The sequence below is a fragment of the Eumetopias jubatus genome, unplaced genomic scaffold, assembly GCF_037043125.1.
Source record: "Eumetopias jubatus isolate StellerSeaLion01/CBP00866 unplaced genomic scaffold, mEumJub1_p1.0 scaffold_5, whole genome shotgun sequence".
NCBI classification, from domain to species: domain Eukaryota; kingdom Metazoa; phylum Chordata; class Mammalia; order Carnivora; family Otariidae; genus Eumetopias; species Eumetopias jubatus.
The window spans coordinates 80016927-80593642 of NW_028274811.1; the positions used below are offsets into that span (position 1 = coordinate 80016927).

The following is a 576716-nucleotide window of genomic DNA, read 5'->3' on the forward strand; positions in this document are numbered from 1 at the left end:
CGGCCAGATAGCGCCTGGGGGCGAGCCCTGACGGCCTTATCTCGTCGGCCCTCGTCGCCCGAGCTGCAATCCGGGGGGGTGAGGCCACTCTCGAGCCCGCAGCCCGCGCCCGCTGCCCTTCTGCCGGTGCGGCGGGGGCGGACGGACCGGCAGTGCCTGGGGGCGCGCGTGTAGATTGTGGTCGGGTGCTGGCCAGAAGCGAAAGCGGCAGATTTGTCGTTGGGCATCTCCGCCCTCTCCCCACCTGTCGCGGGTGGACTTTGGGGCGGGTGGTAAGCAGAGGAAAGGGGTTTCCAGGCGGGCGTTGTGCAGGCGGCCCCATTGTGAAGCTGCCAAACTCTCTCTAGTGGTGGAATCTGCAAATCTGCCTGCGAGGCGATGGGAACGTGAAGGGAATGATGGCCCCGTCCTTTTCCCCTTGCAAATGTTCCACATCCTTAGGGTCTTCCTGCTTCTCCGCCCACATCAGTTTGTACCCGGGTAGGTTAGTGGTCTGTGTCGAGCCAAGATGCTGATAGGGTATGCGTGTGGTTGTAGTGCACAGGTAAAACTGGGGCTGGGAACTTTCTAATCATTTGAGGAAGAATGGAGGCAGTAGCATTTTATTGCATGCTCACTGCTCCTAGGCGAGAGAGCAATTCTTGCACAACATTTCTGACGTTACTAGAACTTTATTTTACATTGTTTTTCTCAGATGAACCACCTTACAATTTAGTTACAAGTTGTTAGAGGAAGTTACACACTAAGGGAGATAGAAGTGATCACTTCCCAAAGTTTATTTTCTTAATGATTTCAAAATACAGTATTGGTTATTATTGCAGAAGCATTTGGTACTTTATTAACTCAAGACCATGATTTATGCTTACACAATTATGTTTAATGAATGTTTCACAGATTTCAGTGTTTCTGTGTTGTAGCTATGTATGCATTATAAACTTAATAAAATGACCAGGATGAAATATTAGGATTGATGAACCCGTAGACCTTTTGATTTGATAGGAACGGTGTATACAATTTGCTTCTGTCAACATTTTAGTAAATTGCAAGTGAGACTGTTTAATAGTGAGTATTCTAGGACATAAGATATATAGGGTATTTATTGACCTTGCATAATAGCGAATTTGTTTACTTTGTATAATTTTGTATCCTTTGGAGAGCTCTTGTACACCCTTAAAAGTATTTAGGGTGATAGGAGTAACAAAACTTTACATACAGAGTTGAAATTTGCTTTGCTGTTGCTGATTTATTGATATCCTCTGGGGAAAAAAAAATCAGCTCTTTTCCTCCAGAGAGAACTCTGGATTTATCACCAGCCTATCAAAATAAGTTCCTGGATTTAAGCTTTCATGTGGAAGGTTAGCTAATTCCACCGTATGCACCTGTCCCATTTCGGTTATGCTTTCCTAAGAGGCAAATTTCTTGTAAAGATTGCATGTAGATCTGCCGTTCCAGTTACTGTCAGTCATATTTGTAGTGAAAGCAATTTTTTTTTTCTAAAAGTAGAAGGGTGACTTTACATAATAGTGAGACAACACTGGTAATCTAGCTTTAATTTCTACTAACAGAAATAGAGGGAAAATGCATGCTGCACTTTCAGGGGGTTGCTATTAAAAGAACTGATACTAGGAAGAGAAACACATTTTTTTGTCTTACTGAACTGATTATGGGTTGTCTTACCCCCTTGGTGAGGTTTGTAAGATCAAGGATAGTTTCAGAAATGTCACGCACTACTCAACAACTCTTCTTAAAAATTATTGATGATTTAGTTTTTATGAGTTACAAATGGAAAGGTGAGATTGAAGTAATCCCTACGAGGAGCATGTAGGGTAGGTACAGCTAAGCATTTTGTTCTTATTGTGTGTGTTGTACTAGCAGTTAAACCATTTTATTTCTGCTCAGTGTTCTGTTACTTGAGAGACTTTGGTCCTTATCTTTTTTGTTTTTAGAGTAATCTTTGACACTAGTGGTCGCAAAATATTTTCATTAATCTGAATGCAACTTTTAAAAATCTGTTTTTTAAAATTATTGATCTCTCCTCAAATAGCTCCTCTGAGAAATACTGCCTGTTTCCTTTTTTTTTCTTTGTGTTTTGGGATCTAGAATTAGAATCCATAACTTCCACCATTTTTCTTTGCCTAAAATTTATCTTGTTTTCCATAATATACTCTTTAATGATTAGTGGGCTTTATTTACCAAAATTCACAAGGGCTATTTGCTGGCCTTCATATTTATAACCATATGATTTGGAAGTGATATATTTTAATTTTTTTCTTTAAAAAACAAAACTCTTTAAAGTAGGTTTCACGGTGGAGCCCAACACAGGGCTTGAACCCACAACCCTGAGATCAGTACCTCAGCTGAAATTAAGAGACCCTTAATTGACTGAGCCATCCAGGCGCCCCTAAATTTTTTTATTTTTTTTCTTCCAAATTTTTATTTAAATTCTAGTTAGTTAGCATATAGTGTAATATTGGTTTCAGGAGTAGAATTTAGTAATGAATCACTTACATACAACACCCAGTGCTCATCATAACCAGTGTCTTCCTCAATACCCATCACCCATCTAGCCCATCCCCCACCCCCTCCCTCTGTCAACCCTAGTTCTCTGTCCGTCAATTTTTTTTCTTATTGCTATTTTGTTAGTAGATCTGTGCTGAAGTCTCATGCTTATGGCTTTTTTGTACGTAGGGATTTTGTGTGGGCCTGAACATTTCGTGTGGAGCTTTCTGTATTTGGGGAAAAAAAAAAAACACTCCCTTCTCTGGGTTCCCAGTACCATTCAGGTTTACTGTTCTATGCATTAGATTTCCATGTCTGTCTGTCTTTCCTCTTTGCCTGGTCTCCGCCTTCACTTTTTGTATCTGTCCCAGTACCTGTACCATGCTGGGATATAGTAAGACTCAAGAAATATTGTTGAAGGACAGAAGGAGTAAATGAATAATTGAATGGCTGAGTGGATACAACCACAGAAATACTCCTCAGATCTGAATGGGAAGCCACTGTGCAAGCAGAAGGGTCTTTTTTCCTTCCTCCCCTCCCCACCCCCAGTCTTTTAATTCATTGCCTTTTCATTGTTAAATATTACTTTTGAGTAGGATAACAATGTAATTGCCAAACTGGGACACTTTGGAGAGATAAAGGGGGTGCTATAAATAATTATGCCGCATTACTGGCTGTGAACTGAGACATGTGGCCACCCTACTTTTGCAGGACATTCTTCTTTATTTACCTGTTTTGATATCTATCACCCTGCCTGAGATATTTGACACACTTCCTGGTTAATGTTTGCAAACTTTCCTATTTGCCGTAGCTTCATTTGCAGTCAAACGTTGGGTGTCTTTTGCTTAGTCACTCATGGCTTTCCTATCCCGAGGCCTGCGGGAAGACCTTGGCCATGCTGACTTTTTCCTATTTTAATTGCTTCCAGGATAATGTCACGGGGTTTTCTGTTCATTTCAGCTGTTTGTAGCTGGAAGCATTATGTATTCTAGCCTCTGCTCTTTTTACCTCAGTCCGTTTTTCTACACGGCGTTTAGTCCATCTTGTAAGCATTTCACATGAGTTCTTTTCCTTCTTGCTGACTGTCTTTGCGAGGAGATCCGTTGATATCTTGCCAAGCTTTCATGGTAAAAACATTGGCCAGAATCAGCTGCAGGTGTTAGAGATTTATAGATTTTTAAAATATTCTAAAAATGCTATTTCTAAACATTTTTTAAAAAAGATTTTATTTATTTGACAGAGACACAGCGAGAGAGGGAACACAAGCAGGGGGAGTGGGAGAGGGAGAAGCAGGCTTCTTGCTGAGCAGGGAGCCCGATGTGGGGCTCGATCCCAGGACCCAGGGATCATGACCTGAGCCGAAAGCAGACGCTTAACGACTGAGCCACCCAGGCGCCCCTAAAAATGCTATTCCAATCTAAAACTTTATTCTAGATTTGAAAGCAGGGGAACCTTAAAGTGATGGTCTACTCTTGCCCCGGAGCCGAAGTGGAAATTTAGGAAATGCTTGGTACTTTCATAGTAAACAAAATATATTAACTCATCATCCCTATTCTGCCAGTGTCTGTGGGCTTTGGAGTCAGACTGGTAGGCGTTCAGATTCTTGTTCTGACTCTCAAATAGTTATTACTTGGTTGAATACTTTAAAATGGGGGTAATATTTTCCCCATGAAGTAGCTATAAAATGTTTGTAGCTTTTGGCATAGAGAAGGTGTTCAAAAATATTGGTTTCTTTTTATTAAAAATCCAGTTTTTTGGGAACTTTCATATTAAAATCTTAATTGTTTCTAGCAGGACATGGGGTAAAGCCCATACTGTAATTTTTCTTCTTCTTCATCGTCTTCTTTTTTCTTTTAAAGCTAGATACCTTTATAGGCGATCTCTTCAAGAAGATATATTCTTATACTACTACTACTTTCTGGTCTCGTTCTTTTAATTCTTCCTCTTCTTCATCATCTTTATCCTCTTCTTAGCCTCTGTCCACAGTTAGCAGGTGGTGACGCACACAACAGTAAGCAGAGTCAGAAATGACTAAAAACTGAGACAGGGAATGGAGCTGCTGCACCTTGGTTTCGCCTGGGTGGCTCTCTTGGACTCTGTGTTTGTCTTCTATTTTTGGCTTGGCACTGCTGTAATAGGGATAATCAGTTACTGCACTTTGTTGGCTATGAAATTACCGACCATTTTCTTAGACTTCCACATCAGCTCCTGGGCAAGAGTTGGATAATTACTTTAAGGCTCTCTGTTTTCAAATCCAGAATGAAGTTTGGGGTTGATTTTTCTTTTGCTCTTGAAAAAAATGTTGGAAAATCTATTTTTTCAATGCATTCAAAAGCTTGAAAAGAAGCTCACATCACTAAATACATAATACACATTACATGATAGCTTGAATGAGATTTTACAGTGTTTTCTAAAACTAGTTTTTATTTAGAATTAAAACATATCCAGATTTTTCTAACGTTCCTGCTCCTGGGTTTTCTGTCTAGATTTCTAAAAGTCTAAATGAAATTTATTTCACTCCATGATAGAGGTAGCCCTGAAAAATGAAGTGGAAATGCCTCTCTCTATTTGGCATCTAACCATATAACCAGCTAGTTATTGGTTGATACCGTCTTTGTCCTCCCTTATAATTTATGATTTTCAAGTATCTTATATGCTCCTAGGAGAAAGGGTCCATGGTGTAGACTGACTTTGTACAGGACTCTGGTATGTGCTTTAACATCCTCACATTTTCAAGTTGGAAATAACACTAGAACTAGTAGCTAAAACCACCTCCTTCTAATCATTTCACAAGTGAGGCAATAAAGCTTTAAAATAAAGTGCCTCCCCACACATTTGAAATAGAATTCCATTTACAGAAATTAATTTACATTTTTCAGGAACATGGTTATTGTGTAAAAAGCTGTCCATGCGGGCCACATGTATATAAAGCAAAGCCAGTGGGCTTGGGAGTCAGACAAACGGGTTCAAGTTCCCGCCTGACTCTCAAATAGCATTGCTTGATTGAATACTTTACAAGGGGGGTGATACCTCCTCATGGAGTAGTGGGTAAGATGAAGCGATAGAAATGGCGCGTAGCTTTGGCATACAGAAGGTGCTCAAAAATATGAATTTCTTCTTAAATGTCCCTTCCCCATTAAAAATCCATTTACTTGAATAAGAAATCAGCTTAAACTTTATAACAGTAGTATTGGGGACATTTTGAGGGGTGCTTATATTAAATAAAAAACGTATTGTCGGGCAAGAGTTTTTGCTGCGTTACAGTTCACTCTATGTGAAAACCAGAGGCTTCACTGGTGGAGGAGAACCGAGTCTTCCTTCTGTAGTGTCTTGGTTCCCCAGCCTGGACCCAGTGTGCGGCAGAAGCAGCACAAGGGAGCATCGCGTGTCCGTTTCCTAAATCTGTGGAAGTTCCAAAGGCTGATACCTGTGGGAGCTTCCCAGGATGACAGACAGGTCTTGGTGCATTCACTCCTTCCAGTTTCTGAAGCTCAAGAGGCAGATCCCTTTAACTCAGTAACTAGCCATTTCCTTTGGATGAAACTCTTCAGCAGTGGTATGGAAAGTAATAAAGTGACAGAGTCCTTGCCTTCTCCCTTGCTGTTCGCACTGGCCGTGAGGGCATGTTTTCTCTGTAGCCACTCTTGGGGGCCCTGTGCACCTGTGCTGGTGAGATGAATCCACTCAGCTCACTTGAGGTTCCCTGGCCCCTGGTTAAGCACGGCCACAGAAACCCAACCAGCAAAGAAATCGTTACAGGTGGATGGGACTTTGGGGAGTTTTCTTGACCTCTAGAAATTAACAAGGAGGGTAGGAGATAAAGATAGATTCTCACACATTACCTCCCCAGGTAAGGGGGAGGCCTAGAGGAGATGCTCGAAACCTTAAGCAATGTGATAACTCTAAAGAAGTGTTGTTCTCTTAAAAAAAAAAAAAAATGTTTTCCAAGGCCTTTCCAGTCATTTGCCTCAGAGCAGTCTTATGAAGGATTTTTATTGTTGCTATTTTATGGCTAAGATGAGTAGACACCAAAAATTAATTGCATAATAATAACATCACACATCTCTAAAGGGCTTTACAATGCGCAGAACACGTTCCCCTGCCTCATCTCACTTGATCCACATGACATCTGTATGAGGGAGGAAGAACGATACGGTCCTCATTTTAAATACTGCTCTTTATGCAAGGTCAGGAGTCAGAGTTCTTAGCAAGGCCATAGCTAGGACCTGTTCTTTTGATCCTGGCCTCATCGTTATTTTTTTCATAGAATATTGTGAATCTCTTGAGTACATGAAGAAGACTAGGTTGGTGGAACCAACATTTAAACCCCCAAATTTGTGTGTCTCTTTATTTAGTCCAGTTAGCTGCTCTTAGTCTCAAGGTAGAATTTCAGCAACAGAATACAGAGGAACAAACATGACAAAATGTTTGAAGTTTCATTTAGCGGAACAAAGTCAAATTGCTTTAATTAAATGAATTAATATTATATCCTCTATAACCTGTACCTCCTGCTAGTTTCATCCTGTGTTGCAGTTAGAATTGTTATAATTGCTTTATACGTTGTGTTACTTGTTAAATTAAAGGTTTATTTTTATATTCCATGTTTAGTATCTGGAGTAGAGCAGAAAAAATATTATGCCTGTGTTCCCTTGGGACTCATTGGACATTGCACAGTGACATCTGGGATTTAGTCTGGTGAGTTATATTTTGTTTTATCTCTCTGTTAACCCGTTGTATGAACATAGTATCGTCATGTGTTTTAAGGACTACATAAACAGATGAATGTGAAATGTCGAGATGTTATTGCAAACATGTATACTACAGTAATGAAATTTTTAATGATGGGAACTGAAATTATTGTTGCAGATTGCTAAGATTATTACTTTGGAAGTGTTTGCCTTACTGATTGGGGTTTTTCCTTATTCCTGTGAGATAAAGGAGGTTTTATGGAATAATATTTCAGGATAGAGTAGTTAAGAGGTAGTTGCTCTAATTTCAGGGAAATTTTAGTGAAACATTAATCCCTAGAGATTGGCAAAATAATTTGCACAAAGTTCTAGTTGTATGTTATCATACATAAAGAATGTCCAACAGGTGACTGAAAGGAGCATCAGTTTCACTTGGTTGTATAGCAGTTCACTTTTATTACACCGTGAATTTAAACTTGTTAAAATGATGCGGTGCTGTTGTTTTTTCCTTGTCTTTTTTCAGTGCATTTTCTGTTGTATCTATGCTAACACAGTTATCCATGTGACTCCATGTGTTTGAAGGTGAAAAAAAATTGATAATTATCTTTGTAGCTTTTTAGCATTTGAAAAAGTACACTAGTGTGACTTGGTGCTTTGGTATCTCATTCTACTTGAGCAGTGTCCTTGTAAGTCCTTGCTTTGAATTAGGGTGGTCAGAATCCTTGGGGAAAAAAATTCTGGAAAAACTTCTGGTTTCATAATAAGTGATCTCCAAATTAGCAGTCAGCAGCAGAATGATTCAAATGAATGATGGGGAAAACCAGGTTTTCTGGTTTCATTAGGTAGATACAGCGTACCAGATTTATGACAATGCATTTTAAAACATTGAGAAAATGGAAACATTACTAAATTTTCAGTTTTGAGGAAAAAAGCAAGACGTTTGAAAACTCTTAAGTACAAAATACGTTTAGAGGATATTGAGTAGAAATAATATGGCTGAGTCAGTAACTCATCTAATTTAAAGAAAGCACAAAACTAGGAGCAGTGAGTGGAAGTTACAGGAATGTGTGTGTGCGTGTGTGTGTATCTTTCTCTTCAGATGCATATGTGTATATGTGGGTGTGTATACATTATTATGGATAAATAGTTATATATGTAAATACAGGGCCAGTCTAGAATAGCTACAAAGGTGAAATGAACCAACTCGAGAGGTAGTGAGTTACCTGTCATTGGAGGTGTTCAGACATAGACTGAACAACCATTAGGATTCCTTCTGATTCTGAGATTAGATAATTTGAAGAATTTTAAAATTAGGAGGATGGCCAAAAACTTGGAAGTATGTGACAGGCTTATTTTAATTTTATTTATTTTTTTATTTTTAAAGTCAGACTTCAAATTGAAGTATAATTTGTATATAGTAAAAATCACCCTTTTGTATAGTTTGATGAGTTTTGAAAAATGTATTCAGCTGTGGAATGCCCATTACAGTCAATATATAGGCCATTTTAGACCATTTTAGTCACCCCCCAAGATTCCCTGTGCCCCTTTGTAGTTTTGTCCCCTCCTCCCAACCCTGACCTTTTGCAGTCACTGATTGATTACTGTCCCATTAGTTTTCCAGAATGTCCTATAAATAGAATCATACATATGTAGCATTTTCTATCTATCTGCTGCTTTCTTTCTTGTAATCCTGGTTTGCTCCTTTCTGTTGCTGGATGGTATTCCATTGTATGGGTGGAGCATGGTTTCTTGCTCCATTTCCCTGTTGATGGACATTTGGATTGTTTCCAGGTTTTGGTGATTATGAATAAAACTGTTAAAAACATTCATGTTCAGGTCTTTGTGTGAACATACATGTTCATTTTTCTGAGGTAAATACCTTCCAGTAGGGTAGGTGGGTTGTTCAATAAACATTTATTTAACTGTGTAAGTAATTGCCAAACTGTTTTCCAAAGGGCTTTACCTGGCACAGGCTTCAAAGAAGTTAAAGTAACTGTAGCAAAGTGTGTGCAGAGGAAGGGGCCTGATTCTCAATCAGCACAGATTTATTTTTATTTTGTATCCAGTTTTAACAAGTCTGATTAGCACATACTTTTTAAGCGCACAATGGACTAGAAACAGTAAGTTAGAAGGTGTTAGGGATAGGTTGTTAGCAATTTGAAGCAGCCAAAAAGGTATCCACTAATGGGACAGTAATCACTGATCTAAAACAAAACAAAACAAAAAGCAGGGACTTAGAGGAGTGAAATTCTTTTATCTGATAAGTTCTGTCTGACAAGTTCCCAGACATGTCTGCAGAGTAGAATCTCCTGGAGATCTTTTGAAAATTTCAGAGCCTAGGCTGTGCCCCAGATGACTTAAAACCACAGACCTGGGGTAGAGCACAGGCCTCCATAGTTTTTGAAGCTCCTTGGATGCTGTTCGCCTATATACTAAGTTGAGGAGCCGTGTGCCCCAAGCACAGCATGATGAAGTGGCGGGCGTCAGGAAACCTGGGACTGCCTGCCCCGCCCTGGGCAAGCCCCTGCCTTCATGGCTTCAGTGCCCTCTTCTTCATAATCAGAAGCTCTGCAGAGGTGAAATCCAAGATGATGCTGGCATTGAAACTAGGTGGTTCTAGGTATTACTAGACTGACAGTAGTCAAGCTTGGGAGACTCCATTTGCCAAGAGCTGGCTTTATTCCAAATGGATCATTTCTTGAAAAGGATTTTGTTCACATGGTGACATTTTTGTTCTGTATATTTAGACAGTTGTATATGTTTTCTCTTAAATGGAATTGCTGTGTGTTACTAAAAATGGTTCAAGCATATGGAGCAATTTTTTTGATTACTGATGGTGACTTTTTTTTTGATGTGGCTTTTTTTTTTCGATAAGCCTGATTAAAAAAAAATTCCCAGAATGCAGTCCTTCTCAAAAAGAATTCTTTGTAAGGCAGTTGTGAAACTTCTCAGCTGTTTTCAGAGCTGGTCTGAGGAGCTGAGGCACCTTGGTTATATCTTTTAAATGCTCCTTGTGCCAAATGCTTGGGAGGCTTGACCTCTCAGGGAGTGTTCAGAACTGAGCAGATTTTACCCAGGTGATGGTCTTTTGAGTGTGCTCATCTCAGTGTACAAGGGTCCCCTACATGTGTGTTGTAGTTTGGACCTGGTGGCCTTAGTTGCAGCCAGAATTCATAATTGCACGCTGTACTCCATGTTTTTAAAATATACGCTGTGTACATTTTTCTAGCAGATATTGAGGTGTTACCTTGTCTATAGTCTTCTTGAGTTTTGAATCCTCCCATATTTCAAAGAAATATGGTGGCCCCTATGAATACTGTCAGGTCTTTCATGTTTTGTAAGTCTATGTCAGTACCTTTGTTACAGATTCGATTGTGAAGGAATTTGATAGTGAAGACCCTTAGGTGCCATTACAAAGAATTATATATGTTCCTGGAACTTGTTTAGGAAACTCGGTTTTAAAAGTATTAGTCAACTACAAGTTGACTTTTCCATTCTCTTTTGTATTTTTTGTTCTAGACTCTTCTATCAAAGGAAATGTTGCTGCTTCTGTTATTATAATAACAATACTTTTTCTGTTTTCTGTTTCCGGTTTTTATTTTTGCTTTAAACTACGTATGAAAAGCATTAATGGAACCAATAAGAATGTCGTTGCTCTGTGATTTCTAGCGTTTAGCAGTGCAGAAGTTAGCATCGTGCCTAGTTTCCTGGTTCATGTTTATTCTTATTGATGCGGCGGGAGTGGGTGCCTGTTGCACATACCTGTGGTATTTGTAAGAGTTCTTTGTAATCTTTTATCTTGGCAGTATGCATTTATGAGGCACGGTTTATTTTAGGATAGGAAACAAAATGCTTTGTCACGAATGGTTTGTTAAGAATAATAAAACTATAGGGTGCCTGGGTGGCTCAGTCGTTAAGCGTCTGTCTTCGGCTCGGGTCATGATCCCAGGGTCCTGGGACCGAGCCCCACGTCAGGCTCCCTGCTCAGCAGGAAGCCTGCTTCTCCCTCACCCACTCCCCCTGCTTGTGTTCCCTCTCTCGCTCTCTTTCTGTCAAATAAATAAATAAAATCTTAAAAAAAAAAGAATAATAAACCTATAAGCAGATTTTTAATGGTAAAATATAAAGAATATTCTGCCAGGCACAGGCCATCTCCAGTTGTAGTCATGGTAGCCATGTTTTCTGATCAGTGCTTTTATTTATTTTTTATTTATTTTTTTAGAGAGAGAGTGAGTGAGTGGGGTTGGGGGGCTATTGAGGGCAGAGGGGGAGAGAATCTTAAAGCAGATGCCACGCCCAGCATGGAGCCCGACACGGGGCTCGATCCCATGACCCTGAGATCATGATCTTAGCCGAAATCAAGAGTCACTTAACTGACTGAGCCACCTATGCGTCCCTGATCTAGAGCTTTTAGTAAGAAATTTTGGTGTGTGAAATACTGTACCTCCATCTGTAGCGTCACTGTTTTCTTTTTTGCTAGATTGCAGAATTAGAAAGTAGCTTGACTTCTTTAGATGTGTTCCTATACTACTTCTGCTCATTTAAGAGGTCACCTGAGGAAGTTGATCCTGTCACTGCTCTCAGAGTCTTGCTCCAGTATGAAATCCAGTCAGGAAATTCTCAGGAATTTAATAGCAGAAGAAGTTTGCTTTTGGTCACATTGAAGAGTGGAGGGCATACTGCTTAGTCAGCATTCCACCTAGCTAAAAACAAAATATTTGCCAATCTGTGTTCTCTTTTCTGAAAGGAGGCCACCACCTAGCTTTCTCAGTGGTGCACACTACTAGGTGCTCTTTAGAAGGGCAATATATAAGTAAAAAATTTTTAAAAAATCTAAGCAGTTTATAAGAGTCAGGTTGCCGCACCCTTGACGTTCCTACCCGAATATCAAGATCTGAAGATGTTCTCATACATTCGACACTGAAGAAACCAATTGAAACCACCTCACAGAGCTGTTAGTTTTGAGACTGTCTTACTGTTTGGAGCAGAAGTACTGATGTTTTTGTAGCTAAAACGTGCAAGCAATTTTCCAGAATTTACAGTTGTTTATCAGAAGTACAGTAGGTTGCAGCTACATATGTAATATTTAAGACAAGCGTTTTCACGTTCCAGTGCCGTGAGACTGTAATTCAGAAATTGGACGTAGAGTGTTGACCTTAGTTCCTAGGCCACATACTTGTTAGAGTGTATTGGAAGTGCTTGTTTCTTTAACCTGCTGGTTAAGTGGTGTCTTTGAACAGGGGGTGTGTTGTTTACCTCAGCAAAATATGGTAGGTTTCTTAACACCAGGCTGCTCGGTTGGAATTTCCAGAGCTCTTAGACCACATTGGTTTCTTTTGTTTGACAGTCAAGGTGAAATCATTGTCTGTCAGGTAGATGCCTGAAGATCCTGTTAGGTAGTTTTGGCCAACCCACATGCTGGTTTTTATGGTGTTATGGCTGCTGGAAACTGAAGCCATGGTGGTTACTCAGCTCTTAGTATTGTCCTCCTAGCTGTTTCATGTCCCATCCAGTTGTGACCTTTATAGATCACTTCACTCACTGCCTTCAGTTTTCTCATTTTCTGGGTGCTTATTTTCTAGATAATAGATACTTTCTGCCTTTTTCTCTCAAACCTTTGCATCCTGACATCCTTTATCCTCCGCCTCTAGAGATTATGAGAATTCCTGATGGTCTCCCTTGATGCAGCAGAACAGGCTTAGGATAGGAGCAAACTGCTGATGGTCCTGTTGACCATAGAAGCCTGTGCCTGCTCTTCTTTATTGTGATTTTGTACGCTCTTCCCTTGCTTAGCAATTTTTATCCCTCAGAGGCACAGAAGATGACTTTCAGCCTAGCCTCTGTTTGAATTATTACCCAAATCCGAATGGATGGAGTGTGGATGCATGGATTTGGGCAAGTTTATAATGCACCAAATGAGAACACAGGAAGGTGGCTGGTAGTGGTCTGTGGACTGTCATGGATTCCCCAGATTTGGAAGGACCTAGACCAGCATGTCACCTAATGTGGACTGAGTGCTTGAGTGTCATCACCTGGGTCATTCTTGTATGGGGTACCCATCTGTGTGTGTGCTCCATTTCCTCCACAGCCCTGGTTATTTGAGCCTCACTGATCCCCCTCTCCTTGTCTTTCAGAATGGACTATCAGGCACACACTTGCTGCCTGTAGCTGCCTGTCAGGTTAGGTAGGTTGGAGGCCTTGGATCCGTCCTTCTGTGCTCCTTCTGGGGATCTAGAATTAGTGAGAAAGGAACTATTAGATTGGTGGAGGAAACATTTGTTTATTCAGCATAAGGTTTGATGAAGCTCGGGCCCTCTAAAGTTTATTAGATAAGAAATCTTCAGGTTTCTGTATGCTTATCAGAGTAGCTGATAGTCCCCCACTATTCCTGTCCTTTTAACAGAGAAATAAATCACACAATCAAATATAAATTTATTTTTACATTAATAATATAGAATAAAGCCAATTACCTTAAATCTAGAAGGGTTGAGAGGCTACAGTATTTTGATTAAATTAAATTTGGAACTACATAGACTAAGATTTAGAGCAAGAAATAAATAAAGCTCTGTGGATCCCTTTGGCATTTGCTCTATCTCAGGACTCAATGTTAGTTTTCAGTTGTGCTCTAGATGTGAACTGTAGTGAGGACAAGGTGGTATCTGGTGACTTCTTCATAGTCTTAGTTTATTTCCTAACGAAGGAAAGTATAGCATGCAAGTGAGGGAAATAAGGTTCTTTTTTTTTTTTTTTAAGCTTTAGAATTGCTTGGATTTTAAATGAATACCCAAACTTTGGGAAATACTTCAACCAGGAAAAGGTTATTTGTTTTACAAAAGGATTTATAAGAATCATTTAATGTAAGTTTTTTCTAATAAATTTTTCATCTTAAATTAGTTACTATTTGACATCATTTTGGTTAGCAACCTGAGGTACTTAAAATTGTGTTTTCTACTCCTCGCTAATGATCAAGTAGAAATAGTTTCTCTGAAATGACACTGTCACTCACTTTCCCTTAGTATTTTTTTATTTTCCAAAATTTGACTTATCTGCAGCTTCCTAGAAACCTGGATATTTTTTGTGGTACTTCTTGTCAGTGGGGTTTTCCAAACTATGTAGTGTCATCATCGTGATGAATGATATCAGCATTCATTGAGAATTGTTCTGCCATTTATTAGACTATTCAGAAGTGCAGTGTCTTAGGTATTGCAAAATAAAATAACTTGCAAAACAATGGCATATTTTCTGATTAAATAGTCAAAGTGCATCTGATATTTTATATGTGTTCAATATTAAAAATGACCTGATTTATTGGATTTAGGGTTATTTTTAAACTACGAAATGGTTTGCTGTAAATAATTCACTGGGGACATGGGAGGAAGAACATTTGCAACATTTGGGGAACTTTCCCTTAAGACTGACTCCTCCATACCTTAAAAGCATTTTTTAAGGCCTGTTTGGAACCTTTGCAGAAATTGATCCATTCTCATCTTTCATTATATACCACTTAAATGCAATTGAAAAAAAAATTGTAGGTGTGAAGAGCTGAGCGCTTATTTTAAATTAAATGATGGAAAATGTAAAGATGTAAATTTTCAAGCTGGGTGTCTCTGGCGGATTCTTGTGGCACTGTGTAGGATATTTTTATTTGCCTCATGTTGAGATCTGTATTTGATTTGCTTACTACCACATCAAGGAATAAAGTTTGTGTGATGGAACAGAGTGCCTCATTTAGAGAAGTATTGTTTTCTGTTTCCCTCTCCATGTGAACCTTTTAGTCGTCCTCCAGACTCTAATTTAACCTGCCTTCAAGTTCATGAAGGTAGAGAAGTCCTAGTCATTTTAATGCCTGCTCTGGAATGCTCTATAGACACAGATAAACATCTGGCCGGTGGACAGTGGCTGTTTCTCAGGACGGTGTTATTTCATGCTCCCTGAGCCGTCTCAACTGCTGCAGCTTGGCCCACAGTTCTGTGCACGATGCCGTTACAATCTGAGTCTGTTTACTTTCAGGAGTGTGCCGCCTCGTGCCTAAAATGGAAGTCGATGTTAATGGAGAGTCCAGAAGTACCCTGGCCACGCTGCCCTTGCCTGTGGCCGAGGCGAGCTCCCCGGGCAAGGCGGAAGCAGAGAAGCCCCGCTGCTCCAGCACGCCGTGCTCGCCCATGCGCCGGACTGTGTCGGGCTACCAGATTCTCCACATGGACTCTAACTATTTGGTTGGCTTCACAACTGGTGAGGAACTCCTGAAGTTAGCCCAGAAGTGCACGGGAGGTGAAGAGAGTAAGGGAGAAGCTGTGCCTTCCTTGCGCTCCAAGCAGCTGGACGCAGGACTTGCGCGTTCCTCCCGTTTGTATAAAACCAGAAGTCGGTACTACCAGCCATACGAGATCCCGGCTGTCAATGGCAGGAGGCGAAGGCGGATGCCCAGCTCAGGAGACAAGTGCACTAAATCTTTACCCTATGAACCTTACAAGGCCCTCCATGGGCCTCTGCCTCTTTGTCTTCTTAAAGGTAAGAGGGCTCACTCCAAATCTCTGGACTACCTCAATCTAGATAAAATGAACATCAAGGAGCCAGCTGACACAGAAGTGCTCCAGTACCAGCTTCAACACCTCACCCTCAGAGGGGACCGTGTGTTTGCCAGGAATAATACATGAGTGACGTGCAGAGAGTGTAAACCAGTTTAGGTCAGCCTCCGCTTGGCCGGAAAAACCCACTGTTGTTCTCTGTACAGGACTCTTCACATTATAGATGGTTATATCAGCTAAGTGTTCCTGGCACATAAAAATTGTTTGGATCAAATTTGAATACAGGAATGAAATCACAGGTACTTGGGGGGAAATCATTCTAGAGCACGCAACTGCAAAGAAAACAGAATGTTGGCCATTAGTTTGTATGGCTTTTTAGCTAGGAAGAAAAGGCTTTGGTACAGTCACGCCGTCTTTATGATTCCAACACTCAAACTGGGAATGTTATCTGCTTGGTTGTTGCTGACTTGGTATGATTCATTAGAAATTTATATCTTTAAGTACTCAAGTACTTCTTTAATCTCTGTATTTTACTATAAAATGTATGTACAATGATTTGTTTTATGAAATTTGAAACTTGAACATTGCTGAATTGGACCACTTTTTATTTTTAAATATTGAGTTTAAATATTTTATAACTGGTTTTGCACTGAAAAAATTAACATTTCAGATTGACAAGAGAATAATCTTTCTTCACTTGCCTCAATAATACTATTGAGCAATGGATTTTTTTATTTCCGCATGGAAAGTTATTGATCTCTATGGCTGTACAATATTTCTTTATAGCATTATTAAAGTGTGTCTTAATACAATTAAATTTGGGATACAAAGTATTTATTTTACAATGGGTGGGGGGAAGCTTTTCCAGAAAGTTTCCAATATGAAGTTTTCATAAGTTAAAAAAAGTTTCCTTAGTGCTTACTTTCTAAGTTAAAAATTCATCTGGAACTTTAAAATGGAAAGGATTCTTTTAATTGTGGATGTTAGGCATAATACTGTTTGCATCTGAATGTTCTGTAAGTGAATGAAACTTTAATAGAAGGACTCATGATTTCTACTATCGAATGCTTAAACTAAGTATGAAGTGATACCATTCAGCATGGCATCAAGTCATTCCAGTTTTAGTTCTGTGCAACTCAAGCGCTCGTTGAAATTCCAGTTTCTAGGATTAGTGTAGGAGCCTAAAGTGCTTCTACGGTTTTAATGGGTTAATCCTGGATTACCTAACAATTTATGTCAATTGCACTGGTTTAATTTGTTGCTAAAGGAGTAACGCCCTGGCTTTAGTAACAAATACAGCTCAACTATTCTTGAATATATTTTGAGAAAAATGTATGTACCTTAACCTTTTGTAAAAGTTTCTGTTTCTTTTTTTCTTTTTTGACTCTTGAAGGTGCAATTTATTACTGAATTGGCATCTCTGGCAGCATAGAACTGCTGATTTTAAATTTTAGTTTGGCGGCTGTGAGTTTCTTAGGTGTTTGCAGTCTTGCTTATAAAATAAGAACACCTTTTATTAATGAGTGGGTCATTCCTGGTGCAGGGAGGACTGACTTTCCTTTAGCCAGAATGAATGGCAAACTCTGTTTAGAGCAGAATAAGTATTAAGAAAACCCTAGGAACTCTTAATCAACATTTATTATACTTTCACTGAGGCAAACCATGTGAAAGCACCTTGGGGAACTTGACCCATATCTTACTGAGTTGATCAGATTTCTTGGTGGGCTGGAAATTTTCAGCTGTTGTATATTTTAAAGTAAATTGCACCTTTGTAACATATTGTATTGACGAATGATCACTAAGATTAACTCTATCTATACAGTCATTAGTTTGACAAGAAATAGAATCCTGTCAGATGCCAAAGAGTTGGGATTTTTACGTTTAATGATTAAAACACCGTTATTTATTGATGATTTACCCTGTGGAACTGTATTATTTCTAACTATGAAATAAAAGGGTGATGTAAACACACATTGTTGTGTGGTGCTTTAAATAAGGTTCATCATCGACGGGCTAGTTACTGTTAGGAATTCCGCCTAAGGATTGATTTTTAGGCCCCGTTTTTGTAAAAAAAAATTACTTTTGGTGCTCATTCGCATTTCGGGTTAAAGGATATATTCATGGCAATGATATGTATTCAGTCCATGAGGAAACACAGCTGTGTACCTGTGAGATCTGTCCCCTGCCCATGGACCTAAGTAGTTTGTTGAGCTAAATAAAAATATGTAGCTCTTTTGTTTTGTTTTGTTTTTACTTAAAGACAAGTGAGCCTCAGTGGCAAAAATGAAGGGGTTGGAAGTTTGAGATACGGCATGTGGGCAATGATCTGGTTAGTACAGAGAAATAATTTTAAGTTCGGTTTCCTAGAAAGGAAGTTTTGAAACTCTGGGTCTGTACTTGACGAAATGTGTTTTGGAGAGCTCCTTCTTTCAACCTCGCTTTCTCTGCACTCCATGATCTTGTTGTGCTCCTATAGTGGGTAGGATCCCATCAAAAAAAAAAAAAAAAAAGGTTAGCCCGGATCTCTTTTCGCTAGGGGGAAAAAAAATCCCATTTTCTTCAGACTTTTGACATGGTTTCTACTTTTGAACTCTCCCCCCGCCATTTTTATTCAATTTAACATTTCATACTGAACAGGGCACACTTGCCCAGAAGACACTTGATGCTATCCTACAGTGCCTGCCTTTCAATAAATGGCAGCACCACATCACTTTATATATTTTTTTCTTTTTTTGCAAAAATACCGTGCTTTAGAGGCTCTGTTGATGTATAAAGTGGCAATAGGATTTCACTCTTGGTGCCAGTCTGAGGTGAGCTGCGTTTGTCTCTGACTTCTCCTTGGCTGTGTTTGCACCTTTGGTCCCAGGGCTCCTGGAGTTAGCAGTCAGGGAGGAAAAGACTGTGGGGGATGGATTGAAATGTAAACCGGTTCAGAACCCCGAGACCTTCCAGACTCTGGCTCGGCGAGGCTCCTGTTCCAGGCTCTATTGTTCCTTATGTCATATAATGCCCATGGGGGTGTGTGCCTTTTTCCTTCCCTGAGGTAATTATTTAAATGATTTCAGTATTTGGGATTTGGGAAGCTTTTATAAGATTGTAAGTTAACTTAAAAAGGCAAACTGGCCTTTCACTAAACAAAGAATATTTCTTGAATTCTTGAGAAAAGCAACATATTTTTACTTATTTTCTCACTCTGTAACATACTTTTTTTTTTTATCTTGGAAAGACTTTTTATTTCATTATAACCATTGAACACATTTTGAGGGAACTTTTGAATGACCCTGGCCTAAGTGGTTTGTTCTCAGTGGGAGAAAGGAGGAGGAGAGCTATGGAGCAGTTCGTAAGTGGCATACATGCTTTGGGAAGGTTGGGGTGGGAGAGCAAGGATGCATATTACCGTAATGCAGAGGGGACAGCAAGTATTAAGCAAAATTGCCTCTTTAAACAACAGAATTTGATTAGGGAAGTGCAAATTGATGAAGATTGCCTTAGAAATAAAATCAATTGGATTATAAAGCTAGAAGTGGAGATTGTCCGCGCTCGATGTGATTTGCTTTGTAATAATGCTGCTTTAGATAAGAATTACGAAATGGAGTCTTCGATCTTTTATATTACAAAAAAAAAATTAAGGATTTTTCTGGCTGAGGGGAACACGACCAGGAACAAATCAAAAAGAAGAATGGGTTTGATTTGTTATTCTGAGTTTGTCGAGCCCCTAGGACATTTTGTGCTCCTGTTGGGGGAGATTGTTGAGTTTGTATTTTCACCATTGTGAAAGGCCCTTTGCAAGGTTTCATCAAATGATTTCAGAGAAGTCAGAAACCAAATCTCCCAATGTTGTTACCCCTGATCTTGGGGTTGTCTTTGATGTACAGATATATGGGAGAGCACAGGATGAGGAAAGAGAGCTTTTTTTTAAACAGAAGAATGCGGCATCTACTAGAATGAAAGTGAGTGGCTGCACCGTCTGTGGGATCCTTAAGTGATCCCGGCTGGTGTCGCTTCTGGAATGAAGAGCTTTGATGCTTTTGCTTTTGTGGAAAAGCTAGCAGCAAGAGGAGGGAACGCTGGGTCCATCATGTTGACCTTTAAGTCTGATTCACCAGGAACAGTATTCTTCACCAAACTTTTATATAAAAGGATACGTAGATATATCAAACTGCACATTTGCTAAGGAAATTAACTAGAATGCATTATCAATTCTTTTTTGCTTTGGGAAAAATTAAATTTTTGCTTTAATAACCACCGAAACAGGTTTTGTCTTAAGTAAAATAAATTTAACTAAAATTATTTGCCATCTTTTTAGAGTAAAGAACAGTAGCTTAGGAAAAAGATTTCAAGTAGAGGTATCACAGATTGTTGTTTTTTTTTATAACTGAACTGTTTCTGGTTTTTGTCTTTTTTTTAAGTTATAATTAGAGATCGGGATGATGGAGAACATCAAGGCTTTTTATTTTTTTAAAATAAAAACAGTCATATAAACAAACAAAAAGGATACATAGAAATAGATATCTGGAAGACTTTGAATCCTCTATCCCTGATCTAATGCTTCATTTAGGAAAGGAACTTAGGCAGGAAGAAGTTTTTGAAAGTGCTGAAATTGACATTTTCGCTCAGTGATTGGAGCTAGGATGGCAAGCACTGAGCACACACGGCGCATGCTCCTCACTTGCACATGCTCCTCACCTGCGCATGCGGCCGCCGTCCCTAATCCGTCAGAGTACAGTCTCTCTCTCAGTCCAGATGTGGTCTCATTATCTTTCTTAACCCAGCGCAATAGGCAGCTGGTGCTGAATTGATCAGAATTACGTAGTAGATAAAACCTGTTTGTTTACCACACCCTCATACCCCCTACAGTAGGTCATAATGTGAACTGAAAAATGGTCTGAGTGTTTTTGAGTAGGAGGCTGTTCTGGGTCCCGTCTCCTAACCAGAGATGGGAGAAGAATGGCTCCCATCCCCATTACCGTCACCCATAGGGCTTCTCCTGAGAGTGTGCTGGCACTCTGGGTACAGAAGGGCTCAAGCTAGCTTTCACCTCCAAGGACGTGGCTGTTATTGAGAGAAGCGAAGGGGAAGGTAGCCTAAGATGCATGCCAAGTAAGTGTTGTGTTGAATAAATAGCAATTTAAGAAAGAGGAGCTGAAATCCTGTGGGACTGAAATCTGGGAAAGAGCTATTTTGTGCAGTAGGAGGGCCAACTTATTTTGAATATGCTCACTTTGTTGCTGATCTGTGTAGAAGGTAAAAAAAAAAAAAACTTTCATAGGAAGTTTGGGGAAGGTAAAAGCTTAACAAAATAATTGAATCTAAGAAGTATTGTAGCATGGCAATAATGTTGACTTGTTATCTGCACCTTTCTCCTTGGTTGCTGACCTGTGTTCTGGAAGAGAAGAGTTAAGGTAGATGGTAGTTAACTGAAATATTGGAATTGGGGGTCAGGGAAGGTGAGAGCTATGCGGGAATAAGTAAATGGATATTTTAGTGATTTGCTTGTTCTTGCACCACTCTTCCTCCTTGAGTGGGGCAGGCTGAGGCTGACAGAGGAAGGCTTGCTTTAGTTATTCAGGGTCAGAAGTATATTTAAAAGTGTGAATTCTTGACATAATTTGTATAAGCAATTGAACTATATGGGAAGTGTTTTGTGCAAGGAGTTTCCTCATCTTTTAATACAGCTAACTAGAATCCTGCATTATTTGGTAGATTTCTGTATTGTACTTTCTAATATTTATAAAGTTTGGGTTTTGTTATTCTCAATGTTTCACATACAGTTTTGGTGTCATACTCCTATAATAAATTACTAAAATTAAAAGGAAAAAATTTTTTAAGGGATAGAGTATTTCTAGGATTGAATATTATTCTGCAATAGGCCACATAAAGTGACTCACTGGTAGTTCAGAAAGATATTCCTTAAACATGACAAACTGACTTTTTTTTTTTTTTAGGGGAAAAGGACATACTCTATTACATTGGTTATAACATTGCCTAGCTACATCCCACCCTGAAATTCATTTTTTAAGTATTTGCTGGATCAAGCCCTCCAAGCAAAATAGATGAGGATTGTTTTTTTTTTTCTCAAATTTTAAAAAAATCTTCCCTTGTTTTGGAGGAACAGTTTGGTGCTTGCTCCGGCAGCACATATACTAAAATTGGAATGATACTGAGGAACGCTTTGAGTAGAATAGAGATGCCAGAGAATGAACAGTTGAAAGCCTAACTTTCCCCACCAGGCCAGGCAACTTTGTATAGAAATCACAGCAAATGCTGGAAATGACAGTGGTTCCTCATTTGTGAATAGAAGAGTTGTAAGAGCCACCTCATTTGTGTTATGCTGGATTTAGTGTGACCACTAATGAGAGGAGGTTCCTTTGTATGTTGACAACCAGATGTAGTGATCTTAGGAGGCTACAGACAAAATGCTCAGAGAACTAGGATGGATGTATATAAAGTGTATAAAAACAAATCCTGGTTTGAAACAGAACCACCACGACCAAGCTATTATAATTTATCTGTAGGAATCAGTGCTTCTTCAGATTCATGGGGTCAGCCTTTAGTTATTCATCCACAAGATATTTATTGTGATATAGTCCATGCCAGGCATGGTGATAAGTCGTGAGAATACAAGGCCGAGTAAGCACAGAGAGCCATAGTCAAGAACAAACACTTGCATTTTGAAGTGAGTGCTTCTAGTAAACATAAACTTAAGATCTTGGGAGCATGCAGAGGAAAAAGTTCCCTGATTCCACCTTAAGTGTGGAGAAAGTTTCATAGGGAAGCTCTGCGTGGGTACGGGGGGTGAACAGGGGTTTGCCAGTGGGAAGAATGCTTGTGTGGGAATATAAAACTGGAAAAGGCCTTGAGATTCATCCATTCTACTTTCTCTACCATCTAAACCAACCTGGACAGAAAGTAAGTCATGTATCTTTCTAAGATGTCCAGGAAAGGAAATCATATTGAGTCACTAGTGTATTTGACCCACGTTTTCCATTGAGTTTAGCAGTGAAATTTCAAGTCATGGTACTTAAGCTGCCAAACAGAATTTAACAATCAGCATTTCTCCTAATCCAGTCACTTTTTACCTTAAAGTAACTACCCCAGCCTCACTGAGCTCATCTTTTGTGGGTCTCTGGTAGTCCAGAGTTTTCACGGATGGTCTCTGCACCTGTGTCTGGAAGAGGAATAAGTTCTGGGGTACCAAGTAGCCAGTTTCAGGCTCTTTGGGAACATAGCCAGAAACACTGGGCCCTGAGAAAAAGTCCAGGATGCTCCTACTACAGAGTCGATCCAGTGAGAAGAGTGGGGAGGGAATCCAGCTTTCCATTTCTCCGCTGCTCTTGTGCTTGCTCAGTGTGGAACAGAACCCGCGGCTCTCTCGGCTCCAAAACTCACCCTTCACAAGTTCTTTGTTAAGATGAGAGGACGTTGTTTGGGGAAACAGTGCTGGTTAGACTCTGAGGTTTGGGACGACTGTTGGTGGAACCTTACCCTAGGCCCGTGTGTCTGACCACCGGAACCACTCGCAGAATTCTGGCCTGCAGTCCTCTTTCTAGGACTGTTTGCTGGAGGAGAAGGGGAGGGAAGCAGGTGGAAATATCTGATGGCTGTTCTTTAAAACGAAGGTAATTTTTAATAGCCAACCATTTGTTTCTCTGTTCCCCTCTCTTTGCTTTAAGGAGCCAGCTGTAAAGAAGATATTGAAAGAGTTAAAAATACTGGCCTTTCCCATAATGTCCTATAGTTGGGACCACTATGATTTTGTGGTTTTGAGAATACCCACCCTGGCTCTACCACTTATTTATAGGATACAGCTGATCATGAAACTTGGTTTCATTTTTTTTTTAAACAAAAAGGTAGATTTAATGCAATAACAACATTAATCTGAGGATAAATAAATCCACAACAGACTTTAAAGTTTGAATTTTTTTTTTTTTTTCCTTTCTTGGCAGAGAGAATGGTTTTCTTAAAGCACATAGGACTGAAGATGTCAAAACAAAATGTAATCTCTCAATGTCCAGGTCAAACAGGCTTGGTCTTCCCTGCTGCCCTCCTAACACTTGCCACTGGCCAAGGTGATAAATTTCTCTCATCTAACTCAGGATGGATGTTAGTTTCAAGAGTAACTAGATGGTTTGTTTCCAGAATCATCTTCTTGTGATCCCATGCTTTTTTGTACAAACTGGGAGTTCACTGTGATCCCCTGGTCCGTGGCCTTCAGTCGCTCATCCAGCTCTATGCACTTCAGCATCTCCTGGTCAATGTTATGAAGCATGGCTGGATTATTATATTTTTCAGGGTTATCATGGAAACTGACCATACCGTCCTTCTGATTAATACTTGCAAAAATTTCACCATCCTCTATCATGTGTAAGACATATTTCTCTGCCTCCTGAGGTCCAGATAACTGCACACGACTTGCCATATCTTGTAATGATAATGTTAAAAAGGTCTTGGTTAGCCTTTGAATATTCTTCTTATAAAGAGAAGACAGGCATTGCTTCACCAGCCCCGGGTTGTTATCACGAGTAAAAGTCTCACTGTGCTTGTTCACCAGGTTGCGGAGTTCTGAGGGATTATTGGTTGAATAGACTTGTGCTAACTCATGGTACATATTGCTAAGAGGCTTAATGAATCTACCCACAATTTGAGACATATATTTCGGTAGCTGTTGTACTTTTCCAAGTAATATCAAAGAAACTAGAATATACTTTTTATAGGATTCCAACATGATGTGACTGACCGCCATGGCAGGAGTAGTTACAGCCTGTTTATAAAAGTACAGTGCTCTTTCGAAGTTCTTCAGCCCGGTATAGATCATCCCTCCATAATAATAGTAACATAAAAAGTGCTTTGCATCATAGGCTCCATTCTCTTTACAGATATCTATCATGTCCACATCAAGGTATGGAAGGGCAGGCTTAAAGCATTTTGCCAGCAAACAAAGCTGGCGGAGATCTGCGTGTATTGAGGTCAGCTGGTTTGTATTCATCTGCATCTTGTCTATGGCTTGCTTTAGGATGCCAATTCCTAAGAGAGGCTGTTTCCTTTCCACAAGTGCGTTTGTCAGCTGATGGCAAAGCCCAGCAAAAGTGTCTGTTGCGTATCAGATGTGCTCCCCGTTACAAGTGCTGATGAAAAGCTGAACCTGTGAGAATAACGTTTCGAAGTCAGGAACACTAGGTAGGCATGGAAAACTTCACAAATAAAACAGCAAGGACGCCTAAGGAGTGCTCTTGTACATCCAGAGCCCCGAGCACAGTGTCCAGATGGGATAAGTTCTTTGCAAGGAGTTCCCCACTCTTGTTGATCAGTTCACAAAGCTGAGTCATTTGCCCTTGATCCGAGAGCTGTCGGACACTGTTCACGAATTGCTCCAGGGCAGACGCCATGTTTCCCCCCAGGGCGGCCGGAGCAGCAGAGGCGGCTCACGCGGGAAAAGGCGGCTGCTCTAGGAGGAGGGGCCGCGGCGATCCTCCACCGGTTTCAATTTTTTTAAATAAAATAGGAAAAATCGTTTCTACTTTATAGTTCTTGGGAGAATTAGACATACTGCATGTAATATAAATGCCTCTCTCATTGTAGTTGCTGAATGAAGTGCAGTTTTTGACAGTAAGGAAAACTGTCTCTGAAATCCCTGAACTGCTGTCTTAATTTGCCCCACAACTGCTTTAAGAAGGTTCTTAAGCACTACATTTAAAGTTGAAGTATTTTAAAGACTTTCTTTTTTAAAAAGATTTTATTTATTTGAGAGAGAGTGAGAGAGAGAGAGAGAGCACTTGAGACAGGGGAGGGTCAGAGGGAGAAGCAGATTCACCACTGACCAGGGAGCCCGAAGCAGAAGTAGGACTCGATCCTGGAACTCCAGGATCATGACCTGAGCCCGAAGGCAGTCGCTTAACCAGCTGAGCCACCCAGGTGCCCAAAGTTGAAGTATTTTAAATAAAATACTGCAAAATCTCAAAACGTGTGTGTCTGAGCTGGTGCATGTACGTTGCTGCTCACACCCAGCTTGTGAACTAGTGTTGCCGGAAGTGGGCTGTTTGATGTTCCAAGTTGTGCAGTTGTGCAAAGTTCATGCACTTGGGTTGAGAGGAAAATATTAGATCTGCTTTAAAAATACTTTTTATCTTTCAAAATTATTTGTTGTGTACATCATTTATATACTGTTCCAGTAGAGTAGTGAATATGTAAATTGTAAAAATATAAATAGGTGTGTATATATTGGAGATACCAACTCAATTTTTTAAACTTTTTAAATTTATGACCATAAGAGTTAAATTTATGACCAAAATTCTTCTTGTTGAGTCCAGTTTCTTAGGATTTTATCTTATTAAATGTTTGAACATGGGTTTGAGATTCAGCAAGATTAAAAAATAAGGGCGCCTCAGTTGGTTAAGCAACTGCCTTCTGCTCAGGTCATGATCCTGGAGTCCCGGGATCGAGTCCCACATCGGGCTTCCTGCTTAGCAGGGAGTCTGCTTCTCCCTCTGACACTCTTCCCTCTCATGCTCTCTGGCTCTCATTCTCTCTCTCTCAAATAAATAAATAAAATCTTTAAATAAAAAAATAAGGACCATTTAAAAAATGGACAGTTTTATTTTCATTCTTTTCTACATCTTTTTTGCTAGTAATTTTCTACCCAGTGCTATATTTTTCAAATTTCTTGGATTTGCCTTCTAGTTCCTAATTTGAGGACTTAATACAGTTTGGGAAATAAAAGACACCAGAACAGAGCCCATCTGTCTCAATAGGTTTCTGAAGTTTGTGTTGTGAACCTTTTCCCGTGCACACATTTTATTTTTGGTTAGGGACTCCTGAACCATGCAGTGAAATATTTGCTGAATATCCCATTTGCAGAATCCATTTTTTGTGCCTCAAGTGAGGTCGTGTTCTTGGTCATGGTTTTTAGTCTGTCTTTTAAGAGCATGATACTGCTTTACCGTGAAGAACTTTCTGCTTCTTATCACACAGTTCTTTCAGGTAGCCATCTCTGATTGTTTGAAGACCTTTTTTTTTTTTTTTCGGCACATTAGCAGAATTCCTGATCACGTTCTCTGGCCCAAGATGCCCTTACAAAATCTATCTCCCCAGAGTTCGATTTCGTTTGCACCTACAGGTAAATTGTGATATGGTTACTCTTCCTATCCTGGGCCGGGGGCGGTGGCGGGGGGGTGGGGGGGTGGGAAGTAAAACCAGAAAGTGTGTTGTAATACATTTTGTTGCCAGGACCTTTGGTAACAAAGGGATAATAACAATGACAAAGTATCCAGAAAGTGGATTCTTCCTTCCTCTTTGCCCTGATGCCCCCACAACTTGTAAGAGCTGGAGCTGACCCCACCACCCTCTCTGGGCCCAGGCTGCTTGTGCTCAAGCACTGAATATAAAGCACGGGGTTGGGTGTGGTCCAAGGACCCACCTCCGGTAACCCACACATTGTTCTTCCCATCTTTAGGACCAGCCGGCTCTCAGGGTTCTCATCAAACTATACAGCATAACATAGTCCATCCCTCCAATAGTTATTAGCTGTTCTTACTGGGCTACACTTTGCCACAGCTAACTTCCCATAAGGCCTCCCTGTTAATGTGTACTTAATAAGAATGGAGAAGAGAAGAAAATATGTACATGTACCATAACCTGCATGTTTACATATCTCTATTAACACTTGTTTGGGTAAATAAATAAAATCTTTGAAAAAAACAAACACTTGTTTGGCTCTCCTCTCAATGCCTGGTCTGGTTGGTTCCTTATTTTTTTTTTTTAAGATTTATTTATTTATTTTGAGAGAAATAGAGACAGCGGGGGGCGGGGGAGGGAGAGAATCTTTCGAGCAGACTCCCCGCTGAGTGCAGAGCACCACGTGGGGGGCTCTGTCCCAGGACCCTGAGATCATGACCTGAGCCCAAACCAAGAGTCAGACACTTAACCCACTGAGCCACCCAGGTGCCCCCCTGGTCCAGTTTCTAGTGTGTATTTTTGGTTTAAGGGTTGTTTTTATTTTGCTTAGGGTAAATTGAAAACCCAGAGGGGAAATTTTCAATTATTTCTGTAGGAGTTTTCCTGAGTTGCTAACAATGCCCTTATTTGTTGTCTAGCCACTGTGCAAACTGGCTTTGACAAGAGCCACTGAGAATTGAGCTTGTGTTCTTTTTTCATATAAAAATATATTAGCCATCTTTTGATCTTTTTTCCAAAAATCTCTTGTGGCTGGTACAGCTTACTTTTTCATAGCTTCTGAAGTAAAAACACATTTTTTTTAAATGCACAACTATAGATTCTTCATTCTGTAACAAAGCCTCAAATGATAATAATTCTTCTCTTTAAGGTTCTGTGATATAGCTGAAAGATGGACATACTGGCAAAAAACTTCAAAATCAAATTTTATTTGTTGAAAATGGAAAAGGCAAAATAGCCTATTTGGCTTAAATCTGCCTTCACGATACCTCTGTAGCTGCTAGTTTTAATAAAAACATCTGAAGCAATGGAACTTTGGGGTGGAGGAGGGTGAGTGTGTGATTGGACCTTTTTGAAATTACAGAAATTCTCAAAACATTTTGTACCTAAAGGCTTTTAAAAGCAGTGTTCCATTCATACAAATTTAGATACATAATCGAAGTTTATAATAGCCCTCTGTGCAGTTGGTTGCTCCATAAAAAATCTGTACTAACAAGAATCTTTATGTGGGCTGTTTAATGAGTAACTCCCCATTCACAGACTTGCATTCGGCGTACCTGGGAAGTCTTGTTGCCCCTTCTGAAGGCTTGCCTCATACATGGCAGCCTCATACTCATTCTCCTGGTGTTTTGTTTTGAAATCAGTCACTGTTACAGATATATATAATTATACATACAGAAAAATATATATAAATTTTCCCTCTGACAATTTCCTAGGTTAAAACTGCCTAGGTTCATTCAGATTACACATTGACAACCTACTGTGTGCACACAATGCTTTGATCCTAAACCAAATTAGGTTGTAGGTGGCTTTTAAGGATATTAGTTAATATTCAGAAAGCCTATGAGTTTTTCTTAAATTAAATATAGCATGCTCTTTGTTTTGTGTACAGATAACCAAAGGTTTTGTGCAGTTGCGTTATCTTGAAAGATATCATTTTGTTTGACAATTTGATAATAGTTATTTGCTCTCATTGATGTACTATTCAAGAAACTTTGAAATTACCATTCTAAAAGGAGATGAGGAATCTTTACAAGTAAATAATTTCACTTAATGTTTGAAGAAATATGTGAATCAAAGACCTCAGGATGATCAAGTCAGCCTATGTGTGAAGGTTTCTGGATAATTGCTCTAGATTTGTTCAAACTCTTATGACACTGATAATGCCAAAAATGAAAGGAGCAATGCAAACACTGCAGAAACTGAGAAATCTAAGTTGGCTCAGTAACACTCACCTCTTCCCTTTTTTTTTTTTTTTTAAATTATCACCTGGTTTAGATTTAAAAATAACTTTGCAATTGCAGACTTCCAAGTTTATCCCGGTGTTCTCAGTGCTGTGGGCTATATGTGGATGCTCAGTGTGTGTTAACAGTACTTTTGTAACCATCTCGGGAATTTTAAAATGACTTGTTATTTCTGTGAAGTCACAAAAAAACATGACTGCTGAAATATGCAAGAATTAGAGCAAGGTGATAGAATCTGGAACACCTTATAAAAGCCTGACCTTACACTTTAATTTATTGAACTCCCACACAATCTTTTCTTCTCAAAAGTTTAATTGAGCTGCACTTGGTTTTTGTTGATTAGGATAATTATGCCAGGATGACTTTAAAATCTCTTTGCATGCACTGTTTAGCTTGGGCACTTCTTATAATCACTTGGAGAGGGACAGGAGTGTCCTACCCAGAATTCCCAGGGTAGGGCAGTGGGGAAGAAGAGCAAGGTGAGTTTAAGGAAGCAACTACCTTTGTTCTGCACTGCTAGGGTTGGTCATTGAATTGAAAGCTGCATGACTGGAAGGAGCCAGATCAGTATGAAACCAAGCAGCAGAATATGTGGTGAAAAGAACACGGGCCTTGAAACTGGACAAAACCTGGATTTGAATTCTGGGCATGAATCCTGGCACTGACACTTTTAGCTATATGACCTTGAGCTACTGAATTCCAGACTCAGTTTTTTTTAAATGTATTGTGGAGGATGGGAGCTAAATTAACATGTCTTTGCTTAGCACAGTGTCTGGTGCAGTAGTTACTCATTTTTTTTTTCCAGCTCATAATATAGATATCTATTCATCTTTGGCATATAATTAAGGATGAATGCATCATTCATTTTTATTGGCTTTTCATTTTTTAATCATTAAAGTAATGCCATGGCATTTCACAGACCCTGAAAGCTCAGTTTAAAAACAATTTGGGGCATATTCTTCTGCTATGAAGAACAAGCTATTCTCTCAAGATATCTTTGATATTTGATATTGTGCAATAGAAATGATACGGCCGACGTCAAATCCGAATTGATTTTCCCAAGAAGAGTGTCAAGCAATTGTGCGTTTGCACCTAGCTGAAATCTGAAATGATTTTCCTCTCTCTCATTTGTGTGACTCGTTTTCATTGTGAAGGCAATTCATAAAAACAATGCATAATCAAACCTGCCTATCAAGATAAACCATTCTCTAGCCCACTGATTTAAATTTTTTAAGAACAAACAACAAACAAAAAACCCCAGCCCTTTCATGACCAAACTACAAAGCATCCTTCAAACAGATTATAAAATTAATAGAATTACCTAACATAAATATTTAAAAAGCATTTCTAAACTGCTTCCTAACCTAGACCTGTATGTTCGTTACAGCAGGTTAGATTTAAGTATTTTCCTCATGTTTCCTGATAATTAATTGCATATCCTCCTGGAATCAGATATTACAGTGTAGCTAAACAAATTAAATTGAAGACCAATTTAGAGATAAGTGTTGAGCTGGAAATGTAGCCTCACCTTGGTTTCAGACAACCTCACCCTTTAAATAAGATATAATAAACCGTTAGTCCTGAGTCTTTTTTCTTTTTTAGTTATTACATCTGCTTATTTGATTCTAGAGTAAAACCGTTCAACCTTTCCTCTCAGTCCTAAGTCATTAAATGAATGCTTTGTGGGATCCTAGAGAAGGTTTTGTTTCATAATTATATCAGTTTATGAATCAGTTTAGGAAATACAGAAACAATTGCAAATTTAATAATCCTGGAGATCATGGTCACCAGTTTAGTGAAGTTATTTTTACTGACTTTATTGGGGTAGAGGATCTGCTTTCTGTGTGACTCCCCTAACCTATTTAATTAATACTTGATGACACAGCAGTTTTATGAGTTTGTGCCCTGAAATTGCTTATTTTGAGAGCAGCAGGTTTCTCTAAGGACTATTTACTTGGGATTTTTTTTTTCTTTTTCCCTTGCTGCTGCTACAAGTCAGAAACTTTCTAGACCAAACCAGAACTATTCTGATAAATCTAACCTCATTTACACATTAAAAAAAAATGTCCTGTTAGGTCTAATCTGTCACAAGGGAAATATTTTTTTCCTTTAACATACAAATGAAAGAGCTAGGTTAAATATAGCAGATAATCGTAATGCAGTGAACATGCTGAGGACCCATAAGAATGGCTATTTACCAATTTGAGTTCCCTAAATGAGGGCAGTAAGCATAGGAGCCTGTGGTCCGCTGGAATGAATGAGCAGAAACAGAGGTGACCTTTGCATCAGGGGAAACACATCATTCTGCTTCTGGCTTTTCACAGCTTATGTGTTTGTGTGTTTAATGTATGACTGAACCTGAAAGTTCATCTCTAATCTTGGTCCACAGGGAATGGCAGAAATCCTAACCAGCCAAATGATACAAATTTAAATTTCCTGTGGAGGAAAGGTCAGTAATGTTCTGTTTGTTCGCCGGGGACAGTCTCAGCACAGCAAGCAATCCTTCTGATTAAAATTCCTGTTGAGAGCTAGTGGTTTGTCTGATTGAAAAGCCAAATAAGTCCTTAATCACCTAGATAAGATGACATCACCGGGACATCATAAACTGTCGAACAGATGAAAAACCCCTCTCAAATATCAACTTCATTTCAGAATTGAAAAACAAAAACATAGTGCTGCATTTAACAGCAACTATTTATAGTTCTGTGATGTAAGACCTCCAGCTTCCTATAATTCCCATTGTTCTCTAAAAATAAAGACCCATTTAACCGAGGAGGACTGGCAAGTGATCTTGTGATGGATTTCAGTTATTGTTCAATGTGCAAGACTAGGCAGAGGACCACAACAGCCTGTCGACACTGCTGGGAACCTCTGGCTTGAGGGGGCACCGGCTGCCTTTGCCGCCAGTACACACCAGTTTGCACACTGGTGCTGTTGAGGAAACCACACTTTTGTGGTTGGCTTCTGCTTTTCTAGTGGAAAACCTAGCCCTTTTATAAGATGAGCACACAGCCGGTTTATTTAGTTGGTAACAAGCAACTGACCTGATGAATTAGGACAGCAAGAAGATTTCGTTCCCTTGCCCCATCCTTAAAGTTCTTGTTTTTTTAACCGTGGGAGCTTTGTATCTGTATCACCTCCATCTAATGAGGACCTTCCTATGCAGTCTCAAGATAGACTTTATCCTGAATTTAAAATAACCTCAGATGCACCATTTTAACTAGAGGCCAACAAAATGATGTTATACCCTTGTTAATGTTTCTAATATTAGATTTTACTTGACAGTCTCTTCTTACAGTTTACTTCTTTTCTTTCTCAATTGTGATGTGCACTACAGTGCCTGATGTTTTTCCTTCTTGTAAGCCAGGAGAAAGTAACACGAAATAAAAGTTAAGAAAAGACCTACATGCGGATGAAGTGCTTTCCAGCCTCACGCTGAAATCACATAAAGCAGTGTGTTTTCCCTCACTCTGTGGTGTAAGCAGAGCTCCCGAAGAAAGCCAGGGGCTGGGTTTGCTTTCAGCGAGGCCCTGGGAGTCCCTGTTTGAGGCTTCTCATCTTGTCAGCGCTGAAGGTCTGAAGGAGAATTCAGGGATTTCTCACAATCAGTAAACCCTGACATTTTTGTCTTTAATCTCTTTCAATGTGAATTCTGTCAGCTGATTGGAGAAGACTCCCAATTACAGTCTAAGCTGCTCTCCAGGGTCTAAAACTGCTCAAGAAAAGGGCTTTCTGTTGAGGAATATGATAGCATCTGTGTTTTCTGAGCTTTTGGCTTTTCATACGAAATTATAATAAATTGTGCATGAAGGTGAAACACTGAGGATGATGCAGCCTTATTAAATTGATTTTAGTGGATGGTTAATTCTGATGATGCTGAAATATTGCTCATTGTGAAGTAGGCACATTGGTGCCAGGAAAGTCCTTGGTGCATTTGGCGTGGAGCTGTGACATTTAGCTATGAGGCCGGAGTGAAACATGAATAGAGCTGACAGCAGGACGAGGGCTAAGTACTTGAGTGGTCTCACTTCTAATGCGTTTGGGTAGTTCTCTGTGTGCCTAATTATAATTAAGAACTTTCTAGGGCGCCTGGGTGCTTCAGCTCCGGAGTCCCAGGATCGAGTCCCGCATTAGGCTCCCTGCTCAGCAGGGAGTCTGCTCCCTCAGACTCCCCCCTGTCCTGTGCTCTCTCTCTCACTCTCTTTCTCTCTCTCTCTCAAATAAATAAATAAAATCTTTTTTAAAAAAAGAACTTTCCAGATTTTCTACTTAGTAAATATATGCTATTGACTCAAATAGATTTAGAAGGCTTACCGGTCAGATAAGTAGGTTTGGGATATATTTTTAAATATCTAAGTCACACATTCTCTGTTATCAGAATCAGACTTATTTTCTGTGCAAAAGTGAATCTAATACCAAAGAAGCTGAAATATTAACTAATGCTTAGTAGGTTTTCAAAAGCAAAATACTTTCAAATGTTTATCCGTGTTTTAAATGGACACCTGCTGTAGGAAGCAAAGGACACATGGAGGCAAGTTCACAGACCGAAAACTTGATAAAAGTTTCTTTGTGGACAAACAAAATGATAACAAAAAATGGAAAAAAAAATAAAAACCTTCAAACATTTTTGCCGAGCCTAGTGTATAATTTCACACTACTAAGCGCTGACAAGGCTAGTGAACCCCAAGAAGGTGAATAGGGCTTTTTCTCATTATTCATATAGAATTAGCTACAGATGGTTGTGTCTTGAGTGATAATTTGACTTTTTATTTTATTTTAATTAATTTATTTATTTGTCAGAGATAGAAAGAGAGAGCACAAGCAGGGGGAGCCGCAGGCAGAGGGGGAAGCAGATTCCCCGCTGAGCCGGGAGCCCGACACGGGGCTCGATCCCAGGACCCTGGGACCATGACCTGAGCTGAAGGCAGATGCTTAACAGACTGAGCCACCCAGGTGTCCTGATAATTTGATTTTTAACCCCAATTCCGTAGTATCCACTTTTAAGGTCTTGATATTGTGAAATTCTTTTGTTTTAGTACTGAGTGGGGTTTCATTAGTGAGTCTTCACGTTTTAGAGCAAGAGAAAGAGTCCAAACTGTTTTATCTGCTTGGTGGCCCTAAGTGCTTTGCTGACCCCAAGGAGGTCAGAGGTGTGTGGGAGACAGACCACATCATATGGTTGCCGCCTCAAACGCCACTCAGGAAGCATAGGGGTCAGGCAAGGACGTCGGAAATCTGCACCAGTGGGTTATTTTCAAGAAGGCTCCCATATGAGACTGACTTATTTAGTTTTCATTTGGAAATACATCCAGTTGTGAAGTATCAGATATCAATACAAATAAGCAAAACAATAATAATCTAGACCTGTCTTTAGTGATTTATAAGATATATCCTCTTTTTCTGTCATGCTTTGTGACTCCCTGCAATTTCTTCTGAGTCTAGAAAATCACATTTCTCATACCCAACAATACGAATTGAATATAGTTGACCAAATTTACCACATATATAGGAATACTAAAATTTCAAATGTTTAAAAAGAAGTTTAAAAATCTTTACCAGGGCATTATTTTTAAAAGCATTGACTCTTAATCAGGGACGCCTTTTCCTGCCACCTTATCTAAAATTACAAAACCACTTCTAACTGTCTCAATACACTTTTTTTGCTTTATTTTTCCTTTTAGCTTTTATAACTAACATACTAAATATCTTACTTATCCTGTTTATTTTCAGTTTCTCTCCATCAGAATGTAAACTCCATGAAGGCAGAAATTTTGTCTGTTTGGCTTACTGCTGTCTGTCCATAGCCTAGAATGGTGCCTGACACAGAGTTGGCACCAAATGAGTATTTGTTGAATGAATAAATTAATTTTAAGGGACACAGCATTCATTCATTCATCAAACATTTAGTAGGCAGACATTGTGTGCCTCTGCCTCATATAAGTACCTATCTTGGTTTGTCAGTATATTTATTTATTTATTTTATTTATTTTGGTCTGTGAGTATATTCATTTAGTTAACACTTTATTAAATGTGCAGTTCCAAGCACTCTTGTGTCTAAGGGGCCTGTGATTTTCTGTATTTGTGTTCAACAGGGCCCTACGGACCTGTAGGAATTAACGTGTGCATTAAAAAGATTTCTACAGGTGTAGTTTACATACTAAGTGTATCTGTGTGAATCACTCTAAGTGAATCATGTACTTTTAGAGAATGGGAAGGAACCAAAGAAAAGAGGAATCTCCAAATCCTACAAATCGTGCCTGGCCATGTTAGACCGTGCCTTCTCTCACTTGACAATTTTGAGAGGGCGTCAAAGCATCGGAATCACGCGCCTGGGTCTGAAAGCTGGCTCCACCACTTACTGTGTTACCTTGGGCGTGTCCCTTAGCCTTTTTGTGTCTCAGTGATCGAATCTGAAAAGTGGAGTCGGGTGAAGATGAGAAGAGGTCATACATGTACAGTGCTTTAGGGCAGTGCACAGAGTGGGTGCTCACTGGTGTCAGTGTTGGTGTGGCTCTGTCTAGTTCAAAACACTCTCTACTTAGCCTGTTTTTGCATTTCTTTTTGTATTTGGAAATCATGTCTAGAATATTTTTCTCACGTGGGAAGCAAGTGGCAAACTGAATAGAAATATGTTCAATGCACTAGCATTCTTTTTCAGATGCTCTATATTTTCTTGTGTGTGTGTTTTTTTAATTAAGTACGGTGTTATTCACGCTCTAATATTTTTGCTTTATTGGAGAAAGGAGAAACAGTGATTATTAAATGTTGTCTAATTTTCTTAGCCCAGAGTTGCTTTCCCTCTCTAGGGGAGCCAGGGATCATATACCTTATGTATATACACTGTGTCCCAGAAATGAAAACCAAAGCATAGTAGTTTGTGAATTTAAGAAGAGTTTAGGGGAACAGTTTTCAAGTGCATTGTACCTTGGGGACTTGTGTCTGGCCCGGTGCTACTGGGGGATAGATGGTGCAACAAGCAGCCAGGGGTTCTGAAGACTCCAAGTTGCAATGGAATCTCCATCCTACTGTTTCCTGATGATGGGATTTTTAATCAGTCCCCTGAGTTTTTAGAGAAGCAGAAAAGAATGAAGAGGAAGTGCAGTGTAGACAGAGACCTTGGTTTGAATCACACTGCCTATTAATTTGCTGTAGATTTTTGGGCCACATTGCTGAATCTGTCATGACGTCTCGCTTTTCTCATCTGTATATTGGCCATAGAAGATTCTGGTAACATGCTGCTGCTAACATAAGACATACATTAAATCACCTCGCACTGGTTCATGACAAATGCCCAGTACATTGTTGTTGCGATAATGATGGGTAACATCAGCATCTACCTTAAAGATTTAGGGACTAAATGGGATCTATGAAAGACCAAGCACATAGTACATGTTTTTTAAAATGTTCTTACCTACTTCCTTCATGGCTTTCCTGGGTGTGGGTATAATTCCCGTGCTTCCCTGGAGGGCAGTCTCTACCTTCTGCCCCTTCTTCTCCTCTCCAGCAGCATCTCCCCACTCAGACTCTGAGTGATGCTCACACAGCGCATCTGCCCACCTCTCCTACTTTGTACTTGTGAGATGCAAGATTCAGAGGAGGATGGCAAAACGGGCCACTTAGCGAATGCCACACATATCATCTTTTTGAGCTCTTCCGCTGAAAACATACCCACCTACACACCTCTCTTCTTCTCAAGGACGATTCTAGCTCCTCAGTACTTAAAATCACAGAATTCTGATGCTAACTGTTGTTTCGTCCAGAGGCAGAAAACGGAGGGCCTGCAGGCCAATGTAGCCCAGAGACATTTTCTTTCACTGCCCACAGTTGGCTTAGGTGGTGTTTTAACAGTTTTGAATTCGTTGATAATATTTTTAAAAGTCAGATATTTCAAAAACAGACTCACAAATGTTTCTGGCTACTCTGGCCAAGTGGGACATTTGGACAACCCTCAGCCCAGATTCCCGAAGGCAACACTCAGTTCTTTCCATTTACAGATGTGGCACCTGAAGCCACTGCAGGCCGAGAGCTGCTTACAGATCACTAGGTGAGCTAGTAAAGTGGGTGAAAATGGGAATTCTAGTTTTTAGATTCTTTGACTCCTGCTCTTTTTATCTCCTTAGCTGAAATTCATGGAAGATCATTATTCGGCTGAGGCCAGGTCTTTAATTTTTTTTTTACATGACTAATTTTCAAACATCTTGGCTCATTATCTTTCCTGCTTAGAGCCTGAGCAAGTCTAAACGAATTCACAGGTTCCATCTTGTTCTTCAGTCTTATTTCTTTCCTTTGGTATGTTTTGCAGCCTCCAGCTGGCCCCCTGTACCCATTCCCAAGTTGTAAGGCATGGCACTTCTTGCAATGTTTGGAATATAAGGTGACTTCTTTTGATACCATTCATCCAGCAATGGCAAACTCAGGGGCCTGCCTCTCGGAGCCAGGCGGTTAACTTGTGGAAGTGACAGGCTGGGGACACCTGAAGAAAGAGCATGCAGCCTTTCCTCAGGTGTCAGTGGCTATGAGGGAATCCTGGTGCTGTCACATCTTTTTATGTTTTTCTTTGGAAGAAGCCGCAAATCAAGATTTTATATGAAATCTCTGGCTTTAAATTTGGCTATTAATTCACATTTGTAAATGAAATGGTTCTGTCTAAAAAGAACAAAGGCTCAAGTTTGTGAGCCCTGCCAAGGAGAAGTCTGGGTGAAATAAAAGGGGGGGAACAAATATAATCCCTGCTATCAGAGGGGCAAAGGGAGATCGACACAGAGCACAAGCAATGGTTTTAGATAGACTCGGGTTTGAATCTCAGCTCTACCACTACTCCTGTGTGATGCTGGTCAAATGACTCCTCTCTGAGCTTCAAAACCCTCTTCTGAAAAATGTAAGGACCACAGGAAGAACGGAGGTACAATGCCTAGCACACAACAGGTACTGAGTTGATCTCAGCTCCTTTCTTCCATTGTTGATATCTTGGTTTTTACAGGATAGTGCATTTGAATTTAAAGCCATATACTTACTTTGCTGTTATTTTTTCCCCCCATCTCAGAGTACCATGAGCATGGTGGATTGAAGACTACTCATACTATTTTGGCTCCTTCATGCTCACTCTGTCAGATGCAGGACCGAAAATGATCCTCTAGGCGGAGATAGGCTGTATGAAATGTTACCTGGTACAATGAAAAGACATTGAAAACAAATTCTTATTTATGGCATTAAAACTGGAATCAGCAATGAAAATACATTCAGATGTGGTATTATAAGGTAACGATTTACTGAGAGAAAACATGCTATATTCCCAAGCAGCATTTCAGTTAAAACAACACATAGATACCAGAACAATCCAGAAATGCTGGGAAATTCAGATGTTCCACTTTATTTTTAGACATTATTTCAGTTCTCATGGCAAAAAGACATATTTTATAGTTTTTTTTTTCTGGAAAAATCAAGATATTCCCTACTGGATTTGGATGAACTTTGAGAGAATTCTAAGTGCCTTTTTGAATAATGAAAGCTTTTAGAGAGAAGGATGACAGAAGAAATGCCCACCTCCTCACCAATGGCAGCTGGGATGGGGAGTGAGGTAAAACACAGACAGAATTATGGGATTTAGAGCCTCTATCTATTGCTTCTGTTATCATCCAATTAGAAATTGTTTGGTTTGTTAAGATTATTCAGCCACAAAGAAAAGAATGGAGCCAGGGGTCACAAAACCAACCATACCCCCTACTGAGATGGTGTCTGAGGCAGGGAATCCCCTCTCTATACACTTCCCTGGTTTATACATGCTTCTCTCTTCCTCTCTTGCACACACACACTCTCTCTCTCCCTGTCATCTGATGTTATAGAAAGGCTTTCCATCTTTTTGCCCTTAGCAAACGATGAGTAATTATAGATACATCCTTAAAATTTTTTTTTTTTTTTTTTTTTTTTTTTTTTTTTGCCTGGTGTATGGCAAGTCTTAATTTCCCTAGGCATATCTTAGTTTAGGGGAAATGTTCCCATGGCAAAGATAAAAAATATTCGATAAAAATCTTTTTATATATTTTCCTGTAATTTCTCTTGTAGCTTAGAAGTGGTCTGAGTTGTGTGATGTAGCCGTTGCTAGGGAAACTTGCTTTTTAGTGAGCAGCAATTTTCCAAAGCAGATGCATTTCCTCTCTTACTAATGAGTGTGTAAATGGTACCTCTATTGCTTTTTGCCTCCATATTTTGGAAACAACTTGAACTATTTGCTTAGGACAGCAGACATCTGCTTTATAAAATTGAAGCAGATAGACTCCTAGAATGTCTTATTTATATGCATCTTGTGCTGCATATTTCAAAAGCACATTTGCTGTTCTGCACTTTCTTGTTAGAAGACATTTTATACCTGTTAATGGCAGAAATAATTGCTTAGATTAAAAAAATAGTCCTCTCTAAAAGGTTTAACTATGTTTGGGTTGCATTGTGCATCTCATTCGCACCAAGCCAATGGTAGAGAGAGGAATTTTCCTGATTTGGGCTGGGCAGCAGGCTGGAAGTCGTGCTACATAATAGCAAACTGAATATTGTTATGCAAAGTTGAGTGGGAGCAAGGCTATTTCAGAGGCAATAACGTTTCCTTCCAGTTCACTGATCCACTAATTTCTATTCACTTTAAACTGCTCTTGTATTTTTCAAAAAAAAAAAAAGCTATTTTCTACCATTTGCACTGTTCTAATCTTTGGCTTTGAACAGAATCTGCCTGGATAATAAGGAGGAATGGTCACCCTCCTGCTTTTACAGACAGCTGGTAATGGGTCCAAACACATGCAAATAAGGAGTAGAGCTATTTCCATAAAAGGTGGAGCCACATGCCCTCTAATTATGCTCTCTGGTTTTAGACAGCGGAGAAAGATGGATTTAAGGAATTAGGAAAGGGAAAAGGCCAGAAAAGGAGGGCAGCAGCTTGGGTAACATAAAAGATTATCTGAGCAAAAGACAATGTACTCACAGTTTTTTAAGTATCTCCCTCCCTGAAACAGTCCTCCAAAAGTTTCTAAATTTGGTGGCTTTTTATAGTACCACAGAAATGAAAGACTATTATTCTGCTTATTAGTTTAAATTTATAAGAATGGCCCTCTGATATGATTATATGAGATTATATATGTCTATTTTTTTGTTAAATCATTTACTCATTTTTTGTTTCTTGGAAGTTTAGTGCCTCTTAACAGTCTTCCTTAAAGGGATTAAAACTGCATTAGCATTGGGTATATTACCTGAATGATTTTTATGGTTTTAGAACTCAGTTTATTCAACTTGAAGCTTTTTTTAAAAAAAATAATATACTTTCCTAATATATTTTTTCCTAATATATATTTCAGGCTGACTTGGCATTCTGGCTGTGGCATGTATAAGGGAGAATAGAAAGGAATCAGTATTTTTCCAATGTATCTTCTACAAGATTATCAAGAGGATTCTAATGTACACAGAATGAGAGCCAAATTTTCCAACAAGTTACTTTGAATAAGGACTTTCTCTGTGGGTTTGATGAGGTTATCGCTCCTTTCCCATTCCTGTATTGAGAATGTAAATTACCTTGCTTCTAGAGAATTGTGACAATTCTTTTCCCCCAAGTTGGATATCAGAATAAAGTTTCTATTCTTGATAGGATTTTTTCTTTTCTCCTTTTTTTTTCTTAACCACACTCTAGACTTCATTTGGATTTCATCAGTTTTTCTGTTAATGTTTCTGCTGGTCTTTGACAGTTTCTCAATCTTTCCTTTTTTTTTAAGCCCCCATCTGCCCCCCAAGACCTTGATGGTCTTGAGGAGTACTGGGCACATATCCTGTGGAATGTCTCAGATCTGCATTTGTCTGATTTTCTTATTTTTCCAAGGTTAGGCTAGGGTTATGGGTTTTGGAAAGAATACCACAGAAATGAAGTGCCCTTCTCGTCACATGTTATCAGGAGAACATGTTATCCACATTAGGGTGGTCCGTTGCTTTAGTCATCTTGGGCGACTATAACAAGATACCATGAATTGGGTTGTTTGTTTGTTTTTTAAAGATTTTATTTATTTATTTGACAGAGAGCACAAGCGGGGGGAGCTACAGGCAGAGGAAGAGGGAGAAGCAGGCTCCCCGTGGAGCAAGGAGCCCAATGTGGGACCTGGGATCATGATCTGAGCCAAAGGCAGACACTTAACCGACTGAGCCACCCAGACACCCTGGATTGGGTTGTTTAAACAAGAGACATTTATTTCTCACAGTTCTGGAGGCTGAGTCCAAGATCAAGGTGCTAACAGATTTGGTTACTGATGAGAGCTCTCTTCCTGGCTTGCAGCCAGCCACATCACTATACCCCGCATGGCCATGAGAAAGAGAGGGGGAGGGAGAGGATGGGGATCAAGTGGAGGGCGGGGAGAGAAAGGGAGAGAGAGAAACAGCGCTAGTGAGAGAGTGAGTTCTAGCCTCTTCTTACAAAGACATTAATCGCATCATGAGGGTCCCACCCATCTAAAGCTAATTAGCTTCCAAAGGCCCCACCTCCAAATACCATCTCATTGAGGGTTAGGACTTAAACATATGAATTTGCGGGGGACACATTCAGTCCATAATAGCCCTAATCCACTATGACTGGTGTCCTCATAAGAAGAGGAAATTAGGACATAGGGACACATAGACCAGACAACAACCACATGAGGATACAAGGAGAAATTGGCCATCTGCTAGCCAAGGAGAGAGACCTCAGCAAAAAATCAAACCTGCCAACACTTTAATCTTAGACTTCCAGCCTCAGGACCTGATCCAATCTGGGTTAGTATGGGGAGAAGGGAAGAAATGGACACTGAGATTTTTACTGAGGAAGTCACATTGAAGTTGAGAGCTGAGCAAGCCAGAAGGCCAGCGCACTGTTGGCGAGGGCAGAGCGCCTAAGATGAGGCTGGCAAGGGAGACAAGCACATGGCAAAAAACAGGGATCTTGCTTCTTTCAGTTGGTATACTGGTTCATGTGACATGAAAAATTCTCTTAGAACAGTGACTTTCAAACTGTGCTCCCAGAATCCTGGATGTCCTTGGGATGCACCACTGCTAGCGAGGGCCTGGCTCTGGGAAGCTGAACCTACCTCAGCTGGAAAGATTTGCTTTTATCATGCAAGCTTCTCTTAAAAGTTTTACTTACAGAAAAGGTTTTACCCAGAAAAGGTTTGAGAACTATTGTTCTACATGACCTTTATGTTCTGCAACATGATACTTACTCATCCATTATATGGGTATGTTTTACTTTATTTAACCAATTCCCCCATAGCTGCATATTCAGGTTGTCTTTAAGGTTTCATTAATAAAAACTCTGATGAGTTTCTCTATTCAGAATTTTGTGTGCATATACTTTGTGCACTGTTCTTTCCTCAGAATTCCCTCCACATACAACTGACTGCATTTCCAAAATTTAGAGGCATAGAACAAAAATAATGTTTTATTTTTGGGTCAGGGATTCAGGGGTGGCTAGACAGGATCTTTCCTGGGGTTGCAGTCAGGTGTTGGCTGGGCTGTCGTCATTTGAAGGCTCGACCATAGATGGAGGATCCACTCCATGTGGCTCTAAATGTGGCTGCTAAGTTGGTGCCAGTTGTGGGTGGGAAAACATCATCCTTCTTCACATGGGCCTCTCCACAGGGCTGCTTGAGTGTCCTCACACATGACAGCCGATTTCCTCAGGACAAAAACATTCCAGAAAGCAAGACTGAAGTTGCATTGCCTTCTATGACCTCACAAAGGAAATCACAAGCTGTTACTTCTGCCATTTTCTATTGGTCACTGTGGTAAGCAGAATAATGATCCCTCAAAGATGTCCTAAAACAGTGGAACTTGTGACTATGTTATCTTTTATGGCAAATGGGAATTTACAGGTGTTGTTAAGTTAGCATTTTGAGATGGGTAGATTGGCCTGGATTACCCAGGTGGATCCAATGTAATCACAAGGGTTATTATAAGTAAAATAGGGAGGCAGGAGTGTTAAGAGTCAGAGAAGATGTGACTGCAGACACAGGTGTCCGAGTGCTGTGATTGCTGGCTACAAGGAGACCACGAGCCCAGGAAGCTGGAAAAGGCAAGGAAACAGATCCTCCCGCAGCGACTCCAGAGAAAACACTCCCTGTGGACACCTTGATATTAGCCCATTGTGACCCATTTTGAACTTCTCGCCTCCAGAACTTGAAGGCACTAAATCTGTGTTGTTTTAAGTAGCCACATTTGTAGCAAGTTGTTACAGCTGAGATAGGATGCTACTGCAGTCACTCAGCCAGGATTCGCTGTGGGAGGAGCTCCAGGAAGGAGTGAATCCCAGGAGCCATCTTGAATACCACAAAGGATATGTCTGCTTTTAAGGTATTGATAATTCTATTGTCACACTGCTCCTTAGAAAGATTTTATGAATCTCTACAATCAGAAATTTGAATAAAATACAGATTTTAGTGAGATCAGAGAAGGTGTCTTTCAGAGAGCAATCTCTCCTGCTCCTGCATCTTCTGGTGGATGAGAATCCAAAGGGGAAGTAGGCTCTCTAATTGCCCGAGTTTCTTTCCTTCGGACCTAGTGGGAGAGTAGGTAGCAAGTGGGAGGACTACAGCCAGAGGACTTCTCCCTATCTCCATGTTTCCCGAGACCATTTTCTTTTCCCGCCACAGTTTTTTCTGACCTCCTTCAATAAAAGTAGATTCCTACTTGCAACTCTATAAATATAGTTCTTAAATTCTGTTGGGAGAAAATACGAGACTTTAAAGCCAAGAGATTTCTAAATATTAGACAATTTTTTTTGTGGCCTTTAAGTATTATTCTGAGATTTGTCTCTCAACCAGGTGAACATTTTCACACTGTTCCAAAAAGAGGAATTTGAAATAAAGACACACGTGTGTTTAAAGAAAACAAGTGATCTCCGTAGCAGCTAAGATGAGCTTACTCTTTGCAGAAGGCAAAGTCTCTGCTGGGGAAAATTTTTAAAAGCTTATCTCTGGCTCCCTGTTGATGATGCCTAATATCTGAATGTGCTTTCATAATGCTGATATTATATTACAGTCGGGTCACAATGAGTGAGGAAAGACTTATTTTTCCTACAGAGCATCTCCTGCCCAAAAGTGAAATGCTGAGCAGGGGTCTTTCTCATTTAGGAAGTTATTATTTCTTTCCTAGAAGATATGAAATGCTTTACAATGAATTAAACCAAGAAAGGAAATATGCTAGTAATCAGATGCTATTCCCAGCAAGAAAGTCCAGATCCCTCCGTATGTTCTCTCGGGTTTCCCCCACAAAACTCAAAAGTCAATTTCTCAAAGGGGATTTAGAGGCCGCTTCGTTCCCCTCGTCATATAAATGAGGGCTCTGAAGGCTAGAGGCTTGATCTGCCATTAAAATCTCAGGATATGTGATTACTAGGCCAAGGACTCGACTGAAAAGAATATATTTTATTTACCCTGCAAATGGTTTTCTCTTTACCCTTTCTCTTTTCCCTCTTCCCTTATAATCAGACAGGAACTTTCAGTTGAAAAGTCTTGGAAACTCTAACCCAAGCTCGTCTAAGCCAACAGGGTATTCACTGAGTAACGTAACTTTAAAAATCCCTAGGTAGGTTTTTTCAAACCCATGACGTTTGACTCAAGTGCTTTCTCTAGATCCTGATTTCTCTCCTCGTCCCTTGGTTCTCCATCCTCTGTATCAGAGCCATTTTCAAATACACTCTGGCCTTGCACTGATATCAACCTCGCATTCTGCAGGTTCATGTCCAGTAGGAGAAAGTGCTTGTCTCTCTGCGGACTGCGCACCAAGTTTCCCAGCATCCCATTGTCTTTGACTGGGTCCTGTGCTCATCACTAAACCAGTATTGTCGACCATGAGGTTGCATTACTCTTTGTCAGGCCTGATCCGTGTGCCATAACTCTAGAGCCAGGGGTAGAGCCCAAACTTCTTGAATCACAGGGACTGAGAGTTGAGGGAACTTCTTCTGTTCTTTTAGTAACAAAAGAAGGGGAATGGATGCTGTCTGGCCCCCAACTTGCAAATGGTTTTCTGCATTCACTTTTTTTTTTTAACTTTATTATGTTATGTTAATCACCATACATTACATCATTAGTTTTGGATGTAGTGTTCCATGATTCATTGTTTGCATCTAACACCCAGTGCTCCATGCAGAACGTGCCCTCTTTAATACCCATCACCAGGCTAACCCATCTCCCTCCCCCCCCCAGAACCCTCAGTTTGTTTCTCAGAGTCCCTAGTCTCTCATGGTTCTCCCCCTCTGATTCCCGCCCCTTCATTTTTCCTTTCCTACTATCTTCTTCTTCTTCTTCTCTCTCTCTCTTTTTTAACATATAATGTATAATTTGTTTCAGAGGTACAGGTCTGTGATTCAACAGTCTTACACAATGCACAGCGCTCACCATAGCCCATACCCTCCCCAGTGTCTATCACCCAGCCACCCCATCCCTCCCACCACTCCAGCAACCCTGTTTGTTTCCTGAGATTAAGTATTCCTCGTATCAGTGAGATCATATGATACATGTCTTTCTCTGATTGACTTATTTTGCACATTCACTTTTAAAATTGTTTCCTTCATATTTAATTTATTGAGCACCTACTATGTACTAGGAATATAGTCAGGATAAAACAAAGTCTCTGACACATGGAGTTTGTAATCTGAGGGAAGGAGTACAAGTAATCATTAAAATAAATAATCCCACAAACAAGTGAAGTAAAAAATCAAACATTAATGCTTAGTGCTTGTGTATTAGAAATATGTGCTATAAATATAGATATCATGATGCGATGTCTGGGATATTTTCTTCAAAGTTGTCTGGGTTTGTTGAGGGGGTTGGGGGTATAGATGAGATAAAATTGGGTCAGTAATTGATGAAGCTAGTTGATGGGTGTGTGCGGATCCATATACTATTCTCTCTGCTTCTGTGTATGCTTAAAATGTTCTATAATAAAAAGTTTAAGAAAGCAGTCCCACAGAAAAATACGCTGTTGGGTAAGTGGCACGGAGGGGAAAATAGGTATGACGAAGTGATATTTATACATATATAATATTTCATATATATGATGTACAGGAGAACCCAACCAAGTTTCAGTGGTCAGGGAAGAGTTTCCAAGGAAGTGATGTATTTGTTAAAACCCGAAATAGGACTAGTAATGAGACATTAGGAGGACTGTACATAACACTCCTCTCCTGCTTGAGTTTGGAAACAATGGAGAGGAAGACAAAGGAGTCAGACAGATGGAGATCAAAATATCAACTGTATTACGGATAGACTTTAGGATAGAGCTTACATATATAGTCATATAAGCTTGCTAATACTTCTCTGAATTGAATTTATGCTTTAAAGCTGCAAGCAAGATCACAGACCAGAATACACCATCAGGAAAGCTGGGATAGGGAGTAAGAGCTAGACTGGGATTACTCGGTCCCTTCTTGCAAACATCCCAATCAAATGCAGCTCCTTGTCCTAGGATGGAGTGAGCCAGAGTGGGACGGACAAAAGACCATCAAGGCCACTGTGGGAATTCCTCATGAATGGGTGCATGAGGAGTGAGAGGATAGTGCTCCTTTCCAAACAAGTAGTAGTAAACTTGGTTAAGTGGGCTGGCGTGGGTGGAGAAAAGAGAAGTGTTTCCTGGGTAAATAAGACAGTATGTGCAAAGGCCCTGTCTACTGCCGTGAACAAGGCACTGTGCCTCGTGTTGGTGGTATATAGGGATGAACCAAGTTTGGTCTCTACCCTCGAGTTGTCTGTGATTTATATGGGAGACAAACCCAAGAAGATTCAAACACAATAAACAAGATACACTTAAATACTAATAAAGAGGAGTTAAGTGCAATAGAGGTTAACATCATAGAGGAAATGAAGATGAATTCTGAGCATGTACTAGTGGAGGAGAGGGAGAAAGAGGGGAGAGCAAAAGAGGAAGATTAGGAAAGGCTTCCTGGAGAAGCAGGTATTTAAGGGTCATTAGGGGTGGATAGAAGTCCCATAACGGGAGGGGCAGGGAAGGACACTCCAGGCAGAGGGAACTGCGTGATGCCTCTTCTGGCCTATTTTTGTCCACTGTTCCCGCTTGTATAATTGTCTCCACATTGTTGCAGCTTCTGCGGGAGAGGAGGCCCCTCCCATCACCTCCCCTGGGTTCCAGAAAGCCTCAGGGAACAGACGCCACGTTCAGCGCTGGTGCCCTCATCCTCCCACTGTCCCACACAAAGTGATCCCACCCCCAGACTTCCTAAAGCTGCTGCTTATACGGCTCGTGTGGGTGGGCAGCTATCAGCAAGCCAGGATGCAAGTCCATACTTAGGATGGTTTTATTAGTGGTTTGAGGTCACGATCGCAGAGAATCAGAATTTGTCTCCGCAGAAGGGAATACACTGGGGGGAGTGGCAGAGGAGTTTTCATTGTATGCTGGGGCTGTCACATGGAATGACATTGTCATCCTTTTCTGTCCCACCTGCTTTCTAAAGCTTTGAAAGAAACAAGCTTGAGAGGGTGCCTCTTTAGAAGTGGGAGGAGTAGTGGGAGAGGAAGTTTCCCTCCCAGGAGCACATGTGACAAGTCTTTCTCTGATGTCGTTTGCCTCAATAGTGGGATTCCCACGCAAGACTGTTATTCTTAAATAAAACAAAAGATTGAAAGCATGTCTGTTTTCAAAGAGTCACCCAAGAACTATCTATTTTTAATACTTTAAGGTGTTTTTCTTGCCCTGTAAGAATTTATATGTGGTGAAAGTGCAAGTGAGGCCTTGTTGCACTGAATATTTTTGAACCTTTGGCATTTACAGCCCCAGTTCACAGCATGCAGTGCGAAGGGTTACATACCTACTAGGGAAGAGAAGAGGCACGCTTTTATTGGAATGCCCAAAGGGCTTATTGACAGGCTGTTGTTGACCATCGGAGACAATTCGGAACAGGTCTTCTGTGACAACCCCTCAGGTTCACAGCTACCCAGCAAACTGTAAGAAGGCACCATTCCTCCAGGTGGAGGCAGTTCCAAGCCAACCCAGTGCAGCTGGGTGCGCAGAGCACCTGCTGGGTTTCAGCGCCTACTTTGTTCTCTGGCCCAGAGCCTTTCTTCAGTGATTCACCTGCACACCTGTGGCTGTGTTCACCAACAGGCTTAAGAGTTATTAGCTACCCTGGTATGAGTCGCTGAATTTCCTTATTTTTGCCAAAATTACATCCTTTTAAACTTGAGGGTTGTGATGGTTAGTTTTATGTGTCAACTTGACTGGGCTGAGGGTTGCCCAGAGAGGTGGTAAAACATTTCTAGGTGTGTCTGTGGGGATGTTTCTGGATGAGATTAGCCTTTGAATCAGTACACTGAGTAAAGCAGTGTGTCTTCCCCAATGTGGGTGGGCATCCTCTAATGCCTTCAGGGCCTGATTAGAATAAAAAATGGAGGAAGGGAGACTAATGCCTGGCTAATTGGGCTGGGAAGTTGGTCTTCTGCTCTCATACTGGGATGTACGCCATTGGTACTCCTGGTTCTCAGGCCTTCCGACTTTGGACTGGAACTCTACCAGAGCTCTCGTGACTCCAGTTTACAGATGGCAGATTGTGGGACTCCTCAGCCTCCATAATCTTGTGAGTCCTTTCCTTATAATAAATCTCTTATGTATATATATATATATATATATATATATATATATAAGTTATATATATATATAGCTATATATAACTATATCATCTCTGTTTCTCTAGAGAACCTTAATATAAGAATCAATAATGGTATAAAATTGTTTGATTTTTCACAAATGCATCACAGAATTTCCTTTTATGGACCAAGGGATGTTCACTCTCCATTAGAAGCAGTTTATTTTTCTATCTGATTTTACACATTACTTCTCCCTTCATATCACAGTACTGCCCATCTTCCTATTCTTTTTGTTTCAGACTACTTTTTTTTTTTTTTACAATATATCTCAGAACTCCTACGTCTCCTCTGGGTATTCCAGTTTATTCATCTCCATCTTGGTAGGGATGTTCTGGGGAAGGGTCAAGGAGTTGAAGTTTTTATTTGGTCACTGTAGAAATGAGTCATATCTCTAAAAGTGTTAGCTTAAGAGTTCCCGCACATTTTAAATTAAGAGATTTTGAGGCTATTAAAGAAGGAATACAGATTTCATAAAAACTTTATATACTTGATTTATTCATCCATATACTGAGTGCCAGGTCCTGAGCTAGATGCTGTGGAGAAAACAGAGATTATGATGTTGACCATGTAAATAAGGTTCTTACAGTTTAATGACACAGTAGACAAAAATAAACATATTGTGATACAAGATAAAGTGGATCTAGTAAGCAAGTTCTAAGTGCTATAGCAGCTCAGATAAAGGAGACATCTCTCCTGGTTAGTAGGAGCTGGGAAAGCTTGATGGAAGTGACTTTTGAACTAAGGTTGAAGAATAAATTGGATGACAATGGGGTGGATGAGAATTACAGACAAATGGTGGCAAAGCATAGACAATACTGGGGGTGGGGTGGATATGTGGTCTGATTTAACTGAAGCATATGGTATAATGATGAAAATAGTAATGAGAGAAATTATTTACTGAGTACCTACTACATGCATGCATTGTTTTTAATCTATAAACCCTATAAGATAAGCATCATTATGCCCTTTACAGATGATGATCTCTGAGGAATAACTTGCTCACAGTTATGGAGCTTTTAAGTGGTGGTGTTGGGAGTCAAATGCAGATCTACCTGTCAAAAGCCTGTGTTCTTTCTATTATGTGACCAATGCCCTCAACTTGTGTATATGGAGGAGAAAATGAGGAATGATATTTCATTCATTCAATAGATTGTGTAGCTTAAGAAAGAAGAGGCATATGCAAGGAAAAGAATATGCTTTGATTGAAAAAGACTTAATAGGCAAGGAATGACAAAGGAATGCTGATAGCTAGATGACACTAGAAGCATGATGTTGATGATAATTAGGTGTCACTGAGCATGCAAAACAGGTCAAAAATTACATCATCTCTATGCTCACAGCTAGTTGTAGTACAGTTATATATGATTCATTACCTGATGTGGTGGGAAGAACAGAGGTGTAGAGACAGAGAGAACTTGCTTAGAATGTTGACTTTACCCTTTTCTAGGCTTTGAATTAGATTAAATTTATGAGCCTTAGTATCCTCATCTGTAAAATGAACATATATGCATATGTCATAGAGTTGTGAATGTAGAAAAAAGTTCTAAAAACTTAAAATGCATTTTATAATAACTGAAGCAGAAGAATTAGGTAATAAGAATAAAATTCTGCTATAGAGGCAAGAGTATCTCTGAGCATGTCTAATGAAAAACATGAGAATAGTATGATAAAAATATGAATATTCATAATATCAAAATTAATCCACCTTAATAAAGGTGGTTCTTCCCTTTACAAAATGAATTAGGTACCAGAACAGGCAACTGAGGATATGACTCTGAATTAAACTATATTCTAAGAACTGAGAGGATTTATATTAATGTATCTAACAGCAAAATATACCTAAAAATTATTGGTTGTAGAATCTCATGAAAAATACAATGCATTCTACTGTGTTGAAATAGGCTTTTACATCCATTGTGTTAATGCAGTTCTATCTGAATTTTTAATGACAGTTTTTAATTCTTTTTGAGAAAAAAAATCAGTACATCAAAAGTAGGTCATGCTGTGCATAGATTTCTTTTACTAGCTTGATGTGTGCTAACGTAGTAGATTGAGAATTCAATCTTCTCAGAATGAAAAATGGATGATTCTGATGTTTATATCAAGCATCAGAAATATTATAAACATATTTATTGAAAATATTGCTGTGGTTGTTTTGAATGGAATATTCTTGCAAAAAACACTTGTCTAGAAGGCTTTGTTTTTGTTAATAGACTCTTCTAATTGAGACTCTTGTGTGGAAACCTCCCAGAGGGAAATCCTGTAATTGCTGAAAGCAGGGAGGGAATGTCCAGCATGCCAGATAATTTCACTTTCCTCAAACCCTAGCCCCTGATGCTTTACTTGATCACTTACCCTATCCCAGGGCACTGGACCTCCATTAACTTATCCAAAGAAATATTTGGAACAACTTTTAAGCATATCCAATTAGTAGAGTCTTGAGGATGTGTTTATGTTCATTTTGTAAAGCATCAAATATTGCGAAGAATCCTATTGAACTATAGCAATAGTGTTACCAGATTTGTAAATCAGAAACAAAGACAAAACACAAAAAAACAACCCCCAAACCCCAAACTGGGAAAGCATATTCTCGAAAGAGTTCTCTTCAAGACACTAGGGCAAAATGCTGAAAAATAAGTCCATCCTGAAAAATATTTCATCATTCTTGCTCTGGAGTAACCTATTCACAAAGTATAGTTTTAAAAGTTGAATGAATGCTTTTAGTAAACTGATTAGTTCCACCCTGACTTGCAGTCTAAATCTGAGTAATTTATTTCAACAGAGGTACATATAAATGCTACAATATCATTTACTGCTTTTATATTCTTAGTATTCAGATATCCCCAAGTCTTTGTTTGTTTGTTTTTTTAAGATTTTATTTATTGAGAGAGAGTGAGAGAGGGACTAGGGGGAGGAGCAGAGGGAGAGGGACAAGCAGACTCAGTGCTGAGCTTGGAGTCCGAAGTGGGACTTGATTTCATGACCCTGAAATCATGACCTAGCCAAAATCAAGTGTTGGTTGCTTGGGGTGCCCAAGTGGCTCAGTCAGTTTATTGGCTGCCTTCTGCTTGGGGGTCATGATCCCAGGATCCTGGGATGGAGCCCCATGTTGGGCTCCTTGCTCAGCAGGGAGTCTGCTTCTCCTACCCCCTCTGCCCCTCCCCCTGCTTGTCCTTTCTCTCAAAAGAAAAATAAGTACATAAAATCTTAAAAAAAAGAAGTTGGATGCTTAATCCACTGAGCCACTTTGGTGCCCCAGGTATCCCCAAGTGTTAAAAAAATTTATACATCTTAACCTTGGAATTTATCCCATTTTAGGGATTTATCCCATATAAGTAGCCATAAATTTAGATGCATAAAATGTACAAAAATGATCACTGTTGCTTTATTTATAACAGCAAAAATATTGGAAAGATCCCAAGTATCTAATAATAGGAGAGTATTTAAATACATTAAACTAGACGCACAAGTTGGAATATTATGGAGCCATTAAAAGTGGAGGTTTTTAATTTTTTTTAAAGATTTTATTATTTGAGAGAGAGCACAAACAGGAGGAGCAGCAGGGAGAGGGAGAAGGAGAAACTGGCTTCCCGCTGAGCAGGGAGCCCGGCATGGGGCTCGATCCCAGGACCCTGGGATCATGACCTGAGCTGAAGGCAGATGCTTAACCAACTAAGCCACCCAGGAGCCCCCAAAATGGTTTTTGAAGAATAGCTTATAATTTCAGAAAACTTTTGGGGTTTGATATAAGTATTAAAATTAAAATTGTAGATACAGCTTCTATCCAAACTATAAAAATCTCAAAATATAATTACATAAAAATTATTGGAAGAGAATACACGAAAATATAACTGCCTGTTTTGGGGTAATGGGATTTTGAATGATTTTTTTATTCATTCATTCATTCATTCATTCATGTAACAAGTCTTTATTGAAACCTAACATGGGATAGGTATTATATGAGAGCTGAACAATCAATGAAGAGCAAAAATTAAATAACTTCTGTCATCATTATGCTTCCAATCTATTGGAGAAGACCTATATTAATTTCAAAAATCACATGCAAGTAAATGTAAAATTGCAACTGTGATAAGTGCTAAGAAGGGAGGCCATCACGAGAGTATACAGTAGGGAACCTAGCATAACGTGGGGTTTAGTTCACAGAAGAACTGACAAGCATACTAAAATTTGATGTGTGGGTAGATTTAAGCAGGTACATAGGGGAGGAGGATTGGGGGAACATTCCTTTGCAAAGGAACAGCATTGCAAAGTCCCTGTAGTAGGATGGAGCATGGTGTGTTTAAAGAAGTGAAAGAGGGCCGAATGTGGTGGTGTGGGGAGAGAGGTTATGGATCATAATATCAAGCTGTGTTTTTAAAATTGGAAGGAGGAGAGGCAGAACCAGGGAACCCAGCTGGGGGTTTATAGGAGTTGGTATAGTTAAGTGATAATGGTACGTGGGATTAGGAGTTGAGGGTAGAGATTGAGAGTCAAGTGGATGGAATCAAGATGTATTTAGGAGGTAACAATGAAATGGGCCTGAATGGGGTGAAGGATCAGGGAATACCGAAGAAGACTCCTAGGTTTCTAGCTTGAGCAACTGGTTGGCAGGTGGTGCCAATAAGTACTTGGGAAGAGGATTAGACTTGAGGAGATAATGTGTTTGGTTTAACACGTGTTAATTTGAGATGCCTTTGAGGCATTCAAGTGGAGATAATAGTAGGCAGTTGAATATATGGGTCTTTTTTTTTTTGATAAATGGGTCTTAAACTCAGAAAAGTCTGAGTTCATTCACCCTTTTATCCCAAGTGACTGGCATATTGTAGGCATTTAATAAATTCTTATACAATAAATGAATAAATGAATGGACTGGAGAAGTAAATTTGGGAGACCCTAGCTTATGGCTGATAACTAAATTTCTATTGGATAAAATTCCTCAGAACACAGACTGAGAAGAAAAGAAGACATAAAATAATTCCATTTAATGACTTTGAAGAAGGAGAAAGAACACAGAGAAGTAGAGAGGTTGCAAGAAAACTAGATGTGATTCTGTCTTGAAAACCATGAGGGAGAGGTCAACCTTCTCAAAACTACTGATAAATTGTAGATGATGAGGATCCAGAATGAACATCCTTTGGGTTTAGATATTAAAAGCCATTAGTGAACTTAGCAAGAGTTATTTAGATAAAAAGTGAGTGGGATGTAAGGGGAGAAGGGGATACAAACAGTATCAGGGCACCTGGGTGGCTCAGTTGGTTAGTGTTTAACTCTTGGTCTCAGCTCAAGTCATGATCTCAGGGTCCTGAGATGGAGCCCCTCATGGAGCCCCCATCAGGCTGGGCACTCAGCATGGAGTCTGCTTGTCCCTCTCCCTCTGCTCCTTCCCCTGCTTGCTCTCTCTTCCTCTATCTCTCCAATAAATAAATAAAATCTTAAAAAAAAAAAAAGAAATGGTATCTAAACTGTGATGGAAGGGTCAGTGGAGGCTATTGATCGATTAATTGATTGCCAGGGATTTGACTCTGGTTAAAGTCCATGGGGAAAGATGGATTCAGATTGTGTGTGTGTGTGTGTATAAGATTTGAAAATACAAGGATAAGAAAGAGTCAGTTATATAAATTTCCTGTGAAGTCAATTATATAAATTTCATCTCCAGAGGAGATGAAATTCAATGCTATCATAGTCCTGAAGGAACATCTTTTTAGGATAATAAATAAAATCCGAGCAAGAGAGTTGGTTCTCAAAGAGGAGAGGGGTAGTTTCTCTTTGCTACAAGGTGAATGGGAAGGGTGCCGAAGTAAGTTGACATGTTGAGCGAGACAGTCTCCATTTCTTCTGTGAAGTAAGAGGACACATCATTTCTTGGAGGAAAGAGGGAGGAAAATTGAGAATGGGAAAGTTGGAGGTTTGAGGAAAAATGAGGGTACTTTAGTCATTTTATTTTATTTATTTTTTATTTTTTAAAAAAGATTTTATTTTTAAGTAATTTCTTTAACCAATGTGGGGCTTGAAATTATAACCCTGAGACCAAGAGTCACATGCTCTACCAGCGGAGCCAGCCAGAAGCCTGTAAGTAGTCATTTTAGAGATTTCGAATGAGGTGGTTTGAGAAACATCATTAGGGAGGTCAGATAGAGGTGACCACCTTTCTGAGGTTGGTCCTATTAGTTCATAGTGATGTTAGTCTGCCCTGGTGGTGGACTTCCTCTAGCAGTGCTCAGCCACTCATGGCAGGAACGGAGAAAGAAAATAGTTGGGTTCATCTGGAGGTGGGATGTTGCCACACCAGTGACATATAAAGACAGCAGAGCAAAAGAGTTCAAAATGTCAACGGGGATTTTTCTGTAACAAGGGACCCTGAAACCTAAGCTGGATATGTGAAGGAAAGGGAGGGATCCTAATGTGCTGCTGATGGATGGACTCTAGAAGGAGTGGACTCATGTTTCCAAAGAGGTTGGACATCTATCATAAATAAGCAAGCTTGAAATGTAATTTTTGTCAAAGAATGGAATTTTTGAATAAGTAACATTACATATGTGAAATACTATAGACAACCCCCCCTCTTCCTGCCAACTTCATCTGTGGCTTCCCTTTCTGCAGTTTCAGGTTACCTTCAGCATCTGCAATCAGGAAGCAGATGATTCTTTTTCTGATGAATTGTCTGGTAAATAGTAGCCTAAGGAGACATCGCAAGCCCATGTCATTCACCTTCATTTCATCACATAGACATTTTATCATCTCACATCATCACGAGAAGAAGGATGAACACAGGATAATAAAATATTTAAGAAAATTTTTGAGTATAGCTGATACACAATATAACATTAGTTTCAGGTGTACAACATAGTGATTCAACTTCTCCATACATTATGCTGTGCTCACAAGTGGAGCTACCATTTGTCACCATACAACACTATTATGGTATTATTGACCATATTCCCTATGCTGTGCCTTTTATTCCCATGACTTGTTCATTCTACCCCTGGAAGCCTGTACCTTTCACTGCCCTTTACCCATTTTGTCCATTCTCCAACTCCCCTGCCTTCCCTCTGGCAACCATCAGTTTTTTCTGTGTATGTATGTATGTATGTATGTATGTATGTATGTATGTATTTATTTATTTTAAACATCACAAATAAGATTTTTTATTTGTGACCATTAAATGTCTGAATTTTAAACAGATTCTTGGACTGATGGCTCATATCCATCAGTTCGTTCAACTTTAGCACTGGTCTCATCCCCAGTAGCTTTTCCAGAACTACTACCTTCACCATGAAGCTCCATGAGCTTTCCCAATTCAAAGTTGGGCTTCTTCAGCATTTTTACTTTTCTAACGAAGACATCATGGAGTGCATAAATAGACTGACAAGCCTTTTCTATATCTTTTCTGATGCTGTCTGGAATCAATTTATTGACCACTTCTTTCAAGTCATTTGTTTGCTCCTCTCGGGTCATGATTTCCATCATCTTTTTCTGAATTTGATGGACCTGTTGGTGCTGAGCATAAGAGGTCTTCCAAATCTAATTATTGCATTTTTTAGTAAAACCACCACAAAACAGATGAAACAAATAACCATCGGTAGTCTTGACATCAACATGAGCTTCAATCATGGTCTGCCATTTTTTGACCATGGAGCACATTTTGTCACGGGTAAGATCCGTGCCATGGAAATTACTCAGGCCGTTTTTGCCCTGAACATCCTCAGTAATTAGCTTGAATTTTCTAAATGCAGCTTCATCATTCTGCAGATCAGCAAGGCTCACTTCAAAAACACCTTGAGGCCATCAGATGCGATTTTGTTTCCTTGAGTTCTTGTGACTAATGTTTTTCCAATATTTCTTATATTGAACATAGCTGGTGCTTTCACATCATATCAATCTTTCTTAGAAAATGGATCAACCACTTTCTTCTTGGCTCCCTTTTTGCCGCCTTTGGTAAGGCGCTTGTTCTTGCCAACCGCCATGGCACTGCTCAGGGAGCCAAAAGGTGTTCTGTGTATTTATAAGGCAACCATAAGTTATTTTGACAGGGAGAGAGAGAGACCACATTCATGTAATTTTATTACAGTATATTGTTGTAATTGTTCTATTTTATTATTAATCTCTTACTATGCCTAATTTATAAATTAAACTTTATCATGTATGTACAAGAAAAAAGGTAGTATATATAGGGTAAGGTATTATCTTCATTTCTTGGAAATAATTTTTTTAAAGATTTTATTTATTTATTTGGCAGAGAGATACAGAGAGAGAACAAGTAGGCAGAGAGGCAGGCAGAGGGAGAGGGAGAAGCAGGCTCCCCGCCGAGCAGGGAGCCCGATGCGGGGCTCGATCCCAGGACCCTGGGATTATGACCTGAGCTGAAGGCAGCCGCTTAACCGACTGAGCCACGTAGGCACCCCTATCTTCATTTCAACACTATTTTCAACACTACTGGGTATTTTGAAATGTATCCCTCATGGTTAAGGGGTTTGGGGACTACCATATTTTAAAATAATCAACAAATTTAACTCATAAGTTAGTCTATGTGCTTCTCAATCAAAGGTGTCAAATATTTTTATTATGAGGATTTCTTTATACTAACAAATTTTGAAGATTCCCACCCTCATATTGTAGTAATATGGTTTTGTAGGTATTGAATGAGAAGATACTTTTGAAAGATATTGGACCATATGTAAATCTAATAAACACAGTATTTGTAACAAACATAAATCTGAGGATATGTGCATTTGAGGGGTATCTATGTAGGTGGATATAATAATTTTAAAATTCTAACCAAATTGGTTAGAATTTGGGACAAGTAGCCATTGAACTTCAACATCCAGGATGAGGAATAGCTGCGCTAACGCTTTTCAGTGATCGATTTTGAATGGATTTATGGGGAGAATGACACTTTGAGAGATTTGAAATTGATGGCAAAGAATGGTTTGGTGGTTTTGAGGGAGAAGTGTGTTATAGGTCCTTTCATTGAAAAAGGTTTAGTGGTGGGCACAGGATGATGAATAGACTGGGGTATGCATAGGTTATATCTGAGGTAAGGTTGAGGTGACATGAGTTATCCAAGGGGAAGAAATTAAGACTATAAACATCCTGACTCCATTTTCCTTTTTATTTTTCTGACCCAGTCAGAATTAGTTAACCTTAATTCCCACGTTGATGTGGCTTCTGTGAGGTGATACTTTGTTTTGTACCCTGATCCTATGCAGCCTTGTATATGTTGCTGTTTTCTAATTCACATTGTAAAATAAAGAATTGTGCTCCAGGTGTGAAAAGAGTTAGGAAAGTCAGAAGGTGATTGCATATCATCCATGCTCTGTGAATGTTGAAGAGCGGAAGGAAAGAAAACTAACAGCAGCATGAGAATTTGTCCTTATGGAGCTGATATAAAACAGTTTCAGGCATAGCTATGTAGAGATGTGATTTATAATTCAGTTTACAGGCTATATAATATGCTAGTTTAAAATAGGGGATCTGGAGTGAGAATATTTTAGCTCAGGCCCCTTAACAACTGTGACCTTGAACATGATACTGAACCCCTTATATGTCTCAATTTTACAACATGGAGTTGTTTTTGAGGATTCAATGAGATAATCCACTTAGAATAGTGTCTGGGACTTAGAAAGAGTTGAACTAATGTTAGTTGTTTTTATTATTTTTCTCATTAATAAATTATTACCAGGGGGATTTTATACTGCAAGATATGAGGGCTGGCTTTTTTGTTTGTATAAAACTGCTTGCTGGTTCATTAGCATCAATTCTTGGTAAATCTAACCAGTGGCTATTAATACACATTAAATCGTTAGTTTGAGTGGATGAAAACCTAATTTCAGACATTGACCTAGTGCATGAAGTAAATCTATCATTAGTGTTTTCTAACTTTCCTTATCCAAGTTTAGCTAGAATCATCAGAATCAGAATACATTCTTAGAAAAAGCCTGGGAGAGCAAGCTCCCTTCCACATATTCCTAAACCCTGAACTCCCCAACTATTGTACATTTTGACTTCTGATGATCTCTGAAGACAGAAAAAAAATTAGCTGTTTTTCCCATGCCATTTAGAGTGAAGTCATTATACCACAAGCAACAACAATTACTCATAAATGAGTGATAATATAGTGGCCTCACAAAATTAAGGAAATACTAACATTTTGGTTTTTTTTAGGTTGTAGGTGAATTAGAGTCAGTATTCTTGATCAAGCTTGAGATAATTTCCAAAGTATTACACTATAGAGAAGGCAAATGTTTATTGAAACAAAGAACAGAGCCTTGGGAAATTCTGCAGGGATTAGTTTGAATGCTTTATATTTGAACAATGGAATAAATATCATTGACAATAATTGGCAATTAATACATTCTGTAAAATACAGTCCAATTGATTACGCACCTAACAATGAAATGTCTATGTATGTAAGTGCAAAGTATCCTCAATTAACATTAATACCCTTTCAGCCTGTCTATTTATACAATGTGTAATATAGTACTGATTGTATGAATCATTAATTATACTGATTGTATTAGTCATTAATTGATCATCAATCACTCTCAAACACTGGAATGTTAAAATTCTCCTTGAACAGTTTGAAAATCCCATATGTACAACTCTCATTCACGCCATCCTGAAGTTGGGCAATGAATCCATTGTAGTTGAATTTACTGAAATTCATAAAATTCAGGTGGCTTTCTTTATGTCAGATAGAGTTTATCAGTGTCCACAACTGACAACAGTTTTACGTGTAATTATGGCATTATGGAGTCAGACATGCACTTCTCTCTCTTTTTTTAAACATATAATGTATTATTTGTTTCAGGGATACAGATCTGTGATTCATCAGTCTTACACAGTTCACAGCGCTCACCATAGACATACCCTCCCCAATGTCCATCACCCAGCCACCCCATCCCTCCCACCCCCATCAACTCCAGCAACCCTCAGTTTGTTTCCTGAGTTTGAGTCTCTTATGGTTTGTCTCCCTCTCTGATTTCACCTTGTTTCATTTTTCCCTCCCTTCCCCTAAGATCCTCTGCCTTGTTTCTCAAATTCCATATATCAGTGAGATCATATGACATTTGTTTTTCTCTGATTGACTTATTTCGCTTAGCATAATACCCTCTAGTTCTATTCACATCATTGCAAATGGCAAGATTTCATTTTTGATGGCTGCGTAATATTCCATTGTATATATACACCACATCTTCTTTATCCATTCATCTGTTGATGGACATCTGCACTCTTTCCATAGTTTGGCTATTGTGGACATTGCTGCTATAAACATTGGGGTGCACATGCCCCTTCAGATCACCACATTTGTATCTTTAGGGTAAATACCCAGTAGTGCAGTTGCTGGGTCGTAGGGTAGCTCTATTTTTGACTTTTTGAGGAATTTCCATACTGTTTTCCAGAGTGGCTGCACCAGCTTGCATTCCCACCAACAGTGTAGGAGGGTTCCCCTTTCTCCCATGCACTTCTTTTTTATGTCAAATCCTACCAGAGACATTGTGCTTTGAGAACTTTGGTGTGGATGATTTAGAACTTGACAGAAGACTATGGAACAGATCATAGTTTGGGTTAACAGGACCTTCGTAGTGGCTTTTATTGATTACTTTCATTTGCCAAGTTGCTGTTGGAGCATTTCTTATACTGAGCCAAGGATGGAAAAATAAGGCACATTTATCTCATGCAGAGGTTTATACAACCAACTACATTAGCTGTACAAATTGGGGGGCAAAGAACACAGGGTTAATAAAACTCCTCAGGCAATCCTGATGTCTCATATGTGTTCCAGCTTATTCCTCTTGCAAATTTTTTTGCAGAGCTACAAAGATAAAACAAAAGGGATTGACATACATATCACCATGACCTTTCTGTCTTACACACTGATGAAAAAGGTAATGAGCAGTAAAACAGAGAACGAGTAGGCAGCAGAAGTGGAAAAGGGGGCTCACAGTCATCTGCTAGCACATTAGGCTTAGCATAATCATAAATGGACTGCTTTTGGATAATCTCTTTACAAATTAGATGAGGGCATATGTCTAATTTTTATTTCTGAAAACACGATAAACAGCCCCACCCCCACCCCATAGTGCACATAATACAGGCCCTTCCAAAGTGGCTTGATTACCTTCCACTGGATTATTCCATTAGTAAAGAAGCTTTCATTGCTTTGGGCAAGAGGGCAGGCATGGTGAGAGAATGTGGTCTGCTACTTAGTGACAATGTACGCTCTGCCTTTGTTTCATGAGGACACACTGAGTAAAGACTACTACAACAGATCCTCCTGCCTAAATGGACTTAGATTCAGGAAATATCAGGCCAGAAAATAGGGGAAAGATGGAAGAAATGGTTATCAAAGGTACTAGACATTTCCCTTCAGAAGTCAATGTTAAAGTCTGGGTTAGCGTAAATCGGAGGTGGAGATTCTGAAACAAAAAGAACAGAATTGAGATGATTTTGTTGATGCTTCTTGTTTTTCACATTCCTTTTGACTCATTTATGAGAGCTGTATTTTTGCAATGGGTTTTTGTAATGTGCCTCTTGCGATGTATGTGTTTGTGTGTGTGTGTGTGTGTGTATTGATTAGTGTTGTGTGTGGGTGGTATCTGTTGGTGTGTGTGTTGTGAGTAGTGACTGTGTGTGAGTATGTGGGTGGTTGGTTGTGTGTGAGAATGGTGGTGAGTGGATATATGTGGAAGAGGCTATTGTTGTGTGGGTTTGTGGGAAGTAGGGTTTAGCTTCTGTCCAGGCAGGCCACTGGATTAATATTTGGCCATTTGAACAAATGAACCTTTGGCATCCTTAGTTTATGGGGAAGCACAGGTCAGTACTGAGATGCTGGCTCTTTTCTTTGAAGTCTTTATTGCTAAGCAGTGCCTGTGCCAGTGTGATTCCATGGTAAGTTCTGAGGAAGTCCTGAGCCTCCTCCCAAAGCAGCTGCCCTTGAACTCTGGTTGCTGGGGAACCCTTCCCACCGAATATCTTTTCAATCTGCTTTAGGAGGAGAGAAGGAATGAATGTGAGGGAGGAGAGGGCTAGGGAGAGACAGGCAGAGAGATTCCTGCCACTGTTCTGTGCATCCCTACCACAGTCTGGGCTTTCTCTGGGGATTCTCCTTGACCATGAGAGTAGGTGGGGCTCACAGAGTATCTCTGGAGGCACTAGTGACTATTCCCACCATCTATAAATGAGCTGAGGACTAACTAAAGTGTTGCTGGATGGCATCACAAGCTGGTGAAGAACAGCCTTTTGACCAAACTTATTTGGAACAAAATTAATCTTTTCAATTCTTGACTAAAAAGTCCTGCAACAACTCAAATCCCTGATTTATACCAAACTATAGTATCTCCCTTTGGACACATAATAGCCATATGTGTGTGTGTGTGTGTGTGTATACACACACACACACACACACACATATATATATGTATATATATACATTTTTTTGAGAGAGAGAGAGAGAGATAGAGAATGAGGGTGTGGGGAGGGGCAGAGGGGGAGAGAGAGAGAGAGAATCCCAAGCAGGCTCCACACTCAGCACGGAGCCTGACCTGGGGCCTGATCTCACTACCCCAAGATCACAACCCAAGCCAAAATCAAGAGTCGGACGCTCTACTGATTGAGCCACGCAGGCGCCGCTTAGATGATAATTTTTTAAATAAGCAAGTGGAAAAGGGAAGGATAGCCTCACTTTTTGTTAGCTGGTATGTATACAAGGTAACTCTCCTTCAGTGATAGCAATGGCCAGAATATTGCTTTTTGATTTCCGTGACTCTGTTATGTCCTCAGAGGTGTATCCAAAAAAATCAATGTCAACTGGCTTTAGAGGAAATGCTTTTAATAGGCCTGTTGTAGCCCGGTCTCCCTGGGATGCCTAATCAATGTCTCTGCACATTGATAGAAGCACTGTGACTTCTGCAGCCTGTTTCTGAGCAAACCATCCCAGGGGCTTGGATGCTTACAGAGGTCAGATAGATATTATAAATGCATACAACACTTGGGTATATGACAGTAGGTAATATGGGGGACTGTGTGAAATTGAGAAATGTCTCTCTCATATAAAGGAGGCACCTGCTATTTGTCCCAGTCAGTTGATACCCTGAGGAAACGAGAGCCCTGTGTTGTGGGAACATCTCTTAAGGTTTCTCTCCGTATCTAGTATAAAGAACAGACTAAGTTGGGGTCACATACAGTTAAATTTGTGAACAGGTCATCATGAAGAAAAAGGTTAAGAGAATCCTCTGATACTAAAATCTCTCAGGAAGAAGCATATTCGTCTCCTAGGGCTGCCATAACAAATACTACAGTCTGGGTGGCTTAACCAGTAGAAGTTTATTTTCTCACAGCTTTGGAGGCTGTTATTCTAATATCAGGGTATCAGCAGGCTTAGTTTCTTTGTCCCTTGTAGATGGCCACCTCATTGTGTCCTCACCTGGTCTCTTCATGCTCTGGCATCCCTGGAGCTCAGACTTTTCTTTGTGTGTCCAAATGTCCTCTTCTTATAAAGACATCAGTCAGATTGGATTAGGTCCTACCCTGTCAGTCCCATTTTAACTTAATTACCTCTTTAAGGACTCTGTCTCCAAATATAGTCACACTCTGAGGTCCTGGGGGTTGGGACTTGAAGATATGAAGTCGGAGTTGGGGAGACACAATTCAGCCCCTAACAAGGCAGCACCCCACAGTCTGGGTTTTCAGAGGCAGGCAGCTCGGGCATCTGTGTCCCATTCTCCTCATTCAGACCAGTAGACAAGTATGTATTATAAGCAAGGAGAGAACAACTCCAGCATCACGCATGCAGTGACTTAATTAATGGTTTAAGCTTATCCCTAGACAAGCATTCCCAAAGAAACTTGTGATTAATACAGATTATAAAGGCTTGCTAGAGAGTGTGAAAGCACTTAACTATTGCAACAGAATCAACTTTTTTCATAATTGTGAGCCTTATTCCATTCTGGAGATGGCATTGTCCTTAAATAGTTAGTAATTGGTACTTCGGTGCCTTCTGGCATTTGTTTTAAGCACAGCTCCTATCCTCTAACAGAAAGCATCTGTGGTGAGAAATGGTGGTGTATATGCTCTGTCTGCATGTTGCCACTGTCTTTGAAGTCAATAAATGCTTAGCCTTCCAGATAGAGGCTCCCACACGGAAGATGAGAACAACTACACAGATTACTTTTTCCAGTAAGTAAAGATGAGTTTAACTTTTGTGGGAGAAAAAAAGAAAAAAGAAAGCATAGTAGAAATTAAATATCCTAAGGATGTGCTTGGAACTCTTCACTTAAAAAAACATGCATGTGCTTTTTGTTGGATGGGATGAAAACCAGGATTATTGATCTGATAACTCAGGAATTTGGAACCAAATGTTTTCACTTCATGTTTCTATAACTTGGTTCACTTGGTTACTGGATGAATCAGAATGCTTTTGTAAGTGATGAGGTGTTTTTGCAACCCTATGGGTAGACATCATGATATGGCATCACATTTGGAGTCCTAGGAAGTAGAGTCTTCTAAAAAAGTCATAGGTAACAAACATCAGGGAGTGGAGACTTGGCCTAAAGTATTCTCATCAGTTTCTCTACTTAAGAATTTGGAATTAGGTTCAGAGACTTTAGTTCATCCCTGTTGGAGATGAGGTGATAGAAAAACAGGGTTTTGGATGTGTGTATCCTATTTGGGCCATGTGCATCCCAAGGTAGAGAAGCCCTATCTGCACAGAAGGAGAAGAATAAAGGAGACAGAGCAAAAGATGTGGAGATGGGAGCTTCTTATCTTCTAGGGCCATGGTGATTGTCACCACAGTTCCTAACTACCATGTTCTTGCTTCTTTCCTTGCCTGGTGTGGCTTAGGGATATTTTCTGCCATTTGGGATCAGTGAAATACCCATGTATCTTTTTAGTAAGTACCACTATTTGCTAAAGAGTGGTTGAAATATCCTGTTTCTTAGAATCAAAATATATCCCAGACCAAGAAAGGTAATCGATTAATTGTGAAAATCATCATCATCCAATTATGAGTAACCATCCCAAATTAATCAGTTTCTTCCTTTCTTGGAGATGACCTTTATAGTCCAGTCCAGAGAAATTTAGGGCTAGATGAAGATTCATTTTCTTGGGTAAAATGTGGGATAATATGCTGTTTAACTAATGGCATGGTTTGGTTCTCTACTGCATCTCCAAAATCACCTAGTGTATAGACAGTTGGATAACCAGGGTCAGGTTTAAAGTAGACCTGCTATCACTGTCAGGTTGTGAAGCCCATGGGATTCTTAACACCAGAAATGGAGTCTGATGCACTTGTCCTTTGGAAGAAAACACCCTCCAATTACTGTGATTTGATAGTTTTGCCTTCAGCTCTAGAAGCTCCTGCCTGGTAATTAGTGGTACAGCCTTAGGGCAGCTTCTGCGTAGCTGCTACATGTACTTGAGGCAAGAATCTAGCTGCCTTGAGTCAGAGCTTTCTTAATGCCTTTATTTGTCCTTTTTACAAAGAAAGATATAATCTTGCATTTATATAATTAAAAGTGCCACGTGCACAAGGTAAGCGCACTTAACACTACTGAACTGCACACTGAAAAGTGATTGAGAGGATAAATTTAATGTTTTATGTATTTTACTACAATGAAAAATTTTAAAAAGATAACTGGCTCATGGTCTTATTCTTACCTATATGTTGCCTGAGGTCACAGGCAGGCAAGTGCTGATGTAGGCTAAAATGGGCCCTTTGGTTTTAAATTTATATTAAATGTTTTCTTGAATTAGCACTATCCCTCCATTCACCTTGAATGGTAAATATTCTGAAACATCTCATAAATACCCAGCCTTTCTCCTGTCGGCTTTGCTTCCATCAACATTCATTGAGCATTTATTTCTGGAGCCAAAGGATTCCAGAAGCAGGATGTGCTCCCTGCCCTTACAAAGCCACAGGCTGGTTGGGATGACTGACAAGCAGACAGTAGGGAAACAGTTCTAAGCCAAATATGTACGTCTACATGATGTTTCGGAAAACCTGAGAGGGGGCATCAGCCAAGTCTGTGGTGGGGGTAGAGGGTGGACATGCAGGGCTTGGTGGAGGAAGTGATGCCCGGACCGAGTTGGGAAGAGTGAATAGGGAGTAGCTGAATGAAGAAAGGAAAGCACGGCTTTGCAGACAGAAAGAAAACCGTGGAAGAAGGTACAAAGCATGAGGGTGCATGAAACACTACAAAGAATTTTATATCTTTGGTGACTAGTATTTATATGAGAAGGAGCTGGGAACAGGTTAGGGAAGGTGGGGAAGTGGCAAAAAATGAGGCCGGAGAAATAGACAAGGTCAGACCCTGGTATACTGTGCTCAGGAGATTAGATTTTATCCTAAAGTTTCCCCTAAATATTTGGGGGTAGAATCATTGATGGAATTTAAACAGAAAAGGACATCAGATTTTTGATTTGAAAAAATCACCTTGACAGTGCTACAGGAATGAATTAAAAATGAAAGATACTGGATGACTTTCCAGTAATCCAGATGAGAAATGACAAAGATATGAACTAAAACGGTGGGCCTGGGGGAGAGGGAAGGGAGTTGAGAAATGTGGAGGGTGACTGGATAGGAGAGGAGTGAAGAGGAAGAAGGAGGAGTCAAAGATGAGTAGTTCTTTGAGTACCACTGAAGATTTGTGCATGCAATATATGGAAATCCCCTTCCTCAAAATAACTGTAGTGACTAATAGTCATGCTCAAGTATTTAGGGCTGAAGTGTACAGATGTCTACAGCCTACTTTGAAATAAGATAGAAGACTAGACGGATTGATAGGTGATAAAGCAAATATAGCACAGATAGAGTAGAATCTAGGTATAAAGGTATTCACAATTCAATTATTTCAATTTTTCTATAAGATGGATAATGTTCAAAAGAAAATACTGGGGGGAAATGTTGATCCTAAATTAATTTATGCAGTGTGAAGTTATAATACAGTTTATTATGTAAAACAATTACAAAATAATTCAAGTTACCAAGACCATACCCAATAACTTGAAAACCCCATCACGTGTACTGCTCTCATAAAATATAGCATTTCTACACTGTGACTGTATTGATAAACTAATGGATATTTTACTTTAATCTGTTTGTTCTTTTGAGCCATGCATATTTTCCCCCAAATAGCTAGTAGGCAAATGACCGGAAAAAAACAAAAACAAAAACAAAAAACAAAAACATGCTGTTGCTCTGGATACCAATAGGTAACATATATAAAATATTGCTTACTACAGAATATGTTACTCCATTTAGAAACCAGTATAATTGACTTTGGGTACGATGTATGAGATGGCAATTTTAAATGTTTTTGAAAAACAGTTTCCCGATTTGTTATATGACAAGGACAATAATTGTGCACTTAAGCAAGGTAGGGAATCTGGACAACAGAATAGATGTGGGGTAAAGGGGCATAGGCAGAGAGGGTTATTTTAGGCTTGGACATACTGAATCTGAGGTGTCATAGGTATATGGTTTTGGAACTCAGAGGAAGGTTCTTGATGGAGGTGGGGAGTCCTTGGAATATAGCCAGATGGTCACATGGATGAGACCCCAGGAGGGAGGTAGAATGTAAGAAAAGATGACCAAGATTAGGGCTCTGGGGAAAAGTCCGTAGAGATACAGAAGCCAAGCCTTCTAAGGGAACTGGGAGGGCTCATTCAGATAGCCAGGAGGAGAATGCACGCACAGGAGGAAGAGACAGAGAGAGATAGCACAGACATGAGGGAGTAGTAAGTCAGAAGGAAGGAAGGAGTGGCTAGCAGTGCTGAGTGCTCCCCTGACGTCAAGGCTAAGGAGTAAGTCCTGGGTTTGGTGGTTCTGAGTGATCAGACGCCTTGGTAAGAGCAATTCCAGTGAAAAGGTGGATTCAGAGGGCGGGATATAGTGCAATAAGGAGTTGAGGAGCAGACAGGTTAGAACTTGGATACAGCAAGTGTAGATTATTCTTTAAAGAAGTCTGTATGGTGACTAACATAACATAACAAAATTAAATTAAAAAAAAGGAATACTAAAAAAAAAGTCTGACTGGGCGCCTGGGTGGCTCAGTTGGTTAAGTGACTGCCTTCGGCTCAGGTCATGATCCCAGGGTCCTGGGATCCAGCCCTGCATCGGGCTCCCTGCTCGGCGGGAAGCCTGCTTCTCCCTCACCCGCTCCCCCTGCTTGTGTTCCCTCCCTCTCTCTCTCTCCCTCTCTCTCTCTCTGTCAATTAAATAAATAAAGATCTTAAAAAAAAAAGTCTGACTATGATGGATTGAAGTAAACAATTTTTTTTTTTTAATAAGATCAGAACTCAAGTATGTCAGGGGGAATATCCTTGGAAACAGATAAACAGAAGAGAAGTTGGTAATAATTGAGGCCAAGTGCCTGTATGGCTGTGAGGGTAAGGAACTGAGAAGCCAGGTGAAGAATACAGGCCTGGATGGGGCTAGGGACACCTTCCTGACCTCCCACTGAAATGGGGAAGAGGAGGTGAGGTTGCATATGGATAATTTCCTTTCCTGGGTCGTGAAGAGGGCAAACAGGAAGGTGAAGAAGCTCTAATTACTGGCATCTTATTTTTTCTGTGAAGTACCATATGAGGTGACCAGATTCAAGTGATAGGGGGAGCGGTTGGGGTCAGGGCTTATACAGCTGATTTGAAGGTATCTATCATGGAATTGTGAGCAGGATCAGAATAGAGTCATGGAAAGGAATGCCAGTTCATCAGAAGGCAAGGTTGGGTAGTTTTCTCTAGGAGATCTCTGCTACTTAGATGTAAGAGACCTCTCTCTAGCCAGTTCCACTCTAACTGCTCATCAGCTCTCAGCTGCCTTTTGCTTTGGGTTTAAGCCTCATTATATACAGAATGTACCAGAGGCTGACACTTTTCCTTGTGTAAAGGGCTAAATATTTTCTACTTGTACAACTCACAACAATGAGAAAATGAGTTTAAAGATGTTTCCCCTGAAATCTCATTTGAAATATACTCCTTTTTGATGTTGGTACCGTAATTAGATTGGCCCACAGACAGACCTGACCACTTAAGCTGGACATGATCTAGTGTCTCTGTTATATTTTACTGCTTGTCTCCTTGGCAGAGAGCATATTCTGGTTCTACAAGCCTGAATGTTCTTTTACGGGGAGACAAGTTGTCCGGTCCAACCCTCCTCCCCAGCTCCTACATATTCGGGTGGGAGTCAGTATTTCACAGCTTTAAATCAAGATCTTATTATTCACCTTTTATTTTGCTACAGACCACCTGTCATCCCAGTGTTCTTTTGGGACAAGTCACCTCCAGTCCTCATCTCTACTTTCTGAGATACGGTTGCAAGGTAGGAATCAACTCAAAGGCAGGGTCAACCTCTGGTGTGTGGCTTCCTGTGTGAGTCCTAGATGCTTCATTTTGATACCTTGCTTCTCATGTGGTTTTATTCTCAACCTCAGCTTCAGCTGCAAGTCCTTCTCTGAACTTCCTCGAAGTGAGGAGCCTCTCAGTTTCTGACCATCACCCCAACTGATCATCACCCCAACTACTCCTCACTGGCATCTAGAAAAGACCACCACTGAGTCTTTCCTGAGTCACCACACTCAGGAGACAAAACTTGTTTGAGTCTGAACTAACCGTTGCTTGGTTTCCTATGAAGCAAGATTAGTAAATGTTTCAGGAACAGTAGTGAAGAATTGAGTTAATTCTGTGGAACTCAACATAATTTCTTGCTTATTTCATTTCCATTTTGAAGATTTAATCCCATTCTTTAGATTTAGTCAGCCATTTGGTGAGTTCCATTTCCCTACCTTCTGCTTACTAAAAGGTGCTCCTCAGGGTCTCAGGCAACATGGCAAGGCAATAAAGAGACAGATAAATCACAGTACCAGTCATCCAAGGTGCTTATGGTTTGGTGAGAGACAAGCTAACAGTTAAAAGATAGCAGTGCTTTCTTAGAAGATAGGGTACAGAATAATCAACTGGAAGGCAAGAAAAAAATGCAGATTGCTGAGCACATCCTTAGATGTATTCTATAGAGCTTCCAAAGAATTTGTATTTTTAATAAGCATGTAGGGGTGGGTGGGCTGGGCAATGGTGGAGGTGAGTCTGATGCAGATGGTGTGAGAACCACACTTGGAAAAGCAGCACAAGATGATGTATAAGGGTTATAGTAAAGGTATCTGCCCTGGGCGCTCGGGGATCAAAGGAGGGGCTGACAGGCTCAGCTGACGGATGTGGTTATAGGGTGGGGAGGCAGAGGAAAGGAGGTTTTATTGTTATGACTATATTGTCCTCTCACATAATCTGTAAAGATGAAGTCATATAAATCTCCTTGACCTTGGCCTTTGTCTCTAAAACCCCTCCTAAAGTATTTCCTCCTGGATCTATAGTGTGCACTCTTTTCTCTTAGGTATGTTTTTACCATTTTACTAAACACATCACTCTCCGTAGCTTCATGGATTTCCTGTGTCTCTTCCCATTTCTAGACATGTACTTTAAGTAGCAGTTTCCTCCAAAACTGAGTTTCCCCTCCTTGGCTCTTTATTTCTCCATTTCAATGACTGTATATGCTTTTTGTCTTTAACAAACAAGCTCTTTTCCTTAATTCAGAACTGAAAATATAACCCTTACCTCACTCAGACCGTGAATGCATTGTTTGTTTCTATCAATTTGAATGTAAGTTGTGGGGTATTTTTTTGTGATACTGGACTGCAAAGAAAAAATGTCCAACTGAGAACAAAACATTTTCTTTCTAGAAATCCATTAGCTTTAATGGATATGAGTCTGTAGTTTTTACCCTTGGGAATTTTGCTGAGTGAGCACTACATAAGCAGACTAGGTTAGAGTAACTAATGGTAAGTACTATGGAAAGTTATCACAGGATAGCTTAGCACCTTTACATTTGTGTCTTTGAATTTATACTTTGATGTGGAGATGTATCACATGCAAATCTTTATGTAGTTAGTCTCTCAAACAAGTCATCACTGAGAAATGAGAAACAACGTCAAACCTTTTTTTATATCCAAGTATTATTTCCCTCATATTGAAAGGTTGAAATACAGAGATAAAAGTTGTGTTATCTTGGCAGGAAGGAACGATATGAAAAATTGTGTCATCCATTTTATGAAAGAAGACATTATGAACTGAACTGTGTTCCCCTAAAATGAATATGTTGAAGCCTTGACCCCCAAAGTGACCGGATTCGGAGAAAGGGCTTTTAGGAGGTAATTAAGGTGAAATGAGGTCATGAGGGTGGTATCCTCATTTGATAGGATTGGTGGTTGTGTAAGAAGAGGAAGAGGAAGAGAAAGAGATTCTCTCTGTGCTTCTGCATGGAGGAAAGGCCATCTGAGCATGCAGTGAGAAGGCTACCCTCTGCAAGCTGGGAATCGAGACCTCAGTAGAACCTGACCATGCTGACACCCTGATCTCATACTTCGAGGTTCCAGAACCGTGCAAAAATACATTTGTATTGTGTCAGCTACCCAGTCTATGGCATATTATTATGGCAACCCAAGCAGACCAGTACAGAAGATACACTTGGCAGCATGGGAATTTGGATCTGGGTTCTCATTCTGATTCTACCACCCTTAGATCCTGTGGTTTTAGAAGTGTCATGGGACCTCACTTTTCTCTCTGCAGCATGAGGGAGTGAGACTGACTGACTTCAAAGATATTTTTTAATTTTTGAAATCTTTGATTCTAATTACATACAATGCACTGCTTTGTTGAAGGTGGTATAATATTGAGCTGGAAGCAAACTTCAAGGCCTTTTTTACCTAACTCCCTCATTCAGTGAAAAATGAAATTAAGGCCCCAACGTATTAAGTGATGCACCTATCCCAATGTCACGCTCATATTCCTGACAGTGCCTAGACATGTAGACATTCTTTGTTCCTCTTTCTGTTACACTGCTGAGTGGGGTGTCAGCTGTTAAGTAGGGTTAGTGTTTTCTATCATGGACCTCTTTTATTGGGAAAATGTTAGTAAATTAGAAAATACCGTGTTTTTCAGAATAAAGCATTTTTTATTGTACTGTGGCTATTTATGATGAAAATACTCTATGAACGTTTGCTTTTAAAGTTACCTAATATTGCATTTAAGTATTTTTTCTAAAAATTAATAGGTAATGTCGGTAGGTATATATAGCAGTATTTTAATAAATTATTTAGTAAATATGTTAATAAAATAAAAATTAGTTTTTTTAAAAAAATGTGCACATGGTAAATAAATAATATAGATGAGTTTATGATGAAAAATAAGTTTCTCACCCAATTCTCCATTCCTAATTATTCTCCCCAAAGGCAAAATCTTTTAGCTTTTACCTTTTAAATCTCTTTTGAAGACTACCTTGATAACTTGAGCTTTTCCTGTGCTTTTCCTGTGTTCTTCCATAAATCAATAAACTGCATCCATAGACTTCCTATTAAGAAAGTTGAGGTAATGACTCCCATTGCCCATCTCCATCTCCCATACTAAAGTTTGTTATTAATATTATTTTTGCTTTTTCTAAACCTTTGTAATTTTTAAATAATATCAGAAAACTCAGTTTGGGGGCAAGATTGTTTGATTCCTTGCTTTCTAAAATGAGTACATCAAAGTAGTAGAACTCCTACTCTTTTCTCACTTTCTATTTCCTATTTCAACACCCTTCTCCAATGAGCTACACTTCTGTTTTTACATTGTTAAGGTTAACATTTACATCCCATTCTGCAACCACAAATGTGTTCCAGCTTGTACAGAACAGACCTTGATGCTCAATGTTAAAAACTGATAAAACAGTGTGTAATATTTTATTTTTAAAGAATGTTTTGGAACCCCAGATATTCTGTACAAATGGACTTTCTGCAAAAATAGAAATTGAAAATTTGCCCCTTAGGCAATTCTGGATTAAAAAAATTACATTTATTTGAATTATGATGGGAAGTAAATATGCCATTATTCTCTGCTTTGCTTTTAAAAAATGACTTAACATACATAAAGTGTGAGAAAGGGTGTTATGAATATCATTTAAATAATTTTTTTAACTGTTAATATTTATAAAATCAGAATTTCTGGTTTGGTTCAAAAGGTATGATTAGACACTGCATTAAATTGTATTGTTTCAGCAGCCTTGATAGTGACTCTTTGACAACTGCTTTATTCATTAAATTCAGTAAAATTCTACCTTTCATACGCCTCTGCCATGTGAAGCTTAAAATTATTCCAAGTAACTAAATCAGAACCTCACTATAAATCATCCTCAGAGTCACACCAAAAAAACTGTTATTGTTGAAGTGTAATTACGATAGTTGGTTTGGGATGAAGGGAAGGTCTTAACCTTAATGATCTCCCTGTACTAAATTCTTTTATGTCCAGTGAAGCTTGTAGGAGGTTTCAGTGGGCTTTGGGTCAAGTGTGTCTGTATTCTTAATTATATCAACAACTCTAATACATTGGCTTTTTTTGTGGTCATATTTCCAGTATGGTTCCTAGGGAGTTATTTGTATAGCAGGGACTACAAGTCTCTATGCCTTTTTGATGAAAATATGTTCTTGAGCTTCCTTGCCTATTTAGCATTTCATATCTTGCAGACATAAATCCTGGAGCTAAGCTTAGCTCACATAGCTCTGTATATTTTTACTTCCCCAAGGATAGTTATATCATTTCTGAGGTAAGAGGATCAATATGGAATAGGGTTCTCTAAGTAAGGGCTAAACCAGCACCAAATATAGCAGTGATGAAGCATTTAGTGGCTTCCTGTTTGTGATGTTCATCAAAGCTATAAAGCTGACTAATACCAGGATTTGAGCTCTGCAGAGGACTATATGGTCACAAAATATCTGAGACAGTCTTCAAACTTGTCATAGTGCCTGAAGGTTTCTATTTTTACAATAGATTGAAGTGGAATTTCCTTTTAAAGCCCTTAACTCCTGATTAAATCACATTTTTCATTATGACAGAATTTATTATGAACTAATGTCACTATATTTTGGTAGATTCTTCTAGATTATGAACTCCTGGAGAGCATTCATTATGCTTTATTTTTATTTTATTTATTTATTTTTTATTTATTTGACACAGAGAGCACAAGCAGAGGGAGAGAGGGGGAGAAGCAGACTCTCTGCTGAGCAAGGAGCCCGATGTGGGACTCGATCCCAGGACCCTGGGATCATGATCCGGGCTGAAGGCAGCCGCTTAACCGACTGAGCCACCCAGGCATCCCTATGCTTTATTTTTAAAATATATTTTACAGTGTACTACAGGATGCTTCTCATACATGAGAGTGTTGGTGAGTGCTGCTTTTCTGCCTGGCACAGTGCTAATCAAATTAGATGCATTATTTTCTTTAATTCTTACAACAAGCGCATGAGGGAGGCACTTATTAGCCCCATTTCATGGATGAGAACTTAAGGAAATGAGAGATTAAGTCACTTGACTAGAGGCAAATAGCTAGGTAGATGATAGAGCCAGAATTGATCTATGTGTCTGAACTCTTCCAGAATGTTGTAAAGTTGGAATATGCGGTATGCAGCCTTTTCAAATTGACTTCTTTCACTTAATAATATGCATTTCAGTTTCCTCCATGTCTTTTCATGGCTTGGTAGTTCTTTTAGCCCAGAATAATATTCCATTGTCTGGATGTACCACAGTTTATTTATCCATTCACCTGCTGACAGACATCTTGGTGGCTTCCAAGTGTTGGCAATTGTGAATAAAGGTGCTATGAATGTTTATGTGCAGGGTTTTTGTTGCTATAAGTTTTCAAATTCTTTCATTAACTACCAAGGAGCACAATTGCTGGATTGTATAGTAAGAGTATGTTTACTTCTGTAAGAAACCACCAATCCATCTTTCACAGTGACTCTACCATTTTGCATTCCCATAAGGAATAGATGAGCATTCCTGTTGCTCCACATCCTTGTCAGCATTTGGTGTTATCAATATTCTGGATTTGGACCATTCTAGTATGCATGTAGTCATATCTCAATATTTTATTTATTTACTTATTTATTTTTAAAGATTTTATTTATTTATTAGAGAGAGAGAGAGCACAAGCAGGGAGAGCAACAGACAGAGGGAGAAGCAGGCTCCCCATTGAGCAGGGAGCCAGGCCCAGGGCTTGATCTCAGGACCCTGGGACCATGACCTGAGCTGAAAGCAGACACTTAACTGACTGAGCCACCCAGGTGCCCCATCAACATTTTAATCTGAAATTCTCTGACATGATGTTGAGCACTTTTTCTTTTTTTCTTTTTTTTTTTTTAAGATTTTATTTATTTATTTGACAGAGAGAGACACAGTGAGAGAGGGAACACAAGCAGGGGGAGTGGGAGAGGGAGAACAGGCTTCCCGTGGAGCAGGGAGCCCTACATGGGGCTCGATCCCAGGACCCCAGGATCATGACCTGAGCCAAAGGCAGACGCTTAATGGCTGAGCCACCCAAGCGCCCTGATGTTGACCACTTTTTCATATGCTTGTTTGCCATCTGTATATCTCCTTTGGTGAGGCGTCTGTTCAGGTCTTTGGCCAGTTCTTTTAATCTGGTTGTTTGCTTTCATATTATTGAGTTTTAAAGGTTTTTTTTTTTTTTTTGTATATTTCAGACAACAGTCATTTATCAGATTTATCATTTTGCAAATATTTTCTCCCTGTCTCTGGCTTGTCTTTTCATTCTCTTGACATTTCCTTTTACAGAGCAAAAGTTTTTACTTTTAATGAAGCCCAGTTTTCCAATTATTTTTTGTATGATTTGTTTCTTTGGTGTGGTATCTAAAATGTCATTGCCTTACCCAAGGTCATCTAAGTTTTTCTCTGTGTTATCTTCTAGGAGTTTATTAGCTTTGTGTTTTACATTTAAATCTGTGATTCATTTTGAATTAACTTTTGTAAAGAGTGTAAGGTCTGTGTCTAGATTCATTTTTTGTTTTTTTTTTTGCATGTGGATACTTGGTTATTCCAGCACTGTCTGTTGAAAAGACTATCTTTGCTCCTTTGTCAAAGATCAGTTTATTGTATTTATGTGGGTTTATTTGTAGGTTCTCTATTTTTTTTTATTGATCGATTTGTCTGTTGTTTTACCAGTACTACACTGTTTTGATTACTGTGGCTTTACAGTAAGTCTTAAGGTTGGATAGTTTCAGTCTTACAATTTTGTTCTTCAATATTGAGTTGACTATCCTGAGTCTTTTGGCTCTCCAGGTACTCTTTAGAAACAATTTGTTGATATCCACGAAGTAATTTGCTGGAATTTTAATTGGAATTATGTTGAATCTATAGGCCAAGTTGGGATGACTGACCTTCTTGACCATATCAAGTCTTCCTATCTATGCAAATGAAGTTTCTTTCCACTTATTTAGTTCTTCTTTGATATCTTTCATCAGAGTTTTATAATTTTTCTCAAATGGACCTTGCACATATTCTATTGGATTGATACGTAAATATTTCCTCTTCTGGCATGTTAATATAGATGATGTGTTTTTAATGTCAGATTCCACTTGTGAATTGTTCATGTATAGGAAAGTGATTGACTTTTATTGTAATTTTCAGCCTTGCTATACTCACTTATTAGCGTGAGAAGTTTTTTGTTGTTACTGATTTCTTCAGATTTTCTACATAGATGATCGTCATTTGTGAACAGACAGTTTTATTTCTTCCTTCCCATTTGGTTTACCTTTTTTTCCTTTTATTGTCTTATTGCATTAGTTAGAACTTCTGGTATGATACTGAAAAGCAGTAGTGGGAAGGGAGTTTCTTGCCTTGTTCCTAATCTTAGCTGGAAAGCTTCAAGTTCCTCATTATTAGGTATGATGCTGGCTGTAGTCTTTTTGTAGATGTTCTTTATTAAGCTGAGGAAATTTCACTCTATTCTTAGTTTCCTGATTTTTTTTTTTAATCATGAATTGGTTTTGGGATTTTGTTAAATCCCTCTTTGCACCTATTAATATGCTCATATGATTTTTCTTCTTTAGCTTGTGGATGTGCTGGATTACATTAATTGATTTTTGAATGTTGAAACTGCCTCGTATTACTTGGGATAAATTCCACTTGGTTGTGGTGTATAATTCTTTTTATACATTATTGGATTCAATTTGCTAATATTTTGTTGATTTTTGCATCCGTGTTCATGAGAGATATTGGTCTGTACTTTTCTTGTAATATCTTTGTCTGATTTTGGTGTTAGGAAAATGCTTATAAAATGAGTTAGGAAGTATTCCTTCTTCTTCTATCTTCCAGAAGAGATTATAGAGAATTATTATAATTTCTTTCTTAAGTATCTGGTAAACTTCACCAGTGAAACCACCTGGGCCTGATCCTTTCTGTGTGGAAGCTTATTAAATTTTTTAAAATTTTTAAGTGGATAAGGGACTATTCAGGTTGTTGATTTCTTCTTGTTTGACTTTTGGTAGATTGTGTCTTTCAAGGAATTGGCCCATTTCATCTCGGTTATCAAAGTTGTGGGCATAGAGTTATTCACAATATTCCTTCATTATCCTTTTAATGTCCATGGGATAGTGATGTTCCCTATTTCATTTCTTATATTAGTAATTTGTGTGTTTTCTCCCCCTCCTTTTTTTTTCTCAGTTAGCCTGACTAGAGGCTTATTAATTATATTGATCTTTTCAAAGAATCAGCTTTGGGTTAATTTTCTTTATTGATTTCCTATTTTCAGTGTAATGGATTTCTGCTTTAATTTTTGTTATTTCTTCTGCCACTTTGGATTTGATTTGCTCTTTTTTTTTCTGGTTTTTCAAGTTGAAACTTAGATGATTGGTTTTAGATATTTCTTGCTTTCTAATATATGCATTAAATGTTTTAAACTTCCCTCTGACTGCTTTTCATTACATCCCACAAATTTTGGTAAGATACTTTCATTTTCATTTAGCTCAAAACATTTTTCAATTTCTCTTGCGATTTCTCCTTTGATCCATGTATTATTTAGATGTGTGTAGTTTAATCTCCAAGTATTTTGGGATTTTACAGCTATCTTTCTGTTATTGATTTCTAGATAATTCCATTGTAGTCTGAGAGCAGGCATTGCATGATATGTTCTATTCTTTTAAATTTAAGAAGGTGTATTTTATGGCTCAGAATGTGGTCTATCTTGGTGAATGTTTTTTGTGAGCTTGAGAAGCATATGTATTCTACTGTTTTTGGATGAAGTAGTCTATAGATGTCAATTATCTCCAGTTGATTGATGGTATTGTTGAGTTTAACTATTTTCTTACTATTTTCTAGCTGCTAGATCTGTCAATTTCTGATAGGGTGTTAAGGCTTCCAACTATAATAGTGGATTCATCTTTTTCTCCTTGTGGTTTTATCAGTATTTGCCTCATGTATTTTGATTCTCTTTTGTTAGGCACATGCATGTTAAGGATTGTTATGTTTTCTTGGAGTATTGACCCCTTACAATTATGTAATGCTCCTCTTTATTCCTGATAACTTTCCTTTCTCTGCAGTTTCTGTCTTGAAATTATGATTGCTACTCCTGCTTTCTTTTGATTAGTGTTATGATGGCATATCTTTCTCCATCCCTTTACTTTTAATTTATATGTGTCTTTATATTTATATTGGGTTTCTTTTATAAAACATATAGTTCGGTCTTGTTTTTTGGTCCACCCTGATAATCTCTGTCTTTTAGGTAGTATATTTAGACCATTGACATTTAAAGTGATTATTGATGTAGATGGATTAGAATCTACCATATTTGTTATTGTTCTCTATTTTTTACTTTTGTTCTTTGTTATTATTTTTGCCCTTCACACTTTTTCTGCCTTTTTTGGTTTTAATTGAATAGGTTATATGATTCATTTTTCTCTCCTTTCTTAGCATATCAATTAAACTTCTTCTTAATTTTTTTAGTGATTGTCCCAGAATTTATAATATACATTTACAACTAATCCAAGTCCACCTTCAAATAACACTATACTACTTCATGGGTAGCATGACTACCTTATAATGACAAAAATCTTCCATATATATATATATATATATATATATATATATATCCTTCCATCATATATATATAATACATATATTATATATATAATATATAATATATATAATGGAATACATTATTACTATCATTATTTTGAACAAATTGTTGTTAGATCAGTTAAGAATAAGAACAGTAAAAGTTTTTATTTTATCTTCACTTATTTCTTCCCCAGTACTCTTCCTTTGTTTATGTAGATTCCAGTTTCTGACCTATATTGTTTTTCTTCTTTCTAAATAACTTCTTTTAACATTCCTTTTAACAGATTTACTGAAAACAGATTCTCTCAAATTCTCTCAATTTTTGCATGTCTGAAAGTTTTTGTTTCTCTTACTTTTGAAGGTTAATTTGACAGGGTACAGAATTCCAGTAGGTTGATGACTTTTTTCTTCTCAGCACTTTAAATATTTCACTCCACTTGCTTCTTGCTTATATGGTTTCTGAGAAGAAGATGGATATAATTTTTATTTTTGCTCCTTATTAGTTAAGTTCTTTTTCTTTTGGCTTCTTTCAAGATTTTAAAATAGATTTGATTTTCTGAAATTTGAATATGATATGCCTAGATGTTTTTTGTTTGTTTTTGGTTTTATTTGGTACGTGTTCTGCTTAGTGTTTTCTAAACTTCTTGGGTCTATAGTTTGGTGTCTGGCATTAATTTGGGGAAAGTTCTTAGTCACTATTGTTTCAAATATTGCTTCTGTTCCTTTCTCTCTTCCTTCTCCTTCTGGTATTCCCATTATGTATATTGCATCTTATGTTGTTGCCTCACAGCTTTTAAATATTCTGTTCTGGTTTTTTTCCAGTCTTTTTTTTTTCTTCTTTGCCTTTCTGTATTGGAAGTTCTGTTGTCATATTGCTAAGCTTAGATATTCTTTTCTCAGCTGTGTTTAGACTACTAATGAGCCCATCATAAGCATTTTTTTCATTTGTTACAGTGTTTTCAATCCTTAGCATTTCTTTTTGATTCTTTCTTAGAATATCCATCTCTCTGCTTAAATTATCCATCTGTTCTTGCATGTTGTCTACTTTTTCCATTAAGTCCCTTTGCATATTAGTCATAGTTTTAAAAAAAATCCCTTGTCTGAAAATTCCTGCCTTATCTGACTGTGGTTCTGATGTTTGTTCAGTCTCTTCAAACTTTTTTATCTTTTAATATGCCTTGTAATTTTTTTGTTGAAAGATGGACATGATGTAGTGGGTAAAAGATACTGTAGTAAATAGTACTTTAGCAATGTAGTGGTCAGATTTGTGGGGAGGGGATGTGTATTATAGTCCTATGATTGGGTATCAGTCTTTTGGTGAGTCTCTGTCCCTGAGCTTTGAAATTTACCAGTGCCTTTCAGTCCCCCATTGCTTAGGTATGACAGGATGGCTAGAGAATGCTGGAGTTGGGTATTTCTCTTACTCCACGTAGGTTAGTTTCTGATAAAAATCCCAACAGGCTAGGCTGTGGTGAAATAATTTCTCCTGAAGGCAAGTCTTTTAAATAAGAACAGAATTCTCTTATTTCAAGATGGTTCCTTTTCTTCTCCCCATGATGGAATTCTCTAATACTTTCTTTGAGGATCTAGTAAAGTTCCTAGAGGTAAAACCCACAATGGTGGGTGGGCACTCCTCTTTGACTGGTTCATCCTGGAGTTTTTAAACTCTCAGTTGTCTACACTGAGTCACCACCAATTTGCAAGTAAATTTCAGGTTTTCCTACCCTTGCACTGGTTCTCTCAGAGGTTTCTGCTTTGGTAAGTTGTGATTCACTGTATCCACCTGGTTGTGTCTCCAATCTGGGGGGCAACAGTTTGTTCTGTGACCTCAAAGTGCTGATGGATATAGGAAGAATTGTTGATTTTTCAATTTGCTCAGCTTTTTTTTCCTATTAGGATGAAGCAGTGACTTCTAAGCTTCTTACATCCTGGACCAGAAACCAGGAAGTCTGCCTGAACTCTAGATAATCTTTATGCCCCATATTGACACAGTAACTATTGGTTGACTTGAATTCTGGGTTGTGGTATCTTAGCCTGGGTTATCTAGGGAGCAGAGCCTGAGTTAAGGTCTTATGTGTTATTATTTTATTAGAGAGTTCAATCCCAGGGAGCAAGGGGCAGGGAGGGGAGTGAAAGAAAGAAAAAAAGAACAGCCCATATGAAAATGTGTTATGAAACTGACCACTGCCTGGTATCAAGCCTGATTGACTATTCAACTTCAAGAGGTCTTGAAAAGGCCATATAAATGATTACATTTCAGAAGAATCTCTGGTGTGGGGTGATAGTAAGAATTTATCTGCTGACTCAGTCTCCCATTCATTACAGTTTTACTCCATGGTTTAACTCTTTTACCCTGCACTTTTAGCTTGTCCACGTGTTGGCAAAGAAATCAGTTCCATGGTGTCTTAATTTGGGCTCCCTTAAAAGAAGAGCTTGAATAAAGGCTTGGGGTTCAGGTAACTTATTTGGAAGGTGATCCCAGGAAACAAGGGAGGGAAGGAGAAAAGACAATATAAAGATGTTTTATTGAGGTCCCTGTTGTAAGCAGTGGGAGCTCTATTCCACCAGGAATTCTGAGAGGCAGTCTGTACATTTCTCAGAATTGTCTAACCATAAGATGGGAGGCTGGGACATTTACCTACTGTCTCCAATCCACCATTTAACGAGAGTTGCCCTGGGGGCTAATACCTCTCTTCCCATTCTGGATAGTGCTTACATGTAGACTGAGAGGACTTCTGGGATTTTGGAGAAGCCTTCTAGTTTGAAAAGCAGAAATTTGAGAAGTCAGCATGAGCCTGAGCTTGTATAAAACTGCCTATCACAGGGGTGGGCCAAAGAAGTGTGCCATGGATTATCAGATGCCTCAGAGAACAGGGAAGCCTTGGGGCGGATGGTCAGGGTAGTAATTTTTTTTGTGGGCTAGTGTGAAATTGGGCCTCCATAATGGTGCTGACATGCTGATTTTGAGTGGCTCACATTGTTTATGTGGTCACAGGTCCTGTTAAAAACATTTGCCCAGGACTCTGTACACCCTAGGGGGAGCCCTGCCTCTGTGAAGCAAGTTGGTTAATTGCAGTAGCTGGAGCTGGAACAGAACCACATCAAAAACTAATGATGTATGGTGACTAACATAACATAATAAAATTAAATAAATAAATAAATAAAATCCCCCCCCCCCCAAAAAAAAAGAAAAGTAAAAGCGAGAGGACTTACAGTGTCATACAGGAGGTAGCTGATAATCCTTGGTTGGGTGCTTCTTCAGAAAAGTTTTTTCCAGAGGAGTTTAGAGTCTATGTTTCTCTATACATAGAGAATAACATTTGTAAAAATTTTACAAGTGAGTCATCATGTGGGGTAGATTGCAAAATGTGGTTGCAAATTCTTTTCATCCTGGAATGTATATTCCCTCCATTCAGAGTTGGACTCTACTTCTCTACTCTTTTGAGTCTGGATTGGCAGATAACTTTTCCTTTTAGGAAAGAAGGAAGAGTTACACCACTGGAGCTAGCCTTGTGACTCCCATTGACCAAAAGAATTAAGTGGAAGTGAAATTTGGCAAATTCTGGGACCTAACAACCAAGAGGTCTTACAGCTTCTGCCTTTACCCTCTCCACTAAGACCAACAGAGGAGGGAGCCAGTCTAGCCTACTGGAAGATGAGAGGCCATGGGGAGGAGAATCAAGGCATCCTAGCTGATGGCCAGCACCCACTCCTAGATATGTGAGTAAGGCCATTGTGCATTCTCCTTGCCTGGCCACTCTTGTACTCAATGAAATCACATGTGTGAGTCTAGGCAAAACCAGATCAGACTGCCCAGCCAAGCCACAGAATCATGAGAAAAAAATAAATCATTGTTGTTTTAAGACATTAAGTTTTGCATAGTTTGTGATGTGGTAACAGGTAATTAATCTAACATGGCCAAAATCCTAGGTCTTTGGAAGCATTTTTTATGCCTCAACTAAATAGATGACTAAATTAAATTATGTGTCAATAAGTTTGCAAATACTAATCAGATTTCCTGGTGGGTTTTGGAGAATTCCTTTTCTGTATTTAACCAATTAAGAAATCACAAATGTGCAGTCACAGTTCTGTGCCAGAAAGTAAGCTTATGAAAATTATACCTCAGTTAAATAAAAGGGTAAATAGTACCTTAAATAGTCTGTGTAACTACAAAGGATAATTTATATGTATGAATTCTTGGCTTCTGGGAAAAGAATATCATCAGTGTAGTGACTCAGAATTTGCTTGTGTAGATGGTGCAATTTTGTACTCTGGTCTAATTCTAAATGATTCTGTGGATCATAGCAGTTGCTAGCATTCACTAAAAGGACCTAAAGGAATTGGGCTCTGTTGGCTGAATAGGGACGGAGTTGTGCTGGTAGTCTTCCGAAGAGGTTCAGGAACTGGCAGTGATAGGAAAAGGGGGAGAAACCCAAGAAAATAGATTCCTTATCTTCATGGCTTTGCTTGGCACTGTGATGTCTAAAAGCCAGAGATAACACATTTTCTAGTGATAGAGGAAATCTCACATCCTGCCTTTATAATTTGTAGCAGCAGAAATTTGAGTTTGGTAAAAAATGGAAAAAGAGAGCTAATGGATTTTCACGAGATCACTCACAGATTAAAAGAAATCCTTCCCGCATGGTATTAGATACAGTAGCCCTGGTTCTTTGACCAAGTGATACACTTGTATTTAGATTACGCAGTTGGTAATTAATGGGCCTAATTTATCTACCTTCTAGTGTATTTTGTTTAGCTGGCACTATGTATGAACATAGTGTGTTGCAACTTCATTTAAAAAATCCAAGACCTTTTGCATGAAAATCCCTGTTTACAACATGTCTTGAATTTTAGATGATCTAGCCATATCTCTAGAGTGAGTGATGGCACCACCTTAGATCATATATTCCGCGACCAGCAGAGTATACTGTTTACCTTATTAGTCTTGTTGCTGTAGTATGTGCCAGCCTTTTTAGACTCATTTTGAAGGGGCAAGTGCCCTGGTAATCTAGACTTAATTGACTAAACAACAATAAATGCCTCGATTTTCTGCAGGTGGAAAATGATTAGAAAAAGTGATCTACACATGAAATGTCCATTTTAAATCATTTCCACTACTAAAAGGGCCCCAATTCAGGCAGAGGATTCCATAGGTTTAAATAAAATGCCTTTAGGGACTGCTTCACAGCTGATAAAGAGGTGCTCCCAGGCTGACAAGAGGAAGAGAAGAGAGTCATTTGTTACTGGGAGTGAAAGAGGGCCCGTGTTTTACTTTAGTGTTCCCTGGGACAAAAAGCTGTCTGCTGAGTCTGTGCAGAGAGAACCATAGACAGCTCCTCCATAGAAGCAGCAGACCTACAGACCAGCTGAAAAGGACATCATATACCTCATAGGCAAGCTGTGTGAACAATATGTCAGAACAGGATATTCTAGTCTCCACCTTCTTCCCAGTGCCTTGGCTTGGGAAAAGATCTTAGAACTTTGATAGAACCCTATTAAAAGGAGAAGAGAACCCCAAGATTGGTAATACTAAGTTTTCCACAGTCTCAGTGAAATGGTGCTTGGGGTCAGTAATTATTATAGAAAATAGAGCTTTTTTTTTTTTTTAACACATCTAGAATTGAGGCCTGATATTCATGGCCATTATATTGTCAGAAAACATATTTACTTTAGGGAGATAGAAAAAAAAATTCCACTGAGTACAGTTAGCTTGTGTTTTCATGATATTGTGGTTTGTTGTTGTTTTTGCCCTCTAACACTGTTAAGTTTATAAAATACATCCTGTGATTCTGCACTTGATTATTGCACTGAATATTAGAGCCGTGATCGTAGGAGTTAATTGCCGTCACATGTGTTCAGTCATTTGCTGCCAGCTCAGTGTCTTTGTTTTAAGAGCATCCTTATGTTTCTCCTTCCCACCAGCCAGAAATGTTTCCAGGGCTATGCACAGGTAATGGCTCTTTAAATTACCACCGCTCGGTCATCTTCCGGACAGGTTTTCTTCAAGAGTCAGCAAACAAGCAGGACTTTCAAGGACTGCTCTCCAAATGAGTGGATCTACTTTGTATGGACAGAGTTTGTACTTGGAAGTGCTTTCTGTGGTTCCAGGGTTTTACTTCAAGGCATTGAGATACACTGTTGTTCAGTCTTAAACCTTAGTTGAGAGTTCCAATGGAAATTTTATCAATATGACAACTGTATCTGTTTATTTATTTGGAAAATATATGGTGACTGGCACTATGTGTTTAGGATAACAAATAAGATCCAGTAGCTGCTCCCTGGGGTAAGAGCCTTTTGGGTAGGAGATGAATATATGCATGATATATATAAAAGGATGTGAAAGTACTGTGGTAGAGGTAGGCATGGGAAAACAAAGGACAAAAATTGGAATCTGGGAAGTCAATCTAGGAAGGGAATCAGGAAGCATTCTGGGTGAAGTGATATCCAAGGTGTGTTTTGAAGTAAGGGGTAGGAATTATTAAAAAGAAGAAACAGGGATGCTCCTTGAATGCCATGTTAGGAAATATGGACTGCTCAGAACTGGGTGTGGTTTTATGTGTCACTATTAAAGGATCCTAAGCAAGAAAGGAGCTTGATCTGATTTCCCTTTGGAATGAGCACTTTGGTGACAGTGTGGAGGATGAATTAAGAGCAGAGCAAAGCCAGGGGAAGGGATATCTATTAGCAGGCAGTTAAAATAGATAATAAATTATAAAAGCCATAACTCAGGCACTGGAAGTAGGAATAGATAGATGGATAGATGCATAGATGCATAGATAGATAGATAGATATAGATTCAAAAGATCCTAAGAAGGAAGAGGATTTATGCTTTGAAGACTGATTGTTTGTGTGGGGTAAAAAAAGGAAGGAATCAACGATGATTTCAGTTTTCTGCTTGGGTCATTGGTATGACTGGTCATTCATAATATTAATGAACAAGATGGAGGAGCAAACCTAAGGTAACTGATGATGAATAAATCTTTGGATTTATTGACTTTGAGGAGCCAGTGGAACACTCAAATAGAGATTCCAGTTAGCATTTGGATATATGGGTCTGGACAACATGGAAATAGCTGGGCTGGAAACAAATATTTTGGAGTCTTTAGCACATAGAGATAGCTAAAACCTGGAGGATGAATGAGATCATCCAGGGATTGTTTGTAAAGGGAAAAAGAGGAGAGTACCAATTACAGATTTACGAGGCACACTGACTTTTAAAGGATGATCATTTGAAGAGGAGTATGTAAAACACTTTTGTGAAAACAAGCAACTAGGAAAGTAAGAAGAAAACAAAGATAGGGTGAAATGTGGGAGCAAATGGAAGAAATAATTGAGAGAGAGGGAGAGAAATTTCCAACTAGACCTGAACTAGACCTGTTCCGGCTAGACCTAAGATTTCAAGGTGTAGCCTTGTTTAGATTTTTATTCCAACCCAATTAATTAAAATAGATGAAAAATCCACTGTGGAGAAAATCATAACAAATGCAAAAGAAATTCAAAAGTGACCTCTGAAAAAAATTAGCAAAACACTTACATTTTTATTTAATGATTAAAAAATGAAGAAAACAAGTAAACCATCTGTAAATTTATTCAGATAGCTTTTTTTGGGTAAATATTAGGATATGAGTTCAAATGTTTTTGAAATAAATTGCTTATTAATCTTGTTTTTGGCAATTGCTATTGCTGCATCTGAAATGAAAATGAGTGAAGACTATTTAAAGTACCCTATGGGACGACAAATTTTAGCTTTCCAGCATATCTGCTTCAGTAGCTGAAAAAAAGAGCAGTTGTAAAATTTACCAAGGCGGTGACTAAAGCCAAACATGACTGTATTAGTCTGCTAGGGCTGCCACAACAAAGTACCACAGACTGCAATATTTAATATTTAATATTACAAATTGGCTTAAACAATAGAAATTTATTATCTCACAACTCTGGAGGCTAGAAGGCTGAGGTCAGATGTCAGCAGGGTTGATTTCTTCTGAGCATCTTTCCTTGACTTGTAGTTGGCATTTTCTCCTCGTGCCTTCACATGGTCTTCCTTCTCTACATTGCCTTTGTCTTAACCTCTTTTCCTCTACACCAGTCATATTGAATTGGGGTCAACCCTAATGACCTCACTTTAACTTAATTGCCTCTTGGAAGACCTTAACTCCAAATACAGTCACATTTTGAGGCACTGAGAATTAGGACTTCGACATAAGAATTTTTGGGAGGCACGGTTCAGCCCATGACAATCACAAAACTCAATCTGCTTAAGAATTTTAATTCTATTTGTTGACAGAAAAGGAAGTTTTTTTTTTTTTTTTTACATAGTCATGTTTTTAAAATTTTAAGTTTCAGAATGTGTATGTTTCTAGAACAGGCCTATTTTTATTTTATTATTAATAAAGTATGTGACTATTATGGTAGAAGAAGCACATTTCACTGAATCACTAGTGGATGCTGTATAGTTGTTACTGTAAATGATTGCAGAGAGGTTAAATACAGCCACACATTCTTTGACACCCTTCTCATTGAGAAGTGGGGGGGGGGCTATGTCTCATGTCAATGTCCCCTTCCTTTGAATCTGGAAGTGTCCTCTGTTTTGACTATCACAGATGTGATCCTGTTCTGGGCTTCAGCCTTATGATACTGGCAGCTTCTGTTCATGTCTCAGGGCATACTAGAGGAGGCTAGAGGAGCCCTGAGCTGTCAGGTAAGAAGTCCACTACCCTGCCACTGCCATACTGGAGAGGCGCGGTATAGGTGATCTGGTGAACCATCCTCTTACAGCCATCACTGTCAGGCACTGGATATGTAAGGGTTTGGGATCTCTCATCTGCCAGCTGAATGCCACTAAATGACCTTGGTCAACCCCACAAAGAAGGTAATACTTGTAGAAATATTTTCTACAGACTACTTCCCATCACTACACTGTCTTCATGAAATAGACATGAAATGAAATGTGTTCAAGACTTTGATGGGATAATGTCAGTTGAGAATTTTTTTTTAAACTTTTTTTTTTAAGATTTTATTTATTTATTTGAGAGAGAGAGTGAGAGAGAGAGAGCACATGAGAGGGGCGAGGGTCAGAGGGAGAAGCAGACACCCTGCTGAGCAGGGAGCCCGATGTGGGACTCGATCCTGGGACTCCAGGATCATGACCTGAGCTGAAGGCAGTCGCTTAACCAACTGAGCCACCCAGGCGCCCAGTTGAGAAATTTTTTGTATGTGATGTGAATTTGGGGGGGATGGTACTCGACTTTTTTCAGGGCCACTGATAATCCTTAATTTGACATTGGGGGTTCAAAAGAAAATAAAGATTTGCTTCTTTGCAGATATACTTCACTGAGGAAAATGTATTATATTCAAGCAATATTCTGTGTAAACAGCTAATAAATCAGGGAAAAAAGGGAAAAAATGTTAACAGTAATTTAGCAGCAAATGGGGCATTTGACCTGCAGCTCCCAGATGAATTCTCAAATGACATGAATAATTTATTTTAGGAAGGTGAAATGATATGGGTTATGTAATGCTTGATGAGAAATTGCAGTCGTAATCGTGGAAACAGCTTCTACTTAGCAGGGTCACCAGCAGAGGAAGGAGCAGTCCCAGGATATCATTTTCCACCTTGAGAATCTTGGCCAAAGCAGTGCCTAAGTGCTTTCTGCCCAGCTGTGAGCCAGCTAGTGTAGCAGAAGTTAGCTTCATTTCCAGAGACCTCAAAAGCCCTTTGAATATCTAGCACCCAAATGGCCTCTGTGCTATTTTCTGAGAGATTGTGCTCCAATCACAGTTCCTCATCTTAGAGCTGCAGTTACATTTCCTAGATTTGCACAGATACAAGGCTCTCCCAAAACTAGGATAAACTGTCAAGTTGTAGGGCAGCTCAGTTGCTCCTTGGAATTAATGCCCTAAGGGACAAGCACTTCATAGAGCATTTGGAAAGCTGACAGCTTCGCTTGGCAGCTGAATTTTGACATTTCAGGCTATTATCAAAACTCTCTCAAACAGCTGAAACTGTAGGTATGTGTCAGTTAAGCCTTTTATGAGGCATGTTTATCTGGCAGCCAGAATGCTATCAGTGCCTTATTATTCTAGTTCATTGTGCATTTCAGTGGCTTTTTGTTAATCAACTAAAACTAATGCATTGTTGAGATATCTAAAGTGACAATGCAAATAAAGAAGCATGGTTAGGATTTTAGCCTCGAGACCATGCTCAATTTAAAGATATTGCTTTCCCGCTTCAAAATACTTAGTTGGAAAAGTTTACCACCGAGTTTCTGAGAAATGTAAAAAGCCGTACAGGATTTCAGTTATTGGGTAGTCTCTGGAAAGGCTTACACTTAGTCTTGGCCCTGTGGACTTAGAAGGATGTAATGAAACATCATGTCTTCCCAAGCTAGAGCTGATACACTTAGATATGTTGGTGTCTGAAAACATATTGTATCACAATAAGGAGTTGAAAAGTGAGGTTTGTTTGTTTTTTCTTTTTAAAATACAATGTGGTTTTCTTAATTTTCATTCCATTAAATGCTGAAAAAAAATCAATGACAGATGAAAAAGGGCAGAGTTAGAAGAACCATTTTGAGAGAGTCAGAAAAGGAAAAGTTGGGTTGTTCTTTTTTAATAGCAAAAGGAGGAATAATGATCCTGTGGTTATATTTACTACCTATACACAGTATATATTTTTGTTAACAAAGAAAATATGGAATTACATTACTAACAGTAAAAGAATATGGCTCTTCATTTTCTAGAAAAAATGATTAAAAACACAATCTCCTTATCTTCCTTGGAAAACCATACCTCACTCCCCCATGCTAACCATCAAGTCAATTCAGAGACTTAAACTTGGTCCCAACTCCAGTAGAACTCTCACCAAAGAATGTAGCAAAGAATCCTATCTTATGCTTAAATACTGGATGAGCACAAGTTGAAATGTGTCATTAAAGTAATTAACCCAACCAAATACCCCTGGTTGCCACAAATTGAATGTGAAATTGTAGAAATCTTTGATATCCTCTGATTCATGACCAAAAACTGAATTTGATAAAATAGCTTTGCTATGAGTCATGGTCATATTTTCCATGTACATATACAACACCAAATAGGCAGTCTATTCAGTAAATATAACTTCTCAAAACAATTCTCAATGAAAAAAAAAAAAGAAATATGTTTAGTTGGACTTTGCTCATGAGTTAAGTTTTACAGGGACACAGATTTTAAATCAATCAGTGCCACAGTCTGATCTGTAGGCTAAGTTGTATGGTAGTTTTACAGTGACACTAATAATAAATAATAGCAACACAGTATCTAGAACTTAAAAGAATGTATATGATATGCTAGGCATGGTTCTAAGCTGCACACACACACACACACACACACACACACACACACACCTCACATAGACCTCTGTACATATATATATATACATATATATATATATATACATACTTATATGTATGTGTAATAGTTAATCTTCAAAATATCCTTGAATGGGTAGATGCTATTATTATCCCCATTTTTTCAGAGAAAGAAATAGAGGCTCAGAGAGTTTAAATATCTTGTCCAGGGTCACAAAGTGGTAAGGTTGGTATTTAAGTCTGGACCATCTGACTGTAAATCCTATGCTATTCAGTTATCACTCCGTTATAGTGCCCTCTGGTTGAGTTTCCAGGACATTTACATGCTGAAAATATTCTTTCAAAGTTTACCTGCAACCCAAAAATCTCAAAATTCCATACAAGTTTCTTCAAAAATGTAGTCAATATAGTGAAGAGGAATAACCACAATAGAAGTGATATTTTCAATGCTTCCATATAAAAATGTCTGGAAGCAGAGGTGATAATGGAAAAATATTGATTGTGAGTTTAATAGGTGATGAAATTCAAGACTGATAACAGCCAAATTTATATCCTTAAATTTTCCCTCTCATATTTGCAAATTCCCCTTTCCACTTTTGAAAAGCTGGTTTTTAGAAGTGATGACAGAAGTATTACAGAGTCAGCCCTAATGACAGCTGTTAGCTCAGATTAGTGCAAGTAAAAATTTCTCTCAATTTCTGCTGCACATCTGTTATAGCTTTTTTTTTTTTTTAATCTGTGGATAGTGGGCTATAGGGTGATATACAGGAGTTTTTCCTATATTTAAAATATTTTTCTGTATTTCCTTTTTTATGACTTTGCCTCATTTCCTGAAAGTTCTTCTGTTAATGCATTATAACCACTTAGCTTCAAGCAGACACCAAGGAGTAAATAAAAATATGAATGCTTCCCTCAAGAAAAATAAAGGTTCATTTGGACTTAAAAATATCTTAGCTTTATTATTTTTATATATAAAATGATTTTTTCTATATCATCATGCACCTCTAAATTTTAGAGTGCTTTATTATAGCTATTAGTTGCAATATTAAAATAAGCTATGTTTGAGAAATAAGTTCTTTCTTTTCCCTGAGACTTCTGTTTGCTTTGGTCAGAAAATTATATGATCCTTTCCTTAATTATTTTATCAGGAGTTTAAAAGCAAAAACCAAACACAGAACAAGCTAATTGGTGGCAAAAGTATAAGACTTTTTGATTGCTTAATTTTGTCTTTGCCAGAGGGCTTTTAGTAAATGCTTTTGAAGCAGTTGTAAATATATATATATATATATATATATATATATATATATATATATATTCAGCTCCTTATTTACATTTGTCACTACTGAGAGAAAATGGAGCTTTATTTGGAATTTCTACCAAAGGAAGTGACTTTGAATATTATCACCATCAGTCTCTTCTTAATTTCTGATCAGGGCAGCTCCCGTAGTGACAGCTGCAGTGGGCATTCCACCACCCATGAGCTGCCTTGGGTCACGTGGTCAATATAGAGACGGGGAATGACCGTAATAGAGGTAATGTTTTCAATGTTTCAGATACAAAAATGTCTGGAGGCAGAGCTGGTAATGGGAAAATATTGATTTGTGAGTTGAAGCTCATTAGGACTGATAATAGCCACGTTTACACCTCAAGAGTTTCCACAAAGTCTGGCTTCTGGCCAATTCTGGCTCTATTGAGAAGGGAGCCATGAGAAATGAAAAGTCTATGGGTTTGTACTCAGGCTCTAAAAGTTCTCTAATTCCATTCCATAGGCACCAGAGATTTGAAATTTGTTTCTAGGAATCTGACCCTCAGTCTCCTTATCATTAAATTAGGAGTAAAGGTATATATTTTATTTTTTTCCAAGGGCTAAAATGAAATGGAAACCTATGAAACTTTCTGGGTCTCTCAATAAATATACCTATTTTTAGTTTGCTAGTAGCCTGACAATAATTTTTACAATGATGATGAAAATAGAAAAGTAGATATTGACCAAGATCTATTTTTCTTGGGTCAAAAAAAAATTTTACTTTTGTTAGGACTCTTCCTTGTGGAATTTGCAACACTTAGCATTTTTCACAGTGTGGTCCACAGACCACCTGCATCAGAATCACTTGGAGTATTTGGCAAAAAAATCAGTTACCTGTCTCAATCCTGGACTAACTGATTCAAGATCTCTGGGGAAAGTATATGGGTGAACACATATTTAACATCCTCAGAAGAATTTTTTTCCCTATACTGATGTTTCAGAAGCATTGCCTTACCATACGTTTATCTCTATCTCTATCTTATATATAGTGCTTTATACTTATAAATCATAAATCACTTTGACACTTAGGATGTCATCTGACTCTCAGAGCAACCATGTTAGATATAAAGAACAGTTAACATCTCATTTTTATAGATGGGCAAACTTGATCTAGAGAAGTGAAGTTTCTCATCCAAGGCTCAAAGACATTAAGAGGTAGACCTTAGGTCTCTGCATACAGGGTTTCTTGTTCTCTATACTACATTTCACCCACTCTCCTACCAGAAAGGACGTTAGCTGCGGATAGTTTGGGGCTGCAGGTGAGTCTTGCTACTCTACACCTTATTCTATAATCAGTGGGGATGTATCACAAATTTTTAAGTAGTAAAATGACTTCATGAAACCTGTGTTCTAGGAAACAACCTAGAGGATAGTTTGGAGAAAGGACAAACAGGAAGTGAATTGGGAGACCCATGCTCTCCTTTCCTCATCTGCAGGGTAGGTTGGGTTACTTACTCCAAAGTTCCTGAGTTGCATTCTAGAAGGCACTGAAAATGAAAAATTTTTGGAACAAGACCTAGTTGTGAAACCCAGAAAATGGTCCTTTATGGTATTTACTGAATTTTAGCATTAATAACATTAATATGGCTGTCTCCTCTAATAAGTTGTGAACTCTGTGCATAGAGCCATGTGTCATTCATCTTTGTATCCATAGAATGTAATTTAGTGTTGATCATATGGTTTCATTTAAAATGTTTGTTGTTTGTGTAATAAACTTGAGTGAATGAGAGTAAAACTTTTTTTTGCATTGTCAAATATTATTGTTTATATACATAGCTCATTTTTATAGTCTTAATAGATGCCAACATAAAAGCTGTATGTCTATTTACTCATTTGATCATCATAACCACCCTATTAGAAAAAAACCCTTTTTTAGACATGAGCAGCACAGAGTGGTTAAGTAACAGCCAAGGCCAGTTACTTGGCTGAGCTCTAGTCCTAGAGCTTAGATTTGAATTAGGTAGCCTGGTTCCAAAGCTTCACTGTGCCACATTATATTCATAAACGTATCATTATGTTTCAAATACTTATCACTTTTGATATCAGATCTTATTGGTATAAATTAAAGTTTAATAGGTACACCATTTGCTAGAATAACAAACAACACTAAAAAATCAGTGGCTTGACCCAATAGAAGTTTATTTCCTACTCATTTGGAGTTTGATGTGGCTTAGATAACTTTCCTCTGTGGCTCTCCTCCAAAAAATGACTCAGCAACCTGGGCTGCTTTCATCTTGTAACTATGCCAGCTGGAACAAGTGTCCTTCAGGGTCAGCAGGCAGTCGAAAAGAAATGAAGGAGGCACATCAACTCTTATGTCTTGGTCCATAAAGTCACCTGTTATATCCACACATACTTCATTGGACAGCACTATTCCCACAGTTCCAGTTAACTGAAAGGAGGACTGCAAAATGTAGAGGAACATATGGATCTTTGGTGAGCACTAAGAATTTCTCCAACAATAAAGGATAGGATAATAAATATGCAAAAACAACAACAACAACAACAACAAAAAACATGGGGAACAATATGTTTTATTCTGGCCCTGGCTCTACTACATATTGGGTCAATGATCCTGATAATGTAATTTACCTGCTTTAAATCAGTTTCATCATGCATAAAATGGGCACAATGAGTGAGACCCAACTCGTAGGGTTGTTGAGAGGATTAAGCGAGATGATAGAGGTAATAACCACAGTACAGTGGTCAGTATACAGCAAATCCTCAAGGTATTATAGTCACTGTAGTAGTCAGGGTTCTCCAGAAAAACAGGATCAATATGGATTATATATCAACATAGAATGTACATATATACATATATGTGTGTATGTGTGTGTGTGTGTATACAGAGAGAGAGAGAAAGAGAGAGAGATTGATTGATTTAGTATAAGGAATTTGTTCATATAATAGTGGAGGCCAACAAGTCCAAATCTGCAATTTGAATTCAAAGGCCAGAAGCTGCTATAGAATCAGGAAGAGATGATGTTCTAATTGGAAGACCATGGGGCAGGAGAATTCTCTCTTATTAAAGGGTGGGTCACCCTTTATTTAGGCCTTCAACTGATTGAGTGAGGTCCACCCACACTGGGGAGGGCAATCTGCTTTACTCAGATTATTGTTTTAAATGTTAATCTCATCTAAAAACACTCTCACAGAGAAACCCAGAATAACGTTTGAACAAATAGCTGGGCACCCTATGGCCCACTCAAGTTGACACATAAAATTAACCATCAAAGCCACAGCCATTATTTTTATTATTATTATTACTACTACTATTACTATTACTATTAATTATTAGATATAGTCTATAGTAAGTTTTCTTTTTCCTTGGTGAAGTTCATTTTTTTCCTCACCCACTTTTTTTCTTTTTAAAGACTCACATTAAAAATTCCTCTCAGATTAGCAACAAATACTCAAACAGTACAACACCTATGAGTGGAGACAGGCTTTTGGTGCCTGGAGAGAGCAGACCAAGTTGGTAGCTCTCTTACTAGACCACCATTTCAATAGTCCAAGAGCCACCATGAATGATGAGCAGACAGTTCCTTTAAAAAGATGTTTCATGGAAGACTGAAAGCAAAATTGTCTCTTCTTCAATCTTTTGGCCTTTCTCTTCCTCGTTACCATGTCTGGTAACATTTTGGTGTTATTTTTTATTTATGCACTCTTTATAGTATTTAGTTCAATTTTGTTTGACTTTCACATTCCTATTAAAGCTACTTGCTTCTATAATCCTCAGTCTCACATTTAGTGATGTCTTCATTGACACAGTCTCCAAACAATCAGCCAAGGCAAGGAGGAAGAAAATCTGCCAAAACTGTTGGAGTTGTGCAAAGAATACAATCAGCTGATTGACTTAATTTCTCCCTTTTCAGCTGGTTGTCATCAAAGAGACACAGATGAAGAGATATTCCAGAGCCAAGTTCATCTCTGCAATATATTGGAGAGACACTAAAAGCCTGGAAAGACATTGTGTTTTTGGTGCCCAGGAGTCTAGCAGACACAGGCTTTGTCAAAATGGTAGAGGAAATAAATTCCAGGCACATGATACTTTCCAGGAAAATGCCTTCTAATTTTTGGAAAATCCAACCAGAAAACTTCCTTTGAGAGAATTTATACTGGATATGCACACTCAAGCCAGTTAACCTGTAGGACTGAATCAACCAGTCAATTGATAATTATTATGAAGCAGTTGTTTGAATGCACAGAATGTTTGGCCAGTGAGTCCCTGAGCCCAGACAAGCAGTATAGGTAATAAGGAAGGATTAAGTGCTATATGGTCTTGTTTCTTAGTCTCATGAAGTATGTAGAATAATTTCATCTATAGGTTGCTCAACTGGTATGGGTCCATCAGAAAGGAGGTGTCAAAGTACACATTTGGTTGTTAAAAATAAGCATATACAATAAGCTAGCCCAGAAGATTCTTGGTTTTATTTTAAAATATTGGAAGATAAATTTAAAATGTTTCATATTATTTTATTTTAAAATGAATTAAAAATGTAAATACTTTCCTGTGATACAAAAACAAAATAGCTTTGATATAATAGTTATATAAATCGAAACACATGTAATGACATATTTTGAGTTTTAGGCAAAACAGGCGTTTGAAAAGTCTTGTCAAAGTTACAACGTTGTGTTCTTTTGCTTGTAATAGCCAAGCTCTATTTCATTTTGTGTTTCATGATAATTATTAGTGCAGGGACATAAAACAGAGCCAGAGATGCTCAAGTACTCACTTCTTGATTTGCACATTGACCTACACTGTGCTTATTATGCCTCTGTGTAGGGTAGCACATACTTCAACTGCAGGAATATAAAAATGTGAATTGTATGAAAATCATACACTATCTACTAGTTTTGTAGTTACTACAGTTTATCACAGAAGAGTCTTTAAAAACCTAAATGGAGAGCATTATTAGAATATGCAAATTTATTAATCTATCACTTAAGTTAATTTTGTCCTATTCAGCAGGGGAGAAAATATGCCACTCCAAACTATTTTTACTCTTTGTTATGTGGATGATCCTATGATACATTTTTTTATAAAGTTCTATGTGGACTCATGGATGTAGATTATAAGATCTCTCAGAAGTTTTTGTGTAAAGCCAGGTTAAATAAAGGAAAATTCTCTTTCCACTACTCAAAACACTTCTGACACCCTTTGTGTGGATTTTCTACACCAAGCAATTCTCCAGTTCTTTGTGGACACCAACTAGATGTCCTATAATCTACAATTAAGTTCATCCTGACACTACCTACCCAGAGTTAGCACAGATCACACATGTTTAGGGCTCAGTCCCACATGGCTGCCGCCACTTCAGACACTAGGCACAAGTCCCACCTGTATTCATGGGATTTGTCACCTGTATTTCTGACCAACTGGCTACTGGGCTTCCCACAACGCCCCCCTCCCAGGTTCAGTCATTTGTTATAATAGCTCATATAACTCAGAGAAACTCTTAATTACATTTATTGATTTATTATAAGGGATATAATAACACAAAGATTTATTAGGTCGTAATAATGGGACACACAGACTTAGGATTCAGTGGCCCAGTTGTGTCTGCTAAATCCTGGTTTGTTAATCCATTCATTCATGTATTCAATGATATTGTACTGAGCACATACTATGTTGTAGACTATTTTAAGTACCAGGAATATAGCAGCAAAACCCCCAAGGCTGTGCCATCATGGAGCTTACACTCTATTAAGGAGAAGCAATAATCAAACAAGTACTTACATCATATGTCAGAGAGTAATAACCACTGTGGAGTAAAAGACCAGGAAAAGGAGTTCAGATGAGCCAGGTTGGAGGTGGGGTCTTGCTATTTCACACACACTGATTCAGAAAGATCAGTCTGATACATTGACATTTGAGAGGAGGCCTGAAGGAAATGAGGGAACCCGCCCTGCCAGTATTTGATGCAAGAGCCTACCAGGCACAGGAAACAAAGGCAGGTGTTCCAAGGTGGGAGCGTGCTTGACATAGAGGGAGACAAGTGGGGAGGCTACCGTGTCTGGAGTGGGGTTGGTGAGAGAGAATGGTAGGATGTGAGGTCAGAGAGTTGGCAATGGGGGAGGACCCAGAGGGCGGATATGTAAGTTGATCTGTGATTCCTTTTGATGTCATCCACACCTTGGCCTCAGGTTCCTCCGAGGTTACCCCTGGGTCCCTTGTTGGTTCCAAGCCCCTGCCCTCTTATTTGCCTCCCACACTCCTGTGAAAGCCCGATTTGGATGAATGTTCACACCTGAGCTTCTGTCTTTGTACTTAACGTGGTGCCACTATCCATCCAGGTCATGACAATCTTGGTCTGGTGCCTTTCCGGAGCCTGTGCCCTGTTAGCACGAAGAATGTCTCCCTTTATGACTCTGCATAAACTCAGGCTCCAGAAATGCCCATTGTCACTTCTGTGGCTTGTTCTGCTTTGTTTATTCAGTTGGTTACTAAATTGTCATTCTAAATGTGTCATTACTAAATTTGTCATACTAAATGGCTTTCCCTCCTTTTAAAAAAAATTCAAATTTTTATATTGCAAGTTGCAAAGCCCAATCCAACACGCTCAAATGAAAAGAGAATTTAATTGGTTTACAGTGCAATGCGGGTTTCAGGTGTGTTTGACCAGGCTTCAAATGACCACACCAGGATCTGCTTGTTCTCCAACTCGGCTCACCTCAAAATGGCTTCAGTTTTAGGCTCCATATGGTGGCAAAGTGGTAGTTGTAGGTGCAAGTCTCTCTCTCTCTTTCCTTCTCTCTCCCTCTCTCTCCCTCTATCCTTCTCTCTCCCCCTCTAAGAAAAAGTCTCCTCAAATCTTACTAGCTCTGATTACCCATCTCTGAACTAATTACTGGAGCTGGGGGAAAATGTGAAGCCCTGTCACATCCCTCTTCCTGAGGCAAAGGTAGGTCATGAAGTCCTTCCAAAGCATATGGACTAAAAGTGAGGGAGGAAAGTGTTTCCCCGGGGGAAATTGCTGTAAAGTTACCAGAAGGAGAGCGAAAGGATTCAGGGTGGCAAAGCAACTAGATGTTCACTATACCTGCTGCTTATTTTCCTGCTGTACTCACCACCCCAATTTATCTGGAAGTAGGTTCTTGTATTTTAGGCTATGACCTACATTCTCCACCTGCTTTAGTTTTATTTATGCATTATGGTCTTCACCCATTAGGGCAGCTGGTAGTTTACAAACTGTAGTGTCTGGACTATCACATCAGTATCACCTGGGAACTTGCTAGAGGTGCAAATTCTTGGGCCCCACTCCAGACCTACCGAATCAGAAACTCTGGGGCTTGGGGCCAGCAATCTGTGGTTGAACAAGCTGTCCAGGGGATTCTGATTCGTGTTCACATGGGAGAACTTCAGCTTGGTTCTGTGTCTCTGGGTTGCTCTGTGTTACATTCTGTGTTAGCACTTTTCTGGTCAAATGGTAAGGGGTAAGACATGACCAGCAACTGTACATCCTATAGACAAGTAAGCCTAGAAAGTGTGTGCCTGTGTATGTCCTATTTCCTTCTTGTCTATTCCTTAATGCCCCAGGTGTGCATTTTGGTTCATTTTCCCCAGGCCACTGGAGCTGGTGGTGATACTTTTGGCAAGATTCCTTAGTGATGATAGCCAATAGCCCAGCAGATTCTGAGAATAACTCTATGACCCTACACTAGATTTGTAATATTTTCATTTCCTTAATGATTTTTTTCACTATTTTTTGAAGTTTTTCTTTTCTTCTCTTTTTTTGGTGGTGGTTTTAGAGTTTACCATACATGTCTTACTTATCAGAATCAGCTTTAGATTTATACTAGCTTAATTCCAATGACATAGAGAAACATTGCTCCTGTGTAGCTCTAATCCATTTTCCCTTCTTTTGTGGTATTATTATTAGACATATCTATTACAGAACCAATGATACTTTGCCATCTGTAGTCCTTTCCTAAGCCCAATACAGCTTTGCCCGTATCCACCTCATTTCTGCTATTACTGGCAAATATATTACACATTTGTTACATTTTTGTATGTTTAGGCCCTACATTACATTATATACATATTATTTTATGCAATTGCTTTTTAAAATCATTTATTAGAAATGAGAAAAATATGCATATATATATATTTAATAATTATGGAATTACCTTTACTGGTGGTCGTTGATTTTTGTGTGTATGGATTTGAATTACTGACTTAGGTCACTTCCTTTCTGCCTGAAGAACTTTCTTTGGTATTTCTTGTAAGTCTGCCAGCAATAAAATCTTTCAGTTTTTGTTCATCTAGGAAAGTATTTACCTTCAGTTTTGAAAAATAGCTTTGCTGGATATAGGGTTCTTGACTGACAGTTTTTTTTTTTTTTTTATTTGAGCCCTTTAAATATATTGTCCCACTGCCTTCTGGCTTACATTGTTTCTTCTGAAGTCAGCTGTTAATGTTACAGGGGTTTCCTTGTTAAGGACAGTGGTTTTCCTTTTGTTACTTTCAAATATTTTTCCTTGTCTTTACCTTTCAGCATTTTTACTATAATGTTGTCTGTTTATGGATGTGTTTGCATTTATCCTACTTGAAGTTCATTGACCTTCCAGAGTAGGTATTGTTTTTCAGTAAATGTGGAAAATTTTAAGCCATTTTTCTATGAATATTTTTTTTTGCTCCTTCTCTCCTTCTGGTCTTCTCATTGTGCATATATTGGTGCTTTTGATGATGTGCCACATTTCTCTGAGGCTCTTACCATTTTTATTCATTCTTTGTTCTCTCTGTTCTATGATTTCTATACCTTTTATTGATCTATCTTGAGGTTCACCATTCTTTTTTTTTTTTTAAGATTTTTATTTATTTATTTGTCAGAGAGAGAGAGAGTGAGCACAAGCAGGGGGAGCGGCAGGCAGAGGCAGAGGCAGAAGGAGAGGGAGAAGCAGGCTCCCCGCTGAGGAGGGCACCTGATGTGGGACTCGATCCAGGACCCTGGCATCATGACCTGAGCCGAAGGCAGATGCTTAACCGACAGAGCCACCCAGGTGTCCCTGAGGTTCACCATTCTTTCTTCTATCAGTTCATATCAATTTTTGAATCCCTCTAGTGAATTTTTCATTTTAATTATTATACTTTCCAATTCCAAAATTTCTATTTTTTTAAATAATCCTATCTTTATTGATATTATCTCCTGATACAAACTTCCTTTACTTCTTTAATCATAGTTCTCTTTAGTTCTGTGAACATATTGATAATGGCTATTTTGAGATCTTTTTCTGTTAAATCCATCATCCAGTTGTTCTCACAGGTGGTTTGTGGTGCCTGACTGCCTTTTCCCTGTGTATGGATCACACTTTCCTATTCATTTGCCTGTCTCATAAAAGGGAGAACGCCAGAAATTGTGGGTAATATGCTGTAGCAGCTCTGGGTACAACTTCCATCCCAGGGCATGTTATTCTTACTTGCTGGTTTATTTTTTTAGTGACTGGCTACTATTATTTTAGTAAAGTGTTTTTCCTCCTAGCAGTGTTAAGCCTCTGATGTTTCCTGTCTGTGAGATGCAGCTGTGGGTATACCCACAGTGACCCTGGGAAGACACTGGTATTGGTAGGGCTTTCTAGACAGGGTGACTCTGTCCCCGACCTCACCTAGCTGTTGAACCAGTAATTGCCTGATGATTGTGCTATCGTTTTCAACAATAACCTGCGCACTAATCCAATCAAATTGTGGCTCCTTTGATGAAATAGTTCTTGAGGCCCTTGCTTGATAGTTGTTCTGACCGCAGGAGGGCTCCTCCCTGCAGCCTTATTTCCTGCTTCTGTCCTATAAACTAGCTGGTGACAGTCTAGGATGTTATCTTCATGAAATCTACAAATCTCCTCTCAATTGCCTTTCACCACAACCTCCACTGTTCACGAGAGAGCCTTAGATTTGAGTTTCTCCCTGCTCCATTGCAAATGAAGTCAATTTCTTTGGAAAGAGATGAGCTGTTTGACAGTGCTTTTTCTTCCAGACAAGAATCTATGAAGTAGGGCTCTAGAACTGGGGCCGGGGTAAATAAGGAGCTTCTCTCTGTGTGATAACCCCATTCTAGGAGCTGAGTGCTAACTGGAATGTAGAGGCAGCAATTGGAGGTCTTCTTGGCTTCCTCTTCTGGTGTGGAACCACTGTCTGATGAGCCAGGGCAAGGGTAACCAGGGCTGCCTTGGTCTTGGCCTGCTGCACCCAAGGTAGAGCCTCTACTCCTGACAGCACTCCCAGTGGTTAGGTGGAAGAAGGGAGCCTCCACCTCCGGATGGCACCCACCTGACACTTAGCATCAGGTCCATGGGGCGGGATGAGAAATGCCAAAGTCCTGTTTTTTCCAGGGAAGAAAGCCCTCTGGCTGGGAGCTGGGGAAACAGGGCGCCCTGTGCTAGAGGCTGTGGTTACGTGAAATGGAATCTTTGCCTCGCTGAGCTGAGAGTGAGAGGGAGGGAAGGATCTTGGTCCAGTTCCACAGATTCTCACATTTCTTACCAAATTTTCAGATTTTCTTGAATAGATATTGTACTTTCTATTTGCTCTTAGGACCATTTCCAGAAACTTTAAATGCTTTTTAAAAAAAAAAAAAAAGATTTTATTTATTTATTTGACAGAGAGATAGAGAGCACAAGTAGGCAGAGAAGCAGGCAGAGGGAGAGGGAGAGGCAGGCTCCCCGCAGAGCAGGGAGCCCGATGCAGGGCTCGAACCCAGGACCCCGGGGTCATGACCTGAGCCGAAGGCAGCCGCTTAACCGACTGAGCCACCCAGGTGCCCCTAAATGCTTTTTTTTTTTTTAAATAACTTTTTTTGCCAGTTTTCCTGGTGTGTGGGTCAGCCGAGGTCCTCACTCTGCTGTGCCAGAAGTCAGTCTCCCTATGCTAGATTGGAATTGATGCCAGTTGTTTTCTAAATTATGCCTGAAGTTAATTGCACTCTGGACACCGTGGGGTCTGAGTATAGCTGGGGGTAGTCCCCGTATTTCCAGGGCCAGGTGCTTGGCCTCACACCAGACCTGACATGACCTGATAGTTCTGCCCTCCCCACAAGTTCCATATTGCTGTGAATGTTTTCCAATGTCATGAGCCCCACAGCAGGAACTGTGATGGGAAATGGTCCAGTAAGAAGAAGAAGGGGCATGAGAGCAAACTGCCTTTTGCAGTTTTGTCTAGCATCAGCCCAGCCCTGTCACTTAAAGTCACCATGAATGCTGCCTCTCCAGTGTGTGTGCTGGCTTCCTATTAGAGGGTGCACATGTTTTCTTGTTCTTACTTTCCAATAGCTATGGAGAATTTTCTGTTCTTTTGATTAGTCCTGCCCAGGATTGCAACTCTCCTAGAAAGAAAAATATTGACCTCAAAGGCAGAGCATTCTTCATGCAAGTGCAGCCTGTAGGTCATGAGTATCTCAGAGGTACAGCGCTCCGAATGCCTTGGCTCATGTCATAGGCCTAAGTGAATAGTTCTTTGCTCATGAAATTGAAGGTGGCCACTGTGCATTTATTCAGCCAACATCAAGTGGACAACTACAGACCCCTGGACACTCTGCCAGGATTGAGAACAATGGGGAAACAGCCCCAGTTTCTTCAGGGAGTTTGTAGTCTGGGGAAGGAAACAAAAATAAAGTGGTAGTTATAATGTCACAGGACATTGTGACAGAAGAGGGAAATAATGGGTTGTGTGTTTCAGCCATTGTTCCCTGATACTCGCATCTAGAAAGCAGTGCTGAGGGTCTTTTGTAGGGATTGGGAAGGAAGTAGTGGATAGATCCTTGTCTCCTTGGCTCTCTTTGAAGTTGAGAGGTGAGAAGAGAGCTGAAAATGTAAAAGAATGTGTCCAGGTATGCTTTCCTTCTCTTTGATTTTTTTAATAAAGGCAGCAAAGGAAAGGAAAGTTCCTGTCATCACCAGGGCATCTTGGAGTGCAGGCAGTGTGACAGTCACCTAGCAAGGGAGAGTCTGCAGTCCAGAAAAATGTTCTTGGCAATGTCCAGGTGAGGAGCTAGGAGCCTTGACACAGGCCCCGCTCGACAGGATGGGGGTGACTGAAGACTGTTGGAGAAGTTTGAATGCCACTACCCTTTGGGCTGTGAAGAGAGAATGATTCCCTGCCTTGGAAGGATTAAAAGCAGACTGGGCTGGCTTCACAACGGGAAGGCTGACATGCCTGATGTTGTTACTATAAGGAAGCAAACAGTACACTTTCCTCTGTAATGGACCTAGGATTTACTCTTGACCCCATCAGGCTTTATACGACATTGAATTTGAGCAGTCACAGTATGGAGCTGGTGAGGAGGGGTCAGCTCTGCAGGTTTATTTAGAAAGAGGGAAGAAATGACAATGACCACAAAACAGATGAGAAGCAAGTCCTCACACGTTAGCAGAGACAGGGAAAATGAGCGATGGGCCTGGATATGGCAGAGCCACCCCAGGCCAGAAAAGCAAGCCAGGGCACAGTCCGGTGTGGGTCTGTCTGAGCATTCATGACGTGGGGTCACAAGCCCACCTAGGCACCTGGGGAAGAGATGGGCAGGGAGTAGGGGTGTGGATGGCATCTCTCAACCTTTTCCCCCCTCGGCTTCCATGCGTGTTAGGAGGACATTCCAAGGTTAAGTCTGGCACACTTCACACAGTAAATTTGTCCCAGGCTCAAAGTCGATTGTGCACCGTACACAGTTGGGAATGCCTCTGTTTTCCAGACTTGATGGTCAGCTTTCTGAAGGGTTAAGAGACAGGCCCTCCTAATTACTTATCTCAGCTTTTGAAAAAGTTCCTAAGTGTTCTCCCTCCCTTTAGTCTTATTCCCGAGCCCTGTCTTCCACACTGTTGCCAGAATGATCTTTCTGGAGTGCAAATTGCCAATGTTCTTCCCCTACCCAGAGCCTTCGCTGGCTGCTCAGTACCTATAGAATAATGCTCCTTACAGAGGACATACTTTTCTTCTTGACCTGGCCTCTATCTGGCTTCCTAACTATTGACCACTCGCCATCCCTTTGATGAACACACATTTAACATTCTGGCAATGGCAAAGTATGTGCATACAATCTCCTACTTCATGCACCTTTTCCTTTGCTTATATTTTTCTTTTTGCTTGGAATACCCACTTCTTAATCCCCCTCCCCTCCTTTTTTTTTTTTTTTTTTTGCCAGACTTTCTTAAGAAAGTCTCATCCATTTCAGACTACGTTAGATGTTCTGTCTTCTGAGGACCCTGCACTCACCACTTACCACTAATGGCACTCACCATATTGTATTATGTGTGTATTTCTCTCTCTCTCTCACTTATCTGTGAGCTTGTCCTGGCTATGTCTTATTTATATTTGTGTCAGTCGGGGTGGAGCATAATGCCTGGGACATAGTTGACACCCTAAAAATACTTTGTTGCATAAATGACTCAAAGGATCCTTAACTGCCTCCCGAATAACTAATTCTAGACAGTATCTGTTTGGATTCTGACTGCAGTCTGGAAGCAATAGGTGCTTTCATTTAACCATTGGACCTAGTAATGTAGCATCCTGCAGCCCGCCAGGCTGAATGCACCTGAAAGCCTTAGGAAATCTTGTCACTGTGCATTTTATTATGTGACTACAACTTGAGCTGAATAGCGAGAAGTGAATCCCGGCCAGCACCGAGCATCATGGCAGGAATAGAATAGAGGGGCCATTGCGGTCAGTGAAACTAAAGGTTACCATGGTGTCATCAGGGAGTGTTCTCAAAGGGTAGTGCACCGGTTGCCTCATCCCACCCAGCCTTTGCTCCATGCCCCTGCATGGAGAAGCCCTTGGCTTTCGGGATCCCCGCAGGAATGCAGTGTATCCCTTCTCTCCTAAACCTGTCCCTGCAGAAAGCTGCTTACCTTTGAGTCCCTCAGCAGAATAGTGAATGTGCTCTCGGCCCCTCCTGGGTGCTCAGTGAATGTCATCTGGTCTAGAGTGCGCCAGCCAGGTGACACAGCAAGAGCTGAAATCACGCCGGGTGGTCTTCACCATCACGTTCCTTCTGCATAGCACATCCCGGGCATCTCGCTTGCAGGATCACTAGTTATCCCTTCCTTTCCTTCCTCCAAACAGAGGGTTACTTCACCAACTGGTAGGTCAAAGGTGTCGACTGAATAACAAACCGTGTTTCTATACAAGTGCGTGAGGTCAGGTTTTCAACCCGAGGGGAAGCTGGGGGTGCCAAGCGGGACTGCCACAGAGGAAAGAGAATGTAGTGTGCTTTCAGGATGTGACAGCCACTCACAGGGCTGCAGGAGAAAAGTCTGCCATTGCCTTTCCTGCTCGGTGGGAGATATTTTTTATCTCCTTCAATACCATGTGATTAAAAAAACCCAGAAAAACCAAACCTCCGTTTTGAACGTAAACCTGTGGGAATGAAAATGATCTCACAATCTGCAATAAAAAGGTCATCTCTTGATCTTGGCTATTGCCCAGCTAAGCACATTCAGGATGTCATTGCTGGCAATGGGAAGCCTGGAGTGCCTGCAGCCTCCGCACTGTGATTTAGTGAGGGGAGTGACTGAGAGTATTTTTGTCAGAGGAACTGGTTCTCTGCTTAGCCTCAATATTTCATAAAAAGCTCATTGCAGCAAAATTGTCATTTGGCAGCATCTGCCAGGCTATCATCTTGATAAATTCACATTAAGTAACAGTGACACTTCAAGGTCAAATGAAAGTCACATTGACATGAATATTCACTTATGAAGCTTCTGTCAGTACCATACATTGTTTAGAAAGATTTATTTTTTTGTTTTTTTCTGTAAAGATGCAGGCAAAGCATGTAATCAGCAGTGTTTGTAGGAAAAGTTGGGAATCTTGGAATCATAGGGCAAATAAAAAAAGCTTAAATTTGAAGATATGAGGGATACGGTAGCAAAGCCACTAGAAGGAATATCACAGTTGATTCTAACACTGTTGATCTTGGACAAGTCATGCAAACTGTTGATCTCCGTTTCCCCAAATGATAGGTTTTCAGGATGCCATTAGAAAGAGTTTCCAAAATGTTACAAAATAATGAAACATCCTAGGGGGAGAAAGGGTGTGTGTGTGTGTGTGTGTGTGTGTGTGTGTGTGTGTGTGTGTGTGTGTGTGTGTGTGTGTTTTCCCTGAGCACTTAAATAATAGAGTAGGCAGAGTAGGCAGTAGTTTCTTAAGTGAATAGACTGAATGGAATGGAGGTCACAAGGAGCCTGACGAGGTTGGGAAAGGAGCCTGCGGGATGGAGGGACGAGAGAAATTTGGCCTATTTGCGTTTGCAGTGGAGAGCACCGGATGCTGTGGCAGGAAAGGGCCTTTACTAGAATGGTCTTAGAAGTTAGGAGATTACATGTGGGTTGTGTAACATAGCAGCCAGAGAGCAGGACGTCAAGTGTGCTGGGCTTTAAGTGGCCAGGCCTGAAATGACTGAGAAACATTTACTTCTGAGCAGTCTTGGAAAGTTAGGTATGCTATTTGAGGATAATGTAAGCCTTTGTTTCTGGAATTCTGCCCAGTAACCCAGAACACACAAAAAGGTCTTAGGGTAATTCGATCAGTGTTTCTGTAAAGAACACCGAAGCCACAGATTCTGTTACTGGCAAGACAGAAAATGCATTGTAAGGGAAGACAACATGTTTCATGGGATGATGGCTTGGCCTAGAGGGGCTCGGGAGAGTTAACGGACAGCAATTAGGAGCAATGATTAATGCTAACCGAAACTTCTGGGAACCCTGCCTCAGCACGCTCATCACAGTGTTTTGGCGTTTGCAAAATTGTTCCTTGTTCTTGCTCTGCAGCCTGATGCAGTTTGGGTCAAGGTCTTGTTACTCTCTCTTAAGCGGCCATGGGCCTTGCCTTCTTTGGCCTGGGGAGGAGGGGAATGTGTCGTTCTTTCACCAGTTCTTAGCCATAGACTCTTTAAATAATGTCTCTTCCCCATCTCTTCTCTGCTCTTGAACCTGTGGTCGGATTTACGTGATAATCTTTCATCCTGTTCTCCATTTATCTTACCATTCTCTCAGATTTGTCATCTCTCAGGATCTCCGTGCTGTATCCTGGGGAGTTCTCCAGATCTCTGAATCACCATTTCTTCTGTTGTGTTTAATCAGATGTTAAATGCACCATTTAATTTTTAATTTCATTATTGCCTTCTCCTCTTCACATTTAGAAGTTCCGTTTGGTTCTTTTTCAAATATGGCTGGACACCTTATTCATATTTTATTTTATTTTTTTTTTGCTTATTGATACATTTATTATTTTGTGAATGGACATTTTTATTTAAATCTTCATAAACCTTAACAATACCTTTGATAGTTTTTGACTTTTTTCTTTCTTTTTCTTTCTTTCTTTCTTTTTATTATTTCTTTTTATTATGCTCAGTTAGCCACTGTATAGTACATCATTAGTTTTTTTGTTTTTAAAGATTTTATTTATTTATTTGACAGAGACAGCGAGAGCAGGAACACAAGCAGGCGGAGTGGGAGAGGGAGAAGCGGGCCTTCCCCCGAGGAGGGAGCCTGATGCGGGATTCGATCCCAGGACCCTGGGATCATGACCTGAGCTGAAGGCAGACGCCTAACGACTGAGCCACCCAGGCGCCCCATCATTAGTTTTTGATGTAGTATTCAATGATTCATTAGTTACATATCTTATTCATATTTTAAATCTATTTCTTTAAATGTATCAAGCATACTTACTGTCAATTCTATACTGCTAATTCTAGCGTTTGAAGCTACTGTACATGTGTTTTGGCTGTTTTATCCTCATTGGCTCTCAAGCTGCTTAGTTACTTGTGAGTTTTGTGGTTGTTTTTAATGATGAGCTCAGGGTTTTTGGATCTTTTTCTATGGAAACTCTGAGCACTTTTGTTTCTTGTTCAGGGTAGATAGCATACCATACATCTGGGGAGAGTTGTTCTAAATCATGTTCCAACTACACCAGCTATACTGGAGATCTCCACGTGTTGGAGGTTATTGAGCACTTGCCTGGGCCATTAATAAAGCTAATTCTTTTATGTAAAATTGTCTATCATTTCCTAGAATCTCTTCATGCTTTTGATTTGATTCTTGAAGAGAGGAAAGTGAATCTTTTTTTTTTTTCAGTACCAGTAAGTTTTTATTTATTCATTTCCCTGGGTAATGAGAGAAGGGAAAAGGGTCAGCATGTGTGTTACAAAACAATAGTGAGTGGGAAAGGAAGTACCCAGCACAGCAAAACCAACCATCAAATAAACACTCCCCAGATATGCAGTCACTAAACCTCAAGGGGCCTCAGTCTCCTGCAGTTCAGAAATGAGGAGAAGGGATCAGGGAAAGAATAGATAAGTACAATCTTTCCTACCCTCCCCCCATAAATTCAAGATTTCGCAAAAACTTTGGTTTCTCACAGTAAACATGGAATTACATTCCTCTGTCTCCTATGAAACAGTCTTGTGGCCTTTTTTGACAAAAGTTTCTTGCATTTGCATAAAAATTCCTGAGTGAATCAGACATATATTCATCTTCCCTTTCTTGGTCTCCTGACCCTACTGTTTACATGGAATGGCCCCTTCATTGCTTCTGCTTCTCTCTACCCTAAGATTAGAGATCCTTCCAAATACAATACACATCACTTCAAGGAATGGTCTTGACACAGGAGATTGGGAACAAGGGATGGAGTGTGCTTAGCTCCTTCAGGGTTTAAGTGTGTATGTGTGGGGGCTTTTCTTGAGAGGGGTGATAGAAGTGGGGTTAGGGTAGGAGTCATGTTTTTAGGACAGAAGATCTGGCCCCAAATAGGAAATAGGGAAGGAGAACATCAAAGAAAGGATGGTTCAAGATCCCCACACCTCAAAAGGGGTTGCTAAACTGTGTTCCAGATTCTTTTCCTGGTTCAGGACATTTTGTCAAAGGTCTTTGGCTATTTTTCTCAATACGAAAAGAAGTTTCTAAGTAATAAAACACCAAAAGAACATGGAGAAGACCAACACATTATATTTACACAAACCAGGTTACCTAGCACTCACCTAATCAGCTATTCGTGAAGTCCTACAAAGCCCAGACAAATACAATAACTAGGTGGGGACAGCGACTGGGGGAGACAAGAACCCAGGATCAGACACACATCACATGACACATTTTATTGCATTTGCCCCATGAGGAAAGCAAATCTTATGGTCTCACTGATATGATAAAAGCTGAGAATGATTTCCTGTCTAGAGGTTCTGTTTGGTTGTTTTTCATATTTGCCTTGTTAAAATTGTCTTACTTGTGACATTGCTCAGAATTGAATGTAAATCTGCATCACTTTACTTTTTAAGTTTTTCAGATCATTACTCCTTTCCCTTCATGAAATTTCCCCTGATCTCATGAGGCAAATGACACCTGGCTTCTATTTCACCTTGTTCCTGACATCTCCCCTTACAGTGATCCCATCCATTCACTCACTGAAGACTTTGGGTCTGTCTCATGGTCTTTTGTTCCATTTCTAGTTCTGACTTCATCTTGACTGACCTCAAAATCTCAGATTTTTTTTACTTCTTCATCTTCAAAATAACCTTCTCAACCTCTGTACTTAACAGCCTACTGCCATAGTCACAATAAACTTCTCCATCCTGGAAATTATATACAGAATTCTCTTTTTATAATCTCCTGTCTGTTTAGGTCACTCACTCAGTTGTTCCTGATATAGCAGTTCTTTGACCTCATTGAAGTCCTTGAGATCTCTATTCTGTTTATCATCTACTTTCAGTGTTTCAAATGTTTCCTCTATTTTTAATTGTTTCCTCATCTAGTTCATATAATTCAAGACTTCAGACATTCTTTACTAATTCCCTAGGCTGACTTACCATATCTTCTTTCTATTCTGACTTGGCAAGACCCCAGTCCTGGCTCCTTTTCTCTATACCCATACCTCAGCTGATGAATGTTCCTGAAGTAATATCATGATTTCCACTTTGGTAATGGTTGACTAGATTACTTGGACACATTTTGAAAATAACTAAAAATGCTAGGCATAATACTAAAAACATCTCTTTTAAACATTGCAGAATTTTAAAAGATATTAAGGAATTATCAGACCAAAACTTAAGGAAAACTAGAAACTCAGAGGTAAGCTGAATACTCAACTCACTTGGCCCAGAAGGCATTCTAATGTTGGGAAAATTGCACTTTGTTTTTGGTGGCCTCATAGATAAGGGATTATTATTTTAAGGCCCAGGGCCAATGCAAGTGGATAATCTAATAAGAGACTCTCTCACATTAAGCCATAATCACAAAGGGCTGGGAAGGGTGAATCAGAAAGAACTGCTGGAAAGGTTGCCTTGAAACTACACATAGAAGAAAAAAGGAAAGGAAAAAATTTTTTGAAAAGTTGTAGCCGTAAACCAAACTTTGTGTAGATTTGCAGATTAACTTCCCATAGTCTGAGGGGTCTAGGGAAACTCCAAGACAAAAATTTGTTGTAAGGTGGTTCTAAACTGGTAATGCCCTTGGTTTCTAGGCAGAAATAAATTCAGATCCTCTTTGGGGGTAGGTAACTTGGTACTAAATTCTAAGGAATCCCTGTAAATATTTTTCAGAGAAAATGAAAAGCACAGAGTCATAAATAAAATCAAGTATGTAAGGCAACAGAATGTTATGAGGAGGAATCATTAGGGATAACAGAAGGACAGATCTACAAAAACTCTATTGGAATCAGTGGACACAAATTGTAAACATTTATACTTGTTCTCTTTAACAAAATAATGCTAACACCGGAAACTCTAAAACTTGGTGTAACAGAGTTGAAAAAGAGCCCAGTAAAACTTCTAAAAATGAAAGCCAAATGATAACTCAGATTAAACTCAGTGTCTGAATTTAACAGCAAATTATCCACAGAATTAATGGGAAGACCCACAGAATTATGTATGAGAAGAAAATATACAGGATAAATCATAAAGAGACAAAAATTTAGAAAAGGAGACATTAAAGGTCATGAAGAAAGGAATAATGTATGTTTAATTTGAGGAGAGAGAGAATAAGGGCAGGGGCAATATTTAAAGAAATGATGACTGGGGTGCCCAGGCAACTCAGTCAGTTAGTAGTCTGCCTTCGGCTCAGGTCATGGTCCCAGGGTCCTGGGATGGAGTCCCGCATCGGGCTCCCTGCTCCTCGGGGAGCCTGCTTCTCTCTCTCCCTCTGCTGCTCCCCCTCCTTGTGCTCTCTTTCTGTGTGTCAAATAAATAAATAAAATCTTAAAAAAGCAAAGAAGTTATGACTGAGACTTCTGCAGAACTGATGAAATACACCAATCCAAAGATTCAAAAACCAATCAAGGGTGGTGGGCGCAATGGGTGAAGGATGGAACTAGACTTTTGTTGTAGGTCACTTTTGGTGTGTGTTCAATAGATGCTGAATTACAGTTTTGTGCACCTGAAACTTATGTAATGTTGTTTACAAATTTTATTTCAATTAAAAATAAAAACAAATCTTAAGCAGAATAAATATGACCTGCATACCTAGATACTTTACAATAAAACTTTAGAACACCAAAGAAAAAGAAAAAATAATTCAAGGAAAAAAATAATCTAAGCCAGAGAAAAATGTCAGAATACTTTTAAAGGAACAACAATTAGGCTGACTGCTGACTATCTCAGTACTATCTATGAATGCCGGGAGTCAATGGAATGATATCCCCTAATTGCTGGAAGAAAATACCTGCCAAGTTAGTTATATACCCTTAGAAAAATTTTAAAAAATAAAAGTCAAATAAGTTCATTTTTAGACAAGCAAAAACAGTGTTTGCATCAAATACCATCACTAAAGGAAATTCTAAAGGAGGATGAGCTCAAATGAAAGGCCTAAAATGAAAGAAGGGAGAGTAAAGAAAGTGGTAAATATTTGGGTAAGTATAAATGAACACTTCTATGTCAAATAACAATAATGTATTATGAAGTTACAATACACTATTAAAATACATGTTAATAATGTCATATGCTGAGTGAGTAAATTCAGTGAAAGCATTCCGTGGTCTTTTACTCTCTGGTAGGAGGGAAAAGGTATTGATAAAATTTAGAAATCTTTATTTAATTACAAATATGTATATTTTATGTATTTTTCTGTATGTATATTTTAATTCACAATAAAGTCAAAAAGTTTTCAATCCAGTGATTGAGTCCACTGTAAGTTATGTCTTCAACTTTAATCAGCAGGATTTTCAGTGCTTGCTGGCCATCCTGTCTGGTTTCCACAGTCACATCCCTAACATTCTCCATAAGAATGCTTTCAGATATTCTCCAGTCCCCTACTCTTCCCTGCTCCCAACCTTTCTCCTCCTCCTCAGCATATAACCTTACCTCCTAATTCACAGAGTATGGAACAGCCATAAAATGAGAGCTTCCTCAACTTACTGCTACAAAAACAAAAGTTTTCTCACCATCAGAATCAGTCCTTTCCTGATCTTCTCCTGTTCAAAGGACTGGGCTGTCCCTTCTCCAAAGACCAATTCCTCTGTTTCTTCTAAGGGATTTTATTCTTCCTACCCCATCACACATCTATACATCTCTTTAATGGACCCTTAATCTTAGTATTTAAACATGCTCAAGTTTAAATCCTATTTATCTTAAATGGTGTGTGCATACATGGGTGTATGTGTATGGACATGTGTGCACATGCGCGCGCGCGCGCACACACACACACACACACACACACACACACACACACACACCTTAAGACCCCAAAGTTCCCTTCTAAAGTAAATAACATACTATCTCTTTCTTTTTCATAGCCAAACTTCCTGAAAGCATTGTTTTTACTGTCTCTGTTTCCTCACTTCCTACTCAATCTGCTAGAATAGCAGTTTTCAAACATTTTGATCTCAGGACTTCTTTTAGACTCTTGAAAATTCACAAGAACCTCAAATAGCTCTTGTTTAGGTGGGTAGCCACAAGGTATTACCTATTCTGAGATGCTTAACTTCTCTTTCCAGATGGATAAATACTCTGTCCTCTTTATTTTTACCTAGAGTGAACATAGAGTAGAATTTTGTGTCTTGCTAATCTTGGAATCCCTGGTACCTGACTCAGAATTTGTTACTTTTTGGTTATTATTAACTCTATCTGGTTATTTTCCTGATCTCTCAAATTCTTTGTTAGTAAATATGAAAGAGTTAGTATTTTTGTTGAGTTTCTTTTTAAGTTTCTTTCTTAGGTGCTTTGTGCAGATTTAAAACAAAATGAAAGAATAATTTATGAAACAGAAGTGCAAAACCAATTCAACCCCACTCCTCAGAATACATGAAAAAAGACCAAAAAAAAAAAAAAAACACAAACAGATCCAATTTCACACTCCAGCTGAATTCTGTCCTATATCTGAGAAAATTGCCCCAGGTGTCCACAATGGAACTTCTGCTTGATATTCTAATATGCTAAAGATGATTTCCTATGAGATGTTATTTTTCTGAAAAGTGACTGAGAAAAAGCTTTGTCAATAGCAAATTAAAATAAAGCTGAGATACAATATTATTATTCTGGCCACATGGAGTGTTTTTATTCCATCTCCAGGAAAAGAAAGAGATATAGAAGGAAGTCCAGGAATAAAGCAAGGTTGATGAGGTCCGTACACTAACTGAAAATTAGTTTATGATGGTTTTGCCATAAGACAGGCTGCCCCTTGCCTCCACTGAATGGAGGGTTGTTGTTGTTTGTAGATTTAGTATCTCAAAGTCCTTAAAAATAGATAAGACAAAAATGACTTGCAGTCATAAATTCCATTATATGTGTGATTCTGTGTAGCCAGATTCTGGTGTTATTTCACACATTACGTTGGAGCTATAGCTGGGTGGGTTTTTGCTGGCCCTGAGGTGGTGTGTGTGTGTGTGTGTGTGTGTGTGTGTGTGTGAGAGAGTGTGTGTGGTCTTTGACAGGAAAGATGGGTGAAAGGCAGTTGTGGGGGGCGGGGAGCAGGTAGGGGCAAAGCTGGGAAGTATATCTGAATGGTCCTTGCAGATGTAGTATGCAGGGCATCCTGGGAGACAATTAACCACATTGTCTTTATATGGTATAAATGGGTTGGAATGTAGCTGGTGGTAGTGTCTTGGTAAATAAAAATTTGTTACTGAACACTACCCAAGAGGTTGCCTGCTTTAAAAAATAAAATTAAACTTAAAGAATGATTTCATTCCTCATAAGTACTCTTGGTACAAAAAACAAAAAATAGAATTTGCTTCCCGAGTCCAGTGTTAAATCTGAAAAATGGTCTGAGGCAAAGAGAACCAGATTCCCTGCAAAGCCTTAAGTGAGCCCTTTGTGCTTGCCAGCTTTCATTGAGTACACGGGTTGCCCTAGTGATGAATGTCCTGCTTTGTGTGGTCTCAGCATTTTTTTCTGGAGAGGCTGTTTTAATGAGAAGGTGAATAGAAGGGGCTTCTTTTGAAACCAGGATAAGAGGAGGGCCACTTCTGAAAATGCAAGCATAATGGTGCCATTCCTTATCACAGAGATCTGACAATCCCCAGAGACTGCCTGCTTTCCCCCCCCCTCTTCTCTTCTTTTGGCTAATTGCTATTTTGGTTTGGCCTATGGTCTCAATCCCTGGACTCTTCTTTTGGAAGTAAAGAGTAACCAACCAATCAGATCTCATTTTGTCACCCTGGCCTCATCTTCCTTCCTTGAAAAAGGGAATAGACTCTTGGTGTTTCAGGGAAGGACACACCCATGCTCCTTTCTCCTACCTATTTTAAAATGCTGCACTTTTTCAGATTTACCCACGTGCTAAGAATTATGTTGCAGCCTGTTTGAACACCCTTTCTCCTTCAGGATCCATTATGCGGGGCAGGAGTGGGAGGAAACCATATAATTGCTATATTTTAGGACTCGCTTGGGGCTAGCTTTGATTGAATACACACAGTAAACTCTTGATTATCCATGCTAATGGAAGGAATAGTAATTCAGACCATACACAGTGTTTCTGACTTTTAAATGTGTTATGTGATTTTTTTTTTCTTTTCTGAAAGCAGTAACAGGTGGTTTACTCAGAATAATAGTGAAATTACTTTTGTGTTGCCAGTGTTTTTGGTAGGCAAAATTGTGAGAGGCACTATTCTCCTCGTTCCTGCCCCTACCCCACAAACTCACCTGGCACAGACTCCTACTGCCTTCAAATTACATGGTCCTTTTGATTTCCCTCTTCTCTTAACAAAATGAACTCTCAGGAAATTGGTGAATGGGGAAGGTTTACTTGACAGGTAACTAATACAAGGAACATACTGTCAGATATTTACATTTAAATACGAGTTAACTTCAAAGCTAAGGAAACAAAAATTACTAATATTTCTATAATATTTAATAATTACACAAATAGGGTAAGTTCCACTATGATAGGTGTTTATGGTTATTATTATTATTGTTTTGATGGCATGCATTTTTATTTGTTTTGTTTACCAGTGTTCATAACAGTGCTGGGAATATAATAATGCCTTTACTACATTTTTGTGGATCAAATGAAAAAAACCTTGTCATTTTTGAAGTACTTTTTCATATACCTCTCTGGGTATTCCTACAACTCTTCTGGAATACAGATCTCAGAGTTGTTGTTATTATTAAAATAACTAATTCTTGGTTTATTCCCCCTTTTGGTTGTATGTAGTCAGCTGTCTAATTCATTGTAAATTTTCAATGGACTATATAGAATGATGGAAGGATTTTTTTTCATGGATAATCTCATCAAACATTGGCTACTTTGCACCTTGTTGATTTGTAAGGCCAAGTTTTCATCGTCCTTAAGGAGACAGCTTTCTTCTGGAGATAAGTGGCACAGTTGTATGCTGCTCACGGGCTGTTTCTACCCCGGACCCAAGCTGTCACCGTGTGTGTGTGTGCGTGCATGCGCCTGTGCGCACGCGTGATAAACCACTCACAGCACAGTGACCCCAGCTGTGCTCACTCCAGCCTATTTTCTTAATAAATACCGTTAACCAAAAGATCTTTCAGCTTTGTGCTGTGTTAGTTGGAAGGAAACCAGAAAGAAAAGGTCAACATGGAATAGAACCCCTTTTCCTTGGGGAGCCTCTCAAAGGAAGCTGAGATGACCATGGAATATTAAGGTGGACACCTTCTGATTCCACCGAGAGGAGGGAGGACTTGGCTCTTAGGGTTAGAACTTTGCTCATGCCTATGTTGTGTTAGGGAAGTGAATTCATTGTTGGTTCTGGAGCCTGAGCACGGGTGAGAGGCAGCTCTGCTGCTTACCAGCTTTACAAATGGAGCAGTTTACTTTAAGTCCTCTTGGCTTCTGTTGCCTCACCTTTAAAATGGTGATAACAAGAGTGTCCATTTTATGGTGAGAGTACATTTTTAAAAGTTTGCAAAGGCCTTAACTTCGTACCTGGCACACACACATTGTCAACTCCGGTGAAAACCTACTGTGAGCCAGGAACGAAGCCAGAGAAGTTCTGCATGCCCTGTAATGTAATCCCTCCCTATATCAACCCATTCTTCCCAGTGAAAAAACTGAGGCTCCTAGAAGTTCAATAACATGCTTTGTGTTACACAGCCATTGAGGGGCTGGGAAATTTGGACCTGTGTCTGTCCCTTTGTATAAGCTGTGGCCTCCCTGGGGTTTGAGTGCCCAAACAAGTTGAATCTGTTCCACAGGCATGGTTCCCAATAGTAAATACCCCACCTTAGGTTATGGGGGAGATAAAAGGCAAGAGCATTTATCAAGGCAGGGATTATGTGACTCTGGTCAGTTTTCCTCTTTTGTGTTCTTTGGAGGGTATACTCGGCCTCTACCCTGGGGCTCAGCAGGGCACAGCTAAAATGACACTTCCTGAGAGAAGCTTTCTCTCCCCACCCTTCCTGGGGTTGCTAGGCATCCATGCCACAGCTGCCACAAAGGTATTATCACGACCTGAAAATGTGTGTGAATTTGTTTGCGTCCTTGACGGTTACTCCCATTGCACGGTGAGGTCTCTCAGAGAAGGGTTTTGACTTCGTTCACAGCTCTGTCTTCAGCACATGGCCTAGTGTTCAGGCATGCAAGGGGCGCAATAAATATTTGACCGACTGACAAATGAAGAAGTCCAACCCCTGTGGGAAGGCTGTAGTCCTGGGAGGCCTGCATTGTATGGGAGCCCCCACCTGGTCAGGCTTTCAGTAACAGATAAAGGGAGGGTTTGGGGAGTAAAAGGTGCCTGAGTTCTCTACTGTAGGTCTGCTTCGTGTCCTTTTGATGTCAGGAGGGAGCTGTCCTGATTCTTTTGCCAGGGAGTGAAACCTTGAGGTGCAGCCCGTGGCTAAATATGTCTCAGCTCAGCTTCTGCTTCATCCTCATTAACTCCACTTCATAGCTGGCCATAGAGAAAGATTAATTTAGTGGCCAAACGTAATAAATAGATGCTTCTGGTCTTACATTTCATGCGTTGCTCTCAGAGGCTAAGAGCTCATTGAAGTGCCAGTTTCAAGATGTCAAGGGCAAGCAGCTGGGCTTGGGGGAAGTGCAGAGATATTTCTGCTGAGCCTTTGTTCCCCAGCCCAAACTGCAATCACCAAAACTGCAGCGACGACAGGAAAAGCCTTCAATATCCATTTCCTGTGCAACCTAAAAACCACATTTCTGAATCGGATTGCCTTTGTGAGGCATGAGCACATATATGGCTCTCCAAGCACATCAAGCCAGACTTGCCTAAGATGGAGTGTCAGAACGTTTTGATTTTATCATCATATATACTTACTTTTTCTTTTTTTTCTTTTTTTGGTCTCTGCATGGCATCTGATGTAGAGATCTGTAATCTTTTCCCGTTAGAAAGCATTGGCAAAGAGTTTCCATTTTGGAGGAAGAGGCTTGTTTCCGGGCAGCCATCTCCAGAGAAAATCGAGTGTGAAGTACTAGATGGTAAACAACCTCGTATCCCACAGGGGCTGAGGTGACCTGAATAAGTTCCAGAGTGAGTCCGCGATAGTGGCATAATCATTACAGAGCATGTGCGTGCCCATGTCTATGTGTAATTGTAATGTATAATTAATACAGAGCTAAAATTAAACTCCTGGGTGAAAAGACTGGCAAGCTGAAGAGGCTGAAGAATATCGACCTCTGAGATGCAGCTTCTTTGCAGCAAACCTCTACTCGCAGTGCTCTTCTTTTCCATGGATGTGTGCCATATTTTGTTCCTCTCTGTTAGGGCTTCAGCCTTGAAGAATGAGGATTTTGCAGTTTACACGCTCCTCATCCCCCCTGACCTCAGGAAGAAACCTTTGTTTCATTTTAATCTTGTCCTCTAACCACTTTTTTTTTTTTAAAGATTTTATTTATTTATTTGAGAGAGAGAATGAGAGAGAGTACGAGAGGGAAGAGGGTCAGAGGGAGAAGCAGACTCCCTGCTGAGCAGGGAGCCCGATGTGGGACTCGATCCCAGGACTCCAGGATCATGACCTGAGCCGAAGGCAGTCGCTTAACCAACTGAGCCACCCAGGCGCCCCTGTCCTCTAACCACTTAATGATTATTTTCTCTCAAGTGGGGAGACTCCCAAAGCAAGCAGAAAAAGGACAGAAACATCCCTTTCCTGGTACCATTCCTCTGCCCTTTATTGGCACTGACCTTGCCATGAAGCCCTGAAGGTCTGTAGCCAGAGAGGACTTCTGACTCTTGCTCACAAATACTGCTCATAGCACCTGCCACACTCCTCGTGACCTTGACCAGAGGTGACCACTGGTTGCAATTGTTGCCCTTGATTGTGAATGAAAGTTTGATTCTCGGAGCAGCTGTTCGTTGAAACAACTGTCAAGGTAGCTGAGCTTATTTTTCAAACCTAGACTTCACTTTGGCCTTTGCATTGTGATTTGTGCTAAATGTCCATGACTGGAGAATTTAGAGAAAAGATGGTTTCACTTCTCTTCTTCCCTAATTGATTGTTTGAAACTCACTGACAGGTTTGAACTGGACAAGCATCTGGCAAGATGTGGCTTCTGACTCCCACTTTACTGTTGTCCACACACAGGCCCTCTGTTCCTGCTCTTAGCTGAATGCTCATTTTCTGCCAAAGGTTATACAAGTTCTTTGTGTCACTCCTAGATTTTGCTATTCTCCACTTGAGCAATGACCTTATTTCCTATTCCTTTGAATAACCTCTAGCTCCTGGTTTCCAGGGAGGTTTTCTCGTAAACTCCCTGAGCATCTTCTGACAAGATGTCATACATCTTGTCATAGCTTCCTGATGTTCTCCTCCTGGAATTCCAATGGCGGGGGGAAGGGAGAGAGAGACCCAATTAATTCTCTTCTGTATCATCATCAGCAAGTACTAGCAAGTGATTTTCAAACTGTCTTGCTTTTGTCACTGTGATCTTGAGCAAGCTACAACTCTGAACCCTGGGCTACTCATTTGTAAATGGGAAGACAGAAGCAAATTTTAATTCTCCCTGAATGTTAGGTTGGCAGCTCACCCAACACAGCTGAAAATCTTCAGTTTATTTTCTCTTTGACGTCCTTGCTGAAGTAGGAAAACCAGTGCTGAAGTTTCAAAAATATGCATCCTGGAATTGATCAGAGCATATTTTTAACTGATGGGAAAGTTCACTTGACAAAATTGGTTTGAATCCTACATCCAATCTATTAAATTGTTAATTTTGATGAGAGAATTCTTTGTATATTTTAATTAAAACAAATGTTCTGAAAAAGTTCAAAGAACTTCTTGAAGAATTTCATGTAATAATAATAGAAAATAAAGTACTGAAAACAATATCACAAAATATATCATTGGCTATGATTATTATACTTTTCGGTTCACTTATGATATTTAGAAAATAAAATGAGACATGATAATGGACCCAGACTGTCTACAAAAGCAGACTTAGGATGACAATCTGGTTGGAGGAAAGGGCTATGGTTGGTTTAAAGTTCTGTTTCTATAGGAAGCCTGGTGGTTTTACCCATTCTTATCAGGGACAACTCTGATGCTGATGAAGATATGGGGCTTCCCTTAAAGCTGCATTTGCATAGCCAGCCCAGTGTCCTCACTTACCGGTAAGCCTATTGGGAGCTTTGAGTGTGTTGATAAAGACAGTGGTAGGACCACAATTCATTTTTGCCACAAGTGTGCATAAATTCTGTCCAAGATATATTTAGGGCTTCTGTTTTAAGTTTAATTTGTTTAAAACATAGTGTTAAGATTAGACATGTGAAGAATTCCAATGTTGCCAATTTCACTCACCACTAATTCCTAGACTTGGAAGGACTTTTCTCTTTGCAGAAACAAGGTGTTTGAAAAAGTAGTTGAGAATTGCAAATGTGGCATCAGAGCTGTGCACGTGCTGTGATTTCTTTCCTAAGACATGATATGTTTGCAGGATCTGTGATGTTTGCTCTCTTTAAGCTTGGATGTTTAAATAAGGGTTTTTAAAACTCTGTGCTGAAGAGACAGTCAAATTATAGTATTTTCCATACTTTATGAAAAGTAGTATCAGCATTTCAAAGGGGTAATAATGTTCATCAGGCAATAAAGTTAGGTCTTGCCTTTGGATGGAATACCTGTATGATTTGATTTGAGGTCCCTCTGTCCCCAAAACCTCTTTATCTGGTTACCCACAGTGCCTGAAAACCTAAGATAGCTCACTTCATTGGGTAAAATCAGTAAAATGGAAATGCAATCCAGGAGAAGTTGTGATGTCTACATTAATTGTGCAAATTCAGATGTATAAGTCTTGTCTATATGTGCTTATCCTGGGAACTACATCTACTTTTCACTTTATGGATCAGGCAGCCAAGCTTTATATAGACCAGGGTGGCTGACGGCCCAGACTATCCTCTGGTATTTGTAAGATGGGTTCATGATTTTATTTATTTAGTCATTGAATACTGTTAATCAAGCACTACTCTCTGTAAAAGTGGAAGATCTAAATACCAATGCTTGAGTATCACTTGTATTTTTTACAATAAATATCAGCTGTTAAACTTCTTTTGTTGATCACTACTTCTCTTGGTCTCTGTGTAAATGTAGTTATTCACCAAGGGCCTTCGTTTTTAGAGTAAGAAACCTTCTGAGACCTTCGCACAGAAGGTGGTGGGAGTGTTTGGGAGGCTGATGTCTTCGACAGGGTTCCCCCACAGCTTATGGAGGAAGAAAAGCAGAAAGGCGGGCAGTAACTAGGAAAGAGGGGAAGGACAATTTACCAGGCCTTTGCCAGGATCTAGGGATTGTGTTTAGTGCTTTCTCTTTCATTATTTTGTGAATGGTGGACCATATGTGATGTATTTTCTCACCCCTGTTCTTTGAGGCTGTCACATTTTAGATCGTTTATGTCCTTGGACATCTTTCTCAGGTTGAGAGTCAGACATTAGATTCCTTATGACACTTCTTTGGGTTTCTATGAAAGTAAAGCCTGAGACCAGGACTTGGGTGCAGGCAGTTTATTTGGGAGATGATTTCAGGAAACAGTAGAGTGAGAGGAGTGAGAGCTGGCCTAAAGATTGAGGGCATTGTTGTAGGCAACATGTAGGGGCTTGATTCTGCTGAGACTTGATGAGACATGTGCAGAATGCTTCTGAGACTTGTCTGCCTAAGGGTAGGAGGGGAGGGCATCCATCCACTGGCTCTCACACCTCATTGGCAGAGGACTTCCCCGGGGTGTTAACTCCCCTGTTCTTCCAGACCGGACTGTGCCTTGGCTTAGGCCCAATGGGCACCTGCAGTGTCAGAGAAGGCCCTGAGTGACAGCAGAAAGACGTGCAGATGATAGTGGACGTGGAATGTGGTAGAGGGCTTAGTCTTTTATGTACTGTCCCCTGTAGCCGTCCTAAAATCAAGGGGGACTGTGATGCAGGGTACATAAGGAGTCAGCAGTAATGCTTCCTCTGGTTCATTCATCACTCTTTTTGTCCATCTATCCATCTCCAAAGAAATGTCCATCCATCTCTTGTACTAAACGCACTTATTTAGCGCTCATTCTATCCCAGCTCGTGAGCTAAGCCCCAGGAATGTAATAGGAAAGTGAGGCATGATCCTTATCTTTAGGGAGTTTATATTTTATTGAGGAAACAAGAGTTCATAAAAATTAACGGGAGTCCATAAAAAATTCTATAAGAATGACAAGCATGGACACTTAGTCTTGGTAGATTCTTCTTTCTAAGAGAAGCAAAATTGAAGGTGGTTGGGAAAGCCTGGAGGGTAGCCAATTAGACTTAATTCTGACTGGCTTTATGGTGCTCAATAAAAGTTAGCTGAATTGGTCAGGATTCTAACAGTTTTACCTGTTAAAATTTAATCTTCAGTCATTTCTACCAAACTACTTGGTACATGTCAGAATTAGTTTTCTGCCACAATATGAATATTTAAATGGTAGAAAAATTATTGGTTGATTAAGATAGCGTTTCCATCCTATGGCCATCTTCTCTCAAGTGCCATTTTATTTTGTGGCTCTACACACACCTTTGCTGAAAAACCAACAATAATGTGAGTAAGCTGACTTGAGTATTGCCGATTGTTGAACTTTCAGGCAACTGTGAAGTAAGTAAATGCCAAAGAGAAAACCCTTCAAGGAGGCAAGGATTAATTAGGGGCTGCAAGCTGTTTGTGATTAACAAGGTTCAATAGGTTTCTTGCTGTGTGAATGGATTTCGTAGGTTTTCCTGGGTTGGGGTTTAAACAAGAAACAATTTTGGCTGCTGATGTCATGTTCCAGAATGCTCAGGTGTGCTCTCCCACAGTGTAGTCTCAAATGGAGGCTGTTTAGCATCACTTGCTGCTGAGAGCAGTTGAAACTTGCATCCGAAGTGTCACTTTCTGCCTACTGTGGGAAATTCTTCCCAAATGGTCCTTGGCTGGCATCTTGCCCCAGCTAAAATCAATGCAGTACAGTCCTTTGAATCTGGGCCTGGGGCCAACATAGCAGGAGCATAATTCTCATGTGGCTGAGAAAGACGGACATGAGGGGGTTGCACAACATTATCTCACTTACAAACTCTGAAATGGCAGGATTATGCTTAAGAATGGACATTCGAGCTAGCGATCATCCCTCTTGTCTTCATATGGAGAGAAGATTCCCTGGGTAAATATGGAGAAATTCATTTACCTTTTTAAAAGTACTGAGTCCCCACAATGTGCCAGTCCCTACTGCCAGCTGATGAGGTAGGGAACAAGACAGAGAAGAGCCATGCTTTCATGGGATTATATTCTTCTGGGGGAAGACATGAAAGAAACAATTAAAAAAAAAAATAGGAGAATGACCAGGTAGGTGCTGCGGAGAGAAGTAAAGTCGGGTGATGTAATAGGGAGTTCCTTGATGGGTTTTCTGAAGGTTGGCAGGTGTAGAAAATTGGATCCAGTTAGTGGAGCTTTTGGATGAACGTGGGTGAACGTTTGGGTGATAATGGATGGCCTGCATCAGTGACAATGTGTGACTGTGATGGGAGAACATGAGTAACCAGCTTATTCTGGATAGGGTTTTCAATAGGATGTGAAGAGCAAAGGGGACAAGCAAAAGTTACTTTAGGATTGGGAGCGCAAGACTCTGAGTGGTACTGAAGTCCTGGGGTATTGCAAGCAGGGGAGGCAGTCCCACTTGCTGGTAGAAGGTCAGGGTGAAACTCTTCCCATAAGAGGTACAGTGTTGTGTAGGCTGGGACACAAGGTGTAGATGCTGGCTCTCACTGGGCAACTGGGAGACAGAAATGAGAAGCTCTCTAATTTCAGGAGTATGAGTTCCCTTTGCACGGTCTGTCATCATCCTCTCCTCAAGGGATCTATTCTCATAGCACCTGCTGCTTCTATGGCTTTATCCCTGAGGGAGGATTCATGAGCCAAGACATGCATGATTTTTCCATTCTATGTATATATATATATATATATATACCTGCTATGAACTGCAGACTGGTAAGCCAATTTTCTGTCTCCTTCCATGGTAGGGCAGGATGCAAAATGTGCATATAGTTATGCAAAACATATTTTATTAACATTGGAAATTTTTCCTTTTTGCATATTTCTCTTCAAATGACCTCTCCTTTGGCCATTGTTCCATCCTGTGTAAAATAAAAAACCACTTCCATCCTACCCATCCACTTTCTTTTATTTTTTTACTTTTACTTTTTTGGGATTTGCCTTTTATATTTTACACTGCCTTTTTGAATTGGATACTTAACTCATTATTTTTCAGTTTTCCTTTAATACTTAAATTTCAGGTTGCATGTGGATTCCTCTCAAACGACATCAGCTGTATTCTACTAGTTCTGAAATATTGTGATTTAGAAATGGCTGTTCAATTCTAAATTATTTTCAAAATTCCATTATGATTCAGTTTTTTGAGCCACAGATTATTTAACATGTATTTTAAGATTTTCAAATGTGCAGGATTTGGGGGTTATTTTGTTGCTGGTATCTAGTTTTATTGCATGATCAGAGAATGAGGTCTGTATTATGTCATTGCTTTGGTATTTGCTGAGTTTTGCTCAGTTATATTTAATTTGGTCAATTTTTATAAATGTTCCATGTATGTTTATAAAGAATATATATTCTCTAACAGTGCTGGATTTTATATATACATTTTAGATTACTCTTGTTAATTGTGATATTCAAATCCTCTATATCCTCAATAATTTTTATTCACTTGATTTCTATGTTCCTGAGGGAGGTATATGAAATTCTCTCATTATAGTTTTGTATTTTTTCATTTCTCTTGCAAATGTTTTCCTCAGATTTTTGTTTATGAATTTTCAAGCTATGTTGTTAGGTGCTTAGAGGTTCAGGATTATTATATTTCCAGCAAATGTCATCTATCATGAAATGCTTTTCTTTTTCCCTGTAACACTTCTTTGAAAAAAAGCTTTAAAATTCTTTTTCTGATATTAAAAACGCAACATCACTTTTATGTAGTCTATTCTTAGAAAATCTTTCTACATAACTTTAGTTTCTATTTTGGAGGAACTTAAGGTTAGGTGTTTCTCCTATTATCATATATAACTTGATTTTTAAATAAGCTTATATAATAGTTTCCATTTCATTGACAGTTTTATCATGATACTTTGCTTGGATTGTTCTGCCATCATAAATTTTGCTTTTTAGTTATCTCACTTTTTTCTTGCTTTGCATTTTCTTCTTTTATACTTCTATTAGATTAATAAAGTTCTCTTTTCTCTTCTGCATTTGCAAAAATGCACTCTATTTGTAATCTTTAAGAGTTTGTCCCTACCTTTTATTTTTTTTTCTTTAAAGATTTTGTTTATTTATTTGACAGAGAGAGACACAGTGAGAGAGAGGGAACACAAACAGGGGGAGTGGGAGAGGGAGAAGCAGGCTTCCCACTGAGTAGAAAGCCCAGTGTGGGACTGGATCCCAAAACGCTGGAATTATGACCTGAGCTGAAGGCAGACGCTTAATGACTGAATTACCCAGGCACGCCTGTCCCTACCTTTTAAACATGCATTCTTAACAAAATGTAAGTCTAACCAAACTCTCTGGCAAACTTTTTGCCTTTATACAATAAAAGGGCTATTAAATGTCCTAATGTTAATTACTCGCTCCTATATTCAAAGCTAATGTTGCTTGGTTATCTTAGTTCTATTTTTATGTGAGTTTGGCTTTTCTGGGAAACAAAAGTCAAGGCAGGTTTAGATATGCAAGAAATTAAGTGAAAGAAATGAAAGATAAAGAGGGAGAAAGCAAGAATAGACAGGGCAAGTCTTCAGACCATAATGCACAGCTGGACAGCCATTTAAGGAGAGAAGGAAAGGAGGATTCAGTAGGAAGAACCTTAGACTTGAATGTAGTTCTGGGGAGGTTTTGATGGGGAATTCCTGAACAAAAGTTGCCCACTAGAAGAATTTCATGTTGAGCAAGAATGTCTTAGGATCTTGTACCCTTGAGACTAGGCCTCAGAATGAACAAAGTGGTACACCCAGAGGTTCAGTACCTGGGACTATGGAGCAACTCTGCTCTCTTCAACAGAGTATCTTGAAGGGCATTCTGAGTGGCACTCCTTCATGGGAGCATTGAACAAATGTTCCCAGATCCATTTCCTACTTTGCTAATTCTCTCTTCAGTTCAGTTTGACCTGCTGGTTAACCTAGCTATTGAATTTTTACTGTCAATAATTAAAATTTTCATTTTTAGGTGTTTGTGTTTTTTTTTCAAATCTGTCAAGTTTCCTTTTTTTCAGTATCTTAGTATTTTCTTATAGTTTCTATACCTTCTTTTTAATCTCTTGCTTTATTTTAATTTTGCTTATTTTATAATCTATTCTGTCTGCCTCACACTCATCCTGGATAGTTCCCTAATATGTGTCATAACTTGTGAGCTCATCTTCTGTTGGCATTGATCTTTCTTGAGAGAATCTAGGGCAACCGATTTGCTACTGCCTGATTCTTCAGAGATATTTTGGCTCATGACATACTTACCTGAATTATCATTTTGAAAACTCTTATACCACCCAAGTGGAGCTCCAAAGTCATATGTGGTACAATGTTGGGCATTTGGCTTCTTAGGGGATTATTTCTTTCTCCTGCTTATGGCAGGACCTTGTCAGAACAGGCTTCTTTGTAGTTTTCATTGGCAGATGGGTTGTTTTTCCAGTCCTTCTTCTACTGAGGATGCAGCTCTTTTAGGTTCCCAGGTTTATGTAAGGTCTCAGCTCTAAATTCTGCTTCACATGGGCCTAAGTTATTTTCTCTTGCCCCTGTGTGTGCATTCAAATCAAAGTCCCTAGCCATCAAGTCCTAATTCCTAATCCAGCTACTTCCCATGCCTCATCCCATGTCAGCTTACATTCTTACTATCTTGGTTTTCAGTTTCACCTTTATTTCTTGTATTTTGGGATATGCATTACTTTCATATACACTTAACCATAATTTTTAAAATTTTTATATTTTTGAATGACTTTTTTGAGTCTTTGTAGCATGACATTTTTTATGCTGTTCTATTTCTTTGGGTTGCTATCCCAGACATTATTTCTTTAACCTGCCTTAATTCTCTTGTTAGTACTTACTACTCTGTCACAGGGTGAATTCTCCAGAAGCAGATGCTGAGGTAGAGTTTGGGGTCAAAGTTGTTTATTAAAAATTAATCAATGAAAGGAAACAGGGAGCAGGATTGGGCACAGGAAGAATTTGACCTGCAATGTAGGCCTGATAAAGCCTCGGCCAGCCATATTGGGAGCTCTGGGGTGAATACTGCTTGTGAGAGTGACCCAAATTGAGCCAAAATGGCTGGACTTCTCTCTGCCCTTCCCCACATAGTTAGCAGATGCAGACTTCCTGTGGAAAGGGTGTGGTTTTGAGAAAGGTGGCTCTCTGTAGCTCAAGTGGGTCCTGAAAGAGATGACAGCTGGAGCTGCCCACTGACTCCCTTCCCCATGGATGGACAGTCCTTTTTCGAGGACGATTGGGACAGCACAGCTCTGTGTCTACCACACACTTCCTGAATTTATACTATTTAGTCATTTCTCTATTGATTTTTATTTTCTTCACCAAAGAATGTAAGCTCTGTGTACAAAGCTGAGCTTGGCCTGGCACAAATGAAAAGGCAGTGTTTGTGAGCTGAGGGAAATTAGTTGGGATTAGTGAAGTAGGCCTAGACTTTGATGTGTCTTGAAGAGTAGGAAGAGTTTGCATTTATCAGCTAGTTCAGTAGCCTTCTGTTGCTGTCATAAATGATCACACACTTGGTGGCTTAAAACAGCACAAACTTAATATCTTATGGTTATCTCTCTAGGCCAGAAGTCTGCTTCCTCTGCCTTTGGTCTCACAAGACTGAAATCAAGTTGTTAGCTTGGTGGAAGCTTTGGGGGAGAAACTCATTCAGGTTGTTGGCAGAACTCATTTTCTTGTGGACATAGATCTGAGGTCTCTTCTCTTGCGGGCTGTCAGCTGGTGGCCTCTTGGAGCTCCTTTGGGCCACCTGCATTCCTTATCATCTTGCTTTTCTTTCTGAGCCAGGAATGGTGAATCAAGTCTTTCTCATGTTTTGAATCTCTGTCTCTTCTGCATTTCTTCTGTTTCCAGCCTGCGAAAGTCCTCTGTTTTTAAGACTCATATGATTAGATTGAGCCTACCAGGACAATCCAGGATAATCTCCCTATTTTCAGATCTGTAGACTTAATTACGTGTGCAAAGTCTTCTTGTCACATATGACATGTCACAGATATCTGGTGTGGACAACTTTGGGAGACATTATGCTGCCTACCTCTCCTGGGGAGAAGAGATTTCAGAAATTCCTGACATCATGAAAGTGACATTTTAGGAAGATTTCTTAGCAGTCAGGTAGGGGATAGAGAGGGCCGGGAAGACAGTGAGAGGGTGCTACTCTCATAGAGAACAAAAGCATGAGAGCGTGGACGAGGACAATGACAGTAAGAATAAGAAAGCTGTGGACTTCAATTAAAGTGTTTAGGAATACCTGACCAGATTTGCTGGCAGCTAGAGGGAGTGGAAGAGGGTAATAGTTTGCATGAGATAATGTGTTTGAAAGGAGATGAGTTTGGTTGAGGAGGTTGGGTTCAGTATTATCATGCTAGTGTGAGGCTGCATCATCCAGACCATCAAAGACTTACCACAACTTAACTCTGACACAGTGGCAGGGTGACATGGAGCAGACCCTATATACATACATCTCTTTTCGTTTTGACACTAAAAGCAGTCATTCTAGAAATTCTGAGAACGGGCAATAAGATCCCAATTACCTATCCAGATAGAGAGTAACGTATGCAAATCATCCAGAATAAATTTCTAAGTCCTAAGTGACATACCTTTGACTTGCGAACACATTCGGTAATCCTAGACAGCTAACATACATATCTTCTACAGTGTGTTTTTCTTAGGCTGATGTTAAAATAAGTTTGTGTTCTCTCAATGAGTCAATTGGTAACTGAGGAATTTCCTTTGGAAGCACGTTGAAGGGAAATCAGCTTAAATACTCATTTTTCAGGAGAATAACATACATAGAGATAATTAAGGAATCACTATATTTTATTCTTCTTGTACAGATGGTAGAAACAAAGACGAGTCATTGAAGGGCTCAAGGGGAGTCTATACAGGTATTACCTTAGTTGTCACCTGCTTTCACCAATTCCTGGTAGAACTGGGAAAAAATACATCAAATAAGTGGTATCCCAAAACAGAAAGGTCACATTTCTTTGTTTTTAGCACTGAATTCTCCAGAGTATCTGGATGAGTTGGTTTTTGGCAGCTTGCATGACCAGCAATTCTTCTTTTAACACCTGCAGGCCTTAACCTTCAGGTCACTCAAATTCATGTTGTAGAAAGGCTAGAGAGAGGTATTTTGAATTAAAGAATGGATAGCAAAAGGGCAGGAAACATTTGGAGGAGAGAGAATGGATCAACCAAGGTGTTTAACTGTACAGAAATGGCATACTTTTCAATATTTGGATTTGCTCTGTTTCATTCCCTGTGCTTCTTTTTCTCATTAGCAAATGTCAATTTTTATCCTATCAATAGATAAGGCAGCATTATCCCCATTAGGCTGTACAGGACAGGTTTTATGGTTCCTAAAATGATACCACCAAGCAACTTTGCCTGAAATTTTAGGCAGAAATAGCTTGTTTTGTGACCAAGATGCAAGGGTTTGGGAAAGTGGGAGGAAAGAGAGAAGGGTCATTGCCAGTGTTCCAGGTGAGGTATCTTAGAAACAGCAGCAGAGCGGGGAGTCTGGATTGGCAAAGGCTGGGCATGATTCAGGGACCTGAACCTGGGGTCCAGGCAAATATGGAGAGATTCACCATCTTTCTGATACACCTCTGCATAATGTTGTAGTCATTGTGCATATGTGTGCCTTTCCTGGGAGCTTTCATTACAGTTCTAAAGGTTAAGGACCAGTGGGGCCCAGAAGGGAGATTAAAGAAGCAAAATAAATGTAAAACTAGGTAAATACTATCTGAAACAGCTCCTAAAGCAATCACTAGTAGGATAAGGGCATGGGATGTAAAGGAAGAACTTTGTAAAAAAACATCTTCCCTTTTCTGAGAACATCAAAATAGACAGTGAGTCTTCAGGGCAGTAGGGAGAAAGAATGTTTTCTATTGAACATCGTTGGAGCAAAAGGCTTTAGAAGGATATGAGCCTTATTTACATATTTTCTGGAAATGTGTAAGGAAGAATGAGAGCATCTCTGTATGCCAAACTTCAACCAAAATAGATCATCTGAGCGAAGGAAATATTATTAAGGGAGCTGGCTTGCCTATTGACATTTATTTAACTCTTTTAGAAGAAAGTATACGTTGGCAAGAGTTTTTGGGAAAAAAAATGTATCCTATTTCCAACTATAAGAAAAGGCAACCGATTTAAAGCCAAGGAGTATTCTTGGACTGAACTTTTGTAGTGCCTTAATTTAGCCAGCTGGCGAAATGCTTTTGTTTCTTTAAGTAAAAATTATTTAAACTTTCCAAAGGAAAGCTTTTCATTTTGGTTTTAAATCTGGCCTTTATTGTAAAGTTGTCCTACTATGAATTTGCTAAAGTAACCTCCATTTTTAAATGATGTGAATATATAAAAGAGGGGTTGTCATTTGGATAAAGGAGGTAAGCTTGTCCCTATATACTTAGCAAATAGTGCTATCTTAGCAAGTAGTGAGGGAACTTTTGACAAAGATATGAATGACAGTGCCCTAGATCTATATAAATCATCAGGGAATCTAGCTCAAAAATTTAATGTTGAGTTAAAAAGCAAGTGGCAGAAGGATATGTATGGTGTGTTATTTCTGGATAAGTATGAAAAATTTGAAAAAATTATGTATATTGTGCTACTGGTTGCCTGGTGTGGGGGAGTTGCCTGTAGGGCAGAGAATAAAGAGAAATGAGAAATGAGGTTGGTGGTTGTCGAAGAGAACTTTAGTCCTTCCCTCTCCCTCCCTCCCTCCCTCCGTCCCTCCCTCCCTTCCTTCTTTCCTTAAAAGAATGCAAGCATAAATTGCACAGTTTTATTTTAAATTATCCTCAGAGGGAAAATATTGGAACAGTTAATTCAGTATTAAAAGTTATTAATTCTGGGAGTTGATGGTGGGAATATATGTGTTGTTTTTTCTGTGTTTTAGGGACAAAAGATCATTTACTGAAGATCCATATCTATGTATCTGTATCATTGTTCAGTGTTTTTGAAATGCCAGTGTTAGCACCAATCTCCTGTTTCCCTGCCAGGTAATCCTTAGAAACAAACAGGTGAAGAAAAGAATGAGAAAAAAGAATCTAATTCATATTCCATATTCCATGATCAAGGTAAAAATAAGGAGATGAAAACACTTCGGACAGAGGCTTAAAAGTGAGAAAATAAATCACATAAGGGAGAAATGGTATAGAAGAAAAAGGAGAGAGAATATAAGCAAAGAGAGGAACCAGAGACAGTTGAAAGCTTATACGTATTATGAAGCAGCTAGTCAATTACATTGAAAGTCAGTCAAGCCAGTTGGTCGATACCTTGTAAGCCAAATCATGTGAAACCTGTGAATTTTAAAAATTTAAAAAAGTGTCATAAGATCCATTAGGCTAAAATGTGGAGAAAATGAGTATGTCATATCAGGTCAACCGGAAGCATGTGTGTCATAATTTGATTAAAATGTTCTTCTGTGTGTCTGTGTTTTCTGTGAAATGAGGTGCTAGAGAAGACCCTTGATATAAGAGAGTGTGGGAACATGACCCACCCACAGAAGATTTGACCTGTGAGCACAGACTTTAGTATTGCAAGGACAGACACTCCTTTCAGGCTAAGAGACAGTTTTTGTCTGGAAAGTTCCCCTCTAGGGATACAGAAACCAAAGCAAAAACAATAATAAGAGAGTGTGGGCATGAAGACACAGCCTCTGCGACTGATGACTATTGGTCTACAGCCTCACACTGTCCCAGGTGTTCTAAGTGAAGGGAGCCACATCCAGGGTGGCAGGGAATGCATACGTGTTGGGTCACATTTTATTCTTTGGATTCGTATCTCCATGCTCTTCCTCTCTCTGCTAGGACTGTTCCCATCTAATCTCAATGCTTCAGATGGAAATAGGTTCTTGTTTGGAAATTATCTTGGAGGCCTCTCCTTATCTGCTTTCTCCTTCCTTTAACTGGCCATTTACTTTCAGTAATTTATGGTGGATACAGAATGGGGGAGTTGGCGATGAGAAAAGACATACTCCAAAGAAAGGGGAGGAACTAAGAGGTTCTAGTGAGAAAATTATCTTTGGTCTCTCAGTGCTTCCTGGGGAATACATCAGTCTCAACTGGGTTTTGCACTGGTGACCTTGAGTCCCTGCTTTGCTGTAAAAGTTGAACAGATTATTCTGATGAATAGAGCAGAAATAGAGCCTCTCATGGCAAGTAGTACCAAGTTGAATAAATCATGCCTTCAGAACCTGACCTGATTTTTTTTTTTCAGCAGAATTTTGTGATCCCAAATGGAAAGGTTTTAGAATATCAGGACATATATGATTTCCTGAAAACAATTAGAGGCTCTGTAACACAACACATCTAATAAAAAATAAGAATTCGATGGCAAAAACAAATATGAGGTTTTATTGATAAGCTGATAGTTGCACAGGAACACAAGGCCATGCTGACTTCAATAAAACATTAAGTGGTTTAATTAAATCATTCATTCCACCCCCAGTTCCATTTGTCAAAAGACAGTCAATGTAAAAATAAAATGGTTTCTTTTTTTAGCTGCTTCTCTTTCCTCTATAATTTATTAAGATGAGTCTATAGATTGACTTATTGCTATTCTGCCCATAAAGCACTTGCTGTCATTTCTAGAATATAGCACTTTAAGCAGGATACAAGGAGGTATTGATCTTAAGGTGACATCTTTCTTCACTTTTCATAAAAGGATTTTTTTTAGACAAATCTATAAAGTGTGTATGCATGCAGAGGTTTAAGTCACAACATTATTAAAATACTACTAAAATAATTATTAGTTTGTTTCTCTGATTTATGAGGAAAACTTAGGAAAGGTATATGAACAATTTTAAATCCATAAAATGGTAGTCATTACCTATTTTAACATTAATTTTTATTTATGAAAGTAAAACAGAGATAGTTTTAAAAATCAGTAATATCAGAAGGAGGACTTAGAAATAATCTCCTGTCTCACCCTCCCTATCTTGCAGTACCACTCCCTAGAGAGAGGCAAGCCATTTCTTCAAGTATTTATCTCTATATTTAAAAATAATATGCTGTCTTAGCCTAGATTTTCCAAAAACAGATTAACTCAGGAATTAATACTTTGATACTTTATTGGGTTGGGGGATAAGCCCAGAGAGGTGAAGGTAAGGCTAAAGTGAAGAGAAGCAAGGAGAGCTACAAAGCATTGCCATGTGACGTGTTACATGGTGGTTACTCAGCACACATGTCAGCTCCACATGTGACTTCTCCACATGGGCTGTGGTGAGTCACCGCCCCCCCCCCCCCAATACTGCGTGGATGAGAAAAGGAAGGGAAATTTGTCTGCATGGTTTCCTCTTGTCTCCTTTTTCTCTTTGGTCACAGTTCACTCCATGGGGAGCTCCCTCTTCTGTCCTTCACTGTCATGCCATCTGGTTTTTGGAGGCCCCTCCAGAAGTCTTACTCCCTACCCTGTGGTACTGCATTCCATTGAAGTTCAGGAGTGGACTTGGCTTGGATAGGCCCTCAGCATGTGGGGTTTGTGGGCCATCCAGGTGTTGGATTTTACCTTAACTCTGGCCAGGGGAGCCTGGTAAAGTGGTAGAGATGGGAGTGGGGGGCTTAGCCCAGGAGGCAGCCAACATCTTTAGAAAGGAGATAGTAGGGTCAATGTGAGTGGTTGTATAATACACATACTGTAGTTATTCCTTGATTTACTAACTTTGGACATTAAATAGTAACTTCATGATATAAGCTGATGAGTATTTAACTCTCTTAAATCTCTTTTCTTTTCATTCCTACTCCAGTGTAGTTATATAATATTTTTTTGTGTCAAGCAATAGTCAGTGTTTACATTATCATGACCAGGTAAATTATGTTACTGCTCAGCCAAGTAGTGACTATAATTCAATTTTCTTTCTTACATGACTTTTATTTCCCCCAGTTATCATGTTTTAATTTACATTGTTTTCTAAGAACTTGTTTGAGTATTTTTCATTGCTGACAGTGATCTGTTTTTCCAAATCCCCACACATAGGCTGTCAATTTCATTTTTTTTCCCCTCCCTTTATGACCTCTTTCCCAGAGCCCTGAATCCTCCTGCTTTAATCTGGACGGGATTGTTTTCCAGGCCTGAGGGTGTGGAATCCTTGTTTTCTGGATCTCATGTTTTCCCTTTTCTTGGATACTCCTTTGTTTTGCTTGAGCCATCTCAAGTGGCTTCCTAAAATAAATATGGTAGGCACATCTAGCACTTCTCCATAATCTGCTTTCCTTCCTTCCTGGACAGATGAGAGGGTGACACTTCATTGCCTCTTTACAGCTATGGTGGTCATTAACTAGTTCTGGTCAGTGGGTTGTGAGTAGAAGTAATATGTGCCAGTTTGGGCAAAAGCATTATCTTTCCCCATGGAGAAAAATATCATGCCTTGTACAGAGAAGGTCATAAGGCCCAAATTAAGACTGTGTTGATAAATTGCCATGGAAGATGGTTGACCTGGAAAATCTCTTGTACTCACATAAATTCCAAGTATGCCAAGAGAGAAATCTTTGCTTTATTAAGCAATTGAGATTTTTGGCATTGCTGGAATTCTGGTCTCTCCTGACTGATAAAAAAGGGTTCATGGGAAATACATTTCTGAGCCATTCCAATCTGAAAAGATTGTTATTTCCTCCTCACCTTTAATTAATAACCTGGCTCCATATAGAATTCTAGATTATAGACAAGTTTGATTCTATTTTAATTCCTATTCCTTTGTATGCAACCTAGCTTTCTTTCTCTGGAAGATTTTAGGGTCTTCTTTTTATCCCTGGTGTTTAGAAATTTTACTGTAATGAATCTTGATGTGAGTTGGGTTGTTTTGTTTTTGTTTTGTTTTTTGCTTTTATTGATTGAAAGTCAATGTTGAGATCTGTGCTATTCATCTCCGATAAATTTTGTATTATACCTTTAATAATTTTCCCTATATTTATTTCTGTAATTCCTATTTGCTCAATGTTATATAGTCTTTATATATATATAATCGATATATAATCTTTTTCTTCATGTTTTTCCTCTAATTTTATAGCGCCTTTGTTTTGTTTGTTTGTTTGTTTGCTTTATTTTGTAGAAGAAAGCCTCAATTTTAATTTTCAAATCCTCTACTGAATTTTTATTTATTAAAATTTTTTTTCTTTGTTTTCCTTCAAGCTTTACTGAGGTATAATTGACAAAATTACATAAATTTAAAATATACAACTTGTTCATATGATATACGTGTACTTTGTGAAATGATTACTACAATCAGGTTAATTAATACATTCATCATTTCATGTAGTTACCATTTTCCCCTGAATTTTAAAATTCAGTCAGTTTTATTTTAATCTCTAAAAGCTGTTTCTTGTTGTCTATTACAGAATTCTCTTTTTCTTTTTCTGAGAATATGAAGACTTTCCCTTAATCCCCCAGGCCTGGTATGTTCAAGTTTGGGGATTGGTTCAATTTCTCAGAGAACAAATGTCTGGCCTTCTCTGATAGGAAGAGAGCAGGTGGTTATTGGTTGCAAATTGTGGGAGAAAAGTGTATCCCAGAAGAAGTGGATTGGAATGCTCATAGGGGGACAAGCGGGGAAGGAGAACATCTGTAAGAAAGGCAGCCTGGTGTGAGGTGTGGTGAGTAGGAATCTCAGTGGGGTAGGGAGGACATTTATACAGAGTGTGGCCCAGCATGAGGTCTCTGCGTCTGGCCAGGGTGAAAAGGTCATTCTCTGGGGCGGGGGCTATTTGCTATAGGATGTTGGAACCCAGCAGCATGAGGAGAGTGGTATCAGAGTCTGAACTGGGTGAGGAAGGCTTCTATGTCATGATAGAAATTGGATTAGTTTCCTATGGCTGCTGTAACAAATTACCCAAAACTTGGTGGCTTAAAACAACAGAAATTTAAGGGCACCTTGGTGGTGCAATCGGTTAAGCCTCTGGCTCTTGGTTTTGGCTCAGGTCATGATCTCATGGTCCTGAGATGCAGCCCTGCCTCTGGCTGCCTGCTCAGTGGGGAGTCTGCTTAAGATTCTCTCTCCCTCTCCCTCTGTCCCTCCCCTGCTCACACGTGTGCTCTCTCTCTAAAATAAATCAATAAATCTTTAAAAACAACAACAACAACAACAGAAATTTATTTTCTTAAGGTTCTAGAGGCCAGAAGTCCAAAATCAGTTTCCCTGGGCTGAAATCAAGGTCCCATTAGCACGGCCTCATTCCTGCTGGGAGCTGTAGAGGAGAATCCATTTTTCTTGCTTTTTCTAGCTTCTAAAAGCTGCCAGCATTCCTTGGCTCATGGCTCCATATCACCTTGGCCTCTGCTTCTGTCATACTCCGTCTCTGATTCTGATGCTCTTGCCTTTCTTTTACAAGGACCGTTATGTTTACATTGAGCCTGCCTGCATAATAGTGGATAACTTCCACATCTCATGATTTTTAACTTTATATCTATAAAGATTCTCCTCCTTTTTGTAATAGTATAAGGTAGCATTCACAGGTTCCAGGATTAGGTTGTGGATAACATTTGGGGAGCTATATTTAAATCTACCACAGATACATAAAAGAATATACTTGTAAATCATTTGTGTACACACACACACACACACACACACACACACACACATAAACACATGTGTACATACACAATACGTCTGCCTTCATTTAACATTCTCCATTAGTTAAAGAACTGAGCAGTCAAGGATTTGTTGTTTATTTTGCTTTCTATGTTATTATTTTGAATGAGATATTTCTATTTATGGCCTCTCCAGCTGCATACATTTTCCTGAACAGTCCCAGGTAATTAGCTTCCTGGAATGTAATGCTGTGTGGCAGGTTCCTCGAGTCTAGCTCTTTTATGCTTACCTGCTTGAGAGAGTTATCATCTCTTAAGAATTGATGGAAGAAGATGCTTCTTTAACTTTTCTTCAACATGTGACTCCAGATTAAGGGATTTTTCTTGGTTTTTCATGAGTGGAAAGCTTCATCAGTTTTACCTCCGGCCAAAACCTGACTTGCTGTGTGGACTTCATTCATGATCAACCCTGAATTCAAATCCCAATAACTAATATTAAAATTTGAATAATAGCTAACAATTATTAATTGCTTCTTAGGTGCCAATCACTGTGCTAATCCTTTTTTATGGAGTAGTTCATTACTCCTCATGAAAAGCTCATAAGATAGGTACCGTTTTTTTTACATACATTTTATAGTTGAAGAGACAGTTATTAAACTGAGCTTCTAGGAACAACTCCCAAATCTTCATGTAAAATTGGGTTGCCAAGGAGCTGCTGCCCTGGTCACGGGGGGAAAGTTGCCTGTCCAATGGAAGCTCTGGCCCTCCCCCTATCAGCTTGAGAACCAGGCTCACAACATGACTGTTCTGCTCTGCTCTACTCTTTTCCTGAATCCTCATTTTTGAATGCAGGTCTCCTGTTTGTGCATCTGATTGATAGAACCAGAACTCACACGTGGAACCTAAGCTGTTACAGAGCCTGGGAGATGTACTCTTTAACTTTCTAGGAAGGAATACAGGAAGGCAATTGCAATAGGCGTGGACCAAACTAACCCTCACTTTGTTACAGCAAAACATTAGGCTTGATTTATGTGGATGTGTGCCTGTAGCAAGATTACAAATGCATTCTGGAGTATGTCTCACTTTAGTTTCTACCTCTGAATTCACAAAATCCTCATATTGATTATCTTTAGTACATCTATCCAAATGAGGTCTAGTCTCAGGATTCTTTAAGCCCCTTTTCTCTTGTTCTTTTAAAAGCTCTAGTAGTTTCCAACATGAATAGTTTATTTCATAGCTCTCTTATTTAATTTCTGTACAAAATTAAAGTTTCTCAGTCACCTGGAAAAGTATAGCTTTCCATATTTCTGCTTCTTAGTGATAAACATGTTTTGTGGCCAAACTCGGTATCTAGCTAAGACTTTGTAAAAGAGGAAACTCATGTCTCCATTACTGTTTGTTTTCTTATCAAATGAAAGCTGTATCTCTGCACTGTCCAATAGAAATATATTGTAAACCACGTGCATAATTTAAAATTTTCTAGTAACTACATTAAAAAACTAAAAAGAAACAGGTAAAATTATTTTAAGAATGTATTTTATTTAGGGTGCCTGGGTGGCTCGGTTGGTTGGGCGGCTGCCTTCGGTTCAGGTCATGGTCCTGGAGTCCCAGGATCGAGTCCCGCGTCAGGCTCCCTGCTCAGCGGGGAGACTGCTTCTCCCTCTGACCCTCTTCCCTCTTGTGCTCTCTATCTCTCATTCTCTCTCTCAAATAAATAAATAAAATCTTTTAAAAAAGAATGTATTTTATTTAACCCACTATTTCCAATAGATTATTAAACATGTAGCAAGCATGAAGAATTGTTAATAAAATATTTTACATATTTTGATAGTAAGTCTTCTAAATTTAGTATATATTTTACCTTAACAACACATCACTGGCCACCTTTCAAGTGGTCGATAGCTACATGTGGCTAGAGGCTACCTATTGGACAGTGCTGCTGTAGCTAAAGAGAACCGCTTACTTGGTTTGGAATGGAGCAGTGTTGTGTTTTTAGGAACTCAGTGTTTTGTATCACTGTAACTCAGAGGTCCGTGGAAGGGGAATTCATCTGTTAAATCACTTCTTCCAGTGGTGTGGACATGTAGCAAGAAGCTGATGGCACCACCATGCATTCTGCCCTGACTTAAGGATTTTTAGCATCTTTAACCATGTGTGGCCCAAATGTTGTAGCTAAGGATGACTTTGTGACTGTGGTTTAGCCTAGACTTCTTAGTACCAACCACCTGGGACCCTTATTTCTTTGAAAGATAACTTTGATTGGGTTGGATTTTTGATGCATGAACTATAATGTGGAGAAGTACTTCTTTCCCATTATTCTCGTAGTAGTGAAATGGTGAACTTGTAGATCCTTTAGGTGCAGTGGGCCTGGATTTGCTCTTTCTTCCTAGCCAAGATAGTAATTCAAAATATTTTGCTTCTTCATGGAACAGAAGGTCAGTACCTCTAGAACCAGACATTTACTACTTATCACATTTCCCAGCCGTGCTGCCTGAAATTGTAACAGCTCCTGTCACTCATGTCCTATGCAAGTACAACAAGCTTGTCATTGAGGCCAGTAGAATCTATTCTACCCCAAATTCAGAGTGCTTTTTTGCTCTCACTTCTTGTTGTCATTATAGAGAGTTCTCAATGCAAGGTCAGTAGCTTTTGGATTTTTTGGACAATTAATATTTGGATAGCTTTTCATATGAAGTAATACAGCCATTCCCATAGCAGAACTCCTGCTTCTGGTGACCAAGTCATTATGCTTTTGGAACAGATCTCCTTTCGAAGGAGTATCAGGAACTCACTGTCTTATGACAGTTTCCAGTTTGCCAGGGTTCAAGCTATGGTTCTGTGTCTGGGAACTGACTTCAGTTCTTTAGGAGGGAATAAAAAGTAACCTAATTCATTTCTCTGAAGGTCACTGTCTTTTCTCTCATCTCTACCTTTTCTACATTATTTGCTAGAGTTTCTTGCTATGCCATCAGGTTCTCTAAGTAAATCTCTGCCTCTCAGACCACTACTTCTATGTTATATAGAGAGCTAGTGTCTCCAATTCCTTTATTCTCAGGTAACTTCCAGACAACTAGATTTTACGGCTTCTAACAGATTTCAGTTTATCTTGAAAATGAGGATTAAAAAAAACCCCATTCTTTTCACTCTTTTTTTTTTTTTAGGGGATGGAAACGTCAATGAATTGGTTGCTTGAGCCTCTCTCCCCCTGTTCCAACACATTCACCTGTAAATGGCCAGGCAATTCTTTCTGGGTCATATATTAGTGATCATATAGTAAGGTTTATGTTTAAGATAATTTGGAGTCTCCTTGTTCTTTACTGCCAGGGTAGGTATTCACTCCTCTTTTTCATCATAGTTTTTCTTTATGATCTCACTTACCTTTTTTGTGTCTCTGCTTCAGTACAAAGTAAGTATTTTACTTTGTGGCAAAAGAGTATAGTGAATGTCTGTTGCCTGGACACAATTGACCTATTATTTTAGGACTTGTGCTTTGAGTTATTTTTATTAAAAACAAACAAACAAACAAACAAACAAACAAACAAACAAAATGGTCTCTTGAGAAAACTGGCAGCTTTAGGGGTGAACCTTGAGGCCTTGAAAGAGAACAAAGCTAACTCATGAAGGTGTTTAACCTATTAAAAGACCTGTTAACACTGGCAGTGATCAACTGAGTCAAATAGTTGCAGAGTAAGGAAAAAATTACTTAGCAACAACCCTTTGTTATCCTGAAACTATTCTATGACAGTGTATCAATCCGTGGTAAAAGTTCCAGGAGTGGTAGGAAATCAGCACCCAGTAGGACTTTCATTGAATGTTCAGCCTAGCAAGAGGTATAGGGACTAGGTAGTGTCAAGAATATGTCATGCAAAATGTAGCACATTTCATTTTAAACTATTACAATTTGTTGAAGATAATGATGTGAAATTTATGTCATCACAGCTTGAGTAATGGAGCTTTAATAGCTAGCTAGCTGGTTTAGGATGCCAAACTGCCTAGCAAAATATTTGAGACTTCAATATTAGAACAATGCTTACTTTTAATTAAGAATTTATTATAATTCATTAAATCATGCCCCCTTCCCAGTTCATCTGAGTTATGGTCTAAAGGCCACGCCCCCCAGGATACCCCCAGGTATCCAGTATGACCTTATCTCCATACTGGGCCCAGTATACTTGCCAATCTGACTCCATCTCCCCGGCCCGTCTGCTGCCAAAGCTCCTGCTCATGGTCAGCAAACTTATATCTATAAACTCTTTTCTGATTATTCACCTGTTTTCCTTGTTCCAGCAGAAATCCGGCTATTCCCAAAGGGGCTTCTTCTCATCACCTGGGTCTCAGTTTAATAGAGAGACCTCTCTTGCCCATCCTATCTGACCAGCATCATTTTTATTCTCTATCTGTACAAGCTGGTTATTTTCCTTCTTGCACTCATTATCTTTTGTACTTATTAAGTTCATTGATTTATTTCGTTGCTTGTTTACTGCTCGACTCTTCCACTAGAAGGTCAGCTCCTCAATGAGGACAGAGATCTTGTAGACCAGACAACTCTTTTCCAGGGCCTGACATACATAGAGAATGAATGAGTGAATGAATGATTACAGAGCTGAATTTTTGATTACATTTTTTAAAGATTTATTTATTTATTATTTGAGAGGGATAGAATGAGAAACACAGTGGGGAGGGGTAGAGGGAGAGAATCTCAAGCAGACTTTCCACTGAGAGTGGAGCCCAGTGATGGGCCTGGATCTCACCACCCTGAGACCATGACCTGAGCCAAAATCAAGAGTCGGACGCTTAACTGACTGAGCCACCCTGAGTAAATTTTAAAAAACTAATTTTAACTTTTGACTAAATATATAGATATATGGTCATCACTTTTCCCGGAGAGAGTATTTATCAATTGGGTGATGGCCTATTGCTGCTTTTACCAATATTCAGAAGAAAAAATAAGTCCCATATAGGTTTGTCAGGTGGCCGCATTTACTTAACTTGGTTTCGGAAGCATTAAACTTTGTAGCAGGATGGGGCAATGTCTTATTTGACATAGCATATTTGTTTTTTCTCAGTAAAAAAGTTGGCAATTTTTAAACCATTTCTTTTTCTTTTCACTTTTCTAGGAGTGCACTGACTAGCACCTGTAACTTCTTTAGCTGAACTGATGAATACACAAGTCTAAGCTGCATTTCAAACCAGGTATAAACAGATCCTAGAGTTAAAACATCATAGTTACGAACTGAAAAATGAATGCCAGAGGTGAAAAGAGGAACCTCCTACTTTTAAAATACTTTTATAGGATTGTCGTGGAAGGGGTACCTCCATCATTGCTACCAGGTTTGAAGGGACATTTTGTTCAATTAAAACCCTGTCATGGAATTTAAAATGTCTGTATTACTTCAAGGCTGAGGAATTCCTAAATAAGATTTTAAAAAAGATGATAAACACATGTACATGTGCAGACAAACAAATTCCTTTCAAGAGATCAGGAAGATGTTCTCATGAAAATAAAGGGGAAAAGGGAAAATATCATCATCAGTAAGTTTTTGTGGAAGTCCATAAAGATAACTCACAGTAAATATAATAATACTGAAAGAACTAGGGCTGTATAGAACTGCATCTGTCCAATTAGTATCAGATTTCACATGTAATTAACACTCCAGAGGAAGGTGAGAGAAGCTGGAATGAAAAGTCCATGTGAGAGTAGAGCAAAACTATTGGATCACATTACCTTATGTTGCTGCAAAGAACAGAGAAAAGATTCCTAAAAACAAAATTCTAATTTATCTTACAGCATAGAAAAATACAGCGAGGATCATTTAAAAATAAAGTCATAATTACAGTGACTACAATTGAACAGATTCACTGAGCAAAACATTTTATTTATATCTACAAGTTGAGAAACTGATGAAGCACAAAGGACAAATATGTATAATCAGTTGGAAAGTTGTCCGAGAGGGGGATTTTAGCAAAATAAAGGATTTGGTGTGGTTCAGTGGCATTCACCCAAGAGAGTTCCTGTTTCAGACTCACGTTCACAATGTAACGCTTCATTGTTTGCTGCCAAATCAACACAGTAGTGGAGCTCTATAAAAGTTTAAGTTTGCATCCTGTATTATTTGAACAGTGTCTACCAAAAGAGGTCTCTTGTTTTATATTTATAATTTTAATTACAGATTACTATACCTTTCTCATGATCTTAAACTGTATTGTAATTTCTTGTGTAACATGGTAACTTTTTTAAAGTATGGGGTAATTGATTACACTCTTGTGAACTCAGAAAAGAACAATCATTTCTCAAGCACTATTGTTTAAGTATACTTGTTTTGAAACTTATTTTAGGGCTGAGTCTGCATTGTGCAAAAATAAAGGTGAGGAAACTAAATATTTGAAAAGCCAAATGACTTTGCAGACAATACAGCTGGTTGGCGACAGAGCTGGAATAGTGTCATAGGCTACCGGTTAATAGTGGTGATCAGTGGCTGCTTCGACTGTGAAAAAGAAAGTCCTGTCTCTGACACAGGAATCTCTTGTCTCCTGCAAGCATCCATGGAACGATGGCAGGCTTACTCACTAAATTGTATAGTCATTTTCATGGGAATTCTTTGATCTCTAGGGCTCCTCTATACCATTAAACCTCCTTAAGTAGGATAATGACTTCCCAAAGATTCCATTTTTCTGAAATTGCTGCCTTCCCCCTCCTATTTCCCTCCCTCCCTCCCACCTTCCCTCCAAACAAACAAAGAGTTAGAGCTTCAGAACTCCCAGAATCTATTTTCTTACAATGTAAACCCACCTTCTTGGTCATGAGTAATTGGTCTCTTTGAATTTCTGAGAATTGGGTATTCTGTCATGGGGATCTGGACCTGAGAACATAGGTACTGGAAGTTGTGAGCTACAATCATGTTCCTCCATGTGGATGACAAAGCAGAGAACACCATTTTGTATATTATTCATAAGATGACATGTGTTTTACTTTGCCTGAGACATCCCCTTCTTATATCCATTGTCTCAGTATGATTATGAATAGTGTCTTCTTTCAAAATGTCCTGATTTGGAAGCTAAATTATATGGTCACCCTGATCATTCAAGATTCTGATGGCAAATGATAGAAGCTGAACTTGAACAGCAGCTGCCCAGATAGCATTATGGGTTCCACTATCCAAAGTGAGAGACATAACGTTCAAGCACTTGGAAAGAGTGGAGGGACAGCATTTACTGCTATGTGGGAGCAAGTGTCTCTGAACTGGGAAGTCTCCTATGTCTGTTCTATGGTAAGGGGGGAGCTCCTTTTTGAGTTTGGTTCTCCTGTAAGTGTTGCTGCGTAGGCCCCGCATTATTGGTGATATGCAGAGTAGCTCAGCCTAACGTGTTGACCCTTGATATGATTGCTACAAAGGCTATTCTACCTTATGCTCTGGCTGCTGACTTTATGAATAAGCGGGCTGGGCAATCTTCACGTGTGGATGCCGGTAAGAGACTGTGACCGTCATTGGGATTTTGACCAGAGTTCGTGCATTCATTCTCTCTGTGCACTAAAGTCAACCTGCAGAGGGAAAGAAAAATGAAGTGGGTGCACAACAAGCAGAAGAGCACAGAGAAATGATGACTTGGGTTTTCTCCTATGTTTCCATCCCCAGAGGCTGCCTCTGAGGTGCATTCTTGCCTTAGTCTCCAAAGATGACACCATTTCTTCATAATTATAATACCTTCAGGCTTAAGTTCTCTACAAAACCTTTCTGTAACTAGCAATCCTTAAAGTCCCAATCCAAATCAGAATCTAAACTCAAAATTAGCAGATTTAATGTTCATCAGCGATCAGGTCAGTAGCTGGAATTCATGTGTTTGTGCTTTTACTGCATGAATATTGAATGCTTAGTGTATGCTGGACATTGTGCTAGCTTCAGGGAATACAGTAAGACAGACATATTCCTACCTGCATGGAGTCATCAAACCAATAATTACAGATGTGAGATCCTCCCCACTCATCTTCAAAAGATTGATCAAATAATCCACTAGCGTAATTCAGAACCTTGTTTATGCATCCTGGGTATTCATAGCCTGTGAAAAGTCACTGAAGTGAAAATCTCTGCTCAAGAATGGGTTCCATTCTGTTTTTGTGTATGGTGTAAGAAAATAGTCCAGTTTCATTCTTCTGCATGTGGCTGTCCAACTTCCCCAACACCATTTGTTGAAGAGACTGTCTTTTTTTTCCATTGCATATTCTTTCTTGCTTTGTTGAAAGAAAGACAGGTTTGGAAACATATGAGGGATATTTTTTAACCAAAAATATACATGCATAAATATTATATATGTGAGCTCTGAGGTATTATTAGAGTGGTTACTTTTTTAAAAATATGCTTTTACATCCCACTATGGATATGTCTTTGAAATGGTTTTACATGGTTGTTCCATGGATTAGAATAGAAAACAGAATTGTACTATGTGAGTCAAACCTCTGGAGAAAGGATTTTTTCTCAAAAGTCGGGGTGGGTGGGGGAGAGATTGGCTCAAGCCCAGGAAGAAGCTTGAGAGGTGATTTGGAGGCAAGGGATCATTGAGATCATGTTCTCGGGATAAGTGGGCGAGGCAAATAAGGAAATAGATGGATTGCGTGTTGTGTTCCCTTCTTAAATCATTGTGCTCTTTGATATTTCTTAATTTATCTTCACTAAATGTAATTCCCAAGTACAGAACAGTCCAGGGGTTTTCCTTTACAGCATGCACATTAAGTCAACAGATGAGGCAGAACAAGAACTGGAGTGAGACCAGCACTACTTAGGCCCCTCAGGGACCTCCTGAGAACAATTTGAGCTTAGTTTAGGGCTTCTAGGAATACTGATGGAAAATCTTCCAAGTTTATCAAGGACTTGGGCTAGCAGAGTTTTAACAACTGTAGGCCAGTCTTGACAACTGTAGGGTTCTATTAATAGGCAAATTATGTGGCATATGACTCAGAAAGCCTGAAACTGTACTTGGCCCTCTCTATTAAGTCCACTTAAGGTGGAAACCCTGATAGAATGCTCCTTCATCCTCTCCACCTGAAGGTAGTGAGGTGAAGGAGACAAGATGTATTCCTTCAGGAATAGTCCACAGAGATGTGAGGTCTATGTATAGCCAGCTGAGAAACCTTGCTAATGATACTGATAATCGTGTTGAAAGTTCACTGGAGCTACTCACTGTTCCAGTGCTTTTTGTACACTGTTCATTTCCCATAAACACATGTGACAGATACTATAATTATCCCCATTTGTAGATGAGGAAACTAAAGCAAGGAGAGTTAAGGTAACCTGTCCAAGGTCACAGCTAGAAAGTGACAGAGCTAGAATTTGAACTTGGGCCTTCTGGCGGCAGAGGACATGCTTTTATAATTTTTCTGCCTCTCCTTAATGTTAGTAGGCTGGTGGCAACTAGTTCTTGGCCCACATTAGGTGCTTAATGAACATTTATTGACCAACTGACCATTGGACTCATGGCAAGCTCTCCTTGATTTGCCAAAAGGTGGGCTAATCCTAAAAAGTGCAGTCAGATAGTGCATATGTAGAAGCCAGTCCCCTCCCTCTTGTTTCTATTAAAGATAGAAACCTTGTGGATCTTGAGAAATGTTCTTAATCTTAGAACTAAAATGTTCTTGGGCGCCTGGGTGGCTCAGTCGTTAAGCGTCTGCCTTCGGCTCAGGTCATGATCCCAGGGTCCTGGGATCGAGCCCCGCATCGGGCTCCCCGCTCAGCGGGAAGCCTGCTTCTCCCTCTCCCACTCCCCCTTCTTGGGTTCCCTCTCTCACTGTGTCTCTTTCTGTCAAATAAATAAAATTTAAAAAAAAAAAGAACTAAAATGTTCTTTTTGAGCCACATATCCCTTGAAAATCATATCAAAGTTTAAAATTCTCTCCACATAAAAATGCTCACATACAATGTTGTTGTTTTGCATAATGTATGGGTTTGTTTAGATCTCTAGAACCTTCCAGGAATAACAACAGTAGTTTCTGAGGAGTATCTTTGAACTTTGAACGTTGATAACTTTCACTTTCAAGGGAGTTATATGACTGCTTAATTTGGGGAAAATTGTATTCACATTTTATTGAGGTGGTTGCTTTTGTTGTTCTCCTTCAGGGGAAAGCTCTGTGCCAGGGTTACAGTTGGCTGTGGTCACTAGCTGGCTGCCTGGTAACGGCACAGTTTATGCATTCCGTGGCAGAGCTCCAGAAAGGCCGAGCGCTCTGCTGGGGAGTGGATGTATGAGCTCCAGGTTTCTAACACGAACATTACTGATGATGCCCCTGCTGAAAGACCTCATTATTACCATGGCAAATACCGGGCAAACAAAGGGACCACTGTCAGAACAGAGGGCTATCTGTTATTGTTAATTGAATATTTTTGATTATGGTATTAAGTTGGTTAGAGTATTACAGCATGTCTTTTTTGGGCATGGGTTCATTTGTGCAGCTTCTCTTAATACGGGAACTAAGTAGCACATGCTTACACGCTCACAAGCCTCCTTTATCTGAGTTGTGCTGAACGACCGTTGCAAGCTGTCGCCATCTATTTGAAGAGTTCACGGTCTTTTTGGGGGGGCAGAGGTGAAGAGTATAGGAGAATGGCTTGAATTTTGCTATCTTTTTCACATTTAAGATTCTCTGTAAAATGCCATTTGAATGAACATGAAGTCCTTCATGAGACCGTAGAGATGTAAACATGATGTATTGCTGGGATCGGTGTGTTTTAGTTTTCAGGCAAAGACTCGAAGTGTTGGACAACTTTGGGAAGTGGCTGATTACATCATCTGTGTGAAACCACACCGCATCCTTGGTCACAATGAAGGGCTATAGGATGAGTGGGAATAACACTGGATGGAGGGATGAAGACCTGGGTTCAGTTCCAGTTCTGCCATTAATAACCTATGTGATCTTCAGCTGGCAACTCCCTTCCTGAGCCATAGCCTTAAGGAAGAGGGGTTGAGCTGTAAGCGTCTTGGGAGCTCTGAAATACTATTATTTTGTGAAAAGATAAGACCACAAGTTTTTTGTTGTTGTCGGAAGCTGTTCTGGAGCGCTTGAATCTGACAGTTGAACTTCCTGAAATTTTTTTTCCGTGTTCTATTTGTAAGGGCATGGGACTTCCAAGTGCATCACAGCATCGTGGATACACACAAAGAAACGAAGTCGATGCTCAGAATTCACTTTTGAATTTCTCTGAATGTTACTTCCAGGATTAAGAGCAGGACATTCTTGATTTATTTTATGTTTTCCCCTTGCAGTGTGACAGATATTCAGGTAATAATTCAGGTAATAATATGATGCATGCCTTTGAGTTTTCTCCCCTAAATTTAGCCTAATTCCTTCTTTATTTTATTTTTATAATAATAGTTGTTATTATTTTCTTTCTTCTGGAAAGTCCTGGGAGCCAGTCGATTGTGAGATGACCTGACAGAGAGGACCTTGTTGAGTTGAATTATTTACTCACCATTTAAGCCACTTCATTTCTATGATCTTAATTTTTCCAAATATCAGCTTCCCACATCCGGCCTGTAGGCACTCTAGGAAGCAAGCCTACAGTCAAAGGACAGAGCGGAACATTTAGCAAAGAGTACGAAAGAGAAATTAAATCAACTTTTATTTATTTATGCTTTCAAAAGACATGGGTATGGGACATACTATGTTTTGATGCTAACCTGTGCAGCCTGAGGGGCAAAAACATGAGGGGATTAATGATGTTGACATAAGTTGTATTTCCTGAATGTCATATTAGATTTTGGAGCTTTGGTTCAAAAACAAAATTATGACCTTACCACAAAGTTTTAGTGTATCTGAGGAGCATTCAGTTGACTACTATCTGATGAAAAATGTTTTTGTTTCTCCCGACAGCAGGTTGGTGATGATTTTGTGGGTCCCTTCTCTTAAGATGAGGGTTTCTTTCACATTCTGGTCTCCTCTAGAGGTCGGTTCATGAAGTCTTGAATAGCCTGATGCAAAGGAAGCCACTTCTTGATTGATGCTTTCAGAGCTGTAATCCAGCTGTAGAAATAACAGTGCAGGTCATTTAAACAATTTTTAAACGAACAGGTCATTTAAAACAACTATTGGGCTGTAGGAAGGTGAAATGTTAAAAAAATCTTTTAAATTTATTTCCTAATTGTTTCTCTTGGTTATTTCGTTTGAAATTAATATAGCAAAACCCGATCCTTAGGTTTGGATTGAACAAAAAGGTAAAACATCAAATGTGGAATAGACAATGGTAGCAAAGAAATAAAACTATGTTGATGTAAATTATAGGATCAGAAGAAGGCACAATATGATTAATGGAGCTAGAGGGCTTTTACAATCATTACTAGTATTTTCCTGTTTCTATTTAAATTTCAAGTTCAGTTGATTAAATGTACAATAATCAAATATTGCCATTAGGACAAAATACTCCTTTTTACATTCTGTTCATCACAGCGAACTCTGCAGCTTAGCTCTTCTCTTTTTCTACTCCCTTCTTTTCATTTTATTGGATGATGTTTTGTAAAATGTACCTATATATAATTTATTCTAAGGGTAGTTAGTTTTTTTTTTTTTTTAAAGAATGGTTTGGGTCAGGTAAGCTCAGGTAGTGGGAGGTAGAGAAAGATAACCAAGGATTCATTCAGCACAATGTGTCAGGAACATTAATAAGTTAATGCGCTTTGTGATTCTCTGAGAGGGGAGTAATGATTTGTATCATTTCTTAAACTTACCTAACTATTTTGGGGGAGTAGGGCATCTTGTGCCAGAATTGCCTGAACCACACTTTGTGAAACTCTGCTCTTATGCTTTGAAATATTTCTCTAGTGACTCAGTGTTGTTTCCTATTGATAATATCCACTCATGGATTTGGCAGTGAAATCCAACTATTCAGCCTCCACTCTTATCAGATAGGAGTTAACTTTATTTCATTGACCCCTTTTCTAATACGCCAGCAGGAGCCTCATCTTCAAGAGAACCCTCTTAGTCTGCCACCCAGATTGTAGAGCACAAGCCCAAGGAAAGAGATCTTGGCAAAATATCTAGCAATTCTATATTCATTAACCTCCCACTCTAGCCTATCCTTAGGAATGAGAGGAGCAGACAGGGTTTACATAATGGGAGACTAGGGAGACTCCTCCCTTCCCTAAATGGTTACTTGCTGGAAATCCTGAAATTCTACTTTTAGAGTTTTATTTCTTTGGGTTAAAGCAATGTATTTGGTTCTTGTAAATACCCCTGAAAATTTTACCATGTTCTCTGTTTTAATAAATGACTGTGGATTTCTTTATTAGATCTGTTTAACCCAGACAATTGGGAGAAAGTGTCTGTATAAAGGGAGGGATGGTCATCAGGCAGGTGAGGGTAGGAATGGGAGGGTACTGGATGTCTTGGGGATTGAAATTAGATGGAGGAGGATCCTCTAAGTCCAAGAGAATACTTCCTCTGCCTCATGGTTCTGTCTCTGTTGACCCTACTGCTCTTCCCTCCGCCAAATCATCATAAACCCAAGCGCCCATTTGTGCATGCCAAGATGGATAGTGAACATATTGAATTAGATAGGTAAGTTCTGTTTCCTTCAGTGGCTTATAGCAAAACGAAACAACTGACTACATTCAGATGGACATATCAGTAAGAGTTATATGAAAGGAGGCGAGACAATGAATCTGAATTAATAACTTATAATATTTACAGATAACTGTGTTAGTGGATTTTTTATGTTGAAGTCTGAGTCAGCCATTGCCTTGGGAAGAATGGTGGATTCCTTTTCCATTGGAAAAAAGCACTCCTGGAAGAGTCATCTTCTATGCATTGAAAGAAAATAAAATCCTGGGGAATATTAACTCTAGAGACTTAGAGGGAGAAAGAAACTCTAGAGGCAAAGAGAGGGAGAGAGTTAATTGAAGATGGGAGTTGAAGTTGGAAAGTAAGGATAAGGGTTTGCTAAGAAGACTCTTTCAGGGCAAATGAAGAAGAGGAAATATGCAGACCTTGACTTACCGTTGGTTCTCTGTCTTACTTTCTGCACAGAAATAGAAAGTCTTGAACTCTTCGGATGGAGGTTTGAGTTCAATTACTGACTGCTTGAAGCTTAGGGTCTGTTCATTCACCCTATATCCTTGTAGATACAGGCCACCTACAGAGGTGAAAGAAAAAAAATGAGAAGAATAGGGGAAGAGGAAGATGGAGAATAGGAATCTGAAAAAGCACCAAGAAAAATTTTTATCTGCAGGAACCTCTAATCTAGGTGTCTTATTTTACAGATGAAGAAACTGAGACTCAGGAGAGTATATAATTTAAGGTCTTCCACTAATGATTAATGTCAAGACTGGTAATAGAGGTGGATTTCCCGGTTTTCATTTTTGTGGTCTTCTCACTGCATGTTCTGTATTTAGCTTTGGGTTCCTGTGGGGCTAAGCTAGCCACTTTACCGGGAAGACATATTTTGAAATAAATTTCTTGGTATCAAAGGGTGACACCTGCAGTATCACATTAGAGGAAAATTAACTAATATTTGCTTGGGCAGAACCATTAAGACATCCTTCCTGAATAATGAGATTGCTAGCAGTTTCTAAAACCAACACAGATTCTCACCCTTTTGTGCAAATGCAAAGCACATTTAAAATATGAACCCACAGGGTGATATGAGGGAGCCAACCTGAATTAGAATGAGAATAAATGACTGGTTTTAGAAGATAATTTCTTCCCCATGGTCCTTTGAATCCATGTTAGTGGATATATATTGCTTGGTCTGAATTTTGTTTCCATTATTTAGGGGTAGGGAGAGCATATCAGTTTGGGGGAAGATGCTGAAAAACTAAAACCTTTTGTGTTTTATAGTGTCTTGATGCTCTGAGGTAACCTGAATCTCATGTAGATACTCTAGGCAGCATTGCTAATATCGATGATTCGATGTTTAAACCTCTTTCTTGCTCTTGCTAACTCTTGTTCTCCCATTTCACCCCAGGATCCACGTTAGTGCACTGACAATTACCTATGCCAACAAGGGACTGTGAAGGGAAAATTTGATTCCTTTGAATATGACTGACTTTTGTTTTCCTTTTGCTTATATTTGGTACCAGTGTCTGGAAGTCATACATTTTTTTCTTTTTAAACACAAAGAGTGGCTTTCAGACTTTAAAATTTGCCTATTTTATAGAGGGGGTTTAGATGCAGTACTACATTTAAAAAATATTTTCATTTAAAGAGTCAGTTTTAAAGCTAACTGCTAGAAAGCACTCATTTTAGAAATGGTTAGATTTTTTTCCCTTTAGTAGGCCCCGGTAAAATGGTGTTGGCCAAAATCCGAGAGTCACTGCTGTCTTTGTGCTAATGTACACACCATAAAATTCACACATTTGAAGTGTGCAATCAGTGATTCTTAGTTTATTTATGTAGTTGTGTGACCATCACCAGAATCCAATTTTAGTACATTTCCTTCACCTCAGAAAGAAACTCCATACCCGTTATCAGTCACTCCCCATTTGCTGCCCCATCCTACCACCAGGTGATCTAACCTCCTCTCTGTCTCCATGGATTTGCTTTTCCTGGGGCGCTTAATATAAATGGAATCATACAATATGTGGTCTTTTGTGACTGGCTTCTTATAACTAGTATGCTGGTTTCCAGGTTCATCCATGTTGCACCGTGTATCAGTTCTTCATTCCCTTTTATTGACCAGTGATATTCCATTGTATGGGCTTACCACATTTTATTTATTAGTTCATGGACATTTGAGTTTTCTTCACTTTTTGAGCTCTTATGAATAATGTTATGAACATGTACAAAATTTTGCATAGATATATATTTTGGGGTACGTACTAGAAGTGGAATAAGCAATATGCTGGATGTTTCAGGACTGTGGGCTACCTAAAGACATATCCAAGGGTTAGTTTGCTGTCTTAATTCTCTGCTCCCAACAATAGTACAAAGTTTTTGTATTACTACACTGGTTTCTGACCTCTTCCTACTTGTGAGATTTCTCTTTCTCGTATGTCTGAGCAGATATGGATACCCTCTCCCGCCCCTACCCTTTTTGAGAACAAATAGAAAGTTTTGTCCAAAAAAGATGTCTGCTACAAACAGGAGAGTTTCTGACCCCTTGTCTAACCAGTTAGAGGGTAGAAATGATTGGCAGTGAAAACATCTGATTACAACCCCATTACCTCATTTGAGGTGACCTCATTGGACCAGTCTCTCTGTTATTAAGTAGCAGCAATAAATAGCAAGATGGCACAACATTTGGACAGAGATTTCTCACAAGAACTATGCAAGTATTAAGTGTTCCATTTGTTGCAATAATGTAAAATGTATCTGAGAAGTACACACAGACCTTGAAGTGATTTATTCAAGAACAATAGTTAATAGTCACGATTTGTTACTTTCAGCTTTTGCTGGAGAAAAATAAAAGGAAAAAATCATCAAGTGTATGGTGAATGACAAGGGGCTTCAGGCTCACGAAGAGGCATTTGAGTAAAGGGCTTTTGGAATACTGACGCAGTGGCTTTTTAATATTAGCCTGCACAGGCAAGCCAGTAATGCATATTGTTCAAGTATAAGCACTTTCCTTGACAGTAAGCAGAGACTGATGCTATTTCTACAACTCTTGACAATACACATTAGAGGCATGCTTACCTAGGTGAAAGTAAAATATGAGATTCCCATCTAATGTGGTTTTCACAGAAAATGAGGGCCATATTGCTTCTCACGTCGTATACTTTTCCCTCATTTCCTGTTATCTTCCCAGCTTTTTCTTTGTTGTCCCCAGGATTGCCTCGCTATATCAGGTGACTGTTACAGTCAGTAAGTTATGTCCCAAACATTACAGATACCTTTAGAAGTGAGAAATATCACACAAGGTCTCCTGGATCTCACATCAAGAACATAAGTGAATGGAGTAAAATAAATATAAAATAAAATGAAAATAAAGCAGGAAGGCAACTAAGATGTTGTGGTCAGGGAGGACATGTCTCTGTGAAGTGGTGACCGCAGAAGCCTGAACCTAATAACAAAAGCAACTGATATGGTAGATGTAGGACAAAGATCATTGAAAGGAAAGAAACTTTTTTAAATACCCTAAGATTCTGAACATGAAACTGCCCATTTAGCAAGCATGGATCCAAAGACAGTGTTTTTGTACTTGAGTGTTTTTCCAACCCTTTTGGCTGTGATCCAAAGATGTTAATAAATGCAGAGCTCTACACGTTTCATAGTTAGCCCAAAAGTTTTGTGAAACACTGGGATGTACCATGATATTTTCTATGCAATTAAACTCTATTCTATACTCGTCACAACTTACTATGTTGACTGCATGACTCACTAATGGGGTAAAAACCTGTAGTTTGATGAATAATGCTATAAATAGCAACAAACACCTGCTTCACAGGGCTGGAGAACAAGGAACCAAACAAGGGTGGGATATGCAAGAGCCAAGCAGAGCTTGGACAATACAAGTAAGGGAGGAAGTAGAGATCAGACCAGTGCAAAGGTCATTCACTTAGCATCATCTAGAAGAACTGAAAATAAGTACTAGAAATCAGTATAATCTTTATGAATATAAAGATTCATGTCCCATGCATATAAAAATGATTACATTAAACAGTATTTTATTTTTAATTAATTGATTAATTTCTTTCTTTTAGTGCCTATAACGTTCATGGCACAGCATGGGTTCAGCCATTCTCAGTAAATTTCTCTGCTGTCTGTCCTCACAACTCCTGGTCCTTGTGATAAATCACTGGGACTGTGCGGACCGTGGCTATGGCAAGTCAGTGTGCTAATTTCCAGAGACTAGATACCCAGCACTGAGTACTACTTTAAGAAGATTAATATCTGGCAGGGAGTGTTCTCTCTAGCATTATGGCTAAGAGTTTGGGCATAGGATTTGGATAGCATTTGTTCATATTTTGTCACTTAACAGCAGCGGGGGGTGGGATGGGGGGGAACCACGTCAGCGTGTTAGTTAACTTCTCTAAGCCTTCGCTTCTCACTTTTATAATGGGGCAATAACAGTGGATGTTTTGCCAATATTAGTTTTAGATAATGAACATAAAGTGCTTATCTAAGTCCTGGACACATAGGAAGAATTCAGTGACACATGTTAACTTTCCCCCTCCAATACACACCGAGCAGTATGCCTCCATCCTGGTTTGGGTTTTGTTGTTCCAGATCATTGGCTACAGGCCTCAGGTCGTGATGCAAGTTAAGATGTACAAGAAGATTGAGAAGGACTCTTAGAAAAAGGATGTAGACCTCAATTCACAGTTCCAATCTGGGGAAGGGGAAAGCCCTCCCGAAGAGCTCCTGCACAGCCTCCTTCACGCTAGAGAAGAGTGAGCTGCTGGTTAACCCTCGGAGAGCTTCCATCTGGACCCAGCAGCTGTCAGGGTGAGAGTGAGGAGGCGGCGGCAGGAAAGCGCATTTTCTGGAAGAAGGTGCGTGCTCAGGCAAGTGGTATTTTTTATTCAAGAAAGAGTAGAGTCATGTAATCAAAGGCCTCTATTTTAGAACATGGCCTAGATACAACATTTTCTTTTGGAATTTCAGTAAGAAAATGTTCTTTTAATCCATATTTGAGATAATTTAAGCTAGAAGTTGAGGGCCTGTGGACATAGGAATATTTAAGATGTACCACTGGGTAAGAATGAATGGGTTTGGATTAAATATTTTTATTAGCCACAAAATGATATATTTTCAAGAGAGGAATTTAAAAATAGATAGAAATATGATAACTTCTTAGGACTAGAAAGAGTGTGGTATGGCAGAAAGGCTAGGCACCCGGTGGCCTGAGTTCTGGTTTTGCCTTTGAATTGGCTTTCTAATCTTCTAACCTTTCTCTATTATTAAGTGAGGGGAAGACAAACTACTCACACTTCATGGGAATAATGGCCATTCGGGGTGACTTGATTGTTCATTCATTCATGCATTCATTCATTAAAAATACATAATACAGAATCATCTTTGGAGCATATAGTCCCTTAGAAGAGATAAGGTGGCTATCTAGAGGTAACATACAAGGTAGAGGGTGATAAGTGTCACAAGATGGGTGAGTGCGGAAGTCCAGAGAGGGGAGATGCTTTGTCTAGGACCATCTGGGATTGATTTATAGCAGGCATGGCTGGTGACTGAATAAGCATTTGAAGGGCAGATAGAATCTGGACAACTAGTGTTGAGAAATCAGTAGGTATAGACTGTTCCAGGGGAAGGAACTCGAACAAGCAAACACATGGTGTCAGAAAAATGCTCAATGTGAGGTGTGTTAAGGAAATAGAACATGACCGTGTTGGGTTAGAGTGCAAGGCACTTTAACACAAGGAATGGAAAAGAAAACCAGAGAAAAGGGTTTGGGGACAAAGTATAAAACTCTAGAGTGCTCTGGAGGCAACAAAGAACAATGGAAGATTCTGGAAAGATGTGTGAAATGATAGGAACTGAATATGAAGAAGACTTCCATTTTTTTCCCTCCTTGCCTATTTTTTCTTTTTCTTGGTGTAACTTAGGCTACCTGGTTTCAAATTCTGTCTTCACCATTTACTAGCCAGGGGAACATGAGCAAATGATATAACCTTGCTAAGCATCAGTTTCCCAAGTGGTAGGTGGGAAAGTAACCTATCTCATAGGAATGCTATTGAAATTAAATGAAGTGATAAGTAAAAACATTTAACAGAGTGACCAGTACAAAAGCTGCACTTACTACATGGTAACTCTGCTTTTGTTGTCATTATTTTTAGGCCATTCATTAGTAGCCCTTTTCCAGAGGGCCTCCTCTGACCTTTCAGAATAAGGGAAGCCACCTAGTGGTTCTCATTACTGTTTTAAACTTGGAGTCAGTAGCAATCTCTGGGCCTCAGTAGTTCAGAAGCACTTTGTTAGTATTTCAATTTGGAGTAATCTGAGCATTCAATCCTAAACATTTCCTTTCTCTCTCTGGAAATGGTCTCTTAAAAAATGAGCTCCATTGATTTGGTAATTAAAATGATTCAGACTTTTGCAGTGATATTTATTTTATTTATTTATTTATTCATTTGTTTATTTATTTATTTTAGAGAGAAAGAAAGAGAGACCCTGTGCATGGGGGAGGGGCAGAGGGAGAGGAAGGGAGGAGAGAATCTTAAGCAGACTCTGCCCTGAGCACAGAGCCTGACTCAGGGCTCGATCCCATGACCCTGAGATAACAACCTGAGCCAAAACCAAGAGCTGCACCCTCAACCGACTGTGCTACCCAGGCACCCATGCAGTGATATTTTATAATAAAAGTCCCAGTCCATGACTGCTTTGGAGGTTTGTTTTGTTTACTTTCCTTCCCATGCTGGTATCAGGTACTTAAAACTACGGATTTGGAGTTGAATAGGAACAGCCTGTTCTCTAAGTGCTTAGAGATGCTGGCTCTCTCTTAATAGTTGAATAATATTTTGGGTTATGTTGTAATGCTCTCAAATAGGTGAATAAGTGAAAGAGAATCATTGTATCATTCATCCTGAGTGATAAGAAATGGAACATAGTGTGACATTCGCCTTGTGCTTTGTTTGTTCTTTCCAAGGAGGCGGGAATGGTCACCAGATACTTCCTTCGCATTTGGCGTGACTGGCTAGCTTAATTAAACATAAGCATTACTGCTAAAAAAGAAAAAAAAATCAAATGACTGAGATTCCAGGATATTTACTACTACTAACTATTTAAGGATTATTCATTTGGTGAAAAAAATCCAACTGCAAATAAAATGCCAGTAATCTCTTTTGTCAAAAATATTACAAGAAGGCCAGGGGCACCTGGCTGGCTCAGTTGGTAGAGCGCGTGACTCTTGATCTCGGGGCTGTGAGTTCAAGCCCCATGTTGGGTGTAGAGATACTTAAAAATAAAATCTTAAAAAAAATTACAAGAAGGATAAATGATCTTTCTTGTCAAAATCAGGCACAATTATTTTATTATTAAATTATATTGTTTACCTACCCATTTTGTACATATAGCTTTTAAAATATATAATTTAATAAATGTATAAGATGTATCCATTTTGTATAGAGAGAGCTTTATATGTAGAGCTTAAGACACCCTAATAGCAGTTACCTCATATAATCTTCCTATAGTCCTGTAAAATAGCTGTTTCTATTTTACAAATGAGGAAAGTAAGTTCTAGGAAGTTAAGTAACTTGCCCGAGAAAAATGTACAGTTAATGTTCTTTTTGTTGCTCACTTGTCCAACATTAGGAATACTCTGAGAAAAGAGAGTTACTACCCAGAAAGATATTGGCATTGGTTCTGAATGTCATCAGTGACCATAAGAATGAAGGAATTTATTTTTCGGGGTTAAATCTACAGGATCAGAGTTAGCTTGGCTGTGTTTAGATCGCAGCTCCATTGCTTACTACTTGTAGTCTTGTCGACTTAAGTAGCCTTTCCAGCTAGTTTTCTTATATATAAAAGGAGAATACTAATAGTATCTCTTCATTGGAGGATAAATGAACTAATTTAGGCAAAGCACACAGTACAAGGCTTGGTAAAAAGGTCCCTAAAGCTAGGATGTCACTACAACTATTATTGTAATGGCTATTATTTCAAGTGAAAGTTGAGTCCATACCTGAGGCCTGAGTAGAGCGAATGCTAGCATAGAAGTACAAGCAGCCATCCTTCAGAATGCAGTAGTGCTGGACCCACACATCTGTACTTCTGTCCAGTTGGTGCAAAAGGCCCAGGCACTCTGGGTTCTTGATAGCCAGGGGTGGGAGGCTACTGTTGTGCAGAGTAACGTCTTCCCAGACATGGGTCTGCAGGTGTAGCACAAAGGGATCATCTGAGTGGTCCTCCTGTGCCGGTGGTCATTGACTCCCAGAGCCAATGATACCAGCACAAAGGCTCTTTGACGTCAGAGAAGGCACTGCCCTAAGTGATTCTATTGCTTAAGTCAGTCTAATACTTGAGCAACTAGCCAGAAAACCTGAATTTATCCTGTGGCTGTAGAGAACTTCTTCCTTTCCATGTCCATAGACATCCTTTCTCTTTGGTTTCTATTTGAGTGTGAGGAAACCAAAAGAATATCAGTGGTATATAGAAAGGAAGGGGAAATGGGCACCTCAGCAAAGACTATGTCTAATGGCCTTGACTATAAAGGCTGGTCCCAGTGTGCTGTGTCACTGGCCATTGGGAGTGTCCTGCTAGCCCTGTCCCTATTCCTGGCATGTCTACTGTGTCTAATAGCAGCCCGTGGTTCATGCTTCACTTTAGAACTCCCATTTGTGCAAAGGACCAAGTTCATTGCCCCAGGCCAGATTTGGCCTTAGGCTCTCATGGTCAGTGATGTGGAAGGCCATGATAAATCAAGATCTTCTGGGAGGCAGCCCTCCATCCACAGGCCTAAGAGGCAGGCTTTCCCCCGTAACTTGACCTGAGGCATGGGACACAGTGCTTCATCTCTTTATCATAATGACCTGCCAGGTGCTGGCCAGGCCTTCTTTATTTGGTTTCATTTTTGCTCTTTAGTTTTAACAGGGTAGTGCGGAAGATTTCAGGATGCAGAGCTGACTGTATTCTTTGCTGTGAAGTGGAAGCCTGCTGGGAGTTTGGGTGTTCCTTTTTCATTCTGCTATAGACACTCTGAGTGCATTAGCAGAATAGATCCCTCTTAAAAATATCAGGCTCATTAGGATGACACATTGGAGAGATGGATGAGTGTATCAAGCATTGTGTTCCAGGTAAAATGAAACACAAGTCCTGCTGTTTGTCATATGATGATGCCAGTGATTGTTCAGAAAGGACAGTTACAGGACACAGGGCAGTACGTGTAAGCTCAAACAATCCAGATTTTCCTGAATGTACAAGAGCCAGAATATGTAGAGAAGATAATGGATTGTAAATACCTTTGCCTGTGAGGAAATGAACGTATTTAAAGGAAATCTATAACCTTATTAGAAATCTTGTACATAGCATAAAAATGGAATAATTGGGTATTAAAGCAATTCCCCCACCCCAGCCAGGTGATAGCACTAGCTCAGAAAGGGGACTATCAAATATCTTAAGGGCTAAAATGATGACTCACCTGTTGATGTTATGAAGTTATCACTTTATAGGTCAAGCCTAAATTAAAAAGTATATTGCTTCAAGACTGGGAGGTGTGAACAGGTAGGAACAGTGAAAGGTGGGCTAGTATGTATCCAAAACAAGGATATGAACATAAACCACTGCATTTCTGAACACAAGACATTCATTTTCTAATAAGCTGCTCAGCCAACAGCACTATCCCAAGACATCCCTGAGATCTTGTACTTAAGGAATGAAAAGAAAACAGAAGCCGTGGTTTAACCTCCTGGACTGCTCTGTGCGAAACGGAAATCCCACCCCAATTTGTGCCTACCCGGAAAGTTCACTGAGAGAAATGTCACACGAACCCGTGAAAATAAAAAGAACAGCAGGAATGCAAGTTCCTTTATAGAATCTGAATAGAAAACCCTGTTAACTTAAAATCCTCTTTCCCAGCTTTTAGAGATCTGAGAAGTCCCAGGGTGAACTGCATGACATCTGACTTGATCCTTTCCCCCTCTGAGAGAAAAGCAGAATGAAGGCGGAGATGAATATCACGGACACCTTACCTGGCGGACAGGATGGGTTGCTTTGTCCATTGCCTCGAGCCACCTGAAAGACAGTCAAATGAGAAGCACTCTCCTTTGGGGGCTGGATAAAGTATCATTTGGAGGGGCTTGCTGTTCTCCCTGGAAACCCATCTTCCAGACAGAACAGTCCTGAGGCTCAGAGATATTTCACTGCTTGAAGATCATGGTTGAAAGGCCACACATTCTTACAAAGTTGGTATTATTAGAGGGCAAAATCCCACCCCCAGCAGGCATATTTAAAATAAATTATTGTTATCCTTCTCCTTTACTATAGTTTAATTAGTGCCTAAGAGAAAATTCATTCACTCTTTATTTTACCAAGGTACGTGAATTTATTACCACCGGCAGGGCTAGTAACAATTGGTGTTACTAACTGGAATGCACAGGCTATTAACAATATGGAAAGACTGGCCAACAGTCCCTGTCCTGAGCTTTGTCCCCAAGTGTTCCTTGGACAGGCCACCTTTAGGGCATCATTAGTGCCCCTAATTGAGGACTGCATTTTCTTAGTCTTTTCTCCTTAGCCAAGTACCAGCCTATCCACCCCACCTCATTGCCAGTCTTTTTCAATTTTCTTTTAAACCCTGTAACTTTCAGTCAAACCCTACCGCTTGCTTTCTTCCCCAAAGTTTGATTTATTCCGTCTGCCCTCCCTGGTGACATTTCTTCTTTTGCAGGCTTGTCTGACACTCTGCCCCCCCTTCATCAACTCCTCCCTCATTCCTAACTCGAGAGATCCTCACTCCCTACCCTTAATTCCTAGGCCATTTTGTCTTCTCCTGTAGCACTTCTCAATTTCTATTTTGCATTATAAATATTCAACTAAATGCCCTGTCTTCTTGGTTCAGAGCTTGTTTGAAGGCAAGAATTAGGATTTAAACATACTAATAGTCTGTGGAGAACTTAAAACAGTGTCTCAGACACATTAGCTAGCCAACAAATACTTTGTCCATGAATTAAGTACAATCAAGTTACTATTATCATATTTCCCTATTTGTCCTTTAAAGCAGCATGCATTTGAATAAATAATGTTCCAAAAATAGGAACAGTATATTTTTTGCCTAAGAGGTTTCAGACCTAGGCCTCTCTTTAAAATTCGAGCTGAGTCTAAATCCTCTTAAAGAGACATGCCATTGACACCAAACCTCTTACCTTTTTGTCATTCTTCCTTACTCCATCCGACCTTCCCCCTAAATCAGCAACACTTACACTGAAATTTTCATTTTGGTTCACTGGATTGGCCAATGATCTCCATTCCCTTAGGGTGATACACTGAATAATGATCATAAGCCACTAAATGCTTAGAGTTTGTAGGCTACCCTCTTAGAAAGCCTGCATGCTTCTACCCCTCCAGTTGGGTTGTATGCTTAAAAATGTCTGCTGGATTCATTCAAAACTACATTATTATGATTTATTTTGCTCACCTCCCTGTAGTGTGCTAAATTGCAACCCTACCGCATTATGTTTATACTTGGGACTATCCATCCGATTAGCCTAAAATAGATAAATCTGATAACTTTGGGAAGCTAGATATGAACCGTGACAGTACTAAGCTTTTTTAGAAAATGTGGAGATCTAAAGTAAATGAGTTAGGAGAAGATGTTTCTGTTCTTTAGAGATTGTTAGAAAAAAATTGGGGGAATAATGAAGAACCAAACTTCTCATCTTCAGAAGAAGTTGATTGACTCACACTGTGAATTTCCTGTTCCCTCCTCCAATCCCCCAAATCTATAAGACTGCTATTGAAGAAGCACTCCTCCACCCAAGTTGAAACTCATAAGATCAAAAATTAATGAATTACCTTTTCATTTCTTGGTTTGAGGTTGCACAGAAGCAAAAAGTTCTACTTCCAGACTGAGGCACACAGTTAAACACAAATGGTTTTCCCAAACTGCTATCAGTGCCAACTTCTGCACCTTCTAATTTTATTATTTCCAGAGGCGGGCATTTTCCTTCATCCTGTAATTGTTAAGTCAGAGGTTCAGCATGGGCACCGCAACGAGGCAGGTAAGGAGGAAGTGAGTGAGGGAAGGAGGACTGGGGTTATTTTTTTGAATTGACTGCATGTTCTGAAATGAAAATAAAACCCAAATGAGTTTTTGTTGATTATGTTCTCCATAATATATTCCATGGAACTCCAAATTTCTAGCTATGATATTTTTCCACATCCCTTTTGAATAGCCTCTAATAATATGAATTTTATTTATGCCACCTTGGGAAAATATAATTAATTATTAATGCCCATTTTTCCCATGAGAAAAGAACAATGTTAAAAGAAATTTATTTTACAAAATATATGTGGTTGGTAGTGACCTGAGATCTCTAGTTAGTGTTTACAATGAGCATGCTTATCGTGGCAGGCCCTCTTCTATATTGTGCACATCTATTAATTGGTTTTTCTTGGCAAATGCTGATGAGGTAGTTGCTTTTATCATCTCTATTTTATAGATCGGGAAACTGCAGCACAGAAAGAATAAAGAACACTTTTCTTTAAATGACAGTATTTTAAAATACCATCTATGTATGCAAGACTAAAATAATTTTACAGGTAAATATTTTGTTACATTTATTTTACAATGACATCTCAAAACATCCTGTCCATTATTCATGTCTTTTCTAAAAACAGCTATATTGAGTTTTAAAAGTCATATACCATGAAGTCACTAACTGTATGGGTACAAATCAGTGATTGTTTTAGTCAGTGTACAGAGTTGTGAAACCATTGCCACCATCTAGTTTTAGAACTTTTCCGTCAACCTCCAAATTTTCTTTGAGCCCATTTGTAATCACTTGTCACCCTTGCTCCTCCAAGCAACAGGCAATCACACATCTGTTTTCTGTTCCTATTAATTTGCCAGTTCCGGACCCTTCATATAAGTAGCATCATACACTCTGGTCTTTGTGATTAGCTTCTTTTACTTAAGGTAATATTTTCAAGTTTCATCCATATTGTAGCACTTACTAGTTCTTCATTCTTTCTGATTTTTGAGCTATATTCTTTTTTATGGATATGCATCATTTAGTTCATCCATTTCCAAGATAATGGAGATTTTTCCTTCAATTTTGGTCTATTCTGAATAATGCTACTGTAAACATTTGTGCATGGGTCTTCGTCTGGGCACATGTTTTCATTCTTTTTGGTAGGTTACTAAGAGTGAAATCTCTGGGCTATATGGTAAGTTTATCTTTAACTTTACAAGAAACTGTCAAACCGTTTTCCAAAGTAGCTATACCATTTTACATTCCCACCAGTAGTCTGAGTGTTCTAGATTCTCTACACCCTCACCAACGCTCTATAGTGCTTGTCTTATTGATAAAACTGCTGTCCTACTAGGCATTTAGTAGAATCCCCTGGTGATTTTAAATTGCATATTTCTGATGCCTGATGGTGTGGACCATCATCCAGACCAGAGCTTCTTAACCAATTTTAGGTAATGACTTTCTTTGAGATGCAGAAGAAAGCTATGGACCCTCTTGACCCACCCCCAATACATGTATGTGTGCACACACGCATGTGCACATAGACATGTGGGTGTAAACACGTCTGTACATGGATGCACATGTGTGTGCACATGTAAATACATATGTGTATATGTGTGCCTGTAAATGCGTATGCAAAAATTTTCTTGCAACTTATGGGTAGATGGATATAAGGATACTCTTCAACTAAAAATAATATCTCAGGGTTGTATGGCACTTTAGTTTATAAAACATTGCCACGGACTCTGTCTTTTTTATTTTTCATGACTATTCTATAAAATAGCAAGCCAATGTTATCCCCATTTTTCCAGAGGAAGAAACTGAGTACCCCGTGGTTACATAGACAGAAACAGAACTTAAACACTGGTCTTCTCGCTCTGTCTTCTACACTATTTCTCCCATGTGTTTGGCTTCCTGGGCCATGGAAATTTGGGAGACTGCTGGATCTTAGCGTCAGCACTTGAAGGCTGTAGTAGTCAACATTTTAGGAGACAGAGTGTCTCCTGAAGCCATCAACTTTTCTGGAATAGAGATGGAGATGCAGAATTTTGATCTGTTTTAGTAAATATAAGAAAAGTAGCACATTTTGTAATAATTGTACATGGTCAATACTATGACATCAGAAACCAGAAGAATATATTTTCATTTGCTTTAATAAGGATAAAGGCTTTACATGCCTATAAATAATGGCTATTTATTTACATCATTTTCTCAGGAGGATTGCAAACTACAAAAAGAAATGGGGAAACATAAAGCTGAGAATTTTATTCTCTTGAGAAGTGAGAGATGTGCTCATTTACTAAGAGCAAACGTTCACTGGGTCTGCTTTCCTTTGGGCCCATTATATAGACAAGATGATATGTTGGTCTCTCGGTATTAGTGCCATTAGGTTACTCAAGAGCTACCATGTTCTCCACGTCCTTTGCTGTAGGAAAATGCAAAAGACTACCCTTGTATGGCATGTGACATACAACAAAGAACAGTGCCTAAAGTCACTTATGAGGCTCTTTTTCCTCTGCTCAAGTATCAGCTTTGTGAGAAGAATGCATGATTGATGAATGGACTAGATTAAAAAATGCATGCTACTGTCTCTTACATGGCCTCTATCATGGCCCAGATTCCATTTGACTAATCTCAAGCGGCTGCCTCATTGCCCATGATTATGAGCCTGCTGTGGCCCTGGGAGCAGCTACAATTAAGACCATAGACACAGAGCCTGTGTAGTGGGTGTGGGGACTACTTGCAGCTGTGCTTACTCGTCTTACTCTTTTCTCTCAGTTTCACCATCCAAGAACCTTTAAACTCCACTCTTATGGAGACACAGGGTTTGGAAAATGTTCTCCTTTTAGTCTGATCCTAACAGTGCTTGGTCTGTAGTTCTGTACTCCCCGATCAAATGTTTCTTAGGGATAAAGAACGACTAGACCTCCATTTTGTCTTACTGCCATGCCCTTGGGATCATCATCTCTTCCCTTAAGCAAAACTCAACCCTCAGTTTAATTCTTAAATGGGTTCTGTTTGATTCCTTCCCTCTGGCTCTGGCAAAAGTCTCACTTATGTCAGTATTAAAAACAATAAAGATTTCTTTAAGACCAGTTTCCCCACAACTTTATATTCTCCTTTCCAAGGCATGGAAAGCCTCTAGCTTCATTTTTCTCTTCCTGAGCCAAAACAGAGATCCAGCTGATTCGTGTGTGCAAGATTGAGTAAATAGAAGAGATGCTGAATAGAACAGTACCACGGGGGGCGGAGAGGGGGCGCCTGGGTGGCTCAGTCCTTAAGCGTCTGCCTTGGGCTCAGGTCATGATCCCAGGGTCCTGGGATCGAGCCCCTGTCAGGCTCCTTGCTCAGTGGAGAGCCTGCTTCTCCCTCTGCCTCTCCCCCTGCTTGTGTTCCCTCTCTCGCTGTGTCTCCCTCTGTCAAATAAATAAAAAAATCTTTAAAAAAATTATTAAAAAAAAAAAGAACAATACAATGGAATTGTTTAGCGAGGTCCAGAAGCTATCGACTGGGAATAAAGGAACTTGGGCCTTGGTGGCCTTGGATACTGTTGACATTGCCTATCGTGGAAGTGAGACTGCTACGGAAATAATCCCGAAGGTCAGACTGCTCAGAAAAGAGAAATAGTAAATAATAATAATGACAAAACCCAAACCAGAGTGAATCTATTTCTAAATTAAATTATTTCTATAAAAAATACGGACAAGGACATTGGTATCCGTCTGCAACTTGGGCTCTCTAGTAAAATACAGTTACCTACAGAGGTTCTTAGTTATTTGCTTTGGTCCAAATTTTGGTTTAAGCTTGGTAGAAATATTTTGTGGTTGTGCCTCTTTGTCTAAGGAAAGGGAAAATGTGGGGACACTATACCAGCATATTTCACTTTATCTGAAGGTGCAGCCATGAAAATCTACAAACTAAGAAGGAGGAGAAAGGCATCTTTAGCCATGAAAAAGAGCTAATTCTCAGTGGGGAAAACAGAGCCAAAATATATTTAGAGGGAAAGAAAGCATGTCTTAAAGCAGAACAGCACATGAAAGGTACATAAAATACACATCTAGAGAGCTATATTTAAAGCTAACAGATTGAAGCAGAATTGAGGAGTGTCTCTTAGTGCCTCAGTAATGATGACCAGAGCCTTTTATCTGTAGGCAACAGTTTGGAGGCATCCCCTCCTCACTGGTGTCTGAAAACCATCACTCTTGGATAGCTGTGAGCCTCTGTCCATGCCATAGCTGATTGGATCCGGAGGGTGGCAAAGCCTGCCAAGGTAAGAAGGAAAGACACAAGGGGGCTTTCACTGTAGTGACATTTGCTATCTTGGTCCTTGGTTAAATGGAAGGAAGTCTTGACCCTAGGGGCTACACTCCCCTCACGACACCACTCAGCATTATTAAATAAACGTATGTATTTGTTTATTTATACTTCCCTTTTTTTCCCCCTCCAAGTAGGCAAGAAAGCATGGATGAAGGACAGAGGACAGAAGGTAAAGAGAGCATGCAAGTCAAACTCTTGTTTGTGGGTGGTACTGGGTTCCCTGTCAACGCTTTGTGAATTTAACATTTCCCATTTCACTTTTATCAAGACATTGAGATGATGACAATTTTCTTGCCCATAGTTGCAGCAGCTCTTGTCTGACTAGAAGTGTAGTTACTGCTCTTTCCCTCCTTCAGTAGTGCCTGGCTGCCACCACACCAGCAGAGGTAACTGGCTGCAAACTCGGAATTTTGTGCTTTTCTTTTCAGGTCGCCTGGAGTGGGGAACCATGCTTTGGGAATGATAAATACATGCTGGCAGCGTCATGTTGTTTCCTGGCACCAGGGAGATTCCAGCCTCCAGGAGGCACAGGCGGCTTTGGGGGCTGGCGGAGTTGACGTGCACACAGACCTACGAGTCACGCTGCTCCCAGACAGACAAGCTTCATGCGGAGAAGTTAGTGAGGTGGAGGGGTGGCAGTGACGTTGGAGTCCGAGCTGCCTAGGCTTTACAGCTTTGGAGAGACACTTCTGGCCTCGAGCACATGTCTCATTTGTCACCATTATCCTTGGCTCCTAAACTGTCCTTGAGAGCATAGCAACTACCACCCAGTCAAAACAGTAAGACTGGAAAGAAGTTAATCTGAGTTATCCTTGTGACCTTTCCAAAAGTGTCAGGAAGTTACCAGGCGAACTATAAAACCAAGATAGTCTACATCTTAGGCTCTGCCACTGAATGTTTGCCCTACAAGCCTTCCCTCGGAATTTGGTGTGTTTTTGGTTTGGAGATGGATTCTAGAGCCAGACAAGCTGGGTTTGAAGCCTCATGTCTGTGGCCTTGGGCAACTTACTTAAAACTCTGTGCTTCAGTTTCCTTATGAAACAAGATATAGGTAAACTGTTCAGAATACTACCAGGCATTTCATAAGTGATGTATAAATGTTAACTTTCGTTATTTTTATTTATTTATTTTTTGTTAACTTTCATGATTATATAGAAATTTGATGAAAGTGGGGAGTAAGAACTGGAAAACCTGTTAACCAAGATTCTTTTCTTTTTTAATCAATTTATTTACTTTTTGAAAAGATTTTATTTATTTATTTGAGAGAGCGCATAAGCAGGAGTGGGGGTAGTTTGGAGGGGCAGAGGGAGAAGGAGAAGCAGACTCCCTGCTGAGCAGGGAGCCCTATGTGGGGCTCAATCCCAGATGTGGGGCCCGATCCCAGAACCCTGAGATCATGACCTGAGCTGAAGGCAGACGCTTAACCATCTGAGCCACCCAGGCTCCACCCAGCATCTTCCTTTGTAGGAATGAGGCGAGATCATCTATGTAAAGTGCACATAACAATGAGGTTTCTTCCTTCCCACATCTGGGCTCCATTTTCAGTTGAAGTGCAAAGGAATCATTGCGACAATATCCCTAGGACTCTGGACTCTGTAAGAGGAAAGTTCGGCTCCAGAACCAGCAGTGGTTGTTACTGAAAGGAGGGCTGGGCTGGGCTGGGCTGGGCTGGGGCATGGGTGGGGATGGGGATGGGGCTGGAGCAGAGGAAGAAGGCAGAGGGGAGAAGGGGAGGGAGTCTGGGTGATGTCACTGTCTTAACTTGGAAAGGAGTTGTGATGATCTCAGTCGCTGGCTCCTGTGCCTGGATTCCTGTTAATCTGCCCCTTACTCAGAGATTTGGAGGATTCAGTATTTGCTTCTGGTTATACCTAGACCTAGAATCTCCCACAGCCCACAAATAGAGGCTGTCGGTTGCATGAGCCAGGCACTTACTAATGGCTCTGCCTTCCTCTGTGATCATGTCCTGAGGCAGCTGCCTTTTGGCCCAGTCATGCCTGGATTAACATCCCGGCTTTAATGAATTTCTTTCTCCTTACTAGCCTCTCTCTCTCTCCCTTCCTTCCTCCAGTGCTTACTGACTGTCTGGACCTTCTGCCAGACTTCGCTCTAGGCACAAAGACCCACCATGGACTTTATTAGCCTTAGACTGATTTGCTGGTCTTCAGCCAATCTCACTCATGACAACAATTCCTAGGCCCCTTTTCTGGCCATGTTCTTAGGTCCCGGGATTCCCAAACCCAATGTGCCCATTATTACTCATGGTTTTTTGCCGGCCCCATTCTGCCCTATTCTGACTCTCATTATGAAAGGGGTGACCCAGTTCTTCTGAGAGGGAGTGTTCTGGTTCTCAGGGAATTCAGATGTTTATCCAGACACACAATAGCATACTCAGCCCTTCAGAGTAGAGGAAAAGTAGTTCTCTTTCTCTAATCTCTTTGCAGATCTCCCCTGCTTTCATAAGTTGGGGTGTGTTATGGACTAAATGGTTGTGTCCTCCCCCAAATTCAGACGTTGAAACTCTAACCTCCAGTGTGATGGTGATAGGAGGTGGGGCCTTGGGAAGGGATTGGATCATGAGGCTAGACCCCTCATAAATGGGATTCATGCGCCGGAGTTTTTTCCGACCCGCCAGAGAACTGCACTGCCACTTCCGCCATGTGAGGACACACGAGACAGCCATCTATGAATCAGGAAGCAGATCTACACTAGACACCAAATCTGCCAGAGCCTTGATCTTAGACTTCCCAGTCTCCGAAACTGAGAAATCGACGTTTGTGGTTTAAGGCACCCAGACTACGGTATTTTTGTTATAGTAGCCTGAACAGACCACGGTAGGGTGATCACCTAAAGCAAGAATTCCGTTTTTTCTTTGAAATATTCCATCCCAACCTTATATTTCATTCCTAGTGATAGCACTTTGGTCCAGGGGCTTGGCATCTCATGCCTGTGTCGTTACAGCAGGCTCCTGGTTGGGTTCCCAGTGCCAGTCCAGTCCTGACAAGTTAATTTGAACTGCCTGATACCACTCACTCAAGGTCCATTTCCGTTGCATTCCCCATGGTACTTGTTACCAATTTATTGCCTCTCAGCTCCAGATTTGTCCTTCATTGCCCGGTTTGTGAGAATGGATCTAAGACCTTAATATTTTAATATTAATATTAAGCATAAAAATTATAATATTTTTTCTTTGCCAGCTGGCGTGAAATTGAACTTTGCCAGTATGTAGTTCTAGAGGGGCATTGCAGGAAGAAGGGTTCTTCCTCCTAGTTCCTGTGGGTGGTGCTGCATTTTTTCCTCTATTCCTCAGCCCTAGAGGTTTCTTCCCGTGCTAAGTGCTTGTAGGATACAGCTTCCCCAGGGTGCCCCAGCTCTCAGTTTGGGTATTGGTAGCAAAGTGGGGAGCCCCACACGCTGAGGCCTGTGTGCTAGCTCAGATTTCTGCTCTGTACACCCTCTCCTCAGCCCTGTGCAGCTGGACAGGTAGGAAACAGACCCCCTGTGCCTACAAGGTACTTAAAGTATACTAGGTTATTATAGAGGGAGGCCTCTCCAACTCCCAGTTTCAGCAGCACCTACAGTGACACTCTAGCATCATCTGTGTACCCAACTCACTCTGCATGCCCGAGCCTCAGCCTCAGCTCACCTGTGCCCTGGACGTTTGTTGCTGTAGCAGTTCCTCTGCAGACACCAAGCTCTCCGGGCCTCACACCTGCAGCAGTGCTCAGTACCCTCAATACTCCCAACTCCCTGCATACCTATCCAGCAGCCTTGGCTCACCTGAGCCCCAGGGGTTGTTTCTGCTACCCAGAGACTGTGAACCAGCCCAGCCCTGCCAACCCAGCAAAATCCTCCATCAACCAGTGACTGCAACCAACATTCTCCAATGAGGCCTGAACCCCTGTTTCCAAGTTTATGCTTCCTTGAGTACTCTCTCTCTCTTTACCTGAAGATACTTTCAGAGTTCTCTCTTTTATCTTTATAATATCCTTCATATCATTGGTTAATAGTTCTTTATGTTAAACTTCCTCTGTTTAAATTACTGTGTGCAATGACTTATTTTATATGTCAAATTGGCTAGGCTATGGTGCCTAGACGTAGGGTCAAACACCATTCTAGATTTTGCTGTGATGTATTTTTTTAGATGTGATTAACATTTAAAGGAGTAGACTGGGAGTAAAGCAGATTACCCCCTATGATGCGAGTGGGCCTCATCCAATCAGTTGAAGGCCTCCAGGTAAAAAGACGGAGGTCTTCCAGAGGAAGAAGGAATTTTGCTTCCAGACTGCCTTCAGACTCCCACTGCAAAATCCACTCTTCCCTCGGTCTCCAGCCTGCTGGACTGCTCTGTACAATTCAGGCTTGCCAGCCCTTACAATGAGCCAGTTCCTTAAAATCTCTCTCTGAGGGTGCCTGGGTGGCTCAGTTGGTTAAGCAACTGCCTTCGGGTCAGGTCATGATTCTGGAGTCCTGGGATCGAGTCCCGCGTCGGGCTCCCTGCTCAGCAGGGAGTCTGTTCTCCCTCTGACCTTCCTCCCTCTCATGCTCTCTCTCTACCATTCTCTCTCTCTCTCTCTCAGTAAATAAATAAAAATCTTAAAAAAAATCTCTGAGTGTACACACACACACACACACACACACACACACATGCAATGTTTCCTTGACTAATACACTGTATTATTTCTGTCTCCTGACTGGACCCAGATTGATAGACTCATGAACAAATCAAAAATATCCAGTCAAGGGACGCCTGGGTGGCTCAGTTGGTTAAGTGTCTGCCTTTGGCTCAGGTCTGATCTCGGGGTCCTGGGATCGAGACTCACATTGTGCTCCCTGCTCAACAGGGAGTCTGCTTCTCCCTCTCCTTCTGCCTCATCTCCCTGACTTGCACTTTCTCTCTTTCTCAATAAATAAATAAAATCTTTTTAAAAATCCCATCAAGTCTTTCCTGCTGATTCTCAACCCCCTCTATAACCTGTCCCACCATGCCTATCAATTTAATTAATCATCCTCAGTGTCCATCCCAGGAACACACCCCCTCATTCCTTCTCTGCCTGTACTCAGTTTCCCTCACCATTCATGTCCTCCTGTCTCTCCTCTTCCTGTTCATATTCTAGCCAACCTCAAATTCCTCTCCCTTCGTGAAGGGATCTTGCAGCCATCACCATTCTCTCTTTCCCTGCAAAGCCTGTCTGTGCCATATCATCGAGGGCTAAACTATATGGTGCCTCCTTTGGGTGTGTGTGTGTGTGTGTGTGTGTGTGTGTGTGTGTGTGTGTGTGTGTGTGTGTGTGTGTGTGCGTGCGCGCGCACACGCTAATATTTATTGAGATCTAGTTCTTATGGTGAACCAGGCCCTATGCTATATACTTTTAATTGTTTGATCATCTCATTTAGGAGTTTTTTTGTTATATACGCTATGTATGGGGCTATTTATTCCTCTCACACTCACTATATAATTAAAAATTTTCTTCTTTCTTTAAGGAACCAAATGAGATTAGCAAATCAGAACTATGGCCTCTCGTTCTTAAGTAAGACACCACAAGACCAGGGTACCCATTTCTTAGAAGATAAATAACAGATACATATTGGGAGGAGAGGACATGTAATATGTCCTGTGAGAAATGTCTCTGTGTATCTTAAAATTATAGTTGCCTGCTGGTTTAGTATTTCTAGTAAATAATGGAAATCTTCCCATTGAACCTGCCTTGATGGAGACAGCCCTTTCTGAGATCCATTGTGAAACCACAGAGTTGACTGGGAGTTTCTAGCAAACTCCTTTCTGTCCAACAGAAGAAATCTAAATGGCTCAGATCTTTGGAAGAGGGAAAAGAAATTTCACCAACATACTGTTAAAAATAATGTAGATGATTTCTGAATGTCATCTGGCCTTGTCTTGTGTGAAGAATAAAATGGCAGCATACCGGCCCTGATTCCTCCCATCTGAAAGGATTGTATTAATACTCCTCGTTGATTTTGGCAAGGTTCTAAAACAATCTACTGTGAGGGTTGCATTATCCCCATTCTACAAACCAGGAAATGGGCACAAGTGAGGTTAAGTAATTTGACCAAGGAAATGCAGGTAATAGGTAGTAAATCCAGGAAGTGAACCAAGACTTACCGAATGACAGCATGAGACTATCTCAGTGAAATGAGATTTATTCCATAAAGGCCAGATTTACTATGTCCCATGCTCACATTCACCTTCGGAGGTCAGGGCTATTGTTATCCTCATCTTAGAGTTCAGGAGAAAGGTTTGGAAAAGCTCACTGAATTACCTGGGTCCACCCAGGTAGCAAGTTAGCGGGACTGAGGCTGGATCCCAGTCTGTGAGACCCAGAGCTAGTACTCTTAATCTCTCGTTCAAAAGACTATTTCATGTGGGTCTTATGGACCCAGGTAGATACAAGCTCCGTCTGAGCAGGGATTATGTGTTTAACCCCAGATATTAGCCAAGACAGGGCTGAATCCAGAGGAAGTACTCAGTTAAACACACAGTGATCAAAGCAGACAACTGTCAAGGAGACCATAGTCCTGGTATCCCGCACCAGTTTCTGTTGGGATAAGAGTGTTCTGCACTGTTATATAACCTCTTCAGAGACAAGTTTTCCTAGTTGTATTTTCTCCTCCCTGGAATTGTGTGATGCACGCTTGTCTGGTGGCTTTGGCCTTTTCTCAATCCTTGAGGCCCCACCAAGATAGAGGATTGGCCCTGGGGGACATGCTACTCAGGACAGACAACGGCTAGAGCCAAAGGGTGGCCATGAAGATGGTGCTGCACGCTCTGAACTCTGGTGGTCTGGTCCTGGCTCTGCTGCTTCGGGGTTCCCTCACTCACTAGCTGTCGGGGTTCCCTCACTCACTAGCTGTCACCAGGAGTGAAGGACACTATGGGCTGTTTATCTTAATTTAGGGAATGATCCTGCAGAGTGCTTTTGCTACTGCTTGCCTTTAATTCAGAGATCTCATTGATTAGTCGTCCTTCCCCTATGATGTGGGCAAAGAAAAATAACATAATGGAAGAGGTATTCTAACCGCTGACTAGACCAAAGCTTTGGGATAATACGTTGGTTTAATTTGTTACTCTGTTCCACTTTTGCACAGAAGAAGAATTGACCAGGTATTAATGTTCTCTTCAGTGGAAAAACCTTTAGAACCTCAGTGCTAAATGGTATTTTCTTATAAAATGCTTTAACTCTATGAGCTCTACTTTTATTCTACTTCTACAGATAAAAAAATGAAACCTGCCCCAGTTTTGTAGCTTAGAGATACTATTCTTGGAATTGGAGACTGTGATTTATTGGAAATATTATTGAATATAACAGCAATAAGAATGAGTCTCTTTAATTTTCTTCCCATTTGTTCCAAAGATTGTGTTAGATGCTTTTTTATATGTTATATATATATTATATGAAAGTTATATATATTTTAAATCCAACAATATCCCTTTTGGATCTGTGTAGATCCTTTCAGGCCAATTTGGATTATGCAAATTTTGAATAGTATTATGTAAACATGAAGCACAAAATCACAAATAAGGTAAATACTCCCAAATTAAAAAAATCAACAAGAATTTCAAAACTTGTGGACCAAGTGCACCCTGTTTACTTTGTTGCCACAAGGTGGTGCTTCTTTAGCTGGTAATTAGAAATACCTGCCATTCTCTGTCAAGACTAGTCTTGGATTCCATCCACTGTTGGAAAAACATTCCTTGCATAAAATACAATTGTGTTGAATTGTAATGCCAGAGAGCCAAGAGCAGTGCATTCCTTGTATATGGTGAGCAATTAGTAAATGATCATTTAGTGGATTTGAATAGCATAAATGTGGTCAGAAACAAGCTGGTTAGTCCTTCACCTTTGGCATGTGAGCCTGACCACTCTCTCAGTTTATCCTCTCAATCTGGTTCTTCGACTCCTTCCTCCCTCCTTCCTTCCTTCAGAAAACTAGCACACGTGTGAAGGGTTTTTGTACATACTTTTTATTCCCAAATAATTGTAGATTCACAGGAAGTTGAAGAAATCTGTACGCTTCACTCAGTCCCCCTGACACACACATACACCATCATCTTATAAAACTATGGTAGCACATGTGTTTCTGAAGGTCAGTAGCTCACTGAGTTTAAGTTCTGAGGGAAACAAATCTATATACTGAGATGCAGTTACCTTCTCCTCAGGCTTCAATCCAGGATGGGTTCCTGGGCATGCCACCAGGGCCCTCTGACAAGGCCCCGCAAGCAGAAGGATGCAATCAGCATCTTGGAATTCTTAAATATTTTATCTTTGAATTTCTGTTTTGTAAGGAAAGATGGAATGATGGAGCATGTGCCAGAGGCTTGGAGCCTCTGTTCACATGTGGTTCTACCCGCCTGCCTCTGTGGGATGGACTGCTGGCCGCCTGCTCTCCTGCTCCCTCCACCCCTAGGCTCGACTGCTGACTTCCCCTGCTGTGGGTGCTGGGTGTGGGTGCCAGAGGGTTGGGTCGAGGGGAAGGCATCTGGTGCCTGGGAGGGTCTGCACTTGCCCGGCATGTATCCTTATGTTTGAAGGAGTTATTTCATATTAAATAATAACAAAACACCATGACAAGTCAAGACAGAGATGGCTGAAGAAAGGACAAAGCTTATAGACTGCATTTTGAACAAAGGGCCCTATGTTTTCATTTTGCACAGGACCCCACAAATTTTATTGCCATCCCTACTTCAAACTATTTTATAGCCCAGCCTCTTACAAGAAACCCAGGCATGAAGATGAATATTTATCAGGAAATGGGAAGCTTCCACAGAAGCACAGAGGAATATTTGTCAAAGGCAAAAATAGTTCCCACTAAGGCCAGAGAAATCTTGCTAAGACACCTTCTTATCAAGTCAGAGACTCTAAAACCTGCAGTCCTCCCTGCTCATAGAATACACTCCATAGCCAGAGCCTGGTGCCGGGCTCTCCAGAAATGATCTACACTCATCTTATCTTCGGAAATTCAGGTTTTACCAGTCCTTGATTCAAAGCTGTGCTTGCTTCCAGCTGAATGCCGTTCATGCTTTCCCACTTCTGTGCCTTTGCATAAGCCGTTTTACTCTCCTGAAATGTCATTTTACCCATTCTTTGAGGCTGACCTGTCACTTTTCTCCTAAAGCTCCCAGCCTGTGCCTTTGCACCTGTTTCCTCTGCCCGTGTCATTCCTTTCCTAGGTCTTGTATAGCTAGAGCCATCTTGTCATTTAGAGAGAAGGTCACCTTTCCAGAGAGGCCTACCCGAAGACCTACTCGAAGCTAACCTCCATCTCATCCCATTCCTATTCCATTAATTGTATTTATCACTGTTTAAACTTTGCATATTTAATTTTTTTTTTTTTTTTTACTAGTGCAATGATCATTTTTCCCATGAGAGTAGGGACCTCTTTTGCCTTCTTCACTTCCATAGGCCTTAAACCATGCCTGGCATATACTTGTTGAATGAAGGAAGGGCTCTTTCCCCTCCTCCAAATACTGCAGCATATTGTATGTCATATTTTCCTTGCATGTTTTTCCTCCTCTTCTATGCTATTAGCTTCTTGAGGGTGGGGAATGATTCGTTCTTATTCCTCACAATACCTAGGAGAGACCTAGGCTCCAATAAGTCTTCACTGAATGCATATATAAAAATAAATGGTGCAGAGGCAGAGCATTTCTTTTCTCTTTCAAAACAACTGGACACAGCATTAAGCCAGAGAGATCAAAACTAATTGCTGGAACGAGAAGCACATGCCATTTAGCATTCATTGCATCTGTACCAAGGACAGCCTTGGAAAAGTGTGTAATCAACTAACAGCACATCATATCCAGAGTGACCTCTGTGTTCATCACAAAGCTATTCTCTTCAGGCAATTGGTTGCCTTTGTGGCCTGTGGGATGAAAAGCTTCCTAAAATAGAGACTAGGGATGAAGTCTAATTCTGATGGGAGGGATCAGAGCTAGAGGGCACCTTCTTTGTGAGCATCAGGCATCTGGGTTATTCTTTTGGCAAAGTAGTTTATTTTTCATTATTGATAAAAATGGAGATATTAATCCACAAATCATCTTGGGGATCTAGGGAGCATGAAGGAGGTAAGGTGTGGCGTTAGTAGAGAGTGACAGGTTTGGGGCAGAAATGGGACCAGTAAGTCAAAACGGCGTACTTAAAAAAACAGAAGAGTGATCTATCCTGGCTCTCCTGGGCAAGGAGAACATGAGGCCTACTGACCGGCTCATCTGGGTTGAGGTGAGGCTTCTTAAGTTCTGTGATAAACGTGGGGAGCAGCAAAATACCCTCAGGCAATGGAGACCAGGGTGAATAAACATAGGCCAGTGGATTTGGAGGCCAGGGAGAGGATATGCAATGTTCTGAAACTCATTTGCCCAGCTCCCTCTTCCCTTTTAACGGCTTCTCACCCTTAGATGCTGAGCCCTTGGCTTCCCCAAGAGGGCTCCACACTGCCCTCTGGGAGAGTGAGGAAGGCTCCCCTCCTCCCTCAGCTGGGCAGAACCCTGGGATGGGAAGCCTCTACAAGGAAAGGATGGGCAGTTTCATTCCTGGGGAAAGTTAGGGATTAAAAGAGGGTTTCTTGGAGGGGAGGGGCAGTGTGTGACACATAGGAAAACACAACTATGCAAATTGTGAGACATCTGGGAACCATGCTGCGGCTCCTGAGACCCGTCTGCCGGGCTCAGATACCTCCTTAGGAGGCTAAGATTGGCTGGGGGTCCTGATGGAGAAAGGTGTAATGACCTGGGGCGGTGGGGCCAGAGTTGGGGAGGGGATTTTCGGGAAATCCTTCCGGCAAGGTCCCAGAAGTCTTGGTGGAGGCGAAGGCTTATTTTAGTCTTCTCCCTGGGGAAGGAAATGCCTGTTGTGTGACAGGGCAGCATGGCTGGTCTCCCATGGGACGCCCCCATTCCCCCTGGTCCTCAGTCCTCCAGCTGGCGTTCCACACAACTCTGGGCTGCAGGGCAAGGACTGTGGGCAGAGGCCACAGTCTGAAATCTTGCCTGTGGGAATGTCTCACTGTAATAGCAGGTGGGGCCCTGGCCTGCAGGTGGCACGAACGAGCGGAGGAAGGTGCTCCGAGGGGTCTGACAAATGCTACTGGGGTAAAGAGGCGATTCCTTTCCTTCTCTTTTCTGCTACAGAGAAAGTCATTCTTCTTTCTTCTCATAAGAAGGAAATTCTGCAGAGCCTGGAATTAGACCACAAGCATATTTTTCTCCTCAAGGTCATTCACTTCTGTGGCAGCTGCTGTCTTGTGCCTTGCTTTTCCTTTCTGTACGGCAGTACAAAACCAAAGAGGTCACTTTGGACTTGTTCAACCCGGGCTCTGAGTTGTTGTTGTTGTTGTTGTTGTTGTTGTTGTTGTTGTTTTGTTGTTTTTCCCATTGGCTAGATGTTTCCTGTTGGTGAGTAAATTATGTATTTGTCAAATCAGTTACCTAGTAAAGCAGCACTTGCTTCCTAGGACTGATGACTCTAGTGTGCTAAATGGTACTCAGGGGTTCCGGCTCCTGACAAAACAAAGACTGGGTTAGGAGCTAAGGGACTTTGGCAAGTCCTAGCAGTCCTACCTCCAAAATACATCTCCAGCGTGTCTCCTTATCGCAGGCCTATGGCACCATTACTCTTGGACAGACCCGCCTCCTCGGGATTGCTGTAATAGCACCTCAGCTGGCCGCCCAGTTCCACCCTTCATCCTCCTTCCAGCCAGTTCCACCCTTGATCCCCCTTCCATTCTCCACTCAGAAGCCAGGGGCTTTGTATTCACTTTTTATTGATGCTGTAGGGAACTGGCACACATGGAGCAGCTTAGCACATGATAAATTAATTTTCTTAGAGTTCTGGAAGTCGGAAGTCCGCAGTCATTTTCACTGGGCTAAAGTCGGGGTGTTGGCAGGGCTGCATTCATTCTAGAGGCTCTAGAGGAGAATCTTTTTCTTGCCTTTTCCAGTGTTAGAAGCTGCTTGCGTTCCTAGGCTCGTGGCCCTGCATCACTGCAACCTCCGCTTCCTTTGTCACGCGTCCTTTTTTGAGTCTGACTTTCCCACCTCCTTTTTATGGGGATCCTTGTGATGACATTGGGCCCACCCGGATAATCCTGGATCATCTCCCCATCTCAAGACTCTTATTTTTTTTTTAAAGATTTCATTTATTTGAGAGAGAGAGAATGAGCAAGAGAGAGAAGGAGCAGGGGGAAGGGCAGAGGGTGAGGGAGCCCGATGCAGGACTCGATCCCAGGACCCTGGGATCGTGACCTGAACTGAACTTAACCAACTGAGCAGCCCAGGTGCCCTGTCAAGACCCTTGACTTAAACCACAGTGTCCTTTTTGGCACATAAGGTAATATATTCACAGGTTCCAGGAATGCAGATGTGGAATCTTTGGGTAGGCGGCACAGTGTGGGGAATGGGACACATTATTCTGCCTACCTGGGCATCATGTCACTCACCTTGTTAAGATCTGTGACTTCCCATTGTGTGTAAAATAAATCCATACTCCAATACCTGGCTTACAAGACCCTGCCCACACCTCCAGCCATTTCTCAACCAGCCTTTCCCTGACTCCCTGCTCCTGTCACACTGGTTTATGCCTGCTCCTCTTTGAACCCCAGACCCTCTCCTTTTGCGGATCTTAGTGATTGTTACTCTCTGGCTGGACTGTTCTTGTCCCAGCTCCTCACACGGCTGTTTGCTCTCTTACTTTGGGTCTTTGGCCAAATGTCACATTCTCTGAGAGATGGCAAGTATATAGCAGAAGAATTTCCAATTATGGAATCCATTGTTTATTGGAAGGAAGAATATAACATTAATTATGTGGCTAGGACCTTTTATTGCTTAATCCTCAAATGCCCTATTTGTCAAGCATTCTGGGTCCACCTTGACAGAAGAAGAAACGCTGGCTTAAGTAACTTACCTAAATTTACAAGGCTAGTGAGTAGTAGAGTGGAATCTGAATACAGCCTGTCTGACAGCAAACCCAGTACCATTACTACACACCTGTATATTATAGATAGCGTCACCAATAGGGGAAAGCTTAGACTGTGGACTTACACTTAAATTCTGACAATGCCACTTAGTAATTATGTGACCTTGAGTGAGTGCCTTAGTCTTGGCGAAATTCAATTTCCACATCTCATATCTTTGTGAGGAAAAGTAAAAGAAATAAGATATACCAAGTATGTAGCACAATGCCTGGTAGTAAATACTTAAAAATAGTAGGTCTAAAATATTATTAATAGAAACCTGCTACTCAAGAAGAGAGAGATTTTTGCTTTTTTGCTTCCCTCTAATTTAAAAGAAACTTTAGTGAAAAAAACAAATAATCCAATTTAAAAATGAGCGGAAGACATGAACATTTTTTCCACAGAAGACATCCAGATGGCCAACAGACACATGAAAAGATGCTCAACATCACTCATCATCAGAGAAATGCAAATCAAAACTACAATGAGATATCACCTCACACCTGTCAGAATGGCTAAAATCCACAACACAAGAAACAACAAGCGTTGGCAAAGATGTGGAAAAACAGGAACCCTCCTGCACTGTTGGTGGGAGTGCAAACTGGTACAGCCACTGTGGAAAACAGTATGGAGGTTCCTCAAAAAATTAAAAATAGAACTACCATGTGGTGCAGTAATTTTGCTACTAGGTATTTACCCAAAGAATATGAAAACACTAATTCGAAAAGATATATGCACCCCTATGTTTATTGGAACACTATTTAAATAGCCAAATTATGGAAGCAACCCTAGTGTTGATCCATAGATGAATGGATAAAGAAGAGGTGGTATATATTTATACAATGGAATATTAAGCAGCCATAAAAACGGATGAGATCATGCCATTTGCAACAACATGGATGGATCTACAAGGTACAGTGCTAAGTGAAATAAGTCAGTCAGAGAAAGATATATGATTTCATTCATATGTGGAATTAAAAAAAAACAAATTAACAAAGAAAAAAGAAACAAATAAATAGGCTTTTAACTGTAGAGAACAAACTGATGGTTACCAGAGGGGCAGGAGGGTGGGGACATGGGTGAAATAGGTGTAGGGGATTAAGAGTTCACTTCCCATGATGAGCCCTGAGTAATGAGTGTATAGAACTGTTGAATCACTATATTGTACACCTAAAACTAATATACCACTCTATGTTAATTATACTGGAATTAAAATTTAAAAAATAAAATAAAAGAAGCTTGAGTAAGAAAACATGAAAGAAATGTCCCCGGTTAATAGTCTCCCATATTTTTATCATTACTTCTTCCTGTCACAAGTATTCTCAAGCTGAAACTCACGGAAACAGGTTCCCCCATCAGTAATGGATACTTTGTAACTCACTCACAATCTGCAGGGCAGAGTCAGAATTTATCAGTGTTGAAATGATGTTCTTTTGGGACACTGGAAGCTGAAGAATGAGAAATATTCCAAGTGGGTGAAGGAAAATGTCCTGAGACCCAGCACCTTGTTTCCACATGAGATTGTCTCCCTAGTGAAATATTTCCAGAAAGCTACATTTTTTCTATCCCACCAGGAGGGTAAATAAAACACTTATCTTAGGGCTCCCCTGCTAGCAATTTCTTTTCCACCTAATGCTTAATGCTGCCATGTTAAAAGACAAATCTGTAAAAAATGTTAATACAAATATGTCATATCTTTGCTTAAAATCTCCAACAAGTCCCCATAACTTTGAGAATAAAGCCCAAACACCATTCACGGTTTGATAAGGCTCTCTACCATCTCATTTTGATCTACTTTTCAGAGCTGTATTTCTTGGCACTATTCCCCATTCCATCACTACTGCCTCAACACACCCTCTGCTTTGTAAAGAAGGTGCTGTTAGTTGCTCTTCATTCTCACACTGGGAATTAACTGCAAGAATGTAGACATGTTCATGTTCGCAAGTGCACCACGAATCCCACATCCTCTACAGTTGAGAAGAGAGTTCCTAATGTGGTCTAAGATCTCACTAGCCCAAGATTTGGATTGACCAAACCTAGGGGTAGTAAATACCTTTACAGGCAGCAAAGATGGTATAGAGAATGCCAACAAAAGCAAAGAACTTCACAACTTGCATTTAAAGTGTCAATGTATTGATTGATTACCAAATAGCTTGTCTGTCCTCATGGAAAGTTCAGTCATTCGGTCATTTTTCAACAAGAGTCAGCAATTATATCTCAGCCTTCTTGCGTAGAAGATGTCCTAAGAGATATGTCTAAGTCCCAGATATTCATGCCTCTTTTCTTTCATTTCAGTTCAGCTAACTTTTGTTGAACACCTATGACATCTAGGCACTTTCTTAAAGACACAGACACATTGAAGTATGGAGGTGGAATAAATTAATTATAATCTGGCGATACTGACAGGATCTCATGAAGAGAGAAGAGAGCCAAGCAGAAGGAATGATATGAAGAATGGCATAGGAATTGGAGCAAAAGAGTATTCTGGGGTAGCAGCAAGTGGAAGGTCTCTGGATGGAGCAGAGTAAGCATTGAAGAATGCTATGGGGGGTAAGTCTGGAAGTTGTATTCATATTATGGAGACTCTAAATGCCAGGCTGACGAGTTTGACTTTGTTCTATGCATAGTAAGGAATTACTGAGACTTGGAACAGACAAGTGACACGATCTCCCATTACTTACAATAAAATATAGAGAAGAGTTGGTTGCATGTTTCAGATGCAGCAAGTTCTTTACTGTAGGTCTTTCTCAAAGAATATATTTCCCAATTTCTTTCTGAGCAAGTGTTATAAGCTCAAAAGAGTGTGTTCTTGAACAGATACAAGAAAAAAGGATTGTGTTGTCTGAAAGTCTACATTTTGCTCTTTTATGTTCCACTGAATTTACAAGAATGTCAACAGAAAATTTGTACCTGGTTAAGACTGGTAGTATTTAGATGGAAAATTTATAAGAACTTGAATGGAAGAAAAACTGTTTTAAAAAGTATGACTGGGCTCTAGCCAAAAAAAGTCCATTGTAGTAAATTTATCAATCAAGTTCAAAATAAGAGCTTACAATTAAGTTTAGGAAAGTCCTATTTCATGGAAATGCAGGAGCACTCTGACCTTTGAGGCTACACTGAGTTCTGGCTAAGCCACTTAGCAGCTGAGTGAGCTTGAGGAATATGCTCTCCTTTCTAAGGCTCAGTTTTCTCAGCTGTAAATGTGAGTAATAATGTTAACTACATAAGTGGATCATTGAAATTAAAAGTTTGTTATGAGCTTACCAGAGTTTTATTTGTTCGTTAGAAACTCTTAGTAAATATTTGCCATTTTTTACTGTAGTACTCTCCTCCCAGTTTTAATAAAACTTGACAATGAAAAAATAATAATCTTCTGTATTTCACTTCCTTATTCTGCTAATATAGTTTTTTTAAGTTTTATAAGGAACAGAACAGTTGGTTCTCATTATTCATGAATGTGCATACTTGCTAAAATTTATTTGTAACCCCCAAATTAATACTCACAGCACTTTTATGGTCACTCATGAACATGTGTAAAGTTGCAAAGAATTGAGTTGTCTGGTATTCCCAGCTAAGGCTGACCAAAGCAATGTTCTGTCTTCTTGTTTCAGCTCTAATTTGGTAAACAAGTTCTTTTCCTGGTCTAATTAGGCCATATATTTTGTATTTTTACATTTTACATTTAATTTTGTCTTTGTTTCTTTCTGTTTTGGTGATTTTGCTCTTGTGGAATTGTTGGTCAGAGTTCCTAAGCACAAGAAGGCTACGGTGTGCCTCAGTGGAGAGCTTGTTAGAGCTTGTCGTCTGTGTTAGGTCAGCTTCATTGAGGCTTAAGTTATGGTGCTGTAGGCTGCAAATTTGATGTTAAAGAATTAACAACATATTCTAAATAAAGTGTATTTAAACAGAAACATACATCTATACTGATGGGTTGATGAAAGTGTTGTGAGCAGAGGCGTGTGGGAACCTAACTAACCCTGTTTCCCCTAGGAGGAATGGTTCAGTACTCACTCATTCCATGTTTGCGGTCATGTCATAGAATATAACTCCTGAGAATAATGAGAATCAACTGTGTTTTTCAAATTTGTCCTTAAAACAGCGACTATAATAAGTGGTGTGTTAGTTGTTTAATCAGTAAACACAATAAGACTATGCAATTATAAAAACACTACTTAAAATTTCTGGCAACTTGTTATTTCTTGGGCATTTTATATGGCACAATTATACTTATTTCATTTGCTTACGCTTTTATAGCTCTTTGTTATAGTCTCCAAATTTTATACTATCAATTTCATGAAAAATCAATTAAAACAATATATAAAAGGCTAGTGTTTTCATTATTTTATTCCTTGGATGTTTGTTCCAGGCTATTTTTGTCTTAATAACCTTCAATTAAATTTTTGTTTGTATTTAACTTCAATTGGTTGAGCTTTTTCAGTAATGGTCACAAAATCCTGATAATGGTGGTATTAATAGAAACCAAATACATCTTTTAATAGTGAGAATGTCATTCTTAGTGAACCAGCAGGAAAGGCTGTGTCTAGGTTCTTCTCGTGAAAACTGAGAACAGGAGCCCAAGGGCTATGTGCTCATAGATCAGCAGGAAAGTCTAGCTCCAATACCTTGTAATATAGATTTTCTTTCATCTCAGGCAGTTTAATACTTTCGAAAAGATCTGTAGAGAAAGATTTTTTCACAATTTGTTTTTGTTTCAACAGTGTTCCTTAAAAGAAATTCTTTATTTTAATTTACACATAGTTATTTTCTAGGCTTTATGTTCTTTTACTTGTAATTTGTTCTTGAAAAAAATTAAAGAATTTGTGGACACTATTCTCTATATAATAGCCCACTGTGTTCATAAAGACAATTGAAAATGTTAACTAATAATCTTTGCCGCCTAAACTATTGGCCTTTGGCAGTCAATTAAAAAAATTTGAAAAGGACATCATCCAAATTGATTAAGACCTTGGTATCCAAGGTATGTACACCTCAGGGACTGAGATGCAAGAAGAAAATAACAGAATTTCTATTTTTAGAACTTTATCTACAAATGTAATTATAAATTAAGCTTTATTAATATTTAATATATAGCGTGTCCCTACTATATATTGTCATGTAGGCTGTATTCCAGGCAGTTAGAGTTAGCAAACTGTACCCAAGTTTCCACCTCCCAAGGATAGAGCGTGAGGTCCATATTCGGAGGCATTGACGGCGTGCCCATGGCTGTGTGTTCACTTTCAGCACATTGCAATGTCAAATTAGTATATGGGTAAGGGAATTAAGAAGTTAGATTACCTATATTTTAAAAAAATCTTATAAGACTTTCTAATGATATGAGGCAGTGATTTTGAAAATTTTGCACAACACAGAGGTTTGCTGGTTATGTTACAGGAAGATAACATGTCAAATTTAATATTCATTGTACGTAGTTTTTTTTTTTTTTTTTACTAAATAAACAACCAAACCAAAAACCCCTCACTTGCAGCTTTCTGACCTTTTGTGATGACAAGTAGTTAACAGTAGTGTGTTACCTAGCAGATATTTGAAAAAATAAGCAGACTTGATTTGCCCCTGCAAGGTAAAGGTCACATTTTAATAATGGATGAGAAAGGAAATGCTTTTGAAAGAAACTCATGTTATGAAGAAAGTATTTTGGGAATATTTCTCTCAGTAATGATTTAGTTGCCATAAAGAGTGGGTTTCACCTATAAAAACTCATTATCTCTACATTTAAGGGACTTGGATTTAAAAATCTTCCAAATAAGATGTTCTGAATCCATTTGTTAAAAATAGTAAAATGCAACACTGCCCAGATAGTTTGCATGGGTGAGTGACTGACATCAGGGAAGACGGAAATTTACTAGCCAAATTTAAATGAAAAACTTTTGCATGATCGGTGAATGGGATTGAAAATGAGTACCATGATTTAGGAAGGGCAGCCCATAAGTCACTTCTTCCGTTAGGATCTCTAGCTTTGTAAAGTGTGTATTTAAGTTATGACAGCCAGTAAGACTATGTGTGAAAATAAACTGAATTCTGGGCTAGGCCTTTGAATCGCTGTCTCACAAAGGGCTAAACCAAGATTTTTTTTTTTAAATAAGATACATTAAATGAGTTGGTCTCAACAGTATTTTTAAGATGAGAGAGAACATAATGGCTTTTTAGAATCTTTAATAAATAAAAAGGTTTATTGTTTATTTTTCATCCTTTTAAATTTATATTTTTGTGTAAATTTAATAATATCAGAGCACATATGAGTGTAATTTATAAATAAAGTCCCATATAGTGGGGATGTGTGCCCAAATTTTTCTGAAAGGTTTATGTACTAAACAAGTTTAGGAATCACTAGTCTGGACTACCCATTCTAAGAGTAGAAAATGAAAATGAGTTCAGGACCTTGGATACACTTTTCAATTTTCTTTCCCTTTTATTTCAAATTTTTGTTTAAATTCTAGTTAATTAACATACAGTGCAATATTGGTTTCAGGAATAGAATTCAATGACTCATCGCTTACATACAACACCCAGTGCTCATCATCACAAGTGTCCTCCTTAATACCCATCACCCATCTAATCCATCCCCTAACCCACCTGCCTCCATCAACCCTTAGTTCTCTCTCGCCCCCTTTTTTTTAAAGATTTATTTATTTATTTATCTGAGAGAGAGAAAGAGAGCACAGGGAGAGGAAGAGAAAGAATCTCAAGCAGACTCCCCTGCTGAGTGGGGAGCCCAACACAGGGCTCGATCCCACGACCCTGAGATCGTGACCTGTGCTGGAATCAAGAGTCAGATGCTCAACCGACTGAGCCACCTATGCATCTCTGTTCTCTATCTTTAAGAGTCATTTATGGTCTGTTTCCCTTTCTTTCTCTCTCTCTTTTCCCCCTCCCATATGTTCATCTGTTTGTTTCTTAAATTCCACATGTGAGTGAAATCACATGGTATTTGTCTTTTACTATCTGAATTATTTTGCTTAGCACAATATATTCTAGCTCTCTCCATATTGTTGCAAATGGCAAGATTTCATTCTATTTGAGGCCTGAGTAATATTCCATTATATTTATCTCCCACATCTTCTTTATCCATTCATCAGTCAATGGACCGTTGGGCTCTCTCCATAGTTTGGCTATTGTTGCTAATGCTGCTATAAGCATTGGGGTGCATGTACCCCTTTGAATCTGTATTTTTGTATCCTTTGGGTAAATACCTAGTAGTGCAATTGCTGGATGAGAGGGTAGTTCTATTTTTAACTTTTTGAGGAAGCTCCATACTGTTCTCCAGAAGTGGCAATTTTCTTTTAAAAAATTCATTCCCAAAGAAGAGGTTTTAAGAAAAAAACATCATTTTGTATTTCAAAAAGAAAAGGCAATTTAACACCAGAAATTTAGGAAGGACATGTTTGCAAAAGGAAGGATAGACCCTTAAACTGAAGATAATTTACTTATGAACAACTTAATACATTGTCCTTTAAACAATTTTTTTCCCTGTGGCCTCTTTGAATAGCACCATGGAGCAGTACTGGCCTGTACACCCTAATTCTCACAATCTTCTTTTTCCCAAATGTCATATCCTTGTACTTTCTTAGGGTTTTCTTTGTTCTTTTTTAGAAATTCGTTTCTTAATGCCACATGGATTTTGACGTCTCCTGTGACAGTCATCCTCCTTCATGTCTTAGACACAGGGCTCAGGTAAGGCACCCCTGGTGCTCTCCTTAGTGAATCAGTGGCTTCACCAGTAGCCAGAGAGTGAACATTTTTGCATCTTCCATTTTAGTTTGCTTTCTGGATGCTTATGGCCCATCCTAACCCCTTCACGTTTTTGGTCTCACACAAATACACATTTGACTCCTCTTCCCTCAGTATATATTTGTCCCCATTCACCAATCACTTGTAATTATAAAGGCCGTCAGAATTCTAAGCCTACCTTTTGTGATACCAGAAATCCTTGCATCTATGGCTCCAATCTTAATGATCAAACTTCACTTGATTATTATTGAAATGTCAAGTTACAGACTTTCTGAAACAACCCCTGAAACCTCATTATTTACTTGCAATAATGGGAGAGAATATTTATGAAAATTCTGTGTACAATTTCCGGTTAATTATTTTTTCATTAGTCATCTGATGTGTATGTTAAAAGAAATAAAGACCGAACAAAACAAAACCACATTGAAATCTCCACAAAGTTCTACAGTATGCATATTATTTTCTCTCCATCACCAGTGCCATCTCAGTTACAGAAAATGAGATAAATTGGAAATAAAATCTGTTACATTATTCTAGTCTCATCACAATGTCAACGAAGAAAATACTGTGCTTTCATTTTCCGTGCGGGGCCTAAGCCTGTGCCCTTTGAAAAGTTATGTAACAGAGGTTATGAATTTATGCACATGTGCCAAGATTCTCAACACACAAGATCATTGAGTAGGAGCAGTCAGGTCACTCCTAGATGGAATTCATGTTTGGTGCATATCTTGTCCCCTAAAAATGCCTTCTTTCCATTGTTCAGGCAACAATTTCCTTCCTGCCTCTCCACATCATTGGATAGTCCACAGTCCTGTCAAGGTGCCTCCTGCAGCATTAATTTCCCAGCAGGAAATTCCTCTCTCACCTCCTGCTCCCATGTATAAGGAAGTGAATTAATCGAGACTGGCATTCACCTTTAGAAGTTGTTGGCTACCAGTATGCAGCAACGACAAACTGACTGGATCCAGGAATAGCATAGTATTTATTTAGCATAGAAAGAATTTTCCAGGAAAAAAAAAAGGACAAAATGGAGATTGAGATTACGCTTGGTTATAGAAGCATTGGCATTCTGAAGGTGTATGAAAGAAAGTTCATAAAATAGAAAAAAAAAGATGGGGGTGGGACAGAAAAGGTGAAAGTAGCTGTTGCTTCCATCTGGAATTTTTCCCCACATTATGTGTGCAGAAATCCTACCCACGCTAAAAATGTAAGTTCAGTCACCAGCCATTGTGAGCATAGGAGCTTTGTCCTATTCAACTTGGTTTTTAGACTAACGATTAGCTGTGTCCCTTGCACACAAAAGATGGTCAATAAGAGCATTTTATTTTATTTTATTTTATTTTTTTAAGATTTTATTTATTTATTTGACACACAGAGACAGCTAGAGAGGGAACACAAGCAGGGGGAGTGGGAGAGGGAGAAGCAGGCTTCCCGCCGAGCAGGGAGCCCGATGCGGGGCTCGATCCCAGGACCCTGGGGTCATGACCTGAGCCGAAGGCAGACGCTCAACGACTGAGCCACCCAGGTGCCCCAAGAAGAGCATTTTAAGTTAATGAACAAGACGTCTATACATGGGGTATTGGTCAAGTCCCAAGATTATAAATATCTAAATTTTGAATGGGATTCAATGTAGTGTGGTTCAGCATTAGGTTTGAAAGAGTAGGAGAGGGGCACCTGGCTAGCTCAGTTGGTAGAGGGTATGACTCTTTATCTCAGGGTCATGAGTTCAAGCTCCATGTTGGGCATAGAGTTTACTTAAAAAATAAAATAAAACAAAAAACAGAAAGGGAAAAGGAATTCTAATATTTGGGTAGAGAAAATAGGGAGTTGATCAGCAATGAACTGGATGGAGGTCTTTTCTCTCTTTATTTGGATTAAGCTGTTTTCATTTTATTTGGCTGTAGTACTTTATCTTGTTGTTCCTATTATTATTACCTCCCCACCTAATGAGAAGGAGAAGAGGATGGTGCATATCGGCTGAGAACTATGGTGGAATGAACATTAGCATCGGGGTGAGAAGTCAGGAGAATATCCTTTCCAGGGAGGCTATCTTTTTTAAGGTTCCCTTTTACATAATTTTGACTCAGACTTGCCATTTCTTAAATGTTGCCTGCCTTTCACCTGTATGAGATTCTGGTTGGAAATTATGCTAACCAAATGCAGCTTTCCAGTTCCCATAGCGCCCATGATAGAACAAGGCAGTCTCGTGGCTGCTGATGATACGAGATCTGATGAATTCTCTGTTCTCCATAAATTATTCAAAGGCAATTTCAACGTACCAGAAATGAATTTCCCTTTCTATGAAAAAGGCAAGTTTTGGTCATTTTCACCTTAAAATAACCTAATGGTACTGAAGCCTAAATAGACAGATACAGAATATTTCTCAAGAAATTTGTCCCTGACCTAAATTCATCCCTCTTTACCAGGCTCAAATGCAACTTGATATCTGTTAGATGAAAGAGCTGGGTGAGAATTAATATTAAACTGACCTTGAGTTCTCTCAATTTCTGATGAAAAGTTTCAAGTTGCAAATGTTCCTTCTGTGCTTTCAGAACACATTTTTCATAGCGAGAGCAGGTACTCCATTTGCAGGCTTTTTATTTTAAAATTTGTTGGGTAGTATTTTATGCAACTCATTTAATATCTTAATTCTTTGCAATATACAAACACCGCTGACCATCTCACAAACATGGCACACAACAAGAGATTTGGGGGCCATAGATCAGTTTGCCTTGTCATTGTGTTTGGCCCAAGGAAACAGGAGATGGGCAGTCTGTGCCACTATGCAATATTTAGGACAAAGATGACTCAGTTTAAATGGAAACATTATCCTAGTTCTGAGGCAAAGGGCAGATCTGCAAGCAAATACCCTCCATGTAAATGATGATGACAAATGTATCCCAAAGGGAAAAATGCAAATAGCATATGTACTTCATGAATAATTTGCCTTAATTGTCCATCCTTAAACTTGTACCCTAAGAATTTCTTGTGAAGAACAAATCACAAACTTTAATTGATGGATTCTCCTTTTGCTGGTCTAGCAGGTATTTTACTGAAACAAGGAGATAAGGCTATTCCAGGGAAAAATAATGTATTATGGAGCCATAAAATAATTTCCACCCTGACAAAGCCTCTGACATTTTGGTTAAAGCATCTGAGGAGTGTGAAGAGTGGTTCAAGAGACTTTAAGCCCGACAACCTTCTGGAACATCTCTCCCAAGGCCCCACTGTTAGAACTGCTGCCGCTGTTAAGTATTCCAGCCTGCTAGAAAAATCCGTGGAAGGAAGAAGTTACATGCCTTTTCTTCAAATTTTTGATGATAAAAAGTAAGAAAGAAATCAAGCATTAACTATATCGGGCAACCAGATAATCCTACTCTTTTTGGTGGTTTATTGGGGTTGCGTAAGTGCAAGAGTTAGTAAAACAAAACAAAACAAAACATAAACCAAACAAAAAAACTCCCCCAAACCCCAAAACCAACCCAAACCTCAGTACCTAATTACAGATGGGAGGTGGGTGGGCAAGAAGTCCAAATCTACTCTTGCTTTTTTGGCCATAGTTTTCTAAATCAAATACAAAGATACCAGTGGATTGAGGAACATACTAATTTTCTTCACCATTCCAAATGCATTTGCCATGTCCTCATTGTTGTCTACCGCAGGAGTTGATCACAACCTCCCTACCCACGATCTCAGTAATGGAACTTTTTCTCCTATGTGTCCCCAAGAACTGGATGAGGTGAGAGCTCAAAACTCTTGAGTTTCAGGAAGAGAACATTATTGCCCCACAAAATGACACCATTCATCAGAAAAATAATACTATACACTTAAAGAAAGCCTAAGGTCCTTTATTTATTCAAATCCAGAAAGAAAAGGGCTCCTTTATGTATTATAGGTAAAAACCCCCACAAATTATCAAAGACCTATCTGTTTTTTATAAAGGGAACTATTAAAGACCTCTTTAGAATTCCCTAATGTTTTGCACGTTTTTTTTTTTTTTTGTCAGGCATTAATCTTTCCTTTTTCTCTCGGAGGTGTTTTAGCTTTTTCCTAGTTTGAAGAACAGCGCCTGTGCTAGCAGAAATAGAAGGCCACACTATTTGAGGAGCTGAAGCCCTGGTAAAATGTGAATTCTACAGAGCATCAGTTCTCGGCTTCAGTGTTAATGACATCCATGGTGTGTGTGTGTGTGTGTATTATAATCCATATTCTGATTATAATAAATCTATAGTTATTATAATCCCCATCCGATAAATTCAGATTTGAAAGACCTGACGTGATGCCCAAAGGTATGGGACAAGTGCCTGGGTGATTCTACTTTGTGGTTTTCAGACTACATTTTGAAAAACAATGAGATGGAAATAAGCAGGCTATTCTAAAAGCTCTTTTAAGAGCTACTTTGAAGCACCTACCGTGTGCATTTGGTGCCCTCTGTTTGTCCCTTTATAAATCTTTCCTGCTTTCTTGTGATGCCTCCTGTCTGGCACATCCCCGCCACCCAGTGTCACACTGCTGGCCTCCATCCTCCCCCACCTCCGCACCAGGGAAGAGAGACACGCCTGCCCTGTTCCAGGATGGCCCCTCCCCCGTCCCTCACTAAACTGCAGTGCCTTCAGTATCTCTCTTTATACCACATAGTAGGTCTCAAGATGCAGTATGATGAACTACCTAACGCTTTTTAAGGATGTAATGATTGAAAACAGCTTAATATTCCCTCCTCAGACCCTTTGTATTGGTTGTTTCCTCTGCTGAAATCATTCCTCCTGATCTTTGTTTTATCTTAAAGAGTATCTTCTCAGACAGGCTTTCTTGACCATTCCTTGAAAATAGCCCCCCAACCCCATCCCTCTCCATAACCACTGTCATATCCAAATACTTGTCAGTGTCTGAAATTATCTTGTCTCTTTTCCATCTCTTCTCATAGTAAAGTGAAGCTCCACGAGAACTGTCGGCCTTGACTACTATTTTTACAGCGCTATCTCTGGCATATAAGAAGTTTTGAATAATTATTTTGCCAATAATGGGGCGGATGTGAATTTCTCCCAGGAATGTCTTTTAGAAGTGGATATGACACGATGACCTTGCCTCTAGCTCTGGGAATCCCAGGTACTGGGGTAGCCTGGGAAGTAAGCCGTTTCTGGGAACTGGCTTTCTTCTCATTTACACCCTGAACAGACACTTGGCAGGTGGGGTTTTGTTGTAGGGGAGAAGGCAGAAGAAGGTGGTGGGACAAAACCTGAAAGGTGATTTTAAATGTCCTTTTTCATTGGGACTTCTTAATACTGGATAAATAGTTCCAATAGAATATCACCCAAAGAATGTGGTCTTCTCATGGCAGAAAACTTTTCCTACAGACACTTACACCCTCCTAACCCAGAACCAGCTGCTTAGTGACATTGCATGGTCTTCCTAGGGGCAATTACCCAAAGTTGGAGGCTGGTATCTAGTATTAATAGGAGTATTTCAGGTGAATATCAGCCACCTGGTACAAGTGCTGGATCTTATCTTGTAAGTTATATAATATTTAATCCCCATTTTCCTATTTGGGAAAAGGAGGAAGCTGGCCTAAACTAATTTTCCAATCTCTTTCTGTCTTAACAAGAATTTTATGGTTCAAACCAGGATCCATGGTTGGCTTGGAAAAACCATCTGTGAGTAAACCGCACCACCTACTGGGCATCTCTTAAACTACAGATGAAGGTTCCAAGGAGGTATTGAAACTTAAGAGATGAGCTTATTGGAGATCTCACTGGAAAATTGCAGACCCCTTTTTATATTGACCACGTTCATATACTGACTCATTCCCTCCCTTCTGAATGCTACAAGCATTCCTCCATCAATGTGATATTTATTTGCTCCATTCCTGTGAACTCGAAAAACAATGTTCACAAATCTTACCTAATAGTTCTTAGCTTAGCCTCTCTTTTGTCCTGCAACTTTCTCTAGGGGTTGACACAGTTATGGTGTGGGGTAAGTGGGATGGGCAGCCAGTGAGGCTGATATCTGGAGCAGAAGCAGATTAGCAGGGTAAGGTCCAGCATGAAGTTGTGAACCTGAAAAATGGGTCAGGGCCTGTGGTTTCCAGGTAGTTGGCAGGCAGGCAGGCAGCCTTTTTAGCCAAGCGGACCTGAGTTTGGATCTGTACTCTCTTAGGGGCCACGTGACCACAGGCAGTTTACTTAGAATAGGGTAAAATGGGTCAAGGAGATGGCATCTAGTATTTGAAACTATGTGTAAGACCCTGTCGCTATTGGTTTACAAAAATTACTTAATTTAATCCGCATAAGAGGTAGACATCATGCCCCGTGAAATGTTGGTGGCCCATTGCTTTTATGATCCTACGCTTTTTTCTTGGATAATCTGGGCATGATTATAATTTCAACCACATGAGAACAGAAACAGATACCTGATTGCAGTGAGTTAGGAAAGAAAGTAAAAGACGCTATTAGACAACTCTTTCTAAGAGTTTGCCTTAAAAGGGGGAGAAGAGGGGAAGTTACAAGAAATATGGATTCAAGGGCATTTCCCCTCAGGATGGCAGAGACAAATATGCCTTTAGATCTAGAAAAAGTAAGATCAAAGCTGTAGGCAGACAAGGCCAGCCATAGCAAGGGAGGTCCCTCCTCCCGGGAAGAGGCTCTATCTAGCAGGAAATTACTTCATAGCAGCATTTGATTCCACTGACCACTCCTACCTTTTTGAAACACCTTCATCTCTGGCCTTTGGGAATATAAGACTTCTCTTGTCTCATTGTCTGTTCCTTTTCAACCTCTAATGCTGGATCCTCATTGCACACCAGACTTCTGACTGGCTCTGTCCTCAAACCAATGGCTTTGACCTTAACTCTCTTCTCTTGTAATTTCCATTCTTCCTAGTTTATCTCATAGCATATGGTGCCAACTTTATATGCAAATGATTAACACAACTGAATCTCTTGCCAGACTTCTCCCCAGACCTCCAACATCCTGTCTCTTCATATAGTCACCTGGACACCTACAGGCACAGAAACATTCTGGTAATAAGCAAAACCAGAAAGTGCCATCAGAAATCATCTATGTTGCTTCCTTCTGTTGCCCAATCAAACCAATTCTGTGAGCCTGGTTTTCATCTGCTTCTTGGATCAATTCTAGGGCAAATACTAAGAGTTACCCATTTCCTGATAACTCTTAGTTTACTAAAAGTCATGATAAAAAATTATTCTAAAATTGGGGGCTGTAGAGCTAGACTGACCTTCAAAGCCTACACTCCGTTCTACTTCATCTTGTCTCCATTTAGTTCCTTTCATGAAAAGAAATCGAAGATAAACAGGTCTCATTTACAAAGAGATTCAAGACACATAACAAAAATAATTAATCTTATTTCATGCTCCAAATTTTACTCTTGGTTCAAAATGAAGTCTCCCACACTATTGTGTGTTATTCAGTCCCTTGGGCTTCTCCTCCAACATAGCAAAGTAAATACACTGTGACAATCAGAACTCCTGGAATGTAGACAAGTATTTAAAGCATAACATTGTAAAGCCCAGTCTCCACTGCGCCCCATACCCACCCACATTTGTGTTCTTGCATACATAGATTCATAGGACAGACAAAAGCTAGCTTGTTCTGCTACAATATACAGAGAATGCCTTCTTTTGTTTTTAACCTGGTTGAACATTCAGTCTTATCCTTCACAAAATTCTATTTCTCTTCTGGTACCTATGGGTTAGATACACCCGACTTTTGGGATAGATGGCTTATAAGGTAAATATATCCATCAGTTATCTGTATCTTCCACTTTTTTCTCTCTGTTTGGTTCTACCCTCAGCCGCATTCACACTTTGGTATTTTATACCAGAAAAAGGACAACAAAACAAGTTTTCCCTCATACTTCCCTTTGGGCTGTCATCAGAACTGTTGTTTTAGTAATGGCAGACTAATTAATTAATACAAGCTCTATTGCTGAGAAAAATAGAAAAAGTTGAAATGTATATATAAATTCCTCTTCAAATACTTCAGAAAGCTTGTAAAACAATGAAGTATAATGGGGCTAAAATCCAGCAAGGGATGAGCCCAACACTCGGGTCACTTCATCTGGAAAGGGCTGAGAAGCTAAAGAGAGCTTTCAAGGACTTAATGGAGGTTAGACCCGTCAAGGAGGTGGTCCTGGTAGATCAGGCTCTGGCTTAGAACCCCAAGGAATGACCCTGGGAGTTAGCGTGAATGGCAAAAAGGCCAACCCTCACAAGGACTAAAAGCCGCCTTACAATTATTTTTGTGCTGATTAGATTAAGACGATCTGGGACTAGTGCCTTTATCATTCTAACAGAAACAAAACTGCAGAAATGGCAGATGACAGAAGCAGACCTACCGGGGATCCTGATGAAGGATGAAATTTAGCATGACTATGATTACTATGTTCAAGGATAAAAGACAAGTTTAAGCATTCCAGCTTATTCAGGAAATTATAAAAACAAATCAAATGGAAACTGGGACTGAAAATACCGTTATTAAAATTAAGAACTTTTGGGGGGTTGATTTGCTATTAAACTAGACAGTTGGAAGTATATCAGAAGAATATATGCAGAATAAAGCACAAAGAGACAAGGAGAGTGTTCTTTTGGCTTTCTAAGGAGAAGTTAAGGAAAATGTTGCCAGGTTAAATGCTTGAAGATGCGGGGACAGATGAATGCCAATAGAACAAGGTACATATGTAGGTAAATATAAAAGAATGTTGATTGTATAAAAGAATGTTAATAACATCTTAGAGGATTTGCAATCTGTATAGAATTAAAATACATAGTAACACAAACATACTACTTAGGGCATGGCTAAATTACATGCTGTGATACCCATAAAAGAGTATAAGTACAAATTTATATTCAATGCAAATAAGTTTAAACACACGTTGTAATATTTTTGATAATCACGGGAAGAATAGTAAAAGACTTAATAACTACCAGGTTAAGTGGAATTGTAAAACTATTTAATTAATTGAAAGGAGTCAAGAAAGGTAAGGAAAAGAAATAGAATAGAGAGACAAATGGAAAGTAAAAATAATGATAGTAGATGTAAACCCAATTATATAAGTAATTAAATTAACTATAAATGGACTACATACTCTTCAGTTATCATACTACTTCTCTAGTCTCTTTCAGAGGCAAGCTTTTCAAAAAACTGGTCTGCAAATGCTGTTTCTACTTTTCCAATTTGCACTAATGAATTGTTTCACTCTGTATGAGCCAGATTTCTCTTACCAAAATTTCCAAGGACTTGCATCATGCCAAACTCAATGGATACTTCCCAATACTCATCATAGCAAGGCCTTGCAGCGACACTGGGAGACACTGGTAACCTTCCTTTTTGAAACTTTTTCAAAAATCTTGGTTCCCCGACACACGTTTGGTTTGTATCTCTCTGGCCACCCCTCTCAACCACCCTTCCGTTTTCCTTCTACTCTGTCCACCCTTGGGGTTAGGTTGAGGGCTCTCTTTTCATCTCACTTTATATTCTCTCCTTGAACAATCTCATCAATTTCTGTGGCTTTAAATACCACATATATGCCGTACTATAACATATGTAGTATATACAACACTATACGTTCTCTCTATAGGCACCATAGTTGTTCAAACTGAACTACTGATCTCACCCTACCCTGTATCCCTGTCACCTATTTCTCTTCAGTAAGTGATACCTTATCCAACCAGTTACTTTGGCTGAAACTTCAAAGTCATCCTTGAATGTCCCTTATATCCACGTTCTCTGCCACGTTTAATTCATTGCCAATTCCTTTTGATTTTAGCTTTTTAAATATATCTCGAGATCTGTCTGCTCAGCTTTATTATTCCTACCCTGGTCAAGACTACTATGTCTTCTTGCTTAGACGATGGCCCTAGCTAACGGACTGGTATTTCTATTCGACCCTTGCCCTTTTCCAAATTATTCTCCACACAACAGAATTATCTTTTGAAAATTCCTTTGCCTAAGATATTTTGGTGGCTCTCTGTTGTAGTTAGGAGAACATCCCAATATCCCTGTGACCGACTCCGGGCCCCACAACACCAGCCTCCTCCTACCTAACTCTTTAACCTGACCTGCTGCCTTCCCCACCGTACTCCTGGCACTCTGGTTTAGCCACACTGGGCTTTCTCTGAGATCTTCAAACTTACTAAGCTTTTTTTCTCCCAGCTCGTGGACGTCTTAGATGTTTCTTCTGTCTGGAGAATGCTCATCCCAACTTCCTGTCTGGCTAACTTTTCTTCAATGCTCAGGCCTCTGCTAAAATGTCATGTCCTCAAGAAGGAATTCATTACATAGTCTCCATTTTCTTAATTTATACTAGACCCTTCATTTTACTTTTGTGCCAGTTGTGAACTTACTGATTCTCAGCTCCTGCTTTACTTCTCCACATACGCACCACAATAATGGATGGAACGCCTTCCCATAGTTCTTGTTCACAGTAAACGTGGTGCTCAGCTTTTTCAGTAGAGGGCGCCGGAGGCACATTGCAGGAGGAAGCATGCTCCTGGTCTTTCCAGGGGCTCAGGCTGGGTCTGCAGTGTGGGTATGTGGACACCTGGGGGTGTTCTGTCCCAACGTGTTGTCCCTGGAGTCCTTGCGGCCCCAGTGTGGCCTAGTGATCACCTTCCTGTAACCCTCTCCATGTGGACATCCTTCCCATGCTCCAAGTCTCCTGTCCGCCCTGGTGTCCCGATTCCCTGTGTTCACTTCTCCTCCCCCCCTAGATTTGTCTCTTGCAGCCCTCCCCATCTCACCACCCTCCAGACATAGTCTTCCCCACAAGGACACCTTGTGCTCCAGGCCTCCTGCCACACGGGCATCCCCACTCCTGTCACGTACCCGTGCACAGGCTATCAGCTTCTGCTCATCTGCCCCATCTGTGATCCAAAGGGTTGCTTCCTGTCTGCCCTGTGACCGCTCACTCAGTCTGGCCCAGCAAACCAGTGAGCGGCCCTGCCCTGCGGCCCGTGGGTTCAACGACATTTCCCCGGGAGATCAGAATCCCCAGCCTTGGAGAGGGTCCTACTTCTAAGCTTGTCCTTGCTTGACTACTCCCCCTTGGTACCATATAATTTGTTTGTTTGTTTGTTTGTTTATAGCCTATAGTTATTCTTTTATCATAGTTTCATAATTCTTTATATTAAACTTCACTTGTTTAAATCACTGTGTTATTGTATCTCTTGGTTGGATCCGGACTGCTACTGTTCTCCTCCCTCACCCTGTCATTTTACTTACGGTATTACTCACAATTGTAAATTTATTTGTGAATATATTCCTTAATATCAGTCTTTTCTATGTAACCATAAGCACAAACAGGGCAGGTACCGTGTATTTCTTGTATGTGTTTCCAGAGTTTAGCATAATGCCTGGCTCATAAAAGCACTTGATAAATATTTATTGCTTGAGTGACTACTGTATAGCTGAGTTCATTTTCTGCTAATTTATTCTGTTCTTATGATGCCCCTTTAACTCTTCTCTGTCATTGCTATCTATTCTAAAGATCAGACATCATAGGGATGCCTGGGTGGCTCAGTCATTAAGCGTCTGCCTTCGGCTCAGGTCATGATCCCAGGGTCCTGGGATCGAGCCCTGCGTCGAGCCCCGCATCAGGCTCCCTGCTCTGCAGGAAGCCTGCTTCTCCCTCTCCCACTCCCCCTGCTTGTGTTCCCTCTCTCACTGTGTCTCTCTCTGTCAAATAAATAAAATCTTTAAAAAAAGACATATATTCTGGAATTTGCAGCTCCACAAGGGGTCAGATTTTGATCCTTTATAAACAAAATAAAGTCTTATTTTTGTATTCTACCACCTCCATGTTAAAACCTAACTGTGGCAATGATGGTCTTTGTCCAAACTTATATAAGATCCACATTTCCTTCTCAAAGAGGACTAGAAGCAGTTAAAAAAATTTTAATTTTAACCATGACACCGCCACACTTCTAATTTTCCACATAAATTCTAGCCCAGGATTCATACCCTCAAATCCTTACAGGGCCTACTGGGTAATTTAAATGACTGGGCTCAGTGCAAGGAAATGAGGAGAGTCAGGATTATGGCAAATTGGACAGCACATGCTTCACCTGAATGCATTTAATTAAAAAATTTATAAAAACATCGTGCAAGCCAAACATAACATCTGCAGGCAACACCTGTCCCGAGACTGCCACCTAGCAAATCCATACCTGAAGCCCTGGATCCAGGAACCATTCTGGGTTTTAAGAACCAGGAACCTTAAAGTATGGGGTGCTTGACATAGGCTGCTTTATGTTATTTGTTTTGCTGAGGCAGGCCATCACAGAAAAGCTAGCATTGCCTTGTTACTGTTTCACAAGAAGAAACAAAAATTATCACCGAAAAGGTAGAAAGGACACATTCTCAGGATAAAGAACTCTCTATCCCATAAAAGAAAAATTGGTAAGCTTGCATTACTATTTTGATTTTTGCCTTCTGACTCTAGACGGGGACACACTTTGCCATGGGACTCGCCCAGGTTACAAATCAATTCCATGAGAATTTCCCTGAAAAAGCATAAAAAAGAACACAGAGTTTCCAAGGCCCCCTGAGGGGGTACGGGAGAAGGAGATGGGTTTTTGCATATATTTTGGAAAACTCTTCAGGGGCTTCTGAGGCAATACCCAGGTTGGAAACTTCTGGTCTGTTTCATTTTAATAGTCAGAATAGAGAGAACAAGGCTGGACCATCATTTCTCATCCTGATTACAGAGAATCCTATTTTCCTGCACTGGAGGGAGACAAAGTTTTTTCCAAGTGGCAATGGCTCACATTCCCACAAAAGGCAGACACCCTTCGTGTATGTCACAAGTAAGTGACTCAACAGTCTAGGAAAAGGGATTCTTCGCAATGATTCAATATGCAAAATTATTCATCATTTTAAAAAAAGGTATTGATTTCCTTATTGATATATTCCTTTTCTTGATCCAGAAAGGAATTAGGGTTTTAAATATATATATGTACAAAATACAAAAAGGAAAAAAAAAAAAGAAGCAGTTTGACATTAAGAAACTAGGGCAACGTAAAATAAAGTAAGATTGTGTCGTATATAAGGGAAACAAACCAAACTCCTGTTCTTTGCATTTATTAGAGGTAGGTCGCAGCTATGGTTCAGAGTGAAGCCAACAGGGCAGAAGACAATAGGAAGGAGTGAGCCCTCTCTTGAACCGGACAGCTCACATGCTCCTAGAGGAGGGAGTCACTGTTCAGCTCCCACCAACTGTTGCTTGGGAATTTTTCAAGAGAAGTCAGAAATCAGGATTTCTGTGGGAAATCTCTGACATTTATGATGTTTGCATCTGATTAAACAAACTAAACACCCTATTGCTAAGAAAACACTTCTGTGGACGGGACGTGGTCCTCAGGTTGGTAGTGTGAAGTGTACACTAGAATCACTGGAGGAGCCGTCCCCAGATCCACAGGCCCAGGTCCCATCCCACGCTTGCTGAATGAGAAACATCTGGGAGGAGGATCGGATCTGCACTTTCCCCCAAATATTCCACCCTTCACCTATAGTTAAAAATTGTTGCTTTGATGAAATCTGAGAAATGAAACAAGGTATTTCAGGCGGCTTCTAGGAGGCTTCAGAAGCCTTGCGAACATCAATCCCTGTAACCTAGGGAACAGTGCTCAGGTGCTGCGGTCCAGCGAGATGTTAGCCGCACTTTGCCTTAGCCCACTTTGATTTCTCCAGGGTACTAGGTATGCAGTTTGGTTCTTACTTTCTTGGCTTTGATAAGGAAATTTTCACAGAGGATCTGAAAATAGGAATAAACGAGATAGAAACTTATGCCAGCCTTGATTTATGCAGCAGCAGAGAAAATAAATTACAATTCTCTCTACCTCTGAAGAAGGAAAAGTACTTTAAAAGTCACGGGAGAGAACACTGTTTCCAGAATCCTACAACATGGTAACTTACGAGACCATACTTTGGTAATGGACAGACGGCACTTCCCAGAGTTTCTTGTTCTTACCCCCAGTTTACCTTCTTATGTCTGAAATAGAGGAGGCAGCCGTCATGCTTCAGCACAAACCACCTCTTCCTCCAACCCTTCACAAAACCCGAGTGAGTTCTCTTATGTAGGTAGCCGCGGCAGGTGGGCCAAGGGGTGTTGGGACAGCGACTGATGTCAGATCCCACCACCAGAGTCAAGATGTCTGGACCTAGAGAAATGAATTTGGGATAGTTCAGTGCCTGAAAAAAAAATCTTACAATCCACTTGGAAAGATTGTTGCTTTTCAGAAGGAATGGAGGAAAAGGGGGTTATCGTTCGCATACACGGAATAAATGCAATAGAATCCTACAGTTGGAATGAACGGGAGAGCTCCTTAGGGATTCAATCCCTCATGTCGATGAGGGAAATGAAACCTGGGGAGGTAAAGTAATTTTTTTGAGGACCCATAGCTCAGAAGGGGTTGAGTCAGACATGGGACCCAGGATTCCTGGCTCTTTGTGCTGAAACTTTGTATTCTACCATGTGGTCTTCTCAGCTTGCATCCTGGATGACTCAAGTCTGTTCATTCTCACTGTCTATAATAATGTCAAGCTAAATCTTCAACATATTTTGATTTACATCTGAGGAAGGAGGATCGGTGATGTTTGGCTTTCCTCTCTCGCTTTTATTCAAGATAATTGGCTTCTGTGCCCTGGGTTAGCTAACGGGAGGAACTAAACCATGCTAATATAGCTGTTGCCCATATTATTTCTGATCAAAATCAATGATAATGAACCTGGAAATAGACAGAAATTCTAGGAAAGCTGAGGCACAAATATTTTTATCCTTTTTTCTTTCCTATCCAACTTAGTGCTGTGGGTTTGACCCCGAGCTTCCAGGTACATGTCCTCTTTCTCAGAGTGACTTCCTTGGGGCCTGGACTTCAGAGGTGCCCCCTTTCCTATAGGATCAGTACGGTGCACAGCTTGGGGGAAACTGTCCCTGTCCCTAATAATATGAGGTCACCGTTTACCAATTGTGCTTTGACGCTACCAGCATGCAAACAGACTTTCATCATACACCTACCTCTTGATGCCTCAAGAAAATTCTCTGAATGTCACTCAGACAGACAGCAACCCTGACATGCTTTGAAGACTGCAAATGGGGTATGACTTCATTTACAATTCCTCTGAGAGGGAGGCCACATCCCTGAAGGGGGACATTTGGCCTTAGCAGCGCTGACTTCATCATGATGTCTGACATTGAGATTACCTATCTGTTTAGAGCTGTCTATGGAAATGGGGGTCAGTGAGGAGACTTCTCTTATATAAATGACAAGCTCCAACCCAGGGGATCATTTCTGGCTGAGCCACATGGCCCTGAAAATAAAGATTTGTCCCAGAAAGGCTGACACAGTCTTAACTTTAGCAGCACACAAAGCACCTTGGTAATTAAATAACTCCGTGTGTCAAGATAATTCTTCATTGCCGTGTAAATACATTTTAATTTATTGAACTGCCCTTAAGCTCCTGTCAAAAACACATCCAGAAAAATTAGAAGAAATGCTCCAGATTGACCGGCAACCCACAAATGTCTTTGTCTTTGGACTTTAGTCCCCAAAGAACTGCACTCTGGACTAATATGCATAGTTGACACATCTGCCAATTTATTTATGTACTGCTGCAGTGGGCTGCCCCTTGAGGTCATTTTCCTCTTGCTTACACAGACTGCATATGGGTTTCTCTGATACTGATCAGGCTAAGCTTGAGTTTCACCTGGCCATAAACCTAACTTGGTCCACCAAAAAATTCTCTCTGGGACAGGGATACAGATGGTCCTGCTGCAGCATGGTGTCATCATATTAAAGCAAAGTTTTTCACATTCAGAGTTAGGACATGATCCCGATATGCAGGGAGTTGCTGAGTTCCAAACAGCTGCTGATGTTGTGATGGTGGTTTTACACTCTTTGCAGGTCCTATCAGGGGCCAAGAGGACGTGGGTCTGATAGAGAGACTTTAGATGTTTTACATTATCTATAAATTAGATTATTTATATAGTCATTATAGTGGGTGTGTATGTGTGTGTTAAAAGAACTAATTATAAAGTGTACACAGTTAAACCCTCCTAGTTTTGTTATTATTCATCTATTAATTTCCTGGGAGCTAGAAATATGGCAATGTCCTAGTACAGTGCTCCTCAAACTAAATGTAGATGAAAATCACCTCGTGCATTTGTTAAATTGCTCTCTTCATTCAGTAGGTCTGGGATGAGTCCTGAGATCCCCTGTTTGTAGCAAGTTCTTGCTTGATGTCGGACCACAGCTTCAGGGGCAAGTAGCCGGGCATCCCTCAGTCGCCAAGAGGCTCTGCGCATGAGCACAGTCTTTGTCACCAACCGCTAAGCTTTTTCCTTCCCTTGACTACGATTTAGCTTCCCGTGTATGCTTTCCTTTTCAACCGCAATATTTTGCAACAGCAAAATTATTAGCTTTTCCCCTACTTGAATCTTTCTCTAAGTATCTCCCCACCTTGGAGAAAGGAAACACATAGCCATCGCCTTCCTCTCCTGGACAGCCCAGAAATCTCGCTCGCTCCTCGGGACACGGGAAGACAAACGGCCTGAAGCGAGAGCCAAGAGAACTATTTGTTTCGTGAGATGAACGAGGTTGAAAATCCATGTCTTCCGCAAATACAGTTCTTTGGTGCTGACGTCCTTTAAAAGACCAGCTCTCCAGCAAACTCCTTCCCCAGCACGTTGGCCTAGAGTTTTGGAAGTAAGGAGTTGTGGGTGAGGTTATTTACAGCTACAGGAGAGAGAAAAATGATTTCTTTTTCTAATTCACACTTTCTCCTTGGATCACTGTCTTCTTATTATGCCACCAATCTTACACCGTGTCAGAGTCGCACCTCTGCTGTTAGACAAACGCCACCACCCTCACAGGCGCGGAAGAGAAATGTGCAAGACGTGTGCCTTCCCCGGGGCTGCGCGCTTGGGCTGGCACTCGGTTCAGCTGCCCAGGGCCCAGACTTCTGTACTTGTTTTCAGTAAAGCTGCTCTTGGCGAAACAAAGGAGGCCAACGGGCCCAAAGGACTTCTGGGTTGATTAAACGTCATTGTTTTCCTTTCCTCTTTCTTTTCCGCGTGTTTCCTTGATGATTAAATCTTCTATTTTAGCCTGCGAGTAACTAGCCCTACAAGAGCCCAAACCAGAAGGATGAGGGACTTAATGAAATCAAGATTCACATGGAGCTATTGTTATTCCCATTGTGATCCCCAATACTTGGTTAAATCTGTTTTAGTTTTCTCCTTGGCAAAATGGAGGTAATTTGTACAGGGGTGTGGAATTAGTATTTTTTGAAGAGGGTTATCATTTGATTAATTTTTATTATATTATTCTATGTTCTACAATTTAATATATAAATATTTGATATTATTGAATAGGACTATTATTTCATATGAATTCTTGAAAACTTGATCTTGCAACATATGGTAGATCCCCTTTCTAATGTTTAGAAAGCTAGATTTCAGATTTAGTGTTTTAAGGAAAATGATTTGATGTTTAGATATCTAAATCAGCAAAGTAGCAATCTGTAACATAATAAGATTTTACCAAAGTTTAAAATACGTAGGAATGAAACTGTACAGAAATATATAGCAGTAAAAATAGATACCAGGCTTTTAAGAAGTTTATGCAAACAGGTACAAGACGCAAGTAGAAACATTTAGATTTTTAAAAACAACCTCGTGTTTACTTGTTACTCTTGCTGGATACTGCGGTTGACAAATATATTTATATTTGTCAAGACCTCTCTATATTATATGAATTTAACAAAAGGCTCTATTTGTTGTTTCATGATTATTGCTTTCTTCAACAACTTGGTGACTTTTTTCTCCTAAAGAGAAGCCCCAAGAGCATGTTTCAAATTCTACACATTCCAGAAATACTCTAACCAATTTACAGGCTTGCTAAAATTGAATGTGTAAAGCACTACATAAAAATTAAATTATTTCCATTATTTCTTTCCCTTTCTCTTCCTTTTTTTTTTTTTTTTGGTTTTGTGGTAATGGATATTCCTCTCCCAGCCCCCACTGCCTCTCAGCAATCCTGTTTTGTTTTTTGTTTTTGCTTTCCTTCACCATTCCTGCCTATAAATTGTAGAAGTGCATGGAGCTAAAACTGTGCGTGGGTGGGTGCCATTTAGGAAGACTTCGTTTGTTGCTCATGAACTTGGGTGCAGACTGCTGAGCCCATCATAACACTCAGGTTGTTGCACAGAGTTGTCTTTGGAGTGCAGACCCCCTTTGTTTTGTTTCACTTTACTTTCTGCCTCCATTCCTAATTCTACTCACACATTCTGCTCCCTACAATAGGCACTCACAGAACATGTTTGATATAGGACTGTGGATACACTCTTTTGTGTATGTCTTTTTGGTTCACATAAATGGTATTATGCTAAGATCTCATTCTATTTCTGTCCTCTTTTTTTTTTTCTCACTCTAAACCATGTTTTTTAGGATCTACCTATGTTGCATATGTACGTAAATGTACATCTTGTATATTGTTTCAAAGTGAGGCATAGAAGTGCAGAGTATGCATCTATTGTTGGTTTATTTATCCATTGTCCCCGTGATGGTTACTCAGACCGCCTCTAACTATTCTCTATCACACAGAACACTGCAATGAATGTCCTCGTGTATGTCCTCTCAGCAGTTTCTTTGGGCTTGTATCCACAGAAGAGCAATTGCTAGGACAAAGGATTTATAGGTGCTTCACTAGATGTTGCCAGACTGCTCTCTGAGATGCCAGTAGCACAGCAAGGGTACGTGAGGATTTTCCTTTCCTCAGAGCCTTACCAAAGCTGACTCTAATCTGATTTCTATTCCCGCCCCCCCCCCCCAATCTGGTGGATCTAAAGTGTCATCTTGTTGTTCATTGTATTTCTCTGATCACTAACAAAGTTATTTTCCTAGTTTCCTTTATTGACATTATGCTTTTAACTTAAAAATTGAGGTCTTTAATACATCTGAGGTCCACCTTTGTATATGGCATAAAATATAAAGCATAACGTAAGAATATATGAATCCATCCAGTTTATGGTTCTCTATAAAAATGATATAGTAAAAATTTTGTCCTCACTGTGCTGCTACTTGCATCATACATCAAGTTTTAATAAATATTTGAGTGTGTTTCTGAGCTTTCTAATCCATTCCATTCCACTGGTCTATTTCTGTGAGTGCCACCCTTTTTATTAGTTATTATTACGGTTTTGCAATATACCTTAATATCTGGTATGAAAAGTTCCTTTGTCACTGCTAGCCCTATTCATAAATGATCTAGTTATTTGTAGACGTTTATCCTTCTACATATATCTGAGGATAAGTTTGACAAGCCACTCAAACATTTTTAATAAAATTTTATTGAAAATTTATTGAGTATTTGGATTAATTTTGGGGGAATTAAGATCTTTACAAAGTTTTTTTTCCACCCATAAAGATACTATATATCTCTAGTTATTTAAGTCTTCTTTTATGTACTTTGGTTGAGCTGTAAATATTTTTTCATGAAGCTCTTGTGTGTTCTTGGTTTGATTAATTCTTTCCTACCTGGTAGTTTTGCTGCTATTATTAATCATATATTAGTTTCCTTTTATTTTCCTTTTGGTTATTACTGCTGTAGAAGAACACTACTGATTTTTATAAGGAGACCTTGGTTTGATCAATCTTTCTCTAATTAGTTCTAAGCATTGGTGTACTGATTTTGTTATAATCATATAATCTGCAAATAATAACAGCTTTATCTCTTTCCTTCCAAGACCATTTACCTTTATTTCTCTTTCTTGTGTCATTGAATAAGTCAGGACCTTAGATATCACAGTGAACAGAAGTTGTTAAAACTGGCATTATTCTTCTCAATCTCAAAAGAAATATGTTTGAAGTTTCTCTATTAAATATTTTGTTGTGTATTACTTTTACATACTTTTTTCTTTTCATGGTTAGGTTTTTGGTAGACAACCTTTATCAAGTTATGAAAAGAAACTTCTATTCCTACTATTTAGGGAATTTAAAATATATAAACTTGTATGAATTTTATTACATGATTTTTTGTTGTACTGAGATAGTCATGCAATTTTTTCTTTGGTCCATTCATGTGATGAACTGTACTAAAATATTTTCTTAGTCGTTCTTATTTAGGGATAAACCCTACTTTATTATGATGTATTATATGTAATTTTAATAAACAGTTTGATTCAGGTATCTACTATTTTTTTTAGGTTTTGCGCTTCTATACACTCATAAGTAAAATGACGTATTCTTTTACTTTTCTTTTTTTTAAACACAAGAGACTCTTTTTTTTTTTAAGATTTTAGTTATTTATCTGACAGAGAGAGACACAACGAGAGAGGGAACACAAGCAGGGGGAGTGGGAGAGGGAGAAGCAGGCTTCCCGCAGAGCAGGGAGCCCGATGTGGGGCTCAATCCCAGACTATATCTATCTTGTTCTGGAATCAAGATTATAGTAGCCTCATAAAATGAGGTGAGAAGCATTCACTCTTTCCTATTTTCTGGAAAAACTGTGGAATAGGGATTATTTGTTCTTTAGAAGTTGGAATGTTTTCATCTGTGAAAGTGGTATCTTGCGCTTTTGAATGGAGGATGAAGTAGGGGTGGAAATGGGAGAAAAGTGAGGTGGTCTCTTTGTTTATAAATACCTTTATTGTGGTCTATATAAAATTTCTATTTATTCTTGCACTAATTTTGGCACTTTAAATACTTTTGGAAAATGTTCTCATTTATCTAGTTTTCACATTTATTGTTATATAGTTATTCAAAGTAGTATTTTATTATTGAAAAACTGCTTTTTCTTTTTTCTATCCTCTATTTTATTTATTTGCATCTTTTTAACTTTTATTATTTCTCAATTAAAAGCTGTGTTACAGGGCACCTGGGTGGCTCAGTCATTTAAGCGTCTGCCTTCGGCTCAGGTCATGATCCCAGGGTCCTGGGATTGAGTCAGGATCCCTGCTCAGTGGGGAGCCTGCTTTTCCCTCTCCCTCTGCCTCTCCCCCCCCCCCACCCCGGCTTGTGATCTGTCTCTCACTCACTCCCTCTCTCTCAAATAAATAAATAAAATCTTAAAAAAAAAAAAAGCTGTGTTACAATCAATTAGTCTTAGAGATTAAGCCTGAGGAAGAAGTAATCAACTCCCTAATCCAGCTGGGTTCAAGAGCCACCTAGATATTTCCCCCTGACTACGCAGAACAGGTGCTGCCATTTGTCTGGCTTTCAGTGGGGTGGTTTGGTCTTGGCTGCCCAGCGCCAAACTGGGGAGAAAAGCACTAAGAAGCTGTCCCTCAGCCATTCCCTGCATGAGGTATTGGGCTGTCTTCTGTTACCAGCCACACTTCCCCTCTCCCCAAACATACACAGGTAGGAAATGAACTTGTTTCCCTAAAAGTCTCTTCCGGTCCTTACCGTAGTGTCTCAGATCTACAGTTCACCTTTCTGCTTCTGAGGCATCTCCACTGTTGTGTTTGAGAAGGTTTGGCAAAGATACAGGGAGGTTCCCTGAGGGTCAGGGTATTGGGGTAGGGAGGCCCTGCTGGCAAGCAAGGAGTGGTAGAAACCGGATTATAACAGTAGATAAAGCCATCCTACACATAACCGCCAGGAATAACACTAGCTAGAGTCTTGAGTTTAGCTCTTCTCCAGTATCAATATTAGTTCATCATCTCTTGGAAATCAAAAAATCCTCTAAGTTTTAGAGATGTTTTCTGCTTTCCATTAACTGATAGAGTGAAGCTGAATGGTTCAATATTACCAAGAACAGTAAGCTTCTTGGGGAAAAATAAAAGACCTAGGAGTGGAAATATTACCAAATTCAGGTTTTATTTAACTAAAAAAAATTGGAAAAATAAGTATTTGTGAGAAAGAACCTAGGAAAAGCCAAATCCAAAAGTAAGGGGTAAAATCCCCTTACTATAGGGGATACCACCAATTCATTAGTATAATCGTTACCATATTATCTCGATTTCTTATCTCTGCTGCACATAGGATAAATATTTGTGTAGGACTTACAAGGAGTTGCTGCAAGTGCTCACTGATAGTGTCCTTGGATTTCTGATGCACGCAGTACATGACAAGTCCTACAGAGCAAATGCTCAGCTAAATCCTACATTGAAAATGGCCAGAATATCTTAACAGGATACAAGATTTGTTAGTGATTTTCTTGTCCTGGTCTCCACTAAATAAGTCTCTCTCTGTGGCTAACCCTCAAGCATGATGGCATCACGAGAAAGGACAAGCAATACTTATTGTTCAGCAAGTTATACTTAGGGGACCTGTAGCCTCTACCTCGTGTGCCCGTTTTTGCGCACATTTTTATACCTCACTGCCTGAGCGTACATTTCAGGAGCATGGAGGGCTGTATGTAGCCCTTGGGGCCGGGAATAGGACACCTCACCAAATAGTCCCTGGATGGAAACCAGCATTTACCGGTTGTATATTTTTAGGTCTGTGGGGAGATAAGAATTTGTAACATGGTGTCAAAGAAAGTAACTTGTTTTGCAGAGAGGAAGATGGTATTAACCTTTCCAGAGAAAGTGAAGGGATGCAGGGTAGGCAGGGACATGTGTTATTATTGTTCTCTTGGTAGTTCCTTCTGGGTCAGAATTGCTTTAAAGGCAGGTCTTAAGTGGCCCTAGGAGAATCTGTAGAAACTTTAGACTTGTGATTTCTTTCCTTCTCCTGCTCTCTTTTTAAGATTAAAACCCTGAGGCTCTTGACTCTAAAAACTGATGGAAAGAAAGACACGAAAAGCAGAAAGAAAGACAAGAAAAGCAAAAAGAAAGGAGGGAGCAAAGAGGCAAGGGAGGGAGAGAGGACAGGAGGAAGGAAGAGAAACCGTAAATAATTTCTCATAATGAGAATATTATTACAATGACATTTTTTCATGGCAAGGGGTTTAAGGACACATTTTTGGAATAAATAGGGCACATTTTGTGGCCATTTTCTGGTTTTACTTTTGTAGCTGGGTGTCGATCCAGAAGGAACGTGGGGGCAGAAACATTTAATTCCTATGAAATATCATGTTGATGACAAGGTATTAAATGGAGCTTCGGGGGAGAAGGGCCTTTGCACCCACGGTGCTATTGCGCCCTCCCCATGTTCAAATTCCCTGGTGTACCGTAGCTCTCTGCGTCTTCAGGTTAACTCTGAACTCTGTGGCCAGCCCACCTACCTTTCCTTGCAAGGTGCACAGCTTCTGCGTGCTCCACGCTGGTGACCTCTGTGCCGTTGACAGCCAGCACCACATCTCCAATCTGGAGCCCAGCTTCCTCCGCGGCGCTGTCTGTTAAGTGGACAGACAACAAGGGTCTCATTGAGGAGGGGTCCCAAATTGAGTGCCCTGCTGTTTGTCCTCTTTTTAAAAGGCTCTTTCTCGAAAGGGCCTTTCTTTCCAACTTTAGACAATTGCCTCTGTCATTAATAAGAAGGAAAATGCTATCCTCGCAACCTCCCTTTCATTTCCTGGACGCAGTTTCTTTGCACATTCAGCCAGGCGTCTGCACGGCCTCTTTGCAATATAATAGCCAGGCTGCTCAGAAACTCAATCTATTCATCCACCAGAAGGTTGAACTGCTAGTTCTCATTCCTTCATTGCTGCTAGGTCTCTTTGTAACCCTGAGAAAAATCACTTAACCTCAATATCTTCATCCATAAAAAGGGGGGTGGGGGCAGTGCTTCTCTGCAGGATTGTTGAAGGAACAAGTAATTGAAATACTTATGAAGTTGTGGCAAAAACAGATCTTGGAGTAGTCGGAAAAAAAAATAAAGAGCCGCTTTTACTTTGATTGTAGAGGCTCCTTTCTGAGCCATCTCGGAAAGGAAACCAAAAATAGACTAAGCCTTAGGATTTAGGCTTTGGAAGGTGGGGAGGACCTCTCCAGGGGCTATTTATTTTATCTCCTGGTTTTCTAGCATCTGCATTTACTGTAACATACCTAATATTTCTAAGGGTAAGAAAGGGTGTAATAAACCATTTCAAGGTTAATTCATTTTAAATAAGCTCTCCCATATATTGGACCAAGATTTTTTCTGTAGCAGTTTAAATCCATTTTATTCTTCTTTTTTACATCAGCTTATGCCTATTTCCTCTTTTTTAAATGGTTTTTAATGACTCTTATTTAAAGTTTTTTAAGTTTTTAATTTTAAGTCCAGTATAGTTAACGTACAGTGTTATATTAGTTTCAAGTGTACAATACAATGAGTCAACAACTGTGTACATTACACAGTTTTCATCACAACAAGTGTACTCCTTAATCTCCATCACGTGTTTAACCTGACCCCCTCCACCTCCCCTCTGGTAACCATCAGTTTGTTCTCATAGTTAAGAGTCTATTTCTTGGTTTGTCCATCTCTCTCTCTCTCTCTCTTTTCTTCCTCTGCTCATTTGTTTTGTTTCTTAAATTCCATACATGAGTGAAATCATATGGTATTTGTCTTCCTCTGATCGACTCATTCCACTTAACATTACACTCTTTAGCTCTAACCATGTTGTTGCAAATGTCAAGATTTCATTCTTCGTTATGGTTGAATAATATTCCATTACATATATATATATCTTCTTTATCCATTCATCTATCTATGGACACTTGGGCTGCTTCCATAACTTGGCTATTGTAAATAATGCTGCAATAAACATAGGGGTGCGTATATGTTTTTAAATTAGTCTTTTCGTATTCTTTGGGTAAACAGTAATGTGATTACTGGATCATAAGGTAGTTCTATTTTTAACTTTTTGAGGAACCTCCATACTGTTTCCTCAGTGGCTGCACCAGTTTGCATTCCCACCAACAACACAAGAGCGTTCCTTTTTCTCCACATCCTGGTCAGCACTTGTTGTTTCTTGTGGTTTTGATTTTAGTCATTCTGACAGGAGTGAAATGATATCTCATTGTAGTTTTGATTTGCATTTCTCTGATGATGAGTGATGTTGAGCATCTTTTCATGTGTCTGTTGGCCAAACCTGTATGTCTTCTTCGGAGAAATGTCTGTTCATGCCTTCTGGTCATTTTTAAATTGGATTATTTGTTTTTGGTATTTTTTTTTATGGGGTTCTTTTTTGGTGTTGAGTTGTATCAGTTCTTTATATATTTTGGATACAAACCCTTTATTGGATATGTCATGTGCAAATATCTTCTCCCATCAGTAGGTTACCTTTTCATTTTGTTGATTATTTCCTTTGCTCTGCAGAAGCTTTTATTTTGATGCAGTCCCCATAGTTTCTTCCTGCTTATATTTCCCTTGCCTCAGGAGACAAATCTAGAAAAATGTTGCTCTGGCTAATATTAGAGAAATTACTGCCTATGCTCTCTTCTAGGCTTTCAATGTTTTAGGTCTCACATTTAGGTCTTTAATCCATTTTGAGTTTATTTTTGTGTATGGTGTAAGAAAGTGATCCAGTTTCATTCTTTTGCATGTAGCTGTCCAGTGTTCCCAACATCATTTGTTGAAGAGAATGTCTTTTCCCATTGCATATTTTTGCTCACAAGAAAAAGGTGTAAAAGGCACCCAAACTGATAAGGAAGAAGTATTTTACTATTTGCAGGTGACATGATACTATATATAGAAAACCCTAAAGATTCCACCAAAAAACTACTAGAAGTGATAAATGAACTTAGTAAAGTAGCAGGATACAAAATCAATGTACAGAATTCTGTTGCATTTCTATATACTAATAATGATGCAGCAGAAAGAGAAATTCAGAAAACAATCCCATTTACAATTGCACCAAAATAATAAAATACCTGGGAATAAACTTAACCAAAAATAACTATAAAACACTGATGAAATTGAAGATGACACAAAGAAATAGACATTCCATGCTCATGGATTGGGAGAACAAATATTGTTCAAATGTCTGTATCACCCAAAGCAATCTACACATATAATGCAATCCTTATTAAAATACCAACAGCAATTTTCACAGAGCTAGAACAAACAATCCTAAAATTTGTATGGGACCACAAAAGATGCCAAATAGCCAAAGCAATCTTGAAAAAGAAAAAAAAAACCTGGAGGTATCACAATTGCAGACTTTAAGTTATATTACAAAGCTGTAGTAATCAAAACAGTATAGTACTGGCACAGAGATAGACACATAGATCAATAGAAGAGAATAAAGAGCTCAGAAAGTAACCCACAATTATATGGATAATTAACTTTTGACAAAGGAGGAAAGAAAAAGCAATGCGAAAAAGACTGTCTCTTCAACAAATGGTGTTGAGAACACTGGACAGCTACATGAAAAATTATGAAACTGGACCACTTTCTTACACTATACACAAAAATAAACTCAAAATGAATTAAGGACCTAATTGTGAGACCAGGAACCATAAAAATCCTAGAAGGAAGCATAGGTAGCAATTTCTTTGACATCAGCCATAGCAACACTTTTCATTTCTTCTCTTCTTAGATCTTAGTGCTGGGTGCATGTTCATGGACTTGCAGAGCATTATGCAACAATATTTGGCTGTCATTATCTAAAGTGTCCTCAAAGACTTTTAATCTTAAAGCATGACTCAATTGGTGAGGTAACATGACTTTGAATATTTTTAGGAATGACTATGGTTTGTCTAAGTCTCTTTATAATAGTAGGGGAGATCTTCTATGCTTGAATAAGCAATGGGCAATCAATGTAGGAAGGTTAAGCAAAAAGTAATAATTGATATAGCCTTTACTTACATAATATCATCCTTATAATAAATTAAAGCCTCTTGGTATGGTTGATCATTTGAATAAATTCCTTCCATAGTCTTAAAGGGCTCAAAGGACTTGTTCACGGCAATGCCTTCTGAATTGAATTCCAAAAAGAAAATATATGTCCAGAAACAACTTCTTACCAATTTTTGTACTCCCTGTGGTAACCATATATGATGTCTTATATATAGTGGTCTTCCAGGAAACACACAGTGAATGAACAAATGGATGACCTAAAAATTATACCTTCAAGAAACTTAGAATTACACTGGGGAAGATAAGACATGCACAATCAAAAAGAAAAGTAACTTTGCAATATGGTGAGTGGTAAGTGTAAAATAAATAACAAAGATAATAGGTATTGTGAAACTTCAGAAAAGGGAATTCTCACTCCTATCAGAGTAGTTAAGAAATGCTTTCCAAAGGAGGTGGAATTTTGTCTGACCTTGATGAATAAAATAGATTCTCCTTAATGGGGAGTAATGAAGAGAACACGGTGGCAAAGACTGCTGGGTGGTCACAGACTCAATTCCTCTTCTGTCTGGGCTCAGCTTTTCTCGGGCTCTCTTGCTGCTGAGTAGGCAATATGATTGAGCTCTAGCCATTGGAATGTGGATAGAAGTGGTGTGTGCCATGTCCAGGCCTGGCCCATAAAAACATCCCATGGACCACCCTTCATATTCTTTTCCCATCTTCCTGCCAGATGCAAATACTTTCAAGAACAAATAAGTTTGGATCTTGAAACATTATGTGGGGCAAAGCCACCCTCCAACCAAGAATATCCACACTGGAAAATTAATGTGAGAGACTAATGAGCATTTATTATCTTAAGTCATTAATATAATTTTGTTGCCAAAGCTAGCATAACCTCAAACAATCAGCTGTCCATGAAGGACATGTTTTTTGAGCAAAGTTGCATGAACAGAATGTTTTAAGACATGCCAAAAATTTAGTGACTCAGAGCAACTAAAACGGAGGTTGTGGGTGGGTAGGGGCAGTGTGGAGAATAAGGTTGGAAAGATAGCCAGTCTGTAAAGGGTCTTGAATGTAAAGATGAATTTGTACTTGATACTTCAACAATAGAGATCCATTAAAAGTTTATGAGCAGAAAATATATATGCAGTGGTTTTTAGAAGATTAATTTTGAGTGGGAAAAGATAGAGATAAGCAGATAAGCAAGGCTATTATTATTATTATAAGAATTAAATATAATCCTGCAATGTGACTCTGGAAACAAGAGCTAGAAATGAATGGGAGGTGTAACATGCTGTCATAGGACTGAAAACTCTTCATTGCACTTATTTGCATATCTGCCTTCTACCCCTAATGGAGTATAAGCAGCTCAGAGGCAAGTAAAATTTCTTATTTGTTTATTTAGGTATTTCCCATGCCTAATAATCCCTGGCACATGGTAGGGGCTTAAAAAAAGTTGGCTGAATGTATGTGTTTGTTTTTTGATAAACTGAAATAACCATGGAAGAAAAAATAGAAAATGTTCATTGAGCTGGTAGAAAAATAACTTTGAAACCTAGGATATTAGAAGGGCCTGAGAAATTGATTTCAAATTTATAACCAAAAGGGGCAAGTATAAAGAGAAAAATAAAGAACATTGAGCACAAAATCTTGAAGAATAAAGAAGAGTCAAAGAAGAACATAAAGAAGATGCAGGTAGATCCCAGAGAACATAGAAGCAAGAGTATAAGATAAGTAAAAGCAAGAGAAGAATTTTAAGATGGAGAGAATGGTCAACAGTTGTACAGTGACAGCACAAAAATAACCACAATGATAGCATTTTAAATCCTAGTCTATTTGAGAAGTCAAGAACAAGGATGGAGGAGAAGTCATTAAATCTCGAGACGGGAAAGTATATGATAATTACATAATTTTAAGGAGTAGGATGGAAATGGAAGACAAATGTTTAAGCTGTTTGTGCTGATCAATACAGGCTAAATGATTGACCAGATAGAGTTTTAAACTGCTATAATCAAAGGTAGAAGACTTTGATAAAAGGTCTTCTCTCCCAAGTAAACAACAACTTTTTGACTTGAATGACCCATCAATGTGGAAATAATTCATTTTTTAACAATTTTGTTAAGTTATAATTAACATACCATATATTTCACCCATTTAAAGCATAAAATTAAATGGTCTTTAATATATTCACGGAGTTGTGCAACCCTCACCACAATCTAATTTTAGATCATTTATGTTACCCTAGAAACTCCATAACCATAGTGGTCATTCTATTTCCCCTAACCTCTCAGCTCTAGGCAACCACTAATCTCTTGTGGGTCTCTATGGCCTTGTCTATTGCATACATTTCATGTAAATTAAATTATACAATATTTATTCTTTTGTGTTTGGCATCATTCACTTAGCAAAATATTTTCAAGATTCATCCATATTGTATCATGCACTATATTCTTTTAAATTGATGAATAAATGTTTTATTACAAGGGTCTAGCACATTTTGTTTATCCATTCATCAGTGGACAGGAATTTGTGTTGTTTTCACTTTTTGGATAAATAATGCTGCCATGAGAATTTGTGCACAAATTTTTTTTTTTTTTGTGGACATACGTTTTCATTTGTCTTAGGTATATACCTATGAGTGGAATTGCTGGCACAGGGTAACTCTGTGTTTAACTTTTTGAGGAATGAACAGACTATTTTCCAAAGTAGCTATATCATTTTACATGCCCATCAGCATTGTATGACATTATGGATTTCTCTACATTCTTGCCAATACTTGTTATTTTTGACTTTTTGATTAGAGCCCTCTTAGTGGGTATGGAGTGGTATTTCATTATGGTTTTCTATTGCATTTCCCTGGTGACTACTGATACTGAACGTTTGTGTGAGTGAGTGTGTGTGCGCATGTGCGCTTATTGGCTATTTGTTTATCTCCTTTGGAGAAATCTCTCCTCAAATCCTTTGTACATTTTAAAATTGTGTTATTTACCTTTGTATTATTTTGTTTTGCAAGTGAAAATGATCCTTGTTTGTAGAAAATCATTTCTGCAGTGTAACCCTTCTTGACAGCTCATTTGATTGCTTTTAGCTATAATTACAGATTGCATTGACTATATTCCCCTATTTTGCAATGCAACCTACAAATTTTCCCTTTATTAAACATGGTGAGAGTTTGAGGCAGTAGGGCTTCTTAGAAGAGGAAGATATTTCAAGGTGACCCTGTAATATACCACACAGTAGGTAATCAATCCTACTTGAGACTATTGTAGGGAGCAGATGGAAGTATATACATCCTACATTGCACAGGAAGGATTAAGGTGGTAGGAAAACCACACCATGATTTTCTAAGTTTGTTTCTCTAACAGGATACTTGACTGCATAGTCTTGTGTTTATTATAAAGAGTTAAATGCTGAGCTACTCCATCCTTTGATGCATATTTACATATACCGGCGAAACTGAAAAACTTGTCATTAAAAGGGGGGCTTGTCCTTTCACTTAAAAAAATTGTACTTTAACAGTAGTATTTTAAATTCTACAACTTCCAGAAAGATGGGCCTATCCATAATTTCCTCTATGGTTTACCCATTCCTAAATGTATAGTTTTCTTTTCAAATTTGCTTGGTATCAAAGTTGGAACATCTGTTTCTTTTGTTTATGCCAACAGATCTCATAAGCATTTAGGCTTTCATAGAAAATGTTCATGCAAATGCCAGCCGGGTGTGGGCAATTAGTTATGTAAGCTACAAGCAAACCCCCTCTCCGTATAGTTATGGATAATCATTTCCATCCCACCTACAGGTCTCCCTGCTTTATCTTTTTATCCTCAGTGTGTAATTAAGCCTCTCTAATGCATCCCGAACAATGTTTTGTGGTGTGAATGAGATTTTCAGAAGTGCTGAAAATACGTGTAATTTTAAAGTCCCTCAACCCCTCATTTAGCAGATTTGACTAGACAATGGATTTTCAGAGGTTGATCTTCAGCATTGAGGAATACATTTTAAAAAAAGAGAAGTAGACTCAGCAGCTACATGAATCCCTGCCAGGGCAGTACTTCCCGATGTTGAATAAAATCCTAGGTTAACTCTGTATTGTACCATTTCTGCTACGGTAGAGATCCTTCAGCATTTCCTTTTACAAAACCTCAGGGCCTTCTAAATACAAAGTCAGTTGCAATGCAAACATTTTGATTTGTTTCCCATTTGAAGGGATGAGATACACTTACCTATCTCATTTGAACAGTTACAAAGGTTATCAGAAAATATCATAACATTTTATTAAACTGCATTTAGTTATTTTATCTAGAAAGACAGGCATGAAAAGTGTTTTGGATATTTTGCAAAACTCTGAGTCAACTTATTAAGTCAGACCTGTTTGATTTTTAAAGGGTAGTCTTTTTATTTTCCTTATAAGTTTTATTTCTTTGTTTAACGCTAATCTTATAAAGTCAGAGGTAGAAAGAAGAGAGTAGGGACAGCGAAAGAGGGATTGGGAGAGAGAAAATGGAGAGAAAGAAGAGGAGAAAGTAGAATGGGAAGCTGAGAGACATCCATGAATCTGTTCCCTATGAATAAACATTTATTTCCTGAAAGCCAGAGGTCTTTTAAAAACATGGTAAAAACTCAGGAGCCACTCTAAGATAAAAACTTGCCTATCGTTGTGTCTATATAGAAATAATTAAGCCCACAATTATTTTTGCTCTTGTTAATTTGAAGGACATTAGGGGGTCAAACAAGGCTGACCTGGCAAAATTTGCAATTTTTATCTTTTGTCACCTGAGTTCCTCTTCTGCTCTCCACCCCACACTTGCTTGGGGTCTGCCTTTCTACCCCCAAATTCCACCAACATTTGGGTAAAACCCCTCTTTTCCACAATCATTAAGGGATTTATTTGCTAAATAATCATTTATATATTTGATTAACTGATTAAACTTTAATTGAAAAAAAGAAAACTTCACTTAAAATTCATTCACATCAAAAAAAGTAAACATATATCCATGCATTTGCATTTTAATATCTAATTATAGAATAAAAAGTCTTTTTCCCAGATGAAAGAATTCTCAGCTTAATAACTTGGCCCTTTGCTTTCTTATAAACATGTTAGAATCTCATTAAATTTTTTTTTAACTGATAAAAGCAAAAACAAAAACAGCTACTCTCCTAGAATTTTAATTAGGAATCCACATTTAGGTTAATTTAAGGAAGAACTGACATCTTTCAATATTAAGACTTAAAAATGATACAAAAGTTTTTCCTGCTGTTAATTTAGGTGTTCTTCAATTTCTTTATTTTATTATTTTCAAAGTAGTATTTGTTATATCTTTAGAACTATCTCTGTCAATATGCTTTTTTTTTCTTTCTAAGGCCTTTCTGTTCCATACCCTATATGGAGGTCACATATGTACACTCTCCAGACATACCTTCACCTGCCACACTTTCTGATAGTCTCACCTCCCACTGAGGTTACAATCTCACCAGGAAGTCATCAGTTCCAGCCAGTGACTGAATTTGGAGGCAGGACTGGAGCCAGGCTCTTTCTGGCCAAGGCAGGATTTCTCGAAAGAACAGTCTTGGCTCTGGGGCTTCCTGAATCAGCCTGTCTCAGGATTTTGCAGAGTTACACTGCAGTTTGAGGTTCTAATACGTAATCCTGATTTCTTCTCTGTCTCCCCTCACAGGTGCCAGAGACCTCCATTATGAGGCCGTCAGAAACTTTCTCTATGTATGCTCTCTTTCTTTTGTCAGTTGTAGTGATTTCCTCCAGTCTTTTGCACATCTATTTTCATATTTGTGACTATTTCTCATACTACAGGAACTGAGCAAAAGGAACTCCTTTTATTATCTTAAAGAAATTTGCATTAATTCCCTATTTACTAACATTTCTGTAAGCATGAGAAGGTGGGAAAACTGACCTTCAGTTGGAAAAGAAGGAAAGGAGGTACAGGTAAAAAACTTGAGTACCTTTGAAAGTGTCGGGGTGAGATTTCTGATGAATGGAGAATAGAGAAGAGAAAGAGTGAAGAAGATAAACCATGCTTGCAAGCCTGTGAGGCAGGCTCAGGCAGAGGAGAGAAATTCTAAATTGGATACAAATGCAAAAATTTTGATTATTACACTAATCTGTAATTCTATCATTATTGTATGGACTTTTAATGACAAAACAACAGTGCTTTTATTGTCTAAGACCACAGAAAATTAAGATCCATCCCAGAACTCATCCAGAGCAGTGAAGAATGGGTCTGTAAGGTAAGCTTAATGGAGAGTATTAAGAAAAAGTTATTTAACATAACACACTGAATCCTGCTCAACCATACTCAGGTACTTGGGATAATGTCAGCTCAACTGTGTAACTAAGAGGAGTTGGTGTGGTTTTTAAGGTATTGAACATTTTTCTTAACAGTTGAGAATGGACTAGGTCAAATCAAGTCATGAAACAGTCAAAGGCAATTCCTTGCTAAGAATAATAGGATTTTTAAAGAATGTGATTAGATGAAAATAATAAATCAAGAAGAGACAGGACATGACCTTTGTGTGTACTACGTAATACTTCGTTGGTTTGTGTGACTTGTCACTCGTTGGGTGCAGAGTGTCATGGTGGTGGTACGACTTGAGGCTGAGTGGTTATAGAGTTTCTTGAGGTCCTCTCACATCTTCTTCATCTCTTCTCCATTATGTGGTGGCTTGGAGTAGGTAAAGCAGCATTATTCCACTCTCAAGTCTGGGGCGTGCCCTGGTTTCCTAGCAACTCAGGCAGGCAATGCTATCCCCTTGCATTTGGCTTAAGTGAAACAGTTCACATTGTTCCGTAGGGGCCCAGAAACCTAAGGACATTTGAGGGTTGAAGCCCGTCCCCTCTCTATGACCCTGATGTGCCATTAGAATGCTAGAACTGCTGAAATCGTTTTGAATCCAAATGGGAGGCTTGTAACACCAAGGAAATTGGGGTCAAAGAATTCATACCTTTGATGAAATTGAGCTACGGAAACAAATCAAACACCTGCGCTATCTCAGAACCTTCAACTTTTGTGAGTCAATCAATCCCCTTCATTGCTTAAACCATTTTCCATCAGATTTCTTTCGAGTTGCAACAGAGGGTCCTAACTGATAGAAGTCATAGGAAAAGAACTCTGTTTCCAGGGGTAGAAATTCTGAGGTCTGAATCCTGGAGTTGTCATGATATAGTTGTATAACTTTAGGCCAGTTCCTTAGCCAGTTTGAGGCTTCATATATTCATCTGTTAGATAGGAGTGATAATGTCAAGTTACAAGTTCTGTTGCATGGATTACATGGGAGAACATATATCAAATGCCCTGCTCATGATAGGTATCCAATGAATATGATGGCTTTTATATTTAAAGTAAATTCAATTTCCATTTTGATATTATAAATAAGCAAGTAAATTTCCTTTTTAAAAAACATCAGTGAATGTGTAATAGATATCCAAGTTACTTAGTACTAAATTAATCCCCTCTTGCTTAAAGGAGGCTAATCCTCTACGTTACACAAAATCTATGCCATTGATCACCTGGTGTAAGTGGTAACTTGTACAAAGAACTTTCCTTAGGAAGGGTTCTAAAACTATAAAACTTTCTTGTTGCATTAGGATTATCTCACATTCGGGGCGTCTGGGTGGCTCAGTTGGGCGATTGCCTTCGGCTCAGGTCATGATCCTGGAGTCCCTGGATGGAGTCCCACATCTGGCTCCCTGCTTGGCGGGGAGTCTGCTTCTCCCTCTGACCCTCCCCCCTCTCATGTGCTCGCTCGCTCGCTCTCTCTCTCTCTCATTCTCTCTGTCTCAAATAAATAAATAAAATCTTAAAAAAAAGGAATATCTCACATTCTACTTAGATACACAATATTTCTTTCTTCTATTCCCATGCACTGAGAATTTATTGGAAAATTCTGTTCGTATAAAAAATATGTGATTGTCTGAGCCCACTGTTTCCCACTGGTGTCACCCAGGACTGTGGAATGCTGGACTAGGAGGTGACAATTTCATATACTCAGCTGTCACCTTTCTGGCCTTTACCAGAGCTGAGTAGTCATCCACATTTTACAGATATGAGAACACATTCCCATGGAATAACAGAGCATACAATGGAGGAACACTCGAATGCTGACTGGCAAAGGAAAATGAGATGTGACCCTGGGTGATAATGGCACCAGAGAAGGAATTATGACACCAGGGCAAAGCAGGAAGGGTTGTAATCCTGGGGGGTGGTACTCCTCCCTTCTTCTCTGCCCCATGCTGCCCCAGCCTTTAGCCCTAAGGTTCTCATAGTCATTCATCAAACAGTTTGGAGCATCCACTCTGTTTCCTTAAGACACTGCACAAAGTACTGAGTATAAAATTATGTATAAAATAGTTTCTGACCTTGGTGAATTCATAGTCCAGATGGGGACCCTAATGTAATTCAGAGACCCCATAGTGGCCCTGGGCCTCCCTCTGTGATAACCTCATTAGACCTCCCCTATTGTAATATGCTTTATCTTATAGTCCTGCCAATCTTAGTCTTCTGGCTCCAGTTTTGTCAAAGCATTGATCTCAGATTATTCTCCTGTTATATAGATCAGGGAGCAAAGGATCTAACTTTGATTAGGTGTCTGTGAATTTCTAATTTGCTTGTTAGGAAATAAGGAAATCTGAGAAGCTGTAAGGGAAATAATTTAGGAGGAATGGAACTCCCCCCAGAAACTATTAAAGACAAATAGATTGGCAGCTGCCTCCTCATAAGACCGTTCTCTCCAGAGCTTCAGCCCTGTTTCCCCAGCCACAGGTAGGGCTCTTCTTTGTAGGGAGACCAAGGCCCTATGGTGTCCAGGGGACCATGTTCAATCAGGAAAGCATGGTCCTTTAAAAAGTATTTGATCATGATGTGGGCACTTTCAATCACCATGAGTTTTTGATAAACTGAGATTTAGAAATTGCTTCTATTGCATGTGTGTGCTTTATGGGACTATGGTATCGAAGGCTATTTATTAACTTGTGTGAGGTTTGATTGAGATAGTTGTTCCGGTCTGAATGAAAGCTGTTATAGTGAGACAACTTACTAGTATCCACTTCAGTTACCACGATTGGTTTGGAGAATTGAATTCGGAATCCCCAGGGATAATCACCAGTTCCTTTGAACAGCCTCACGGTTCGCTCACGAACTAAAGAAAAGGCAAAGAGAGCATTCTTTTGAGTTACTCTTTAGATACCACAAATATGATTATAAAAGTAGCTAGTATTTATTGCTTGTTTATGACATGCCAGACCTAATAAAAATGTTTTAATCACTTACTAGTATTATCTAATTTAATCTTTGTATCATCCTATTATTACTCTTTTTTTTTTTGGAGAGGAGGAAACTGAGGCACAGAGAGATTTTTTTGTGTGTTTTTTTTGATGGGGGGTGGGAGAGAATGTTAGGCAGTCTCCACACCCAGTGCAGAGCCTGATGCGGGGCTCGATCGCATGACCCTAAGATCATGACATGAGCCGAAATCAAGAGTTGGATGCTTAACTGCCTGAGCCACCCACGTGCCCCAAGACACAAAGAGGTTAAACAATTTGCTTGAGTCACATGGTGAGTAAGGGGCAGTGCTCACCACCCCAAGGCAGCATGACTCCCAAAAAGCAGCTGAGCCTTACAGGTCTGAGTCACTCGGATCCATAAACAATAGGACATCTGTTGCAAAGTTATACATGGAAATAAGAAAACAGAATCCTCAGCTGTACATTTAAGTCTTACAGGAACCCAGGGAAGCCTGAACAACTGAGTTCCTCAGAATAAGCAGGAACTGCTGGGTGGACATTGTAGATATTGTAACTGTAAGGTTGTGCTGTATTAAAGGTGGACAGTTCCAGAGACTTCCACAGTAAGAATTCATGGATTTTTTTACATTAGTCTAATGATCTTTAATTAATGTGGCCCTGCTATTTCTCAGTCTGCTTTTCCATGAATCTTCTCCCTTTTTCTCCTGCTACCTCCACAGCATCTTTTCTGTATATGTGTAGGGATGTGTGTCTATGTGCTTGTGTGTGTATGTGTGTGTTTGTGTGTGTATGTGTTTATTTCTTCTTCATACCTTCTGCTCACTAGTGAGTTTGGCTTATTCATCACTTCAGCTCACTCATGGACCCTCTTGACTTTTCTCTACCTCAAAGACATTTTAACTTCTGTGCTCACTACCATAAGGGCATCTTCCCACTTCATATTTCTGAAAGTGAGAATCTCACAGGTTGAAAACAACTCTGCTCATAACTCTTAGGGCTGTTACTCTTCGGGGGTGACAAAAGGGCAGAATTTTAAGGCAGAAAATATGTCTCTGCAGGACTGTTCCTTTTGTGGCAGGACAATTTACATAATGGCAGGTGTGGGCATTGTAAGCAGTTTGTCTTTTAGTGTATATTTTACATCTTGTTTTTTATTTAGAAAAAAAGTTATGCCTAAGTCATGCTAGAATATAAAACTGAAATAACACATCTGAAGGGCCTACATGATCTCAAAAAGATCCATTTTTTTAAGTGCTGATAAAATTATCCAATGAAGAATGATAAACAAAAGGCTTCAAAATACTGAGTGTTTGGTTGTATTTAAGGTCAGGTTCACCAGAGAGAACCACTCACCTAATACTAGGAGAATTAATCTGTCCCCAACAATTATACTTCATTGTGATATACTTTATTGGATGATTTTTTCTTTTTCTATAAGTTAATATGTAAAAATGATAAAGAATAAATCATAATAAAGTATAACAATAAACTCCCTGAGTTCCGTAAGTGAATTATTAGTAATAGGCTTATTGTTAAGTCTGTGGGGGAAAAGTCAGGTAATTAATTATAAAGTAAGAATACTCATCTATTCATAAGGACAGGGCAAATTCACACCTTAAAATTATAATTTAACAGAATCCCTTTCATTAAAAAATAGTAGTACATTGGAGTTTATGGGTAATAAGTTTTCCTGCTGCTTTCCAACCATTCTTTGATATTTTTGTATTTCACTTCTCATGTCTCAGATAGTTTGAGATCTTTGAGATATTCAAAGACTGTTATGGAATGCCTAATGTAGGCAAAATATGGATAGAATTAGAAGCAATTAAGAGGTCAAAGGAACTCAAGAATTTAAAATGATTGACTTAACAATTATATTTTGAGTGGGAAAAGACCTTACTCCAGTTTTCTACTTGATAAGGAATCTCTTCCTTGCCATCTGACAGATGATCTGGGTGGGTGGGTCCCTGATTTTTGGAGACACTATTATTATAAATTTAAACTACAGTTTAAAGATTTCTGATTACAAAGTTTGTAAGAAGATTGCCATTATTTTATTAAATTTTCTCTCAGATATTCTGAGGTAAATGACTGAGTTTTTTTTTTAATTAAATTTCCTATAGGAAGTGACAAATATAGTAAAAATTTAGGCAATATGTCCAAATGTGTTTGGATGTGACCTTCTGCTTGGTCGGCTAGGGAACAGAAATATCTGCTAAAAACAAGGAAATACGTGTCTCTGTCTTTAGTGATCCCTTATGCCTAATAGTGGAAGTCATTCATTCACAAACATTTAGTTAATATCTACTGTGTGTCCAGATGTTTTCCTTTGTGTTACGACTGTAATGGTAAAGATGGACAAGAGACTTTTTTCATGAACTTTTCATGCTAGACACTGGCTGCCAAAATTGGCAAACATTTAAAGAGAGGAAGGATAAAGTCTCTTTGTGTGCATTCCTGAAGGAATGTTTAACTTTCCAAAATGTCTGAAGAAAATACACTGTTTTTCTGCTGTTGAGAACCATATCAGGAAAACATGCCAAAGTTGCTGGGAAGGTACTAGGGTAACCCAGCGCTAAAACTCTGTCCTCTGCTCTATTCTATGCTCTTGGGAAGATTTCCATCATTTTGTTAATTTCCTTTTGGCAGTCATTTTATATCACTGTTTTGATTGCCATTTACTGGATCTCAGTATAATTTAAGGGACAGAAATAAGAAATTCAAGGACACAGAAAGGGATATTTTCACGATCTGCAATAGGCTGGTAGCCAATCAGAGCAGAAAGAAAATCAGAAATTCTATTTCTGACCTCTGTAGAAATCTTTTCTAACATCCCCACTTGTCAAAATGTTTTACTCCCTCTAGGTTACCCTCTTGATACTGTCTTCTGCTCTTGTCAGATTGATTACCCAACAGATATTTGTTTAATGGAATATTTTTCTTGTGTTGATTCAAATCAAATCATGTTTCTTGTTTTCATATTACATGAGACTCTGAAGATAGCTACTGCTTTCAAGGCTGTGGTGATAGTGCCTTTTTTTTTCTTCAATCAGGCAAATTGAATGTCAACAATGTATGTGAAAATATAAACAATTCAATGAAGTCTTGAAATGGTGAACTCAACTGTAGCTTTCTCCTGTGGGAGACCAGACAATCAAAATGTTTTGCAATATGTTCCCCTCCCATTCTCAAGACAATTTTCTCATATTTTAAGATTTACAGGCCTGGTTTCCCTTGCCACTGTCTGGTGGATAATCTGAGTGCCACACAACTGCTGAAAAGCCACAAATGAATGTCATTGTCTTTTCTGAGACTTTGTGGGCACATCTTCAAGTAATTTATCCCCTCAAATAACACACTTCCTTGGAATCATCTTGTTAGATGTAAAAGTTCAAATGAAGGGTAAATATTTCCATAAACATAACACCACTCATATATTAAAAATATCCTAAAATTTTTTGTTGCTCCCTCAATATGCTTTTTTTTAATTTTAAAGAGAGGGAGAGAGAGAGCACACAGGTGTGTGCACTTGAGTGAGCATAAGTTGGGGGGGAGGGGCAGAGGGAGAGAGCGAATCCAAATTGGCTCCGCTCAACGTGGAGCCTGACGCGGGACTAGATCCCAGGACCCTGAGATCATGATCTGAACCAAAGTCAGACGTATAAGCTTAACCAACTGAGCCACCCAGGCGCCCCTCAGTATACTTTGATAGTGATGCAAACCTTTATCTATTTCTCCAATTTCTAGAAGAGCTCTTTTAGGGGATTAAGATTGATTTGTTTTTAAACTGTAAAATTTATTTTCACAAAATACATGTTGGTAGATATAAATTAGTATTGCAGTACCTTAAGATGGCATTAGGTTAAGATATTTTTCAGTTAAAAATTATTCATTTGCCTCTAGCTCACTTTTCCTCCCAATCTCTGTTTTCTTCTGTTGATCTCTCAATATCATGTGGTTAAGAATATAAACATCTAACTAAGTTTCAGTCCAATAAATGGCATTCTGAAACTCACTGGCCACACTTAAACGTTTTGTTTTTCTTATGTGTGACATGTATATCACACACATGAATGCATGGGAAATTTTTGGGCAAAATTGAACAAACATATGTGTATATGCATATGTGTATATGAGATTATGTAGGTGTGTGTGTTGTGAAATTTTTTGGCAAAATTGAACAAATTTTCTTTGTTTAACCAAAGCAAATAATAGGGAATCAACCAAATGCTTTGTTTTTTGATGACCATAAGCAGTTGTAGAAATAGTGATAATTATACTTTCTTACAGATATCATGTATCAGGTGTTAACCAAAATACTGTGAGGGAATAATTGTATTTATTCATCTTATGTTTTCATACCTGCCTGCCATAAACAGGCAATAAATATTCATAAATTTAGTATCTTAATAACAATTGTTTAGAATTCATAGAAAATATATATGAATATATACAAACATATATGTGAATATATATTTAATATTCATCCAAAATTCTCATAGAAAGAAAAATGGGTAAGAGATAGAAATAGTCAAGATGGATAGAAATAGCCAATTATAGTGATTATGTATATCATTTCGTTTCATTTTTTACAACACTGTAAATAGGCAGAGAGATAATAACAATAAATGACTTTTCTAAGGTCACATCGCTGGTAAATTTCCGAATAGTACTGAAATCCAGGACTTTTTATTTATCCATTCAACAAATATGTATTGGCTTCCTATGATTAGGCACACACTGTCCTAGGTGCTTGGAATACATCAGAGAACAAATAGACAGAAATCCTAACACCCCAAATTTTAATTTCAGCCTGTATTACTCAAATAAAAGTTAAATATAGAAAATCTTTTTAAAAGTTTATTGCTAGATCCTCATCATCTATTTTAATTTTCAAAAATTCCATTCTGAATTCTTTAAATTTTTAGATTTAGAGTCTTGTACTTTTCAATGAATGGTTAAGGTTACTATGATATGAATATAAATAAAGTCTAAGTGCACAAAATATAAAACTTGTATTATTTTATGCATGTGTGCAGGAACTCATTAAATTTACAACTTTGCCTGTACTGAACATGATAAGTACATCTTTGTAAAATGTGTCACTTCTCATTATGTATCTTTAACAACCTCCACTAGTGCCTAGACCATAGTAGGCATGATATTTGTTAAATGCATCATTGCATAGTTAATTTAAGACATTATTTTCAACCTGAATCTTTGCTTGCTCAAGTTAAATTGTTGACTATTCATCAAGGTCATTTATTTATACCAATAAAACATAAGTTTACAAAAGCTCTACACCTTAATTTTTACAGCAAAGATTGCATGAAATAATAATTTCACATACTAACACTTGTGATTCAGGTATGAGTCTTTTTTTAATCATTAAGCTATTATTGCATTAGGGAAATATACATAGTTTCAGTAAACTAAACATTTCATAAAAATTATGAAATTATTAGAATATTAATAAAGTCTGCAAAAGCATATTAAATGAAGATATAATGACTAAGTAATTACATTATTAAATGTGAAAAACAGGCTATAAAATCTTATGTATCAAGCTATATACATGATAATATAAAATGCATATTTCATGTGTATTTAAAAACAAAACTAGACCTATGTATAATAAATAATTTAAAAATGCAGAAACAATAAAATGGTTATATTTTGGTGTTAGAACAATAGATGTTACTTGTTCATACTCTCCAGTACATTATTTAAAAATAGTATTTTTACCCCTAGAATGGAAAATACTGAACCCTTCCTACGTTAATCTTTACTCCAACTTTGGAATTATAATCCTATGTTTGAATGAGCTCTGAAGACAGTTTTTATTTTAATAGCTTTAGATTCTTTCCCAATATTAAGAAGTACCTTGTATCTGTATATAGACTTCCCTCCAAACACTCCACCCTGTGTGCATTTTGCCAACTTCAGAGGCTCCCCTGGAGCTTCGTTACAAGTTCGCTGAGGTGTTTATTTTATACCATTAACTGTAGAGTCCTTACCAGCTACTGGTCGGGGTTTTTTACTAAGACACCTGGGACTGTCCTCCAGGTTCCCGTCATCGCCTCGGAAAACCCACGCTGCTGAATGGAAATTCTCTGTGTAGAATCCTTTCTCTTCAAGATCAATTCGAAAGCCAAGATCCACAGAACAACCATCTTCTGAGGTGACTGAGGAACAGAGACGTGGATTAGGTGAATTATGCTCTGGCAGGAAAGGAGGAGCACACACGCTGATGGGCAAGAAGGAAAGCTGCTGAACACGTGCGGGGGCCAAGTCTTCACTCAAGGCAGAGTAGCATCCTCGAAAACAAGGAGCTAAGTTTGTTGGACAGTCCCCTTGGGAAAAACGTAGATAATCCTAAAATATCATAAATAAAACGGGCATTGCTTGAGGGCCTAGATGCTGGAAGTCAGTACATTAGAGACAGCACTGGGAATCTTTTTGTTGAGGAAAATATAGAGAAAATAATTGTTCTGAGACTTACATATTAATGCTTAGGCGTTAAGAGGAAGCCATGTAAGACAGAAGCAGAATCTGTTTCAGAATTCCAAGCATAAGGGAAGAAACGCTATTATCTTTCTGCGCTTTGAAGAAGGCACTGCAAAAACATTCCAAAAAAACTCACTGTGGTCTTACATGTAGAATAAGGCCTATTGGGAGGCAGGTAAAGTTTCATTTGACAGTTTCATTCATAGCAATTTCGGTTTTCGATGTATTTGGAAGTCCCTTGGCTAGTGTGGAAGGCTGTGCTAGTTAAGACAATAACATTGCTTTTCTGTATTTGCTTCCAAGGGTTTCTTTGTTGCCTTGTTTAGGTCATTCAAACCTGAATAAAGTCATGCCCCAAGTCTTTCAGTCTTTCATGCATGCAGAATTAAGAAGCAGCATTTCAGAACCAAAGTATAATTTCAAGAAAAGCCAAAATCCATTACTTGCATTTCTCAGCTATCATGGGGTTGCAGTTTAGAGATCACGGTATGCTTCATAAACAACAACAAAACCCCTCTCTTTCAATCTCTTCTCATGGACTACACACAGTTCTTCCTATTCCTTTCCCTCAAAAAAGAGGTAAAATCTCTTCCTTCTTCTCCTCACAATGTCAAGCAGTGACCAGCTGGACTTCCACTGAAGGTCAGTTATAGAAAGTCCCCAGGAAGAATGGTTCTTCTCCTCTTACTGATTTACTCTGGAGAATCCCTCCAAATGGTTCCTGTCCTTGGCCCTACATTTTCGCATCTGTTCTTTTAGTACCAAAGAGTGTAAATGTTACTTATTGTCCTGACACACAGACAAATGCAATAGGTTTCTAGCTCATACATTTCTTTCAGTTGTGTAGAAATGGTCACAGGTGGTATGATGACAAAGCATGCAGCAGCATAGTCTCTTGCAGACAGTCAAGAACAAACTCCAATATCTTTATAAAAGTGTATTATTGAGGTTTAATTGACATACCATGTTATATTAGTTGAACCCCGATATCTTTAATGCTTGTTCTTGTAGTTTTTAATTTTGTACAGCAAATGAGATTTCATGAATCATTTGATATTAATCCACAGTTTAAATGGTTTCAGATGCATGCATTCATTATTTACTCATTTATTGAATAGAATTAAAAGAATTGTTCTGTCATGAGCAAGGGGCAAGTTAGGCACAATGGGGGTAGAAAGATAAGATAGGGGACTCATGAGGAAGTAAGAGAGTTTGGAGGAAGGAGGGAACAGTTCTGGATGTAGAGAACGGAAGGATTAAAGGAAGAACTCGAGGAGTGGGCAAAATCTCTACAGGAAGATGGGGTTGTGGATTGCTACGTAAACATGATATGGACAAGTGGATGGCAGTGAGGAAGTAGGTACTGAGAAGATAGACCATGTTGATTGAATAAATACAATGTTAGTGCGAAAAAATAAAGGGGATGGCATATTGGAGTGCTATGTAATGATAAAGTAGGAGTGTAAATTATATGAGAATGTTATCAGACATCTTGTTGATTGAAATAAATATGAAAACTTTAGGATACTTTGCATATAGCATATTTCAAATCGCTTCTTTCACATATCATATTTCAAAATCGCTTTTTTTTGCATTCATTTTTTTAAATAAGTCTGAGTGTGACATTTGGGTTTAAATGGTAGGAAAAGTAAACCAAAGAAATTATAACAATTTGTTGACCTATCTTTCTGAGCTTTAAGCATAAATCAAAGCTGCTTTCTACATAGTACTTACTAAAGTTACAGAAGCCTTAAAGGATTTTAAAGTATGAAAGCACCTTTCCTTATTTGATTTATATCTTACATCCTTGGCCTTAAATATTCAGTTACATTTTAATATTTATGAATATAAGGTACACAGATTCCTGGGCCTGTGGATTTATCTTTATTATTATTTTTTCCCCAAGCAGTAGGTAGGTCTTTAAATTATAGTGATCTTTGTTTTTATCAGCATGTGAGAGACTGTTACAGCAGCTCACTTATTTACAAACAGATTTGATTACGTGGATGAGCAGTTTTCTGTTCATTCAGTTACCAAGACAGAGCTAATCAACATACCCTTACATAAACTGAGACATAAAATTTGTGATAAAATCCAATGAAGCAGCAAGCCACACACCTGCTGCAGGTTTGAGCTTCTAGATTTCTCAACAACTGCCCCTGTGGAACTTTGAGCCAAGTAAAAAACAAATCCAAATGTACCTTTGTCACTAAAACTTTGTCTCCAAAATTTGGCTTGTGGCAATGAACCTTTTAATAAATGAAACTTTTAAACAGAATGAGCTCTTAAATATGCTTGGTATTACTGAAATTGGATTTGCACTTCTTGGCTCTTGAAAAACTAAAACTCTTCTTTTTTCACTTTAGAATTAAAAAATAAAATAACTCAGTTCCAGATGGCTTTAGACATTCTCATATCTCTTTCATTCCACTGCATTATTTGACGATAATAATATGGTATCAGAGACCCTGTTTGGGCTTTCCCAGAGATGAATCAGGTTCAGATCTGAATGGTCCAGCCAGAGGTAGTGGGCTGGGTCCAAGAGCATAGACTCTTGGTTAGGCTATCTGGATTTGAAACCCAGTTCCACTGCTAATTTACAGCTGAGTGACTGGACAAGTCACTTATCCTCTCCATGACTCAGATTGCTCATTTGATAAAGTGAAGATAAAAATATAGTTCTTAGCTTATAGTGTTGTTGGGATAATTCATAAATATTTTGTAAAAGCTGACATCATAAGCACAATGTAATTGTGAGCTCTTATTTTTAGGAAACAGAGTTCTTTTGCCTGCTTGCCTCTCTCTCTCTCTCTCCATCCCCTCCTTTCTTATTTCCATGGAAACCAATGTTTGGAAAATACATTTCCATAATAACTTTTGTAGCTGAATGAAATAAGGGAAATGCTATCAAGTATCCTCACACAATTAGACCCAAATTCTCGCCACATCTGTTTGTGATACAGGAGCCATTTGAGATTATAAAAATCAGAGCTCCGTTTTGCAGGCCCTTTCTGACTTTAGCTTACAGCCTTCAAGTTATTTACCTGGTGTGCCCTAGTCAGCACTCCCCACAGCCTCAACAGTGTCCACATACATAAATATGTCATTCCTAATGTCTTTTCCAGTTATTGTGTAGGAAGTCAGAGATGAGTGAGATTAACAGACTGAGAAACACCAGCTGTAACGATGCCCGATAAAGCTGTCAGGTTTTAAGTCATGGATTAGTAGCATATCCTGACTCTATAAATGAGATAGAATTTAAACCACACATTAAACAATGTTAGCCCCAGCAACTCGGAGTGAATTGCAGCCTCTATTGAAGAGTTTCTGAAGAAACACAACATGAGGGTGTCTATGGCTTCGATAAACTGAGAAATAAAACGGCAAGACAGTTCAATTCCCTCGTGTCTAACGTGAAACCAATTGTTCAAGTTTTCATTCCAAACAGAGTTCACCTCAAGGAAAACATAACCATTGTTTTAATTTAAATGATTGTGCTCTTTTGGCCTGAGTCTGAATGTGTCAGTGACACAGCAGATTCCTGCTTTGTGTAATGCGGGTACTGGTAAATGATTAACACATGGCTCTCCAAAAGGAAAAACGACAAAACCACCACCCTGATTTGTAATGTTTGCCAGTCCCCGCTGCATAAATACTCCCACCCTCACCAATTTCAAGCTACCACCCTGACCTCACTAAATTGCAGTGTTAGGAAAAAGTGTGTGCGGGGAGCTACTGTGAACCACCGAGAGGCGGTTCCAGCACACCCATGGTAGTTTCTGTTTCTCAAGAAAGGCACAGCAGATATGAATGTCTAATAGCAACGGTAGCGGAGGACTTGTCCATCAAACGAAGGATGAAACGGACTGAAAGGATGCAGGGAACTCAAAGACACGGTGAACTAGAAGGAACGAGTCCTTCTATCTGAGAAGAAACTGAAAACTAGAGAAAATGGTCCCTTTCACTATGCCATATACAGATCATCTGTGGTTAATCAAAGCTTCCATGCAAACTAATTTTTTGTTTAGATCATTCATAAATTGTTCCAGGTAATAGTGGAAGCTACTGTTATAAGTAATAGATTTTTATTACTGCATGTAACATTGTGTTTCTGGTTTTGTTGTTTATAACCAGATTGTTCTTCCCTCAGGTTCTTCCTTCTTAGCTTTTAAGATGGGTAGATTCGGATTACTGCAGTGTTAGTGGATTGTTGAATACCTCGATAATTTTGGTCACATGGGTTTAGAGGTACGAGTTGCAGTTGAATTTTCCGTGGTATAAAAGAGGAATTTCAAAGGTCCAGAAAGGGGAAAACAGAACTCAATCACTATGGGGATTATGTAAGGGAAGCGGTGCTATCAAAGGGCCTCCTCAGGTGACCACAGGGCGGCATAGGGACCTTCAAAGAAGAATGGGATCTAGAGGAGTTTTCAATAACAGCAGGACCTCAGTCTCCTCATTCCTTCCAGGCTCCTGCTGATCTTTACTCTTGGTCACAGCCCACAAAAAGCCAGGGGGCAAATAAGCCCCTTGATATAGTCCAGAGAGGTGAGACACCTGGGGCCGAGTGTAAGGTGGAGAAGAGTGGAAAAGGGAGCTAGAGGGGCAAATGGAGGCTATTTGCAGATGTGGGTTCAAGATCGAGGAGTAAGCACAAACCCAGCCTCTAAGTTTGATAAGAATGCTAGAAAACATACATGTGGATAGGTCCTAATTCTTGCGCGGTATTTTATTAAAAGTGTGATAAATTGAATTACACATCTGTAGAAGCAAGGGTTGCAGCTGAATTTTTTTCTGCATAATAAAACAGCATTGCAAAGTTCAGAGGAAATCAGCAAAGAGATGGAAGGGAAGGGTGTGTGTGTGTGTAGACAGTATGTGTTTTAAGACCTATAGATGTGTTGAAAAGCAAGAAGGAAGTTAGTACACCAGTAGCTGGGAAATACCTGAAATCCAGGATCAACCTATAAACCATGAAGTGAAATCATAGCAGAGAATATATGTAAGAAAAATTTTTCCTATTGAAATGTATTTGACATAGAATATTATGTAAATTTAAGGTGTACCACACATTAACTTGGTACATTTGTACAATGTAATGTGATTGCCATTGTAGCGATAATTAGCACCTCTGTCACATTTCATAGTTATTCTTTCCAGTAGTTTTGAATAATGAAGTTCTAGTCTTTTAGCAAGTTTGATGATAATACAATGCTGTTGTCTGTACATTTTATCTCTAAGACATATTTACTACTCATTGCAGGTTAGTACCTTCAAACAACATCTGTCTTTTCCTCCTATTCCCCAACCCTTGGTAATCACCATTTTACTCTCTGTTTTTATGATTTTGGCTTCTTTGATTCACATATAAGTTATACACTACTTGTCTTTCTCTGACTTATCTGTGAGAAAGATTTGATGTAGAACTGTGGGAACACCACAAAGAGTGAGGGAGCTAAAGATGCCCCGGGGTGCAAACAACTGGGTGATCAATTGGACCACCATAGCAGAAACAGCAGGTAGTTTGACGTCCCTACATCACTCACTTTGAACTACACTGTGGGTGAAGAAACGGCAGTGATTGTACCTGTCTTTAGCCATGAGCAATGAGTGTGTGAAAAAGTCAAGGACTGAGAACAGAGGACACCCAGATGGGATATGGAATATCTTGTGCAGAAGTAAGTCATTTATTGCAACCTGAAGCAGGAGACAATGAGAGGAGAAAGGAAAATAGTATCTGAAGAAATGGTATGTGAGAATTTATGAGAGTTGAAGAAAGATATGAGTCATCAGCATGTAATAGCCTATGGGATGACAAACATGAAAACATATTTGAAATACACACAGTGACATACATACTAGAAAAATTTTAGAATACCAAGGTTAAAGAGAAAACTGTAAGAGCTAATAGAGACAGAAGTGGGATTAATAACAAAAGTTTTGAGAATGAGATTGGACTTAGACTTCTCATCAGCACCAGTGCCTCAGGAAGACAATGAACCAGCTTGTTCAGTAGTTTGAACCTAGAATTCTGTACTGAACTATGCCAAACTGCCATTCTGAATTAAAAGGCAAGTAAATACATCTTCAGATATATCAGGACTCAGTTTATCTCCCAAATAATCTCTCTCAAAAAATTGTTACAGTATTATAGTAAGAAAAAGAAATTCTCTTAGAAGTAATTGGTGCATAAAGCAATGATAAGGAAAACTAATTAAATATTATTAAGTACTGGTTATTAAAATTAAAAAAAATTTTGAACCAAATTCTGCAATATATCAACATAGAAACTGATGAGGGGAAGGAGGAATAGAAGTGGAAGAAAAGGAAAAGGAACGTTCCAACAAAATGTGAAGCAGTGGGAATATTTTACTGGAAGTCTAACATAACAAAGGTATTCTCCAGGGAGGTAGTTCAAGAGTCTATGAACAGAAGAGGGATAATCAAACAACCCTATACAGTAGTATATGTGAAAATAAAAATTTAAGATTTTACAGATCCAGAGTCCTTGCTGCCAAGTAGAGAGAGGCAGCTGGATGAATTAGACATTGATCAAGGGACAAGAATGAAACACTATCGGGACAAAATGGACCACTCGAGTTGTATTCTTCACTGTTCACATGAATGTAAGAACACTGTGGTGGGATAATATAGCACAGTGTTTTATTATTTAATTTAATAGTTTAATAAATAAATAATTAAATAATTTTATTATGATTTTGCCCACACATTTATAGCTACATTCAATTCCTAATCTGTGCCAGCTCTGTGACTCACTCTGGATAAATTTTACTGCTGCCTTCAGGAATTATGCTTATGTCATTCTATCAGCTTTTCTGTAGGAAGAGCCTAGGATAGTCACCAGTGTCTCTATCATAAGGACTTCATTCTCTGCAACACAACTCTTGGTTTCCTGGACCCAATGGTAATGTGTGTGTGTGTGTGCATGTGTGTGCATGTGTGTGCATGCACACGCATGTGCCATGCCAACAAGCAATTCTCAGGACACTTAGCTGAAAATTCCAGCCCTCTGACCACTGTGGTAGGTTCCTCTGGTCCTCAGCCCCACCTAGGTTACCTAGGGCTTTCAAAAGTCACCTCATTAACATAACAAAAGACACCTTTATTGCTCTCTTCATGGAAAATTCTAAAGATTTTAGAAGCTGTGAGCCAGGAACCAGTGGACCAAGATCAACTTTATATGAGGATGAATTTGAATGACAAAATATATATTTTATATTTCTTATAAATCACAGTATTGCATCAACTCTTTCTTTTTTCCTTTTCTTTCTTCTTTCTTTCCTCTCTCCTCTCTTTCTTTCTTTCTTTCTTTCTTTCTTTCTTTCTTTCTTTCTTTCTTTCTTTCTTTCTTTCTCTCTCTCTCAGGTTTCCATATCAGTGTTTTTCATGAACAGCTGCTATGTTTTGTAAATAACATGGAAATGACCAATGTCTACTACTTGGATAAGTATCTTCTAACAACTAGCTGCTAGAATTTTGGAGCCAGATCAGTGGTGGTATGTACTGAATGTACTAATGCTCCCCTCTGTTTTCTTTAACATATTATTTTTCCCTTCAGTTGGATTTCCTCACTGATGACCTACCTTCCATTCTCAACTGCAGTTGATTGTGGGATTGGGGTATAATGATGATTTAATAGTACTCTTTCAGTACCAAGAGAAACACCATCTCATTAAAATACACATTCATTTAAAGAACATTTTAGAAATGTTAAATCAAGAGGAAAATTATTTCTTTTAATCAAACATACTAATCTTAGCTTTTTACATTATACATATTTTTGTAAGCCAACTCCAATTCTTTGAAGTAGGGGACAAATTTAATTCTGTAAAGAATCCTATAGTTAGTTATTTCAGTTTCTGAAGAGAAAAGGAGACTTAGTAGGTGTGTTTTGAAGGAGATAATTTACCAGGTTTGGATTCTTTAACACATAATGAAGAGTTGATCATTCCAAAAATATCTTTTATATAAAAGCATATAATCACCACATTGCCATGTTCAAGCAGTAGGGTTTATATTCTGGAGATAAGAGGGAGGGGACTTGGTTAGCTTTACCTGTTGCTTTGCTCTGGTTTTGGAAAAGAAGGTGATTGTCTACTCACTGGATCCTTCAGTGATGTTGCTGGCAAATGAACTCCCCCCTGCTGAGCTGCATCTTTTGCCATCTTTGAATTGCTGCCTCCTTCTGGCCCACTGGTCTATTGCTTCTTCTTGGGAACCATCACTGGCCCTTGTACCTCTTGGAGCCAATTCCTGGGATAACTTGCGGAGGCTATTTATTTCCAAATTCCAATCTAGATTAGAGTATGAAAGTGAGAATATTTCAAGATAGAATTTCAAATATTTCAGTCTTTGAAACAGAATCACTAGAATAATACAGCTCCTTCATGATTCACTTTTTAAACTTGTATTACGTGAAAAAAAATCATATAGATTGAAGGTGGGGGAATCACCATGCATTACCTCAGTTGGATTCAATTCAATTGATAATCCTTGGGTAACAGGAATGTGCCTGATATTATATTAGTTATTCTGGAGGAACAAAGTACACATAAATTGTTAATTAGTCCCCCTGAATTCTCAAAAAGAAGACAAAATACTATCTGAATTAGTTAAATTACAATCTATGATAATAAGTTTACTATTCCACTCAAGTCCTTTATAGTTTAACTTCTATTAATCACAAGAATGCAAATTTCATGATACTTTTCTTGTTGCATGTATTGATTCAAAATAAGGAAAAGGGAAAAAAATCAAAATGAATGAGGCTTTGATAATTTCATATTTGAACAAATAACAACTTGAAATACTTGATATACTTCCCAACTGCTGCCTTCTATCATCATAAGCCATGAGACTGTACTAATTAGAAGAAAGAAAATTACAAATAAACTAATTACAATAAAATCAGATTTTAAGAAAACTAACAAAAGAAAAACAAAATAGCAAAGCACATAATACCTACTAGGTAATTTGATAGGCTGGAATTGGTTAAGATTTTACTTGCTTTTACTTTTTGACACTATATGAAAGGCAAGCAACATCAATTTACAAAGAGAACAAATCTTAACCTTTATTTTTATTCTATTCTAAGAAGCAAAGGAGTTATAAAATTTGGTATTTGTAAATTAAAATCTAATTTATCAGTATCAAAGTTTGCTCTTAGAACTATTTAAATAATAAATGGGATATATCCATGAATAAATTATCTCTTTATTTTATATATAATTATTAATGATCCATTTGCATAACAATTTAAATTTCAATTGTCAGGGACAAAGACCTGAAAGATGGAAAGAGTCATTATCCAATACTTCTCATTTTCTATAACTCTGCTGTTGACCCCTACCTCTTCCTTAGGAGATAAGAGGGGGGCAGAAAAATGACATTCATTCTATAGTTACTGTTCACTTTCTATATATATATATATATATATATATATATATATCTCATTTTTTTTTGAGAGGAGAGAGAGTACATGTGCACATGGTGGGGGGTGTGGAGGAGGGAAAGGGAGAGAGAGAATCTTAAGCAGGCTCCATGCTCAGCATGGAGCCCCACGCGGGGCTTGATCTCACAACCCTGAGATCGATCATGAGCTGAGGAGAAATCAAGAGCCAGACACTTAACTGACTGAGCTACCCAGGTGCCTCATGTTCACTTTCTATATATTAATTTCTACTGTTACTGGGGCTACAACTATGAATAAGATTATCTTTTTTTTTTTTTTTTTTTTTTTTTGCCCTCTGCGATTTTAAACAGCGGTGGAACTTTTAAAAATTCTCTGGCCATTTTCTCCAATGCTCGCTCTAGTTCCATTTGCTGAGATTAAGAGTCCAGGATGATTCTGAAGCCCTCCATGAGATGAGAAGGAAAATTTTCTAATGTCAACTATTTTACATTTAAGAGCAATTCTTGGGGTGCCTGGGTGGCTCAGTTGGTTAGGCAGCTGTCTTCGGCTCGGGTCATGATCCCAGGGTCCTGGGATCGAGCCCCACATCAGGCTCTCTGTTCAGCAGGGAACCTGCTTCTCCCTCTCCCTCTGCCCCTCCTCCAGTTTGTGCTTTCTCTCGCTTGCTCATTCTGTTTCTCAATAAATAAATAAATAAATAAATAAATAAATAAAAGCGATTCTTTCCTGAAATTGCTGGAGAAAAAAAGAAGTTCTATGAGCCTAGGAAACTGTGTGTGATGGAAATATGGCCCCGTGATATAGTAGGAAACGTTTTCCTCTAGCCTTTTCTTATGTACATAAATGGAAAGAAATTGTGTGCGCTACAGTATGTTTTGAAGTGTGCTTTGAGAACCACTGTAATGCCTACTGAGTGCAAAGTATCACTCCCATTGTCCTGCTTGGTATTTATAGAAACTCCGATTTGCAAAAGTGTAAGGTAATTTGGTCTAATTATCCTCTGTATGCTTAAAACACTTTTTACAAGATTTCTACTAAGTAGTCATTCAATCTAAGCTTGAACACTTCCCATACTCAAATGTATTACCTGTTTACAACTTGGATCAGCATAATCCTTGAATATTTCAAACTGACAGAAAGTTTTTACTTGGTGAATTGAATCTAGCTCAGTAAACTTCATTTACATATGAGCTTCTTCCTCATTCCATGAATGTGGATGTTTACTGAGCTTTTCTAGGAATCAGGCAATGTGCTTGCCTGATTTGGGGCTGGAATGAAGATATCAAGTATTTTGAAGGACTCTATTAAAATATACACAATCACTTTGTAAGAATAATATGTTAATCCATTAAAATACCCACTAATGTTTTATCAAGCATGAATGTAAAAATCGAAAAGTATCACTTTGCGGAAAAAAAAAAAAGAAAGCTATCATTTTGAAAGTCAAAGGGAGGTCTACAGAGTAAGCTGGAGACCAAGGAGAGGAAGATGCTCAGCTGGGAGGAGCCCTGCTGGACGAAGGATGGGCATTGAAGATGGACCCTGGATCTTGGATCCTGGACTTGCTCATCTATTGAGAAATGTTGAAATGGGCAGCATTGTGAAAAGTACACAATTTCACAAAAGTTAGCTTGTTGGAAATTATCCTAACAGCCCTGCTATAAGAAAAGGAATATTTTCTTTATTCATCTTTTTATCCTTAGAAGTTGGTGCAGATCTTGGAACCCCCATTTGCCTTGGTGTTGGCTTTCGGAATCACTCCTTCCTTGGAACACAGCAAAATAAAGTATCTTATATATGCCTGCAAGTTTTGGGTCATATTACATATAAAGGGCTGCTTAATTATAACTATTTTATGCCATGTAAAATATCATTTAATCTTTCTCATTCTCTCCTTGTCGTTCTCACAGAATACCCTAGTTTTGGTTTCTTCATTAAAATATTTTATGATATAAAATTTTTTCTCTTCTTTGGCAGAGATCTTAAAGATATATTTCAGTCTATTTACAGCTAGAGAAATGAGGTCCCGAGAAAGCTCTTTACCCAGGATTATAGAGACCTGACTTAGCAGGAGAAGAACCCAGAGTTTAGTTTTAAGAGTCAGACTGGTATCCTTTCCTTTATATCACTGGCTTTTTGACCTCCCACCACCTGCCCATCCCTAACCCCTCTTTTTTTATCTAGTTCAGAGGTCATAGACTGTTTAGTCTGTACTTTGTCTTGGAAGTTTTATAGTCTAGAGATTCATATATATACATGAGTTTATATATATATTTTTATATTTACATATAATATATAATTTATATTTATATTTTACATATATATATAATCCAGATCTCCAGCTCTTTTGAAAAATCAGAAGACCTGGTAGTAGTACTGGACCTGTATTCTCATTCCCTCTGGACAGAGCTCCCTCTCGGTCACCAACACTCCATTATTTCTCACATGCATCCTGCTTTGCTCATTTACATTACCTGCCTGGCTCCTGGAAGCAGTCCAGATTGTGACCTCTAATCTAGTTAATTTGCAAGCACACACACAGGTGGGTGGAAGGGACTATATAATACAGATCTTCTTCAACTTATGATAGCATTGTGTCCTGATAAACTCATGGTAAATTGAAAATATAAGTCAAAAGTGCATTTAATGCGCCTAACCTCCTGAACATCACAACTTAGCCTAGCTTACCTTAGCTGTGCTCAGAACACTCACATTAGCCTATGGTTGGGCAAAATCAACTCACACAAAGCCTATTTTATAATAAAGTGTTGAATATCTCATGCAATTCATTGAATACTGTACTGAAAGTAAAAAATAGAATGGCTGTATGGGTTCAGAAGGGTTGTAAGTGTATGGGTTGCTTGTCCTTGTGACTGTGTGGCTGACTGGGAGCTGGGGCTGCACTGCTCAGCATCGTGAGAGAACATGGCACCACATATCACTAGTTGGGAATAGATCAAATTCAAAATTCGAAGTACACTTTCTACCGAATATGTATCACTTTTGTACCATCCTTAAGTTGAAAAAATTTAAATTGAATCTTTGTAAATCAGGGACTATCCGTATTATTGTCAGCACTCTCATGCCAGGGATTCTTAATCTGAAGTACATGGACAGAAGCTGAGGAGTTGGAGGACGCTTCTGTGAATTTAGGCATAAGTTTATGCTTATAGCAAATTTATAATTTTCTAGTAAAACAGTACAAAGATGTCCCAGTTCCTCAAAGCAATCTATACCTTGAAAAGATTACAAAATCCTGGCCTGGGGTATCAATAGTATAATAATAATAGTATTGAATAAAGTATAGAAATATTCATAACTCTAGGAGAGTCTAATCCATGCAAATATTTAGAGATTTAGACAAACCATGAGAGACGATGGACTCTGAAAAACAAACTGAGGGTTCTAGAGGGGAGGGGGGTGGGGGGATGGGTTAGCCTGGTGATGGGTATTAAGGAGGGGACGTACTGCATAGAGCACTGGGTGTTATGCACAAACAATGAGTCATGGAACACTACATCCAAAACTAATGATGTAATGTATGGTGATTAACATAACAATAAAAAATAAAAAAAGAGATTTGAATATTTTTAATACAAACATATCTCTGAAGCATTTCCCTGTTTTTTTGTTTTGTTGTATTTTGTTTTGTTTTCACATGTGAACATAGAGTTTTGCACAAAGAAACCTAATGTGACTTCCCTGAATTCTTGCATTGAACAAATATTCATGGAGTGCCTGCTCTATTGGACAGGCACTGTTCTGGTGTTGTGGATAGAGCAATGACCAAAACGGAAAAAAATCCATGCCCTCATGACTACATCCTTGTGGGAGAAGACAGAACAAATAACCAGTAAACTATATAGCATATTAGAAGATGAAAAATAATGTGCATAAAAGTAAAATGCAGAAAAGGGATGGATTATACCTGGGCTGGAATGCACAAGACTCAGATTGTGGTTTTAAATTGAATGATCTGAGAAGTCCTCACTGAGGACTGAGAAGGTACCATGTGAACAAAAATTTGAAGGGATGAGAGTGAACCATGTGGGCATATGCGGGAAGAGTGGTCTAGGTAGTGGAAGCAGCCCAAACAAAGGAACTGAAGCAGGATCTTGCCTGGCAGGTTCTAGCAACTCAAGGAAGTCAGTGTGGCTGGAACAGAATGATCCAGGGGAAGAGGAGTAAAGGTGCGAGAGGGAGAGTTGTAGAAACAGCCTTTTGCTGAAGCACAGTAACACAGGGAACTAGGAGTTGCAATTGTTCACCCAATGAGACAATTTCAAGGTCTACTGAAGTGCAGCATCAGCTTTGGGAGGATTCCAAATTGAATTATTAATTTACTTAAGGAAATATGCCTTGCTGGGAGGGGCAGTCCAGGGAGGAGAATGGCCTTGGGGGAAGGAGAGCCAGCCTGGGATGGATATTCATCCATGGGAGCAATGCATCTGTTCTGGGAGACACGAGTGCTCTTACTGCAGATCTGCCTCTTGCTGACTCAAGTAATTATGGACTGAAGCAAAATTTGGGGTTAATGCCATTGATCTTGTTATCTGGAGGTATGTCGGCACTTGGCAGCAGTGCCTGTGACTGATGGATCTTAGCTTTGGGGTGTTCCTGTTAAGCGGGTGACTAGAGCATTTGTGTTATCTTAGGACATTTATTCTCTGTACAGTAAATTTCATGTTTTATGCCAACACATATTACTGTGCTTTCTGTATTTTCTACTTCTAGATAGTATTAATTCTATTTAAAAAATTAGGGATGGCACAACAAAGAAAAGATAGTTTCATCATTCCCGGACATGTCAGGAATGTTACCGGTGGTTTGGAAGGAAGTTTTTATTTGTTTAAGATGTATTTTAATAGATCATGTGGAAAAATGCTAACATTAAATATAAAATATTTTTGACTTATTGAGGAAAAACAATGAGGGCCTTCTGTGAAATGGCCAGAATGATATAATGTCGACCCAAGATTGAAAGCAGACAGGGCAGTATTATGTACTTAGAAAAGGGCTTCCATCTTAGCCCTCTCGAGGTCTGGAGAGCTGCTGGGTTCTATCAATGTTTTGAGCATAGGGCGAGCCAATGCACAAGGGAGGTCAGGGGTCTGCTCGAGGTCAGACAGCCCCTGGATGGCTCAATCAGGATTAGCCATGGCCGTTTCTGCTTTTTGTCCTTTGCTTTGATGACTATTCCACATGGCCTCTTGAAACGTGTACACCATCCTTCTGCAACACCCCAGCAAGGTTTAAGAACACATTTTACCACAAACATATTCTTCCTATTATAAATATGCTTAGCTTGCAAGAAGGAAAGAAATGGTAGATTATTTAAGAGTGGCAAAAGGCTAACGTTTCCTACAAAATTGATTTGGCAATACATCAACCTTTTAAAGAGAAATTGATTTTTTAAAAACTTTATATTAAACTGCAGCCTTGGTGATTTCGTTATGCACTATTTATGGGTGGGGTAGGTAATAATGTAAAGAAGCAGGCTGATATATGCTTGCCCACATTCATCTAACTCTAAAATCCTCACTATATCTTCGGCAATAAAGAAAAAATCCCGGGCAATTAAAAAAAAAAAAAAAAAAAAGCCCTCACATGAAGACTTTCCAAAGCTCAAACATGTAAGAACAATGGAAGGTAAAGATTCTATATAGCCACTGTACCTGTCAAAGCCTTCTGCTTCCGAGGTGACAGTAATACATCTATTTGGGGATAGTAAGTTTCCTTTGGGTTATTTTTATCTCCTTCAGAATTTGGCTTTGTTAATGCACTCCTTTGGCACTCTGCTGGCTCCTGTTTAAGGCTGGTTAGTCCAAGGCCTTTTTCAACTTGGTTACCACATTGGTCTGCATCACTGGTCAGTGTTTTCTCGATAATCAACAGATTATCTGTAGCACATGCTGTGCAGCTGAACTCAGCGGTGTTCCGAAAATCCATTTGAAAACTGACTTCATCATCGTTCTCATTTGATAGGTCTTCAAAGTCTCCATGGCCTGCGTTCTTTACCACTCTCATCACTTGGAATTTATCTTTTTCACCATTTCCCAGAGTGTTGGGTGAGTCTTCAGGATTTTTCATTCCCATGGGACAATGAGAATAAACCGTGCCTTCTTTGTCGTTTTGAATAATTAATCTTTGCTCTAACGCGTCAGTTATCAAGGTCATGACTAGCTCTGTTGTGCTGGGAGTGGCTCTCTCTGGATGACTTGCCTGGGATTTTGCTGGGCCCCAATCCACAGTGCTGTGGCTGCTACCATTGAGTGGGTTGCCAGCAGAGGGGCTGCCGGAGGATGCAGGGCTGAGGGTTGGACGCGGTGTGCTCTTCATTTCCAACAGTTGCTCTGCTTTTGTATGAGTGTCACTATGAAAAGCGGCTCTGTGAAAGTCTCTGTCAGTCATGTCAACATGCTCTTCCTCAAAGTTTTTCAAAAACTCAGCACACTGAGCGAAGGAAAACGTATCCCCAGGGATTTCTTTAGGTTCTGAATGTCTGGTGGCCCAGTGGGACGGGCTGAATGAGGAGGAAGACTTCAGAGCATTTTGACTGGAAGGGAAAGATGAAGAATTTGATTTCTCACAACAATCTGCGGGTGGAATTTTGCTGCCTTTGCAATAAATGCTGGTTGCCTTTTCTTCTACAAGCTGCATGCTCGGAGAAGATGAAGAACAAAAGTCAGAGTCTTTGCTGCCTTGAACAGGGAAGATGTCAGTCATGGCACTTGGCAAATAATTTATTCCTTCTGTGCTTTGCCTTACACATAAGTCTGATGTGATATTTTCTGGCATATCAAAGACGATCTTCCTCTCTCTGCCCACACCCTTGGTATCCTCAAAAGGCATTTTCCGTAAGCCTGTATCACTTAAACTTGTGGTCTTTAGGGTATCTTGTGAAGTAGGAAGAAGGTTTTTGAGAAGAGTCTCAGCCTCAAAGAAGAGTTTCTTTTTGGGAGTGCTCTGACTAATTTTGAAGTCCTCCTGCTGAGAGATGGCAGATTCTACCTTACAGTGATCTAAAACTGGAGACAGTGTATAAGGCTTAATCTTCTCCCTCTCAGGGGTTGAGCACAGAAAATTCACAGCTGTATCGACATTCTTCTCCTTCTGGACAGCAAGCACAATAGGAGGAGAGACATGCAAACCATCTGAACTCTGATGCTTGTTCTCAAGCTGCCGCTTTTCAGGGTGCCTAATATCAGATAGTGCACAAGACCTGGAACATTCTTTAGTAGTGTGATTGCAGGAAATGTTTCTGTATGTAGCTATTTTCCCCCTTCTTTTAGGCTGAGTTACATTAATTAATATGTTCTGTTTCTTACTCATGTATTTAACTTTAATTCCTTTTTCTACAATGCTTACTTTCAGGGAAGGTCTCTCTGTTCTGGCAATTTTTTCAGACTTAGATGGCACCTTGGGTTTTAGTTCTTCTACCAACACATTCCTACATCTAGAAGAGCAGCTTCTAGAAGTGTACCATCTCTGAACGTGTCTGTAAGAGTAATGTTGCTGACATTTTGGACATCTCCTTTTTGTTGGGAACTGCATTTCTGTTTTACAGAAAAATCTGTTCTTGATTTCTACTTGCATGCTGAAAGCCCCACATTTTACTTCTGTAATGATTTTGCCTTTTGCTGGTTTAAGGGCTTCTACTGTGTTTGGTAAATCCTGCAGTGTAATTTTTCCTGATAATGATTCTTCACAGGTGTTAAACATGGCCACTGACAAGACTCTGTCTCGTTGATGAGAAATAGATGAAGGAGGATTATTGTTTTCCTTCTCCCGACTTAGTTTGCTGTCAGGTGAAAGTTGTTTATTATCTTTAGGGAGGAAAGGGGAATTCTGTTTTCCATTCATAGAAGCAGTTGTATGCTCATCTCCATTTTCCTTAGATTTCCCTGATGCCCTAGTCGGATGAAACACAGCCTTTGGGGTGTCTCCTTTGACTTCCTTTTCAAGATCTTTTATATTTTTTTGGTATGCTTGATTAGCAAGCTGAGGTTCACCTAAAGACGAAGCAAAAAAAGAAAAGAAAAAAAGAAAAAGAATAAAAAAGAGAGAAGAAGAAGAAAGAAAGTTTTCTGTGTCCATTTAGAGAGCAGAGGGTATGCAAATTCTAGGGTACAATTCACTGCATATTCTTTGTATTTTGAGTAACACTTTCATTCATTTCTAGTATGTAAAGGTATTTTACATAAAAATTCATTTCTAATAAATTAGTTTAAATCAGTTTTTTAGAATGTGGACAATTACTTGGTAGCTCTAGGAATTAAGAATGTAATTAAGCTTTACTCTAAAACAGAGACTTCCAAAATGGGTGAAATGAACATTTCAGAACAAATTAATGCAAATAAATTTTAAGAGACTTCTAGATAAAGAATAAGTTCCCATGATCAAGTATTTGAACATGGCATTATAATACTACATATAATACTACTATAATACAGGCTAAATCAAGCTTGATTTAATTTGAGAAGGTACAGCAAATAAAGAGACCCAGGTATGGGTTATAGATAGCCTTTTAAATAGGTCCAATAGTTTCCTTTGCCTGGGTAGAGGCTTTTTATAACACAGAGAAGGTGTCCTAGTATTGCCAAATGCTATCATCTTCCAGGAGAGAACTAGAGCCTGGATTTATTATATTGTGAAATCTCCCAATTTCTAAAGATTGTCTCACATTTTAAAAAAAAACCCTCTATAGATGGAGGCCAAGAAATATAGGGACCAGCTTTGGCCTAAGAACTGCCAGCTTGCAACCTTTACTCCTCTACTTCATAATTTTAGAATATTTTGCTTGAAGACTTGGTGAATCTGAGTATGAGGTAGCAGATCTTGTGTAAAAAAAAAACAGTGGACAAAATACAAAGATCTCATATGTGTTAAACTATGTCTGAAAGAGTATTTGGAAAGGAAAGGAAAGAAGAATGGGCAACAAATAGACGGAGATGTTATGGAAATCTATGAACCAGGTCTCCATGGAAATAACTTTAATAAGTTGATTAAGCTAAAAATTGGAAAAGATTACTTATAATTATTTTAAATGTTCTTAATTTATATGTAAGTACATATAAAATCATATTTTATATAAATATTTATGCAAATAATAAATAATTAAATTCTCTTTAACCAGAAAAAAAACATCCTACCAAAGTTAGGCTAGAGGTGGCATACAATATGGAGTGCAGAAATATAACTAGTGCTTCAGAATCAAATAAAGAACCATAGGTTTAGGAATTACTACTTTCCAACTTTAGGTTCTCAAGCAGCCTGGAGTTCCATGGAGTTCCCATTTGCCTCTCTGCTAGTCTGATTCTCTCATGGCAAGTACTGAAAGAGTTCCCTGCAGGCCTGCCTACAATCTGAGAGCTGTAATGTAGAAATCGTGGGAGAAAAGACATGGAAACATGTCTCTCTAAAGCCCATTTACAATATAGCATGAATACCCTAGTAGTTTATATACTGGTGGACTGTCTTCCAAAACTATAGATTACAGTTTATTCTTAAAATAACACCTTCATGCCAAGAACAGTTCAGTTTATAGCCCTTTTCAATTTCATAATTTTGTAGTTTATAGCCTCTTTCAACCGACTATACTTTAATTTCTACAAGTAACATAGAACAGAGATAATTATGTAATAGGCCATTGATAACAGATTCTAAGAACAGGGGTCTTAATAGTCTTTGAATAAGTATATATATATATATAAATTTTTATTATTTGCAATATGTACATACCTACCAAACTTCTAAATTGCTTTATAACATTAATATGTATTTATCTTCTTACTTTTATAGACATTCTGTGATTAAAAAAACAAAGTACATAGCTGGGTAGTTCATTTTATACACATTTTTATAAAGCCAATGAATTAGACTTACCTACTGTGGGATACAAGATTTTCAATTTTTTATACACTTTTCTTCTTTTCCTTCTCATTTTGGGAAGCTGAGCATCTTCAGCTTTCACTGTCCTTTGAAAGCATAAAAATTGAAATTATTTTGCACTCAGAATTTAGGTTTAGTAAAATTATTAACTTATTTGCTAACTTGATAGCATAGTTCTTTCTCTGGTGTCCAATAGTGTTCTCCTTTGAATATATTTTATTACCATAATTCTATTTTCCTTTCCTGTTTAATTCTACCCCAACCATTTAGTGCATTATTATATCCCATGTGAACATTCAAACATGTATTTTTTTCATATGTGTAGACATTTAGGATGCAAGTTATAAAAACATATTCTGTTTAATCAATTATTTTTGTACTCCAACTTTTCCTAGCCTAACAGAAATATGATTTTTTTGTGAAGTTGATGTAAATTTATTATCATCAGATTTATAGCCCTGTTAAATTGAGTGGGGTAGGGAGATGGGGAGATGATTTATCTCCATTACATTATCACCATAAACACTATATTTAAATAGTCTAAGATTGGATACACACTCTATAGTCTTTGTAGAAGATAAAATTAATTCTGTACCTTTATTGTGAAACAAAGGCTTATTTTCCCTGTTGATGTCTTAACTAATAAAAAGTATTGGGAAAGTTATTTGGGGGAGATGCAGCCTTCTGCATCTTCCCCGGTATCACCTCAGTAGGCACCTGCCTGTGCTTAGAGCTATGCCTGATTCAATCGCTTTCCTTTTAGACGATTAAACTGTCTGCAAAGAGGCAAAGAGAAATAGCTTCACTCTGAAGCAATTGTTTTGAGTGTATTTAGGTAGACCGTGCCTTTGGATACCTCAGCAGAGCAGCTCAACTTTTATCTGTTTTACACATAACTCAAGTAAAACAGGACTGTTTTGTGGCCAGTTTTGGCAAAAATTTATTTAAATTCTTCTTAACTATCTCTGTCCTCAAAATCCCCTATATCCTGGAATGTGATGATTTCAAATCGTTTTTCCTCCATAAACTCTCAAAATCTCATAACTTTCTGAAAATTCCTTTTCCTTAGGCAACCTTTTGTATATAGAGTAACTGGCACTCTTTTGGCATCTTCCAATTATCCTTTCTGTTCTTTCCCCCAGTAGGCACAATTAAGTTCCTATGGCTGACTAAGGAGGCAATAATCCTTTCTTCTTAGAAGGCTAACATGGGGGTTGGATTGGGGAGAGGATTACAAACACCTAAATCATATTCTTTCTTTTTTTTTTTTTAATTCCTGTCTTACACATATTGGGTTTTCTAATTTAAAAAAATGCTTTAAAAGCACTTGACTGGGTTATTGATTATTTCTCTGTGTTCCCATATAGTTTGAACAGCAAAATGTAGGGGGCTCCTCTGTGTTTAGTAGAGAGTACTCTGGGCTTTGACTCCAAAGTTCTGGGTTGTGGTCTGGCTCTGTTGCTTATTCAGGGCGGGTCGCGCAATTTCTGTGAAGCTGAGTTTCCTTTGACTCTAAGATGGAAATGGTAACAATTTTCACCTTACAGAGTTGTCTTGAAGAAAAAACTGAAAATGTGTGATAAATAGTTCCGGTCAAATGGTATCTAACATCTCTAACATTTTTAACCTTATATTGGAGTGTATATACATATCTGTAAGACATACACATTAATATTGAGCAGTGCTTGCCATGGGGAGAATACCCATCCCATCAGAGCTGTAAGTGAATGCTTAGATAAAGCTGATCAAACCATCAATTCTTTTTGAGCTAGACTATCTAAATGAAGTGTTCAAGATCATCCCATTCAAAGTTCTCATTTTGCACGGGAAAAACTGATACCCGGAGTGTCCTTGCTTCCTTTATCACACTAATAGTGGCAAATTGAGGACTAGAACCCAGGCTGTTAGGAATTAGGCTAACTCTCTCTTTGAGCAGACATGCAAAGTATAGATGCCCTGAGATGGCTTCTGATCATACAGAGCAAACTTTATATTCTTTTTGCACTTAAGCTCAGAAAGAGCGTGACAACTCTGATCCAGGAAATTGAACGTACTGTTGAACGTTGAATATGTAACCTAGTTTCTAGTACAGTGCCTGACACATTAATAGGCACCTAATAAATATGTATGACTAAATGAATTAGATAGCCAGCTCAATCTGCATCTAATTATGTTTTTAAGAATGTACCCTCTTGACAGTCTCCGCCGAGAGTCGCCGCGGTTTTCTGCTTCAACAGTGCTTGGACGGAACCCAGCGCTCGTCCCCCACCCGGGGCCGGCCGTTCAGAGCCAGCTCTCCGCCATCTCTTCCTCGCGCCCTCGGACCTCTCCAAGGCCCCCGCCGCTGCTCGCTGCCGCCTTTTCTCAGCTGCTGCCATGACGACCGCATCTCCCACGCAGGTGCGCCAGAACTACCACCAGGACGGAGGCTGCCATCAACCGCCAGATCAACCTGGAGCTCTACGCCTCCTACGTCTACCTGTCCATGTCTTACTACTCTGACCGCGATGATGTGGCTTTGAAGAACTTCTCCAAATATTTTCTTCACCAATCTCATGAGGAGAGGGAACATGCTGAGAAACTGATGAAGCTGCAGAACCAACGAGGTGGCCGAATCTTCCTTCAGGATATCAAGAAACCAGACCGTGATGATTGGGAGAACGGGCTGAATGCAATGGAGTGTGCATTACATTCGGAAAAGAGCGTGAATTAGTCACTACTGGAACTGCACAAACTGGCCACTGATAAATGTGACCCCCATTTGTGTGACTTCATTGAGACTCATCACCTGAATGAGCAGGTGAAATCCATCAGAGAATTGGGTGACCACGTAACCAACCTGCGCAAGATGGGGGCTCCCGAATCTGGCATGGCAGAGTATCTCTTTGACAAGCACACCTTGGGAAACAGTGATAGTGAAAGCTAAGCCTTAGGCTGTCTTCCCATAGCCACAAGGGTGACTTCCCTGGTCACCAAGGCAGTGCATGCATGTTGGGGTTACCTTTACCTTTTCTATAAGTTGTACCAAAACATCTACTTAACTTCTTTCATTTGTACCATTCTTCAAATAAAGTAATTTGGTGCCACCCCCCCAAAAAAAAGAATGTACCCTCTTGTATTTCTAAATGTGTTCTTTCTTATTACTGTGTATTAATTTGTTGATTGTCAATAAAGGTCTATTTTTCCTCACTAGTTATCTCTCTTGCTCTGTACACTTCCATAAGAGGTACCGAAGTCGTTGGTAGTGCCTGGAAAAATTGGCATAGGTCCCATGAGCAGTCTGTCATGGGTGCTACAAATTCTAGTCTACCTAAATGGCAGCAAACATTTCCCCCATTTGCCTGTCAAACAGGGCATGGCTGCAGTGACATTGTCTTAATTGACCCTGAGCAAAATGAGGAGTGGGAGAAGGTGTTCTTTAGTGTCCCCAGTCTACTGTTTCTTTGTGGGGAACCCTTTTCTTCCTTGTCAAGTCACTGTATTCTCTCCCCTGCCTCTCTCCTTTCTTTTAGAAAGAGCTTAATAAATTTATTCATAGAGACAGTGCTTGCTTAGGACACCGGAAAGCAGGGGACACCAAAATTTTAAAAGATTAAAGAATTTGGTATTTGATATTTCAAAATATTTCAGAGCAGTCATCACTGGGAAAACCAGAATAGTGTTGGATTTCCTTCCACATACTTTAGAATTTTTAATTTCACCTTGGCATCACAATCATTTCAAAGCTTTCCTACAGTGATTTAATAAAATTCTCATACTGGGGCATCTGGATGGCTCAGTTGATTAAGCACCCGACTCTTGATTTCTGCTCAGGTCATGATCTTAGGATCATGAGATTGAGCCCAGCCTCAGGTTCTGCTGGGCATGGAGCTTGCTTAAGATTCTTTCTCCCTCTTCTTTTGTCCCTCCCTGCACTGCATGCACACGTGCACATGTGCAAGCTCCTTCTCTCAAAAAAATGTTTTTGCGGGGCACCTGCATGGCTCAGTGGGTTAAGCATCTGCCTTCAGCTCAGGTCATGATCCCAGGGTCCTGGAATTGAGCCCCGTATTGGGCTCTCAGCTCATCGGGAAGTCTGCTTCTCCTTCTCCCTCTGCTGCTCCCCCCTCCCCGTGTTTGTGCTCTCTCCCTCAAATAAATTAAAAAATTTTTTTTCATATTTCCTATCTCTAAAACAAGTATTTCACACTTTCTCTTTTTTCCCCCCTCCTATCCCTGCCCCTCTTCCCACACTCCATGATGATGTGGACACATGGTCAGAGGAAATAGAAGCTGAGTGAAATTCTGTTTCCCAATACCAAAACTGCAAGCTTCTTTCTTTCATTCGTATCATATACTATCAAATCTCTCCTGTTTGGAAGATGAAATGGTCCCTAGGACCATTTCCTGCCATTATCCCTCTCCTCTCATGTAGTGTCAATTTCTGTCTTCTGTTGCATCATTCTCATGTCAGAGTACAAATCTTCCCTGACCACTCCATCTGTTGTCACATGTCTCTGTTTACCTTCACAGTAACACATCTTGGAGGAGTTGTCTTTCTATTCTGACCCCACTTTATCTCCTCATGTCTCCTCCAAACCCACTCCAAGGAGTCTTTTATCTGCCCAGCCTACTGGGAGCACTCTTGCCCCAGTCACCAGTGACGTCTATATCGTCAAACCTAATGTTCCTTCTCTGTAGTCAGGTTTTTCACACTCTTAGCAGAATTCGACACAATTGGTCATTCTGTTCTTCTCGACTCTCTTCCTTCTTTTAGACTGCATGGCACCATATTCTCCCAGTCCTTGTCTTGCTCCACTGACCATTCTTCTTAGATGCTTTTGCTGGATCTTCCCTCGCTCAGGATCTAATCTTCGGCATCTTCAGTGTTCTTTTTGCTTCTTCATCACCTCTCTCCCTAGGAAATCTCAATCATTTTCATGGCTTTAAGACCATCTATATAGATGACTATAAAATTCATAATTCCACTCCTGACTTCTTCCCAAGTCCAGTGAATCCCGAGTCTTTCCAGTCTCAGCCAACAGCTTCACCATCTGTCTAGCTCAAATCAAACACTGACATACAACCTTTGACTCTTCCTTTAACTTACTTTCCTCCTCAAAACGACCAGCCAGTTTGACCTACGTTACTTCAAGTATCTTATCTTAATATGTCCATTTGTTTTTTCCTCCTTGCTACCATCCCAATCTAAACCTCCCTCCTTCTCTTCCTATATATGTGTATATCTGTGTGTGTATACATGTATATATATGAGTCTAGATTTTTAAAATTTATATATAATATATCCATGATAAATATATATATTATATATATTTAAAAAATCTAGACTATAGCAATAGATTTCTAACTGATTTTCTTCTATATTTATAACCTTTGATTATTCATATAGCCAGCAGAATTTTTATTAAATATATAAATTAAATCATGTCATCCTCCTGTTTAAAATTCTCTAATGGCCTCTCCTTCCACTTTGAAAAAATTTTAAGCACTTTGGTGTTTTTTTACACCTATGCAATAAGGTATAATTTTATTCACAAGTAAAATATATCATCACTAGACCTTGGGATGTACATTAAGGTATCCATTCCATTACAGTTTCCCTGGATTTACATTTTTCATAAATGTTTATTCTGTGCAAAATTGGTAATAAAATTTAGAAAAGTTACCATGATTGCTGTTATATATCAGCTGAATCCTATCACATTTGAGACCTTTATATTGGATTTTATAGATCTTTTCTCTAACTGGGTTTTGACTCATTACTATAATGAGGAAAAATATAAACAGGAAATACCAACAATGCCTTTCTACTGCAGAATTATATAGTGACACCATTATCCTGAGAAAACTGTTAGATGGTAAAGATTTCTTTTTAAAGTTATTAGAAAATTTTACTGGTGCCACTTTTCTGACAAATTATTTAAAAATTCTCTATTGTATTGCTAAGCTGAAATGTTTTCCTTGGAACATTCAAAAGCAATGACCTATTGCCAATAAGAAGAGAAAAAGTCATAAAAGAGTACGTAATGATCACTGTTAAAATTCTAAAAGGAGACTAAATATGATGTCAACGATACTTCAGTTTAAAAAAGAAAGAAAGAAAAAGAAAGGTTAAATGTTTAACCTCCAGGGTGGCATACTCTCTTTAATGTCTTTAATATCCATTGGCTCCAGTTTTCTGTAGAATTTGAAAGAAATCTTAGTGTATTTCTTATGGCTTTATGTCCTTGATTTTAAAACAAAGCCCATGTTCTCCGTACTAAATGTTTAAAGGAAATTTATACATATAAAACACACCATGGAAATTCAAGCTTAAAAATATTCAAAGAAAAGAAATTTCTAAAATTTCCATTTAATTTTGAAAGTGTACAAACCTGTCTTCTGTCATTCCTGATTTTGAATGGCATGGATTTTAAACTATATTCTTTTGGCCTTTATTTTTAAAAATTATATAAGGCATAAGAAGAATAATATTGGAAAATGGCTGTTTCAGTAATGCTCATATATCACTTCAAATTTGCACTCAGCTTCCATGGGGCTGGAAGTTGACAAACTTGGTTGCCATGTAGTAATTCTTAATGAATAGTTTGCTAGTGTCTTGAAACTAAACAGCTTTAGTTAAGATCATTTAAGGCAGTCTCAGTACTATTGCAAGTTGTTCTTTACACCTGTACTTTTTCTGTGGTGGAAACATTGAATAGTAAATGTATTTCTATCTATATTTATATACATTCATCTGGGTAAAATACTGGAATCCATTAGGTTAAAATTTTAAAATAAAAACATCCAAATCTCACATCCAGTGAAACCAGATTTTCCTTTCCCCAGGCACACAATAAGTAGGTTGTTGAAGCTCACTGGTAGTGTTCATGTTCTTGGTGATCACTTTGAACATAAGGTTTGTTGGAATGCCATCACCTTACTTGACCCATAATCGATCACACATAACCTAGAGGACGAGGGTAATGCTTGGAGAGCAAGAGGCACACCCCATATAAGTTAAATTAGAATCTCTGCAGAAATGAAATGCAGATAGAGAAGAGCATTGTGCAGTGTGGAATTTCTTATTGTTCATATTACTATTATTAATGTTTTAAAAACTGGGTAAGGAAAAATTTGTATTAGTGAACCAAAAGGAAATTGAGCTCAGTATTTAATGAAGTTTGATAAATTAAGTAATATTAGTAAAGGAAGGAAAGGATAAACTGAAAATGAAGGTCCCTTATACTTCCGAAAGTTTCTGCTGTTTGTTCCAGGATAGGTGTGAGATCACCTACCCAACTCCCTCATAGCTTATCAGAGGAAACAGAGAGGCAGCAAATTGCCCAAGGAAATGTAGCGCTGAGAGGCTGCCTCAATTCCTCTTCTACCGTGGCAAGACTCTGAAAGTGAGTTTTTTTATTTAAGATTTTTGAAAGATGTTTATTACTTTACTGTGTTAAATGTAGAGGATCTTCCTGACATGCTTCAGGAACTATCCCTTTCCTCTCTCACTTTATTATAAAATGAAAGGAGTTAAATTATGGTTGGGGAAACCCAGTGTACTCCCTACAGAGGTAGCCTTCCCACAGAGGTGCTTTGGGCTCAAGGTCCTGAGCTGGACTTAAGATGGAAATGTAAATACAATGTAAACTTCAAGGAGTTTACAGGGTAGCACAGGGATTCTCAAACTTGAGAGTGCTCAAAATATCACTGAGCAACTTGCTAAAAATGTAGATTTGGGGCCTCACTTTAGAGATTCAGATCCTGAGGCAGGGCACAGGAATATGCATTTTTAGTAAGCACCCACTTTCCTACCCCCACTGCAACCAAGTGATTCCGATTGAGAAACCCCTCAATGGGATGGAACCTCATTCAGCAAATCTTTTAACAGCCTTAGGATTTTAGAATAGGGCAGTCCTGAGGAACCTTGTAATGAATTCATTCCTCCTCTCCTAATTGGTACACACTAAGGTTTAAATTTTAATTGTTTTGGTTTAAGCTCAGATTGTTTTTCTTTCTATATCAGCAAGCTTCTAGAGAAAAAAAACTCCTTGAGATAACTTTTTTTTTTTTTTTTTTTTTACATTCAACCCCATGTAAAGAAGCTCTACTAAAATTGTGTCCTATATCTATCTTAGGTGTTAACTCTCCAATATCCTTCTTTCATCTTGTGCTAACCATAACTTGTGATAGAAACTAGCAAGTCAGATTAGCAAGCCAGGGCCACTAGAATAAGAAGATGTCACGTTGTAATTTTCATTGCTTATCTCCCATGTTCACATTTGACTTCTCAGAGTTATTCTGGGATTGACTTTGTTTATAAGAGCCAAAATGGTTGGCAGGTACTGGGGTGTTACAGTGTAGTAGAAGGATTCAGAAGGGCGGTACTTGGTAGAGTAAATGAGGTACCCAGCTCTTGATCTTCCTATTTATAATGGTGCATCCATCAGCTCATTTCCTTAGAACTCCAGTATTTGCTGGGCATGGCTCTTTATGAAGCACCTTTAGTGAGACTATTCTCCTCTGAACCAGACCTCTGGCTGTTCCACAGTCAACCTGACTTGAGCCAACAGTGCTTTAGGGGAAGTTTAATTTTGGACCCAGCAAAGGTAGCTAGAACACCCCAGTGTATTTAGCTGTAGATTATCCCAGTCTCCTGAGAAATCATTAGAGATGTGGACTGAAATGTAGGATCCACAAGGGCAAAGAACTTGTCTATCTTATACTTGGGTGTGTTCCTATTCCACATATGTGGAAAAACACAGTAGTTAGTAAGCATTTTAGGGTGAACGAATGAGTAAAACTTGCTCTATTGTTTCCTGACTTCATCATTTGTATACTATCTTCATGATTCTGATTATTCCCATGAAATATCCATCCTGCTATTTGCTTAATAGTTTCTTGATTCATTAAAATTTTACTTTAGCTTCATGTTAGATAATAATGTATGTGAAATTCTGGGTTGTAGCTATTGCCCATTAAAACAAAAACAATAATAAAAAGAAAATACCTTTATGTTGTACCACCCAAAACATTTTGCATACCAGCCGTAGTATATTGTCTCTTACTTGAGAAGATACAGTCATGTGCTGTGTGCTATTGTCATGACATTATTAGACTAGAAATCTATTTTGTATTTTGCTTTGCTTCATTTCCTTTTTGGCTTTGGAATGATTATTAGACTACAAGTTTTGCTAATCCCATGTGCAGAATGATGCATGAATTAAATATCACTGTATGAAGAGGAATCACCCTATTCAGCTACAATTAGAACCCTAGCTACTCTAAATTTTTTTCATTGCTAGGTCTGAGAAACCTGTAATTATGGTTTTTCCCTACTTTGACCTTGACCAGCACAGGGACTTTCAGAATCTATCTTGAGAATCCCGTTTCCGTTCTCTCAGTCCTAAGTGACAATTCACATTATTCCTCTTCTGCTAACTATACTGTCTGCAACTAGATGAGAGATGACAACTTTATTGCAACATTTATATATTTCAAATAATTAAAAGTTTACTAAACAGGTGTATTTCTATTAGATGAAGAGAGAGGAAAAATAAAGCACATATGTGCACTTAAATATGTCATTAGATACTTTGAAAAATTGGCCAAGAATAGGCACAAAAGGATAACTGAATAGATCTCAGGGACTACATTTTTCCTGCTTGAGACTTTCCCTACCTATTAATTAAATGAAGAATGCCTTTGAGTTTTCTAAAGAGGAATGCTGTCTCCTTTTTCACATACTGAAGCAGAGCCACACTACTTCACTAGGTTACAGAAGGGCTATGCTTCTCTGAAGATTTAATAATTGCTAAAATACCAACTCTTGATGGGTTTAAATAGCATCCTCTTAATTTTGAAGCATTCAACCTTAAAACTCAGTTTGAAGTAGTGTTTGAATATACTGTATCTTGATCTTCATACAGAAACCTCTGTGTATAATTTCCCCCAAACATGAAATCCCTGTGATTCTTTCAATGAGATGTCTTATCCCTCAGCGGCAGATCTCATCAGTTCTGCTGACAACAGAGTTTTTGATAGCTCAAAACAGAAAATGTGTAACATCTTCATCCCTTTTCAGCATAGAACCAAGAAAAACCAATATATAACCACACTGGTAAATTCTAAAGAATGAGGAAAAACTGAAGTCAATATTTAAACATTCAAAATACTTCTTCCTACCCCCAAGCAAACCTGTGCTTTGCTCATAGTAGCCTAAAAAATGCTGTAGGTTAATTTCTACTTCTTCCAGTCATTCAGAAGGAAGTAATGAATATATTCTATATATTCTATATATATATTCAGAAAGAAGTAATGAATATATTCAGTGGAAATGTTATCATCATCAGCTATTTATTGAGCCAACTTTTTATTTTTATTAGGGTACTTTGGGCATTTTTATTTTTTATTTATTTTTATTTTTATTTTATCGGGCATTTTAAAATAATTTCATAATTCAAGATAACTGGAATTGCCTTAAAATTACTTACCTCTGAAAAAGTAATTTGGTGAGAATATTAATGTAAACAAGATATAAGGACTACAAAGAGGCTTCAATCAAAAAATTTAGAGACATCATCTTCAATAATTTCAGAATCACCATTTAAAAATTTTTTCTATGCTTATTTTACTAATTCACTAAAGTAAATAAATTTTCATAGCTTAATCCCATCTAATGCATGTTTTTGAAAACAACAAAAAGGCATTGATATTTTAAATGCTCTATGATATTTTCTGCTGACCTTTCTTTTACATAGCTTGAGTTACCAGCTATGCTATAGTTGGCCCACTGTCATAAAAATGTGTGTAAATTGCTGTCTGGCCAATGATGAGGGAATGAGAAATTATACTTAGAATTAATCTGCTGGGTTAATTTAATCACTTTATGATTAGGTTTATATTGGGCAGATAATCAGTGCTAACATTCCATCCCATCCCTCAGTTCATTGAGCTCTGGGCAGTCTCATGATATAAGAATAAGGTATCAGTGCATTTTGTGTAATGAGCATATATCTTCACAAGTCAGCACATTCAGAATTTCCATTCCACTTTTTGCAAAAATAATCAGGAACAAGTCTATGAAAGAAGAGTCATCATAACTGAGAGAGTCAAGAATTTGACCCATCACAGTTAAATTCCTGGTGTGTCATTTTAAAGACCTTTTTGAAAACCTGGTTATTGAATGATTTTTTTCTCCTGAAGACACCAAGGCTATTTTATAAGCATCCTGATTATAATTTCATCACATGGTTACTACAGATTTCTTTGAGAAGTTAAATGACTGCACATAGAATTTTTTTTAAAAAAGTGAATTACTAGCAATGGAGAGAATATCTGGGAAAACAAAAGGTAGACAACAGAGATTTACATTTCAGTTTACTTTCCAAATGAAGGGTTTTAGGATACTTATTCAACACTGTTGCAACCTGACACTAGAATAAAATAACTAATGTTTAAATGCTGGGATAAGAAAAGAAGGTTAAAAACCATCTAGTACTTAAGTTCCGAGTGAGACTGAGGAAGGTAAGAAGGACTGGCTGAACTCTTGATGGCAAGAAAAATCTTTGTAAATTTATATTGACATCAAAATCTTGGAAGATATCATTTAAAGATCAACTGATGGTGAAATTGCAAATAAATTATTTTGCAAACTTTGATTTGGGATTATTTATACAAAAGATATCAGCCAGAATATTTTGCCAATGAAATTGGTCTAAATCTCAGAGTAACTGCAGTTGTTTATAGAAAAAACATTATTCCTTAATGTCTTCTTTCTTGAGATCACAATATATTTCAAAAAATAAATATAAACTTTTATATAGGTAAAATTACTTCTTTATAGTATAAAATTAAGGAAGAAAAATTCTAACAAAATCAGATGAGAAAGTCATTTTGGTGATTAGTAAATTTAATGCTGCAATGGAAAAAACAGAATTCTAGAAATTCAAAACAAGGGCTATTGCTTTGAAATGAAACTGACCTTCCATGAATTCAGAATGAATTTCAATTACGCTTAGAAGCCTAGCTTGTCAGTTGCATTTTCCTTGCTTTCCAAATGCACAATTTATTTCAAATAACCAAATTAGGATATGGATGGTAGCTATTCAAATGTGCATATGATGTCTTTCTTAGCATAAATAAAAGAGTCCTAAACACACTATTTAGAATTTTTTTCCCCATCCACCCTTTTTCTGTATCCATCCTATTTGGTAACCCAGCAAGTTACAAACAGCTGTTGGATTTTTTGTGACTGGCAAGAAATGAGTTGTTAAATTGTCTTCATATATAACATTCAAATAATTTCCCCTTTGCTATCATCCTTTGCTAAGCAACTAATCTAGGACAGCAAGGATTAAAATAGAGGATACTTCATTCAAAACAGCAAAAGAAAAAAAAGGAGAAGTAAAAAGAACATATAATCAACTCACCTGGGTAAAGCCTTCATAATTCCTCAGGTCTGAAGGAGACATAGATAAAACACAAAGATGTATTTTGAAAAAGAAGAAAACGAAGTAAAGATTTGAATACTTCCTCTTGTTCTGCTTGGGATTTATCTGGGTTGTCTAAATCCAAAATCTGATTAGCATACTTAATCTTATGCAGTGTCAGGAATGATCTACCATCCTTTAATCAGTCTATTATTATCTGTCTTAACCATTCCTAACAGTCTGTTGGTTTTCAAATATACCTTTAGTGAACAATGATCTACTGTGTGCTTGTGTTGCCTAGGAGTTTGGATAGGAGTACTTTGAAACATGGCCATGAGGTTCATGTGGTGTAAATGGAGTGGAAGAACCCCCTCCCCCAATAAAAAGGAATAAATGATCTAGTTTTGCTCTTGACACTGGTGGGGTTAATTATAAGGTAACACATTTATCTTTGTGAGACAGATACAGGGGCAGAAACAGTCTGGTGTATGGTGTGGGGTGTATGGTGTGGCAGAGGTTGTAGATTTTGATTAAGGAGATTTAAATTTGAATCACATTTCCATATCCTATGTTGATTTTGAGGGTCATTTGACTTTTTTTTTTTTTAAAGATTTTATTTATTTGACAGAGACACAGCGAGAGAGGGAGCACAGCAGGGGGAGTGGGAGAGGGAGAAGCAGGCTTCCCGCCGAGCAGAAGCCTCTGATGTGGGACTTGATCCCAGGACCCTGGGATCATGACCTGAGCCGAAGGCAGACCCTTAAGGACTGAACCACCCAGGCGCCCTCATATGAATTTTCTTAGACTCAATGTGCTCATTTGTAAAACTGGGATTAATAATATAGACCATGATTTAGAATTTTTGAAATCCTATGAAAGATGTAAATGAAATTAGTTTAGAGATAGAGTTTAGAATCTTTAAATGAGACATTTCTATTAAAGTAGTAATATTGTTCATAATTATTTAGGTAATTCTTATTAATGCCTAATAAAAATTTAAAAAGTTTTTCTGTGGCTTTTTGCAAACATATAAATTATGATATATATGAGGCTGGAAGGAAGGGAAGTGATCAGAGTTGAAACTGCAGAGGTAAATTGCTATACTAAGGACATTGGACTTGATCTTTTGTCCAAAGGGGAGTTTTTTTGGAGAATTTAGCAAGATCTCTTTGGCTGCATTGTGAAGAATGAGTTGGGAGTGAAACCCGAAGTAAGGAGACCAATTTAAGAACCTAATGTAGAAACCAGATTCATAGCCTGAGCTCAGATGGTGGCAATGGACAGAGAGACAAGAAGTATTAAGATTCAATAAATATTGAAGTAGAGAGGAGGAAAGAGAAGAAGATACTGAGACGAAGTATCAAAGAACTAAAAGCAATAGGATTTGGAGATTGCTTGGCTGCAGGGTGGGGTAGGATAAGGAATAAAGTAGACGATAAGGATAATACCCAAAAGCTCCATATTAGAAATTGCAAGATTATTAAAATAGGTGACTAGAAGCAGGAATGTATTTGGGATAAAAGATAATTTAACTGTACACATGTAGTATTTGGGAGGCAGTGAGATGTCCCAGTAGGAATGTCTGATAGCTGGAGATAGAAATCTGATAATTAAGCAAGTAGTGAGGGTCTTACAGAAATGTCCAGAGTAACAAGAATATAAGGTCTAACCTGAAAAATGACCAAAATTTAAGGAACTGAGAGAGAAATTTGAGATTGTAAGTTCTCAATGCAGCGTTATTAAGAAAATTCTGTAAGGTAGCTCTGGTAAGTGGAAAGATGAAAGGATTTGAAGTGAAATACTTGGGTTCAAATTTTGGCTCTCCTATTTATTCACAATGTGACTTTGATAAAGTTAACCCCTTCTTAGCCAACTGTAAAGTGGGGATAATGATATTGACATTCATTTCATAGGGGTAAGGATAAAAAGAAGTAATAATTGTCAACATTTTATATATAAACTCCTATGTAAATAGTATTATGAGAATAACCTAACCAAAGAGTTACATTTTCTTAGGAGTTTGTTGTAAATAGGGATCCATAAGTAGTTCTGAGAAATACGTTGGGAGAGAAAAGGCAACAATTTTTACAAAGTTCAGAAATCTGGATTTGAATTAAACTTACAACTTATCAGTGTTAATGTTAGAGATACTGAACAAGGAAAATATTCATTCCTACCCTCTTCATGGTGTAAAACAAAACAACGTATTTTATGTGATCATCTTAATAGAATGATGATAAATCATTAAAGAATACTAGGATTTATTATCATATAGAATATTGTGATTTATCATCATAATAAAATGAAAAACATTTATTCATGAGGATGTATGAATGGCTGGGAACTAAAGAAAAAGAGCAATATGACAAACCTAGTCATATGTGTACAATAAGAGTATTTTTCTGAAATAATCATTATTAGACACCTGTACAACCATGAAAACGTTGAGGTCCACACTGATACGTGCATATTTTCTTTTCATCCTCGACAGTGTCTCCCAGAACACACAGAGTTCTAAACTTCACTACATTCCCGGTGAAGACTTCACTACAATGCAGAGCAGATGATGGTCAGGACCAAGGCAGCCCCTGAGGTTTGAATTTGTACATGTCATTAGGGCTTCTTATTTGGAGTTCCAAATCCTCCAAACTGGCATTAGAGTACTCAAACTTGTTTCATAAACACAAGTAAATCCAGCAAAAAAAGCAAAATAACCCTTAGCAGCAAAGCCACTGGATAAATGGCATTTTAAATCATTTTTAGACCCACTGATAGAGATGACTTCAGCTCACTGCTACCTGAAAGCAGTATAAATATTTATAAGGTACTCTACTGAGGTGTTCAAAACATCACACTGCTCCAATAGACTACAATTTCAGGGTAGAGTAAAATGGACAGGATAAAAAATAAATAAACAAAATAAACTTCAGACATCATTTGTCCATTTATGCTGGCTGTTCTAAAATAATATGAGTACTGTTTTCAATTTCTACTTCGGGGTGGAACTTTCACATCACTAAAAATGAAACCACCTCATAAGTTAAGTGGCTAGAATGTTCTTAATCCATCAGGGTGAGACAAAGAGTTGGTCTGCTATAGTTTCCATGAGCCAAGGACTGGAAAGCCAGGATATTTTTTTGCTCCTTATGCTATATTTTGTCTGTCTCTTATCAGACTCCTAGTGAGAAAAAAAGTTTCCATTAGCAGAAAGTCTTCTTTTTAAACTTAAAATTGGTTTTAAAATTTCACAGCTGCCCCCACTATTCTGTACAGCATCATTACAATGGGAATTGTGAAAAGGAGAAATATCCATTGTCCAATGCTATGGCGTTGTGTGCTGAGCAATAAAAGAGAAACAGTATTCTTGAAGGTATAAAGTAAAAGTTGAAAGTGCTATTTCCACCAATAAGTACAATTATATGTAGATATCCTTCAGTAAAAATAGAATGAGGAACTTGCCTGTTAACCCAATTAACATGTCCAAATGTTTGTTTTATAGTTGAAAAAATGTTTCCCAAACAATAAAGTAACGCAGCCTTCTGATTGCCCATTTTTCCTATGCCATCTTTATTACTTGAATAACTTTCCTTTTGACCATTCTACTTTGGGCAAATAAAACGAGCCATTTGAAAACCTATTGTGGATGATAATAAACTGTGCTTGCTATTACAGAAGCTGTTCTGAATTCCACCTGAGTGTCCTGGGAAGAAAAAGGACAAGGCGTAGTATAAGGGGGAAAAATCATTTTCAGCATTGAGTTTATTCTCACAAAGAAACTCCTTTCCATTTCTCTTCTGACTGGTAAAACATTATGAAGATGCAGGCTCTGGTGACATTATCCCTCTCTCCTTGAAATATACCCTCTGTGTCTCTCATCTGTCCCTATGTCAAAGCTCCCTAGCATTTGAACCCCTTATTGAGCACCCTCCACGTGCACTGAAGTCAAACTCTCTTGCCCTCTTTTTCAACCCATTTGCAAGGACTTCTGGTTTGCCTCAAGACCTAGCTCTTTTACATTTATAGACAGATACTCTTAATTTTGCACTTTGGATTACTTTGTCCTAGGTATTTTTCTACTAGAGAAAACTGGACCTTTTAAGCACAGCACATACATAAATTTCAACACCCATTACTCCTACCTTGCTTGAATACACACACACACACACACACACACACACACACACACACAAACACACACACGTATGTATGTATGTATGTATGTATGTATGTATATATTCAGAACCTAATAGTTGGCTCTCATCTTTAATAAAATTTGTGTTGTGGAAATTTTATTCTAAATAATTAATGGATTTATCTTATAGAACATTTACACCTACTCTTTTGCTATATATACATTAGCAACACAGTTCTAGAAACAGTTGTCCACTGTTATATGAGATTTAATCAAGTTTATTTGGCTTATTAACAAACATACTCTCTTCTTCCACCTCATGGTCTCACCCTTTGTTTTTCCATTCTTTTGTCCTCATCCAAATCTCTAACCTGATCTTTGAGTTACTTCATAATTTTTCCAACTAAATGAAATATGTGTGCTTCTAATTCTTTTAGCCCTTCCATGAACAGTAAACAGTGAAAAATTCAAAATGCAAAGATCAGTATTTTGAGACAAGTAATAAAAATAGAAAGTAGACATATAACTTCAAATCTGATGATGAAAAATTATTGACTGTATATATATATATGTATGTATATATGTAAGTTTGTATGTGTGTATATATATGTATAGCTTAAAGATTTAAGTCTTCCAGATATGAATACTATTAAAAGGGCTTTTGTACTTTTTGTTTACACATCATTATACAGGGGGGGATGACTGCAATTTGGCTTTTCATTTTTCAGAAGACATTTATCAAAACATATTAAAAAATACCTAACACACAAAACAGAAAATAGATAAATATTTTAATATATTGTTACCTTCATTTCCATTAGAATACATTCATGGCACTTGAACCTCTAAAATTTCTTTGCTATTCCTTCTATTTACATGTAGCTATTCACCTCTCAGAGGTTAGCAATGTTAAGAATGATTATTAACAACAATAATTTACTTACTGATTTTCCTGAGAATAGGATTAAATATCCAAAACTAAATTTATAACTACATTTTGTTGATATTTTATATTTCACTTTGCTATCTGAACATGGAAACCTGGAACTTTATGATGTAATCTTAGAATCTCTAAGTAAATTTGGAGTAAAACCGAACCTCAAGTCATCATACTTCATAATAATCAAGGCACATAATTTTCTATGTACTTATGTAGTTAAAATTTTATTATGTATCTAAATGTCCAATGTAAGTCAATTTTGTCTAAAGACCTGATACCAATAAGCTTTCACCAGTTACTAAGAAAATCATTGTTTATTAGTAAAATAAAGTTTTATCTAAGAAAATTACCATATTTAAGTTAGATTTTAGTATCTAAAATTTTAATTAACAGTATTGGTAAATTAAATTTGTTCTTATCATCGCTTATTTTAATTTATTCTACCTACATTTTTAGTAGTAGTTTCTACTTCCTATTAGAGGGAGAGTCCTGCACTAGGCTATATTGTTAAAATTAAGTTTTTAACTATAATTACAACTAATTGTATGAGCAATGGTAAGTTGTAATTGTGTAACTTTCATCGATTAATTAATTGATTCAACTTTAATGGATTAATTAAATTCACCTCTCAGGATTTCTTTTTCCTTATCTATAAGAGAAGGTCACTAAACTACATATATTATCCTTAAGATCTCTTCCAGTTCTAACATAAAATAATAAAGAGCCAAATTATATAAATTTATACATTGATAGACTAACTTTTAAAACAATTTCAAAACAGCCTTATAAAATATGACAGTTGCATATTGTAAAACTGTGAATTACTACAATTTACTTTTCTCTGAATCTTACTGATTCAGTTCTAAGATATACGTATTTTATAAAGGCTTCTTAGGATGTGTTGAAATAAGGCCAAAATCAAAATAATGCATTTGAGTTTAATAAATATAATTAGTAATGATTACATAACTTTTTGCAAATGCAGATAAATCCCTTATCACAAAATGACATAAAGCCAGTGTTTTTATTGAATATGTAAATCTATCTGGGAAATATTTAACATCTGATCTTTGAAGAGAATTCCTCAACAGATAATTATACATATTAATTGATTTTAGGTTTAAGGAGGAGGTCCCATACATAGTGGTATGCTCTTATTTAAACTCTCCTTTCATGAAGGCATGGTACTATGATCATCAGCAGATGTGTTAAAGTAGAAAATTCTTAACACTGATCAAAACAGACGAGTGGCAGGACTATAACAGCACCACTGCTAGAACAATGAAACCAGGAGAAAAAAGTGGAATACAATGCGAAGTGAGCAAAAATCAGCTACTGATGGCTGAAAGAACCTTTATGGTAATGAAAAGACTGGAAATGAAGCTTAAAATTCATTAAAATTATTTTGCCTGATTTCTCAAGAATAGAACTTTAGTGATTGGTCTAATGCTTAAAAGAGGCAGTGGAATTTAGGTTTGTTTACATTTTTTGGTTTGTTTACATTTTTAAAATATACGTCTTTACAACATGATTTTTCTTATTAGAAATATGGTTTTGTGAGATAGAATTGTGGAGTACAACCAAAAAAGTGTTTGGAGAGGCTGACTTGGATTTTAACAAAATCTGAGGCAGTCCTGTAATTTATAAAAGCACAAGTTCTATGGTTAAGATGGAAAGTACATGTTGAAAATATTTCTGAAACCTAATATGATATTTTGTGTTGTGACATTCCAAAGAGCACTAAATATTTCTAATCTCACTTGAGGAATAAGTTATTAGAAATCAATTAATACTCAAAGTCTAGTTATTTGATTTAGAGATTGGGGTTCATTCCAATCCAGTGTTTGATTAACTGATGGGCAATAGCTCGGCTTGGTGGCACAAAAAATGTCTGCTGCTTCCCTTTGGTCAGAACATCCACAACCTAAAATACACCATAATAAAATGTATTAGAATTTTAACACTGTCATACTTAAATACTACTTCTATGCTTTTACAATTTAACTAAAATGTGATGATTTTACAGTGAATAACAACAGTACAAAGTGACAACATCCATGTTCAACATGCAAAATTTAGTATAGTATTTTTAGTTGATTCAATGAGTTAGTGAATCAATTAAAAAAAATATTCCAGAAAGGCATATTCCCTTAATGAAAATAAGGACATGAAAAAGAAAAGTACACACTCCACACTTATTTTCAAAGTGAAGTCAACTTTTGCAACAGGTTCCCTTTTATAAAATTCTAAAAAACACTTAATTTCTACTTTTTGAAGTTGAGCATAAAATAAAATAAATTTTGTTTAGGCAAAGTCTGAAAGGATTTCAGGTCTTCACTACTGATAGTGTATCCATTTGTTTTCTATACAAATACTTTAGGTTAAGCAAAACAAACAGTAATTTATCTTTCATTATACTACTGAAGGATGACATTTTAAAAAGTTCTTGTGACTGTATCTTTGCTATATAGTTTAGTTATTCTTGTCCTTAAGCACATTTTAAAATGAACAAGAACTTTTCAAAAATTTTAAGCATTTTTACTATTTTTTGAGAGCTACCTGTTTTAATGCTGTAAACTAAAATACAAAATGTCTAAGAAAAATCTTCCTGTTTCTCATCTTTGAAATAATGTTTACCTATTTTAAGTCCATTGAAAAGTATCATTAATCTGAAGGAATGGCATTTGAAATTAGAAAATGGCACAGAATCATCAACTAGAAGAACCTCACAGAATGAGTTAACATAGGACACATCAATTACATTGTAATCCATGCATGATGGGTGGGCCATATGCATTCATTCAACTTGGTGAAAACATGTATCCTTGTTGCATGCCCAAACTGATACAGTCAGAGAACAATCAATAGAAGAAGGAAATTAAATTGAACTTTACCTGTTCTCTAGTGAACCAGCGGGCATCCTCTATTTCATTCTTGTCAACTTTAATTTCTGTAGACACTGCCACAGCTAAGCAACCAATCATTAAGGAGGAGGGCATTGGCCATGGCTGACAAGAGACATACTGAACATGGCCAACTTTGACTCCACTTTCCTCTTCTACTTCTCTCCGAACAGCATCTTCTATTGTCTCTCCTAATCAAATGGGGCAAAAGACAAGTAGCTGATGAACATTCCTTGAACATTTTGTCCTCCGAATGGTTCAAACATTTGGAAATCACTTTGGACAGAAACCCAATTTAAAGAATGAGAAAGCAGAAGCCTAAAACTAGACTGGAATCTAAAAAAAATATTATTTCTTAAAGTATATAACCACAGACATAATCAAAATGCCAGAAAACTTTTCTTGAAGGTCCAAATTTTTGCTTACAGTGTAAAAATGGTAACATCTACAACTATCCAGCACCTGCTATTAGCTAAACACTATGCAAATATTTTAAATATTATCTCATTTATGTATTATCAGTAAATAGTTACAAATTATTCCAAGATTTTTATAAATGGCTAGCCTTTTCCTTACTAAAATTTTGAAATTTTTTATGTTGTCAAACAATTACTGCAGATAACTTTTCTCAAAAAGAGTTAAAACTAAACACTAAAAGCTTAAAAACCACTTAAGATGAAACAGTATTTTTTCTTTCTAAATGATTTTTTTCTTCTAGATGACTATTGACTCAGGTATGATAAAATATAGTGTCTAGAAATGTACTTTTTATTTCTGATTTGTTGGAATTGAGAATCAGAATAAAGGGAATGGTTTGTAAATTTATCTGAAAGTTTAGAAATATTTTACTATTTAAACACAGCTTTTTATTTCAAATAGATTGCTATATTTCCTATATTATAATTAACAACTTATGTTCACCAAAAAATATAGTGGAAAGGTAAGTCATAGACTGGCATTAAGATATTTGCAAGACCATAGCTAAAGAGTAGCATATAATACATTCTACAAAACTCCTAAAATGAGATAAAAGGATAAACAACCAAAACAAAATTAGGCAAAAATATAAACATGTAAAATTCAGAGAAAATGAAAATCGGATGCCTAAAACACATGTGAAAAAGATGCTCCATCAGTAGGGAAATGAAAATGAAAACTACAATGACACTATTGCATAACTATTGCAATAGCAAATTATAAAGTACGAAAATTCTAACTTGGTGAGGATGTGGAACAACAAAACATTTCATGTGCTGTTAGAAATAGTGTAAATTGGTAGGGACACTTCAGAGAGCAACTTGGCAATGTCTACGAAAGGTTAGGATGTTCATATCCTACAAGCTAACAATTCTACTCTCAAGTATATACCCTTGATAACTCTTGCAAATGTGCACAAGGAGTAGTATAAGAATATTCTTTGCAGTGTTGTTTGCAAATGCAAAAGCTGATATAAACTAATTGTCCAACAACAGAATGGATGAATTGAAGAGTAAATAAATAAAATGGTACACAGCAGTTAAAAAAAACAGCCTAGAGTTATTAGAGACAGCATAGTGATTAAGAGCATGGACTCAGCCAAATTGCCCACGTTTGTATCCCTGCCCTATCACTGATTAGCTGTTTGATCTTAGGCAAGTGAGTCAGCTCCTGTACCTTAGTGCCCTAGCTGTAAAACTGCTGTAATAGTTACTCTTTAAGTCTGTATGAGGGTCGAAAGCCTTCTAAACAGAGTGTGGCACAAAGTATGTTTAGTACTATCATTATCAGTGCCGATTAATACTGGAAGTTAAGATTAAACATGTTTGTTAATTATCATTTATTCCACAGATATTTACTGAACTCCTACTATATATAAGGCACTGCTCTAAGGGTGTGGGCTACAATGATGAGTGAAATCAAGTCCCACCCCTATGCAACTTACTTTCTGGTATGAGCAGATAATAAATGAGTAGATAGATAAATAGATACATACATACATCAGATAATAAATACAGAGATACATTCATACATACATACATGTCAGGTGGTAATGAGTGCTATAGGGAAAAGTCAGTCAGGATGACAGAATTGTGAATGCAGGGTATGACGCTAACTAATGTATTTGGGGCTATCTGGGAAGACCCCTGGAAAGGTGACATAGTTGGGTCTAGTAAAGAAGGAAGTGAGGTGTAAGTCATGCAGATACTTTGGTAATAGCAATACATGAAAGAGGAAATGCTGAATTTTTAAAACAGACAAAATTATTCTGCTAGTAAAAACAAATATTACATCACTTAAAATACACAGAAAATATTTAAAAATATCCCAGTTTCATAGCATGATAATTTGTCAAATGCTGTCTAAAATTTTTATTTGGACATTACAAGTTAAAGGAAGATTATTATTAAAATTATTAAGAAAAGGCTTACCAGGTTCAATAAATCCAGCAAGGCAAGTAAACATGCCTGGGGGAAATCTTTTCTGCCTGCCTAAAAGACATTTGGTCCCATCTGGATGAATAACTTGCATGATTACTACTGGATCTGTTTTTAAAAAAATCAGATGAATGAATGATAGGAAAAAATAATTTAGACTCATTGTGTAAAGTCACTGTCAAATAGTATAATAAAAAGGTTTATCTCCTGTAACAACAAGACTCTTGTCTAATTATGAGAATATTTCAGGGAAATTGCATAGAATATTGTACGCTAAAGGAAGACCAATTTTGTCTTCTTCTTAATAGCAACACTTATTATATACTTACGGTATGCTAGGCATATATTTTAATTATAAAAAAGTTAGAGTAGGTATTTTTTTAAAGATTTTATTTATTTATTTGACAGAGTGCTTTAAAGAGAGAGAGCACAAGCAGGGGGAGCTGCAGGCAGAGGGAGAAGCAGGCTCCCTGCTGAGCAGACGATTAAGGACTGGGCCACTCAGGCACCCCCAGAGTATATTATGGCATGAAGAAAATACAAATTTTACAATAGTAAATGTGAATTTTTCTCTCCCTTCCAATCCAATCGTGAACAAAAGTTTTTATTTTTTTAAATATTTATTTATTTAATTGACACAGAGAGAGAGAGAGAGAGAGAGAGAGAGAGAGACAGCGAGAGAGGGAACACAAGCAGGGGGAGTGGGAGAGGAGAAGCAGGCTTCCTGCCGAGCCTGATGCGGGGCTCAATCCCAGCATGACTCGAGCCGAAGGCAGTCGCTCAACCAACCGAGCCACCCAGGCACCCCCTGAACAAAAGTTTTTAAAAGCTAATGTGGCTCTATGACTAGGTTTAAGCTGTTAAAAAGATAAAATTTAAATTAAATAAGTTTGTTTTCCAGAAGTCATTAATGCAGTGAATTCTCCTTACTAGAGCATGATTGAAAACAGTTATCAAATGTAAAAGGCTCCTGTGCAGTGAAACCAGGTGTCACAAAGCCATGCATTTTACTCTCAGGAGACTTCCTTGGGTATTGCTCAGTTTATCTATTATTTTTTCACAAGTTTTAAAGGACTAGGTTCTCAGATTTCCAAACCTACAGAAGACTCCAATGCAGCAATTAGAAGGAGAGAAAGTATAGGCTGACAAGAGCAGTGATGTAAAGCTAGGTCCAGGCTGTATTGCTTTGGTGATGCCTTGAACAGGCACTGAACTGTTGGGGTACTTTTTTTTTTTTTTTTTGTCTCTGCACTAAGTGGACCCAGAATGGTAGACTTTTGAAATCATGTATTATAACACATCAAATTCATGTTGATTAACTCAGAGTTAAGAAATGGCTAATTAGGGATGCCTGGGTGGCTCAGTCAGTTAAGCATCTGCCTTTGGCTCGGGTCATGATCCCAGGGTCCTGGGATCGAGCCCCGCATCAGGCTCCCTGCTCAGCAGAGAGTCTGCTTCTCCCTCTGCCTGCAGCTCCCCCTGCTTGTGCTCTCTCTCTCTGACAAATAAATAAAACCTTTAAAAAAAAAAAAAAGGCTAATTATGTACAATGTCCCTTACTTAAAAGTCATGAAACCATATAATACTTTAATACTTATAGTCTTAAGTTATATTAAATATGCTTTTAATAAAAAGGTAAACACCTCAACAACTCAAAACCTTTTCTTCCCAGAATGTCTTATTCTCTAAGATTCCAGATGGCTGAGATTTCACTATAAAGGAAAAGGCTTACCAACTCTTGGATATGATGTATTGTGAACACCATGGAGACTAGGACAGTCTTCTTTTAAGCATACTCTTTTGTAGCCACCTTCTTCAATTTTAGTTGCACTTCCACAGGTTGGGCAGAACTTATATCGACTGTGCCAGGCAAGAACAGATCTTGCTTGAGCTACAACCCCTTTAAGAAAAGCGTATAAAGTTTTAATTCTGTGATAAACTGTAAACAAATTAATATCAAAGTAAAATGTTCACAAGTCAAGGCATACACTATATTTTCTGAATAGCAACATAATCAAGAATTTTTGTATTCCTATTTTTATGATGTATATTTCTTTTGAAGTAGAATAATCCAAAGATGACATGAAAATTTGATTTAACTTTAATTTGAACTAATCAAATATAACTCTCATATAAGATAGATGTTAGCACACCTATCTTATATACTATATTAGCTCAGGCTTTTACTACAGGTGATTTTTAAATTTTGGATATACAAGATTCTAGTGTATAGTGATTTTACAAATACTAACTTTACAATAATGATGTTTATAAAAATACACTATGCAGCGGGGCGCCTGGGTGGCTCAGTTGGTTAAGTGACTGCCTTTGGCTCAGGTCATGATCCCGGGATCCTGGGATTGAGTCCGACATCGGGCTCCCCTGCTCTGCAGGGAGCCTGCTTCTCCCTCTCCCTCTGCCTGCCACTCCTGCTGCTTGTGCTCTCTCTCTCTGTCAAATAAATAAAATCTTAAAAAAAAATACACTATGCAGCCACTTCCTGATTTAGACTTGGACTATAAAGAAAATATTAATAGGAAACTGCAGGAATTCTCCTTTCCTGGGTGCCTAAACCACTACTGCTCCATGTCACTGTGAAACATATCCTGTTTACAACTGGAAACTGCATAGAATATTAATAAAATACTATATTTATAACATTCATGTTAACTTTGTTCATGAAAAAAATGCCTACTAGAATAAATCTTACAACATATATATACTTTGGCTACAGCCTTTACCCTGGTACGTCAAAAAAGAATATGGCCTGACCAAAAATGTTATAATTGAAGCAATAAAACTAGAAATGTTACATATGCATTTGCCTGACAAACTTGCTCTCATTAAAATACATTATTTGGTTTAAGGATTTTTGAAAAAAAAAAACAAAATAACCACAAACAACAATAACAATGTTTTAAACTGGAAAAAACAAAATAAACGATACATAAAAACAAATTAATACTGAAATTCAACAAACCATAGGCAACATTAAATATTTCCCTGCTATGTTACCTTGTAATACGTAATTTATGCTATCTACATTATTTCAATATTGTTTCAATAAGAAAGTTAATATTTATTGAGTACCAACTATGTGTGAAGCATCATGCAAATAGCTTTATATGTATCATCTTATTATTTATTTAGTTATGAAGAACAAAACAGGTATATTTCTATTGAACTACCTGATACAACAGTGTGGTATGGATGGATAGTATGAATGACAAATAATACAATATATTTTATGTGAAATAAAAATATTTACATAGCTCAATGGGTTACCTCATCTTATTTAATGTTTAGAGCAATCCTATGATGTAGGTACTATTATTACCCTCTGTTTCTAGAGTAGGAAACTGAGGCACAAAGAGGTTAACTGTGGAAGTTTACATAGCAAGTGAATAAAAGGGCCTCAGTTTTCTTACTAGTAAAAAGAGAGATCCTTTTGATTTTAAAATTATAGCTACAAAGAAAATATATTTTCTTAAAAAGTGCAATGTTTTCTCCATAGATGTGGAGAATAAAACATACCAATCCAGACTCTGGGAAGAGATAATCTAATCATTCTCTGGAGGGGCCCACCATACATCTCCTAAGGGAAGGTGGACATTGACAAGTGACCCCTTCCTTACCTCCCATTAACTTTCAGTCTACCATAATTTAGCTTATATTCCTTCCACTCCATTGATACCCCTCTTGTCAAATTCATCAACAGCTTCATATTACCAAAACGAAAGATCCTTAAAAAAAATCTTTGTCTATCTTACTCAAAGTCTCAACAGCATTCAATATATGTAATGTAATGTAATGAAGGGGGGGAAATCAGAGGGGGAGACGAACCATGAGAGACTATGGACTCTGAGAAACAAACTGAGGGTTCTAGAGGGGAGAGGGTGGGGGGATTGGTTAGCCTGGTGATGGGTATTAAAGAGGGCACGTACTGAATGGAGCACTGGGTGTTATACGCAAACAATGAATCATGGAACACTACATCAAAAACTAATGATGTAATGTATGGTGATTAACGTAACGTAATAAAAAAAAAAGAAATACTCTGCTCTCTTGATTTTCATGAGCATATTCTCCTGTTTTCCTCTTACCTTATGGCCACCTTGATGGCTCCTCTTTTTCTACCTGACCTCAAAATTTAGGGGGATTCAGGTATGATTCTGAGGCTTTCTTTCTTGCTTGCTCTTAACTCTCTAAGTTTCCTGAGATTTAACTATCACCTTCACGTTGCTGACTCCCACATGGGTATCTCTAACTCACACCTCTCCTCTGTTCCAGATTCTAATATCCTTCTCTAAAACTTGAACATGCCCAAAACTAAAATCTTGATTTATTTACTTCAAGTCTGTCTTGCTTCCCTTGCTCAACCTGTCACCCTATTTTATCAAGAAATAGTATCACTATCCACCAGATTACTAGTCTCAAACCTAGCAATCATTCTTGATCTTTTCTTTCATCATTATATACCCCATACCCAATCCATCAACAAGTGCTGATGATTTTCTAAAAATATACCTTGAACGTACCCTTTTCTCCATCTCTACCATTGTCACCTTAATTCAGGCTGTACTCCAGGTTACTATCATCTCTCCCTCACTTATAATAGTCTCAACCTACTGATCAAGCCCTGTCAGTTTTACCTCCAGAACATCTCAAACTCTCCCTTTTTCTCCATCAACTCAATCCACTGCAACCTTTTACCTGACCTACTGTAATCTCAAATCCCCTCTTAAGACTTCTGATTTCATACTTAATTACCCAGAATTCATGATCTACAAAGCAGGCAGAGTGACGGTTTTTGTTTCTTTTTAAACCATAGGTCAGGTTACAACATTTAAATGGAATTTAGAATAAAACCATGGCATATAGGGCCCCACATTAACTAGCATACCCTGCAACAGAAAATAGTCAAGGTCTTTGACATCATGCTCAGTGTATTGCAGGTACTCAATAATTACTCACTGAAGAATCAAATAAAACAAGCATGCATTAGGATTAATTCTGGGGAAACTAATCTTGGCTGATTAAAACTGCTGTAACTGCTCAGGAGAGTAGTCCCCTAGAATGAGAACTTTAGGAAAGTTCTAATGAAGACAGCCTAATTTCATTGCTTACTGAAAAAAGTGTGCCTCCTAGAAAATGAAGATATGCTGTATAACTCCAACCCAGTTCCAAAAACCAGATTACCACCAACAGGTAATTATTACCAACAGGTAAACCATGTTCACTTCTTACCAGCTTCTTTTTCTTTCAATTGCAGAAGAGCAGGTATTGGAGGATGAAGAAAATAACAATTTTCATGTCTTTGCTTAAATTCTTCGGCAGCAACAGGATCTATATCTAGAGCAAACCAGGCAACCAACCCATCTTCTTCTCTTGGGACTTCTCCAGTATAATTGAAAGACTCTTTCTTCATTTCAAGTTCTACTCCAAGAAAAATCAAGGTGATCTTTTCACGCTGAGCCAAATAATTTTTTATATCTGTGTAGTTCAGCTGACAAAGCCTGACTTCTGGCTGTTGGAAACTTTCTTTATTGCCACCTAGAGTAACTAAAGGATTTAAATCTGAGAAAAGGATATAAACTGTGGCTGGATGGCTTTCTTTAGCTAGTAGCCAGTCAGAATTATTTCTTTTTTCACTTTTTCGGTCTAATAGTGTTTTACTAAAATAATTTTCACATTCTTCCACTTCATTAGTTAGGAACCAAGGCTTCACCCCACCTTTAGCATTAGCTAGTAAGTTAGCTATATGCTTATAACCCCAAAATTTAGCAATATCCAGTGCAGTCTGCCTTGATTTATTGACAATGGATCTGTCACACCTATAGATGGAAAGAAAAATAAAAAAGGAAATAAACATTTTCTTTAATATTTATTACAATAAAATATTTCCAGATGCACTTGATAGCCCCTCTAATGATTATTATGTAGATTTTTTTAGTACATAATTTACTAATGGGAAGGTTAAAAGAAATAATCATAAATGATGAAAAGTTAGAGATAGTAGATATTTAACATTTCTGGAGAATTGTAAAATAAAAAACAGTAAGTTTGTGTTATAAAAATAAATTAAAATTTTACGAGGGGTTCTTGAAAGTTATAGTGGGTAGATCTACATTTTCTATTTGGGAGAAAAAGATTAGACTAACTCATATATTTGCTTTGCTATTAAGTATGAAGGATTTATCCCTCAATAAAAGAAGTTAAAAGCTTTTAGTTAGATACTATGCTGTGTTTTTATAAAATGAAACTGGTCAATGAGTTATTTACAAGCCCAATGATATAAATACGACTACAAGAAAAATTTAAAAGGAAATATGTAACCCAGAAATTAAACCAGAGCCCTTCAAGAAGTAGTGCCTAAAATGTTTACCCTTTCTCAAGTAGAAATTGGACAACATCTGGGTGCCCATTCCTTGCAGCATACATTAAAGCAGTCCAGCCATTTTCAGAAGTTTCATTGAGAAGAGATGGAGAATGACTGAGGATTACTGTTAGTCTGGCAATATCTCCTTCTGCAGCTGAATAGTGAAGCTGGGAAATTATTTCTTGCTTTGGGCTTCTTTTTATAGAAGACATTTCTTCCTTAAAAAGAGGAAAATAGAAAAAAAAGCCCTCATTTTCAATTGCCCTTTGTTCAATGGTGGAACATTATCTGAATACAGATGTAATTAGGATAGTTATAGTTTTTAAAGCTATATACTCTTCAAAAGGTAATTAGTACTCAACTGTCATCACAGCATACCTTTAAAAATTGTCTTAAACATAATTTAAATTTTAAATATAATTCACCATGGGATGTATAACATAATGTATAAAGAGCTTTGGTAATAAAGATGGGGGGGGGCATATCCTTGAGAACGGGTGTCAGGTAACACACATTACAAAGAGGAGGTATCTGAAGTAGACCGGAGGGATTTCACTATAGATCAGGGAAATGAGGGGAGTTAAAGCAGGCAGAAGTCAAGTCAGAGGTTTTTTAGCAGATGACTAGTATTCTCTTAGATTCTATGGTACCAGAGACAGGTGCCTGCCCTTAGGAAAATTATGATCCTTTCAGCTGACTATTCAAAACTTGTGTTAAGTTTCACATGAAAGCAATTTATTGCTTTCCCATGCACAATTAATTCTACAATTCATCTGGGATTGATTTTTGTTCATAGTGTGAAGTAGGGGCAAGATACATTTTTATCCCAGTGGAAAATCAATATGACTTGGCACCATTCTTGAAATTACCATTTGTCCCATTGCACTGCAGTTATCATCTTTGTCATAAATCAGATGACCATATATTTTGGATCTATTATTGAATATAGTTCATTTGGTCACTTTGTCAAAATTTGAATCCAAGAAGCTTTTTAAAACCATTACTTTGTCTGCTTTGTTACTCGCTTGTTTCAGTAAGGAAAAAATATAGAAAATATGTTTCATACCTCTTCATAAATGTCTCAACGTGGATTGAAAGTGGTAGGGCACAAACTGAGCTATTCTTTGTGGAAATGGTTCATGCTTACGTTGTCTATGAGAATAAAGTATTTTTTTAAGGCATGAATTTTTGTTTACTGAAATGTTATTTAAGAATTGATTTGGGATTCTAACTAGGTTTCTATTATTCTAAGCAATAAGATATTTAGGCCAAAAAAGAAAGGTAATAATCCATACATTTTGACTGCTCTTGTCTTTCGTATTCTCACACTGCAATTTGGCTGATCAATTATATAGTAGAGGGAGTATGAACAAAATTTAGGGAAAAATGGGCTGAAAAAATTGTTCACCTTTCCTGATTTTATCTTTCTGCTACTTATAAAAAGGTCAAATGTGACTATACACAAAAGGGGAGGCAGGTGGGGGCATGGGTGAAATAGGTGATGGGGATTTAAGAGTATACACAGGATGAGCACTCAATAGTGTATAGAATTGAATCACAATATTGTACACCTGAAACTAATATAACACTGTTCATTAACTATACTGGGATTAAAATAAAAGGGTTAAAAAAACTACTCACAGGAATGGTGAAAATGTTTATAATTTAAATTAGGGGGAGTGACTTCTATATTAGAAAACTATTTCTTTACTGTAGAATTTACTTCACTTTTCTGTTCATATTGAGATTTCTAAATGCTTTACAAATATTATCAATTACAAAACTACAACTTTTCAGGACTTGATTTTGAATCATTGTTGTATATTGACTCATGTATAGTATCCCTTCCAAGTTGCCTTTCCCTTGAATTGATTTTCCACAAAATATCACACTGATTCTTCAGGTAGGTTTACTTTAAGCAGTATTTTACTCTCTCATGTTCTGAGGTCATAGTCATTTCTTCACCACAGGCCACTCCACAGGACAAAGTGCAAAACTGTCCTCCAAAAATAAAGTACTGTTCACTACCTCCAGTGCAATTCTTATGCATACAGTATTCTCAGGAGAAAGGCAGTGAAAAATCTGTACTTTCTCCCTTAGCTTTTTTTTTTTTTTTTGGCAGCATAGCCATCTAGAAACAACCATTTCTCATTACAGAGAATCACACAAAATCTGCAATCCAGCTCTACTGCTGGATTTACTTTTTCATTTCTCATTGACAGGTTTTCCACAAGGTAAGGATCTGAAGGCAGGATGAGGTGATTCACTTAGCAAAATGCTGCCCCTGCTTTCCAAAAGGAACAGAGACCATTCTGAGAGGTCCTTTAACCAAACCACATCCACTTTTACCGATGTGTACTGGGGGCCCATGACTTGCTCAAGGTCACATGGTTCAAGAGACAGCGCAGAGTTCCAAATACGGCTGTCAGTGAAGTCGCTGACCATTATTTACCGAATTCCATGTCCCTCGGGATTCGAGGTGGCCATTTAACAAGTCAAGCGCCACTTACGCAAGGTCTCTCCAAACATTTAAATGCCTTGAGATCGTTTACTTTCTTGTCACTACTGTGAGACTCCTTCTTTTAAACGTGAATCTAAACGGTGAAGCACCCTTCGTTTTCCCCACCTCAAAGACTGGGCTCTAAAGGCCACCAGGAGTCCATCGGCTGCGCCCCCTCCCCTCTCCGGGGAGCCAGGGCTACCAGCCCACAGCTCCCGCCCCTGCACCCTCACCGCATCCGGAGGCTGCGCCAAACAACCCAGCATGGCCAGGCCAACAGCGCTGAGATCAAAAACACTGAGAACTGGTCACCCAACCCAGGGAGGGCACGGGGCCGACTAACTAGTCGTTGCTGTTACTAACCCAAAAGTGACCAGAGTAGAGAAAAGCAGGATATAGCCGCAAGACCCGGAAAACCCCACTTTCACTCTTCCCGGCGCCGGATTCAGCCTTCCTGACTTCCGGCGGAGGTTCGCTGTCCTCGAACGTTTCTATGGGAAATGTAGTTTGATTGTCATAAATTGTGTGCGATCCGTGAAGGGGCGGGGCTTGGGGGGCGCGGGGAGGCGATGGCGTTCGGGAACCTTGGCGGGAGGTCCCGGCTGTGAGGTCCAGCATCTTGGCGGTGAGTGAAAGACTGGTTTTCCTTCCCGGTCATACCGAGACGTGTGAGGTGTGGTGAGGCCGCGGAAAACTGTTGGTCTGTGGAAGCGGTTTTTAAGTTTCCAGTATTTCACACCCAGTCCGCTAACCTTCTCTGTTGTATGGTCCGATGCAGTGGCATGTTCAAAGCATTCTTTCACCTGGAATATTGGCTGGGCCAACTACAGTGCGTGACCCTAAAACATTTGTGCACCTCTAAACCTAAACTCGTCATGTGCAAAATGGTACCATGTATTGATGCCTCCTTCATTTAATCGTCCTTTAAAAAGTATATATCAAGTGCCCACAACACCTCCTTGGGTTATGCGGTTAAAAGAGGATAATGCATTCAAAGCTCTTATGAAGTTTAGAACTTAGAGTTAGTACTCACAACACAATTATTATTCGTGCTGTTATTCCACTTCCTGTGCTTTCAAATTCCAAAATCTAAAGTTACATGTGTCCGAGATTACAAAGCTAGGTGTTGGTAATCTCCTAGACCAGGGCTTTTTTTCTTTACCAAACTGCCACCTTGGCAATCAGCAAGTTGAGTCAGCTAAGGCTGACCATTGCTTCCTGACTGAATTTGAGAATTTGGAAGCTTTTTCTTCTTACAGTGAAGTTACGTATACTTGCCGGCATTGTGCTTTCATTACTGCTTTTTTATTTTTAATTTATTTTTATTTTTTAGGTTGTTTGTTTTATTTATTTTTTAGTAATCTCTACACCCAGTGTAGGGCTTGAACTCACTACCCCAAGATCAAGAGTTGCATGCTCTTCTGACTGAGCCTGCCAGGCACCCCATTATTACTGCTTTTTAAAACTTTGTCCTATGCTTCTTTCTGTGAGTAGTTATTTTAGTCTCTATTGATTTCAAGGATCAGACAGGAGATCAGAAGTACTAAGTTTTGGTAACTCACTTGAAATACGCAATCTTTGTATGCAAACATATATTAAATAGATTAGTATAAGGGACACTCATATATTAATCATCTAGCATAAACAATTACAAATATATAGTCATCCCAGTCCTTTGGATTCTTGTGAAGTAAATACCAGACACCATATTATTTTATTGATAAATATTTAAGGGTAAGCTTTTCGGAATTATGAATATATATCTAAAATGTAAAATGTCTCTTAAAAAGAACATAACTATAATATCATTAGTACAATTAAAATTTTAATAATTCTGTAATATCATGGAAGACTCATTCAATGTCAAATATAATTGTCTCAAATTTTGTTTTATATATTTTACAGTTGATTTGCTTAAATCAGTCCTAAACAAAGTTTCCACATTACATTTGAAGTTTTTAGATCTATAGGTTCCCCTATAATTTTTTCTTGCAATTTATTTGTTTAAGAATAATGATTATCTGCTCTGTAGAGTTTCCCATATTCTGAATTTTATAAATTGTCTTCCTACAGTGTCTTTTTGCCTGTATTTCCTATAATCAGGCAATATGATGCCCCAAGCTTTGTTTTTCTTTTTCAACATTTCCTTGGCGATTCGGGGTCTTTCCTGATTCCATACAAATTTTAGGATTGTTTGTTCCAGCACTTTGAAAAATGTCATTGGAATTTTGATTGGGATGGCATTGAAGGTATAGATTCCTTTGGGTAGCATAGACGTTTTAATAATATTTATTCTTCCAATCCATGAGCATGGATGTTTTTCCATCTTTTTGTGTCTTCTTCAGTTACTTTCATGAGTGTTCTGTAGTTCCTAGAGTATAGATCCTTTACCTCTTTGGTTAGGTTTATTCTGAGGTATTTTATGGTTTTGGTGCTATTGTAAATGGGATCATTTCTCTAATTTCTCTTTCTATAGTTGCATTGTTAGTGTGTAAGAAAGCAACTGATTTCTGTGCATTGATTTTGTATCTTGCCACATTACTGAATTGCTGTATGAGGGGGTGGAGTATTTTGGATTTTCCACATAAAGTATCATGTCATCTGCGAAGAGAGAGAGTTTGACTTCTTCTTTGTCAATTTGAATACCTTTTATTTCTTTTTGTTGTCTGATTGCTGTCGCTAGGATTTCTAGTACTATGTTGAACAGTAGTGGCGAGAGTGGGAATCCTTGTCGTTTTCCTGATCTTAAGGGAAAGGCTCTCAGCTTTCCCCCGTTGAGGGTGATATTCACTGTAGGGTTTTTCATAGATGGATTTTATGAACTTGAGGAATGTTCCCTCTATCCCTATACGCTGAAGAGTTTTAATCAGGAAAGGATGCTGTATTTTGTCAAATGCTTTTTCTGCGTCAATTGAGAGGACCATATGGTTCTCCCTCCTCTTATTAATGTGTTCTATCACATTGATTGATATGTGAATGCTGAACCACCCTTGCATCCTGGGGATAAATTCTGCTTGGTTGTGGTGGATGATCCTTTTAATGTATTGTTGGATCCTATTAGCTAGGATTTTGTTGAGGATTTTGGAGTCCATATTCATCAAGGATATTGCTCTGAAATTCTCCTTTTTGATGGTGTTTTTGCCTGGTTTGGGGATTAAGTTAATGCTGGCCTCATAGAATGAGTCTGGAAGCTTTCCTTCTGTTTCTATTTTTTGAAATAGCTTCAGGAGAACAGGTATTATTTCTTCTTTGAATGTTTGGTAGAATTCCCCAGGGAATCCATCAGGCCCTGGACTCTTGTTTTTTGGGAGGTTTTTGATCACTCCTTCAATCTCATTACTGGTTATTGGCCTATTCATGTTGTCAATTTCTTCCTGTTTCAGTCTCGGGAGTTTATAGGTTTCCAGGAAGGCATCCATTTCATCCAGGTTGCTCACTTTATTGGCATATAGTTGTTGATAATAATTTCTAATAATTGTTTCTATTTCCTTGGTGTTTGTTGTGATCTCTCCCCTTTCATTCATAATTTTATTAATTTGGGTCCGTTTTTCTTTTGGATAAGTTTGGCCAGTGGTTTATAGAACTTATTAATTCTTTCAAAGAACCAGCTTCTAGTTTTGTTGATCTGATTGTGTTTCTGGTTTTTTCTAATTCAGAAATTAGCTTTCTTTTGAGGTCTGTTGGTATGGAAGATGGATCTCCATCCCTCCACTTTTAGTCTGGATGTATCCTTAGGTTCAAAATGAGTCTCTTGTAGACAGCATATGTATGGGTCCTGTCTTTTTATCCCATCTTCAACCCTGTGCCATTTTATGGGAGCATTTAGGCTGCTCACGTTGAGAGTGATTATTGAAAGATATGAATTTATTGTCAACATATTGCCTGTGAAGACCTTGTTTTTATAGATTGTTCCTGTAAATTTCTGTTCTATATCACTCTTGGGGTCTTTCTCCTTTTATAAACCCCCCCTTAATATTTCTTGTAGGGCCAGCTTGATGGTCACATATTCTTTTCGTTTTTCCCGGTCTTGGAAGCTCTGCATCTCTCCATCCATTTTAAATGACAGCCTTGCCGGACAAAATATTCTTGGCTGCATGTTCTTCTCATTAATACACTGAATATGTCTTGCCAACCCTTTCTGGCTTGCCAGGTCTCTGTGGATAGGTCTCACGTTATTCTGATATTCCTCCGTCTGTACGTAAGGAATCTCTTCCCCCGACTGCCCTTAAGATGGTTTCCTTGGTTCTAAGATTTACAAGTTTTACTATTACATGCTGGGGGGTTGGCCTGTTTTCCTTGATCTTGGGAGGGGTCCTCTCTGTCTCTAGGACACGAATGTTTGTTTCATAATCCAGATTAGGGAAGTTCTCAGCTACGATTTGCTCAAATATATCTTCTAGTCCTCTCTCTCTCTCCACCCCTCAGGGATCCCAATAATTCTGACATTGGAACGTTTCATGGTGTCACTTATTTCTCTGATTCTATTTTCATGGATTCTGAGTTGGTTTTCCCTGGCCTCCTTTTTTCCCTTCTTGTTTATCAATTGGTCTTCTAGATCACTAATTCATTCTTCTGCCTCGCTTACCCTAGCTGTTAGATTATCTAGATTAGATTGGATCTCATTGATAGCATTTTTAAATTCTGCCAATTCAGCTTTCATTTCTGCCCTTAGAGACTCTATGTTGCCATTAATCGATTTCTCCACTCTCGCTATTGTCTTCACAATTGCTATCCTGAATTCCATCTCTGACATCTTGGTTATATCTGTATCCATTTGTAAATCTGTGGCATAAGTAATAACCTCTAAGTCTTTCCTATTTGGGGGGTTCCCTCCTCCTACACCCACCCTTGAGGGGTGGTTGAGGGAATGTATAGAGTCCAAATTATTGACCACAACCCAACCAAGATGCACCTGTTTTCTAGGGACCTTAGGGTTGCTCGCCTCTTTTATTCTCAGCCTGTCTTCTGGGGGAGGGGCCTGCCAGTCTGTTACTCAGACAACGCTGTTTGGGGAGAGTTGCCCTGCCCCCTGTGCTGGGGGATGGGCTCAGTGAAAACCGGTTTTTTGGGGCTTTTGTTCTCTGGTGGCTTTCCCTGGTGGCTTTCCACATCTCTTCCGAGAGTCAGAGCAGAAGAGATCGTTTCCAACCCTCTGCCTCAGAGCAGAGAGATTGTAGTCTCTTCTTCAGTGAGCTCTCCAGGCCACACTTTCTCCATTTCTGTCTGTGCTGCTATGAACTGCAGCGTCCTGCGTTGTGCACCCCTCAGCAGCGCTCGCAGTCCTTGCCTCCAGGTCTGGGCACATCTCTGCCCTTTGTGCTTCCAAAACCGCCAGCCACCTCCAGTTCACACGTGTGGCCCTGCCATTACAGGTTTCCGTCGGGGGGCTGCCCTGAAGTCCTTTCCTACCGCTACCGATCTGCGAGTCTGTGCTCTTTCCCCAGCATGGGAGGCTATCACTCACCAGGAGTGTAGGATCCCCACGGCTCCCTCCCCTTCTGTTTATCTTCAGATATCTGCCCGCAGAATTATGGCTCCCTGCTTCATACCTTGAAACCAAACGCCTGTGATACTCTGTTTGTAGAGATCCAGATCTATCTTCTTATATCTCAGGATGATTTCCTGGGTGTTCAGAGTGTTCTGGTAGTTATCCAGCTCAATTCTGGGGTCAGTTGGAATAGGGCCCCCTACACCTCCGCCATCTTTTCGCTGCCTCCTTATATATTTTTTTAAAGATTTTATTTATTTATTTGACACAGAAAGAGAGAAAGCATGCACGAGCAGGGGGAGTGGCAGGCAGAGGGAGAGGGAGAAGCAGGCTCTCCACTGAATAGGGAGCCCGCTGACATGAGGCTTGATCCCAGGACCCTGGGATCATGACCTGAGCTGAGGGCAGATGCTTAACTGACTGAGCTACACAGGACCCCTCAAATTTTTGTATTAATACTTCATGTATTTTTGCCTTATTCTTTAATAGATTGTATTTTTTTAATTGAAGAGTGATATTTAAAAAATCCAATATGATAATAGCTGCTTTTCTTTCACATGTAAGGCACTTAATAAAGTTGGTGGTTGATAGTGATGAGGTGTGATGGGAACCATGCTTTAACTCGACAATATAGTGGTGAATTCCTTAAAAGTGAGAATATCTTTAACTTTACATAAGGTCCTTGATAAAAGATAATTTCATATGTAACTATAGTTAGGGGTGTTTCTACTTTACATACATCATACAAATATTCTACATTCTTGAATATACCAAGTTTGCTTTGGACTTCGGACAAGCTTTTACCTCCTTTAAAAATATTCTTCTCTTAGATCTTTTTTTTTTTAAGATTTATTTATTTGAGAGAGAGTGAGAGTGCAGGGGGAGGGGCAGAGAGGGAGAGAGAAAGAGAGTCTTAAGCAGATTCCACACTGAGCATGGAGCCCCATGCGGGTCTTGATCTCTGGACACTGAGATCATGACCTGAGCTGAAATCAGGAGTTGAATGCTTAACCAACTGCACTACCCAGGTGCCCCTCCCTTAGATTTTCTAATTACTGACTCCTTATCACCTTGCCCTCCAGATCTTTATTACCCTGTCATGGCGATATGGGTATGGCACGTTAAGACCACCAAGTCACAAGGAGATAGGACTGGCACTCACCCTTGAGAGGGAGCTGCTATGGATGGCTGCCAGACTTGAAACAGACTTTGTATGAGTGAGAAATAAAACTTTTTGGTGTAAGCAAAGAGATTTCAGGGTTAAGTTGCTACCTCACCATAACATAGTCTGTTCTAAGTAATATAGAAAACAGGGAGGAGGTAATCTCTGAACTGAGATTTAAAAGATCAAGAACAATTGAAGGACAAAATCAGTTCATCAGGGACTCGTCCTTTCCTTCTTGCCAGGGTGGAGCCTGGTCCCTTAAAAGAGTAGGAACAAACTTAAAAACAGAAGTAGGTTAGTACTCCAGATTCTAAGGAAATAGTAGAGTTTACTAAGTATCAGATATGTCAGGAAAACGCACCATAAAATTCTGATATTCAAGGGCCCTGGTAGGCAGAGTGCAGACACCGCTTTGTCAGCAGTCCCCAACTTGTCTGATTTAAGGCCTGTTGTGCTCACTCTGCTTTTGCAAATACATTTCCCCTTACTGAAAATGACAGCATGTAATAGCAGTTGGCAGAGATGACCAAAATAAAATACTTTCCCCTTTGCAATGCGTATATCCAGAAATGCATTTAATCTTTAAATACACTCATTTATGATTTTTATGGGTACCAAGCCACTTTTGTCTAGTTTAATGGTAATTTCATCTGTCTTATGATTTTCAAAAACAATTTTCAGAGTTTTTCACTCTTGGAAGTATATGGAAATGACTGTATTTTTCACATAAACATCAATTTAGTTTATGTATTTTATAAAGAATTCCCAAGCAGCAGTTTATTCTTATTTATAAATCATCTCTCCCCTTTTGCTGTGTGAGTTGTGTTTTATGAAGCAACAACTGTGATATGAGGAGGAGTCTGATCAGAGGCAGAATTAACATTGCTTTGAAAGAGCAGTATTCTTTCTGTGTACTCAAGTTAATTGATGCAGTAATTTAATCATTGAGCCAATACTCACATTTCATGTTTAAGTCACTTAAGCTTGATTTTTTTTCTTTTTTAGAATGTCTAGGCTGATGAGGATTTAAATGGATTTGTAGCATTTAAAAATGTCGTCAAAACTGATTGCAGCATGACATTCATCAGATTCTGTATTCAGTTTCAGTTTAGTTATTTTGAAGCTATCAGATGAAAAAAAAGTCTGCATTTAATATTCTGCAACAGGTTTTTCTTTCACCATCCCAAAGCCGAGGAGCACAATATATATATATATATATATATTTTTGTTTTGTTTTGTTTTGTTTTGTTTTGGTCTTCTATTTTTCCTTAGGATATTTTTGACCCTAGATACATTTTCCTTTAAATTTGACTGAGCTGTGATCATGACTGTGACCTCTAGCCTTGAAAGAAGAGGAGTTATGCCTCTCAGGAGCAATGCCTCAGGCACTTTGCAAGTCAGCTGGCAGGGATTATTTCCCAGGCTGTGAAGCGATGACCTTCTACAGAGAGTGAATGTCTTCAGTTCACGTAAATTCCTTCAGCCATGATTGAGAGCCTTAGGTTTGTTACCTGCTCTATGAATCAGAGTCCATTCTATCTCTATGGAGGACAAGTGCTATATTTAAAGCCACATGTTATGTGCTCACATGTCAGATAATTTATTGTTGGTGGTGAATATATTTTGTTTTTGAGCCCTGTATAGGGTTAGTTCAGAAGTAAATCGAATTTTGGAATGAAAAATTGGGATGACTTTACTATTATAGAGGGCACCTTACCTGTTATTTCTAAACCAAGTGCCCCAACAGTGCTCTGTCAGCTGTCTCTAATTTGTATGATTTCAGTATCCCAGAGAGGATTTTTGTTGCCTCCTAAGCTATCATTACAACAATAATATAATGCTGATTGCCACGATATTCTCAGAATACATTAAAAAGAGGAATGAAATTTAGAATGATTAATAAACAATTTTGAATCTGTGGGATGGCATTTGTTTTTATTCTCTGAGCTGTCAGTCTATATTCAGTGAATTTCTAGAATTTTGAAAAATAACAAGAATATTCCATCTCTCCCTCTTTTCATTCCAGAAGTACCTATACATTTTCAAGGTATAAAAACCTCATATTTAACATTATATTTAACAGTCATGGTAAAACACTATATATTTTATTGATTTTTTAAAAAGTAATCTCTATGCTCACTGTGGGGCTTGAACTTCCAACCCTGAGATCAAGAGTTGCATGCTCTATCACCCGAGCCAGGCACCCCAAAAATGTTTTATGTATTTTAAGTTCTTGTGAAAAATCCTTGAGAATCCATTTATTGTCACTATCCTGGTTAGCCAGTTTCAGTATAAATCTGACTGGCAGAATTGTGGGAAAGCCAGAGTAATTTAAGAGAGGAGCTGTGCCACTGAAGGCCACATGAAATACTTAGAAAACACTTTTCCCTTTAGAAAGTCAGGATAAGGAACCATTACAAAATGCCAGTAGCGATATCTCGTATAATATTCTGTTTTGTCCTAGTTAAAAAGTTATCTGCTGTGGTGAAAACATTTCCAATTTAAATCACATGGAGCTTTTCTGGCAACAGGCCACCCATGTGATACTTCTTATATAGGACTAAGCACTTTGATCTGAAATAAAATTTGAACAGTAATTTATTCATTCAGAAATAGGTAAGGTATTCTTGAAATATTGATGGAAAATAGTACTGGAAGGTACAATGTAATCAAATTCTATTATCAAATCTTTTCCTTTTCCACAGTTTAAATTTAATGGAGATCTGTTATGCAGAATGTATCTAATTTTGTTAAATCCAACTGTTTAAACTCCCATGGATAAAGCATAACTTACCTAAGTTGTATCTCATTATTTGTTCTCTTTTGTTTGGTTTCTGGCTCTTAGCAAAGGAAATCTGTGATATATTTGGACGCAGATTTATTTAAAAGTCCCTGGCCTTTTGAACCTTTCTGGTAAAACAGAGAAGGAAAATGGAAGCAAATACTGTCTTTCTTCTATCACCAATATGATGGCATTGGATAATTAGATACTGATCTGAGTATCTTAGCTTTCTATCATCTAGTACCTTTCACCTTCACCTTTGCCTTCCTCTTCCTTCCTTCCCTCTCTCTCATCGTCTATAAGATTTAAATGAGCTTACATGAGAAAAACTAGAATGATATAGTTTGGATAATGAATATACTGCTTTTCAAATATTGGTCCTAGTCATGGAATAAGAATATAAGTTCATCTTTGAGTTTTAATGATCTCTAATAGGATAATAATGCATTTTAACTTGACCTGTAAACCAACTTTTGGAAAGGTATGTGAATTATCTTTGTGGAATTGTGTAAGGCCCAAAATGTAATAAATGATGTAAATCAATCTGATTTATAGTTTTATACTCTTTTTTTTTCCCCTTACAAGCAGCCTCTGCCTCCTCCTTGGCATTCCTCTTGTGCCACCATCAATATTTAAGATATTCTCACTAGGATTACCACAGTGGCTTCATAACTGTTTTACCTGTCTCAGGGCTCATCTAATTTACCCCCTAGAATATAGTCAGAGTGACCTTTTAAAATCCAATCATTGGGGTGCCTGGGTGGCTGAGTTGGTTGAGTGTCCGACTCTTGGTTTCTGCTCAGGTCATGATCTCAGGGTCTTGAGATCCAGAGCTCAGGTCTGAGTCTGCTTGAGATTCTCTCCCTTTTCCTCTCACTCCTCACACTGTTCCCCTCCCCCAGCTCTTGGGCGTGTGCACACTCTCTCTTTCAAATAAATAAATAAATAAATAGATAGATAAATAAATACATAAATAAAATCTTAAAATCCAATCATTATTCATTTGCTTAAAATGCTTCATTACTATGCATCACTTTGAGGATAATATAGAATATGAGGTTCTTTCTTTTTCTTTTATTGCAATATCACTAATTAAATTTTTGGGAGGACATATACCCAATGCATATTTATTTATTTACTAAAAAATAATGTTCATTAAAGAATATGTTCAAAAAATAGAATTTTGAGGAAAAGGTGGTAAGCATAATTGTAAAAGAAGTTTTAATATTTTATTCCTGTACTCTTATATTTGTCTTATGCAGCTTTGGGCGTATGCAACCAACTTGGGAGAATCCATCACTTCCTTATTTGGTACCTACCCTAGACCCATAGTTAAGTAATTATAAAGGATGTGGCATGTCACTTCTATTTCTTCTGGTTGAAATACCTACCCCACTCCATTTCCTCACCTATACTGCCTCTTCTGGAGTAATGCCCACTTAATTTTCAAAGCTCAGTTCATGTGTCACCGTCTCTGGGAAATTGAGTTATATCCCTTTGTTTCAAGAGCACTCTGAATGAATCTATCTTATAATATTTTATAGTATAGGTATTTATTTTTTCTGTCACTCAAAGGATTAGGATCTTCTTTGGGAGCAACTATTTTGTTCATCTTTTTAGACTTAGAGGCAGCCATAATGCCCAGCACATGTTATACCCTCTATAGAAGTTAAATGAATTAATGAATTAATCAAGAATGAAAGAATGAAGGTAGGAAGTAAGCCAGAGCGAGGGAGGGAAGAATTAACAGCTGTGTTCAAGATAAAACAATTGGTTGTTGGTGGAAAGAGAATCTTAATCCACATCTCCATGGTTCCCTGATGGCCAATTGGTAAATATTCAGGGAAAGTAACTTTGCATTATTTTTAGGTGAGAAATTTTGATTATATATCAGTATCAAATATAAATATTGTTGGGGCACCCGGATGGCTTGGTCAGTTAAACATCCGACTCTTGATTTCGGCTCAGATTATGATCTCAGGGTTGTGAGACTGAGCCCCGCATTGGGGTCCACGCTGGGTGTAGAACCTGCTTAAGATCCTCTCTCTCCCTCTGCCCCTCCCCCTTCCTCTAAAAAAATTTTTCTATATATAAATATTGTTATGTAAATGTTGTCTGATTTTGTCCAGTTCCTAAATATTCACCTGGTTACTTCTTCCTATTCAAAGCTTCATTTTTGTCCTTTAGAAAAAAATACTCTCTTTTATGTAATGCCATAGGACCAGCACAGGTATGTAAAATATTCAAGTGCTTAAAGTTCCTTTTGAAATGAGTATGAGGATAGAGTGAATCATAGGAAGCAGGTTATGGATAAGGATAATGTATTTTGATAATATTCAAATTCATGCAGCAAAGACCAAATAAGTCAGAGCAGATTTGCTGGTTCATCAGTTGTGCTTCTTCTGCATCCTTATTAGTAAACTGTAACACATTTTACAAAGACCCATCATTTCCCACAGGGTACAGCTCTAGGTTAAGCCTAAAAAAGCAGCTTTCATTATAGATCGTTCATTGAAAGTGGAGTGAAGCAATTACGGTATCTCTCTGAAGAGGTATATTGGCCAAACACTACTTTGGAATAGTGCATTATACTGGATTAGTTATTTAATATGTTGACTATTACTGAAACTTGGAAATGTGTGTAGATGCCCTCTTGGGCTTATTGATATTGTTAGAAAAGCAACAGATATGTTCCCGGGGGTGGGGTGGGAGAAGAGCCCTCACCAAGTTTCTTAAAAACTAAAATGGGGGGCGCCTGGGTGGCTCAGTTGGTTAAGCCGACTGCTTTCGGCTCAGGTCATGATCCCGGAATCCTGGGATCGAGTCCCGCTTCGGGCTCCCAGCTCAGCGGGGAGCCTGCTTCTCCCTCTGATCCTCTCCCTTCTCATGCTGTTTCTCTCTCTCTCAAATAAATAAAAATCTTTAAAAAAACAAAACAAAACTAAAATGTAGTAATTTCCCAACTGTTGGGTTTTAGTTCTATGCAGTTTACAGTACTAATGAAAGTTGTTTTGAGAATTTACAGAAACTGGTATTTCTCACTATAGTAATCATTATTCTGTGACACATTGGTATAACCAAATTTCTATTCTGTTGATAACTTGTCTTGAGCAAATTTCAATGTAAAAATATAGAGACCCTTCTTTTATATTTAATTTGTCTGAATTTTCTCATTTGAAAAATTGGAATAAAATGCATAAGATCTGCTTTTTCATAATGGACCAATAATAAAATCCTGGCTCCTTTTAGGCAAATTAGTTTTTCTAAGGAGTCAAATAGTCTCCTTGGAAATGTTTGACTCTTTTCTCCTGAAAGTAATGGATTTTTGTCACCTTTCTCTGATATTGGGACTTGGATATTTTCTTTTTCATTTCTTTAAATTTAAAAGATCTGAGTTATTTGAATATGTCAAATTTAAGTTATTTAAATTAAGCTGAATCATCTTTCTTGAAGGTTTGGAATATAATTCCAAATTGGAATTTCAGAGTTGAAATTTCTCTATTTATATGGCATATATTCTAATAAAATAATAGCCTACAAAAACTTGTCATTAGTATTCAAATCTCAATCTAAGATGTGTTTCTTTCACTATTTGTAGAGAGTTGTTAAACATTTACACATTCCAGGTGTGTAGAAGTCCATCATTCTGTGGGACTTTTTTTTTTTTTTTACATTGCCATCTTTATGTATTCATTCTTTAAAAGGTATTAAAAGATATGATAGATACATGCTATATATATCTAATTTGGAATGCATTCTTGTGGAGTACTGTGTTAGAGATGCCATAGCTGTTACTTACTGTGTTACAGTTACCATACACTTATTTGTTCATGATCCTAGCTTTTTCAACTTTACTTTTTCATTACCAAGAACACAATCTAGCTCAGAGATGAAAATTTCTCAGCTGCACTGGTGAAACAAAAATGGACTTTTTGAAGTCAATTCATCAATAACAATGAAAGAAATTGTAGCAGTGGAAGTAATGGATTTAGATGAACAACATTTATGTTAGTTGATGCATTTACATGATTTCTATCAATATAAAATTTCAATAAGTGAATGGGATTATTTAAAAGACAGGCTTAATATGTACTAATGAAATAGTAGTTTATTATTGACACAACTACATGGCATTTTTTCCCTAAATTATTTTTGGTTCACTTGTATTGGTATGATAATATTTGGTTGAAATGGAGTTTTAATATTGCCTGCCTGGTTTCAAACCTGACTCTGCTACTTAAGAGCTGTGACTTTTGTACAGTTACTTAATCTGTGCCTTAGTTTTCTTATATGAAGAATGGACTAATTAATGGTAGCTTCCTCATAGAATTGTTATAAGGATTAAGTGAGTAAATACAAGTAAAAAGCTTAGAAAAATATTAACATATGCAATTTAAAACACGTTGGGATTATTTCTTAATCTCTTTTGTTAAGGACATGAAAGTATTTTTGTTCTTGAAATGGAGATGTTTTTCAAATGACCACCTAGAATAAAAAAGTGAATTACATGAGAAAATGCTCTTATTAATACAGTTTATTGTGGTTTTCATAGTGGGGTTAGTGGAGAAGTAGAAGCAGTTTCCAACATTACTTGATTCTTCAACAATCTAGTTTTTGTACTAAGGTTTATGGAAACTATATTTATGCATCTCTTCTGCTTCTGTTGTGATCATGTGGCCTTTTGTTTTTTTAGGTTAGGGAAGAGGTTATAGCATTATTTGGTTCCTGCAACATGTGGTAGTCATAGATTATTATCCTCATTTTTTCTAAGCTTCTCTACTGACTCAGAGAGGTTGAATGACTTCCCTAAAGTCACATAGCTAAACTTAATGGCAGAATGTATAGCATTAGCCTCATATTTTATCTTACATTTATTTGATAACTATTTCCAGCTATCAAAACTCTATTAAATATGACACTGCTTTCAGAAAGAGATACTTAAACAACAGCAAAATTAATATCTGGATTATAGAGGACTTAAGGCCATTGGTATTATAAAATGACCAAGGAAATAGGAATGGTATTAATTTTTTTGGTTTGTGCTCTCTGGAAGAATCAGAACCCTTGGTATCAGGTTGTTTTCATAAGATTGAAGGAAAGCATACAATTTGTTAAGAACTTTTTCTCAATCAATACATTTGATAATACACCTTATTATACAGGTTTTGGAAAAGTACAGAGGGTAAAATTAGAATATCTTTGAAATATATTTTAAGAAGAAGTATGTCTTTTTGATAAATCTGTTGACCACTCTTAGAAACACGGAGGAAGTAGTAAATCTATCCCTTGGTAAGTGTTATCTATAAAGATCCTTAAAATCATCAACAGTATGATAGCTTGAAAATTAAAAGGCCTTATTTAAAATATAAGCTTACTGGCAATATTTAAATGAACTCCAGGATGAAGTATTTACTTTCTTACCGATGGGCTTTATTTGTAATGTGTATCTATCTGAGACATGTACCAGTCGGCTTTTGCTGATACAATCAACTCTAAAATTTCAGGGACTTATAACAATAAAGGTATATTTCTTATTCCTATTTTGCACCTATTGCAGGTTGACAGGTAACACATCCACACATTATTGTAACACAGGCTCACCATTGTTTTTTCTTGTGTGGTCAGAGAGAAAGGAAAGCAGATTGACTGTGAAACTGGAAGATGGCCTTCACGTTCCTGCTTGGCAATGGCACAGTCACTTGGGCTTACTTTAGATTGGCTAAAGCAAGTCATGTAGCCAAACCTGAGGTTGTGGTGGTGGGAAATATATTGCTTTCACTGAGAGAATTACTAGAGAGGGAATTTAAAAGGAGGAGGAATGAATATTTTGAAGAAATAATACAATCTGCCACAGTCACCACTGTAATTCCTAGGTAGGGACTCTGTTAAGGTAAATATTGCAGTTTTATGTTGAGGTTGCTTATCTCTAAAATTGTATTTCATAGGCAATATCTACATCTTTAATTTTTTATTATTGGATGGGGTTCTAATTCTTTGGTTGTTGTATGAAAAATTTCTCTGTATCTCTTGTGTCAACAAATTGTTGGAGTCAAGGCTTTGTCTTTAAGAAACAGAATCCCACTGTAAACTAGTGTGAGTACAAGGTTGGGAGGTAGGGTGCGGGTGGGCAAATGAATACAAGGGAATGTCATGAAACCCATGGGCTCCTGGGCTCATGTGGGACTGGAAAACTTTAAGACATTACTCCCTATCTCTTTGTGTCATCTTTTCTTCTTTATTTCTGTACACATCTTTCCTTATTTTCTCTGTGCATATGGACATTTCTCTCTGCTTTTCCATGCATTTGGTACTCTATGACAATCCCATAGCTCTCGAGTTTTCCTGTCACTATTTCAAAAAGCATCAGAGACTGAACTTATCCTTTCTGAATTCCAGTTCTGAACTCCCAGGAGAGAGAAGCACTGGCCGGTAGGTTATGATTGGCTAGAGTCATGGAATTTAAATTTCTATGATAGGGGAATTGGGAGGGAAAATCCACAGAAAGAAAGTTGTACAGAAAACCTCAAAGCTGTCTTTTATGCAAATGTTAGGTTTCCTGGTTAAAAAAAATAAGCAGCTTTAAAATGAATTTTCTTTCTTTTTAATGATAATAAAATCCTCATGAATATGTTTTAAAGAAGTTCTCAGTTATGGTTTTTTACTGTTTGGTAGACAGGGAAAAGGAAGCACACTGGTAAAGCTTTCAAGGCAATTAACAGTTGAGTTTTGAAGCTGTTAAATTATAAAAGAAAAAAGTATTGGGTATACTCATGTTCTTTTATACACTTTGTTCCTGCCTTCCCCAAGAGGCAGTGTTAGGTCACTGCTCCAGCTACATGACTAGGCATCTTCCATAAGACCCATGGCTGCTGTAAATCATGTTTCTCTAGAATGGGGGAAAAAAAGAAAGCCTCAATATTCTTTAAAAAAGAAGTATTTCCACCTTTCTCAGACTTAAAAATACATATTAAATTTGTCTATTATAGTATCAGTGTTCCCTTAAAGTTTATAATGTTTAGCTGCACTGGTAAAACAGATTAAAAATATCAGCACATTATAATTTTTTCTCCAACTTTTTATTTAGAAAGTTTGTAAACTTAAGCAAAGTTGAAAGGATCAAAAAATGCTTTCCCCTGTATCGTTCAGGTAGATTTACCAGTTTTGGCACATTTGCTTGTATCTCCCTACATGCTTATATCTTCTTTTATTAATTAGACATGGCTTACTCAATTAGGAGGAAATCATATAATTCCTCCTGGAAGAACTTAATTACTCTCATTTTTCTGGATACTGCAACCCTCTCTTTTTTGTCAAATAAATTGTGCTCTTTTAAAACTATACCACGAACAAGTGTGCATAACTAAAAAGGCTCAGGGCCATTACAGTTACCTATTTTGTTCCTCTTGCACAGTAAGAGGCTTATTACAATATAGATATAACTTTATGCCTTGTTAGGAAAAACTTTATCCGTGGTTTGCATGCAAATTGTCTCTAAAATCTGTGTTGCTGCTTGTTTTCTAGACCAGTTTGCCCATGCTAATTTTATTTTGTTTTGTTTTGTTTTGTTTTGTTTTTATTGATATATGCTGGAAAATGATTTAGAATCAACAGCAGGTGGCAGTGCTAGTAAAGGTTGTGACTTTTGGTGTATAGTCAGCTTGGAAAGGAATGCCCTCCCTGAACGCGCCCCATCTCGTCTGATCTCGGAAGCTAAGCAGGGTCGGGCCTGGTTAGTACTTGGATGGGAGGAATGTATCTTTTAAATCTACACAAGTAATACTGTTAGGAAGGAATCTTTAAATTTATCACTAATTCATTTTATTTCAAAATTATTTTTGCAATCAATTGAATATAAGGTAAATGTATTTAAAAATACTGTTTTAGAGACTGAATTTTGTTTTAATTGTGGGACTAATAACTGAGAAAAGTCAGCTTATTTTTTCCTTTTTTTTTTTTTTGCTTATTCTACAATAAGAAAAAATAAACACTGAATACTTACAGTTAGAAAGATTAGGTAGTTTGAATCCTGTTAAAATTTGCAGGAAAAATGTCACAGCAAAATCATTTATTTTTCTATTGATGAAAATGTGGTTATTTTGAAATTTTGTGGCAAACTTCAAGAAATCTTTTATGAAACTAAAATACTCTATTTTAACAGGGTAGCACATTTTAGGAAGCTTAAATTTCTCTAGGCATTTGTGGAAATAATTTTAAAATTTCCTCTTTAAGTTATAATTTGTTTCATAGATCATAATTTTGCTGTGTTTGTCTGCTTTCATTTTAAAGAAGAGAAACCTGGAAAATAATTTGTTCCCACTGAGGTATTCTACTTGGTTTTTCACAATTCTTTTTGTGTCATTTTACCACAAATGATGAATTTTGAAGATGTATCAAAAACTTAATTGTTTCTTAGATTTTAATAGATCTGTACGTGTGTTTAAATAACTTACATATTGCATATTTAAACATTCATATGTTTGTATATCCATGTGTCATCTAGACATCAGCTTACAGCAGACTAGCTGATTTCTGTTATTAGCCCAATTTAACTTATTAAGAACTCACAACGCTTAAAACTACAAGAGAATTGGGAAATTAGGATCATTGCTCAGATGAAGAAACTGAGGCCCAAGAGAAATTTCACTGAAGGAGACTTAATGTTGTGGGAAGACCTTGTTACATTGATTCTTGGGACTCAGGAATGACTCAGTTACAAATTATTATTTTATTTACTTACATTCTCTGGACTTCTGCTGCGTCTTCCCCCCCGCCCCCGGAACAGGGGAATGGAGGGGGCAGTATCATTCACTAGGTCCTGTATTTTATTATGAAGAAAATGATTTTAACAAATATTCTTTTTCCTCCAGGAAGCACATAGTTAGCCACTTGATTGAAGAGTTGACTTCATGCTTGATGTGTAATTAAAATTAGATGAGCTTTTCTGAACCCTAGTTTCAGTGCTTCCTGAGAAATACTCTATGTAATGACGGCTATTATTACCCCTACTTTTTAAGAATAAGTGAAAAAAAGTGACAAAATATTTTAGTTGCTTTAAGATAAAACACTGAGTCATCAGGAGATTTGAGTGGGACAAAAGGACTCTTAGGCGTAATCACTGTTCCCCAAGGAACAGCTTTTTCCCTGCAGAAGTAACAAAACAGAACCAAATCTTAAATTTTTCTTCCAGAACTACATTAGAACTAGGAAATGAGATGGAAACATCTATACATTGTATATAGGATAAATCAGGATAAATCATTATGAAATAGAAACACATTTCCTTTTCTCAAAATATCAATGGTTTATTAACCATATTAACTAATGGTTTATTAGTTAACTCAATTTTTTGTACTTTTGAAATTTAGTTATGATTAATTCTTAATCATTACCCCTTAAAATGTAGTTTTTACACACAGAGTAGCTTTTTTTGTTGTTGTTGTTAAGTTTAGGCGAGTCACTGTTTCTTGAAAATTCTCAGGTCAAGTCCATAGCCAAGTGAAGTACCTTAAAAAAAGAACTTTATCAAGTTTGGCCTGTGGTAATCTATGCTTTAAATTACAGCACAACTCATTCCAAATCAATATAATGAATTGATTTGTAAACGTTTCAGGCAGGATTGCTTTCTTTGGATTTTGTCTATTGAATGTGCACTACAGTTAAAGCATCTTCTTTCTTCCCCTGCATAATTAAGTCCCTGCTCTTGGCCTTTCACTGAATTTAAACTGGTTTTAAAAGGCAGAAATATATGTTAAAGCAAAATTATGCACATCCATTATTCTTAGTCTTATAAATATTGAAGCATTTTTTTCTCTTTTGTTGAGAAATAGAAGAGAAAATAAAGCTGAATGCCCTGAACTTCAGTTCCCATTTTTAAAGATATTTTATACCTGGAAAAAATTGAACTTACTGTTTTTGAATGCCTAAATTTCCTGAATATACAGTAAAATTCTTTATTTTTATAGATATGATTATGTTTAAAGACTTTATTTATTTGAGAGAGAGAGAACGAGAGAGAGAGAGCACATGAGAGGGGGGAGGGTCAAGGGAGAAGCAGACTCCCTGTCGAGCAGGGAGCCCGCTGCGGGACTCGATCCAGGGACTCCAGGATCATGACCTGAGCTGAAGGCAGTCGCTTAACCAACTGAGCCACCCAGGCGCCCGATATGATTATGTTTAAATTATGGTATATGACAAAGCGTAAGAAGGAACACGATAGTTGTTTAAATTTTGAAAAATCTGGAGAGATTTTGAGTTAATATGTACATGGAAGGAGCTGCAGGGAAAGATCAATTCAACTAACATTTACTGAGCACATATAATAGTGCCTTCTATGTGCCAGGCACTGGGCTAGTCATTTTATAGGTATCTTTCAGTTTCCCAGGAATCCTGCAAGGAATAAAATACCTAATCATTTGCATATATGGAAAATGGAAAGTTCAGTGCACCTAGGATTAAAACACAGGTCTTCAAAATGATGTTTTGGGCTCCAAAACCATCTTGTTGCTTCATCACCTAGTACTTTTCAGGTAGTGGGAAATATAAAAATAAATCAGTTCAGTTCCTGTCTTTAAGAAATAATATATGGCGGTCTATTGGGAGAGATAGGCATTCAAGCAAGTCATTTGCATTATCATGTGATAAGTCCCAATATATAATGATGTACTACAATAAGAGAGGGCATTATTTCTGATGGAGCTAAATATGTAATCATTGGGATGTGCAAAGGTATAGTGCTGACGAAATGAAAAGTTGTGTCCTATGGCTGATTTTGAGGGCCTGGAATTTTCAGCTGGAATTTCAGCCTGGAATTTAGGACCCCTAGGTTACTCTGCTTTCAAACAACCCTCAGTACTGTCTTCCTAAGTCATTGCTGGGGCCAGTAGATTTTAACTGTTTTATATCTTTGAATGCACAATTAAATTATCAGACTTTTGTAGGACACATCAGACTTTCGTAGAATAGGATACATTTGAACACCTGTATTTGCAATGCTCATTAGCAAAACATACGCACTTTTTAAAAAAGATACACATATTTATAAAATAGATTCCAGTTGTCAATGCATGCACAAGGAGGTGCTGGTAGGGCTCACTTGGTAACTTCATATCAGATTTTTCAGTGTTTATGAACCATGAATAAGGTATTTTAAACAATGTACATGGTTGCATTGTAAGAGAGATGACTTGTAGGATTTTAGATTCTTTGGAAGTATGATTATAAAGAACATTTCTGAAACTGGCAATAACCTAAAGTTCTGAAATATGTATTTGCTGTGAACAAATCTGACACACTGAATAACATATAGGAAACCTATGGATTGATACCTTGCAGGCATTGGTGATCTTTGTAAGTGCTATTATCTACTGTGTGAAATAATTGCATTTTTCAGTTCAACCACCCCAAATTGTATTTTTAAATTTCATTTGTAATTTGGGAATTAAGAGAAACTTACATATTTGAAGCATCATCCTATGTAATATCTGACTTTAGCTTGATGAAATTGTGTTTTCTATCTCCTTAAATGTATTCAGTTATGGGATTTCTTGCACTCTTGGTTTAGTGCACTTTTGTGCCCTTAGTAATAGTAGTTGTATTTTGAAAACAAAGTTACTGATTTATAGATATATCTATTGGTTCTGAAGTACTTTTCTGACAAAAATATGAATGTAATTTAAGTTAGGAATTTAAAGTCCATACAGTGCTCAAGTTACACTTCAATCTGACAAGGTGAGGCAGTCACCCCACTAAGAAAAAAATATATGGAAACGCAACAACAGTTCTCTTCACAAATATTTTAAATAGTAGTACCTCTGCCATATGTAGAGTTTGAACAGTTGCTCCTCTTCACCACAAAGCAGATATCCTTATCACTAGCAGCAACATGAACTCAGAAATAAAGCTTATCACTATAATTTTTACATTTTTCCTAAATGCTTTCTAAACATGAAACCATAAGTAATAGAAAGAAGGAGATTTTAAGTCAGGAAAGGAATAAGCAGTCTTTCTTTTTATTATGGGTGTCAAATTAAACATAATAGAAGGGTAACAATTGATCATTAGTTGTTTTTTTTTTAAGATCTCTAGGTTTAAGGGAATTTAACGTTTCCAAGACAACATATGAGTCAATTAAACTATAAAGTGTGTGTGCGCGCTTGTGTTTCATCTTGCTATTGCTACTTTTTAATGAAAAACAGCCACGTTTCCGCTGTTCTTTTTAGGTTATTGTCTTATAGAAGTCATTTTCATGCTTTGTAAAACAGGCCCAAACAAATTCTAAGTTGATTTTTGTCATATCAGTATCAGGAAATAAGGCCTGTGATACCTAATCATGGCCTTACTGTTGAGTTGTTTTATGCCTAGGAGGCGGAATCTAAAATTCTTATTAGCTTGTTAATATGTCAGACATAATTGGAAAGTATGGTGCTTCCTAATTATTATCCTAGTAACCTCAACTCAATCTACTTTGGTTTTCTCAACAGTGTGAAGAGGTGTGAGCTTCAATTAATATTTGGGATTATGAAATCACAGATTTAAGGGTGTGAGGTGTGTAAATGTCATTATTCTAATAAAAATTCAAATTTACAAGATGAAATCTTTGAATAGCCTTGAATAAATTGAATCTCCCAATAAAGCAAATCCTAAAATGACCATAAGAGGGTGCACAGGCATTGTAGAAACAAACAAACCCAATTCCTAGAATGACATAGAGAAGTTTATCTTTTTAACCATGAAATATTTAACATTTTAGAAAACATTCAAAGCTTCCAGAGTATTTTGTTGAACATGACATGAGTGTATGCTCATCTGAGTATGATCCTACTTTTCTTGATTTCTTCTCAATGCACAAGTTGTCACTATGTTGGTTCTTGAAAAGCTTAAATAGGATCAAATCAGGAAAGCAGTGTCAAAAAAGGGGATGTAATTATAGCTGTTGCTATTAAACAACTGAATCTAGGGGTTTTTAAGTCATAAATTACCATATTAGAGAAATCTAGATCCTGTTTTATACTCTACTTGGAAAGGTGGACTTTTCACTTTAGGGAAGGGGAAATTAATTCTTAGAATAAGAGGCTTTGGGAAAATTCGAGAAAGACAAAAATGCTATAAAATGTCTTCTAAATGCAAAGTACAAGGTTTCCATTTGTTAATTTGGGCCTTAAAATTATTTTCTACTTTAGATTATATAATTTTGTGGAACCTAACTGTAGGCTGACTTTAATGAACCATTTCATCCTTTGCAATTTTTAAGAAATAAACCCAATTTTTTAACAAAGAAAGAAAACCAAAATATCTAACCTAAAATTAACTTTAAATATTAGTAGATTAATTGACAAATTTTTATTGCATTAGACAATTAGATGAGATCAAAAATTTTTTTAATATAACATCTTTTGTTTCGTGATAACCTTAGAAAAGATTGAGAATTATATCTCCTATTAGTTATAAATGAGAAGAAATAAAATAAATGATTGTTGGGCATTCAGTAATAAGGCTATATCTAAAGGAACTACTTTAGAAATAATCTCTTTGGTGATTTCATGTTAGCTTTTCCAAAATAAAGTCAACTTTTGAAGTGAAATTTTATAGCAGATGTTAAGTCAGTGGAAACATTTCTTGGTTGTAGTAGGTCATCTACAAAGAGAAGCCCTAAAGTTCACAGCACTCCTCAGTTTTTTTCCATTAGGATCTTAGAACCACAGGAAGCCCCCCAAAATCACCATCGCCATATCTTTTAGGTGACTATTCATCACAAGAGCTGAATTAAGGGAAGATCTGGTAAAATGGTTCTTCACATTGCTGTGTATGTAAGAATCAGATTCTTGGAACTTGGTTATCCAAGTAGATATCCAGATCATAACCCTAGAAATTTAGCAGTAGAAATATCTCTGCTTATACCTCAGCAAATTTTTATTACAGGTAAATTATTATAAAAAATTCTTGGAGTGATAAAATAACAATTGTTGAATACTATAGACAGGTGTATGAATGTTAGAAATTATCAGCGAAGTCTGGGCCTAATCTAACTTACACTCCAGTTGTTCAGTTTCTAGTTGAGACGGAGAAGGTGGTCAATTTAGAAAAGAAAATTAATATTCTTGCTGAACTTTCAAAAATGTATCTCAGCAATGATTGAAAGATCTGCTGAGATTCATACTGATCTCAAGATTTAACAAAGGTAACGTAAACCTCAGCTGCGTAAAATAAGCCAATAAGAACCTAGATATAAGCAATTACAGTTTTTAAAAAGGATTTGTTTTATTTTAGAGAGAGAAAGAACGTGAGTAAGTGAGGTGACGGGTAGAGGGAGAAGAGGGAGGGAATCTCAAGCAGACGCCCTGCTGCGTTTGGAGCCACCCTGAGACCATGACTGAGCCAAAATCAAGAGTCAGAAGCTTAACTGACTGAGCCACCCAGGCGCCCCACAATTATACTTTCTTAAATTGAAGTATAATTGACATACAATATCCTACTAGTTTCAGGTGTACATCATAGTGATTTGAGGTTTTTATATATTATGAAATGATCACCATAAGTCCTGTTACTGTCACCATTCAAAATTATTACAATTATTATTGACTATATTCTCTGTGCTCTCCATTACATCCCCATGACTTATTTATTTTATAACTGGGAGTTTGTATCTCTTAAACTCCTTCACTCATCCCCTAGCCCTTTACCACTCTGGGAACCCACAGTTTCCTGTATCTATGAGTCTGTTTCTGTTTTGTTTTTTAGATTCCACCTATAGTGGAATCATATCTGATTTATTCCACTTAGCATTAAGCTAAGGTCCATCCCTGTCACATATGGCAAGATTTTATTATGATTATTTATTTATGGCTGGGTAATACTACATTGTGTGTACATACCACATCTTCCTTATCCATTTATTTGTTGATGGACACTTAAGTTGCTTCCATATCTTGGCTATGCTGCAGTGAACATAGGGGTGCATATGTCTCTTTGAATTGGTGTTTTTGTTTTCATCAGGTAAATACCCAGAAGTGGAAATTTTGGATTGTATAGTAGTTCTATTTTTAATTTTTTAATGAACTTCCATACTATTTTCCATAGTAGCTATACCAATTTATATTCCCACCAACCGTGTACAAGGGCGAGTTTTTCTCCACATCTTCACCAACACTTGTTATTTTTGTCTTTTGGATAATAGCCAATCTGACAGGTCTGAGGTGATGTCTTATTGTGGCTTTGATTTTCATTTCCCTGATTAGTGATGTTGAGCATTTGTATGTTGGCCATCTGTATGTCTTTTTTGGAAAAATGTCTACAGAAGTCCTTTGTCCATTCTTTAATCAAGTTGTTTTATGATATTAACTTATGTACGTTTTTATATATTTTGGATATTAACTCCTTAATCAGATGTATGATTTGCAAATATCTTTTCTCATTCAATATGCTGCATTTATGTTTTGTTGATGGTTTCCTTTGCTATGAAAAAGCTTTTTAGTTAGATGCCATCCTAATTGTTTATTTTAGCATTTGTTGCCTTTGCCTGAGGGGACTAGTCTAAAAAAATATTGCTAAGACCAATGTCAAAGAACTTACTACCTATGTTTTCTTCTAAGAGTTTTATGGTTTCAGGTCTTATATTCAAGTCTTTAATCCGTTTTGAGTTTATTTTTGTACATGGTGTAAGATAGTGGTCCAGTTTCCTTCTTGTATATGTTGCTGTCCCGGCAATTTTACTCTGAATGAAAAAGAAAGCAAAGATATGTTAATCCAAATTTCATACCAGAAGGAGAGAGAGGTCTGAGCATATTGTGAAGGGCAGTAACTAGTCATCTTAAAAGGAGCAAAGGACACCCTCCAAATGGCAAGATCCCATTCCTTTTGATAGACATTGGGGAGGGTATGTGCTACGGTGAGCGCTGTGAATTGTGTAAGACTGTTGAATCACAGATCTGTACTTCTGAAACAAATAACGCAACATATTTAAGAAAAAAGAAAAAGAAGAAGATAGCAGGAGAGGAAGAATGAAGGGGAGTAAGTCAGAGGGGAAGACGAACCAGGAGAGATGATGGACTCTGAAAAACAAACTGAGGTTTCTAGAGGGGAGGAGGGTAGGGGGATGGGTTAGCCTGGTGATGGGTATTAAAGAGGGCACATTCTGCATGGAGCACTGGGTGTTATGAACAAACAATGAATCATGGAACACTACACCAAAACAAATGATGTAATATATGGTGATTAACATAATAAAAAATTAAAAAAAAGGAGCAAAGGACAGAAGAAACAAATATAGTCCATTTATTCCACATTTAGTTACTATATGCCAGACATTGGTCAACCTGTTGCTATTTTAAGACTCATCAGCTCTTAGTACCTGGAGTTCTAAAGAGATGAACTGATCTTTGTCTTAGATTCTATGTCGGCTCAGAAGATGTCAGATATCCTAGTACTTTTAATAAACATTCCAGTCACCCTGCATTAATTACTAGACACTGCAGACTTGGGCATAACTGAGTTCTAAAAGGCAGTTATGTCTTCTAATTTAGTGTTGATATGGGTCTTCTGTGGCTCATTATGCTACATTGGTATTTTTCATAGTAGTCAATTAATTTTGTAGCTCAAATGGACAGAGTTGGTGCTACTTTGACATTTAACGTCAGGGTGGCAGAGAGTTACATTTAAAAAAGAAAAATTGCTGCATTGGAAATAGAGAGTGTTTAAAGGAATTGTTTCATATAGTGAAGATAGCTAATGTTTTGTTTCATTTTGCTTTTCCTGACTCATAGGCACTAGGGACAGCCAAGGTTTTTTAATTCATTCTTCAACCTGTCGTAAGGATTCCATGTCATCCTTCAAAGACAGTTTGATATTTATCTTCTTTAAAGGTCTCAAGGGAAGGAAAATCTATAAGCTACCTTAGTGACCCATCTTAGTGTAGAATAGCCCTTATACATTTACGTAAGAAAGAATGAAGAAAATTTCAGTTTGACATAAAAATCACCATTTACAACAGGTCACTGAGGATGAGGGGACGACTATGCCTTCCTTCTCTTCCCATGTGAAGACTAATGACCTCTCACAGCTCTAACTTTCCCCTGTGTTCTGCCTGAAATCCTTGTGACCTGTGAGTGTTAAATGAATGGAGATCAAGAACAGCTCTCAGGCCGTGGATGTAATTTTGGGGAAATGAGAGGTTGAGGAAAACTCCTGAATATCCTCCTCTTCTTCCATCCTTTTTTTTTTTTTTTTTTTTTTTTTTTAATCCATGGCTTTTTTTCTGAGTTTCCACTGGTCTCATCCATTTCTCCCAGCTCATTTTCTCCCAAGTTTCCATCAGTGAACACAAGCTTAGGTCATGACAAGTTATGATATTCAGGTGCAGAACTCTCTGAGGCTCTGTGACAGAAAGGAGGCGATTTTTTTAAAAAGAAAAAACAAAAACCAAAACTGACTTAACGTGAATGAGGTTGGGCCAGGCATAAAAGCTGGAGTGTACGTCTCGACTCTAACTCAGAAGTTGATGCCCTGGGGATAGAATGGACGGGTGGTGGGTGCAGGGAGTACATTTTGAAGAAGCAGCATAGTAATTAGACTCTTGGGCCTCTGTTTAACATAAGGCCCTGTTCTGTTAGGTCTCAGGGATAATCTGTGTTCTTCTGGCTACATATACCATAGTTTGAAACTTTAAAGAAAACAAGTAAAAGCAACTAAAGCAGGAGTTATATTTTAATAAGATGATAATTTTGAACTACTCTCTCCAGAGATGGTCTATTCAAAAGTTTTGTGGGTATGATGCTCTTTTAATGAAAGCAACATGAGAAATGCATCATATTACTACATAATCAAGCTGTGATAATGTTTTCATTGGCTATTACATCACTGCTCTGTGATCTGCTCTGATTCCAGATGAGATTTAAGGTGTTGACTACTGACTATAAAGTCCAAAATTATCTGGATCTTGATTGCTTTATTCTCCCCTAATGTGATCATTGTAAATTTAGAGTTCTGGGGCATTTTTGCTGCTAGTTTTCATTGATGGAAATTGGAGAATAGGATACATGAGTCCTTGCTTATTAGGAAATCAGCTTTTTGAGGGGGGTGGAGAGAGATAGAGGCAGGGTGGACTTAAAAATACAGTAAACAGCATCTGTGAACACTGAGCTTCCTTTGAGAGAGGAAGTTTTATTTCAAAATGTTAAATATTTAAAATTATTTTAAATAACTGGTTGCTTTTAAAATCTCAAGTATTGTTTTGCATATATAATCTTGTACTTAAGTTGTATGGAGTTAAACTTATGTTATACAATAATGCGGTTCTGGCTTAGGGCTAGAGGTGTGTTATAGACTGAATGTTTGTGTCTCCTCAAAATTCCTATGTTGAAGCCCCCGCCCTGAACATGATGGTGTAGGAGTGCTGACAGTGTTGGGATTACATGTTCTGGGCCTCTTGGAGATTAATGTACATACTTTAGAAATAGCCATCAAGGCTGGGATGGGGAGAGGCTTGCTTCAGGATTCCATAAATCTGTTAGAGATAACATAGTTTTTCTCTTCCTAACTCACAGGTGGCCCACAAAATCTAAAGTTTAGCTGTCAAATAGGTGTGCCAACCCTTTGAAATGCATGCAAACTCTTTGATCTTTCTATAGTGCCCACCACCCTTGCCCCACCACTTGTCCCCTTGCTCTATAAAATTTATAGACTAAGGTCCAGACTTTGCAGAGAATAGCTGTTCAGGGTCTGGGTCATCACCTGCCCAGTCCATCCTGGCAGTAAGGTACCCTGAATAAAACTGTGTGAACTGTATGGAGTCAGTCGCCTGCTTTGTTTTTCAATCTCAGAGTGCCTCCTCAATTTGGGGGATAGTATTCTGTTCCTCCCCCACCTTCTAGTAGGCAGTGTTTGTAGTTAAGGACTTTAAGAAGTAATTAGGTTTAGATGGAGTAATGAGGGTGGGGCCCTCATGATGGGATTAACATCCTATAAGGGGAGGAGAGACTGGAGTGCTTCCCCCCCACCCTCGCACTCTGCCCTGTGAAAACCCAGTGAGAAGGCAGTCTGCTGCAAGTCAGAAAGCGGGCTCTCACCAGGAAGCATATCTGCTAAAACCTTGCCCTCGGATTTGTCAGCCTCCAGAATCTTGACAAATAAATATGTAATATTTAAGCCACCTAGCTTACAGTATTTTGTTATAACAGCCCGAGTTGACTAGGATAGGATGGGAATATCAAAACAATTCTAAGATGTAAAGTATTATTCCATTAGCTTCTTTTATGAATGTTCTGTTGAACTTTCTAGCTATCTTTTCACAAATCCCTTGCTGCCATGGACCCATCCTGGTGGCTTCAGAAAGTATCCATCTCTAAAAATCTGTACTTTGGAATATTGCTTGTTTTCTATTACACAGCCAGAAATCTATGTCATTTATCAGTACATCCCCCTCCCTCTTAACCCATATTCAAATTACCACTAATTCTCATTGCCCTAAAATATTTTGATTCTCCCCTTTTTATTCTTATCTACACTAGTCCAATTTATTACCATCTCTTGACTTGGTTGCAGAAGGCTCCTAACTGGACCTCTACTTCCACTCTAGCTCTACTCCAATCCATTTTATTCAAAGTGATCAGCATCATCTTTTTTTTTTAATGGGTTTATTTTCCAAAGCAGTTTTAGGTTTATAGAAAAATTGAGTGGAAAGTACAGTTTCCACACACCTCCCTGAACCCAGTGGTTTCCCCTATTATTAATGTCTTGCATTTTTGTGCTATACATGTTACAGTTGATGAGCTGTAATTGATATATTATTATTAACTAAAATTCATAGTGTTATTTTAGGATTCTCTCTTTGTAGTATACATTCTATGGGTTTTGATGAATGTATAATGATATGTACCCACCGCAGAGTATCATTCGGAATAGTTTTACTGCCTTAAAAATCCTCTGTATTCTCCTGATTCATCCTGCCCTCCCCTCCCTTCTGGTACCCACCAAACTCCCATCCCTCTCCATTCACTATTTTGAGAATGAAAGTCTAACATTTAACACATTGTTTTCTGGTTTATCTGTTTATGCTGTTAACAATATTAGAATTAATTTGTTTTACATTATAAAGTCCTAGAGCAGTGTGTTGTGGTTTTTTTTTGTTTTGTTTTGTTTTGTTGTTGTTTTTAAGATGAAACCATTTTGAGTATTTCAAGGAAGCTAAGGACCCTCATCCTGTATTCACTGATATCCATCCTATCATGTAGCTTCACATAAAATTTCACTGGCTTTCAGTATTAACTAAAATGTGTAAATTTAATGTACAAACTAAACTTTTAAGCTGTCCTCCTGGGGTGGCGCTATTGGTTATAAAGAAACAGAATTTACTTTTAGAACAAATTTGATGAATATATTTTTTCTCTGGTGAATAGGGATTTCTTTCTACCAGAGGTTTGAGTTTTTAAGATTGCCCAAACACTCATAGGTTGTAAAAAGTCATTCTCATTTCTGTGTTTGTGAAAGCCATTTCAATCTGTGCTCTTTCTCAATTGTAGCGTTTTCTCTTTTTCATTTTCTGTTCCAATTGTTTTAACCTATTCAGTTCTTCTTATAAATTATTCCTTCTCCAAATATGGGATTCTGTTTTGAGATAGAATATTTACTGAAGATACTTGAGTTCATAGAAATAATAGGACTGCAGATCTAGGAAAACCGTCATATGATAACATTAATTTCCTTGGCTTGTCCCTCTCTCCACCATGATCCCAACAGGTTCCACAGCAGATTGGTAAGAGGTCCGCAGCTTCATTGCCTTTCCCATAGCCATGGTCCACTCTCTGGAGTTTGCAAAGGAGGCCTGAGGGTTCCATGGACTCCTGGATTTCAGCAAGATCTCCCAGTTCTGTGTGTTTGATGAGTCTACCTCACTAAAACAAGCTTAAGGGAAGGAAGCCCAGAGACCTCACTTTTTTCTGGTAAGGCAATCACTCTTCATTTATCTTATGACTACAAGTATCCAAGGTAATAATCATCAAAAAAATGCTGCATTTAAACTGCTTATCCTTCTAAAAAAAAGCATCAGGACAAATCCCATTATACTTTACTCTCATGTTTATCTAAGTCACCTTCAGAAGCCCCCAAATTTCAGTTCAAATTTCCAGATCATCACCTGGTCTCATGGTCCATAAGCTTCAAATATCTCCTGATATGACCATGTCATTTGCCTTCACACCATACTTCAAATTCTTTCACTGTGCTTTTACAGTGTATCATGACAATCTGAAATCCTTGATACTTGCAACTCTTCTCTCATCATTCCCTTTACCGTTTTTTCTTGAACTGAAAGCTGGTCATTCCTGAGGACATTGATTCTCATCTGGTTCTCTTTATTGGTGGCAATTTTAAAATCTCACCTCCTACATATAATGGAGACTGAAGATGAGGTAGATCCTCCTTCTGTTTCACTGTTCTTTCTAGATCGCTGTATTTCCCTTTTCTCTCCAAAAGATAAGGTCCTCTGAAGTACATCCCTTCTTGGTAATCTACAAACCTCTCCCCTTCATTCACTGAAGATTTGAAAATCTGGATCACTGTTTTCATTATTGATCACTTCAATAATCTTGCAGTTGATCACATTCAACCCCTCTGAACTTCTTGACCTCACTTTTCCTGACCACATTGTAGTCCATGTGCTAAAATTTGTCATTACCAAGAGGTACTCCACCTTTAAAAATACTGAATTCGAACATTCCACTCTTTAACCAATTGTATTAGTTTCCTATTGCTGCTATAACAATCTTAGTGGCTTAAACAACACCATTGTTTTATATTGTATTTCTGGAAGTAAGAAGTCTGAAATGGGTTTTAGAGGCTAAAAGCAAAAAATCAATAGAGCAGCATTCCCTCGGGAGGCTCTCTGGAAGAATATGTTTCCTTGCCTCTTCTGGCTTTTAGAGGCCACCTACTTTCCTTGGTTTGTTACCTCTTCCTTACTGTTCAAAACCAGAACCATGGCATCTTCAAATCTCCCTCTGACTTTCACTCTCTGTTTCTATCATCATATCTCTTATTTGTCTGATTTTTCTGCTTTCCTGTACTAGTGGCCCTTGTAATTATATCTGGCCCACCTGGATAATCCAGGGAAATCTCCCCATTTCAAGATTTTTAACTTAACCACATCTGCAAAGTCCTTTTTGCCATATAAGGTAACATCTTTACAGGTCAGGGGATTAAGATATGGACATCTTTAGTAGACCATTATTTTTTTCTGTCAGATCAACTATCTTATATTTCCAGGTCATTTATTGATTTTTTCTTCATCATTATTTGATTACATTTGGATCTAATTCATTTAATATACTACTTATTCATTGTCTATTACTGTTTTAACAGACTCACTTTTCTCCTTATCCAATTTATATTTGATTCTTTTACTCCTTTACAGACACTCTCAACACCCCTCTCCCTTTCTCCTCTGCACCCCTGCCTTCTGTAACACGCATCAGGTTGTATTCCTGGTTAAACACAAGCAACTCTCTGTCCACCCACTTTGTGCCTGCACCTGAGCAGCAGAAAGTGGCTGTTCATGTGTTGAAAAATTAAAATATGAAAAAGTTTAGTATATAGCAAGAAAAGTTTTGAATACCAGAGTCTATTTTCTTTTTTTTTAAAGATTTTATTTATTTATTAGTGGGGGAGAGAGAGAGAGAGAGAGAGTAAGCATAAGCAGGGGGGAAGGACAAGGGAGAGGGAGAAGCAGACTCTCTGCTGAGCAGGGAGCCCAATGCAGGGCAAGAGTCTGTTTTGAATAGAAGTATGTAATAGTTAACATCTATCAAATATATCAAACATGTATCAAATTGTGTGTTCTTCAACTTGGGAACATCTTTCCTCTTGTCAGTCAGAAGCACAGAATGTTAATTTAAATGTTGGAATTGAAGCAAAAAGGCAGAGTGGTTAAAGAAATCATTCAATAGAGAAAAAAATATACCATTTCTTCTTTACAGCATGTTATACAAACAAATTTTTCTTTGAAAAAATTTTTCTTTGTGCCCTTTCTGAATTCAAGTGCTTGAAAAAATGAAAGCATGATAAGAGATTCTCTTTTGAAAGCTGTGATGAAATTTGGTTCCATTAGTAATGGTTAGAGAAATGCTGCTAAACAGGAAAAAAGTTTATTTGAAGTCTCAGAGTGAAAGATATAACAAATACCAACTGTTCCTCTTTTCTGATAGTAGACCTAGCTTTCCCTTTTGTGAGTCTTCCCTTTCCACTTGCAGTCCCTGTGATTCAGGTGGGCCTGATTGCCCTCCTAGTTGCAGAGGGTTTCAGAAGGATATCAGGCTTGAATGATCACCATGTTCCATATCCCTGGCCACAGTCACTGAGACGGAGATGAGCTCATGACCCAAGCAGTCTTGGTCAATGGTAATGCCAGGACTTCAGTTGGAACTCTTGGAACAAAGTGTGCATTTTAGCTGGGCTTGATTGGCTTGGAAGAATATAAAACGGTGGCTGCCAGGGCTGTCTTGCTGGAGGCAGGCCAACTCACTGAAAATCAATTCTATGAAAATTAATTTTCTGAAATTAAATTTCCCAAGTGAAAATTTGCTTAAATGACAAATCTACTGATTTACCAAAATCTTATTTCTTTTAACTATTTACAAGGATTACTACAATTTATACTTATTGGAATGCTTTTAAAAGATGTAAATACTTTTTAAAAATAAGTTTCTATTTTTTTAGTTCTTATTTTTATATAAGCAGTTGATAAAGAATTTACAGTTGATAAATTCTAAGGATCATAGGGTGATTTATTCTTCTAAATAAATATTTCATATTTAGAAAACAATATTCATCATCAATAACTAAGAGCATTTCATGTGAATTTTTTCAGTTTCTATTTACTTCATATCTTTTTAATATCATTTTTTGTATTGTTAAGATTCTTCTGCCAGTCTTCCATGTGACATTTAAATCTTAGTTTATTTCCAAGAAGTGGTAGTAAAATTTAATATTTGGTGTGAGTTTTTCTTCTTTCTTTCCTGTTAATTTTATGCTTTAAACATGTCATTTTTAGGATTTTTAATCAATTTCTATTCCAATTCTCCAAATTTTTTTTTGTTTCCTATATGCCAAATATGACACAGTAATCACATAGTACATTACAATAATAACAGCAGTCGCCTCTGTTCATCCTAATTTTCCTAACAATGCTTTAAATAATTTTATTGTTTAAAGTCAAATCTCTTAAATTATTTCCAAGTTCATATATTCAATTGTTTATTGTGAGAAACCAGAATAACTTCATTTCTTTTGGATGATTTTTTTTATGTTATATTTCCTCCACTTTTGGTCATTTTTAGCTTTCTTATACCACTTCCTCAGATGACATATGAACTTAACTTTATTTTTAGCAATTGTTTGCAAAATTTCAACAAAGATGTTAACATCAACAAAGTTATTAGACAAATTTATTTTCACAGAACTGATTTTGGAAAAAAGAATTTTGGTAAAATGGCCTAAAATCTACTTTCTACTACAGAGGAGAGATTTGTTAAAACTGAATTGAATGCAGAGCTGAGAGAGAGATTGCTGACAACAACATCGTTTGAACACCTGGATCCTTCTGTGCTTTAAGATAGAGTTTGGAGATTGGGTTCTCAGGGATGCAAACTTTGAACTAGACATTAGCATATAAGAAGTATATTGGAATCAACACCTATGGAAGTGAAGTAAAGGAGGCTGATTGGGCAGAGAGAGAAGCTGGGCTGTGATGTAGTCTCAACAAGGATTGCAGACAATCCCACTTTTTCGGGGGGCTGGAATGCCTGGATCTACCTCTATCTTTTCCTAGCATCAAGGTACCAGGGAAGCTGAATTGTAAACAGAAGTTTGCATGGGAAACAAGGGGAAGTAGAGACTTTACTCAGCACACAGTGATGCCTTAGATATCTTGCACAGTGGAGGATTTCTCTCTGGTGACTTTTCATGTCTCTTAGAAGTGGTACTCTCTCCCACAGAATGTGTTGGACAGAATCACAGTGCCAGTTCTACCTCTGAAACTCCCCTATTTCCAGTCACACTATTCATAACTTTTTTGTAACAAAATTTAATTTCTCTTATTTCCCAGTTCTTCTGGAAGGTTCTTGCTAGAGCCTCCATGAATAGCTTCCATGTGACTCCTACTGCCTTTGACTCTTAGAACTAAACTTATGTTGTTAAGACTGATGAACATATAAATGTTTTCATTGCACAGGAATTAGCTATTTCTGGGAAGAAGTCTCCAAATAGGACTTTTACTTAGTATCCTGTATAAATGGGGCCTATTTTCACTTGCCTTGAGGCCAAAGTCTTCATGGTATTAGATACCAAGACACTTAACATCTGTCTCGGAAAGACATAAAGCACACAGGCATACCTCTTTTTGTCGTGCTTTGTTTTATTGTACTTTGCAGATACTGTGGTTTTACAGATTGAAGGTATGTGATAACCCTGTGTTAAGCATGTCTGTTGGTGCCATTTTTTCAACATTTGCTCACTTTGTGTCTCTGTGTCACTTTTGGTAATTCTTGTAATATTTTAGACTTTTTCAAGATAAACATGATCATTTCAAATAATGATAAGTGCTCTGTAGAAAATATAGCCAAGTAATAGGCAGAGAGTGGAAAGAGGGAGCCACTTTAGATAGTGTGATCAGAAAAGGCCTTCATGGGTGACATTTGAGCTGAAAACTGAATAGTGACAGAGCTGGCTATGTTAAGGTCATGGGAAAGAGGATTCTGTGCAAAGAAAATAAATAAGTGATGATGGTGGATAGGAGCCTAATATAGACAGTAATAGACACTTGGATTTTTATTCTAATTGCAATTGTATTCTGGTGGAGGATTTTAAGTCTGGGAACAATATAATCTGATTCATCGTTTAAAATGGTAACTCTGGATTTGGGGGACATAAGATTATCAGGGAGCAAGAGAAGAGGCAGGGAGACTGGTTAGCGATTATAGTAATCCAGGAGAATGATGATGGTGGCTTGAAGTGGTGGGGTAGCCGAGAAGATGGAGAGAAGTGAGAGAATTGAGATATATTTAAAGGTGCGACTATAAGACTTGCTGATAATTGAGATAATGCTAGGGAAGATAATAGTGAGGAAAAGAGAAAAATCTAGGGTGAAAGTTTCCTTCTTTCTTTCTTCAAGCAGTTTCCTCATAAGGTGATGGTCTTCCTTTGCCACTTCCATGTCTGCCCTCTCTCATGTTCAGTAATAGACCACCTTCCAGGTATTGTCATGAGAGATACTTTCTGGAAAGAAAAATCTATCTTTTGCTCTGACTGCCTTGTTTTTGAGAAACAGGCTACTAGAATTTTGTTGACTATATATTTCCATCTTGAAAATACCATGTTATATTTACTGCCTTTTTTTTTTTTGCTGTTACCCCTTGAATGTTTGTGTCCCCACAAAATTCATATGTTAAATCCTAACATGTTTTTTGCTATTATCCCTTGTTTGTGTCCCCACAAAATTTATACATGAAATCCTAACATGTAGTGTGATGGTATTTGGAGATGAGGCTTTTGTTAAGTGATTAAGTCATGAGGGTAGAGCTATCATGAATGGAATTAATATCCTTATAAAGAAATCTCAGTTCCCTGGACCCTTCTGTCCTGTGAGGACACAGCAAGAAGACAGCCCTTTATGAACCAGGGAGCAGGCTCTCACCAGGTACCAAATCTACAGGGACCTTGATCTTGGACTTCTCAGCCACCAGAACTGTTAGAGATAAATATTTGTTGTTTGAACCACTCAATCTATTGTATTTTTGTCATATCAACCTGAGTGAACTACAATACCCCTGCCTTAAATTGTTTGACCTGTGTTTCTGGCCTCCCCCAACCCTCTCCAAGCTCTAGAAAGACAATTTTATCTTTCGCATATTAACTCTTCTCTTTAGTTTTCCCCACTATCTTTAGCAGAATTAGCCACTCTTTTCTTCTATATCTTTTTGTACCTGTCTCTAATATTTTATTAGAACACTTTCTGCATTCTATTTTCATTGTTTAAATTTGTGTCTCTTCTGTTGGAATGTGAGATCTTCAAAGGTAAGAAAAACGTCCTTTTTCATCCTGGTATCCCTAGCACAGAATCTGGTACATTATAAGCTCTGATTAAATGTTTGATCAATTAAAGGCATTGAATTACCTCCCATTCTGTTTTAATTACTTTTACTTATAACCAATTACTGAAATAATCAAAAATATTATCAAATAGCACCTAAGTGCCATTCTTACCAAAACAGTTAATTTATGTGTTTAATGTTTATTTAAAGGGATATTTTAAAATTTGCATTATATGTTTCCAATCTCTAAAGTTCTTTGCTATACTGGATCCAACAGATGTCTCAGGAAGTTAAATTTTGCTTACCTGTGTGAAAACAGGTGACTATTAACTGACTTCTCTCCTTTTCCCTTGGTCCTACTAATGTCAGTTCTGGAAAGCTTCAGCCCTGTGCTGTTTGATGGAAACTTGTCAACAGTATGTCACAGTATTGCCACATGAACTCTTCTTCCTAAGGAAGACTGTGGAATAGCTTGGCTTTTTTTGAGAAGCGTCTTGCTTCTGAAAAGCAACTTGTTCTCTGTTCCCTTCTGCATGTAGAGATGCTGATGGTGAGAGTGATGTCCTGGGTGAAGGGTGACCAGAGATTTTAGGTTTGGATTCATCTCCTGAAAATGTGTGTGTTTCTTCTAATTTTGGAAGACTTATCTTTTTTTTTTTTTTGCTTTGAAGCAAAAGGATACGGAGAGAAACAATTTGATGATTCAGATTAAAAAGAGAAAGGCACTAGTGTGTGTCATATTTTGGCAGGAACGGATGGAAGGATAAGTACACCTTTCACACTTTACCAAGGCGATAATTGTGGTGACTAAGTTGAACTAGGAGAAGGCATTCATTGATCGAATATGTTTAAAAAGTATTAAATTGTTAGCAGGATTGAATGCGAATTTTTCTAAGTTAATCATTGAAGGGAAACCAAAATAATTATATTTTGACCAAGGATAGAATTGAGACTTGTGCTACTATTACTGCCATCTAAAGAAATGTGTGACTTGGGGTATGTCTGTGATTATATTTGAGTCTCAAGCAGCTTACCGTTGATACATGTTGGGAACCGCATGGTATTGGCTCATCTTAAGATAAAAATCTCCTCTGCAGCCTGATTTCTTTGCTTCTTTTTGCAGTAAAAGTCCTCAAAATGGTTATCTGCACTTCTGGTCCCTGAGTCCTCTCTTTATATATCTCCCTACACTCACTCTTCTCAGGCTGTTGCCACTCCACATCCCACCAAAATTTCTCTCATCAAGGTCAACAGATAGCCTCAGGCTGCTCAGCCCAGTTCTCAGTCTAGCAGCATTTTACACAGTCAAGGATTCCTTTTTTTCTGAGAACTCTTTCTTCACTTAGTTCCCAGGATACCACACTCTTCTGATTTCTTTCTGCATTACTACTGCATCTTCTCTCTCTCCTCCTTTCTGATTTGTCTTATTTATCCTTACCTTTTAACACTACTTTGGCTCAGGCCTCAGACCTTGGATTCTTTCTCTTTCTCTCTCTCCTTACTTTGTGGGTGATCTCATCTGCCTTGTGGGTTAAATTTCGTCTGTGTGTTTATAATTGCCAGATTTATATCTTTTGACCAAGACCTCTCTCCTCATTCTAGAATCATATATCCAGCTGACTATTCGATAGCACCATTTAGATCTTTAATAGATACTTTAAAATTAATATGTCCACAGAGGGATTTCTAGCCTTGCCTTCCCCCAAATTTATTTCACTCACAGTCTCCCCCCATATCAGTTAATGATGACTCCCACTTTCTAATTGTCCAGCTCTGAAAGCTTATACATTGAGTCCACCTTCAAAACAAATCCAGAATTTTGCATCTGCTTACAATCTCTTTTGCTACTAACACAGTCCAGTCTACCATCATCCCTCTTTGGGACTGTTGTAATAGTTTTCTAACTAGTCTCTCATGTTCCATACCTACCCCACTCTAGTGTATTCTCAAATGACAGTCTGAATAGTCTTGCTAAATGTAACCCACATCATATCACTCTTCAAATCACATTCCACCAATGGCCCTCTGTTTTCTTCAGAGTCAAAGCAAAAGACCTTACAGTATATCATGTATTAGTAGCTTGGTTAATTACGTCAAACTACCATACACTGAGTGGCTTAAACAATAGACATTTATTTCTCATAGTTCTGGAGTCTGGGAAGTATAAGATTAAGGTACCAACAGATTTGATTACTTTTTTTAAAAGAAGATTTTATTTATTTATTTGAGAGAGAGACAGAGAGAGAATGAACAAGGGGAGAAGCAGAGGGAGAAGGACAAGCAGACCCCACAGAGTGGGGCTCAATCTAACGACAGTGAGATCCTGACCTGTGCTCAAATCACGAGTCGGATGCTTAATTGACTGAGCCATCCAGGTGCTCCCAACAGATTTGATTCTTAATGAGGGCCCTCTTTCTGGCTTGCAGAGGGCTTCTTATTGTATCACATGGCAGAGAGAAAAAGCTCTGGTATCTTCTCTTCTTAGAGGGGCACTAATTCCATCATGGGAGCTCCACCCTCATGATCTCATCTAAACCTAGTCACATCCCAAAGGCCCCACCTTTAAATACCATCACATTGGGAGTTAGAGCTTCAACATTTTGGGGGAGACACTAACATTCAGCCTATAACAGCTTATAAAAATCTACCCCACCCCATAGTTCTCAGGCCTCCTCTACAGTATGCTGGTCTGACGATGACAGCCTTCTTACTTTTCCTTGAACCTACCAGATAATATCCCACATCATGGCTTTTGAACTGACTGTTTTTCCTGAAATGTTCTTTCCCTAGATACATGTATGGATCTACCCATATGCCCCTTTAAGCTTTTGCTCCATTGTCACTGGATAAATGAATCTTACTCTGAGCAAGTTGTTTAAATTTGTGACCTCCTTCTCAACACTCAAAATCCTTTTTACTTTTGCTCATTTTTATCCCATGGTACTTTTTACCTTCTAATATATTGTGTCTGTGATGAAGACAGTGGTTTGTATTCATTGAATATACTTCCTGGCTGTACCTCTTATGCCTCTTGCATTTTGGTGGGGCATGTAACTCTTTTTTGCATATGGAATATGTGTGGAAGCGATGTGTATCACCTCCAGGCCAGGGTGGTTCAGAGCAAGTATTTATTCCTCATGTTTTTACTTTATTTCCTCATCTCTTGGCTGGATGCAGATGATTAAGAGAAACCACTAGAAGGAGAAGCCTGACTTTGTGAATCACAGGAAGAATGTCCACAGAACACCCAATTGAAACATGGTATGAGGAGGAAAAATTGTTATTGTATTCCAAAGTTATGTCCAGCTTCCATTCTAATTGGTTAATGCCCATGCTATTTTATTTCATTATTTCATTATTTATTTATTTAAATTCAATTAGCCAACTTATAGTACATCATTAGTTTCAGATGTAGCGTTCAATAACTTATCAGTTGTGTATAACTCCCAGTGGTCATCACATCATGTGCCCTCCTTAATGCCCATCACCCAATTGCCCATGCTATTTTAGAACATTTGGAATATCACTCTGGGTACATAAATGGATCAGTGCATTCTCCTGAAGCTGAGTGGGCATAAGTAATAGCTATTAATGGAGGGGGATATCAACAATTAACATGGATACTATAGGTGTCATCAATAATTTCAACAGTTCCTTAGATGAATTGAATAAGGATCACATGCATTCAAGATCATTTAATATTGACAATAATTTGGGCTAGTTTATGTGAAAGTTAGTATCTTAACTGGCAAATCTGAGGAAATTTGAAGTCATTTTCATTCTTTCAATGTTACAGATGTTCATCAGCAAGCATTTTACTTTAGCATTTATTCCTGACAACAGAAGTTCAAACAAACCCCAAATTCATACATGTATTGTTTCCCAGCCATGGAAGTTTGCATATCCATGACTTATGCTAACATCTGAACTGTATCCTGCAACTTATCAGAACTGAGGCTTAGTTAGGAGTAAATGTGTCAATTAGGATAACGTAGGGGCAGGAGAAGAGAAGGCTCTACAGTCCTGAACAGGTAAAGTAGTTAGATGTTAAAAGAAGGCATGAAGCTGAGTTTTAGAGCAAAAATCTTAGCTAGTGAGTTGGACAGGTCAGGAGAAAAGGTTTCTAGAAGGGAGTCAAGATCCTAGTTTAGATGTCTGAGCCAAAGGTAAGGAACCAATTATTTTATTTGGAATTCAAGAAACCAAATAGATGTTCAGGTAAAAAGAGAAATCTAGGTGCTACTATGAACAGCCATATATAAGCTGACTTGATAATAAACTTTGGGGCTTTGAGTTTATGGTACAAAATTGGTTCCTGCATCTGATATAAGATTGAACATACAATTGAAAATTAATGTTCCAAAAGCTAAAAGTTTGAGTGATGCCAGGCAAGGAGACAGAAGATGTTTTCACCATTGCTTCCCAATAAATACCCCCACGATGCTTTGTTAATATAATAAAGGAATGAATAGGCAGAATGGTTTAATTTAGATATTTAAAAGATAGTTAACTAAAACAATCTTCAGTTGTTCAGTGTGTTAAAATATATTTGGTTGTATCTGGGTAATCTGAATATGAATTTTATTTTCATAATTTCAACTTGCTCTTAAGCTTATGTGGGGAAGTTTTTAGTTATGAAATGTATGTATAAGACATTTTGTGATACAAAGTACATCCAGCTGATCCTTGAACAGCTCAGGGGTTAGGGGCTCTGCCTCCCCCTGCCCAGTGTAGTTGAAAATCTATGAATAACTTTTGACTCCCCCAAAATTTAGCTGCTAATAGGCAGAGAACCAGGAGAGATCACTTTTTACTGCCATGTGCAATTTACTAGAGAGATGAACTCAGGCGGAGATGATTGGTGTCACATGGCATTTTAAGCAGATACTTGTAACCCTTGAGCTCTCTGCAATAACAACAAGAAGTGGCTATGAAATTATTACAGTAGTACAGTATGTACTGTAGTTAATTTTATGCAGTTGATTGAATTCTCCTTTATATTTGTTTACATTTCTAAAAGTGAATGGCACCAAGTATGGTCTGTACGTGTCTGTGTGCATAACTTTTGATAAACTTTAGCTTTTTACAATAAACTTGTGTATGTTTTAGAGTAGCAAATGATAAAATAGAGTAGTATATATCTGTATTTTATGCATTCATGACATACCTAACTTTCTCTTAATTGTTTCAGTATTTCTAGGCTACATGGTTTGTCTCTTGAGTTTTTTCATTGCTAAAAATCTTCCAATATATTTATTGAAAAAATCCTCATATAAATGGGTCCATGCAGTTCAGATTCATGTTGTTCAAGGATTAATGTGTATTATTTGCAATTCAAGCCATTTAATTAATAGTAACTTAAAAATAAGTCAACAAACTAAAAATAGGGATAGCATTAGTTTGAATTAGCCTTTTTTTAAAAAAAAAAAAAAGACTATTTGAGAGCAAGAGAGAGAGAGATTGAGATAACAAGTGGGGGTGGGAGTAGAGCGTGAAGTAGACTCCAGGAGGAGCAGGGAGCCCCACGTGGGACTTGATCCCAGGACCTTGGGATCATGACATGAGCTGAAGACAGACGCTTAACTGACTGAGCCACCCGGGCACCCTGAATTTGCCTTTTGTACATAGAACTGCCAACACTTAGTGTGTATAAAAGTGACCATGGATGTCAGTATTTTCAAAAGTCCACAGGATAAATTTCTTCAAAATGTAGAAAACTAGGATTTTAATATGCAGTCTCACATGCTTGATTTCCTAGGTCAGGAAATTAGGGTTTGCTTCTCAATGAACAAGTAGGAAAAGCCAGAATTATATATATGCTAATTTTGTGTTGAAATAAACTTTTGTTTCAAGAAGGATGCATGGCCCATACCCTCTTTGGGTGGGATTAATGCTCAGCTGTATGGCTCTTTATTAGCTGGAGTGATGGGTGATAGTAAAAGTTATATTCACCTGCCTTTGCTTTGTTGAATCCAGCTAAGTTCTCTTAATGGTGAGCTGGAAGGTTGTGTTGACCCTTTGCCTGCTCCCTGAAGATGTGGCTGGTGTTACTGACTTACTGTCAAGTTTCTCTCCAATGTCTCCATATTGCCCTCTCTTGGTCCACAAGCAAACATGAGAGTTTTGATGAATTGCCTAGAGATTGTGTATGTTGTTGTTGTTGTTTTAGAGAGGGAGGGAGAAAGAGAGGGAAGGGGCAGAGGGAGAAGGGGATTGAGAGAGAGAGAGAGAGACAGACAGTAGATGCCCTGCTTAGTGCAGAGCCTGATGTGGGGCTCGATCTCACAACCCTGAGATCATGACCTTAGCCAAAATCAAGAGTTGGATGCTTAACTGACACCTAGGTGCCCCAGAGATTGTGTGTCTTTGATCTTATTGTTACAGTCACTCAAATATCTTAAATAACATTCTAGCCACCATTCTAATCAATGCTTTGTTGTGTCAGTTCTCTATAGCAGGATAATCTTTTGAGGTTTTTAAAACATATTTCTCCCCTGTATTTTCCCCTTTTTCTTTTATGCAGGTAAAAGATTAAGTGCTTCCTTTGTTCAGAGGTATATGGAACAGCATAAATGTAAAAATGGTAACTAAAATTTATTGAAGATCTTAAAATTCTTTTTTATTATTATGTTCAGTTAGCCAACATATAGTGCATCATTAGTTTTTGACATGGTGTTCAACGATTGATTAGTTGTGTATAACACCCAGTGCTCATCACAATACGTGCCCTCCTTAATAACCATCACCCAACTACCCAATCTCCCCACCCCACCCCCCTTCTGTAACCCTCAGTTGGTTTCCTGGAGTCCAGAGTCTCCCGTGGTTTGTCTCCCTGTCTGATTTCTTCCCATTCAGTTTTCCCTCCCTTCTCCTGTGGTCCTCTGCTCTATTCCTTATGTTCCACATATGAGTGAAACTATATGATAATTGCCTTTCTCTGCTTGACTTATTTCACTTAGCATAGTCCCCTCCAGTTCCATCCATGATGATGTAAATGGTAGGTATTCAGCTTTTCTGATGGCTGAATATCTTCTGAATGTTAAGTACTTTACTACTTTCTAAATGGGAACTACTTTAATTCTCATAGCACTTTATAAAATGGGTATCATTTTTATTCCCAATGTTGACACAAGAACAGAGAGCTGCAGTGACTATATCACAGTCGTATTATGCAAAACAGAAATGGCTAGGGTATTTTCCTTTCTAATGAGAATTTCCAAAGCTGAAGTCACCTGAGGAGACTAAAACTGGTGTCCTGGAAATAGAGAAGAAATGGTGTATCTCTAAGAGAAAAATAACAGGACAGAGGAAGATTTTCCTATGATTAAGGTGAGATTCCTCAGACTGGGAAGAAGAGGTTTGTGGAAGAGGTTTCTCAGAAGCCACGAGAACTTTTTTGATTCCTGACCCAGGATTAACATACTCTAAAAGCAGGTCTTCAAACTACATACAGCCTGTGGGCCACGTCCAGTTGGCTGCCTATTTTTTGTTTGTTTGTGTTTTCATAGACTTTATTTTTTACAGCAGTTTTAGGTTTGTAGAAATATTGAACATAAGGTAGAGATTTCTTATATGCCCTCTGCGTCCGACACATGCATAGTATCTCCATTATCAACATCCCCCACCGGAGTGGTACATTTGTTATAATTGATTAACCTATATTGACACATCCTTACCACCCAGAGTCCATAGTTTACATTAAGGATCACTCTTGGTCTTAAATTCTATAGGTTTTGTCAAATGCATGATGATATACATTCACTATTGAGGCATCATACAGATTATTTTCAGTGCCCTAAAAATCCTTTGTGCTTGGCCTATTCATCCCTCCATTTCCCTACCCTTGGCAACCACCGGTTTTGTTACTGTCCCTATAGTTTTACCTTTTTCAGAATGTTATGTAGCTGGAATCATATGGTATGTGGTCTTTTCATATTGGCTTCTTTCACTTTGTAATATGCATTTAAGTTTCTCCATGTCTTTTCATGGCTTGACTGTTCATTTCTTTTTAGCCCTGAATAATATTCCATTGTCTAGATGTACCACAGTTTATCCATTCACTACTGAGGGACATCCTATTGCTTTCATGTTTTGGCAGTTATGAATAAAGCTGCTATATGCATCTGTATGCAGGTTTTTGTATAGACATAAGTTTTCAGCTCCTCTGAATAAATACCAAGGACCATGATTGCTGGATTTGTAAGAACCTGTCAAACTGTCTTCCAAACTGGCTGTCCCATTTTGCATTTCCACCAGCAATGAATGAGAGTTCCTGTTGCTCTACATCATAATCAGCATTTGGTGATGACAGTATTTTGGATATTGGCCGTTCTAATAGGCTGCCTATTTATGTAAATATATTTTATTGGAGCACAACCATGCCCAGTTGTTTACATATTGTCTATGGCTGTTTTTGCACTACAGTGGCAGAGTAAAGTAATTGTGACAGAGACCTATGACTTTGCAAAGGCTAAAATATTTACTGTCTGCCCCTTCACAAAGTGTTTGCCATCCCCCGTACCATGGAATCGCTGTTACCATATCTATTCTAGGTATGGCTGTTTTACATCAAGCTGACATTCAGAAAATATTTTCCTGTTTCCTATGACTCTATTAAAACTCTTGCAATATCTTAGTTGTTATGGATTGAACGAATTCTTGAACAGACTCCTGAGGCTCAATATTATTTTTAAAAATCATGCTTTTAGAGTGCCTGGGTGACTCAGTCAGGTAAGCATACGACTCTTGATTTTGGCTCAAGTCATGATCTCAAGGTCATGAGATAGAGCCCCGTGTCCTTGTCTCCGCTCAGTGGGGAGTCTCTTGGAGATTCTCTCTTTCTCTCTCTTTCCCTCTGTCCCTCTATCCCCCACTTCCTTGCTCTCTCTCTCTCTAAAATAAATAAATCTTTAAAAAAATCATACTTTATTTTGATTTATAGGCATATATCTTCTTAGAAGTTTTTTTTATCAAGATAAAGTTATTTCCTTAAGTACATGAATTCAATTAAAGTTTATTTTTAATATATATTTTGGAAAGTGTAATATTTTCTTTTAGCATTCTCTCTTGCCCCCCTCTTTTTTTCTAACAAGCCTTTCCGCCTGTTTCACTGATTCACCCTCCTATGTAGCAATTTAAAATAGTGCCAAGGAAAGATGCTTGTCCCTGTTGAATCTGTCAAGCTGTTAACTAGTTTCTTCTCAGGTGTCTGCTGAAAATGAAGCAGGTTTTCAACAAATGTGTTTCAGGGACTCTCTGGCTAGTTTTTCATCATTATTTTTAGCTACAAGAGGGTTCTAACCAAGAGAATCCTTTGTATTCTAAATATTATTTTACCAAATTGCCATCTTCACACCTGTAGTAACTTCGTATTTATTTGGTATAGGCAACACGACCTACAGAATAATTTATGATCTAAATGCGGCTTGTAATAGCAGACTTGCTGCTGGTGCTTAGAAATTAATTCAGAAATCACTGTCTGTAGCGTATAATTTACCATTGTTTTTGAACGATGTTATGGAACCTACAAGTATTAATTAAGATTTATGGCCTAAGGCCAGAGAGAATCTGGTGAAATTTTGTGTTGTAACAAAACAAACAGTTATCAAAGTATTTTTAATATAATAAACATTTTCAAGTTTCCAGATCAGGTTGGGAGAGATACTGTTTAATGTACTCTGAGGGTTTGAATCATGCCAACACCACATTTAGTCTACAATTTGGATAGTCTAATAGATGAATATGTCCCATTTTATGAATTTTAAAAACTTAGAATAATTCACCAAGTTTGAAGCAATTGAATGGATTTAAAATTGAAGTGAGACTTAAAGAGGAGGATTTAATAAAGCAGGTCAACAGTGGTGATTTTTAAAAGTTGGATTGAGTTGAAAAAAATTCATAAACAATTGAAAATAGAGCAGAATGAAGTGGAGATTCATGGGATGTTTAAAAAATATGGTCTGTCTCAGATATAGTGCATCCCTGAAAGCTTAGTTCAAAGTAACTTTCTCTCCAAGCAGTTACCAGAAAATCCCTACTGAAAGTGATGATGCTGATTAGAATGGTCATTAACATCTTACAGCATTTGATAGCACTCTAGTCTATAATGCCCTTTCGCAAAATGAAGCTCATTGGATTTCACAGTGTGTCTAGAAGGTATCTTTATTTCCCGAACTCCTTTACTTATAATTGCCTGTCAGTGCAATATTCTTCTATCAATCCTTCTTTATCAGGGATGTATGTCCAAGATTCTAATTCGGGAAGAAGGTCTGGGATTAGGCCCCCACTTGTTTTCTAATCTTCCTGATTCTAACATGTACCACCGGGATCAATTTGTATGAAACATTTTATGTGCTCTTTTGCTTCTATGTTCAAGATTTGTTTTTCCAACTGAGGCAACAATTATTAAATGAATTATAAGGGTAATCAAAACAAAACATATCCATAGAATAGGAATCCTAGAAATTAAAACCTGACATTAAAATTTTACAAAAACATTCCCATTTGTCCAGAATTTAACTCAACTTAGTTAATATGACAACTCTTCCAACTATTATATGTTAAGTATTGCAGAGACTTCCAAGCTGAGTTAAACATGCTCCTTGTCCTCAAAGAGCTGGCAATGTGGGAGGTGAGATAAAACAAAGCAGAATATTATCCCAAAAGGAAATTCTCAGATTAACTGAGAATTATTACAGTTATACTAAAGAGGCTATCGATGGCCAAAGAAATAAGAAAGCAGTATAACATACTTGATACCCAAAGCCCACTGTATGATTTATGATATTCTTTTGATGCCTATGGAAGAAGTATGACTTCTCTCTCTCTTCTAACGTGTTAGAATCCAGGAGAATCTACCTTTTGTGGGAGAGAACCAGACATCCTAAATAGGGGAAAATAAAATGGCATCCAAGGAAAGTGCAGATTGCAAATGAAGGCAAGTTTAAGTAACCAGTTGGGGGGTTAGAAAACTGGAAAAACAAGATGATAGAAAATGGGAGAAGATTGGGGATTAATTCCAGACGACAGAATCATGTGCGCCTTGCCGAGGTTTCTGTGTGCTCCCAGGAAATGTTCACAAACAGTATTCTAGGTGCATATAAAAGGGCTGTGACCAGTGGACAACTTGGAAATAGCTACAAAAATATTGGAGGATGTTATGGTTAATTGGATAATAAATAAAAAGTTATTTTTTCTATGCCGAAAAAGAAATTCCTGAAGTGTAAACTGTGCTTCACTGTCAAAAATTTCTCCTATTTTTTCTTTTAGTAATTAATTCAGGAAGGGTATACACCATACAGCTATGTATCACAATTGATCACTAGGCACTACATGGCACTACTACCATCTAATAAAACCTTGTCATGCCGAGTTTTTTTTCCTAGTGAAGAAATCTCTGTCAGCTTTGCTAAAACATAGATTTACTGTCTGGCATTGTTCCCTCAGGCTTTCACTTTATGAGGCTACAAGTGTTCTCGATCCTAACAGGAACCCATTTTTGTTGTTATCTTTCTGGATAAGTGGCTTCGTTTTCTTTTGCTGATGGCCTGATGTGGATTGGGCTGAAGACAGTACTACATTAGACTTGTGTTCTTTTGAGGTAAATACAGTTTGTAAGTAACAGTGGAAACATACCTTGATGAAGAATGTCCAATAGACATTATGCTTTTGAAAGTGCTTAGCCTTTCCACTATATGTAATGGGATCAAGATTCATCCTCTCAGTTAATAATTAGCGAGTGTTTGTTATAGACCAGGTAGTATTTTATATGTTAGCAGTACAGTGGTACACAGGCCAGGATTCTAAGCTAAACAAGTTTATTAAACAAGTGAGCAAGTATATGAACAAGATAATGATTATTACTAAAAGAAAACAACAAATTGGTGAGGTAAAAAGTAATGTGAGTCAGAGTCAAGTGGTAAATTCGGTGAACTGATTGGGGAAAGCCTCTCTGATGATGACAGGACATTTAAGAACTGAATGACAGAGACAGTGGCATATGATGATCTGGGGCTCTGAATGTTCAGCACAGGGAACCAAACTAGCACATCAATGGCTGGATGGAAGGAAGAAGGCTATAGGTGTGAAGAAGCTTGTTGGGCATTTCTTAATGTTGACTTGGTAGAGATGTCCGTGTAAGCTCTAGTAGTTCCAGCTAGGGTTGGAATACAGCTGAATTTGGAAATTTTGATAAAAATGAGAACTTTTTCTTTATTTGTTTTCTTTGTTGTTTCTTCTAACCAGATGAAAAGTATAAAAAGTTACCAGGGGAGGGGCGTCTGGGTGGCTCAGTCGGTAAGCATCTGCCTTCAGCTCGGGTCATGATCCCAGGGTCCTGAGGTCGAGCCCCTCATCGGGCTCCCTGCTCAGCGGGAAGCCTGCTTCCTCCTCCCCCCACTCCCCCTGCTTGTGTTCCCTCTCTTACTCTCTCTCTCTCTCTCTGTTAAGTAAATAGATAAAATTGTTAAAAAGAAAAAATTTACCAGGGGAGAAAATTAGTTTAACCTACTTAGACAACAAACAATTTTCTTGTTTAATCACATAAGATTCACACCCAAATAGCAAAATGATTTTATATTATATAAAATTGTGTTTTATGTTATTAAAGCAGAATTACCAAATAGTTACTGGAAGTGTTTTATTAATCTTGTATAATTGTTGAGGGATGTGGAGTAAATGAATGTTTGTGAGCACCCACAATATTTCAGGATGCACTGTTCAAAATTCTTTGTAACTGTTGTCTTCTTTAAACTTGCTCCATTTTATGGACAGGAATCTGAGGTACAGGGAATTTAACTTATGCAAGTAGGAGAGCTGGGCTCTCATGGCTCCTAAGCACAAACCTGCCATATTACTCTTACCCTTGCAGCTTGAAAGTATTGACATTTCTTTATAAATAAACAGAATAATTATGATCTCTCACTTGTTCAGGTGGGGCATCTTTTTACCTGGTTCTAAGTAGTGAAATTTATCCTGGATATGATAAAACCTATGTTTTCTTTTACATTTGTAAACTTTGATAAACCTTATTTTTTTTTTTACTCCGTTTCAGGAAATTTTGCAAGATTTCAGGCCACTAGTATCATTTAAAGTTTTTTTTATACAATTTTTTTTATTATTGTGTTATGTTGATCACAATATATTACATCATTAGTTTTTGATGTAGTGTTCCATGATTCATTTTTTGCGTATAACACCCAGTATCATTTAAAGTTAACTAAAGCTTATTATGTGGAAGCATTAAAGGTTTAGATGGCTTTGTTATTATTTATCATCTAACCTACTATTGGACTGGGGCAAGAATATAGCATTTGGGGAAAATGGAACCACTGGTTATTTGACACATTCCTGTACAAGGACTTATAGTTCAGAATGAACTTCATTCCAATACTGCTTTTGAAGTAGCTGCAGTTTTGAAACTTTGTGACACAATTCATCACTGTGATTTAAATTTTCAAAATTATTCATTTCTGTTTCTACTACTGGAAATGTTTTACTTTAAAAATGTTCAGGAGGTGCCTGCGTGGTTCAGTTGTTAAGCGTCTGCCTTCAGCTCAGGTCATGATCCCAGGCTCCTGGGATGGAGCCCCGCATGGGGCTCCCTGCTCGGCGGGAGGCTTGCTTCTCCCTCTCCCACTCCCCCTGCTTGTGTTCTCTCTCTCTCTGTGTCTCTCTCTGTCAAATACATAAATAAAATCTTTAAAATAAGTAAATAAATAAATAAATAAAAAATAAAAATGTTCAGTCCCCTGCCGGCATCCTATGTATAGACTTGCTAATCCATATACTTAGTTCATGGCTTTGAGTTACAACTTGTATTCTCAATGACTAGATTAGTGGTCACCAAGAAAGCTAGCTACTAAATGTGACTGGTTTAGTATAACTCAAACAGTGTGTCATAACAACTGTAAGTCAGCATATCATTTTGAGATACAGATAGCACGTTGAAAAGAAATTTTCCCATCAAGTCATAGAAGCTAGGAAATCAATACTTTTTTATGAAGAAATATTTGGAAAAAGAAACTAAGCCACATAGATCCATCCTGGTTTTATTTAAGTAAAACGAGTGTCCCCTTATATAAAGAATGTTCCCTTATAGATTTTCATTCTTGTTGAGGAGGTAAATGAGAAACGGTGTTTCACTGTCGAGATGTATCTTGCAGATTTGATGGAAAATTACTGAAGAGAAGCAGTCACATTTCAAAGTCTCAAACCTGTTAGAAAGTAAGAGCAGTTTCTCTCCATGGAATTATTATTGTGAAAAAATAGGCTAGCTTGTAACACTGGGGTGCTTGATTTTAAGTCCAAGTTTATATTGGGCCCTCAACAAGGTGTGGAACTGTAATAGGATGTGGTGGTTTGATATAAGGTAGTTTATAAGTCTGATCCTTAAAAGCCCATGACATTCTACTGAGAATTCTCTGCTCTGATTTTTCTCAAGTAAGAAATGTATGTATGGGGGTCACTATTAGACATTCTGAGTGGTTAAAGAAAATAAACATGAAACAATTACTACTGTATGGGAACATTTCCTGAGTGTCTATGTTATGGTATATCTCTGGCATATTTGAATTCTTGGCAAAAGAAGAAAAAACTACCATAGATATATTGATACCCATAATAACTTTGGGACAATATTGGCCATATTTAATTATCTTGGAGTATAGCTGTTCTACTCATATTGTTTTCAGAAAAGAGATAAAAATAAGACCAATTATAAGAAGACCCAAGTCCCCTGGGTTTTCTCTTCAGTGGGTAAGATTTCAGGGAAATCCCAATTTATCTGATTTAATGTCTGTGAAAAAGTAATTCCTAGAATATAAATAGTTCTAATACAGATTTTTTCATTGCTTTACAAAATCCTCAGTGTTTCACCACCTTTAATTACTACCATGCTGACGTGTAAATGAGGATCTATAGTGATCACAGCATATATCCTAAGCATGCTTACTTTGGCAGACCCCACTCCTTACTGTATCACATTCTAATTCTCATGCACCTATTTGAATGCATCACATTAGATTGATTTTTTTGATGTAAAATTTTTAGATAATTTTATTTTAAAAGAATAAATTATTTCTTTTGCTCTTGAGATTTAATTTTTTTGTATTTGCATATGAGCTGAGTAGCAGTTGACATACATTTCTGTGGACATTATTTGTACATTGATTTATTTTTGTTTTTGGAGCTGATAAACAAATTTGGGGGAGGGGGCCCTTGGAAAGCTCATAGTTCCTAGGTTTTGTGTTGTAATACCTAATGCAAAAAATGTCCCTGGCTGTGCAAAGCTGGTCTAAACTACTACAATTCTATACGGTGGTTTTTATGGAAAAGTTGGTAAGTATTTGCTTCTACTTTTGTAAGAAGTAATGTTGAAATGTTTGGGTTTTTTGAGACAAAATGCTGTCACCTTAAGCATAGAATAACTGTCAGAATCAATAAATCTGAGGTGTTACTGCTACTTAATATAGAACAGGTATTACTCGGATACCAGTTTTTCAATCTAACATAAAATGATCATTGGTTAATCACACATATACATCCACACATATGTATGTATGTATAACTTTTAAGATGACCATATTATATGTCTTTATAAAAAGGAGACAGAAGCCTTCCTACCCCCACCTATACTGTAGACACTGCAGATTAAAAAAAAAAAGGTTGAACCTTGTGGATTGAAGATGAGGCAGGAGATAAAAAACGGATTAAAGTTAAAATGAAGGTAAATTCCTGAAAGCAAACAAAGGCATGAGAAAATGCAAAAAGCTTTCAAGGTTAAATAGAGTGATAATCTCAAAAGCCAAATGAGTTTAAAGTTCTATTCAGTTTTATCACAGCCTTTCACAAATAAGACCTTAAGGAGATACCTGGGTAAACATGATGAGGGGCTGCAGTAGTTCAACACAGGAATACCATATCTATCATCTGATTCCCTCTTCCTAACAGTTTCCCCCTATGTAAAGAATCTCAGTTTGAGACCATTTTAATGAATTACTAATATATGGGTCATCTCAGTACAATGTGTATTTTGTTTTCAGAGCAAATCATTGGCTCAATGAAGTGCAGTTACCATTTGTTAAATAGAGAAAGAATATTTAAGTTGTCTGAAAATGGTCAACACCCCGGCATAGAGTTCTGTGCCAATGTGGCTGGATTTTGTGTTTAATATCTCCATAGAACACCTAGTTTTACTGTGGCATTAGCTGAAGATTTCTTCCTCTTCCCATTAATCTTTTCCTGTATACTTGCTGAGGGCTTTTGACCTGGTCACTCATGAACTTGCCAGCCAGCAGTTGACCAGTATGTGTCCTTTGTTTTGAATTCTGGATGATCTGGTGGGTCATCAGGTCATTGCCCAACTATATTAGAATTAATAGCTGTAAGTCAAATCATGGTGAGCCTTTAAAAGCCCATAAAATGGGGAAAAAAGCCATTTGATCACACGTAATGTTTAAGAAATAACCTGGTAGAAGTTTGTGTGAAAAATGACGGGTGCATGTACTATAACTAACCCTGACCACTGACTCTTAGTTTATAGCAATGCTGAGTATTTCTAGTCTTCAACAATGCTAAATTTGATTTTTTAAATACTAGGATAATTGGAAAGGGGGTTACAGTAAAGATAGTACAGAACATCTTCATTTGACTGCTAACATTTCTTTATAGGGTCATACTGTGCTTCCTGTAATTTCAAAAAGAAAGTATATATTGTGCTTGCATTGCTTGACTGTTTTCTAGTAGAAAGTATACCATGTTGTAAATTTATAGTTTAAGAATATCGTGGATAATAAAAGTATCATATCCAAAATTAGAATTTGTGGAAACTAGAATGAATAATGTATTTATTCAAGGGTTGAGAAATGAACATTGTTTCCCAGTGGAATATGGAGTTACTAACATGGAGAATGAAGGAATGATATTAAAGCTCGAGACAGCAGAAATTCAAGGAAGACAGGCGTTTCAAGTATCTTATTACTTGTGAGAAACGAAAGTAGGACACTGAAGTGAAAAAGTAAATCTGTAGGAGGTATAAGTAGATATGCGACCCACCATTATCTTTTTGATGTGGGGACTGAGCCAGAAAGTTGCTGGTAGCTGGTACTGGTAGCTGCTAGCCTGTGGTGGAGTCAGGTGGGAAGCACTTTCCTAGTCTTGCTCTGAGAAAAGCACAGTGGAGATTAGTGTGGTTGGGGAGAGGGGAGGGAGAACTCAGATAAGATTGTAGATGACAAAAGTGATACTGAATTCTGGACCAATTAGAAGTGGCAAGGTATGGGCTTATGAAATTCTGGATAATTTACAGCAGTGTTTCTCAGAATGCTGCTTGGCTGCCTGGAGGTACTTGAGATGATTTTAGAAGGTACATGGGCACAACATTAAAAAACACTGAGCCACATGGAAAGAAAGTCACTTTCTTCGTAATTTTTTTTCCTAATTAGAATAAGGAGAAAAAAAAAAAAAACCCAGTGTGGGACTAGTGTGTCCTTAATAGCTCACTAACATTTGCTGATCTCCATGTTTAATAATTGGAAAGCAGGTCTTGGCAAACCACTGCGTCTAGCTAGAGGTTTTTGGCATTTTTTACTGACACATACTGATTTTTTGTTTAAAATAGAAGTAGAAAGTTTTTTAATGTAAATTCATTTAAGTAAAAATAATGATCCCATTTAAACTAAAATATTAAGAGTATAAGAGTCTAGGTGTTATAAGGATAATATAGAAGTCATGACAGCAGTATGCAAATGAAGGCAGTTTGGCCAACACTGATAGAGATGGTTCAGGTCCTCTTAAGGAGAGATTTGGAGATACTTGGCCAACCAGTACATGCAAAAGTTGTCTGTGTGTCTCCACCTTCTTAGTGGTCAGAACTCTATTTACTGGGAAGAGATAAAAAATACTTCCCATGTTAAAAACTAGGAAAAGCAATCAAATAGTTCAAGTGGAGGCTTGGATAGACCATCCCTTCAATAAAAAGGTGACTTAATACTATTTTCACCCCCAGATACTCATACTTCTCATTTGTACAAGTTAGCTTGCAATAGTAATGTTTTTGGTAAGTAAATGGGGAAAATACTGGCTTTTCTATTGACTTTTAAAAACATATGCAGTTTATTATACAGGTTGGATATTTAAAAATAAAACATATTTGGTAATACTTAAAGAAAAGTATCGCTAGAATTTGGGCCTTAAACAAAAATCACAGATATATTCCCTCATCTTCAATATATCATAACATAATTATGTGTCAAAATATTCCATTGAGGGGGCAGTGATTCTTGAATGGTCTGGGCTGGTACCTAGGGATCCAGAATGGGATGTATTTGGCAGGAGTTAGTCTCCTTACTCTGACTCTCATTTGCACTTTTCTTACCAAACCAGGGTCATCTAAGAAATTAACACAAGTTATATGACTTTTCAGCAAGAAACTAACTCATAAATTTATAGGTTGCCACTTAAGAGGACAGTGAATGTAAGTGGATTATTTTATGGAGGCTTTGAGGCCTCCAGTAACTTTCTGTAAAGATTCTTTGATATATTAAGAGAGCTTTTGCACAGCTGATTTATTTACTGCATGCTCTTTACCCTCTGCACCATGGGCATTAAAAAAATGCCCTGAGTGCTAACTAAATCTAGAAGTGGCTGAGTTGAGTATGGTATAGAAAAAAAGTTGAGTTGAATAATAAGCATTTAAGAATATGAAAAAGAAATACATGTGGGGCGCCTGGGTGGCTCAGTCATTAAGTGTCTGCCTTTGGCTCAGGTCATGATCCCAGGGTCCTGGGATCAAGCCCCATATCGGGCTCCCTGCGCCGCCAGAAGCCTGCTTCTCCCTCTCCCACTCCCCCCTGCTTTTGTTCCCTCTCTTGCTGTGTCTCTCTCTGTCAAATAAATAAATAAAATCTTTAAAAAAAATAAAAAGAAATACATGTATATCCACTGGGCTCTACTGGTAACAGATTGGTTCAAAGCAGATCTCAATAGGTTATAAGGTAGTATTGGCTGTTTTCATGTCCACCCTCAGCCCTGAAATTGTTTTCTCTTCAGTGCACTTTGCTTTTCTTTTTTCCCTAAACACTCTTTGTTCTGTATCACAGTTAGTGGTAGATGCATCGGTCTTTTTTGATAGGTTTTTAAGCTCTGTATCTAATATATCTTATTCAGCTCCCAAATTACTGTCTTCCTGGTAGTAGCCTTTCAGTCACTGCTTTTTGAATTAAATCTTAAGAACAGTTTAGCCTGCATCAGGAAATAAGCAGACTATCTAGAGCCTCAGGTGCCATTCCAGCTTTACCACTTGCTACCTGAGTGGCCTTGGAAAAGTTACTCAGTCTTTTTAAGGCTTAGTTTCTCCATCTGCAATATGGGCTAATAATAGTACCTGTCTCTTAGAGTTGCTGTGAAGGTTGAATAAAATAATTTATGTCAAGACTAAGAACAATGCCGGGCACCTGGGTGGCTCAGTTGGTTAAGCGACTGCCTTCGGCTCAGGTCATGATCCTGGAGTCCCGGGATCGAGTCCCACATCGGGCTCCCAGCTCAGCAGGGAGTCTGCTTCTCCCTCTGACCCTCTTCCCTCTTGTGCTTTCTATCTCTCATTCTCTCTCTCTCTCTCAAATAAATAAATAAAATCTTAAAAAAAAAAAGACTAAGAGCAATGCCTAGAGCCATATACGGGATACATATAAGGGAGTCAATACATTTGAGATACTTGATTTTGGTGATTATATCCCAGTACTTTTTTCAGAGACTACTTAAAAAAATTATAGGTTAGTAGTAGAAAGAAAACTGTATTGAAATCCTGGAGATTTTCACCTTGTTTTTATTGGTATTTATGTAACCCTTACCCTGACCAAGATTTCATGAGCTTGATTCCTCATTTAGAAATGAAGGTGTTTGGACTTGATGTCTCTAAAACTCCTTCCAGTTTAAAAGTTTTATGATTATTATCCTGCTTATTCTAATGGGAGGGCATTTTCAAAATACAGGTTAATATATGAACCTTTAGGATATTGCATAATCTGTATATGATAGATAGTACTTGATTAAAAGTTGAAAAATATTAAGGCCTTATTGAGACCATAACAATTAAATAATCTTTTAATCTGTATAAACCTCATTTAAATGAAAGTAAGATGTATGGTTTTTTATTGAATTTAACATTTTTATCTGCTTAGCAAAAGTTGAAGCTAAACAGATGATTTATCAGGTGAAGTGATTAAGCCAGATATTGCTAGAACTGAATAAAATGCTGCACAAACTTAATGAACATGTCATTTTCCCAGGGGCAGCTTCCTAATGCTTTGGTGACATCTTTGGATCCATTATGCTTCTGTCTGGATGATTGCTGAATGGTTGAGCTGTTCTTCTGGAGTTCTCTCCGTGACTTGGGTTCCAAAGCAAATTGACATTTAAATCTTGATGACTGGAAAGCAGAAATGACCCATTCCATCAGGTTGTCCTTGAAAACCTGGATTCGAAGAGATTACCCTGGATCTTTCATGGTTCTGAGTCACAACACATGATTGATTAAATCTTCTTTTTACTCTAAATACCCAGCAACTATAACCCTTTTCTTTCCACTCTGTTGAGTTTTGAAGTGATAACATTTAGTGCTGTCTCTCATTCCTTGGACCCCATTCACTCTCCAAACCATTGCAATCCAATTTCTGCCTTGCCACTTCATTGAAACTGCTTTGGCAAAAGATAACACCTTCAAAATTGTTAACTCCAACGGATATTTTTATCCTTTTTTTTTTTTTTTACTCTACTGCTTTAGATGATATTGCTACATTCTCCTTCTCTAAACTTCCTTTAAACAAATATACTTTCTTTGCTCTGTGCATTCATAACTTGTTTTCCTTTCTTATTGACTGGTCCTTCTTATTTGAGACTTTGTATTATCTCTTGAACCTTAATTTTATCCTTTCTCATATACTCAAACTCAAAAGATCCTGTGAGCTCTACTTTCAAAAGGTACCTGAATCCTACCAGTTCTTGTTACCACTCTAAACTACTATCATTCTCTCATGAATTAATGGTACGGCCTTCCAAACAACAACAACAACAACAACAACAACAACAACAAAGGCCTGTTTTTGCTTTTGCCCCACACAGCAGATTCGGTAAGTAATAGCCAGAGTAGGTTTGCCTTGGAGGAGCCTAGGTGTGATCTGCCAGAACAGGAGATATTGCAGATGAGAGCTGGTGAACCCAGCAGTCAGAGGGACCTCAGCGTCATCAAGGACCAACTATATGTGTCCAGCATCGACCAGGTTGCTGGACATCTGCGGAGCCTCCTGGAGGGAGAGTGTCACACCTTGGAGAGGATGATCCCCACCCTGCAGCGCTGCCTGGAAGAGGAGTATACAGGGGCACCCCGGCCCTCCGAGGCAACCCTAGAGCCCACCCTGGCAGAGCTGAAGGAACAGAAGGCGGCCATGCGACGGGAGCTGCAGGCCCCTCTGAGGCCATCCTGTGTCTCCTCCAGCCACAGGCAGCAGCCCATGGGCTCCTCCAGCCAGGGTCCCGGAGGAGGCTGGCCTTGCCCCCGTGGGGCTGCAGGAGGCTGGGCGGGGCCCCGCCGCGGCTGCCTGCCTGCCCCTCCACCGGAGCACTGCCCCGGAGACCTGACTGCCACCTGCTGCGGGCGACGGAGGCTTCAGTGCAGCACGGGGAAAAGGCCTGCGTCTACTCCAGTGTCCAGCGCGGCACCCCACGTCCCCACCTGAAGGGCTGGTCGGGAAGTAGGCTTCGGCTTCTGCTTCTGTTGGAACTCACCCCGTCTGCCGCTGCCACCTCTCAGCTGCTCTGGCCCAGCCTGCTTCAGATCTAGTCTTGGTTAGGCCCTTGCCAGGACGCAAGGCTGTCCATCTGTCTGGTCCTTCTTGCCCCACCCCCTTGCCAAGCCCCTGGTGTCTCATTCTGACCATCAGGGCCTTTAGTCTTTCTTCTTCCAGTCCTCCACAAAGGCCTGGCGGGCAGAGGTCTCATCCCAGCACCGACTCTTGTCCCCCTGGGGGACTCAAACAAAGCACAGTGGCAGCTCAGAGACAGGAATAGAAATTTCATTTCAAATTTCAAATTTCAAAACATAAATCATATTACTTTGCCAATTTAAACTTCTACTGGCTTCCAATATTATTCAAAGTAAAATTCCACATAATGAAGTCTATATAATGTTCATTAAGGCTCTACTTCATCTGGCTCCTTATTCTTTCTCTGACATCACTTCCTTCTACTTTCTTTCTCCATTTGTAATATTTTTCATCCGTACTGACCCCATGTTGTTTTCCAATCCAAGCACACTCATAACTCAAGAACCTTGCATTTGCTATTTCTTTTTCTTGGAAAGCTCTATTCCTAGATATTCATATGACTAATCTTCTCACTTTAGATCTTTGCTCAAAATCACCCTAAAAGTGAAGCATTTCCTAACCACGCCATATAAAATAGCAATGCTCTCCCTCCTCCAGACCTTATTTGATTTTTCTCAGTTGTACTTATCTTCAACTTATTATACTATTGGTGGCAGCTAGATATTTTGTCTTGACTTTTCTCCTAAGATTCCTGAAAAACATTTCTACTTAATTGTTGTAAGGACACCTTGAATGGACATGTTCAAAACTTTAGCACATTTTATGCCCCCCGAAATACGCATTTGTAACCTGAACAAAACCTTTGGCATCATGCTTCTATGTAGTTATTCATATTCCTTTTCCACTTGTAACACTCTTTTTCATTTGCTAATTCCTACCCATGCTGTAAGATCAGATTTCATTTCTTGCAGTTTTTGTATTAGCATGATTTCCACCCTTAGAATGGTTAATTGTTCCTCCTCTCTCTTTCTATAAAACCTTGAGCTTATCTTTAACCACTGTATGTATTGAATTATAACAATTTGATTTCTTTAATTATCTCTGTCCCCTAATAAATTATAATCTCCTTAAGGATAGGGATTGTGCTCTACATATCTTTCTGTTCCTAGCACCTTAATATTGTCAGCAGAGAAGGCACTCAAGGAGTGTTTGTTAAACTGATTAGAATTTTAAGGCAACGACTAGCCCAAAAGGGCAGAAGAGAAGGGAAACAGGAGGAAAGGAACTTTGTGCCCCAACCTGATTCATTACCAAGATTAATCTTTATGCAACTGCAAAAACTTGAAGTCTTGGGGACTGGAAGTAGGGCATAGGGGTAGAAAAGGATTGGCATGCGACAGATGCCCTTGAAGAGAGGGAAGATAATAGAGGTAAAACAACAGAACCTCCTTCTCTTAAGTTTCACAGCACCATATCAGGTGGCTGGCCCAGCTTTAGTTGTCCTGTTGGCTGGTGGCAGAAAGATAAATTACACAACAATGAATTTTTACATCCAGAAGTATCTTGCAAACAGAAGGAAAATAGAGAACAATGTTATGTTTCAGAGAAATGCCATGAATGAACAATATAATAACAAACTTTTAGTATATTTTAAATTTTAGATAATTGGATAATTGATTTCCTTTGATGCATGGCTGTTTTCTTATCCTTTTCTGCCCAATGGCAAATAAATAGATGCTGAATTGAGGCTTAGAGTAGATAATTCAGTGGTTGATGTTTCCATTCCTAGTAATTAAAGAGTTAGAATAGAAAAATACTTCTGACTCCAAATATTTGCTTTTTTGTTTAATCTCTTGCTTCTTCAGAAAGAAATGTTTCCAAAGACATGTATTCAAGTGCTGGCTTCCTTCCTTACTAATTAATCACTTAACTTACTGGATTCAGTTTCCTGATTTTTTGAAATGAGTGTAATAATATTTGTACTACCTAGCTCCCAGTGTTGTTGTTGTGAGGCTCCAATGAAAACTATAAAGTGCTACGTGGAGGTATTATTTTTAAAGTCACCATAAAAACAGGAGACTATCTAATTGGTATATATTGTCTTCTCACTTAAAATTATATTATTTGATGTTTGGTATATTAAAATGACAACATTTACTTTAAACTATTGTTTTGTTATTATTACTTCCAGAACAAGCAATATGATTGATAAATTAATTATGAATATATTGAAGCCTTTCTCTGAGACAGTGTCTGTCCACACTCAAAAACTCAGGGTCCACACTCAGAAGACCACACTGAACATTTTCTTTTGTTTCTGCTGGTGGCTTATGCTTCCTGAATGGATTCTAAGAAGGAATTCTGTTATATTGATTTACTCTTGTAGCAGGTTTGTTGTATAGCCAGCTTGGAATATAGACATGATTGTAGGAGTTCATAATATTTGTTAGAGGAAGCAGATCTATCTTTATAATAAGCACTTGGCAGAACATTTTTTTTCAGGAGAAAATATTCCAAGTTTTTACTGGATATTAAGTGAATTATCATTCATTTACTCATTCAACAAATATATACTGAGTAGCTATTAAGTGCCCATGTTTTAGGCATTTGGAAATATCTATGAGTAAAATAGAGTTTCCAGCTTCTTGTTTCAGTAGGGGGAGACAAACATTAAACAATAAATATAATAAATGAGTATATTATGTAGTATGCTAGAATGTGAAAATTAATATGGGGGAAAAAAGGAAAGCACGATGACAGAGATCCAGAGGCTGAACTTACACACTCATTCAGCCAAATAGTGAGTATTTAAGTACAACTGCAAAGAAGGTAATCTCTAATTCATAGTGTACTAGCAATACTTAGAGAAATCCAAAATCTAGTTTGAAAACATCAGCAAAGGTGGTGATGATATGGGGAAATGAGGCTAGCTAACAGATTGCTAGTGGGTGTGTGAATTATTCCAACTTGTAAGTAACATAATCTGACATTATTTATTAAATTTATAATGAACAACTATTTCACCAACTTCTGTGAATCCATCCTACAAAAGGGAAAATATTTGTATATAAGGAATTTATTCCAGCATTTTCTGTTGTTGCAAAAGAAGGAAAAGGAGGTGATTAGGTAGGAGCCAATGCACAACTAAAGCAGAAGATGAGCACCCATCTGAATATTACCAAACATTTAATGATAACTGAATCCATGAAATTTCATGGATAATGCCAGAGAAAATAGAATTAAAGAACAAGTAGGATTTTAAAGCAGTATAATTTATATCATTTAAGAGATTAAAGAAGCTAATGCAACCAGGAAACAATGACAGGCTTAAAAAAATTAGCTGATTAGAGATCATCAAAATAAAAAGCTCAGTAAATGGGCTGAACAGTAGCATAATCAGAGATGAAGATTCAGTTAATGATTAAGAAGATGGAACAAATGAGTTTACTTAGAATTCAGCACAAAAGACAAAAAGATGAACAGTATGAAAGAGATAATTCATTTAGGTTCAAAAATTGCTATATTCATTTAAACGATCTCCAGGAGTTTCCAGTTATTGCGGAGTGAGTCACCACGAGCAGCAAAGGCTCCAGAGACACCCTGTACAAGACCAGGGTTTAGGGCGGGGTGGTGGGGTGGTGGAGTGGGGTGTGGGGGGGTCGGTGGAGGGAGGGGGAGGGTCCTGATTGGTAACCAGGAAGTTTTTGGAGATGGTGGAGCTGCAGATCATCTTGAAGAACTCTGACCCTCAGAAGGACAAACCCTTCTTAGGCACCATCAGGCTTAAGTCCACTCCCTGCCCCAAATTCTTTGTATGTGTTTTGGGGGATCAGCAGCACTGTGATGAGGCCAAGGTTATGGATATTCTCCACATGGACATTGAGGCACTGAAGAACCTCAACAAGAATAAAAAGTTAGTCAAGAAGCTGGCCAAGAAGTATGATGCCTTTTTGGCCTCAGAATCTCTGATCAAGCAGATCCCACAAATCCTGGGCCCACACCTGAATGAAGATGGCAAATTCCCTTTCTTGCTGACCCACAATGAGAACATGGTGGCCAAAATGGATAAAGTGAAGTCCACGATAGATTCCAGATAAAGAAGCTGCTGTGTCTGGCAGTGGCTGTTGGCCATGTCAAGATGACAGATGATGAGCTTGTGTACAACATCCACTTAGATGTCAGTTTTTTGGAGTCATTGCAAAAGAAGAATTGGCAGAACGTCCGGGCTTTGTACATCAAGAGGATCATGGGCAAGCCCCAGTGCCTGTATTAAGGTGCAGCTTAATAAACTCTAGTGCTACCATTAAAAATGATAATAATAAATAATAAATAATTAAAAGATTTCCAGGAGGAGAAAAGATTCTGTGACAGTACCTGTACCTGTATACCTGTATATTCTCAAACATTGGTTATTTTTAATATAAACATTTTTTATTTTTTGCAAATCCAATAGGTGAAAACTTATGAATGGCATTGAGGTTGAACATCATTTTCTATATGGAGTAGATATGTGTGTGTGTGTGTATTATTTTCCCTCATCTATTACCTATTCGTGATCTTTGCCTTTTTTTTCTATTAAATTATTGCTTTCTAAAATATATAAACCTTCTTTCTATGTGAGGGATAATAATCTTTTGCTTATCATATAAGGTACTAATACATAATCTTAGTTGTCATTTAAAAAATTAGTTATATTTCATCTTTGAGATTTTTTCCCATTTATTCAAACGTCAATATTTTCTTTTATGTTTTCTGAATCTTATGAGTATCTTAAAAAGTTTTCCCTTTTGCTTAGCTCCCCCAACCTAACCTGTATTTTATTTAACTCCTTTATAGTTTAGTTTTTCAGTTTTAGATCTTAAATCAATTTGAAATGTATGTTTAATTACCATATGAATTAGGTAGTTCTCATATTAAGTCTGTGTGTATGAGTTTAAAAATTTGAGCTATTATGTTCCATTCATCTCCTTACTTATTTTCCTCCTAGTACCATACTGTTTCAGTTACCAAATCTTTATATTTATAACTGGTAGAGAAAGTGATTGCATATTATTCCTTTTTTCCAAACTTATCTTTGCTATTTTTCTATATTTACTCTCTAGAAAAACTTAAGAATCTATTTGTTAGGTTTCTGTATAAATTATGACTTTTTGTTTTAAAATAAAACAAATATGTAAAACCACAAAAAATATATGTAGCTTCATGAATTAATATAATGTGAACACCTTTGTAGCCACTACATGAATAGGAAATAGAATTTTGTCTGCCATCCTAGAATCCATCCATGTGCACTATCTGAATCCCAATTGCCCCAATAAAAACCACTACCTTGATTTTTATACTTATCACTCCCTTGAGTTTCTTTATTAGTTTATCACCTGTGCACACCAGGGTGCTAAACTAATAAACTCAAGGGAGTAATAAGTATAAAAAGGAAGACAGTATAGATGTTTAATTATTTCTTGTAATTTACCAGTTTCCAAGATACAGAACTGATTTCCAATCATCTTGCAGAGACCCATCGGCTTTTTTCCCTATCATTATGAGCTCATAGATTTAAATGTGTTGTGATATGTTTCAGTCTCTTGGCATTATTATTTTTCTGAAGCATAAATTGTCTCATTTTTGCCCAGTGGGAACCTCTTCCATTTGGCCTGTGAGCGTTTTGACAGCATTCTGGTAATTTTTGATTCCTTCCTTTCTCTACTCTCTGTATAGTTTGACAGAAATTTCTGGCCTTATCTTGTGTATTTCCCATCTCAGTCCTAGAATCAGCCTTTTTCCAAGAAATCAAACTCCGGATTATTCAGTGGAAAGTTGGATTTCGAATTTAAAATCTGGATATCAGGGATGCCTATTTATGTTGGTCTAGTCATTGTTTCTAAGCATTTTAATAAAATTAAGTTTGTAGGAAGAGGCAAGAAGCACATAGAAATACTATATCTTTAAATATATACATATCCAAAAATAATATATGAGTTTATATTGATATTTTCCAATAAATTTAAGTACTATGGGTTTTTATGTAACCTCTTCTCAGGGACATAGGAGATGATCAGATTAAAATTATGCCATAATTTCTTATTTCCTTTATCCTGAATTATACATACAGCAGCCTAAAATGACATTACTAATACAGCCATTATCAATATGAGTATGGAACACAGTTATAAGTAATTTTTGTATATGCTATTCACATTCCTTGCTCATTTCATTTTTTAGTGGTTGAACTATAAGGTCAGTATATAACAGTTACATTCTATATCCTTTTCCTTTTAATTTAATTCATTTAGTTTTAGTTCTAAATGTAATTATAAATGTAATGCTCAGTCATCAGTGCTTATGTTGATATTTCTGTAGTCATTTTGGTTGCCAGAATTCTTTCCATATTAGATTTCTTAGGAAGTGCTTATGAGAGCATTCCTGAATTCTTGAACGTTGGTAATAGTTTGTCTTATGCCCTTTATATTTGAAAATCAGTTTTGCTGGATATGAAGTCCTTGAGACACATATTCTGTCATTGAGATTCTCAAATATATTATTCCATTTTTTTTCTGGCATAAGACATTGCTGTCAAAGTCCGATGATAATCTAATTTTATTTTTCTTATAAATGCTTTTAAAAAATGCCCAAAGATATTTTTTCCCTTTAAAGTTCAGTAATTTTTTAGAGTATACTTTAATGATAGTAGTTCTGAGTCTGTAAGGTACATGGGTGTTCTTTTAATATGCCGTTTCAAATCTTGAACTCAGGAAAGTTTTCTTGTTTATTAGTTTTTAGTATTTGTTCTATCCCCTTGCTTTGGTTTTTTTTATTTCAGGGACTCCTATGATCTATATCCAAGACAATATCTTCAGTATTTTATCTCTTCAATATTTGTCATGTCCTTCCTTCTAAGCCATTTTTTGTCATTTCTTTTTCAAAAACTTCCACGGTGTAATTTACATAAAGTAAAATTCACCCATTTTGGTGTACTCTCCTTTGGATTTGAGGAAATTCACTAAATGAAAATGGTGTAAATGTGGTTTAAATGTCATCACAACCAAGATATAGAAACAGCTCCAGCACTCCCATCCCCCAGATTTCTCTGTACTCCTTTGTGGTTAAGAATTTCCCCCACACCAATCCCTGGAACCACTGATATATTTTCTGTTTCTGTAGTTTTGCATTTACAAGAATGCCGTATAAACGGAATCATATAGTATGTAGCTTTTTGAGTCTGAGTTATTTCATTTAGTGAAATACATTTAAGATGCATACATGTTGTTGCATTTATCATAGTTTGTTCTTTTATTGCTGATTACTGAGTAATATTGTAGCACGTGAACGTACCACTGTTTGATTCTTCATTCCTCAGTTGAGAGACATTTGGGTTGTTTCTAGTTTTAGGTAATTATGAATAAACCTATAATATTTTTGTATGAGGTTTTGTGTAAACTAAGTTTTTTTTCACTTGAGTAAATACATAAGTGTAGGATTTCTGGTTGATATGTTCAGTATGTGTTGAGAAAGGCTTCTGCATCTAGAAAGAATGAAGCTGGTGTGAGGAGAAAGGAAGAGCTGAGTGATCTAATGGTATTAATTTCTTGGTCTCAATTTTTCCTAAGATCCAGATGCTTCTTTGTTTTCCCCATAACTTGGTTGTTCAGTTATTCTTTAGATTTCATAAAATAAACTAATGTCCTTTGGATAATTCATTTTTGTCCCGTTAGGCAGTTCTAAATATATTTCTGATGTGTGCAACAATGTAAAACTTGTTTTATAGCAACTTTTATTGAGCATTTAGAGGGAACTAGCCACTGTGCTCAATCCTTAACATGCATTTTATAATTTGTGCACTGAGATTATCCAGCCCATTGTACATTGGTTGCAATGACAATTTAACTCACTGTTGTGAAGAAGAGAGAGAAGGAAAAATGAAAATAACCTCATGTGGAACTGATGTGTTTACTAAAGGGTTTGTAACAGGCTGTCAGGCTGTGCCAATGTATTTATTGTTTTGGAGAAATGCCCTTTTGATTACAAAAGACTATTGTTTAGTACAGGCACTTTAATGTTGACAAGTCTACCTTGCACAAAAGAACAAGCCACATTGCTATGAATTCACACATAAATATGTAGATTACTTCTTTGTTGTATATATTAATAAATAAAATATTCATGAACTAAAGTCTTAAAATGAGAAATTTAACATCATGATGGTTAAAACACTTTGCTATTTCCATTAGTTCTAACAAAATCCAACTTTCTGGTTCACTTTGGAACAGATTTTTAAAATATAAATGATAGAATATACCCCTCAATTTGGCCATGACCTTTATTGAATAATAAGATATTTTGATTTTCCTTCTGTTTTGGGATGAATGTTGTCTTTTCTTGACTTATTTTAAAAGGACACATATGATAGGTGCTATTTGAGCAGTCCAGCTGCTATGTGCTTCTGGAGTCGAGAAGAGGGAGAGGTCAGTTTCTGGGTTGGAATCTCAGGGAAGGCTTTGTGGAGAAGGTGATAGTGGAATGGGGCCTTGTAAGTTATTTGTGTTTGGAGACCACTGGTGCCAAAAGGAATACCTTTATTTAATCTGTATGTAATATATTAAACTGGTGTTCTGGTAAAAGATTCACCTAAAAAAAGTAATTAAATTTCTTTTTCAGAGTATTTTGAACATACCGTTAAAATCATTAAATCCATATGCCTGGATTCTTGACTAATTATTAAAAGAAAATCATGCCCTCTTTGATCCTATTTCCTAGAATAAAATTATTCTCTTATCTAATTCATGGTGGAATTTTTTATTTAGCCATAATTCTATATTGCATCATTGTAATTGATTGACATGAATTCCAGCAAGAGTTATTTTTAAAGTTTCATGATCTCCTGGAAAAATAATAGGTCATTAAAAATGAACATTATTTTTTCAGTAGAGAGCAAAAGAATCAATGTGGTCATTCAGGAAAATATACTTTTGGACTTAAAAATGACTCAAATGGATTTTTAGAGTAATAAAACAATCCAGAATGCAATAAAAGTACACTTCAAAACAGGAAAAACCATGATGACATTTAGAAGCAATAGAAAAAATAATATATAACCTATCTGTAATTGATTACAATAGGACCTCTGACATTTCTGTGTACTAAGGGGCTTGTTCATGGAGCCATTGCTAATAAGCAGGGAAGTGTTGCTGATTATTTATGAAACATTTAAGAAATAATGGTTCATATTCAGCATAAATTCTGAATTAATGTCTTGAATAATTGTATGCTATATAGCATTATCAGCTTGATATGCTGATATACAGGGATCACTATAGACACTTGTAAACAGAAGTTTTCTTAATATTTACAAGATTTTGAAAGATTTGATTGCTTAACCAGAAACCGCATACATTTGCTATAATGTTTGTGTGTCCTATAATAAATGTGGTGTTTTATATATGGTACTGTGTTAAGCATCAGACAAATGAATTGAATCCACTATGCAAATTTTATTTAGTAATACAATAGACTACATGCTTTAAAATGCTTGTGTAGTCATTGATTCCTTTAGTCTTTAGATAACATCAGTAGGGCATGTTGTGGTCCCAGACTCTGGGCAGGTGAACCTCTTTTACTTTATTTAACCTGCAATATAGATTCCAATTTTTATTTTTATTATTTTTATTTTTTTCAAAGATTATTTATTTGAGAGAGAGAGAGAGACTGGGGTGAGGGGCAGAGGGAGAAGCAGGGAGCTTCTGCTGAGCAGCTTCCCTGCTCAGCAGGGAGCCCGACTCGGGACTCGATCAATCCCAGGACCCTGGAATCATGACCTGAGCCGAAGGCAGATGCTTAACAGACTGAGCCACCCAGGTGCCCAACTTCCAATTTTCATATATGCCCTGCCAATAAAAAGTTTGGGAAGTTCTGAAAATAACATTTATTGATCAATAATTATGTGGAAGATATTGGCCTCAGAACTAAAAGTGATTTAAAAACAACAAAATATCTTATGCTTTTAGAAGTATTTAAAATCTAATGTAAGAGGACTATATAATGAATAAAAAAATAGATTGGTTATTTCTTTTTAAATGAACTTAACATGTATTCCAAGTCCCCATTTCTACTATAATGGAAATCAACCTTGCCAAATCAAGGTAACTTCAAGTCGAAAGCTGTATCTTCCGGATAAACTCAGGCAACTTCAAGTCTCCTTTCCTGCTCCTCTTCCCCAGGAGGATCTAGGTTCTAAGGTACTTCCATATTTTTGTGACATTGGAGGGAGATAATAGGTCTGGGGTTCCTATCTGCTGTGTTCAGTGTTGGAATACTTTGCCATCTTTTTGTCAGTGTCAGCAGAGTGCAGTGAGCATTCTGGGAAGTTCATTCTGTGCTGTAAGCCTCCCCACCCTCACACTATTTCTCATCCCCTTAACCTTCAGGGACACCATATCTTAACTTTCATTTATTTTTCTCCCTGACTTGGGCAAGAGAGTCTTTTCCGATTCTCTCCACATCCTACAGGATTCAAGGAAGGATGGTAGAGTGGGCACGAATCTCAAGATACTTTTCTGTCTATGCCTGTCCTGTTGTAATCTATACTCAAAAGTGATGGCTCCATGTCGGCAAACATCACACTACTAGGCTGCCTAACTCCAAAATCCAGACAATAAATGGACATTTTTTCTGCCTTCATATTCTCATGAAAGTTTGGGTGGTTTCTGTAGACTCTGCTTCTCTGGGTTTCAAGCCATCAGTGGGAAAAGAAAGAGTCTGGTACAACAGTTGAGCAGTTGTGCATAGCTTCCCTCCCCCAGTCCTCTACAAGCTTTCTCTCCCATATCACCCATGAACACACAAAGGTTCTGGACAACTAGACTTACATAAGCATATTCCTCCCCCTCCCTAATGTGGTTTATAATCTAAACTGGTATTCTTCAAATTTCTTTTTGATAGAAACCCTTTGTGAGATATACATTTTCATATCAACCCCAGAAATCACACACTTACCTTAGTCTTACTAATTGCAGTGTACTCTGTTCTAATTCATTAGGGAAGAAACAAACAAAACAATGCTAGTCTAGACCCAGGAAATTGTTTTTGTGACTTACCTGTGGGCTTTGAACACCAGTTTGAAAAGCAATGCTATAAACCTTTGCCCTGAGATCCTTCTTAACTCCTGATGAACAAAACCAGATTTTTAGAATTCTAGTAGGCATCCTCCCCTTTCAAGTGGCTGGGTCTTGCAAATAGAAAGAGCTTTGACCTTCAGACCAGTATCAATGCTATATGCTTTAAAAATCCATTTGAATTATTTGTTTTGGTCTGTACCCCATTCTCCACCTTTGACAAGGAATATCTCTGGGTATATGGGCAGACAATAGTAAGAAAAATGTGGGAAAGCATCTACAGATTTTATCCTGTTACATATAAATCAAACAGAGAACCATAAAATTTTAAATTTCCAAAGACCCTCAGGTTAATTTTCCCAGCCAGGCAGTTCACAAAGGACACTGCTATTCTGGGGGATTATCTGACTTGTCCAAGGACACAGAGCTTGTTAGAGGCACAACTTGAACGCTTGGCTGTTGACTGTCATGTCATCATTTTTTCCACCTAACACTATTTGGCAATTAGAAAATTGGTCAATTGAAAAGTAGTATAAAGTACTAACATGGAGTGGAAGCTGATTTGCATCATGTACTTACTTGTTAGGGCTTTTTTCTCTTCCTGACCTTAATGGGCCTGAGGTTGTAGTGTTCATTGTTTCTGATCCAGTTCCTAATTTTATATATTCGCTCTCTCTTTCTCTCTTTTCCATCATACTTAGGGTGCTGAGGGAAGAGTGAATACTGCATTTATTTTTGTGGGGTCACGATTAAGCCTTGGTGTTAGAGAGCCTGACAACTCATGTACCGTAAGACAAACGTTTGGGGATTAAATTGGTCGTCACTTTGTTCTTTGGCTGATTTACTTGGTAATATAGAACCATCTTCCATTTCAACTCTTCTTAGAGAAAACATATTTCATACACTGACATACAGATATCTGGACAGTTTTGATGATCTACATCAGGGATCAGCAAAAAGAGGTTTATTTAAAAAAATATGTATCTAAAAAGAAACATGTCAACAATTCTTTTAGAAAGTGCTTTATCAATGTGTCAAAGATCTTTGAAATACACACCAGTATTTATCTCAGAGTTATGTCTAATCACAAAATACTATGTTGGATACAACTTAAATATCAGCAGTAGTAAGATGATTAAGTGGATTATGGTACTTGTGCAAAATAAATTATTATATAACCCTGAAATATGATATTTGATGAACAGTGCCCATGACTGTGGGAAATGTTTTGTGTTTTTAGTTTTATTTATTTATTTTTTTAAAGATTTTATTTATTTATTTGAGAGAGAGAATGAGATAGAGAGAGAGCATGAGAGGGGAGAGGGTCAGAGGGAGAAGCAGACTCCCTGCTGAGCAGGGAGCCCGATGTGGAACTCGATCCCGGACTCCAGGATCATGACCTGAGCCAAAGGCAGTCACCCAATTGTGTCCTCAGTATGGGATTAACTATGTAAAAACAATTGTATAGAAAAAGATTAGATGGAAATAGATTAAGATAAAATAATGTTTGTCTTTGGGAGATGGATTTACAGTGGTTGTACTTTCTCTTTTCCCTTCCAAATCTTAATTTTTTCTTCAATTATCATGCACTACACATACTTAGAAAAAAACAGTTTAATAGAGGTATTTTACAAATATATAGTATCAGTTTAAAATGTTGGAGGCAGGAAAAAAATCTCAAGTTTTGAGTTTTTACGGATTTTAGGTTGCATTTGATTATAATGTTCAGAAAAGCTTTGTGAGTTGAGGCTGTAGCGCAGTTTTTCTCATGGAGTATCCTGAGATGTAGCATCAGTGAATCACAGCCGCTATTAGTAATGCCCAGTATGAAGAAAGAATATGTTGAATGGAAAGAACATCAATCTTTAAACAACAGGTGGAGCTATTATTTAGCATTTTGAGTGGGTCAGGGTGTTTGTTTATCTCCTGCTGCTATTTATAATTCAGGACTGTTGTTATTTGATCCAGAATAGAGGAGCACGTTGAAAAGAGAAGAAGAAATGAAAAGCTCCTCCACCTCCTCTCTAAGGAAGCTTACCTGCAATCAATCCTGCCCGAATGAGCAGCCCCTACGAGTGGGTGTGCTCTCTTGAATTCACTGGCTGTACCCACAGTCCCTGCTGCAGTAGTTGAAGCAATCTTCCTTTGAAGATATTGATTTCCTATGGAATTGCCATTTGAAATGATGGATCTACAGTTGGGTTGGGACCTGGAGGAAAGATGGTTGTGTTTGTGTTGCAGGCATGAATCTTGACAGGCTTTGTCCTCCACACAAAGGACAAAAGGAAAGGAAAGAAATTATTAGAGTTGGGAGAAAGATTAAAGAAAATACTTTAATTGGCTTCCGGTTTTATAGGCCAATTTCTAATACTTAGGACAAGGTTATTTATGGGTCCATCATTTCACAGCAGTTGAATTTTTTTTATTATTTCTAAAATGAAAGTAGTAAGACTTATGGTTGTGTACTTTACAACAGAAATGCAGAAAGTTTTCTGTTTTGGCTAGAGTATTCATTGGTCATAATTTCTGTTTCTCAGAGGTGGTCTGAAGGCTGATCTTTGGTCACAGTGATAACAGTCCTTTTCCCATAGATTAGATTTCCTGGACCCCTGGAGCCTTCCATTAAGAAGGACTTGATCCTTGATTGTTTCCATCCTAAAATATTGGACTTTACTCCTTTCTTTCCACTCTCCCTTCTGTTACCTTCTTTTAAATAATATGAATTTCACGTAATATAGATCATATTTTTCTGTAATTATCTTTGCTTTTTTTTCTGCCATACTTTGAGGCAAGTTATTCTATCCTTTCTTTTTTTCCTCTTGTCATTTGTTTTTCCTGTATGCTCTACTTTTTACCTCAGAAACAACCAACCTCATTGGGTTGGGGTTCGTTAATCAGACTGATTATTTGCTTGACACACATTCTTTTCCTATTATTCTAAATAGGCCCAAAGATATTAATATACCATTTTGTTTTCTTCATTTTTAGAGAATAGTCAATGATGCAAAGTATGTACGTGAGATTCTTAGAGTGTGTGATATACAAAAACGTTAAGTTCCTACAGCAGTTAGTGAATACCTATCATCAATGAATGTAACATTCTTCATAAATAAATTTTATAACAACAAAAACTTGGCTTTATTGTCAGACTATATTTTTAAAACCATTTTCTATAGAAAATTTTCTGTAAAACTCATTTTTCTACCTACATCAATTATAATAAAGTTAGATCACTTGTAGGTGTTGGAACATCAGCAGTATATACTGTATAAATGGTACTTTTCAGAGTTTTTGGGTCATTGAGTCATTATGTCCTTAGGGTAAATGACCACTGTGATTCTTTGTTATTGCATTTAATATATATACTGATTTTTCTGAAATTGCATTATATATATATGTCTTTAAGCAGCTGACTTTTCTCACTGTCTTATATATGTGCTTTCCCTCTTCTCTCATTTTCTACTTTTAATCTACTATGTACTAGAAAAATCATATCTGTACTAAGCAGAATTCTGTCTGATGTAGGAATAAGTAGTAACTGGGTAATATTTAAAAACACAAATTTTGTAATATAAGAGTTGAGTTTTTGGTGCAGCTTTGACCTCTATTTTTTTGCTGCCTTGAGCTCTTTAGTAAAACACTTGATTTCCTGATTCTTATTAGGATTGCAGAGATTTGAAGTTGTTGGGTGAGTGTGATATTGAAATATGTGGCTATTTCTAAGCAATGCCCATAATAATAGGTAGATCAACTCTCAGAATGTTATGAGGATTAAATGTATCCTATATGTGAGCATTTCATACATGATAGTAACATGATAGTAACACACATAGTGTGTGTGTGTGTGTGTGTGTGAGTGAAAGAGTGAGAGAGAGAGAGAGATGGAGAGAGGTAGGAGTGGGAGGGAGAAACCAAACCCATCTTTCAGGAAAGAATTGACCATAAGGGGGTGGCTTAAAACTTCTTTGGTAAGCCATCTAGCATATTTCACTGATCTGAATCACAATTTTCAGCACTAATAATGTCAGGCAAACAGCAATGCCACTTTCATCTTTGTTTTGTTTAGGACACATTCCCTATATTTCTTTTATTTAAAGAATCTATTTAGTTTGGGGAATGGACTAGGATTTGTGTATGTAGATTAATGTAAGGTGAAATAGAGTATGAAAACATCCAATTGGAGCAGTGATTCATCTGATTTTAGTATGCAAATGAATTTCTTTCACCCCCCAAAAAAGAAAATTCACTTGGTAGATGCTTGCTAATGATCACCTGTCATCTTGGCAGTGACTTATTACTGAATAATTAAAATCACACTTCCAAACTAGAGAAACCCTATCGATTTGGGCATAAACATGTACTAGGATACAAGTACCATTTTAGATTTCAGTGAATGAAACCTTAATTAATTAGAAATCAATATGTTAGGAACTCTAATAGATTTCAATAGTCAAATAATTTCTACTCTATAATGGTAAAATAAAACAGCCTAATATTTTTTAAAGATTCTTCAATAACAGCAACAACAAAAATGTGTATTTTCTAGGAAACTCGCAGATAGCCAGGGTTCGTCCTCCCATTTCTGATAGGTTATTGTTAGTTGAGTTTTTATTGTAACAGTATTTTTAAGGGAGAAATTTTTACTCCTTCAGGACAGTGGGCCTATATGCATCCTTTAAATTTGTACAAATCAAATTCTGATTAGACATATTTATAAAAGTTGTTTGATATGGATTTCCTATATAAAGAGAAAGATTTTTATGTTAGTCTTCTTCGTGCATGTCCATTATTAATGGGAACAATATCATTTGAAAAACTATTTTATGTAGATTCTCACATTTATTTTAACAAAGTAAGTAAATTCTATTTGGTGTTCAGTGAAACAGGCTAAGTTATGTTGCTGGATGTGTAAATATGTGCCATTTCTCACTCATCTTTGTTTAGACAAACATTCATTTCTGACATTTATCTATCTTATTTACCAGTCACTTCTATTTATATTAGTAGGCAATGTTATTTCCTATTTAACTTTGGTATGATCACTATGCAAGTATAATTTTGGGCTCAGCCACCTGTTTACACATTCTGTCATATGGCAAAACAAAACCCTTTCTAGAGTAAGTATTTAAGAGGAGAGAGGCAATGGTGTGAGTGAGACATTTGGCAGTCCTAACCATAAAGCAGCCTTAAATTAGATTTTTTAAACTGTTAGCCTGCATTAATTCCTGAGGAGGCTTATTGGTAGGCAGTATAATTGAGATGCTGGTGACTATGAATGGAGAAGCAGGACCATTATGGATCTAAGCTTTTAGCTTATAAATATTGAAACTGTGTTAACATGTATTGATGTTTGGTCATGAACCCAGGGGCAGTGAAATACATAAAGAAGGCACTGAATACATAATAAATGAAAGAGCCACAACTCTGCTGTTGCATTGATGATGTACTTTTCACAAGCATTTTTTTTTTAACATGGAGAATATTCTTTCTTGTCAAATATTCGGAAAGGAGCTATGAAATCTTCTAGTGCATAGGTTTGCTAAATTTCAGCAGCTTACAGAAAAATCTCAGAGTAAGCTTCTCAGTGAGTGTGGTGTACTAGGGATTCTAGAGATCAGAGTTTAATCCTATTACCTGTGTTGTTTTCCACCTTAACACCAGGAATCCATTTGGACATTGATTTCAATGATCTATTATTAGGTGAATGTCATTTTACTGAGTGCTAAAACTGAATGAAGTCCCCCAGTCAAATGTTTTGTCTTGTATACAACAGTAAAGGATGCATGAAAAGAATAATTTACTTTGAGAATATGGAATTTGATGTGGTAGGCTCTGCTATAAAATAAGGAATTCTGTTTTCCTGAATTCGGGGTAATCTGAACGTATAAAGGAGATGGAATTCTGGGGAGCAAAAATAGTTAATATATTTTTGTTAATGAAAAACATTTATTTCTGATATCTTTTTTTTTTTTTTTTTTAAGGTGAGCTGAAAGAAAAGCTATTAGATCAAACCTTAGGTAGTGGAATGAGAGTTTTGATCCAGGATTTTTCTTCCTATCATTGAAAAGAGTTTCCTGAGTATGAGTTTCTAACAATATGGGTAATCAGAAATTTGGAAAAGAAAAGACTAGTCTTGTAGGATGTCAGGAAAGGGCATGAGCAAGCATTAGATTAAATGAATGCACACAAAAAAGACCCCTAATGGGATGAATACCCAGCTTGTCACAAAAACGCTTAATGATGGAGTAAAATAAATTTGTCAGTTTCTCATATGTTGAATATTCATCCTATAGTCTATGCAGCTGTATCTTAGAATGCCATTTCCTTTTTTTTTTTAACATAAAGCAGATTACTAGTTTATTCTTAGGAACTGCATTGTATACCTTGTATACTTAAATGAACTGTTGTAAGACAGGACTTTAAATGATATTTTGTTATTCTCAGTATTTTTTTCTTACTGTATGATCAGGTTTATGGAATATGGACTACATTTTTTTTTTGGAAATAGGCAAAATGTTATGTGAAATGGGCATATTCCTAGTTGGTACACAGGTATTCTGATTGATTTATTGAGTCTTAAATGAAACTAGTGCTGTATTGAATCATATATGCACATATATGTTAAGGTATGGATGTTATACCAGATTATTTATTAGTAGAGGACATGATCTCTATTATTTCTCTAGTATGTTTTATAGGTTAAGGCAAAGTCTATCATATCTTTTCAGACTCAATAACACATATGACTCAAATTTTACAAAATAGTAACTTGGAAGTAATATTTATAATATCTTTTTGGTCTTTATAATCTTTATTTCAAACTAATTTAAATGACCAATTTAAACATTTAAAATAATTAAATATATAGATTGATAGTATAGCTATATATAAAGTACCTGACTCCAGAAGTGAATTTAAGATGAAACTCATGAAGCTTAAGCCTTAGGGCCCCCCACTTGCACAGATCCTTTTCAATTGCAGCGTATCCTCCTCCCTGGTTATAGAGAGGAAGTGCAGATCATGCTGTAGGTAGTAGTCCTCCGACTGTGGGTGGTTCTGGGTCACCAGCATCTCCACGTCTACCCACCTCCTCCATGAAAACCTTATCCTGGTAGAACTCATTGTTCATCTAGACCCTACCATTGTTTATCCCGAGGATCTGAACAAATGGTATTCTCTCCCTGTCTGTATCAGAGGCCTCTGAAGGTCTTGATTTGTGGCCATTTGTGTCCTCTCCCAACAAGGACCAGCTCACAAGGGGCGAGGAGGACCTAGCTAGGTCCAGGGGTAAGTCTAGGGAGGATCTAGCCAAGTCCATGGGGTGGGGCATATATTACAGATCCAAGTGCTGAGATTCTTCAAGAGCTTGCCCACAGTGATCATAAAACACCATAAAACTGTGGTTTTATAGTGAACATCAAACAATAGAGTAAACATAAAACAACATAAAAATCATAAAACTCCCTCTATGCTGAAGCTTGAAAAAAAAAAAACCTTCTAAGCTATCAATAACACAAAACAAATTTCCATTAACCATGCTAGAGGAAAGACTAAATTATCATTTTTTTGAAAATGATATACAAATTGTTGATAGAATGAACCCAAAATGTAGGGGAAAAAGTATTACACAAGTATTATGGAAGTAGCAATTAATAATATTGTTAAAAGTGATGTTATTTTTTTGGATTTTGTTATGTTCATAGTATTTTTCAGCTTTTTAAAACTTTATAATTTATTACAAATTCTTTCCTCATTCTAAATATATACTCACTTTCACAGCTACTTTTGTATTCATAGTATTATATTATTTTCTAAAAAACAGTTCTCTAGGCTACACAAAACCTGGATCCCTTCTCTGCCTGGTACATAATAGCTATTTAAGATATGTTTATTTTATTCCCCTCTAGATCCATTAAATTTCCATTGACTGTATAAGTAATGATGACTTTATCTACTAATATTTGTTACATGCAAATGCATAGTGTCTATCAACTATGTTTCACTTACTTATTATGCCATTTTAGTGGGATGAATGATGGCCTTCAAAAAGATATGTCCACATTCTAATACCAGAAATTTGTGAATGCTATCTTATTTGTAAAATCAGTTCTTGTTGGCCAACAGACACATGAAAAAAATGCTCAACATCACTTGGCGTCAGGGAAATACAAATCAAAACCACAAAGAGTTACCTCCTCAAACCAGTCAGAAGGGCTAAAATTAACAAGTCAGGAAATGACAGATGTTGGCGAGGATGTAGAGAAAGGGGAACCCTCTTACTCTGTTGGTGGGAATGCAAGCAGGTGCAGCTACTCTGGAAAACAGTATGGAGATTCCTCAAAAAGTTGAAAACAGATCTACCTTATGACCCAGCAATTCACTACTGGGTATTTATCCCAAAGATACAAATGATCTGAAGGGGCATGTGCACCCCAATGTTTATAGCAGCAATGTCCACAATAGCCAAACTATGGAAAGAGCCCAGGTGTCCATTCACAGATGAATGGATAAAGAAGATGTGGTGTGTGTGTATATATATATATGTATATATACACACACACAATGGAATACTACTCAGCCATTAAAAAAATGAACTCTTGCCATTTACAATGATGTGGATAGAACAAGAGAGTACTCTGCTAACTGAAATACGTCAATCAGAAAAAAGACAATTATCATATGATCTCACTCATATGTGGAATTTAAGAAACAAAACAGAGGATCATAGGGGAAGAGAGGGAAAAGTAAAACAAGATGAAATCAGAGAGGGAGACAAACTGTAAGAGACTCTTAATCATAGGAAACAAACTGAGGGTTGCTGGAGGGGCTGGGGTGGGGGGATGGGGTAACTGGGTGATGGAGATTAAGGAGGGCACAGGATGTAATGAGCACTGGGTATTATATATGACTGATGAATCACTGAACTGTACATCTGAAACTAATAATATATGTTAATTAATTGAATTTGTATAAATAATAATAATAAAATGGGTTTTGCAACTGAAATTAAGTTGAGGATCTTGAGATGAGGAAGTCATCCTCCATTTTTCAGAAAGGCCCTAAACTTAGTGACAAGAAACAAATAGAGAGGACAGACAAAAGAGGAGGAGGCAATGTGACCATAGAGGTAGACCACAGAGGAGTGATGGGTACACAAGTCAAGGAATGCCAATAGCTACCTGAAGTTAGAAGAAGCAAAGAACATAATCTGTCCTAGAGCTTTCAGAAGGAGAGTGGCCCTGCTGACACTTTGGTTTTGAATTTCTAGTCCTCAGAATTGTGAGAGAATAAACTTCTGTTTTTTTAAGCCACCTGGTTTGTGATAATTTGTTACAGCAGCCACAGAAAACTAATACACCATTCATTTTATCACAAACATTTTCTGATGTTATCATCATGCACATTTTATTGTAGTAAATAAATGACCAGAAATTAGGTGAAGGAGGTGGTATTGGAGGTTGAGAGGGAGAAATAGAACAAATTTTGATGACAGAGCAAAATCAGGAATTTATAGTCATGAAACAGACAATTCTGCTTTTTCCTTCTCCTGCTGCATTCTTTCTGATATTATGGTTTATTTTTTTCTATCTGTATTGGGGAAATGATTAAAAAATAGACTTTATTAACACTTTGTGAATTAGAAAAGAGCCCAAGGATCACTGTGGTAGTTCAGGACCAGAGTCACAAGAGAAGTAAAGAAGAGGTAGTTACAAATTTTATGAAACTTCTCAATTGCACAAGGAGGCACACTGTGTTTTAGCCATATGAACAATCACCTAAAATACATCATTTTCACATATACAGGCTCAGAAATGTATCACTACACCAGGAGGTTGTGAATTTTCCAATTTGTCCTAGGTGTGACTTATTAATGGTACTGTTTCCCTGAGTATATAAAGATCTTGTTTTTATTCTTTTATAATGCATTTTAAAAAGTATTCACTTAAATAAACTGACTTCACTATGTTTTTGCTTCTTTAGTTGTACAAATGTTTTCATGTAAATATACATAAGATGTAAATACGCATAAGCTAATAAGTATACAAGTTTTTTCATTAAATAGGGACAGTGATCTAGACTTAAGAATTGATGTGACTGTTAGAAAAAATATATTAGTCATTTAAATGAATGTTAGGAAATATACTGAACTAATATATGTGGAAAGATTATTTCATTTTCATCCAAGAAAGTAATTTAACCATTTATATTTAATAATGGCTTCCTATTTTGATGTGTCTATATATCGAATTTTTATATATCATCTTTGGAAGGTATAGTCATTTTTCTTAAAAATTGATGAGGACCTCATGAATTGTATCCATTGAAAATCAGACTCATTGTTCTTTGTAAGAATAGAGATGAGAAGGAACGCTTTGTCTATCTTGTTTTGTATTAAAGGACATGTTTTCTTTTTTTAAAGATTTTATTTATTAATTTTACAGAGAGAGAGAGAGAGAGGGAAAGCACAAGCACGGGGAGCAGCAGAGGGAGAGGGAGAAGCAGGCTCTCTGCTGAGCAGGGAGCCTGGTGTAGGGCTCGATCCCAGGACCCTGGGACCATGACCCGAGCCAAAGGCAGACATTTAACCCACAGAGCCACCCAGGTGCCCCAAAGGACATTTTTCCTAAGAGGAACTTAATGTGTGGACCCTGGGACCATGACCCAAGCCAAAGGCAGACACTTAACCCACTGAGCCACCCAGGTGCCCCAAAGGACATTTTTTCCAAGAGGAGCTTAATGTATTTTATCAATATTGGCCCAGATTCTGCTGGTAGTCTGTCCATTAGAAAGACAGGTGGGAGGGGCGCCTGGGTGGCTCAGCTGTTAAGCGCCTGCCTTTGGCTCAGGTCATGATCCCAGGGTCCTAGGATCGAGCCCCACATCGGACTCCCTGCTCCACTGGAAGCCTGCTTCTCCCTCTCCCACTCCCCCTGCTTGTGTTCCCTCTCTCGCTGTGTCTCTCTCTGTCAAATAAATAAAATCTTAAAAAAAAAAAAAAGAAAGACATGGGTTCTCTTATTTTTTTATTTTTTATTTTTTGAAGTCTATTTTATCTGATAAAAGTTTGGCTATCTTTTTAAATTTTAATTATTATTATTATTATTATTATTATTATGGTTTTTATTTTAATTCCAGTTAGTTAACATACAGAGTACTATTAATTTCAGGTATACAGTGTAGTGATTCACCACTTCCATATAACACCCGTTGCTCATCAGGCTGGCTTAGTTGGTAGAGCCTGTGACTCTTGATCTCCGGGTTGTGAGTTCAGGCCCCACATTGGGCATAGAGCTTACTTAAAAAAAGGGGTTCTCTTCTTTTAGATAAATCTCCTATGTTGTCCCATCCCAATCTATCCTCTGAATCCAATTCTATTTATAAAAAATACAAATTGCTTCTCATTGTCCTCAGGGTAAATTTGAGTTGTTTAGCATTCATAAAAAAGCCCCTTTTATTTAAACGACTCCATCTCCTACTATTGCCTCCCCTCTTCATCCTCTATCATTTTATATTGCAATTATACTGTACTGTTAAGCCATGCTGTTCTATGTCTCTGTACATTTTTATGAGTATGTCGGGGTTCTAAGTGAGATGCAAACATAATGTAATTTGTCTGGAAAACTGGTGGGGTGGGCACTTTTCCTACATTGACAGAACTTTTAGAAGAGCTTATTCTGAGGCAAAAAGAAGGATGAATGTGTTGTAATAAGTGAACCTTGGCTGCAGAAGGGCAAAGCCAGCCTCCAGTTCAACATGTTGCCCATCACTTGTTTAGCTTCTTGTTGGGCACATGTTTGAATCCTATGGAGACCAAGTAGGGGAGAGATATAGAAAAATCATAAGAAATGTTAAAAGGTAGTAGGTGGGGGGATGGGTGAAATACAGGATAGGGATTAAAAAGAACACTTATGATGAAAAATAAAATGATAAAAAATGGTAAAAGGTAAAAAAAATCATAAATCACATTTTCCCTGAAATCTATGTAAAACATTTAGGCTGTAGCATCCTTGCTTTCTGAATCTGCTTTTTGAGTGGAACTCCTACTATGCTTTGCCATAGAACTCCCTAGAACTTGGATTATATGAAGATCCAGTGATGGCCCCCCGAGAGCTTGATTTCCTGTGATACGATACTCCCTTCCTCTGTTGATACCAAGGAGATGCTCCTGGGAACATACTTTATCATAGGTTTCTATAAGACACTTTCTGTGATCTCAGAAATGTCTGGTTGTTGTGGTGTTGGTGTTGGAATTTGTAGGAACTATACATTCTGCGTTAAGAGGTAGAGAAAAGTTAGAAACTTTTGGAAGTTTGGAAGTTCCTGACTTAATTATTTGGTGTCCTAGAGTCTTGCTAAGTAAATGAATCTTATCTGATATATTTATTTATGTTATTATATTAGTGTCTAGAAATGGCTAAAATATGTTCCCTCTACTGCTATTTAAATATTATCAAACTATGAAATTTATCCAGAAATTAAATTCTTTAATTCAAAGACCTAACTCTATTATGGTAGGATTTTAGTCCCTTTGACAGGGTTGCAGACCTGATTTTTGATGAGATGTTTCTCAGGTGTCATCCCAAATCACACCTCCTAACTTCTTATAGCATCAATCCTTCCAGAACTGCCTCCAAATAAGTAAATTTCTCTGGGCTCTAAGGGCCCTCCAAGATAGCTGATGGCTCTCTGAGGAGAGGGCCAGATGCTCTATTTTTGACTCCTAACACACTTCACTACTCCCATCTACACATGAGAATCCTCATATTTACATGGAATATACTGAATAGGAAAAGGTCAGTGGTGATGGTTGATAGAAAAGCCAGTCCAAAGCAGTCATCAAGAAAGATGTGCTCTTTATCTTCTTTTTTGTTTTTCTTTATGATAACGCACAGAAATATCAAACTAAAGTGAGGAAACAGTCTTGGCATAATAACATTGTGGGTTGAGATCTACTAGCTTCATGCAAGATTCAGATTTGTGCATTGAAAGAAGTAATTGGTCCAAGAGAACTCAAAAGACCTGAAATAGTTATTGCATCCCCTTCAGAATAATGTAGTTAGCTAACTTATTAATTAGTGGGAATTTTTAAAATCCAAACTTTTATCTATAAAACCTCGATTAAATTGAACAGACAAGCACAATCTTAACACTTGACCCATGTGGATGAAGGAGAGCTTAGATAGCGTCAAATGAACTAGGGATAAGAATGACCACCTAGGGTTGTGAGCATCCCTGTAGACAGACCCATTGTTGGGATCTCCTGCCCCTCAGTATGTGTATTGCTCTGGTGAGGACCAAAGTGGACCTCCACATCCTGTTATGCCTGAGATACTGCTGGACAGACTTCCTTCCTCTTTAGTACATTTTTGTAGCCCCAGTTTCCGTATTTTTATGCAGACTCCAACAACTGGGTTCATGAAGAACAGTATTCTTTCTCTTTTAATGGCATTCATTCAAGTGTTTCCCTCTTTGAAATTGCCTGACCAAATTTTATCACTCTGTATATGAAGCAAATGGAGAAGTTAAGCAGCTTTCTGTTCACATAGGTTGCTAAGACCAGAAGCCAGGTCTTGACTGAGACAGACCAGAGCCAGGACTCTTGTCTGCCTCTCAGTCCATTCAAACTTTTTTTTTTTTTAACATTATGTATTTTTTGACTAAAACTCAGGGTAAGTGGCTCCTTTTCTATCTGAGAATGAAAAATGGCTGAGGTGTTCTTGGAAGTAATTAGAGCTTACTATCCCAGCCAAGGGAAAAACAAAGCTAAGTCTGATCACTTATTTTTAAGTTATTTATTAACCGGTTTCTCGGTGTGGGCATTGAAAATTATAAAACCTTAATGAAGACCATACTACATGACATGGCATATTATATATTTATTTGAAAAAGGAAACTGAAATTATTTACAAAACACATAATGGCTATACTTACTTAGCTGCAATTTGGAAATTTGAGAGCACTTAAAAATTTTTTCACAAATATTAAGTAGGAAGCTACAAAGTGACAGGCACTATGTGAAGTGCTTAGGATGAAATGACAACAGTTTGGACATGTCTCCTGCCTTCATTGTGCATACTGTCCAGAGGGGAATATAGACAAGTAAGTGGGTAAGTAAGATGGAGTGGGAAAATGAGCATCAGAGGTGAAATACAAGGCATGTGAGTACTTAGCAAGGGCACCACATCTAGACATGGGGAGTATAAGTTTTGCCAGTGGTAGTGACATGTAAACTGCAAGGTCAAGGATGAAGAGAAGTTAACGTGGTGAAAATAGGAGTTGGATGGGGATGGACAAGCATTGTAGATAGAGGAGCGGCATGTGGAAAGGTTCTAAATTAAAAGAAGAAATGATTTTTTTTCAGGAGCCGAGAGAAGTTTAGAATTGTTGAAATATACTGGCTATGTGATGCCCCCAGCTTTGTTTTTCTTTTTCAACATTTCCTTGGCAATTTGGGGTCTTTGCTGATTCCATACAAATTTTAGGATTGTTTGCTCCAGCACTTTGAAAAATGTCATGGGATGGCATTGAAGGTATAGATTGCTCTGGGTAGCATAGACATTTTAACAATGTTTATTCTTCCGATCCATGAGCATGGAATGTTTTTCCATCTTTTTGTGTCTTCTTCAATTTCTTTCATGAGTGTTCTGTAGTTCCTAGGATATAGATCCTTTACCTCTTTGGTTAGGCTTATTCTGAGGTATCTTATGGTTTTTAGTGCTATATTACAAAGCAGTGATCACCAAGACAGCATGGTACTGGCACAAAAACAGACATATAGACCAATGGAACAGAATAGAGAGCCCAGGTATGGACCCTCAACTCTGTGGGCAAATAATCTTTGACAGAGCAGGAAAAAATATGCAATGGAAAAAGTCTCTTCAATAAATGGTGCTGGGAAAATTGGACAGCTATATACAGAAGAATGAAACTCGACCATTCTCTAACACCATACACAAAGATAAACTCCAAATGGATGAAAGACCTCAATGTGAGACAGGAATCCATCAAAATCCTAGAGGAGAACATAGGCAGTAACCTCTTTGACATCACCCACAGCAACTTCTTTCAAGATACATCTCCAAAAGCTAGTGAAACAAAAGCAAAAATGAACTTTTGGGATTTCATCAAGATAAAAAGCTTCTGCACAGCAAAGGAAACAGTCAGAAAAACAAAGAGGCAACCCACAGAATGGGAGAATATATTTGCAAATGACACTACAGATAAAGGGCTGGTATCCAAGATCTATAAAGAACTTCTCAAACTCAACACCCAAAAAACAAATAATCAAGTCAAAAAATGGGCAGAAGACATGAAAAGGCATTTTTCTGAAGAAGACATACAAGTGGCTAACAGACACATGAAAAAGTTCATCATCATTAGCCATCAGGGAAATTCAAATCAAAACTACACTGAGATACCACCTTACACCAGTTAGAATGGCAAAAATGGACAGGGAAAGGAACAAAAATGTTGGAGAGGTTGTGGAGAAAGGGGAACCCTCTTACACTGTTGGTGGGAATGCAAGCTGGTACAGCCACTTTGGAAAACAGTGTGGGGGGTCCTCAAAAAATTAAAAATAGAGCTACCCTATGACCCAGCAATTGCACTCCTGGGTATTTACCCCAAAGACACAGATGTAGTGAAAAGAAGGGCCATATGCACCCCAATGTTCATAGCAGCAATGTCCGCAATAGTCAAACTGTGGGAAGAACCGAGAAGCCCTTCAACAGACGAATGGATAAAGAAGATGTGGTCCATATATACCATGGAATATGACTCAGCCATCAGAAAGGATGAATACCCAACTTTCACATCCACATGGATGGGACTGGAGGAGATGATGCTAAGTGAAATGAGTCAAGCAGAGAAAGTCAATTATCATATGGTTTCACTTATTTGTGCAACATAGGGAATAGCATGGAGGACATTAGGAGAAGGAAGGGGAAAAGGGGGGGGATTGGAGGGAGAGATAAACCATGAGAGACTATGGACTCCGAGAAACAAACTGAGGGTTCTAGAGGGGAGGGGGAGGGGAGATGGGTTAGCCTGGTGATGGGTAGTAAGGAGGGCACGTGCTACATGGAGCACTGGGTGTTATACGCAAACAATGAATCGTGGATCACCACATCAAAAACTAATGACGGTATGGTGACTAACATAACATAATAAAAAAAAAATGGAATATACCGGCTACAAACTTTTCTGTGGTTATTTCAATGGTAAGTATAAAATGTTCCCCCCCCCCCCCTCAGGGCACACATTATTTGGCAAATAAATACTTTTTCTAGACCTGGACCTTTAGGAAACAATTTTGGCTCCTTTTTCTTTTCTTTTCTTTTTTTTTTTTTTAAAGATTTTATTTATTTATGAGAGGGAAAGAGAGAGAGTGGGCAGGCAGGGGGTAGGGGCAGAGGGAGAGGGAGAAGCAGGCTCTCCCCTGAGCAGGAGAGAGTGGATGGAGGGCTCAATCCTAGGACCCCGGGATCATGTCCTGAGCTGAAGGCAGAGGCTTAACTGCTTAATGGACTGAGCCACCCAGGCGCCTATCCTTTTTGTTTTCTGAAGAAGGGACAGAATGATAATCTCTAAACATACTGGTTGTTTATTATCTCTGCCTCATGTTTGTGACTGTGTGTGGGAGTGTTGCCTGTAGGAGTGGATACCATGCTTTTACATAACTTGAACTCTGTGAATCATGACAAATAAAGGCCTTCTGTTGTCACTTGCAACATAGAATGCAGGCATTGTTGTCAAAAACCTTGTGTGACTTGTGATATACAGTTGTTAACATGTTTCCAACTCTTGGCTCTCTTAAACTTTATTTTATATATTTTATAACTTTCTTGTTTACTTACAACACTTCAGAATCCTACTTTAACACTTGGAAGTTTCTGAGAATTTTGCCCCATTGGACAGTTATACTTGACAACTGAAAGGGAAAAAAAAAGACACATAAGAAATGATTGTAACTAACTTATGCCTATACAGAGCAAATTGGTGATGAAAAATTGTCCTGTTTATGTTTCTCTGTACTGAAACAACTTGCTCCCCTCCGGCACAGCTGATTCTTATATATTAGGTCATTCAATATTACAGTGATTATGTAGATTCCTAATGCACAAATATGCCCTAATAATGTATAGTAATTATTAGCAATTATCATCATCATCGTTATTAATGGTATTAATAGCTAAAGTTTGTGTCATGTTACTATATATCAAATACTGAGCCAAGTGTTTCATGTTTATTATTTCATTTAATCTACATAGTGTTCTTATGAAGCAGGCATTATCATTTTCTTTATCCTACAGTTAAAGAAATAGGTGCATAGAGAGGTTTTATATCTTGCCCTAAATCACAGAACTAATATGTGGGAGGAAGAATTTGAATCTAGGCTGTCTGACTTCAGAGCTCACTTACATACTATTTAGAGTCTGTTGCTGAAGATAGTAGCATCATAAAAGTTTGCAAAAAGTTTGCAACTAGCAGCCTGCCTAAGAAACCAGTTGAGTATGACATTAATTTAAAGGATAAGTTTCCTTGGCATGTTGGACTATCTTCTTATGAGTATTTTCAGGATATTTATCAGGTTAAAATTAACTTGCAGTTCTTGTGGATGCTAATAAGCTGCCCTGTTTACCTTTAAGCTGAACTTTACAAATGGTATTGTACCTTTATACCCTTGACATTTATTAGGGTTTGAAAAGTGCTGTTCGCTACTTGAGAAAAGAGTAAATGGACTCTTAGAGTGCTTTGAAAAAAAAAAAAATCAGTGCTGTATGTGTGAATTGTTTGAGTGGTTCTTTATGGTACACCAAACACTTTTGCATTATTTTATTTTATTCTTATAGCGCTCCAAGAGAGATAGAGTGGGCATTATTGCCTCTGTTGTGCTGTTAAGGAAACTGATTCTCAGTGAGTTAAGGATGAACCAGAACCAGAACATGGAACTCTACTATTTTCCCTATATGCTGCTTTTCCCCTATATGCCTCTATACAATTCGGAAGAAAAATAGATTAAGGAAATTTCATAGGGAATAATATGTAAAAAGATAAAGTCAGCTCCCCTTAGGGTGAACTAGAATATGACACTGCCTCTTGACTGCTTAACATTACCAGATATGACTTGGTTAATAACCTCACTGCAGACAATGAAATTCCCAATGATCACAACTCATAAACATGGCATGTGGCTTTTTTGCTGGCACCTACTATGTCATTAGAAGATGGGGGGGTGGGCTTCATGGACTTTAGTTCTCCCCCTTTACCCCACACTGATGCCTCCGTGGAAGGAGGACAAGTGTTTATAGACAGTAACTTTATAAACCCTAGGAAAACTTGGGAAGCTCCTTCATTTTTTATGGAGGAAACTCATTGACTGTCTTGGCAAGGATTTAAAAAGAGTTTGTTACTTTAGTAAATAGAACTAAGGTAATTTTCTTTTTGAGAACCCATCGTAGGAGGAAACTACATTCCAATAATTTGCCAGCATACTCAAATTCTTGCTCAAACTTGTATTCAAATAATCTGTGTTGTGTTTTGGAAAATGTACGTCTTGGCCAAAATTTTCCATATTGAACTATAGAAATAAGAATGAGGTAAGTGGAGGGGTGACTGGGTGGCTCAGTTGGTTGAGCATCTGACTCTTGATTTCAGCTCAGGTCATGATCTCAGGGTGGGGGGCGGAGATCAAGTCCCCACATCAGGCTCCACACTCAGCAGGGAGTCTACTTCTCTTGTTCTCTCCCTCTGCCCCTCCCCCTGCTTGTGCACACTCTCAATCTCTCTCAAATAAATAAATCTTTTAAAAAAGTGAGTCAAGTGGCAAAATAATTGAGTTGAAAGTGTAGATTTTGGTAAATAATGGGCAAGAATTGGATGCAAAAATATGTTCGAGGAGATCTTGGTAATAGTCCCAAGACACCAACAGTGTTAGCCTAAAGCAAGTATCTGAAGTGGCCAGTGTGCATAGTGATATGAGGGCAGGTAGGGTCAAATAGAAAAGGCAAAAATCAGTGTACATTAGCCAATAGACAATATCTTTTTTATTAAAATAGTGTTAGAATAATTTTACAATGATCACATGTTATGGGAACTTTTCTTCAAATATTATGATAAAAAAATAATTTCCTTCTTTTGAAGAAATACTTCATTACCAGGCAAGTACTTAATAGTCAGAAGCCTGCGTGGCAAAATTGCCCATCGTATTGGCCAAAACATCCAGCTTGATGCAGACCAGGAAGCACTACAATCCTAACAACTTGAAGAAGGTAAAATTACACAGGGGCCGATGGGCTGATTTAAGACTCCTTTAGAAAGAGAGATTGAGGTCTGCCCGGGGCAAAGACTTCATGACTCTGGTGAGGAGGTCTAGTCTCTCTGCTTCAGAGATATAGGCCTTAATCAAATCTGTTATACCTGGGTTTAGCCCAACTCTAGTTTATGTACTTACCTTTAGCAATATCTATCATGGGTCTGCCTCAAACTAGCTCTGTGACCTTGGTCTAATACTTAACCTCACTGGGTCTTTTTCTATAGCACAATCAATATACTCCCTGTTCTTTTTCAGTCCTCACAGGGATGCCTGTGAACAAATAACATAGTAAATGTGAAGTTGTTTTGAGTTCCTCAGAGGAAAGACACGTTGAACACTTTAAATTATTGCTGTTATTAAAGTTGATGATTATTATTAGCAGTACATTGGGATAAACAACACTGCCAGTCAAGATTTGAGTATTCTGAGCTAAAAGTCGAGAGTTAAGCTTAAATGTTATGAGGGTTCTACTGGAATAGATACAAGGTTCAGGTATAATATCTTTTTTTTTTTTTTTCTGGGAAGAGCATTAAACAATAGGTTTATTTAGGACCCACTAAAACATTTTCTTAGATTTTTTTTTTAAATTAGAATTGGAAGGTGCTAAAGTATCAGAAAAAATCTGTTCTATTAGATGAGATTTACTCATTTCAGTGATGACTGACTGGCTTCAGTTTTTTTTCTGCTCGCTCTATATATCCCCTCTCTTCCTAGGCTCCTCCACACACAACTATGAAATAATTATAAAAAGCAATGCACTGAACAGTCTCAGCTCAGCAACATGCAAATATGTAGTATTCATTTTTTAAATATTTTGTCAGCATTATTTTCTGTTCTGCTACCCACTGATAAGACTGGGGAGTAGAGAACCTTGATCTTTACAGTAGAAGTATCTCAATACATTCAGATAATTTTTTTCAAGTCACATTCAGATTTATTATGGTCAATGTCTACTTTCAGTGGAGGGGTAGTGGCCTGCATTCTCTTTCACCTGTGTTGGTGGAAGTCTGGGATCTAGGTAAGGACTAACTCCCCATGTGAGGGACTGCATGCTCTTTGTGAGGAATTTGGGGCACCTCTGTAGTTGGCCATCACCTCTTCTCCATCTAGCTACTGGCTGTCTGATAAGATTTGATGCAGCTGGTCTTTAAGTGCCTGTTCCCTGGGATGGCACTTGAGATGGGCATGGGTGGCTAGGGGCATTCTCTCTGTGGCCCCCTAGCTGAGAAACCTTGTGGGGATGGTGTCACTTCTTTTTCCTCAAAATCCTTAATGGATGGTCTCTGTGTGGGCTCGTGCGGTGACAACCTATCCTTGCCTGACATTATTTTTGTAGCCTGCTCTAAGCGCTCAGAAAGCCTCAGAGTCCCTGCCATGGAGCTTCAGCCTAGGGAGAAATTGAAGAGAGTAAGCTTTGCCCTATTCCCAATTGTTTGCAGGTCTTGGTGCTTAGCAAACAGCTGTATAATGAGTGGCCTGTGAGATGTCTGTCTACTTCCACAAAGGACAGAGGAGAAAGGAGGAAGTGCGAGTGCTCTACAAATTCTCTCCTATCTTTTCTTCATGGATACCACTTCTCTCCTATAACTAGGCTTTTTAAAATTTTTTATTTATTATTTTTTGGTGGCAAAATTTCGGTTTCTTTGGAAATGACTAATGCCAGGTAATTGGCATAAAGACCACTCCATTTCACATCCCTACATGATTCTTGAACGGTTCTGAATCTTTTAGAAATTAATTTGAAATTTGTTTTTATTCATTCTCTTTAATTAGGCAAAATAAGACATCAGTATTTCATGGTAAATGAAATCTCTCTCCTATTTTAAAAAATGCCAAGAGATAAAAATCCAGGCTAATCAGTTCCAAATTAAGGATGTGTGTGTGTGTGTGTGTGTGTGTGTGTGAGTGTGTGTTTCTTCCCACAAATCAGGAATGTAGACATTGTTTTCCTGGCTTTACTGATGTGGAAAATTAATCTCGGAGAAGTTGTCACATATCTAATAAAAGGCAGAGGATATATTCCAGTTGAGATTTGGCAGACTTCAAATTCTGCATTATTTCTGCTAGACACAACAAACTCTCAGCCTGCCATTCCACTTGGTTGGCCAGCATTTGAACCCTGTTCCTATGTATGGGAATGACCTTTTCCTTACGCGTTTTGGAAGGGGCATGACCACTTCCCGTTATAGAGGGTGAAAATATTAGATACTTTCTTAGCCTCCCTTTTATCTAGGACAAGGACATGTGATCTAGGTACTGCCAAGTCAGTTGTGGTCATCCTAGAATAGGGGGCACTTTGAGGAGTTCTCTCTTGTCAGTGGTAAGAGTTGCCTTGTTGGGGTGAATCTCAGGGCGAGCCAGAGCAGTACTACTTCTGCCTGTGTCCAGTGTCGAGGGCCAGCAGTGCTGATAGTGCAAGCTGCAAAGTCTAACTATGTGTCTCATTTCCCAACTTTGCCAATGAAACTGTGACATATCTAATATTCTTTTAATATATGCCTTCCTATTTAAATTAGCTAGGATTGGTTTCATTTTGGGGGTAGTTCCAATCTATAGTCTTCTGAATCATTTTCGGCCTTATTCTTCTGTGTTTGATTTGTTTTTTTTTCTGGGTTTGTGGTCTATGGTGTTTATTAGAGAGCAAGGTAGTATCACCATTGGATGTGTTTTGCAAAACACTATCCATTGTTTCCTTAAAACTAAGTGTGATCATTAGGATGCAAAGAATATAATTGCTGGTAACATACCTGGCAATATGCAATAATATACAAGGGCATGAATGAGTTTCCCCATAACTTAACAGGTACGGGCTTTGGATTTTGTGGAAAGGGAAGCAAAATAAGCATTTGAAGGGATTAATTTTATGAAGCGGTGCCCTTCAGTTGCCATCTGCCTAGCAGCACCCACTCAGTTCAAGAGTTAATGCACTTGAAGCCCTTTCTCTGTCAACTCCTCCCTTTCCTAACAAACCGGTCTCTCCTTCGATTTTACCTTTACATTCTTTATTAATTTATTTTTTTCTCTCTCTCTTTTTTGTAAGCTTATTCCCAACACACACAGATACATAGAATACATTCAGTGGCTCCTCAGGATTGTGTCTCATTTTCTTTTTCCTCCTCCAAAATCAAGGATACTGTGTCTCATTTGCATTTTTCTCCCCAAAATCAAGCCCAATGCCTGAAACAGAGTTGGCAATCAGTGAATATTTATTTAAAGAAACAATTAGTACTGTAAATTCTGGTATGGTTAATTTCTTTCAAGTTTCACCTTTTCTTAAGTTAAATTTGCAAGAGAGGTTTCTCTGCATGATTTATGTAATTCTTCATTAAATTTCCATGATTTATTTGGCTTCTTCTCAAACCCCTTGTTCTTTCTGAACTCCATCCTTTCCATATTCTCTTCCACCACTCACTTCCCCCATGTAAAGCCACATATAACCTAGGTGCCCTATACAACAATGTGGTCCAGGGTTCATGGCTATTTTTTTTTTTAACTTTAAAAATCTCCTCTGAAAAACCTTGGTATTGATAGCAGCACATTTTAAACTACCTTGTGTTTTTGCTTTCTCTGGCTCCACTCCATTGTTGCTACTCTCTACCCATGAATACTTAGGAAAAGGGTTTTGATTGCTTAGTGACACATGGTTATATTCAACATTTTAAATATAATTTTGGGAAGAGAGAAGTTTAGATTGGACTTAGACATGCCTTTAACTTTATATGCTTAGAGCCTACATCCCAAAGTTCTCTGGTACAGTCATTATCCTAGTCTATAGTGTAAAACTCTATTTGTGTTATCTGTCTCAGAATTCTGAATTTCATGCTGTGAAATATGGGGTTCCATTTTGTAACACTCCCTTTCTAGAACCTACTCTTTATTTTCAAAGAGAATAAGGATTATAGTGGAAGAAAAGAATGAGGATAATAATGGCTCCATTTTTACAAGCACCCTGTCAGGTTTTTGTGATGTAACCTTCGTCAATTTAAGTAAAGGCAGGTGAGAAAGACCCAGGGGCTCCAGCCACACAAGCCTGCCCTACATGTCCCTACTGTTCTATCTAACCCTAACTCTCTCCCAGTCTTTTCAAAAGGAGAAAAGAAAAAGACATGAATAGTTCCTGTCTGTTGTACTGCAAACTGGATAGAATATTTCAAAGAGGAAATTATACGTCTGGGATTTGGAAAACATTCATTATAACTGATCATAGAACAAATTGACATGGACTAGTGCAATGTGCGGGCCTTACAGTAGATTTGAATATGTAGAACAAAGGCAAGGACAGGCACCAGCTTAACCTTGATTTTCAGTCAATTTCCTTAAATATTTTTTTAAAATTTCTACTATATTTTGGGCTTAAAAAATACTGAGATCCTTTTCTAAAATGAAACTATGTTAAGCATCACATTGTATAAACAGATACCTTTGAGGCATTTAAAGTTTAGTCAGAGAGGAGGCAGGGAAGAAATACAGCAAATGATAATACCATGTAAGATTTAATACTAAATACCTTACAGTGATTAATTACCTTGTGCCTTAAACTCTTCTAACTGCCGTACCAATAGTACCTCATTTAATCTTCATAACGACCCTATTACTAATCTGCATTTTACAGAGAAGGAAACTGAGGCACAAAGAGGTTGCCCAAGGCCACACAGAGACTAAATGGTGGAACAGAATTCAAACCCAGAGAGTTTGGCCGCAGAGAACATACGCATGTTTTAGACAGTAATAAGAGGTGACATAAGGCAGGACATGCTAAATGGATGAGTATTTCAGAGGTGGCAAGATGGGGGCTTGTGCTAAATCTGTTCCTTCACTCTTTGGGTCACACTCTGTTTTACCCGCAGGTTGTTTTGAAAAGTTTCTGTGTATTTTTAAAAATTTGAAATTAATTGCCAGTACTTAAAAAGCGAGGGGTTTTCCATAAATATTCAGATATTTGGCTCTTCCTGAAAATTTGGAAGATATGGAAATCCACATTCTTATGAGGAAACATTTTGCAACTCTGCAGCTGCTGTTCACTTAAAGAGGCATTACTCTTCAGTTTGCTACAGTCCTCACCACTCCCTTTTATTTCCCGGATGAACATTGTGTATCAGCTGCCATTTATCTTCCTGCTTCAATATTTTTTGTTTGTTTCTCTAGTGGTAGAGTTAGGAGGGAAATTACTTCTTGTACTCGTGTCTATGTCAACTGTGAGAAAAATGAGAAATGTACATAGATACCAAGCATTTACAGTTATTCACTCATTTATGTTATTTGTCAGGTTTATAAACTTGAGGTTGTAAACTATGGAGGCCACAACACAAGGCTCACTTGGATAGGAAAACTGCTAAATATAAAAAAGGAATTTACTTGGTTCTTAGAGAGTGGATAGGATTGTTGTAGGTAGAACAAAGTATGTTAGGGAAGGTAGGAAGGTTAAACGGGTAAAAATGAAATCGCAATCTGTATAAAAAATAGATTCTGTAGCAAAACGAGCATTACTTAGTTTTTGACTGGAGTCATTTGTGATGGTTTTGGTGGATTTTGAGGTTGAAATGAATGAAATGCATAAAAAAATCTAAGAATGTTTTAATGGAAGGACAAATTATGTTTTCTCTTTCTCTCTGCCCCCTGTCTGTAAGACAGACAGACACACGTGCACATACACACACATACTCAGATATATACATATATACCCAAACATACAAGTATATGTACACACAGATACACATTCTTTTTCCCTTCGAATTGTTTGATGGCTTTAAGTGACAGGATAAGACATAATGTTGATGCAGCTACCACAGTAAATTAATTACTGGACCATAATTGTATCCGGACGATCAGGTATAGTATTAGAGATACTATTTTCCTTCAGGCAGGCATTTATGGTATCCACAGGGTCACAGAATCAGGAGAGAATAAGGGATGAGCCATGAATGCCTTACAGATAGAATCAACAGGTAACCATGTCCATGTGATTGCCAGCCAGTAACGGTCTGGCTTTTCAAATTACCTGCAAGATCTTCTATTGTCATCTCATCTCTACAAGCTCTGAGTGCAGCCTCCCCTTGTTCCAGATGGAAGAACTAGTTTTAAAAAATATCATTTTAAATAGGTTATTACCTGGCATCTTTCAGAATAATAAAGAACAATTTCAGAACTGTCCTTGAGTGCATTTGACTGAAGCATCTTCATGCGCAGTGAGGCTCACTGAGCATCAGTTTGCTACACTTCACTGTACTAGAGATAGTTCTCAATGCAATAGTCCATTCCAATTTATCTTATGCCAAGTAAATGAGTATTTTTTAAACTCTAGAGGCACAAAATTTCCTTTCTTATGTGTTCTGTCTTAAAAGAAAATATCACTTCCAAACAAAAAGCAAATATTTAAATCTCTCCCTTACTCCTTTCCATCCTATCTTTAAAAGATTAGATATCAGAGCAAAATAATTTGTGGTAACCATGCAAATTTTTAAGATATAGCCTGGCTGAGCTACTTCTGTTCAATACATAAAATTTTTCTTAATAAACTGCTTGAAGCAAAATAGGAATTTCACAGATGTTAAGTCTATTTTTCTCTCTTCAGATATAACTGCTGATTTCAAACATGTAGATTTGGGACCCATGAACAATAAAATTACTGTCCTGCAGGTGCATAATAATAAATAAACATTAAAGGTTGAAAGTATATGCAAAGCACATACAAAAGCAAGTGCTAACCAGGTTTTATAATTGAGAAGTGTCATAGCATTTGCTGCAGTGGAAAAAGCCTAGACGTTTTGGAGTTTTGTTCTGTGGACACTAATTTCCATCTGTAAGGGACTCTCTTCTTTCCTCCCTCCCTCCCTCCCTCCCTTCCTCCCTTCCCTCTTTCCTTCCCTCCTTCCTTCCTTCCCTCCCTCCTTCCTTCCCTCCTCCCTTCCTTCCCTCCTCCCTTCCTTCCCTCCTCCCTTCCTTCCTTCCTTCCTTCCCTCCCTCCTTCCCTTCTTCCCTCCTTCCTTCCTTCCTTCCCTCCTTCCTTCCTTCCTTCCTTCCTTCCCTCCTTCCTTCCTTCCTTCCTTCCTTCCTTCCTTCCCTCCTTCCTTCCCTCCTTCCCTCCCCTCCCTCCTTCCTTCCTTCCCTCCTTCCTTCCTTCCTTCCCTCCTTCCTTCCTTCCCTCCTTCCTTCCTTCCCTCCTTCCTTCCTTCCCTCCTTCCTTCCTTCCTTCCCTCCTTCCTTCCTTCCCTCCTTCCTTCCTTCCCTCCTTCCTTCCTTCCTTCCTTCCCTCCTTCCTTCCTTCCCTCCTTCCTTCCTTCCTTCCCTCCTTCCTTCCTTCCCTCCTTCCTTCCTTCCCTCCTTCCTTCCTTCCTTCCTTCCTTCCCTCCTTCCTTCCTTCCCTCCTTCCTTCCTTCCTTCCTTCCCTCCTTCCTTCCCTCCTTCCTTCCTTCCTTCCTTCCCTCCTTTCTTCCCTCCTTCCCTCCCTTCTTCCTTCCTTCCCTCCTTCCTTCCTTCATTCCCTCCTTCCTTCCCTCCCTCCTTCCTTCCTTCCTTCCCTTCATTCCCTCCTTCCTTCCCTCCTTCCTTCCTTCCCTCCCTCCTTCCTTCCCTCCCTCCTTCCTTCCCTCCTTCCTTCCCTCCCTCCCTCCCTCCCTTTCTCCCTTCCCTCCTTCCTTCCCTCTTCCCTCCTTCCCTTCCCTTCCCTATCAGCTCTGAAGGTCTGTGATTCCAAATCTATGTCCTTCCTTCCTTCCCTCCCTCCTTCCTTCCCTCCTTCCTTCCTTCCTTCCCTCCTTCCCCCCTCCTTCCTTCCCTCCTTCCCTCCTTCCCCCCTCCCTTCCCTATCAGCTCTGATGGTCTGTGATTCCAAATCTATGTCCTTCCTTCCTTCCCTCCTTCCTTCCCTCCTTCCTTCCTTCCCTCCCTCCCTCCATCCTTCCCTCCTTCCTTCCTTCCCTCCTTCCTTCCTCCCCTCCTTCCTTCAGTCCCTCCTTCCCTCCTCCCTTCCTTCCTTCCGTCCTTCTTTCCTTCCTTCCTTCCTTCCTTCCTTCCCTCCCTCCTTCCTTCCCTCCTTCCTTCCTTCCTTCCTTCCTTCCTTCCTTCCTTCCTTCCTTCCTTCCTTCCTTCCTTCCTTCCTTCCCTCCTTCCCTCCTTCCTTCCTTCCCTCCTTCCTTCCTCCCCTCCTTCCTTCCGTCCCTCCTTCCCTCCTCCCTTCCTTCCTTCTTCTGTCCCATCTATTCCTTGTAAAGACCACGTACTCTGCACCACTTACTGTACCAGGTGCTGGGACACAAACTCCCTGTATTCATCTGCTTGGGATGCCATAAGAAAATACCACAGATTTAGGTGGTATTTTCACAGGTGGTATTAACAACAGAAATTTATTTTCTCATCTCCCTGGAGGTTAGAAGTCCAAGATCAAGGTTTTGGCTGGTTTGGTTTGTGCTTATGCCTTTCTCCTTGGCTTGCAGACAGCTGTCTTCTTGCTGTATCCTCACATGGTCTTTCCTCTGTGGACATGCATCCCTGGTATCTCTTCTTCTATTGATCAGTACACAAGTCATATTGGATTAGGCCCCCAATCTTATAACCTCATTTAACCTTAATTACCTCTTAAAGTCTCTATCTCTATATGCAGTCACATCCTAAGGTACTGGGGGTTAGGACTTCAACATATGAATTTGGGAGGTACAGTTCATTTGGAGAGGTTTATAAAAGAGAGAAATAGAGAAGGGAACAAAAGTATGAATCTCTTGACCAAAGACACTTGGTCACTTCACCTGTCAACTTCTCACCATTTTTCCTGTAAATGAAGAGTTGGGTAAATAATATCTAGAGTTCCTATCAGCTCTGATGGTCTGTGATTCCAAATCTATGTCTAAACTTAGGCTTGACACACAGTGTGAAATAAATATGGAGAATGGGAGAAGAGCATGAGTAGGCAGTGGGGACAGTAGCAACTGAATAGTTACTACTCTCTTTCCAGGGGCTGCTGGTATGACTGCCATCATTCTCCTTCGATTTTCTAAGAATGGTTCCCCATCTCCCATGTATTTCAGGCAGTTGGTGATTTTTATTAATCAATCACCCACCAACTTTATATTCTGAAAGAATGAACTAACATTTAACAAATTCTAAGCAAAACAAAACAAACAAGAAAACCCAAAACTCTCCTGGGAGTTGGGCAGACATTTTGTTGCCTGATTTTAGGGACTGAGTTCCTGAAAGAATTCAAAAAACATGTGCCACCAGTCAATAAAGTAACTTCTCCCCTACCATAATATCAAATGCATGCAATGGAAACCCTTAATGTTGCATATTCAGTGACATATATATAAGGCTTGTTTTCATAAATTATAACTTCTCTTTCTCAAAATGAGTTTCCCTTTTTCTTTTTACCTTTTATCCAGTGTGAAGTAATTTAAAAATCCATTAACACATATTGCCATGTTAATTGGATGATATTTTTCAAGGTCAAGAAACTATCAATAGATATTGAATAGTGACTATAAATAAACTCATCACAATAATTAGATTTGTCAATTAAAATTGGGAACAACTAGCTCTTTATGACTGGATTAAAGGTGGATCACTTTGGGAAAATAATTTTACTCAACATAATAGATGAAGTTTGGATGATGATCTCATATGCAAGTTTGACCCCATGAGTGAAATAAGCTTTTGATTTTTTTTCATAGCAACCAATTCTGAAACTCTAGGATGATGTATGGATGCTGCTGAATTTTCTCTAAAAATATTTTAAAAAATTAAAACAAGTGAAAACTCCAACATATTTACAAGACACTCTAATAACAAGATCTAGCATTTATTAAGAACTTGGTCTGTGCTAGCCTGTGCACTAAAACCTTAATGCATTATCTTTTTTTATTCCTCATAAAAACCACATGGGGTATATAATTATCTTCTTTTTGCAGGTGAAACTTATCCAAGGTCATTCATACTACTAATAAGTGCCAGAGCTGGATTAAAATTTAGGTCCATCTGACTCCAAGCCCAACACTCTTGTCACCTCTCTGCATGTCCATGACTAGATAAATATTTTAATTAGTTTCACTTTGTTCGTTAATCTCTCCAAGTGAGAAGGTTTTTGGTGAAGAAGAATGTAACTCTTGTTGTTTTAGTTTTAGTAAGTTTGGAAAGATTATTCTGAAAACCAGATCGCATAATTTATTGCATATTTCTTCCTTTTTTAATCTGAATATTGTACAGTATATAAAAATTTGTGGCCACTATTTGCATTCAATTTTGTTGGTGACACAGAGCTGTATATTTTTTCCCACGTGTTCTTTCTTTATAAAGGGGTCTAAATTGCATAGCAACTTTAGCATTACTGGTCTGGGGATGTCAAGTGTTTTGAATGCATGGAAGAGAGGTGTGACTGTCAATTTTTGATACTGCCGAAGTGACCTATTCACTCAGCAAATAATCATGTGCCAAGACCTGGTCTAGGTGCTGGCAATACAACAGTGTAATCAGAAGACAAACATTCCTGAACTCAAAGAATTTATATTCTGGGGGCAGAAAGGCAGAGCTAGTGTGTGACCTCAGAGCTGTCTGACCCCAAAGTGCATACTCTACCAGTAAGCTATTCTACTTTTATATCTACTGAGTCACTTTCTTTTTTCTTACATAAAACACATACATTTGGTGTGTCTGTGTGTGTGGGGTAAAAGTTTGGGGTGTATGTAGAATGTGTGGGTCATAGCTGGGTAGTAACATTTAAGCTTTGTCTGCTTTAGTTTATCAAAGTGTGACACTAACTACTCCCATACTCCCATCTGAGAGCATGATGCAGTAGGGCAGGGTTCCTACTTTCTGACTGTTGCAGAAAAATATCTGGACTTTGTGGTGTGCTGGATCCCCAAGGGGAGCGGCCCCCAATAACTTCTGTGATGAGTGAGGGATTATTATATGGACTAGCTGTCATTGCTGATAATCATTTTGAATGCCAAGTTTTTATTTGTTATTTTAATAAATATTGTCATTGAGTAATCATTATGTTTTAGGTTCTGGAGAGTGGAGATAAGTAGAGATTTGGAAAAATGACACAATGGGACATATATAACAAATATCAAATATTTTGACATGGATATCATATTGACTGGAAGTATAAACTGAAAATAAGGCTGAAGAAAATAGAATGTATGCTGTACTGAATGGTGTTTGATCTTATGGCAACCCATATGAGCTTTCCATGCTTCTCTATACTGGGAAGCAGACATCCCTGGGAACATGTGGTTGATGCTAAGTGGTATAAAGGCTGATATATAAACCTGTTCTCTCTGTAATACCAACTTTTTCTTGATTACCCAAAGGAAAAAAATTAAAAATACTAAACATGGATAGATTACAAAGAAACATGCAAAGTCTATATGCATTTTAACTTTTATATCTATTTTTGAAGTATAATACACAAGAGAAAAGTAAACATATGTGTAGAGATGGTGAATTTTCACTAATGACAACCAATATGTCATCAAGAAATAGAACATTACAAGCACCCTGAATGCCCCCATGCACTTTTCTGGTGTCTTCCTCCTTTCGCCAAGAGTAAGCATTCTCTCCAGACTTCTAAAAGCACAAATTAGTTTCACCTGTGTTGAACTTTGTAGTCATGGCACCATACAGTGTATATTTTTTTGTGTCTGGCTTTTTTAACTCATCATTATGTTTGGGAGAGGCATCAACATTTTCTGTATAGTTGTAGACTGTTCATTCTCTTGGCTGTATAGTGTTCATTGTGTGAATATACTACATTTTGTCTATACACTCTGCTCTTAATGGGCATTTGGTACTTTATGGTTTTTGACTAACACAAGTAGGTGTAATATGACATAAAACTCTGTCTTTTCATGGACATACGTGTGCATTTCTAAGAGACACGTTGCTGGGTCATGTGTTTGTATATGCTTAGCTTTAAAAGATACAGTTTTCCAAAGTGGTTGTGCAATTTATATTCAGACTAGCAGTATGTTAGAGTTTTGGTTGCTCTAGATTCTTGATAAAAGTTGCCATCTTTTTAATTTTAGTCATTCCAGTAGGTATGCAGTAATACTTGATTGTGATTTTTAATTTGCATTTCCCTAATGAAAATTTTCATATTTTTTTGTCATTTCGATATTCTTTTTGGGTAAGTGTTCATTTTTGGGCACTTTTTAAAAAAAGATTTTATTTACTTATTTATTTGAGAGAGAGAGAATGAGAGAGAGAGATCATAAGCAGGAGGGAGGGGTAGAGGGAGAAGCAGACTCCCCCCTGATCAGGGAGCTCCATGTGGGACTTGATCCCAGGACCCTGGGATCATGACCTGAGCCAAAGGCAGATGCTTAACTGACTAGGTGCACTTTTTATTATTTTTATTTTTATTTTTTAAGGATTTTATTTATTTGACAGTGAGAGACACAGTGGTAGAGGGAACACAAGCAGGGGGAGTGGGAGAGGGAGAAGCAGGCTCCCCACTGAGCAGAGAGCCCGATGTGGGTCTCGATCCAAGGACCCTGAGATCATGACCTGAGCTGAAGGCTGACGCTTAACGACTGAGCCACCCAGGCACCCCTTTGTGCACTTTTTAATTGGATGTTTCTGTTTTTGTTTTTTTTCTTAGTGATTTGTAGAAGCTCATTATGTATTCTGATATTAGCCCCTTGCCAAATATCTATGTTAATAATATCTTCTCTCAGACCATGTGTTGACATATAAGTATATTTAGCTAATATATGAGACTTGAATAAAATACTGCTCACAAGAAGGCACTTTGGGTTATGCCCCAATCATAAGATGAAACTTTTCTCATGTATTTGCTCCACTACCACTTAGGGGTCCAGGTACCATATTCTCCAGCCCTGTCCTGGCCCCCTTTCAATCCAGAAAGATTTGAGAAGTGATTAACAAGGTTCAATTCATAATGTTTACTGGTACACTTCGTAGTCTCAGGAATATTATAGAATTTAGAATATGGAGTCATATTTAATAGATTTTAGAAAATTAAATTCATGTTTAAAGATGAGTTGCACGTGCAATTGAATTAAATCCATGTTTTAGGAGCCTTAGGTGGTTCTCATTCAAAGGAAGAAGTGGTTTTTAGAAAATGGTGCCCTTTTTGTTAGTAGATACATGGCATGTTTTAAATCCAAGAATGACAACACTATTGTTATGTTGAAGCCCCGGTAGGAAGGTCACTGATAACCTTGGCCCATATCTTGTTTGTGCACAATATAAGTACTTTTCTCATTCTGCTACTCTTCCTCACTATTTAAATATATGTATCAGTTAGGAATGCATTCTTCTGCAAATAGCAATTTAAACCCATGAGGGCTTATTGGTTTTATGAAACAAATTCGGGGTGAGGAGTCCAGAGCTGGTATAGCAGCCCAAGATGGTTGCGAGGGACCTGGTTGCTTTTCATTTTCACACTCTTTTCTCTTTAGCATGTTAGCTCTTTGTCCTCCTGCAAACTGACTCAGGGTTATAGGATGACTACTGGACCTACAGGGAGAGAATATGTTATCCAGGCAGGAAGAAGCCAGAGAGCAAAAGAACTAATAGGCTAATCCCTATTAGTAGTAGGCTTTATGTTCATATTGAAAATCTCTAGGAACTTCTGCTTAGTTCTTACGGCCTGAACTCTGACACGCTGCACTTGGCTCCAAAGCAAGCTGAAAAGTGCGATGTTTTTGCTTTCTAGCTGAGAGAGTAGGCAGACATGGACAAAGAGACTTGTAAAAGGGATATAGTCCCCAGAATAGGCCACAGAATCTTCACCTCCCTCTCTCCTTTCTTACATATTTTTTAAAACTATTGGTTAGCATCATAAAAGTATTAGAAGCTTATTGAAGAGGGGCGCCTGGGTGGCTCAGTCGGTCAAGCGTCTGCCTTCAGCTCAGGTCATGATCCCAGGGTCCTGGGATCGAGCCCCACGTTGGGCTCCCCGCTCTGTGGAGAGCCTGCTTCTCCCTCTCGCTCTGCCTATCTGTGCTCTGTGTCTCTGTCAAACAAATAAATAAAATCTTAAAGAAAAACTTATTGAAGAATAGTTGAGAAATGTTTAACATCCTAGACAGTCACTATAAATATTTTGGCTTGCATTTCCTAGTCCCTCTGGAAAACAAAATTGGGGTGCTCAGTGTCCTCATTGGTGTTGGGGTGCTCACAGGTGTTCTCAGGCGACAGAGGTAGGTAATACACACATACACATTCCATCTATATTTATTTCTACACGTACCTGTTTATTATGAAATAAGTGAGTTCACAGTGATATATTTAATTCCAACCCCACATCATCTTAGCTGTGTTCTTTCCCCCTCTATTTGTCAGCCCTAAACACTGCGAGAAACTTGGCTCTCTTTATCCTCTACTTACTTGATCAATCTCTCTGTAACCAATCTCCTGTCTTATCACTTTCCTCTCCCATTGCTCTGGATGTCTTCCTAGCTCTGTTCAGCCTTCAACATCGTGTGCCAGGCTGCTCCCTCACATAAACATGATCTTCTCTTCCTGCTTGAGCTCAGACAGCTATGCGAGGCTGCTCATCTGCTCCCGCTCTCTTCCTACTTCCTAGAGGAAGCCCCTTCCCTTAGAGGCAGCTGAATGCTGCAGCTTCTCACTGGTTCAGTGGACCACCTACCCCTACCTTGGTGGGTCCTGTTAGTTAATTCTGGACTGAGTTTGTCAGGAAAAGAAGGGAAGGAGATGAAAGCAACCATCTGCCTTTTTATTGTACGCTGTTTTCTGATGTTAGAAATTTTATATTTTCTTTAAGTAAATTGGTTGATCTTTTTTGGGTGATTTAATATATTATTTTTAAGTCTAAAATAAGAGGCCCATAGAGATATTGAAAAATATATTAATTTTTCTAATTTTTTTGCATTTGGTTATCTAATCAATTGGACATTTATTTTGTCATTTAATCTTCCCCAAGAGGGGAAGATCTAAGCTATTTTTTTCTATGTAATTGCAATACCACCTTCCCTTTTTTACTTTCCTCATATTCTCTTCTTGTCTCTCACCTTATCCCTTTTCTGTTCCTTCTGCTTGTATTTACTTTTCCTCTTTGCAACTTCATTTCTGTATTCCCTCAGATCCTGTCACCAGAGATCACAACCCCTGCCACCTCCACCCTAGAGTGCCCTTTGCTTTCCCCCTCTGCCATTCACGGAAGGCTCTCTCTTATGCCTTGAATAATTGTCAGCTAGGTTTTAGTCAGTCAGGCTGAGTCATTCACAGTAATGAAGGCCAAATAAATCACAGATACGTAAGGCTCTTCCTAGGAGAGGTGAGGGAAAGAGAACCCTCTGATTCTCTAAGATCTTCCAGCCCTAGCTTTCTCAGTCAGCAGAATTATTATTTTTTTCATTCTTCTCTGTGAGGTGAGTATCTTACCTTATGCAAAGTATGACTTGCTACTCCAATAGATTTCTACCCTTGGGATACACTGGTCAAAAAAGGTTTCCCATAATACCTAGGTCAAATATTTTACCTGTTGGAGAGGGTAAGTTTAGGGGTCCCAGAAACATCCCAGGACAGCTGCCTCAGACCTCCTTTTTCTTTCCCTCCTCTTTCCCAGATAAACAGAAACATGCGTAGTTTGCATATTGGACAAGTCAAGAATGTGAACTGCTTTATGTTTATGTCTCAGTAAGGTACCATGAGAATAACGATTACTCATTTCACTACTCTAGGTTTTATATTCCAATATTATTTACATTTTCTAATATATTTCTAGTCTTTAAAGTCCTAGGGCATAGTTCTCAGCCCACAACTTAAAATAAGTAGGGATTAAGGGACTAAAGAGATAAAGATGAGGTTTAATGAAAATGAGTTGGAAGGACTATAGGACCGTGAGTAATTCTCCTCTCCTCTTGATTCCTAAGTGAATGCATTTGTGAGGAACTTTTAGAAGGATGCTTATGTCCTGAGTAAAGTCAGAGAAAGCACTAAAATGATGTGGTTACAATTAGGAAATGTTTGGGGATGGAGAGGGACGGAAAGTATATAACGTATTTGCGAGCTGAGTGATTTTTGGAACTACCTTCAAGGTGAAAGTAATAAGCCAACCCTATGTCAGTCTTTCTGGAATATACAGTCAACTCTTGATTATGTAAGGGAGCAGGGGAGTGGATAATTAGCAGAGAATGGATAGTTCCCTATGCTTTTCTATTCATGCGGGCAAGAGGGTGTTTGGATAAGGTTGTTTAATAGAGGAGAGGGAGAATCTTTTTTCTCCTCAACCTTCTCATTTTAAACCATAACTTTGTTTCTCATTTCATAGAAGTAATCAGGAGAGAATTTCTTTATCTTCCTATCATCACATCATTCAACACCCTGCATCTATACACATAATCTCTTTCACTGTGGGTAAAATGTATCTAGTTATGGTAATACCCTCTGTCTCCCCTCCCACTCCAACAATTTACTCTTTTATTTTTTTAAAGATTTTATTTATTTATTTGACAGAGAGAGACACAGCGAGAGAGGGAACACAAGTAAGGGGAGCGTGAGAGGCTTCCCATGGAGCAGGGAGCCCGATGCAGGGCTCGATCCTAGGACCCTGGGATCATGACCTGAGCTGAAGGCAGACACTCAATGACTGAGCCACCCAGACACCCCCCGATAATTTACTTTTAAGACCCTACCTCTCTGGCCTAGTTAAGAGTGTTACTCTAACAAATCTTTTCTCTCTTGCTTTATCATTTCTTGCTTTTTACCAGATCATTCCAGTGAATTAACCTATAAGCTTTCTCCTATCTTCAAAACAAATGACAGTAATAACAAAACCCCCAAATTCCCTGTACTCCATTTATTTACTCTTCTTTTCAGTGAAACTACTAGAAAAGGCTTTTCTGTACACACTGTATACTCTTTGTCCTCACTCCTCTTTAAGCCCACTTGATGATCTTGAAACCACTCTCATAAAGTACGCCTGACTTTTATGTGGCTGAATGGAATGGTCAATTATCACCTTGTCTTACTCAGCCTGTCAGTATCATTTTACACAGTTAAACACTTTCTAACTTCTAAAACACTGTAACTGATTTCTAGGATGTCCCTTCAATCTTGGTTTCCTACATCACTAGAGATTCCTCCTTAGTGTCTCCTCGCTACCCTGACCTTTAAAATTTGGAGAGCAATTTCTCGTTGTTCTTTTCATTCTTATGGCTTTAAATACTATCTCTGTGCCAAGGACTTCTTTACCCTATATAGACAGCTTGGTTTTATTTATTTAACTTTCTTGAGGTCCCTGATCAAACATTGGGTTTTTAGTGTCTTCCCTGACCTGCCTTTGTAGAAGAGTGAGCCTCCATAGTCACTGTCTATAGCCCCTGATCTTCCTTTTTCTCCTCAGCCCCAAGCAACATCTGACATGCTGTATATTTACGTCCTAAAGTTTAAATAGAATATAAACTTACTGAGTCAGCTTTTTTACTTTGTAGACTACTGACTCCTAGCACCTAGAACAACATCTGTCATGTAATAGGTACTGAATAAATATTTACTGAATGGATGGTAATGGAAACAAGCATACTTCTTATTTTGCTTAAAAGTTGCAAGGGCTGGAGTTATATCATGTTTGTGTAATAGGATGGGAAGGGGAAGAAGGACATGTTGTGGGAAGAGAATGGAGGCCAGAGTCCAAGGATCAGCTGGTTGGGACCAAACCAAACTCTTTGGAAGGGAATTTTAGCTCTGTCTGAGTGATGATGAAGTGATTCATGCAGTATAAAGATGGGTGATAGACTTTGTTAGGCATCCCGGTAACCAATTAGGATATCCTCATGTGGAGGTGGATAGCTCCAGAATTTTTTGTTCAGTTGGAAAGCAAACCTGAGGATGTGCTAGCTAGAAGAAACTATTTATTCAGGACTGATTAGCCCCATGAATTCTTCAAGTCTATTTGTCACAAACTCTAACTTCTTCAATAATATATGTATATACACAAACAATGAATCATGGAACACTACATCAAAAACTAATGATGTAATGTATGGTGATTAACATAACATAATAATAATAAAAAAATAAAAAATTAAAAAAACAAAAAATAAAATATACTCTAACTAAAATACAAAAAAATAATATATATATTTTTCTAAAAGATGGGAGACTAATGTTCTTTTCCTAAGTATTTTTGGCTTACAAAGAGAGGCAGCAGAAAAAAATAACAACACATTATATATATGAAAATCAGCAGCTGCAATGGGATGAAAATAAGGCAATGGGATTTTTAAATTAAAAATATTCTGATTTCAAACCTCCTGTCTCTTACTATTAAAAAAATTCTCTAAGGCAACAAGATATAGCTATAAAAGCTTGAAATCTGTTTTAATCTTGGCTCTACTGTAAAACTAATGGAATAGCAAAATGGGGAATTACTTATATTCTCATTACTTCCACTTTTTTTAATTTGTACATTGAGGATGCTGGACTGGAGTAGAGTTAGCAAATATATTTCATCTGCTGTGCCAACTGTGATCTATTGGTAAGGGCAGCCTAGAGTGCTGTGTAGATAAGCATTAGAGACCACACCTAGGCTCAGTGAAAAAGAAAGCTGAAATTGATTGGTGCTGTCTGCCTTGGGTTTAGGAAAGATGAATGGTAGCACGTGTGCATTGTGTCTTTGCTATCCTGCAGTATACAGTCTATAAGATGTTTTCAGTTCTAAAATTCAGTGATTGGGAATGCCTAGTATACTATGTGCCGTCTTTACAATAAAGGCAATCATAAGATTTTATATGTAAGATATTAAAGCATTATTTTTAGGGTATGTTTTTGGAGAATCTGAATATGTTTCCTAGTCATTTCTCCTAAATGTCCTGGGGTTTATATGTATTAGTCATAGTATTTTTACATTATGTGCTAAGTGCAACATGATAAGTCTATACAAGCAGCATACAGAAAGAGTAGTATTATTTTGCCATGGAAAACTCAAGTTAGCATAATGAATATAATTTTTTATAGATTGTAGTTTAATTTCAAAATAATTTTGCCATTTTTCCCGCTGGCTTTGCCTCATAAAAGCCCATAGGAAGTACTATTTTAGCATCCAGGAAATGAGGCATTTCAACTGCAGTCTTTCCAAATTACTCTGGAAGCTTCTAGAAATCAGTGATTCTGTCTACATTAAAAGAAATATAAGGATGAGACATAAGGAAGACTACCTAGAGATATTTAGAGATAATTCAGCTTTAAACATGGAACCTTAATTATGATGCTTCAATTTGTATTTCTTAGAGTAATTCTTCTCTACCCTCCACCCCCAACATACCATGTAAAAGAACTAGGAAATTTTGGGTCAAGCATATGGGTCTGATAGAATTTAATCTATTTTTCAATTAAAGTACCAAAATATGATACAATTATGTAACTGGATGAAAAAATCATTATGTTTTGAATGTTTTTAGTGCCAGTAATCTAAATGATCACAAGAAAGAAATGTCTGTTTGTAGAAGTAAGCATGTGTTCTTCATGTAACTATTAAATGTGTTTAATTCATCTTCAAACCTGGCACTGAATTTGGCACTTAAGTTCTTAAACTTTTTGAATAGAAATAATTTAAATTGGACTTTGGATAAATGTATTCTGAAATATATTATTCCATGTATAATCCTGGAGTTATTTGTGATGTTTGGATGGCCTGGACACATTTTCTCTAATTCCTAAACTTGATGTATAATGAAGGGATTTGTTTTTTTCAGAACTGAAAAAGGATAGTTAGAAATCATCAAATTCAATTTTCTCATTTTCTTTTCCTCTCCTTTCTTTTACCTTATAGTTGATATGATTTCTGTATTCATCTTGGTCATTTATTTTTCTTCTGTTTTCCCATCTTTCTTGCTCTTATGATTTTAGAAGTACTACAACGAAACAAGCCAGATCCCACTTTCTAGATGAAGCTTAGTGGCAGCCAACCACCTGGTTCAAAGTGAAATGTCTGTTAAATTAACCAAACAGTGGTTTGCTTTCACACCCTGACCGAATTATTTGATTTTAGTCTGGACTGGGTTGATGGTTTTCCATTTAGGCTATCCAATTTAGTCCTCTTAGTAAGCTGATTTGATTAACTGAGTTTATTTTACTCACATTACTGTAATCTGCCAAATAATGATCTGCAGGTAGCTCAAGGGCTTGAGGCTTTTTTGTTGTTGTATTTTTACGAAGCAGTCATCTGCTGTTGGACAGGTCCACAATGTGTTCATCTTTCAGCATCTTGGACAGTGCTTTCTACCCAGTAGGCTCTCAGTATTTGGTTTATTTTAATCTCTATGTATTCTCTTATTCTATTTACTTGAGATATAGGTTAAGAGATTTTATCATAAATTAGGACCTCACTTACGTGGTTCTGATATGAATTCTCTGGAGTCTTAGTTGAATCACTGGATATTCTCCTGAGCGCTTTCAAAGTTTTCCCAAATTTTGACCACCTTTGAAGACTTCATGTTAATGGGAACTCTATCTGGTATGTGAGATTCTTTCATTAGTTGCAAATACCCCATTCTTTTCCCTTTTTATTTTTTAGATTTATTGAAACTCCAAAATTTTTTCATTGAGTGTTCTGTTATGTGTATAGATGAAAATTTCTGAATAAAGTTTACCTGAGAGAAATGTAGGTGATTAAACCCCAAATCTATTTTTGTCAGTGATAAACCACTACAGAGGGAAGAAGTGTATTTAAGAACACCGAAGGAAATGCAGAAGTGGGAATCTTGTAATCACCATAGGGAATTCAAAACTGGATGTTGACAAGCCTCTTCCTTTTACATATAAGGAAATGAAATCAAAGAAAGATTAAATGATTTGTTCAAGATGCACACTAGTTAGTGACTGAAGGATCCTGACTCCTGTTCCAGTGCTCTTTTGATGCCACTGTCCTGGGAGGTAATTCCTAAGTTCCTTAGATGTTCTCATCTCTCCATCTCTATTCCTGCCCTTTCTTCTGTCTAGAGTAAATCATAAATGGCCGAGTCCCTGTAAACCTTTTACTGAAACTATTAAAAGAGAAACCGTGAAAGATCCTGCTGAGCTGGTGGGTAGTTAAATGTGGGAGACTGGTAAGGGTGAGTAGTGAGTGGTTAAACATCAAAGACTTCATAGGTCATGTTTATCTAATATTTTCAAAGTTGTTAAAAAACCTCACCAACTTGCATGGGCTTTTACAGCAAAGACCAACCATCCCATAATCATCAACACTCTCCAGCAATGATTTTCTTCCTTATTCTGTTATATAGGAGTGCGTTCTAATTTAAGGTACTTTAACTGTCAGAAATATCAGAAAGAGCTTTTGCACTTTAAGCAATCTTCTCAAACCCCTCTCCAGTAGACACAGTGAGAGCAATTTTGAAGCAATCCTTGTTTTGCCTTCCCATTGCCCTTTCACCCCAGATGTAGCTTTCAGCTAATTAGCTCTTCCTGACATCGAGATGAGAGTTATAAGGTGCTCTTCCTAGAGAGGTAAATTGGGGAGGTCACACAACTCTAGCCTTGCTGGGATTTATTTGTGAAAGCCATATTTTGTTTAGCTACTTGACACCTAACTTTTCAGTTGCCCAAGTGCTCGCAATTTCAAGGTTCCAATGAACTGAAACCTACCATCTTAACTTTAGGTCAACCTCTTTACTCTGCTCTTGCCTCTTATCCTTAGGTATTACCAGTCCCAATCATAATCCATTTTTATTTTGCTTTTTAAAAATTTGAAGACATATTGAATGTCAGGACAGAATCACTGGACTTATTTCTATAGGCGCATTACTTGAAGATTTAAAAAGGCAATGAAAGAACAAGGACCCCCTCAATATTTTTAGCATACAGTATGCTTTGGGAGGCAGCAAATCAGAGGACCTTGCTCTGCTAGACCTTCAGAGAGAAATGAAGCCAATTAATGTACAATTACCAGCAGCAGTGCTTTATTTGAAGGGTCTTTTACAATGAAACTTTTTAACAGGGTAATTGTAGACATCTGCTTCATGTACCTTAGCAGCAACATAGCCAGTATTTGCTAAGATCTTCTGAGCATTTACAGCTTTACACAAAAGGACATATTGGCAATTCCATTTTCTATATAATAGGCAGACTATGCAAAATACCGAGCTAGAATTCAGCATTGTTGTAAAAATGCTCAATGTCACCAGAGCGATTGACTCATTCCACCTGGCTTTCAGACATTTGGAGAAGCAAAACATATGTACCTTAATTGCAAAATGTGGGCTTAATGAACGTGCAGGCGTTATGTTATACCAAATGCAACAATTGACATGATGGCAAGCTGCTTAAGAACATGTCACAATGTTTGGTTTTTAAGAGGTTTGCCTTTGGCAATGTTTCAGAGAAGAATGTGTTCCTTACATTTGCAGCCCTGTGAGCCAATAATAAAATGTTCAGCATATGAAACTGGTATTTATTTTAAATTGCTATGTCAATATTTTTGTTTAAAAGCAGGTTTGATTCCCTGTGTGGACTTTGTTGAAGCCTTCTATCACTGCTTTTTATTTGAGTTTGATTTAGCTTCTTTTCCCCCTGATTTTGTGTTTTGCAGAATGGCTTGCATGAAAGCCTTCTGATTGGGTTGAGGGGGATAAAGTTGCTATGTGAATTTCAAAGCCCAGAAAATGTAAAAAGGAGCAACACTTGCTGAAGGCATCAGAGAAGTGAATGCAATCAAGCAGTGTTGGTTTGTGACCTTCAAGCTTCCCAGAATAGCTACCACATTTGGAATAATGGAAGCCCTGGATTCAGATGCCTCAGGATGACCTCATCAGCAGCAGCCCCCCTTCCTCCTACTGTGATGTCTCGGGGCTTTATGTCAATGTTTAGTCCGTTAGCAGGAATCCAGAAAATCAGGCTTTTGTTTTCAAAAATACAAAATAAAGGCAGCCATTATGGAATATTGCATAACTGATTTAATCCTAATGTGATGTCAAAACAAATTTACCCCGCAGTTGAGAGAATGCTTTATCTACCATGGGTACCATTGCCTTGTGGATGTTGGGTGCTCTTCCAATAAATTATTGGGCAGTTGTGTTCATGAACTCTCATGATTCTCCATCCAGGGCACATTTCTGTGGGATAATTAAAACAGTCTTTTTATAACAGCAGCATGAAACAGTATGCATCATCTGTACACACTGAACTGAAAAAATATTGTATTCATAAATTAAATTGGACATTTTGAAAGGTTAACGCAAAAAGCTACTTTGCTCTTGGTAATCAATAAGGAGAAAAGGATTTCAGGTAATTAAAATCTGTAAAGTGAACATTTCTCATTTGGAATCTATTAAAAAGAATATAAGCAGACAGAGGCAAGAGATAAATATGGAAAACAAGTACCTCAAAATTTTTGTTAAATGTTGGCAAGGGAATATAATAACATATATTCAGAGGTCTGAAAGAACATAACATGTTATTACAGATAATATAACAAATTATACAGTCTGTATATCATGTATGTACATTATTTAATTTATGCATTAGGTTGTGATTTTAAAATATGACTGTTCTATATTCTGGGCTCCAGTTTAGCTATTATGTATGTCTTCCTTACTCAAAGTGTAACTCAGGAACCAGTATGAACCATGGATGCTTGAGAAAAATATAGAATTCCAGGCCCATCTCTGACCTACTGAATCAGAATCTGCAATTTAATGAGATCCGCCGGGGATTTCTATGCACATTAGAGTTTGAGAACATGGCTTTGGGTAATTGTCTTATGGTAAGGTGGGTTGCCTCTTAGAAATTTGTGTTCATTTTCTGAGATGCAAATCAGTAGTGTTTTTGTTGGCTGAATGCAAGGATATTAACAGACTCTACAGAGGCTATTCTAGAGTGCCCGACTTCCTGCAATGTAGCAACTAGGGGAAATACTCTCTGAGAGTGGAGCCAGGCTCTAACACATCTTACTTCTGGGGCCTTGTTGACACACCTTTTCTTTTTGTTCAGTGGCAATGTTCTTCCCTTTCTTTACCATTTGCATATCAAAATTTAATCTCTGGTTCCAGGTTACATTTTCCTTTATCTAGACTTCAGAAATCACCTCAGTGGAATTTTTTTTGATACCTTTGTTGGAATATTATCAGTTCTTTAAAATTTTTCTAGAATTTTGACCCTGGTTATAGATGCTAGAATTTGAAACATCTGAACACTTACCCTTCTGTGGTGGTTAATTTTATGTGTCAACTTGACTGGGCTAAGGGTTGCCCAGATAGCTGGTAAAATATTATTTCTGGTGTGTCTATGAGGCTGTTTACGGAAGAGATTAGCATTTGAATTAGTATACTGAGTAAAGCAGTTGGTCCTCTCCAATGTGGGTGGACATTCTCTAATCCACTGAGGGCCTAAATAAGCAAAAAGGCCGAGGAAGAGTGAATTCACTTTCTCTTCTCGAGCTGAGATATCCATCTTCTCCTGCCCTTGGATATTGGACATCAGCTTCTGGTTCTTGAGCTTTAAGACTCAGACTGGAACTTACACGATCAGCTTTCCCACCCTCCCTCCAAGGTGCGTCAGTCCTTAGGTTGATTGCCTGCCTGTGATTCCTGCTTTCCTCATTTAACCTTCTGGTCTCAGGCATACAGCTTCTGCTAGATACAGTATGCTAGAATATAAAATTCATTTTGCTTTCTCTTCAGTTTTCATATAGCTCTTAGAACATTGAAGTGGTAGCATATGCTTCATTTTAGTTTTGACATAAAGTTGCAAAGATGTATTGTTTTTATGATGGAAGGAATTTGTTTTTTGCTAAGGATTAAAATATATGGCTATGGATTATGGATAATAAATATTAATTTATCTATTTATCTCTCTCTCTATAATCTTTTCCAGTGAAGAATAAGGCCCTGTGCTGTGTGCTGTGTGGTATAAGGATGAATTATAAAAGACATGGTCTAGAGCTCCTAGTGCATGTTAACTGTAATACAGGTAGGCCACTATATAAGTGCTATGAAAATAGAAGTGACAGGAAGGGCATTAGGTGCTCAGAGTAGAAAGAAATCACATTAGCCTGATATTCAGGAAAAGGCTCAAAGAAGAGGCAGTGTATGAATAGAACCAAAATGGAATAGGGAAATGGTATTCCCAGCCCAGGGTATAAAAAGGGCAGAGATGCTGAAAGAGATTTATATATAATGTACCCAGAACCATAATGGACATTTTGGTGAAGCTGAATGTATGTGAAGGCAAATGATGGGAGACAGAGGAATCAGCGGATAATGTGCTAAGCATATGAACTGGATCTCTGGAAGGAGCATAATTGTTAGCAACAAAAATGGGAGGAAAATAATGCTGGAGGGAGAAAGGACACAAAGTTCAACAATTTTGTGCCTGAATACCTGGTTACTAAAGGCTAGCCATGGAAAGGTCACACTTAGCAATGAAGGAATGTACACAAAGTCTTTCTTTGTCAGTCTAAACAAGATTTCTCATCAAGATGGAAAAAAGATACAGTAGACATTAATGGCACCATCAAGTGATGGGCAGCCACATTGGGAATACTGGAAGCCCTGGACAGACAGAATAATACATGGGCCATATGTTTGGCCAAATGGATCTAATAGATTGAGAATCCTGCAAACCCATTTATCAAACTTGGCAGCTCAGAACAGATGAATCAAGAAAATTGGTTCTCATGTACCAGAAGAGAACAGGTAAGTTTGGGGTAAATGGGGAATAGTGTAATGGAGAAAGAATGGACCCAGGACTTAAGACAAGGACTACCATTCAAATCCTGTCTTGATTCACAATGTGACTTTTGGCAAGTCATTTCAACTCCCTGGGCCTTGGTGTCCTCATCTGTAAAATGAAGATAGTCTCTATTCCTGACCAATGTGGGTACTTTTTGCCTAATTTTCTAGTTCTTTTGAAGATCACAAGTGAACCAACAAATTTCAATTGGGGGACTGTGCCAATCAATATGATGAGGTGGGCAATTTATATTTCTTTCTGAATATCAAGATAATAAAAACTTTGTTGGGTCTACATTCCAGATATCAATTCACATGGAACTGTTGTTGGACACTCAGGTAGTGTGGTCAAAGTGCGGTGCTCAAGAAGAAGCACCAGTGGACTCAGCGGCCTTTTTGATCACTGGACTGCTGGAGGAATCAGAGGAGAGTAGGGATTGGAAGTTAGTACTGGGGACATCCCAAGGTGACTCTGTAACATAAGACATGATATTGGGTCTTCAACAACAATATTCCACCCCTGGCTTATGCCTGAGTCCATGATGCTTCAACTTCAAGTTATATGTTTTTTTGGGTTCATCGCTGTGGAAGTTCTTACAACAATTAGTGATTAAGACTTTTGCTCCCAAGTGTGATACAGTCAGTTTATGCACTGCAGGGAGTATCTGCCAATCAAGTAATACATCTCAGTGCAATATCAAAAAGAGAAAAAAATTCTGATGGCTGTAGTCCCTTCTCATTACAATTTTCTGCACAGTCTACTCTGGAAAGAAAACTGCAAAAATATAAAAAGGTGTATTTTCAGAAATTATTCACAATTAATGCCAAGTGAGTAAAATCCCTAAATGTTTAAATGTCAAGGGAAAGACAATGCTAACTTGACCTCCTTCAATTTTCATATGGAGGCTTGTGAAGTTTGGGTAGGAAAAAGAGAAAAGCACCTTTTATTCCCAGAAGCTTTTTAAACCTGCCTTTAGTAGGCACTGTGTGTCTTCTTTTTGTAATCTCAGGTTTTATAGTCTCCTTTATCAATTGTGAGAGGTGTGGAAGGGCTAGTTTATATCTTTCAGAAGGGACACCTGGGTCAACAGGTTGAAAGAACTTTGAAAGTTATTTGTATCTTTGCCAGTCACTGCATTGTGTGAGAATCACTGTAGCTAGTGTGTAAACTACCTTTGAATAAGAGACAGAAAATGGAATTTATCAGGGGACAATGCCCTTTGTTTAGAAGGAGCAACAAAAGATGAATAAAAGACCACAGCCAGTCTTCTGTGTTTAGTGTCCCATTTTTCCAGATAAAAAAGGGGATAATATTCAATCTTGATTGTGCACAGAGGCCTTTGGTACTTTAAGGAGATGGAGGAAGAAGGGAAATGAAAAAGAAATAAAGCGACCAATATGTTCTTGAACTGTGACTTCTGGCAGCTGCCTTTAAAAAACAACCATTACATTTTGTGGGTAGATCTGTGAGGCTTATCCATTATGTGTGCAAACACAATCTGATTAGTATTTGTTATAAGCGCGTCCTGTCTGCTTTTATTACAGACATCACCTTCAGATGTGGGGCCACTGCAGCTATTAAATCAGGAATATTTAGCTATTATTTGTAATAAATGTCAGCAGGGCTGAACTGAAGCCAGCAGGAAATGTTCAGGGCAGAAAACACACTGACATTCATTCATGCAAATTTGTACCACTGGTAGAATTAATCATAAAGAGGGAGGGTAGAGCATACAATGCATTTATATTACTGGTTTGGCCAATTCTCCTTCTTCCTGAATATGAGAATTATAATGAAGAGAAAGCAATCTGCTGACAAATAGTCCCATGTGAAGTGCAGGCGGTGAGATTAACTTTCCAAAGCAGACATCTCTGGGTTTATAGTGGACCACCCCTCCTTCCCTTCACGCCACCCCAGCCCTCTGAGGCAGCTTTGTGGTGTCCTTTTTTCTCTTTAAAAGACATCTAGATTTAGCATGCACATAACTATTACCTCTTAAAATCCCAGGGACACTCTAAAGAACATTCCATGCACATTGCTGAGTATTGGATCAGCCTTACCCTATTATATATCAGAATGCTTACGTCACCCGGGGAAGGTATGATGATAGGAACTGGGTGGATGACTATGAAGAAATTGTAGTTTACCAAAACGGAGAGAATTTAAATTTTTAAAAAATCTGCGTCTGTGTAAAGTGAGGCGAAATAACCCATACAACTGAAAAATGTCGTCTCCTCTGAGAAGATTGCAATCACCATCATCAACAAAGCTATGGCTTGCACTGAACCTCACAGAGTATCATTTCATTGTATGCGTGAGTAAAGTTAATACAAGAAAAGAATTAGTGTACTTATTTATTTTTTTACAAAGGTGAGACAAATACAAGATGAAAGCATCCTTTAAATTTTTTCTCATTTTCTCACAGCATGAATTATTCACTGGGAAACAAAAACTACTTGAAAGAACAGACATAAAAATTACAAGTGACTTCAAAGATATTAATTATTCTTAGTTGTTTTAGTCCTCTGATTTGAATTAAAAACATGGAGAACATGAAATAAAACTATGCTTGATAAAGTTAACACAAAAATTCTTTTAAAAATTGTACGCTAATATTGGTCAAAATTAAGAGAAGTCTTCTAAAATGTTTTATGTATCATGGAAGTCATTTCAAAGTAATGCTTTTCTAAAACACTGTCATTTTCTCCCCACTGCACTGAATATGCACACATTTATAGAATGTGTATTATAAACTGAAAACTTTTCTTCCTCATTTTAATCCCTGATGTGATTATATTGCTTGCATTATTTTTCTTTGTATAGGTTTTAGAAGAGAGCTTGTACAAATCAAATGGAAAGGGACATTTCTGTTGAGTAAGTGAAAATTGTACTAAGTATAGTAACTGAATTGAATGACTTCTGCTATAATTTGGGAGATCAGTAGTGGCATCAAGGTCAGGGATGGAGTGTGTTTTCACCTATGGGGTTTCTGCAGTACTAATGGAGAAAATCAGAAAAGCTGATGCAGCATTGTGATTTCATGACTTTTCCAAAGCTGAGCTACTTTTTTTTTAAATAATGCCCTTATAGTATAATTATTGATTCCATGTCTTATTCTCCAGAGGATTTTCAGGAATTATATTGAACATATTTTTTAAAAAATAAGTGGAAAAAAGATGTATAAATTATTGGCAATAGTTAACATATACTTATAGGGAAGGTCAGTATAAGGCAGATACACATACACAGGCTATTAGGTCTTACATAATTTTAGAGCTGAGTCAAAATTTTGGCTTTGGGCTTCCTGGTGGCCAAAGAGAAAGAGCAATGTAATTCTTATGTGATTAATGTTGTTGGAAAGAAAAAAAGTATTAATAATATGAGGTAGGCAGACTCTGTGGTAGCCCCCAAGATTCTTGCCTCCTGGTACTCATATCCTATGTATGTATATGTATATTCCCTTTGAGAATGGGGAGGATCCATGACTTCTAACTAGTAGAGTATGGCAAAGGTGAGGGGACATGCATGATTACATGTGAGTGATGATATTACATAAGGTTATACCGCCTATCTTGCTAGGACTTTCAAATTCTCCCTTACTGGCTGTGAAGAAGCAAGATGGCATATTGTGAGCTGCCATGTGGAGAAAGCCAATGGCAAGGGGAGGGTAATCTCCAGCAAACAGCCAGCAAGGAACAAAGGCCCTGATTCTGGCAGCACAAAAATTGAATGCTGCCAGCAGTCGCATGAGTAGATCATTTCCCATTTGAGCCTCAGATGAGACTGCAGCCTTTGCTGACACCTGTATTAAAACCTTATATGACTCTGAAACAGAAGTCCCAGGTAAATCCTTCCTGAACTCCTAACGCACTGAAATTGTGAGATAATAAGTGTGTCTTGTTAAAAGCACTGAGTTTGTGCAGCAATAGATAACTTATGCAAAATATAAGGAGAGATCTTCAGTTTCTCTTCTGTTTGGGTCCTAAAACTATTCTTTATGTTTAATTTACCTTTGGGACCCAAGGATTTTTTTTTTCTTTTCCCCCCATCAACTTGCCTGCATCCTTCCCCCTCTGAGAAATTTGTTCCCTTTGCTCTCTAAAGACATCACTTTCCTATGTTTCCTCCCTTTTCCATCTTGAGACAGTTCTTTCTACACCCAAAGAGAAATGAATGTCCAGAAGCGCCTGGCCGCCTCAGTAGGTAGAGCATGCTACTCTTGATCTTAGGGTTGTGAGTTTGAGCCTCACATTTGATGTAGAGATTACTTAAAAATAAAACCTTTAAAAAAATTAACATCCAATCTCTGGAGAGACTATCTGATGTTTTCCTAAGAGATTTTGATGCTGCTTTAAAAAATAAGCATAGCAAACACATATTTATTATGTGTCAGGCTCTAAGTGCATACATGTTAACTCATTTTACATTAATAAAAACCACTTTTTTTCGTGAAAGAATTGAAACTCAGAGAGATTAAAGAATTTTCTTAAGGTCACACATTTGTTAGTACAAACTGGAATCTGATTCCAAGCAATTTGGTTTAGGAAGCTGTACTTTTACCTAGTAAGCTATCCTCCCTTTTAAAGGCTAATAATAGGGAAGATAGCTATTAGAGTGTGTATGTGATTGGATATAAACCTGGGTCTAAGTTTCTTTGTGGTACTTGGAAAAGGTGAATGTGCTAAGTCATTTAATTTCCATCGTGTAAGAATACATTTATGAAATGGGCAATGAGTCAACCATAAAATAAAAGGCAATTCAAAGTTGTTTTGGCTTCTCGGTTGGGCATGTGGCCCAAATCACCTCATCAGGAGGCTCACTTCAGCGCCAATTTTGATTACTCTGAACTTTATTTAAGAAGGCAGCTTTTTCTTTCTCCTTGATTATTCTCCTTGAACCTTCGAGTTTAAGCAACAGGACCAACTGATGTGTCTTTCAGAATAAATCACCTTTGGCCTCCTGTAGCCATTCCTCCATCTCTACCTTTACTTGCTTGATTGCTGAAGTTTTGTATAGTGTGATGATTAATTTTCTGTGTCAGCTTGGCTGGGCTACAGTGCACAGACATGTGGTCAAATGTTATTCTGGATATTTGTGAATAGTTTGTTTTTTTTTTTTTTTTTTTGGATGAGATTAACATTTCAATCTCTGGACTCTGAGTAAAGCAGATTGACCTCCCTAAGTGGGTGGGTCTTATCCAATCAATTGAAGCCTCGACTAGAAAAAAAGACTTACCTCACCCCAGCAAAAGGGAATTTTGCCAGCAGATGGCTTTTGGACTTGAACTGAAACATGAGCTCTTCTTGGATCTCTGGCTTGCTGGCCCATCCTGCAGATTTTGGAATTGCCAGCCTTCATAATCATGTGAGCCAATTCCTTAAATAAATCTTTCTACATATATATATACACATCCCAATGGTCCTGTTTCTCTGGTGAACCCTAATATAGTAGCCATGTGCTTCAGAGGGAGGTTGGTCTTCCTTTCAGCAAAAGGAGGTAAAAATGAAATGTTAGAGGAATTCTACTGGGATATTTTAGGTAATGTTTCCTCAATTATAAAAAGAAATACAAAAGAGGAGAACCCTCTCTTACATCACTCTGGACTTTATTGGCTGCTGAGACACCAGGGCCAGTGCTGGTCAACTTGGGATGAGAAGAGAAGGTAGCCAGAGAAACTGAGGTGATATGCTCAAGATGGCAAAGCAGGAAGCTGAGAGATTATAATCACTTGAGATATCATTGAACTGCTGAATTAGGCAACCTAAGAACTTCTTGACATATAAGATAATAAATATCTATATTGTTTAATAAATTCTATTTGGATATTTATTTGCGGCTGGAAATATGCTAATGGATATTTTTAACCACAATATATCTCTAGGGAGCTGCACAAGTAGATGTGCTATGTGTAATTATTAGATATTGATTACTAAATCAGGTTACAACCTTTTGAGAATATAGGGTCCAGGTAGTTAACATATTTAAGTGAAGAGTAGGGAGTGGTGAGGACTGTGGGGTACTTGAAGAGGGTATAATCTGCCTAAGGGGCAGCTACCCAGCTCTGATAAATTGTTGCTATTTGAAAATGCTATCTTGGTACTGTCAGGTTTTTTGAATTGTTGAGAGAATCTGAAACTCTGGATATTTTTTTGAAATCTCTCGATTCTTTTTTTTTTTTAAGATTATTTGAGAGAGAGAGAGAGAGAGAGAGCCCATGTGCTAAAGAGCACGAGCAGGGGAAATGGCAGGCAGAGGGAGAAGCAGGCTCCCCGCCAAGCAGGGAGCCTGATGTGGGGCTGGATTCCAGGATCCTGGGATCATGACCTGAGCCAAAGGCAGATGCTTAACCGACTAAGCCACCCAGGTGCCCCTGAAATCTTTTCAATTCTTGAAGGTTTAGAATTAATTCAATTTAAATAAAATTTAAAACATGAGTGGACCAAACAGTTCAAGTTGAAAGCCAGAGTCTACCTATAAGCTTCTAGTTTGCAATTTCTGACATAAAAAGTGGTGAGTTTCTGCTAAATATAATGATTTCTTGTTTCATCTTATGTTATTGTGATTAATATTTACCTCTTTTTCTTTGTACTATATAGGTAGCACTACTAATGATCTTTTAAGGCCATTCCTGGGTAATGATAATAAGACCACATTATCTGAATACAGGAGAATGCTTATTTTCCCATTCGCTTTAGTTTAAAGCATTAAAAAGTAACTATGATATAAAGTTTAAAAGACAGAATGTAGAACACATTCTTTTTACTATCATTTAAATTGATATCAAGACACCATTTCCTCTACAGAAATTTTCTATGATTTCTTATTTTCATTTTGTTTAGAAACATGCTCGCTGAATTAGCAACACAGTCCATCTAGATTTTAAAATTCTAAATGAATATGCAAAAATTCCTATGCAGGCTCCACCACCATTTATTCGACTCTGGGAAAATTATTTAAGCTTTTGAAAGCATTGTTTTTCCTTCAGTAAAATGTGAAAGTTGAGAACTTAAATAAGTAGCATTCCTTTGACTTTAAGATATAATGATTCTTGGTTTATGGCAATAGTATATAAGTTACATTTTAGGAAGCATTTATGGTCCTATCTTTGTAACATTAGTCTCTAGTTCAAGTATGTTACCCTTTAAAATCTTTGTAAGGGAGTCAGTCTGTTAATCCACCTCAACCTTTAAACTTTTTCAGAGTTATAATTTGAATAACATTTTGGGGTTAATGAGTTCCATGTGTTCTGTAATCAACAGGTAATGAAGTACTTCATTTGTTCCCAAATAGAGATTTTAAAAAATGAACCACAAAAATAAAAAAAATTTACATAAGTTGTCCTCATAGGTGGGACTATGACACCATAATTTATTTGCAAAATTAAAAAAACTAAATCTATAAAAGTATAATGAAATGGGTGTGGTAATGTTGCTGTTGTGTACTACGTGATGAAAAAAATAGCAGCAATATCACACCATTGTGGTATCATTTATTAAAAGATGACTTACACTTTTTCAAGTCGATGAGTTCCCCAAGCACACTCCAAAGGCATTCTGAATTTTCTTTTTGATTTGTTTGTATCTCTTTTCAGGCTCTTGGCTAATTTTGCCACATTCTATATATCAATCTTCCGTGTGAATAGAACAATATATGCTAAATAGAAGTTTCTTATTGAATGTGTACACAGAATTCATTGACTAACAAATATGACCTAACTCTTTAGGGAAGGCGAATGAAATTGACATGTTCCCTAACACTGAGGTTTGGTGTTCACAGTGAATTGAAATAATCTGGTCTTCATCAGAGTTCTCACCTGCTTGAGAAGATTTTTATTATGTAGAGATTTCGATGCCCTCTACTTTACATTCTAGGTGTTTAATGACCATTTGTGTAAAAGAAAATTTTACACACAAAAAAAGGAAACACTGCCCCAAATAGGTTTATTTTGAGGTTGGAATATTTAAGAATTTTATCCTCTTCTCGAGATACTTTTTGTTATATTCAGCACTAGGAAATTTTGAGAGATCCTGGAAGCAGTAGGGATGAGTTATTGTGTTTATTTATTAAATCTAAGTTAAAAGCTCTCACACTTGACTCCTCAGCTGGTAGCTTTAAACTAGAGCATTTATGTTTGTTAAAAATTGATTTTTACCATGGCTAAAAGGTTTATTTTTGTCTTTTTTTCCCCTCAACCATTCTTATAAAAAGGAATGAATATAAGTGTTTTTGTGAAATTCATTCACTTTATTTTTTTGGCCTCTGAGATTTCTCTGGTTATTTGAATATGACCTTGTGATCCCCTATCACCATGATCTGAGATTCTTAAATGTCTTCCAGTTGAGGTAGGAAATACATCAGAACTCATTAAGAGGTTACCTGCACACTATATTGGTTTTTATAAATTGCTCCTTAAATTGTAGCGGGCAGCCTGACACACATAAAATCACTGAGGTCAGGTAATATTTGGATGAAATTAATGCATTTTGCTAGTAGTTATGTGTATAGCTCTTCTCTGGTACTGTGCCATAAATAATTGTCCTTTGGTAAATTATTTAAAATACGTGTTTCTATCTTCATTTTAATGAAGTTTGAGTAAATTGTGTTCATTGTTATGTTAAAGCTGTCAGTGTTGGTGCCTAACAAACTATGATCCTTCTCAGGCCAATCCTACCTATCTACAGCCATTGCTGAAGAATCTGACCTCTGCAGATAATGGAACTCTGTCCCCTTGGTCTGACTGTTTGGGAAATTGGGAAACATTAGTGGTTAAGAGGGGGAGCAGAAGCTGCAAGATGTTGTGAGATAGAAACCGAACCCTGAGTGACGATCACAAATCAAAGTTCTGAGGCGGTGTAATGGTGAGTAATCAGTGGTTACAAAGAGGAGATCTGTCTCAAGGTGTATGAATAGCGACAATGGAGTATATAACTGGCAAACAAAACAAAACAAAACAAAACCCTAAGTTAAAGTAACGTGAGAACACTGGTGTAAATTCTACCATGCCATCAGGATTTTATCCTTCTGAGCTCCAGAGTGTCCTGGGTTTCTGTAGCTGTGTATCCTTATGGTACATTTCTTGTTATATGGGGTAACTCAAGTTTGTCTCTATTTCTTGACATACAGTGAGAATTAATCCATTTTTTTTCTAGCCACAGACCCCATTCTTTAAGTGAAATATTTTTTTAGCTCACTAATCTATAAAAGCAGATGAAGTCCTGCCCACTTGAAGCAGTGGTGCGGAGTGTCTCTCATGCTCTTCCCGTTGTTCTCCCCATTCCTCATTGTCACCTGCTGAGACAATTTGTAGTCCCCTCCTCCTATAGTTTAAAACCCACTAATCCAAACTGAAGATATAGGTAAACCCATAAACAGGTGATGGAAGGGAGAGAGGGATCCAGATACACAGAGGCATTTATTTTTCTTCGTGGTTTTGGATCATTATTTTATTGGGATTCCAGTCATGATTCTTTGGCTATGGGACCTCTTCTCTGAACTACCCTAATTCCTCCCATTATCTCACAAAATACCACAAAATTGTGTTCAATTTGTTAGCTTAATATTTCCAGCCTAAACCACTTGCCAGAACTCTGGATTTCTCTGTCCTGTTGCCTACCAACCATGCCCTTTGTGTGGCTAATACACATCTCATAAAATAGTGGGAAGAAAGAAGCCATTACACAAAGGAGTTGTGTAGTTACACTGAACTTAAGAAAAACTGTGTTATAATAGCCAGTACTGTAAACATGTTGGGTCTGGTAATTTGACTAAAGCAAAGCATCATCAGACATTACATTAAATTAATATTAATTTTAATTTATTGCTTTATACCTTTGATTATATTGAATTCATCTTTTTGATGAAGGAGGAGTTTACATCTGGATTATGTTTTAAATATTTAATTACCATGAACACAATTGAAATTATTACTGGTAATATACAATGCTTTCTTTTTCTATAAAGTATCTGTGAGAACCACTAACTGACACCATATTACATACTGTTAACATTATTTATGTAGTGTTTTTTTTTATCTTTTATCTGTAAGCATCCCAATAGCAAAACTTTTTTTTTATCAGACAATTTTAGAATGGGAACTATATACTTTTGCTGAAAAAAACAGGATAAACTGATGAGGCCCCCTTTTAATGTGTGAAAGTAGAAAAGCACTATTTAAGACCAAATAAAGTATACGAAGATATTCCTTATATCCACTTCATTTTTGACCCTTACCATGTCTTTGGAAGTAAAGGTTATGTTTAGAGTGTTTGTTGGGGGAGTCAGTTACTAAGATGAATAAAAAGGTAGTAAGTTAATTTTTGAGGTAGTATCAGATGTCACAGCTTCAAAATATGTTGATTTGCTGAAAATATTTGGTTTACTTGCGGACAGATTTCCTTTTAGGAATACATGCTTTTGTTGATACCAAGAGACATACTAGTTTACCTTTCCTTCCATATTCCCCTCTTTAATAATTGTGGTGTGGCAAAAGGACAGAGATTATGTGTAATTGGAGGAAGCTAAAAGTGAAGTAGAGAGGAAGAAAATAGTGGAGTAGGGAGGAACCAAGAAAATGATCAGATAAAATAGATTTTCATTGATACTGGTAATAAAAAATAAAACTTCCTCTGGCCACTAGTATTGTTTTTATTGCTAGCAATCTTATTCAAAATGATCTCCAGAATTAAACTCAAAAGAAGTGTCTCTGCTTTTGCCTTTTATATAATTGTGGAGAGGTTGTTTATGGACAGATTTTTAAAGCAGATAAGAGATAAAAGACTGTGAACAGTGTTTCTTACATAATTTTACCCTCACAAAAGTCTTCCAGGTCTGTGTTACTACTCTTGCGCAGACTATGGAACAGAAATGCCAAGTACTTAGGTAATATGCCCTGGGTTGGAAATATGTAGTGGACGTGGGTTTCAAACTCAGAGTTGTCTGGCTCCCATTTTCATAATGTTGCCATTACATCTCTTTAATGAAAATGAGAAAGATGACCATGGAATACTATGCATTTAATAAAACATAAGTCTTGTGTTCTTGTAAAACTAGTTCTAGAGATAATTCCTATATTAATACTCTAGTAATATTTGAAGCCCTGTCTGTATTTTAAACCTTCCTGGATAACTAATTTAAAGAAAACAACACAATTTTATATTTGTAATTTTTAGAACATCAAAACCAAAACAAATATTATTTTTGAGTTGCACTCCATAGAGTATATCCTAAAAAAAAGATATAGTGACTGAAATACCTGTCATGTTGAGATGGTTCTCTTTCAGGATCTAGAATTATATACCTAATGTTCTTACAATATGTAGACCAGTATACTAGTTCCTTATTATTTCTAACATTATTAGTATTAATCTTACTAATTTCCAAACTTGGACACTTTATTGGACCAGTAAATAATTTTGAGAATTATTGGATTCTTTCATCTCTCCAGGCTAAAGTGCTTGATCCCATTAGGTCATAGTTATCAATACCAAAAGGCCATTCCAATACTCATTTTTGGGATACCTGTTAACTTGGCAGTTACCAAGAAAAAGGTGATGGTATGTGTTTCTTAAATGATTAGTGGGAATTAGGGAACACACTAGTTCTTCCTACAACCCTTTACCACTGATTTCCTAGAAACCTACGGTCAAACTTAGTAACACATTTGTTATAACTAAGCTCCATTCTTGGTTAAAAAAATGGTTTCTCCTCTTTAAAAGTTTATTTCTTTTCTGAAATCTAATTTTATTGTTCTGTTCTCACATATACATGTTTTTGGTAATATGCTTATAATTTAGATTGTTTCCAATTCCTTTTAGAAAGAACAAATATTCTCTTTCCATGGAATAATATAGTATTACCTTGTCAAATAAAAATAAAGGATAATTTGGTTGTTGAAACTGTGAGGCCAAGGAAAATTATGACTAGAGACATAATTTATTGACTGTATTACTGAAACTTATCATTGTCTTACCGTACGTCCTGTGTAACAATACTACCTTTCAAAAAGTTGTCTAAAAGGGGTTGCCTTTGTAAACTTTCTTTGGAATATTACTGGCTAACTGCTTGAAAAATGTGAAATGGCAAACCACAGACTGTGTGCATGTTTAAAAGTTGATCTTCACAACTAAGAGGAAATAGTGGCTTTTGACTTAGTTATTCATTCCACACAGCAGTGGATGGGTGGTTATTGTACAACACCAAACATTCTGGGGCGAGATTTGCTGTAATAACACAAACCAACAGGTTTAAACCTCAGAAATGACCTTTTAAAGGGCAGGCATTCAATTTTGACAAAAATGATCAACAGCAGGCTTGAGGGTAAAATATAAAAATTTAAAACCCTACAATTAGGTAGCTTATTTAAAAACACAGGATGAGAGGCACAGATGGCTCATATTAACAAAAGCAAACAAACAAAAGACTAAACACAGGAGTATAAAATTCGCAATGTCAAGAGATGAACTACCTTAACAGACTGGCTCTAAAAATATATACCTCTTCATCTATGAGAATTTATTGGGAACTGGAGGTAAAATAGAAGTCTTTGCTTTAAGTTTGCCATTAGTTTGCCATTAGATGGCAAACTAATAAGGAGGGTAGAATTTATAACAGTTATTTAAATCTATGTGCAAATGAAGTTTCACCCTATAAAGTTATCTGTACAGAAGTATGAAACAAGTTTTGAAAAAGATTAAAGAAAACTCATGCATGGGTACAGATACAGATGTAAATTGTGCTTCTATATGTTACAAGAGCTGTGTATTTCTCTCAATCTGTTCTTCTGCCAAATTATGTAAAATCAAAGTATAGAAAAGTGATACTTGTTTCCAAGAGTAATCACTGGATTCAGATGATTGGACTTACAGGTCAGGTAACATTTCTGAACCAGTGAACCATCTACTACGTCTGCATGGTACTTCATTGACAGCTGGGTGAGAGTGAGAAGATAGTGGGTTGGATAGGGGGCATGTTCATAAAAAAATATGGGTGGTTTTTGTCCTTATGAGAGTAGTAGTTTGAGATTGTGGTTATGGCTGGGAGAAAAAGAAGTGTGATTGAATGTATTCCATAAACTACTCTTCATCCCCTTTTCACCCTTTGTTCCTGGACTTGTTCTTTCTCTTTTTAAAAATCTTTTATTTTCCAGATAATTCTGCACTGAGCCCAAAGTGGTTTGAATGGAAGAAGTTGGATTGCTTATGGGGCAGCATTTTAGTTTTTCTTTTCTATTGGCCTCAATTCTTGACTCAGTTCTTAGTCACAGTGGATCCACCTTTGTGACTGTTTTTGGCTGTGTGTGGAAGGGCAATTTGATTCTTTTGCTTGTCTAAAGGCTTGGGATTCTTGATTTTTCCTAATTTGAGGGCCTGAGCAAGGGAGGAGAAGAAGAGGCCTTCTCAAATGCCAACTAATTCTGAACTTCGGTTTTATGAATGCCCTAGGCATTTGATTGTTGTCCTTCATAGATACTTTCTGTGATAGCATGTGAGGCTGTCAATAGGAAGCTAATCTATTTGATCTCTTAAAGTGAATGGTTTCAAGGACACCTGCTTATATGGAACACTATTCTATATCAAATTGCTTTTATTAAGTTATTTTATAGATTGAAAAACTGAGTAGCATAAAAAGTTTAGTGACTTTCCAGCACCGCTCAGCAAGTCATTGTCAAGATAATGCAGACTCCTGAAACTGAATGTAAAGCCTAACAATCAGGTAATTGTATATGTGCATTCTTTTGCCCAGGCCTCTTCTGGGCTCCATTATATTTTTTGTGGTTGCTTGTTTCTTTCAGCCAGCCATACTTCAAAAGCACCAGCTCTCAGAAGCAGTAACTCTGAGAGTGGCACCATTGGCAGCATCTGGCTCATCATTGACCTGGAGACTCTGGCTCTGTGTAGCAACCCATCCACACAAACGTGCCTGTGATTGACCCACGAAATGTACTCACTCCATAAGTGAGATTGAATGACTCGAATGGGCCAGGGGTAGTAATGTGTGCGCAGAAATCTATAATATATTTTTCTTTTTTGAAACTGTGAATGCCACTTGTCATAATAAAGAATTTTCTTTTCATTTGCAAGATTTCTCTCTGTCTCTGACTTCTCCATGTTTCCTCTCTGCTACATTAGCCGTGAATGAGCTGTAAATGGGATAATATGGAGAACGGGAAGGATAAGATGTTCAAAGGGAGCAAGGCGGTGGGGGCGGGGTGGTGATTCTTTTCATAGTTGCTCTTCTAATGACTCGTTCAGTCTTCCAGGTGGCTGGCCCAGTTGTCAGTACTAGCACTTGAGACAGTGTACCCTTCCCGCTGCTAGTACCTTTGTCATACCTACTGTTGCATTCAATGCCAGTCTGACAGGGCAGCGTTGGCAGAATTTTTCTAACCTCAGGTACAAAAGCAAAGCAAAACAGTTATATGATAAATGGATCAGAGCCATCTCCTATCTCTCCTTTGAAGGAAATACTTATTTTTCTTTTTCCTCAGACAAATGAAGGTGAAATAAGGCAGGCTTGTTGTGGGGAAGGAGATGAATCAAAGAATTTCCTTACGTTTCAATCAATACTAAATGCTTTGACATATGTTTTCCACTGGGAGGGCGGAACTGGGGTTGTCATAGAGTAATTAGAGGATGGTGCACTGAGCATTGTTTATGCCCTTCAACCAAATACCACAGGTAGTTAAGCCTTTTTGTGTGTCTCTGTGGCAGGGATTCTCCTTCCTGGCGGTGATGGAGAAGTATCTACAGATGTTTTCTACAGATGTCTCCCAGTGGGGACTCCCTTTTACTGACTGCTTTCTCTTGTCGCCTGCTTCCTTTCTTCTCTCTCAAATCTATCCGTTTCCTCCCAGTGAACTTGCTGCTGTCTGTCTCTCATACCTGCCTCCTAGACCCCTTGCATCTGATTTAGCTTTGTCCCTTCTTCTTCCTTGCACCTGCAATCTGGCAAGAAGGCTAACTGTTCTTTTCCAGATCTCTTGTCAAAACTCAGTTTTCGAAAAAGTTTTCAGTATATTACCACAATAAGCACATTTCTAAAGATTAATTGTTGTGTATTCAAAGGAAGAAACAATATATATACACACATAAGTATAATAAAAATAGTGTCTCTAATTTAAATCAGGCATTATATGTGAGCTATATGCTATGCTTAATGCATTCAGTTAATAAATATTTACTGATTAAAGGGGCCCAGAAGTCTAGATTTAGAAAGAAATTTGACCTGTAATGAAACAGGATATGAAAAAGTAAATAAATACATTACTAAAAATCAAAAGTTAGTCCATCAATATTGAAGCTGTATTTTCTTCTGCTAATTTGATTACCATTAGATATATTATTATTACACTAGGAAGAATAGGAAAGTCTAACTGAAATAAACTGTTGGACTAGATAAGCAATCTTGTCAACAGTTAAGACTTTTTAACTTTTTGTGCAAAAATAATAGATACAGTATTTTAAATTTGTTTTGTCCCCTGGAAAATTATTTTTCTTTTACTTTTATGTACTTTTATTTCTCCTCTAGATTTTTCTGCAGAACATATTGTTTTCCCATTCATTATTCTCATACTATTGCTAGCATACTTCTATACTTCTAGTTAAATTGTACAAGTCCAGAGTTTTAAACAAATGTTTTTAAAATAGTAATTTATTTATTTATTTGTTTATTTATTTATTTATTGGATTCATTTTTTTAAATTTAAATTCAATTAGCCTTTTTTCTAAATTTCAGTTCAGTTAGCTTAAAATTGTAATTTATAGGGGTGCGTGGGAGGCTCAGTCGGTTAAGCAGCGGGCTCTTGATTTCCACTCAGGTCATGATCTCAGGGTCCTGGGATCTATTCTGGAATTGGGCTCCGCACTCAGCAGGCAGTCTGCTTAAGATTCTCTCCCTCTCCATCTACCCCTACCCCCACTCGCACTCTCTCTCAAATAAATAAATAAATCTTTGAGAAAAAATAAAATTGTAATTTATATTAGTTTTTGTGATCAAAGATAATCTGGATACATATCAGATTTATAATTCCTTGTTTTTATTCTTTTGATAGATGACATACAGGTCAGATTGGTAAGGAATCCTTGGGGAGCATTTATCTGTAATTGTTTGCATAGCCTATCTTTCCATCTCTAACTAGCTTTGGAACCTAAAAGGAAAGGAAAAATATATACCTTGCTAAAGACAAGAGAAGCACATATGGTGCTGGAACACAAGAGTTTGTACAGATGTGGAGAATGTGTTCCGTCCTGGCTTTCACAATTGAGAATCAATTCTATAGAAGGGGAGTGGGGACAATCTGAAAGTGTCATTAGCTTCTTAGAAATCATTCGAAGTGGAAGCCGAGAAGAGATGAAATGGGATGAGTAGAACACAGGATAAAAATAAATGCCAAACCTGGAGGCATCAAAATAATTCTCTATGTGTATTTTTTTCTTTGGGTTAATTCTCATTTTTGTCAGGAGACTTTATCTTCTTAATAGCAATAAACTGATTGGTACCTTTAGCTCTAATTTTTATCCTGGGTGAAATTTACAACCATGAATGCAAATCCGAGTTGTTTAGAAAATATTCCAGGTGTGGAACAGTTCTTTTGCTTCTTGTATTTTTGTGTTAGAATATGTGGGAAATGCCTGAATTTGGGAACCCTGTGGATACCTAACCATTTTCTTTGCCATGATATTTGAAAATATGTTACTAAAGACAGTGTGTTACTAAATTCTCACTGTAAACCGGCGAGAATTCTTCCATTTGCCTTTTTGATGCCTGAAGACAGAAGAGAAGCAAAGTTGATTTATAGTAATGTTCTGTACCCAGAAATTTTTTTTAGACAAATACTTAGCTACATAATTGGGTGACTTCATCTAGGGAGGAGAAATTAGCACACTTTATTAAAAAGAGTATACACCAAGGGCAAACAAAGCTTTAATGAAAATTCATTAAAACATTTTTAAAAGTACTTTTTTAAAAAAATATTTTTCAAAAAAGGTAATTTAAAAGTCCTTTGGTAGAAATGTGCTCATTTTCAGACATAGGCACCTCTCTGGCATCATTACGTGAACGCTAAAGAACCATTAGGGCCACTCAAACCACCAAGGAGAACAGAGACTTCAGCTGAAAAAAATGAACAAGTCTTTCTACTGTAGGGGAATTTTTTTTTAAAAAATCAGACCTTTTCCTGCTTTCTAAAGTGGTAACAGAGATTCAAAGTTATCTCTCCCATGAGGCAGGTGACCCAGTTCAGGAATATTATAAATATAATGATAACTTTCTTCCTGATATTGCTTTCAGGAAAGTCCTTATCTATGGAATGCTTATAGTGGATATCCTTGTTTTAAGATTGCCAAAGGTAAACAAACACAGAATCTGTAGATTTATGAAACATACTCTCTAGGATCTTGTCTATTACTGTGGGTCAGAAAGTTTGTTGTATACGAAAGGGAAGGGCTTGTAGAATTATGTGGGATATCCCAGAGCCCTCCTGGCTTCACCTATGCCTCTTGATTCTGGGTAGGATCTATGATTCATGTGAGTCTTATTTGACAATCTAAACCTTTGTGTTGCCCCCAAAATAGCTTCAGTGTATTAAATAACTAAATTGGATAACTTTTGCAATAAAGTATTTTGCAATACTTTTATATATGGGATCTCATTGGATTGTCACAAGAACCAAGTCATTGCCCTTATTTTACAGAGGAAATAACTGAAGCTCAGAGAGGCTACTAATTTGCCTTAAGTTACACAGTGAATGGTAGAGCCTGGCACTATGCTAGACTCCTTACGGTCAAATGAAAATATAAAATCTAGTCTCTGTTTTCCTGTAATAATCCTCTATGTCTCATACAAATGATATTCCCTGTCACAGCAAATAACATGTCAGACTTTTACTAAAAAGAAACATGAGTATAAGGTTGAAGCAGTAGTAGGATAAAACCTATTTAATTCTGTATGTTAAAAAAGAAAAGACTTGTTAAGGAGGTGATTTAACTGGAGAGGAGACTGAGAAGACTGTAATTTCAGGGAATTTGAGAGAATCTGAACTTTGAGTAGCTAGAATAAAGGCTAACAAAAGAGTAGCCACCTTGACTTATATTCTGAGATATGTGAGGAATGGAAGTGTCTAAATGGATGTTAGAAATCATTTCATGCCATCTACTCTGTAGTGATGTAAATCTCAGTCGACAAAGTCGGGTGTGCTGGAAGTGTAACTTTACTTTTTATTACTTATTTTAACCTACTCTAGCCTCCTTTTCACTGGGTAATGGAAAATCTAAGTCAAGTTACAGTTCTGATCCCTTCCCTGAAGTAAGTTTAAGTTCTAGGGGCCTTTGAAGAGCCCTGACAATGCATTGATACTGGAACACCCTTAGGTCCTTGATACCTGCTGAGCTGTACATCAACTTATTGGATCCTTGGTCTTTGCCTTTTTTTTTTTCCCAGATCATTGCTGTGCCATGCCTTGACTTTTGGCTAATAGCCTGCTAAGGGCTCATTCTAAGTTTGTTCTCTTCCTGCATTATCCTAGCGCAAGTAGAAACTGCAAGCTTATCTCAACCCCATTGTTTTAAACCCACCCACTGTCATGTCTGCTGTGCAGGGAAATTCTGGGGTCTTCCTACCTCTTTGGGCTTTACTGGGCAGTGAGGTAGTTTCCCTGTAATCTGAACTTCCGACAACTCTTTGAAATTGTTTTCTCCCGCTGTAGACTCTTGGTCTGATAAAAGGTATAGTAAGTGCTCAGGCAACTTTGTTCGGGCCACATAATTATCTAAGCTCTCTTTGCTTCCCCTCTGAATGAAAGTAGAAAACTTTACTTTTACTTCTGTATTTTTTTATATTCTGCAAGTCTGCTTGGCCTTAGATTTTAGACACTCCAAAGTTTATTCTGTGTTCTCCTGCCGTCCCAAACTTTTCAGAGATGCCAAGTGTTTAACTGCTCAAGTGGGAGTTTTTTATTTTTTTATTATTTTTATTTTTTTAACATTTTTTAAATTTAAATTCAATTAATTAATATATAATATATTATTGGTTTCAGAGGTATAGGCCTGTGATTCATCAGTCTTATCTAATACCCAGGGCTCATTATATCACATGCTCTCCTTAATGTTCATCACCTAGTTACCGCATCCCTCCACCCTCCTCCCCTCCAGCAACCCTCAGTTTATTTCCTATGACTAAGAATCTCTTATGGTTTCTCCCTCTCTGGTTTGTCTTGTTTTATTTATTTATTTATTTTTTTGCTCTCTTCCCCTGTGGTCCTCTGTTTTGTTTCTTAAATTCCACATATCAGTGAGATCATATGGTAATTGTCTTTCTTTGATTCACTTACTTCACTTAGCATAATACCCTCTCATTCCATCCATGTCATTGCAAATGGCAAGATTTTTTCTGATGTCTATCAAATGGGAGAAGTTTTAAGCAGTAACAGGAAATAGGGGAAATGTAAAGATGAGAAATGAGAGCTGTGGGGTTGAGGAAATGGACTGAAATTGAGAAGCAGAGCCAAGACTATTAGGTAGGTAGTTCAAGTTTTCTTCCTTCCATGATGCCATAGCCCGTGGACAAGAGAGAAATGTTATAGCAACAGTAATAATGATGGCTAACTTTTATTTATGGCTTACTCAGCTGGGGACTCTTCTAATAAGTATTTATAAACTACCTCATGAATCCTCACAACAACTCTATGAGATGTATGTATTTTCTTCATTTTACAGATGAGGGAACTGAGGCACAAAATGCAATGGCATGTGCAAAAAGAAGCAGTAATAGCGACCTTCTACGGTATTCTACTTCAGTGGTAATAGGCCTTATGGTTATATTAGTTATATGTTGCTTCATAACAAATTACCCAAAATTTAGCAGCTGAAATCAATAAGCATCTTATGTTGTTTCTGTTGGTCAGAGATTTGGAAGCAACTTAGCTAGGTTGTTCTGGCTAAGGGTTTTTCACCAAATTGCAGTTATTGTATAGGCTTGGTCTACATTCACCTGAAAGTTCGAGTGGTGCTGATGAATCTGCTTCCAGTGAGGGTAACTCACATGCCTGGTAAGTATGTTCTTGCAGATGGCAGGAGGCCTCAGTCCTTGGCCATATAGACCTCTCCATGGAGCTGCTTGAGTTTCCTCATGTTGTGGTAGTTGGCTTCCAGACAGAGTGATGAGAGATGTAGAGAGGAAGAGAAGCTGCAATACTTTTTATGTCTGAGACTTGGAAGTCTCTGTCACTTCCTTCATATTTGCTTATTAATTTGTTCATTTCATTCCATTTGTTAGGAGTCAGTCACTAAGTCCAGCTTACCGTTCAAGGGCAGGGCAATTAGTCTCCACCTTTTGAAGGGAGGATATCAGAGAATAGGTGGGCATATTTTAAAAGCATCAAAGTGGACATTCCACATTCATCATGAATGTTATAATTTAGTCTAATTTGACTTCAAACTTGCTCTCTACACATGTGTGTAAAAAAATCGTGTTTCTTTAAAGAAATATATCCAAGACGTTATTAGGAAGATATATTATATGCAATCGAATCTGCCCATACTTTGTGCTAGTACTATGGTATAAAATGATCAATCATAGCTTTGATGTGTGCTCTATGGTGCTTAGGAAGCAAACTTTTAATTTATAAAGATGTTAATTTTCTTTGTTTTTATTTGTAGCTATCTTTTATGGGTTTTCCACTTTTGCCCTTGATACATTGAAGTCAGTCTCTGTGATATATTCATCAGCCTTGGGTTACATTTCTAGGTAAAATGCAGTTTACAGGCTCCAACTCTACACACATAGGTTCAAATCCCCACCTCATCACTTAAGAGTTTTATGATCTTGGATATATTAATAGTCTAAATCTCAATTTCCTTGTCTGTAAAATAGAGCTAATAGTAGTACACATGAAAGATTATGCTGATTAAATTATTTAACTGCATATATATTGTTTAGTCCACTGCTTGATATGTTAAGTGTTCAATAGAAGATTACTGTGTCATTGCAGTTATTTTTCTAATTATCTCATAACAGAACTAGTATAATACCCACCAAAAGATATACAAACTTAAAAAAATTTTTTTTGAGTGATAAATGATATGAGACCACCAGTCTCTTTCTCATGGGATCGTAATATTTAGAAAGTGCTTGCTCTTTAAGAATGAAGCTTTAAACCAATGAGTTGTCATGAACCTGATTTTTAAGCACCTGACTTTCAAAAGAATGTATTCATATTCCTATAGGATCAGGCCAAATGATTTAATTGATTTCTCTACTTCCCGGTAAGGTCAGTTGGTTAATGATGGTAAAACACTTAATTGTGGTAGAGTCACAGGTCAAACTCCCCAGGTCATTTCAGTTTTACTGAGAATTTGTCTTTTGTTTTCTCTTTTCAGCCTTGTTCTCCCTTAAGTCAGATCTCAGATGATTGTGTTATCAATCACTGTGGTAACACTTACTCTATATGCCCAATAATATGCTCAGAAAATCATGTACATTCTTTTCATGATACAGTTCTATTGCTGTTTTCATTGCACATGATAAGCAAAGCAATATGCCAGTTTCTGAGCTGGGAAGTGGAATGTACCAAGACATAAAATTGATTTTTTTTTTTTAATTCAGGAACTATTCAAAATGTTTAGTTCCTGGGCTTTTTAAGACTATGATTCTTAGATTGAATCTCTAGAAAAGTAAGTAATTTAATTATCTGAATTCAAGTAAGTGTATGTTTTCCTCTCTTATAATGAACATCATCACTATTTAATGATAACATTGGAATATTCTGTTTCACAGAAAGCAATGAATCATCCAGCTATCTATGAAGGCAGGGTATGATAGATGTGACAGGCCACATAAGATTCTGTAAGGTAATTTGGCTTCAATTTGCCTAGACCAGCCCAGTTCAATGCTTAAAACTATATATCTCTTCAGCATATAAATGGGTATTGTTGTCCTGTGGCTGTGGAACTTTTTTTTTCGTAAAAGCTATTTCTCCAGAGAAAGTAGTGGGAGGGAAGAAGATGCTTTAAACTTTTTCTTTTAGGGGGCACGTGAGTAGCTCAATTCGGTTAAGCATCTGCCTTCGGCTCAGGTCATGAATCCAGGGATCAAGTCCTGGGATCAAGCCCTGCATCCAGCTCCCTGCTCAGCGGGGAGCCTGCTTCTCCCTCTCCCTTTCTCTTTGCCCCTCTCCTGGCTCCTGCACTCTTTCTCTGTCTCTCAAATAAATAAAATCTTTTTTTAAAAAAGCATTTTTCTTTTAGTAGTTTTATAGAAATTCTCAATTCTAGGTGTGCATCAGAATCATCTATGGAGCTTTAAAATATCCAGATGCCAAGGCTCCAGCCTAGACTTAAATGAGTCTAAAATCTAAGGGTTGGGAACAGAGGTGTATAAATTTAAAAATCTCTACTGTTAATTTTAATGCACTTTTAGATTTGGTAGTTATCACATATGTTGAAGTTTTGTTTGGAAAAATATACCAGGAGTCATTTTGCAATTTCCCTTTACTAAAAGCATATACTAGGAATTGATACACAGTAAACAAGCTCTGTCGTGAGTAGGGATTTTGCACAGAGCTTCAAAGCCAGTGTTGAAGGAAATAAGGAAATGAGGAAGTGGTTATAGGGAACCTCTCTGTTACTGTAGCTTGGATTAGAGGAATTATTGGGGAAAGCTCTGCTTTTAGCAGAAATCTAATAAATTTTGACCTGGGTTTCAGTTTTATTTTTGACAAACATTTCAAAGTTATTTTTTCTCATGTTCAATTCTACAGACTTTATTGACTTGCGATTCAAAGTAAAGTTGCATAATGATTGTGTTTTTGTGATAATTTATACTCTCTGTTTAGAATCTATTGTATTCTAGGGGTGCCTGTGTGGCTCACTCGTTAGGCATCTGCCCTTCAGCTCAGGTCATGATCCCAGGGTTCTGGGATAGAGCCCTGCATTGGGCTCCCTGCTAGGCGGGAAGCCTGCTTCTCCCTCTCCCACTCCCCCTACTTGGGTTCCCCTCTCGCTCGCTCTCTCTCTCTCTGTCAAATAAATAAATTTAAAAAATCTTAAAAAAAAATAAAAAAAGAATCTATTGCATTCTATAATCTTGCATAGGTCATTTGCTAATTTCAAGGTTTAAAGTCTCAGAATGAATACTCTCTTACATTAATCTTCCTTTCAGTTGTGGATAGTTGTGGATATCCTTGTGGATAGCTCATGTGTTTTGCTCACAACTCTGTATCTATTAAGGCTTATTGTGTTCACTATTTTGGCTCTACCTCCAGTGTCTAGTCTAGTGCTTGGAACATGGTTAGATGTCTTTATCTATTGAATGGATAAATTCTCCAAATCTGCTCAGTTTTTACTCTATTATTCTACTTCTTTTGGCATGATAGAAATGTATGACATGTTTTATTATAGAAGCTTTTTTTTTTTAATACCTGCTATAACCATGTGGTACTTTTTGGAGCATGAAGAAACATTCCCACTGAGAACTGAATCAGTCCCCTACTCCATTCCCTTTGCTACTTCACATGACAACACCTCTCTAAGATAGTTTTAAGTGTTGAACTTGAAATGTTAATTCATTTGTGTTCATGAGCTGGACCAATTCTTTAAAGCCATCAGCATCCTGCTCTTCATAGTACAATTAACCACTTTGCACTTAGATTTTCTGGCACCAGGCTGCATATGTATTACTCTGGAAAAATATCTTGGCTTTTGTGAAAGATGGCTTGGGAGAATTCAATGTATGTGAAGTGAATGATAGTGAAAATAAGAATTATTTTTAGAAAGATGGTCTTTAAAAACTAGTTTTCAATAGAAAATAAGACAATGATCCTTAGCAGTAGTATATATGTAGCTTTTAGCAGTTTTACAGATTTTGCATATTTTATCATGTTTGATATCATTTTTAATCCTCAAACAACTGGGGATAAACTTGAAACTTTGTACTTCAAAGATTAAGCAGTAGAGAAAGTGTTGCAGACTTTCTTATGACAGCTAATAGTTATAATAATATCTATCATTTAATGAACTATTGTAATATGTCTGGAGCTCTGCTGCTTGTTTTAGAAATATTATTTTATTTAATTTTTAGGGTAGTCCCCAAAAGTAGGCATTGTGAATAGGCAAACCGAGACTTAGAGCAATTATCATGCTGAAGACCAGGCTATAAGTGGCACAGTGTTGGGTTTGGCCTCAAGTCCATTGAAAAGTTCTTGTTCTTGGGCGCCTGGGTGGCTCAGTTGGTTAAGCGACTGCCTTCGGCTCAGGTCATGATCCTGGAGTCCCGGGATCGAGTCCCGCATCGGGCTCCCTGCTCGGCGGGGAGTCTGCTTCTCCCTCTGACCCTCTTCCCTCTCATGCTCTCTATCTCTCATTCTCTCTCTCTAATAAATAAATAAAATCTTTAAAAAAAAAAAAAAAGAAAAGTTCTTGTTCTTAACCACACTAACATGCTCTTGGGGTTTGAATGCAACTTTACTAATAATGAATTCTTATGTTCCCCATTACATCATGCTTTCTCTTTATCACAACTACTATAGGCCTCAAATCCATGAAGACAATGTAAATATGTTGGCCACACTTTATTTAGTTTAAGTAAAACTTGGAGTTTTACTTAAACTAAATAAAGCATTATAAAAGTTATGCAATGATGAGTTATATGATGAATTTCAGTATTGATACTCAAAAGTAATTATTATTTGATTGGATTTTACTGTTTTACTGCTTCCTAGGATGCAAAACAATAAGGCTATTGTTTATATTGAGATTTGTTGTTTTATAAACTATAATTCTCAGAGAACAGATATTCACTCTGACCAAATAACATCTTTCCTCTATCCCAAGCATACCATTATTCACAGGTGTACTCTAAAGAAATCCTTTTGGATTATGGAGATATAAGTAGCTAGTACTTTAGAAAATCCACAGAAAAGCAAGTCATGAAAAGGCCAAATAGGCTAGTTTTGAGAAAAATACTTTTCTTTTCTTTCTTTCTTTCTTTCTTTCTTTCTTTCTTTCTTTCTTTCTTTCTTTCTTTCTTTCTTTCTTTCTTTCTTTCTTTCTTTCTTTCTTTCTTTCTTTCTTTCTTTCTTTCTTTCTTTCTTTCTTTCTTTCTTTCTTTCTTTCTTTCTTTCTTTCTTTCTTTCTTTCTTTCTTTCTTCCTTCCTTCCTTCCTTCCTTCCTTCCTTCCTTCCTTCCTTCCTTCCTTCCTTTCTTTCTTTTTTTCTTTCTTTCTTCCTTTCTTTCCTTTCTTTCCTTTCTTTCTTTTTTTTTTAACCAGCCCTCACCTTCACCTCTTACCCACTGCATGGCTGGATTTGCAGTGCTTCTGTTAATGTGCTGTTTCTCTTTGTCCAATTTACTGGCCAGATGACTGTGTCATAAAACCACCATCACCACCACCACTCCTGGTACTAATTAGCACCCCGTTTGTCAGCTTCAGTCCAGTGGTGAGGACTTGAGTGGTTATAAATCCTGTAATACCTTTTCACCTGTGAAAGTAGCTCTTCCAAAGACAAAGAAGAAAGCACAGCAGGCAGGAAGCCTGCACCATTGCCACCTGAGCTATTCCTTTCTCTGGACAATTTCAAGCTTTAACATCTGTTCTAAACACTACATTTATTAAACTAAATAACAAAATACATTCATCTGTGTATAATAGCCCTCCCATGGGATACAGAATGGGATTTCCTTTTTCTTAAAGAAAGTGAAACACAGCGGACAGAGTCTCAGGTCTGTTTAATGTCAAGAAAAGCAGCTTGGGAAATAGGAAAGGAACTTATTAGGAAAGATTTTTTTCCCCTCTTTGACCGTGGTGTGACTGCTGCTGAGGATATGCTTATGTGTATTCTCCTACAATTTTTAATTACTGGGTTTAATTGTTGGCAGGTGGGTAAGAGTTCTGTTACATGTAATGTTTAATTGTTTATCCTTTGCTCTTTGTTAGAAATTGCATTAGTTTGAAAATGAGACTCAAGAGGTCTGTCGTGGTAATGTGTTCTTTTGCCTGCTAGAGGACAAAATAAACTCAGATTATAAAGTTCTGATTCTTTCAAGGTCAGAAACCTTCCTCACAAATAGAAGTCACATGACTCCCTATGACAATGTAGGTCACTCACTTCACATTCTTAATAAAAGTAAAGAATAGCAGGAAAATATAGCCCTTTTTAGATGAATATCAAAGTCCATTCTGAAACTAACATAGAGACCATCAATAAATATTCCAACTTTCTCCCTGCATTATCATAGTTAAGACTTAGGCCTTCACTCTCTTTCTCTCATCTTTCCCCTACTTTCCTCCTAATCTCCTAAAGACTTCATCCAGATTCTGAACATACTTCCTTCATTCACAAGACTTTCATTTAGAACTCCTATTCTCTCAAGCCTCAATCATCTATAGACCACAACCTCTGTCAGTTTATCGAGCTCACAGAAAGTGGCTTGGCTTTTAGAAAAGGGATTGGAAGAGTGGAAAAGTCTAAAGGGGAGTAAAAATAAACTGGTTATAGGTTTATAAAGGAAGTCGGTGATAGATGTGATTCTAGGTTATGAATGGTGGTGAAGTGTTGGAGGTAGTGGAAGATAGCACTGAAGTGGGAGCAGTAACTTAGGGGAGAAGGGAGGAAGACCGGCCTTAGGGAAGATGAAAAATAATGTATTTGGTGAACACTGGAAGAAAACATTCTCTGAGGATGTTGGTAAGCTTTTAAAATGAGGGAAAGAAGACAAAGAAGTTTCAATACTTACTGGTCTTGAACTTACATTAATAATATCTATAGTGTACCTGGGGTGATTATTACCTTATCCACAAATACACTGTTTCTCATTGTGACCCACATACGATTGTACATTTATGGCACATGCATGACTACTGACTCACCTACCCGGTATCTGGGTAATATATGGGAGCTTGACCTTTTGTAAAAACATACCTGTGGTGTGAAATGCAGCAAAAATACTGAGTGGTATGAATTACTGCTTTGAGTTTGACAAAAAAGTCTTTTGTTTATTCAAGTTAAGCAAAAAAGTACTATATTTCACTTATGAAGAACTTTATGGACTTTATGAATCCAAGGGAGAGGTCCAGTTTGCTTGCTATAGACTTACTTAAATTGGTGATTTGGCTTGCTAACCTATCATAAAGTGACTTTTTTGGTTGTTTTTATAGATACAGGAAAAAACTTAGATCATTCTTAGATCTAGACCATAATAACCATGAATTCACATTCTCACATAGTTCCTCCTGTTCACCTTAAAATGACTCAAGCTGATTCCTTGGTATCTGCCTCCATATCTTTAAAGACCATCTGTGTATTGCACTTTAAGACATTATTTATTGAATTTTCTTTAAGAAATGTGAGGATTTAGTTTAATTTCACCTACTGCACATGTATATTTCCCTTCCTTCGTACTTCCAAAATATTATAAGTCTGGGTAGGTCAAAATTAGGTATGAGGAACTAAATGTTATTTAAAACTGAGCCATGTAGTATATTCTTAGCACTCTTCCTTTCTTACACAAGAGTGGGAAGGAGAGGGCATTTTAAGAGAACACTGAATGAATAGCTCTTGATGATCTCAAATGGGGTTGGAATTCTAAGTTAAGAGAATTGTCTCTCAGAAATTTGAAGGTGTCCTAGCAAATTTGCTTTCCATTATTTATTTGAGGACGTCCAAAGGTCTTTAAATGCTTGATGCTTGTTTACGACTTTTTCCTCCTTTCTGAAAGCCTATACAATCTTCTTTTTATCTCTTGCAATTTTGTCTTTCACAGTGATTGTTTCGTTGAGCTGCGCATTCATTTAGAGGGCTCTTTCAATTGGAAATTCATGTTCTTCAGTTCTGGGAAAATCACTTGATGTGTTTCATTAATGATTTTCTCCCTTCTGTTCTTTCTGTCATTTCCATTATTTGCATATTAATGATAGTTTTTGAGGTTTTCTTTATCTGGAATGGCCTGTTTCTTTCTAGGTGACTTTTTTAAAAATAGGATTTTACTCTACTTCATGTTAGAGACTTTCCTAAGATGTCTGTTCACATTTACAAGGTGCTAAAATGTTGGTTGGATATTATGAATATTTAGGTGGAGTTTATCAATTCTGCACTTTACTAAGTTGGCCTTGGATGGGCTATTTCCTCTAGGAACACTTAATGCCAGTATCTTTAAATCTTTTCCAAAGGGATGGCTGGACTCCCCAGGTGAGTATCCTCCAACCATCTTCCTAAAAGATATTAGCCTGGCTGTGAGATTCTGAAATCCAGCTGAGAGTGGAGCCCTGTGGGTGACAGGTAGGGCAGAATATTGTATTCACTTATTGCTCCTATTTCCCCATATAGTCTTGCTGTCAACTGTGCCTGTAAACTCTAAATTCAAGGATTCTTTTTTTCACCCTCTGTGAAAATAAACTTCCAGTCTTTGCAGGGATGAGGCAGATCTTTGGCTGCACAGTGTGGGAGAGAGGGAAGGTATCTACGAACTCTAACTGCTTCTAATGTAGATTTCAACCAGACTTCCTTTCTTTCACCCTGCTTCCAGGGGTAACTAGGTGGAACTGAACTCAAGGGGTTCACTGCTTGGGGAGCATCAAATTGAACACAACCGGAGGAAGTGCTGAAAGCAAAGAACTTTATATTACTTGTTACAAGTAAGGAGACAGGGAGATAGCTCTCAAAGCACTCTCTCCCTATCTGTTAGTACAGGAAGCTTTTATTCAGTGCATTAGGGGGTGGGAGCAGGGAGCTTGCATAGGCACTTTGGTTCTATTGCACATGCCTAGTATGTCAACATGCTTGTGTATACATGGTATGTTCAAAATACAGTAGAAAACTCTACCTATAGGAGGAGATCTTAGTATTATTATGAGCTATAATGAGATCTTACTATTACAATGACTGTTATGATGAGGTAACGAGGTCAGCTCAGGGAGCTCCTGTACAGGCCCTCAGCACAAGGTGGCTCATGTAAGGGACTCTTAGCAAGGGGCTCTCAGGTGAAACACCTCCTTGGGTGTTTCCTTACTTAGACGTGTTGGTTCTCCAAAATGAAACACATTCCTTCCCTGCTTTTTTTCCTTCCCCTTCTTCCTTCAGCTGAAAGCTTTCATCTCTCTTATTTGAGTAACTTCCCATTGCATCCCAGCTAACATAGGGAGGGGCTCCAATTCCTGAGTTTTTGTGGATTCTGAGTGTGATTATTTCTTTCCTTTCTGTATGGCCAGCTCAGGATCAAGTTTCTCATAATTCAGTTACAACTCATCCATCTACTTTCCAGCTTCAAAATATCATTGCTGCCTTCTTCTCTTATTTCTTTGTTTTTTCTTCTGAGTTAATACCTTTAAATATCACTTTATTATCATTTTAATGGGGTTTCAGGAGAGAGCTGGAGTAAAAGCAAGTATTCTGAGAGCTTTACTCGGAAGTTGATCATTCTTTTAAAGGTACTATTCCTCTCTGAAATGTTTATATTCTCTCAATTGGGCCAATATTTCATATATTGTTCTTAGAATATTGTGGAAACATTCCCTCCCACACTGGACAATAAGGAAAAAAAAACTTAAAAATTTACAAATGTAGCTAAACCTCTTTACAATGCTGGTTATACAATATCTACCTGATCTCAAACTTTTACCCTGGATATATGTGTTTTATATGTTTTGACCCACTACTTTGCAGTAAGATTAAAAGATAAGGTAAGCTGGTTTTAGGGTAGTTCTGAGGAAGCTAGGAAATTCTGGCATATAGACACAAGCATGCCCAAGTGATAACTGCCAACATCTCAAGAGGAAAAATAAATACTTTCGATCTTCAACATCCTGGTATAAAAAGCACCCATAGTACACACAAATCAATAATAACACGTAATTTTTGAAATAAGATTTTATTTAATGAATGCCAACAAGAATTTAATCCCTGCATTTCATTGAAAAAATGTTTTATCCATTTGAATACATAGGTGTTTTTTTTTCTTAATTTGTGAATCTAAAAAGATTTTGCAGACATTAGAACAGCTGCCAATGTTATAAATTATGACATATACTAATTAGAATTGCACTGAGTATTTAAAAGGGAAAGAAAAGAAATGTACAAACACCCTTAAGGTATTAAATTGTTCAAAAAGGCATTCTTGTTATTCCCAAATGCATGTAAAACTTCATAAAATGCTACATAAATTTATTGTCCATTTGGTTACTTTGGAAAGAAATTTGTGAGTAGTTTAAACAAGGCATTTTTTATTGTGTTTGCAAGATATTTCTCTATCATGGCTGCTCTTATTAATTTTTGTGTGTGATGTGTATGTGGGAATTAGTGATACTTGAGAGATCAGAGCCTATCCAAAGACATAAAAGGAACATACTTTTAGGAATTCATGTTAAAACAGCCTGGAAACTCCTGATACTGATGTTTCTCAAGAATTACTTTCAACATTTTAGAATTCTGAGCCAATGTATTTATGCAGGAAAACAGTCCATCTTTGAGTTTGGTTCTCCATTGCCTTGTCCTCAGCCCACTTGGTTCAGGAGAACAAAATACTTCTTTGTTGATCCAGATGAATTGATAGGAGTTAAAGCAGCAGTTCTTCTGCCTAAGACAGTTCCAAAATGAAAAGAGCTTGATTTCAGTTTTTGGGGGGAAGTTTTTCTATTTACCAGTGCCTTTTTATGCATGGATGAGTTTTTCCCCCCTGCAGTTAGGACTCCAGGAAATGTTTGATGTACAATATTTAGAACATTAGGGACCAAAACAGACAAGCGATATTCCCTGCCTTATCAGGGAGTTCTTTACCTAGCACCTCTTCTAGATGGATCACAACAGAGAACCAAGAAATGAATAAATAAGATTTGTGGGTTGCCAACATATATGCCCATGTACTAAATAAAGCTCACAAACTGTACTCATAGGAAAGCTTCTTAGATCCTCTTATAACAGTTGTTCAAGTTTCTATTATAAACGTCCAATAGTTTCTTTTCTACCACACCAATATTATTTCAAAAATATTTTAAAAGGAGGGGAAAGGGAGATAGAGAGCTGGATGCAGACAAGCTGAAGGGACACATACTGTAGGTGAGGGAGGAAATAGGTCGATAAATCCCTAAGATTCCTGAGGACAGCACTGCACAACTCAGAATATAATGGTGATGTTGATAGTGGTAGTCATTGTAATGGATTTAATTTCCTGAGTGGTTTCTATGGGCCAGGATTTGCTTTATGTAAACTTTCATACTTGATCTTTGTAATAAATCTGTGAAATACAAATTGCTTTCCTCAATTTATAAATGATGTACCAGAAGCACAGAGAGGTTAAGTCATTTGAATGAGGTTCCACAGTTAATGATGCAGATGCGGGGTGTGCACTCCTACAGCTATGCTATGCTCTACTGAATAGCTTTCATTTGATGGCTCTTAGTCATCAAGAAAATGTTAAATTGTGCTCAAGATTTTGGGTTAAGAAGATAGTGCTGTAGCATGATCAGAGGGATAGGTGTCAGTTTTCTAGACGAATTCTCTTTTATTTAAATGCAAGTGTATGTGAGGGACAACTAAACAAGGCCCAGTGACAAACCTCTCAAGGATAAGAGGGGAAATGTTTGATGTGCATTTATTATGGATGTTAGTCGAATCAGCAGAGTCTGATGAATGACATTCGAGATGCCTGAGACAAGGGTGGATACTGCTGCAGAGCCATTAGGGGCTGTTATTAAGGATTTATTTGAGGATAGCCAAGCCTTTCACATTTGTCCAAGGGAACATTTGTTTATAAAAGGAAGAGCAATCTTGTTGACATAGATGAATAGAATAAAATTCAAAAAAAGGAAAAATACTAGAATAGTCATTGCAATCCATACCATTGGGTACAGTCAGTGATACCCTTTTTTTATCCTATGAATGAGTAATGTCTTGGATAATTAAAAAAAAATCAGTTGATGTCAGTCTTTAGGTGGGTATGCCTATAAGTAGAAAACCACATAAAGAAGTTGTGCTATCTCAACCTCAAAAGTGGGGCTAATTTTTTTAAAGATTTATTTATTTATTTGAGAGAGAGAATGAGAGAGAGGGAGAGTCTTAAGCAGACTCTGAGCTGAGCACAGAGCCCCACATGGGGCTCCATCTCACAACCTTGAGATCATAACCTGAGCTGGAACCAAGAATCAGACACTTAACCCACTGTGCCACCCAGGCGCCCCAAAAGTGGGGCTAATCTTTGATGTAATTGATTTTTATCAAGTTAAAAAATAATGTGTCTTAGATGAAACGTGGTACATATGTATCAAGATGCCTATGACTGCTAGCAACTTGGATTACAAATGTGCTAAAGTTGAACAGATCATGAAAAATTAGAAAATAGCCAACAAAAGTCAACTAGGAGTGATTACTTGCAAGTATATTAATGACAAAAAATTAACAATATATATGATTGAAAAAATGCCTGGCTTGGAAGAAATATGCCTGGAGATTACCTAACAGAGAGGACTATAACGAAAAATAAGAACCACAAACCTAAATGTGAAATATATACATGAATTTATAACATCTAAAGTTATTAAAAGTTGTTAATTTAATAGTATGTCTGATGGTTTCATTGATGAAATTAAACCAGGATTGGAAAAGGACCCTGATCCAATGTCCAAATACCAAAATAATGGCTGAACTAGATACCACAAAAGAATAATGCTAAAATTCTATATTTCACACTCCCTAAAAAGTTTTTAAAGTTTGCTATGCATCTTTTTCATGACTATAATTTAAATGATGATTTTTAAACAATTATTTAGTGTTATAAAATGTAATATAGAAAAAGTCAGCTCTTAAAGGTAATTGCATGTTCCATTTTTTAAAACATGTTGTAGGTTGACATTTATACAACCTTTCTTCCATATTTCATACCTTTTCTTCAGTGCATTGCAATATACTTTCACTTTATATGCTATGTTGTCGTAGAGACTGTTAGTTTTTAATGCTCTCAAGCTGAATTGTAGTGATTTGTCTTCATAAATAGGCCAAAGTCATAAAAGGCATGATTTAATGCATTCTCTAAACAACATACGACATCATATAATTAAATCTTAAGTAACTTAATGCATAAACAATGTGATTCTAATGTGCTACAGACTCTTTGTGTAAAACAACACAATAAAGGTTCATTAAAATCTATTGTTTATTATGGTTTTAAGTGTCCTAAGCCCAGAGTTCATTGTATGGTAAGTAGACTTGAAATATAATTTTTGAGAGAAATTTAGACTTACTTCATGTTATCCTAAGTAGTATCCAAAGTTTGGAAACAGGTATTTGAAATTTGGGAGGTGTCAAAGTATTAGTGTAAGTAGTAATATAACATTTACACACATGCATACACAAATCCCATCATGTAGTGCTACTTATTTTATAAAAGTGTTTTATTTGTACAGGCCATGTTTATCACGTGCAGCTCTAATAATAGCTAGACAGAGTAGGGAATGATTAGAGGGACAGTTTCTGTTTTTTCTGTGAGGAATTTTTAGGAGGAAATAGCTTAATAGCACACGATAAAATTCCTGTTATTTTTGGTAAAATCAGATCAGAAAGCAGCATATAAATGTTTTCTAGACATTTGGATTTAGAAATAACATAGATTATATCCTTATCATAGACAATGATATATTTAGAGTTGTGGTTCTCAGTTTTCATTAAATCTATACTCCTCCTTCTTTCCATATCTCTTATTTATAATCATAAAATTTTCTTTCCATTCCCTAGATTTTGATATACTTCCTTATCCTGCAATCTAGCTTGAGAAACTCTAATTTAGAACATGACTTTGAAAACAGTGACTCAGTTTTTCTTTTGGGAACCACCTTGCCCTCTTTTAGTCCATAGAGTTTCATTGAGCTAATTCCAGTCTAATCTAGAGAGTTAGGAGTAGCTCATGGATTTTTGTTTTTTGAACTGTAGCTGCAGTTCAGAGATTGATACATGAAGTAATAGGTACACAAGATTCAATTCTAAGAAGAACTTCGGCAAGAACTTGTAGAAAAGGCTCTTTTTACTTATTTATATTCTTTGTAGTATTGCTTTCTGTTAGGATAGCACAAGGCTGGAAATGTCAGCACTCACAATATAGAGAGGTCATGCTAAAATACAGGTATTGCAAAATGAAGCTGTGCTAAGTGTTGGAAAATGATGAAATACTGATCATATTGTTTGAACCCCTGGGTCTAACCATGCCTGAAGCTAACCTTTTTTTTTCCTGAAATTTTCAGTCATAGAAAATAGCAAATTAATGCCCCTACCCCATTTTTCCTGTGCTTTAATGAATTGATCTGGCTTTCCTTTCATTGCAAGCAAAACATCCTAATACAGAAATGACTCATGGAGATATGCATATTCCATTAATTAATTCTTATCTGTTTGTCACACACACACACACACACACACACACATGCGCGCGTGCGCGCGCGCGCACACACACACACACACACACACATACGCAATGCAATGTAGTTTTCCTCCAGCTTGTTACCTCTGTTATCCGCAAGCTCTCTAGCAACATGAATATGGATTAATATATTCAGTAACCATAATAGAAATTATTCTTGAAGCACAAACAATTACTTTCTTCAGATTGTATACTAACAATCATGTCCTTTTAAACCAATGTAGTTAGCTTATTACCATGTTTACCCGCAACCTCTTTATCACTGAAGCTGACAGTATTCTTTTGTGCTCAGTTTATGATTCTCCTCTTAATTCATAGTGTAGATGTTGCTTGGCTGTTTTGTTTCCTCATCCTCTCTCTTTCCAACTGAGTTTCTGTTTTTGAGGTGTTATTGACTTTTAGCTCCTTTTCCTTTCTCATACCTACTATATCCCTTACTGCTAATCCTTAACTTACCCCTTTGTCGCAGCTCCTCCTGGGCTGATCCCCTCCCCCCATCTACCAGTCCTTAAAGCATCTTCTAGGAGGTACATGTATAAAAGGAGTTTTGTGGACTACAGTGTTTGGATTTCTTAGTACAGTGTGCCAAGGACATAGCAGGCATTCAATACATGTTTATTGAATTAGTATAAACTTACCTTACTAAAATAGCATTCTAGACTTCTAAGAAAATTAATGCTGTTTCAGAGCTGCCTGATTTATGCCCAGAGAGCAGATTAGACAAGGAGAGAAGTGAGCTTATTAATCTTCCCTTCAACATATAGTTAATTTTGATGATGCCTGTTAATCACTCGCTGCTATTCGGAAGGTAGTAGCAGCCATGTCTCTCTTTTTAATGAGGTTAGGTCTTCCTACAAATGCTCTAAGAGCTAAGCAATGAGACTTCAAATGTTGGTAAGCAATTGTTTATCTTTCAGCACAAGTTCCTGTACTATTTTATCCATTTTTTAAAAGTTTATGAGACTCTGGGGAGATTATTAGGAAGAAAAGGCGGCCATACTTTTGGCGTTGTAATATTGCTGCATTCTCTATTTCAGATCCTCTCCCACGCTCATTTCCCTGGTTCTGCCCTTACAGAGACCTCTAAGGGCCCAGTTCCTCATTTCCCTCAGTCATTATTCCCTCTGACTGAGCTGGAGTCCTTGCTTGTTTAGAATTTTTGTCAGTCACCTGTATACAGTCTTGATGCCCCGGGTTGCCTGTGCCTTCAACCTCTAGCCACATCTGCTGTGTCTGGATCCTGTCCTGGCCAGTTTATCTTTTTTTATGTTCCTGGGGCTGTAGAATATCCGTAGAGAATCATTAGCAAGTGTCGCTTTGACTGGCTGTGGCCTCTAATTTACTTTTTAACGCACTGTGAATAGCAAGACTTTTTAAATTCATCTATCAATTTCCAGTAACAATTTTTCTAAAAATTTCTGATTGCTCCGATCCTTTAATCTCATTTCACCAGCCCCAATATTGTCAGGTAACCTTACCTCGGTTCACAGAAGGATAGAGACCATCACTTTAGTCACACCTTTGCCCATCTTCCCTCTTTACTTCTCAAGAGTACCCTCTCTTGATACTCATCTTTCTTCCTTGTGTCCTTTTGTGTGGAAGTTGTGTCCTCTCCTCTTTTTAAGGCTAGCTGCAATCCATTTGCTCCTCAAAGACCCTACTTAATCATTCTTTTCTTGATCTACAGCATCTTCGATCTTTCCATCATCAAACTTTTCTTCTCTGAAAACTGCAAACGTACAAAGGTCTCACCTCTCTCACCATTGCCAAAATCGGAGATTCAGAACTAATAATCATTGTCTCTTTATAATTATGCACTCTAATCCACTGTTTATTTAGCTTCGCTATCTTGAGTCTATGAAACCCTTTCTTTAAATTCACCTACAGGATCCTAATTGCCAAATCCAACAACTTTTTCTGTTTTAACTCTCTGAGCACTTGGCTTTCTCTAACATGCTGTCTTGTCATTAAAATTCTTTCTACCTTTGCTACAACATCTTAAGAATCTCGTTTTTCTTATCAATAGACTCTGCCTGCAAACCCCCACTCCCAAGTCTACTTTATTTTCACCTTACATCTGCTTAGGGATCTAGTATACTACTGTGAGGCCATCCTTTACAATACTGGTTTATTATACTCTATGCTCTTGAAAACCAAGATAAGGTCTTAACATCACAGCCAGGCAGATAAAGGCAGAAATCTACATCTCTCCTACTTACCCTACTTACCTTATCTCACCCAATTTGGGGCTACTACCCCATCCCAACAGGGATTCTATGCTACCTCTAAACTAATTTGCTCACTTTACTAAAATAATTCCCATAGAACTCCTTCCTTTTTGCCAGCTAAAATTTCTATGACTGGGGAAAAATATACTCTTAGAAGCTTATGATTTCCAAACATGTATGATGAATAGAAACATTAACTCACTTTTGCTTTCTTTGAAATACTTCCTTCCTTTGATGGGAAAGCTAATATTTATTAACTTCCAGATGAGACATCCACAGAATATTGGTCTGTGCTGTTGAATATCTAAAGTGTGCCACAACTGAGCTAGGTTTAGGGATGGCCTGAATGAAAAAACAGGCTCTACTCAAAAGGACCTCAACACTAGCCTGTGGAGTAGGGCGTTAAGCCTAGCTTTAACTCATATCTGAAAGCTTTCACTAGTTTAAATATGGTTTCTTTTTAAAAATTAAAATATTCCTACTCATGGGAGATAAGTAGATGTTTTATTAGTATTCCTAAAATCATGGCAAGATATATATATATATATATATATTTTTTTTTTTTACCCAAATCAGTGACACTCTATTACCCAATGAAAACACAAACACAGAGTCCTTAAAATGAATGTTTACTCAAATACACAGTGCCCCAATTTTCCCCTCTTTAATGGATTATTATTGGTTTCAGGTGTTATGCTATGTTAAATATATTATATCATGGCATCATATTCATGGAGAAATAGGAACACTCACTTTATGTGTGTGCTAGATACCAGACATTTGTTATAAATGCTTCCAGTGGCTTGTATACCTCAGTTTAAAATGTGTGTACACTGTCACTTTTGGGTTTCTCCAAAATATTGTATAGTTTATAATCATCATTAACATGAATACTGTGAATGGCAAGAAAAGTTGAATTTTTTTCCTTATAATTTAGCTATACTTCTTTGTGAAGAATCATTATTAATTATCTGATGACTTCAAAAGATTTAAAATGCTGCTTTTGATATGATTATTTTATATACAGTAACCTAGCTTCTTACATTTTCTTGCATTCTTTAGGTTACATGAAGGTAAGTAAAGAATGCATGTTTTATGTGTAATATATATTAGGTTACATATGTATATATAATTTGCTTTCTCTTATACTACTCTTAAGGAAATTGTCAAGATTAGTTTTAAATGAACTATGTCTTCCCGTGGAATGTTTTAAAAATTCTTGCCTATTTCAAAACAATATATTGAGACACTCCCCATAATATCTCAGAAAGAAGTTTGAAAAGTGGCAGCATGAATCCTAAAGAATATGAAATATGGGTTCTTCTATTTTCATACTATTTTGAGGTTGATGTTTGCCAGTGTACAAGTCACAAAACTTCATGGTTTAACTCCTTTACCCTCCATTAATGAAAATATATGTGAGGATCCTGAGGTCACATCTACCACAAAATTCTTCCACTGGTATCCATTCTAAGTCTGTGAAGCCTTTGTCTTTCTTGTTGGGGTTGGGTTTGGAAGACATGTGAGCTTTGTGGCCTTTATAAAGTCTACAGTTCCAATAGTTTTGCTTGCTTTATCAGCCTATGGTCCTCTGGGGTCCTCTGAATTTGACTTCAAAGACAATTTGGTGCAAGAGTGAGGTGAAGCCTTTCTGTACTGCAATAGTGATGGGTTTGGGTGTCTCTGCTTCACTAGAGGTCTGATTGCCTGCCTTGCTTCCTACATAAATGCTTTTTTATTTTTAACTGAGAGTCTATTTCCTTTGTTATAGAACTCTTTTGGACAACATGTCCTCTGACCTGAACCCAAATATCATTTCTTGTATGTTAGGGATCTAATGAGGCATTTCTAGGATGTCTGAAAAATCCCTAGAGCATAAAATCTTTGAAATTACTACTTCTGATAGGAACATAATGTGAATACATGATTAAAAGCCTGGTCCTGTTTTTGAAATGTCTGAATACAAATACAGGACAGATAAGAAAATGGTGTTCAAGGCCGATTGCCCATTCTTCCCTGTATACTTAGCCAACTCAGAAGAATGGCTAATACTTTCCATTCTGTTTACAGAACATCCTACCCTCTGCCCAGGTCCCGCTAAACATAAAGGGCTAACAGGCTACTAGCCTGCTCTATGGTTTGATATGTTTTTACAGTTATACTACTGGTTGGCTTATATGCTTACAACAGTGTATTCACAAACTGATTGTGTCAATTATTATTATAATTATGTAATTTACTTGATAATCTATGAATTAATGTAGTGTGAGTGTGAAAAGAGAGTTGTTTCCATGATAACTAATTAGAATGCTCTGGAAAGGCTTGATAAAGGTGAATTGCTAAAAATACTGTGTTTGCTGTCAAATTAGGTGTGAGCAAGCCCAATATAAACAACCGGAGGATAAGTTATTAAAATGTAGAAATTTGTTTTTTGATAGAATTTTTAAAATTCTTGCTTAAAAGACACTAAGTAGAAATTGCATATAATGATTTACATGTATGATTAATGAAGGAAGGAAAAAGGGGAATTACAATCAGCAGATCGATATATTTGTTAAGAAAAAAGCCTTGTCCTACATCAAAATATATAATAAGTGTGGTTTATTTTTCATGTAAAATGAGATATTTAAGATGTTACATAGTTTTCTTTGATTTACATACTTTTTCTTTGCTCTTTGCTTTCCTACTTTTTCAGTTATCTGACCAATCCCTGTTCTAGATAGCATAAGACCTTGTCTACTGTAAATGCTTTGGTCTAAGTAACTGTCTTTTGCTGCTTAGTTTAACTCAGAATCCCAATTCTGAGTAGGAAGCAGATTTTTTGCTTGGTCAAGTTGAATTTCCTTAGTGCACTGTATTCTCCTGCATGGGGCTTCTGCACTACCTTCCCAGCATCCTCCCCAACCTTTTTCTCATACGTCCAAAGCAACAGCCTCATCTGACTTCTGACTACTCGGTAACATGTCATAGACTTACATTTTGATCATATCGTTTGGTATTGCATCAGCTTCCCACCCATCTGATCCATCCGCTTTGTCCACTAACAAAGTCCTACTCAAATATTCCAGCTCAAATATTCATCTCCTCTGTAAAATCATCCCCGTAGGGAACTCCCTTAATATTCCAGGAATATTTTATTTTAGCACTTACCACTCATGTTGCAAGATGATTTTTTTTTTAATGCAGCATTTATTTCAGCCAGAGTCTAAGCTTCTTAAAGGGGAGAGAAACCATGTATTGATTATTTCTGTGTCCCCAAATCCTAGCAAATACTAGGTATTCAGTAAATGTGTGTAGAATGAAGTAACAAAGAGATCAAATTTGTTTCAAACTGAACTAACAACTAGAATCTTCAGAGAATAAGGTCTCCTTCAGAAGCTTGTGAACTCCCTTGTCTTTCCACCTAAAGTTACCTCTTCTCTCTTTTCCTCTTACCCCATTCTTGAATTGGTCTCAACTTCTGTATCTTTCATTAATCCTAAACCCACTGTATTTCAATTTCAGCCCCCACAAATTTATGGGAGATTTCTAAGAAGATGGTAAACAACTGCTGATGGTGAATTCTAGAAGGAATTAAACTATCAGATGGTGGTTTTGACCACGTTAAATTTAAGGCTCCCTCTTGCGCTAATATTCTGTGAGTTATCTTTCAGCAGGTACTAGTTCCCTCAAGTTTATGGTGCCCTTCACATTACACCATATGGACTGTCGTCCATTCTACTTGGTAACCATGACTCTCTGATGGATCCTCTCTTTTATCATCTAATTAGTGACAAGTAAGAGGGAGTGGGTAAAGTGCCCATTTACTATTCTACCTACTTCTTAATAAATCCACAGGCAAGGGAATGGACTCTGTAGAATTGGAAGTTTGTCCTGGCAGATCAGATGGCTGGCCTTGTTTACATATCTCTACATTCTACTCTCTATTATCTGAGATTAGCAGAGTGATTAAACTTTGTGTGTGTGTGTATGTTTCCAATTTGCATCCATAATCTACATGAAACAGAAAGGACCGTGTACTTCCAGTATATAAAGGAAGTTGCAAGAAGAAACAGATTGAGACAGATTCAAACACTGGGTCACATCTTATTGTCAAATATATTCAGATGGACTGGGATAAAGATGGTCCAATGCATGTATCCCTATTACCCCTGAGCATAAAAGCTGATATCAGCAAATTCAATTTAGGATGAACATTTCTCTAGGATTAGGTGGGGACAGCAGGATCTTAAGTACTCAGGGGTGAATGCCAATTTCTGTCACAAGTACTGCCATGAACTCAAAGATTTCCTTATCATCAAAGAATAGTAGATTTTTTATTGGTGGAGCATTTAATAGGACTAAGATCGTGGAAATGATCTAGAGCCCAGTATTTGTAACAACCAATACTCAACCTCATGATGCCCTATATAGAATTCTGCTATTTCTGGCCAATGGATGATCATTTCATTTGTTTGTTGATTATTTCCTAAAAACATGCTATACACTTATATTCTACCATGAGTGGTTAAAAACTCTGAAGTCTTATTTTTTTGTGTGTGTGATTATATGTTGCTGATCATTTTATTTCTCTAAAACTATTTTGTTGGGAGCAATTTGGTTTAAGATTTCAAAACAAAATGTGGGGGTTTAACCATATGACTTTCCATTGTATTTACAAAAACAAAGTTTCACTAAATAAGTTTATACACCACTCTGAAATTTTACCTTTATTGGGACTAGAAAATAAACATTTTGAAATAGGTTTCCTGGAAATCTGGTTAATGCTAGCATTGCAAATCATGTATGTAGGGGTGTGTGTGTGTGTGTGTGTGTGTGTTTACGTGAGAGAGAGAGAGACCTACAAATAATAAGAAACGAAATGTAGTAGATCAACCATCTATAAAGTCAAACAGGACACAGACTAGAAACAAATGAACACTTTCAAAACTTAATAAAAAACCCAATTGAGGGTATGTGGGCTAGAAGCACAGCTACATCTTTTAACCACACAAAATTGCATTTCATTTCAGGTTCCTGTCAAACAAAGCTACATATATCAGAAACTTAAAACGAAAACTGACATTAGTACCAGCTGTTGGATGAAGGCAGGCAACAATCCTCCTTAAGTTTAGCTGTTTGCTGCATCTGTAACCTGCAGTTAGCTGTGACTGATTCAAGTTTATGTCCTTGAAATAGAGAGCACCCTGGTAGATAAAATTAATTGATGAAATTTAAGTATATGATTTAATGCACAAAAATGAGTCACATGGAAAACAGAGATTAATATATATTCATAACAAAATTACCCCTTGGCTCACTGACAGCAGGGAGCAAAATAATTCTGGAATCGAGAGGAATTCAGGTTAGAGCTGAGGGACTTTGCCAGTTATGCAATTACCTTGTGGCCTGAAGGGGCCAGTGTCTTGCCCTAGGCAATGCTATCACTCTCAAGTATTCCAAAGCCCTAAACAATTCACTCACTTCCCTTCCAAAATTGTATGCATAGATGATAATCCAGGGGAACTGGGGAGCTTCAGATGCCCTATTATTAATATCTGGCATGTAATATTTCATTCATAAAGTAATGACTTTGGTTCTTTGGACCCTCAGCAAGAAACTAAAACAAATGTGACTACACTTTATAATAAGCGACAAATCTCTTCTTGCTCCCTTTTGGTATTCATTGTGATATCATTAATCAGTGCTGTACTCCTGATAATAAATCGTGATGTTCCCGAGAATGCGAAAATGCATTATTCTTCCGTTTTCCAGGATTCTGTATGCCACAGTCTTAGTTAAAAACAACTAGAAGGGTCGAGGAAAAGCACTTAGTTTAAATTCAGTTATTCAACTGTTTTACTTTTGAGACCATCACGATTACCTTGGGATCTCATTAAGAATTGTGAAGATTGCTTTGTCATTTGTCTATTGTCCCTGGAAGGAAAACAAAATTCCTTCTTTTTGATTTTGAATCTGTAGTCTAGGAATGTTTGCTTTTTTCAATCTATATATTATGAATATGCATATTTGCCTGTTCTAGTATCCATTGCAGATGATGGACATAAAAAAGGAGGAAAAAATTATGTCCATTTGATCCACTTCCTAATGGGAACATTATCCATCTGTTCTTAATAGACTGTAATCAGCCCTATTTATTTTTGATTTTTTTCTAAAAGAAATTGACAAAGACAAAATAAAAGATGCATTTAAGATTCGAGAAAAATAGCTTCCTCATCATGAATCTCTACTAGATCTAATTTGTACCATGTCACAGATCACATCATGAAAGCAATATCAACAGATTAAAATAATACTCGTACAATCTGCAATCAAAACAGAAACAGTTGGCATTTGATGTCTGACACTCGTGTTTTCCAAGTGTATTTTTAAAATTGAAGTAATAGTAATATGCACTTACTAAAAAAAGTAAGCTGGATTTATAAAATAAGGCTTAGGATGAGTTTTCTTTTGCACCACACCCCAGGCTGTTCCTGGAGGAACTACACTCAATACTTTCAGCTGTTTTATTCCTGATATCCACCCCATAGTTCTATAGTAAGTGGTTTATGTATGTGTATGTTCTTTTTCTTCTACGATTGCCCCAATACTGGTACATCATAATATTTGATTAATTCAGTTTTTGCATGAAGGATTATATATATACTTTTAACTGGTATGTCAGGTGGCATAATCTACTACCTTTCTGGTATTATACATTTTTTTGAAAATTGCCTTTTTATATTTTCTATCTAATTTCTTTCAGAGTCTTCAGTGGAACTGTGAAGCACCTCTTAGTACCTTTATCCACACAGTAAAATATATCAGATAATCTGTCAATTTCCTTTTTTTTTTTTTTAACCAGGAGAGATCTGACTTGGAGCCTTGGAGCCCTCCCATGCTCACTTGCAGGCATAAGGCGACTTGTGCTACACAACCCCAGGGTGTGCATTTTCACAGACTATGATGTGAATGGCAGTTTCCATCTCTATTCCAACACTAGTTGTTCCCCAGGCCTGATGCATCACTGTTGCCTTGAGTCTTCTTTTTACCATTATTGCGATATTCCTTTCATCTCTCTCTGTGTTTTCCTGGATTTTAGGTTTTCATTGCTCTAGGTTCTCTACATCATTTTAGTGGAGTTCTTTTCTAGTAGGTTCCAGAAGGCATGCAAAGGATGTAAAGCTTACAGTTTAACAGTATTTTCATCCTACTCTCCCACTTGCTTGAGAGTTTGGTTGGTTATAAAATCATAGTTTGAAATGTTTTCCTCAGAATTTTAAGGCATTTCCCTCTGTTGATGTTGGGAATTGCTGTGTTATGTTGTATCTCAATCCTTTGTGTATAATCTTTTCATTTTTTCTATGGAAACACTTTAAACCAAATGTTTTAGAATTTTATGATAATGTGCCATAGCGTGGTACTTTTTCAATCCACTATGCTTGGTATCTTCAGTTGTGGGAAATACTATTTCTTATATAATTCCCTTCCTCCTCCTTTTTTGTTTTTTTAACTTAGATCTCTTGCTAGGTAAATGTTTGACTTCTTGCTCCAACCTTCTAATTTTCTTATTCTTTCTTCTTATTTTCCAACTTTTTTTTTTTTGTCCTCTTTTTGCAAAGTAGACTTGATTAAATCTTTCAAAGTTTCTATCAAAACTTGTATTTCGGGACACCTGGGTAACTCAGTTGGTTAAGCGTCTGCCTTTGGCTCAGGTCATGATCCCATGAGTCCTTGCTCAGTGGGGAGCCTGCTTCTTTGTCTGCATGCTGCTCCCCACTGCTTGTGCTCCCTCTCTCACAAATAAATAAATAAAATCTTAAAAAAAACCCCACCAAACTTGTATTTCATCTATTCTGTTCTAACATTTCCACATGCTCTTTGTTTTTTATACCCCATTTTAAAAAAACTGCACTTTTTTTTTTTATTTTGAGGATGAAGTAGCTTCTTTTATCTCTCAAATAATGTTTTTGTTTTTTTTTTAAATCTCATTACATTGTCTCTGTTTTTGCCAAGTTCCTTTTATCTGCTGTCTCTTTTTCATGTTGGAGGCTTTTTTTTTTTCAAATCTCTTTGGGTTCTTGGCAACCATTCAAATGTAGTAGTGAGGACTGAAAAACTGATGGGACACTTTATGGTATGTGTGTGTGGAGTAAGTGTTATTTATAGAAAGTAGATCTAACACAGATCCAGAGATTTGTTGTGGGTCTTGTTGGCCTCTTTTCTGATCATTTTCTCCAGAGATTAATTCATTCTATTGCTAGAGTGTATGGCTGCTAGCATGATGAGGATTTAGGTGGGAGAGAGGGCTGGAAACTCATTGTTCAGTACATAGAATTTATTCTCTATTTTAGTAATAGAATTTAACTTTATTCTCCTCACCTCTGCCTTCACCAACTTTTTAGCCTCTCTGGTCAATTTCTTTAAAGACTGAAGCTCTCCATCTCTTTATCAAGGGAATAGTTGCCTGGTTGTCTAGGGTAGGAGTCTGGGCTTGAGGAGAGGGGTTGTCTGAGGGGAAGCAATGTACTATATACACTTCTGGCTTTTTGCCTACTGCTCACCAAATTCTACACTGGCAGAGGCTTCCTAAGGCTCTCCAGAATTCTGCGGCATAAACTGGCTTTATCTCATTGGTGTGCCCCACCGCATATGCTGACATTTTAGTTGTCTGCACTCACATATGTTATAACTCATTCACTTCCTTTACACATCCCAACATTTGTTGACATATAATGCCTACTGTTTCCTCATTTTATTTTCCTTGTGGTTTAAAACTCTTTATTATCTTGCTATCATCATTTTGGTAGGGGCTCAGAAGGGAGTAAACCTAAATACATGTGTAAAATCTGCCATGTTGTACAGGAAATTCTCTAATAGAATTTTATTTATCAAAGAAATTGCCATATTGAAAATATCTGTGTGTTTATATACAGAGTATTTTCACTATGCTAAAAATCCTCTGTGCTCTATCTATTTATCCCCTCCCCCCACCCAAAGCCCTGGCAATTACTGATTTTTTACTATCTCCTTTTTCAGAATATTATATAGTTGGAATCATCCAGTTTATAGCTTTTTCACATTGGCTTCTTTCACTTAATAATATGCATTTAAATTTCCTCAATATCTATTCATGGCTTAATAGTTCATTTCCTTTAAGCACTGAATAATTTTCTGTTGTCTATATGTATTTCAGTTTATTTATCCACTCACCTAATGAAGGACATTTTGGATGCTTCCAAGTTTTGACAATTGTGAAGAAAACTGCTATAAATATTCCTGAGCATGTTTTTGTGTGGACTTAAGCTTGCAACTCCTTTGGGGAAATACCAAACATATGATCAGTTTTGTAAGAAACTTACAAATTGTCCTTGAAAGTAGCTGTACCATGTTATATTCCTACCAGCGGTGTATGAGAGTTCCTATTGCTTCATATCCTCACCAGCATTTGGTCTGTCATTGTTCTCATAGGGTCCATGATCCATCCTGTGAGGTGGGATGCTGGGGAGCCAGAATGACAGATGTTGAATTTCATGCCCATGTAGCTGAGAGACAGATTCATAGTCAAAATTACTTTGATTTAAAGAATGTGAAAAATTTGATAATCTTTATATATCTGGTATTATGGGTGCTGTTCATGCCCTGTTGCTGCTCTAATAGATTACCAGAAACTTGGTGGCTTAACACAAATTTATTATGTTACCATTCTGAGGTCAGCAGTCCTAAAATCAAGGTGTCAACAGGGTTACATTCCTTTTGGAGGCTCTACCAGAGAATCTGCGTCTTTGTCTTTTTGGCTTCTATAGGCAGCCTGCACTCCTTGCTTCTTAGTCCTGTCCTCCATTTTCAAAGCCAGCAGGGTAGTATCTTGAAATCTTTTTTCTCTTTTTCTCTAAACTTTCATTGTCATATCTCCTTCTCTGATTGTCCTGTCCTGATGAACCTCTGTGATTACCCTGGGTCCACCTGGATAATCCAGAATAATCTCTAACTGAGGATCACAACTTGAAAGTCCTGGTTATAATGTAAGTTAACATAGTCATAGGTTTTGGGGATTAGGATGTGGGGCTACCATTGGTGGAGATATTATTCTGCCAACCCCACGTGAATTGAAAATATTGCATACAAATGTAATTTGGATCAGAAGAATGTAATTTTAACTCAAGGAGAAGAGGACCAAAAACAACCAAACCAACAAATAAATAAGGTTTTATAATTCATAGTTGAAATATTCTATTACGTTTTATTGTGAAATAATCCTGTGTTCATTGTGGCTCATCCAACTAGTAAAGAAACAGTTTATATATATGTATACCATATATATATAGTTTCTTTATTTCTTTATTTTTATTATATATGTATATATACATATACATATATATAGTTTCTTTACATATATATACATATATATATATATATATAACATGAAGTAAAAATTAACTTAAAATTCTAAGGCCCATTGACAATCACTATTGAATTTTGGTGTTTATATTTCCAAACCTTTGTCTTTCAAAGAGGAATATCAATCCATGAACACAATAGTGAAATCTGATGCATTTTTCAACCATATTGATAGACTGCATATTTCTCTGATGGAGATCCAGGAAATGATTGGCTTCAGGTCAAGTTCTGTATGTGTGTTAGTCTAAATAATTAGTTCATTATTTCCTGTTTTATTGACTCACTATGAATGTGAAATGTCATTTTTAACCCTCTACTTTTACTATTCATTTCTCATCTCTTATTAATCTCCTACTTATCCTACTTATTAATTATCTTAATTGAGGAAGAAACTATTGTTTAGATCATCACTTGACTGAATCTTAATCCCTTCTAACATGAACCTTCTTGGTATTCATGTCGTTTTATTATTCTACCATAAATTTTATATTTAGATTTTATTCTACAGAACATCCTTTTGGAGTCTTCTGGCAAAGAATTATTAGTATTCAAGATTTAATAAAATAGGAAACAACTAACTGAATGAAAAATGGGCTAACAAAGTAAGAGTATATTCCTTGAAAGACTAGCAAAATAGCTTTAACTGTGCCAAGACAGAGGAAGAAAAAAATTTAAATAAAGTCTGTTTTAAGTAGAATGTAGATTCTAGAAGGTAGCACTTTTAAAAAGAAACAACAAAGCCAAAAGTTTACATGAAATGTAAGGTTTTCTAGATGTAAATGTATGATTAATGGTCCCACTATATAATTCATTAATAGTAGGAACCAACCATCTGAAAAGGGTATCAGGCCTGAAGAGTTTTACAAATACTTTTACTCAAAAGCTCTAAAACCATTAAATCTTATCTTGAACAAAATGTTCCTGTTATTGGCTGGCTCCTTTTATGTAGGTATTAATACCAGGGATGCAAGAATAATTCAACAGATCAAGGTAATTTTCTATACAGAGTAATATAGAACAAACAAGTGAGGATTTCAATTGATATAGGAAACAATTTGATAAAATTCAACATTTGTTCATGATAAAAATCTAACAGATTAAGAATAAAAGGGAACAGTCTTAATCTGATAAAATTATGCATTAAAATCATTTAAAAGTATAACTAATGGTCAATCAGAGAAAGACAAGTATCATATGATCTCACTGATATGAGGAATTCTTAATCTCAGGAAACAAACTGAGGGTTGCTGGAGTGGGGGGGTGAGAGGGATGGGGTGGCTGGGTGATAGATGCTGGGGAGGGTATGTGCTATGGTGAGCACTGTGAATTGTGTAAGACTGATGAATCACAGACCTCTATCTCTGAAACTAATAATACATTATATATAATTATATATTTAAAAAAAGAAGATAGTAGGAAGGGAAAAATGAAGGGGGAGAAGTCAGAGGGGGAGATGAACCATGAGAGACTATGGACTCTGAGAAACTGAGGGTTTTAGAGGGGAGGGGGCTGGGGGATGGGTTAGCTCGGTGATGGGTATTAAAGAGGGCACATATTGAAAGGAACAGTGGGTGTTATACGCAAACAATAAATCATGGAACACTACATCAAAAACTAATGATGTAATGTATGGTGACTAACATAACATAATAAAATAAAATTTAAAAAGAAGTATAACTAACGGTGAATAAATAGTACAATGTTACTTTTGGGACATGAAAACAACTCTTTTATTTCTTCTACTTTTGAAAATGATAAGCTGATATAAGAAGAAGAAAGGTAAAAATAAAATATAACAGCTTTATTATTGACAAGGATTCTTAGAGAACTTGATTTGTACATGCAGCCACATTGGCTTTCTAATTCTTTTCTCCTGTTTTGAACTTGTTTCCCAAATGGAAACCTTCCTCAGTACTCCAAGGTGAGTACTCCATAGATGACCAAAGAACCCAGGATTCCAAAAGGTAACTGGTTTTGAAGGAAAGTACCCCAGAAGGGGGTGATTAGAGCATGCTTAGTTCCTTATCCTAAACTTATCAGTTTGATGAAGTAGTAGCCATAGTCACATGGTATTGTAAATTTGGAAGTCTATGGAAATGTGAGGAATGAGTAATAGTTATACCTTAATAGATTTTATTGAAGCCAGGAACAAGGTGGTGATTCATACACTATTTGGTATTGTACTAGAGAACCAGGACAATAGACTTAAGTCATCAAAAATAAATGGTTTAAGGAAATGAAAGACACAAAGGTAACAGATACTAAATCAAAAAAAATAGATAAGAAATTAGAAACATTAAGAAAGTCCCATAAAGTTACCAGATATAGTATGAATATTGAATATTGAAAAAAATAGAAGAATATTGTAAAAAGGGATAAAAGAAAGCTTGAAAACTGGAGAAAGATATTATGATTATTAATGAGAATACATATTTTATAAAGGTGACAGTTTTCCTTCAAATCATTCTATACATTAAATGCAGTATCAATTACAGTCCAAAAGTAATTTTTTGTGTAAATTTACAAACTGATTTAAAAATTTCTGTGGAAGAGTGATGGTCCAATAATAGTTCAATAAGAAAAGGTAAGAACATGGAGATTTGCTGATAAAATAGACTAGGAACTCAGAAACAACTCATGGAACTCATGGAAATTTGATGTATTTGATATGAAATAAAGGAAGAGAGGTAGATTATTCAATAAATGGTGTTAATTCTATTCATGTGAAAAAAGAAACGTTACTACACTGTGTACAAAAAGGAATTATGTAAGTTATAGAACTAATGTAAAACATAAAATTTTAAAACAATTCGAGAAGATTATGGGTGGATCTTATACTTTTTTGTAGGAAAGTATTTATTAAACCAGACATTAAAAATATCAAACATAAATGGAAAATTTATAGGTATGTCTATTTCATAATTTTAATATTCTGAGACTATATTTCAACATAAATGAAAAAAGATTACAATTAAAATTTTATGCATTTTAATGCGCCCCTGAATCCTTTGAAAATTATACAGAATTGCAAAATTATGTCACAGGCATTTTATCAGTCTGTAAAATGGTTGTATGACCCCCAACATTAATTATAAGAATCACTGTTTAGGGCTATCTGTACTAAACTATACATGTATTCACGTACACTAAGGAGAACAGGAGAGTGCTCTTTAATCTATTTGTTCCTCAAATTCTAACATTTTTTGGCACTTGTCTTTGCTCCTCCACTGGTCCTTGGCTTTTAGACTCAGTACATGTATACTACTCTCCTTTTTAGGAAGAATTTGATTGACTTTTTAAAGGTGTACCTGTTAATGATAGTCTAGGAAAGACATCTGTTTCCCTCAGTTTTGCAATAGAACTATGGTGAGGTCATTCCCTCTGAGAATTAGAAATTAGGAGCAGATATATCTGACAGCTGTACCTGATAGCTTGAATGTTAAATTAAAATTTCTTATGAAATTAAAAAACAATGAATATTTTTTAGTATAAGTATATCCTATGAAATATTTTGAACATACTTCTAAAAATGTGTGGCTTATGTGAAATTCAAATTTAACTGGTATGATACATTTAGCCACCCTACCTTTCTATGGTGTGAAGATTCTTATCATTGCCCACTCCTAAGTAACTTGGGTAAGACCAAGGTGTCCATTCTTTGCAACATAAATAGGGATTTTATGAATATTGCTCTCTGACCCAGAAAATGATTCAGCCCTGGACTCCTACATTAAATTTATTGCAGAAGACCAAAACCATTCATTATTCATTAAGTCTATCTTCCAAGGTGATTAAAAAACAAAAAACAAAACAAAACAAAAAAACCATGATTTAGCTCACCAAGATTACCAAAAGTATTCAAATCACTTAAAACTGTAATTTGAGTCAAGTTTCTAAAACACCAAGAATCCTAAATTTACAGATTCTCTTTGAGAATGTTTCTTCTCTCATCATTACCCATCGTGACCCCACACATACACACTGTTATTATCTCCAAGTCTGTTTGACTTTCAAGTTTTACATTCCAAATACATTTTTGGTGTGTGTTATGCAGGAAATCAGGGAACTAATACATAAAAGCAAGCCTTAGAAAAATCTAGTCAAAATCAAAGAATTTAATTGTACAATACCTTTTGAGTACAAGAAATTTAAGGTTCCTTTTAAATCTATGCTCTCTGATCCATAGCGTTTTAAAATATTGACTCAAATTATACTTTATGTGATTAAATTCTTTTGGCAATCTTGGTGTTCTGTAGCATGATTTTATATTTTCAAATCATCGACGAAGGTAAATTTATGAATAATGAATAATTACATATTTGAACTTAATTACTGTAGGAGTCCAGAGTGGGTGTGTTTTCTGGGACTGTAAGAAAAATGAGTAATATGATGATTTAAGGTGAATTGTAGAAACTGTCATTTTGCAATTCAAAGAATAACTTTAAGGACAGATGTTGTGGAGGCAGAATAATGGCTCCTCAAAGATGCTTGTGTTCTAATACACGGAACCTATAGATATGTTATTTTACATGCAAGGAGGAATTAAGGGTACAGATGAAATTAAGGTTGATAATCCGTTCACCTTAAAATAAAGAGGTTACTTTGGATTATCCAGTAGGCTGACTATGATCACAGGGGTTCAAACTATAAGAGGGAAGCAGAAGAGAAATCAGAGTCAGAGAAATATTTGAAGATTCTATTCTGCTTGTTTTAGAGGTTGAGAAACTATAAGAGGGAAGCAGAAGAAGAATCATAGAGAATATTTGAAGGTTCTATTCTGCTTGTTTTAGAGAGAACTCAAGGAGCATAGGCAGACTGTTGAAGCTAGAAAAGGAAAGGAAACAGATTCTCCCCTAGAGCCTCCAGAAGAATGGAGCCCTGTTAATATCTTGGTGTTAGTCCAGTGAGATCCTTTTTGGACTTCTGACCTTCAGAACTTAAAGATAATAAATTTGTGTTTGTTTAAGCCATTACATTTCTGCTAATTTTCCACAGCAGCAATAGGAAACCAATACAAATATATAATTTATATAACACAAAAGATTTTCAATTCTAGGCTAAAGTTTCTCTCTTCTAAGATAGTGCATTAAGTTGGTATATTTACTTTTTAGCCATCATTTATTGGGCTCACTACATGAGAGTACTTTGCTAATGCACTTTACATATTTTACTTCATTTTTCCCCCAACCAATTAGGTTGGTTATTATTGTGCTCTCTTCATGGATAAAGAGGCTGAGCCTCGGAGAAATGAATTCATGTGCCCATCTTTGAAAAGCAAAATAGATCTATCTGAATTTAAAAACTCCTAAGTATTATATTTCATCTTCATTAGTGGAAATAGCTAATGTGTGATATGCCCATTGTTAAAACAAATAAATTTTGGGGGGGAAAGGATACACTGTTTTCAAGGGCAGAAAGATTAAGGAAGATAATGGAAGAACTTTGGGTTAAGAAAATGTGCGTGTATTATTTATAATATAATCTAGGTAGACATTTCTAAAAATTTTTTTCAAGATTTTACTTATTTATTTGACAGAGAGAGAGAGAGAGAGAGCACAAGCAGGGGGAGTGGCAGGGGGAGAGGGAGAAACAGGCTCCCACTAAGCAAGGAGCCTGACATGGGGCTCGATCCCAGGACCCTAGGATCATGACCCGAGCCAAAGGCAGATGGTTAACCAACTAAGCCACTCAGGTGCCCCTGGGTAGACATTTCTAAAGAGACACTATGTGTGTTTTCTGGTGTGCTAGTACTGAAAGAGATATACTTTACATGGGTTGAAAGTTGTGACTTTTTTTGCTTCATGCTAATGTTGGCATTTTGTTATACATTTAAAAGGAAATTCTGATATTAATTCAAGTTGTAACCTTAACTAATATTGGTTGTACTTTTGGTCCTGATAAAAATATGAGTTGTGAACATGACACTGGATGTAAGATGGCTAGAAGGGAAATTGAATGATCTAAGCAGTTCACAGGAATAGCATCATATTGGCCTAAATGAAACAAAACTTAATTTGCCCAACCTTAACTATATATCAGGGCTTGCTAATGGAACAAAAGATGGGGGAGAATCTGCTTTACTAGTTAATTCTAAAATTCTCTGATACTAATTTTCTACTTTGTTTTATTCCATTTGACTTTATTTTAAAACAATCAGGAACCATGAATAGAATGTCTTCTGTTTTATTCTTTGCCTTATTTCCTGCCTGAAGGCAAAATCCCCTTCACTGCTGGGGTTTATCTCATCAACTCTTTTTCCCAGATGAGAACTTAGTGGACCACAGTTAATGATAAATAAGTGTATGCAGTATTTAGATAAAGTTTATATTACTTATAACTGGCTTCAGAAAGTGTTCAGACTCGGGGCGGGGGGGAAGGAATTGACTGAAAACTAAGAAAGCAGTTAAATTCCTTTGATAGACATCTTTTTTTTCCTTTTCTTTTTATTAATTGAATATTGTGATATTTTACTTCACTTTCTTGTATCAAAAGTGATGTTTTGCATCTGATGGATGATGTCTCTATCTTTACCAGAGTAGATTTCAAGAACTTTTTGTTTTCCAATTGTGTGGCCCAAATGCGTTCCTACTATTTCTATGAAAGAAACTCTGACCCATTCTGGCTGAAGCAAAGAGACTCACCTTACTGAAAAGTCCTAGTGTACAGCTGTCTTCATTGGCTGAAACATCATCATTAGAATGGACTTTCTCCCATCTTTTAGCTCTATTTTCCACTGTTTTGACTTTAATCCCATGGGGGCATCAAATTCCTATCATCACAAAATCAGTTTCAGGGGAAAGAGAACTTGCTTTCTAGGTTTGAGATCTGTTGATATAACTGGTTTAATGTGAATCTTGTGCCCTCCCTGAACCAGCCCTGTGGTGGAGCAGTGGAAAATCCTAAGTAGCTAAGCAGAAGTTATGCATTTCATTTGTGGGGATGGATTCAGCCTCAACAGATCCAAATAGTATGAGACTAGTGGCATCATTATCGTAAGAAGTGGGGATGGATGCTAGGTTGCGAAACCAATGAATAATCACGAGGTCTTATTTTTCTAGACCCTGCTTTACAACCAAAGTGTGAGGAAAACAGTCATCCTTGATTGTTTTGACAAATGGTACTGTGCATTCTCTTTGATTGGTTAGGATGAGTTGAGTTTAGTGTTTCCTTTGAGGATTGTGGAAGTGACTTGACCTTTGTAAGAATAAAAGTAACACCACTGACATCAGCTCAAATGAAACTAGTTCTCCATAGTCAAGTGAAAAGTTGCTGAACAGTGCCTATTCTAAAAGCAGATTACAATGAAAGATGACACACAGAAGAATTAAAGTAGCTGTTAATTTTAGATTCTTGCTAGTTTTAGTTACAAGAAAGAATTTAATTAACTTCAGTTTAGGTAGATAGCAGAAGAGAACATCTGCTTTCTTGATCTAGAGGGAGTTAAAATCAGTTTTGAGCCATTAAAATAGAAGGGTTGGGAATCCTGATTGAACTTTATAGTAGATGAACAAGTATAGGAATATAACTTTCCTAAAGCTACATAGATGACTAGCTCGAGTTTTTTTGGACTGGTTTAATGGCAGGATGGGTTTATTATTAATTGAGTGAAACCCTAAACATATCCAACCTCATATATAAGTACCACATCATTTAAAATTATGAGTAACTTTCTTAGAAAAAGATTCGAGGAAATCAAATTTGATAACTTGGATGACCACATATATTTACTCACTGAAGTGAACTTTGAATCAGTTTGTTTTAAATGACAATGCAGTTGGGATCCAAGGAAATGAATCTCATTTACCACTCACATTAGCCAACTAATTGAAGTCAAATGAATCAGACTTAAGCATTGCCTTTGGTGCTCTGATGTTTATAGTTTTCTGGTTTGATTTCTAATCCAAAGAATTCATTGATGTGGCAATATGGTATGCTGAGAGCTCAGCCAGCTAACAGAAAAATGGTACACAATGTATAAGAGACTCTGAAATCCAGTTCAATGAAAGATAGTGTTTAGGGCTTCCTGAATGAATTACAGCCTGGTAAGATACTGCTATAAAAGCAGCGAAACCATTAGCATAGACAGTAGAGATGCTAGGCTGGAATGCTTTTATATGCCAATTTAATGTTTGTGATTATGCTGCACAGATTCAGTCCTTCATAAACCCATTTCTATGGCAACAGAGAAATGTTGAAAGCCCATGGCATATAACTAAGACTTTTGTGAAAATTCTGACTAATCTAAAGGAATACATTATCTTCTTTTAATGCACAAATTTTGAGAAATTGAAAATTACTGAATAACACATGAAGCAGAAGATCTGACATCTTATAGTTAAGCCTGCTGAAAGCCTTATTTGATAGCTTATTAAATGCAGCTGGTATATTTAAAAGTAAGACTAGAGGGGGAAAAAAGAGTTGAGTCTGTAAAATGCTTTAGTCCAAATAAGCCTTTAACACTTTGGTGATAGTAAGAAAATGCAGCCAATCTTCCTGCAGCAGTTTACTTTTAGGATTCCTTTACAGTTTTTGAATGGAATATTGTGAGATGCAGCACAGAGATTTCAATAACAAATAAATAAACAGAGGATAACCCATGGAAACTTTTAATAATCTGATAGCCTTGTAAATGCTTTCTTCAGAAATCAACTTTGGGGACTTTGACATTTATTTTCTTATAACAAGGGTGAATCGATTATTGAATGGTTGAAAGCACACAATGCATATTGATCTGTTCATGAGTAGCCACTTTCTCCCAGCAGGCACCTTGCTGCCTGCAACATATTTTTAAATAGGATTACTACTCATTAAATTACAATGACCTGAAGCAATGGTCAACGAAAATGAAATTGCCTCGGTTCATCATGGTTTGGAGCATTGCCATGGACATTCAGTGGCTTGCTTTCCCTGGTGGAAGTCGACCTGAAGAATATACATGGATGACTGCTTCAATGTGTAGAATTTAGCTAAGCAAAACCCCAAATTTTGTACCTATGACCAAGACTGAAATATGATCAAAGCATTATATCATAATGACAACTAGTTTTAAGGAATCTTTATTAAGCAATATATATTTTTAATCAGATATCTGATATTTTGTATAGCAGTTTACCAGCTACTGATGCAAGAGATTAGAGTTTAATTTTAGTCAATATCAGAATGCTGATGAATACAAAAGCCTGTTTTCTTGCTGTGAAAATAAAGAATGTTTTGTAATCTAGACTGTACAAGGCACTCTTTTGAAAAACAAAGTAATTGTCCTCCCTGATTTTATAAGCTAAGGGGAATTTTTTCCTTTTGTTTTTTTGCTTTTTTTTATGGCAGAGAAAGCATATAGGCAATCACTTTAAAACAGTGTCCCAAGATATTAATCGAGGCATCTAGATTCGATGATCATAAGAGGGTAGGAAGAGGTATAATGTGGACATATTAACTTTTTCCAAGGGCTATGTATTATTCACATAGTAATTCTTGACCATCGGGGATAAAAGACCTTAAGTGCCTTGTTACTCTTTTCCTGCTTATATTTTATTATTCCATGACTTATCCTATATTTACACATTACAATCTGTCTAGTAATTTCCACCCTCTTAATTCATTTGCTGATACATGAGGACTTCGTAGTCATATATGTCTCATATCTTTCTCTGAGAGATCCAGGGCCTAGGTTATGATAAAAATTTGGGGGTCCAAAGCCCTCATTCAGGTATCTTATAACTCTCTGTCTACCAGGACATCCCATTATATATCTTTATGCATTGATAATTTGTTATTGGTAGAAAGATCATGTAATCTCTTCATTTCCTCTGAGAAATTGGGGCCAAGTTCAAAAAGCTCTTTTGATAAAGTGTCAGGTCCATAAGGTCAGTCACAAGGTGTGAATTTTCTTTTCTTTTTTCTTTTCTTTTTCCTTTTCTTTACTTTTTTCTTTTCTCTTTTCACTTCTTTCTTTCCTTTCTTTTCTTACCTCATGTAATATAGCTAGTTAAACTTACAGAAGCACATTTAGTTCCACATCTTCTGTCTCTCTAAAGTTCATGTTATTGTCCTTGACTTCTATGTCTACTTAAACTATTGTAACTCTTTGGAAAGTCAGAGACTTCGCTATTGAGTTAAGTCCCTCGGGCTCTGGGCTGGGGTAGCTATGAGCTTAGAGTTCCTTGATGCCACATTAGTGACCTTACTATCCAGGCGTGGTCTTAGTGTTTACACGTTGTCTCTATATCCATACTATTTCTTTACATTCAGAGTGAGCTTCACCTTTCTCTGGGGTATCCATAATAGGACCTTTAGCACCCCACTGACTGTCCTATATAAAGTGACACCCTCTCTCCACTCCAGCATTCCCTTTTGAGTTACTCTGCTTTGCTTTCCTCTATAGCACTTCTCATCTGACATACTATACATCTAATTATATATTTATTTATTGTTGGTTTCCTTCCATCTGAGCCCCTTTAGGGCAGAGACTTTGTTTACTGCGGTTTCTCATGTTCCTAGATATAAATGCTAAGTAAATATTAGTTGAGTGATTGATTATATGCATGAAGGGCTGAGTTTTGAGGGTTAAGAGCCTAATCACAGTCTCATCTCTGCTATTAGGAACATTCATTGACAATGAGATTCATGGGTCTTTGAGGAGGATATAAAACTGAGAGACCAAATTGCATTCCTGATATTTATAAAAATGTTATAATTATTTTAGCTTAACAGTTTCATGTTTTACTGATTGGCACCTTCTGATAATTTAGATCTGCATAAATTGATATTATCTATGTTCCAAAGAAACAAGAAAAAGTGGAAGGATAAAAACTGATTTCTATCTGAGAATGATATTGCCCTTTTGGAGAGTAATGTTAGGTAACATAGGTAGGAAGTTTCTGTGTAATAGCTTTTGCTTTATTCCTGGTGCTGAATTAAGCTATTCACTTTTATTGTTCAAAAGTGTAACTACCGTTTGAACGCAAATATAAATGGATTATGACCTTGATAATGTAATGTTTGGAAAACTTAACAGTTCTTTCACCATAAATCCCAGGAGAAAACTAGCTCCTGGTGGTGGGTCCTGTGCAGCCTTTCTGTTGTGGAAATAAATAACATGACCACTTATGAGAAAGAACTATTACCATAAAAGAGAGATCATTGCTCAATCAGGGTGAATTTAAGGATGGAAATTTAAAATGCAAAAAAAAATGTCAGCGGTTTAGGAATAATTGGTCAAATGGAACATTCAGCCTCACTTGAATGATTTTAGATTATGAGTCATGATTTCATCTCAAAAGTTAAGTGTTGCAAACCCCTGTGAATTTTAAAGTCTAGTAAATAAACCAAAAAAAAAAAAAAAAAGGAAAGCTAAGCTGGTTGGAGTATAAAAAGATGTTAACAAATGGAAGTTCGCTTGAGGATATGAGCAAATGTGAAGTTCCAGAAAATATCTAGAATTGATGATTTTTTCTTTATGCTGTTCATCATTTCCTTCTAGAAATTGTGCTACTTCCCTTCTTGGAATTCTTCTCTCCCTGATTTATTATCCAAATCTTACCCATAACGAGGGCTTCCTTCTCCAGAAAACCTACCCTGTCAAAATTTACACTGAGAAATCTCTTCTTTTATAAAATCTGGGAGACTTTATATTTATATATAATATTTCTAAACTTTAGTTCTTTGATTCTTCAATAGGATTTTCAGTAACCAGGGGGCAAGGACCACGGTGGTTTTACTTCCTTGTCCTTTTTCTCCTTCTCCTCTTTCTTTTCTTTTTTATTCTTCTTCCTTTATTTCATTTGACTGCGGGCCCATTGATAGAGTTGAGTATGTTTTCTATTTCAAGGTGCTTGATACAGTTGGGGGAACGTGTAGTACAGTTGAAGGGTTTGGAGTCAAACAGATGTGGCATTTAATTAATACTCTGCCAAAGATCTAGTAGGTTCTTTGACCTTTGGCTAGTTTCTTCCCTTTATTTTTAAGTGACTGCTTTAAAATGATATACCTGTTAATGCCATTGTGAAATTAAACTCGATAATGTACAGAACTTGTTTGACATACAGAATGTACTCAATCATGTCCTATCTCTTCTCATCTTTATTTTCCTCATTTGACTTTGTGATGATCCTAATTTTTTGTTTGGGTCATGAAAACGTGTATGGCAATTCTAAATGGAGATACTCTGTCTGATCACTGTGGTGCTACCTAGAGGTGCTTGGTAAAGTGGAAGATAAAAAGAATTATTTAGTCAAGTCATTTTGGGGGTATAAATATTGTTCTTTCATTTCAGTTTTCTGACTTTTCTTCCTCTCTTCCTCCTTCCCTTCCTTCCTGCCTGCTTTTTCCCCCCAAAAGCATAACACCTATATCCAGAGATAAAAAAACAATTTAAAAACTTTAATATAGTGATTTATAAAGTGGGTATAGGAATATAATTCATTTTATAACACCTCAGGAAAAAAATGGTATTTCATTACTTCAATCCTTCCTTAGTTTGACAAACAGGAAGCAGTATACACATAATACATTCTTTCCATTGACAAAGATATTCTCCAGAAACTCACAATTGTGAATTTGAAACTATACATGACTCAGATTAGGCACATCTTGCTATCATTTCAAATGTTCATCTAATTCTGGTGGTTAAACTTGACATTTCTTTCCTACATTTCCCACATATGATTTACATTTCATATGATATATAAAATTAACATCAGTTTTCCTAAACTTAATCTAATTTAATTCTTGTCCACATTTCTTTTTACTCAGGTCCATTTGTCTAGCTTTTCTGTCCTCCTGAAATTTGCAACACCATCTGATTTATCATGAACTGAACATTTCATTTCATAATCTTTCTTCCAAACCATTACTGATCATGTTAAATGAGACAGATTCATTTTCTGTCCTCTCATCAATTCCTTAGTGGGCTCTATTTTCATTATTATTTACCTATACTTTTAGCCCTTAAAATAGTTTTTATTCTCTATTATAATACTTTTATGAAGGCCATTTAAAATTTTTGAATAAAATTTTATGATACACAAAATGTTACCAGAACTGGTACTTCATTTACTCTCTCTCTCTCTATTTATATGTATATTTTTTAACTAAAATTAAAATGTGAAGAAATTGCACTTTTCTCTTATGATGAACCAGTGTTTTTTTTTGTACTTTTATTTCTTAGTATCTTTTCAATTTTTATCTTGCTTTTTATTTGCTCATCCCAGAATGGAAAAGTTTTGTGCACTAGAAAATATGGACAGGATTAGCCTATTTGCTTTATTTCACTTTTGAGCAATATGTTTAGTACCATCTTTCTTGAGAAAAATTTATTTGGTTGATTTTTATAATAACCACTTTGGCATAAGAGAGAAATCTCTATACTTTTGGGATCCTAAAATAACCTTGTATAATTTACAAACAGTATTTCCAATTACTGAACTTTTTGTAACTTTGATGATAATATTCATTTCTAAACTTTTCCCATATTCATAAAAATAGATCTGTGTTTACTATTGATCTCGTGACCTAATTTTTCTCTCTGGGCCATTTTTTTTTTCTTTTCGTCTGAGAAAAAAGATGCATTTTCAAAATACCTAAGGACCAGATTAAATTAAAAAAAATATTTCCAGCATTAAAGTTTTAGTTGCACCTGCAGTCACTTTTTTTGACTAACCATTTAGAATAATTTTGCCTAAAGCAGCTCCTTTTTATTACTTTCTTACTGGCACTTAAAAAAATACACGTGTTGCCATCTAAAACTGGCATCCCTTCCTCAACCTTAAATGTATTCACTAAGGAGTAGTTGTAAAATTTCAACTTAAAGTACTTTGGGGTTGCTTCCCATTCCAACAAGCTCTACTGGAAAAGAAAATATCTGGGAGGGGAGCACACCTAGGGATGATTTAAATATAAATATGGTAACTAATGTTAGTCTCACTCTATGAATATAGTTATTTTAATTGCTGCATAGGGATTCTAATTATTATTTGTCCTTGCCATTATTAATAATTTTTTTCATTTGGCTTCTTTGGATACCAATTTAAAGAAATGTTTTCTAAGAAGTAAGGCACTTGTAGGATATTGTGATCTTTAATAATACAAACAACTATTCAGACAGATTTATAATCAGAGATTACTTTAAATTTCTGAATTCCTTGATGTAAATTGGCACTTGACTATATATTTAAGTTTTTTAAAAAATTTGGGTATGGTTGACACACACTGTCACATTAGTTTCAGGTGTACAACATAGTGAATACTTGACTATATTTAATAAAGCCTCTAATTTTACTGCTCCAGGCTAGTCTTATTCAAAATTTAAAATTAAACCTACTTTTCTTTAAGGCTCCTAACCTCTATTTAAATCATTTCTTTTGAATGTTTAACAACTTAGTAACCAGGTACTAGGGGTGTTTATTTCTTTTATCCAATAGATCTGGCAAAGACTCAAGATGGTTCCAAAAGTTTCCTTTCAGCAAGAATAAAACTTTCCTGTGTTACGTTTCTTGGATTCCCTGAGCCTAGCTATAATAGATTGTGTTAAATTATTTAGTCTAATTTATGTTAATGTGTAAACTAGCCAATATGTTGTAAACTTCTCCCCAAATAGTTTTTCTTCTATCTTATCAACAGAGAGAAATTCAGAAAGTGCAACTTAACAGAAGAGGTAAATTTTGTCATGTTGATATATATTGCATCTCCCACATCATAAGGCATTTTTATCTGCCTATTTTTCCCACAAGTAAAATCAGTTCTGTTGAGTAGACTTCAGTGTTAGGGGCTCATCTGGGTTAACTGAACCTGATCATGTTTATCACATGAGATTTTAATTGGTTTGATACAAGTATGATGCATTATGCATTCAGCCCCAAATTAGTGATAATCTATCTATGTAGTACAATATCGTTAGTGATTGCATTTATCACATTTTAATATACTAGCAATGTAATATTTCTAAAATTTTAAAATTTAACATTTTTGAATAGGTAATCATTTACATGGCTCAAACATTCAAAAACTGTAAAATGATAGCAAAAATTTCCCTAAAACCAGTTTCTCAACCACCTGATTTTTCTTCATATAGACAACCACAGTTATCCTTTCATTTATATCCTTATGAAAATATTGTATGTATATGTAAGAAAGTACATAAATTCACACACATCCTTATTTATCTTTTTTAAACCAAATGGTTGAATATTATAATCATACATATCAGATATCATTATTTCATATTAGTTCATAAAGATGTAGGTTATCCTTTTACTATGGATGCAATATATAGATGTACCACAGTTTATTTAACTAGACCCCTATTAATGGATATTTAATTTTTTCCCAAACTTACTCTAGTTCAAACAATCCTACATTGAATAACCCTGTACATAAGTTATTTGTACCCATCTGAGTTGAATTATATTTGAATTAGTTGAATTAATAATATTTGATCCTGATTTAATAATATTTGGTGCCTTGCCTTAGTTTATGGAAGTTTAACTTTCCTTTCATTGAATTAAATTTATAAGTATTTCCAATTAAAACATTTTGTCACTGAAAATAGAAGGATGTTACACCTTTTTTAAAAATTACCTTTTAAAGAATGAAGTATGAAATGGTTGATTTAATTAAATTTAAGAAAAAGGGCAACACATTCAGTGTTGGATCTTACCTATTCAACTAGTATAGCATGAAAATATTAGAAGTAAAAGGATTTCTAGGATGGTTTTCTGTAGTAAGCCAAAGAATCAATGAAGGGAGATAAAACTGCTTTTCTTCTTATTTCTAAAGCCAATTACAGTATGAATTTGAATCTGGATATGGCAAAGTTTTTGGTTTTCTTGCTTCCCAGACTTGGTGTTTACTATGAGAAAGAAAAGCAGGCACTCATTTGAGGCTGATTACATTATGGATACAGGGACAAAATCATAACATCTCTCCTCCTATAATCACATTTTCACCTCCTCATGAAGTGCACACCTGTGCCTTGTTGGCAGTTGTACTCAATGGGAAGTCACACATCACATAGCTCCAGTAAGGGAGGAAATTAGTTTCTTGCAATATGTGTCTTTTCAGATGACCCTGGGTGTTTCTTACTGAAGATCTGCAAACTAAATAAATAAAAACTCAGAAGAGAAAGTTTGAACAGAATTCAGTGCAAAGAGCTTCTGGCATGATGGGTACAGATCTCCATGCCATGGGTAATGGAATCATAATGACTCTAGTAAATGCTCATGTCTCAGTTTATTTAAAATTTAATAGCAATTCAAGGAAGAAAGCGTTCGTATAAAATTATGTATACTAACTCTGCACTTTGCATGAATTTTCAGGCTGGCTCAGCTGAACAATTAGGATGTGGCAGTGCATTCATTTGCAGTATGAGTTCAACATTGTCTTCCCCTACCCCACCCCCTGCACAGCCTTCACTGGAAATATTTTGCAGCTGTGTGACTTTCACATTGTAAGACTCTGTCTGAATTTCTCTTCTAAAGCCAAGATAGTTCTTGGAACTTTTACTTTGCTAGATAGTTTTCAGCTTGCCAATTATTTAATCTTCTTTTCATTTTTGTCTTATTGCTATTAGCTACTTTCAAGCTATCTTTCCTATCTATGACTTTGTTTTACATATTTTACAATCTGGACTATCACATGCTTGGATGTGTTTTGCTACCTCCTTAATATAATTAATGTCTGTATATAAAAGGAAATTACAGCATTTATGTATTTAATTTGTCAAGTTGGATTACTCCACAAGTATATTAGATATATGATTAGGGCAAAAACAAAGAGGGAAAATCACTCAAAATTTTATTTGAAGTCATATGTTCATTTCACAATAAACATAAAAGTAGTCATATTTAGAAAAAAAATCAGGATTTTGGTGGAATTATTTATTCTTATTTTGTGACTTAGTGTTGTTTTATTTGGAATTATATCCAGGAGACCACGAAGTCTCTTGAGATCCTTAGGATCTTTAATAATGTTAATCTGATCCCACTCATGCATTCTCCCAACCATTATTTTCTCTTCTTCCCAAGTTCCCAGATATTAGAAAAGAGAAAAGCTATTTTTCTTTTCATTTGTCTACCTCATTCTTTTTATGGGAAGGTTATTGTGTCTACAGAGCAAAAAAGATCATAGTTCTAAAAGCTTGATCTATTTTAGGGGTTGGCAATGATAGCACATGAGCCAAATCCAGTTTGCCACCATGTCTGTATGGCCTACCTGCTAAGCAGGGTTTTACACCTTTAATGGTAGGAAGAAAATGAAAAGATGAATAGTATTTTGTGATAAATTAAAATTATATGGAATTGGGAGACCTCTACTTCCAGGAAGAAGGAGTACTCCTCCTACTAAGTATATCTAAAAACATTACGTATGAAACAAACAAAAAGACCCTGAAAAATAGAGAGGAAAAGACAAACAAATTAGGGTCCTCAGGACCCAAACAACAACACTGTGATGTTGTGATGAGTTTCTTTATTTTTCTATTTGGCTCATGTAGTCTATACTTGGAGCTGAAAGAACCAGAAGCCTGGAAATGTCAATGGTCACACAACAACAAAAGCTTCATCTTTCTAGCCAAACATTAGGAAGGGGACAGCCTAGGAAGAAAATTTTCTGACAATAGCTGCTATACTTCAGCCAAACACCACATAAAGATTAGTCCAACTCCCAACTTTTCTGGCAAAGGCTGAGTATGAAACCCTTGCAAGGCTGTAATGAGGCATCCCAACCTCGCTGGTTTTTCTACCAGGGTCCATGTGGTGGGACCCTACTTCCATCTCCCTAGCATCCATGGAAACAATGTGGGGAGCCTAGACTCTTATCTAGTAGTAATGAGATGTGTCTCCTCCTTCCCACTGTGGTGGTGTCAGAGGAAGTGGTGATTCAGGACTTTCACCAGTGCCCAGTTGTAATGAGTCCACCCCATACCAACCCATGGTGTCAGTGGAGGCACTCCTGTTCCTCCCAGCCATGATAGTATTAGTGGAGGCCTAGAGGGGAGCTAGAACTCCCACCCTGCCAGCAGTATCAAGGAGGCCTTTCTGCCCTTGAGAGTCAGTAGATGTCAGGTGGAGAACTTGGATTTCTACCCTCACTTTGAAGTAATGAGATCTAAAAATCCACATTTTTCCTTTGGAGCAGTGTCTAAAAATAGAGGATTTAAAGAATATCTAGAATCTCATAGCATAATACTGAAAATGTCCTATTTCCATTTGAAAATGTCAATTTGAATGAAAAAATCAGTATCAATATCAATATGATGAAACCTTAGAATATCTGACCAAGATTTTAAAGCAGTCATCATAAAAATGCTTTGATGAGCAGTTACATAGTTGAAATAAACAAAAAAACAGAAAGTCTTAACAATGAAATAAGAATTCTTATCAAATAAATAGAAGATATAAAGAAGAACTAAATGGTAATTTTAGGATTAAAAAATACAATAACTGACATAAAACCTCAATGGGAGGACTCAACACCAGAATAGAAAGATCAGAGGAAAGTCAGTGAACTTGAAGAAAGAACAATAAAATTTACCCAGTCTGAACAAAAAAGGTAAAATTGCTTGAAAAAATAAATAAACAAAGCTTAAGGACATGTAGGACTGTAACAAAAGATCTAACACATCATTGGACTCTCCAGAGGAGAGGAGAAAGAGGGTGGGGCTAAAAAAGTATTCAAAGAAATAATGGCTAAAATCTTCCTAAATATGTTAAAAGTCAGCAAGTTGTTGTTCAAGCCCAGAACCCAGAGAAATCCACACTGACACATTATAGTCAAACTTCTGAAAATTAAAGGCAAAAAAAAAAAAATCTTAAAAGCCATGGGAGAGAAATGAGTGCTTATTAATAGGGACAAACAATTCAAATGGCAGTGTGTTTTTCATCAGAAACCATAGAAGCCAGAAGAAAATAGCACACATTTTCCAAATCCTAAAAGGAATGGGGTTTTAACATAGAATTCTTTATCTGGTGAAAATATCCTTCAGAAATGGTAAGGAAATCAAGACATTGCTAGATGAAAGAAAATTAGAATAATTTTTGCCAGCAGATTTACTCTAAAAGAATGACTGAAGAAAACTCTCTAAACAGAAAAGAAATGACAAAAGAAGGATCTTGGAATATCAGGAAGAAAAAACAATGTAAGATAAAAAATATGGGTGAGTACTATAAAATTTTCTTTTCCTCTTGAGGTTTCTAAAGTATGCTTGATGGTTAAAGCTAAAATTATATACTGTCAGATATGGTTTTACAAATATGTATAGGGAATATTTAATGCAATTAAAAGATAGGCAATTATATCTATAAATTATAAATTATAATTGGGAAAATGTTAACACCAGTAGACTGTAATGAGTTATTTATATATAATGTAATACATAGCATTACTACTACATAAGCAATGCAAAGAGCATCCTGAAAAACTGTTGGAAAATCAAAATAGAATTCTAAAAGAATGTCAAGTAACCCATAGTAAAACAGGAAAAAGAATAAATGAACAGAAACAAAAAAATAAAATGGCAGACTTAAGCCATAGCATATCAATAATTACACTGAATGTAAATGGTCTAAATATATCAGTTAAAAGGCAGATTGCATAGTGGATTAAAACACATACACACACACACACACACACACACACACAAACTTGACCTTGCTTGTGTGTTTTCTATAAAATCTCATATTAAATATAACAAAACAGTTAGGTTGATATTTATAGATCATGTGACTATTAGTATATGAATAGCATATATATTATAATCCTAAATATGTATGTGCCAAACAACAGAGCTACAAAGTATGTGAAGCAAAAACTGATTGAACATGAGGAAGAAATAGACAAATACATAATGATAGTTGCAGACTTCGACACACTTATATTAGTTTCCTAAAATGTCCATAACAAAGAGGGTGGGACTAAAAAATATTCAAAGAAATAATGGCTAAAATCCTCCTAAATATGTTAAAAGTCAGCAAGTTGTTGTTCGAGCCCAGAACCCAGAGTCATCATAAAAATGGTAGCTTAAAACAATAGAAACTTATCCTTCTTTGAATTCTGGAAGCCAGAAGCCTCAAATCAAGGTGTTGGCATTTTTTTATTTCCTGGAGGTTCTAAGGAGAATCTGTTTTATACCTCTTTTCTAGCTTCTGGTAGTTGCCCAAAATTCTTGGCATTACAGACACACCAATTCAATTTCTGTTTCCATAATCCCATGATCCTCTAGTGTGTGTCTCTCTGTGTCTCAAATCTATCCCTCCCTTTCTCTATTAAGGACCCTTGTTGTTGAATTTAGGGCACATCCTCTCTTCAGTATGATCTCATCCCAAGATCCTTAACTTAATTACACCTGCAAAGAGCCCCTTTTTCAAAATAAGGTCACCCTCACAACTTCTGAGTGAAAATGTCTTTTCTGAGGCCACAAATTAATCTATTACAACTCCTATATCAGCAACTGACAGAGAAAATAGACAGAAAATTGGCAAGGATAAAATGATAACACTGCTATCAACCAATAAGATATAATCAACATTTATAGAACATTATACCAAACAGAAGAGTACACATTCTTTTTAAGGGTCCACAGAACATATACCAAGATAGATCACTTTCTGGGTATAAAAGAAACCTCAAAAATTTTAGAAGGATTGAAATCATACAGAATTTGTTCTTTTATCACTATAAAACTAAACTAGACATAAATAACAGAAAGAAAACAGGAAAATATCCAAACACTTGGAAACACAGAGTTCTAAACAACACATTTCCAGATAATTTATGGGTCAAGGAGAAAGACTCAAGAGAAATGACAAAAGGGAACATTTAATTAAATGAATATTAAAATAAAACAAATTTGTAGGACACAGGTAAAGCAGTTTTGGGAAGGACATTTATAACACTGTTTAAATTAAATAAGCAGAAATGTCTCAAATTAGTAATCTAAGACCTAATGTGAAGAGCCTATTATATAAGAAGACCATAATTAAACCCAAAGGAAGAAGAAGAAGGAAATAATAAAGATAAGAGCAGAAATCAAGGAAATTGAAAACAGAAAAACAATGGAGAAGATCAATGAAACCAAAACTGGCTCTTAGGAAAAAATAAAATCGACAGACCTCTAGCTATATTGACAAAAGAAAGAGAGAAAAGACAAAATATTACCACTACCAAGAATGAAATGGGACCTATCACTACAGACACTTCAAATATCAAGAAGGTCATGTCGGACTAATACAATTATATACACATGTATTTGACAACTTAAATGATTTCTGAATTCCTCAAAAAGTACAAATTTCTACAATTCACCTAATATGAAATGGGACATTTGTATATCCCTATAAATATTAAGGAAACTAAATTTGTAATTTAAAAACTTCTGAAACAATATATCTAAGCCCAGATGCTTTCACTGGAGAATTCTACCAGAAGTTTAAAGAATTAATGCCATTTCTATACAATCTTCTTCAGAAAATAGAAGAGGGAGAACATTTCCTAATTCAATTTATGAAGCTAGTATTACCTAGATACCAAAACCAAAAGCAGTTAGAAAGATAGAAAAACTATAGAATTATATCCATACCATGGCATACTACTGAGCAGGAAAGAGGTACAAATGTGACACATACAACAATTGGATGACTCTCCAGAAAATTATTCTATATAAAAAGAGCCAATTGCAAAAGTTGTATTATAGCATTCTTGAAATGACAAAATTATAAGATGGGGAATAGATTAATGGTTGCTAGGAATTAAGAATGGGGGTTGAGGGAAATGGGTGTGGCTATAAAAGGACAACATGAGGGTTCTTTGTGGTGTTGTAGATATTGTGTATCTTGACTATATCAATATCAATATGCTGGTTGTTATATTGTACTATGGTTTTATAAGATGTTACCATTGGGGAAATAGGGTGAAGGGTGTATGGGATCTCTCTGCAGTATTGTTTACAACTTAAGTTAATCTACAATTATCTCAAAATAATCAAAATTATAGAAAATTAAAATTTCAGTGTCCATAATTAATTTTTTATTGGTACTCAATCACATTCATTTGTCTATATCTTGTCTATATGTGCTTTTGTGCTGAAACAGCAGAATTATTTAATTGTGACAGAGACTTATGGCCTATAGAGTCTAAAATATTTACTATCTGTGTTCTTATAGAAAATATTTGCTGAGCCCTGATCTATTTGATGAACTTCCCTCATCTCTGCTTCAGCAGCTGTCTTTTTTTGCCAGTCTTTAACATTTTCTTGGTGGCTCAGTCCTGCCCCATACTTACCACCTGATCTTGTTTTCAGGCTGAGAATGTAATGCCCTTTGGCTCTCTTGATTAGTGCTCTGCTGTTAACTTTACTTCTAGTCTATTCTAGAGCTTACCTTGTATTGTTGGTCTGGAAACTCATCTTTTGCTTTATTTCTGAGGACAAGCCTTTAAATTGTATCCCATTTCTAATAGGTGATTGCTATTTGGCTGCCTCAAGAATATTTGTTTTTGAAACAAGACAGTACCTTGTTTGGGGACACCTGGGTGGCTCAGTCGGTTAAGCGGCTGCCTTTGGCCCGGGTCATGATCCCAGGGTCCTGGGATCGAGTCCCACATCGGGCTTCTTGCTCAGCAGGGAGCTTGCTTCTCCCTCTCTCTCCCTCTGCTTGTGCTCTCTCTGTCAAATAAATAAAATCTTTAAAAAAAAAAAACAGTACCTTGTTTGGATTTCTTCATTCAATAAGTACTTATTAAATTATTGTTAGGTCAGACCCTAGAAATTCAGGATCAACAAGGCAGACAGTTTTCACTCTCATATAACTTAAATTCTTGCAGGATAAACAGACAACATTCAAGTAAGCAAATAAATAAAAAAGATAATTTCAGAAAATAAGAAAGTGTTGTGAAGAAAATAAACCAGTGTGTGAAGAAAATAAACCAGCGAGAGGTGGTATGGGTGGTTGGCCTTAACTAGGCAGGTAATGGTGTTCTGTCTGAGGAGGAAGCTGTTTCACTGTGCCCCTATGGAAATATAGAGCCAGCAAGAGAATATCCTGGGAAATAGCATCCCAAACCCTTTTAATAGCAATTACCAAAGGCCTAAAATGCCATTTGCTTGTAAAGCTTAACTTGTTTGAGCAACAGATATGTGGCCATTGTGGCTGGTATGTAGTGGGTGGTATATGAGATGAATTGGAAGAGGTAGCAGAAGCCAGATCAGCTGGAGCCTTATAGGCCATGATGGCAATGAGTTTAGATTTTACCATAAATGAAGAAAAGTCATAGGAAGATTTTAAGTAGAGGAATAACATGAACTGACTTATGTTTTTAAAAGATCATGTTGACTACTTAATGGAGAATGGAAAAGTTAAAACAAAGAAATTAGTAAAGTCATTCTTGTGATAATCTGGACAAGAGATGATGATGTCTGCCTATGTATTCTCAAACTGATTTAATTAAAAGTTCACGTTAAGTTAATAAGGAAAGGGGAACATTAGAAGTGGTTAATTATTTCAAAAGTTCTGCATGGGAGCAAGAACGTGAATAATGGAATCTTAGCTCCTTGGTCATTTGATCAGTTGAAGGCTGAGTATCCTGGGAAACTGGAAGGAAAGGAAGGTTCATGTTATCATTAAATATTAAGGGTTACTTCCAGAATAGTCAGGTATGTGAAACATCTAGTGTGGTGTAGTGGTAGGGTTCTTCAGAGAAACAGAACATATATACATGTATGTACGTGTGTATATACATATATATGTATATGTGTGTAAGTGCACACATATATACATATGTGTGTGTGTGTGTGTGTGTATGTGTGTAAGAAAGAGAAAGAGAGGGAGAGAGGGTGCAGGGTTGATTTAAAGAATTGGTTTACACAAGGGGCGCCTGGGTGGCTCAGTCGTTAAGTGTCTGCCTTCGGCTTGGGTCATGATCCCAGGGTCCTGGGATCGAGCCCCGCATTGAGTTCCCTGCTCAGCCAGAAGCCTGCTTCTCCTTCTGCCACTCCCCCTGCTTATGTTCCCTCTCTTGCTGTGTCTTTCTCTGCCAAAGTCAAATAAATAAAATCTTTAAAAAAAAAAAAGAATTGGTTTACACAATTGTGGAGGATGGCAAGTTTGAAATCTGTAGGCAAGCAGGGAAGAGCTGATGTTGCAGCTTAAGTCCAAAGGTAAACAGCAGGTAGAATTCCCTCTTCCTCAGGAGCGATCAGTCTTTGTCTTAAGGTCTTCAACTGATTGGGTGAAGCCCACTTGTGTTATAGAGAGTAATCTGCTTTACTCAGTCTACTGATTTAAATATTCATCTTAAAAAAATAACTTCACAGCAACAACCAGATGTATTTGATCAAATATCTGTGTACCATGGCCTAGCCAAGTTAACACATAAAATTAAACATACCTAGGGAAGTTGGACTGTAGATACCACAGCCCTGAAGAGACCATGTAGGCCAAAGCATAGGAATCTCAGGAGTAATAGGTGGAGTCAGATGCTTAATGACCAGAGGGACACACCTTGACTTTGGGGCTGTACAAGTCTTGTCATAACTATTGTTGAGGTATGACTAGAACCTTGGAAATAATAATTAAAATTAGATTTATCAGCTATTTAGAGAGATGAAGGCTTAGAATTGGATTTAAGTTGATCAAAGAAAATAAAAAATAAACATGACGTAGAATGCCAAGGAAGTTGAGAGTAGTTCATAAGTTAGGTTTTAATTTTATGAGAAAACACCAATTTAAGAATTAGAAAGGCACAGGTAAAACCTCTATTATTTGTGCTGCTAGTATTGGGGTAGGATGTCTCTTTTACTGCTAATTCTAGTCAACTTTGGTTCCTGTTTCCCCTCTGAGACTTGGAGAACTTCCAAGTTCTTTCTTGGAAAGAACTTCCAAGTTCTATTCTTTCCAGGCAAAGAATAAGAAAGACCACCATCAGAGTTTTTGTGATTAATTTTCAGAGTTCTCATTACAACAAATATACATTAGTCATCTTCTATTTGTAAAACACTGGGCTGTATACTCAGGGCAACACAAAGACATAATTTCGGCACTGAAGGAATTAACACTGTATGTGGAGGTCAATGAGCAGGCAGTGTATATATTGGCCACTTTGGCTTTTGGGTCAGACCAGTAGGGGTTATAATTCCATACTTTAACTACTAGCTGTATGTCCTTGGGCAACTAATATATTCTCTTTGAGACCATTGTAAAATGGTAATAATACAGTGGATTCACATGTTATACTTGAGTTACTTTCTAAAGTAAAAGATAAAATGATAATCCCATCTAATCAACATTCTGCTTGAAAATATCCCATCACTTATGAAATACTGCATCCACAGTTTCATATATACAGAGCTACACAGTACCTCTTATGTAGTAAAATTTGGCAGTTTCTAAACTGGACTTATGAAAGAATAAAAGGATAGTCTGTAAGTAAGTGTCTGAGCATTCAACCGTTTTTCTTTCAAAATGGCTATCAATCCCCAGGGAAAAATGGGGAGTTAGGTAAGAAATTATTCGTTTCTGCTTTCTTAAAGCATTTTCTCCATAATAAATCTTTTTAATTATGTATGTGTGCTTAAAGATTTGATTTCATTGTGAGAAGCAAATTGAATAGTGAAATTGCTACATTTTTTTAAGGAGTTGAGGGAGAGGAGATTTACTGGGAATATGTTCTAAAGCAAGTCTAACTGCAACTCCAATGTTGTAAGACCATTGTGTGGAGTAAATAAAAAACTTAGATAAATCACCTATTATCACACATGACATAGGGTAAACACTCAAATGGTAACTATTTTTGGTGATTTTAATTGATTTATATGTTGTAGATATAATTTGATCATCAGAAGTTTGACTGAACTAGGTGATGTTTATAGTTTCATTCAGCCTTAAATTTTCTTAAATATTTTAAAGTCTAATACATGATTGATTCTGACAATTTGCACAACTGTTTAGAATATCTTGAAAAGGGAAAAAAAAATGATGCCTGGTTTGGAAATCAGGAAGGGCCTCATGGAAGGTGGAGTGTTTTTGAGACAATCTTGAATAGTGGTGTTTAAAGGCTAAAGAGTGATTTTGACAGCCACCTTTGGTCGAATATACAATAGTCACTCCTCTCCCTACTCTAGCCTTTCCTTATGTCCTTGCTGGTAGAGCCCTGACTCCACAACAGACCAGAAGCTTTCTTTCCAGCTTTCCGTGCAGCTAGGCATAGACATGATTTATAAGTTATGGCTATTGGGTAGCTTCTAGGAGATCTTTTATCTCTGATTATCAGAGAGAAAGGAGAGACAGACAGACATCCATTTTCCCATAAGCACAAAAATATAGAAAACATTTCTGTAATACTATGTGCCACATGCCATTTTACAATTTTTACAGTTTTTCATATTAGAATATTAAATCCTCACTTTACATATATTAAGCCATTAAATCCTAGAAACTATTTTTATCTCTATATTATAGGTGAAAAAAATAAAGCTCAGAGAACTTATATATATTCTGAAGGTTATAAAGCAGTAGATTTTATTTTTAACTCAAGTCATCTAATTCCAGCAGCTGTGGTCTTGACTATTAGATATATAATGAATCCCAGCAGATTGAAAGAAGGAAAACACTGGCTCCTTGAAAACTGTTGGGTCGGAAAATTAACCAAACATGAACTGAGTTCCTCTGCATTTATAGAATTTAGGAATATTTAAGGTCTTTATTGTTTAACTCATAGTTAAGTGGATTTTCTATTATTTGCAAGTAATTGAGATAATCTAGGGATTCCTTAGGCAGTACTGGTGGTAGTGTTGGAGTGGGAAATGAACATTTCAAGCAGAGAGAGCAGCATGGACAAATTCAAGGATGGGTTGGGTTTAGGGATAGTTATTAACCTCCATTTGCTGGACCAGAGTCCATTTGAGAGAGTCTTAGGCAGTGAGTCTGGAATTACAGGATGAGTTTTAAAGTAACAGCATCTAATTCCAATCTTCACTAATTCCAGGTAGCAGTGAGAGTTTCTTTTTAAGGTCATTAATGTGAGAGCAATAAATGGAGAACATTGTTTTAGGAAAACAACCAGATAATGCAGAAGGTCTTTCTTCCAGAGATATGGACAAAGCAGCAATTGCATTTCATAAATGTGGCTACAGAAACAAATTTCTCTATGGCAACTGAAGAGTTATCTCTGGCCTTGAATTGTAGTTATATATTTGCAAACTCCTAAGAAATATCTGTGCCAGGACTATGTCCTGCCCATTATGTTTGCGTGGAGATGTTTGATTTCTCACTATTATCTCTTTAATCTATTGCAAAATGTTTTAGAGCAAAATTACTTCCATTATCAAGTCCTCTAATGTTTTTTTTCTTAGGATCCATATAACGTACTGCTTTGTAGTTCCCCTGTCTAATGAAACACTACAGCGAAGGCTCTAAATCAAACTTAGGCTTTTCTTTAGTCCTCCCATTTTGCTAAAACTGAAGGACAGATCATCTGTATTACCAAGATTGGCTGTTTTCTTTTTAACATTACCTCTATTCTCCTGATAGTAGAACATTCTTTTCATGCCAGAGGCAGTGGAGTATAAAGAAAAAAATGGGTTTTGATTGAAACAGAACTAATTTCAGTTGTGGCTCTAACATTTCTATTTTATGTCCTTGGATAAGTTCTACTTAGGCACTCCAAGCCTCAGTTTTCTCATCTATAAAATGAAGATAGCAGTTCTTTCCTTGTCAGGCTGTTGTGAAGGATAAATGAGTCCATATATGTGTTCAGTAAATGTTAGACATCTTATCCTTTTTTCTGACTCCTAAAGAATAAGTGGAGGTAATTAAGAGTTTTTGGAATATATCCTGGAAATGTGAAAGATTAGAATTATTTTTAAAAAAGGAATTAATCATTTTGAATCTGTTTAAATGTTACTTTATATTATATAATTCAAGATAAAGTGTCTGCTTCTTTTGGAACTCTTTGTAATTTTTTTCTTTAAGATTCTTGTATTACATTGATTTGCAGAGAGCTTAACCCATAATTTTTATATCTAAAAAAATGTTTCTTCTATAGTCATCTACTAACTGTTTATGATATCAACAAGACAGTCACTATCAAATGGTAGCAAAATGGAAAATCAAATGAAACATGGAGGGCATTCTTTGTGTTCTATTTGTACTGATTAGTACTTTGAAAAGCAAAGATTTTATCATAGGTTCTCAAGGAAGTTCTTACTAAATTTGAATTTATGCTCACAGATTGATAGTAACAGATTTTCACTTTGTTTTGACATAAAGCAACCATGACATTTAACAGTGACTCACCTGCAAGAGAATGATAAAGCAATCAGGCAGTTGATCAAATGAAAATCAGTCACTAAGTCAAATATAAATCTGATTCACTCTGATACTCACTTTGGTTAGATTTTCATGGGTATCTCTGTCTGGAAATTCCAAATGTATCTACTAAAAGCAGATACTTTAATGGTTATAAACTTAGGGATACTCTGAACAGAGAAGTTCAGGAACTGGGGAGACCCATAGACAAAGGCTTGAGATAAATAAGTCTAAATTCAGGACAAGTCCAGGACAAATTTTCTTAATAATGTGATATTTTTCATAGAACTGATAACTTCTAAAAAGAGCAACAAAACTAAAATCATCCTTGGAAATTGAAAGCAGTTTCATAATTTCCTATTAAATAAGTATTGATTTAATTTTGACATTCAGTATTTAAAATTGGTTTCACCGTGTGTCATTCAGAGTTGAATTTATCCCAGGGACATTTAAGTAAGTTGCTGGTAAGTGTAGTGTCAGTACAGTAGTGATAATGGGAAGAAATTATAAAAAATCGATACATTTCAAACTTTAAAAAATTTTGTAGCACAGTTATATTACATATTCCAGATAGAGCCCTTACCATCCCTATGTCTTCCCTTAAACATCCAAGGGAATTATAGATACAGTATCAAGATTTAAAGAAAGGTCCAAAAAGCATTTTAGATCCTTCAAATAACACGACTGGAAAGGAATTGCTTGATCCAACATACTCATTTCACAGGAGCAGAGACTGAGGCACTGAATTGACTTATGTTGAATGACAACAATAACAAGGTTGAGGAAGATTTTACAATCCAACTAAATAGGCAATCACTGTAATCACATTATTTGCATGTGAACATCAAATATACAGAGAAACTTGAAGGTGATGGTCTTTCCGATAATACTTGACATAGAAAAGAGAAGAGAAGATAAAAGGACCACCAAATATGACAAATAAACATGTAAAAATGCTTCACATTGTGTGTCATCAGAAAAATGCAAATTAAAACACCAGTGAGATATCACTATACACCTATTGGAATGCCCAAAATTCAGAACACTAACACCACCAAATGCTGGCAAGGATATGGAGCAATGAACGGGGACTCTTATTGCTGATGGGAATGAAAAATGCTACAGCCACTTTGGAAAAGAGTTTGACAGTTTCTAATCTACTAATCATACACTTACCATGTGATTAGCAATTGCACTCCTGGTATTTCACCTAAGGAGTTGAAAATTTATGTCCATATGAAAATGTGCACAGGAATGTTTATAGCAGCTTTATTCATAATTGTCAAAACATGGAAGCAATCACAAGTCCTTCAGTAGATGAATAGTATATAAGCTGGTATATCTACACAATAGGATATTATTCAACACTAAAAAGAAATGAGCTATCAAGCCATGAAAGGACATGGAAGTACCTAAATGCATATTACTAAGTGAAAGAACCAAAATGAAAAAGCTACATACTGTACGATTCCAATTATATGACATCTGGAAAAGGCAAAACTGTGGACACAGTAAGACCCAAGTTGGAGTGGGGAGTGGAGGAAGAAGGGATTAATAGGCAGATCACAGAGAATTTTTAGGACAGTGAAAATACTCTGTATGATACTATAATAATATATACATGTCATTATAGGTTTGTCCAAACCTACAGAATGTACAACACCAAGAGTGAATCCTGAGGTCAACTATATGGACTTTTGGTGATTATGATGTGTCCATGTAGGTTCATCAGTTGTAACAAATGTATCACTCTGGTAGAGGATACTGATAACAGGATGCAATGTATGTGTGGGGGCAGGACATATATGAGAAGTCTCTGTATCTGTTTCTCCATTTTACTGTGAACCAAAAATTGCTCTAAAAATATAGACCTGAGGATAGAAAAGTTTGAGAGAGATAGTAATGGGTTAGCCTGATCCCAGATTGTCTTGGTGGAGTTTGTGATGAGCTCAGTATAATCCAAAGGAGCCACTGCTTTCACTCCTATAATTTGTTAGAGAAAAATTGCACCAAACAGGTTAAACTGGCAAGGAAGACTTTATTCAAGACTATTGTAATAGGGATTGAGGTTATTGAAATAAGGGAGACAGTGAACTCAATTCTGTTGAAAGAAAAGGTAGAAGAGTTTTTTAAACACTGGGATAAATTTATGGAAAAGTACAGGAGGACACACTGGTCAATGTGATTAGATCATCTGTGTTTGCTAATTGTTGCTTATCAAAGTTAGGCTCCTACCTTCCCACAAAGACTCAGAGATAGGAGTACTAACTTTCTTGATGATTACTTCTCAAAGGGCTGGTTCCCAGGTCTTAGAGGAAAATATCCTTGGGTTACAAGAGTCTCAGAGAAGATTTATATCTGAGAGGCAGAGAAAGAATTTACAATTGCAAGTTTTCAATAAAAAGGGAGATTGGGGCTTATATTCAGGAAGATACTTGTCTGAAGTATTATCAAGGTAAGGGGAATGGTAAGGCTGTCTTGGCATGATACCACTATTTTGTAAGTCACCTTTTGTACATATTCACATGACATTTATGATTGTCTAGATGAGTTAGATGCTCAGGGAAGTACATGCTTAGTCAGAGTCTCACAGTATGGTTGACTTGAAGGAAGTTGCATTTAGACTTTTGACTTGTATCTAGTACTTATTCTACTGTGCTAGCTTGTTTCTTTAAAATAACAACTAATATTTGGGTAATATTTACAGTTTCTATAGCACTTTCATGTAGATTATCCAATTTGCATTTCACACTGAAGCACAGGTAGAGAAGCAGTAATTACCTTTAATTATAAATGAGGTAATTGAAACTCTGAGGAATTAGGAGACTTTCCAAATAATGGAATTGGAATCCAGATCTCATGATCCCATTAACTAATGAATTAAGCACATATTTAGACAAATACCCAATATGTGTTCAAGTTCTATGTCAAGAGCTAGAGATTCAAAAGGAAGCAAGGTCTCTGCCCTCGTGGAGCTTGCATCCTAAAGAGAAGATGAAAAGACAGAATGAAAGGAAAGAAATATGAGAAGGAGATTGTGACAGGAACCAATGAGGGCATTGAGAGAAAGGGTATCCTATCAGGGAGGCTAGTTTTGCTTCTTTGAATGAGATGTTTGGGAAGGCTTCTCTGAGGAGTGGACATTTGAGCTGAGAACTAGCATAATAACATTCCTAAGAGAGGGGAGAATAACTATACAAGTCTAGAGGGGGAAGCAATCAGCAAAATACTTATTATGTGCCAGACATACTTACCAGCCCTTTATGAATATGAACTCCTCTAATGCTCAAAGCATCCTTTGAGGTACCTATTTTTTTTTTTTTTTTTTACTCCAAAGTTATAAATGGCCACTGGAGGTACAGGAGGAATGGTGTGGCTGGTGCATAGTGGGAAGGTAGGAGTATAGATAAAGCTGAGGTCAAAGAGGGACATAAGAGTCAGACTGCTCAGGGCTGTGAGCCATTGGAACGACTTGGGGTTTTATTGTACAAACTATGAAATAAACTAGAGCAGGGAGGTCATGAGGTCTGACTTAACCTACATCACATCAAACATTTGTTTATAGACTCCAGGGTGCCTGGGTGGTACGTCGGTTAAGCGTCTGACTCTTGGTTTTGGCTCAGGTCATGATCTCAGGGTCATGAGATGGAGCCTCATGTCGGGCTCTGCACTGGGCTTTGCACTCAGCACAGTCTACTTGAGTTTCTCTCTCCCTCTGCCTCTGCCCTTCCTCTCCATGCATTCTCTCTCTCTCACTTTCTTTCTCTCTCAAATAAATAAGTAAATCTTAAAAAAAAAACATTAGGTATTCCTTCTCTCTAATGTTTGATATTTATATTCAGGAACTACTCCTGAGGCCAGCTATTATAAGCCCTCTACCTTAGAAAATAGGTGAGGGGAAAGAGAAAAAGGGTTGGTTGGAGAGAGGTGGGGCTGAAGCTAGACCATACCTTATTGTGTGGAAACCCTCCAGCAAAACACTGGGGCATGTGTTACAGTATTGATATTGGCAGATATCTGTGTCCTGTCAACATGGGAGAGCTTTGGGGTATAAACATTATAGTGGTCATTTCATTTTACTTGTTTTTTTTTTTAAGTTCTTTATTTATTTAAGAAATCTCTACATCCAATATGGGGCTCAAACTCAGAATGCTGAGATCAAGACCTGCATGCTACACTGACTGAGCCAGCCTGGTGCCCCTCTAAATGGTCATTTCATTTTAATACACTTACTGCAACTCCTTATCACTAGTGGCATCATTCTGGATATTTTTTCAACGGTTATTCAAAGTAGTTGGCATGTTGATCTGCAGATTCATGCCTCTTTGAAGAGACTGTGTTTATTATTACTATGTTGAGACAGTTTATCAAGGTCAAAGTATAAATGAAAATAACCAATATCTTACACAGGAGATTCAGGAGGAAAGTTGCAATTCTTTCTTGATGATGAGCACACGGAACTTAGGTTGATATTTGATATATACTTGGGAAAGAATATGATGGGTGTACTGAAAGTTAATGGGAATAAAAAAATAAAATGTTTATAAACTGCAGTCTTAAAAATGAAGTTAAAATTTTTTTCAGCAGTTTGTATTACAGATATTATAATCCTTTAACATCCTGAAAATAGGAGAACTTACACAGAGATTTAGTGACTTTCAAGTCAAGCAAATTGGTTGATGAACAGGGATCATACAAGAATATCTTTCTTAATAGAAAAGGCTGAGATGAATAAAAACCCTTAAAATCAAAACACTAAAAAGATTAAGCCAATTGAGTTCCAATCAGCATACTTCTCAGTAGGCAGAAGAGTATTTTCAGCAGTGTTCAATGAGTTCTTTTTAAAAAATGATACCTGAGTGATGAAGTGACTGATACTATTACAATATAGGGAGAAACACTGATGGCACTTCTCTCCCTCCTTATTTGCAGCACTTCCTTCGTGCAGTTGGTGGTCTTGTTACAGACAGAAGAGCCCACTCAGCATATCCAGTGTTAGGTATTTCCAACCTCTAACGTTGCATCTGGGAGAGATTGAAGATGAATGCCCTGAGAGCTCTGAGTGTCACAGGATGAAGCTCATGTGAGTGCCAGTGTGAATACATTTATTCCTGGGAGTAAACATTCTTTTCCCTTTCTCCTTGGACTTTGGTAGAGTATCTTCTTATGAACTTCTAGGTGGGTACTGTACTTACTTAACAAATCTGGATTCTGGGTTGTCTGTTTAGTAAATGCTCTCTGAATCTCCAATGTGCCAGACCCATGCAGGTGTTCTTGTTTGATTGTCGACTTAACTGAACTGTGCCTCCTGACATTTGCTTGTGAAGATAATTTTGGCAGAGTTGTTAAGAAGGGGAGAAGGAGATTTTGTGTCAGTTAAAATGCATCAACATTTTAATTGTTTTAGTTCATTTTCTGTCCAGAGAGCTCTTGAAAGTTTGTCCATTGTGCCTGGAAATCCTGGACATTTATTCTGCCCTGGGGGTTCTTGGTGCCCGGGTATATCCATTTGGCCCTATTTCTCTTTGGTGTGATTTCATGTTAATAAATTTATGTTTTTCCCCTTTGTAATGAGGCACAGGACAAGATACTAGGGAAGAAGAGGGAATAATTACTATTACCATTCATGGGGAAATAGAAATATGGCAAAACTGTCTCGCTTCCTTGGAGCGCTTGGGATGAACTACTATGATTTGGAAGCATTTTGTGAATATGCAAAGATCTTTAAGACTAACCATAGGTTTCTGTGTTAATTTCATATTGATTTTTAGCAATTTCAAAAGTTTGAGACTTAGCTTATTATGTGCTTCTAGGCTTTTTAATTAGATCTGTATATATAATTCCAAACTGTTGATGGAAACTTTATGAATTGTTTTAAGGTTTAGGAGAAAGAAAAAGAAAGAAGCATTTTATCCTTTTACTTAGTGGTGATTTTCCTTATGGTGACTGAAGTGAATACAATGGAGAATTTTACTCTTGTTAGAATATTTTGAATATTTTAGAACTTTTATAATACTGGGCTTTCATATCATTCCACTGTGTTAGAGCATGACATTTTCATAATCCAGTGTTAAAATAAACTTCATAAAATAAGAAGTTGTTAAGGCTTTATTTTGTTTTAGAAGGAATGTGTGTATTTTCCACTTAATTTTCTAGGCTGCTGATTTAGTTACTAAGAGCTTCATAAATTCTCTTTTTATAAACGAGAATTATAGGATGATTTACTAAAGGCAATGCATGTGGAACAAAATCTAAAGGTTTTACAATTGCTGCTTTTCAGTGAAAAATGTGGTTTAACTTCTTTTACCTGGATAATTTTGCTTCCTGTATCACTAAGACATGTCTCGTCTTGTCTCCACTTTGATCATCTTTCACAGGGATTAATTCACAACCTCCCTGACTTGTCATTTCCTCTTCATTCTCACACACCACCAGCTAGCTCATTCTGTATTTTAGTAGAAAGCCTGCTGTACTTTAGTAAAGGCTTGGCTCTGAGTCTGGTTTATGCCACCAAATAACACTATGATTTGGGGAGGATTATTTGATAATAATCTCTTCATGCCTCACAGAGTTTTGTGATTAAAGACGTGAGATGAAATACATTGGAACGCTTTTTAATGATATAGTGCCATATAAGTAAGAGGCATCCCACCCTTATTTATGTCATTCCCTTGCTCAGAAATCTTCAACTGTTTTCTGTTTCTTAAGTAATCAATTCAAACTTTTCCTATCATTCAAGGATTCCAATCTCCTACCTTAATATTGCCCCTTAATATTACTCCTTCTTTACTTTTCCAATCCTCTTCCATTCCCTCTCATGCACTATTGATTTCAGTGATGTTTTCCAAATTCTGAGCTTTTGTACATGTTAGTTGTTAGTTTTTCTACATAGAATTTTCTTGCCCAAATATTCAAATTGTTGTGCATTCAGGAGGTTTTTCATGACTGTGCTCCTACATATGGAAGCAATCTCTCTATTATCTGAAAAACCAAATCTGTTTTTCTTTATTTCATCACTTTCTATGTTATTTATGGTCAGACCTTATCTCCTGTACTTTAGTTTCTTGAAAGGTTCTTTGTACCCCAAAGTACCTAGAATTTCCCACTGCACATTTTAGTTGCTCTGTAATATTTGATGAATAAATATAAAAGAGCTTATTGTTTTTCTTTTTTCTCTCTCTTTAAAAATTTTTTCAGCTTTTGACATATAATTGACAAAGTAGTAAGATACTTACCATGTACAGTGTGGTGATTTGATATACATATACGTTGTAATGGGATTCCCCTCATTGAGTTCATTAACATATCCATCATTTAACATATTTACCATTTTTGTGTGTGTAAGAATATTTAAGTTCTACTCTCTTAACAAATTTCAATTATACAATATAATATTATCAACTATAGTCACACATTAGATCCTCAAACCTTATACATCTTATATTTGAAAGTTTCTACCCTTTTATCAACCTCTTTCTATTCCCCCCCACCCCCAACACCTGGCAATTACTTTTCTAGTCTGTTTCTATGAATTCGACTATTTTTTTTTTAGATTTCACTTACGAATGATACCATGCAGTTATTAGTCTTTCTTTGTCTGCCTTATTTTACTTAGCATAATACTCTCCATTTGCAACCATACTGTTGCAAATAACATGATTTCCTTCTTTTAAAGGCTAAATAATATTCCATTAAATGTACATTTGTGCATGTGTGTATATACATAAATATGTTATATATATATATAGATAGATCAAGATATAGATATTCTTGATCCATTCATCCATTGATGAACTCTTAGGCAGTTTCCATACCTTGACTTTTGTGAATAATACTGCAATGAATGTGGGAATACAGATAACTCCTCGAGATAGTTTTGTTTCCTTTGGATATATATCAGAAGGAAGATTGCTGGATCATACGGCAGTTCTGTTCTTAATTTCTTGAGGAAACTCCATGCTATTTTCTATAGTGACTATACCAGTTTACTTTCCTGCCAAAGTGTGTCAGGGTTCCCTTTTCTCCACATTCTTGCCAATATTTATTGTCTCTCATCTTTTTCATACCCGTCCTAACATACTGGTTTACGATAACTTCATAATGATTTTGATTCGTGTTTCTCTGATTAGTGATGTTGAGCATCTTTTCATGTGCCTGTTGGCCATTTGTATGTCTTTTTTGGAAAATATCACCTATTCAGGTCCTTTGTCCATTTATTAATTTGGTTATTTGATTTTTTTTTTTTTTTTTGCTCTTGAGTTGTATGTGTTCCTTTATATTTTGGGTGATAACCTCTTATTGAGTGTGTAGTTTGCAAATATTTTCTTCATTTCCCATTCCATAAGTTGCCTTTTCATTTTGTTGATGATTTCCTTTGCTGAGCAGAAGCTCCTAAGTTTGATGTAGTCTCACTCGTTTATTTTGCTTTTGTTGCTTTTGATGTGAAATCTGAAAAATCATTGCTCAGACCAATGTCTGTGGAACTTAGCCCTATGCTCTCTTCTAGGAGTTTTACAGTTTCAGATCTTACATTTAAGTCTGTAATCCATTTAGAATTGATTTTTATGTACGGTGTAAAATAGGGCTCCAGTTTCATTCTTTTGCATGTGGCAATCTAGTTTCCCCAACACGATTTCTTAAAGACACTATCCTTTCCCTACTGAATATTCTTGGCTCATTTTTCATAAACTAACTAACCATATATATGTGGATCTATTTCTAGGTTCTGATTCTGTTCTATTGTTCTATATGTGCATTTTTATGCTACTACCATACTGTTTTGATTTTGATGGCTTTGTAATATAGTTTAAAGTCAGAAGTGTGATGCCTTCAGCTTTGTTCTTCTTTCTCAAGAATCCTTTGGCTCCTCAGGGTCTTTGTGGTTACTTACAAATTTTAGAATTGTTTTTTCTATTTCTGTGAAAAATGCCATTAGAATTTTGATAGGCATTGCATCGAATCTGTAGATCGCTTCGGATAGTGTGGACATTTTAACAACATTAATTTTTTGTTTCTTCTTCAATTTCTTTCATCAATGTCTTATAGTTTTCAATGAATAGATCTTTTACTTCCTTGGTTAAATTTATTCCTAAGTATTTTATTCTTTTTTAATGCTATTGTAAATGAGATTGTTTTCAGATGAAAATTTTTTCAGACTTGAAGGATTAATAAAACATTAGTTTCAGAGAAATTAAGACTATAATTTTTCTTATTCCCTGAACTCCTTTCAAGAAGTTTCTGTGCTTAATGGATCCTAAAGAAAAAAAAATGTTACTATGATGATAATTACAAGTATGTACAGATTCCAAAAATATGTCAACCTTCATTGTTTAATTGAAAGTTAGATAATGAACAAATTTTTCATTAAAAACTACTCTTTCTGTGTAGAGATTTGTCATTGAAGGTTATCAATTTCTTCTGACAATCCCCTCAAGTTAGTAATATCTCTTGCTTAGACTTTACTCACAGGGACAAAATGCTGGAATGTTGTGAAGGCAAAGAAAAAATTTTCTGTACCCTCAATGTCTTCCAGAGAGACAGATTAACAGGAGAATAACAACAGTTTTATTACATACACAAAGATGCCCAATAATGAAATTGAGTCCTAAAGAAATGACCAAGGCAGGAAGTTTTTGTATTTTTTAAACAAAGCAACAATAAATCTGTGAGGAGTTGACAGGACAAAGAAAACTTAACTTTGGGATCTTCAATTAGTAAATAATTCTAAACAGAATTTTATTGTGTAAATTAGTAAGACGTAATAAGGATTGTTTATACAGCCTTCTCAGCTCTAAATTTCCCATCTCTGACGATAAGGATGTCTCTTTATTTTCTAGTACCTGGAGAGTATCTTTCATGTGAGAGATTTATTTCCTGCTTCCAGGGGACATAGGAGGGTCCAAGTATCCTTCTTGCCTCGACTGTCTCTTAAGTAACTTTTATTTGAAATAATCAATATGCCAAAGTGGCCCATTTTGGGGTAGCCTAACCCTGGCTCCTACATTTGGAAATAAGAATGAGGAATAAAAAGGACATGTATCTGGCCATTTTTGGAAGACTATGATGCATGTGTTGAACTTTCAACTTAAACTATGGTATAGGATTACAAAATTTAACATGAATTACTAGGCCTTGGTTTGGGAGTGTAGGTCTATTTCAGACTACTATTCTAGCATTATTTTTTTTTTTTGAGGGTTTTAGAATTTTTTAGTTTTTCTTAAACTTAGTAAGTTGCTTCAGCAATAGTCATATGCTTGACAGCAAAAAATAAAAATTAAATGGCCATATTTAAACAAATATATACTGCTACAATGATTTCCCCCAAAATAATGACTGTGTAGAAGTAATTAGAACTTTAACTTTGTTAAAGTTGGCTTCCTTTTGCTGACTTGGTTCAGCAGATGCTAATCAAGCTTAGGAGGACGATTGTAATTTCAGCATACAATATCCAGAAATGAACATGAAGAATTCTGTGACCTTCAGAGATGGAATTATGCCCTTTCTAGCAAAGCCTTTTATTCCTAGAATGTGTGCTGTTTTCAGTAGACCTAAGTCATTAATGCCTGTCTCCTTTCCATTTTGTTCTGGATGGCCAAAGCATCATTATTGAGAAACTACTTTGTGCGGGGCACGCTTTTTCCCTAATTGCTTTGCATAGAGATGAGTGCTTTTTCAAGGTTGAAGGCTTTGGTTGAGATAAAGACTGCTATTGAGCTAATCAGAGCATATGTGAGGAGGGTAAGGGGGTCAATGATGTTCTAAGAACAGAGCCTTTTTCTCTTTACCTTTTTCTCTTTTCAAATACAGATATATTCTACAAACTTTAACATTTTCTTATTGTTGTTTTGCTTTATTCACATCTGTATATTCATTTTCTCTTTCACAGTAATACCCCTTAGACACACACATGCACGCACACACACACATTAATTCTAAGAAAGATTAAAACCAGTATTTCTATGATATGGGCCTTATTTTAGAAAATGGTTCTTTTGTGTTGTTATGAATATTGCAATCAGTTGGTATATTTCTGTTAGCCCACTCTAAATATATACTTTATAGAACTAAAGGCAGAGAATACATACTTTGGCCTGCAACTTTATGCTTCTAGAGTAGTCAAGATTTTAGTATATGTCATGATCTAACTAAACCTTTAAGGCATAGTGGTAGACTACATTTTTTTATAGACTTTATTAGGTTGATAGTAAAGTAATAAGTTGATATGTTGACAGCTTAAGTCTATACTTCAAGTGCCATTTTTTTATTCACTACAGTTTTTATGCATTTTGATTTAACTCATTGTATTTTTGCCCTGAAATAATTCATGCAAAATGTGCCATTCAGAAAAGCAGAGTATATCCTGCATGATTGTTAATGTATTTTTTACATGGATTTAGATAGCTGAAGTGCAAAATGAAAATGGACTTCTTGCTTCAATAATGAATATTTTAGTCCTTGTCCTCAGGGAGATGAAAGTGCTGATGATGTAGCTTCATGACGTGCAATTCTTGGTGTTAGCATTACTTGGAGTGGAGAAACTCAAATGAGGTATTTGTGATGCACTTTTCTTACCCACACCCATGTTTGTGTGGCCCAGTGGCATCTGTAATGAGGTGTCTCTCAGGGTCAGGGTGCAGTATTAGTTACCAGCATTCTGTGATTTCTCCAATGGTTCAGTGAACCAATGGTGTTTCTAGTGATAAAATAGGAAAAGAAAAAAGGAAAGAGGGACAATGCAAAAATGAATAAAGGAAAATACATCTATGTGTAGGCAAGAAAGCAAAGATTAGATTAGCCATACAGAAGCAATTCCTGTCTGATTTGTTGAATAATATAATTTGAAAAAGTGAAAAAGGAAAATTGAGCCAAAGGAAATAGCATGGGCATATGGACCAAATTGAGTCAAGATTATAAAATTAGAATTTAATTTTTTTGCCATCTTCTGTTTCTCTAAATGTTTATTTCTGTTCAGAATCTATGACTATAAATACATACGCATCTTTTCTCTGCATGTTTTGAAATGTTTTTCTGAAGTCTGGGCTATACCAAAATTTTAGTTGTTTATTATGAGCTTTAGGTTGCTTAGTAGCTTTCTATATTCGATAATAATAATAATAATGCCAACAATATATTAAATATCTCCTCTGAACCAGAAATTGTACACACACACACACACACACACACACACATACACACACGTTAAGAGTAGTTGAAGGTGTGCAGAATTTACTACCTCAAAATATTACTTTTTGCCATATGGGTTATTTTAGGCTGATTATTTTTAGGAAACAGAAGACAGGAAACGCTCTGAAAACAGTAAAACTTACCCTTTTGTAAGAGACATTTATATATATATATATATAGGGGAAATCCCTCTCTGTACCATGAAGTGAAGGATGACCCCAAATCTCTAGAGACTGCTATTAATGAAGAAGGCAATGACTTAAATCTGCATAGAAACCTTACCCTTTTCACTGTGCTTTTCTTGGAAACCTCCCATAACTGGCCCCTCACTACCCCAACATGTTCTTTTGTCTTTAGCTGGAGATGGTATTTAAGGTGGTAGCTTGGGCCATTTGGGGTAGTTACTCAGTTTTCCAGGGTGTCTCTCATGTATACTGGAGGTACACGTGTTATTAATCTTCTGTTTGTTTTTCTTCTGTTAAATTATCTTATTTTACAGGGGGGTCTCAGTCAAGAAACTTAAAAGATAGAGGGAAAATTATTCCCCCCCCACATAGATCATTTTGATTTCATTATACATATGGCAAAACTTAGATTCAGAATGTTTGCCCAGAAGTACATATTTTTTTAATTGGCAGGCCCCAAACTACATCTTCATAAAAAGTCTGTTCTTTCCCTACTGTTCTGTTATATCTGTTGGTCACAAGTAAGTAATAAAATTTAGAACAATAGTTCTTAATGTAGCTTCTGCTTACCAGATGCAATTATTTGTAACTCTGGTCAGATTTTAAAAGGAAGTTCCATTATAAGTGGAAAAAGGCTTAAACTTGTGTCAGGATATTTGAAGTTGCCCATTGATATTATGGGTTTTTTTTGCTTTGTTTTGTTTTGTTTTGGTTCAGTTATGTCATCTTAAAAAATGTAATCTTTATCTTTTACTGGCTAATCTACAGTTAAAAGGTCCTTTTAGAAGAATGAATTATAGATCAGAGGTTTATATTATAAGCAAAAAGATCAGAAAAAAGAGAATTCAGTTGTTGCCTTAATAATACTGATAGCAAACAGATATAATCTCTATGCTTCTGCTTTCTCCATTTCTCTGTTTTTACTAATCACAATAGAATTTAATCTTGGCCCTATCCTCCTTCTCTTACCACTCAATTTTCAAAATCTCACTCAACACCAAAGACCTAGTTCAAATGCAGCCTGTTTCAGAACTTTCCTTAATACCTTTCCTCCTTCCTAAAATAAAGCAAGAATCTAGTTTCTGTTTTCCTGTAGCATGTTGCTTGACTCTTACAGCAGAGTTCTAAACTAAAGTTGTTGAGCAAGAATTCCTATCCCCTCAATGTCCCGTCTAGCTGGACTAAGAATCACACTGACATGAGACAGACTAACAGGAGAAAATCAAATTTGATAGGTGTACGTATGGGGAATCCACATAAATATGGAAATTCCAAAGACAGGCAAAATGAGGTGTAATGTGATTCTGAATTAAGGAGAGGGGTAGGAGTCTGGGATTTCAGAGGAAAGGAATGCAATTCTTGGGCCATAAGAAAAGTAGTATTTGGTAATTAGATGTTTGCCCTGCCATATAGGTAGGTCACCCAGATAAAGTTTATCTCTGCTAATAACCCTTATTCTGGTAAAGACCGCCAATTCAGATTCTTGTGTGTGATTAAGAGAGGGACAGAAGTTTCTCTTGAGCCTCCAGGGTTTCAAATGCCTTCAGCTCAAAATAATCCATATTCTGGGGGAGTTGTCCTGAACCCCTTCATGGTTGATTAATTATTAGTTATTTACAACAGTCTCTTTTCTGTCTTTTAAGAGTAGCCCTAGTGTCCTCCCCAAAAATTCATCTTACTGTTTCATCCTTAATAACATCTCAAAAAAAAGGTAGGTTAACCAAAATAAACATTACCATCTCTCTGTGACTTCCTCTTATCCTCACATACTCTTAATTATGTTTCTATTGATGTAAAAATAACAAATAGCCTGTTGGCATTTTTAGCATTTGCCTAGCACACCAGCAGAAGAACATATTGGAGAAGAATTATTAATTGAAATTTCAAAATCTAATATAAGTAGTCATTATGGGGGGAATCTATCTCTGGATAATTTTATACCAAGTGTATAATTTAGTATTATCCATGAATTACATATGGAGGGGATGAGGCTGGAAATGAGGGCTAGGAATGACACCTTTCGGTTTATAAAGATATTAATTCCTCCTTGATTCCCATTCATAGGTTCACAGATTTCCCTTCAGTTTAGATCACAGTTCATACTACTCACTTCTCTCCTGCTTGATTTTCAATGTGGGTTTTCTCCATCCTATATCCTATGAACAAAATAAATCCTTCTATTACTTCATTCAATAGATCAATGTCCTATGCCATTGTATTTATTTCCATATGTTAGTATTCACAGCTGCCTTTGTTCAGTACCAGCATTCAGGGCAGTTTGATATTGTTTGGTTCTCTAGCACAGAAGGGAAGTGGCCCTGTGGCTAAGTAGAATGACCTGGTGGTAACTTGTGGATATTTATTCAGGAAGGCATGTCCTTTAGGGCCTCCCTCTGTTCACCTTAGTGCAGAGCTGGACTTCCTATTTAAATCTTGGGATATAATGGGCTGCAATGTAGTTATTCTTTTAAAAAGAAGTGTTGATATTTCATTCAATTCCTGTATTTCTGAGAAAGGCCAACAAATATTTCCCTTTTCTATAACATTAGTTTAGTTGTAATTTTAGTGGGGAAAATACCTTAAGTAATTTAATTTGGGATTTACAAAAATTAGATGAGCTGGAACAGAGCTTGAAAGGTAAGTGAAGAGCTAAGCTGCTGTACCGGGTCTTTGTTCCTGAGAAAGTTGCCAGACTGCTTATGTGTGAAAGAGAGAATGTGTTAGGATCCCATGGTGCCTATTAAGGCTTTCAAAGTAACAACTGAACTTCACTGGGCTCTGAGTGCTTGAGGTAGATAGATGGCTGATGCTCGGATTCAAATGCTACTCCTGCCTGAAGGCCCTATTTTTTGAAATACTGAGATAGATTGTAAATTTGCTGAATGCAAGGGAATAAAAGTGACTGTTATTCACCAATTAAATTCTTTCCTCCCGGTGCAGAAATCAATCCTGTACTTTAGTCAATGGGGGAGATAAAACTCTAGGACAGCAACCAGCTGTGGTGGCAGAAGGAAAGGCAATGAGAGTTTAGAGACAGGAGCCACGCTTGGCTGAAACAGGGGAAGAGAATGGACTCAAATTGGCATTGGGTGTTCACTCAAGGGCATGTATCCTCTGTCCTCGGCATAAGCTGATAGAATAAAAATAGACCACATGGGGCAAAGGGCTGACTTAAAAAATCAGTTCAAGCAGCTTGGTTGCCTCCCAGAGATGTGGAGGGGCATTCTGCAGTCACATCCCAAGGGTGGACAGGAAACAATACTGTTTTCACTTTGTTTGCGTGTCTATTAAAGAAAAGTCCAGGAGATGGCTGTTGGAGTAATGAAACCAGCGTATTATGGGTGAGTGGATACCAGGTGACTGGGAGCATTGTGGACTGAATGCAAAGTACATTAGAATGAATAACCCAAGGCAGTTATTGTAATTGAGTGAGATTAAATTGGAAAACTTTCAGGGGCCATGATGAAGGCATCATATTGCTCACAGCGCTAGAAGACAACACGCATGTAAATTAATTGAGCTCATGTAGGCCAGAACCTGGATCAGAACATCTATATTTGGAAAATGGTATTTATGGAAAATTATGTATTTGATGGGTAGTTATGAATAATTAGTGGTAGAAAATAATTCTTTCCCTCTTGAGTGAAAAAGCACCCCAGGAGTCCTGGAATAGTGAATTGGCTCTAGAATTTTCCCCATGTTCATTTTCCCATCCTTAGTGGATCCCTGCCTTATAGAAACAGGGACTGTGATTTATCCCTGCTGTGGAACAGGTGGCTCCACGTCCTTCATTATACCTGAGCAGTTTGTGATGGTCCTGTCACACTCTCAATTTGCTTGCCCATGGATTGGTGGGTCTTTTTGGGTCACAGTAGAAAAAAAGCAATCCCAGAAGTTCCTCCTTTTAAAACGGTATTCTTAGGATAATCTAATGTTTTCACTATTTTACATCAAACACCATTGCAAGAATAGCTCACAGGATTGCAGCCTTGAAGAAGCATGGGGCTGGAGCTTCAGAAGCCCCAGCTTACCTTGTGTTCTTTTTTGTAGGGCTCTGAATAAGCCATACACAGGGAACATCACAGTGGTAACTCAGCTTAGTGATCACAATTTCCTGCTTTGTATTTTTGAAAAGTTTTACTTCTCAAAGGGCCTAGATCAGTAAGCCCTCTACATCAAACTTGGACAGGAGTTTTGAAATTTCATTTAAGCACAGAAATTTAAAGTTGCCTATGATTGTAGCATGCATTATCCCAAAAGTAAATTATTTTGCATGTTGTGCTTCTGTGCAAAACAAAAATGCACATGTCCACACATGTGCACATCCACACACATATGTTTAAAAGGGTGTTTATTTATGAAAGTGTTTTTGGTGACCACGTTTTCAGGCTATACGTGTAGCAAAAGGTGCAGTCGTGTTTTATCCTGTGAAGTGGGGTAGGTAGCCCTATTGTGTCTATTTGCACTTTGGGGGAAATGAGTTTATTACACAAGATAGCCAGTTATGAGCAAGGACGAGTGAACAAGAGGCAGAGGATGACACATTGAAGAAAGGAGAGAAAAGGATGGTAAGGAATGTGTCTTACTTGGGGGTAGTGCTTATATGACCTGAGAGATCATGGGAGGTGGGAGTGGAATTTAGGAAGCCCAACTCTTGACAATTATATGTAGCTTTAAATGATCTCTTGCTGTTAGTCATCTATACTTAATATTGAAGGGGAGCAGAATAGCCACTCCAAAATATCTCTTTGGCATGAAGATCTTGAGCTGCGTATTTTTAGGAAACAGCAGACACAGGAGAAGCTCTGAAAACTGAGTAGAAGTTATCCTTTTGTAAGAGACATTTAGATTTATAAGGAAAAAAATCTCCATTTGTAAGGGTGTTTCCCTCTCTGTACCAGGAGCAGGAGGATGACAAAATCTACCCTCAACGGTGGGGCAGGCAACTAACTTAAATCTGCCAACAACCAGACCTTTATTTACTGTGCTTTGCCTGATATCTCCCAGAGATACCTGGTTTCCCTCACACACAGTATCTTTCCTTTTTAGCTGGAGATGGTATTTAAGGTGGTAGCTTGCTTTTCTCCTGTTAATCTGTCTTGTATTACAGAGGAGTCTCAGCCAAGAACCTAGAAGGGTAGAAGAAAAAATTATTTTTCCTTCCTCTAATATATTTTTCATTCATTGCATTTGGAATTCCAAGTCCACCACCTTTCTCTTTCTCCCTCTCTCTTTTTGGTGAGTCACCCCATTGTTTTGCTTTTCTTAATCTGGAAACACAATAACCAAAATAACATCATCAACAAAAATAATAACTCTTCTCTTTGTATTTTTAAATTCCTTTCATTTTACTTATTTATTGCCTTTTTTGGTATTCTTCTGAAAAAAAGGTTTGCATACAGGAGGTAGGTAAATATGAAACTGGCCGCATCAGGGGTCATATAGTTGAGTCTAGTAATCATGAGTTTCTGATTTCTGGCCTGTTTCTTATACTTCTAAGCATAATGGCAGAAAACCTGACTTGTCTTTGCTGTTTCCTATGCATGAAAAGCCCTGTTGCAATGACATTGGTTTGATGTCTTTAAATCACATGAATATTACAAAGTGTAACACATTTTTCCAAATTTTATTTTGCTTTTTAATTCATTTTCACTTTTTTTACATGCATGCTGTTCAAGATTTTACACACGTGCACACACACACGCACATACACATAAATATGTTTCTTTTCCTTTCTGAGTTATTTACTGTTTTTTAAGTTCTTGCTGTTTCTGAATCAGTTCTATAATAATGTCTTCAGTTTTCTGATACACTTTTATTCTTTAAATTAAATTGTCTGAGATTTGTATCAAAGTATGCTATGAAGTGTAAATCTGCTTTTTTAAAAAAGTAATTGTTTCATACCACCTACTGAATAATTTACCCCTTTGTTATTCGTATCCATGATCCTTTATATCACATATTAAATTCTTTTGTACACAGAGGTCTATTTCAGGGTATCTTTGTGGTTTTCATTATGTCCGTAAATTTTCTTGCCGCTATCACACTATCTTATTATTATAGATTTAAAGTACACTTTTATATTTAGCACAATAAATGTACCTCCATTATTTTTCTTTGTCAAAAATATATTAACTGTTAGACGTGTCAATTCCAGTTTATATACAGGGAATCACTGTGATAACTTCAGAAGCAGTTCTCTGAATTTTATAGGTGGTGGCATTAAATTTATATATTAGTTTGGAAGAATGTGTACTCATAAATAAATCAATTTTCTTTTTCTTTTTCTTTTTAAAGATTTTATTTATTTATTTGACAGAGTGAAGGAGAGAGAGCATAAGCAGGGGGGGCGGCAGGCAGAGGGAGCGGGAGAAGCTCGATGTGGGGCTCGATCCCAGGACCCTGAGATCATGACCAGAGCCAAAGGTAGACACTTACCTGGCTGAGTCACCCAGGTGCCCCAGTAAATCAACTTTCTGATTTATAGTAATGGAATGGTTTATGATTTCCTCAAATTTTAATATTTTATATGTTTTTATGAAGACCCTACTGAAATTTTGCTTGCTATCTGAAAGGAATTTTTTATTATAGTTTATAGTAGCTAATTTAAATTATTTGCTTTTATTATTTTTTTCTTATAAGAGACTACACTAATTAATTCCATTGTTAACTATAAAATTTTATAGATTATATGGGGTTTTCTCAGTATAGAATTATACTAATGAGAATATTGTTTCTTTGTGTATTTGTTAGAACATTTAGAAAAATGTTAAATAATGTTAGGAAATTCAATACGTTAATCTCATTCCTGAAACCTTTAGAATTTGATCACCAAAAATGGTTTTGGTCTGATTTTAAGATACATTAATGGTGAATTGTTCATTTCTTAAAATATGTATTAATAGTAAATATTGAATATTATCACATGTCTTTTTGGAGTCTATTGAGATTATTAAAAGTATTTTCTTATTTGAATATTGCTGTTAAAAAGATTTTATATGATTTGTATTTCTGAATTAAAACCGGCTTGGTCATGGTAGATGCACTGTTGAATTCAATTTGCTTGTGTCTTATTTAGAAATATTCATATCTATATTCATAAATGAATTTTCTTTAAGGTTAGTTCTATGTGTCAAATGTAATAATATTAGTCAAATTGAAGTTTAATATTATAACAGAATTTAAGTGCATATAGAGTAGCAGGACATTTTCAAACTTTTTATGCCATTCTCTGCAAGGCACCTGACCGTGCTTTTCTTAAGGCAGCATAGTTTTGAAAAGCCACACATTTGCATAATGTCTTTGCTGTTGTTCTTTTGTTCTTTGAGTTGTACCGAACTAATTGCTTTAGAAAGTTATTTCCCAAATTCTTCCCACAGGTAACATTTAGGTAAATAAGGCTCTTCAAAGTTAGAATCAGGGACTTGATTCTGTTGGTATACATCTTAGAACATCAAAAAGCAAGACCAGAGACTCTGAAGAAACATAACATCAAAAATTCCTCCTCCCACCACTCCTTTGGTTAAAATGTCCATTCTGACTAGAAAGGAATCAAGAAAGAACCAGGAAAAAGGCAATATTGCTGCTAACAAAGTCTTAGGAAAAGGCATTCCTTCACATTGATTCTGATGAGGGACTTACGTGCATCAGACCATCAATAAACTTTCTTCAGATACTTCCATCCAAAGTCCCTTTTTCCTAGCTTCTTTCTTTAATGGTGTGTATTGCAATTACCTGTTCCTTGGGAATGTGAAAGAAGTTACTGAACTGAAAGAAGTTACTGAAAGCTACTGAAGTCACTTTCTTTTGAGACATTTTGTAATTTTTTCCACAATTCCACTTTTTATTATGGCTTTTTTTATTTTTCAGGTTTTCTACTTCTACTCGAACTAGATTTTGTAACTGTGTTTCCAGAATGGAGTACATCTCATTGACACTTTTAAATTTATCATTGCAGAATTGTACATACATAATTTAAAAATCTCTGTTTTTGCTTATATAGGTCCTTTGATGATTAATCATTAATTTGGTAAACTATTTCAGGTGGATCCTCCTGAGCTATAGTTCATTCTGAAGGTTTTGCTGAGATTTTTCCATTAATTTCTAATTACAACAGTAGAATTAAATTTCTTTTTATAAACTTTCTTGTACTATATATGGCAGTTGTAACTTTGACACTCTTATGATGTCACTTGGATTTCTGTGTCTGGGTGCTCTATGGGCACAGTGTCTTTTCTTCATTCAGAGTTCTAAATTTGCCCTTGGCAGTGAGCCGTCTCTATTTTATGACATGCTGATCTATGAGCTATGTCTCTCCTTTGTCTGTTGTTGTAAACAAACCTGGGATGACTGGGAGTATTTCTCTAGTGAATGAATAGTCTGCTTAACATTCTACAGTTTCAAGCATGACAGTATAAGAGACTCATAAATACCCTGGTTGTCTTGCCTCATCACTGACTTTCAGGAAATCATACTTAACTTTCATATCTTTACTTTGGAATGGAAACTTGGAGACCTTCTGAGAAGCTTGAAAACAATTTCATTGAAATATGGGAGAATTCTTTTGTATTAGCCAGGTATGGAAGTAAAGTATATCTGGTTGTTTTCTACTCTTTCAGCTTTCTATTGACCTTCATTGGATATGAGATTTAATTCCCTCAGTCTCCTCACAACATATGGTAAATGATTAGGAATCAGTGATTCCCATCAATTGTGGAAAGTGACAAGACAAACATTATCTTAAGATGCGAACATTTATTTTTTTGTATGTGTAATGATTGATTTGCCATGAGCCACCTACATCTCTCTGTTTTCCCTTTTACCAAAGACATGGATCTGCCAAAGCAGCTCATCTCTCTATTGGGGCATGGAATAGAATTTTTCTTCCAACTGGTGATGAAAAACCTACTGATTGCTTTTACTTGAATCATTCTGTAATATAGAAGCATAGTCTCTACTTAAGACTGATCTTTTTTAAAGTAAACCTATCCATGCTATACTGTTTTATTTAATAATAGCCTTTCTCACTAGCTGAAATCGTATTTTATAGTTTAATTTATTGATTTATATTTATTCTGTGAAAATATAAGCTATATCAGACTAGGGACTTGTCTGTCTTACTCTCTATCATATCTCTGTTGTCTAGAATAGTGCCAGGCATTTAGGAGTAAATCGTTCCAAACTTTCTGATATATTTGCCCTTCTTTTTATTGGCGTGGATTAACATTTACATTTTAAGTTGAATAGTCTCATCTATATGTATGTTAATATTACAAGCTACCTCAAATCTTTTTAAAATATATTAGAGTACAAATGAATAATAATTAAGAAACCAACCAGCATAATGTACTTACAGATATGGCCTGAATTTTCTTAAATTATGTTGTTATTTTAAAAATATGGCAAGAGAAAAGGGGAATAGATACTCTCATGTACTGTTGTAGAGCATATAAATTGGTATAACTCTATGAAAGGCAATTTGGCAGTATCTAGCATAATATACAAAGCACACACCTTTTGACATAGTGATTATCACATTATCAGTGTTAGAAATGTTTATAAATATAGTCATCCCAGGGCACAAAGATTTTTGTAAATGAATATTTATTTCAGTATAGTTTTATTTATTTTATTATGTTCAGTTAGCCACTGTATAGTACATAATTAGTCCTTGATGCAGTGTTCAATGATTCATTAATTAAGTATAGTTTTAATAGGAGCACCTGGGTGGCTCAGTCGTTGAGCGTCTGCCTTCAGCTCAGGTCATGATCCCAGGGTCCTGAGATCGAGCCCCTCATCAGGCTCCCTGCTCAGCGGGAAGTCGGCTTCTCCCTCTCCCACTCCCCCTGCTTGTGTTCCCTCTCTTGCTGTGTCTCTCTCTGTCAAATAAATAAGTAAAATCTTTTAAAAAATATAGTTTTAATAACAAACAAAATCAAACCCCCCACCAGCCAAATCTGGAAGAAAATCTAATGACCAAGAATCATTGAAAATTATTATGGGGCATGATCTGATGTAATATTATGAATCAGTTAAAAAAAAAAAAAGGAAAAGAAGTAGTTCCGCAAGTTCTGACATGAAAAGGTGCCCAAGACACAAAATAAACAAGTTGCAGAATAATGAGGTAGTATAATTTCTTTTTTAAAAAAGATTTTATTTATTTATTTGACAGAGAGAGAGAGAGAGAGAGAGCACAAGCAGGGGGGAGCAGCAGAGGGAGAGGGAGAAGCAGGCTCCCCGTGGAGCAAGGAGCCAGATGCGGGCCTAGATCCCAGGACCCTGGGATCATGACCTGAGCTGAAGGCAGATGCTTAACAGACTGAGCCACCCAGGCACCCCGAGGTAGTATAATTTCACTTTTAAAGGTTTTTATTTTCATATATACATAACAATAATTTAACAAATACTAGTGGAATTACCAAAGTAGTTAGATTTTGTATTTTAAGATTATTGAGAGCCAGTTTGTCAGAAACATAAACGAAGTAAAAAGAACAGTGTAATGACTTAACTTTTGGTGAATGTATCACAGAATCATGGATATTCTCCAGGTGAGGTTCTAAGAAATCATTTAGTTTAAGGAGAGGAAGAAATTTTCCTCAGTCCAAGGTTCTTCCAGTTGGACAAAGAATTAAATTTACATGAGAAAGATTAACGGGAGGAAAAAAACAAAGTTTTATTATGTGAGCATGGAGGCCCAATAATGAAACTGAGTCCTGAAGAAATGACCAATGTAGGCAGTTTTAATATTCTTTAGAACAGGAGACAATACATCTGTGAGGAATTGACAGGACAAAGAAAATTTAACTTTGAGAACTTCAGTTAGTAAGGAATTCTGAACAGAATTTGGGCTGGGGTAGTAAATTAGTAAAAAGTTATAAGGTTTTTTTTTTTTATGCAGCATTCTTGGCTCTAAATTTCTTCTTGTTGGTGATAAGGATGTCTCTTTTCCTTCTGGCACAGGGAGGGTACCTTTCACATGAGAGATTTATTTCCTGCCTCCAGGAGGACAGAGGAGGGTCTGAGTGACCTTCTTGCACAGGCTGTCTCTTAAGTAACTTTTTATTTAAAATAATATGCCGAAGTGGCATATTTTGGGGCAGCCTGCCCTTGACCTCTACATAGTGTAGAGGAAAGGAATGTGATTTGGGGACTATAGACAGGGTTGATTTTTAGCTATGACCTTTGATTGCTATGTAATTTCAAATCATTACTTAAATTCTCTGAGCCCCACTTTCCTAATATATAAATCGGAGATACTAAGAATGGTTGATGTGCATTGAGGGCTTACTATGTGCTTGAATACTTATTGAAAGCCTATTATCACCAAGCCCGTAAGGAAAGTAATTATTTCTGCTCTACAGATAAAGAAACTGAGGCACAGACAAATTAAGTAACTTGTCCCAGTAATATAGTTAAGCAAGTGTTAGACTTGACATTCTAACCCCTGCAACTGGACTTTGTATCCTAGCCACTTAACCAACATTCCACACTGTTCCCTGTCGATACTCATAGCTAGTTTGCTAGAAAAAAGATAGTTTATTTGACTATCATGGCAGAACGCCTGACATGTGGTAAGCTGTCATTAAATAAAGTTATTTTCTTATTCCAGAAATTATGGTACTGTGTTCTGTTGGGTCTAGAGAGCAGAGGACTGAAGAGCCAAGCCTTTGTTTAGTATTTTAGACTTTGACAATTTAATTAAATGTATGCTTGCAAAATATAAATTGTACAAAACTGATAGATATGTTACAACTAAAAAATAATTAATACCCAGGCTGGTGAAGTTTTTCCCCATAATCAACCAGCTAATGAAAAGCAGAACTTTTCCTTCATTTTCCTTCCTTCCTTCCTTCCTTCCTTCCTTCCTTCCTTCCTTCCTTCCTTCCTTCCTTCCTTCCTTCCTTCCTTCCTTCCTTCCTTCCTTCCGCCTATTTCTCTCCTTCATTCCAGTCTTCTTTCTTTCTTTCCATACATAGGTTGTGTTGGGATGGCATATACTTGGAACAGGGGTATATGCTACCTTTAACATTAAAATCTGAGCACCTAAGTTAATGAACTCTTAAAGGAACTGCTGCAAGTTTGGCAAACCCATAAAAATAGCAACATGATTTGGAGCTTGGTCACAGACAGCCAGAAGTGGGGATCTGAGGGTGGGGAAGAGTCACTCTACGGCTGCCAGCCAGATGACTGTACACCTGCAGGAAGGATGGGTGCCAAATAAACTCAGATGGAATCCTGATACTCAGCAGTGGAAGATAAAATGTATCCCTAATTAGAAATGTACAATTGGGAGAACATAATATATTGATGGTAAGCATACAGTGATGTATCATGTGAGATTGCAATGTGCCACAATTATCACACCTCGCATTTGAGGGAGGTTAGCAGAGCCATCTGCACAAATTGAAGGATGGAAGGTCATAGCTACTGGAAATGTAGTCTTTTATTAACATAGACTATTAGGTAAAAAGCAACTTAGAATCCATGTTGGTTGTGGTGAGCACTGGGTGTTTTACACAACTAATGAGTCGTTGAACACTACATCAAAAATTAAAGATGTACTATATGCTGGCTAACTGAACATAATTAAAAAAAAATAAAAACAATGGTCACCAAAAAAAAAAAAAAAAGGAATCCATGTTGGTTCTTAAACTTTGTCCAGTGGCAGAGATGAATGACTTTATAGTTCTCAGGAATTCATTCCTGGAACGCTTCCAAAAATGTTTTAAGAATTTCCAGCATGAGGGTCTGTGGTAAGCTCAGAATGTGTGTGTGTGTGTGTGTGTGTGTGTGTGTGTGTGTGTGGTAGGGGAGGAGGCAGTGAAGCGATGATGCTATAGTAGTGTTGGGCAGGAGCAATCCAATTTTATTTCCCGATTCTTATGAACCACATTGGTAATTTGACACAGAGCTCATGTGATGGAATTAATAAGCTTAAGTGATGCTCTTATTTCAATTTTGGTTTATAGACCTTTGAAACCTTGCTATTTTATTATTTTGCTGTCATTTTTCCCTGGAGTAAACCTTGGCATAGGTTCATTTGATTTTTTTGTAGTGTTAATACTACGTCTGCTAGATATTTATTTTTAACAACACTGTGAGCTTTTATATGATGTATTTTCTCTGCATCTTTGCAGGATACATTTTGAGTTTTTAAGGTATATTTTTGGTTGGCATTGTATCATTGTCAAATGCATTATCACACTGCCATCCCAATTCTTACTCAAAATGTACAAGGTAAAAGAATTCAGTTTGTTTTCTTAACAAACTGAACAACAAAACCGAAAAAAAAATACCTAATTTGTCATAGAGTAATCTCCAAATTGAGGAGGTCAGGAGGGAGAAAATATTAATGCAAATTTGATGTAATTTAGAACATTGATTAGCTTAGTCTGTGAGTTGTTACTCAGGTATTGAAAGTAAACTTTTCCAAACACTAGGATAAAATAGAATGTTGCATATTTGCATTAGAATTGTTTTTTTTTCCAAACTGAATTTCTATGCAACTTTTCTTTTAATTCAAAAAGTCATAGTAATTAGCTCAGCTGATGATCTAGACGTTGGTTACACTAATTTTTCTTAAGTGAATTAATTTTTGAGTTGTGTAAAAATACACTCAAGCCTATGATATATTTTTTAGCTTTTTAAAATTGAAATAATACCAAAATTTTTATTGTTTATTTTTTCAAAATAATTTTTAATGTTATAAAATCAAATCCTTTCTACCTACAAGTGTGTTATCATAGAAATTGTATAGTTTTGCTCTTTTGTACATGAGGATTTCTAATGAAGAGTGTGACAAAGTGTCCATTTCTCTGGGAACTGAGTAGTTTCTAAAACAAAATGTCTCTCCTCTAGGGTCTAAGGGTCTAAAGGTCTGAAAAGGTCTAAGGGTATGGGTTTACCTAATGAAATGTAAAAATAAAAGAATCAAAACTAAAAGCTATGTAAATGAAACAGGATGGCTTTTGTTAAAAATAAAACCAATATGTGAAACAATTAGCAAATATAAAAATAGACTCATGAATAGAATCCCCTCCTAAATTAGACCCCTTTACCTAAATTTTAGTATCAACCATGTTGATATCATGGAGAACTGTCAGGAGAGCTGACATTCTTAGAAGACATAACATCCCCTGTAACCTTTAAAGAAAGCTGCTTTCTGAAAGCCCTAAAGGCATACTGGTCAGACTGGCATTTGTATAGTGTGGTAGGAGATGTTAAAATAGCAACACATGGAACCCTTTCAAGCAATTCTTATGCCATGGGCAGTGAGGCTTTTGGAAAGAAATCTATAAGTAGTGATTTGTCACCACTTATGTAAAGTGGAATAATTTCAGACAGTCTTTTTTTTTTTCCTTCAAATCAGGAAGTGCTATACCCAAAGTGAATAATAAATCAAATTTGAATCTTTTTGTCTTGATATATACATCTCTGAGGATATTATTTTTAAACCTAACATTTATTTCTTCATTCTCCACAGAACTAAAGTCCAATTTCATAACTTTGCAAATTTTTTCAATCACTTCCTTTGGTGTAACAATTACAAGTGCAACATATTTGTAATAAAACTGTCAACCATGGTTCAATTCAAAATGTATCATGGGGAAGTCAGACTTCTGAAGTGGGAAAAATCTGGTACTTTTCTTTGAGAAGCAGTGAAGGTAAACTCACAGGATACTTCAGAATCAAATAGAAATTTCCCAAACTCAGGGAAGTTTGGAATCCAACTTTTCGTAATTAAAAAGTAGACTGTAAGGGTACTTATAAACTATTGTCTTCACCTTTTAGAGCCAATTTGGTGTGCAACTTCTTCAACTGTTGTCTACCCTGAGAAAAGATTAACTGCATATTAGAGAAAAAGATGAATATCTATTAATATTTCACCCTCAGTCAGCTGTATTTTTACTATCAGTGAGGCTTTTGAGATCATTGTGACTTTTGTGTGTGTTTGTGAAGTACAAAAATGAAGCTGTCTATCTCCCCACCATCTAAAATATCCCTGGAAGACTTGTAAGTCCCCTATTTTGTATACTTTATAATCTGAAAATACTCTGTAATTATTTACTGAGATTGTCCTCTTGAGTTTTACATCAGAGAATTAACTTCATTGCTCAAGATTCCACATTTGTTCACAGAATTCACAATTTCAGTTATTCATAATTGAGTATGTGATGATGTATAGTGTTGATTTTGTTTAATACTTTCATCTCAACAGTAGTTTATAAGGTAGATGGAGGAGATATTATAGTTGAGGTTTTGGTTTCCTCGCCATCAACATTTTGTGCTACAGTAGGAGAACAATCTGAGATTACTGATGAACTTTTTCTACTTAAACCAGGTTACTGATGAGGTTCAATGCATAAGAAGAATTTGGGATCTGACAACTCAAGAATACATTAATGGCTAGGATTCAAACCATAGTTTAATAAATATACATAATTAAGGGTTTTACTGTTTGAATGCTGTCTCTTAAAACAAACATCTATTTGTAATTTTCATATTTATGTCTTCTACTGATTAAACTTTAATTCCTAAAGTGTAGAGGTCTTATTTGTGCATGTTGAATATATATATATATATATATATATATATATGAGTAGGTATTCAGTTCCCAAAGTAAAACTCCATTTTTCTATTGACTCTGAAGATTTACTAAATTGTGATATGGGTATTTCGGTAGGGCATATGGACTTGCTGAGTATAAATGTCAGGATATTGTAAGATTAAATGTAATGGCCTCACGCCTTCTAAAGTAACCAGGCAATAGTAACCCTATGTAGACGTTTCCCTGGGTGAACAACCCATCGATGGCGAATAAGTTTAATCATCAATTCTTCTTTGCCTGTTTGATCATTCTAAACCTCTGAGTTATGTATACTTTACTCTGAAGATACATCATCTGGGAAGGTTTCCTGATTCATCTTTAAAGAACTGAACTTCCCAATATGTGATTCTTTAGGTCATCTTACACTGGAAATATGACCAGTAGCAGTATATTAGTACTAAAAGATAGAATGAAAATTCTTTTATATTGAAATCCTTTAGGAGTCATTTTGGAAATTACTTGTGAGTGAAAAATCTAAAACATCATTTTTTTATTTCTGGTTAAATTTTTAGTAGTGTAAATTCTTTTTTTCGTAAAGTAGGTTTATTTACCGCTGTGAAGTCCATAATCTAATTTTGATAGAGGATCCTATTTACCAATAGCAACCTAATGTTTTGAAAACATTTATTAAATTGAGTTACATATTTCCACAAGTGACTTGTTCAACACCAAAAAAAATCATTACATACTAAGAAATTCTTTATCCTCTGAAGTTGGAATAATGTAGAATATCACCTCATTCCTAGATAATGGTAACACAAATCTGATCCTTTTAGTTTTGTCAGAAGGGAAAAAACCTATGCTAGAATTTGCACATTAGTGAAGTCACTTTTCTAGATAAGCTTATATAAGAAAGAACAGCCTTGAGATATTTGAGACAGTGCCTTTTTCCTAAAAGTTAGATACACACACGCGCACACACACATACACACATGCACATATGCACAACCTTAGAAAAAATATGTTGATCTTATGACACATTTTTAATTCACTAAGTTACTCTTTTGGTAAAGTTCATTATGACCATGTGAAAGAGAGAAAGTGATGTTTCCTAACTGACTTTGAGATAAGCTATATCAACTCTTTTATGGCATCCAAATAAGGTATAAAATTCAGTGAGAGCCACCTGGCCCTATCTGCTTTGATGTTTCCTACAGTAGATCTCAGTCTTTTGAACCTTAAACTTTTAACTTGACCACTATTTCTGTTATATCTGGGCATACTTCTGCATTTTTGGTTGCATTTCAAAAATTCTAATTTTTGAATGCTGTCTCTTAAAACAAGCATCTAATTATGTTGTTTTCCTTCAAATTGAAGGGGACTTAGCCAAAAGCAAATTGCTCAACACAACATTTTGTTAGAAAATACATATTCCTAGTTCCAGGGTTTTTTTTTAAGCCTTTTTAAAATTCTTCATTGTTTCATATTCCTCTTTTAGTAATTTAATTTTACCTTGTGCTCTTTCAATACTAAAATGGTGTAGTACGGAAATATAACATGTAAGTATACTAGTTGAAAAAATCTATTAGAAAAACAATAAATACATATATTACATATTTAGAAAACTACCCTGAGGAATGTGACTTGTGTATGTGAATGTCCGTACATGTGTCTGTGTACATAAGCCAGTAACAGAAGTCGACTCTGGATAAGTTAGAAGAATTATGGGTATTATAGATTTTCATATACTGATATCTCTTGAATGAGCCTGCACTGCTTTCATAAAGTGAACTCTGCTTCCATTTCTCATTGCTTCAAGAGAAAGAAGGTCTAGTCCCAGACTTTGCAAGATACCTAAAATGAGAGTTGCAAGACAGAATTGGGTTTGAGGTAGAGAAAGAAAATAACACAGGGAAAATGCCAGTGCTACACAAATGTGAGCACATGTCCATATGTGCACATACACACACATACCACATACACACAGAGTTTGCTTTTCTCACATATCATTCTGGTCACATAATAAAGAGAAGGATTCAGCTAATAACACTCAAATGCTTTATAAATATTCACAAAGGTTTGCAAACTGGATGCTGATCCATTAGGCCCAGTAGTTTTTTCACCCTGTGCCTGCTTTTCAGTACAAAGGAAAAGATACTTGACTGAGCAGACAGGATCAGCATGATGCAATTCCTTGTAGGAAATGCATAAAAGAATGTCACTTGAGGAACAAAGTCATACCTTATTTCAATTTCAAAATATTTTTAAACATTCTGTAATTTTGGTCAGTGTGTGGTTTCGTATTTGCAGTTATAAAGCATTATATTTACACATAAATTGCAGACTCAGCACTTAGTGAGCTATTGGCTGGCATAAAACATTGACAACACTTTAGAAAGCTTGCGTGTTTGTATGTAAGACTGTCACATATAAGGGATGAGTTCCTGAAAACCGAGCATAATTCAAAGTTATCATATTTCAAGAAAATTTTCTTAGAAGAATAAAGGTAAACAGTGAGTGCCTCCTTTGAATGCATAAATATTCAAGTTTGTAGCCTATTTTAAAAATTCTTTTTATTTTCTCTAAAATAGTCACAGTAATTTCTCTGATTGTAACATTAGGGAGAATCATAGTCGTTCAGTCATCATTTGTATCAGTCAGTGTCCATTCAGAAGACAAAATCTGTGGAATGATTTGAATGAGGAAAGTTGTGTTAAAGGGTTTGGTAGTTAGAATTCTAAATATTATAGTATTACTGATACAAAGAGCAGCTCCTACCCCTAGGGATGAGATAGAGCACCCAAGGAAGAGTTGCCTCTCAATGACTGACAGGCAGACCTTGAAGGAGGTGGTGCAGCTGGGGCTCACTGGATTGCAGAAAAATCATTGTACTGCTGCACTGGTAAAACTTGAGCTTGCCAGAAATCCACCTCTGAGAGTGCTGGGGAAACCTCTTCGCCATGAGGTGTCTCTCCAGAAAGTTCTCAACTACAGGACTGCCTCACCCAGGTGCTATGGAAACTCCTGTGCTCCGGGTGCTGGTGGCTGGTACTAGGGAAGCTGCCTGCAGTGCAGGAGCCTGTCCAGGAGCATGCCAGAATCAGGAAGGAACACACTTTTCTCATGCAATGTCCTCCTAGCACCCTCCTGATAAAGCTTAACATTCTGCCAGCAAGCAAAGGAAAAAAAAATACTTAAAGGGTTCTATTTTTTCATTGAGCAGGCAATGAAAAATGTATTTGGAGCCAACAGACAGTAAGTTGATAACAGGCACAGTCTTTATCTTAACCTTTCATTGCCTCTAAATTTTACTACCAAGTTATGGATTTCCAGATTTCCCCCACCACCACCAAGCACCATTATGGCCACTTAATCATTGAAAAATAAAGACTATAAAAAGATTTTATATTACATTGAAGGTGTACATTAAAATAATGGCATGAGATTCACTCAAATCATTAATAGATGTATTTAAGCACATAAAAATGTGTTGCTCAGATAATAGGAATATTCACCCAATGAAATGAATTTATAATTTATAGTTCAGTCACCATCATTTTAGAAGTTAGGCAATTCTTGATGTGTTTAATTTTTCAATATTTCTCTTATTTTATATTTTGCATACAATGAGATTCATAAATATATTTTTATCATATTACTTTAAATTTCTGAAGTCAGGTTCATAGAAAATGTGATTTCACTAAGGATATCCTCCATCACGTGGTTAAACCATTATCTTACTCTTCGCTGTTGGAAGAATAGACAAGAGAGTGTAGATTGATTATCCTAAAGCTAATCACTGTAAGGGAAAGAGTTGTTTCATCTCCCATCCATCCCAGTGATGACTGGGTTATTTTTCAACACTCTAACACTGTCATTCAACCTGTGCTTGACTCATTCTCACTTACATAACTGAAATTATACTTGGGGGGATTTCTTCATTTTCTTAAGCCATTTTACCTTTCAAAGTTTCATATTATTTTTAGAAAATAGTAGTTTGGGGTTCTAGGCCTGGAGCCCAGCACTCTATCCAAAACCTCTAATCTGAATTAGTCATTTTGTAAAATCATGCATGTCATTTAACCCTTCTCTTCAGCTTCTCAACCTCTGAAGAAGAGGTGCTGGTTTCACCGATAATGCTGAAACCGAAGTCATTCTACTTTAAAATGCCATTAAGTTTAGAAAAAAACAGGCTTGGGTCATATTTTATAAGCAGTTTTCTTCAAGTCGAGCTTTCCTTCTGTAAAACCAGTGCTAATATTATAAGGAGAAAGCATTTTCCAAGACAGATACTTGGTCGACATTCCTGGCTCATAAAAGACAATGATTTCATGTAAGAGAGTGCCAGGGATGCCTTTGGGCTTTATATTAATTTGTGAAACATTCCTTTCATTATGTTTCCTGTTCAAAAATTATGCACATTTGAAACAAAGCCCAATGACAGTGTCTAGTAACTGAAAAATATTTATTTCTCCTTGGAAATCTTACCTGCTTAATTACCCAATCTTTTGGGAACATAGCCAAAGCCTAGAGTGAATCTTTTGTTGTAGGAAGAAAAGTGAAAAATAATTTGGTGTTAAGGGGAAACAACTCTCTTACAGCTCTTGTGGACCATCTTGTCATGTTTGGAGTCACTCCTTCTAGGCTGCCATCATTATCTGGTCTTGTGTCATTACAGTTCGTATCCTATGATAACCTCAAGGTAAAGAACTCATTTCCTTTACCACCCTTCTTTTTTCTTCTGCTCTCTCATATTCGTGTCCAACTTGCTCTGGCTTGTTCATATTCTGGGAGTAATGGGGTGAAGTTAATATAAGACCGTTAACTCTCAATTACTCAGGGGCTAATTATCCAGTCTATTGATTACACAGTCCAGCCTTTGCTTTCCCTGCCTTTTAAAGGGTGGTTGACTGCCTGTTAGGACTTGAACAAGACAAGAGTAGGGGGTGGAGAGAGACAGGGATAAAATTAAAATCTATCTCTTTTGCAGCTTATTAGTGCTGGTTAAGAGCGTAGGTGAATGGCAAAACTACAGTTTGGGGACACCTGTGTATTTAATTTCGTCTTACTTTTCCTTGTCATCTTTTACCATGGATAATTGAGTTGGCTTCATTACCTTCTGTTCATATAGTTAATTCTCAGAAGTTGGGTTTTTTATTGCTTCAGGGCCGCAACTTAATGGATACTTAAGGCATTTGAGGGAGCTATGGGTAAGCTACATAAACTTCATTTTTCAAATAAGGAAATGGAGACACAGAGTTTTCACATTGGAGAAGGGCCCTTGGTGGAATAGTGGGTCAGAGCGATTTTTCACTCTTTGGTCTGAGTTCACAGGTATATAGATGTGATAGAACTACCTAATGCCAGTTCATCTCATCCAGTGGTTCCCTGACAATGGTCAGCGAATCTAGTATAATACAGCTATGAGGAGTTCTGAGGAGAGTTGGCATAGGGTTTGTCTCTTATTTGTGCAACTTCTGGAGTTTGATATATAAATATATTTCACTTAGAGGAATGTTATGGAATGTAGTAAGCACTTAGTAAAGGATCAGCTTAATTCAAATTGTAGTAATCATAGGTGTAATGGTATTAGTACTACTACTAATGAAGTCTTTGGTTTTTTAGTATTTCAAGAATAATAAAACCATGCATTTGCCTGTGGCAAGGCTGTATAGGTTATTAATTATATCAATTAATTATGTAGTAATTTAATTTCAGATTATGGTTTTATGAGGTTTTCCCTAGTGCAACTCCCTTATTTTATAACTACAAACACACAGGCCTGAAGATTACAATTATTTTTCTAAGTTCACCCAACAAGGGTAGAGATGCCAATGGAATAAAAATGTAGGACTAGCGGCTCCTAACTCACTTTTTTTTTTTTTTTTACCATTGTACTGATGTTGGATCACCAGTGATTTAATTCCTAGAATTAATAAGTGACCTTCATTGCCTGTTTTCTTGATGTCCTGAGTGGAAATGGGACAGAAGAATAACTTTTATGAACTAAGAGACCTGGGAGAAGGGGCAATAGCAACAATCCTCAGACGTTAGTAGTCAAACAAAATGCAATGGAATTGTGGTGGAAGTAATGTGTGTCACTTCTAAGGCAAGCCTTTTAGAAAACCGATTTGCCCTTCCCATATTATTTCATGTTCTACCAGCTGGGTGCAGAGAACCATGAACTCTTAGGGGATAGAAGACCTACAAGATAGATATGTCTTGGGTCCCTGGATTGCTACATGAAGAAAACAACTTCCTAAACAGGAATATCTGCATCAAACTATGAGGATGATGAGAAACTTCCATCATCATAACCTAATGACATTTGGGAGCTATGTTAGTAATACTCCAAATAACATCTACACTAATTTTTTACAAAAAATGTTATAAACTCGCAATGTCTGAGCTATAATACATATGTGCATAAGTATTATATTTTCTTATAAAAAGAAAATTCAGTTTGTCATAAGTACTTACTGTTTATTTTCAAGAGGCTTCTTGTAGTTAATTTGATAAGGCATTCATATAATACTATCAGAAATTGTAGTTAATTTGACAAGACATTCCTATAATACTATCAAAAATGCTGAAATATAAATCTACATTCTTCTCAAATAATATTTTGTTATGGCAAACAAAACAAATTACATTTCAAATTATTTGGACTAAAAACAATAGTGAACAGAGCATGCAGAATAGCACATACAAGGTAGGCAAGAATACATGAAGTTAAACAAAACAACAGTTGTGTACCATTATTTGTAATAAGTATAATACTTTTTATTCTGCACAACAAAAAGTCACCACACTATGAAATTTATGTGAATTTCTATAACTAATATTTCTCTTTCAAAATGAAATCAAATTTGTAGTTTTTTTGTTGTTGTTTATCATTTCACAGTGTCTCAAAACTATGGTAATGTTCACAGTTCCTCCTAATGCCACCTGCTATTTAATCACATATATTCACACACAGAGGTGTGAGCACATTTTTTTCTTTTTTACTTTTTAATTTTTTTGTTATGTTAATCACCATATATTACATCATTAGTTTTTGATGTAGTGTTCCATGATTCATTGTTTGTGCATAACACCCAGTGCTCCACGCAGAATGTGCCCTCTTTAATACCCATCACCAGGCTAACCCATCCCCCTACCCTCCTCCCCTCTAGAACCCTCAGTTTGTTTTTCAGAGTCCATCGTCTCTCATGGTTCATCTCCCTGTCCGACTTACTCCTCTTCATTCTTCCCCTCCTCTATCTTCTTCTTTATCTTTTTTCTTACCATATATTGCATTATTTGTTTCAGAAGTACAGATCCGTGATTCAACAGTCTTGCACAATTCACAGTGCTCACCATAGCACATACCCTACCCAATGTCTATCACCCAGCCACCCCATCCCTCCCACACCCCCACCACTCCAGCAACCCTCAGTTTGTTTCCTGAGATTAAGAATTCCTCATATCAGTGAGGTCATATGATACATGTCTTTCTCTGATTGACTTATTTCACTCAGCATAACACCCTCCAGTTCCATCCACATCATTTTAAAAGAAAAAGTCCTACATTTGACTGTCACCAGACCCCAGATCCCCATGCATTTGTCTCTAATGCTTTAGCTAAAACCTAATGCCCAAGCTTTCTTCACGCTCCTCTCTTCTTGCCAGTCTCATTTATCCCCTGCTTCTCATTTCAGGGATTCTTTAAGAGTATAACCAGTGGTTCCTTTCCCAGAAGTACCTGTTTAGAAGACTGAGATTTAGAGCTGACTTGGAGAAGCAGAGTGTCTGGGTCAATAACATATGGGTGCTCCTGGTGGGGCAACAGTTAAGTCATGCCAGATTGGGCTGATCAACCAGTTCTCAGCGGGGAAGCTTCCAGATTTCATGGCTATCAATGTGAACAACTGTGCTGGCCACTCTACCAGTAATGTTGTTGTGCAGCATGACCTGAGATGAGATTCAGTCGCTGCGTGCCTCTCACAGTGCAGGCATATCACAACCCTGAGAAGGAGCAAAGCAAATATTTTTCATACAACATACCTCCCATACTTCATCTAGTACTCAACTAAGAGACAATAATCTGCTTCCAAGACTGGAGGGGAAAAAAACAGCCCTGTGTCACTATTGAACTTACTGACAAGATCATCATCAAGCAAAGTTGTTGATGGTTGACTCTACATGATTTTCACTCTTTCTATATAAAGAGAGTTTAAACCTAAGTTCTGAGTAAGTTGTGGGAATTCTGGTCCACTGGGATTGGAAGTAACAGATCATGCTTGCATATGGCTTCCTCATGCCCATTGTCCCCGGCCAGGAATGCTCCCCTTCCTGCCTCTCTCCCTCCATTCTTTACTTCCTTTTCTTTTCTTTTTTAATGGAGACAGCTGCATCAGGTTTGTGGAACCCAGGAATAAGTATGTACCCCTTCCCAGGTTGATTATTTCTGTACACATTTTCCTTCCATTCCTCTGATAGCACTGAATCAAGCTTGCCTTCGCAATTGATTCTGAGAGGTAGCTGGTACAATTTTTGGCAAAACAAAAAGATTTGCCTTTCTTCCAAAAAGTCTATTTTGTTCCACTTTCAGCCTTACCTTTTGCCCTTGAACAATACATTTTACCTTTCTCCCTCTCTAATTGGGAATAGTTTTTCTGTCTCACAAGTAAAAATTTGGAAAATGCAGATATCTCAGGAAAAGTCAATTCTTTGACTTAAAATCATTTGTTCTGGGAGTCAAAAATTGCTATAAGTCTTTGACCTGAAACAAAGAGGAGAGGGAGTTTGAGGTATATGTGTCTGTGGGGGTGGGGGAAGGTCTTGGAGGCAGGGAGAATTCATGACTCAGAAGGATTAGAGACCACAGAAAGAAGCTGGTTTAGATTTCCAACTTCTTTTTGTTCATGGCCAGCTCTGTTCCTCTTCAACTATGTGGATGCAAATAAAAAAGAGAGGCATTGAAAATATGCTACTGGCACAGTCTACTCTTTCATATTCCTTTGTAATATGGTTCTCTATCAAGTTACAGTTCTAATGAGAAATTGCCTCTTTGCAACTATGGAATATGTACCAATGTTCTCGAATAATCTTGCTGAGAATGCAGGAGGAACACAAGCAATAGACAGAGTGTTGCAAATCAACCCATCTGAGTTTTTTGTTATGGGCGGGGGAGGCAATCATACTCCATTCCTGCTGACAGAACTCTCATTCAGAAATAAATATTGGCAACATCTCTTTTCTATACCAAATACAATGAATAATTTTTTTTTCAGGATAAATACCATAATAAACTTGCGCTGTTAGGAAAGAACAGAGATGAATGAAGCTTGGCATTCCCTGGTTTATACTCAGATAATAGCTATTCATTGTGTTTTATTCTCATGCTACAAAGTAAAATATGCAAGTTTATCTTTTAAAATTACTCAGGGAAAAAAATAAAATTACTCAGGAAATGACAATGAATTGCAAAATATAGCACAAGAATCTGGAGCAGAGAAAATAGAGGATATACTAATTAATAGAAATGTCTTGTCTCCCCCATAGGAAATCAAGCTAAAATATAATAAATTTTTCCTTAACATAAATCTCTATTAATGATCAATAATTCAATGTCTTGTCTGTTTATGCTTTTAAGCCTCAATGCAAGTTGCAGTGGTTTGATATCCAGTCTGAATCTGTTATCATTGGGCTGATGCAGTGGGAGAAGTTGCATTCTGCCCAAGGCTCTAACAAGCCTGCCTAGTTTTACATCAAAAGACTAAAAACAATCAGCGGCTTTTTTATTGTTATTTAAAAAGAATCTGTAGTGGGAAAAATGATTATTCTGGAAGAAACAGTTAATATATTCAGTGCTTTGTTCAATTAGACCCACAGTTTCTTGATGGCCACCATGGTGTTCAGCAACACTCCATAAAATTACCATCTAAAGCACAAAAGACCCCCAACAAATAGTTTTAACAACAACAACAACAACAAAAACTACAACAATCCCCCAAATTAGCAAAGAAGCAAAATGTGAACTGAGGAGATCCTTAAGTTTGAGACCAACCTGTCAGGAGACGTTTCCAGTTTCAAATCATATGAGGTAGTAAAAGTATGAGATTGTACAGGTGCTATATCATAAAACTGAACTTTAGCACTGTACTTATTTTTTTTCTTCAAAATGCAGTACAAAATGGACTCATCTTTATTGTAGTCTTTAAATAATTATTAGGCTTAATTGCCACGATTCATAGAAATTTTAAAATTAGCTAGTAGTGCTTATCTCTCTGCAGTGCTCAGTGTTAATAAAACATGCCGCTCCATAAACACATTTCACATCATATTTGTCCATGATTATTTTATTGTTTTTCCAAGTACAGATGCCAAGAGACAAAGTGTTGCCGAATTCCTGTAATTACCAGCATTTCCCTCGATTTGTGTCCATGAAGTATGTAGTCAATCTCTATTGTCTTCTGCCTTAGTTTTGAATCTGTCCCCAGTGCAGGAATGTCAAAAACACCATTTAGCTACACACAGCCTGCTCAATTTAAAAAAAAAAAAAAAAGGAAAACTACATTCAAGCTACTACTTAAGAAAAGAGAAGTGAGCTGTGAATGAAAAGAACTGCCTTCTAAAAGGCTTTAAAGAGAAACTTGCAACTATGCTGCTTTCAAAAAAGGGATGATTCTTAGTTATCAAAGCTAAATTCTAATATTGCAGTTAGAGGAAAGATTTAACTAACTCCTTAATATTTTAAAAGCAGTGATGTGAATGAGAATTCAGGTAATGTCCATTTCTTCTCTACCTTTAAAAGGTTACTTGATTTTTTTTTCAGTTATCAGACACTCCTTTTTCAAGAATCTGCTTCCATCCCTTTAAGATAATTTTGACAATTTTGTTAAATGTGCATTCTTTTGAAAAAAATACAGCGATGTCCTATAATGCACAGATATTTGGCAAAGTTATTAATAAAGTTGTCTCCTCAATAGATAATTCTTCCAAATGATTTATTTCAATAGCTCTTCAGATATATTTAGAATAAACCATATTTTGATCACCATAGACATAGGATAAATGATTTAGACAGGTCAATAAATAGCAAATAGTAAAAAAAAAATTCTTCTATTTAATGTTGTAATATAGAACTTTCCTGCAAGAAGGTGGTTAAAAATTCCAGGTATAGATCTAGAAGTAGAATCTAAGCAGATTCTATAACCATATCTACCTTGAGGGCAGGAAATACATCATATGTTCTCTTGAAATTAATTCTTCATTACTTAAAGCTCTGTTTTATTGATTGACAAAAATATGAAAAGGTCTATATATTCAGCAATATATTACTGATTTTGGTTTAACTGGATAACTGTGCTGGAAGAATACAGCTCTATTAAACTATTTGGATATCTTATGTTTCTTTATGTTTGTACCATGATGCTTTGAACATGGTAGTCTAGTCACTTGCCCTTGTTTCCACTGTTATTCTCCCAGAAATGAGAAACCCATTGAAGTCCATCAATAGTTCACCATGTTTATTTAGGATCTCATTTTTTTCTACCTTAGGACCTAGGTCTAGGGGCACTTACATAGGAAGGCCACTAGATGCTGCTAGTATTCTTTCCATTGCTCAGTATTCTGCAAAGACTTTGTCTTCCAGGATGAGAGTCCTCAGATATTGAAGTCTGTCTTCTCAAATTGGAGCCATTTGGCTTCCCACCTTTAGGAGTAGTTTGGTTACTATCTTCAGGCTATTCCTTATTTTAGGCAGGAGGAATTTAAGAAGATCCAATTTTTGAGACTTATTGTCAAATGACCTTGTAGGATATTATACCAGTTTTTACCAAAATTCTGTGTTTCCTCCATGCCGCACTTCTGCTTTGGACCTCATGCAGTGTCTTTGAGGGATTGGATTCTTAGTAGTCTCCATTTTCCCTTCTACCTTCAACCCAAAAAAACTGGAGTTTTATTTTTCAACCTGATTTTGACAACTGGGTTCTTGCTAGCTCCTGAGAAATGGCCTGTCTTCCAGTTGCTGATAACCATGTGAAGCTTCTCTTGGTTAAAATACATGTTCTGTGCATATATTCAAAGTTAGTTCAGGTGGAAGGACAATATAGCTTCACTCTGGTGACCAGACCAATACAAGTGTTTCATCTGCTAATCTGATAGCTGGAACGGTGTTCTTTTCCTTTCTGTAAGTACTCCTTACTTCTATCTCCCTCCACTAACTTATTTAATAGAGTAAATCAATGAAGATAATGTCCTTTGATATAGGAAATCGTTCTTTGCCCAAGGTTATGGAAGTAGCCCCCTTTCCTGTGATAATATTAAAGCTTTTGTTCTTATTTGAGTGAATTATGTTTCCTAAAAATTAAAACTTAAATGTGTTGCTTGTAATGAGATTATTTTCTGAACTAGTAACAGTTCTTGAGATTACTGTTGTAAATAATATATTGTTGTTTCAAAACTTCAAAAGGAAATTGAAATAAGGAAAACTTCAAAACTTCAATTATCTATGCTTTTGTATGATATTTCCATTGTAAATATATCTAGAACTTTTAACGAAATACCAATATCCTACTAAACCCTTCATAAGCAGTATCTTTTTAAGTCACATATTAAGTAGGTACAATTATTTGCTCTATTTTTCAGATGAGAAAACTATAAGAGAGAGAGGTTGCCCCAACTTATCCACTGTCTCACAGTTCAAGGTATTAGGACTTGAATTAAAATGTAAGTTGGATACCAGAGTTCAGTCCATCAATCAATGTAATACATCCTTCCTCTACTTTAACCAAATTTGTTTGCAAGAATTAGAATAGCTAATAATCCTTCACTTAAATTCTTCACTTTATATTCTTTAAATATACCTTGGTGAAAAATTATTAAAAATGAGTTTTGTTAAATTATTTCTTTTAAATATGTAATTGCTCTTTCTATGCTGGTAGTCAGGCCCTTACACAGTCTCATCTTTCACACATTTTCAGTGGAACTATTGGGTATGAAAGGTCCATGAAGTTCTTAAAGCAAAAATATGTCTTTAAGGAAAGGCTAGTATTATGTTGAGAAAGTTATTTTTTTTCTCATGGATTTCTGAGTTCTTCAGGGATCTGGATTTCATTTAAATTAGTGGAGCTTCTATCAGTCAGATTGTTCACTTTTCACTTGTGATGCTTGCTGTTTATCATTTAAGAGAAATGCATGGATCCATTTTGTTCAGTGTGGTCTCTAAAGGAGAAGTTTGATACGGAAAGAATTAAAAAATGGTAGCATGTAGTAATTTATGGATTTTTAAAATATACCCTCTATAGTAATTGGGTTTCATCTAAAGACTGCAAGGAGAGTGTTTTTCCCCTAATTCTGACAATAACAATTATTCTTATCTAGTTTAGTTAAGAAGGAGAATAATTCTGGTGCTCATAGCTCAGAAACTAATGACAACTTTCAAACCACTTCACAGCTTTGCAACAACTCCATAGGCTATAAAGAGGATAGGGACATATCCTCCTGCAACAAATACTGAGCTTTATTGGGTGAAAATGAATTGCCTATTATCATTTGTTGGAAAAAGAAGATTCAGATGTAGATTTGAATATGAGGATATGCGGCAGAAAAATGCTAGGTGCCATTAACATACTATGGTGTCAAAGGAAGAGAGTCTACCAAGGGAGATTGTTCAGGAAATGGGTAGGAGGGAAATAAGAGAAGGTGATTAAAACAAGAGGATGGAATAGACAGAGAGAGAGCTGTTCCCAGAATTAAAGAGGAAAGAGAAAACTTAGAGTTTCTTAGGGGTGGAGAACCAACCCCATCTTTCAATGGACAATTCATCAGGATATCACCCATGAGTGATCTATGAATTCCCATATAGGTATTATGTTTTGGAACTTTGATTATGAAGTCAAGAGGATGACCTTGGAGGAATTGTTTTCATTTATCCAAATACCAAATGTAAGTACAAATACTAACCATAGCTTTACTCAAAATGAATGAATTATTACTTTCAAATTGATACCTGGAAACATGTATTTAAGCACCAATGATCTGAAGGACTGACTACTCCGAAGTAAGCAAAGAAAGAAATAAAAAATCGTTATATATATTCATTAAATAATTTCTACCCATCCTTCAATTTTTATAAAGATATTAAAATTTTAAATGGTTGGATTTTGAATGTGTAAAACCTAACTCCCACATAGAGAATGAGACTATTCTAAAGAAAAGGGCCAAGGAAGAAGATAGTTAATTTATATATCGAAACAAAGTATTTAAAATATAAGTAATACATATTTTAGAAAGAAGCTGGTCATAATGTAACAAAAGGATTGTCAGAGATATTACATTAAGTGCAAATCCATTTCAAAAGAAGCAAACAAGAAACTCTCCTCATATTGGCTAAAGCCTGATGAGGGGAGGGAATATTTGTATTCTGGTTATTGCTACCTAACTGTAATCCTGAGCAAGTGCCTTTGAGTCATCTTTAAGAGGGAAAGAGTAAGAGGATCATTAACTGCGGATACTTGTTTAGAAAGCTTCATTTTGAAAGAATGGCCTCTGATAGGAGGGAAGACAGGAGGAAAATATAGCAGAAGTACTCTTGAAGTTTGCTATTACATTTTTAAAAAAGTTTTGTTGACATATAACCCATATATAATACAATTCACCAATTTAAATTATATAATTTGATGTCTTTTAGTATATTCACAGACTTAGACAACCATCTCCACATTCAATTTTGGAACATCTTCCAAAAAGAAACCTCATACCTATTAACAATGATTCCGCATTTAGTAATCTTCCTTTCAAGGCCTTCCCTAGGCAAACACTATTACGTACTTCTATAGATTTGCTTATTTTGGACCTTTCATATAAAGAGACTCCTACAGTAAATGGTTTTCTATTACTGGTTTCTTTATCTTGCAACATATTTTCAATGTTCACCCATTTCATAGCATGTATCAATACTTTATTCCTTTTTGTACCGATATGCCACATTTTGTTTATTCATTCATCAGTTATTAGATGTTTGGGTATTTTTTACATTTTTGCTATTATGAATAGTACTACTATGAACATTCTTGTCCAACTTTTTATGTGGAAAAGGCTTTTATTTCCATGATTACTTTTTGTATCAGGAATATTTTATATCTGAGTAGTTTAAGGTAAATAGATTAAAAAGTATGACAAAGACGATAAAGGAAACAATATACATTTAAGTTTGTGAGGAGTAACTTATTTACTACATTGTCCTTGAGGAAAATAGTTTCTTCAGAATAAAATTTATAAAGACATGAAATAATTATAAATGTAAAAGTTTTTTTGAGCTACTCAAATGAAAGGCAGGCTATTAATTTAAGTTTTGGGGTACTTATTACTGTGACTCTGGACTAGAAGATGATGTTGAAACTGAATTCTATCATAAAGGAGGAGATAGCTATTATAATTAAGAAGAATGTTTTGCCAATGAAGTCAGTCTTCTGCTTATGATTTCAGTGTATTTGAGTTTGGTATCCCTTGATAGTTTATACTATAGAGGTCATACTATTGTACATCTGGCATTGTGTCTTTTAGGGAAATTCCAACTCCACAACACCAGGTGGACTTTCAATACATGATACATCCCTTTGGAGCAAATTAGCTGGGAGTAGAAAGATGTGGGTATATATTTTCTTCATACTAAGTGATTAGTGAAAATAGACATAGTGATGAATATAAATAAAAAAATTAAGAATAAACAGCTGTTCTCTAGATGTGGTAAACACATTCTAAAATGAAAAAAAAAAGACACAGTTTTGATAACCAAGGAAATACTTAATAAATGGGTCAAAAAATTTCTGACTTTTCAAGTTATCCAAACAAATAACTAAACATTTTAATTCCAATACATATGTTAACATAAAAATCAAATTTGAATTGAAACTAAATGCTAAGATGTTTGAAAAATGTCTTTAAAAAAGCTTTTTTAAAACTTGTTTAAGAAAAAATAAAGTTGGTTTTATCTTTCCATCCTTGAAGATGTAGGCTCTGGTCCCAAATAATAATAATCACACTAAATTCATGAGCATACGGAGAAGAGTGGCCAGAGAAGTCCTAATAAATGAATAAGCACATGTGTAGTGCTGCAATTAGAATATAAAGCAAAACCCTGGGGTGTCTGGGTGGCTCAGTTGGCTAAGCATCCAACTTTTGATTTCCACTCAGGTCATGATCTCAGGGTTTGTGAGATGGAGCCCTGTCTTGGGCTCTGCGCTGGGCATGGAGCCTGCCTAAGATTCTCTTGCTCCCTCTCCCTCCCCCTTTACCTTCTCTGTCTCCCTCTCTGGGAAAAAAATAAATAAATAAAGCAAAACTCTGAAAGGCACTCTGTTGGAGTTAAGTTTCAAATATCTAAATATGCTTTTTCTGGGACTGGATTTTTAACTTTAAAAATTGATACTTCTTCAGACACATTATCTCAGAGTATATCATATTCTGATACTCATATGCCTGTCTGAATATCAGATTCTATATTTATATTTATCCTCCAATTGGTATATAGCTCAACTTTGCACTCCCAATAAGAAATCTTTTGTACAAGACTCCATACAGTTTGTAAAAAATATTTCTTCAAAAATAAAGCAGGTGATATTGCTCTGGCTCTTGTAGTTCTAAGCACGAGATAGTTTGTCATTGGTCTTCCCTTGTCAACCCTTCTCAGATATAGGAACCATTTAGATAATAATGACTAAGGTTCTTAGCAATTCATTTTATTTTAAATTTTTCTGGGGGAGGGAGCTGGATTGAAGTAAAACAGTAGGGAAAGCATGAAATGATACGATTTGATGGATTTAAGAGCATTTATAGAAGATATAAGCATAATGAAAATAATAGACGTTTGCAGGGTTTTTTTTTAAATAAAGACAAGCATAAAATCTTACTTCTTTTGTTCTTTAAATTTTCATTTTTCATTTTGATTGCCTGATTGCTTAAGTTTATATTCTAGTGGTATTAACTACCTTGTTCTATTTGCATTAGTGCAATGATAATCATAGCTAAAATTTCTACTTAGTTTTTCATACATTCTGGGCACTGTTCTAAGTACTTTCACATACATTATAATAATTATCATCAAAATAAATTACGAGGGAGATAGATTATTTTCACATAAGGAAATGAAAGTGTGGAAAAGTTAAGTAATTTGTCCAAGGTCATCATACAATTAATTGTCAGAGATGGGATTTGAATTTAAGCAGTCTGATTTCAGAGGTAAATAGTTAAAAATTACTGCATCTGTCTTTCATATGTTAATATTAACAATAATCTCATTTTTTTGTGTGTGTGGATGAAGGTGGGTGATGTAGAGAGTATCTCTAAATATAGATTCGTTATTTGCCACATTTGTTTGTGTAATATACTTATCCCTTAAGAGTATTTGCCCATTAAAAAAAAACATTGTATTAAAGTCAAATTAAATAGTTATTCTGATTTTACCTGAGAGAGAGGAAACTTATAAAAGAAAATATATTATTCAGTCCCGGCCTTGCCAACACCAAAGTTTAAGGTTTCAGGTTCCTAGTCCTGTTCATTACATGGCACTTCCCTCTAGGAATTAAATATAACATCAGCTAAATGTGTCAAATCTAACTCAAAACCTAAAGCTATGTTGTTCAGATCCTCTAGAAAAATAATAACCTTTGTGGAATAGAGAAAACAAAGATGTATCATTTTGTTTTAGAAATAGGTGTTATGATATTTTAAATATACCATAAAATGTCAGTATTTTTGAAGGAATAAGACAAAATAAGTCAAACTAATTTGCTAAATTCTCCATAGTGCTTCAGTATCAATGTCTTTCAAGTACATTTTTTTCATAACACCTCTTCTGAAGACATATCTTTCATTGCCCCAATGGGTACCCTAAAATTAACTATCATTTTTTTCTAATATGAATTTGCATTTAAATTAATATAGGGCATTTAGTTTTGTTCATGTGAACTTCATAACTGAACCCTTATTATCATAATGTTTTATTATTTTTCTTCACTTGAAATTCAGGTTCCATTTGGTTTTCTTTTATTCCATGTCAGGATGCAGTACTTTCAGCAATGATGAGAACATGGCAAAGGGCTAATTTACAGTGTCCACTACTGTGTCTGTCTCATCATTCAGTTATGAGGGCCCCTTTAGGGATCCTAACTAGAAGCTTTGGCAATTTTCTAAACTCAACAGAATCAGTGTCAAACCAGGATTCTAAGGTGGTGCTGTTTCTTTACCTTCCAAAGCATTTTCCTCTCTGATTATGGAAAAATAACTTTGATGTGGGATGATAGACTACTTGGTATTGATGCCTTTTTAAAAATCTACCTTAAAACAGAAAGACAGCCAGCTGTGACAAAATGACAATGAAGAGGAAACAGGTTGATTTAGTTACTCGCCTGTGTATCTCTTCAGGAACATTTAAAGATGACTTAAAATTCAGGAATTAGGAATGTGTGTGTGTGTATCATATATATAATATACGATGAGTGAATATTTACACTAGTGCAGTGAATGAAGCTCCTAGGGAGTCATGGATAGCTTTCTCAGCTGTAATTTGGGATTTAGTGATGGTACTATAGTAAACATTTTTTCATGGGACTGGGTTTACCGATCTGGAGTTTCTCAAGGAATCTTGGTCAAGGCATGTTTAATTATGCCATCGGAGAATTCACCAGTGTGCTGAGTGCATGCCACCATTTGCTGCACATTGAAACATTGCAATGAAGGCAGATGATCAAGTTTTGCAACACTATCCATACCATGGAAGCAGTTTGTGTTTGACCAAAAAAAAAAAAGTAGATTAAAAACATGATATTTTTATTAAAAATGACTGGAATAGAAGCTTTTAAAACAAAGGAATTATGACTTCGATTAGTGTTTTGAATAATCCTTGTAAAGTGTAACCACTCAAATGCAATTAAGTAGACACTGTGGTAATTATTTCATCTATTTTTTTTTCTCTCTCTCTCTTTCCTGTGAACACTCTGCTCTTTGACACAGCAGGCAGCTGAGATACAAGAACTTTGTCAAAAACACTTTGAATATGGTTCTCAAAGCCTTAGTGGCTAGCATCTTTTTTGCCTTTTGAGGAGACAGAGTCATAAATTGCTGGTCAGAAATACAAATGCACATTGCTTGCCTAAACTAACAACCTAAAAACCAATAAATAAATAAATAAATATTTGAATTTTATTCTAATCTCATATAAACCAGACTACATTCTTTCTAAAAATGGGAAGATCTGTAGCTTTGCAGTTCAACTGAATGACAAATATTAATTAGGAATACTTCACGAATAATTTATATGAATATTTAAACTGTACAATGTTAGGAAGCAAGGTGTCTGTAGAGGTAGTTGGCAGGTATTTCTGGTATGTGTTAAGCTACCAAAATTGGGCTGTTGAAAAATATTATTCTTTTATAACTATATCTTTATTAGAAATGCAGGAAGTACTTACAATGTTATTTGAACAGCCTCCCAACATGTAAGTTATGTGGCAAAGCTTAGATGTGGTAAAAACATGATGGATTAGAAAGAGGCTTTACATCTTTAAAAAAGAAAGATGTTCAATTGCATTGTCAAAGGAACCATACTTATTTGAATTAACGGCTGCTGACTTTTGCCTGGGGTTTTTTCCAGTTGTCAACAGAAAGGATAAACATAATCCTCAATTACTCCCCCTGCATCTGCCAAGCACTCAGGCCAAATCCAGGTGAGCAGCAGAGAGAATCAAGGGGAAAGGAGCCCTGCCATCCCCTTCCCCATTCCTTTAAAGCAGAATTAATGCCATGCTAATTAAAATGGTTTCATTTTGTTCAGAGCATTTCTTGAAAGTTCAGACACTAGGAAATGTCAGTTGTTATGTTTTGGTTGAAAATGGATTTTAAAAATACTTTAAATGGTATTGTTATTGATCTCTTGAAAGGAACAGTTGAGTACACTGCTCTAAAAACACACATACACAATAAAATCCTAATATTTTCCATTGAGATTTAAGAACACAATGATGACAAATCTTCCCTCAAGTGGTCCCTGGGGTTCTCAGAAGCATCAGGATTCCTTGATTAGTTTTTTCAGAGTGCCTTGAGGAAGCAGATTTCAGGAGCAAGATTATTCTCTAACAGTGTGGTATCTGAGAGCAGTTAGATAATGTAACATTGACCAAGCACCCACATTTAACTGGGGGTTGATTTCCATTCGTAAAACGGAGAGGAGTAAAGTCCTTTTTGGTGGGTATCTTAACCACCTCGAGAGGACCAAATCTCTGAAGATTCAGTCTTATTCTCCATCTGGTAACATTTGTAGGTTTTGCAAGAAAATGGCTGTAAAAGCTCCCTTTAGGGAGTGAAAGGGTACATTTCTCTGGTTCAGTTTTCTTTTGTACTACTCAGACTGAAGCATTTTTTTCCATCTTTTCCACTTCCCTCCCTCCCTTCCTTGCTTCCTTTTTATCTTTATTTCTATTTTTGGTCTCAGATGCTTATTAAATCAATAAAAACAACTGAAACATCTGCTTGATTTAAGATGTTTATTGGTTTTCTTAAATTAGAAGTTCAGAGATACACTGGATTCAACTGATAGTTGATCAGAGACCAGCGCAAGTACTTAGTTTCTTTCCATTTCTGTACTTTACCTTCTACAGGGTAAGCTTCATCTTAATTCAAGCTTTTCTCTAAAGACTACCTCTTTTCTGATAGCTTTCATGGGAAATCAGGAAAAACTTTTTCCTTGAAGCTCATCTCTTCTCACAGCCAAAATTTGACTGGACCCAAACCTGAAGTCACTGCCAAGCAGATGGAATTTCTGATTTGCTTAAGCCAAGGAATTTCAGTTAGGGCTCAATACCACCCCAGTTGCCTGGCCCCAAATGGAGGAGATGTGATTCACTAAAAGGAATCTATGCTATACTCAATTTCTAGTCAGTTTTACCTGGTCCTGATACTTTAAATTTAATTCAACAGCAGTGACTCTATTATATATATTATTTTACATAATACGTAATAATAAGCAGTCAATGAGACCAGTTTCTCCCCTACTTCCCCCTCTCTAGATAGATAGATAGATAGATAGATAGATAGATAGATAGATAGATAATTATGTTGAGTTTGTGTACTCAACACCTTCACTTTAATGTGTGATAGGCCCTTAAACTTAGCATGTCTCAAATCAAACTCTTGATTTCCATTCCCTGTCCACTATTTTCCACCTCTACTCTTTCCTGTCAGTAGTAATTCACCCAGTTGCTGAGCACAAACATTTTGAAGTTAACCTTGAGTGCTTGCTTTTCTTGACATTTCAAATCTGTTTGGCTCCATATTCATTATGTATCCTGTCTTCTCCTCCCTCCACTACTACTGCTCCCATAAAGCTACCAGCACCTCATTTCTGTAATGGCCTTTTACTTTACTTGGGACTTCAACTCTCACTCTGTTATTCTACTCTACTCACTATAAACAGGGTGATATTTTAAGATTTTTGTCAGAAACACTAATGGCCTCCCATCGCACTGAGAATAAATTCCAAAAAAGATCCTTCATAATCTGCCCCTTGGATATCTTACTGCTTTCATTGTTTCCCCACTTATAAGTCCTGTTTCAGTCTTACATCTTTCTGGTAGTTCCTCAAAAGTAATAAGCACATTTATTGTGAGTGTTTCACTAAAAATCTTTTTTCAAATAGATTGATAGGCAATTTTTCAAAGTTGTACCACCTTACACTCACTGGCAATGTGTAAGAATTCTTTTTGCTCCACATTCTTGCCAAAACTTGGTCTTATCAGTCTTTTGAATTTTACCCATTTTGGGTTCTGCTATTCATTCCTTCTTTTTCCTGCTCTTTTTCTCTTTTCTTTCCTTTCCTTTCCTTTTTTTTCTCTTTTTCTTTTCATGTATGAGTGTATATGTGTGTTTGAAGGGCTTGCCTTTGGCAGTTTTGCTTGTGCATAGAAACCATTAATGAGTAGAAATTAGGTATCTGGGAAATTACTTATAATGATCAATCATCTGTTTTGTTAAAGATGGATCCTTTTTCTATTTGGTGAAGTAATATTTACTGAGCAAAAATAGGGTCTGCCTAAATAAAGTGTCCTGAAGTCCTAGAGTTCACAGTCATGTCAATTTATTATTTTTTTCTGGATATTTTTGTTTTTATATAAGAAGTATTGGGCTCATTCATTTTGTATTTAACCTATCTTGCCTTTCCTATTTGCTCAGATGTTAAACATGCCTGAGATTCTGTGGGACTGGTCCTGTGCCTTTGAAACAGGAATAGATATGTGGGATAGCATTTTAAGAAGGTTTTATTTTACACCATCTATTTGTTATGTTATAATTTACTAGTAGCTTATTGGGTCCTCTCTGTTGAAACATGATAAAGTATAATTAACTATAGGCTAAGTCCAGATTTGGGTATTCTTTCTTCTATCATTAGAATAAAAAATTGCATGGACACCATTAATTATGTAGATTCCAAAGTGTGGATAAAATATGACATTATTTCTTTAAGTCTGGAGGTATTAAATTATCTTATTATGTAAACAAATAAATACATGGTTTAGGAAAAAAGAGTTTATGTCATATTTCTCCTGTTATTTTGTGAATACTTAATCTTTTGGAATGATTACAAATTTATTGAAAAAAATAAACTGTTTTCTGTTTGATAAATTTTTATTACTTTTGTTTCTCTGTAAGAGGTTAGAGTAGTGTGGATTTGGAAGACGAGATGGAAATAAAATCTTTCTGAAGTTCTTCTAAATCCTTCAAGATAAAATATGCAAAATTTGTTGAAACTGCCTTTTATATGTAAATCCCAATATGTAGCACATAGTAGATTCTCAATAAATATTTGTTTTATGGCTCTTTTAATGGTTGAGTAATATTCCACTGGATGAAGAAACCACAATTTATCCACTCCCTTGTGATAGACATTTGGAATTATTTTTTCTAGTTTTGGATAATTATAAATAAATCTGCAATGAAAATAATATTTATATATATATAAATAGCCATAAAACAAATATTTATTGAGACATATCTAACAAAATGTTGCTACAGCCAGTGTCAGAGAGATTACTATGTGTGCTCTCTTCGAGGATTTTTATGGTTTCAGGTCGCACATTTAGTTCTTTAATCCATTTTGAGTTTATTTTTGGTATATGGTAAAAGAAAGTGGTCCAATTTCATTCATTTGCATGTGACTGTCCAGTTTTCCCAAAACCATTTGTCTTTTTCCCATTATGTATTCATTTCACCTTTGTTGAAGATTAATTGATCATGTAACTGTGGCATTTTTTTCTGGGTTTTCTGTTCTATTCCATTGATCTATATGTCTGTTTTTATGTCAGTACCAATTAGTACCACTTTGTAATATAACTTGAAATGTGGAATTGTGATATCTCCAGTTTTGTTTTTTCTTTCTCAAGATTGCTTTGACCATTTGTGATCCTTTGTGGTTCCATACAAATTTTAGGATTATTTGTTCTAGATCTGTGAAAAATGCTATTGATATTTTGACAGGAATTGCATTAAATGTATAGATTGCTTTGGGTAGTATAAACATTTTAACAATATTTGTTCTTCCAATCCATGAACATGGAATAACTTTCCATAAATCCCACTTGATTGTGGTGTATGATTTTTTAAAATATATTCTTGGATTCAGTTTGCTAATATTTTGTTGAGGATTTTTGTATCTATATTCATGAGAGATATTGGCCTGTGGTTCTCTTTTTTTGTGGTATCTTTATGTGGTTTTGGTATCTGGGTGATACTGGCCTCATAAGATACCTCTAGTTCTTAGATTTCATGAAGGCCATTAATTTTTTTCCAGTGAAAAGACAAAATCAATTTTTCTTCAAATTCTAGTCACATTGGCTTCATGATATATCCATCAGCCTAAGATTCCTTAGGACAAGGACATATCCTGCAGAGAATGTGAGTTCTATGTCCCTGGTGACACTGTTTGGTACTCAAAAGTTGTGGCATTGTCTCAGATATTGGAGGTGCAAGTGAACCTTGCAGTTACTAAGGAATTGCATTCTCTGTTGCATTTGATTCTGGGTTAAATCCTTCTGTGAAAAAGAGGCAGATAAGTAAGAGACTCTCTTGGGTATAGCATATATGGGAAGGGGCATCTCAACCAATTCAGTGACCATTCTTAAAGTCAGTCCCCCCAGTTCCACTGAAACAGGGCTAACACAGTATTTTAAAGATCTGAGATTAAACACTGTGTCTTTAAGTTGTAGCCACTGCTTCTTTAAACTTCTGGAATTGCTTTCATGATGATGAATTCTGGTTCTACTGATATGCCACATTACAAATGTGACAGGGGACACTTGAGAATTATAGCAGAGTGTACTTTGGAGAGGTCCCATTTTCTATATGTAAAAGCCACTGGGTTCACTCTTTATATAATTCGAACTTGAAATGAAAATTAATATATGGTAATCAGTGTTCATGTCATGAGAATACTTATCTTGAGAATACCTCTTTTATCTAAGTGTTCATTAGCAAAGGTAATAAATCTAATAATCTCTCCCAAATAATCATGCGTTAAAAAACTATTCCTGAACAGGGATACAAACGTATGTCACCTGAATTAACTAAAGAACAATTTTGAAGAATTTAAAGATCAATTTTAAGCAGGTGCTAGGATTTTATTAACTATTTTTTTACTTGCTAGAAGAGAGAGCCATCTCTCTTTATCAATCAAGGCTCATACACTTCATTTAGAATTTTTGACATTTGTAGTTATAAATAGAGCATGCGAACAAGAGCAGGACATTTAGGTGACTCTTTTAGTAGAGTTCTGAAGGATGGGGTTATGCACACTAATAATATGATTATCAAAATTGTTTCTGATGATGTATAGTATTGAAAAATGGGTCTGATGATTTCTTAGTCTGTACTCTACCTAAGGGAAATGGAAATAGATGAAAAGATGTATAGCAGTTAAAAAGATCAGGATACTGAAAGAGCAGTTATCATTATTACAGTAAATTTGGTCTGGAACATTTGAAAATGAGCCTGAGCACTTGGTTGATAACCATTGCCCTGAAGAAACCTACAAATGATTTCCCTTGGAAGTAGGCTAAGGAAGATAATTCCAAAAGGACCTTCTTGATTATAGTTAATAAGCTTTCAGCCTGTAATGATATCCATGCACAAGGAATGAACAAATTCCTGAAGTGGACTTCTGAATTCAGTAGGTCATCAGGATTTTCTTAAGTAAAAATTGTCCTTTGTGTGTCTTAACAGTGAAGGTCCATATGTGTGAGTCCATTTGTATATGCAAATCGGAATGCACATGTATGCTGTATTTAGAGAATACAAATTCTCATTCTCCTGTACCCTTAGCTATTTGCATTGATGTCTGTGAGATTGGATATTATTCAGTAGGAATGGCATAGTAATTCTCATTTCATTTACATTTTATAGGTTTGTACCAGGTGTGTGTCACTCCATGTATAGCATTTATGACTCAGAAACAGCTCTATTTCAAGCCTGTATTTGTGAGTATATATGTGTTTGTAGGTTTCTATTTTAGGAATTTAAAGGTTAATTATATTCACCTGAATAATGTTATTCACCTTTGGATGGGATAGCTTAAGTCAGGGAACTATATTAGGCAAACCTCATGGTAATGAAAATCTCAGAGGAGAGGAAGCTTTGGAGCAGGACAACTTGGCCTTGAATCCTGGTTATAATACTTACTAGCTACTTGGCTTTAGTCCCTAGTTTCTTCACTTATAAAATGTGAATAATGATGACAATAGCACCTACCTCATAGGATGTTTTTAAGATTAAGTGATATAACAAGTGAAAAGCACCCAGCACATTGCTTGAATGAAACACAGTAAATCTTGAATAGCTGGTAGATATTGCTGTAATTCTTTCTATACCAGTAAACTTCATGAAAGGGGTGGTGATGGTGGTAGAACTGCCATCTATTATATTTCCAACCCAACCAGCTGCCTCACCATTATGTGCTATGGGCCAGGAGAGCAAAGAGATTACAGATGGTCTGGAACAAGTCATTCCTTCTGCCTGAGAAATAATTAAAATGAATTTTGAGGTTTAATCTTCACAGTACATCAATATTCTTTAATAGACACTTTAATAGACAAAATTAGAAGGCTGAAAGAGAAACAGCACACTAAGTCTTCAAAATTTGGTATTCCAAGGTGTTTTGGAAGAACTTATTCAAGATAGACATACATGCCAGGGTTGAAGAATCAAAATGAAGCATAGAGTTATTTAGAGAACATTCACAATTCCAAAAAGGCAATCTGGGTAATTCATAGCAAATAGTGGTGACTTTATAACACAATTATCATCAATAAACATTTATAAGCATCCACTAGGGCCAAGATCCCATACCTGGCACTAGAAATTACTATATGATTGCTTAACTCCAAGTCTCACTTTAGTTCTGGAGACCTGGTTATACATTGGTGCTTAAGGGAGCAGTCATGATGGGAAATGATCACAGTAAGCTTTTATTGTGACTACTGAAAAACACGTCACACATGGTTTCAGATTTTTGATGGAGCAACTGAAAGTATGATTATGTTAAAATATGTCATATTCATCAACATGACTTTATTTAATGTATGAGCTGTTTCAATGAAATTTTTAGAAGACTTGAAAACATTTCTACACACGCACACACACACACACACACACACACACACACACACACACGAAACCATGGGGAAATTCTTGCAGAGAAATATTTAAAGATCCCAACTTTATTTCAGGCTACAGCAGAATAACTTAGAGAAGACAGAGTGAGTACTAATGATTGTACTAAGTGAGACTCTCTAAACTCTATTTTGCCAGTGGACTTGGTGTAATTCATGTCAGCATGGAAAGAATGGAGTAAGAATGGACAGTTTGGGATCACTTATATATTGTGCTTGGCTCATGAGCAACATTAATGTACCTTGTTAGGTAATTCTACATAGCTCAGCATTGAATGCTATGCAAGTAACATTAAGATTACCTTTTATTTTCAGAAAGAAGCTCTTAATTACTACATTGGTTACACCTATCTTTAATAAAATGCCCCCCTTTTTTTAGACCTGGGGCTTCTCAAACTTTGTATAGACACATCATGGGGACCCATTCTATTAAAATGCAGATTGTGACTCATTACATTTGGGGAGGGATCTGAAATTTTGCATTTCTGACAAACTCTCAGTTGATGCTGTTGCTTGTAGTTCATGCACCACATTTTGAGTAGGAAAGCCTGAGCCAACACATTGACAGTTACTTTATTTTAAATGGAAATGCCTCAAATTAGGGAAAAGTCTGCCTTGGTCTTTACTGGGATGTGGTTGCTTTCATTTCCAGAACCATGAGGAAAGGCATTCTAATGACATTCTATCAACCTGAGAGAACAAATCCTATATTCCAGGATATTCCTTATTTTATGTAAGACTTCTTTCAGATTTCCTGACCTATGTCAATAGTGAAGCCACATTTTTTATTTCATTGTAAATTTATAAGGATAAGCTTATCAGAAAGTAAGCATCATCTTGGAAACAAAATCTGAAATGTTTTATTTCCATTCCTTTGCAAATTAATATGGATGGCTGTGTTTTCAATCTTGGATTTTCCAATCTATTATTTTATTTTATTTTTAGTTTTTTTTAAAGATTTTATTTATTCATTTGAGAGAGAGAGGGAGAGAGTGCACAAGCAGGGGGAGAGGCAGAAGGAGAGGGAGAAGCAGACTCCCCCCTGATTAGGGAGCCTGATGTGGGGCTCAGTCCCAGGACCTGGAGATGATGACCAGAGCAGAAGACAGATGCTTAATCATCTGAGCCACCCAGGTGCCCCTATTATTTTATTTTAGTCCCTCATTTACTACTGGGTTAAAATTTTGAAAGAATACCAGTGGTAAGTTTCCCTTTTATATAGTTCTTTTCTCTTTGCATCCTGGAACCTTTTTCCCAGAGAGCTAGTTCAGGAGGCTGAGGCATATTACCCACTGAAACAAGCACACAAAATAATCTAAAGGGAATAGTCAAATTCTTGACTTTTGAGCTCGTAGGTAGACTTTTATAAATCTATTGTGAAGTCAAAAGTTTGAAAGTCAAAACTCTTTTGGCTGGAATGGGTAAACTTTAGTCAGAACAGTTTTGTTTTGTTTGAATTCCAAAAGATGGGCTCTGAATATCAAGAGCAAAACCTAGAGAACTCAGGGCACAGAATTTATACAGCAAACCACAAACCTGTATGAATGCCATGAAAGCATTGTGCCTACTCACATGGAGCCAGTTTTGATCACTGGTTGAGAGAAGATCAGAGGGAATGTGACTAGAACTCAGAGGCTGCCTGGATTCATGATCTGGGTGGTGGGGGTGAGGAGTGGGGCTGGGCAGTTTATAAATACACAGATATGTTTGAGAGAATCTGAGAATAGAAGACACATGTCACCTGCTTCACAGAACATAGGTTGGTGAGAATGACAAGCCTCTTTTGGAAGACCTGTGTGTAGTGTATTACTGAAGAGACAGAGCAGCGGAGGCTGAGAGGAGTACCTCTGATATACCTGGTGGACTGTCTTGAAGTCCTGTCCTCTTAAGATGGGGAAGGAGATCTTACAACAAAGAAGCCTAGGTCAGAATGTGGAGCAGATACATGCTTGGACTGGATCAAGGCCATCAGCAGAAAATATCAGCATCTTATAAAGGAGACTAGAAGATATGAGTTATATACAATACTGAGAGTGAAGAGTCCTGGGCCAGATGCGCAACAATACAAACGGCCTTTGAGAATATAGATTACCTCAAGAAAGAAAGGAAGGGAAGGTCAGAATGGGATGGAAGTGGTGGAAGAATCCTAAGGAGTGACCCCACTTGACGGAGTTATGCTAAACGGAAATCAAGATTTGAACTAGAAGTGATTGTGCTTAATTTGAATTGCAAAGACTGAGTTACCATCTCATCACTGGGAATTGAGGAATCGAGGCTAAATGAGCTAAATTAAGTTTAGCAATGTAATAATAAAGTTAAAGTTTATTAACCTGAGTTCTGTGCCTATGTCAATTCATAATATCTATAGTAAGAGAATGATAATAATAATGCTAGCCCTACTTGCTTCAATTTTAATTAGGAGAAAAAAAAACCACATTCCTATTGAAATTCAGAGTAGGAATCAACCTCTGGGATAATCAAGTTTTGTCACTGCTCTTCTTACAATTTTTGAATACTTTCCCTCATGTTCTGCACAAAGCTCTAAATCCTTCCTGAAGCCTGTGAGACCCACGGGGTCTTGCTCCTTGCCAGCCCTGGAGCCCCATGTTGTTCTGTTTGCCCTGTCACTGTCTTTGTTCCAACCACACATTCTTTTGGTTTTGGTTTTTCAAACTTGACCTGCACTTTCCCGCCTCAGGGCCTTTTCAGGTGTAATTCTCTCTGCTTGGAATAGTCTCCCTTCCAACCGCAGGTCAAGTTTCCTTGTTAAATGCTTCCGTATCACCCTGCATTGCTTCTATATAGCTTCTCTAATCACAGTTGAAACATGTGTTTGTTGTTGTGGAAGACTCATTTCCCTCACAGTCTGTGCACTTTAGTGCTTCAGAGACTGTGCCTGTTTTTTTTTGCTGACATAGTCCTAGTGGATAGCACAGGCCCGATGTGGTTACTCATTAATACTTGAGGAGTGAGCAAGTGAATGAGTGAATGGTACGATCCAATACTCTCATTTTACACATGAAGATGTAGGGACTGATGAGGCTGAGTTTTCCAGATATTGCTGAACTATAACCAAAGGTGTTTTATTATACCTTGGGAAGAAGATGGGAGGGAAATTTTCTCTAATCCTCGAAGATACTCAAAAGAAATTCAAGAATATCACCTCATTTAAGAAATCATTACCCCATCTCCTACTGTCCCAGCCTTTTTAAATATATATTATGTTTATATTTATTAGTGAAACTTGTTCTTAAAAGAATCATTGTTCATACCAATATCATATCTTATATATAGTGTTATGGTTAGACTATAACACATTTATTAACAGCAAGTTGGTCTCCTTGGCTAGCTTCTTAAATTTTGTGGGATTTTTTTGAAAGATGAATACCTATCAGACTGACAGTTGGCCTCTATAGGTATTTTTTTTCCCATGTTAGCCAGAAAGGTACATGATATTTTGAAAAGATGTTTGCTATACCATCAATAGTGAAGCAATAAAGACCACGGAGACAGCCATACATGTCACTAGACAAAATAAGAGAGTCTCAGCTTGTATTCTTTTATACAAAATTACACAATTTTAAATTGCACTAAATTGGTACTAATTTGGCAATCTTAGCTTTGATATGCTTCCAGTCTTAAAATTCTAAGGACTCTAGACTTGAGGGGAATTCACACCAGGTTTGAATGAAATGTATTTACAGCACAGTGGGAGAAAAGTTTTATTCTATTCCTCATTTTCTCTATGCTTCTTGGTGTGGAAGCTGTGGAACTAACCAAAACTTATCAATATTTAGCATCTCTTCTTTAAAATGACAAGCTTTCAAAAAATAATTCAGTATCAAGGTAAATAACCATAGCTCTGGCTGCCTAGGTATGTTTTAAACACTGTTGAGGAGAGGGAACATTTCTCCTAAGAAAACTATATGAATGTCAGGCAACTGTTTTTTTCTATAACCTTATAAATAATAACTAACATTGTGCTAGGACAATAGAGGATTTTCTCAATCTCTTCTGGGTGCCAGGTAGAGTTCTGGCTGTTAGCTCGCATTTGTGACAAAGTATTATTTTTCTGCTAAAACAGATGGATTTTGAATTGACATTTTGACATCACAGGAAAATACATACTGTCCTTTCAAATACTCCTCTCAGATACATCAGGAAAGCAACTATTAAGTGAAATGTATGACAGGACTTCATTCTACTTTTCTTATTCGAGTGTTTATTTGTTTGAATTGGCCATAGATAGGTTCCTAAGGATTTGAACTGTGTCAGAAATGATTTGATTTAAGTCAAACAACGAACATAGTCACACCTTGTCACCACTCCCCAAATGACTTTTTGGGGGGATGGGCCACCTTCATGGGCAAAATGTAATAGTTCAGTAAAGCTTCCCTGGGCATTGTCTCATTTGTAAGATATATTTAAGACTGGAAAATGACATAGGAATATTTACCAGATACGGATATTAACAAAACAATTTCTACTCCTATAAATGTGAATATGGAAGTGCTTAGAGACAAGTATGTGACAGCTTGAAGATAGCATGTAAATTATATAGCATACTGGATAGAGATATTACCAGAATAATTTCTGTATCTATAAATGTAAACTTAGGGATATGTTGGAGTTTTCGTTACAGAAATATTTACTTAGGGGAATTATCACAGTGGGGATTTTATTGTAACTGTGTGTGTGTAACGGGCAATTGGTAAAGATTTATTGATTATTGTATTTAATTAGGTATGGGGGACTATTCAAATCTATTTTATTTTTTATTTGAGAACTTCCTGTTATTCTTCTGGTGCAGACTTCTCCAAGTTTTCACGTATTTGTTTCTTGAACCACTTACTAAGTTCATTCCTTTGGATTTATTTTCTATTTAGATATGAGATTGTTCCTAATGTAAAAATATACCTTATGCATTTTGATAACCCTGTTGAAGTCATGCCTTCTGGTCACATTTGCCTTATCCACACTTACCCCTGCCTATATGAGGTATTGTAGTAAGCTGTAGATCATTGCACCTTTTCTTCAGTTCTTCTGAAATCATTTTCAATCATTTTGATAAAAGCTGTCTAGTCCTTATTCATTTTCCCATTCAAAAGGACTCAAAAGGCACTGGGTTCTCATTTGCATGCCTAATCCAGTCTTGTGTTATTAGCAGTATAATATGAACTTAGATACTATTCTTCTCCAACATGAGCTTAGATACTATTTTGTTGAGATAGTAAATGACATTATAGGCAAAAGTATTATTATTATTACTATTGATATTAATATTACAGACATTTAGTTGTGACTTTTTTCTCAAGAACTTTATTTGTAAAGCTGGCTAAAAATTATATTCATTTTATGTTAACTTTACCCTTTAAAAATCATGTTTCTAAATCTTGTGGTTAATACTGTAATTAAAGAGTGTTTCAAGGTCCCCTTTCCTTTACATGAAACCAGTTCAGTCAGCAAAGTAGAAGTCAGAGCTTTGATTCTCTTCTTAGATGTCTCCTTATTTGAATGATCCAGCTTTCTCTTAGTGATCACAGTGAATCACATGAAAATGAATATGCCAAAGTATATAATCCAGGAATTTTGGATATTTTTAAATTACTTGTTCATGTAATTTAGACCTCAAATCCATATCAACCTTATAATTTAGTCAAAGGAAAGATGTTGTCAAGCAATTATTTTGAATTCCCCTAAAGTATGCCAGGTACAAGCACTTTGTCATTTCAACCATACTGATGGGGATGACTCCATGCAATGAGGATACTGATGCTTACCAAGGTTGAATACCTTGGCCAGTTGTCAATATAATAACCTGATTTTTGAATGATGGAAGTGTGAGTCAAATTTGTGTCTTTCTGATTCCAAAGACCAAGATCTACTGAATTTTTGGATTAGCTTCTTTCATGTTTGTTTTCCTTACCTCTAATGCTTTTAGACCTCGGGAGTGAACCTAGGGATACAAGCTGAATAGTAGATTTTTAAGGTTTCCATTGCCAACATTTTTCCTCCTCTTCAACAGACTTTTTAAATGATTCAACAAAAGAACTAGCTTGGTTGAAACCTAAAATTTGAGATAAGAGACTCAATATTCATGCTTTTCAAAATTCAAGCTTTTCCCCCATTCTATGCAAATATCTCTTATGGTATTTGGAGATAGCACTGAGAGAACCTCAGGTTCTCAGGTATCAACCATATTTTATATGGTTATTAATATTGTAAATATTTTACTAACAATTTAACTCTTCAGTTCACTTCTGTTGGGAGAGGTCATCAAGAAGATATAACTGCCAGTTGACCCGTGAACTGGGTCTGGGCAATTGGAGGCTCTCCACCCTCTCACCTGCCTTGGAATGTGTGTTCTGCTTGCTTTCGCTGCTCCCAGAAGCTGCTCCAAGGATTCAGCCTTGAGATAGGAATGTGTTGAGGCTATCTGGACTGGGTATATGGCTAAACCCAGTTAGGGCCTCTTTATAAACCTCTAAGAGCTGGCTGGTGAGTGCAATCTACCTCTTTTTGAGGCTGTCCAAGACAATCCTCATGCATTAGTTCCCTTGATTATTCAACCGGTCATCTACCAATCTGGAGTCATCTGCCTCTTAGGTCTTTCGCTACCCTCCATGTATGGGGGCCAGTTTCAGATTGTATTGGGAAGTTCTAGAAGAGGTTTCTAACCAATGACTTTTATCACTTGTAAGGAGTAAAAGTGAATCACTATTTTGTGGGATGCCTTGGTTACTTTGCTCTTTCTCTCAGGCACCCCTGTTATAATATTGGTCTAGAATTTGTTCTGAATTTCAGATGATGGTAGACAGTGAAATAATCATTTATATTTTTAGGGTTTCCACAGGGTATGTGATACAGATGATGAAAAAGAACATACATCAAGAGATTTGCTAATACATAGATGGCTTAATCAAACCCTCACTTGTATCATAGAATGATAGAGTGTGAAAGGTAATACATTCTTCTTTTAGTTGAGGAGAATGAAGTCTAAAGGAATAATTAGTTGATAGTAGACCCAAGGCAAAAACCTGTTCATCCACAGAGCTGATCAATGAAAGAGCCATGATTTAAAGTCTGGCTGCTTGAGTTCCCATCCCATCATTCTATGTAGTCTATGAGGACTGGATGTCCCCTGAGTAGGCCATTAAAGGGTTTTTAGAGGAGGAATGGGTCATATATTTCCTTCCAGTGAGTTCTGAGTCTTTTAGGCAGAGGTCGGGTGTGGGTTGCTCTCTGGAAGTGACCTCACATGGTGTCCCCCCCAGTTGTAGAGTAAGCTGCCTCCACACTGGCCCACCAAGCAGTTTGTGTTGCTTATCAGACTCCTGGGTGGGGCTGCCAGTCCAGGACTATTCTGAACCTCTACACAGACAGGTTCAAGTTCCTCCTCGACGGTGAGCCACAGAAGTCACCATGGCTCCGACATTATCCATGCCATTCTTAGTCAGGCACCAGGTTGAGAGTGTTTCCTCCTTATCCCACGGCTTGGGATAAGATGGAGATTGCTGGATTCACAGGGCAGATGAGGATACCAAGGTACAGAGAGGGGAAGTCACAGAGCCAGGAAACAGCTGGTAAGTGCCGGGAATGGCTAGCAGTCCCTGTATCAAGGGATGAAAAATGACTCCAAACTTTGCCATGAAAGAGAGGAGAAGGCAAGGGGGTCAATGCACAGAGATGAAGACCCTTTGCTCTTCTTTGCTCCCACTTTTATTGGTCCTTCAGGATATCATTATCACTGTTTCTCAAGCACGTGATGTGTGACAAAGGGGTCTTACTGAAACTGAGAGAATTTAGGGGAAAGAGAAGATGCTAATCTGCACGTTCTACTAAACATAGCCTAAGGGACAATGCATACATCTCTTAGCTCACAGAGAGGCTGCTTGGGCTAAGAGAGCTTTGGGGAAGGTAACTCCCCATGGCATTCCAACAGCAGAGTGGTCACGCGGGCCCGGCATTCCAAAGGCCCATGCCCTTCTCGAAACCCTCCCTCACCCCCAGTGTCCTCTGTGTGACATTTTAGCAAGCCAGGTATTATGGTTGGTTTCATGCTCTAAATTAACCCCAACAGGTAAGAACAGAGCACTGATATAGCTGTTTCTTCTCTGTAGCAAAACTAGAAGAGGCGTTGATTTTCCCCATCTTACCCTCTGAGGAAGCTGAGTGAGGCTCAGAGGGCCTAAGGAACTTGTTCAAGGTCACAGAGCTGGTAAGGAGGTTGAATAGTAACAACAACAGGAATAATAATACTTAGGTCACACGCTTGATAGTTACTGTATGTCAACCATCATCTCACTGAATGGTCACAGTTCTAGGAAAATAGAGACTATTTACCCCCATTTTGCAGATGAGGAAACTGAAGCCCCACAAGTGGAGTAATATGTGGAAGTCACATGGCTACTAAGTAGGGATGATGACTTTTAAATCATTAAGAAGAATCTATAGTTTAATTCTATTTATTTGAATAAATGTAGAATCTTGTGTATGTACTAAGAGTCTTTTGTATATGGTAGCTATTCAATGGTTATTTGTTGATTTGAATATTTTAATTAGAAAGAAAATGGAAAGGAGTATCTTCATACCATTTCAGAGAATCCAGGAGTCCTATTGATAAAGGGATTTAAACCAACGGGCTATTCAAGAAAGGGTAGGAAAATAAGCCCCATAGGTAGGAAGAAAGAGTATGCTAAGGATAAGGACCCTCATGCTATGAGATTTAGGGTCCTGATGGAGAGTGAAAATGGATTTAAGAGGACATGAAAGCAAATGTGCCTATTCAGCTGCTGATCAGAAAATGACAGATGGATTCAACAAGAAAGTTGAAAAGGCACACCAGGAGAAGAAAACAATACTATTATCTAAGATAATGGAGACATTCTTCACAGATCATTTCTGGAAAAATCAGCCAACAAGTTTATCCCCTGATTGAGGCACTGAATACTTTTCAGTCAGAGCACAATGAGTTGACCTAATACAAGTTCTCAGAGCAAAAATAAAGCAAAACAGAACACATTATGGGCAGCAAGCATTTTACCTTTGTACATTTTGCAGTGCCATTGAGCGATTACATTAACTATCTTAATGCAGTGTTTCTTAAAGTGTCTAGAGGTATTCTGAGACCCTTTCAGGGTTCTGTGAGGTCAAAACTATTTTTATAGTAATACTAAGATGTTATTTGCCTTTACCAGTTATACTCTCTTGTGGATACACAATAAAATTTTTCAGAGGCTATGTAAAGTGTGATATCACAACAGATGAAATGCAGATTTGTGAAATATAGCTGTCTTCTATTTAGTAAAGATACTAAAGAGGTTTCCAAAAATATAATAGAATGCCCCTCCTTTGCTTTTTTGTTTCATTTGGAAATCTAGTTATTTTTGCTAAAAAATATTTATGTAGTGTATGATGGGTATATTATTATTCTCCTAAAATAAATTCATATTTTTAAAATTCCTCAGCTTTAATTTCAAATATGATAAATATTGGTAGATAAAATAAACATCAGCAAAAGCCCTTAGCACCCTCAATGATTTTTTTAAGTAGAGAGAGAGCCCAAATCCAAAAAGTTTCAGAACTCTGTCTTTAGGGATATGAGAATATTTCTTCTAAAAACTGCCTGTGGGTGCTAGAGATTGCACATGATCACCAATGTCCATTTCTCTTCTCCTTTTGGAAACATGGGAGGAGAATACTTCCTGACATTACTACAAATAAGCAGACCTATGTGACTAGTTCTAGAATGCTTTGTGGGTAGCAGTGATACCTCTGTGTCACTGTCTGTCAGAACCTTTGATGACCAATATGAGATTTTTAAGAACTCTCTTTTCCTGCCATTGTGACCATGGAGGCGTGTGTTGACATAAATGTGCCAGAGATTAAAGCAGCCTGGAATACTGAGCCAACCTTAGGAGAAGAGAGGCTCTGGGGGACCACCTGGACCTGGCATGAGTGAAGAAAAATTTTTTGTTAGTGATAAATCCCTGCAACTTACAAGCTGGTTACTACTCTTGCACACACTAGCCTATCCTGGCTTGTACCAGCATCGACAGACAATTTTAGGGGCTCATTACATTAAGAACTAAGGGAAAGTCCTCATACTATTAGAATAAAAGGTGATTCAGAATATTTTTTTCAAAATTCTCACTGATTATTTTTTGATGCTTTAGAGATAATTAAAAAATGATATCAGGCTCTGTGTACCTAATGTACATAGATAATATGTAGTTCCTTCTCTTTAGGAACGTATGACCAAAATGCTGTCCTTTCACTTTGGGTGCTTTGGGAAATCCAGAGCTCGGATGTAATAATCATTTACGTTTATAGAAAGTAACATTTTCCTATATGGTAGCTCACTGAATGATGGTTATTAAATTATTACTATGCAATATGCACTTTGTTGGGGATAATACAGTGATGAATACAGTCTTCAATGTCACCATTTAACTTATGGGCAGGAACTTGAGGAAAAAAGGGCAAAGTCTATATGCCAACTGAGTTGGCACATTTTCCAGTGCTTTCCAGGAAGTCCCTGCAAGGCCTTAGGCTTACATTTTATTGACTGATCTTAGCTATGAGGAAGGCTGGAAATCACAGGGTTTTCTTGTTAGGTACATTGACACCCTGCAGAAAATTGGTGGTTCTCAATAAGGTGGGGGAGCAGATAGATATTGAGTAGGGAGCCAGGCATGTCTTCTATACTTATCCTTGGTTTTGGGGGGGCTCTCTCCACCTTAATTATGCTAAAACATGAGCTCTCACATGCTGGTAAGGTATGGAGTCCTCAGTCCACAGTGCTCCAGAATATCACTGTATCACCCACCACCCTGGTTCACAGGGCTGCTTCAGGTCCAATGGCATTCTTCTTCTCACATGTTACTTTGGAGGCTGGGACATCTTTGAAAACTGCCTATGGATCCATCTGCAGCTATGTACCACATAGTCATACATCCTGACCAGACTCTGCTCTGGGAGTCAAGCCCAAGTTCCCTTTGCTCTTGGACCCACAGTTTTCTGTTCTCACAGTTTCTTTATAATAGCAAGGAAATTGGCTTTCCTTCATGTTGTAAACCCAGTCATTTTGCCTACACCTAAAAATCCTCTCCATTCTTTGGAAGCAGAAGAATTCATGGACTATTTTTTCTGATGCATCTCTCCATAAAGCAACATTTTCAGCACCAACTACCCATTGGAATAGAAAACAGGGAGAAGAAAATACCATTTAACATCACAGTGTCGTTCTACTACATTAGTGACTGGTTTTCAATATAATGATGTAAGATTTCTGATATGCATATGCACAATGTACTATGGGAAGCCCCAGGATTTGGTTCCAGGGGCTCTCAATGATGACTTCCTGGAAAAGGTTATGTCTAAACTGAGAAGTTAGTTGAGTCTATCCAGTTGAAAATAAAAGTGGGAGGGAGACACTAAGAAAGGGAGAGAATGAGAAATATTCCAGAGAAAGGAAACAGCACATGTAGAAAGAAGAAAAAAAATTATGAAGGAGTCAAGGGATTGTCAGTAATTCAGTCTATGGCTTGAGAGTACAGTGTGAAATAGAGTGGTGGTGTTGGAGAAGGAGTAAGAGAGGAAAAGCTCATTTGGATTTTATCCATGAGGAAACCGAGCAGCCCTAAAGATTATATTTGGTAGTATCTCTCTGGCTACAGTTTAAAAAATGGATTCAAGTGGTATAAAACTGGAGTTAGGGAGACCTTTTAGAGATCTTTTGTAATTATTTTGATAAGAGATAATGTCAGGTTGACCTCATGCTATAGCAGTGGGAAGGAAATAATTGAATGATTTGGAGGGTTATTATGGGTATAGAATAATTGCAACAACACAAATCAACCTTTGTCTTTGGATTGGCAGTTGAGTGTATGTTGGTGACATTCTCTGAGACAAAAAAACATAAGAGGAGGATCACATTCTATGAAGCAGCCCCCCTATCTAAAGTCTCTCCCCATTTCCTGCTCTATTTATTTTTATAACTTATCAATATTTGTTATATTTGATATATATATCAAAATTTGTTATTTTTTTCTGAGTTTGTACATTGCTACTACAATGTAAACTCCTTGTGGGAAGACATTTGTGAAAGTTGAGTTGTCTACTGTATCCCTGACTTCTAGAACAATGCCAGGTACATGATGGCTACTGAATAAATATTGGATAAATAGTTGAGTGACTGATTGATTGCCTAAATGAGTAAGAATGGGCCAATAGTAAGATAAATAGTGTTCAGTATTTAGACCTTCTGTGTGTGAGTTGCCTTTTGACATTCTTTTGGGGATGTCCAGTAGACATTAGAGATATTGTATGAAGCTCAGATGATGATTTGATGTAGAAATAGAACTTTGTGAGGATCTCAAACTATAGATGGCCTTTGAAATAATGAGAGTGAATGAGATGTCTATCCTGTGATTCAGCTCTTGGTTAAAGAAAATATCCCATCAGTAGTTGTTCTTCTTCGTAGCTACTTTTGTTCTGGATAGAAATTTCCTTTCTTTCTTTTTTTTTGTTAAGATTTTATTTATTTATTTGACAGAGAGAGACACAGTGAGAGAGGGAACACAAGCAAGGGGAGTGGAAGAGGGAGAAGCAGGCTTCCTGCAGAGCAGGGAGCCTGATACGGGGCTCCATCCAGGACCTTGGGATCATGACCTGAGCCCCAGGCATCCACTTAACGACTGAGCCACCCAGGCACCCCAGAAATTTCTTTTCTTTATCAAGACCATGGAAGACTACTTTTTGAAGGCACCTTTCCCACAGTTCACTCTCTCAATCTTTTCTTCACCAGGAATATAATCCCTTCATTGAGATGTATTGATTCTTATATTTCATATTATATCTTACATGTTATGTTCTATCTCATGGCTTAGGTTACTTAGGTACATGGGGACCTTATAAGATTTGATGATTAATAACTAAGAAGTTGCCGGAAGCAAAGGCTACTTATCTTGCACTCTTTCCAGGCTTATTTAAATGCTCTTGAAAGATGTTATATTCAGGTAAGTATTTTCCTAACACCTCCCATTTTCTTTCTTTCTAATTATTCCTTTTTACATTTTTTAAATGACCCACACCTAAATGATTTTTCTCAGGAAAAAAAGTTTAAGATATCAGATAGATATTTGCTTTTTTTTCTTTTCTCCTTTTAGATGGACTTAGCCTCTAATTTGCCACTGATTGTAATAATAGGGAACTCAAAATTCTTCCCACGAGTCAGAGTCAAATTTCATGAATCAGTTCTAGAAGGTAGAGGTTAGTGGTGGCTCTATGTATTAGTTATTTTGGGGGTAACTTAATTTTTTTTGCTTTATTTTTTAGAGTAAAATGTGAGAGGAGTCCTCAGATGGAAAGTGTTGATTCTCATAAAAGTGGCTGGAAATGTTATGTGGCTGAGGAACCAATGGGGGCCAGGCATCACTAGTATGTTATTTTCATCCCATGTAACAAGGTGCACTGCAGGGGTCTTAGGAGACTAAAGACGGATTCATGAAGTGGGGGATACATTGACTGACTTTAGTGATAAGAAGAAATATTTCCAGGTTTTATGTGACAATTGGAGTAATAGTTTCCTTATAGCTTCTAGTTGATTGGTAGTGTTTCTATGTAAGAGCTTAAAAGAGTTTGAGTGTTGGGGATGTGAAAAAGGGAACTATCTGCCTAGTATTATTTTTTTCAAGAAATTATGCCAAGTTATATTGAGATTTCTTAAAAATCATCCAGCATCTTGTGGTAGGCTCCTGTTCACCCAGTATGAGGGATGGCTGTTGGTTGTTATAAAATTGTTTGCAATCAATCTATAAATGACTCTGGAAACATGAATGAAACCATTGAAAACTTGGCTTTGTCATATAAATTGTAACATTTGTGAAGTCAGGAACTGTGAGTTATTTTTTAAAATTCTATTCATCATATGTCACAGCACCTCATCCCCATAAATGGGATTGAACAAATATTTACTGATCATTTGTTAATTACACAAATAATTTGAAATCATGCTTTAATACATGATTTTTTTTTTTTGGTAGAAGCTCAGTATTTGCTGTATGCAGGATGTTTGTTTTTAGCTTTTTAATTCCCTAACTTGGAAGTCTTATAGGTAAAAATTTGAGGTACAGAGTGCTTTACCCAGAAATTTATTTGTAGATTTTTAAATGGAACCAAGGATTTTATATTCTTAGTCTTTATATTAGATAATAGAAATGATTCTTAAAGTATGTTTTTCCTTGTGGTTAGAGTAAGCCCTTTGGGAATCAGTTATTCCTCAACTATACAATGAATAGTTTTCTCCTTATCTTGAAAAAGGAAAGCTCTTGGAGATCAGCAGATGTTCATTAAGGGAAAGGTTTGAGGGTGAAACATGAATCTACACATTTGTAGTGCAGTTTGTAGATGTTTGAAGCTCTAAGCAGCGGTCTCTATATTCCATACCTTACCCTCCTTAATCCACAATCATAAGAAATTCTGACATAGTTAAAAAGGTTTTAAAGTAGCAATTTCATCTTCTGTCTTTGGGGGAGGAGGTAAAGATAAAATAATTATTGTCCATAGAAGCAACACCAGCTCTTCATTAGAAATCCAGTAACAAATTGCTCATGGAGTCAAATAAAGATCATCTATTTCCTGCCAGTTTAAAAGTCCCCATAAGTTCCAAAGGCAGATTGTTCTTTAATCCTTTCAAAAATATTTTTGTTTTAATCCCTAAAACCAATCCCTGACATTGGTGAATAGAACGATTTTAGATTCAAGCTTGTTTCCTACCTCAGGCTTAACACTGAAAGTCACAGTTTTAATAGAATGATTCATTTTGGAGAGGTAGGCAGCCAAGCAATCATGTTAGATACTGGCTATTTATTAATAATAAATGTAAAATACCCAGAGAAAATATACATTCTTAAGTTAATCAGATGAGTGGCTTCAGGAATTACAACACAAAATCTTTCAGCTGTTTCTTGAAAACACTGGAGCAACGGAGTTCAATATTGATTGAAAAAAATCTGTAAGCACCGGCGTGGAATACACAACGAATCTCTTTGTATAGTCTACACAGTGAATGTGTTTTATGTCAGTGTATGTGCATGTACAGCACAAGGAATCTCTATCTAGGAAAGTGTGACTTGTGGTTAAAGGACTTGCTCAAGTGAGCTAAATTACTTTCAAGTACCTGGCTCTCAGTAATGCCATGTGATTTAATGTTGTTCCTCCTGATCCGTTCACTTCTATGAGACAGAAACTTCCAAGCAAGGTCAGTGGTATATCTAAGAGATTATGACAGCTGAATTATGGTTTCAAACAGGTTGGCTTTTATACTACCCTAGAAAATGAAATAGCTTTTGATTTATAGTCATTTTACATTAATATGCATTTCTCTCTTGTATTTCACTTGAAATTAGGCAGGCCCAGTTTATACATTCCACATTACTTCTTGAGATGCCTTCTGAATTACATATTTTAAACAAATCATTCTGTCTAAGCTGACATCAGGTGCAAACAATGAGAGAATGAGTAAGAGGCTGTGAATTTCCCTAGCTATTAATAGCAACATTAAAGGCATCAAGACCTCTGTATGACATGCTAGTCACAGTATATTTCTCTGTTAATGATCTTGTATGCAGCAAAAATTTTAAAAGCACCAGATTTCAGGTTCTATGATATCCATCATATCCATCTATGATATCAAGTTTTTTTAAAGTTGTGAATAATTTGGGAAATAAATTTTCAGGTTTCTGGGCCTTTGATGATAGGAAACTGAATTCCAAATTTTATAAACTTAGTAGTAGAAGAGAATGCATTTTCTTCTACCTGCTAAAAGGTACTATTTCCCTTTCTGGATGGTCTTGTGATTTTCCTTATTATGCTTGACTGGATAGAAACTTCACATCCAGGTAGCATTGACATCTTCACAATATTTATTCTTCCAATCCATGAGCATGGAACGTTTTACTATTTCTTTTTGTCTTCCTCAATTTCTGTCATGAGTATTTTATAGTTTTCTGAGTACAGATTCTTTGCCTCCTTGGTTAGACTTATTCCTATGTATCTTATGGTTTTGGGTGCAGTTGTAAATGGGATCAACTCTTTAATTTCTCTTTCTTCTGTCTTGTTGGTGTATAGGAATGCCACTGATTTCTGTGCATTGATTTTATATCTTGCCACTTTACTGACTTCCTGCATGAGTTCTAGGAGTTTTGGGGTGGAGTCTTTTGGGTTTTCTACATAAAGTATCATATCATCTGCAAAGAGTGAGAGTTTCACTTCTTCTTTGCTGATTCGCATGCCTTTTATTTCTTTCTGTTGTCTGATTGCTGTGGCTAGGACTTCTAGTACTATGCTGAATAGCAGTGGTGAGAGTGGACATCCCTGCCGTGTTCCTGACCTTAGGGGAAAAGCTCTCAGTTTTTCCCCATTGAGAATGAAATTCACTGTGGGTTTTTCATAGATGGCTTTTATGATATTGAGGTATGTACCCTCTATCCCTATACTCTGAAGAGTTTTGATCAAGAAAGGATGCTGTACTTTGTCAAATGCTTTTTCTGCATCTATTGAGAGGATCATATGGTTCTTGTTCTTTCTTTTATTAATGTATTGTATCACATTGATTGATTTGCGGATGTTGAACCAACCTTGCAGCCCAGGAATAAATTGTGGTGAATATATAATCCTTTTAATGTACTGTTGGATCCTATTGGCTAGTATTTTGGTGAGAATTTTTGCATCCATGTTCATCAGGGATGTTGGTCTGTAATTCTCCTTTTGAATGCTACCTAGAGCAATCTACACATTTAATGCAACCGCTAACAAAATACCGTCAGCTTTTTTCAAAGAAATGGAACAAATAATCCTAAAATTTGTATGGAACCAGAAAAGACCCCGAATAGCCAGAGGAATGTTGAAAAAGAAAAGCAAAGCTGGTGGCATCACAATTCCAGACTTTAAGCTCTATTACAAAGCTGTAATCATCAAGACAGTATGGTACTGGCACAAAAACAGACACCTAGATCAGTGGAACAGAGTAGAGAGCCCAGAATTGGACCCTCAACTCTATGGTCAACTAATCTTCAACAGAGCAGGAAAGAATGTCCAATGGAAAAAAGTCTCTTCAACAAATGGTGTTGGGAAAATTGGACAGCCACATGCAGAAGAATGAACTGGACCATTTCCTTACACCACACACACAAAAAGACACAAAATGGTTGAAAGACCTAAATGTGAGATTGGAGTCCATCAAAATCCTAGAGGAGAACAAAGGCAGCAACTTCTTCGACCTCAGCCACAGCAACTTCTTCATAGAAACATTGCCAAAGGCAAAGGAACCAAGGGCAAAAATGAACTATTGGGACTTCATCAAGATAAAAAGCTTTTGCACAGCAAAGGAAATAGTCCACAAAACCAAAAGACAACCGACAGAATGGGAGAAAATATTTGCAAATGACATATCAGATAAAGGGCTAGTATCCAAAATCTATAAAGACCTTCTTATACTCAACACCCAAAGAACAAATAATCCAATCAAGAAATGGGCAGAAGACATGAACAGACATTTTTCCAAAGAAGATATCCAAATGGCCAACAGACACGTGAAAAAGTGCTCAACATTGCTCGGCGTCAGGGAAATCCAAATCAAAACCTCAGTGAGATATCACCTCATACCAGTCAGAATGGCTAAAATTAACAAGTCAGGAAATGACAGATATTGGCGGGGATGCAGAGAAAGGGGAACCCTCCTACATTGTTGGTGGGAATGCAAGCTGGTGCAGCCACTCTGGAAAGCAGTATGGAGGTTCCTCAAAAAGTTGAAAATAGAGCTACCCTACAACCCAGCAATTGCACTACTGGGTATTTACCCCAAAGATACAAATGTAGTGATCCGAAGGGGTATGTGCACCCCAATGTTTACAGCAGCAATGTCCACAATAGCCAAACTATGGAAAGAGCCAAGATGTCCATCAACAGATGAATGGATAAACAAGAAGTGGTATATATATATATATATATATATATATATATATATATATATATTATGCAGCCATCAAAAAAATGAAATCTTGCCATTTGCAACAACGTGGTTGGAACTAGAGGGTCTTATGCTAAGCGAAAAAAGTCAGTCAGAGAAAGACATGTATCATATGATCTTACTGATATGAGGAATTCTTAATCTCAGAAAATAAACTGAAGGTTGCTGGAGTGGTGGGGGGTGGGAGGGATGGGGTGGCTGGGTGATAGACATTGGGGAGGGTATGTGCTATGGTGAGCGCTGTGAATTGTGTAAGACTGTTGAATCACAGACCTGTACCTCTGAAACAAATAAGACGTTATTATGTTAAAAAAAAAAAGAAGATAGTAAGAAGGGAAAAATAAAGTGAGAGGAATTAGAGGGGAAGACAAACCATGAGAGACTATGGACGCTGAGAAACAAACTGAGGGTTTTAGAGGGGAGGGGGTGGGGGGATGGGTTAGCCTGGTGATGGGTATTAAAAGGGGGCACGTATTGAATGGAGCACTGGGTATTATACGCAAACAATGAATCATGGAACACTAAATCAAAAACTAATGATATAATGTATGGTGATTAACATAACATAATAAAATAACATTAAAAAGAAAAGAAAAGAAACTTCACATCTGTCTGCATCCTCTTTCAGTCTCTCTGGATGACTTTTAAGGGTACTTGAATCCAGGCTTTAGAAGGATAGGAAGAGTGTCGACTGATAGTCCCAAATCTTTGCACTGTGGTTGACCGCAACTTTTTGAGCTTGAAGATATGCTACTCTGGATTCTCTTATGTCTAGGTTTTCAGTGTAAAAAGAAATGTATTTTATAACACAGGAATACTAACTTAGGTTTACTTTGCCTTACTCCATTTACTCTATGGAAGAGGGGATCTAGTATCACTAATTCATTGATTTATTTAACAAATGTTTATCATGTGCCTATTGTCTACCAGATCTTGTTCAAGAAATTGAGGATACAGAGATCATTATAACAATGTCCATGCCTTATAGCACTAATTTCTCACTAATGAATTAATAATGTTATTAGTATTATTTGTTGAAATTAACTCTGAACACTTAAGTTTCCATTACGTGATGAAATCTCACAACTTCTTAGTCATAAAAGGAAGGGCATATTAGGAGAGAAAGAATAATTTTATGCATGAATAATGGGGGTTGAAAGGGAGGGAAAAGTTCTGCAGGAGGCAGTGATGTAGAGGCCCTCACCCATGTTTCATCCATCAGGAATGGCCTTTCTTTGGTGCTAGGACACTTTTCTTATATTTTAGTTCACATAGTGACTCATTCCTCAGTAAACCAAATGCTTCCTGCATGCCTGATATATTTATCTAAATTATGTATACTAAGTCATCTCTTTATAGTATTCAGTATGCTCAGTTTGAGGAAACTATTTTAAAGACAGAATTATATGGTGTTTCCAAGGAAAGAGACATGGGACCCCATTAAAAAAGAAGATGACCTGTAATAAAGTTGCATGAAAATATTCTCACAACCACCTGAAAAATATTTAAATGCAACTAAGTTCTTTGTTGATAGAAAGTTTGCAGCTATTTTGGAGCATTAGAAGCTTTTGCTCTTAGAGGGACCAGTTAACCAGGAGCTCTGATCCCCACAGCAGGAAGTATTTTTTCTTTAATATTACAGATTTATTCCTGAATGCACGAAGCAGTTTGTGCTGCTGGAGCTGATGATCCTCCTACTATCTTGTCTTTTCAACCAAGCCTCTTTTAAAGATTAGGTCTATGCTGGCGTGCTTCCAGCTTAATCTGTTCTTCTCCATATATTGCTGTCTGCATCATTATTATTGATTTGCTATTTACTACTGTATTATATGCTTCCCTAAACATTGCTCTGTGCCTACCATGTGCTGTGTTTCAATCAACAAGTTATAAGTAAATAAGTAAAAAAAAAAAAAGAGCTCTTTAACATTGAAGTTTGCAAGTTAGTGCAGTTATTCTTAAATAAGGATGAACATTAGACTCAATGGAGGACTTTTAAAAAATGTGGATTCTTATTCCTCACCAAGTCTGATTGGAGAATTGTATCAGTACCTTAAAATTTTTCTCCATGTGATTTTACTGCATGTCTGCATGTCCCTTGGAAGTGGAAGAGATGGCCTTGACAACAAATAGGTATTAAAGAATATGACAAATATTGTCTGGGTACAGCATATAATGCGCTTACAGATGGGAGGGTGCCTAGCTCTGCGTGGGCAGGTCACCTGACTGAGGAAATGATATTAGTTTATAGATGATTAGAGTTAGATCGGTAGAGCAGATAGGGAAGGTCAATGTATGCAAAGTGCAGGGAGGCATGAAATAACTAATATTATAACAGTTTTCTAATACATAGAAAAGTTCCAAGAGTTGTATAGTGAATACACATTTACCTTTACCTATGTCTCCAAATTGTTAACATTCTAAAATAACCTTTGGGGAAAAACCAAAAACAAAAACAGAAACAACCAAAACAAACAGAAGAACCAAAACAAACCCTAACCAAACAACAGACATTTAGCTTCTTAATGCAAATATCAATGAAATAAAGGCATTTAATGTTCTAGTTATACTTTTCTTGATGCATAAATAATATGCCTTTTAAAAAATTAATGTCCCCCTATCAAAATAATCTTACTGCATTTATGAAACAACAGTCTAGTTTTTCTGTACAGTTTTGGCTAATTCTAAAAGTCTGAGTCTGTGTGTGCATGTTTTGCTAACAAAATAGGCTAAACATATGATACACTTTATATATATGTATCTATTTTTAAGATAAAACTTTATGAAAACATCTCTTCCTCCCTGCAATCCCAATTTGTGAGAATTTATTGCCATATCTCTTTGGGAAATTATTTGATATATTCCAGTTCTGAGATGCTTGTTTGCTCTCCATGAACATCTATGGTAATACTGGGGAAGGAAAAAGAGGACTGTCAATAAAGTTATTTGACAACCAATATACAGCAGTATGTTTTCCAATAGAAATTTGAGAATTAGTGACTCTGGGAAAAAGGGCAAGAGTTAATATTTAGGATGACAATTTTTTTTTCTGGACACAAAGGTAAATGTCTAAGGTAGGAACTGTATCAGCTTTCTTATTTTTTTGAATCATATATTGCTTATATTCAGGAACATGTCGGCTATTGTCTATACTCAGTCCTATGTTCTGTATTGAATTGTCTTTGATTTTAATTATGTGATGTGTGCTATTAGAGCATTGGTAATCTCTTGAAATAAAGAATTTGAACTAAAATATTTCACAATTACCTTCTAAGACATATGTCTTATAACTCTACGTAACATCCTTTAGAAATTGTTCTAAAATATTATTTTGATTCATCACTATTTCAAAATTTTTGGAATTATTCCAACCTTGCTCATTGATTTTCACTACTTACAATGTATTTCTTTTTTTTTTTATTATGTTAGGATAATCACCATACATTACATCATTAGTTTTTTTTATTTTTTTATTATGTTAATCACCATACATTACATCATTAGTTTTGAATGGAGTGTTCCATGATTCATTGTTTGAGCATAATACCCAGTGCTCCACACAGAACGTGCCCTCTTTAATACCCATCACCAGGCTAACCCATCCCGCCCACCCCCCTCCCCTCTAGAACCCTCAATTTGTTTCTCCGAGTCCATAGTCTTTCATGATTCATCTCCCCCTCCAATTTCCCCCCCTTCTTGAGCAACACACAACACAAAATACACAAACGGTCATATTATGTAAGATGTATCTGTATTAAGATAATTATTAATTCAGGAAATAGGAAAGTCAGAACCACTGAGGTGGAATTTAGGGTTCTGCTCAGTGTTCAGCATTATTTTATTAATCATCACATTAAATTGAAACCATTTGAATCTACTTTTGGTAACTTATTTTTGCTCAAAACAGATAGTGCTTATGAATTGCAGATATGTGAAACTTCTGCAGCATTACGTGTTATTAAGGTTTAATGTTTGTGGTTGTCAGAACTATCAAATGCAAATTTCTCTCAGGTGTTCATGCAGTCAGGAATGATTTTCAGGATAGATATGCTAGTTTGAAGCATGGATTAAATCATTTCTGAGGTGATTCCACTTCTTTTCCTTTGGGCTGGACTAACTGCTATCTCTATGTTAGATATATGGTGACTTATAAATGTGAAGCCTGATCTGTAGCTCTAGAAGGAAAAAATAAATTGTTGGTCCCCTCAGGCATTTAGACTGCTGCTGGTAGGCAAAAGATATTTATAAACACTATCACTTGAGGAGGGCACTTGGCCCAGATTTCCAGTGTATCCTCTGCTGTCTTGATTTGGGGACCTTTGAATAATGTATATACTTTCTTATATGTTAACAGACATATTTGCATTAAAGGTTAGCCATTATCATCACCATCATCGTCATTTCCTTCAAAATCAACGCTAAGATTTTTGGCTTGAAGTGGATAAGTCTTTAAAATTTTGACTGCCCAGCATGAATTCCCATTTCTTAACAATACCCTGATTTTCTTTTGAAAAATTCCCTCTCCCCCATTATATGTAGTCTGCAAGGGGGAATTAATCATATTGTACTGTTTTTTGGCTTAGTGAATTCAGCTAGAAGTTCCCCCACATCTTAATACTCATATACACTCAAGGGGCACATGTGAAACCCACGTTTAACCGAATAGAATCTCTCTTCCTAGGATTTTAAATTTTGAGTAGAATGAAACAGGGTGGAAGAAATAGCTTGAACTCATTCATTCCAGCAGTTTTTTTTTTTTCTTACAGAAAAGCAGTTCTAGTCTGGGTTTTTGCTCTGATTCTAATCCTAGTTCTCTAGCACCCCATCTACTTGGTAATGCCCCGGGGTTCTTCTAATAAGTTTCTTTCTATTGAAGTTTATTTAGAATGGGTTCCTGTTGTTCGCAAATTAATATAGGTCACACTGAAGTTAAGTTACATAGTTAAGTAACACCAGTAATTTTGAACGAGGAAATTAATACAGCTTTTAGGCTTGTAGTCCAGACTTTTGTTGGTGTCTGGAGACTATCAATTAACTGCCACCTTTTTTGAATCTTTTTTAAACTTTGCAAGGTCCTTTTGCTCTTGACCTTCAGAAATGAACAATTCTAATAAAATAGTAAAAGGTATGGACCTGATTTATTTTAGTAGAATGAAAATGAAAAGGGAGGGTTTTTTTTTTAGCTTGACAATATCGATATCTATTTTCCTCTAATTTTAATGCAGAAGCTGTCAGTGTACATTAGAGACAACTCAGTAAATCTTTACAGAGAGGAGACATTGAAAAATATTCTCCTGATTATCCATTTCCATCTTGAGACCAGAACTACACTACACATGATATACAATAAGTTTCAACCAAAATGGAAAATATAGCTAATTACCATTTTAGTCAAACACATCAGGGATTACCCCCCCAAAAAAGTAAGCAAATATAGCCTATTCCTAATTATCCAGGAAGAGAAACTTCCGATTGTGAATTATGTTTCCATAGATCTTCTTCTCTCAGTTATTTTTCTCTGTTTCCCTCTCTCTCTCTCTCTGTGTGTGTGTGTGTGTTATCACCTATTTGAAACTTTCTTTTGCTCATTTGCAACCGAAAAAGAGGATGCATAAGGAGTTTAGCTCACGGTATTCTTGTAAAGGGTAGATGGAAAGCAATTGCTTCTATTGAAATCATGGCCATTTTACTCAATTTCACAGATACACATACTTACATGAATAAGCCAGAGAGCTTCTTTAATATTCCGGCAGTTTTCACTGTAGTGGAAAAATTTGGTCCTGGTTACACTGAAGCTGTTTACTTTCTGTATGACTTTGGATACATCACTTAACCTTTTGCAGGACTTGCTCTTTATGCTGCATAATGAAGTGCTTGGATTAAGTGATCTCTAAGGACTTTTTTCCTCTAAAATGAGAAAAGTAGATATTGTTACAAGTGATTGTCAACATATGCATCTCCAGGATCAATTTCTTCAGTTGAGTGAAGTCAAATTCTGGTAACTAATCTACTTTTCTGTGGAAAAAAGCCAACAACAAAGATTGTGTATAATTTGCTGTGTTTCCTCCGTATTAGTTTTAGGCTTAGATAGGGTGTCTCTTCATCCAGTGCAGTCTTTACTTAAAATATCTCAGGAACAGGATGACTCATCTAGTTTTAAAATTAAATCTTAGTGGCCAAAACGTGGTATTTGAATCAGATCCTCTGAGTTTTAGGTTGAAATTGGAGGCTTAGTGCTCGCTATTGCTTTTAGTGGTTTACTAGCTTGAATATAAGACCTTTATGCTCTGTCTGGGTGAGGAAAGTATTTTACAATGCAGAGCACTATGTGGTTTATCTCTCAATTTAAAAAAAAATTCTTTTCTATATATCTCAGAATAAGTTTAATTTGACAAACATTTATTGACTATCAGGGATGGTTGTGGAAGATAATGGTACAAAATAAAATAATAGCTGTATTATGCAATGGTAAGCTGCAACAGTTTACTTACTGAATATGCCTTTCCAACCTTCAGCTCCCTTTTTTCACTCTACCCATACATTAACTTCAAGGTAACTTTTAGATCCTTGGTTTTTCAATTTTCTATTTCTCTACCCTAGCTTCATTTTCTTCTGCATTTCATCTTGAAACCATGAACCTCATTTTCATCTCCCTTTCTCCCATAACCTCAACAGCTTTGTCTCCTTATCTTTCTCAGTACCTGCACATTGAAGCCTCGTTGTCAACCTGGATTATCTGTTTAACTGTGTTTGGGCACCTGAGCACTGCTAAAGGAAATCACATAACTATGGAAGGATGGGACAGAACAGATTTACAGTTTCTAGCTTCAGTTGGGTACGTAAATCTTCCTGGAAATCCTTTAAACTTTTCATCAGTTTCTCTCCTATACATTATTAGTCCAGGCTTCCATAAGTCTTCCCAAATTCCCTAGCCTACTCCTATCCTTCAACTCACAGAAGCTGACTATGCCTTGGAATTCATAGAGAAAACAGACCAGACTAGGAGGACTCTTCTAGTTTCTCAACATATCTGTATCCACTCTAGCCTTTTCCCTCTCTTCTGAGAGGAAGCAGTCATTCTTTCTGTTAAAAAAAATCCCTCCCAGGGTGCCTGGGTGGCTCAGTTGGTTAAGCGACTGCCTTCGGCTCAGGTCATGATCCTGGAGTCCTGGGATCGGGTCCCGCATCGGGCTCCCTGCTCGGCGGGGAGTCTGCTTCTCCCTCTGACCCTCTCCCCTCTCATGCTCTCTCTCTATCTCATTCTCTCTCTCAAATAAATAAATAAAATCTTAAAAAAAAAATCCCTCCTACTTTGCTATGGGTGCCATCATCCCCATTTCCTCAGGGACATCAATCCATTAAATATCATGGCTAAATCTTGTAACTGCAAAATTCCTGTAACTACTCCTTTCAATAAATTTCCATCTCTGCAACCTAAAACAATTCATAAACCCAGAAATCACTTCAATCTTGTATATTTTTCTAACCATCCCACCATATAATTCTGTCCATTAACAACCAAGTTTATTAAAAGAATGCCCCTCATCTCTTACTCATGCCACTTATATATAGCTCACTGTGATTAGAATCCCATCCCTGGAAATTACTGGAACTACTTTTGCCAATATTTCCAAAAACTTCTAATTGTAAAATTGGATGGAGTAATTTACAGTTCTTATATAATTAATTTTTGAGTAGTATTTGATAGTAGAGTTGACTTTTTCATTTTCTTCCCTCTACAATGCTTTCCTCTCTTGGCCTCTTTGCTTTCTTTCTACTTTTTGAATTGTCTGTCTTAGCATCCTTTTTGGAGATATATCCTCCACCATACTCTCTATTTCTGTGTTTCCCATGGTTTCATCTGAAGCCCATTACCTTCTCAAAAAATATGCTGGGTGACAAAGGTGCAGATTCTGCCACATTTTCTGTTACTTCACTATTACCGTCAGCTGCTTTTGTGCTCTCCTCAGGAAGGAAAAGCTTGGGAATCAGGTTTCTGAGAAGACCCATGGCTATAACAAAGAAATATAGATTGATGACTCACAATGCCTGACTCAAACACAAAGTTGCTCCTGTGCATCTTAGCCTATCTCCGACAGTTCTGTGATTGCTCCTGTTAACTGGCCAGTGGCACCTCAAATTCAACTTGCATAAGACTGAACTCATAATGTCTCTCTCCTAAATCAACTGTTTCATTTTATCCTCCTTAGTAAATGGCACTTCAGTTTCATCTGGTTTCATAAGCTAAAAATTGGAAGTAATTTTTATATTATTCCAGCCTTCCTCATTCTTACTGTTCATTAAATCCTGTCAATTTCTAATGCATCTTCAATGAACTCTGTTCACTCTGTACTCACACTCTATCTTACTATGTTTGCTTTGTTTAGCATAAATATCCACTGTATTATTTCAGTAATCTTATAACTAATGTTTTTGTCTCTCACTTAGCTTCTTTTTATTCTTAAAGACCTGATTGTTCAAACTCTTGTGTGAAATCTTCAAATTGTTCTTTATTATCTTTAAGAGGGAATTCAAACAATCTTGGGTGTAAAAAATAAACAAACATGTATTCGTCTTATTTGATCTTTCCCATGTCTTTCCTTCCATGCAACCCCTTTTTGGACCATACCCTAATGCCTGCTTTTTGAGTTTTCTGTGGCTCTGCACTACAATCCTTTCATGCTTCCTTTCTTTGATTCAGGAATCACTATAAATATAATCTCTGAAAAGCATTTTGATGGTCCTCAGCAATCCACTCCCAACCATACCTATTGAATTCTTTTGTGCTGCTTTTCTCATGCCTTGTTCTTATCTGCTAGCATAACACTAATGATGCAGTATCTTAAGTATATTTTAATAGTTTGGTAATTTTCTCTTTAGTTTATGAGAATGTGAGATCTTTGAGGACAGGAGCTATATCCGTTCCTGAGTGCCTAGCATCTTTTTTATATAGTGCCTATGAGATATAACTAATATAAAATAAAAGACTGATAAATGAATCAGCTCTAGTGGCTTCCAGAGTCCCATGAGTTCTATAAAGATACTTAACAAATTTGTAAGGTGAGTGAGATTTTAAAGGTAAGTGGGCCTGGTCAGTCATGGACCTGGAGCTCTGATTTTTAACTGCTCTCGACCATAAACTTATAAATGACACAGCCTTCTCTAATCTCATGTTAGACAGCATGTACTCATATCAGAATGATGTGAGCAAGTTTCTTGATGATTGATGAGCTCAATGGAAAAAAAAAAGTGTACCTTGCAATGTCAGGATAATATAATTTCTTTGCCTAGACAGGTAGTCAAGTTTCCCATAAAAGGAGCTAGGGAGATATTTATTCTTAGTTTTTTTTCAGGCTGAAATGGATTATTCAAGTTAACTTCTGAATCTGCTTTCTGCCAATGGTCACAAGTCATAAAACTGTTCCACAAAACTCCTTCAGTTTGCAATATTGACTTTCCTGTCCACTAACTTTATTCTGTCTCTTGATTGATCTTATTTGCCCTTTGGATTCAGTACAGTTTTCTTGCTACAAACTTGGACAATAAATATTGTGGTTCTAAATCCCAGTTACATAGCCTCAGGCTTCCTTTCGGTGTCACCCTTCCTTGGTTAATCTAGGACAGTGTTTCCCACTATGGCTGTATACTATAAATATCTGGAAAGCTTAAAAAAACACATATTTGCAGTTTTCAGCCCAGACCAATTAAGAGAAATCCCTGGATATAGGGTTCAAGCATGGGCATTTTTTTAAAAAAGCCAGACATGAGTATTATTGACAGAGACCCAATGGCCTAACACAGTGACAGTTTTGTTCTAAAAGCAGAATAAAAGACACCATCCTCTGTTCTTTGGAATAGGGAGTTGAGAAGAGTCTATAACTCAGTATGGAGGTATAGTTTTCGATCAAGGCAATATTCTACTAAAGGAATTCACGGATAAGTAGAGAAAAGTAGGTTTTAGGATGGTACCGTAAATAATTCACAAAAATTACAAGATCATTGATTCAATTTAACTGTGTTTCAAGACAAACCAATTTCCTAAAATCTCATCTAAAACTTTTGATGTGGAAATACTTTTGCAATAATACATGAACTTTTATTTTTCTCCTGATTACATTGAGTAGAGGATATGTCTAAGATTTTTAGTTTCCAGAAGTTCAATTAAGTTTTCTTTCAATTCAAATGTTGAATTTACTCTAATTGAAATTCAATCTAGTAGTAGCAGTAGTAGTAGCAGTAGTAGTAGTAGCAGTAGTAGTAGTAGTAGTAGTAGTAGCAGTAGTAGTAGTAGTAGTAGTAGTAGCAGTAGTAGTAGCAGTAGTAGTAGTAGCAGTAGTAGTAGTAGTAGTAGTAGCAGTAGTAGTAGTAGTAGTAGTAGCAGTAGCAGTAGTAGTAGTAGCAGTAGTAGTAGTAGTACCAAACTGTTAAAAAGCTATTATGAACATATACTCATTGGTTTCCATTAATGACATTAGTACAATAAAAGTTTGTTTCCAGCATTTTGGTTTCTGGGGAGCTCTAAAAGCTGAAAAGCTTAATCTCTGAACACATTGTTTTTATTTGCAGGACAAAAATGAAATAGGTTTACTTTGAAATTAGAAATTGCTAATCCTATTTCCTAGAGTTGTTAACAGTGAGTCATTGTTTACCGTTGGATTATCCACTGAACCAAGGGCCACATACCATGTGTGATGGAAACTGAAAAATCCTGTATGACTAGCTGCCATTGATTTTATGTTACTGCGCAATGGTAAATGTGCCATCTCTTTAACACTATACTCTATAGCTCCATTAAAGTGCACTTTCACGATTAGAAGCACGTGAAAGTAAGTCATTGGTGAGGAGAAAATTTTAAATACAACTATTATAGTAATGAGACTGACTTAACTTCTGGCTGCCCCAAATTATAATTATTTTTTTTAGGAAGGCATTTCATAAAAATGTGCAGGTGTTATCAAAGTCATCATGTCATTCTGGGAGATAACTATTCTTTTCATGTTGTTTTCATTACTAGATAACATATGAAACATGAGTTGATCTCCTGGTCCTCATGTTAGGATGTAAATGTTATCTTCAGTCTTCTTATGTAGCAGTATATTACTCAGGGTACTGCAGAGAAATGGAATGTGTGTATGTGTGTGTGTGTGTCTGTCTGTGTGTATAATGGCATCAGTACAACAAAAAATTCTTTTCCAACATTTTAGTTTGTGTATCTTCATTAGTATCTATATCTATATAGCTCTGTCACTATCTATCTATCAAGAGATTTATTATAAGGAATCGAGGAATGGGCTTACATGATTACAGAGGCTCGCAAGTCCCAAGATCTGTAGGGTGATTCAGCAAGCCAGAGAACCGGGAGAGCTGATGGTATAGTTCTTGTCCAAAGGCCAGCAGAGTCAAGACCTAGGAAGAATCGATATTTTAGTTCAAGTCTGAAGGCAGAAAAAAGCTATCTTCATAATTTTTCCTTATCTGGGTATCATCTGTAATTGGGTTCTCTCTCTTTGTCTACACATACCACACATTTGAAATCAACTCTTTTCACTGTGTTTTGTTTTACTTTTACTTAAATATTGGCAATAATAGAGCATCTATATAGTGTGTGTGTGTATATATATATATACAAATAATTTGGGGGTGGGGTGGGACCCACCACATCCTTTAATTACAAACACAGTCCCCCTTCCCAGCATTATTATACACATAGTGGCAAGGGATGCCAGGGTCTGGGCAGGAACAAAACCCAGACCTAGATATTCCTGTATTTGTAAAAAACATATACATACATTATATAAAATTATATACACATATATGTTTGTAGAGAATAAAAAATGATAGTTTGATTTAGGTGGGGCAGAGAGTTAGGTGAGGAAAGTGGGGGAGGTGCGTAGTGCCCCAATACACTGCATTCTCTAAAGAGTATGTTGGAGGATGCATGAGCATGAGTGGGACTTGATAGCCAAGATACTGAGAAATGTCCTTGTAACCTGTTCTCCTTAATCCCATCCAAGGGAGTCTGAAGGCCTGGGTTCTGCCCAGGACCTGGGTTGGTTCTAGAATGTAGCGTTCTAGTTTACTTCACCTAGTGGCTGATGGTGCCCTGGGTTTTGTATAGGTGACATCTCCAATTTAAACCAAGGCTTCTGAGGAAGTCAGTACTGGAGCAAGAAGCTGCCATGCTTGGGGGTGGCAAGTAAAGGAAAAGGTGAACTAGAGAGCAAGGCAGTCTCACTGCTAGAGATCTTGAGCTGGAGCCTGCTCCTCCTGCTAGAGTCAGAGAAGCAGGAGACCCAGGTATAGGGCAAGCTGTAAAAGTTGAGATGAGGAAAAGAGCTTGGCACACAGGGTCCTGGAGTTTCCTTGTTTGCCTGGCTGCTTCCCACACTCACACTCCTCCTACCAGGGCCAAGGGTTTTACCTACCCATTGGTCAACACACCTGACAGACCTGACCACTAAGTACCATCTTCATTTTTTCCTCTTCCTCTGGAAACCTTCTTGTGGGGATGTGGGCAGAGCGAAGGCACAAGCATTAATTTTGTGCCTCCTGGAGTCCAGATTGGTTTTGCCTTGTGCAGTGAGTTCCAGGGATAAGAAAGAGTACCCCCACCATTCATTATGGTGAAGAAAGTCCATGTCTCACAACCCCAGGGCTGCAGAGGTCTTGGCTGCCCCTCTACTTACGGAATGGAGTTAGGTCCACCTCTGCTCCACCTCCCTGCTCCCCCAAGAGATGATCACTCCCTGCTCACCATGGGAAAAGGATGTCTTGGGATCAGTGACCCCCAGCTCCAGAGCCCTGAAGCAGTGGAGGTATCAGTCATGGAGAGTCATGGTGGGGATGATCAGAAGAGAGAATACTTTTTCTTGAGTTTGTTCTGCTTCCACAGAACAGTTTGTCAAATTCTTCAGAAGATATGGAAAGATATGGAAGATATGGAAAATACCTTTGATAAGTCTTTACTTGACAGACACGTCTTAAACCTCATCTGATCCCCACCTGGAGGTGCTTGGTTCACCACTCATTGGTTGCTACCAGCATCTCATAGTGACAGATCTGTAGGCCTGGCCTTCCAGTCTCACTCCCCATGGGCTGAGGTCTGTGGCCTGTAGCTAGCTCAGGGTGGTCTTGCCACAGTCAGAGAAAGAACACTTAGTTGTCCTAGGGTTCAGGGAGGTTCGAAAAGGATGTCTGATCCAGTAGGGACTGGGTTTTCCTCATGTAGGCAATGACTTTTTCATCTCTTCCTTCAAGATTATCTTTCTCAAGTTAGAAAGTCACCTTGCTGAATTCATCTTATTAAAATGACATTAAAATGACCCTTCCCAAGAGCCTTCATCTCCTTTCTGGGGTTATTGTCTTCTTCTGCCTCTTTCTGTGATGCCTTCTCCTTTCATTCTATCTCCACAATGACCAATGACAGAGGGCATGACCAATAATCAGTTTCAGTCTTGGTGGGCTGGTTGGAGTCAGGGGCTGGGCTGCAGGGAACATGGGTGGCTCAATGATAAGCTCCTCAATGAAAGGCTTGCTCTGAGAGCTGCCTTTCAGGGAGTCTTTGCTTGTGGATGTGTGGCTGCTTATACGTGTTGGAGTCTGAGTAGGATGATGATAGAAATGGGCCAGGGTGTTTTGGGGTGGGGTGGGGTGGGTCCCAGTGATTCTTGGGGCTGAAGCCTTGGAGATGGCTCCAGGGGTCTGGCTCTCTGCCCTGCACCTCTGGGGATGGCAGGGAACTACGGGTTTGGGTGACAGCGAGATCTTGGCTTCTGAGCAGTTCCATGTATTCCAGGAGGGAATAGTGACAGTGGCGCTTGTAGATCATTATGAGATCAGGTCATTCATGTCCAGGATAGTTTTGTCCTTGGAGCTGGCAGCCAAGTCCCTATAGCCTAGCACCTTAATATCCTTGGTGTTCGTGTGCTAGCTCTATTTTTCCAACTGACTTTAGAACAAATGCACAACTAATAAAATATTTGTAAAAATTCATCTGTGTATTACATAAAATAAGCCAGATTATCACCAGCAGTTTGTTAAAGTTTGTGAAAATTATTGTTAAAAGACTGTAATACAACTGTAACTTGAAAAGTTTAAAGCAACTGTTCTTTAAAAACAAATGTTTAATTTTGTGTAAGTGCCTAAAAGTAGGCTATATGTGGGATTTTGGTAAACTAGATGTAAGAACAATTTAGGTCTAAATATATGAACATGGATGTATTCATAAATAAATTTAATGTCATATATGACATTGATGTATTCTATGAGCTGGAAAACATTTACCAGAATCAAAAACTTTAACAGATGATATATACCCATGAATTGAAGTGGATATATAAAAATGATTTTCCCTAAAACTCAGTTAATAGTCTTGAACAACCCTTAGTGCTTATACTCCATTGGGTCACGTCTATAAATCAACATCAAAATCTGACTGCTTCAATGAATCAGTGATTTCCTATTTTTTGAAGACTCTTCATTTTTTGCCTTGATCTCTTGAGATGCAGTTGTTTATTTTATTATCTCCCCTACCCAGTTTCTACTTGACTACTTTTATTTTAGTTGCGGCATGGTGGTAGCAGAACAAAACAATAGATTGGGAAATCAGGAGAACAACTACGATGGAGCCAATACAAGCAGATTTAGGTATACTAATTAGTGGTTTTCAAGAATGTTCAACATAGATGTATTTTCCTAGGAAAGCTTCAGCTACAAACAAAACAAAACATAGATAGCTGAATTGGCAAAGAGTTACTTTGCAGACTGCCGACTCAGTGTTACATTACTTCACAGTTTTTTACTATGAACTTAAGGGCAACCAGGACTTCTTCAGTTTTTGCTTATGAAGGCAAAGGGAAAACCTTCTGTTTTAAGTAGGATGTGTCTTGTAGAAGCATCTTATTAAAATGACATTCTCCCTGTGGGCATATGTATTAAGAACCAGTTCACCCAGCCTAAAATCAATTACTTCTGCCTATGGCAAAGAAAGTCTGAGTTAAACATAATTCTCAGAGGTAGTTAGCATTCCATTGAAGGTTATGGCTTCCATCCAAGAGAGGAGTTACCCAATTTAATTAATTCTCTGAGTGTTAAACCTCAGATGGTAAACAACTTAAATTATAAACAGTGTGATTATTAAGTATAACAATTAAGACACTGTTTTTTAACTAGATAATTCACAGAGTAATCAATGGTTAGCCAGAGAGTTCTGGTGGTTTAATACTTATTTGGACTCTTACTCAGAAGTAAGACACAAGACACCTTTGCATATTAACTTATTTCCATGGCTCCAGACTTGCCCTCCTCTCATATGTTTTGCATATAGCAGTCAGAGTTTTCTTTCCAAAGGAAAAACTTAGCTTGCTCTTCTGCTTAAAAGAATCACTTTGTTCTCCTGTGCTCTTTTGGTAGAATTCAAACAAATTTATGTGGCTTAGTGGGTGCTTCATGATCATGCTATTTGCTTCTTTAGCCTCATCTTTTTATCTCTGTGTGTCTTTCCTTTCTTTGACTTGACTTCTACACTCTGGTCATTCTGGATTTTTTTTTTTTTTCAGTTTCTCCAGACATGATATAATCTCTCACTTCTGGACATTATTATAAGCTGTCACCTCTGTCAGGGACTATCTTCTCCTACTTTTTGCCTAACTTATTCTATCATTTAGTTTGCAACATAGTTACCAATTCCACTGGACATCTTTCCCTGACTGGCCAAGATGGAATTGATATTCTTTCTGCATAGTCCCATAATGCTCTGTTTTATACCTATCATGGGTCTCTCCATGCTGTACTTGCTGGCTTATTTAATCCTATGCCTCTTCTTCACACTGTTGTATTCCTATAGGGTAGGCATTAAGCAGGTAGTAGTTGTTCAAACAAATGTTTATTGAATGATTGCATAATAAACTCTTAGTTAATGTAAAGGTGTTTCTCAATCTCATATGGGTAATAAAAATGATTCTCAACGCATCTTGGAAATTTGATCCGCTTCCATTAAAAGCTATAGCTTACTTTGCAGTGGTTTTAAAGGAAAATGGGAGGCATAGGAACATCATTATAGGAGGTGTGTGTGGGGGGGAGGGTGTATTTAGTTTGAAGAGTTCCCAGGTAACTCATACATTCCTCTGCAGCAATACGGCTTCTGAACAAGATTCAGTAATTTAAGCACAGAAGTTTGAGCTCTTCCTAAACCAGCTACATCTTAAATACAACTTGAAAGTCTTTACACCTAAACCTTGGGGAGGGAAAAAGAAAAAGACCTTATCATTTGGATGTTACAAGGAAAGAAGAAAATGGCTAAGCAATTACCTGTGCCTCCATTTTCCCAGTCTAGTTTTAATAGTGTCATTTCTCACTTGGGAATTCTTTTACTTTCCGTTAATGTTAATGGCTCCTTCAAGATCAGAACTTAGCTGTACTAGCCCCCTGTTTAAGAGGTATATGGAGGTGCTTGTTGGGTCCTAGGGTTTACCCAAATAGCATGAATCTTAAACTACAGATAGAAATTTTATCTGTAAGCAGCTACTGTCCCTTTTTATAGTTAGGGTTCATTAAAAGATTTGGGCCCTGTATTCATACTAAAAAATGAAATAATACGTGGATATTAGAAAGTAAAATGTTTAGAAATTTTTAAAAAAGCAAATAGTGGCTTTTGGAATCATCAGCTTTTAGGGAAAAATTAGGAAGGGGCTTCAGATATTTCAGAATTCTCTTTTATATCAATAAGGAATTGGCAGCTACTGTCTTAATCCTGGACAGGATTTACTTAAGTGTTGGGGAAGCATAAGGGAAAAATGGTTTTACTGAGCTATTTTTAAAATTTTTGTACCCTATATCTTAGAGATAGAATGCTTTTATAGACAGGAACTTGCTATTTGAGAACAAATCTTTGAAGATCATGATGGATCAGTCAATTAATGGTATGGAGATAGGAGGTTCACCTCTTAAAAAAGCAAATTTGACTCATATCACACAACATAAAGTTGATGACTTAAATGTAAAAAGTGTTTCGGGTGCTTGAGGAAAATATAGGTAAATCGTAAAACTACTGACATTAGTAAGTCATTTAAAAACCTAACACCAGAAGCCAAAATCATCATAAACCTATGTAGCAAAATTCACCACAAAAAATTAAAATAGGTATTTTTCCCTCATATATAAGTCAGGTTGGGGAAGTGTTTGAAAAATATATATCTAACAAAGAATTTTCTTTTTTTGAAGATTCTATTTATTTATTTGACAGAGAGAGTGTACAAGCAGAGGGAGTGGCAGGGAGAGGGAGAAGCAGGCTCCCGCCAAGCAGGGAGCATGACGTGGGGCTCGATCCCAGGACTCTGGGATCATGACCTCAGCCGAAGGCAGACGCTTAACCAACTTAGCTACCCAGACACCCCTAACAAAGAATTTTCTTAATTTATAATGAAATTTCACAAATAAATAGGAAATAAAAATGGAAAAAATGAAAATCTTTATGCTAAAGTGTTAAATAGGCATTTCATACATGCAAAAGAATAACCAATAAAATGAAAATGTTGAAAATCAGTAGCAACATGAAAAGATGCATTATAGGGGTGCCTGGGTGGTTTAGTTGGTTAAGTGACAGACTCTTGGTTTCGGCTTAGGTCATGATCTCATGGTGGTGGGATTGAGCCCTGTGTTGGACTCCATGCTGAGCATGCGGAGTCTGCTTCAGATCTCTCGCCCTCCTTCTTGGCCCCTCCCCCCACTTGCTTGCACACTCTCTTTCTGTCTAAAATGCATAAAGTCTTTAAAAAGAAGAAGAAGGATACATTATAAAAAGTGACATGTAATTTACATCCTTTTTGACAAAGGACAAATAGTTTGGTAATGCCATATGTTATTGGAGGGATGGGCAGAAATATACTCTTATACACAGCTTGTAGGATATGCACTGATACCCTTGAAAACATTCAATTCTACTGGCATTGAAAGTTGGCATACAGAATTTATTGTAAAGATACAAGTAAATCAATGATAAAGATGCACGTACAAAGATATTATTGTATATCCAAAATGTTAAGTTCCATGGAAGCCCGGAATTAGTCTATTTTATTCTGTTCTATGAAAATTATCTAGAACAGTGTCTGACACATGGTAGGTACTTAATAAGTACTTATTTTTGTTGTACTTGTTTGTAATAATGATAAAAAGCAATTTAATGTGGGATGGCTGTGTGGCTCAGTCAGTTTTAAGCATCAGACTCTTAATTTTGACTCAGTTCATGATCTTGGGGTCATAAGATTGAGCCCCATGTCAGGCTCCGTGTCAGTTGGGAGTCTGCTTGAGATTCTCTGTCCATCTTCTTCTGTCCCTCCCCCTGTTCACGTGCTCTCTCTCTCTAAATAAATAAATCAATAAATAAAATCTTTTTTAAAAAAGCAATTTAATGTGTAAAAATATAGAAATGGTTATATAAATTAGGATACATTCAAGAAATAAACTTTTATTCATTTATTTATTTTTTTAAAGATTTTATTTATTTATTTGACAGAGAGAGAGACACAGCGAGAGAGGGAACACAGGCAGGGGCAGTGAGAGAGGGAGAGACAGACTTTCCCCCTGCTGAGCGGGGAGCCCGAGGTGGGGCTCGATCCCAGGACCCTGGGACCATGACCTGAGCCGAAGGCAGATGCTTAACGACTGAGCCACCCAGGGGCCCCTTTTATGCAGTTATTTAAAAGAAAGATAGGAAAAGTGTGTTATGCAAGGACTTTCATTTTATATTATATATATGTACATATATCATTTAAAAGGCAGGTAATTTAACATTATATTCAGTATAGTCTCATGTTTCTAAGTGTTTTAAAATGGTGTACATTGAAAGGTTAACTGTGGTGAGATATCATGTAATATTATTTTTTCTAATGTCATATTGTTACGTGTTACTTGCCAAATAAAATAATAAAATGAATTAGTGAAAAATTCATGTGAATAATTCTCCACAGCTTATGGAACACATTTCATACTGATTAATATTGCTAAAGGCTTCTGTGAGCTTATTCTCATTGTCCTTTGCATTTTAATCAACTACTTTCTCTTCATGTACCCTTTGTTTCAGGCAACCTGAGCTCCTAACTTATCTACAAAGATAACTTCATTCTATTATGTCTATTTTAACATTGCTTCAAATATTTTCTTTTTCTGAAAAGACCTTACCTTTCATTTCTGTTAAAATTCTTTTATTTGTCCAAAATGTCTTAATAATGAAATCTTCAATTTTTGGAAATATAATTTTTAATTTAAATTTTTTCATTCCTCTAATTATTTTGTATCCCTCTTGTGGCATTTAACTCTCTACATATTATATTTCTGTCTTCTTTCTTTTTTTAAAAAATATTTTATTTATTTATTTATTTGAGAGAGAGAGAGCGCAAGAGGGGGGAGGGTCAGAGGGAGAAGCAGACTCCCTGCTGAGCAGGGAGCCTGATGCGGGACTTGATCCCGGGACTCCAGGATCATGACCTGAGCAAAAGGCAGTCGCCTAACCGACTGAGCCACCCAGGTGCCCCAGTATATTTCTGTTTTCTAAACATGTAATTTTCACTCATAGAATATCTTTTTGATGATATGGACTAATGTCTTTTTTTTTTAAACTTTTTTTTTAAGATTTTATTTATTTATTTGAGAGAGAATGAGAGAGAGAGAGAGAGCATGAGAGGGGGGAGGGTTCCGAGGGAGAAGCAGACTCCCTGCTGAGCAGGGAGCCTGATGCGGGACTTGATCCCGGGACTCCAGGATCATGACCTGAGCTGAAGGCAGTCGCTTAACCAACTGAGCCACCCAGGCAGCCCAATATGGACTAATGTCTTATTTATCACTTTACACTGTATAATGCATAGCAAAACACCTTGAATAGAGCAGGTGATTTTTTTGAATTATTGAGCTAAGAAGATGTTGTCAGAAAAAGTTTGAATACAGCCTTACTCCTATAGAAGAAAAAAAGGAAAAAAGATAATGTTTATAAGGTAGCTTAAAGTTCTAAGGGGAAATTTCAAAATATTTGGCAAGTTTTTATTTCACTTGCAAAATAAGAGTTTATGTATATATTCTTAAAAATTTAACTAATTCAAGTATAGAGCATTGGAATGAGGGATATTTTTAAACCATTGTTTTATTCATTCTGGGTCATTGTTTTCTTTCATTTTACGGCAATTAATATATGTCACTGATCTTATCAGATCACACATGCAGGAATCAGAGCAAATGTAATTTTGAAGCTCTCCTAAGAGATTTGGAACTGATATATGCCCGCAGAAGTTTTTGTGATTTTCTCTAACTTCCAAATATCTGAAATCTTTCAGAGCTGATCCATTTGAGAATTTAAGACCAGAAAGTTTAGATAAGCATCTTAGGAATTATGACTATGTTTTCTCAAATGTGGCAGGTGTGCAGCACTTTATTTTGGCTTTCATACAGAATCTTAATCCTTGCAGGAAGTATGCCACTTTATCTGTCTCAGTCATTAGTTCTACTGACACGACTAAGTTGGGAGATCCAAATGCAATCACGGATAGCACACACCTGTTTAATACTTAACAGCTCTTGTCATGGTGGTCATTTAAAAAGACGGTGGTTCTAAATGCATCCTTATTTCTTGGGCAAGTCATTGTGGGGTAGGCACATTTCCTCGCCGAGACACTTGTCTGACTTTGCTTCTGTGGCCATCGAGTCCTTCCACTCTACCATTAGCAAGCAATCACTCAGCTGTGAGGTCCCCATTGCCTCGGCTGGACCCTCAAAGCACTCTGAACTTAGAGTACTCAGATGCTCCAGGACTGGCTATTTTTATTTCTGTTTTTTCCAAGAATGGCCAAGTAGGTATGTGTTAGACTTGAGTTTATGAAAGAGCCGAAGCAAAGCAGCCTGTTCTACAGTGAAAAACAGGGAAGTCTCACTATGAGTTGCTCCAACTCTCTGAGCTGGGGATGAGCAGGGCTGATTTATTTTGAAAGGGTTTTTGCTCAGATCTCATTACAGTGCTTAAGAGGCTGCCCCAACTGTCCTCAGGTATGAACAGGAGAATAAACTACAGCCCAGGGAAAGGGTTGAGCACAGATGTCCTATTGAGATAGGGCCTTTTTCTTTATTATCAACAGCAACAACAATAACAGCAACCGTCACCATCACAAAAAACAAAGGTATTTTCTATTTTTTGCTTATACCCACAATGCATGTCTAGTCAGGTTGCCCATTTGCCTGGAGAACACCACTAAACTGCTTTCAGACCATTTTTTTCATGTTACTCATATGATTATGTTGTAATGTTGCAGATGTGATCAAGGATATTTAAAAAATACAGTTGAATTGTATTGTAATTTGCTTTTTTCCCCTCTGTTTTCAAAGCTCAGGCACTTTAACAGTTTAGAAAAATATTTTAGGGTTTCATTTTTTCCAGATTAAGACAATGTATTGCCTATAGCATTATTTAAGAAAATGGTGTTTTTCTCTTTCAGACCCCAATTTCCACTCATTATCAGAGAGCTGAATTCTAAATCAGAGACTGTGGAGGAGAAATGTGCAACCTGAATAAAACATTTCCAGGAGAGCCTGAATAATGGTCCTGAATAAAGGGAACTGAAATGTTCTTGAATTATAATTGGGAAAATTTTAAGTGTGTGTACTCAGGAACACATGTACTAAGAAGAGGTTAGTTATTATTATTCTTTGTGCTATTTAACATTTATGGGGCCCCCAAAGTATTTTTAGTTCTGAATTGAACAGAAGTGGTCTGATAAGTGAGCTCCCAACTAAATTAGCCATGTAGAGATTCACCTGTAATCATTCTCTGGGTGGAGAGAGGCAGCGTTGATAAACTACTCCTGAATAAGTGGACTGTTAATGCAGCCGTAGAGTCTAACTTACAGCAAAATAAAATAATTAGTTCAGACAAAATATGGCCTTTAAAAAGATCACTTGACCCTTTTTTTCTTTTACCTAATTTCTCTGTGGCAGGGCATTCAGAAATTAGCAAACATATTTGTTGGGTTTATACAAGTTTACTGAGAAATTGGAGAAGGAAGTAAAGATGAGGAAGACTAAAGATTAGGGTCAATCTCTGACTCCAAGGGCTTTATGCTCCACAGGTAAGTAATCTAATATTTTTTCTTCTTTGTCTCATATCAACAATATAGAATAAACAGTGATGGCTACTTTTGAGAAACTGCCTCTGATACTTAATTCTGAAAAGCTATGGTAGAAAAATTTCTGAAATAGTAAATACTATAGCCCAGAGGAAATTAAAAAATAAGAATGCTTAATCCTATGATAATTGAATATTACATAGAGTTGAGAAAGGTAGATATGTGAGCCATGATAGAATCTATAAGAATGAATACATGCTTCTATGTGTAAATTTCTGTGCCTGTTACTTAATAGGCACAAAAGTCAAAATGGTCCTACCACCTAAGAAGAAACCAAACATCCACCTGTAATTATAATATAGGGGACACTTTGAATTCTAAGCTAAGAAATACAGACTTTATTCTCTAGCCATTGGGGAGCTGTTGAAAATATCTGAGCAAGTGAGGGGCATGTCCAGAATTGCATTTTATGAAGATTAACCTGATGGCATTTTCAGGATTGATTAGCGTGAAGCCTGTATTGTGACAGAACAGATTGTGGTAATGCAAGTCTGAAATGTGGTGGTGGCAATGAGAGTAGAAAGGAAGAAATTGATTTGAAAGATCCATGACAGTGGACTACAGGACTTGATTATTAAATATGTGACCTGCAGTAGGGAGATGTCAGTGATGACCCCAGATACTTTGAGGCTGGATGAGAAACCAAGTATGGAAGTTTCAGAAAGAATGTCCTGATTTTCAGTGGTTTATTATTATCTCTTGGATGCTGTGAATCATGTAATTGATTACGTTCTAAAAATCTTGGGTCCAAATCCATGTTCCACATCTACTAAGCATGCTTGTGTCATCCTGCCATTTATTTTTTGCACAGTCATGCATTGCCAACCATAGGCATGACATTACTGACAAGTATAGCATGTGGCAAAACTATAGTTGACTATACCAAGAGAATGCAGAGAAATTTCATTTAATGTATTTTTAAAAATTTAACTTCAGTAAATAAAAATTTTAGTAAAAATCCACTTCCAAAATAAACCAGATTATTGAGTTAGAAATCTTTCTTAAATTTATCTATCTCACTGTAACCAACACTAAACAAACACACACACATACACACACACACACACACACACACACAGGTAACTTCTCTCTGAGATCACTGTTAGTTGTTCAGGAAATGTTGCTGAAGTGGTGTAACGTGCTAGGGCAGATTCTTTTAGAATTTTTATATTATGCAATGTGCATTTCATTTTAAAGTTTTCAAACCACCCCTTACTGACTCGAAAGTTAATGTATCTCACACTTACATTCTCCTTTGCATTTTTAGCAAGGTTCAGCCAAGTGCTTGTGTAACTGCTTCACATGTTCACAAATTGCGAAGATCCTGAAGGACATGTATTTCTACTCTTTTCTCCACATATTAAAGAGTATGGGTTTTAAATAGATGCCTTATACTTGAAGCGTCCCCTAGACTCATTTAAATTTTTCAGAAAACTGGGAAAGTAATAATTCCAGTAGACTCTTTTACTTAAAGGGATTGGAACTATTCTTTGGAAATATATGTGTGCCATTTAAAAATTTTATTCATAGGGGCACCTGGGTGTCTCAGTCATTAAGCATCTGCCTTTGGCTCAGGTCGTGATCCCGGGGTCCTGGGATCAAGCCCCTCATCGGGCTCCCTGCTTGATGGGAAGCCTGCTTCTCCCTCTCCCACTCGCCTAGCTTGTGTTCCCTCTCTCACTGTGTCTCTCTCTGTCAAAGAAATAAATAAAATCTTTAAAAAAATAAAAAATATAAATTTTATTCATATGTAACTATTCTGCAGAAAAACAAAAACATGATTGGTAAAGCCACAGTTTGGTAAGGCATTTTACTAATTTCATTTGTGATTTCAAATATATTCCACTTTTATTTTCCTCTTTTTAAATTTGTCTTCAAAACTATTTTCTTTAACAATTTGTGTTTTCATTCTCAAACTGTAGAGGTATCATGGTGGTACAAAAAGCCAGAGGATAAGTGTCACTATCTTTATGGAAAGTATGAAAATGTTACTCTAATTTTTGGGGACAGGTTCTAGCAGCAAAATAAAGCTTTAGCAGTAAAATAAACATATACTGTGGTTTTTGTGTGTAGGCAGCATTCACAGGAATTTAAGTGATAAACTCAAAATTTCAAAAGGATGTAAGGTTTGGAACAGGCAGCTTTATACTCTGCCCACATTTCTGGAGGACTTGCTCACAAAGTGATGTGAGCTTAGTGGCCAAGACTTCCAAGTATTAGGATCAGACAAATTTGTTTGTGTTCTGATTCCATTATTAACTAGCTGGGAGGCCCTGGTCCTTAATTTCTGTAAATGTTATTTTCATTGTCTGTAAAATGGGAGTATTACTATACTATGTGGTTACAAAGATGAAATAAGATATTGAGTGTAAAATACTTAGTACCCCCTGTCACATGATTGGTGGTTCACCTATGGTTGCTTGCATTAATTCACACCTGCTATTAGCATTATATGGTGCTTGTAAGAGAAGATACCTGTTTGATATTGTGAATTTTAAAACACCTTCCTAGGGCACCTCATAAGTTGGACAGTTGTTTCTCTGTTCATTGCTGTGTCAACTTTGTGTTTTTTCCTTCATTACCCCATACATCTCTGCATTGTCATTGTGATTTAATAATCTGGTTGCCTTTGTTACTCCAAGGAAAGTGTGGCTTCCTGAGTACTTGTTCTGGGAGTGGATATGGATCTCTCAGTATACACTAAGTGGGGATAGGTTTGTGTAAAATCATATCTAAACCTAAAATTAAAATATTGTTCATTACAAATTTTATTTGTATATTTCCATCTTGACTGAAAACCAAAATACTTTATCAACTTGATAAAGTTATTTATATTGAGTTTTAATCACACTTAAGTAATATGTAAGTTTTATACCTCTATTTCATGGTATATTGTGGACAAAGCAGAACAATTGGTACCTCTGCAAAGACAAGGAGAAGGGGTGGCTCACTTATAAGATTAAATTCCCATTTTAAGGGAATACAAAAAATGCAATAATTTCAAATAGATCATGTTCCAGTTAAGCAATCATTTCCCAATTCACCATATGGGCAAGGTGTTGACAATATCTATATACTATTCAATTTCCTCAATGAACCTGATTTGTTATTTTGAAATTAGATACAAATTAATTTGAAGCAAAATGCTGCTGTATTTGAACTGCTTTGCTCAAATGCCGAAAGATGCAAGTATATTTTCAGTGTAAAGATAAATTTCAGAAACAGTTTTTAAGGTTGAGGGTAGTCCTTTCTTACCCCTGAATTTCTCTCTCTGTGATATAAAATAGCAACATATGTAATCTTCTTTTATACTTAATGACACTTTAGCAACTATCTATTTTCTCCTAAGCCCCCAAATCAGGCCTAAAATAAAATATAACTTAAGTAAAACTTAACACAATAAAACAAAGCACAAACAAAGTAGACTTAAGCAAATTAGAAAATGTGACTCATCACGCTAAGGCCAATTCTCCTTAGCAAACATATGGACAGAGATGATTAGTGTGGTGATTTAGAAATAATGTAGATCTCATTTTAATCTGAGTTACCCTGGCAAATTGAATCACGTAGTTTTAAGTTTTTTTCCCTCTATAACACAGAGAGTGATCCTGGGAATTGCCTGGGTTTCTCTTCTTCAACACAGGCTTAATTTTGGAAGTGTGTGTGTGTGTGTGTGTGTGTGTGTGTGTGTGTGTGTGTGTGTAAACAAAGTCGTTTAAAGTCACCACTTAACACATTCTCCTTGTCAAAGATCTTGGGAAGAGGTAATGAATGCTTGGCTCTTTAAGGTTAAAGTATTTTGAACATTTTCAGGATTTCTTATACGTGGAAAGATTTGGAGTTGTTCTTCATTCATAGGTGGGTGTGAGATTATCTGAGGAGCTGTGTCCTTCTCAGACCGGGACTCTTTGAGCATGCATTCTCAAAAAGCAGGGAATCAGCCACTGCTAGGACATGAGCTAATTTTAGGTAGGAGAAAAACAAACACTTTTTAACTTTAATAGCTGAGATTTTTAATTTAAATGTGGGTAAAATAACAGCTAGTGAAATAAACCAGAGATTTCATGAGATAAATGGAATTAGTGTGAAATCAAATAGGTAGTGTCAGTAGCAAATATCTGTATTCTTTGTTCATGATACATGACATGTCTTATAAGGATTTGGCCAAAATTATGAAGATTTATATAAATGATTGAAGTTTGGTTAAAACTGCCCTTAAAAGGGAAAAAACAAGGGAAAAAAATCAGGCGAATCATGTATTTTTCACTCCATCTTATTTCAGTAATGGATACTGAGCATTTTGTGCTTTCACCACCAAGGAACAAGGGTGAATGATTTAGACTAATATCTTCCAATGGAGAGAATATAAGCAACTTTCTATGTACTGTCTGCTAATGCATTTCTTTTGCTTACTTTGGTTTAAGGGAACACAGCAACTGGTTTTAAATTGTACATTGTGAAGAAAGCTGATCAGTTTTAAGTAGGGTTTGTATTCCACGTTAGAAAATTTAAGTATCCAGAGAACACAGGTTGGTTAAATCTGTGGGCACATTTTTTCGTTGACTTGTACATTCAACCAATACTTATTAAGCTTCTATTTTCTCTTTGAATTAACTATAATATACTTATTACAATATTCATTTTTTAAATTTTTAGTTTAATTTTTGTTGATATCAGGAAAAAGAAAGCTACCCACACTTATTTGTTAGGTAAAATTATCATAGATTTTATTATTTTTCTTGTTGTAAGAATCTAAAGTAGTGTTTTGCAAGTATTAGGTCATGCACCATCTTAAGAAGTCTCCTGAGATACTTTCCAAAATGTAAGTTCTCTACAGGTGGGGTCTGGAAGTCCATAATTGTAATGAGTTCTTAAGGGATTTCTATTTGTACTTCAAAGATTGGGAACCACTGAAGAAAAGAGTATGGACTGAATATAGCATTTGTGCAGAATTCTACATATAGATAGATGTTAAACACACTCCTTAAATAATTAATAAATATGGTTCTATAACTGGAAGAATAGCTGATTGGTTTTATTCTTCTTTCATTCTCAACTCCCTTCTTTTCCTTTCCCTTTCTCCTTCTTGCTTCAAACCCTCTCCAATGGCAACCACATATAGATCCCTAACTCCTTAACTAAGACTACTTTGAAAAAGTTGATTCCTCCACTATTATCTTTATATATTCTTGGAGACCACCCACGTACAATGTTTCAATTTCATTTCCTTTTCAAAAATGCTTAAGAAGTGAACAATACACATACAATGCTCTCAATCTAGAAGCTGAAAAATAAAGTGCCTTGTTTCAGAGAATGCTGTGGCTTGAATAGCGACTGTGCTTTAAGGTATTTTCATTGATTCATTTGATTCAGTTTCTGTTGAGCTGATCACAAATTGCCAGAGCAATTGTCAGTTTCAGGATAATAATATTACTACTTCTAGCTGTACCTTGGTGAGGAAAAAAAAAATAAAGGGAAAGTTAAACACATCTTGTTCTAATGCAGAGATGAATAGCACTGACAGAGCCCCATTGTGGTGCTTCTGGCATTGGTCAACAAAGCTGAAAAGCAACATGGGACAAACAAGGAAAAATGGGGCAATGTTCCCATAAATTCAAAATTAAGTTCCTCCTTCAATTTCCGTGAAGCAAACTCCCCGTGGTGAACATCTGGCAGGCCATTAACTTTTGTTACTTTATTTTATTAAAAAATCTTAAGGTGAGAGAAATTTCTCCATTCGGAGACTTGATTTAGCATTGAGGCTAAAGTCTGGGCCATTGTGTTGTCATTTGCATAGTACCCATGATCTGAGAGAACATATTGTCCATGCAACCTTTACGAAGCTTTCTACCAAAGGTTGCAATTCTTTGTCATTTTTAAAAATCATTAATCCTGAGAGTTATATTTTTAATATATAAATCAGCTGATCAGTGGCCTGTATCTACTGGAGGAAAAGTGCCTGTGAGATTCTTCATACTTTATGACTTCTTGCTTGCATTTTTTACTGTATTATTTTCCTACAGGAGCTTGAACGTCAAAACTATTTACACAGAGCTTTTTCAATGATCCATCAGAAGGATGTGAACTGTTGATTGCACCATTTTCTTTATTTGCACAGCTGCTATAACCTTCAATCTAAATCATTTTCTTACTGTGTCTTCCCTTTCTCTTTTCCTTTTCTTTTGTGAGCTGTCACTTTCTAAAGTAAACATTTCATATTCCACCATCAGAACTATTTGTGCACATTAACTTTAAAGCCGTGAACTTGCTTATTAGTCAAGTTATTTTCTGTAAAAAATACTGGGTAAATGTTAGAGAAACAAATGATTTATGTTTTGTTTATTTTAATGTAATTATGAACTTCCATCTTTATAATGTATTTCTTTGACTGCATGTATGCATCTATCATATCTCTGTCATCTGTCTTAATTATTTGACATATGATTTTTAACCTAAGCAATTTATTGTTTTGGGAATGATTTTAATAGATTGTTTTCTAAAATAACACAAAAATACCGTTTCTGTTTATTATAGTTACCTTGTCACTGAACATTCATAGAATAATTACAGCAAGCTGCTAACCAACCCTGTATCTTTTGAGAGCAAAACTTTTGAATGTCCTTCTTTTAGTCTTACAAAACCTTTTTGACTATAGGCAGGCAGTAAAAGTTCAATATTGACTTCTGAAACAATTCCAATGCCTTTTTCTCAGTTTATAACAATTTTTTGATGTTAATATTTTTAGATGTAAAAGATTAAGTAGCTGAATCTTGAGTTTTATTTTTGAATTCTAGCATAGTTCTGCATAGTGAGTTACATTAAAAACAAAAAAACATTGGTTGTTATGTATTTTTCCCCAATAGTCTCAACTTAAATATGTACATCTGCCCAATCAGTGTACTGAATGCTGTGCTGTTTGCAAAATGAATTTTATAGAATTACTTTGTGTTTGGCAGTAGCTCTGAAATTTGAGTTAGGGTAGATGTGATTATGGAGATGAGAAGTCAAGCAGGAAAGACATGATTTTGAATAGGAAAAACAGGTTCGGATTTTAAAGGATTTTTATAAAAGTTTATATGAAAAGTAAGTGCAAAGTTCTATGGTTCTAAATGTGCTGTTCTTTCCTATATAGTGGAGTTTATTATATTTTTGGAGAATTTTTAATTTTATCAAACCATTTTTAAATATATATACAAAATAGGTTATAAGAATTCAAACAATTTTTGATGTATAATTGAATCCCATAGCTCCTTGAGAGAAATATAGGACCCATAAAGTATTTTATATTGTGTTACTTTTTAATGATATGAGTAATACAGAAACACTTGATAAATTATTCTAAAACCCTGAAGTATATAGAATTAAAACAGGCAAACCTACTTCTAAGCTTTCAGCAACAAATTCTAGTTCCTTTACAATGTAACAATGCAATTTCCTTATCTATTTACTATTACTTGATTTTTTTCTTTCATTTAAAGTATGTCTTAGAGTTCTTTTCATATGACTTATCTTGTTCTTTTTAATTACTTCAGAGTTTTCCATAGTAGCAATATGATATAATTTTATTTAGAATTCCCTCATTATTGAGCAATTTATTCATATTTTTGCTATTAACAAACTGTGCTCCAGTGAACTTCTTTTGTGATATGTCTGTATACATAAGTAAATAATTCTAACATATATGTTCCTAGGAAAAGAATTAATCGTTCACCATCATTCTCACTTTTGAGTTTGACACATCTTGCTACAGTACCTTTCTCTATTAACAACATATAAGTGATCATTTGTCTCTACTAGTGCCAAACCAGATAAAATCAACTATAATTATTTTCTACTAATTATTACATTAGTACCTCAATTTCCATCTTGTTGATTATTGAGAGTGTAGATCAGCTTTTCAAATATTTTTCCTGGGAATTGTCTATCCCTATGTTTTGACCATTTTTCTGTCAAGTTTTTTTTCTTATTGATATGTAGAAGTACTTTATGTAATCTAGTCAAAATCTAAACATAAAGGAGATAGAAGAGTGAGGTTAGTTCCCAGCCCTATCTTCCAGCATCTGCAAAATACGGACATTCAAGGCACTTTCTCATAATAAGGGCTGAATAGTTATTAGTTTTTATATCTTATGACTATATATCTAAATCTACAATGCTCTTTCTAAAGAAGTCTATCAAGACTCTTTAAGGAGCACAAGAGTAAAAAACAGGGTAGACAAGTTCCAAAAATGTTAATTATATGTATTTCTTTTACCTAACTTGCAGATTCCCGAAGGGAATCTTTAAGAGGGTCTTCGGGCACTTGTCAAATATTAAACAGACACTCATTGTCTGATTCATTTAATCAATTTGGACACAAAGGGAGTTTGCTCAGCCCTCCTCTCCAAATAGATATCTTTCTGATTCATTTAAATTTACTTTTTGTATTGGATAATTTAATCAGATAATTGCTGATTGCTAATGAGTTTTTTATTTGTAGATATAACTAATATACCTACAAAATGACAATTTATTTCCAAATTTAATTGCCAGCCTATTTCAGATTACTAATGTTTCATGAAGTCCCAATATTAAGTCTCTTTTCAATGACTCTTTGCATTTTGAGCTCCACTGTTTATATTTGTGTATAAGTATATATTTATATATATTTGCATATTTTATCAGAGAAAGATTATTTAGAGAAACGGAGGAAAAATGAACCTACGTCTGACCAGAAGACATACCTTATTCTTGATGAACAAGAATCTAATTCTAATGTCCATGCAGACAGATTGTAACAGGTGATTTTCTTTTATGAAAGAATATATAAGGACTTTGCCCTTACAGTGTTCTCATTATTATAATTCCCTAAAATTCCTAATAATCCCAAAGACTTGAATACTTTTATCACCTTACTGTACTTTCAATCTTCTTTGAAGTTTCTTATGCTATTGCTCTTTTATTTGGAAACTTGATTCTTACCCACTCGATCTGTTAATTGGGGTTTTACTTTCTGAGGTTCTTGGAGCTGCTTTTTCTTACCAGCTGACCTTTTGTGCTCTCAACATGTATCTTTACACTCACCCACTGCCTTTTCATCTCTCAATTTATATCATCTCTCTCATTCCTCTTTTCTTCAGCTGCATTGGGCTTGTTTTATTTTATGCACATAGATGAAAAATGCCCTCATGACAAGAAATGTCACCACTAATCTTATTTTCCATTTCTAGTGTGTATTTTATTAAACTTTTTTTCATTTCTTAACCTATGTAGTGACACAGTGCCAGGCTTATTTCAAGATTTTTAACTCAGTCAACACCAACTGGCATGTGTTAAACTAGGAGAAAAAAAGAAATCAAACAGAATAAGAATTACCGGAAATCAACTGCACTTTCTGGATGAAGAACTTTGGTAATTGAATTGTTATATAGCCACTAGGTGTAGGGAAAGGAATACAGAATGCCCAAGATAAAACTGAGGAGAATTATTGAGTCTGTTAAATTAGATTTGCATAATTTGCTCCTGTGATAGAACCTATTCCTATAGGAAAGCATCATAGGACTAAACCTGAAAAGAAAATTCCTGTCAGTCCTAAAGCTCACTGACAATGCAACAGCATTGCCAGATACGTAGCACCTTACATAACATAACCAAGTGCCTGGTTATGACTGACCATTAGCATCAGGAAGCAAACATTGCATATGTATTAGGTTTAGAGTAGGGTTTTTCTTTTTCTCTATGTGTGAATAAGAATGGGCAAATGGAAAGATTTAAAGTTTTTCTGCTTTTGATATTTTACTGAATAAATTGAGACTAGCCTGGAATTTTAAAATCTCTTGAAAATATATTTTCACTGTTTTCATTACAAGCTAACTCTTTGCACATTTTGGTGTAAACATTTGTTTAAGTAACCCTACACATGTGGGTGTATGCCATAAGGTGAGGGAAAAAAGAGTGTCAAATAGCATAATTCTCTCCAGAAAGAACTGTAGATTTCTAATGATGAAAAATGAAATTGAGTTTTAAATACAATGAGAAACACTGATTTATTTTGTATCACAACAGTGCATTGTTAATGATCTTTTCCAAAGCTGGAAGTCGTCCCAACGTAATTCCAGTGTTTCTGAAAAAGATTATTATTATTTATACCTTATAACCTTTCAAAAGAATCTCGTATTTTGATGTTTATAGAATATCCTCTACTCACTCAGGTGGTTTAACACAATCCTTGAGGGTCAGATCCCTTGTTGCAGAATGGGTTTGCTGGTCTACCAAAACAATAACAGCTTTGGGTTAGGTTTTGATGTCTTATATCCTAAAAAGAAAGAAGAAGGAGAAGAAGAAGAAGAAAGTTGAGTTTTCATTTTTTAAATAAAAGTTATGAAAAATATGGTAATCTAAAAAATGAACAGAACAAAGAGTTGGGATGAAATTTAAATGTAGTCTTACATAATACAGATAGATTTTATGTAGCTTAGATTCATAATATTATTAATCTTTTTATCAAGCTGATGAAATATATCTCAGCAAAAATATGTTGCCATTTTCTTGTATTTCAATGTAATTTGACTACTTCCACTTCAAAAACCACAGTTGCCTGATGGGTTTTCTAGTTATGTCTTGTGAAAGAGGAGAATTTATGCTAAGGCCATCCCAGTTTCCCTGCATTTATTGAGGATTAGTAACTGATTGGTAGATAAATGATACCCATGGAAAGCTAAGGATACATTGAACTTATAAAGCTATTGTTTTGTTTTGATTTGCAGGGATAGGGTTGGCATCAAAGGCCTGCTGTGTCTGCTTCCATTGCTTTGTACTTTATCAGTATAATCAAGAACGGCTAAAGCCTAAAGTAGCAAGGGACAAGTCAGGTTCTCAGTTCAGATGCACTGTTGGGGATGTAGGAGAAAACCCCTGCTTGCTCAGGGCTCTGGGCTCCAGCTCTCCTATCATTGCCCTGTACTTTCTCAAATGTTAGAAAAGTACAATTAGAATGACATTCCACATGACTGGTGCACAGGATAACAATGTCAATACAAACGATAAACAAAACCTGGACCCACATATTTTATGAGAGTTGGGAGAGAAACACTAGCTAAAGAAAAACAACATATAGCTATTATTACATGCTGAATACTGAGAAAAATAGAACATTTTCTTATACATTAAATTGCAGAAGTAGATATTGAGAACAATTTTCAAGTCATTGTTGATGATGGGAACAAATAGGTAGTGTTTTATATATATATATATATATATATAAAATATATATAAATTTTTTTTTTCATTTTCTCCAAACTGGTAAATGTTTTCTATCCCTT

The 576716-nt window shown here is 37.3% G+C and overlaps 3 protein-coding genes, 2 long non-coding RNA genes and 6 pseudogenes across 5 annotated transcripts; 6 read left to right on the forward strand and 5 right to left on the reverse strand.

Annotated features, from left to right (window-relative positions):
• Nucleotides 1–7108: 7108 nt before the first annotated feature.
• On the forward strand, nt 7109–17950 carry MACIR (macrophage immunometabolism regulator). Its single transcript, XM_028102783.2, has 2 exons — nt 7109–7194; nt 15198–17950. Exon 2 carries the CDS (start codon nt 15221–15223, stop codon nt 15842–15844), a length of 624 nt encoding a protein of 207 aa, XP_027958584.1. The 5' UTR covers nt 7109–7194; nt 15198–15220; the 3' UTR covers nt 15845–17950.
• A 2507-nt stretch (nt 17951–20457) lies between these two features.
• LOC114208743 (uncharacterized) lies at nt 20458–155327 on the forward strand. Its single transcript, XR_015768195.1, has 3 exons — nt 20458–20815; nt 142035–142110; nt 155060–155327. It is a non-coding gene; the product is annotated as an uncharacterized LOC114208743 (long non-coding RNA).
• LOC114208741 (COP9 signalosome complex subunit 3 pseudogene) lies at nt 23642–25180 on the reverse strand (annotated as a pseudogene).
• LOC114208742 (small ribosomal subunit protein eS1 pseudogene) lies at nt 55953–56743 on the reverse strand (annotated as a pseudogene).
• On the reverse strand, nt 148825–247229 carry LOC148164375 (uncharacterized). Its single transcript, XM_088023420.1, has 11 exons — nt 245042–247229; nt 238057–238248; nt 229444–229611; nt 223219–223320; nt 210677–210787; nt 201489–201667; nt 162293–162450; nt 160471–160513; nt 158466–158652; nt 150893–151028; nt 148825–148924 (listed from the first exon to the last, which is right to left on the reverse strand). Exons 1-11 carry the CDS (start codon nt 247227–247229, stop codon nt 148825–148827), a joined length of 3564 nt encoding a protein of 1187 aa, XP_087879546.1.
• A 4389-nt stretch (nt 247230–251618) lies between these two features.
• On the forward strand, nt 251619–252287 carry LOC114208611 (ferritin heavy chain pseudogene; annotated as a pseudogene).
• A 15923-nt stretch (nt 252288–268210) lies between these two features.
• On the reverse strand, nt 268211–281383 carry NUDT12 (nudix hydrolase 12). The gene is made up of 7 exons (XM_028102741.2): nt 281302–281383; nt 278445–278656; nt 277307–277893; nt 273792–273959; nt 272054–272167; nt 269637–269836; nt 268211–268666 (listed from the first exon to the last, which is right to left on the reverse strand). Exons 2-7 carry the CDS (start codon nt 278648–278650, stop codon nt 268556–268558), a joined length of 1386 nt encoding a protein of 461 aa, XP_027958542.1. The 5' UTR covers nt 278651–278656; nt 281302–281383; the 3' UTR covers nt 268211–268555.
• A 119-nt stretch (nt 281384–281502) lies between these two features.
• Nucleotides 281503–338133, forward strand: LOC148164376 (uncharacterized). The gene is made up of 3 exons (XR_015768255.1): nt 281503–281563; nt 311101–311303; nt 337730–338133. It is a non-coding gene; the product is annotated as an uncharacterized LOC148164376 (long non-coding RNA).
• Nucleotides 338134–338528: 395 nt separating this feature from the next.
• Nucleotides 338529–339662, forward strand: LOC114208696 (coiled-coil domain-containing protein 24 pseudogene; annotated as a pseudogene).
• A 3002-nt stretch (nt 339663–342664) lies between these two features.
• On the forward strand, nt 342665–343535 carry LOC114208610 (large ribosomal subunit protein uL1-like; annotated as a pseudogene).
• A 213015-nt stretch (nt 343536–556550) lies between these two features.
• LOC114208609 (dematin pseudogene) lies at nt 556551–559576 on the reverse strand (annotated as a pseudogene).
• Nucleotides 559577–576716: the final 17140 nt, after the last annotated feature.

Excerpts from the sequence above, each read along its gene's own strand:
- LOC148164375 (XM_088023420.1), bottom strand. The coding sequence starts at position 247,229 with ATGAATGGAAAACAGAATTCCCCTTTCCTCCCTAAAGATAATAAACAA. Across the intron at positions 229,612-238,056 it reads CAACATCACTGAAGGATCCA|TCACCTCAGAAGATGGTTGT; the intron begins GTGAGTAGACAA and ends TCTGTTCCTCAG. Across the intron at positions 223,321-229,443 it reads AAAACCCCGACCAGTAGCTG|TTCGTGAGCGAACCGTGAGG; the intron begins GTAAGGACTCTA and ends CCTTTTCTTTAG.
- MACIR (XM_028102783.2), top strand. The coding sequence starts at position 15,221 with ATGGAAGTCGATGTTAATGGAGAGTCCAGAAGTACCCTGGCCACGCTG.
- NUDT12 (XM_028102741.2), bottom strand. The coding sequence starts at position 278,650 with ATGTCTTCTATAAAAAGAAGCCCAAAGCAAGAAATAATTTCCCAGCTT. Across the intron at positions 277,894-278,444 it reads CAATTTCTACTTGAGAAAGG|GTGTGACAGATCCATTGTCA; the intron begins GTAAACATTTTA and ends TTCCATCTATAG. Across the intron at positions 272,168-273,791 it reads TACATCATATCCAAGAGTTG|ATCCAGTAGTAATCATGCAA; the intron begins GTAAGCCTTTTC and ends TTTTAAAAACAG.